This window comes from Lissotriton helveticus, chromosome 2_2 (assembly GCF_964261635.1).
Source record: "Lissotriton helveticus chromosome 2_2, aLisHel1.1, whole genome shotgun sequence".
Lineage (NCBI taxonomy): Eukaryota > Metazoa > Chordata > Amphibia > Caudata > Salamandridae > Lissotriton > Lissotriton helveticus.
The window spans coordinates 140,579,511-141,046,380 of record NC_136060.1 but is presented as its reverse complement, the minus strand read 5'-3'; the positions used below and the strand labels follow the sequence as shown (position 1 = coordinate 141,046,380).

At 45.6% G+C, this 466,870-nt stretch overlaps 1 protein-coding gene across 1 annotated transcript; it reads right to left on the bottom strand.

Annotated features, from left to right (window-relative positions):
* Positions 1-34,346: 34,346 nt before the first annotated feature.
* LOC144821639 (uncharacterized) lies at positions 34,347-370,066 on the bottom strand. The gene is made up of 14 exons (XM_078678875.1): positions 369,507-370,066; positions 357,086-357,243; positions 356,872-356,993; positions 327,005-327,145; positions 315,697-315,794; positions 315,427-315,599; positions 311,330-311,592; positions 269,349-269,454; positions 164,066-164,143; positions 128,486-128,607; positions 122,609-122,701; positions 87,536-87,701; positions 47,349-47,589; positions 34,347-34,513 (listed from the first exon to the last, which is right to left on the bottom strand). Exons 1-14 carry the CDS (start codon positions 370,064-370,066, stop codon positions 34,426-34,428), a joined length of 2,409 nt encoding a protein of 802 aa, XP_078535001.1. The 3' UTR covers positions 34,347-34,425.
* Positions 370,067-466,870: the final 96,804 nt, after the last annotated feature.

The window sequence follows — 466,870 nt, the reverse complement described above, 5'->3', positions numbered from 1 at the left end:
ACGCAGCCACATAGGGAACTTAGATGTGCCTGAATGGGCCATCACTGGAAGGATGGGAGGGGGGAGCTGGGCATGGCCCACTTACACCTGAATATCCTGCGTCCACACAAGGGCTGCATACCCCCTGTAATTAGTCTGAAGGCAGCACAAGGAAGGCAGGGCACCTGTGCACTTCAAAGGCTTCTCCCCACTTCAAAGGCACAACTGGGTATAAATACGGGATCTCTGACAACAACTCTTCAGTACACTTCTGCACTTATGGCTACTTTGCCAGGAAGAAGGACTGCTGTGCTGCTGAAAGGACTTCCACTCTGCTGCACTGCTGCTCTGAAGGAACTGCTGCCCTGGCTGCCCTGCTGTGCTGACCTTCTGCTCTCTTGCCTAGGTGAGAAGGGCTGGACTTGCATCTCTTGAATCCAGAACCCCAAAGTGACTCCAATAGCTGTTTGGCTGGCCTCCTGGCTTGAGCCTCAGGGACAGAGGGCTCCAACAACCTCTACCCCTGCAGCTGTACTCTGCCACCTGTGAGTCTTACTTGCCAAGTGATGCCACCCCAGACCTGGACCCTTAAAAGTGCTCTAAGGGGCTCTGCCAGCCTCTGTTGACCTAGCGTAACTGATGCATTTCCTCTTTGGCGTCTCACAACATGAGCAGAAATGATGCATCACCACTACTGCGTGGATCGGACCCATTGCAAAGACCCACACCGGCCTTGCAGCCTGCAGCCTCTACTGAACCACCGCTGCGCGACACATTATCAGCGCAGACCCTCACATCTCTCTCTGACGGCTGTCTCAACAACAATGCCATACTCCATTTCTCAGCCTCATGGCACCAATACATCACCTGAATGCACAACACATCATTGACGCTGAACTACGCATCACAAGGGTGTGTATCACTTACAACGCAACTTTTACGTCGTAATGCTGTTACAACGCAGCTATTACAACGCAGGATCCATTACATCGGATGCCATTACAACGCATGGCATTACATAGCAGATGGTATTACAACGCATACCATTACATCGTAAGTATTGGTAAGTATATAATTTTTTTTAATTTTATTTAATATTATATAATTGATTTAATTATTATTAATTATAAATAAAAATAAATAAAAATATTTATTTATGTTTTTAAATATTATAAATTAAATTTATTAATTTAAGTAATTTTTTAAATAAGTATGAGTATAGGAGTATATGTTTTGGGGTACTGAGGTATATGTTTTGGGGTGTTTGGGTATTTTTAGGTTTTAGGGCAGGGTTTGGGTTTTGGGGTACAGGGGTGTTTTTAGGTTTTAGGGCAGGGTTTGGGTTTGGGGTACAGGGGTGTTTTTAGATTTTAGGGCAGGGTTTGGGTTTTGGGGTACAGGGGTGTTTTTAGGTTTTAGGGCAGGGTTTGGGTTTTGGGGTACAGGGGTGTTTTTAGGTTTTAGGGCAGGGTTTGGGTTTTGGGGTACAGGGGTGATTTTAGGTTTTAGGGCAGGGTTTGGGTTTTGGGGTACAGGGGTGTTTTTAGGTTTTAGGGCAGGGTTTGGGTTTTGGGGTACAGGGGTGTTTTTAGGTTTTAGGGCAAGGTTTGGGTTTTGGGGTACAGGGGTGTTTTTAGGTTTTAGGGCAAGGTTTGGGTTTTGGGGTACAGGGGTGTTTTTAGGTTTTAGGGCAGGGTTTGGGTTTTGGGGTACAGGGGTGTTTTTAGGTTTTAGGGCAGGGTTTGGGTTTTGGGGTACAGGGGTGTTTTTAGGTTTTAGGGCAGGGTTTGGGTTTTAGGGTACAGGGGTGTTTTTAGGTTTTAGGGCAGGGTTTGGGTTTTGGGGTACAGGGGTGTTTTTAGGTTTTAGGGCAGGGTTTGGGTTTTGGGGTACAGGGGTGTTTTTAGGTTTTAGGGCAGGGTTTGGGGGTACAGGGGTGTTTTTAGGTTTTAGGGCAGGGTTTGGGTTTTGGGGTACAGGGGTTTGGGTTTTGGGTTAATTAAATTATATTTACCATTTTTAAATTAATTAAAATATATTTAATAAATTAAATTAATTTTATTTCATTAATTACATTTTTAAATTAAATTAATTAAATTAAATAAATTATTTCAATTAATTTAATTTAATATCAATTATAAAAATATGTACATTAAGTTAATTTTATTATTTTAATTAAATTAAATTATTCCCATTTTTTATTAAAATTACATTTATTAAATAGATATTATTTTATTAAATTAAATTAATGGCTTTTTTAAAATGTATTTTATTTAAATTAATTAAATTAAATTAATTAAATTAACTTAATAACATTTTTAAAAAAGGTATACTTACCTATACTTACGATGTAATGACATGCGTTGTAATACCATCTGCTATGTAATGCCATGCGTTGTAATGGCATCCGATGTAATGGATCCTGCGTTGTAATAGCTCCGTTGTAACGGAATGCGATGTAAAAATCCCCGCAATGCTCCGCAAACCAAGATTTAAGGTATTTTGTTTGGCGGGACTAACAGGGTCCCTGTAGCCCACCCACACACCATCGTGGTCGGTCTGAACATGTGACTTTGTCCCGTCCAGTGCTGCAAGATTTCCACTGTTGGCGCTCTGGGGTTTTTGAAGCTGTTTTTATGGAAATCTTTAAACCTGCATAATTCTGGTTCTGCTGATTGGATTTTTGTAGTTCTGGTCAACTCAATGTTTCTAACATTGTGTGGGGTCCTTTTTGTATGATGTTTTCCCTTTATAGCTGTTTAAAGTGTTGTACAAATAATTTATTTATTGCCTTTAAGTTAAGCCTGACTGCTCTGTGCCAAGCTACAAGAGAGTTGAGCACAAGTTAATTTTGGGATGGCTTGTGCCTCGCCCTGACAAGGATTGTGGTTGCTTCTTGACCGGGGCTAACAGCCCCAGTCAACACAGATGTCACAAGGAACTTGAATTTATAGGTGGGGAGTAGCTTCACTACTGTCATTAGAGCTGTTTCGTTGTGGTTTCTTAGCACCTAAGGTGAGACGTGCTGTCGAGTAAAGTATGTGTTTGATGGCCGCAATAGAGGACCTCCATAGTTCTGTTAAGATTGTACCACTGTCATCAACGTGGCACAGAACCAGTGATTGAGCTGCGTGAATGCCACCTTGTGGGATAACAGTTTCAGTTTATGAAGATCAGAACAAGTTCTGTCCTTGGTTCTGCATTAGAAAGGAAGTATTCAGCCAATGTTCATTCAGACTTTCTGCATAGAAAGGCTTTCAAATTGGAAATTTAATTTTGAGAGACAGACAATGGTATCATCAGTAAATTGGTGTATGGATATGCCCAGTTTTGACACAACCAAATGAGGCGACTGCATGTAATTGTTAAATAAAAAGGGCAATAAGATGGAGTCCCATGGTGCTCCTCCAGACGGCTGGAGAGTAGATGACCCATCTTGTCCAATTTATACATATTGGTATCCTTCAGATGAATAAGATGAGAACCAGTCCAGGACGTTACAGCCAATCTTCATACAAGTAACTATCCTTATCAGGAAAGCCTTATGTTTAGTCGCAACAAATCCAATGAAAAGGGCATTGACCCCCCAGCATGTAGCCGTCATGATCACCCATGATACATATATTTTTTCCTTAGCATGGACAGCGGTCGTCATTATTCAGTAGCTCTCTCGATAGCCTGATGTTTGATGCCAAATAAGTATTATTTCTGTTGGTGCAGTCAATTAGCTAAGTAGGCAACACTTTTTCTGGGATTTTGTTTCTTCATATTTGCTTTTTATAGTTGGACTGAGGCTGTTGAAGTCTTCGAGATGAGGCTGAGGATTTTCTAGGGAAATGTTTCCTGCATTTAGGAATGATGGAAAGATGCATTACGAAATAAAAGCATTCCCAATTTAGATAATGATCGGTGTGGTTGGGTTGAAGAGAGCTATTTAAAAAAAAAAAGATTGGCAGGATTGTGATCATCTGTGAATTAAGGTATTTAAGGTTGTGAGGTAGTAGGGATTGAATATAAATAAGTTGAAAGTTGTAACCGGGAGAAAGAGGTACAGGAACAGGAAGGCATGACAGAGGTCTGAGAAGTAGAGAGAATATTGTTGTGAATATTTCACGATGGTATTCAAAGCTTTAATTTGATAGATTAGTGTGCAGGAATTAAAGAAGAGGATAGTGTTAGGATTGGTGGAATGCTTGATGATAGAGAAGAAGGAGTGAGGATACTTTTAGCCGATTAACAGCTGACATTATTTTGCCCTGGTCTTGTGGATGAGAGATTTGTGAGCTGTTCTCAGGAGTTTTGCCCTAAATGACTTCCTTAGTTAGAAATTATTTTCTGTTTTACAGTTGACATACTCAATGTTTACCATAGTTTAGTCAGTGAGACAGCGTGAAGCATAGCTTTCAGCTTTCATCAACGTGTGTTATAATAATAATAATAGTGGACAATTTGGAACATTATGGATACTATCATTCCAGAAAGGCATTTCTAAGGCTATTGTGTAAAAAGCATTAGTTATGCTCTTGTCTTCATAATAAGGGATTGTTTGTAATAAAGGAGATGGCTGCATTGGCTAAATAGCCAAGCCTTTTCGATCAGATGAATTGGTGAGGTTGCTTAACTCGCACCATCTGTTTAAAAATAATTTCAGCAAGATTATGAGGTATGAGATGTGGCGCAACGGCCAGAGAGGCTGTTTATGGAGCTCTGGGCTCACGGTTTGTTCCCGGGTGGCAGCTCAGTTCAGCCTCATGTGACTCTGGGTAATAGCTCACTTAATCTCCCTGAAATCCTTAAGGGTGTTATGTTCGCTCTTTACAAATATACATTATTATTATTATTATTATTATTATCTGGTTACTAGAATCACTGAAATGAACTTGCTCTGCATGATAAAATCTATATACTAGGACCAAATGGTATCCCGAACACTGATGAAAAGTCCCTGACTATTCACCCTTCTTTTGTCACATTACAAGTATGGGTGATTGGCTATTGACATGGCTTGGTTCGTTGATTAACTTCATATTCAAAAAGCATTGACAAAGCCAATGTGTCTGTCCTTGCATGCTGCTGCACTGGTTCTTTAAATGTTTTTTATTTACATTGCAAGCATATGCCCAGAAAATAAGAAAATTAAAATAAGAAAAAAATAAGACTTTCTACCGTTTTAATGTGGTAGTCATAGGCTTGTAATAAACATTTTAAATTGTAAAACATTAAGTAACACATGTAACTTTAATAGAGCAGTATTGGTGTTTCCTAACATGCAGCTAGAATTAGAACATATATAAAACCGTAGTTTGTACTAATGCACATCACCGGCAAATGTGATTCTTATTGGTGCAAAGAGATGTAACTATTGGCTTTGAATTGCTGAAACCTGAAGTCCAGTTTAAGCACACAAAAATTCATGAAAAACATAATGCAAGGATTAAGATTGAAAAAAAAAAGCATGACCATAGTAAAAATATTGTCCTGAGACCCCAGACACTGAAAATTGCTCCTTTTTAGATGGGTGTGCACATGTGGTCATGCAAAGTACACACACTCAAAGTGCAGGCAAACTAATGGCTGAAAGGAGCTGACGTATTGCTCCATGCTGCATGCTACGGTGGGCTGAAGAGAAATGCAAAGGAGAGTTAAATAGACCAATTAAAAGGGTTAACAAAAGTCCCTCTTTGCATGTATAATTCTATGGGGTTTTTGTAAACGATTTTTGTATAACATTAGACTAGCGAGACAGCTAAAGCTGTGTCTCGACTGGACCTAAAAAAGTCCCAGGAAATATCTAGGATTTACAGATTACTTTTCTTTTTGCAAATTGCATCAAAATGTTTTCCTAGATCAATATTAGTGTGTCTAGGCAAGATTCATGAGAAGTTGCGAGTCATTCCGATGTAACTGGCAAGCTTTCTCCCTGAATTAAGTGCAGCTCATCGGGTAATTGCCCTCTGGTACGTTGCTTTGATGTTGACCACCATTGTTAATGTATTTGTAAGGGACACCTTCCTGCACATAAACAAGCTTTAAAGGCGAATTGCTCTTTTTATGTGTGCAGACTTCAGCACACATTGAAAGAGCAAAATCGAGGAGTAATAAAAGTATACCTCCTGTTGCGCCACTTTAACAACTGCTATTCAGTAGCTTTTGTTTTGGAGCTGCCTCAGATACACAGATCCTTGTAAATCTGGGGCAGCGTAAAAAAACAATGGGTGTTGCAACAGAACGCACTCAGCAACACCCATTGCACACCCCTTTCAAGCAGATACCTGCGTGAAAGGGGAAGATCTTTACAAAGCGCCGTTAAGCCATGCAATGCCTTAATAAAATTATACATTGACTTATTTGATGAGGAGTGCAAACGATTACGTTAAGATTGCCTCCAAGACAATTATATTTGAAGTCTATGAGAACGTATGCAGGCATTTGTCAATATGAAAATAAAAATCATGATGACTTATTATATATGCCTTGTCCAGAGCTTAATAATGCAGTATAAATGTATCTTTAATCCTTATATGTAAAATATGACATGACATCTAATATAATGGCTTTTGAATTGTCTTGTGAAATATCAGGTTGTGCTGTTGCATTTGGTCTTTTTTTTAAGAATATAATGCAATCATTACTTTACCTAAAATAGCTTTGAAATTATCATTGTTTAAATGGCTACTAGCTAGTCTAGTAAACTATTGTAAACTGGACCGCATTGATTTCCCCTACCAGCTAAGACTAAAGTGATAGATTTCCCTTAGAGAAAAGATGTGTGAATGAAATTAACAGGGCCTAAACAACTTTAAAGTGAAAAAAAATTGATAAAATTCCCAGACGAATCATAAAAATTGTTTTAAAAGGCCTCAGAAGTTAGGGATTTTTAAATAAATAAAGAAAAATCAAAAGTGTCTACAGCAAGAAGTCAGTGTTAGACCATGGATATTATGTCACCAGTTGCTAGACTCCTTTTTAGGCCAACCATAAGGGAACATGAGGTGGCTAGTCTATCAGTTCATACCAGACAATTATTTTACTTTATGACTTAATGTTTCAAATAAAAATTCTCCAATGACAGATAGATCCAAACTACACCTCTAGGCCCCTCCGTTAGGATGGTCAGACAGATGGCGCGAGTACCATCCCTCTGAATTGAGCTACACGTATATGTCTGCCGTTCATGGAGCCCCTTCCCTGCTGGATTATATATCTACACCACACAAATACATTCACCAGATCTCCCATATATCCCACCTCTCCAAAGGGCTATCGGATCACTCTCCGGTCCTATTCAAACTCCGCATTCACTCCCATAAACCTCCCTTTAGGTGGCGTATGTCCCCCTGGCATTTTCGGGAGCTTGAATATCAGGAGACCTTAACCAGAGCAGTCTCGGACTATCTCGATTCCAACGTGGCTTCGGCCCCTTCTAAATGTATTCTGTGGGAAGCTTTAAAACCCACCTTCTGCGGGGTAGATATTAGTTTACGTGCCAATGAAAAACGTAAACTCTCCGCCCAATTGACCAAATTGGAAAACCGTCAGAGGACCCTGGAAGCGCAGCTTGTCACAGACCCTAGCCCACCTCTCAAACACAACTTACTTTAGACACAACAGCACATACAACAACATCTTACTGTGGAGGCGAAGGAAATCTGGTTAGCATCACAATACCAAATATGGGGGACAAATCAAGTAAAATGCTTCATAGGCTATGCCAAGCAGGGCACCACGAGTTCCCGGTGCTACGTGGTGTAGATGGCGCCCTGTGCTCGTCCCCAGGGGTGGTCACTGGGAAGTTTGCACGCTATTTCTCCCTACTTTATGCGTGCCAAGAACAGCTATCAGAGGCCTCAATGCCGATTTTTAAGAGATATTCCCCCTCGTTGGCTCACAGATTATGTGTGGGACCATCTAGACGCTCCCAGTACAACTGATGAACTCAGTACCGCCCTGGCAGCCATGCGCCTGGGTCGGGCCCCCGGACTCAACGGTGCCCCATGGAATTCCTTGGACCACAAAATACGAACACATTAGGCCCACACCTACTAGAAGCATTACATGAAGCTCTTGACCAGTGCATTCTGCCTCAGGACTGGCGAATTGTGGAGATTGTCCTGTTTTTGAATCCAGGTTGCCCACCAGAAGATCCTTCGTCGTATCGACTGATCCCCCTCATTAACTTTGAGCCCAAACTTTTGGGCAAAATCCTTGATGACCGCCTAAGGACCTGCATGCAGGACCTGGTCCAGACGGATCAGTCCGGCTTCAGGCCTCACTGCTCTACGCGTCACAACATTCAACGGGTTCATAATGCAATGGCAAGGGCCCCGGACTTGGGACACCCCTCAGCTATTCTCCTAGCCCATATTGACAAGGCGTTTGACACTCTCAGCTGGTCGTATCTCTTCCAAATCCTTGAAGTCATCAACTTCAGCCCGCGCTTTTTAGCATACCTGTGCCTGCTCATTACGACTTTAACTGCTTCTGTCAGGATCGCAGGGCACCAATCGGTCCCCTTCCATATCTGCCATGGTACGAGGCAGGGCTGCCCTCTGCCTCCATTATTGTTCACCCTTGCTGCAGAACCCTTTCGCCCTTGCTGTAGAACCCTTTGTGGCATGGGTGCTGTTGGACTTGGCCCTTTTGGCAGGTTCACCCTGAAACTTTTTGCATTTGCCTAGCCTGTTTCTGTAACCTGGTGTTGGTGATTTTAGGCCTCTGCGCACTTTTTCACTGTGGTCCAGCGTAAAGTGTGTGCGCTCTCTGTGTATGTGTGGTGAGAGTGGCCTGCCCTCCCATAGGAATGCATGGGGAATATGTGTGTCCATGGTATTTCCTGATGTGTGGGGAGTGCAGGGTCGAGTTTGGTATGTGCGAACTCGTGAGATTAAATGCTGCTCGATGATGTGCGCAGATTTATTGTGTCTAGTGTGGAAGTGCCACTTCTAGAAGTTGGCATGTCTGTGCAGTGAATGTGAATTGACTGTCTGGCTTGTGATTGGCTGGAGCTGGCTGGTGTGCCTGGCTCCAGGAGTCAGGATTGTTCTGCCCTGGTGGTGAATGGAGAGATCTGCATGTTGATAGGAGGGAGGAGTGCACCTGGGACCTGAATAGGGCTGGGCCTTCCCTCCACAATGCTGGCTCCACCCCCCCTGGTTCGTCTGATGTCCCTAGCCTGGCCAGTGAAAGGGAGAGAGGGGCTGAGCAAAACAAAGTGCTCAGGAGTTCCCCTGAACCAGTTGTAGCTGGTTCTCCCATTGCCTGCACCTTGGAAACAAAGGGAAATGCTGTATAAAAAGGGGCTGTGACCCCATGTAAAATGTTCTGCTTTTGGGTGCTGATTTTAGACGGCGTGCTGCTGCTGGGGCCCAGGAGGACTTGCCAGGAGGCTGCCTCCCTGGGTCCAACTATGCCCTTGAACCTGTTTGCTGGGATGCTTGTAGCCCTGAGACTGGGAGGCTGCCACAGCACCTTGTGAGTGCTGGATTTGTTTTAGGAATGCACCTGGCTCTTTCTGTGCACTTAAGCGCCCCGCTCGATTTCCCTGGGGCGCTGCAGCTTCCCTTCCCCAGGGCTGCATGGCGCTGCTGGGTAAAGATTCCCCTGCGATGTCGGCCGGGAGCGGGTGCGACCCCGCATACTGGTTACCTTATTTTGCGGCATGTTTCTAGAGCGGGTGCCCACCCCGCGACTTTGGCCATATTTTTATATTTATAGCCTTGGAATTACGGGTGTCCACCCCGTTTATCGGAAAAAGAACGGGAGCCTACCCCGTATTGTGGCCCAAAAGCGGGAAGATTGCGGCTCCTGCCACCCGCGGCCCGCATGGTTGTGGGCGGGGCCGCGGGACGGAAGAGGAAGCACTGCAGGAAGTGGTGCTGAAAGGAAGAGGTCGGGAGCCTACCCCGCCTCCTCGAGTGCCGGAGACGAGCCCCGGTCCCGAGATAGGGGACCGGGTGAAGAGGCCGCGGTGAGCTGTGCTGCGGGGCTCCCATGCGCCGGAGAGAGCTCCGTGGTCGGCAGCAGAAGCGGAAGCATTGCAGGCGAACGGAAGGACGGGAGCCTACCCCGCCTCCCCTCAGCATGGCGGTGAAGCCTGTGTCCCGGGAGTGGGCCCAGGTGAAGAGGAGGTGCCCAGAGCAGGCGCCGAGCGGAGACTGCTACCTGTGTCTGGATAGCCCGGTAAGTGTGTGCCTCTCCGTGGTAGTGGTGCCGGGGGGGAAAATGGAGTCAGAGCGGGCCCGTGTGCCCAGTGGGCAGCTACAACATTGCAGTTTTTGTTGGGGAGATGAGCGGACCCGCCATTGCGGGCTACTCCACCAATGGCCACATTTGTTTCAAGGCCCCGTGGGGGTCCTGTGCTCCAGGGGGCACTTATTTCTTACAGGGGCCAGAGTGAGGCCATGTTTCTTTGAAAGGCACCAGAGGGGCCCGTGCTGATCCCTGTGAAATGCCTCAGTGTTTGGGGGGAAGTTCTTGTCTTCCCTTAGCGCAAAGTGGTCTAAGGAGCCCGTGTGCTCCAGGGGGCAGAGTCTCAGCAGAGCCAGATGGTTCCGAGGGCTCGCAGTGTTGTTCTAGAGCCTAGAGGGCTCCAAACCTGTGGCGCAGTTGTTCCTAAGGGCCAGTGAGAGCCCATGCCACAGTTCTTTTCTCCTACAGCTGCCCAGCAAGTAGTGGGCAGCTGCACCGTTTAGGCTTTTCTTTCAGAGGACCTGTTCTTGGTGAACCTAGGAGTGAGTCGCACTCCCTTGGCCCCCACTTTGGCCTCCACAGCTGTGCAGCACTTAGTGCCAGCTGCAGCGTTTAGGCCCTGTTCTTGTTCTCAGCTGCCCAGCAAGTAGTGGGCAGCTGCAACGTTTAGGTTTGCGCAGATGGCGCACCCCTGACTGGCGCTGCGTTGGCAGTGCGCCCTGACATTCTGGACAACAGGGCATTTGAGCCCCTTCTTGATGGCCAGCTGGCCTGGGGGACTGGTAGAGGTATAGGGCGCAATGCCCTAATGTCATTTATGTGCTAAATGTGATATGTGCTTTAAATGTGGTGCTAGGAAATGTAATGCATCTAGTATGTTTTACGCACCCTGTGTTGATACCTCTAGAGATGGTTTTACCTATGGAGGTTGGTGTTAGTGAGATTTTACTTCCCTGTGATTTACGCCCCTAAATGTGAGTTATACTTAGGAGGTAGGGTCTAATGTGTTTAGACTATAGAGGAGATTGCCTACTGTATTTATACTGGTTAGGCATAATGTGATTTATGCGTAATGTGCAATGCCTTTATGCCTGTGATACCTCTACATGTGTTTTCATGCTTAGGAGGTTTTTTGCCTAGTATAGTTTATACTAGTGAGTTATGTGTCCCTGCGTGACCTATGCCTATGGTGATTAGTATTGCGTAGTGTGTACCTACCTGTTACCAGTGGTTACTGGTTGTGTTCTACAATTGTTATTTTATTTATTTATGTTCTTTTATAGCGCCTGAATAAACCCCCGAAGGGGTATCTCCGCGCTTGTTCTAGAAATGGAGATTTGTCCCATGCCTGGTCATTTACAGAGGTAGTAAATCATAAGCCGGTTAATTAATAGTAAAAAGGTGGGTCTTGAGGGTTTTGCGAAAGGATAAATGGTTGGTGATAAGTTTGAGTTTAAGGGGAAGGGAGTTCCAGAGAACGGGTCCTGTGTGTGTCAAAGCACGACCTCCCTGACGAGATTTTTTTATTTTAGGGACCTGTAGTAAGTGGAGATTGCACGATCGAAGTGATCGGCCTGGAACACAAGGTCGGAAAGCTTTAGTCAAATATTTGGGGCCCTTTCCTGTCAGGCATCTATGAATGGTACACAGAATTTTGAACTTCGTGCGTTGCCGCACTGGCAACCAGTGAAGTTTGACTAGTAGAGGACGGGAGGGAGTTCTAGATGGAACATTGAGGACTAACCTCGCCGCCGTATTTTGGACCACTTGTAATTTGTTTAATTGGCCTTCATTAGCTGACAAAAGAAGGCCATTACAGTAGTCCAATCTACTGATCACTAGTGCCTGGACTAGGGTTTTCCTGTGACTATCAGGTATATAGGGAAAAACCCTTTTCAATAGTCCAATGGCCCTAAAGCATGTGCCAGCAACTTGGTTGACATGATGTTTAAAAGTCAAGGCTTGATCGAATAACACCCCCAAGTTTTTGACAGTCTGCTTAGGGACAGGAACTGGTCCTAGTTCTGTGGGCCACCACTCCCCTGACCATAATGTTGCTGCCTCCCCGAACAGTAAAACCTCCGTTTTGCCCACATTACATTGTAGGCAGTTCTCGGCCATCCATCTCGACACAGCCCTCATGCCTTCTGCAAAAGATTTTTGCAGGGCCGGTGTAAAAGTTTTAAAGGGGAACAGCAGCTGGGTGTCATCAGCGTAGGATATCGGGGTAAACCCATATGGTCTTACTAAGTCGGCCAGGGGGGCCACATACACATTAAATAATGTGGGGCTAAGGCATGAGCCCTGTGGCACACCCCTGGTGAGCTCCCTAGAGGTGGACTTATGGAAGCCCAGCCTGACTTCTTGAGAGCGACAGGAAAGGAAGCTTTCCACCCAAGACAGGGCTGCACCTCCCAACCCTACATCCCTCAGACGGTCGAGAAGCACTTTATGCGACACCGTATCGAAAGCAGCAGATAAATCCAACAGCACCAGAATTGTAGACCCCCCACTATCCAGTGTCAACCTGATGTTATTGGTCACTACTAGTAGGGCCGATTCGGTGCTGTGGTTTGGCCTGAACCCAGATTGAGAAGGGTCCAGGCTTTCTGCTGCTTCAAGGTGATTCGATAGGTGGATGTTGTGCTACACTTATTCTATGTTCTAGAAGTGCTATTTCTGCTAAGTGTTGATCCTGACAGTGACCCACGTGGCCCGTCCTGTGTAAATAATCCCTTGTGAATATTGCCCGTGCCAGTTGGCACAATGTATATTGTGTGATTACTATCTGATGTGTTTTGACAATACAAAAGTTATTTTTATATAACCTTGTGTGGAGTTCCTTTTGTCGTGTGCCTGGGATGTTGTTGCTGTGTGCATGCGCAAATGCTTTACACATTGCCTCCGGGATAAGCCTGTCTGCTTGTGCCAAGCTACCAAGGGGGTGAGCAGGGGTTATCTTTGGCGTGTAACTCCCTTGCCCTGACTAGAGTAGTGGTTTCTACCTGGCTTTGGCGCAAGCCTTAGCCAACCAGAAATCCCAGTTCTAATAGGTGCGCAGTGACCTGGTGCTCAGAGGCTTTGAATTGTCACAGTCCCGATCTAACCGCATCGCGCTATATGCAAATGTTGTGCTTTTCTTCATGACTGACCCTTGGTTTTCGGGACCCCGAATCCCTGCAGATCCTCAGAGTGTTTGGCCAGACCACCGGGCTCAATACTAACCCCTCAAAGTCAGTGCTATTCCCGGTGTGTGGGAATCAGCAACGTGAAACCTGGGCTATTCAGTTATCTCGCGTGACCGCAGGATTTAAATATATGGGCATTTTCATTTCGTCCTGCCCAAAGATCTTGTGGGTGCTGAGGTACTGGGTTTTTAGGAACCGGTGCCGAACCAGTAACCCAGCGGTGCCAGGGGATCAACACACCAAAGACCTCGGGTTCTCCTGAGTCAGACCCACAGAAACTTCAGAGTCTTCCAGGTGAAGTCAAAGATTCGTTTATTGGCTGCAACCAAGGTGACAGGGTCCTAGAAGTACAATACAAGTATATTCAGGAGACTGCACACTTTCATGAAGTCAGGCTTCTTCTTCTTATACCTAATATTCACCCTTTGGCGAAACATTCCTTGGGTGCGCGGTATTTCATTTATGGTTACTGATTACAAAAAGAAAAGCAGAGTCATGATGACATGTACATATTTCACGTCGTGCTGCCCATAACAAATCATCCGGCAAGGCCCAACATTTCATCAGATATCGCTGGACCCCTAATAAAAATGGTCACCTCCCCACCATAAAATAAGTGAGGAGAAAGGAGTGAAGAAAGATGTGAGCGAGATATGGCAAGTGTGCGTGCTGAAATGGTTTTATGGCCGGTTGGGCCTAGATACTATCTTGCTTGGCCACTGGGAGGGAACTGACCTAACGAGCTCGGCCTGGGGCAATGGTTCTAACTTGTACTGGGGTCAGGAAGAAGTCGATTAAGGAGTACGTGTCCTTGTGGAATCAAATTCGACTGGATTAAGGCCTATGTAGAGGGCAACATGTAGCTAAGGGTTTAGAAGGTAAATGACGATTTCGAGGTGAAATCATCACTCGAATATGCCGAAAATACATGTACTTGATGTACTCGTCATTCTCGGTCTTTTGATACCAAATTCGTCCTATTTCGACGAAGTTTTTATTCTCGAGTCCGGTACTATTACGGATCCATATTTTTCAGAACCACAGACCCTCCTTTTGCCCTTACATAGGCAATTAATCTATCCTTATGTTAATCTGAGTCCAGATCTATATTCCTAAAGTCATTGAGATGTTGCTGCAACATCATTCTAGTGCTGAGCTCATGTCTTGACACAGGCTTCCTTACACATGATGTAACACAGAGGCCACATATTGCAGGAGCACACTGTATGCATAGACAGAACAGGAAAAGAATGGCTAAGACCATCCCAATGACCATCAGAATTTTCCATCCCCAGGCAGATATCAGCCCCCAGAACCATCCCATTAATGACCAATCTCCTTTATCCACATGAATAGATTCGGAAATCTTATGTAGTTTGGAGATGGCCCTGTATACTGTTGGAGCATTATCTGGAATAAAGATGCAACAACTGGACTGGATCAATTTGCATACTCCACCCCGGTCCGCAAGTATTACATCCAAAGCGACCCGGTTCTGAAGGGTCATCAGTCGATCCGACTGGAGCTCAGCAGTCAGGTTACTAAGGGCACCGGCAGTCTCAATCACGGTGGATTCAACTACCCTCGTCAATTGCCTTATGTTTCTGCTGTTAACCATGGCTCCCCAGAACGGCAGAATACCCATTGCGAAGTCACCAAATTCTTGACCCGCAGTGTCTTCTTTACTCAAAACACCTCGAACTACCCTTGTCAGATGGTAATCCGCCGCTGCTGTGTAGGTGGGAGGTAACAGGAATGAAACAAAACATGAGCCCGAGAAGTCAGGGGGCAACCATGTGTAGGCTCTATCGTGGCAGATGAAATAAGTACCCTTTGCGGCTAAAAAGGCAGGGGAAGTCTGAGATCCAAAAACGTACGTTTCTGTGCAGACACTCTTCCCTAGCTGAGCTCTGGGATTCCTACCAATACCTTGCAGACACAGGTGACCTTGATGGGGTACGATCCGGATAGGGGACGATCTCTTGGCTTGCTGTTTCTCACTCAATGTAGCGCCATATCCGGTCACATTCCAACCTACATATGCAAGTATCTCATCGTCCGGGGTATCTTCGTAAGAAGTCACTTCCTTGATCATGTCAACTATACCCTTCACTAGGGCGCTAGTCTTGAGGTTGTCTTTTACAGAACGTAGGGGTTGGATTTCTCGTGCATATATGAACATTGTCCTATATGCCCATACTGACCCATTGTGACTAAATGGCAGGACAAAATAGGGGATACCTCTATCCGTGGTGTGGGGCATGAGACCACACACCCAACAGTTGGTTGTGTTCATTACAAGTTGGTGTTGGTGTAATAGCTGAACGAAGGAGTTATTAATGAACTCTAATCTCCTATTTGATTCGTGGTCAGGCAAAGAGTGGAAAGAATGAGAGGAAACAGTAGGGGGAGGTATGGGCGATGTAGTAGGCGTGAATTTCATATGAGAAGAGAATAAAACATAGCTTATCAAAAACACCATTACGCTAAATATCATAAAAATACACATCATTATAAAAAATTTCTTTCTTATTGCTTTCAAAAGTCTCTGCTTAAAGTTCATTTGTTTGGCAGCTCTCTCCACATCAGGAAACTCCATCCTCTCTAAGGTGCTGCCCGCGGCGGTAGGTTGTTTCTGCTAAAGGATGCTTCCGTCAGTCTAGGGTGGCTCCCTTCGACCAACTGGAACCAGCAACCTATTGTTGTCAGCTGCACCCAAAAGTCTTTAATCAACCGCGACCCTAGCAGCGGAACCCGGATGGCGGTTCGAAAAAACAAAAATAAGCAAGTTACCTAGATGGGAGAATCTGCATTTTCAAAATAGCACTTTGGAAGGAAAAACTTATTATTTTATTAGTCCACAGGTTTTTCTCTCGGATCAAAGAATAAATCACTTTTACTTTAGTCTGTTTTTCTCGGTCGTAGATTATAGCGTCTTTTCCCGGGTGCTGTCTGGTCCAGGAATAGTAGTTCAGGTTCCACAGAGTTCAATTGTTCTGATGGCGGCGTAGTTTCTTGAAAAATGTTCTCACTGTCACAATCACGTTTAGCTTCCTTTACACGTTCATTAGTTGTGCGCTCTGAGTCAGGGCCTCCTGTCCGGACCCATTGGTCATGTGGCAGAGGGAAGGGTATCTTCTTACAATGGATCCCGTGGACCCAATTGGCCTTCCCCTCCACTTTAACGGTCGACCTTGTAGACAGGAGGACGAGGTGAGGTCCGGTCCATCTGGGCTGGTCGTTTCTTGTCCTCTGGAAATTCTTGACCAGAACCCAGGAGCCAGGGTCAATGGAGTGACCCGGTGTCTCGGAAACCGGAGGCAAGGTGTTGTGGACATGTTGATATAAAACACGCAATTTAGCCGTCAATTCATACAGATAGTCGAGCAAAATGGGGTGTTGCAGCTCGCTAAACTTCGTGGGCCTAGGCACTCCCCATATGTTGGCTGGCCGACCAAAGACTATTTCATAGGGGCTGAGTTTCATTCGCGAATGCACAGTCATTCTGGTGGACAGGAGTGCTAAGGGTAGAGCATCGGGCCATTTAAGACCCGTGCTCGCTTGGATTTTGGCCAATTTAAGTTTAAGCGTGCCATTGTAACATTCCACTAATCCAGCTGATTGGGGGTGATTTGCAGCGTGGAACTTCTGACTAATGCCTAGCCCTTCACACACTCGTTTCATCACACAACCCACGAATTCACTTCCGTTGTCCGACCAGACCATTCTAGGCATTCCGAACCTGGGGAAGAACTCTTTCACAAGGGCTTTCGCTGTGGACAAGGCAGTATTGTCCCTTAGGGGATAGGCTTCTACCCACCTTGAGAAGGCGCAAACAACCACGAGCACATATTTTAAGTTGTTGCACCTCTCCATGTGTATGAAATCTAGCTGCAAAACCTCGAACGGATACGTAGGAGGTGCAAAATGACCAGCTGGAGTTGGGGTTCCCCTACCAGGATTGTGTTTCAGACATACCATGCAATTCTTGACAACATTCTCTGCACACTTGGGAATCCCTGAATTCTTCCACACTGGGGCCAACGACTCGCAAATCCCTTTCGCGCTGATATGGGCCATCCCATGAGCCATTGTAACCACTGCAGGCACGTATGCATCGGGTAACATCCATCTTTGTTGCTCTGTCGATTCAATCCAACAACCATTTACATCCATTCTCCCTGTACTTTCTTTCCACATGCTTAACTCTTTCTCCGTGGCCTCAGCTTGGATGGACTTCACACTTTCTATCGTGTCTTCACATATTCCAACATCACCAGTCCATCTTTCTGGGCTCGCAACATACATTCGGCTCATCACATTCTTTGCCGTTTCTTTAGCAGTTTCATCAGCAAATGCATTTCCACGACCAACGTCATCGATCACTTTCTTGTGTGCACTACATTTTACAACTGCTACTTTCAGGGGCAACGTCAGTGATTCAAGAAGCTCATTCACCAACTGACCATGCTGAATCTTAGCTCCATGCGAAGTCAGGAACCCACGTTCTCTCCACAGTCGTCCAAAACTGTGAGCCACTCCAAAAGCATACTGACTGTCGGTATAGACAGTCACTTTCATTCCTTTTGATAACACACATGCTCTCGTCAACGCCACGAGTTCGGCGGCTTGAGCCGAACCATGTGGTATTGGCGCAGTTTCAACGATTGTGTGCAGAGTTGTGACAGCATATGCTGTAGTCACATTACCATTTGGGAGTTTAAAGCATGATCCATCCACCCATAATGTACCATCACATTCGGCGAGAGGGGTATCGAATAGATCAACTCTCCCTTTGGTCTCCTCCTCCGTTCTGAGGAAACAATCGTGCTGTTCTGAAGCATCCGATTCCTCAGCAATTGGTAACAATGTGGCTATGTTCAGGGTACTGCATCTTTTGATGTGCACATGGCTTGCTAGTAGCGTCAATTCATAACTGGACAGTCGAGCACTAGTTAAGTGCTGTGTCTTGGTCCTATTTAACAATGTATCTACTGCATGCGGGACCATCACGATTAGTGTATTATTCATTACTAGACCTGCAGACTGTCGAATAGAAACAGCTGCTGCTGCTGTGGCCCTTAGACAACTTGGCAATGCTCGCGCTACCGGATCCAAAGTTGACGAAAAATAGGCGCATGGCCGCTGTCTATCTCCGTATAACTGAGTCAGCACGGACAATGCACAGCCCTCCTTCTCGTGGACATATAATGTGAAAGGCTTACTGTAGTTGGGGTTACCTAACACAGGGGCCGAACATAATGCTGTGCGTAATTCGAGAAAACTTTTCTGACACTCATTAGACCAAGGAATGGGATTGGGTGTATTTGTACACGTTAGTGCCAATAAGGGTTTGGCTAATAACGAAAAATTTGGAATCCACTGTCTACAGTACGATGTAATGCCCAAGAAAGCGCGTACTTCTCTCTGCGTTCTTGGCACATTTAATTTTGCTATTGCCTGAATTCTTTCTGGGGTCAGTTTCCTTCCCTCCTTCGATAAGAGATGACCTAAGTAGGTCACTTCTTGTCGGCAATATTGGAGCTTGGAAAGTGACACCTTGTGATGTAGATCACATAGATGACGCAGTAGTGCCAATGTGGCCATTTTACATATTTTCTCAGTATCCGCGGCTATGAGCAAATCGTCCACGTACTGTACTAGAGTGGAACCTTCGGGCAAAACCATTGCGTCAAGCTGACTTTTCAGAGCTTGACTGTATATTGAGGGGCTTTCACAGTAGCCTTGAGGAGCGCGTTTAAAGGGAAACTGCGACCACCTAAGCTAAAGGAAAAAATATCCCTGCTTTCCTCAGCAATCGGGATACTGAAGAAAGCATTCTTCAGGTCAATCACCGAAAACCAGGATGCAGATGCTGGAATCATAGTCAATAATGTTGTAATGTCGGGGACAACTGGGAATTGTGGCACCACTATCTTATTTACTTCCCTAAGATCAATCACAAATCTATACACAGGTGGCTGAGAAGGGTCAGTTCGTTTTAAAACAGGCAGAACAGGACTATTGCAAACATTGCCTCGTGTTTCCTCAATTACGTCTTTCTCAATTAACTCATAAACAATCGCTAGCAAAGCTTTTTCACCCTCATTGGATATTCTGTATTGGGGAATTCGTGGCATTTTGACATTCGACTTCAATGTTACAACATACGGTGGAATTTCTAAAAGACCTACATCATTCGGACCCGTAGCCCAAAGAATATCCGGAAGAAGTGTCAATTCTGTTGGAAGCGTATTCCTCGACAAATACATGGGAGAAACCACTTTCTTACCTAAAGTCAGTTGTACTCCTGAGGGAGAACAGTACAAAGTCGCATACAATCTTTTTAGCAAATCTAATCCTAGCAAATTTTCACCACAACCTGTTGTCAAAATAAGGGGTGCTTCGAATTCACAAGGACCAACAGAAAGAGATAAAGGGTCAGAAATCGGATTTCTAATCGGGGCGCCAGAAAAACCTACGGAAACGTTCATTTCGCCAGACAAAGGTGCGCCAGGGAGTTTGGCGTGCATAATAGAACTCTTTGTAGCACCAGTATCCAACAGAAAAGGTTCTGACACACCCGATGTAATCACCTCAACGTAAGGTCCACTCTGATCTACTGGAACTGAAACAACTCCCTCTCTTCGTCTAAGGCTGTCCTAGCAATCGTTATTCTCCCACTGCTCATTTTCTGGGTAATACTCATCGACGTAGTATTGAGCTGTCCTGTCAGATACGTTATTTTGCTGGTCAAACCTGTTCATAGAGTTTTGTGGTGGAAGGGGACGTGCGTCCTGAGGGGTGTTTCCACGCCCTCTACCTCTGGGCGCTTGCTGACTACCACGATCTCGTACACCAGAAAACTCATTTGTACGTTGCGGCAGGGCAGGACAGTCATATTTGTAATGACCTTCTTGTTTGCAGTATAAACACTGGTTCGGACCTACGCGGTTTTGATGGTAATCGAATCTCTGCAAGTTTCTCTGCGGCTGCTGAAAAGTGTTCCGGTAGTGATTCGGACCATTATTATTTTTATTACCACCACCACGTGGAGGATAGGCTTGCTGTAGCAAAACCTTCGTTTTGAGTTCTCTAGTTTTCTTCTCTACTTTATCTTTCTCATCCTTGTCTCTATTCTCGTAGTACTGTGCGGTAGCTAATATCTGGGCTGAAGATGAGACTGCCCAAGAACTTTCTGAATCTTTCAATTTTCTACACAAGTCTGGAAGCAGATTGTGCACAAATTTATCGACGAACAATCTCTGACCACCTTCTGTGGTCATATCTTGACCGCTGTGGTCAATGAATGTTTCTTCAAATCTGGTGAAGAAATCTGACACAGTTTCTTCTTTCTTTTGCTTGCATGCAGATAACTTATCCCAATTTACACGTATCGCAGGCATTATTGTCTTCATGTAATCTACTATCCTACCAGGTAGTTCCGCTATCAGGGGTTCAGGCTTCGCACCAACAACTTGTCATGCATCTGCAACAGTAATATTAGCCCACGTGTCACCTAATTCCTGGTCATGATCTTCATGACGAATTTTTCCCCATAAAGGCTGTGGAACGACGTTCCCGAATAACATATCGATATCGGCTAAATTCATAATACATGACCCAGCAGTTTGTGATAATTCTTTATAGTACCCTGCAGGATTTTTACGCGGATCTGGTAGTGTTTGTTTGAGTGCTAAAACTTCAGCTCGTTTCCATGGAACATGTACCCATACTCGGTGAAAGTGGGGCAGGACAGGTGGGACAGCTGTCGCGTCACCCTCTCTCCACTGTGGGGGAACTTCTCTCATAGGGTATTGTCGTGCCTTTTTCCTACTAGATGCACTAGATTCTGATGGTGACCCAGAACTACTTCCCTTACTTCGATGTGATAATAGCATTTCAATTGCTTCTTCTACATCGGGACCTACAATCATACCCAGACTAAACTTAAACCTTATACGACACATCTCTTGTGGGAGGCAATCCTGATCATTGTCTTCTAAATCTTCGCACAGAAAAACACACATCTGTTCGAACACATATCTCTGTGTCGCTGTTTCCCATTGATGGAAAACTTCCATGACAGACTGTAAATCATATTTTGCAGTGTCCATGACCCATTTCCGAGCTAAATTATTCAGGGAATCTCTCTCTTGATAATCGGGCAGTTGACTTTGCAACTGTCTTCTTCCTATGTTAGGGGTCGTAGCAGGCGACCCGAAAAGTGGTAAAAGAAGATTAGTAACAGTACTGGCCATTTTCTGCCGAAGGGAAGGTGAAACGGAAGAACAAACAGATGAAAGAACGGGGTGAGGTAAAGCGGATGCAGAGATGGCAGAAGAGGTATGAGGAATAATAGATGTGGTGCTAGGCAAAATCATAGAAGGGGCATTTGTAGAAAGTACAGTAGGCAAGATCGTAGAAAACACAGGAGAAACAGAAGTGGTCGGTGGGCCTGGAGGAGGCTGCACCGAAGAAGTAGGAGCCAGCTGAAGAACAGCTGGTGGGTGCTGTGGAAAAGCCAGAGGCGCAGCTTGTGCAACAAGAGGTTGCGGGGGTGCTGTAGCATTCTGCGCATAGGGGGGTGGCGAAGTTAACAATTGCGACATTAATTGGTCTTTTTCACGCTCTTTTGCTTTCCCTTGCTGAAGAGACGGCAAAACTGGATAGCACTTATCTATTGCCATTTTACGTTGCCTGTGCAATTGCTCATTTATCTGCTCTTCCTCATTATCTTTAAACTGCACGGCAGCTTGCATTACTGAAAGTCCTTCTTCTCTCTTATTTTTCTTAGCTAATTTAATTTCTTTTTGTTTGGCTTCTTTGCGCCATATGCGGAAAGAGTCAAACATCGCCGGCCGGGCTTTCTTTTTGAAGAGTTTAACTTCAAGGTTGTCTAAAATTTCGGAATCAAAGCTACCATATTGGGGCCATTTTAAAACACCGTCTTTCCTAGTGTATTTAATCCATACCTCGTTGTAAGCGATGGGGCCTACCCCATGTTTAACGTACAGCTCGTAAGTCGGAGTTCCAACTGGAGGAACCGGACATGAGTCCTCCAATCGGGAGTCCCTATTATTATTACCAAGACAAAACAAATTCCCGAGTCTAAGACTAGGCATCCTTTCTCTCTAGTCTAGTTCCAAAACTTCAAAGGAGTTATCGATTATGATATTGCTCGTGAAAACACGAGTCCTTCGGTTATGGTACTTGCAAGAACCAATAAAAACCTTTATGTATCTCTAAGATATCACAAAGTAAGTCCAACTAAGGACTAGGAGACGCTCCACTTATACTTAACTGAAAATTATCGATGGCTTCACCAGAAGACTCGTCTCAGCGTTTCGCTCTACCGAAAATTTCAAGGGTCCAACATCAGGGCGATAGCCAGGGCAGCAGTCCTTGTAGCCGTCGGGAAGCGGGGAACCTCGTAGTAAAGACCTTCGGACCACGTCGACATGCAGGGGTCGATGAGGTGGTGGGCCCTCCTCCGGAATTTTCACACGAAGCTCCTCACGATCTTCAGGCTGATTGGTACCACTGGAATCGCCCCAACGCTGGGCGCCAAATGAGGTACTGGGTTTTTAGGAACCGGTGCCGAACCGGTAACCCAGCGGTGCCAGGGGATCAACACACCAAAGACCTCGGGTTCTCCTGAGTCAGACCCACAGAAACTTCAGAGTCTTCCAGGTGAAGTCAAAGATTCGTTTATTGGCTGCAACCAAGGTGACAGGGTCCTAGAAGTACAATACAAGTATATTCAGGAGACTGCACACTTTCATGAAGTCAGGCTTCTTCTTCTTATACCTAATATTCACCCTTTGGCGAAACATTCCTTGGGTGCGCGGTATTTCATTTATGGTTACTGATTACAAAAAGAAAAGCAGAGTCATGATGACATGTACATATTTCACGTCGTGCTGCCCATAACAAATCATCCGGCAAGGCCCAACATTTCATCAGATATCGCTGGACCCCTAATAAAAATGGTCACCTCCCCACCATAAAATAAGTGAGGAGAAAGGAGTGAAGAAAGATGTGAGCGAGATATGGCAAGTGTGCGTGCTGAAATGGTTTTATGGCCGGTTGGGCCTAGATACTATCTTGCTTGGCCACTGGGAGGGAACTGACCTAACGAGCTCGGCCTGGGGCAATGGTTCTAACTTGTACTGGGGTCAGGAAGAAGTCGATTAAGGAGTACGTGTCCTTGTGGAATCAAATTCGACTGGATTAAGGCCTATGTAGAGGGCAACATGTAGCTAAGGGTTTAGAAGGTAAATGACGATTTCGAGGTGAAATCATCACTCGAATATGCCGAAAATACATGTACTTGATGTACTCGTCATTCTCGGTCTTTTGATACCAAATTCGTCCTATTTCGACGAAGTTTTTATTCTCGAGTCCGGTACTATTACGGATCCATATTTTTCAGAACCACAGTGCACATCAACCCGTTCATCACTAGTCTTAAGGATGAGACGGCAATCTGGTCTCCCCTTCCGCTCTTGTTGTACGGGCGCTCAGCGATCTTTACAATGGTCTCATTGCCCAGAATATTATACAGGCTGCAGAACTTCCCATATAATATACTGCAAGCGTGGTTCGCATAGGTTAATGTCATACACAACAAATGGGGCTGTCTAGGTAACACAGAGTCCGTGCATGCAGTCGATGTATTGCGGCAGCATCGCAGCAACGGCCATTTATCCCTATTATGCTGCCTCCCATTTAAGAATCATAAATGAGTTGTGGTATAACTCACCAACAGATCCAGCTTTTGCACTTGAACATATGGCAATGGAGGGCACCCCCCTTCTTCTGCTCCTATATAGTATGCAGAGCCTGGAATTCATACCCCCCACACCCCCCAAGAAAAAATGTGGTCCGACTCTGGAGGTATACGGTCAAGCAGATGGCCGCCTGACGCAGACGACCCAGCTGTGGCAGGGTACAACATCTTTGCTCGGTGTCTGCCATAGTGGGATTTCGTAGGTGGGACCTGGTGGGCATATCCACTCTAGATGACATAGTACAGGGTACTACCTTAAAATCGTTCCAACAACTGCAGAGATCCATTTACACAAGAATCAATTTTATAAATATCTCCAGCTGCGACATGCTCTCACTCCCCTAATTCAGCCAATTGATACCTTGCCTGAATTCCACCCCTTGAAAGACGCTTGTTAATGGGAGACTTAGGAGCCCATAAGATCCGTCAGATATATCAAACACTGACAACACACACCCATACGACTCTACATAAGACCAAAAGGGCATGGTAGGAGGACTTATCTTTACATGACTGAAGATGACTGGACCGAAGCCTTGGCAAGCCCCCGGGGTGCGGCAGTGTCATCGCGCTACAGTCTCACACAATTTAAATATATTCATCATATATATTACACACAATCCTGTCTTTAGAAGATGGGCGCTATCCAGTCCCCCATGTGTTTGAGATGCGGGGAGGAAGAAGGGACTTGATATACACTGTCTAGAGCTGTACATCATTACAGCCAATCTGGCAGAAGATTGTGTCTTATCTGGGTGGGTTGTTGGCGTGGGATCTTCCCTTCGACCCAAAACTGCTTTTAATTCATAGCACCAATGGGATAGGCAGGAACCTGTACAAGCAACACCTGCTGCCTCTATCCCTTACCATTGCTAAACACGATATCACCCAGCTGTGAAAGGGTAAGTCACCCCCAACGACTGTTAGGTGTAAAAAGGCCATTGATGATTGCATGGTGCAGAGATCGTGTTGTTCCAAGCTCGAGGCTGCCCCGAGAAGCACAGGAAAATATGGTCCTGTTGGGCGATTTACAGGGGCATAGAGTTACCCCCCCATTACATCTCCTGACCCCTCTTAAGACTTGTTCCCCCATATTATTGGTCACTGAACAACTCGAACTACAACATGAAACCATATGTGTGTTCATTTAATTAGACTTTCAAAGACTTGTGGAATTTGAGACTATCTGAACTATGTTTTTGCTGTTTTACCTGCAGGTTATGCAGGGGTTACAACTTTATGTTTGTATTGGTAATCCTGATTTATTTTGTCTTCAAAATGTATACATAGGGCCACGGCACAGTATACACCATAAATACTTTATAAAATATATGTTTAAAAAATTCTCCAATGACCTGTCTTTATTTATGATTCTACAAGATCTGGTATGTTGAATTCGGGGTTCAGGTACAGCCTTTATTTTTGCCACCCAAAGTTCCATGTGGGACAAACTTGCTGCCAAGGCCCTTTTTCTTTTGGGTTCACTTTGCCACCATTCAGTGCACTTGTGCTCTATGTTGATGATTACACACTTTTGTGGGGCTCATAATCAAAGCTTGATACTGAAGCTGACCAAGTTTCCACAAGACTGGACACCTTATTACCATTCATATTCATGTTACATCCTAGAGCGTCATGCTGAAAAGATTTGAACGTGGAAAATCTTGTCTGTCCCCGTCCTCAGGGAGTGGAACATTTTCGAATTCCTCACTTTACAGGTTAATAATTTTTTCCTGCTGCTCACTTCTAAAGTTCCCAAACTTCTTGAGAGAGCTTCAAGAATACCAGGGCACAGACACTTTCTTCACTCAGTCCCCAGCTACAGCCCATTCCAAACTGGCCAACTGTATCTTCTCCTAAGTAACCATTCTTGTCCATTTTCTCCCTATGGCCTTCAGGAGGCCAGCTTGCCTGACTCTTGAGCTTCACCTTCAAAACTGAGAATCAAGAGAAAGCAGAATCCAAGTCCCCTGACCTTCCCTGTATACACAAGTTAGCCTAACAGAAAACAACCTTGTTCTTCCTGTCTTCTCTAAGAACAGTAGTGCTTTGATTACCAGAGAGGAGCTCCATCTTAAACATAGTAATTCAACAATGGTTGGTGAATGGCCCTGAATATATCCCGACAAATTTGCTACATTGCGACCTCCCTACATTTTCAATATTTTCTATGCATGTTGCCAAACAAACAGACCATTCATAATATTTTCAAGATGTCGGCAGGCTAATTTGGAAGCTTGAGTTCCTTCAGCCCACTCATGGGTTTGCTTGCCTATTAAAATGATGTCCCTCTCTCTACCCATCATTGGAAATCCTACTCGAACTGTGTATTTACTTATGGCACTGCCCTGCGTAGGAGGAGCCAGAGAGTCTCAAGGAAGACTTGTTTTCAAAGGCCCAATCACATTGTCATGCATATGAAACGTCCCGAAGTCATTGTCTGCTCTTTGTAGTGAACTTTTCTTTGTACAGAGGAAAAATAAAACAATATGGCTAGTAACAACAGAAGGAGAAGCGATGTCATACAAGGAGGCATTCCACCTCCTTTTGGTGTGTTCTCACTACTGGCTCAATGGCATGTTGTAATTCATCCTAATAAATAATTTTCATTACCTTCAGATTTTGTAGTAAATAGACATTAGTACAATAAAAATAACAAAGAAATTTACAATGTCTTCAACCGAGTAATTATTGTCCATTTCCTTCCACATTCATTTTTTTCTGATATCACTCAATAATAAATTCTTCTCTCCAGGATTATTGGCCCAGTTGTTGATGCCACTCTAATAAATAATAACCACATTTTTCTAAAGATTTCTGTTGAACAAAAATCTTTCTCCGGTGGGGGCACACAGAATGATGTGTAACAAACTCTTTTAAAATGTAAAGATAATTATTTCCTGGGGTAATATTGTTTGATGGGGTTGGAAAAATATTTCACAACATGAAAGGTACTTTAGACTAATCCTAAAAAATATTTGTGACAATGGTTGTTGTGGTATCCTTCACTGTGTTATGTATGTGGTACTTGCTGATTGTAGAATGTTATTCTTAGAATGTCATGATGTAGTTATGTTAAGATTCCATTTGAGGCCAGGACTAGGTCAGTTGCTGCCTGCCTGTGTCTTCTGTGGATGAGATCCTTTCTCCTTGATATATGAATAAAGAAACCTTTTATTCATTCTACATTTGAGTTATACTTCTTCACAGTTGTGTGTTTCCATCCCCAATAACAGACCGGCAAAGCTAATACGGCAGCATTTTAGAGACGAGACCTATAGGTGTTGTCAATGCTTGTTGCTTATTTCTAGGGTGACTGGAGAGTAGAGCAGAGTGAGGGGAAGCATACACGACCACTGTGAAAGTCCTCCTCAATCATCGGAATGGAAATTTAGGCTTTGCAACCAAGACCAGTGCTACATTATGACCACTTTAGGCAACTGCCTTAAGAACGACTACAATAGGCCACAAAAAAGACAGTATATTACAACATTTAGATTAAACCCTAACTAAGGGAAGAGTCCACAATACAAATTGCCATTTTGTGTTGGGCTCCAAAAATGTTTAAATGTGGCACCGACCTCAAATTGATCTTCTGATCATGCAGTTGGGCAGTAAGGTTCTTAACCTCTAATATGGCAGATACATTTTTAGGAATTAAGGCCTAGAAGAAGATCAAGTAAGAAAATCAGAGAGGGAGGAGGAATTAAGGAGCATGTTGGAGGATTCAGGGATGTGATGGGGAGGTGCCTCAGTCAGTGCACATGTACCAGAATCAGGTGAACTGGAGCAGGGGAAGAGACTGGAAGATGGAGTCTACCCCCATTAAAACAAGACAATGAACATGTACAAACTTGAAGTCCTATAACTGAATGTGATTGAGTGGAAGTAAACTAAATTGATTGGTGCCTCTCAATGTAAGTACTCGTTTGACAACAAAGTGAGACAAATAACACAAGAATGTAGATGTGTAGTGAAGAAATTGTACAATTCTTTGATTGGAAGTGAGTAAAGAGATGGATAGAGAATAGCACAGGAAGAAATAGATGTGCGGAAGAGCCATCATCATTGGCCGGAACGTCATTTTAAATGGATGTATTTGGGGACTGTGGGTTCCACCAGTCGCCTGATCATCTAGCAAGAGGCAAGAATCATAAAGACGTATGGCATGCAAATTGGTAAAGGAGAGCATTGGCACCAGGGCCTTGAAAGGACGGGCGAGGTGAGACTTTAAAAGAGAGCTAGTTGGAAAATGAGCATGAAGAAGGGTTCGGTATTGGTAAGGACCAAACTAAATATCCAAAAAAGGTAAGGAAGAAATGTCAGCGTATGAGGTGCATCCCAAAAAAAGATAAGCGTGTTTAAGTCAAAGTTAATGATGGTAATGATTAGTGGCTACTCTTCCAGCTGTGCTTATGGGTTAATCATGCTACTCTTCTGAATTCCCAATGTCAAAAATGAGGTGTGTGTGTGTGTGTATGTGAGAGAGAGAGGGAGAGAAAAAGAGAGAGAGATAGAGAGAGAGAGTTAGAGATAGGGCTGAGGTTATGGATACCCTGCCAACAACGTCACATTTTCCTCCGGTCAGAGCTGGAACAACTTTCGCTCTGATGGGTGTTCAAACTGGAAGCTGGATCTCCCATCTATTCCTGCGATTTATTTAAGCTCCCACAGACCTTCAACTTGTCAGTGGCTCTAACCTAACACTATTCATTCAGATATTTTTTATTTTGGATGGTTGGAAGCCGAGCTCCTTGCTAAGTTACTTCTTATATATGTAACAAGTAGGACCTTCTGGGTGGCAGTCACTTAACTGGCCAATAGTGGCCTTCTCGACTTGCTGGAAAATTTGGAGTGGGGCATTTACAGATCCTCAGCTCATTAGAGGAGGAGATGAGACATGGGTGGGTACATGACCATCTTTGATATAATAATTGTATCAATATGCATAGTGGTAATTATGCCTAGCAGAATGGCGGGCCTCCTTAACACCAGTAGTAAATATGCTGACCTACCTAATTCAAAAACGTCTTGGACCAGTAGTCTTTTTTGTCATCACACATGACACTAGGAAGCTAATGGACCTAGTAGGTCAGATCTTGGTAATTTAACCAATAATAGTTGCTGAAATATATTTGATTGTGATATTGTACTTTAAAATGTATTTGCCAAAATTGTTTTTCTAAAAAACAAAATGTGTAATTCCTGGTATTTTCATTTTCATGCTGGTGACATGGGGTGGAGGGAGTGGGACGGTCGGATGGGGTGGGGGGTACTCACCAGCCACCCTGAGACTCTGCTACCCTGATTTTTATGACACCAACGAACTTCTCCCTTGACCAGCTAGCGCAAATGCAAGTACATTTGTAGTTATAGCCACTTCGGGCAATTATTGGAGTTATTAATATTATGCTGGCCTTTCCACCTCAAAGAACTTCTGCACTTAATGCCCTTCTTGTCCAGTTAATAAAACAACAGCACACATCCTGATTGCAACATCATCCTGCTGTCATCCTCGCCCTGTATCCTTTAACTACAGGCCGTCTACCGTGGACTGACATATGCCGTACTCCAATGGTTTGGTTTCTGTTTCATGTTATTTAAGGATTCTTTTTTTATTTGAGCTCTACCATTTCACAATTGCTACAATATATGCCTTCTGTGTTGTTTGGGAATGGAAAAAACAACAGTTTATTAGCATTGTCTTGGCTAATAAGGAGCAACCCCCTGTCTCAATCAGAAGACCTAAGTTTGAGGAAATCAGTACAAGGACTCTTTCAGAGTACGGTGGTTTTCAGTATTCTCAGTGGGACAACCACCACCAGCTCTACCTCTGGAGCACAATTTTAGTTGTCCTTGCTCCATTGGAAATGGCGTTCGATGTGCCCCACAATCAAGGTCAACCCATTCAAAGTAATTTCCACCAGTGTTCCTTATACCCAGGACAAATATTAAATCTGTGGTGTTTCGGGACAGACAAATGTACAAATGCACCCCGTTCACTGGGAGTAAACTCCCAGCACACCAAATAGATTTATTATGGAGATCATGTGTAGGAAATTTCGCTTTTGATGGAGGGGGTGAAACCCCTTCTCAAGCAACAACCACAATCCTCGTCAGGGTGAACCACAAAAGTCACTGAATTAGCTTGTGCTTAACCCTCTCATATCTTAGTATAAAGGAAGTTAGGCTTAGCATAGAGGCACTTTGTTAAGTATTTATGCAGCATACATGCAGTAATAAAGTGAAAACACAACACAAAAGGTATATTCCACACCAATTTAGAAACATAGAGTAACATTTAATAAATAAAATGAGACCAAAGAAACAAAAATCCAATCAGTACACTGAAAATGTGCAAATCTAAATGTTTAAGTAAAAATCATTCCATGAAGTAGAAAGACTGGGAAAAAGTCACAAGTTCAAGTTGACCGCGATGGAGTGCATGCCAGACACAGAGACCACGTTAGTCCCGCTGAAAAAGTTACCGTGTCAAAGTCCTGTGCACAGAGTTCAAAACATATGGATTTCACAGGGAGAGATCAAGTGATGCCAGCCAAGGGTCCAGAATCTGGGGAGGCACCTCTTGGGGATCAGAAACTCACTCCAGTAGAGGCCAGCAGGGCTCAGGCAGCCACATTTGAAGGTCCAGGAATGTCCAGTTACAGCGGGCCAGCTGTGCAGTTGCAAGCAGGCCTCTAGAGCTTCTTGTGTCCCTGTAGCGCAGAACAGGTCAGCCAACTGACCCTTGGAGGCACGCTGATTAGCCTGGGATGAAGGAAGCAGGTCTAGTCTTCCTTTTCAGACAGCAGGGCAGGGTTCAAGTAGTAGGACAGTCCTGTGAAGAATAAGGCAGGCCTCAAGAAGCAGGGTAGTCCTCTGGGGACCAAGGCAGGGTTCAAGCAGCAAGACCGTCCTCTGGTAGCAGCAGGGCAGTCCTCTGAAGAACAAGGAAGGCATACAGTAGCAGGGCATCCTTTGGGGAACAGAAAAGGCATCAAGCAGCCGGGCGGTCCTCTAGGGAACCACATGTCTCTATAATGTCCACAGGTCTCAAAGTGTATTGATGGGTGGCTCGGAATGACCAATATTTATGCCTGGTGCCACCCTTTGAAGTGTTTGAACTGGGGAAATGTTCTAGTCCACCTCAACATCTGGCTCCTTCCCTTTTCTTCCTCTTCTCAGGCTCTAAGTGGTATAGAGTGACAGGAGGCTGGTGTCAAGTTCCTTTGTGAGTCTGATGGAGGTAGCCGTTTGAAATGTAAATGGGGCAGGAAACAGCTCTGCACTTCCTCTTCCAGTTACACCCAAAACTGGGGTTTAATTGTCTGGGTCTAGTACTCATTCCTGAGGAAGGGGAGACAATTAAGAGGCCCAGGCAGCTGGAAATCCTAGAATGCCTCAGAAAGTTTAGGGGAGAGAAATGACAACTTTCTAAAAGAGGCATTTTAAAAATTGTAATCTAAAATCCAACTGTACCCTTGAAGAAGATTTTAAATTACAATTCATTTGAGTCCAAACATTATGTATGTACCCGTTCCTATTGAAAAGTTATCACTAATGTTATCCTATAGGAGAGTTAGGCCTTACAGTACTGAAAAACGAAATTACGCGTTTTTCACTAAAAAGATATGTAAAACATAAAAACACATGCCCTACATGTTTAATGCAATACACTCTACCCTATGGGCTGCTAGGGCCTACTTTAGGGCTGGCTTATATGCATTAAAAAGGTAGGCTTATTTTGCCAGGTCGTATTCGAAGTTTAAACCTGCACTGCAGGCTGGAATGGCAGGCCTGAGACATGTTTTAAAAAGCAGTTTTTAGTAGGTGGCACAATAAGTGCTGCTGCCCACTACTAGGATTTAATTTATAGGCTCTCGTTAGCCGTGGTACCATATATGAGGAACTTGCAAGTAAATTAAATGTACCAATCAAGTGTAAGCCTATTGTACAATGTTTTAGGGAAAGAGGTCACACACTTTTGCATTGGTTATCAGTGTTAAAGTGCACAGAGTTCTAAAAGTCAACAAAACGGTTTCAGAAAAGAACTGGGGAAGGCAAAAAATGTGGTGGTGACACTGCAGAGAGGGCTAATGCCAACATCCTTGAAAAGGACAATCTCTTTAGAGATCTAGGTCCAAGGCTCACTTAAGCGACAGCTGGTCTGTCCTGTGATGTGGCAAGCTTGCATGTTGTTTTTTACCTCAGACGCATGCATGGGGCCTTTGAATGTAAAGGGGTAATACACATGACAGTAATGGACATCATTACATTTGTCAGCCTGGCTAACACAGTCACAGAAGTGTTTTGACCTTCAGGTTGCCAAACTTACAATGAGCTCCTAAATATTTTATGGTCCAGTACATCCATTAAGGAATCTGAAATCCTGTAGTGGTTCCCTGATTGATATATAATATATAGGTGAGATTTCTCATCAGAATTGTGCGATTCTCACATGCCAAACATTCCAGCGAGAGATTATTTGTACTTCACCACGTGAAGGAGATTAAAGGTACATGTTCAGGTACTCCTAACTCTAGTGTAATCAAAAAGGGTCCTAGTGCCTAAGTGCTAAAGTCATGGGCTTGTGTCCCTCCATGGTAATATGAAGACAGACAAATACCTAGTTTCAACTGGTCTTGCTGTTTCTTATGAGGACATTGTCACTGACTCTTTTTTCTTGGACACTTTTCTCTTGCCATGCTTTTGAAAAGAAAAGTAGGTACACAGCAGTAGGCACACTCTTCCTGCCATTTTTCTTTGTGGGGTGAGCAAGAGATCAGTCTCTCACCCTGAGAGTGGGTGTTTCAAGGAAAAAGAATTACAATTTATAGTCCTTTCTCAGACTAATGGGAGATTCCCCTTCAACAGTCTTAATTTCCTAATTTTCCAGATTCCAACATCACTCCAATATGAGAGTGGTGAGAACAGTGCTTCATTGATTGGAGTTAATAGGGACTGCTTGAATTCCCTTGTTTTTGAAAAAAAAATCACTACAGTCTGCAGCCCATTTTTCACCATTGTGAACTCGTTCCTATTATATCTAGTGAAAATCTATTTCCAAAGTTCATATTTGCACCTTTATCAAAGTGTCCATGTTAAATAATGATAGCACAGGATGTGGCCCGAGTAATTACCAGAGGCTAAGATTAATTCAAGAATTCCATCCATCAATTTTGTATATATTTTGTGTCACCCAAGTGGGATGGGTATGCCCAGACGTGGGTCCCATGCGCACTGTGTCATTGAAACCAAGCTATACCTGGCAGCTGAGCCCTAACTAGGGAGGAACTGGTCCTGGTTTCCTTGTCTTTCGGTTCAAGAAGGACCTGGCCTGGCAGTTCGGGCTGTACTGTTTCCATTGGAGCAGGGTCAACACACATTTGCATATGGCTGGTTCCAAACTGAGGTGCCAAGGTGTGCAAAATAATGATGGACAGGAATGCACCCTAGGTAATTACCAGTGGCTGAAATTCATTCAAGCATTCCATCCATTTCTTTTTTTATATTTTCAAGTGTAAATCTGAAGCCACCTCAACTCATAGCATGGAAATCAATCAATCAATCAGTCATTTGTTAAGCGCACTTCATACCCGCGAGGGTCTCAAGGCGCTGGGGGGGGGGGAGGTGGGGGCCACTGCTGTTCGAACAGCCAGGTCTTTAGTGTCCTCCTGAAGGTTAGCAGGTCTTGGGTGTTGAAATCAGCTGATGTACCTCTGCAGACATGCAGGTGGGTCAGGATCAGTGTGAACGTTATGCAGTTCAGCCCGTCTATAGCACGACCTTCTGAGGGCTGATTTACCTATTGTAGATTTTATATTTACATGATATTATTTACTATATAAAGCTTGTGCACCATGAGAAATGGGTTCTTGTCAGCCCATAAGCTACGGGTTTGATGCCACTTGTGGGTGGTGAAAGCCTTGCTGCAGCCCACATGTGGTACTTGATTACAATGCCACCTGCATGTTTTATGCACGCTTATGGAAACTTAAGAAAAGTGAACAATGCCAGCTGAAATAGCCAAACTGTTACCAGCTCCTCACTGCCTATATGACAAAATCAGCTGCAAGCCGAAAGAAATTTCAATTTCTCCCCTACATCCCACGCAGCTGAAAAAATATAATAAATCTTTTGAAACATGCTAAAACAGTTTTCACTGTATTTCACAACAAAGATCAGAGCACAAAGCAACCAAAACTTGCCACTTTTATTTTTTTAATTCTGTACATTATAGTCAAAGTTCCAAGAAATGTAACTAAATACATTGAGTTATCAGTGAACCTTCTCAAAGAACATCTCAGATAACTTGTAGTACTTTTCTGAGATCCTGTACATTTGGTTGCGGTGATGCAGCAGTGCACTGGAAAAAAATAAAAAGGCAAAACATTATTATTGGCTTCCAGACCAGCTTTTTACACTGGTACCACACTGAAGAAGCACACTGAGCTGCTTCATTTGGGACCAGGGTTAATTTGAGAAGTGTTGTATAGTCACATACCATGCAGAGACACACATGGCTGGCTTTAGCGCTGGTGGTGCTTGTTGCAACAATCTTTTTTGTCGACCCGCCCCATGACCTCCTCCTTGGGTACCCTCACTACCAACCGGCAAAAGTGCCCTTCACCTCTCCATAGCTCCTCTCTCGCACACATTTCATTTGTTTTACTGCTCTGCTGAAGCCTGGCTTTACTAATTCACTCAGCTATCCACATAAAATACAGATCTGTTCTTTGCAGCAGGCCTGCGCTACTTTATGGCGAGTCAAACCTGCCACTAGACAAAAATTCCGATCTCTCTCTCTCTAGCAGGAACATTAATCACATGAGTTATCTTGACATTTTTGTTGCTGCCTAAAAGCTGGACGCACAGGGAACTCGGCAGCAGGTTCTTTTAAATCATAAATTCTTGTTAAAAGCAACCTCACCCTGAGGTCAGGGACCCCCTGCCAGGTCAGCGCCTAGTGCGGCTGCACTAGTCACAATGCCCTACTGCCGTCCCTGCATACACATATAAAAAAAACACCAGAATGTTTCACATACATACACACACAAACATAGGTGCACACATAACAACACCAACAATACTCAACAGTGATTACGAGATTACTTGAAACTGAATGGCCATATTTCCACCTCACAGATTACCGGAAACCGTGAACATACTCCTCCAGAGGAGGTGGAATTTAAAACAACATCTGACAGTTACAGTCACAAGTTATGTTAGTCGTCGTTCTATATACATTTCACTGTGAGTTTAAATTGAGTATCATAGCAGCAAAACTGGCAATTTAGTTTAAGATTTTGACACTTGTAGATTAGGCTTTCAAATGCTTTGTCAGTAAAGTGATTGCATACTTTTTATGTTTGTAATCAGGGCCGGACTGGCTACCGGGCGTTTTGGCATGCTGCTGAGCTGCGGGCTGATGTCACTGCGGTGGGGGCAAATTTCATTGATGAAGACCTGCGTGTCCTTCGAAATAAACTAAACAAAACGAATTTCGTTCAGCACACGCAGGTCCCCATTAACGAAATCCAGCCGCGGTCGGTAGTGGGAGTATCTGCGCGCGGTGAAGTGGGGAGGGGGAGGGGCAGGGTGGGGGGTAATAACGTATGGATTACGGGCTTTAACAAGTAAGTAAACATATAAATAAATAAAATGAATTTCAGCATGCACTGCATCACCAAATGCGATGCAGTGCGTGCAACGAAATTAGTTTTATTCATTTATATGTTTACTTACCTGTTAAGGTCCATAATCCATACATTACTACCCCCACCCTGCCCCTCCCACTCCCCACGTTGTGGAAAATGACATTGTATATGTACATAAGCGGCGTTCATTTGTGTTCACCATACTCCTAGCTGTAAGTAGAACGAATACCGCGAAGCATTGCCCGCATCATCTCGCCAGAATAGGCCCATGCACGCACGTACACGACAGCCATTTCAGGCACCAAGGCCTCTCTGCCCACTCCCGATAGCCAGCATCTCTCTCTTCCCCTCACTCCCCAGCCTCGCAAGCATCCCCGACAGCCCCCGGTCTCTCATGCATAGGCCATAAAACCCTCTCCCTCTGCACGACCCCGCTCTAAAAATGACACCCCTGCCTAACCGACACCCCCTGCATTCTTCCCAGGAACACCCTTCCCCTCTTCTGATGACCCCCCCGCCCCGGCTACACCTGGCCTCCCGACCCGGTCCCAAGTCATAAAACCAAGCCTCATGGATGTACCCCCCTGGCCCCGCATAGCAAAGCGTGATCCCGATCTTATCGCCTGCCCAACCTTAGATCTGACCACCCCCTCTTGCCCTCGTGTCCTGTTGGAATGTCCGGCTGTAAGATTACAATCACATGTTACATTTGGGAGGGGAAACGACATCCGAACGACTGGTATGGGAATAGGCCTGAAGCTGGGATTCCAAACATGCCTTTTCGTACTTCAAAGTGCCTTTATTGCAGTAAGGAATGTTTGTACATCATAAACCTGTGTATAAAAGACGAAGCCTCAAAGAAACTTGTTAGAGCACCTCTTGAAGACATTGTGCGTATGTCCGAAATGACAGGCTCTCCTCATGAGAAATAAACATCTGTTCTTGCACTCCCGCTTCCAGCGCCCGTCTCTTTATTTGGTAACTGGTCAAAATGGGAACTAAGAGGCGTCGTGTGCCAGCAGCCTGGGCATCGGTTGTAAATTGGGCTGTTTTTCCTCAATTGGCGTCCCAACGCGGGGCCCATCAGCGACATAAGGTCCAGTAAGAGAGGTCCAGACGATGGGGTGAACATCTGAACGATTGGAGTATACCTGCCTTGAGAGGGCCCTCGTCCGGCTGCCGATTGAATGAACTTCACCGATTCCGAACGGACCTCTCTCAAGTGACCTACTGTCCTGACTGGGATCCCACAGGAATGCTGCGGTAAAAACATGGAGTAAGAGAACAATCGGGCGCTGGAGAGGGAAGGCGAAGAACTGTCCACACGGTCCGGTCCGGGTAAGGTTAAGTAGGACGTCTTTACGTCTGATTGATTGTTTATATTGGAATCGGTATTTAAATACTGGTATTGTTCATTGATTGGTTCATTTAGCCTTGGTTGCTACTTGAAGTATTGGTCCTTTTGAGACATTCTCTATTTGCAAACAGCGACGAATAGGAACGTTCCTCTCTCTTTGCAAATAGTGAAGGATAGGTAATGCGGACTTTTGTCCCCCGTTGTAATCCGTCATGCCTATTTTTCTCCCCACTGATTGATTGGTTGCTCTGTTGCTCTTTGAGACATTCGCTGTCTACAAACGGGGAAGAATAGGAATATTCTGTCTCCCTTTGCAGATAGTGAAGGGTAGGTAATGCAGACTTTTGTCCCCATTGTAATCCGTCATGCCTATTTTTCTCCCCACTGATTGTTTGTTATCGATTTTTATCGATTATCGCTCTTTTGAGATATTCCCTGTCTACAAACAGAGAAGAATAGGAATATTCTGTCTCCCTTTGCAGATAGCGAAGGATAGGTAATGCGGACTTTTGTCCCCCGTTGTAATCCGTCATGCCTGTTTTTCTCCCCACTGATTGATTGATTGTCTGGACATTTATTGTTCAAGGAATAGTTCTTTTGAGGTATTCTCTGTTTGCAAATAACGTGGAATAGAAATATTCTGTCTAGTCTTTGCAAGTAGTGAAGGGTAGGTAATGCGGACCTTTGTCCCCCGTTGTAATCTGACATGCCTATCTACTCCCCACTGATTGGTAAACTAGTTCCACCCGGACCATTTATTAGAGGCAGATCATCTGGCTCAACCGGAGGGCGCCCCTAATAAAAAGGACATATGTAAAATATGAAGTAATCACCGTATCCTGTTAACAGAAACTTTAGCGCAAAAAAACACACTAGAAAAGGATGGAAAAAGAAATCGAGCAAAATCAGTAGGCCACTGATGAGTTTTTTGATTTCGCTAGAAATAAGAAACGTTAGAAATAGCCCGCAATAAGAAACATGAAAGTGGTGAGAGAAGCCAAGCTTGACATCACGGCAGCCACGAGGTAGCTAGGCTCCGCCGCCCCTCACTGCTCCCAACATGTCTGTCCCACCGCCCGCCACGCCCAATAACGGTAACATAAGACAGATACAAGTCAGCAGATACCTACCCTCATTCCGGAAGCTCCCGAAGTGAAACAGGTCCACGGTCACGCCCATCCGGAAGACGAGGCATCGACACGTGCAGGGCGGGGCCCGGCTGGCCGCCCTCGGCCAGAGAGGAGACGGGGTGGATGGTCCGGGATGTACTGGTCTTCCCATCCTCTTCTTCTGACGCCTTGCAGGCCACGGGGGGGGGATGTCTTGCTTATGCCTCCGACCCCCCCCCTCTCATCGCCTGGTCCGGCCATCACGAAAGTCAGCGCCGGGAGACGGCGTGGGGTGCACTGGGAGGGAGAGGCGGCGCGGACGAGCCTCTCCCACCTCCCCAGGTGGAGGCCCCTCAGCTGCACCCCCAACGCTCCACTCACCCGACAAGGGTTCGTCCACTCTTGCGGTGCAGCACCACGCCCGACAGGCTGGAGTCCGTCTGCCCTTGCGATCCAACGACTGCCGGTTGCCGCAGAACTCATAAAATGGCGGTCGACTCTGCAAGATTGGACCCGGCGTGCAAAGATGGCCAGATCGCCTGCCAGCTAGAAAATGAATCCCCCCCCCGTCCAGAGGCGTTCTCCTCAGCTTTGAAGATTCTATGAGAGCCGCAGGGGCCCCCGACCCCCGCGGGCCCTCGATGGAGAATGACTGCCATGATTGCCCACGGAACGACCAAGACGTAGCCACGAGACGTTGGCGCTCTCATGCTGGCGCCAGCCTCAGTTTGAATGACCGAAATCCTGCCGACTACCAATTTGATCAGTTCCGGTGGAACACCAGTATGACCCGGTAGGAAAGATTGTTGCCTCCCTCCCCCCTTTGACTGATGGTTCTTATCGGCGGCCCCTTCTGTGCCCTTTAATGAAACTTTTGGACTGCCGAAAGAGGCTCTGGTCCAACCACGAGTTGGTGGAGACATTTTGACTATACTTGGACCTGCCTGACCTCACCCAAAATGGCGCCGGTACAAATGAAACTCGCAACTCCCTGTTGTGTTCCGGTTGCTCAGCCTTAATATCATGAGATATGAATGCAGTTTTTTTTTAAGCACGTGGAGGGAGGGGATGGGTACTGATTGAACACTTGGACAATTAATTGATATTAAGTCCTGATGCGTCATTGATTACGGTATTATTGAAAGTTCGAATTTTCGACACTTATGGTACTTACCCACAATGAATTTTCGATATGATTTTATTGCACTTGTCGCACCTTTATGAAATCAACGGTCACCGACTCCGTTCAAATAAATATCCCCTCAGGTACAGTTCCAGTCTGCTCCGTGGCTGGCCCACGTGGTTGTAGACCCGTATTTGTGCGCCAACATTTTTTAATAAAGGTTTTGTGAAAAGCAAACTTAGTTGTAGCGCTTAAATCGGTAAGTTTCGAATAAATGGCCACTGTTTCCGATATAAGTGAAATACAGGGGAAATAAAGCCACTCGATTACTTGAAGGTTAAAAAGCAGAGTACACAGAAATATCGCAAATGTGAATGGTCCAGGTTTGTTGTGTATATGTTTTTTTTAATTATATATTTTTATTTTTGTGCAACGTAAAGCAATCGATAAAGGTCCCGGTATTTAGCCTTTACCTTATGTGCCACATGTATCAGGGAAGTTGTTTCAGATGCCCCTAAGCCACTCCGAAGGAATGCCACCTAGCCCCTCTAGTCTCCGTGCCTAGGGAACAAAAACGACCTTGTACCACTGTGGACCATCCCTCCTCCTCGAAGGAGAGCACGAGTTCACCCCCCACTCTACACTGACTGCCCTCTGTTTTGACCCTTCCCTACACACGATCCGTAATACCACACTTGGGCGATCTATGCAATACACAGTCCATCGAAGATTATCTCTCCCGCACTACCGGTCCCTCTGGGCTTAAACGCCGAGATGAAAGTTCAAGTTCAAGTTCAGGTATTTATAAAGCGCACTACTCACCCAGAGGGTCTCAAGGCGCTGGAGGGAGGGGTTTACTTTTTATCGAATAGCCATGTTTTCAGTTCTTTTCTGAAGGAGATGTGATTCTGAGTAAGGCGGAGGTGGGTGGGGAGTGAGTTCCAGGTCTTGGCAGCCAGGAAGGAGAAGGATCTGCCACCCATGGTGGTTTTTCGGATGCGCGGGACTGCGGCGAGGGCTTGATTGGATGATCTTAGTTGGCGGGTGGGATAGTAGAAGGACAGTCGGGTGTTGAGGCATTCGGGTCCTAGATTATAAAGGGACTTGTGTGCGTGGGTAAGAAGGCGGAAAGTAATTCTTTTGTTGACGGGAAGCCAGTGGAGGTTTTTTAAGTGACCGGTGATGTGCTCTTGGCGCGGGATGTCTAATATGAGTCTCGCTGATGCGTTTTGGATGCGTTGGAGTTTTTTCTGCAATTTTGTAGTAATTCCGGCGTAGAGTGTGTTGCCATAGTCCAGTCGACTCGTGACCAGTGCATGGGTGACTATGAAAGGGACTGCATCCCGCGGAGATAGGTCGAGTATGTGGTAAGTAAAGGCATTTTCGGGTTTATGCGCGCTGATATGTTCTAAAACGCTGCCCCCCACCCCTTCTTTTTCCCTTCTTTCTACAGGACACCTCGGAACGTCGACCGAAGTATGGAGAAGGCCTAAACAACACGCCATGGGTCGGCACGGGAAAATTGTATATTGTTTATGGGGACTGCCCCTGAGAACGTGACGAATTTGTGTGATGTGAATGCACGCGTGTATGCCCCGATGTGTATAGCTCGACTGAATACGCGTTGCACACGTTTGAATTGATAAGAGAAATGTTTTATGTATGACTTAAGTGATGATCGAACGGCCGATGGAATGGGAAAAAGGGGTCCGAACATGGTGCCTATACACGACGAACAACCAAAGATGTAGCACTCCCTTACTTAGAAACGACTGTCTCTCTCTCTCTGAACCCAGCGACTGGGAGGGTGACCCGAAGCAGAAACTTGACGGGTTATTGCAGTATGATGAAATTTGACTCCAACCGGCACCCCAAATAATGCAACCAAGAATGACGTGCACCCATGAGTAAATTCATACGGTGACCAAATAGGGAAAAGTTCAGGAATGTTCCGGGGTGAGGTTTGCCCAAGTACCCTCCTCCTGGAAGACTAGGAAAATTGTAAAGTGTCTAAGATTTACCACCTCCTTCTTGCACCCTCATAGACATGAAACTCAAAGCTGCCCCATTGTTCTCCCGACTGACACCCTCCGTTGCCCCAGCCTGGATACCCATTCGCTAAAAATGATTCGAAGATCCCACCGTGAGTATTAGTCCAACCAGGTTAGTTCCCGAACAATTGACAAAGGCGTAAGTATTTGCAACCGAGGCCACCAGCAAAGGCAGCCAGATGAATTAAGTAGGATACTAAGGATGCGCAGCATGCAGGAAGAAATCTTTTTGGCCAAGTACTGTTCTATGTTTTGTCTTGGATTCTTGTATATAATGCATGTACTACCCCCCGCCTGAATTCATGTGTACGTAATGTATGGATCTACGTCATCCCTCAGTCTGTGTTTCTATATAACTTGACCCCTGCTGTTCTGTGTTGTGTGCGCATTAAATGGCCTATTATTGTACACGTTTCTCTCTCTCTCTGTTTCTCTCTCTCCATGTCAGACGTGTACCTAATAGTTCGTTTAAAATGCGGACGACTCTCTCTCTCTCTCTCTCTCTGAGGGTCCCCCAGTTCCCTCTTCCTTTGTGTGGTAACGTTGTGCCCCGCCGGCACAAGCCTAATTGGTTTCTGAACACAAAGGTGTTCGGCAAAATTGACAGAAACTAAAACAATTGTAATTTGCCATATTACTACCTCTCCTTTCTGTAAAATGATGGAACTTGAATTGGCTAAGAAGGAAAGGACAGGTAAGACGACTGATGTCCCCTAATCTGGCTTTTATTTTTTTTAGGGGGACTATATGTCAGTGGCCTTCTGTTCTCAGTTTGTTAGAAGCACAATCCCAATGCCCAGATTGCCCCACCTCTCTGCACCCAAGTACGGATGTCCAAAACATCCTCGTTTCTCCCGATTGACCCCAGCTCCATACCCCGAAGTATAACTGATGACCCTGATTAACCGTTGCGCCCGAGAAAAGAATGTTTAGCCTCTGTTCCTCTCTCATGATAATAGAAGATTGCCAGGGCTTGGGTTAGAAAGACGAGTCTCTACCGTAGGATCCGATTTAGAGGTTGATGGAAATACGCAGTTGATAGGAGTCTGACTTCTCTCCATATACGCCATGAATGAACGCCAAATAGACTTGGTACAACCTAAGTAGAAATGTCCACATACATACTCCATAGTGATAACTTCTGACCGTGACCGATTAACGTATCCCCAGCTACTTGAGATTGGGGGCGGAATTGAAATGTATAAATGTCTTCTCCTGCCAGTTCTCTAAAAGCTTGTTTTGTACCCATTCAAAGATACACAATCACCGGAGGAGAGGGGCCGGACATGACGCACAGCCTAGCTGCAGATCATGAAGCACATGTGACCTCGACCAAAGGTGGAGCTGCAGAGCAACGAGACGCGGGACGAGGCACCACTCTCAAACACGGAAAATGAAAGGAAGGAGGGCTGCCTTGAAGCCCTCTGTTTGCTGACCCACGCGTGCCAGAAGTCCCCGCCCCTTTGAGCCCGATTTGATGGGCCTGCCTGCTCGTTACCCTTTGCTCCCTTGGTCTGTCTCAAAGATCTGATCCCACTCCGCCCTCTCTTCCCTCGATTATCCGACAACCCCCCCCCTTTCTTTCACATGGATTTTGACTCTGAGAAGAAGAACAGCATTTAGGTAGAATAGGGTTTGCCACGAAAGGAGAAAGAAATGCAGGTGCCCAGCATGAGGCACCCTTAAAAAGATTAGTTAGGAAACAGGACTGTGGTCTAACAGCAGAGGACAGATCGCACCCTGGGACGTGTAAGGATGGATCCGAGCTGGACCTATAGCTCCACCGCCGGTGCTCAACAGCGCCAACGGAAGAAAACGAACTACTAGAACCTACCAGTGATGGCTCGCTGCTAAAAAGACACTGTGGCGAAGACCCCCCCCCTCCCCTTTCTGGACTTTCTACCCCCCCCCTGGACTAATTGCTTGTATTGAACCGAATTCCTCCCTCAACCACTTTGTATTGCTTTCAAAATGTTTCATCGGTCACTTTTAACTGTACATTGATACCGCCGGAGAGAGAGTCAGAACATGGTTCCATAATGTGTACATAACACGACAAATGTAAATTCATCTGTATTGCACCTCGTCTGTCGTATCAACTGCACATGGTTATATGCAATCCGCCAGTGTTGACAAAACGCTATTTCATTGACCACTCATGGCTATATGTACACCCCGTCAGTTATGATAAACACGGAAATGAACTAACTTATGTTAAAAAGCGGCGACTGTGGAAAATGACATTGTATATGTACATAAGCGGCGTTCATTTGTGTTCACCATACCCCTAGCTGTAAGTAGAACGAATACCGCGAAGCATTGCCCGCATCATCTTGCCAGAATAGGCCCATGCACGCACGTACACGACAGCCATTTCAGGCACCAAGGCCTCTCTGCCCACTCCCGATAGCCAGCATCTCTCTCTTCCCCTCACTCCCCAGCCTCGCAAGCATCCCCGACAGCCCCCGGTCTCTCGTGCATAGGCCATAAAACCCTCTCCCTCTGCGCGACCCCGCTCTAAAAATGACACCCCTGCCTAACCGACACCCCCTGCAATCTTCCCAGGAACACCCTTCCCCTCTTCTGATGACCCCCCCCCCGGCTACACCTGGCCTCCGACCCGGTCCCAAGTCATAAAACCAAGCCTCATGGATGTACCCCCCTGGCCCCGCATAGCAAAGCGTGATCCCGATCTTATCGCCTGCCCAACCTTAGATCTGACCACCCCCTCTTGCCCTCGTGTCCTGTTGGAATGTCCGGCTGTAAGATTACAATCACATGTTACATTTGGGAGGGGAAACGACATCCGAACGACTGGTATGGGAATAGGCCTGAAGCTGGGATTCCAAACATGCCTTTTCGTACTTCAAAGTGCCTTTATTGCAGTAAGGAATGTTTGTACATCATAAACCTGTGTATAAAAGACGAAGCCTCAAAGAAACTTGTTAGAGCACCTCTTGAAGACATTGTGCGTATGTCCGGAATGACAGGCTCTCCTCATGAGAAATAAACCTCTGTTCTTGCACTCCCGCTTCCAGCGCCCGTCTCTTTATTTGGTAACTGGTCAAAATGGGAACTAAGAGGCGTCGTGTGCCAGCAGCCTGGGCATCGGTTGTAAATTGGGCTGTTTTTCCTCAACGTCACCGCCCCCAGGTACTCCCACTACCGGCCGCGGCTGACGAAATCAGCCCCAGCTCGGCAGCAACGTCTAGTAGCCAGTCCGGCCCTGTTTGTTATCACCTGAGAGAACAAACGTGCAAATTAACCAGGGCGCGCAATTTGTCTGGCTTCACTGGTTCAGCAGCAGCAGTGTTTCCGCTTTCTGTACGTTCTCCCTTTACATGTCACGTGTCCACACTGAAAAGGGTTACCAGCTCTCATTGCAGGCCAAAGGTGTCCTGTCGAGGCTCGAACGCAGGGGTTCACGGGTTGTTCGAGCGGTCTTTCTCTGCGCTATAGCACCCAGGGGCTAGTCCAGAGATTATTCGACGAGGCAGAGCTAAGTCTTCCAGCATGAGCCCGAGGAAAAAGCACATAACATGTACCACCTCCTGGTGGATCTCCATTCTCCACCTCAGTTGGGTGGTGTGTTGGGGCATGCTCCATTGAGGGAGGCTATGCCAGACCAAAGGAGTATTCCTTGACACACGCAAATTAGTAAATGGTCCTAGGTACATATGTGGGTGACAGAATTGTATACAGTACAAAGGGCTGCAAGGCCCCTTCTCTGATAGCCCTGTGTGGGCTTTTACCTGATATAGGCACCGAGTACCATCGAGCAGGACCAGCACTTGTAAGCCATCCTGCCCTCGGTAGGCATCCATCTTGTGAAAAATCCAAAATAATTCTTGGCGTATGAGCTCAAGCTGTGCATACCTAGGCTGCTTGATTAAACAAGGATGAAGCAAGGGCGTGGAAAGAAAAGGCGATGTGGACACTAGGTCACGTCTGTGGCATTCAGAATAGAAAGTGAACTGTGCAGACTATATGTTAATGTCACAGATTCATGTGCCTTTTATTTAATGGTGGGTAAAATGTACAATTACCTAATAATGGTCTCTGTGAGCCATTAGCAGTTCTAAATAGACGGGCCTTAAATCTCTCTCATTTGTTTGCGACCTCGCCTTTTCAAAGATAAAATTAGGTCGGTTACCAGACAGAGTCGTTCTGTACTGAGTAATCATATAGTTTCATTCAAGCTGAATCTATTAGGGTGTAACAAAAAGGGATTCACGCCTGATATGAAATGACAGGCTATGTGATTGTTTTTTTCAAGAGCGGCATGCAAGTGGCATGTATAACATGTAGTTTCACAATCACATTATTCTAGTGTGGCATGTGCAACTTTCAGTGTTGCCAGCATTGAATCCAGGCAAGAGCGAATGGCTGGTCGTCTTAACTACCTTCCTGAGCAACAGGTTATTACTAACCCTGGGCAAAGCCCTACGCTACGCTCGCGTAGTTTGTGAAGTTTACGCAACTTCGCATTACACGAACTGCACGTAGCACAGTGCAAACATGAGTAGCGTAGCGTAGTGCAGCGGTCGTTTTTTGCTTGCTCGCGGTCCTCAATGTAAAGTTAGCAACCACGAGCAAGCAAAATTGCATCCTCGCAAGACTTTTTCCTTGTTCGCGATCAGCAACATCAAGTTGCCGATCGCAAGCATGGAAAATAAATCTCTCGGCGAGATTCTCAACGCAGGGTGGTCAGGTTTCTCGTTGCGAGTGGTCGCGCATGCTCGCGACCGCTCTCGATGAGAAACTACCAGCCCACTTTGAGAAAGCTGCAGCTCGAGTAAAAATCTACTCGAGCGGCAGAAAAGTACAGCTCGCACTTTGCAAGATGCCGTTTTCAATGATTGCGCAGTGCCGGATGCTTGTCCACACTGTGCAATCATTGAAAACGACATCTTGCACAGTGCGAACATGCTACAATGCAGTTTGCGTAGTGCTACACGTAGCTCGCGTAGAGCACTTTGCGTAGCTTCGCGAAGCGCTACTTCGCAAACTACGTCCGGCCCTAGTTATTACCAATGTTACTGATTGTCATCGAATGGAATTGCAAGTCTTAAAATATCCCTCTTTGCTATTTATTTGAAATCTCTGGGGTGTTTGTGGATTATGTGCCTTTAAAGGGCTCTGATATTTATGTTTCACAATCAGGAAAAAGGGATTAAACCAATGAAAAGCTACGTGGACAATTCACAAGTATTTTCTTTATAGAAGGGTCGTGGAGGTCAAGTTTCCCTAAACTGATGCTCCTGGTGCTGTTCATGAATGTGTGCCTGACAGTCGGTGACTCTATCGATGGAGGTCTGCCTGTTTCCGGGTGGTCTGTAGATCAGGTACAAGATGAAGAAGAGAGGAGAAGTCTGCAGGAGAAGGAGTGTATGTCGGTGGGCTCCTGAAGGGTGCTGAACTGCAAGTGTTTGCGAACGAGCGCAAGGAAGTGGAGGATGTGCGTGCAGGTGAGAAGCTTGATTTATGGTGTCAGCGTCGATATTGACTATAGTTAAAGTGGCAGATAAATGCTGTGCTTAAATGTGTTTCAAGATGAGCCAGCTAATAGAAGCTTAATTAGATTAAGGGAAATAATTAAAATATTTTAATACATTAGCAATTGACTGTATCAAAAAATTACTTACATTCACAGGCGCGAGTGATCGTCAACTTCAGCTAAACCATAACATTGACAAACCAACTATCACTGATGGAGCTTATTCACCCTGCTGTTAGCTTATCCTTGGCACCGTGTATAGATTGTAACAAGCAGATCTCTCTCAAGAGCCTTGTACACACATGCCTTGTTCAGTCCCATTCAGCAGCCACATGGCGCTCAGTCCTATGGGATTGAGTCCACTGATTTCTGCTTTTAAATTCGCGGTTCTGTTCCAGAACACTTACCTTTGTCCATTAATAAACTGGACATGCCACTCCTTGTTGTTTGTTTTCATGACCATCCCAGGCATATAGGCAAAGGATTCTGGGTGATCGTCGGCTACAGCGAGTACGTGGCTTCCTACGCCCAGGTTGTGCATCTCAGGCAGAATTGCAAACATGTGAGTAGCCAACTGAATTGACTGCGAGCCATTTGTCCACTCAATCACAAAGCGGGGTCCTTTCCATTCTCGGGGTGCAACTGTACCTTGTATAAAAAATAACACCATTGTGTTAATAAATGCTTCTTCCATACTTTTTGACTAATTACACTTTGCATAATTGTTTGTGAAATGGCAATATGGCATACTATCCCATACCTCAAATCTTTTTCAATCTTGTGAAGGCGCAAATATGTTTCATTTATTGAACGTAAACATATCTACTCCAGAAAATGCAGAAAATACATTATTTAATACTTCCACGTACCATACAGAATTACTCTAATTTCTGTTTCATACTTAGAAATAGGACTGCCACAGTTGCTTGTCACAGACTTTACCTACAAATTCTGCCATGCGTCGAGATTGATTCTTTGGTCCTAAGTTCAACCCAGACTCCTTTGTACCATATTTCGTCCTTCGTGGTCTAAGGCATGCTCTGGGGGCTCTTGCAATCTGAGTCGGCCTCAGGAAAGAATGGATGTTCACACCAGAGAGCAGAGTCCTCTGGTGTTTGCTTTGCAATTTTATGACAAGACCGGAGGCTCCTATTATGCTTTCTAATCTTGCATTTAATTACATAGCAGCCAAGATAAGCAATAAAAACTACAGTTCCCAGAGGGCCAGAAGAGCTGGGCCATGGGAATGAGAAAAAACGCGAGAGTACAGTATCCAATCATAGTAGACCTAACAGATAAAGACACTAACTGACTGCGCAGCTTCCTCTTTTCTTGCTGCTCGCAGTCAGATAAGTGCCTTTATCATTGCTCTCAGCTATTACGTTACTGTTATTGTTTATATATTTTCGTATTACTATTGTAACCGTTTTCTTTAACGTTATTTGATACCAGCGCGACCTCGCACCACTGCATACACGCTTATAGCGTGTTTTTTCGCTTTGGTCCCGGTGCTCTTTCCGTCTCCCCTTCCTCCCCCCCTCCCCTCGGGGCTCCCTTGGTCGCTTCCACGCTCGCGCAGCTTCGCGCTGCTTCGCACTCCTTCGCGCGTCTTCGCGCGCCTTTCTCTTCGCCTCTCACCTTCCCTGAGGCTTCCACTGTCCCCGGCTCCTCGGCGCTGGCTGACGCACCTTCTTCTTCCGCTTCTGGAACCCGGCTGACGCTCGCTGCTCGGCCCGCCTCCTGTCACGCCCCTGCTGGCTCTATTAACCCTCGCCTGTCTCCCCCAGTATTTATTTATATTGTTTTTGCTCGTTTTGCACTTCTCTGGCCATGGAACACGATAGTTCCTCGGAGGAAGTCCCTGTTGTGGACTCTCTTAATTTTAAAAAGGATTTGAATAAGTTTATTAATAACTCTGTTGAGTCAGCAGTCGAAGTCTCCATGAAACGCATGTCAAAAAATATGGAGAACTCTATGTTGAGCGTCATGTCCAAATTATTGGCCCATTCTGCGGGGGAAAGCAGAAAGAAAAAGGTGGACCACTCTCCTCAGGCTCGTGCCTCAAAAAATGCGTCATTGGTTAGCGAGTCTGCCTCGGTTTTGACTGAGGACTTTGTGCCTCCCAGGCCTCCTAGCAAGGAGGGGTTTGTTGGTTCAGAGGGCAAACGAAAACAAAAAGATAAACACGCAGAGTCTCCTAAGGGAAAGTTAGTAATTTCCACCATAATGGACACTGATGATGATGATGATGATACTATGGATGACGCTGATAAATTATTTGATTTATTTGACGCAGTTGATCCTTCTTCTCCTCCTTCCAAATCTGCTAAATTAGATTCGTTTTCTTTCGAGCCAGTCTTTGACTCTGAGGGTTTTCCCATGTTTGATCCCTCTTCTATCCGTCACCCAAATTCTACGGAATGGTTTCCTTCCCATCATGTCGGAGAATATATTACGGCCAGATTACGTCTCCCCCTGGAGACCTCAGTGAGATCCAGGCTCAAATCGGAGTGTCCCAAACCAGCTCTTCCCGACAAAATCACTTTAGTTCCTTCCATTGATCAACCTCTTCTCACCTTCTTCTCTAAATTTGGCAAGGACCCTCGCAGAGGGGTCCACAAAGCTTGGTCCACTTGTCAGGACAAGTTGCTAGACGTTGTGGGCCCTCTCGCCCGCATCTTTGACTTGGCAGAAGCCGCACGTTTAGAGGGTTCGGAACTCTCCGCTGAAGAGGTATCCATGTGGGCTCAACGCGCCTTTTGTCTCCTAGGCAATGCAAATTCCGCCATTACTCATGAACGCCGCAAAGGTTTCCTTATCAAGCTGGATCCAAAGCTCTCCAATCTCGCCCCTATGGATCCTGGACCCAAAGCTAATGGTCTCCTGTTCGGAGAAAATTTGGTTTGTGACCTTAGCAGATTTGTCTCCACTTTCGCCTCTTTGGATAAAGCCCAGCAAACTGTCAAAAAGGTTTTTGCCCCTCAGGGTTTTGGACGGGCCGGCAGAGGCAGGGGCCGCTCTTCCGGCCGTCCCTACAATCAAGGCTCCAGAGGGTCGTCCAATGCCAATCAAGACTACAAGCCACAATTCTATCCCCAAGGTGGCCGTGGCTTCAGAGGCAGAGGTCAAGGAAACTATCGTCACAACAACCCCAGGCAACAAGGTAAGCCTTTCTTCTTCCCCTCCTGTGGGGGGTCGCTTAAAACTTTTCCTTCCAAAATGGTGTGCTCTCAGTTCGGATCCCTGGGTCTTAAACACCGTACAAGGCTACCTAATCGAATTTTTCTCTCCCCCCGTCCAACCTTCCTTTCCTCCCCCCCTAGTTTTCTCCACTCTCATGGCATCTCAGATTTCAAGCGAAATCGAGGTTCTTCTTCAAAAACAAGCAGTTCAGATTTTTCCCTTCGACTCCTCCGGCTTTCTAAGCTCCATTTTTCTTGTTCAAAAGAAAAACAAGAAGCTCCGCGCTGTCATCAACCTGAAGTGGTTCAACCAGTTTGTGGTTTATCGCCATTTCAAAATGGAAACGATTTTACATCTACGAGACACCCTTCGCCCAAACGATTGGATGGTCCGTTTGGACCTTCAGGATGCTTACCTCACAGTTCCTATTCATCACTCCCACTGGAAGTTCCTTCAATTCCAGTGGGCAGGTGTCAACTACTGTTTCACTTCTCTTCCCTTTGGCTTATCTTCCGCGCCATGGTGCTTCACAAAACTCTTAAAACCCGTGGTCGCTTATCTTCGATCCCTTGGCATCAGAATGATAATTTACTTGGACGACATCCTTCTTATGAACTCCGACAGGAAGATTCTTCTTTCAGACTTGCTCTTGACACAATCTCTCCTATCAGACCTGGGTTTCCTCATCAACACAGACAAGTCATCTCTCATTCCATCTCAGAACATGGAATTTTTGGGTTTTCTGGTGGACTCTGCAGCGGCGTCTCTTCGCCTTCCCCTCTCCAAAGTTTCCAAAATCAAAGCGGAGATTGTTTCCGTTCTTCAGTCTTCTCTCTTATCTCTCCGGTCCTTGGCGAGGATCGTCGGTCTCCTGTCCTCCTCCATTCAAGCCATTTTCCCCGGTCCTCTCCATTATCGCGCTCTTCAGCGTCTGAAAATAAAACACCTCAGACAAGGTCTCGCTTATTCGGATCTCGTTTCCCTAGATCCCGAATCCCGCACCGAGCTCCAATGGTGGATAGACCATTTAGATGCGTGGAACGGCCGGACTATCTTCGCCACGGCCCCAGATCTTGTCTTAGAATCCGATGCAAGCCTATCGGGTTGGGGCGCCTGATGTGGACCAATCTCGACTGGAGGCTTATGGCCTGCCGAGGAGTCCAAGCTGCACATCAACTGTTTAGAGATGCTTGCAGGTTCCTTTGCGATCAAAAGCCTCTCAAAGAACAGGATTCGCTGTTCAATCCTCCTACGTATGGACAATGTTTCTGCGGTCCGCTATATCAACCATCTAGGCGGAACCAGGTCCAAGCCACTGGCGGACTTAGCGAAAAGTCTGTGGGAATACTGCCTCGCCCATCACCTTTCCTTATCAGCGGAGTATCTTCCAGGGGATCTCAACTCTGTGGCGGATTGGCACTCGAGATTCCTTCGGGATTCCAGCGATTGGAAGCTCTGTCCATCCGTTTTTCTTTCCCTCTCCCATCTTTGGGGCCCTTTCTCTATCGATCTTTTTGCGTCCCGGCTCACCTCCCAATTGCCCCAGTTCTACAGTTGGCGTCCGGACCCTATGGCCTTGGCGACAGACGCTTTCCTGCAGGATTGGTCTCGTCATCTCCATTATGCCTTCCCCCCCCTTTCTGATGATCAACAGAGTTCTCTCTCAAATTCGCCGCCAGTCTTCGTCTCTGGTTCTTGTAGCTCCGTTCTGGCAGGCTCAGGTTTGGTTTCCGTCTCTTCTGGAAATGGCGGTGGACTTCCCAGTCCTTCTTCCCTCCTTCCAGGATCTTCTACTCAATCCTCAGGGCGAACAACACAGTCTCATTCTAGACAACACTCTAACCTTGTCAGCCTGGAAAGTTTCCGGCCTTCCCCTCCTAACGTCCTCATTTCACAGGAGGCTTCGCTCTTTATCAGCCAGGCCTGGGCCCCTGGCACCTCCAAGGCTTACAGATCCGCCTGGTCTCTTTGGGCAAGCTGGTGTTTGGAAAGGGACCTCAATCCCTTTTCAGCCCTCTGAATTTTGTCATTAATTTCCTCGCTTCTGAGGCAAGCGCAGGTAAGGCATATCGCACGGTAAATCTCTATCGTTCGGCTATTTCCCTTAACCACTCCCAAGTTGATGGTAACCCAGTTGGCGCTCACCCTCTCATTTGTTGTCTATTGAAAGGAGTTCGATGTGCGAAACCACCGTTGGCTAAGTATACTTCTTTATGGGACGTTACAGTAGTTCTTAAATTGTTTACAAATTGGCCTGACAATTCTGTTCTTTCACTCAAAATGTTATCTGCCAAACTCACCATGTTACTGTGTTTGATTTCCATTAAGAGAGTTTCTGATGTTAAAGCTCTAGATGTTTCTGCCTGCCAATTTTCTCCTACAGGTGTACTTTTCCAAATACGCAGATGCACTAAAACTAACTTGGATTCAGTGTTTTATCCTTTTTTTCCTGCTCAGCCCAAACTGTGTGTTGGACAATGTTTAAAAGTGTATGAGGAAAGGACCGCTGATCTCAGAACGCCCTCTCATTCTCAACTTCTTATTTCCTTTCGTAAACCCCATCTCCCTGTCTCCTCTCCTTCCCTCGCCCGTTGGGTCCGTTGGGTCATGTCTCTTGCCGGAATTGATGTCTCTGTTTTTGGAGCTCATTCGGCCAGGGGAGCCATGGCTTCTAAAGCCTTTTGGTCTGGCTCTCGGTTGGAGGACATTCTCAGATCAGCAGATTGGTCCAATGACAGTATCTTTCGCATGTTCTATTGTAAACCAATTCATACTGTGGCTTCTGATGTTGTTAATATGCTTTAAACAAGCATAATAGGAGCCTCCGGTCTTGTCATAAAATGTAGATTTTCCTAGTGTTCATGACGGAAAGTCTTAATTTTATTAAAGACACGGAGGCGAGTATTATCCCACCGCAACATTACTGACATTTGTTTCTCCCTCCCTACAGCAAATCCAGCCTTGCCACCGGCTTCGTCTTAGGAGTTCTACCCTTCGACTGCTGAGGTCATCACCTCCACATCCTCCACTTCCAGTGCTCCCGGATCCTTCTTCTGGTGTCCTGTTCGATCTTCTCCCTTGGATTCCTCTGATGCAAGACTTATGTTCCTGGACTTTGGCTCTGTCCTTGATTTTGTTAATTTGTCCTTTATTCACTGACCTTTTATGACTTGCTCGACAGCGAAAAGAGGAAGCTGCGCAGTCAGTTAGTGTCTTTATCTGTTAGGTCTACTATGATTGGATACTGTACTCTTGCGTTTTTTCTCATTCCCATGGCCCAGCTCTTCTGGCCCTCTGGGAACTGTAGTTTTTATTGCTTATCTTGGCTGCTATGCAATTAAATGCAAGATTAGAAAGCATAATACTCGCCTCCGTGTCTTTAATAAAATTAAGACTTTCCGTCATGAACACTAGGAAAATCTACATTGCCATGCAATGTGGAAGGCGGGGATGCGCATGGGACACACACAGTGCATTGGGTTGATGGATATGTCAGTAAGCGGTTCTCTTATAGTGGCACCAGATTGCAGCTAAAAATGTATGTCAGGCTGTGAGATGTTTGCAGAGAACCAGAATCAATGTTGCTGTGAGCCTGATGGAGCCTGCTAAAGGCATACTCCGAGGCATCATTTACTTTGTCTTCCTCTTCTCTAGCCCTCAAATTGCAGGGAGAAGAAGAGTATGGACCTTTTTACCCAGAGCCCAAATCAAGGCGAGTCTAGTAGGCCATGACTGAGAGATGTACCCAAAGTTCTTGCGAAGGAGAAGAGATAAAAGCAGGTCAGCAAAATTAAAGGGTGTCTCATTCCCCTGGGGAAGAAACAGATGTCAATTATTAGAAACTTTATACAAAGGTGAGATGTGTGCAAAGAAATACATGTCTCACCTCAAGAGAAGGCAGCAGTCAAATATATCTTTAATTTGCCATGATTAGCCTCCATCATCTCAAATGCTGGTTCTTATTCTAAACTGAGGCGAAGGCAAGACATTTAATTCTACTGAGGTCCATGGCTAAGAGGTGTCTGATGGAGGAGACAGAACCATTCTTATCGGAGATGGTTCAGTGTGATCCCAAATAACATGCCACGTAAGGCTTCTATGAGCCAGAACAGTGACCGTGCACTTACCTTGCAAAAAGCTTTATGAAGAACTTTTAAGCCCAACATGTTGCAATACAAGAAGAGGAAGAATACACGCACATTCAGAGGTTCATGGAATTGCAAGTGAAGTTAATATTTGTTGTGGTAATTTATCCTGTCAATACAGCAGTGTTCAGTGCTTACCCATTAGTGGCTGGACTGGTGTGAGGAAAATATGGTGAACATGCTTTTGAACACAGCAGCTATGCCTTGTCATTTCACGAAAAATATGCTGGTAATTTTGACATTGTGTTTCACTAGCTTTTCTAGAAGAACATGCGACAGACACGAAATCAAGCACATGCTTCTTAAAAGGTGCCCTTCTTCCCATTTACTTTTTAAGTAATCCCAAGATCTTTTGATATTATGACATCCTGATTGTAGTCTTCACTGAGCTCTATCTTCTTGCCTCAACCCTCATGTGCTTCGGTGTAGCCTTCAACAGTAATGAGTTCTAACACAAGTGAAGCTTATGCATGTGTAGGACTTATTGTAACTGGTGAGTATGAGCGGTCAAATCTGTATAACCTCAACTGGTGTGTCACTTTTAAAATAGGCTGCGGAAGAAATGTTCCTCTTTCCACCACTCCCATGTTTAGGTTATTGCATTTTCTCTTTTTAGACAGAGGGTCGGACAGAATGTCTATATCCAGAGAATCAGATCACTAATCCTTGTTAAAATACAAAGATATATATATATATTTCCATTGTTTGGAGATATAGCAGAAAATGTTATGACATCATGTGGACATACGCAACTATGAGTGCAACAAAGCAAATTCATATTTATATGGCAACATAACGTTTTTTTTGTTGGAAAACGTGTTATTGAATTGAACATGTACAATGGAGAAAGTTAGAAAGACCCTAGAGTAGATGTACACTGTCATCCATAGGCAACACGTATTTTGTGTACATTGCTGGCCTACTCACCCCATCACCAGTCAGTGTCTACGATTTAGGATAATATTAAAATGACTAACATGGGTCCGTTGCTACCAGATCGCAAGTGCAGTCCATCATGACAGCGCCTTCTCCTTCCCCTTATAACTACTGGCGAGAAGGTCAGTTATTCCAATACAGTCACCGTGCCCTGTGCATTTAAGGACACCTTAAATGTCAATGGTAAACTGATCAATCAACATTGTCTTCATTTGATCAAATTGTTCATAGCTATTATTGATTGAACGCATCTGGGGCTCCACTGTGAGGATACTCCACAATATTTGGGCCCATGTCCCTAGAGACTGAACTTTAAGGCACTTCAGCCAGTTCCTATTGAAGTTTAAATTCCAGTTTAAATGCTAGGAACATATCTACAATTACATTCCTATTAATTTTGGTCATACCTTCAACAGTAGGGTAACGTATATTCAGTATTATGGTAGCTGAGTGATGTTGCACCAGGTACCCAAGTACACCTTTAATCTGATCTAGTATCTCCTTCCAGGAAAGAAACACTGATGGTGTAACTCATCACCACCCATCCCACATCATCTCCAATGTTTCCCATAACAGTCTCAAAACACCTCCTTTATTTATCTGAAGTCCCTCTACCAGTTTTACAAGATTCTATAACACATCTGTCTATGTGGACAAGTCTTTAGCATTAAATAGATCCTATTTGCAAAACAAGAGTACGGAGTTCTTCTAGTTGAGTGGGATAATGGGGTACTGAACGAAACCGGTAATGTGATCCACGGGGGATCAGCAGGGTGTGTATTAAGGAGAGGGAGTTCTCCTTGTTGGAACTGGGGCTCTCACACACCCAGCAATCTAGGTGTCATGCTTCATCATTTGAGCCTGCCCCACGTCAGGTCGGCTCTGCAATACCTGACGGGCACCCAAAACCGGGGCTCTTTATCAGGGATCTTTTGTTCCTGCCGGTGGGTGCAGTATGGGTGAGAGGCCAAGTATGTGTAGTAGAGGGGGAGGTGAAAATTAAAATAGGTCAGTTAGTCCTAACCAAATTTTATTATCAAGGTAAACTGCCTAGTTAAAATTACGTAGAGAGGACCCAAACCTAGTCGTCAGGTGTCTAATGGTAGGGGTTCTACTCTCCAATGATCAACATGTTTTGTGTCTCAGTAGTCAATGATGATCAGGACACTTCTTCAGGATCAGTTATATGCTATCTACACTACTGGGTAAGTGTGAAGCTACATACCCTGTCTTGTATTGGTAGACCTGCAAGTGGGGATAAAAACAAGAGATACAAGAAATACTGTTTAAGACACACATTGGTGAGGCCAGTTACAGTGATCAGAGGACTGTTACTATCCGGCTTATCAGGCGTCATGAAGGATCATGTCCTAGCGTTCAGTTGTGTGGCATTATAGTGGAGGGAAGTACAACATGCGGGTATTGTTCAAGCTACCTACTATAATGACGTCACTCTGTAAAAGGTAAATACACTTTATAGTAAGGTGATTTACTAAGGAAAGGTGAATAAAATAAAGAAATAGGATGAAACAAGATGCCCCAAAATCAGGGTGTGTGTGGAGGGACTCATCTAAACTAACTGCACAACCTATGTGCTGCAGTGGTTGGCGGGTCAAGGACACCAATTGGGTCCTATTCAAGGGAGAGAAGAGAATGTACGCATTTATTATCAGCGTTTCGTAACACCAAGGGATGGTATCTGGTGTTACTAGGAGGAGACCAAATCCAGTGGTAAATATGCTACAATTGAGGCCATCCGTGTAAAAGTCCCCCCGGCGGGGGGCACCGGGTTAGCACTGAGGTGGGGAGCTAAATCAAGAAGACCTACCCGAGGGGTGCATCCCCGGGGCACATCCAACAAGTTAGAGGGTCTCACGGAGACGCAGCAACCCGGGGCAGCGATGTCCGATCCAGCCGTAACTCAGTGAAACGGTACCGCCTCAGGTGGCGGGGTACTCGAACGGAAATCAGCAATCTGCACTAGGCACTCACCTTCATTCAGCCGAGGTATGGAGAGACTTACCCGCGTGCAATGCACGTCTGTCTGTTGCACCTACCCCGCTGCCGACTCCGGGATGGTAACAGGAGACTCGGCGGTGGGTGTAGAAGAAGGGCAGGCTTCCCGGGCTTCACTGTCACATGTGTGTGCAGTGCGTGGAAATGGAAGACGGCACATCCGAGGCATCTGAGCCTCATACTATTATGGCGGCCATTTTGAAATGTCTAAGTTAGAAAGCGGTACACGCTTAATAGCTATATGTACACTGGTTAGTGTCCACTGGTTGGTGTCCGCATAGGTTAGTGTTCATTGCCGGTAAACATTGGCAGATTTTGAACACAGGGGATTTACCACTACCCAGACCCAGATTTGCATTCAAGCGCACTTCCAACCTAAAGGATGCTCTAGTACACACTAGACCCAAAAGAGCCAACCCTGAAACCCAGAGGACCCTATGGAGTCTTCCACCTGTAACTGGATACTATCCCTGTGGTTCGTGTGTTGCATGCCCACTCACAGTTGCTACTAAAGAGATGACATTACAAGCTAACTTTAGGTGGACACAGAAGAGGCACACTAATTGCAACAGTAAACAGTGTATTTACATGCTCACATGTCCGTGTGGAATGAAATACATAGGCATGACTATGCGACCAATCAAGATAAGACTCAGTGAACATAGGAGCAACATACGCTGGCAAAAGGTTACCACGAAGTTATACACTCACTACAAAGAGACTGCACATAGCTCTGATGATCTATGTTGGACAATTTTGGAAGCCTTTCAAACAATCACCCAGACTGCATTGTTTAAGATTGAACAAAGATGGATACACAGATTGTCTACTCACTTAACTGGCTTCAATGATGACATTCCGTGGGGATCTTTACACTAACTGTGGGCCGCCCGGCCATACCCATGAACATTTAAAATTGACATTGTTAACCTCACGTAATAGTGAAATGGGCTATGGGATACCTACAATTTTGACATAGGCAGGTTCATACCTATTGATCCCTGGCCACAACCTTGTTTCAACTACCCACCGATGTGTCATCACTGCGTACACTAAACATTGAGCTTGGTGGTATTCTGCATCTGCAACTGTATAAACAACTTCCCCACCAACCACCGACAGCCACATAATCCTTAGAAACCACCAACAGCCACATCACCTTTGGCTTGTATACTATCACCATCCTTAGTAATAAATAAATACACTGTACATCTACTTTACATGTACCCACTCTACATCAATAATGACTACAATTAATTATAGTGTTTTCCCCATGGTTGTCTCCTTCATTACCGGCTATGAACACTAACCGATGAGGACACCACCCAGTGGACACTAACCAGTGTACATATAGCATTTAAGCGCGTACCGCTTTCTAACTTAGACATTTCAAAATGGCCGCCATAATAGTATGAGGCTCAGACGCCTCGGATGTGTCTTCTTCCATTTCCACGCACTGCACGCACATGTGACAGTGAAGCCCGGGAAGCCTGTCCTCCTTCTACACCCACCGCCGAGTCTCCTGTTACCATCCTGGGGTCGGCAGTGGGGTAGGTGCAACAGACAGACGTGCATTGCACGCGGGTGAGTCTCTCCATACCTCGGGTGAATGAAGGTGAGTGTCTAGTGCAGATTGCTTATTTCCGTTCGAGTACCCGTCCACCTGAGGCAGTACCGTTTCGCTGAGTTACGGCTGGATCGGATAACGCTGCCCCGGGTTGCTGCGTCTCCGTGAGACCCTCTAACTTGTTGGAGGTGCCCCGCGGATGCACCCCTGGGGGTGGACTTTGCGATTTAGCTCCCCACCTCAGTGCTAACCGGGTGCCCCCCGCCGGGGGGACTTTTACACGGATGGCCTCAATTGTAGTATATTTACCACCGGATTTGGTCTCCTCATAGTAACACCAGATACCATCCCTTGGTGTTACGAAAAGCTGATAATTAACACATACATTATCCTCTCTCCCTTGAATAGGACCCAATTGGTGTCCTTGACCCGCCGACCACTGAAGCACATAGGTTCAGTGGCGTAGCTAGAGGTTCTGGCGCCCGGGGCTATCCCTCAGATTGCCGCCCATGGCCGATAGCGGGAAGGGGAGGAGGGGTTGTGGAAAAAAGGACATATTTGCTCCGGAGCCCCCAACGGAGTCAACCATATAGCTTGGCTCTATCGCGCCAAAACCCTCCAGCTTGTTTTTGATATAAAGAAGTTCATTTCACACACGGCCTAGTGACTTAGAGAAAACCCACACTGCTTTTGTGTTCTGACATTTTTGGCATACTTTATGTCATACCGTTAGACATACTCCATTGTTCCATCCTGTTATCATGTATTTTTAACCTTATTCCTCATCACCACATTCAGTACCTTCCAGCCTGGGTTGTGAACACTAGCTAGGTGCGTGCCCATCCATTTCTGGTGCTTTCCAGCTGCTTTAAGATCTTTTTATAGTTTCTTGTTGCTCAATTGGTTGTCATTTATTATATTTATATGTTGCCATCAACTTCATTGCTCGATTTTACTCGCGCGGAAGTGTCACTCACATTTGTTGAAATGGCACAAATGCAGGATTTTAAACGTACCACAGTGGTTGGTTTAATTAAAAATAATGTATTTCCACCTCCACCAAACCGGTTGAGCAACATTGGGATAATGAAAACCTGGGGGAAAAATAAATGTCTAACCTATACCATGCAGTTTAGATGCAACTCATTGATTGTGTTCCATATGTATATGTGTTATATTAGTATTGTAACTTATGAACTGCAAGTAACAAAAGGATCTATATAACGAGAGCAGTAACCCACTGCGCTTGCCACATAAAATGCAGGGTAGTGATCTGTCTGGCACACGTTCTATGCAGCAGGCACATTAACCATCTGCGCTACATCATGATGGGTGAAACTGCTACTAGACAAAACACTTATCTGGCTCCAGCAGGAACATTATTCACGAGAGGTATTTTGACATTTAAATTGCTTCCTGAAGTCTCCTGGATAGAAAAGGAATTTAGCAGAAGGTGCTTTTATTGTAATTTGAAGAGTCGATTTCCAAGTGACCCGACCGCCAACAGAGACAGATATTGGCCCTGGCACTGTTATCTGCTGTTTCCTTGCAGAGAAGAAAGGGGAACATGAGCCCTGGCAGCGTGCTTCTCACTAGATGGAGCCAGAAAAGAAAAGTAAGCAGGCCCAGCACTGCAACCGCTGACAGTGCACAAAACACACAGGTCTCTCCCCTGCCTGAAGTAAAGTAAAAGTAAACTGAAATACAGTCAGGAGAGGGAAACCTGGCGCACGCAATGTGCACCGGGCACCTGCACAACAACAGCAGAAACAAACAATACTTTTGATATTAAAAGAAAAGCCTAACGATTCCTACCTTGGCTGTATTGAAGCAACAAAAACTATAGTGAAAAGGAGGGAAGCCCTGCGCTTGGATACTAACTAGGGAAACCTGCAGCAATCTTCCCAGAAAGTGCAATGTTTAACAACTTTGTGTGGCAGCGGCCCGATGCCCAGGGCTGCCCGGAAATGTCCGTGTGTAGAGGTTAGGGGGCACAGCCAAACTAGGCAGGCGGCAGCATTTCCTGGGGACTCAAGTCTGCTGGCAGGAAATTGAAAACACACCCTTCTACCACAGCATGCGCAGACTCTGGACTGGACCCTGCAGCATAGAGAGAGTCTGCCCACGTGCACACTCAGACGGCAGGCAATGCATCGGTCCCAATTCACTGTACCTTCTCACCCCAGGGGGATACGTCGCCGCTGTGGTACACTTGTGCTTGCGGCACACGTGGGCTCACATCACAGCAGGCCCCCCCACAAAGCAATCCAGGCCCGGGCGGGAAGCCAGGCAGCACAGTCTAGTCGTCTCCGAAGCCCCTGCACCACCGGCCGGTGGTCGGCTCTAACGTAGGCTGCATTTCAGTCAGGGCCAACTCGCCACGATCCTGCAGGCCCCAGCCGCACACAGGCATTGACCACCAGATCCCTGTCCCCACTGTGTCCCTTAGCCTCACTCACCTCGGCTCAACACTGGCTAGGCAGCGGCACTGCCTCCACACCTGCTCCGGATCTCCCTCCGCAGAGCAGGATGCCTCACCGAGTCTGCAGCCATCCGCTTCCACTTCGCTGCAATTATGGGGCCAATAAACAAACAATTAGGCCTCCCTGCCTCGGCAACCCGATCAAAGTCTGCCGATGCACAGGGGCCACGCCGTCATCCCAGCCGCACGGCACCCAGCTAGCCAATCCACTGTTTCCCGCCTGTACCTACAGTACCTCCATTACGTGGGGCCCGCAGCAGCCACCAACTGCGCCCGTCTCGCGATGTTTGCACAACAGGGGTGCACAGTAGGGGCAGCGACCGCGCGGCGCTGATAGTCCATGACGGCAGCCTTTAAAATTTATTTGGATACTGTCAGTGTCCCCTAATAAATTATAAATGTCTCCGCCATGGGCCATCAGTGCTATGTGGCCGTCGCCCCGAAAATAATGCCGCTGGGGCGGACCGCCCCCTTCCCCCCGCACTCCCCTAGCTACGCCGTTGCATAGGTTGTGCAGTTAGTTTAGGTGAGTCCTTCCACACACACCCTGATTTTGGGGCATCTTGTTTCTTCTTATTTCTTTATTTTATTCACCTTTCCTTAGTGAATCACCTTACTATAAAGTGTATTTACCTTTTAAAGAGTGATGTCATTATAGTAGGTGTTAGAACTGGGATTTCTGGTTGGCTAAGGCTTGCGCCAAAGCCAGGCAGAAACCCCCACTCTAGTCATGGCAAGGGAGTTACATGGCAAAGATAACCCCTGCTCACCTCCTTGGTAGCTTGGCACAAGCAGACAGGCTTATCCCGTAGGCAATGTGTAAAGCATATGCGCACGCACACAGCAACAACATCCCAGGCACACCACAAAATGAACTCCACACAAGGTTATATAAAAATAACTTTTGTATTCTCAAACACATTAGATAGTAATCACACCATATACATTGTGCCAGCTGGCACGGGCAATATTCACAAGGGATTATTTACACAGGACAGGGCCACGTGGGCCACTGTCAGGATCAACACTTAGCAGAAATTGGTACAAGAGGGGCGTGGCTTACGCGCCGGCGAGTGATGGCGCTGCCTCCGTGAGCTCTGAGGCAACGCGGGACCCTTTTCAAGTTTTCCTGGTGATATTCCGGCTCTGGAGACCAGCTGCAGGCATCCCCGCACGGCGGAACATTGTCCTGTGGTTCTCAAAAATCCGGACCCTGGTGTTCTCCCGATATCGAGGTCCAATACCCGTGTCACAAAACCTCAACGCACCAAGACGATTTTGGTATCTATGAACCGATAATAATTAGGACATCATTCCTATGTATTTGCGTCACAATCGAGGGTTGCCAACACCCCAAAATCGTAGTTTCCGTCCCCATCCCTTAAACTCCATTTTGTGAACGGCATCCATCTTGCATCTTGCCCTCATGTTAAGTCAATTAAAGGTCGAGCTTGATCAAAAGGGACACGTCCACCTTTTCGTGACTTCCCCCTGACCTGTCCCAACTGACTCCATGGCCTTCGGCCAAACCTGTTTGGGCAGCTCCTCGCCCAGTGGCCGAATACGATAGCATCAATACATAACATTCCACAAACCATTCACACATACAGACCATGCTTTCTGCAAACATGCACCTGTCCACATTCCTTGTTTATGGCCAGTTTTATGACTGGGTTGTGCCTTCCTTTATTAAGGTTTCATCGATATCTGATGGGAGTTCCAGGCCTAACTGGGTAATCTATCAACAAACTGGACATCTAAAATATGGGCTTGCTTACATGACTCTGCTGTTTGTATTATTGTAGAAATATGTGTATAGCCATATCATAAACTCAGGAATTCTTGCTTGCAGCTATTATTTTTGTATATAAGGAGACGGCTGGTTCTGTAAAAACGAACAGTCTCCCGAGAACCTACTCTCCGTGCAGTGTACTTCTGGGACACGTGTTACTTGGTGGCTACCAATAAAACTTGATCTTTCACGGTAACTAGAAGACTCCGTGTTTCTGTGGTCCGGAACAAGGGAGAACTCAGAGGTCCTCGGGTGCTACCCCCTGGCACCACCGGGTTCCTAAAAACCCGGCACCTCAGTTGGCGCCCAACTCGGGGCGATATCAAGCGGTGACGGTCCAAGCCAGATGTTCGTGGGGAGCTTCGTGTGAAAATTCCGGAGGACGGCCAGCCACTTCAGCGACCCCTGTATGTCGACGTGGTTCCGAAGGTCTTTTGCTGCGAGGTTCCCCGCGTCCCGACGGCTACGAAGGACTGCTGCCCTGACTATCGCCTTGTTTTGGACCCAGTGATCTTTGGTAGAGCGAAACGATAGACGAGTCTTCTAGCGACGTCACAGATCTTCAAATACTTCAGTTAAGTATAAGTGGAGCGTCTCCCAGTCCTTAGTTTGTCCTTAGTTTTTGGTATCCTTGAGATACGCTTTGATTTGGTACTTGCAAGCCCCAAAGCCGAAGGACTCGTGTATTCACGAGATATATCGTAACAGATAATCCTTTGAAGTTTGAAGCTAGACTAGTGAGCGAAGATGCCTGGTTTTAGCAGACTTGGAAACTTGTTTTGTCTTGGTTGTAGTAAGGACTCCCGATTAGAGGAATCTTGTCCGGTTCCTCCAATTGGAACTCCAACGTATGAGCTCTATGTAAAGCACGGCGTAGGTCCTATAACATATAACGAAGTATGGATAAAATACACCCGCAAGGATGGTGTTTTAAAATGGCCCCAATACGGTAGTTTCGACTCAGAAGTTTTAGATAACCTAGAAGTCAAACTATTCAAGAAGAAAGCCCGACCGGCGATGTTTGACTCTTTCCGCTTATGGCGTAAAGAGGCCAAACAGAGGGAAATTAAATTAGAAAAGAAGAATAAGAGGGAAAGAGGTATTTCAGTAATGCAAGCCGCGATAAAATTTAAAGACAACGAAGAGGATCGAATAAGTGAACAGTTGCACAGGCAACGTAAAATGGCAATAGATAAATGCTACCCCGTTTTGCCATCTCTTCAGCGAGAGACAGTAAAAGAGCGTGAAAAAGATCCATTAATGGCTCATTTGCTAAGTTCGCCACCTCCCTATGCACAAAATGCCACAGCACCTCGGCAACATTTAGTTGCACCTCTGGTAGCTGTTATACAGGCTCCTTTACCGCACTCACCGGCTACTCTTCAGCTGGCTCCTGTTTCTCTGGCGCAGCCTCCTCAAGGCTCACCGATCACATCTACTTCTCCTACTGTTCCTTCTAAAATTTCGCCTAGCACACTTTCTAGTCTCTCTGATACTCGTTCTACGAACATTTCTGTTTCTACTTTGCGTGACTCTGTTCTACCACCAGTTATTCCCCCACTTTCACCTTTTGTCTGGCATAAAATGGCCAGCCTTGTTACTAACCTTCCTTCACCACTTTTTCGGTCGCCTAAAACGACCCCTAACACGGAACGAAGACAATTACGAAGCCAAATGCCCGATTATCAGGAAAGGGAATGTTTGAATACGTTAGCACGAAATTGGGCTATGGACACAGCAAGATATGATGTAGAGTCTGTCATGAACGTTTTCCGTCAATGGGATGAACCAACGCAACGATACGTCTTTGAGCAGATGTGTGTTTTTCTGTGTGAGGATTTGGTAGATAATGGTCAGAAGACCAACGAGCAAGAGTTGTGTAGTGTACGATTTAAATTTGGGGAGGGTATGATTGTAGGTCCCGACGTTGAAAAAGCAGTTGAGATATTATTATCACATAGAAGTACGGGTGGTAATTCTGGGTCATCCTCTGACAGTGGTACATCCAGCAGGAAAAGAGCGAGACAGTACCCCATGAGAGAGGTTCCTCCGGTCTGGAGGGAAGGTGACGCGACTGCAGTTCCACCGGTTCTGCCTCATTTCCAGCGTGTATGGGTACATGTCCCCTGGAAAAGATCCGAAGTTTTAGCACTCAAGCAGACACTACCCGATCCCCGTAAAAACCCGACTGGGTATTATAAGGAGTTGTCCCAAACTGCCAGCTCATGTATAATGAATTTAGCGGATATAGACATGTTGTTTGGGAACGTTGTTCCACATCCCTTATGGAGTAAGATACGTCATGCAGATCATGACCAAGAATTAGGTGATTCGTGGGCGAACATTGCGACTACAGATGCTAGACAAGTCGGTGGTTTCAAGCCTGAGCCGTTAATAGCTGAACTTCCCGGTAGAATTATTGCGTACATGAAGACACTTATGCCTGAAGTACGCGTAAACTGGGACAAGCTATCCGCGTGCAAGCAGAAGAAAGACGAGAATGTGTCTGACTTTTTCACGAGATTTGAGGAAACTTTCACTGACCATAGTGGTCAGGATATGGCTACCGAGGGTGGCCAAAGATTGTTTGTAGACAAGTTTGTACACAATCTGCTTCCCGAACTGTGTGCTAAACTAAAAGATTCAGAGAGTGCTTGGGCTGTCTCTACGTCAGCACAGATTCTAGCAACAGCTCAGTACTACGAAAACAGGCGCAAAGACGAGCTAGACAAGGCAGACAAAAAGACGAAAGATCTAAAAACGAAAGTTCTTCTCCAACAGGCCTATCCGCCTCGTGTGGCCAGCCAGCCCAATTATCAACAGAATAAGCAGTATTCTAGAGACGCGCAAGGAAACGAGTCTTCCCACCAGCGTGTTCCGTATGGCCCGAATCAATGTGCGTATTGCAAGGAAGAGGGTAATTTTAGGAATAATTGTCCGGCTCTTGCGCGACGCTTAAACGGTGTTTCAGGTGTAAGAGGGAGAGGTGTTCAACATGCCCCCAGAGGTAGGGGCCGTGGAAATTTCTCCCAGTACACAGCTTCTTTTCCGCCTCAGAATTCCATGAATAGCTTTGACCAACAGAATAACGCATCGTCTAGGTCAGCTCAGTACTATGCTGACGACTATTACACCGAACACGACAATGAGGGTAACGATTGCTAGGACAGCCATGGACAAAGAGAGGGAGTTGTTTCAGTTCCAGTAGACCAAGATGGACCTTATGTCAAGGTAATTACCTCAGGAGTGTCAGAGCCATTTCTGCTGGATACTGGTGCTACAAAAAGTTCTATTATGCACTCAAAACTTCCTGGCGCACCTTTGTCTGGCGAAATGAATGTCTCAGTAGGCTTCTCTGGCGCCCCTGTTAGAAACCCGATCTCTAGTCCTATATCCCTTTCTGTGGGCCCCTATGAATTGGAAGCACCCCTCATTCTTACAACAGGTTGCGGTGAAAATTTGTTAGGATTGGATTTGCTAAAAAGGTTGTATGCGACTTTGTACTGTTCTCCCTCGGGAGTACAACTTACATTGGGGAAAAAAGTCATTTCTCCAATGTATTTGTCGAAAGAAGGTATTCCAACCGAATTATCATCACTTCCTGATATACTGTGGGCTAATGGTTCCAATGACGTAGGTCGTTTGGAGATAGCACCGTATGTCATAACTTTGAAAGCCAACGTCGGATTGCCACGTATTCCTCAATACAAAATATCTAACGAATGCGAGAAGGCGTTGTTAACGATCATTTATGATTTGATCGATAAAGATGTTATTGAAGAAACAACAGGGAACGTTTGTAACAGTCCAGTTTTACCGGTCTTAAAACGTACTGATCCTTCACAGCCCCCTGTGTATAGGTTTGTGATTGACCTCAGAGAGGTAAATAAGGTAGTTATCCCACAGTTTCCAGTTGTCCCCGACATTACTGCTTTATTGACAATGGTTCCAGCTTCAGCAGACTGGTTCTCGGTGATTGACCTGAAGAACGCTTTCTTCAGCATCCCGATCGCCGAAGAGAGTAGAGACCTTTTCGGCTTCAATTTAGGAGGACGAAGCTTCCGCTTCAAATGCGCTCCTCAAGGCTACTGTGAAAGCCCATCTATATTCAGTCAGGCACTGAAAACACAACTAGACACAATTGTGCTGCCAGATGGGTCAACTTTGATCCAGTACGTAGACGATCTACTGATCGCCGCAGACACTGAGGAGATTTGCAAACAAGCCACGTTGTTATTATTGCGTCACTTATGTGACATGAAGCACAAAGTCTCCCTTTCAAAGCTGCAATTTTGCCGACAAGAAGTAACCTACCTAGGTCACATCTTATCGAAGGAGGGAAGGAGACTGACACCAGAAAGAATACAGGCAATTACAGAACTAAGTGCCCCAAGGACACAGAGAGAGGTTCGAGCCTTCTTGGGCATTACATCGTACTGTAGACAATGGATACCGAATTTCTCACTACTAGCCAAGCCCTTGCTGGCACTACTCCGCAAAGACACGCCTAATCCTATGCCTTGGTCTGAAGATTGTCAGACGAGTTTCCACGAGTTGCGTGGTGCATTGTGTTCGGCCCCTGTGTTGGGAAACCCCAACTACAGTAAGCCTTTTACATTGTATGTCCACGAAAAGGAAGGTTGTGCATTATCAGTCTTAACGCAACACTTTGGGGACAAACAGCGCCCATGCGCATATTTTTCGGCAACTCTGGATCCAGTGGCTAAGGCACTGCCAAGTTGTCTAAGAGCAACCGCCGCAGCAACTGTCTGCATTCGACAGTCTGCTGGACTAGTCATGAATAACACTCTGATCGTTATGGTTCCGCATGCAGTTGACATTTTGCTAAATAGGACCAAGACACAACATCTTACTAGCGCTCGACTATCCAGTTACGAACTTACCCTGCTAGCAAGTCACATCCACATAAAAAGGTGTGATACACTCAACCCCGCTACGTTATTACCCATCCCGACAGAGACAGACAAGATTGACAAACATGACTGCTGTTTCAGGACAGAAGAAGAGACAAAAGGGAGAGTAGACTTACAGGACACTCCCCTTCCCGAATGCAATGATACTTTGTGGGTTGATGGTTCATGTTTGAAGTTGCCGAATGGTGATACGACCACAGCATACGCCGTAACAACATTATACACCATTGTAGAGACTGCACGCATTTCCCACAATTCTGCACAAGCTGCAGAGCTGATCGCGCTTACTAGAGCATGTGTGTTGGCGAAAGGAAAGCGAGTGAATGTGTACACTGACAGCCAATATGCCTTTGGTGTGGCTCACAGTTTTGGGAGATTGTGGCGTGAACGTGGGTTCCTTACGTCCCATGGTGCAAAGATACAACATGGCCAGCTAGTTAATGAGCTCCTTGAGTCACTCACCTTGCCCCTACAAGTCGCCATTATAAAATGCAGTGCACACAAAAAGATTCAGGATGATGTTGGCCGCGGAAATGCATTGGCAGATGAGGTTGCGAAAGAAACTGCAAGGAACACAATGAGTCGGATGTATGTTATGGGTCCCGCTAGATGGACTGCTGATGTGGGAATGTGCGAGGACACCATTGAAAGCGTAAAATCGATACAAGCTGAGGCCACTGAGAACGAGGTGAATGAATGGAGAGAAAGCACAGGTAGATTGGATGCGAATGGTTGTTGGGTCGAACTATCAGAACACCAGCGATGGCTATTACCTAATGCATACGTACTTGCAGTAGTAACGATGGCTCACGGAATTGCGCACATCAGTTCGAAAGGAATATGTAAACTATTGGCCCCAGTATGGCAGAATAGCAATATCCCAAAATATGCAAAGAATGTGGTTAAAAAGTGTATGGTGTGTTTGAAGTACAATCCCGGGAGGGGAACCCCAACTCCAACTGGTCATTTTGCGCCTCCAACGTACCCGTTCGAGGTTTTACAGCTCGACTTCATCCACATGGAGAGGTGCAACAACCTAAAGTATGTGCTCGTTGTGGTCTGCGCCTTTTCAAGATGGGTGGAAGCGTACCCCCTTAAGGACAATACCGCTTTATCAACTGCCAAGGCACTCGTCAAAGAGTTCTTTCCGAGGTTCGGTATGCCTAGAATTGTCTGGAGTGATAATGGAAGTGAATTCGTAGGATGCGTGATGAAGAGAGTGTGTGAGTGTTTAGGCATCCACCAAAAATTCCACGCTGCAAATCACCCCCAATCAGCTGGATTAGTAGAGTGCTACAATGGCACTCTAAAACTCAAACTAGCCAAGATCCAAGCCAGTACAGGTCTTAAATGGCCTGACGCACTGCCTCTAGCGCTTTTGTCAACCATAATGACTGTCCACTCCAGATTAGGACTTAGCCCCCATGAGATCGTGTTTGGCCGCCAAGCCAACGTCTGGGGCGTGCCAAGACCCAAGAAACTAAGTGAGATAGAACACCCCGTACTACTTGACTATTTGTGCGAATTGACAACTAAATTGCGTGTTTTACACCAACAGGTTCACAGTTCCTCTCCACCAGCCTCTGACGATCCAGGTCACCTCATCGAGCCCGGCTCGTGGATTTTGGTGCGGAATTTCCAGCGCACCAACAACGGACAGCCGAGGTGGACCGGACCGCACCTAGTGCTGCTTTCAACGAGATCTGCTGTTCGGGTGGAAGGCAAGAAAAACTGGGTACATGGGACCCACTGCAAACGGGTCCCTCTACCCCTTCCATACGACCGGTGGGTCAACAAAGGACTTGCCGACTCCGAGACCGAATCCGTACCTCGCTTCATCCCTTTCAGCGATGCACGTTTGAAAGAAACTAGTACTGAAAAGGAGAGTGATCATATTTTACAAGGACTTGTGTCGCCGTCTATGCAATTGGACACTACCGAACCTGAGACGCTGTTTGAAGACCACACCATACCTGGGAAACGACGGTACGACCTGCGGTCTAAACAAAGAGACTAATAAACGATTGACCTAATGTGATTTCCCTTTTCCCCTAAGAACTATTTTTTGATTTTTTAGCTCTCTCGTCCCAGGGGAACTAGCTAATTTTTGATTTTTCGAACCGCCATCCGGTTCTGCTGCTAGGGTCGCGGTTGAAGTCTGGGGAGTGCAACTGGGAAGTTCTAGGTCCACGGTTCTGATTGGTCCACGGGAGTTACCCCGGACTGAGCAGAGCGCGCTCCCTGGGAGAATCAATCAACCACCGCGGGCAGCAACTAGAGGATGGAGTTTCCAAGGGTAGAGAGACCTATCAGACTCACGAACTTCGGAAAACAGTTATGCACAATACTGTCCAAAAGAAGATTCCTGATACTATGTGTTTTAATGTTATGTAGCATACTTGTGTTTTTTACTGGTTATACTCTATTCGTATTTAAAGTTACCTTTTCGAATGACACCCAGCCACCATCTCCTCCCACTATTTCTCCACACTACTTTCACCCTCTACCTGAACACGAGTCTGTCCGAAGACTCGAATTTGTAAACAATTCTTTCATTCAGCTCCTACACCAACACCAGTCCGTAATGAACGCATCAGACTGTTGGATATGCGGACTTATGCCACACACAACCGATAAGGGGATCCCATACTTCATTTTGCCATTCAGCTACTATGGTTCTCTGTGGGCTTTCCAGACCATGTTCCTATTCGCCCTAGAACCATACCCGACCCGTTCCACTGCGAGCGATTCCAATAACAAGGCACTAATTGCAGGGATAAGGAATATGAGTAGGGATATCGACACATATCTGACAATGCCCAAAGATTAACTCAGCCCCTACTCCCGTTGGAACGTGACCAAACATGGGGTTTACCTGGTCAAGAGCCAGGCAGCAAAGAAATCCCGCCCAGTTTGGATAGTGCCCCACCGAGGTCACTTATGCTTACAGGGTATCGGTAGGGACCCCACAGCACAGTTAGGAAAGAGCATTTGCACGGAAACATACGTATTTACTTCCCGAACTTCCCCTATACTTTTGGCAGCCAAAGGCACGTATTTCGTTTGCCACGACCACGCCTACACGTGGTTGCCCCCGGATTTCTCAGGTACATGTTTTATCTCATTTCTGCTGCCTCCCACCTACACGGCCAGAGCAGATTACCATCGGACAAGGACAGCTAGGGGTGTCGTGAGTAAAGATGACACCGCGGGTCAGGAATTCGCTGACTTCGCAAAGGGTTTTCTGCCATTTTGGGGGCCTATGGTGAACAGCAGAAATATTCGCCAGTTATCGAGGATAGTTGAATCCGCCGTGACTACGACGGCCGGAGCACTTGGCAATCTGACAACCGAGTTTCGGTCGGATCGACTTATGACCCTTCAGAACCGAATTGCCTTAGACATCATACTCGCCGATCGTGGTGGTGTGTGTAGAGTCATCCAATCCAGTTGTTGCATATTCATCCCTGATAACGCACCGACAGTATACCAGGCCATCTCCAAACTACACGAAATATCTGGTTCCCTTCACGTTGAGAAAGGGGATTGGTCCCTGCTGGGGTGGTTCTGGGAGCTGATCACTGCCTGGGGATGGAAAATTTTGATCTTCATTGGGATGACCTTGGCACTTCTGTTCATGTTTTGCCTATGTATACAGTGTGCTCCTGCGCTATGTGGCCTCTGTGCTACCTCGTGTGTACGGAAGCCTGTGTCACGGGACGAGCTGAGTAACAGAATGATGCTACAGCAACATCTCCACGAATTTCTTCATACCGATTTGGACTCAGATTAGCATGAGTTATTGCCTTATATGAGGGCAAAAGGAGGGTCTGTGGTTCTCAAAAATCCGGACCCTGGTGTTCTCCCGATATCGAGGTCCAATACCCGTGTCACAAAACCTCAACGCACCAAGACGATTTTGGTATCTATGAACCGATAATAATTAGGACATCATTCCTATGTATTTGCGTCACAATCGAGGGTTGCCAACACCCCAAAATCGTAGTTTCCGTCCCCATCCCTTAAACTCCATTTTGTGAACGGCATCCATCTTGCATCTTGCCCTCATGTTAAGTCAATTAAAGGTCGAGCTTGATCAAAAGGGACACGTCCACCTTTTCGTGACTTCCCCCTGACCTGTCCCAACTGACTCCATGGCCTTCGGCCAAACCTGTTTGGGCAGCTCCTCGCCCAGTGGCCGAATACGATAGCATCAATACATAACATTCCACAAACCATTCACACATACAGACCATGCTTTCTGCAAACATGCACCTGTCCACATTCCTTGTTTATGGCCAGTTTTATGACTGGGTTGTGCCTTCCTTTATTAAGGTTTCATCGATATCTGATGGGAGTTCCAGGCCTAACTGGGTAATCTATCAACAAACTGGACATCTAAAATATGGGCTTGCTTACATGACTCTGCTGTTTGTATTATTGTAGAAATATGTGTATAGCCATATCATAAACTCAGGAATTCTTGCTTGCAGCTATTATTTTTGTATATAAGGAGACGGCTGGTTCTGTAAAAACGAACAGTCTCCCGAGAACCTACTCTCCGTGCAGTGTACTTCTGGGACACGTGTTACTTGGTAGCTACCAATAAAACTTGATCTTTGACGGTAACTAGAAGACTCCGTGTTTCTGTGGTCCGGAACAAGGGAGAACTCAGAGGTCCTCGGGTGCTACCCCCTGGCACCACCGGGTTCCTAAAAACCCGGCACCTCAGTCCCCGTGTGTTGCGAGGGTGCGGCGGTTGTTGTAACTGCTGCTTTTGTATCGTTTTGCTGTTTTGTCTTCCTTGGCAGTTGCGGGACGCGAGCGGCCACCATTTTGTGCCGCCGAGCTCGCGTCCCGTTTTTTTGCACGTCTCTGCCTCCTCAGTAACCAGAACTCCTCCTGCTGCCTCGTTTGGGCTCATATTTACAAGGTATGTTGCAGATGACCACAGCATGTTACTCTGCTTTCCCTTCATGACTTTTTGCGCCACTACTTCCTTCCATGCTTGTGACTGCGTCATCACTTCATAACGACGGCCATTTTGTGGTGCTCTTCCTGCGCAATGCTTGCCATCTTTCTTTTATTTGCCTACAACCCTCTGTGGATTATTAATTGACCCTCAGGGTCTCATATCTTGTGGACGCTTTGCTGTTTCTTTCCCGCCCCATTGCTGGATGGTTTTTTTGCCTGCGTATTGCACTACCCTTTACTCAATTTTGGCGCCTGTCCAGTGGATTTGAGGTATTGCTTCTTCATTGCTCTTCTTTACCTCATATGTAACCTCCTCCTTCCTACTGCTTCTCCGTGCTCTGCATATAGGGTCTAAGCCTTTTGGTTCTTGTGGTGTGGCTTTCATCCCGGCGTTCCTCCTAGTGTGCCCCTCTGTTTGCCACAATGTCTCTAGACGGGGGCCACACGAAATCCTCCGTCACTGGTACCAAACCAAAATGCCTCAAGAATGACCCTCCGTCTCCAATTCGTTCTTCCTCGAACCCTGTGTTGGATTCCATCCTAGAAGAGGTTCGTGGTTTACAACCTTTTATGTCTGCAACTAACGAGAAGCTCAAGCAGATAGAAGACAGATGGGTTGTCATGGAGGGCAAGGTTTTGGATCTAGAGCAACGCATCAGTGACATCCAGGATGTGTCTACCAAAATTCCCATTCTTGAAAAGGAAATTCAGCAGTTGAAATTACACACAGAGGACCTTGAAAATCGTAACAGGAGGAACAACCTACGTATTTATGGCGTTCCGGAGTCCCTTGAGGGGGCGGACATGGTGTCCTTCATTCGCAAATTCCTTTATGATCTTTTGGAACTCCGACCAGAATCCAATCCTCTAAACATCCAGCGTGCTCATCGTCTGGGCCGTCTCACATCCAACCCGACCAAACCTAGGGGCATTATCCTGCTATCTCTTGAATTCACTGAATTAATGACTGTTCTTAAAGCTGCAAGACTAAAACGTCGCCTCATTTGGTCAGGTCATACCATCTTTATTGCCCAAGACTTATCAAACGCTACGAATGCACGTCGCAAGGAGTTCCTGAATCTTCGCCCTCATATGAGGGACTTAAACATTCAATATGGAATTCTGCATCCATGTCTCTGCAAAATAACTCACAACGGTCGTTCCCGTACATTTGAGGATCCTCTGAAGCTTCGAGCGTATCTTCAAAGTGTCTCTGCTTCCACTATGGACACCAATGACTGAAATTGTTTCTGCTTTCTTCCTTGCATTTAATTAACTCATGTCTTGACGACTGTTGTGGCCTTGTCCTGGTCTCTCCTTCATAACTCTTTCCTATTACTTTTCTTTTATTCTTATCTCCTATTTCTGTTTTTCCCGCGTTTCCCTTGCTCTGTGGGGTTGGCGCCCTTGCCGGCGTTTCCATGCTCCTAATGTCTTGGTATTCTCTTTTCTCTCAGATCTGGCTTCTTTGCCATGATCTGTTTGTTTCTTCTCTTCTTCTCTATCTTTCTTCTTTTGTCCTTCATTTCACAGGCCTTGCGTGTTCTCCCCCTATTCCTCTTTGTCTCCTTCTCTTTCTTGTTTACCCCTCATCCTTGCTTCCTGTTGCTCATCGTATTTTTCCTTGCTCCCCTTTTCTTCTCTTTATGCTCGATATGTTCACCCGTCCTTTGTATCTCTCTGTTTACCTGACTTTCATTGCCTTTGTCTGTATTTTGTACTCGTTTTTCATTTGTATTATATTTGTTTGCATTGTCTTGCCTTGTAGTTGTTTCCCTGCAGTGTACTGGACCCGGATGTCACCCCCTTCTCCTGCCTTCCGTCATGTGTAATTTTGTCACTTGGAATGTTCGTGGTCTTGGCAACCCTGTTAAACGTCAAAAGGTACTATCTCATTTATCCAAGTTGAATTCTCAGATTGTTTTTCTCCAGGAGACTCATTGTACAGATGTTGAATCGTTGAAACTCAAGAGGGCCTGGGTGGGTCAAGTTGTATTTCCTCCTGCTGTTGATAAAAAAGGTGGTGTTGCTATATTGTTTCGCAAAGGTTTGAATGTTCAAATTCTCTCTTCTCAAGCTGATGATGTGGGTCGCTGCGTTATGTCTAAAGTTGTCATACAAAACAAAACTATGGTACTCCTGAATATATATGGCCCTGTCCGCCCTGACCCCAAATTTTGGTCTGACATCAAAATCCTCCTTTCCTCCATTGATTGCCCTGACACTGTCATAGCTGGTGACCTTAACCAATGGTTAGACCCCTTTTCAGACAGGCTATCTTCCAGTAAATTCCAGCCTGATAAGACGCACAAGTCCTTTCAGTCAGCCATTACCTCCCGTCCCCTTTTTGATGTTTGGAAAACATGTAATCCGGACTCGCTGGAATATACCTTCTACTCGAATGTTCATCACACCCGATCCAGAATCGACTATATTCTAGTCAGCAAGCCCCTTCTCCCTGCGATTCAGCAGTCCGAAATTGGTTCTATTTTTTTTTCGGACCATGCCCCTGTTTCTGCCACTTTTGACCTCACCCAAACCTCCTCATGTTTTAGCCGCTGGAAATTTAACACTTTCCTCCTGTCAGATTCAGTTTTTATGTCTGACGTTAAGGACTTCATCTCTGAATACTTTTCCCTCAATTTACCTCAGGACACATCGATTTCGAACAATTGGGATGCCTTCAAAGCTGCCCTACGTGGCTTCACAATTTCCTATGTTTCTAAAAAGAAGAAACTCAATCGCTCTAAATATAATGCCCAACTCACCAATATCAAGACACTGGAACACTCTTACTTCTCTTCCAAAAATCCTGACGCTCTCCTCCAACTTATCAAAGCCAAATCTGACCTCAATCAAATTGCCACAGTTGAAGCCTGTAACACCCTTCTGAAGATTAAATCTAAATTTCACGGGGGTCAGAATAAAGCTGGCAAAATGTTGGCAAATTACCTCAAAATTAAGTCTGAGCGAAAATCAATTGGACCCATTCTCAATGATGCATCTAACTCACTAGTTACCTCAGACGAGGATATTGCAGACGTCTTTCATAACTACTATAAACTCCTCTATACTGATGACACTCATCCTACTAACGACGACCTCTCCCATTTTTTCAAGGATCTCCCTCCGCCCCCATCTCTCCCTACCGAGTTCCACCAATTAGAAACTGACATTACACCTCAGGAAATCCTCAAGGCAATTACCTCTCTAAAAAAATCGAAAGCTCCTGGCCCAGATGGTCTCCCTATCGAACTTTACGCCGCCTTGCACTCTATTTTTATTCCCCACCTTTCACAACTTTTTAACTCCTTTATTACGAACGCTAAGGCGTCTGGCTCCTTTTTGGACGCCCTGATAGTCATAATCCCCAAGCCTGACTTTTTAACTCCTTTATTACGAACGCTAAGGCGTCTGGCTCCTTTTTGGACGCCCTGATAGTCATAATCCCCAAGCCTGACAAAGACCACTCTTTATGTAAAAACCTTCGCCCCATTTCCCTAATTAATTACGATTGCAAGATCTTTGCCAAAATTTTAGCTGCCCGTCTTGAATCCCTTATCCCACTTTTAATCTGCACGGATCAAGTCGGTTTTGTGAAAGGTAGGCTTGCTGCTGACAATGCCCGTGTTTTTGCCAATGTTATTTCACACAGTAAACACTTTAAGGTCCCCTTAGCCGCCCTCTCCCTGGATGCTGAGAAGGCTTTCGATCGCATTAATTGGAATTTTATGTTTAAATCACTACAATGGTTTGGTTTTGGCCCCTCTTTTATCTCTTTAGTTAAACTCCTGTACTCAGCTCCACGTGCCAGCGTCTTTGCCAATAATCAATTCTCGAAATTTTTCCCCTTATCAAGAGGAACGAGACAAGGTTGCCCTCTTTCCCCTTTATTGTTTATTCTCTGCCTTGAACCATTCCTGATTAGAATCCGCTCAAACCCCCTAATTAATGGGTTCCAATTGTCGTCGATTGAGACGAAAATTTCGGCCTACGCGGATGACATCCTGGTTTACATGGCCAATCCTGTTTCTTCCCTCCCTCCATTTTTGGAAGAGGTCCGCTTATACTCATCTGTCTCTGGCTATAAGCTTAATCTTTCCAAAACGGAGGTTTTACCCTTAAATTCAACTTGCTACCAATATATGTTTGCTTCCACTGATTTTGCCTGGTGTCCTTCCAAGATCAAATACTTGGGTATTTGGTTTTCCCCTTCGTTGGGTGAAATCCTTAAATTGACCTTTGCCTCTCTTACTCAAAAAATCCAATCCCTTCAATCCTGGTCCCCTCTTTTCCTCTCCTGGTGGGGTCGATTAGATACCATTAAAATGATGATTTCCCCGCATATTTTATACACTGTTTCCATGCTTCCCATGAAGATCCCTAATTTATATTTTACTCGGCTGAACTCTATTTGCTCCAAATTTTTGTGGAATAATAAAAGACCCCGTATTGCTTTACCTAAGCTTATACGCCCCAAATCTGAAGGTGGAGTTCGCTTTCCTGATTTTAAATCATACCACTACGCCTTTCTAATAAAGCAAGCTTTCTCATTGGCCTTTAATTTCACTGATACCCCTCTGCCCAAGTGGATTCATATTGAACGGTCCTTGTTAAAAGATTTTACTTTCCAACAATCTCTTTTTATGTCAAATTGTTCATTTCTGACTAACCACCCTGTACTGAAATACTCACATACCCTGCTACACACTGTATTCTCGAAAGGTTTATCTCCCTTGCAATGTTTTCTCTCATCAAGTGTGTGGTACAACAAATATCTTAAGTATAAGGGTAAATCTTTCTATTTCAAGTATTGGAAAGAAAAGGACATTGTATTTGTATATCAATTTTTTTCTGATTCTTCCAGTATTTAATTTCCTGTAATGCAAACCATGTTTGACCTACCTGTTCATTTTCGCAAAGAATATGACATTATCACTTCCGCTATTTTATCTCATTTATTTACCCTTCCTACTTTTGATTCCCTTCCTTCCCTTACTCCTTCCACTCCTCTATACCCTTTGTTTCCCCAACAAATCCCCAAAGCTGCTCTAATTTATAAACTTTTGTTAGATACTATTGTGCTTAGACCTAAAACTCTTACTGAAACTGCTTGGGAAACTGATCTTTTTATCTCATTTTCTGTTGATGTTTGGGATCACCTATGGTGCAAATTGTTTAAGACATCGATTTCAGCTCGAATTACTCAGTCACTTTTTTTTATATATCATAGAGCTCTTATCACCCCTGTTAGCATTGCAAAATTCTCTTCCACGTCCTCCCCCCTCTGTTGGTCCTGCGCCTCTCTCCCAGGCACACTCAAGCATCTACTGTTTGATTGCGCCTCTGTTCTTGCTTTTTGGAACTCAGTTTGGGATTTTTGCATGCGTATTTTTCATCTCCCTGTTCCCTTTTCACTGCTACATGTTTTTTTAGGTTCTCAATCTGATATTTTAGACTTACATTCATATAATGCTAAACTGTTTGATCTTTTCATTGCAATTGCCTTTAAAGTAATTTTGTCCTGTTGGAAGGATAATACTAAACTGTCTGTTCATACATGGTGGAATTTCATATGTGATGAGCATAGAATTGCAATTGCTTCTTCTTCTTCTGTCACCTTAAAAATTAAATCTGATCTTACCTGGCTTCCTTTTTCTAACTACTTATCATCCCCCTCCCCTTCCTAACTTTTCCTTCTTTTCTCTCTCTCTCTTTCTTTTCCTTTTCTCCTCCTACTTTCTTCTGTTCCTTTCTTCCTTTTCTCACATTATCTGAACCACTTCTCCTCTTTATCTCCCTTTCCTTGTCTTTTCACATTGGTTCTGACTTTTTGTATATTGTTATATTATGCTGTACTCTTCTTAAACAAAATAAAACTTTATTAAACTGAAAAAAAAGAAATTGGTACAAGTAAAAATAGGTCATAAACCTACAACCAGTAACTACTGGTAATCACTGTACTCCACCTCAACCTGTAACATAAACTACATTATGTACTCTTCTCACTAGTCTAAACACATTAGACCCTACCTCCTAAGTCTAACTCACATTTAGGGGCGTAAAGCACAGAGTGAAGTACAATCTCACTAACACAAACCTCAATAGGTAAAACCATCTCTAGAGGTATCAAACACAGGGTGCCTAAAACATACTAAATGTATTACATTTCCTAGCACCACATTTAGAGCACATCAATCACATTAGGGCCTTGCACCCTATCCATATACCAGCCCCCTGGCCAACTGGCCATCTCAAGAAGGGGCTCAAATGCCCTGTGTCCAGAATGTCAGGGCTCGCTGCCAGCGCAGCGCCAGTCGGGGGTGGGCCATCTGCGCAAACCTAAACATTGCAGCTGCCCACTACTTACTGGGCAGCTGAAAACAAGAACAGGGCCTAAACGCTGCAGCTGGCACTAAGTGCTGCGCAGCTGTGTAAGGCCTGGCACCACTGTGCCACTTCTGTCCCTCTCAGGGACTCTCACTGGAACTGCGCCTAAACGGTGCAGCTGCCCTCTACTTGCTGGGCAGCTGTAAATTATAGGAACTGCGGTATGGGCTCTCAGTAGCCCTTGTAACAAACTGCGCCATAGGTGGTAGCCCTCCAGGCTCTGACCATCATCAGCAACGCGGTGGAGCCCTCCAGGCTCTAGGAACAGCTTAGGGGCGGTGGAGCCATCTGGCTCTAAAATCAACTGCGCCCCCGGAGCCCACTGGCTCCTTAAACAAAAAAGGTGCCCCAAACGTTGGAGCCTTCTGGCTCTGAAACAAAACATGCCCAAACGGGGTATCAAAGACCCCTGAGGACCCCACTGGGCCCTTTAAGTAAATATGTTCCCAAAATACTGTCAAGCGTTGGGGAAGACAGGGGCCTTTTAACAAATCATGCCCCCTGTCGTTGGGGTCGCCCTCTCGCCAGCGGGGCCGCCCAGGCGCCAACAATGTGCCGCAATGGGGCCCCAGACCCGAGGACCTCGGGACCCCCAAGGGGGCCCTCTCCAACTATTTTAACGTTGGAGCTGCCCGCTGTACCAACGGGGCTGCTCTGACCGAGGGCCATACGGTAGAACAAGGACGGCAGCCCCCTCCCCTTTTCACTCACCGGGGCTCTCGACGCTGCGTGTCTTCGCTTTGCCCGGTCACTCTTCCGGGACCAGGGTCTTGTCAGCAGGGCACAGGCAGGGCTCTCTCTCTCAGGAGAGCCCCGCCGATAATCAGGCGTCTGAGGTAGCACGCGGGGCTCTCTCAGCTCACGGGAGCCCCAGACACTCTCCCATTCCTCCTCTGTTTGCCGGAAGATGCCACGGGCGTGGGGCTCCCCTCGGGAAGTGGAAGTCCTGCCCCACATCAGGCGGCTCTGCCTGACTTCCGATTTCGGCGAACAGGGCCGCGGCAGTGACTTCCACACATCGGGCACCACGAAGGGTAGGCTCCCTCTTTGCTAACAATATAACGCGGGGTGGGCACCCGCGAGATTGCGATCAGCGCGGGGTGAGTACCTGCTTTTGGCCGACATCTCGGGGCTTCAATCAACAGGCCATAATGCAGGGTGGGCACATGCGAGGTGCACAAGGAGGGGGGGATGCCCAGGCAGGGGGAAACCCTTACATTGCAGCCCAGCTCTGCATGGCTGAAATAAAGCGCTCCCTTAGGGAAAATAAAGCGCTCACCAGGCCAGCATTTAAAAAGTACAGCAAAAACGTCCTCAACGTTAAAAAAGGAATCCTGGGGCAAAGCAGAAGGGTTCAAAGGGACTAAAGTCTCCCAGGCATCTTCAGGCCAGGCAGAAGGGCCCCAGAAAGAAGTCTTCCAGCAATCCAGGAGCTGGACAGGGACCAGGGAGGGAAGACTTTCCCTGGGCCCCAGCAGCATCACGCCCCTGGTATATTCGAGTTGGAAACAAGAACATTTTTCATGGGGTCACAGCCCCTTTTTATACACAGAAATCCTTTGTCTACAAAGGTGCAGACAAGGGGCGAACCAGATGCCACTGGTTCTGGAGCACTTTGTTTTGCTCAGCCCCTCTGCCTATTCACAGGATGGGTCAGGGACATCAGACACACCACATGGGGTGGAGCCAGCATTGTGGAGGGAAGGCCCAGCCCTATTCAGGTCCCAGGTGCACTCCTCCCTCCCATCAACATGCAGATCTCTCCATTCACCACCGGGGCAGATCCATCCTGACTCCTGGAGCCAGGCACCCCAGCCAGCTCCAGCCAATCAAAAGTCAGACAGTCAATTCACATTTTCTGCACAGACATGCCAACTTCTAGAAGTGGCACTTCCACACTAGACATGTTAAATCCATGCACATCATCGCGCAAGATTTAATCTCACGAGTTCGCACATACCAAACTCGCCCCTGCACTCCCCACACATCAGGAACTACCATGGACACATATCCACATGCATTCCTATGGGAGGGAAGGCCACTCTTCACCACACATACACAGAGAGTGCACGCACTTTACACTGGACCACAGTAAAAAAGTGCGCAGAGGCCTAAAATCACCACCACCAGGTTACAGAAACAGGCTAGGCAAATGCAAAAAGTTTCGGGGTGAACCTGCCAAAAGGGCCAAGTCCAACAGTAGGTAGCTTGAACAATACCCGCATGTTGTACTTCCCTCCACTATAATGCCACACAACTGAACGCTAGGACATGATCCTTCATGACTCCTGATAAGCCGGATAGTAACTGTCCTCTGAACACTGTAACTAGCCTCACCAATGTGTGTCTTAAACAGTATTTCTAGTATCTCTTGTTTTTATCCCCACTTGCAGGTCTACCAAGACAAGACAGGGTATGTAGTTTCACACTTACCGAGCAGTGTAGATAGCATATAACTGATCCTGAGGAAGTGTCCTGATCATCATTGACTACTGAGACACAAAACATGTTGATCATTGGAGAGTAGAACCCCTACCATTAGACACCTGACGACAAGGTTTGGGTCCTCTCTACGTCATTTTAACTAGGCAGTTTACCTTGATAATAAAATTTGGTTAGGACAAACTGACCTATTTTAATTTTCACCCCCCCTCTACTACACATACTTGGCCTCTCACCCCCACTCCACCCACCGGCAGGAACAAAAGATCCCCGATAAAGAACCCCGGTTTTATGTGCCCGTCAGGTATTGCAGCGCCGACCTGAGGAGGGGCAGGCTCAAATAATGAAGCATGACACCTAGATTGCTGGGTGTGTGAGAGCCCCAGTTCCAACAAGGAGAACTCCCTCTCCTTAATACACACCCTGCTGATCCCCCGTGGATCACATTACCGATTTCGTTCAGTACCCCATTATCCCACTCAACTAGAGGAACTCCGTACTCTTGTTTTGCAAATACTGTCTCTTGGGCTTGTACGCTAGACCTCTTAAAACTAGCCCTTAGTCCCTCCTTTTTGTCTCACATTAAATAGATCCTCCCATAGTCACACTCACTGTTCATGAGCAACCTCAACCACCAGAACACTCTTCATCCTTCACATATAGAATCAAATACAGGCAGGTTGGGTTTTACTGAGAGGCTTGAACATGCTAGAGTTTGACTCTAATTTAAAAAGCTTCTCTCTGTGTGTCAGGTCCCCAGATCCTGCTGGTCTGTTGCTGTGGCCAGATGTGAATCTGAATCTTTATCTTCATAAAAGACCAATACATTTTTATTAACTATCCAGTCGGCACTCAGCCAATATATAAATATTTTATTGTCTTTCCTGATTGGGATGAATAGGGTTCTTTAAAAAAAGATATCTTTATTGCTTTTCAGTTACTTAACAACATGCACACGTAAAATAATCACAAAGATTGGATATAGCAATGTAAGCAGTAAACCTACGTACTACACTTGACCTACTAATGAATAAATAATAATTTATTTTGCCAGCTGTGAACAAACCAGAACTCTATTACACTATAACTCGCCATGTCTTACTCTAGGCAGGAAATACTCTACAAGGCACACTCAACCAAAAACAAAGAAAACTTTCAGCAATCGGGTGGAGTTCTCATAGCTACTATCCAACATATGTGAACTGAGCATGGTATGAGTCACAACTGCATTGCTTGCATTTGCAGAACAGATCTCTCCCATTCATTTCTTATAAAATTCTGGTCCCTGGGTCAGAAAATCATTCAGATCTACCAGGACAATAAGTCCCAGAAATGATTCATGGGGGTATTTCATCCAATTTAGCCTCAAGTTTAGTTAAAATTAAAGTTCAATCCACATGAGGTATAGGCCTCCCCAACACTCTCTGTGGTGAGAGTATGGGAGCCACTTCAGCATCTGACCACTTATGCACTTCCACCAACCAATCCATTATCTTCGGTGCCACTACAGCCTTCCAATGCATTGCTATCTTTTGTTTTGCTAGAATTAAGGCCAACTCAATAAATGTACAGATCTGTGTTTGTTATTCTTAGTACAAGGCATCAATCGCAATAAACTAAATTCAAGGGACATATTCACCTGCTGTGCAGTAGCGAAATAAAGGAAAAATAAAATGATAATAACTCAAGGGTATTATCAATTTATTTTGTCCTGCTGCTGCAGCTCTGCAGGGTGGGGCTGCTCTGATACAGGAGCAGGGTGAGTGGTGAGCTTTGCAAGTGCACATGAATGTTTGGCCAGTTGTCTGGGGCTGGCCAAACGTTCATGCACACTTATCATGTTCTCCACCCAGGCTCTCCAAAGTCTGCCACACAAAAGGATAAGAAGGGGAAGGAGGAGTTTTATTTAACAGCATTTCAGGAGTGCCTCTCTGTTGCAATTACTCTTTCATTTCACGTCAACCATCACAAAGGAGGAATTACCCTTCCTGGACTTGGCCATCTATCCACATGGAGGAGTCCTACACACCAAGATGTTTCACAAACTGACTGACAGAAATGGATTACTAGTAATTGGGAGCTTCCACCTGAAGTCCCTGATGGAGAACTTACCGGTGGGCCAGTTCCTGCGCATTCGCAGGAACTGTTCTGAAATAAGAGTTTAAATCAGAAGCGACCACTTTAATGAAAAAATGGACACAGAGGAATTACCCACGCTGGACGGTGAAGAGGGCCTATAGGAGGGCAAGTAATTGCACCAGAGAGGTACTATCTCTGACTAAATAGGTTGGGGAGGATATCTTTTGACCTTATTGTGGGTAATATAGTCTGTTGAAAATAAATCCTAATTTCATGCATTCTCTTTTATTTATGTTTAGAAGTGTGAAAGTAAGGTGACGAATGAGCTCTAATCCATAACCTGAGGTGCATGCCATCTTACAATTACAGTATGTCACATATGTGACTTCGGTGGCTTGAGAGCAACCATCACAGGATTCTGTTAAATTCACTCTTCATACAGAACCTTGTAGGGCCCGCCCACTAAATCTATAGCAGTCCTTGATCTTGAAGATGTTTCCTAATTCTTGAAACAGGAAAAGGGTGTCTGTTCTCCTCTGCCAGAGTTTCTACTGCAATGCAACTGAGTAGCAGAGTCAAACCAACCACCTCCTCAACTTAACCTTTGAACTAGTGTGCACACTGATGAACTCTGCCTGCCTGCTGAGTGATACCCTATTTCCTGAAGATTTGTGTGACTTAATCTGTTTAGGACCCAAGAGCAGCACAAACTGCAGCAGACCTTCTAAAGCTGAAGGGAATAATGGTCTTCATAACCCCATCTGCAGAGTTCCTTCCACATTATCCACTACCACAGGGCCAAAGATCCTATTTGTAAAATATATTTTTGTTTTAATTACAAGACTGGTTGAGATAACTATGGTTGTTCCCTTGCACCCATTACAGATCCTAATGGCAAGTCTTGCCAGCGGCCAAAGCTATGAAAGGGTGAGGCTATGGTACTTTTAAGAAAACATTACTTTATCTCCATGGAGTCCCATTGACTATGTTTTTATGGGAGATCACCCATAGTACACACACACACCTCTGATTACTTAATTAGAAGAAATTCTAATATCAACACATACTTTTTATCTTTATCTGCAGTCAAAATCCAGTGGATCATTAACATGGTCATCATCTCTATCATTGGATATGGATCAGGCGCAGGGCAGATGTTTGGCTTAACAGGAATGTTTTAAGGGCACATTTGATTGGTATTCAGCTTTAGAGCAGGATATTTAGCTAAAATGACACTTTTGCTTTGGGGCGGAAAGAAATCGCCGAATGGTATTGGATGCTAGTTCAACCCCACAAGGATTCTCAGCCATGGTTTAAATCAATTTGGAGGAATGAGCTGCCGTGCTACGATCTTGATACTTTATGGCAAGCACCTCTGTTTTTTTTATTGCAAAATGTTAAGTCTGCACCTCTAAGGAAAAAACATTTATTTACTATTCATAAAGCGTATTGGACCCCACGAAGGCTATCCAAAATTGGTTCCAAAGGAGCGAAGTGTCTAAAGTGCGGGGAAGTTGAAGCAGACGAAGTACATATGTTTTGGCAGTGCCCTTCCATCCAAACCTTCTGGGGAAAAGTAGGTGAGATGATTTCCAGCATTATGGGGTATGAAGTCACGGTCAGTCTTTCACAGGCAATTTTTGGTGTAACCCCAGTTGAGGATGTAACAATTAATGTATCTAAACACCACAAAATTATTTTATTTTTGTTAATTCTATTGGCGCGTAGGGGTTGTGTATCAAGTGGATTTCGCCTGTTCCCCCTGTGGAGTGTGAATAGCTTAACTCGATATATAGGATTGCAAAATTGGATTGGGCAACACACAGCATAAAAAACAAATTTTTGGAATGTATGGGATGATTGGTGCAGAAGTAGGCGAATGTAAAAATAAATATTTACTGGCTAAAGTATTGTTTCTAATCTATCTTCTAAGGTAGCAATCCTCTTTTCTCTTTATTTTTTCTTTTTTGCTTCTTTTTTTTTTCTCTTTCTAGTTAAGGATTTAGTCCTATGATTATGTGATAGCTACACAGGCCATGAAGTTCAAAATGGTTTGGACTGAAAGTCCTGGTGTGGATTTTCCATATGTCCTGTTATAATGGAGAAAGAGATTTGGAAGGAGGGAGACAAGAGAGGGGTAAAAGGTTGGACCAATTTGAGCGTCCCAGTTGTCCAGTACATCCCCTCTGTAAAAGGAGTGATCGGAATCCCTCATATATTGGCGTAACCGAAACCTGGAAGTTAAAACCTTCCTTTCTTGTCGTTCCCTCACCTTTTTTGCATCCCCAATCTATAGTGGCAAAATACAAATGAGGACAAAAAAAATTTGTAGGAATATATTCCAGACTTGCTAAGGAAATATTATTTTTCCATTACCCGAATAATAGAAATGGTTTACTCAGTAATGTTACAAGCAAAGAAAGAATTCACAGAATTTTAGCCCAGTTTGAGAGCTGGAGTCCATCTTTGAGAATCAAAATTGAAAAATGAAAGCATTGCAGTCAAGCTACCCTTTGTTGAGACCGGGAGAGTACTGCATATTCAATGATCTATAGGATGGCTGTAATATCATCTGAATTCTCCGTATTCCCGAGAGAACTCTCCAGTTCACCATGCAAGATCAACATCATTACTAGTTTATTTTACCAACTGTCCCCAAAATATGCCAAGGGTATTAACCAAAGTGACATCCAGATGTGAGTCAAATGAGTCTTACTTGCACCATTCTCCTTCCAGATTCCATTTGTTCCAACTTACATTTTAAGAACTTGTAAAGAACACTACTACACTGTAGTATTACGTGGCGCTATTACTAAGGACAGCAAAAAAGTAATCCACGATATTCAGTCTAGGTGAATGAGAAAAGCCATGTCTTCAAACCATTGCTAATATCTACATGGTCCTGGGCTAATGCAAGAGACAATGGAAAGGAGTTCCAATGAGAAAGGCAAAGAAGAAACGACCAAATCGGATTCTAGAAAGCATGGGGAAGTACACTGCATGTTGGTCTGCTTTAACAAGCTCAGTTTATTCTCCCCCTCCCTCTCTCCCGTTTCATGTTTCTCTTGCTTTCTCTTTCCCCTTTCTTTCTGCTGGTGTATTTCTTACTTCTCATGTTCAATGGCAGTATAAGAGGCCTTACCCAGGCTCTCTTCTCTCTTTATCAATGAACCATTTTTTTTTAAACGTTTGCTACATTTGTCTGGGGGAACATACAGTGTATCACATCCAGAGAACAGGCTGCATAGTAGCTACCACTGATTGTTTTACATATGTTAACCTCAGGCACGCTTCAGAGGCTGGCGAGGTTAACAAAGGCCTCTGCAGCCCCTTCAGGATGCCCAAATTCACCTTAAGGCCTAGGAATGTCTGTGAGATATGGAGTCTCAGGGGCTCCTCACCACATTCTACAGGGGAGGGGGCTCCTCTAGGGTACGGAAATCTGTCCCTCAGCCTGACCCGTAGGATCTTTGTTGGCATGTATTATGTCCCTGATGACCTTTCATTCCTTACAGCTATGTTTGCCAAATCCTTGCATTTGCATCAGCAGCTTTCAGCACCTCCTTGACTACATGTTTGTTGCAAAATGTTAGTAATTATTTATGTTTTTAAAAACAGAAGTAAAAAAACAAGAAGAATTTTAAAATTGTGTACCGATGTAATATATTCCATCCTTATCGTTTCTGGCAACAACCGTTCTACCGATGATTGCCTCTTCTTGAGAAACAATCTCTGCTGTGATCTTTTCTTTCTTGGCGTCGCTAATGACATAGGTTTCTTCCTGAGCCACATATCCTTCAGTTCCATCATAATACTGAACCTGTGGACAAAAAAGATACTCTAGGTTGGTCAGTCAGTACTCCAAAGGTATGCTATGCTACTACAGCATGAGTTTATAGAGGCTCTTCATAACCCACTACCTGCTTCTAACCTTGACCTATTGTAAATGTGTGATAATGTGTATCAACACCAGCACATTCCAGAATGTAAGATGTTCCTAGAATGTTTGGCTTTGAAGTCAAACTGGAGGCAGAGCTTGATGGGATGGCTGGGCTGTTTTTCCTGTGAAGAAGAAACCAATAAATCTTCCTTCCTTTACACCCATGGACTACGTCTCATCATTATGGATTATCTATTTAACACTGGCGATAAGCCGATCTAGGACCTGTCTCACCCTACCATTGTGCTCTGCCTCAACTCTACCATGCACCATATATCATCCTGATATACACAAATACCAGTTATCCCAGGCAAGATCTTCTCCTTGGCTCGTTGAAACGCTGAGGCAGCCCAGGCAAGATCAAACAGTAGTCTGGCATACCTGAATATCCCAAAAGGCATGGTGAACGAAGTGAGATCCTGTGACAACTCATCCAATTGTATTTGATGGTAAGCTGAAGTAAGGTCTATTGTGCTAAAGACCTTAACTTTCCCCACCATCATCAACAAATCAACCATTTTGGGAAGTGGATACTTGTCAACCAAGACACACTTGAACGGAATTCTTGGTTGTTGTGTGCGGACTGAAATAATTTTTGTAATTGTCTGTTGTGGATGATTTTTCGCAACATAGGGAACCAAAAGGGTCGGGTTTCCTTTGGTCAATGCACCACATGGTTATAAAATTTCCTATTTCTTAAATAAGTGCGGTTTCACATGCTAGACCCTTTTTGTGTGTAAATCATTACACTTATTAAGTTGCTTGAGGTCCACACACAACCTCAAAGACCCATTAGCATTCCTTGTTGCCATGACTGGAGCCAGCCACGCTGCCCCTTCCACTTCCTCAATTATTCCCTGCGATTTGAGTTTGTCTAACTCAATACGCATCTCTTCTCTCACCGCAATGGAAACACCACGTACTTTGCTAGAGACCGGGACAGAACCTGGAATAAGTTTAACTTTGTGGCAAAAGCTCTTTAAACAACGTAAATCTTTGCTGAACTCCCATGGGTTTCTCCTTTTTTTAACTTGTTGTACAGAATCATCCCAAACCACATTTACACCATGCAAAAACAATAGGAGAACTCCTGCGGCGGACAGTATGGGCTGCACCTCAATCTCCAATCACAAAAAGTAAATGGTGTCCTGTGCACAATTCTTCCGGCACTTGCTGCCGTTTCGTGCCACTGTGATCCAGATCCCAAACGTATACGCTATAGGAAGGTGCACTAGGAATAAGCCCACATCTAATAACTTTCAAATTGTCTTCTTTATTATTATTGTTTAATATAAACATACCTTTTTAAGACCAAGTAAATTATTACTATCACAAATGCATTATGCAGTAAACATGAAAAGACCATATTGAATTAATTTTAAGGCTACCGCTGATATACATGCTCTAACTTCCAAATAGTCATTTATTACATATATCGGGATCAATGCAAGTCAATGGGTAAGTTGCGGTTGCAATTTTAAAGAAGAAGGACCCTTCCCAGTGGACCCTGAAGAAACCCTGTAGGAGACAGAAGGTTGGAGAGTCACCCCACCCATGGATACCCTAGGAACCAGGATACCTACGCCAGGGAAACAGGGTGCATAGGTGTGAAATGTCAAACTCAATAGAGGACTTCAGGAAGATGCCGCTGCTGGAGAAGGTGAAAGTGTCTGGTGGAACCCAAAGGTGGATTCAAGTAAAAAATGACCTGCAAGCACAGGGGACAGAGTTTAGGCCATTTGGAAGTGACCCAGAGGCCCGGAAGATGAATGCCCACCGAAGTAGAGTGTTGCAGGAGAGTTGACGGTGACCTTGGAGGTGCAGCTGTGTGAATCAGGCGACACTGTGGAAGACCAGTAGCTGTTCTCAAGCTCTCCCACGTCAGATGTCGAGAGTTGAGGGGTCAGTGTCCGTCAAGAGGACTAACAAGCCTTGACACCTACAAACAACATGGAAAGCGAAGAAGGGGCAGTGTCGAGACCAGCAAGGTCCAGGTAATTCACCACAAGCAGGGGAGTCAGGCAGGCCCTGAGCAATCAGGGGAGCCCACAGAAATCAAAGAAGAGGACCCACAGGCCTGAGGCACTGGAGTCGGGAGAGGTCCCCAAACAGCTGTTGGACTGAGAATTGAGCATATACAATTGCAGAGAGGGCGTGGGGTATGCTGATAGGCTTTTACTGGGAATTTTAACTTTGCACTCATTATTTTGGGGGTGATTTTGTATTACTTTTAAATGGAAGCGTGAATCTGCCACTCTGTGTTTCTTACCTGGAACGCTAACGCGGTGCCCGGCCATTTTGTGCGGGCCCGCCCGAAGAGTATCGCTCTAGTTGTTTGTTCTCATCTTGGCGCACTCCCTCCCTCGGCATAAATACCCGGATGCAGTGACCGCGCTGGCGATAATTGAGCATATACAATTGCAGAGAGGGTGTGGGGTATGCTGATAGGCTTTTACTGGGAATTTTAACTTTGCACTCATTTTTTCGGGGGTGATTTTGTATTACTATTAAATGGAAGCGTGAATCTGCCACTCTGTGTATCTTACCTGGAACGCTAACGTGGTGCCCGGCCATTTTGTGCGGACCCGCCCTAAGAGTAGCGCTCTAGTTGTTTGTTCTCATCTTGGCTCCCTCCCTCCCTCAGCATAAATACCCGGATGCAGCGACCACGCCGGCGATAATTGAGCATATACAATTGCAGAGAGGGCTTTGGTATGCTGATAGGCTTTTACTGGGAATTTTGACTTTGCACTCATTATTTAAGAGGTGATTGTGTATTACTTTTAAATGGAAGCGTGAATCTGCCACTCTGTGTATCTTACCTGGAAAGCTAACGCGGTGCCCAGCCATTTTGTGCGGACCCGCCCGAAGAGTAGCGCTCTAGTTGTTTGTTCTCATCTTGGCTCCCTCCCTCCCTCGGCATAAATACCCGGATGCAGCGACCGCGCGCAGCGGGCGCGCCAAAGGCAAGCCCGTCTGCGCCCGTCAGCGCCTAAAATGTGCCCAGCGCCAGGACCCCTGCCCGTTTCACACGAGATCAATTACTGCATCTTAACCCTGGCACCTGTTTTTCTCATGAGGTTTTGCTGAGTTCCATCTCTCCCATGTCACTTTGCTACAATCGATGAGGCTGGAGGGCTGAGGATTTGACCTTCAGTATTAATGATGTACAAACGACCACCATAAGTAGCATTAACAACCACCATCATGAAAAGATTGTCAAGCCTATGGTTTATGGGGAAAGAGCTTCTTTCACCTCAACTTGCAATTCAAAGGCTATTAAGGGTATCTTACTTAATACAAGATCTCTGGTGACACATAAATACTATCTAGAATGTCTCATCCAAGTAGAGGACCCTGATATTGTTTCTCTTACCGAAACTTGGGCTAACGAAAACAGTGATCCTGACTGGCAACTCGCTATACCTACTGGTTATGTTATTGCCAACATTGACAGGAAAGGGGGAAAAGGGGGAGGAATAGCGATAATTTATCGTGCCCTCTTTTCAGTTATGATCATTGCTGAATCCTTGGCAGGCGCGGAAGCTATATCATTTCTGTTAAAATTTAATAATTTATAAACCTTTGCTGGTCTATTGGTTTACAGGCCCCCAGGCCCCAGATCTCCGTTTTTCCTTTCCCTTCAGACTTACCTAGAATCCTGTACTGATACTGATAGGTTTACCATCCTTGGAGACTTTAATCTTCATTTGGAGGATACCAATAATCTAGACACCATCCACTTTCTGGATATCCTTGCTAGTTTTGGATTAAAACAAATTGTGTGTGATCCCACTCATATAGCAGGTCATACACTTATTGGACTTTGTACCAGTAACTCTAGGATTGAAGTTAACAGGGTCGCTCCTCTCCCTTGGACCGATCGTGCTGCGGTTTATTTTACTGTAGTTTTGAAAACAGGAACTTGCCAACGGAGAACTAGACCTTTGGCGAGGAAATATCGTGCTTGGAAGGCAGTAAATAAACATGACTTAGTGTCTGCATTTGACGCGCAGCCCGTGATTTCCCTCGACGCAAATCATGCAGCCTTGGAATTTTACAACTGGCTTAATAAGGCTGCTAATAAGATAGCCCCTGAAAAAATAAAAAAAATACAACCAAAAAAGGTCTCGTCCCCATGGCACTCCACGGATCTTAAAGCAGCCAAAATTAAATGCCGACAAAAAGAGCGTGCTTGGAGAGCCCAATATGATGCCGCACAGAAGAAGTTTTACTGTGCTGCGCTTGATGTACATAAGAAAGCTATTATCCAGGCTAAAACTGCTTTCTTCACTCTTAAAATTCAAGAGGCGGTCAATGTCCCCAAGGAATTATTTCAAACGGTCACTGCACTAATGAAGTGTCCTCGGGACGTAACTTTCACCCACGACCTAAACCTTGTACACAAATTAGCCAGATTCTTCCAGAATAAGGTCCAGAAGGTGTACAATGAACTTTCTAGTGTAGCTAAAGACATGAAGGGAAAAGACCCTGTGAAGTCTACGCTCAGGGTCGGGGAACATGGCTTATCCCAATTTTCAATTCTGGCAGAAGAAAAAGTAGCAAACCTGTTGCTTCAAATTAAATCCGGTTCCCCTTTGGACCCGTGTCCACCGTCCATATTAAATCTGGCCCCAGAAGAAATAAGTTCTGTTTTGACCCCTGTGCTAAACACTATCCTCTCCACCGGAGTCTATCCTTCACAGTGGAAAAAGGCCTGTATTTGTTCCCTTCTAAAGAAACCAAAACTCGATCCACTAGATGAAGAAAACTATCGTCCCATCTCTTGCTTACCGCTTCCTGCCAAAGTGCTTGAGAAGGCCATGAATGTAGAGATAACATCATATTTAGAAACTTACAACATCCTGGATAATACCCAACATGGCTTCCGTGCAAACCCTTCCACGTAAACAGCCCTGCTTATGGCAGTAGAAGAAACACATAAGGTCATGGATATGGGTGGGAGGGCTATACTGGTCCTGCTTGATTTAATAGCAGCCTTCCATACCGTGAATCATCTGGTGTTAACTAAAAGGCTTCAGGACATTGGTATTTCGGGTACAGCTCTTGCCGTACTGTCCTCTTTTCTGTCATCCAGAGAACAAATCATCCATTGGGATGAACTTCCGTTGGAGGAATTCTTTCTACCAGGAGGAGTCCCTCAGGGCTCTGCATTATCCACCACTCTTTTCAACATCTACGTTGCCCCATTGGCAAAATTAATAAAGAGTTTTGGCTTCATGCTGGTGTCATATGCCGATGACACTCAGCTGATAGTATCTGTAACCCAGGCAGAGGATGTTATGGCCGTGGAATTCTCTAACTGCATCTCGGCTTTGATGACCTGGATGAACTCTAACTTTCTAAACCTGAACACAGAGAAAACAGAAGTTTTAGAGTTTGGTCATAAAGCCTTGATCTGGAATCAGCACCTGTGGCCTTCTTCAGCAGGGGTCTGCCCAGTGCCAGTAAATAAAGGCAGAAATCTTGGCTTTATGTTTGACAAAGAACTGGACTGGGCTGCTCAGATCAACCAAGTATCATCAGCCTGTTTTTTATGCTGAAACGTCTGAGAAAGATCCTTCCGTTTATTCCTCCTATTTTGAGGAAAACTGTGATAATTGCCACAATTCTTTCGAGAATTGATTATGGCAATGCTTTGTATTTAGGAGCTGGTGTAAGACAACTGGCTAAACTGCAATCAATTCAAAATTCAGCAGCCAGAGTGTTGCTCAACTTACCTAAACATCACCCTACATCACACGCCTTAAAACAACTCCACTGGCTCCCAGTGCGACGGCGCATTGAGTTTAAATCACTCTGCCTGGTTCATAAAGCCCTGTTTGGCGGAGGGGCAGAGGATGTGCAGTCCTTGTTTTCTCGCTATACACCAATGCGTGACTTAAGATCGGCCACTCTTGGGTTGGTCAAACTTCCCAAGATAAAGAAAGCAAGTTGGGGAGGAAAAAGTTTTTCCTTTCTCGCGTCTAGGTTATGGAACTCAATTCCCGGTAATCCGAGAAAAGTAACTAACAGAATGTTGTTCCAGAAAGAAATTAAAACCTGTATTTTTACTCAACGTTAACCCTTGTATGCATTGTGGTCTGTTCATTTTCTCTAGCGCCAAGATGCCTCGGCAGTAGTGCGCTCTACAAATATTTTTCATTCATTCAGAATGCGTCTGGCCGACTCCTTCTAGCATTATGTGAGTTAAGTTAGCATTTGCGGCACCATTTTGTATTCAGCCGCCATTTTGTACCATGAACGAAAATAAGCTCCTGTGTCATAATGTTTGCCTCAGCAGAAAAAGCAACCTCTATTGTTTCTCTTTAGTATTATCCAAGGTTGAGCTCCACTGCCTTAATGAATAGATCGTTCTGTCTCTGCATACCTCTCCCCTCGAGTAAACCCTGCTCCCACTCTAGAGAGACGAGCATGGGCAGAGTAACCTTGAAACTAAGATAGCAGGTACCAGTTCTCAAGATGGTAGCTGGCCTTTCTGTACTTCCTTTTTTCCAATCTGGGTGGGGTTTTAGAGGTGGTGGAAATGTATATTTTGTGTTACCTTCTGGACGGGGGTCAGTCCCTCGGCAGCTATCTAAGAAGGCTGGTCAGACCAGACTCCGCTCAAGCAAATACTAATAAAATAAATTGGTTTGTATTTTCTACTGTCTGACCGACTCTTCATTTGTATGGAAGGCTGAGAGGTGGTTGCGAGTGACCCGGGTGGCCCTAATCGGGTCACTTCCTTCACAGCTCACCAAAGATGCAGGCCCATGGTGCAAGTGATGCAGTGAGGATGAAGATCTTGGTCACAGGAGATGCTTGAGGTGGGGGCTCCTTGGAGCCCAAAGATCTTGATGGAAGGAAACCAACAAGTCTTTACAACAGCAAGTCGACATGGTGCACAGGGGTTCAGTTCCTGCGGCTCCGACAAGGGATACTGGCCTTAAAGTAGTGAGAGAGCAGGGCAGCCTTGAGGAATTTGAAGAACCACCACCTGTGTTGCTGAGCCTTTTGGAGTCCTTGGGAGCCCAGTATCAGCAGACCGGTCAGCTTAGTTGTGGTGCCTGCAGATGCAGGGAAGTAACTTCTTCACTTCAAGGGAGATTCCTTTAGGTGTCTTGGATGCCCACAGGCCTTAGAAGGTTCCTGAATGAAGCACAGGCACAGATGTTGCAGCAGACGAGCAGGGCGATGAGATCAGGAGCAGCAGGAGTCTTCCCAGTTGCAGCCTTAATGCCCAGAGCAAAGCCCAGAATGCCCAGCTGGTCGAAGTAGAAGTGGTGTCTTGAAATTAATCTTGTCCCACGATGAATCTAGGGACCCACCCTCAGGTAAGCCCTTAAGTACCCTAGGGAAAGGATTGGGATGATTCAGGGTTCCCTCCCAGGGGAGGGGTCAAACAGTGGGGTGATACTCCAATGTCCTTCATCCAGTTTCGTGCCAGAGCGGGAGCCAACGGCTGTCTGAGCTGGTTTGAACTGGACTATGCAAGAAGGGCACCAAATGTGCCCTTCAAGCAGACCGACTGGCTCTGGCAAGTGCTCCTACCCGGCCCCAATACACTAAACCCTGTCTGGGAGGTGGCCACACCTCCCTGTGACAGAATACCAATTATTCTGCCTTCCCCTGCTCGAACTTGGCCCAGCAGCAGGAGGGCAGAATTGTGTCTCTGGTCGGCAGCATCCATGTTGTGATGTCCGGGTCTAGGAGACTGGTACCGGGAGCAGTGAAGGCCTCCGGGAGGAGCTTTACTATTCATGGAATTTTGCCTCCGACACCTTTTATGGTGTGGGGGTATGATTCCAACATGTTTGATACTGATAGAAGGTGGTTTTGACCATCTGAGCTGCCCGGATGTTTCCCTTTTTGAGCACCTAATTGTTGAGCATTTACTGTGGGAGAGACTCATAAGTTGGGACTCACCCACAGTGAACTCATGATGAAAGAGACTGCATGTGGATTTTACTGGTGTCCCCCGGCTTGACTAGGCTGCTGCTCTGCAGCTGGAGTAAGGGGCGCCGTGCTGATTACCTGCAGACACATGTGTACATGAGTATGCACAAGTGTAGGGGCTGCGCAGGGGTGATTCCTGGCGTGCCCAGCCAAAGTGCAGGTGCAGATAGACTGGTGTGGCAGGAGTTATGCAGAGCTGGGTGATGACATGGAATAGGCTTTATACAATGAGAAGAAACATGCCATGAAATGTCAGTGTGCTTTACTGTTTTTCACTCCATTATTCTCCTATGAGGATAGGGAGCCCATGGGCTAGTTTCACTTTCCTAGGGCCTACAAATTCCAGACACGCACCAAAGTCTACTGTAACTTATGTAGGAAGAAGTATTCTGGGGAGTCTAAAATCATATTTTTACCACTTTTGTGTCATCCAGAAATCTCATATTTATCTAAGTCAGCTCATTACCAGGGCCTGGCTTGGGGATGAGCCTGCCAGGCTGAATTATTGACCTTCCTCTCCAAGCTGTAGCCTCAGAGGCCCAGCCCTGTACAACAAGCATTCCAAGGGTGAGGGCCTCCACTCCAAGAAGAGAAGATGGGTGGAGATACAGGTTAATCCATCAGCAGCTGACACCTGGTACCAGGCACCAGGCTGCTCTGGAGAGAAGGCAGCGAGGGGGGATGGGGCTATCAGAGACCACGTGGCATGAGACCCCGGGATGACGCCATTTTGAACAAACCCAGAGGCCTGGTCTGGAAGGAGGGAGGGAGCAAGGGCAGAAAAGTGATGTATCGCTGTGTGATAGGGCAAACAGAGACTTTCTGCCAGCCCCCTCTTCAATTCCTAAAAGGAACTTGCGCAGGAAGAGGAGCTCTCTCTGGGGTGTGGTCTGCTGAGGCAAAGGGTGCTGGTGCCTGGTGCCATGGGCAGTTGGAAGGAGGAAACCCCTGACTGTCCCAGGATTCTGAATTGCGCCAGAAGAAGAGTCTAGGACCAGTGAGCAGAAGCCTGGGCGTCTGCGCAAGAAGAAGAGAGGCCCAGGAGGAGAGCCAGGTGGGGGGCTGTCGCAGGGAGCCAGTGAAGACAGCTCCCTGCTGAATTCCCCTCCCTGACACTGGGAGGGCTAGAGAACGAGCTCCCAGTGGATGGGGTACGCCACCAGGAGCAAGAAGAGGCTAAACTGGTGCAGATCGGTACGCTGGGACTGAGATAGGCCCCCCTGGAGGTAGGTGACATTTGACCTCTGTGAGGATCGACGACGAAGCATGGTGGGGCTCCTCCACTGATCCCAGATGTGACCCCGGGGTGGGTCAAGTCCCGGGGGCTGCCCCACGATAGGAGAAAGTCGGGGAGCGTTGTCGCGCTCCCCGTGAACTTATCCCAAAAGAAGTGCCAGAAGCACACCCTGGACCCTCAAAGACTCCAGAGGGAGGGGAGCACCATCACCCCCCCTTGAGGATGTCCTGGGGCTCGGGACCCCATCTCGGGACCCCGAATGGAAGAAAGAAGAGGGGGGAGTGCCATCACAACCCCCCTCCAGTTGCTCAACAGGGGTAACAGGAGCCCACCTTGGCCCCCGATAGTCGTGGTGGGAGGGGAATACCGTCGCGCCCCCGTCGCTGGTAAAGAGAAGCCGGGGAGCGCCGTTGTGCTCCCCGTAAAGTCTGCCCAGGGGGCACAGGATCCCGACTCCGGGCCTGACGTGTCAAAGCTAAGTCGGGGAGCACCATCACGCTCCCCGTGAAAACCTCCCTGGAGGGGCCCTGGGGTGCCCCAAAGTCAAGGAGGAGGCGGGGAAGTGCTTCTGCACTCCCCCGAGGCCCAGCCGGGCTGGCATGAGTCACTGAAACTGCCCGCCGGAGCGGGCAGACCAGAAGAGAAATGCTAGCTCCCGCTGCAGCATGCGAAGGTGCTGGCCAGGCGACTGAAGGTGCTGTCTGACCGACTCTTCATTTGTATGGAAGGCTGAGAGGTGGTTGCTAGTGACCCGGGTGGCCCTAATCGGGTCACTTCCTTCACAGCTCACCAAAGATGCAGGCCCATGGTGCAAGTGATGCAGTGAGGATGAAGATCTTGGTCACAGGAGATGCTTGAGGTGGGGGCTCCTTGGAGCCCAAAGATCTTGATGGAAGGAAACCAACAAGTCTTTACAACAGCAAGTCGACATGGTGCACAGGGGTTCAGTTCCTGCGGCTCCGACAAGGGATACTGGCCTTAAAGTAGTGAGAGAACAGGGCAGCCTTGAGGAATTTGAAGAACCACCACCTGTGTTGCTGAGCCTTTCGGAGTCCTTGGGAGCCCAGTATCAGCAGACCGGTCAGCTTAGTTGTGGTGCCTGCAGATGCAGGGAAGTAACTTCTTCACTTCAAGGGAGATTCCTTTAGGTGTCTTGGATGCCCACAGGCCTTAGAAGGTTCCTGAATGAAGCACAGGCACAGATGTTGCAGCAGACGAGCAGGGCGATGAGATCAGGAGCAGCAGGAGTCTTCCCAGTTGCAGCCTTGATGCCCAGAGCAAAGCCCAGAATGCCCAGATGGTCGAAGTAGAAGTGGTGTCTTGAAATTAATCTTGTCCCACGATGAATCTAGGGACCCACCCTCAGGTAAGCCCTTAAGTACCCTAGGGAAAGGATTGGGATGATTCAGGGTTCCCTCCCAGGGGAGGGGTCAAACAGTGGGGTGATACTCCAATGTCCTTCATCCAGTTTCGTGCCAGAGCGGGAGCCAACGGCTGTCTGAGCTGGTTTGAACTGGACTATGCAAGAAGGGCACCAAATGTGCCCTTCAAGCAGACCGACTGGCTCTGGCAAGTGCTCCTACCCGGCCCCAATACACTAAACCCTGTCTGGGAGGTGGCCACACCTCCCTGTGACAGAAAACCAATTATTCTGCCTTCCCCTGCTCGAACTTGGCCCAGCAGCAGGAGGGCAGAATTGTGTCTCTGGTCGGCAGCATCCATGTTGTGATGTCCGGGTCTAGGAGACTGGTACCGGGAGCAGTGAAGGCCTCCGGGAGGAGCTTTACTATTCATGTAATTTTGCCTCCGACACCTTTTATGGTGTGGGGGTATGATTCCAACATGTTTGATACTGATAGAAGGTGGTTTTGACCATCTGAGCTGCCCGGATGTTTCCCTTTTTGAGCACCTAATTGTTGAGCATTTACTGTGGGAGAGACTCATAAGTTGGGACTCACCCACAGTGAACTCATGATGAAAGAGACTGCATGTGGATTTTACTGGTGTCCCCCGGCTTGACTAGGCTGCTGCTCTGCAGCTGGAGTAAGGGGCGCCGTGCTGATTACCTGCAGACACATGTGTACATGAGTATGCACACGTGTAGGGGCTGCGCAGGGGTGATTCCTGGCGTGCCCAGCCAAAGTGCAGGTGCAGATAGACTGGTGTGGCAGGAGTTATGCAGAGCTGGGTGATGACATGGAATAGGCTTTATACAATGAGAAGAAACATGCCATGAAATGTCAGTGTGCTTTACTGTTTTTCACTCCATTATTCTCCTATGACGATAGGGAGCCCATGGGCTAGTTTCACTTTCCTAGGGCCTACAAATTCCAGACACGCACCAAAGTCTACTGTAACCTATGTAGGAAGAAGTATTCTGGGGAGTCTAAAATCATATTTTTACCACTTTTGGGTCATCCAGAAATCTCATATTTATCTAAGTCAGCTCATTACCAGGGCCTGGCTTGGGGATGAGCCTGCCAGGCTGAATTATTGACCTTCCTCTCCAAGCTGTAGCCTCAGAGGCCCAGCCCTGTACAACAAGCATTCCAAGGGTGAGGGCCTCCACTCCAAGAAGAGAAGATGGGTGGAGATACAGGTTAATCCATCAGCAGCTGACACCTGGTACCAGGCACCAGGCTGCTCTGGAGAGAAGGCAGCGAGGGGGGATGGGGCTATCAGAGACCACGTGGCATGAGACCCCGGGATGACGCCATTTTGAACAAACCCAGAGGCCTGGTCTGGAAGGAGGGAGGGAGCAAGGGCAGAGAAGTGATGTATCGCTGTGTGATAGGGCAAACAGAGACTTTCTGCCAGCCCCCTCTTCAATTCCTAAAAGGAACTTGCACAGGAAGAGGAGCTCTCTCTAGGGTGTGGTCTGCTGAGGCAAAGGGTGCTGGTGCCTGGCGCCATGGGCAGTTGGAAGGAGAAAACCCCTGACTGTCCCAGGATTCTGAATTGCGCCAGAAGAAGAGTCTAGGACCAGTGAGCAGAAGCCTGGGCGTCTGCGCAAGAAGAAGAGAGGCCCAGGAGGAGAGCCAGGTGGGGGGCTGTCGCAGGGAGCCAGTGAAGACAGCTCCCTGCTGAATTCCCCTCCCTGACACTGGGAGGGCTAGAGAACGAGCTCCCAGTGGATGGGGTACGCCACCAGGAGCAAGAAGAGGCTAAACTGGTGCAGATCGGTACGCTGGGACTGAGATAGGCCCCCCTGGAGGTAGGTGACATTTGACCTCTGTGAGGATCGACGACGAAGCATGGTGGGGCTCCTCCACTGATCCCAGATGTGACCCCGGGGTGGGTCAAGTCCCGGGGGCTGCCCCACGATAGGAGAAAGTCGGGGAGCGTTGTCGCGCTCCCCGTGAACTTATCCCAAAAGAAGTGCCAGAAGCACACCCTGGACCCTCAAAGACTCCAGAGGGAGGGGAGCACCATCACCCCCCCTTGAGGATGTCCTGGGGCTCGGGACCCCATCTCGGGACCCCGAATGGAAGAAAGAAGAGGGGGGAGTGCCATCACACCCCCCCTCCAGTTGCTCAACAGGGGTAACAGGAGCCCACCTTGGCCCCCGATAGTCGTGGTGGGAGGGGACTACCGTCGCGCCCCCGTCGCTGGTAAAGAGAAGCCGGGGAGCGCCGTTATGCTCCCCGTAAAGTCTGCCCAGAGGGCACAGGACCCCGACTCCGGGCCTGACGTGTCAAAGCTAAGTCGGGGAGCACCATCACGCTCCCCGTGAAAACCTCCCTGGAGGGGCCCTGGGGTGCCCCAAAGTCAAGGAGGAGGCGGGGAAGTGCTTCTGCACTCCCCCGAGGCACAGCCGGGCTGGCATGAGTCACTGAAATTGCCCGCCGGAGCGGGCAGACCAGAAGAGAAATGCTAGCTCCCGCTGCAGCACGCGAAGGTGCTGGCCAGGCGACTGAAGGTGCTGTCTGACCGACTCTTCATTTGTATGGAAGGCTGAGAGGTGGTTGCTAGTGACCCGGGTGGCCCTAATCGGGTCACTTCCTTCACAGCTCACCAAAGATGCAGGCCCATGGTGCAAGTGATGCAGTGAGGATGAAGATCTTGGTCACAGGAGATGCTTGAGGTGGGGGCTCCTTGGAGCCCAAAGATCTTGATGGAAGGAAACCAACAAGTCTTTACAACAGCAAGTCGACATGGTGCACAGGGGTTCAGTTCCTGCGGCTCCGACAAGGGATACTGGCCTTAAAGTAGTGAGAGAACAGGGCAGCCTTGAGGAATTTGAAGAACCACCACCTGTGTTGCTGAGCCTTTCGGAGTCCTTGGGAGCCCAGTATCAGCAGACCGGTCAGCTTAGTTGTGGTGCCTGCAGATGCAGGGAAGTAACTTCTTCACTTCAAGGGAGATTCCTTTAGGTGTCTTGGATGCCCACAGGCCTTAGAAGGTTCCTGAATGAAGCACAGGCACAGATGTTGCAGCAGACGAGCAGGGCGATGAGATCAGGAGCAGCAGGAGTCTTCCCAGTTGCAGCCTTGATGCCCAGAGCAAAGCCCAGAATGCCCAGCTGGTCGAAGTAGAAGTGGTGTCTTGAAATTAATCTTGTCCCACAATGAATCTAGGGACCCACCCTCAGGTAAGCCCTTAAGTACCCTAGGGAAAGGATTGGGATGATTCAGGGTTCCCTCCCAGGGGAGGGGTCAAACAGTGGGGTGATACTCCAATGTCCTTCATCCAGTTTCGTGCCAGAGTGGGAGCCAACGGCTGTCTGAGCTGGTTTGAACTGGACTATGCAAGAAGGGCACCAAATGTGTCCTTCAAGCAGACCGACTGGCTCTGGCAAGTGCTCCTACCCGGCCCCAATACACTAAACCCTGTCTGGGAGGTGGCCACACCTCCCTGTGACAGAATACCAATTATTCTGCCTTCCCCTGCTCGAACTTGGCCCAGCAGCAGGAGGGCAGAATTGTGTCTCTGGTCGGCAGCATCCATGTTGTGATGTCCGGGTCTAGGAGACTGGTACCGGGAGCAGTGAAGGCCTCCCGGAGGAGCTTTACTATTCATGTAATTTTGCCTCCGACACCTTTTATGGTGTGGGGGTATGATTCCAACATGTTTGATACTGATAGAAGGTGGTTTTGACCATCTGAGCTGCCCGGATGTTTCCCTTTTTGAGCACCTAATTGTTGAGCATTTACTGTGGGAGAGACTCATAAGTTGGGACTCACCCACAGTGAACTCATGATGAAAGAGACTGCATGTGGATTTTACTGGTGTCCCCCGGCTTGACTAGGCTGCTGCTCTGCAGCTGGAGTAAGGGGCGCCGTGCTGATTACCTGCAGACACATGTGTACATGAGTATGCACACGTGTAGGGGCTGCGCAGGGGTGATTCCTGGCGTGCCCAGCCAAAGTGCAGGTGCAGATAGACTGGTGTGGCAGGAGTTATGCAAAGCTGGGTGGTGACATGGAATAGGCTTTATACAATGAGAAGAAACATGCCATGAAATGTCAGTGTGCTTTACTGTTTTTCACTCCATTATTCTCCTATGAGGATAGGGAGCCCATGGACTAGTTTCACTTTCCTAGGGCCTACAAATTCCAGACACGCACCAAAGTCTACTGTAACTTATGTAGGAAGAAGTATTCTAGGGAGTCTAAAATCATATTTGTACCACTTTTGGGTCATCCAGAAATCTCATATTTATCTAAGTCAGCTCATTACCAGGGCCTGGCTTGGGGATGAGCCTGCCAGGCTGAATTATTGACCTTCCAATCCAAGCTGTAGCCTCAGAGGCCCAGTCCTGTACAACAAGCATTCCAAGGGTGAGGGTCTCCACTCCAAGAAGAGAAGATAGGTGGAGCTACAGGTTAATCCATCAGCAGCTGACACCTGGTACCAGGCACCAGGCTGCTCTGGAGAGAAGGCAGCGAGGGGGGATGGGGCTATCAGAGACCACATTGCATGAGACCCCGGGATGACGCCATTTTGAACAAACCCAGAGGCCTGGGCTGGAAGGAGGGAGGGAGCAAGGGCAGAGAAGTGATGTATCGCTGTGTGATAGGGCAAACAGAGACTTTCTGCCAGCCCCCTCTTCAATTCCTAAAAGGAACTTGCACAGGAAGAGGAGCTCTCTCTGGGGTGTGGTCTGCTGAGGCAAAGGGTGCTGGTGCCTAGCGCCATGGGCAGTTGGAAGGAGGAAACCCCTGACTGTCCCAGGATTCTGAATTGCGCCAGAAGAAGAGTCTAGGACCAGTGAGCAGAAGCCTGGGCGTCTTCGCAAGAAGAAGAGAGGCCCAGGAGGAGAGCCAGGTGGGGGGCTGTCGCAGGGAGCCAGTGAAGACAGCTCCCTGCTGAATTCCCCTCCCTGACACTGGGAGGGCTAAAGAACGAGCTCCCAGTGGATGGGGTACGCCACCAGGAGCAAGAAGAGGCTAAACTGGTGCAGATCGGTACGCTGGGACTGAGATAGGCCCCCTTGGAGGTAGGTGACATTTGACCTCTGTGAGGATCGACGACGAAGCATGGTGGGGCTCCTCCACTGATCCCAGATGTGACCCCGGGGTGGGTCAAGTCCCGGGTGCTGCCCCACGATAGGAGAAAGTCGGGGAGCGTTGTCGCGCTCCCCGTTAACTTATCCCAAAAGAAGTGCCAGAAGCACACCCTGGACCCTCGAAGACTCCAGAGGGAGGGGAGCACCATCGCCCCCCCCTTGAGGATGTCCTGGGGCTCGGGACCCCATCTCGGGACCCCGAATGGAAGAAAGAAGAGGGGGGAGTGCCATCACACCCCCCCTCCAGTTGCTCAACAGGGGTAACAGGAGCCCACCTTGGCCCCCGATAGTCGTGGTGGGAGGGGACTACCGTCGCACCCCCGTCGCTGGTAAAGAGAAGCCGGGGAGCGCCGTTGTGCTCCCCGTAAAGTCTGCCCAGGGGGCACAGGACCCCGACTCCGGGCCTGACGTGTCAAAGCTAAGTCGGGGAGCGCCATCACGCTCCCCGTGAAAACCTCCCTGGAGGGGCCCGAGATCCCCAACTCCGGGGCCCTAGGGTGCCCCAAAGTCAAGGAGGAGGCAGGGAAGTGCTTCTGCACTCCCCCGAGGCCCAGCCGGGCTGGCATGAGTCACTGAATCTGCCCGCCGGAGCGGGCAGACCAGAAGAGAAATGCTAGCTCCCGCTGCAGCACGCGAAGGTGCTGGCCAGGCGACTGAAGGTGCTGTCTGACCGACTCTTCATTTGTATGGAAGGCTGAGAGGTGGTTGCGAGTGACCCGGGTGGCCCTAATCGGGTCACTTCCTTCACAGCTCACCAAAGATGCAGGCCCATGGTGCAAGTGATGCAGTGAGGATGAAGATCTTGGTCACAGGAGATGCTTGAGGTGGGGGCTCCTTGGAGCCCAAAGATCTTGATGGAAGGAAACCAACAAGTCTTTACAACAGCAAGTCGACATGGTGCACAGGGGTTCAGTTCCTGCGGCTCCGACAAGGGATACTGGCCTTAAAGTAGTGAGAGAACAGGGCAGCCTTGAGGAATTTGAAGAACCACCACCTGTGTTGCTGAGCCTTTCGGAGTCCTTGGGAGCCCAGTATCAGCAGACCGGTCAGCTTAGTTGTGGTGCCTGCAGATGCAGGGAAGTAACTTCTTCACTTCAAGGGAGATTCCTTTAGGTGTCTTGGATGCCCACATGCCTTAGAAGGTTCCTGAATGAAGCACAGGCACAGATGTTGCAGCAGACGAGCAGGGCGATGAGATCAGGAGCAGCAGGAGTCTTCCCAGTTGCAGCCTTGATGCCCAGAGCAAAGCCCAGAATGCCCAGAATACCCAGACGGTCGAAGTAGAAGTGGTGTCTTGAAATTAATCTTGTCCCACGATGAATCTAGGGACCCACCCTCAGGTAAGCCCTTAAGTACCCTAGGGAAAGGATTGGGATGATTCAGGGTTCCCTCCCAGGGGAGGGGTCAAACAGTGGGGTGATACTCCAATGTCCTTCATCCAGTTTCGTGCCAGAGCGGGAGCCAACGGCTGTCTGAGCTGGTTTGAACTGGACTATGCAAGAAGGGCACCAAATGTGCCCTTCAAGCAGACCGACTGGCTCTGACAAGTGCTCCTACCCGGCCCCAATACACTAAACCCTGTCTGGGAGGTGGCCACACCTCCCTGTGACAGAATACCAATTATTCTGCCTTCCCCTGCTCGAACTTGGCCCAGCAGCAGGAGGGCAGAATTGTCTCTCTGTTCGGCAGCATCCATGTTGTGATGTCCGGGTCTAGGAGACTGGTACCGGGAGCAGTGAAGGCCTCCCGGAGGAGCTTTACTATGCATGGAATTTTGCCTCCCAGACCTTTTATGGTGTAGGGGTATGATTCCAACATGTTTGATACTGATAGAAGGTGGTTTTGACCATCTGAGCTGCCCAGATTTTTCGCTTTTTGAGCACCTAATTGTTGAGCTTTTACTGTGGGAGAGCCTCATAAGTTGGGACTCACCCACAGTGAACTCATGATGAAAGATACTGCATGTGGATTTTACTGGTGTCCCCCGGCTTGACTAGGCCGCTGCCCTGCAGCTGGAGTAAGGGGCGCCGTGCTGGTTACATGCAGACACATGTGTACATGAGTATGCACACGTGTAGGGGCTGCGCAGGGGTGATTCCTGGCGTGCCCAACCAAAGTGCAGGTGCAGATAGACTGGTGTGGCAGGAGTTATGCAGAGCTGGGTGGTGACATGGAATAGGCTTTATACATTGGGAAGAAACATGCCATGAAATGTCATTGTGCTTTACTGTTTTTCACTCCATTATTCTCCTATGAGGATAGGGAGCCCATGGGCTAGTTTCACTTTCCTAGGGCCTACAAATTCCAGACACGCACTAAAGTCTACTGTAACTTATGTGGAAAGAAGTATTCTGCTGAGTCCAAAGTCATATTTGTACCACTTTTGGGTCATCCAGAAATCTCATATTTATCTGAGTCAGCTTATTACCAGGGCCTAGCTTGGGGCCGACCCTGCCAGGCTGAATTAATGACCTTTCTCTCCAAGCTGTAGCCTCAGAGGCCCAGCCCTGTACAACAAGCATTCCACGGGTGAGGGCCTCCACTCCAAGAAGAGAAGATGGGTGGAGCTACAGGTTAATCCATCAGCAGCTGACACCTGGTACCAGGCACCAGGCTGCTCTGGAGAGAAGGCAGAGAGGGGGGATGGGGCTATCAGAGACCATGTGGCATGAGACCCCGGGATGACGCCATTTTGAACAAACCCAGAGGCCTGGGCAGGAAGGAAGGAGGGAGCAGGGGCAGAGAAGTGATGTATCGCTGTGTGATAGGGCAAACAGAGACTTTCTGCCTGCCCCCTCTTCAATTCCTAAAAGGAACTTGCACCGGAAGAGGAGCTCTCTCTGGGGTGTGGGCTGCTGAGGCAAAGGGTGCTGGAGCCTGGCGCCATGGGCATTTGGAAGGAGGAAACCCCTGACTGTCCCAGGATTCTGAATTGCGCCAGGAGAAGAGTCTAGGACCAGTGAGCAAAAGCCTGGGCCTCTGCGAAAGAAGAAGAGAGGCCCAGGACGAGAGCCAGGTGGGAGGCTGTCGCAGGGATCCCTGCTGAATTCCCCTCCCTGACACTGGGAGGGCTAAAGAAAGAGCTCCCAGTGGATGGGGTACGCCACCAGGAGCAAGAAGAGGCTAAAATGGTGCAGATCGGTATGCTGGGACTGAGATAGGACCCCCAGGAGGTAGGTGACCTTTGACCTCTGTGAGGATCGACGACGAAGCATCGTGGGGCTCCTCCACAGATCCCAGATGTGACCCCGGGGTGGGTCAGGTCCTGGGTGCTGCCCCACGATAGGAGAAAGTTGGGGAGCGTTGTCGCGCTCCCCGTGAACTTATCCCAAAAGGAGTGCCAGAAGCACACCCTGGACCCCCCAAAGACTCCTGAGGGAGGGGAGCACCATCGCCCCCCCATGAGGATGTCCTGGGGCTCGGGACTCCATCTCGGGACCCCGAATGGAAGAAAGAAGAGGGGTGAGTGCCATCACACCCCCCTGCAGTTGCTCAACAGGGGTAACAGGAGCCCACCTTGGCCCCCGATAGTCGTGGTGGGAGGGGACTACTATTGCACCCCCGTCGCTGGTAAAGAGAAGCCGGGGAGCGCCGTTTGTTGAAAATGGCAATGTATATGCACATAAGCGGCGTTCATTTGTGTTCACTGTACCCCTTGTAGAACGGATATCGCGAAAACACCGACTGTGTTATCCCGCCAGCATAGACCCATGCACACACGTACACGACAGCCATTTTAGGCACCATGGCCTCTTTGCCCGTTTGTTAAACCCCCGGCACCCCTCTCCGCGCACACTGCTCATGCATCGGCCATAAAGCCCTCTCCCTCTGCGTGACCTTGCTCTAGAAGTAACCCTCCTGCTCGACCCACACCCCCCATTTCCTCCCAAGAACACCCTTCCCCTCAGCTGACGAGCCCCCCCCCCCCCCCAGCTGCACTTGGCCTTTCGACCCGGTCCCAAGTCCTAAGACCAAGCCTCGTGGATGTACCCCCCCCCCCTTTTCCTGCCCAGCATAACAAAACCGTGATACACCAACCGAAGTGCCCGATCTTATCGCCTGCCCAACCTTTGATCTGATCATCCCCTCCTGCCCTCGTGTCCTGTAGGAATGTCCGGCTGAGAGATCACAATCTCTTGTTACATTCAGGAGGGGAGGATGACATCTGAGCGACTGGTATGGGAATAGGCCTGAAGCTGGGATTCCAAGCATGTTTTCTCCTACTTCAAAGCGTCTTTATTGCAATAAGGAATGTTTGTGCATCATAAACATGTGTATAAAAGACGAAGCCTCAGAGAAACTTGTTAGAGCACCTCCTGAAGACACTATGCGAGTGTCCGAAATGACAGGCTCTCCTCATGAGAAATAAAACTCTGTTCTTGTTTTCCTGCCTCCAGCGCCCGTCTCTTTATTTGGTAATTGTTCAAGATGGGAACTAAGAGGCGTCCTGCGCCAGCAGCCTGGGCATCAGGTGCGTTATGGGCTGACTTTTCCACAATTGGCGTCCCAACGCGGGGTCCATCAGCGACATAAGGTCCGGTAAGAGAGGTCCAAACGATGGGGTGAACATCTAAACGATTGGAGTATACCTGCCTTGAGAGGGCCCTCGTCCGGCTGCCGATTGAATGAACTTCACCGATTCCGAACGGACCTCTCTCAAGTGACCTACTGTCCTGACTGGAATCCCACAGGAATGCTGCGGTGAAAACATGGAGAGAGAGAACGATTGGGCGCTGGAAAAGGGAAGGCGAAGAATTGCCCACACGGTCCGGTCCGGGTAAGGTTAAGTAGGACGTCTTTACGTCCGATTGGTAGGATGGCTTTATCCATCTGATTGATTGATTGATTGTACTTGAAGTATTGGTTCTCTTTGAGACATTTTCTATTTGCAAACAGCGATGAATAGGAACGTTCCTCTCTCTTTGCAAATAGTAAAGGATAGGTAATGCAGACGTTTGTCCCCCATTGTAATCCGTCATGCCTATCTTTCTCCCCACTGATTGTTTGTTATCGATTTTTATCGATTATTGCTCTTTGAGATATTCCCTGTCTACAAACAGGGAAGAATAGAAATATTCTGCCCCCCTTTGCAGATAGTGAAGGATAGGTAATGCAGATTTTTGTCCCCTATTGTAATCCGTCATGCCTATTTTTTTCTCCCCACTGATTGATTGATTACTTGGACATTTTATTGTTCAAGGAATAGTTAGTTCGAGGCATTCCCTGTTTGCAAATAACGTAGAAAATAAATATTCTGTCTAATCTTTGCAAGTAGTGAAGGGTAGGTAATGTGGACCTTTGTCCCCCGTTGTAATCTCTCGTGCCTATCTACTCCCCACTGATTGGTAAAACTAGTTCCACCCGGACCATTTATTAGAGGTAGGTCATCTGGCTCGACCGGAGGGCACCCCTAATAAAAAGGACATATGCAACAATAACGAAGTAATCACTGTATCCTGTTAACAGAAACTTTAGCATGAAACACGCTAGAAAGAGAAAGAAATAAGAAAGCAAAATCAGTAGGCCACTGATGAGTTTTTGATTTCGCTACAAATAGGAAAACGTTAGAAATAGCTCACGATAAAACACATGATTTCGCTAGAAATAAGAAACGTTAGAAATAAGCCTGTAATAAGAAACATGAAAATGGTGAGAGAAGCCAAGCTTGACATCACGGCAGCCACAAGGCAACTAGGCTTCGCCACACCTCACTGCTCCAAACATGTCTGTCCCACCGCCTGCCACGCCCCAATAACGGTAACATGAGATAGATACAAGTCAGCAGATACCTACCCCCATTCTGGAAACTCCCGAAGTGCAACAGGTCCGCGGCTACGCCCATCCGGAAGACGAGATCTTCGGCACGTGTAGGGCGGGTCCTGCTGCCAGCCGTTGGCCGGGGAGGTCGTCGCATAAGGTGGGCCAGAAGAGGAGCCGAGGCCGACGGGATCCGGGCGTCCCCTCCTCTTCTTTCTTCAATAATGGCTGCGACAACACGGGGGGGGGATGTCTTGCTCATGCCATCGACCCCCCCCCCTCGTATCTCCTGGTCCAGCCCCGGCTTGGTATGAGCTCCCCGTTCGGCCCTGAAGCGGCGCCTTGCAGGCCACCGGGGGGGGATGTCTTGCCTATGCCTCCGACCCCCCCCCCTCTCATCGCCTGGTCCGGCCATCATGAATGTTAACGCCGAGAAAAACGGCGTGGGGTGCGCTGGGAGGGAGAGGCGGCGCGAACTAGCCTCTCCCACCTCCCCAGGTGGAGGCCCCCAGTGGCACCCCCCAACGCTCCACTCACCCGACAAGGGTTCGTCCACTCTTGTGATGCAGTGACTGCTGGAACTCGTAAAATGGCGGTCGACCCTGCAGGAGCGGGCCCGGCGTGAAGGGATGGCCCGGTTGCTTGTTAATTAAGAAATGAGTCCCACAATCAGAAGTGTTCTCCTCGACTTTGAAGATTCTATAAGAGCCACGGGGGCCCCCGACCCCCGCTGACACCCCCGATGGGGAATGACTGCCATGATTGCCCGCGGAACGATGAAAATGTAGCCGCGAGACGTCGGCGCTCCCATGCTGACGCCAGCCTCAGTTTGAATGACTAAAATCCTGCAGACTACAGTTCGGATCAGTTCCGGTGAAAACCCAGTATGACCCGGTAGAAAAAAATTGTTGCCTCCCTCCGCCTTGGTGTCATGAGATATGTATGCAGTTTTTTAAACACAATGAATTGATATGGGATGGGTACTGATTATGTGTTCGGACAATGAATTGACATGAGATGGGTACTGATTGAACATTCGGACAATGAATTGTTGTTAAAGTTTTGGCGCATCATGATTATTGAAAGTTCGAATTTCAACACTTATGATACTCGCTCACACTAAAGTTTCGATATGATTTTATTGCACTTGTCGCACTTTTTATTATGAAATCAACGACCACCGACTCCATTAGGTTTTCCACTAATAAGTATCCCCACATGTACAGTTCCAGCCTGCTCCGTGGCCGGCCCACGGGGTTGTAGGCCCGTATTTGTGCACCGACATTCTTATTAAAGATTTTTGGAAAAAGCAAACGTAGTTGTCACGCGTAGATTGGTAAGTTTCGAATAAATGACCACTATTTCCGATATAACTAAAATACAGGTGAAATGGCTCAGCTCGATTAGTTAAGGGTTAAAAAGTATAGTACGCAGAAATATTGCAAATATGAACGGTCCAGGCTCTTGTTGTATGTGTTTTTCATTTTTGTACAGCCTAAAGCAACCGCTATAGATCCTGGTATTTCGCCTATACTTTATATGCTACCTGTATCAGGAAAGTCGTTTTAAAATGCCCCTAAGTCGCCCCGAAGGAGTGCCACCTGACCCCCCTAGTGCGAACAACAACGACCCCGTACTACTGTAGGTTATCCCTTTTCCTCAAAGGAGAGCACGAGCTCACCCCTCACTTTGCACCGACTGCCCTTTGTTCTGACCCCCCCCCCCCTGCACACGATCCGTAATACCACACTTGGGCGACCTATGCTATCCACAGGCTTCCGATAATCATCTCTCCCACACTAAACGGTCCACCTGGGCTTAAACGCCAAGTTGGCAGGGACTGCATCCCGTGGAGATAGGCCGAGTATGTAGTAAGTAAAAGCCTTTTCGGGTTTATGCGCGCTAATGTGTTTTTAAATGCTGCCCCCGCCCCCCCCCCCTTCTTTTTCCCTCTTTCTGCAGGTCACATCGGAACGTCGATTAAAGTACGAAAAAAAATGGTGATCTAACGGACGAAGAGATGGGAAAAAGGGGTTCGATTATGGTGCCAACACAAGTCGGGAAAACAATGACTATTTCTCTCCCTGAACTTAGCGCTTGGGAGGACAGCCTGAGGCGGAAACTACAAAATATGACTTCGCTCGGCACCCCGAATAATACAACCAAGAATGACGTACACTAATGAATAAATTCCAACGTTTAACTAAATAGGGAAAGTTTAAGGAATATTCCGAGGTGAGGTTTACCCAAGTACCCTCCGCTTGGAGGACTAGGAATGTTGCCAGTGTTTAAGATCTACTACCTCCTTTTCGCACCCTCATAGACATGAAACTCAAAGCTGCCCCATTGAGCATTAGCCCGACCAGGTTAGTTCTTGACCAATTGCCAAAGGCGTAAGTGTGTGCAACCAAAGCCACCAGTGAAGGCAGCCGACGATAAAAGAGAAGAAAAAGGTAAAAAGAGCTTAGGATGCTAAGGATGTATAGCAACAGGAAGAGATCATTTTGGCCAATAACTGTTCTATGTTTTGTCTTGGATTTTTGTATATAATACCAATAACTTTTCTATGTTCTGTCTTGGATTTGTGTATGTAATACATGTACTGTCTCCCCCGCCTGAGTTCGTGTGTACGTAATGTATGGATCTATGTCGTCCCTCTGCCTGTGTCTCCGTATTACTTGACCCCTGCTGTTCTGTGTTGTGTGCGCACTAAATGGCCTATTATTGTACACGTTTCTCTCTCTCTCTCTCTCTCTCTCTCTCCATGTCATACGTGTACCGAATGGTTCGTTTAGAGTGCGGACGACTCTCTCTCCCTCTCTGAGGGTCCCCCTGTTCCCTCCTCCCTTGTGTGGTAACGTTGTGCCCCACCGGCACAAACCTAATTGGGTCTCTTCAAACACAAAGGTGTTCGGCAAAATTGACAGAAACTAAAACGATTGTAACTTGCCATATTACTACCTCTCCTTTCTGCAAAACGATAGAACCCGAGTTGGTAATGAAAGAAAGGACAGGTAAGACGACTGATGTCCCCTAATCTGGCCTTTTCATAGGGGGACTATAACGTCAATGGTCTTCTGTTTTTCAGTTCGTTAGAAATGCAATCCCCAATGCCCAGATTGCCTCACCCCTCTGCACTTAAGTGCGGATGTCCAAAGCGTCCTCGCTTCTCCCGATTGACCCCAGCTCCCTGTCCAAAGCGTCCTCGCTTCTCTCGATTGACCCCAGCTCCATATCAGCTATCCCCGAAGCGTAATTGATGACCTTGATTAACCGTCGCTCCCCAAGAAAAGCATGTTTAACATCTGCCCCCCTCTCATGATGATAACCCCCCTTCTTGCAAGAGTTAGCCGACCCGAAGGGAAATGTAAGATTGTCAGTACTTGGGTTAAAAAAAAGGGCGAGTCTCTACCTAAGGACTCGATTTCGAGTTTGATAGAATACCCTGTCGATGGGAGCCCGATTTCTCTCCACGTACGTCACGAATGAATGCCAAATAGGCTTACGAATTCAGTGGAAATGCCCTCCTACATACTCCATAAGTGATGACTTCTGACTGTGACCGATGAACCTATCCTCCCTCAACACTTAGGATTGGGGACGGAATTAGGATGTATAAATGTCTTCTCCTGCCAGTTTTTCTAAAACTTGTTTTGTACCCATTCAAAGATACAATCACCAGAGGAGAGGAGCTGGACGTGACGCACAGCCTGGCCACAGATCATGACGCACGTGTGACCTCAACCAAAGGTGGAGTCGCAGAGCAACGAGACGCGGGACGAGGCACCACTATCAAACTCGGCAGAAGAAGGAATGAAGGGCTGCCTTGAAGCCCTCGATTTGCTGACCCACTCGTGCCTGAAGTCCCCGTCCCTTTTGAGTCCGACTGATGGGCCTGCCTGCTTGTCGTCCTTTGCTCCTTTGGTCCCTTGGTGTGTTCAAAGATCTGATCCCACTCCGCCCTCTCTTCCCTCGATTTTTCAACAAACATCACCCTTTTCGCATAACTTTTGACTCAGAAAAGAAGAGCAGCATTTAGATAGAATAAGGTTTTGCCACGGAAGAAGAAAGACACACAGGTGCCCAGCATGAGGCACCCCTAAGAAGATCAGTTAGGAAACAGGACTGTGATCTAACAGCAGAGGACTGATCGCACCCTGCAACGCGTAAGGATGAATCCGAGCTGGACCTATAGCTCCACCGCCGGTGCTCAACAGCGCCAACGAAAGAAGACGGACTCTGTTAAAAAGACATTGTGACAAAAACCCCCCTTCCTGAACTTTCTACCCACCCCTTGACTAATTGCTTGTATCAAACTGAATTCCTCCCCCAACCATTTTTGTATTGCTTTCAAAAATGTTTCATCGGTCACTCATGTATTTAGTTTTCCAAAAGTCTCTTATAGCACTGACAAGACCCGAAGGTATCAGAGCACTCTTTACTGTATGTTGATGTCACCGGAGAGAAAGTCAGAACCTGATTCTATAATGTGTCGGAACCTTTTTCTTGATTGACCCCGACTAAGTATTATGCCGATCTCTAGACTTATATGAATAACCCAACAAATGTAAATTCATATGTACAGCATTCCGCCAATCGTATCGACTGTATAGAAATGAACTAAGCTTATGTTAAAAAGCGGCGACTGTTGAAAATGGCAATGTATATGCACATAAGCGGCGTTCATTTGTGTTCACTGTACCCCTTGTAGAACGGATATCGCGAAAACACCGACTGTGTTATCCCGCCAGCATAGACCCATGCACACACGTACACGACAGCCATTTTAGGCACCATGGCCTCTTTGCCCGTTTGTTAAACCCCCGGCACCCCTCCCCGCGCACACTGCTCATGCATCGGCCATAAAGCCCTCTCCCTCTGCGTGACCTTGCTCTAGAAGTAACCCTCCTGCTCGACCCACACCCCCCATTTCCTCCCAAGAACACCCTTCCCCCTCAGCTGACGAGACCCCCCCCCCCCCAGCTGCACTTGGCCTTTCGACCCGGTCCCAAGTCCTAAGACCAAGCCTCGTGGATGTACACCCCCCCTTTTCCTGCCCAGCATAACAAAACCGTGATACACCAACCGAAGTGCCCGATCTTATCGCCTGCCCAACCTTTGATCTGATCATCCCCTCCTGCCCTCGTGTCCTGTAGGAATGTCCGGCTGAGAGATCACAATCTCTTGTTACATTCAGGAGGGGAGGATGACATCTGAGCGACTGGTATGGGAATAGGCCTGAAGCTGGGATTCCAAGCATGTTTTCTCCTACTTCAAAGCGTCTTTATTGCAATAAGGAATGTTTGTGCATCATAAACATGTGTATAAAAGACGAAGCCTCAGAGAAACTTGTTAGAGCACCTCCTGAAGACACTATGCGAGTGTCCGAAATGACAGGCTCTCCTCATGAGAAATAAAACTCTGTTCTTGTTTTCCTGCCTCCAGCGCCCGTCTCTTTATTTGGTAATTGTTCAAGATGGGAACTAAGAGGCGTCCTGCGCCAGCAGCCTGGGCATCAGGTGCGTTATGGGCTGACTTTTCCACACGTTGTGCTCCCCGTAAAGTCTGCCCAGGGGGCACAGGACCCCGACTCCGGGCCCGACGTGTCAAAGCTAAGTCAGGGAGCGCCGTCACGCTCCCCGTGAAAACCTCCATGGAAGGGCCCTGGGGTGCCCCAAAGTGAAGGAGGAGGCGGGGGAGTGCTTCTGCACTCCCCCGAGGCCCAGCCGGGCTGGCATGAGTCGCTAGGTCTGCCCGCCGGAGCGGACAGGCCAGAAGAGAAATGCTAGCTCCTGCTGCAGCACGCGAAGGTGCTGGCCAGGCGGGGAGCAGGCTGGAGCCACGGGGGTGGGCTCCTCAGGTGGCTCTCCAGCGAGCATGCGTTGCGGGGTTCCCATGTGGGACCCGGACCTGATGAGGAGGAAGAGGGGCCAGGGGTGGGCTACCCGAGCTGCATGGTTCACCTGGAGGTCCAGGATTGACCAGGCCCCCCACCGAGGGCTGGAAGCGGCGTGGTACTAACAGTGGCATGATCGCGGATCTCCCTGAAGCAGCGGAGGAGCCGCTACTATAACATGCAATGGAATGGAGGAAGCGCCCCATAATGCCTTGCAAGATATGCTGAAGCCTGCAAGGAAACCTGCATATTTCGTCGTGTGGTGGCCCCAGGAGGATGGGGACACTGCTGTTGGTGTGCCAAGGTGCAGGGGGAGTTGCAGGAGAAACGCAGCCTCCTCCAGCACGCAGAAGAGACGTCCCTCCATAAGTCTCTAGGGAGTCTGATGAAATAACCCCTCAAGGGCTCAGCCAGCATTTAATCACCTCCTGGACTGGAACTTTTGTTCTACAGCTGGGGGTGTATTGAGAAGTGCACCAAGGGATGAAGGGCTGAGTTGGGGATGTCTGGAGAAGATCATCCTCTGAAGGTGAAGAGGTGTAATTGCACCAGAAATGCATTTATTAACCTTATTTCTTTTTGAGGGACTGAAAGTCACATGTGTAATGTGAAGTACCTGTGTAAGGTGATGTCATAAGCCAAATCAGGTTATGTTGCAAGACATTCCTGCTAGGGTGTCTGGCTGTATATGCTTAATCATGTGATTTCATCTGTGATGCCTTTTAGAGGTTGTAATTGCAATGCATTGTAAATTTCATCAAGTCTAATAAAGTACCTCATTTTAAAGGGATTAATAAACATGTATTCTTGCTGCTGAGTTAGGGGAAGAAGAACCCAGACTGTTAGCCCCTACGATGTAGAGGTGTATACTTCATGATCAGTAGGGGATTCCCAGTCAGGGTTATGTGTCACCAGGGCAGGTGTGCCTATTTTAAATGCTGGGGTGGGAAGCCACTGGATGGTGCCAGTGCGCAGTGCCCTTGCTCCAGGTTATGTTCAACTAAGTGCATTAGGGGACAAGATGATGTGCATACATGGGAGTGGTGGTACTAGACCCCACCCCACCTGCGTGAGGGTTTGAGATGTTGTGCAATGTCACAAAGTAATTCCAGCAGATTATGTATATTTGTAAATTGGTGCATAGTATTAAGTATTATGTGTGTTTAATAAATATACTCTTACTTTTATAAAGCAAAGTACAGACTGGACAATCAATTATTGAGTGTTTTTTCTGCGCACCTGTGATGGATATTACTAGCCCACACCACCTCCCTTGAGTAAACCTTATACTGCTCTGCAATGCTACCCTCTGAGAGTCAGGCGCTACATTAGTGTGTTTGGTTTCCAGTGAAGGATAAATGTGACATGTTATTTTCTCAGGCCTCACAGATACTGCCTCGTTTTCCAACAGATACCAAACATGATAGGTTTCGTCACAGCCAGTTTAGAGATGGTCATCGCGTAATGACGCATGGCCACTCTATATATTGTAATCACTGAAGCACTTAAAGCCTAGGAGACCATGGGTAACCATAAAACCAGATCCTACTTTCCTTCAAGTGGCAAAATAATAATCAATTGGATACTACACATTTTCGTGGCACTGGCAAATTGTAGGATCTTTTAGGCATCTAAATAGCCTTTCCACAATCACGAAGTACTTGATAATGGATAAGGAAATGAACATTACATGCATACTTCTGTATTACTCTTAACACTCAGGAGGGATAAACGAAGGTATTGTGATGTAATTATAAAGTTACTACATAAAAGGCCACCACAACAGAAATATAGCCTCTTCATTGATACTTTCCCAGCTTTCAGATCAGTACTGCCTTTGACCATATATTTCATTTTAATCTTCCTGCTGTTCTTGCCTTTGTTCCTCTTAAGGACTCTTCCTATGTGAGCTTATTCTTGCTCGTATCTCACTTCTGTACTCTGGACATTTTTATTGTCAGGATTTTATTCCCCTCTGCTCAGGTTTTGCAATCTCACACCCTGTATATCCTCATTGTCCTTTCTACTTAAACACAACACACCTGATATCATTTAAATAATGGTTAAGAATCCCTTTGCTCTTTACACTTTTCGTTAATGAGGTCGCCGCAGCACTTAAATTAGTAAAATCGGATGCACCACAGGTGGATGGCCAAGACGTGCCGGTACTGCTTTATGCAGACGAGGCTGTGCGTTTATCTAGGACCCCAATTGGCCTTCAGCAGCTAATAGATACGTTTGCTGATTTTATCAAGAGGAGGAAGTTGCAGATTAATAAAAGTAAAACCTACACTATGGTCTGTGGCCCGAGCCGAAAGAGGATTAACCCCTTCTTTATAGATGGGCAGAAAATCCAAATGGTGGATAAATTCTGTTATTTAGGGATAACTTTCGCAGGGGACGGTACTTGGTCACAAGAGATGTTGAATGTCCGGGCAAAGATGGCCAAAAGCGTCCATGGTGTTTTGAGATTTGCAGCGAAGTTGGGCGACCGACGAATTAGAGATATGACAAATATTTATAAATCAAGATGTACCGCTATTGCACTTTATGGCGCGGGGGTCTGGGGTCATAACTCTAATAGTGATATACAAATAGTGGAAAATATGTTCTTTAAAAAATTGATTTGTTTACCATCTTCGGCGTCAACAGAATTAATTCATGGGGAAGTAGGAATTAGCTACTTGTCGGACTTAACAGCTTTTAGGCCCTTACTGATCTGGAGATCTATATGGCGAAAGGAAGAGACCGCCTTTAATAGAACAATTATCAAAGACTGTCTCCGACTGGATAATTGTCTTAAGAATCCCTGGCTCAAATACCTTATACATAGTTTTAAGGAAGTTTTTTAATTCAATATTTTGGATGACCCCAATGCTGTAGCTGAGCTGCCCAAAACAGAAATGAGGAATTTCTTTTTGTTACACAGAAAAAAGAGGCTCCTAAGTAACATCGGGCATTTAACAACTTGCCAATTTTACAATTCTTATTCGGTTTTTTAGGGATTCCAAACTTACTTGAGTCAGGTAACTAGAACCTCACACAGATATGTACTCACAAGAATGAGGTTTGGGTTTGTCCATCATTTGGTAGCATTTCCACGAATGAAACAGTACCCTGCTTCCCCCTGCCCATGTGACGGCCACACTAAACAAAGCACCGTGCACTTTCTCCTCATATGTGATTTGTATATGAACTTTCGTATTTCATTTTTAAATCTCGTTTTTAAAATATTGTACCTTTACAACAGAAGCTGCTATGAGGCTGATTTTTACAATGCGAGAACCTGATATATGTTTTTTCACTGCAACTTGTATTCTTAAATCCATCAATGCAAGGAAAAGTATGGTGTTTTAAGTGCACTAATATTTGGCTGGATTTTAACTATTTATTGTACAGTAATGGGTTTTTCTAAACAAATGTATGTTGATGTATTTTCTTTCTGTGCTTTTATGGTTGTTTTTACGAATCGAATAAAGCTTATTGAACTGAATTGGTTAAGAATCTATAATAGTTGTGCTTTCTTTGCTGGCCTTTCTTTGGCCTCAAAGGTTAGCACACGTCGCGGCTTGTATCAAGTGCAGTATTCATTGTGCAACACATCAATCCCTTATGAACCCTTTCAAGTCAGGTTGTCCCCCTACAGTCAGTATCCAACTGATGTCATATCAGTGCAGTGACATTCTTCTTGTCACTACACCTAGTAGCCACATTGCCCCAGGGTTCTTTATTCAATCTGTCCTTGAGATCGTGTTACTACTGAAATCAGAGCCCGTTGATCGTCCCATTCCTTGCTACTTTGCGCCATTGTCGTTGCATTGCTCTGTGGCCTGCATTCTTTCTTGCCTTTTTTGCTTTTTGACTTTGGGCTCAGTTTGTGCTTGAAAGAATTTCCTAGAACCTCTTTCTGAGGTGATTTATGAAGATGCTTATGATATGAGTGACTACCTGGCCCACACCACACAGATGAGCAGTGTATTCAAATCTGATGAGTGTGAGGTCAATAATCAGTTTTCTTTGAATTTTTGGGCTTTTCTGAATCTACTTACATTCTAGACCTGCAGAAGGGCCCCACGTCTGACCGTTCAGAGACATTTCGATTCTAGTGAGATGCTCTCCACCAACCATGCACACGTTTTGGCTATCTGCACCCATTGAAGAAATGACTCAAAGTATGCGGTACAGCAAAATCCCCTTCATAGTGATCAATGTGTGCACCACCTCAGAGGGTGTGCTCAAATGCCCTCTCTTTTTCTTCAGCATATTGTGAACATTTATGAACTCAGTTCTGTTAGTTTGACTTTGCATTAATTGGTTTGCCTTCACACTTGACAAAAGTGCTTTATTTTCTGCCAACCTGCGAATCAATCTTCTCTTTTTTTCTTATTGTACATCATCCTTTGACATCTGATGACACGTGGATCATTCTTTTTTCTTAGCATCCTTTCTTCAGTTGAGCTATCTGTATTAATGTTGTACTAGTTTTTTTTCTTACCTATTTGTTTTTTCATAACCCATCACTTGGACTAGTTCTGGCTGCTATTCATATTTCACTTTGAGATTCCATAAGGCTCAACTCCCCTGTTCTTCTCTATTTACATTTGTCCTTTGTTAGCTGCTATGATTTCTTTTTATTTATCGTACCAGTTCTTTGCAAATGACTCTCACATTTGTTATTGATTATTTTCCTTTATGTTTGTGCTGCACTTTTTGACAGCCATCAATACCTGTACATTTCTGACTTATTATGCTTGCTTTAATACATCAATAATGGAGAAACTGATTTTCCAGCCTTTCGTCAACACTTTTTTTTATCCTTCTCATTCAAAAATGCAGGTGTGATTTTGCACTGACTCCCAAGCAAGCAGTAGATTGAATTTAAAGACTTTCGATGGGCCCATCGAGCAGTGTGGGAACAGTGACCCACACTATTTTAAAGTGATCCAGCCAGATAATAAGATTTAGGAACAGCCATTGCTGGGTTTTTAAAAAAATAATGGAGAAACATGTTGGGGAAAACCCTGTTATTTAACAAAGCACTGAGTTGTGAAATTACCTCTGCTGTGCTATCACAAATGGAGGATCAGCTTTGGTATTTAAAAAGATGGTACCTGTTGAGTGAGCATTTTGGTTGGATGGTGGAACACATTTTTTGATCTAAACATAAATTTCAATAGAACTTTATATCACTCCCTGTGCTTTGAGGCAGCTAGCAGTATTCATAGTTTTTTGCAAACAAACTCTGATAACAATGACTTTAACAATAATTCAAAAGTAATACCCATAATTTTAACAGTAATAATAATATCAGTCATAAAAATAATATGCCTCATCTAGGTGCTATTTATTATACGTCATTAAAATGGACCCCCGCATTCACAGGGGTGAATCAAAATTATAATCAGTTTATAAAAATGTGCCAATGTTCCTTCCATCATTCATTGTCTTCCCATTCCAAAATCTTGAGTTGCAGTTCCAGATTCCATTGTTGTTCAAACTTGATTGCTCTCCCGGGTGATCTACTGCAGCTTGAGCTGATTATTTGCAAATCGATGCTTTATAAGTAGAGGGGTGATCTGCAGCCCTACTTCCTGTCCACAGGGGAGTTTGGAAGGCGACCAGTGGTCATTTCTTTAATCATTCCAGGGTATATGGTTGGGGATACTTTTTACAAGGCACTATTGCAGAAAGTAATGGGCAAAGCATGCAGTGCAACCATTTTTTATCACCTGGAGCAATTTATAATTTGTTTAAACATCTTTATTTATCGTTTTATCAACTTGCAACCACAACAGATAGTGGCGAACCCTACCCCTTAGTAACAACAATCCAGTTTTACATGATAGCATGTCCATGTGGGGTCATCACATCACGGTGCCCAGTTTCCATTCCACTACCGCCGATCTTTCTAGTTAGGGCACCCCTATTTGAGGTCATCAAAGGGAGAGAAAAGTTCTGCCCTTACACATGGTTCATCCTACTCAAAAGATAGCATCTATGTAACACTCCAGGCCGTCCACAATGGGGAGGTCCCTACGAGATCTCCGATTCCCTTTCTGGATCTGCCAAATGTGACAGCAGGTCGGCCCATATCAAACAATCATCCTACACTTTCACATCAGTTCTTACATCTCTCAATCTTCTCTCTTCAGCTACCATCCATTAGTCAATGTTCCTTATTCCATGATAACAAAGTAGACCCATTGTTTACCATCCGATGGATAGCGATTCACCTTTTTGTTGGTATGAACCCCAACTGTACAAACGTCTCTGCATCTTTCCATCCTTGGGGGTGGGTTTGAGCCCCAAAGGACACAGCTTGATCGAGGGCTCCAGTCCCTTCCTGTGGTTTATTTCTACTACCACCCCAGAGCAAGTCCAGACACAAATGTAGTAAATATGCCTATTCTATTTTGCATCTAAGGCACTCCTCTGGTCGTTGGGGGTAAATGCGATGCAACCTTGCGGGTGTGAGATATGTGTGATGAACCACCTGGAAAAGTGCCAGTTTAAACCTAGCTGTATGGCTATCTCTTTCACCTGGACACATGCCCATCCCCATTTTCTGTCTGTCAGTTGTTCCTGTAAGTACCCCTCCCATTTTTGTTCCCTTTTTATTACTGGCTGGGGCCTGTCTTGCTTCAATGCCATGTAGAGTCTGGAGACAGTCCTAACCTGGGATCCCCCTCCAGTAGCACTGCCACCGTCTGGGATATCATTGGGGCTGTAGGAATCCCCGCCCATATTTCCCTGAACATCTTGATCAATTTAGTAAACTGCAAAAATTGTCCTGCTCCCACTCCAAATGTCTTCCGTGCTTCCTGAATCGTTATTCAGGTGTCTCCTGGAAATAGCTCTCCCACTTTGGTGCACTCCTCCCTCCGTCTACCGCCTCAGGGACATGTCCTGACCAATCCTTCTAAATGGTTGGAGCCACTCTAGCGGTATATCCCTCAAAATGGGCGGTGCCCTCAGGACCCGCTTTACCATATATTCCCATGTCTTAGCCACTTGATGCAATATATAAGGGCAGGTAGGTGTTTGGTGTGCTCCTGCCATAAAATAGCTTCTCTGCTCTCTCCACTTCTGCCAAGAATCACTTTTTACAATTGTCCTCTGGTGACATCATCGCACTGCATGTTGGAGGTGCGGTGCTGTGTAGTATAGTTCCAGGTCCATAAGACCTTACCTCCCTTTCTCAGGCTATAGCTTGAGCACTGATAGTCCTACCCTAGTGCTCTTCCCCACCGAAACTGGTATACCAGTAGGATGTCCAACTTCTTAAACATAGTATGAGGTCTCGGAGTTCTGCAGCACAAATAGGCACAGGGTCATCCATTTCATATACTTACATTTAAAATTGCCTATGAACAGATATGAAAGACCAGAGCCATTCATATTGATTACATAAAATTAGTAATTCCCAGTACCTGTAACCACATCATAGGAAGATCCTGGAGCACCGTAGCTGGACAATACTGCACATCGATCATAGGGTAAGGGCATACCACAGCATCTCCTGCCTGTAAAGGGTATGCAAATACATGAAAGGACTACATCAACAGTATGAGTTAGAGATTTGTTATTTAAAGGTAAAACAAATTCTAGCAAAACAAGAAATATTCTATTAAAATAGCTGAAAATTGCCAAAAACCTCTAAATACGAAAATTCCTGGAGAACTATTTATCAAGAAGTTGTAAAGGCTGTCTGAAGGTTCTAACTGTGACACTGGTTAGTAGCGAAGCAACATTACCATGTTTTCTACGCTACTCACATTTTAAGCTTAAAAGGCCCCTGTGCAAAATGATGTCATACCCAGTGCAATGTACTTGTTTTGTGCCGAAGACTTGACTTAGGGAGTATTAAAGAAGTTTATAAATGCATCCAGGTGCGAGCAATGTTACGCACAGTTGAATGTTGCAGTTCTTCTTTGGTAAGGGGATAGGATATGAAATAAAACAGAAAATACTGCCCAAGTGTAACCGCAATTTAAGATTGTGGTGCTGGTAACAAGCATTTCCAGAGCACTATCCTCCAATATCACTGTTTGAACCAGGAAGACAGTAAAGAAGATGCATCAGTTTATGGAGAGAGCCTTCAGAATGATTGCCCTGATGGAATTAGCAAGGAAGAGCACCTGCCTAAAAGGCAACTTTATGAAAATACATCTTGTAGCCATTGGGAGCAGGTTTGTAGCCATTGTCTTCATTGCCCATGGTTAATATCAAGTTCCTGAGATTTTTAGGTCAGGCCTGGTGACAGCTTTAGCTGTTTCACCAGTCTTGTGTAATCCCAAAAATCAAAAGTAAAAATTATATATAAGGGATGTGGTAAGGCATTTCTGTCCGCTTGTCTGTTCAGCTGTCAATCACATTAGCTTCCGCCGACCACAGCATGGGGCAATGCACCAGCTCATTTCGGTAATTGGATTTTTTGTACAGCGAGTGATCCCATTTTGTCTGATAATGTGTAATTCAACCTAAAAGGAAGTACGCCTCAATTCCGGGCTTGCAGGCTACTATTTTACTTTGCCAATGTTTTTTCTTCCCATTCATTATCCTTTTTTTACCTCATTTTTTGTGTTTACGTTATGTCTTTTGATTACAGTAATAGTAATTCAAAACCAATAGTATATTTTCTTTCAGCCTATAAGAACTATGGGGCATATTATCAAGGACCGGTGTTAAAATTATCGCAGTTTTATCGGCAGGACACTGCAGATAAAACGGCGATAATGGGCTTGATAAAACGCCCTTGTTAATTCCCATAGAAGCCCATGTTCTGATGTTAACATGGGCTTCTATGGGAATTAACAAGGGCATATTATCAAGCCCATTATCGCCGTTTTATCGGCAGTTTCCTGCCGATAAAACGGCGATAATTTTAACACCGGTCCTTGATAATATGCCCTTATATTTTCCTGTGACGTGCACTACAAATTCAAAGGGTTTCTAAAGGTGTTCTAATTACACATGCGTGCTAGGAAACATGTGCATAGGTCTATTTATGTATAAGTTTGCGTGAAAGTTTTTAAAATAACATAAAGTAATAATAAAATAAAATAGCCATTGCACTAGCTTGCCAATGCCAGACATATAGGCTTTGTCAATGCTTGATCCCAAAGGGTTGTAATAGTCTTACCTGGAAATATCAGTTGTGGTGAAGAAGTACAATGATCTCATTGAATCATTCCCTACCTTTGTTCTCATTAAATTGGATTTATGGGACACCCTCCTGCAACGTCCCTGTAGAGGTTGTAGATCTGAGAAGGCATGTAGAATACCTCAAGCACGCCTTATAAATCTAAGAGCTGCACTTTCCCAATGCTAGGCTTATCATGGCTGTAAAAATAAACATAATTTCAAACTATTTGTGCATTTTACCCCCTAAGGTCTAAACCATAACAGAGACTAACTCCACAACCTAAGTGGGTGGCATCTTAAACTGCTTGACTGCAGGGAATGATGATTAAGAAAAAACAGCATTTGTCTATCCACTTGGGTGTTAGAACCCCAGATGTATAAGACATAGCCACACTGGAGCACCAGGTGCATTCCAGCAACTCACTAAGTGTAGAGCAACAGAAACTAATTCATTAGTGGCTTTTTTGGATGATATTATCTCCCCTGGAAAGAGACTGGTGGACCACAAATAAATGTCCATTGCAACCTACAAGAGGAAGGCCTGAAGTTGATCTTAAAAAAGTGTAAATTGTGCTGCTCCAGAGCTAAGTATATTAGTCTCATTGTCCCAGAAAATAAATAGAATTCAAGCCTGGAAAGCTGCTGTCCTTCAGCAATGGGCATTTGCTGAACCCAATTAAAAGTTGAAGAGTGTCTAAGGATTATTTAGCTTTCGTAGTTGTTTGCGAAATGCTTTGCACTAACAAACTGACCTCGTATCCATTTTGGAAAAGAGTTGCTGCCCCATAAGAAAGGATAGGAAGAACATAGTTCCACCTTTCAAGCCATATGGCAGATTTGTGCTCTTTGAAGCTAGGCCCTTAATGAAGATGTAATGAGGCATTTCACCACTGTTGACCTTCACTTACCTACTTTGATGTTCATCAACCGTACTTCCACCTTAATAACGCCATCCTATGCAGACTCGAGGCAGAACACTTGAACTAGACAAACTAATTTCTTAATGGTGTTGTCTTATGAAAGAATTCCTAGCACTCAGTAGACACGTTCCTAGATTACTTGTAGAGTGTAGTTCAACGGAAAATAATCACACACACGTAATAACGCCAGCTGACTGAATAAGTGGTCACAGCCAGATCACATAAATATTGATTTATTATTTTCAACTCATTTAAAGACTCTGAAGGTTGTTTTGACAGTTTCTCCTGCCAGCTGCTGAGGTTCAACACTTTAATTGGATATCGTCCCATGGATTACACAGACATAACTTTGAAGAAGCATATCTTTTAGGCACAGAACTACCTTCATTTTGAATGCAATGCGTTTGGGAAAATCCCAATCATCCTTCAGCCATGGTCATTCAAAGGCCTACTTTATTCTATAGCACTGAGGGGACTACTTTCCAAGTAATTTAATTAACCAAATGTCCATGCATAAGACCTGCGAGCCTTAGGGCGGGCTTCCCCCAAACTTTTGCGTGTTTGCTTCACTTCTTGCGGATCTGTTTTGGTTGACCTTAGGACTCTGGGCACTTTACCACTGCTAACCAGTGCTAAAGTGCAGGTGCTTACTACTCCCCTGAAGAATGGTAATATTGGTATATCCACAATTAGCATATTTAATTTACTCATAAGTTCATACTAAAGTGTACTGTAGGGGCCTAGGTCCTGTAGATTAAATGCTACTAATAGGTCTCAGCACTAAATGTTCCACCCACCTATGTAGCCCTCTAAACATGTCTTGTACCTGTCACTACAGAGCCTGTATGTGCAGTTTGACTGCCATGTCGATGTGGCATTTTAAACCCCTTGCCAAGCCTAAAATGCCTCTTTTATTACATATAAGTCACCACTATGGTAAGCCCTAGGTAGCCCATAGGGCAGGGTGCTGTGTACGTAAAAGGCAGGACATATACTTTTTAGTTTTAAATGTCCTGTTAGTAAAACACTCCCAAATGTGTTTTTCACTACTGTTAGGCCTACCACTCTCATAGGTTAACATTGGGAGTTCCTTATTACATTTATAAAGTGTAAATCCTGATTGAGAAGGAGTAGAACAGTCATGTTTGGTACCTATGGACTTGAAATGATAAATCCTAGAAAGTTTTAGAAAGTTGGCATTTTTCTGCTTTTAAGCCCTGGGTGCCTGGTGCCTGTCTCCAATACACGTCTGTGCTGGGTGACAGCTGGACTTTGTGCATTCTCTCTAGACAGTCACACACAAAGGGAGCTTACGTGTGCCATTCACATCCAGATGACTATTAACATCCTGTTGCACAATTACCATCCTAATGGGCCATCTTGGGCAGGATGGGATGGCGGAGCAGACACTTGCACCTAGATGGGCTGTGTCTGTCCCCCACAAAGAGCTGCATACCCCCTGTAGTGCGTCTGGAGCAAGGGCATGAAAGGGAGGACCTTTTGCACTACAAAGCCCCTCTTTGATGTCGCCGCCACTTCAAAGGCACCATTGGGTATAACAACTGGTCTTCTGACTATACCAACTCAGTACACTTCTGAATCTGTGGATATTCTGCCAGGAAGAAGGACTGCTGTGCTGCTGAAGGCCCACCACTTAGCTGGACTGCTGCTCTGAAAGAACTGCTTTTCTGCTGTGGTTACACCTGCCTACAGCCTACTGCCCTCTCTGCACGGGTGAGAAGGACTGGACCTACACCACTTACACCTAGAATCACTCCAAGCACTTGTCTGCTTGGCTTCTGTTCCAAAGTCACAGGGACATCAAAGACTTCACTCACGTAAATCAACCAGCACCTGGACTCTGCAATCTGTGAGTCCTACCCTGCCAAGTGGGGCAATCGAATACTGGGCCCTTGGAAGTGGGTTTTTCCTGTGTTGCAGGACCAAAATCTGTGGATCGTCGTCTTTGTGCTGGTTGGAACTGATGCATTTCCTTTGGCACCGACGTATCGCTGCTTCAAGGACATCACAGCGCCAGCTGTGCTATAAATGACGCATCGTTTGCCTTACATGGGGTTCAATGTTAACGTATCTTCCAACTGTGCAACTTGGAACTGACGCATCATCTAAAATCCTACGGATCAACGGCAATGCATTGCCGCTGACCACTTCTCGTCATTGACGCATCCTCTGAGAAGGTACTGCTTGCAGTGGGCCCTGCGTGGTTCCTGTATCCGACCCATGCGCCATTTTGGTCAGCCTGAATTTTCAGATTTGACCCGGTCCAGTGAGACCAGATAGCCCCGGTTGGCGCTTTATGCTTCTAAGCACTATAATTCCAGATATTCTTTAAAAATTTATAATTATGTTTCTACTTATTGGATTTTTTTTTACATTGTTTTGTTCATTAAATTAAGTTCTATTTTTCTAACCTGGTGTGGATTAATTCATGTGGTGCTTTCACTCTTGTACTGTATTTAGTGTTGTACAAATCCTTTATATATTGCCTCTTAAGTTAAGCATGACTGCTCCGTGCCAAGCTACCAGAGGGTGAGCACAGGTTAATTTAGGGTGTGTATATGATTTACCCTGACTAGGAGGGTAGTCTTTGCCTGGACAGGGTGAATAACTCTACCAGCTAGAGACCCAATTTCTAACAACATGTGTTAAGAATTACTACATAATCAGAATGTACACCTAAGATAAAAGAAAGTTTTAACACAACTTCATCATCGCTTCTTCTGACCAAGACTCCACTTTCAAGAGACATAGCTTGAAAGGCCCTGCCTAAGCAATCAGTTCCATCATCCCACTTCAAGAGTGATCCTGTGGACTAAGTATGCAGTCCCTTGGCCCACTCAGATTGTTGTGGTCTTGATAACATATTAGTCACCCTTCTGATCATCATCATGGGATTTGTCAGGTATTAGAGATCAAAATATATGGCATGAAAGTGCCATCCAAAGCAGCCTGAAAGAATTAAATGAGAAGAAGCACAATGGCAATCTGCGGAAATCAGTAGGAGAAATGGGAACAGTTTTTAGGTTTTACCTGAAACAACGCATGTGCTGTCACATGCAAGACATTTTGTTAGCTTAGAGGGAGCCCAGAACCCACCCACTGCTTACCAGCAACCCAGGCAAAGCAGAAAGTTATCAACTAGAAAGAACAGAGAATGATTACTGAAGCTGATGTTAGGTTTTAAATACGTTTGCTAATACTTTTCGTTCATAATCCATTTACCTGGATAACCGTGCTCTTGTCTTCACTGTCCTGTATGATATCTTGTGGGTATAATGTTATCAGGGTTTTATCTTCAGTCTGAACCAAGAATGCTTCATTGTTGTAGTTATGGATAAGGCGCCCTGAAAGTACACAGTAAAGTATTGGATTTTGTTTGGAAAATAACAGCCTCGAAAAAGGTGCATGAAAATTCTGTTTGAAATAAACTCTGTGCCAACTCATTTCTAAAGGATAAAGCGTATGAAGCATAAAAGAACAACCCTGTATAAAAACCGCATCAGAATAAAATTGTGTGGATGATAGACTCTTAAAGGAAACTGCTGGTACATCAATTCCGCAATCCAGCTGCGTACAATAAATGATTTAATATAAAACTAATTGTAAAACACAACACCTAGGCCCTACGCTGAAAGTGCATGCAATATGCAGATAGAACTCACGCAAAAAGCATGCAACATATATGCAAACATGAGTATAGATCCTAGGAAATTGCATTTAAAAACACCACATATAGATAGGTATATCTAGCTATATATCTATATCTATCTATCTCTCTCTCTATATATATATATACATATATATATATATATAAAATCTTTCAATATTTATTCTATTATTAAACAATAATTATGAAAGAGCAGTCATCATGTTAAAATACACCGTAACTCATCAATTGTACAAAATTATACGTAAAAAAAAGGAGTGAAAAGTTTACCGAATTGCACCAAGGCAGGACACCCTTTAAAAATTCCCTCAATGAGAAACACACAACAGGGTCAGATAACATGCAGAGATAGTATAACGCTGGCCTACATTGTCAAAAGCCCTAAGCTCTTAAAATAGGTAATAAATATCTATGTCTAAAAGGTACAAAATGTGTACAAAAAAAGTAAAGTGCATCAGTGTCTGCAGCGAGGTTCTATCACATGGGCACATTAAAATAGATTTTGAATCATATTGTTCAAAGGGGAAGCAAAGATTACATCTGATTGAGCCCAAATGAAATCTAGTCAGGAGTGATCTTTGCCAAATATTTTTGACCTGTGAGAGATAAGGTTCAATACCCTCAGTGTCTTAAAAATAATATACTTTCTCCGTCATGGCTTAACTAATTCCTTTATTACTCTAGCAGCACATGTAAGTCTAAAAAAACTCCTTCTTAAGAAGGCCCCTGTCCCTCTTAGTCAACAGATGTGGGGTCGAATATAGCTCCAGTCTTACTCAGGTTTCTGCAATGCTCCTGATGCATCGTAAGCATGGGGTTCTGTGCCCGAAATCACAGGCTAAACAATCTGTGATAATCACCCAATTAAATTCAGGGTGTGCATTCACCCAGACAGATATCCAAAGGAGAAGTGGTGCAAGCTTAATTTGAGCATTTACATAACTTAAGCCTATTTCCTTGTGCAAAGAAAATAGGGGCTACCTAAACAGACACCTACAAAAGCGCTTTTGCTCTTGCTGTAAGTTTGAGCAGTCCTGATACCCCCCAAATGGATGCCTAAAAAGCCATTATCGGTAAACATTTAAGTTTGGACACTTCCAGTAAAGGCACAATTGGTTTATAGTCTAGAATCCAGCCCAAACAAGGCCCCCAGAGTGATTAAAACAGGTACAATGTTTTGAAATCCAGGGCAATCAACTGCCACTGGAGTCAAAGGTGAAACTCAGGTAAGAGAACTTGTTAACCCGCTTAACGTTTTGCCCCATAATCATCATGGGTCTGGTTTTACATTGCTGCTTCCCGCACACCATGAAGTGCGTTTTAGATAGAGTGACTTCTAGATCTAAGTCATCCATAAATGTAACTAAAGCACCTATAAGACCTTGCAGGCCGTTAGGAGTGTATGAAAGCAAACAGAATCAAAGGCATAAAATAAGGCACTGAAATGCTTCTCTTTCATTTTAGGGAGATCCTTCCCCTGTGTGACTAGATAATCGTCCGCTCATTAATATAAATACCAGCATTTGTAAAGCGCACAGCTACCTCCGTAGAGGTGTCCCGGCGCTGGGGGCCGTTGGGAAGATTAAGCGACCTATTGCCCAGAGTCACATGGTGCTGGGCTAACCTGCTCCCGGCGCCGGGGATCGAACCGTGAACCCCGTGGTCTAGAGTCGGGCACCGTGGCCCCTCCGCCACACCTCTTTAAAAAAAAAAAAGAAATAAATTAGATGTTAAAACAAAAGCCAGGCAGGCACCCATAGACAGATTAAAAGAGTTGGTGCACTCGCCCTGTATCCCATACCTAACTGATGCATTAACCCCTGCATGCAATGCCTGTAACAAGTTAACAATCAAATGGGGAAGAACTACATTAAATAAAAGGCACCACAGCTTAGAGCGTTCAACCTGATCAAAAGTGTTAATAAGATCCATATAGGTTAGATATATTGAGCTTTTTTTAGCTTTTAGCGATCGTATACTTTTCTATCAGGAGGTATAAATTCCAATACTGTTCTTGAGTCCCAAGATCTTCTCTGAACCCATACTGCAAAAAGCTAAGAATATTATTTTGTGTGATCCAGTCCTCTATCCAATGCAAAACTGTACGCCCCACCATCTTCACCATTGAACACACCAAAGAGACCAGTCTATAATACCTAGGGTTCTTTCTATTACCTTTCTTAAAAACTGGCACTTTACAAGCTGATTGTCAAGAGGCAGGGTTTTTTTGGGAGATTGCAGCATCAAGATTGTTGGCGATGATGGTGCTCACAGAGGACTGTTCACTTTATAATGGTACATCAGGACCCATCTGGCCCCAGCACCTTTTTGGACAGGCTGTCTAAACCACTATGACTTCCTCAAGATAAAATCTAATCTCCAGGGAGAACTCTGGAGGTTCACCCATCTAGTTCTTGCAAGGATTTTCCCCAAGGGAGTACATTAGTGTATACTAGTCCAACTAATCCTCCAGGCTAATATCTGATCCTAACCCTCCAATCATAGAGGTACTAATGTTCCCTTTGTTTACAATGCTCCAAAACCTCGAAGTATCCTTCTCTTTACATGTTGAACAAGCTTCTACCACATTTCAGCCTTCACCCCCAAAAAATTCTATTTCTAATTAATTGCTTGTATTTCACCCTAGCAGCTGCAAACAGTTTCTTATTCCTATATTTCCAATTAAGGGCTAGGTGTAACCTTTTATTCACAGCTCTGCATGTATTTTCAAACCACCCTGGGCAAGGACTCCTCTCTGGTCTGTGGTTGTTGTTAATAAAGTCTCTGATAAAATGATTCAGTTACCCAAAAGCGAATACAATTTCAAGTGGTGAGGGGTTATCTGCCAGTAAGCACTCAATGATCAGGGTGAAATTGGACCCCACCAAGGAAGTCAACACAGACGGGGTATGGGCTCTTTGCCAACTCACCCTAAGCCCGGTATTCCTTATGCTCAATTCTGTTGACCTCAGGGATTTGTATATTTGCTTACTGTCAGGAATATCAAGTACCAATTGTAGAGGCTTCTGGTCACTATGCTCATTGACATTTACCACCCCTCCACCCATCCGGCCCAAATGCTCAGTAATAAAAATATAGTAAATTGCTGTACTATGACCCCAACCCTCAAAAGTGGGTATCTGCTTGAAAAGATCACTCACAATTTCAGCAGTGTTGACTAGTCTGAAACTTGGAAGGGCCTGCAAGAGTTTCAGCCTTCTGCGATTAACAGCCTGGATATTATCCTTAACTGTATATAGGTCATTCATAATGGTGTTGGTACCTATTTGGCATTAAATAAAGCCTCTACAAATTATCACCTGCAATTCATTAGATACTTCAGAAGCTCAATGCTTTAAAATATTCAAAATATATAAAAGAATATCAAACTGACATCTTAGCTCACCAACTGTGTTATAAAAATGAACAACAAAATAATTAAAGTTATTAGTAAGGATAACCCACAGAATTAATATCCCCTGGTGGTTACAGGCAGATTGAATAACCCTAAAAACCTTTGAAATATGAATCATTGTCACCAACCTCCTCAAGTGCTCTATCGCTAGTTGTGACCATTGCATGTTTCTTGCAGCATCCCTGTATCAAATTGGAGATATACTCTGTCCAGTTCTGATCTTGTGGTTTTGACGGATAGCCAGCAACATTCTAGCTGACTAGATCAAACAAAGAACCTGTCCTATTAGCAGCAACCAAGGACAAGGAGCTTGCCGGGCCGATTGCAAGATGTAGCCAAGCTCTCATGTCCTTCAGATTGGTTACGATTAGGACATGGTCAGTCATTATCCTCCAAGCCTGAGAGTCATGGAAATTGCATATAATAACCATACTTTGTTGAGAATATTGTGTGTACTTTTAACTAGACCCCAGCAGTGTCCTCCTCACCGCTATCACGAACACCTTCCTAGGATCAATTCAATAATGATAAACTAGGAGGCATTATTGTGATTATAAATACATTTACTGAATAATAATATATTTCCTTAATCCAAAGGATTCAGCAATCACCTCAATTATTAACAAAAACTATTATTAACAAAAAAAGGATGATTAATGGGTAGAAATCTTTGTACTTAACTCAGAGTCTTCCTACGCCACACAGAGCGTAATTATACACATCTTTATACATGTGTGTGTAACTACAAACTCAACATTCTAAAAAAAGCTTTCATTGCGTTCTATTCTGACACCTACGCCACAGCTCTACGGAGTAAAATTGAAGCAAAGTCTCACACAACACTAGATCTCCCCCTCTGTTAAATACACAATTTTGTTTTTACAAATCAGCATATGTATTTATATGTACAATGTATCTATTCAAAATCGACCTTCCTGGCGCAATATTTTTCGAACTGATCTGCACTGGCAGCTAGCAATATGAAAATATGGTGGGGCGCGATTGCGCAAATCTCACCATAAATGCTGCTCCCACCCGGTGCAGCACTTCTCTCCTGATGATTCTAGTGTCCACGAGCAGGAAAGGGAAGGACTTCCTTCCTGCCCAGTGGAATGTGAATCCAACCAGTCCTGGAGCTGCTGTCATGCTGTTTTCAGCATAAGAACTGCCAATCTATTTATACTCTTACTTTTGGAAAACACATTGATCTGAAACAATATGTCATATAGACTTCTCTTTCTGTCTGAAACAAATCTTATTCTTTTATTTCGTTTTTTACGTATCAAAATTTACACATTTAATACAATTTTTTACACATAATTGACATTTGCACCTTATAACATCAAATCAACTAAAACATTCTTTACTTTTTCTATTTCTCAACCTCTCATACTCTCTTCATACATTCTTACATTCACCGTTCAACCTTTCCACACACTATCAGTTTCAAAATCAAAAAGAATGAATTTTGCTTGCAATATTTACAAACTACAGCCATCGGATACACATTGATAATATCTCAAACGATTGTTTTAACCTAAATCTCTAGGAAAGTTCCTAAGGCTGTAAGAAGAACTAGAACTGGTCTACGCGTTTCAAACTCCCTAGACTGTGGAGAGTTCTCATCAGGACCACGTAGCTTGACACTGTTCAATTCTACGGCTCTCAATTGGAAAAAAAGATGCAATCTCAAGGTGCCTATATATTTTGGAATAAGAGGTGGTTGCTGTCGCACTTGTTCCGAAGCGCTATTGGAGTTATTCCCTTCCGTTTTTTAGTGGAAGCCCAATTCTTTTAACGTGAGTGTCCCCGCAGTATCTTAATCTGCTGCTCAGGATGCAAGGAACACGCCGGTCTCGGTACTTACTTCCGCATTGAAGCGGGGTGGGCGCCTACCCCACTTCAATGCGGAAGTAAGGACCGAGACCGGCGGGGACACTCACGTTAAAAGAATTGGGCTTCCACTAAAAAACGGAAGGGAATAACTCCAATTGCGCTTCTGAACAAGTGGGACAGCAACCACCTCTTATTCCAAAATATATGAGCACCTTGAGAATACATCTTTTTTTCCAATTGAGGCTGGCTTTCTTCAGGACCTATTATGTGTGGGGGTGTTACAGGGGTCTATATGTTTGTCAGTACCCTGTATGTGAAGCACTCGCTAAGGTGCTGGTATATGCGAGAGGTATTTCCTCTCAGTTTGTACTCCTATCTATAAAGGACAAACTCCATGGACCTCTGCCAGAGGGTCGGGACCTTTTAGCACTTTGGCATGGTCTCCTGACCCAAGGGAACCCCTGTTATCCGGTCGCGACCCCTGTAACCCCCCCACACATAATAGGTCCTGAAGAAAGTCAGTATAATAAAAGGCCTGGCTGAAACTAGTCGACCACACTGGACTTGGGAGATCATAAGTCTACCATACACGCCCTAAGCCTTCCTGGGGCCCACTAATAAAGTAACCTTTTGGGACTCCAAGGACAGTATTTTAAAACCTCACGTAACACACCTGCATAGCACACTCACGTCTCAAAAAAATCCGCTCCACATTAGCCTGATGTCGCATCATATCTGAGGTGCACTCGGTGCCTCGGGTGGGGCCCGATGATGAAGCATGCCACCAACTAGGTTGGTGGGTGAGGGCCTTCATACAAAACCAAATGGTTTCCCATACGGACACATAGTACACTAACAGAGCTAGTTCTTTTTGTTTACTCATCAGTCCGTAATTATTGACATTATACAAAAAATATTTTTTTCTATATAAAAATTTTGCAAATCTATAAAAAAATCTAAAAAACCGAAATTAATTAATGTATATTTGCTAAACTGTTGTAGGTGTGGTGTATTCAGAATTACAATTAATTTATGTCTTAAAGAAATGTTTTGGTTCCAAACAAGCACCAATTGGTGCTTACCCAACGGATCTACGTGTAGCTTTGTGATACGATACCCAGGTTCCGAGGGAAATAGGGTGACCCCATTGATTTTAATGGTAGACTCACACTTGCTCAGTGCCAGGATACCCTCCTGGGTGATGGTGCACTCTACAAAACTGCATATTATATGAGCCCCAAGCGATTTCCTGTTGCTGATACTACTTGCAAGCATTCCACCCATCATCTTTATGTTTTCCTCTTCTAATGTACATTTTTTTATACATCTCTATCACGTTTCTGATGCAAATATTGTCCTTTTTTTCAAACTGAAATTATGGTGTAAATTGATATGTCACCCTCTGGAATTTAGGGAAACTATCCAAAGACTTATTAAACACATAAAATAGAATACGGATAACTTTTCCCCCATTAATTATTGTTGCCAACGACTTCTTGGTCTAGTGCCTAAAATGCAGCTTGACTGGTTGAGCAGAGCCCTGCTGCAACAAAAGCAATACAGGTTGCTCTAACGAAACATTTAAATTCAACCATGACCAGTAAACTTTTCATCAGGGTTCAAGAATGCAGGCGGAGTGCTAAGAAAATAACATTCCAACAGCTGCAGGGCGGAGATCAAGTATTTTTAACAGGAGTCACTCGCTTTCAATATAGAAAAAATGACGTTGAAGGAATGAGAGGCGTCCTTGCGTTAGAAGGTTTGCTTTAGTTTGTTTTTGTTAGCATGGACTTAGCTTAGAAGCTCTATATAAAAGCACCCTGTTAGAACCAATGAACTCTCTTCCCCCACACACACAGAATGACTTGAAGTACACAGCACAGGCTAGAAAACATTCTTTTGATGATCTTGAATTGTGAGATACAACACCGCCAATCACTCCAAGGCGCCCTGCATCATGAACAGTAGTGTCATTTGTCCCTGCTGGAGTGCTTTTTTCCGAGAACTGGCTTCATTGTTGGTTTCCAGCCGCAAACTATTTTGTTCATTCTTTTAATTTGTGTAAGTGTTCTGCTTCAGTTATTCAAATCATGAGCCATGGCTTCAGCAGTGTTTTGTTATCACTGGCTTTGCAGTGCAGCTGTTTTTGAACACTTGTTGTGAGTGTTCATCTCGGGTACCTGACCTCAACCCTCTCATGGGAACTTCTCTCCACCGTGCCACTAAGGAATGCAGCACCTCGGCATGCAGCACTGGCTTTGTGAACCAGCTGTCAGTGTTTTATGAAGAGTTTGAGCCTTTTGCAATGTGCAAGCCTTACTTAAACATACACAACTTAACCTTTTGGGAACCGGGGGCGCTTTATGTTTACTGTGGCCCAACCCTGCTTCTAAGAGGCTTCTCCCAGTATCTAGTACTGTAGCACAAGTTGGAAAAAGTATGTCAGGTGTTTTGCTTTGTCTCCATACATCGGCTGGACTGGTGCGGTGCAACTCTAGGGCAGCATTTCCAAAATGTACAGGTGCACGTAGGGCGGCCACCGTGCTCCAGGTCATTATGGCACAGGTTCCAGCAGTATACTTTTATAAGATGACGTAATGCATTCTCGACACTGCAAACATGTTTTGCTCCCTTCAAATGAGATAAACACGCATGAAAACAGTGATTTGTATGTGCAAGGTGCAGGAATAGAGATGGTAGCCATAAAGACCTCTACTGAGCTGATCATCCTAGATGCCTGTGTTATTTTGCATCAACATTGGTGCCTGGTGGCCAGAAAAACACATTTTTGTACTGTCCATTTGGCACAAATTTAGCTTTCGTGCTTGTCGATGATGCAAAATGTCCATGCAGAATTCCACAGTTGCAAGTCATAGATGTAGTGCGACCACAACTGTGTATATGAAATGCTTCTATGCAAATATAATATCTGCTGCTTGGCAAGGACAATCCCATATGTTCCGTTTTCTTACTGTGCTCTTAAAATGCACACATACAACCTTGAGTGCGGCATCATCGGATTACTGCTTTACTAGGCCAGCTTTAATCAGTCCTCCTTTCTTGCTCACTCAGCTCTTCTAATTCTTCAAATCCTATTAAGAGTTTCTCGTCAGCACGACATTGCCTTTACTGTTGCATGTGCTCTGTTCCTGGCTGAGCATCATTTCAGCTACCGGCTTCCATCAGGCTAACAATATTGACAGCACTTATAGAAAGAAAGCAACTCACCAATACTTGAACTAGCATTCAAAGATAAAACCTGCTAGTGACTGCTCTGCCTCCAGTCAACTGTCCTTCTTAGGTAAGGATGCCTGCGACCAATCAGAGACGAGCTTAGCATGACATTGACTGTGTCTCTCACCCACTGTCCTGGACTGACTTCCCCAATCCAATGAGCCCTTCAAAAAAGGAGCTCAATGGGGTCTCAGATGAGCTGTCATCTTCCTTCCCTCCTTTCTATGACCACAGGTTATGCCACACAGTTCTTCAATGGAAGTCCTTAGTATTTTCATGGGGTGCTTCCTTATCTCACACGGCAATCAAGTAAAAGCTGAGACATTTTTGTATTTTTGAGAAGGGTTTACTAGCAGAATATGACATTTTAAATATTAAAATGCAAACTACCAGAATATCATTATGGTAAGTACATATTAAGCGCTACGAGGCCTCCGGGTAGATAGCGCTATACAAGTGTAATTTAATAATAATAATAACATATTCGTAAGTATAGTTTCAGTTTCAGTTTAATGTTTATTGCTTGATTAATTAAAATCATCACAACCCCCCCCTACATAAAATAAGTGAGATTCATATACTCAAACTGCGAAAAATATCATTATGCAAGTGCTCATTTTACATCTGTACTCTATCTCCCATTCATTTCAAGTGTATACAATTCTGTTAGTATAAAATCATTCTAAAACTATGTTTAAGTCAGATTACAACCAAAAAGTTAAAATTATATAACAACCAAATTAAAATTATGGGGATATGTTACATGCAATTATGGTTAAAGATCATCCGCTTGCAATAGACAGCTGTTGACTAATCTCATAAACTTAACTCCTCGGCAAGACAAGATACATGACGAGCCCTCCAGCCAGCTTATCACTGCTTGTCTGCTAGAGCGAATGTTCAGATTGATAAAGATCGCCTTTAGGTATTGTCTCCTTTGGGTCAACATGGCTGGACAGGCGCACAACAAATGGGCCAAGGTTTCCTTTTGGAATCCACATAAGCGACAACGTTCTGAGTTAAAACCTATCACCCAAGAGGGGGATAAATCCTTAGAGACATACACCCCCATCCTGAACTTTAGAAAGCACATCTTTAAATAGGAACTAAAATGAGCAGATAAGTAGGCTTGTGGCTTTAGAGACCTGTATGAATTCATGACTGTCCATCCGTGCCGTCTCTTTGTGAGCGCAAATTTATCTTCCAATAAAGATTTCTTTTTGCTTGCGACATTCACAGTTTTATTAAAGGACACTCGGTCCATCTTGTTGTCCCAAGCTGGTTGGAGTTCCAAAGTGGCCAAAGATGAGCTCAAATAACTCCCCCAAGAATTTGGGGTATCTTGCTCATTCTGTGACCTTACTTCGTCCCAGCAGAGTCTATTTAGAGTTTCCGCTTCGGATAGCCGGAGGGTGTGGCAGAATTTAATAAAGTTACTCATTGCCCTGTATTTAAGATCCTGAAGACCAAATTCCAGTCTAACCTGGGCGGGCGAAGCACATTTTGGCAAATCAAAAACTGCTTTATAAATTTTTGACTGCAATGCGTTCTGGAGATGCGAATCTTTGCCGCACCAGGGGACAAGACCGTATGACAAACTTGGTTGGATTTGGGCAGCCATGACTTTTAACAAATGCGAATAGTTAGGGCAGTCCAATTTTTTACGCAAGGATCTATAAGCGTAGATCAGGGACTGAGTCTTTGCCTTGAGGACATTTTATGTTCTTTGTGACTTGTGCCCTGCCCGATTATTACGCCCAGATATTTATACGAACTTTTTTCTTCCACATGGGCGCCATTAACTCTCCATTTGAACTTTAATTTCCTGCTGTCAACCAGACGAACGATTTTTGTTTTGTCTTTGTTTATCTCTAGCTGTTCCGAGTCCAGGTAGTATGCCAGGTTATTTATTGATCTTTGTAGTCCCACTGGGGTTTGGCTTAACAAGACGATGTCGTCTGCATATTGGAGGATTGCGACTGGTTTGTTTGCCAGTTTCGGGGGGTGGCAGTCTGGGTTTTCAAAGTGTCGGGCGATATCCGATAAATACAGATTAAAAAGGCTTGGGGCCAAGACACAGCCTTGCTTCAGACCACTTTGTGTAGGAATATTTCCGGTGGTGCTCGACCCGTTTATGAGCTTGACTCTTGTCCAGGTGTCTGTATGCAAGGTTACAATGGCGGTGAGGAGTGCATTTGGTATACCCCGTCTTTTAAGTTTATTCCATAAGTGATTCCTGCTCACTCTGTCAAAGGCAGATTTGATGTCCATGAAACAGGCTAAAAGGCGGACTTTCCTTCTTTGCGCCTGTTCCGTCAATAGAGCTAAGGTTGCAAGGTTCGATTGAGTACCCATGCCTTGCCTGAATCCTGTTTGGAAGTTGGGTATGATGTTTTGTTCCTCCATCCAACGTTGCAGAAGGTTCAATAGACACGACGCGTATAGTTTGGCTTCCACGTCAATCAGGGAGATTAATCTGTAATTCCCTGGCTTACCATGGTCTCCCTTTTTGTGTATGGGGTGTATGACAGTCCCCCTCCAGGAAGCTGGGATGTTAGAATTTACATAGATCTCGTTGAAGACTGGTGTTAGGATTTCAGACCATAACTCTGGGTTATTCCTGAAGATTGCGTTTGGAATGCCGTTTGGCCCTGCCGCTCCCTCGGACTTTAATTTCTTTATGAGGATTTTTAGTTCTTTCTCATTTGTCAGAGGAGTTTGCTCCTCAAAAGAGGAGTTTAAATGGGCTGAATTAGCTGTTGGAATTGCATGTCTCTGTTCGGCTTGTGCCTCCTTTTGGTCGTGATATTGCCCCTGGTGTTGTTGTTCTAGATCCTTCCTGTGCTGGTTGAACAAGGTCTTTACATGGTCTGTCCAGATGTCTGCACCGATTCCTGCCTGTTGCTGAAGTGTTGGGCCCTTTGTTAACGAATTAATAATCCCCCAAAAATCGCTACTGTTGGGTTTTTTGCTAGCTTTTAGTAATTGCTACCAGATTGATTCTTTATACTCTGATTTTACTTTCTCCAACTTTTTTCTGTAAGCACTCCTTAGGGTCTGCAACTTTATTTTTTCCTGTTTTAGCTCCTTTTCTCCCTCTCGGGATAGACGTCGCACTTCTCTCGCTATCTCTCTTTTGCACTTTTTGAGATCGTGATTGAACCATGGTCCCTTTTGGCTGTGTAAAAAGGCCTCTGTGGCCTGGTAACCGGGAATGTTTGAAGTAAAAACTCGACCATTTGCTCCCAGTGGCTTACGTGCGCCCGTTCTTGAACTGGGCCTTGGATTTCGATAAAGGCCTTTACTTTGTTCACTATGAGTTCAGGAGCCTCTCCTCGCCATTTTACTTTGCGCAGGTTGAACGTTTCTGGATACTGCGTGATGGCATTGTTCCTCTGAGCGGAGTTTGTTCTATTCTTTAGATTCAGTATTAACGGCAGATGATCACTTTCAGGTCGTGTGATTATTCTGAAACTGATTATTTCTGAGAGCTGTTTAGTACTTGTAATAATAAAGTCTATTGTCGAAACGACTTTTCCACTCAGGTGTGTTGCCACTGGAGGTGAGTCCCACGGGGCCTTACTGTTCATGATTATTAAGTCGAGTGCTTCTAGTTTGCGGACAAATTCCAACGCACCGTTCGGTACTTTATAGTTCCTTTCCCGATTGGTCGCCAAAAGATTGGTATTAAAATCGCCGGCAATCACCAGTTGAGCATTTGTGTGGCTTTTCTGCAATACTTTTAGCAGATTTGTTAGAATTATGAATTTACCATTTTTCTTCTTTCTCTCTGGGTGGATGTAAACATTTATTAGGAGGAGAATTATAGTTTGTTCCTTGCCTATTACCTTAGTCACTTGGATCCAATTTGCCCCTGTATCTATTTCTTCGGTTTCCCAATTCAGTTTTTGGGTTATGAAGGTTGAGAAGCCCCCTTTTGGATGGCCATACTTTGAGTGTCTTTCTGCCAGGCAGTGGTGTTCAATGAAACCAGGTATTGTGGTTGCCCCCGTGTTCCATGTTTCCTGAAGCATGATTATTTGTTGTTGATTTAGGAAAGTTACTGTATCTTGGTCTTGGCCCATGTCCCTGAAGCCGTGCACATTCCATGAACAGAGCGAGATGTTAGTTAATTCCTTGTTTTCCCTTTCCGGTTCCCGTGTTTGTATTCCTTTGTTAGGAATACTTATCATTCAATGTTTTTGCGATCCAGGCCCAATCCTTAAGGTCCTGTGGGCTTTCCCCAGGTATACCCATACTGTCGTTTTTGAGGTGCCTAATGTTTCGCACGGATGTCGTTGGTGAATTAGAACGTGCTCCGCGTAGACATGTGTGCTGATGTCTTCGTGGGCTTTGCTCTTCATTTGGTTTGTTTAAGAAGGGATGCGGGTACCTTGGGCGTTGCACTGCCTGAAGCCTGATTCCCCATGTCTCAAATCTTCCACTCATTGCTATGATGTTGTCCACCAGGTCCTTGGACGCCCACGTTGTCAGGGACTCCTCCACCCCCCTTCGGGGCGTTTCCCTGAATTCCACTGAAATTAAATCACGTGAACAGATACCTTTTAGTTCAGGGATTTCATGGAAAAGTCTCAAGAGGTTTCCCCTGTTGAGCGTGTCCTGGGTACCTTTTGATGAGTATTCCGGGATAAAAGACAGCTTCAGTTCACACGAGTCTTTTACTTCTTGCTTTCCATAAGACTGTGGAACGCTACTGTTTCTTCCTCCTAGCTCTGGGAGGATTTGCAGTGGTTCTCCCCTGCCTCCACGTTCGTACTCTGCCAGATTTTTAATTTTTCCCTCTAGCCTAGCAGTTGGAGGGCCCGAATATTTTTGGGTCGACGTCTTTTTTTGTAGGTCCACTTGCTCCTGAACTAAGAGCTTGCAGTGACGATCCTTCCCTCTTAGAACTACAGCAATTGATTTCAGGGGAATTTGAGAGATGGTTGACAATAATCCTTCTGACCTGTTTTGCATCAATTCTGCTTGGTTGGGCCCCTCTTGCGTCTCTGCTTCTTGCCATGCTGATTGTTGACTATTTTGTACTTTGTCGCCCCTTGGGCTGCTGTGTCCCGGCAGTTGCTGGTTTTCCATGTGTGCTACTTCTTCCGATTCGATTTCATCTAGTTTTATATTCTTCTTTTGCTGCACCACCCGGGTTTCTTTACCAATCGCTTCATCCTCGCGAACTGGGCTTCTGACTCCATGTTTGTTTTGAGACTCAGAAAAAGATTTTACCGTGCGCCTAAAGTCTTGGCAGTCTACGAGAGAGGACTGCGAAAAGTGTGCTTGATTCCTTTCTGCGCTTTCTGCCTCAAATAAGGGTCGAGATATTACTTTTGTTTCCGTTTTAGGTTGTGCTGTAAAAAGTGGAAATAATTTAACCAGGGCAGGGTTTTGTTGTTTGTTATATTTTAGCCTAGCCTTCCTTGCGCGCTTTCTTTCCCGTTTTGTAATTTTAACTTCCGCCTTTGTTATTGGCTGTGGTGACAATATTTGATCCTCGCGTTGGATTAGATTTGTCTCCAAGTCTGAGTTTATTTGAGCGTCGTTTTTATTTTTTTCTTCCTCGTTATTGACATTAGTTAAGTGGGAGGTTTGCTCTTGCGCAATTAGTTTTTGAGGTGTTCCTTGGCACTGGTGTTTTAATGACTGTTTAGCTGCCCCTAAAACGTCTTGTAGGATTTCCGGTAATGTAGCCAGTTTCTCTATTATCGGGCTACAGTGGCAGGTGACTTGTTGATTTTGTGTGTCACTCTGCCTATCTAGAGTTTCTTTTTTTGTTAGTAACACTGTTATTGCGTCCAGTTTTTTATTTATTCCGGCAATGTGACTAGCCATCAAAGTTAATAGGTCGATTTGGACGTCCATTTTATCCGATTGGAAATTTAGTACCTTTATGGATTGTTCCAAGGTTTGAATCAGATTGTCAGCCCATCTCGTATTGAGGCGGTCATCATGTTGTATCATTGCTGGAGAGTTGGAGCTTGACCCATTTCCGGAGGAGATTGTTATTGGTGAAGATAGGATTTGTTTTTTTCTTTTTTAGTGGGCTATGGCCATCCTCCTGTGATTCAGTTATGTTGACATCCCGAAGTCTTTGAGGGTTCAGAGGCGTTGATGAAACCAAAATAGCTCTTCTTTGCAGGATTGTGTTCATTGGACTCGGAGTGAGTTGCTCCCTATCCTGTCCCATCTCTTCTAGAGACTCCAAGACTTCACGAACAGAATTGATTGCCGTTGCACTCAAGACAGTGTATACAATGTTAAGTAACACAATTCAACCAAGCACATAACAAAATGTCCGCTTGACGATCAAAATTGTAAGGGTTTCTTTATAGATGGCCCACGGCGAGTAGGGTAATGCTCTATCGGTATCCGACGGCCGTGTTCCTGTTTGGACAAACAGGAACACGGCCGTCGGATCCGGACGCATTACACGCCGCTTCTCCGCTTGATAGAGCTTGAAGCGCAAGACACACCGATAGCTACCACGGCAATCAAGTATACCGTATACCAATAGAGCATTACCCTACTCGCCGTGGGCCATCTATAAAGAAACCCTTACAATTTTGATCGTCAAGCGGATATGTACTGATACACAGTGAATAAAATTGTTCTCACATCGGATACTAGATCGGAGTATCTGTGGTCAAGGGCCCGGCTGGGTTGGAAATATCACCAGCTGAGTGACCTTCTGACTGGATTTCAGCCATTTAGCCCTGAGGAATCGCGAATGCGATGAAACACGTGTCGGCTGGCTGTTCACAACATTAAAGACTCCAAGATCTACTCATTGAGAGTTCTTTTGTTTTGATAATTCTGTCATTTTGTTATGTGCTTGGTTGAATTGTGTTACTTAACATTGTATACACTGTCTTGAGTGCAACGGCAATCAATTCTGTTCGTGTAGGGGTAGTTTTCTTTCTACTCAATTGAGTGGTTCAAGGTTTTTCCACTCGCCGTCTTGCACCTGAATAGTCAGCAAGTCTAAACAGATGTGCGTATATACGGGCTGTGCACCCGGTTCTTTTACTGATTAAAAGCCTTCCTATCTTGTTAGACTCCAAGACTTCAATTAGGTTCGCCTCGCTTATGTTGGAAATCGATTTATTGATCCGCAATTCCTTTATTGCTAAGCTTGCAGCTGACTTTATTAGGTCTATTTTTTCCTCCTTTGACCATTCTGTATTAACACGGCACTGTTCCTTATTTCCTTGGGGGATTTCACCAGCGTTTCGATTTTCATTTTCTACTGGTGAAAGGTCATTTTCTTCCTGTTTTTGACCTTCTATAAAGGGGTGGGATTTTTCACGCTCTCTGCTTGTCCCCATAAGTGACTCAAGGACCTGTAGGACCTCTTGATCCGAGGGTTCCACGGTGTCTCCGGTGCTAATTATATTTGGTTTTACTGTAGTTTCTATTTGTACTTCAGTTACATCTCCCGGTTTTGTTTTGGAAGTTAATCCCGTCCTTTCTACAGCTGCCTGATGCACCTGGGCTACTACTGGTATCAATTTCATACCGTCTGTGTGTGCCAGCCGAATCTCTGGAAATTGTTCTTGTGATGGTACACTGTCTAACATAGCCGTAGTAGCTCTAGGAGAAAGTTGTATTATGGCTGGCCGCATTGGGGTTGGCAGTAGTGCAGATTCCCTCAGGGGGGCGTACATAGCCGCCAAGGGGTCTTTTAAGAAGAAGAACTTTTGTATCTCAGTTTGGTGAGTCGGTTTGAAGTTCGACTTTGTTGGTGGGGTTGGGGCTGAGGCCAACCTGTCCCTATGACCCGCTCCGTTTTCCCCGATGTAGGTTTGTAAAACCTCCTCCTCTTGCTCTTTTTTTTTTTTGTTCTTGTTTCCTTCGCGGTCTTGCTAAGGCCTCCTGGCGGATGGTGCCTGATCGCATCTGTGCAGAATTCCGGCGCTATGTTTCTTTGCACGCAACCGGGTGCTGGCAGCCAGAGTACACTTCCTGCACTTCCTTGACTTCCTTAAGTTCCACTAACACTAATACTTGATGATCTCTTAGATGGCAGTGCTTCAGTAAAAGACAGCCCTACACTGACTAGCCCCGTAACTTAGGGCTTGCGGGTAGCTGCTAATAGGGCAAATCGCTGTCTCACCTCTCTTATGGTTGATACCGCTGGTGGTGCTGGTGCTCCTCCGCCGCTTTATTGTGGCTGGCTGTTGACACTGATGGTGCCGGTTAGCTCTGGCCGCTCCACCTTCTCTTGTTGCCCTTTACTGGTTGGCTTGCAACAGAGTTCTGCGCCTGCGCCCGTGCTCGTGCTCTGGTGACTGAAAAGGGGCTAACGACTCCTTTTGTCTGTCGATTCTGACTGAACGCAAAACCTCAAACAGAAGCAAACAGGACCCTCGCGTAGGAGTCGATGCTGCCGGCTCCTGCCGTGCGCCTCTTGAAAGAGATAAAGCTACCACGCTCGTGGTCCGGGTTTGGAACTGTACTTGTGACTCCTTCAACTTCTGCCGTGCTTAGGGATTCACTTGCTGCCTCTGCTGTTATAGAGAAAAGCGTTCACTGCTTCAGCTGTGCGAGGATTGCCATTTTAAAGATGGGCTCGGCGCGTTTAGCCACGTGCGCAGAAGTGTTGGTGGCTCCTGCCGCTTCGGAAACCGGCTCGCGGCTTCAGCCCACAGAAATGCGCACAGAAATGCTTGGGGGTGCTTGGCGGCTTCAGCCGCACACGGAAATGCTTGGCGGCGCCTGCCGCTTTGAAAAAATGGCTCGCGGCTTCAGCCGCGTAGGGAAATGTTTTGGGGGCGCCTGCCGCTTTGAAAAATGACTTGCGGCTTCAGCCGCGTAGGGAAATATCCGGCGGCTCCTGGCGGTTCAGGCCGACCTTCAACCTCGTCGGGCGGAAAACAGGGGCAGCCTCCAACCTCGAGACGCGGCTCTGAAAGCTCCGGGGGCAAGACGGCTCCGACGGCTCCGACAGCGCACAGCGCCCAGCAGCAACAGCAGCAACAGCGTTTTGGCGCGGAACTCCTCCTCCTCTTACTGTATTCGTAAGTATAATTTTACTATACTTAACTCACCATATTAGCTTGATTATATATTCAAGATACGTAGATGTTAATTTTATATTTACACTGCCTATATATTCTTACCTTCCCAAAATTCTATTTGTCGATATGTTGTCCATAATATTTTATCGACATTTTTGTTCATCAATAATACCCTGGCAAGCCACTATTGATACACTTCAAGAAAGGAATAGTGGGGCATTTCGAAAATTTTAAACAATAAAATAGTGCTACGAACATAAGTACCTTAAACGACAGCTGCTGGCGCTGTGGTCACTCGTGTTGTTCCCACGGTCCAGCATTATATATAATTTTGCTGCAACTGTGGTGCAATTATGTGACGTGTCGTAATGGCATAATTTGGGGAATTTAACGTAATAAGCTATGCCTCACCAAGCGTTAATTTTACCTGCAATATTCATTAAGTCATTGGTAGAATGTAGTAGAGAGTTGAATATGGGTGTTGTGTAGTCATTTCTGTTCATTCATGAAAGCTTGCAAATATTTTTGGGGGTAGGAAACATGAAAATAATGTTGGTGCTTTAGGCAATACATTATTGGTGCATTCCCACGTAAGTTGATATGCAGGCCATTTGTAGGCTTTTTCTAGTGATTTGGTGCCAGTTAGTGGAAGTGTATTGAAATTGTTTGCTTAACTTGCCTTATGGACATTACATTTTTTTTTGCAAGAAAGACCCTTCTGCTAAAATTGCTTCATCGATTTCTCATGATAGCAATGAAACACACATTAAAATGAACAGATTCCGACCTCTCCTATGAACTTAGACCTCGTTTAACATGGCATCAAAACATACAGGCTTCATTCACAAGAACAATCATTTATCGTCGGATGTGTGGACATTGCCAATAATTATATCTCTGTACAAAATTTGTGAAAGACCCTGCCACATCCATGCACATCTTCAAAACCAACTGCATCATTTACAAATTCATCCTGACCAGCACCCTCGCTTATCTTGCAGACAAGTTCATTTCTGGTGGTTCTCACCACACACACGCAGCCAGGACACCACACTGCAGATTAACAAAATGAGTAAACAAAGGCATCAGGCTTTTTCAATTTATGCACCTAGGATCTGGAACAACATCCGCATATCCATTAGACCCCCCCCCCTAGCACTGCTCCATTTTGGGGCAGAGTTGAAGACACACCTCCTGAAAGAACACAAAATCACAATGCATTAACCGTCCACAAACCAACTTTCTCTCCTGTTACTCTTTGAGTTTATGCTTGTCTTTGACCATGTACAGCACTCTGCTGCCTTGTGGTTAGGTTTCTGCTATAGAAATACAATATACTTGCATACCAAATTGCCTGCGACTTTTTAAACTTATGTGTGTAAATGCATGGCATTCACTTAGATGCCGGGGAAAACAAATGATTTTCCTGACACTCAATATTTGTAGTCCAGTGCTGTGGAAAATTCAGATGTGTTTCTGTCTGAATTTGGTAATATTTCACCAAAATCTTTCTTCTTTCTACAGAATACATTTTCAATAGGAAGTCTTCAATTTTCTCATACTTCTGATATTTGAGTAGTGAGGTTCTGTGATTCTTGAGCCTGACTCCATTTTGTCTGAATTGTTCGTAGACACCATTTTAGTGTTGCCCTCACGTAGGCCGTAGAGGTGAACGAACAAACAAAGTTGCATGGGCCTCATTGTTCATGTATGCATTAACAGGCCCTTTTCGACTCTGAAAGAACTGCAGAGAAACTGACCTCTTCACCTGAAACTGAGCTTTTGCGAGGCAAGTTTCTCTAGCTGATCGTTGTCTGAGATTGCTAATCAATGTTCAGGAGATCGTTAACTTTAGTTTCCTTGCACATATCTTATCCTAATCAGCATCTGAATTGTTTCTTTCCTTACGACTTTTCATTTCATGGGTTGTGCTTTTCAATTATAAATTTGTCCGGCTTGCAAAGATCGAATTTGGGACAGTCCTAATAATTAACTTATGGGTTGGTACGATGTAAAGTGAGCTTTTTGGAAGGTGATAATGTGTGGGAAATGTATTCTATTCGTCAGAATTTGTCGCAGTGGGTGTGCATTTATAATGAGAATATGGTGTATAAATAATGATGTCTTGCTCTATGAAAATTGAGCAGTTTCTTGAGTTGTACACCGTGTTGTATTGCTGGGATTACTGTTACTAGCTTCAGCTAATACATTTGATCTCTGACGCCATCTAGAAGTATTCCGTGTCTCTGTATACCAAGGCAAGGGAACCCGAAGACTTCGGGCGTGTCCCTGGCGCCGCTGGGTCTTGAAACCCCAGTTCTTCAGTTGGCGCGGCCAACGTGGGGCGACTTCAGAGGTACTGGCCCAAGCCCGAGGATCGTGAGGAGCCACGTGAGGAAATTCTGGAAGAAGGCCGCCACTTCATCGACCCCTGCATGTCGACGTGGACCAAAGGTTTTTTCTGCGAGGCTTCCCGCTTTCCGACGGCTACGAAGTACTGCTGCCCTGACTGTCGCCTTGTCTTGGACCTTCTGATTGATGCTTGTAGAGCGAGACGATAGACGGTCTTCTGGTGGCGTGACAGATATTTGGTTAAGTATAAGTGGGTCGCTCCCACGACTTTGTTTTGGTTCTTGGTTTTGATTTGGTTATTGCAATAATCAAAGCCGAGGGGCTTGTATATTTATGAGTATATCGATAGTTGATACCCCATGAAGTTTGAAACCAGACGAGTGAGCAAGATGCCTGGTCTTGGTAAACTTGGTAATTGGTTTGTTTGTGGTTGTAATAGGGATTCCCGATTGGAGGATTCGTGTCCGATACCTCCGGTTGGAACTCCAACTTATGAGCTTTATTCGAAACATGGCGTAGGTCCCATTACCTTTAATGAGGTTTGGGTCCGCTACATTAGGAAGGATGGTGTTTTACGATGGCCCCCACATGGTAGTCTTGAAACAGAGATTTTAGATAATTTAGAAGTCGCGCTATTTAGGAAGAAAGCCCGGCCGGCAATGTTTGACTCTTTCCGCCTTTGGCGTAAGGAAGCAAAACAGCGAGAAATTAAGCAAGCAAAGAGAGATAGGAAAGATAAGAATATGTCAGTACTACAAGCTGCTAGGCAGTTTAAGGAAGATGGAGAAGAGCGTGCGAGTGAAGTTTTAGATAGACAGCGTTGCATGGCTATCGATAAATGTTATCCGGCCTTGCCGCCTTCCCTTCCAAAAGTGAATGAAGACCCTGAAAAAGATCCTTTGATTTCTCATTTACTGAGATTGCCACCCCCTTATGTGCAGGGTGCTACTGCGCCTCCATTACCCCGGTTGTTCCACCCTTTGTTGTTCAACCTCCTGCTGTTGTTCAGCCACTCGGGGCTCCACAGATGGTTTTGCCTCCTACTGCGCAACCCACTCTAAGGTCGCAAGCTTTGCTACCAGCTTTGCCTCAAACTTATGTGCCTTCTACTTCTGCATCTTCGACTTCTACTGCTCTGGTCCCTACACCTCTTTTGCCTCAAAATACTTATTCTCCTGTTCTTATGTCTGCTTCTTCTCCTTTTGCTCGAAAACGAATGACTGAGACTGTTGTTAATCTGTTGTCTCCATTGTTTGGGTCTCTGAATATGACCCCTGTTTCGGAACGTAAGCAGAGTCGTAGTCAGCTTCCTAGTTCCGAGGAGCGGACAGTGTTGGATCTATTGGCTCGTAGATGGGTTTTAAATGCTTCTAGATACGATTTGCAAGCGGTTATGGATGTTTTCTTTCAGTGGGATCTGCCGAAGCAAAGGTATGTTTTTGATGTAATGTGTACTTTTCTTTGTCAGGAATGGGAAGATAATGAGTTGGGTCCGATTCCGCAGGTAGTGCTTGATGTTCAGTCCGAATTTGCTAAAGGAACGATAGTGGAGTCTGATATTGAGGAAGCCGTAGAGACGATACTTGCTTTTAGGTCTAGATTACCGCCTCAGACATTGTACGAACCTGATTCTTCTGTTAGGAGGAAAGTGAAGCAGTATCCTATGAGAGAGGTTCCCCCTGTATGGAGAGAAGCAGTTTCTGCTAATGCTAATTTGGGTATTCAGGCCGCAGAGGCTCATTTTCAGCGAGTATGGGTACATGTTCCTTGGAAGAGAGCAGAGGTCTTGGCTCTTAAGCAGACCTTACCTGATCCCCGTAAGAATCCTGCCGGTTATTATAAGGAGTTGTCTCAGACAGTTGAAGCGTGTATTATGAATTTAGCTGACATAGACATGTTAATGGGTAATGTAGTTCCTCAACCTTTGTGGGCGAAGATTCGTCATGAGAATCATGCGGCAGAGTTAGGAGATACGTGGTCTAATATTGTTGCTGCAGATGGTCGGCAGTTAGGAGGTGCTAAACCTGAACCTTTAGTTGCAGAATTACCAGGTAGGATTATTAATTTAATGAAAACTATGATGCCTGCATTGCGAGTGAATTGGGACAAGTTAGCAGCATGCAAGCAAAAGAAAGATGAGAGTGTGTCTGATTTCTTCACTATGTTTGAAGAGACTGTTATTGATCATAGTGGTCAGGACATGAGCACTGAAGGTGGTCAAAGGTTGTTCGTGGACAAATTTGTCTTTAATTTGCTTCCAGAACTTTCTAATAAGTTAAAGGACTCTGAGAGTTCATGGGCTGTTTCTTCGTCGGCCCATTTATTGGCTACTGCACAATATTATGAGAATAGGGATAAAGATGAGAAGGATAAAGCAGAGAAGAAAACAAAAGATTTAAAGACGAAAGTTCTTTTGCAACAAGCTTATCCGCCTCGTCAGAATCAGCCTCAGTTTCAGCAACCTCCACAGTTTCAGAGATTGTTACAGAAGCCTGAGCCTTATGCTTCACAATTTTTTCCTGGTCCTAATCAGTGTGCTTATTGCAGAGAGGAAGGTCATTTCAAGAATAGTTGCCCGGCTTTGTTACAGCGTGCGAATGGTATGTCTGGTCAGAGAGGTCGTGGTGGTTTCCAGCAAGCTCCTAGGGGTAGGGGACGTGGTGTGTTACCCCAGAATGAGCGCTCCTCTTCCCTTCAGAATTCTGCAAATTATTTTGACAGACAGAATGTTCCGAGTGGTCAGTCCGCACAGTACTATGTTGAGGATTACTGTGTTGAAGGTGAGAGTGTTGGTTATAATGATAGTTAGGACAGCCATGGGCAAAGAGAGGGAGTAGTGTCAGTTCCAGTAGACCAGAGTGGACCTTATGTTGAAGTGATTACATTAGGTGTGGCAGAACCTTTTCTTTTGGATACTGGTGCGACGAAGAGTTCTATTATGCACTCTAAACTTCCTGGCGCACCTTTGTCTGGCTTGACCAATGTTTCTGTAGGATTTTCAGGCGCTCCAGTTCGTAATCCGGTTTCTAGTCCTTTGCCTCTTTCTATTGGACCTTGTGAATTGGAAGCCCCCCTTATTCTGACGACTGGTTGTAATGAGAATCTGTTGGGTTTGGACTTGCTGAAAAGACTGCATGCGACATTACATTGTTCTCCTTCGGGAGTACATCTTACCTTGGGTAAGAAAGTGATTTCTCCGATGTATTTGTCTAAAGATTGTCTTCCACTGGAATTGCGTTCTCTTCCTGATACACTTTGGGCTACAGGTCCTAATGATGTTGGTCTTTTGCAGATTCCACCTTATGTTGTTACCCTTAAGTCAAATGCTAGGCTACCTCGTATTCCGCAATATAAAATCTCTAATGATGGCGAGAGAGCTCTTTTGGCGATCATTTATGATTTGGTTGAAAAGGGTGTAATTGAAGAAACGAGAGGTAATGTGTGTAACAGTCCTGTTTTGCCTGTCCTTAAGCGGACTGATGCTTCTCAGCCACCTGTGTACCGGTTTGTGATCGACCTTCGAGAGGTCAACAAGATTGTGGTGCCACAGTTTCCTGTTGTCCCTGATATCACTGCTTTGTTGACTCTGATTCCTGCTTCGGCAGCCTGGTTTTCTGTCATCGACTTGAAGAATGCTTTCTTCAGTATTCCTATTGCTGAGGAGAGTAGAGATATTTTTGGCTTCTCATTAGGAGGCCGAAGCTTCCGGTTTAAGAGAGCTCCTCAAGGTTATTGTGAAAGTCCCTCCACTACTATAGTCAGGCGTTGAAAACTCAGCTTGATGGTTTTGTGTTGCCTACTGGTGCTACTCTTATTCAGTATGTTGATGATTTACTGATTACTGCTGATGACGAAGAGATCTGTAAAAAGGCTACTCTTTCTTTGTTACGACATTTGTCTAACCTCCATCATAAAGTGTCGCCTTCAAAGTTACAGTATTGCCGACAAGAAGTAACCTACTTAGGTCATCTCTTGTCGAAGGAGGGAAGAAGGTTGACCCCAGAACGAATTCAAGCGATTGCTCAAATGACTGTACCATCCACACAGAGAGAAGTGCGTGCTTTCTTAGGTATCACTTCGTATTGTCGTCAGTGGATTCCAAATTTCTCTCTGTTGGCGAAACCTCTGTTGGCGCTGACTCTTAAAGATACTCCGTATCCTCTCCCTTGGTCTGATGAATGTCAGAAAAGTTTTTCTGAATTATGTGATGCATTGTGTTTGGCTCCGGTGTTGGGTACTCCGGACTACAGTAAGCCTTTCACGTTGTACGTGCATTGCATGAGAGAGAAGGTTGTGCGTTGTCAGTGTTGACACAACCATTCGGGGACAAGCAGCGTCGTTGTGCATATTTTTCAGCTACGTTAGACCCAGTTGCTAAGGCGTTACCGAGTTGTTTGAGAGCTACAGCGGCAGCGGCTGTTTCTATCCGACAGTCTGCTGGTTTGGTATTGGATAATACGTTGATTGTGATGGTCCCACATGCAGTGGATACCAAGACACAGCACCTTACTAGTGCACGTCTTTCAGGTTATGAGTTGACACTGTTGGCTCGCCATGTTCACATTAAAAGATGTAATGTGTTGAATCCAGCTACGTTGTTGCCGATCTCTACAGAGACAGATGCTCAGGAACAACATGATTGCTTCCTTCGGACAGAGGAAGAAACGAAGGCTAGAGTTGACCTAAAAGATACTCCTCTTGAGAATGTTGATGGTACCTTATGGGTAGATGGTTCGTGTTTTAAGCTTCCGAATGGTGAGACGACTGCAGCATATGCTGTCACAACTTTACATACAGTTGTTGAGACAGCACGCATAGCACAGAATTCTGCGCAAGCAGCAGAGTTGATTGCATTGACTAGAGCGTGTGTGTTGTCAGAGGGAAAGCGAGTGAATGTTTATACTGATAGCCCGTATGCGTTTGGTGTTGCCCATAGTTTTGGGCGTTTGTGGAGAGAAAGAGGATTCTTTACTTCTCATGGCACGAAGATTCAGCATGGGCAATTAGTGAATGAACTTCTGGAATCACTTACTCTCCCAAAACAGATTGCAATTGTGAAGTGCAGTGGCATAATAATAATAATAATAATAATACTGCATTTTATAAAGCGCGAACAGCTACCTCACAAGGAGGTGTCCCGGCGCTGAAAAGAGCACAGTTGACCAAGAGGACTTAAGTGAGGATGCCTAGTGTGGTTGGGTGAAGAGCCATGTTTTTAGTAGCCGCTTGAAGCAGATTTCAGAGGGGGCTTGCTGAATTGCTGGGGGCAATGTGTTCCACAGTGTCACAACATTAGCCGAAAAGGTACGTCCCCCCAGTCGAGCCCTTTTCACTCGAGGGGCAGCAAGCTGGACGCGGCGGTTGGAGCGTAACGCACGGGCCTGGGAATATCTCGGGAGCCGAGCTTTCAAGTATTTAGGGCAGGAGCCAAAGAGAGATCTGAAGGCCAGCGTAAGTGCCTTGAATTTAATTCTGCTGGCAACTGGTAGCCAGTGAAGTGATCGAAGATACGGAGAGACTGAGTGCTTGAAAGGAATCCTCATTAACAGTCTCGCAGCCGCATTTTGGACCAACTGACGTTTATGAATTAGGTATTTTGGTAAGCCCAGATAGAGGCCGTTGGCGTAATCCAGCCTAGATGTCACTGTGGCATGGATTACTGTTTTACGGCAGCTCTCTGGTAGCAGTCTCAGAATCTTGCGAAGATTCCTCAGTTTGCTCAAGCAGCAGCTGACTACTTGTTGGATGTGCGGGGTAAAAGACAGACTGTCATCCCACCGCACACCTAGATTTTTTGCTGTTAGGCTGGGTGACGGGGCTTGTCCCATTTCCGCTGGCCACCAAAGCTCTGAGGGTGGAGGGAGGCCTTTCCCAAAAAAGATCACTTCCGTTTTATTGGCATTAAGTTTTAATTTATTCGTATTCATCCAACAGGCCACATCTTGGAGGCAACCCTTGAAACTCGAGAAGGACTCCCCTGACACCTCTGAGTACGGAAATACCAATTGGGTGTCGTCGGCATATGAAATTGCCTTAACACCCCAATTGGCAATCAGCGTAAAGAGAGGGGCGAGGTAGATGTTGAACAAGAGGGGGCTGAGTGCCGACCCTTGAGGGACGCCACAACTGAGAACTTTAGGCGTTGAAGATACAGATCCCAGCGCCACCTTCTGTGTTCTCTGGGACAGATAAGAGTTTATCCATCCCAGTGCCTGGTCACGGATGCCTATCTCCTCCAGTCGCATCAGGAGTCTAGCATGATCAACCGTGTCGAAGGCGGCCGACAGATCCAGGAGAACCAGCATCGCTGAGCTTCCCGAATCCATCGACCACCTTACTGACTCTGCCACCTCAATTAATGCTGTCTCTGTGCTGAAACCAGGTCGAAAGCCAGATTGTGTCTCATGCAGTATCTTATTGTCTTCAATAAATTTACTCAGCTGGCGCTGTATTATTTTCTCGAGCATTTTTCCCGGTGCTGCTAGCAAAGAGATCGGGCGTAGATTGCTAAGGTCTTTAGGATCTCCACTAGGTTTCTTTTTTAGCGGGAGGAGGGTTGCATGTTTCCAGATGTTCGGGAAGACCCCAGAAGCGATGGACGTATTCCAGATCTGTTGTAATGTGGGTGCTACAAAATCAGCTATGATTCTCCAGAGTTTAGGGGGACATGGATCGTCCGGAGAGCCTGATTTGCAGCAATTTAGTTCTTGCCTAACCACCGTCAGGGGTATCGTCTGGAATTGGACTAGGGTTTCACACGCCACCTCTTTGGTGGCTAGATCCGTTTTCACAGTTTTTTCCTCAGGCCCAAAGGACTCATAAACGTGTTTAATTTTTTGGTCAAAAAACTCTGAGATGTTTTCGCACAGAGTGGTTGACGGTGGGACCTCCCTTTCAATACATTTAGGTTTGAAGAAGGATTGTACCACCTTGAAGATCTGTTTGCTCGAATGCTCCGCTTGCTGGATTGAATCCGCATAAAATAGTTTTTTTGCCTTTCTAATCGCCTTCTGGAATTTTTTGGATGCTTCCTTATATCTAGTTTTTTCTACGGGCCCATAATTAACCCTCCACAGTCTCTCCAGCCTCTTACAGGCTGCTTTCTCTACTCTGAGGTCCTGAGAGAACCAGGGAGCGGAGGGGGAGTCCCGTTTAGATATTGCGCGAGAGGCTGGTGCAATGGAAGATACCATATTCCCGACCCAGTCATTAAGTAGCTGTGCGTCCATATTAGCATTTGAGGTGAGAGAGGGGATATTCTGAGCCAAAGCAGGGCCCATAATATCAGGGACAAGGTTTTTCCGTTGTCTCTTCATAAAAGAGCATTTGCTGGGAGCAGGACTAACCGTAGCTATATTTAATTTGAATGGGATCAGTGAGTGGTCTGACCAGACTAACGGTATAGGTGCCTCCGCCTTAGCATCACTAATATTGGAGAAAATTAGGTCAAGCGTGTGACCTGCTCTGTGTGTGGGGCCAACATTAATCAGTCTCAGCTTGGCTGTATTTAGTGTGGATCTCAGCAACTCTGCAAGAGCGCAGTCCGCTGTGTCCATGTGAATGTTAAAATCCCCGACCACGATGAATTGAGGGTGGAGGAGGGATCTCTGAACAATTGTCTCCATCAGAGTTGACAGAATGGGATCCTCACCGCCAGGTGGACGGTAGATCACTAGTCCCGCTAAAGACAGCTAAGGACTTACCTGAAAGCAAAAGTGAAGCCCCTCGATTCCCTGAATCGTGGTAGGGGCCGAGGATGTTAGTGTAAGCTGTTCTTTAAATATGACAGCCACACCTCCGCCTCTCTTTGTGCCTATGTGGTTCGAGAAACATATTTTAAATCCCAGGGGTACTGCCAGCGCGATGGCAGTCATATTATCCTCATTGAGCCAAGTTTCTGTTAGAAACAGAGCATCCCACTCAAGCTCTTCTAGTAACAGCCAAATCTCATTTGTATGTTTAACTAGGGACCTGCAGTTTAGAAGGCCAGCTCTAAGACCTATGTTGTTCGGCAGCTTTGGTTTCAAAGACCTCTTGGCAACTATTGGGGCCAGTGATGACCCACAATCCACGCATGTCTGGGGAAGAGCTGTGGTCTGAAGATCTATCCCAGGAGTGCAGCACTCAGAAGTAGTATTGAGAGCCCATAGGGCAGCCCTGGACCACACGGTCCTACCCTTGCGTTCACACTCACCGGCAGCATGCCTGGCCCCGGCCGCGGTCTGGTCGCGGACGGGCGCAGACGGGCTTGCCTTAGGCGCGCCTTTGGCGCGCAACCGGCGCGCCCGCTGCGCTCGTCCACTGCGCGCCCGGTGTGTGCACATATTAAATAGTAGGTGGTGGCAGGGGCGTGGCCTGAATGGTGGTGGGCGTGGCATAGAAAAGTTGTGGATGATGTAGGTCGAGGAAATGCGTTTGCGGATGAAGTTGCGAAAGAAACAGCGAAAGATATGAGGAGCCGAATGTATGTTGCGGGCCCTGCTAATTGGGTCATGGCAGGTGGAATGTGTGAAAACACAGTGGAAAGTGTGAAGTAGTTACAGGCTGAAGCTACGGAGAAAGAAGTGAGTACGTGGAGAGAAAGTACGGGTATGTTGGATTCAACAGGTTGTTGGGTTGAGTTGTCGGAGCACCAGCGATGGTTGTTGCCTGATGCGTATGTGCTCCCAGTGGTTACTATGGCTCATGGAATGGCTCACATTAGTTCAAAAGGAATATGTAAGTTGTTGGCTCCGGTATGGCAGAATGCTGGAATTCCTAAATGTGCTGAGAATGTGGTGAAACATTGTATGGTTTGTTTGAAGTACAATCCTGGAAAGGGAACTCCAACTCCAGCTGGTCATTTTGCCCCTCCAACGTATCCGTTTGAAGTGATACAGTTAGATTACATTCACATGGAGAGATGCAACAATTTGAAGTATGTCCTTGTGGTTGTTTGCTCCTTTTCCAGATGGATAGAGGCTTACCCCCTAAAGGATAATTCTGCCTTGTCTACAGCCAAGGTTTTGCTCAAAGAGTACTTCCCTTGGTTTGGTTTGCCAAGAATTGTATGGTCGGATAATGGGAGTGAATTTGTGGGCCGAGTCATGAAGAAAGTGTGTGCGGGATTGGGTATCAATCAGAAGTTCCACGCTGCGAATCACCCCCAGTCTGCTGGACTTGTTGAATGTTACAATGGTACCTTGAAGCTGAAATTAGCTAAGGTACAAGCGAGCACTGGTCTTACATGGCCGGATGCCTTGCCGTTGGCTCTTTTGTCAACAAGGACGACAGTGCATTCTCGTGTGGGACTTAGCCCATACGAAATAGTTTTTGGTCGTCCAGCGAATGTTTGGGGTGTGCCTCGTCCAAAAGAATACAGCAGTATTGAGTACCCTATGTTGGTGGATTACTTACATGACTTGACTGCTAAACTACGTGTTCTCCACCAACAGGTCTATGACAGTTTACCGGCAGCGTCTGCGGATCCAGGTCACAAGATCCAACCCGGTCACAATGTTCTGCTAAAGAATTTCCAGCGATCGAAGAATTTGGAGCCGAGGTGGACTGGTCCGCACTTAGTTCTACTTGTGACTCGGACTGCTGTTAGAGTAGCTGGTAAAAAGAATTGGGTGCATGCCACCCACTGTAAAGGAGTCCCGTTACCCTTACCGTATGATAAGTGGGTGAGGGGAGGTATTGGCAATTCTGAATGCGAGAGAACTCTTAGGTTTGTGCCTTTTAGTGATGCTCATTTGACATGGACTCGGTCAGAACGCGAGGATGATGATGTTCTGCAAGCTGCTGTGCCTCCACATCTGAAGCTCGACACGACGAATCCGGAGCTCCTTTTTAAGGACCAAACTGTGCCTGGCAAAGAGCGCTACAATCTGAGATCGAAAAAGGACACGTAAATGGACAAATAAAGATTGAATTTTTTTATATAGTGAATTACACCTTGTCAGATCAAGAGACTTTTTAAAAACTTTTTTCTTTTTCGAGTCACCATCCGGACTCAGCTGCAGGGTCGCGGTACAGCCTTAAGGGGTGAGCCGCGTATTGACATAAGGTCTGTGGTTCAGGGTCGTTAGTGCGATCTTGGCGCACACTTAAGTGAAGAAGGTAATAGCCGTGAGCAGCACGTTAGAGGATGGAGTCTTTTTGGTCTGATAAGAGTGTTAGAAAAGCTGATCCTAAAGCAAAAATGTACATACTGATTCGTAGCAAATGTTTTTTAATACTGTGTTTTCTAATGCTTTTGAATATTATATTGGGATGTGTGGGTTGGATTGTTTATGCCATACAACATACGCTTGCATCTACGTCCCAACCTACTCTTTCTTTTTCTACTGTTTCCCCACATGAGTTTCATACGTTGCCTGAACATGAACAGACACGAAGATCAGAATTTGTGAACAATTCGTTCATACAGATGTTGCATCAGCATCAGTTAGTTGCAAATGCCACACATTGTTGGGTGTGTGGTCTTATGCCACATACGACAGATAAGGGAATGCCATATTTGGTTTTGCCTTTTTTTGCCTAATGGGTCAGTATGGGCACTCCAAGCAATGTTTATCTATGCGAATGAAGCATCTCCTGTACGTTCCGTCAAAGATAATGCGAGTAATAATGCCTTGATAAAGGGAATAGTAGATATGATCAGAGATATTGATGCGTATAATGCTATCCCTAAAGATGAGGTACGAGCATATGTTGGTTGGAACAAGACGAGATATAGTATTAGTTTGACTGAGAAGGAGAGACGAAAAAGGTCTCCCCCGATTTGGATTGTACCCCACCGAGGTAATTTTTGTCTGCAAGGTAATGGTCAGAATCCGAGAGCTCAGGTTGGTAAGAGTGTGTGTGTTCACACCTATGTCTATACGTCCCAGAAATCTCCACCCCTCGTGCCAGCTAAAGGCACATATTTTGTGTGTCACGACAGAGCATATACATGGTTGCCATTTGATTTCTCAGGCACATGTTATGTGGCATTTTTGCTTCCCCCTACATACACAGCTGTTTTCAATTACCATAAGACAAGATATGGTAGAGGTGTTATCGATGAGAAAGATACTGCAGGACAAGAAGTTGGAGACTGCTTTAAGGGTTATGTGCCCTTTTGGGGTCCTATGGCCAATAGTAGGAGTATTCGTCAGCTTACGAGAGTGGTCGAGGCCACTATAAATGAGACTGTGGGTGCTCTTAGCAATGTTACAGCTGAGCTTCAAGCGGATCGCCTTATGACATTACAGAACCGCTTTGTTTTAGATATTATACTTGCAGATAGAGGTGGGGTATGTAAATTGATCGGGTCTAGTTGCTGTGTTTTCATACCAGATAACGCCCCGACAGTGTATCAAGCCATCTTGAGGTTACATAAGTTTGCTGAGTCTATACATGTAGACGAAGGGAACTGGTCATTGATAGAATGGTTTTGGGAACTGCTGTCCAAATGGGGATGGAAGATTCTGATGTTTCTTGGTAAGGCTTTAGCAATCCTTTTCTCGTGTTGCTTATGCATCCAGTGTGGTCCCGCCATTTGTGGCCTTTGTGCTGCAATCTGTGTGAGTAGACCAGTCCTGAGAGAAGTGAAGGATAATAAGATGATGTTACAGCAACACCTTGATGACCTGATGAGAATAGATATAGACCTGGATTCAGATTAACGTGAGTTTAGGTTATTGCCTACGTAATGGCAAAAGGAGGGGCTGAGGTTCTGTGATTCTTGAGCCTGACTCCATTTTGTCTGAATTGTTTGTAGACACCATTTTAGTGTTGCCCTCACGTAGGCCGTAGAGGTGAACGAACGAACAAAGTTGCATGGGCCTCATTGTTCATGTATGCATTAACAGGCCCTTTTCGACTCTGAAAGAACTGCAGAGAAACTGACCTCTTCACCTGAAACTGACCTTTTGCAAGGCAAGTTTCTCTAGCTGATCGTTGTCTGAGATTGCTAATCAATGTTCAGAAGATTGTTAACTTTAGTTTCCTTGCACATATCTTATCCTAATCAGTATCTGAATTGTTTCTTTCCTTACGACTTTTCATTTCATGGGTTGTGCTTTTCAATTATAAATTGGTCCGGCTTGCAAAGATCGAATTTGGGACAGTCCTAATAATTAACTTATGGGTTGATACGATGTAAAGTGAGATTTTTGGAATGTGATAATGTGTGGGAAATGTATTCTATTCGTCAGAATTTGTTGCAGTGGGTGTGCATTTATAATGAGAATATGGTGTATAAATAATGATGTCTTGCTCTATGAAAATTGAGCAGTTTCTTGAGTTGTACACCGTGTTGTATTGCTGGGATTACTGTTACTAGCTGCAGCTAATAAATTTGATCTCTGACGCCATCTAGAAGTATTCCGTGTCTCTGTATACCAAGGCAAGGGAACCCGAAGACTTCGGGCGTGTCCCTGGCGCCACTGGGTCTTGAAACCCCAGTTCTTCAGTAGTGACAGGCACTTCCCACACCTGGATCATGTGGGTGTACCTTTAAAAATGTGATCAACGTGTGAATAAATACAAAATTACAATAATGTGGTTGCACAGTTTACTTGCTCCGATCACTCACTGGGCACACTCCTGAGAAGGCTCGCTTGATGTCACTTAAAACTGAAACAACTTTGCATGGTTGGTGAAATTCTACACTTGTGACATATACACCTGAAAAAATATTTAGAATATTCTAAACATTCAGTGGGTTATTAGTATGACTCGATTCCACATGAATGTTCTTTAACTACATTTTATGCCATATGACAGCAAATTGAAATACAAATGCCAATAAGACTATAACAAAGAGCAAACTCTCTATAAATGTGAACCGCACAACATGACTTGACATATGGGTTTGTTCAACCGACTTTTGAGAATTATGCAAACTCATGGGCCTTAAAGGATACACACGATTCACAACTAAAGGGCACAAACATTTAGAGATCAGGATCCAAACCCTAGGGGCATAGATTCAGGCAGGTGTTTGGTGGGCATAAATGCATTCTTGGTAGTTGGGTCAGGGGGCCCTGAGTCGTGTCTCCGATGTCTCTTTTTTGCTCTGGACTCGGAATAAAAGTCAAGACAGAAACATTTGCTGTAAAACAGGAAATAAAGACACACATACACACACATACTGAATTTCAAAATGTAAAATCAGATAACCTACAATAGCAGCCTCTCTGCTTTACTTTATTATTACATAGGAGAGCACTTTTAAATATTTGAATTCAGGAGGTGCACTGTTAAAGCACATCTTATGATTGATTTAATAGACCGTAATGTTGCTCCATCTATATAAGAATCTAGGCTACATTTAGAGTTTAACTAACAGAGTTTCTCACACACAGGCAGCAGATATCAACACACTCAAAACATAAAGGGCTTCATTAAGATGTTGGTCGGAAACTCTTCCGACCGACACCATCTCGTATTCGGTTCCGACCGACTCGTATTCGCCAAGTTCTCTCCAACAATTATGATGGTTCCGAACACAGTTCTGAAAGTCTCCCATTGACTTCAATGGGAACCAGTGTTCCGACTGACAACACAGGCTCTCATTGAAATAAGGGGTGGCTGCAGAAAACCTTGCACCCTGTTGCAGCCCCCCCATGGTGCCTGCCACATTGTGCATGGTTTTAAAGGGGGTCCCTTGGGTACCCCTACAGACCCAGCCCTAGGCCTCAAGGTGAAGGGAGCCTTCTACAGGCTCCCTAAGTCAGATTCCGACAGCCGTTCCATGTCAGACAGACCGATTCCAAAATGCTGTCCGAATCCGGCATAGTAATACGTAGGTTGGAAAGGAAGTCCATAGAGATGTACTATTCGGCTTTGAACGACTCATAGTCTTCGAATGCCGATCCTGACCGATTCGGACTGACCCAGTTACCTTTCCATCGTAATCAGTCAGTTGGAAATGTTTCCGAGTCGGTCGGAAACATAGGTTCGGGCGCGGTTTAGGAGAATCCAACTACATTTCGGAGCCTTTCCGACCGACATTGTAATAAGGCCCATAATGTCACAGAGAACACAAAAACGCACTCGGGGAATGTTTTATGTGGCCGATGTGGAAGGAATGTGGTAAATTCTAGACCTCAGTAGAGATATTTTCATATGGTTCATATCTGGCATATTCTCTTTTCAATTTGTTTTTAAAAATATTAATTGTTTTGTTTTAACATTCATTCAGCACTTTAATACACTGTGGTGGTTAAGTCACTACATTAAAAAAAAAAAAAAAATGTCGAGTATTTCCAATGAATCCAAAGATACAATATTTTATGAAGTAATTCTATTTCTGGTTCAGATAAAAACCTAGTGGTCTGCATTAAAAATGTTTTTCTATGAATATATGCACAGTAATGGTGTTCACTCTACTGGGATAAAAAAAAAAACAGTATCGAAGTTAAGCAATTCACAGTTATTGTCACCAAAGCGGAGTAAACGTATTTATTCTGTTGTGTCTGGCCCAACCAGATTAGGCCCATTCCCCCAATTTCTTGTTACCCCGTCGTAAGTGGGACGGACAGCAATGGGTTTTTATTAAGTCGATATCTTGTTCTGAGTTCAAACTTGCAAATAGAACATCCAGAATTGAACAACTACTGACCTGAATTGTGCAAGCCACAGGACTTACCAGGCCCCATTGCCTGCTCAGTGTTATTCCCACGTAAATATCGTCAGGTCTGACTCGCCGCCCAGGGGAACATTGTGGGGTGCGGAGCCTGATAATTATTTAAATCGTGTGGTAAACTCTGCAATGCTTGGAATTCTGATCCCTGAGCAAACTGGAGTTCGTAGAGGGATCATAATTTTACATCCGCTGGAAATAGAAACCAGTAAGCGGGTAAAGCTAGGACTTAGAGCATAAAAACGTAAAACAGAAGTGTGCTTCAATATTTCTGTTTAAGTGTTGACTGGGTGAATTTTAAGCATTGGTGAAGCAGATAGGATTTAGAATGGTCCCAGAAGGGGAGAAGGGTGCATAACTGGACATGATAGGACGTCTCTCACACCAGTACTAACGTTTTGTTAGGTACGAGCATCACTTGACACCCTTTCTCACATGAATCCTCTAACAATGAGCCCTTTTCCCAAACCTTCCCTCAATGGAGAAGTGGGATTTACTCCTAGAAGCTCAAGCCACATATAGTTACGTCTACTGACAGAACATCTTGAGTATCAGGCCCATTGGATACTATTGAAGGTTTCAGCATGTCATGTTTTCTTGCCAGCGAATATGTCAATACAAGCAGTCACCAGGCGTTAGGAGGTTGCATATACAGTACCTGGGCTGTACCAGCCAGTCGCGGGGTTTCTGGCAAGTACTTGTTCAAGGGACTCCTTTGGTGGCTGTAAGGAAGGCACTGTTGGAAACAGATTTATAAATTATTAATATATAAATAGGATAGTGTCCTAAACAGATTATTGTAAATAATCACATTCAAAATCAACATGATTGTAATTCTTGGCCATGCAACAAGTATATAGCACCTGCACATTACCTTTCTAATGGTGCCCATCGCTTGGGTGACTTCTATGCATCACAATCAATGCAACTTGACCAACTTGCATAGAGTTGGACACCTTCATGCTTCCTACCGAAAAGCATATCACATTGTCCCTCTTCCGTCCCCACCCCTTCTCAGAATGGACCTGGTTATGAAACAGTAGCTTGGTTCCAAATTCGTACAGTAAAGGTCCTGAATGGATGCATGCAATGGTCTGCTGAGCTTTCCTATTAACAGCTCCTGTTGATGACTGGAAGTGGTTCTATGCTAGGAACAGTGTACATGCCTCAACAGATGTTGGAGAAGAATTTCAGAAGATACTAGAATTAAAGGTTTGAAGAGAAAAACAGACAATAAAGCTACAAGCCACATTCTTCAAGCGTGGCTCATTCCCTGTCCTGGCCTGTTCCACTCCTGGCTACAATGACAGATTGATTCAAGCTTGCACCAGCAGCGGTACAATACAAGCGGGTGTCCAGATCTCCAAGAATAGCACATCACAAAAGACCACAGAAAAGATTGAGAAAGATGGAAAACTGCAACTATTGGGATTGGTCAAGGGTCCTTCCAGGTAAATCTATGAAGAGCACTATAAATATTCCTCTGATATGAAAGCAGGAGCCTGGCAACTGCTGTTTTTATAATACTCATACTAATTGAATCTGATTTTGCTCCCACACTTTCGTTACCTCTTAGGATTCCCCTTGGTCCTTCATGTGCTACCACCACTCTGACTTTCATCCTGTGATCTTACTTTGCTACAAGGACTTACAGCTTCACCTATGCTGCAGAATTCTTCTCTACTGTTAGACCTGTCAGCCTTAGGGTGGTCTTCATACAAACGTTTTGCCCTTTGCCCTCCACTTTTGCTGAAATTCGGTTTTGTTGGCCTTAGGACTCTGACACTGGTTAGCAGTGGTAAAGTGCACAAAGTGCTTACATCCCTAAACATGGTAAAATGGGCTTACACCTGATTGGCATATTTAATGTACTTATGAGTTCTTTGTAGAGTGGTATACCATATACCCAGGTCATGTAAATTAAATGCTACTACAGTGCCTGCAACACATATTTTGCAACCATACTTAAGTAGCCTCTTAAACCTGTCCCAGTTCTGCCATTGCAGCCTGAATCCAGTTTTAAACTGCCAATTTAACTTGGAAAAATAAACCACTTGCTAAGCCGTAACCCCCCTTTTATTACAAATAAGTCACCCACAAAGTAGGCCATAGGTAGCCCATAAGGCAGGGTGCATTACAATTAAAAGCTTGGACATGTACTTTTTTGGTTTAAATGTATTATATTGGTTTCAGAGAGAAACACATATATTGCATTGTAATGTATTTGTTTCTGGCTATAACCTGCAAGGGTCGTTGGGCCCCACAAGTGTCCTCGTGTTGTGCCGCCATGGTGACTTGTGGACCTAGGCAAAGATCTTCCATGAATCCAAGTTAGTAATAACAAAATTAACAGTCCCCCCTACTGCCCCCGAAAACCCACCCCTCCCCAACCAGTGTGACGATGAGTGTAAATTGGATATATCGTGGTTGTGGAGCGCTCAAGGCCCCTCAGTCTCAGAATCTGTGGCAGCTTGGTTTGCATCTGTTAGGCGTAGTAGGTGGAGGTATCTTGGGCACGGTATTTCGTTGAATTCCTGGGATAAAAGCGTTAGCAGTGGTTGCCAAACTGTGTGGAATGTGGCTGTGGACTGTGTGAGTGTGGCTTGGATGCGTTCCATCCCCAGTGTATACCAAAGTTTGTGCAACCAGCCAGTGTGAGTGGACCATGTGTTAGTCCCCCAAAGGGATAGGATGTGTTGGGAGGCTGCTTGCAATGCTAGACCCATTTGTCGCCCCCCTGATGGATTTCAGTGGGAAAGTAAGCGTGTTGGGGAGTCCTAGAATGGTGTAGGCTGGAAACCGTGAGATTTCGGTATCTAGGGAACTGTCTATGTCGTTGAGGACAGTCGTCCAATAAGCTTTGACTTCTGCGCAATCCCATAGAAGGTGCGTCAGATTACCTACTTCACCACATCCTCTCCAGCAGGACAAACTCCAGGATGGGTTGCCCCTATGCAGCCTAGCAGAGGTTAGATACCAGTATGTGGCTAGCTTCACGGCTGACTCTCTACCCGCTGTATTCCTAGCTGTATGGTTGGCCCTATAGTGTATTGACTGCCATTCCCTAAGCATCAATGTTCTCCCTAGCTCCCCTTCCCAGCGCTTCTGTCAGGCCGAACGATGTGTCTCAGAGGGAGGAGAGAGCATCCTATAGAGATCTGTAATCAGGCCACGGTCTGAATCTTTTGTAACTAGCTATTTCTCAAATCCCGTCATGCGCCTACCAACTAAGGGTCTGATCTCGGGTTGCGTGAGCCAATGCCGGAGTTGAAAATATTGAAAGAGCTGTGGCGAGTTGACATCGTAGGTCTGTGACACTGTAGAGAGTGGTATACATCCCTCTAAGTCGAAAAGATGTCCCGCCAATGTACAGTTGGAGCCTCGCCATTGTGGGAACGAGTGGGCGTCAGTACCTGGGGGGAAATCAGGATTGTTCTACAAAGGAGTTAGCAGGGATGGGAAAGATGTGAGCTCCTGCTTGGTAGCCACCGAGTCCCACACTCCCAGTATGGTACGTGTGATGGGTTATTTCTGAAGGTAGCGCGGTCTGTGTGTGCGGCGGAGGAATGGTATTTTACAAAAGGATGTTTGGGCCATGGTTCTGTCTTGGAAGATCCACCTCTTCTCCGATTCGGGCATGTACCACTCCACTAGATATCTCAGCTATGCCGCCTGAAAGTATTGTTGTAAATTGGGAATCCCTAGACCCCTCCCCACATCCATCCCTCGAAAAGCTAGCTGTTTGTTCATTCGTGTTCTCTTCCCCCCCATATAAAGTGCTAAATCGCTGCTTGCAGTGTTTTAATAGTCGCGGCTGGAGGGAACACAGGAATAGTCTAAAAGATATATAGTATCTTAGGGAGTGCCGACATTTTCACAGCCGCGATCCTCCCCAGCAAGGACAATGGTTGCATCTTCCAGCGCTGGATCTGCGATGTTACTTTGGCGTATTTCAAAGCTACCGTGGACGGCGTGAGGGTAATGCCTAGGTAGGGGAGTTGCTACTGAACTAGTAATCCCCTCCATACGTGGGCGCTCCGTGCTGTGTGTGGACGTTTTTATCCAGTGGTAATATCAGCAATTTCCCTTTGTTCATCTTGGGGCCTGACGCTCTACCGAAGGCCTCGATCTCCCCCAGGAAGGCTGGCACCGAGTGTTGAGGGTCGTCAAGCGCCGCTAAAATATCGTCTGCATACAGGCCGATTGGGTGTGGATCCCCGCCGAAAGTTATGCCGCGGATTTCAGGGTTACCGCGCACCCTCTGTGCTAGCGGCTCGACATAGAGAGTGAACAGGAGTGGCGAGAGGGGGCACCCTTGTCTGGTGCCGCGTTGGATTTTGAATACTGGAGCATAATCCGTTGAGACGAATCCGCGCCTGCGGGTGATGATAGCAGCTTGCAACCCATGCATGAAAACGCTCCCCCTCACCAAATGTGCCAGAACCTTCCCTAGAAAGCCCCAATCGAGGAAATCGAACGCCTTCTTGGCGTCGACGGCTAGGAGCACCGAATCAGATTGTTGGAAATGGATTTTGTCAATTAAGTGGAGGATGACCTTGGTGTTGTCACTGCATTGTCTACCGGGGATAAAGCCTGATTGGTCCGGAACTATGATCCCCGGGAGACAAGGTCCAAGCATCGAGGCTAGCACTCCCGTAAAAAGTTTGAGGTCAAGATTGAGTAGGGAAATCGGCTGAGAAACGGAGCACTGGGTAGCGTCTTTGCCCAGCTTAGGCAGCACTATTATGTCAGCCTCCAGCATGTCAGGCGGGATGGAACCGGGGCCCTGGAACAAATTAAAAAGTTTAGTAAGAATCGGGGTGAGTAGCGGACAGAAAGTCTTATGAAAACCAGCGCAGAAACGGTCAGGACCTGGTGACTTTAGGAGTTTGAGGCGGGAAATGGCATTGATCACCTCTTCAATTCTGATAGGTGCATTTAGGGAGCTTATGTTCGCTGAGTTCAGCGTGGTAGTGGCCGCGCCGCACAGGTAAGTGCCGGCGCTATCTACAGGTGTGGGATCTGCTTTGTAGAGAGATGCATAATAGTCCCTAAACGCCCCCGCTATTTGCGCCTCATCGTGGATCTCCTCCCCTTCCTTGTTGTGTAAGGCTAAGATTTTTGAGCGCTGGACCTTGGCCCGCAGCGCGCTCGCTAGGAGGCGTCCCGTTCTGTTTTCCCCCACGTAATACGTGTGTCGTAGTCTGAGAGCCGCATATTCGGCCCGATCTGTATGCAGACTCGCCAGTTGAGCTCTGGCAACTTTTAATTGTTTCCAGATTCTTGGGGCCCCCGTGCGACTGTGCACTCGTTCCAATTCCACTACCTTGGCTGTTAAGGATTCTCGTTTGGTTTTACGGTCTTTGACCTCCGCCGCTGCTATTGCGATTAGTTCGCCCCTCACCATTGCCTTTAACGCCCTCCACACTGCCGTCATAGGCATATCTGGTTGGTCATTAACCTCAATGTAATCAGTGATGCGTTTACGGAGTTGCTGGACTATCTCTCTACGCTGCAGGAGGGGTTCCCTCAACCTCCATCGACCGGGTGATCTCTTGATACTAGGGACTCTGAACGTTATTTCCATGGCTTTGAGGTCGGAAATGGCTGCCGGAGTGATGTCCACATCCACTACCCGGGTCTCCAACTCAGAGGAACCTATGAGGTGGTCCAGTCTGGCATATGTGTGGTGCACATGGGAATAGAAAGTGTAATGTGATGTCCCAGGGTGCTTAGCTCGCCAATGTGCCCCAGCCCTGTTTGCGCCTGTGCTGCCATAGCAGTGGCCCGATCTGTCCTTCTCTTTATCCATCACCAAGTTGAGGTCCCCCCTAGAAGTAGGAAGGGATCGGGGGAATGCAGGGCCTCCGACAAGGCATTTTTTAGAAAGGGCTCCTGACACGTGTTAGGGGCATAAAGGGATCCCACGGTCATTGTCATGCTTCCTACCGTGATACTATGGGTAAGAAGTCTACCTTTGATCTCCCCCACTGTGTCTCCAACTTGGCCCTGAAAGTGCTTAGCAACCAGAATCACGACTCCCGCCTTTTTGTCAGGGGTGGAGGAGAAGAACTGTTGAGGAAATGCCCGGGACCTCATCCTATGCCAATCTTTAGGGAGTCAATGTGTTTCCTGAAGTAAGCAGATTGCGGCGCCTGAGTTCTCTAGATATGACAGGACAGCTAGCCGCTTGATGGGGTTATTGAGATCCTTTACGTTCAATGTAAGAATTTTCAAAGTGGTATCAGTCATCTGGGCTCAAGGGAGTAATTGCTGTGCGGTTCGCCCTTCGTTTTCGCGCTGCACCTTGCGCGCGGGCCTCAGCCCCTGTCGGCACACTGGTGGACATGTACTTTTTAAGTTTTACATGTCCTGTTAGTGAAAAACATCTAAATAGTTTTGGATCATTTGCTTTGGGGCTAGTCACTGGCTGCACCGGGTAAGCTTATATTTGTTATGAGTGACTTTAGTTACAGTGAGTCAGTGTGGCTCAAGCTTACTGTCGCTCTCTATTCGCAGATTATTTGTGCTTCCCTCCTATACCTTGTGATGCTGTGCCATACTGCTGTCCTGGGAGTCCAGTTCAGGTTTTCTAACAACTAACCTACTGGTGCAAGTGTTTTTCCTCTCTCACCTCCTTGCCCCTTTTTTGTCCTCGAGCTTAGGCTCTCTTCACTTTATTCAAGTCTTTACTGGAAATGAGTGAGCCTTCAAGAAGAGAAGTATGGCTAATTGCAAAGGTTGTGATAACAGGTCTTAGATGCAGTTATGAATACAAATAATTGAAACTGAGGCCTGGCGATCAGGATAACATCCAGAATGAAAATTGAAGATTCTCACTAAACAGAATATTTAAAAGCAGGCACTATCAGCTACAGAATCTAGTGAAATGGATTTGGAACTTTTGGTGAGTACTGAGTACAATATTACATGGTTGGTAGCTTTGGTTTCTGAGATTAGCTCTTGCCACAGACCAGAGGGCAGGATGAAAGTTGTTTGCTTGAGATATGATTCTAATTATCAAAGGTTCTTCGTTTGGCATGTTTAGGCCGTGGAAGATTTTCTACATCCATCCTCATATGTATGATACATTCTGAAATAATGACTTGGTTGTGGCGCTGTTTTGTCACCGAGGTACTGTTGTGGGAGACTAGCTCACGTGAAATTTTGGAGGTAAAAATGGAGCAAATGCTTTATGCACCATTGCTAATAATTATTTTGTTTGTGCAATACAGTTTTTCACACAAAAACTGTATATCCCTATATTTAAAAACACCCTCTCAATTCTGTGTTGTGAGAAATTGGGTCATTGGACCTGGTCGAGCAGGAAATTAGAATACTGGTTGACTGGGGTGTGAGTCCTGGTCAATCGTGTCAGAGTGAGGCACAAGTCATCCGTAAATTATCCTGTGCTCAACACTCTGGTAGCTTAGTACAAAACAGTCATGCCTAACTTATAGGCAATGTGTAAACTATTTGCCTAACCTATCAAACAGTAATAAAGTGATAAACGCACAAAAAGGAGCCAACATCAAGTTAGAAAATAGAGGTAATTAAAAAAAATAAAACAAGACTAAAATGATAAATATCCAATAGGTAGAACCAGAGATATGCAAGTTGAAATATTTCAGTGAACAAGTGTCAAAAAGCACAAACTACAAACTGTTTGTGCCAGACCAGTACAAAGTCACAAGTTCAGGCTGACCTCAATGAAGCATGGGCTGGCTACAGGGACCCACTTAGGCCTGCTGAACAAATACCTTAAAACCAGGTTTGCTTAGCATTGTGGGGGTCCTAGTCAAATCAGGCATCATGCAGCCAAAGCGATGTGTTAATTCCGAGATGCAGTGAACCTGCAGTGCGAGACCCTGCATCGTTTTCAAGGATCCTGGTGTCAAGGGCTTGCGATGGAAAGTCCGGCATTGAAGATATGGTGTGGAGTCGGGGCGATGTGTTTGTTCTGATGAGCTGCGAGGCAGTGACGTGGAGGCTAACGGTGAGGCTGCCGTCGGCAAGGGGTGTGAGGGCCTGCGCCGAGGATGGGCAGCGCAGCAACGGTTTTGACGAGGCTGTGGGCTGTGATGCGGGTCCTTGAGATGGGGTTATACATGCACCAGCGGTGATGCTTTGGTTCTACACATAGTTGCGTCGCAAAGCAGAGGAGATGCATTGGTTCCACTGGTTCCACAGAGGCTGGCAAAGCACCTTAGTCCCACTTCCAAGGGTCCAGGACAGGGATGGCACCACTTAGCAGTTTAGACTCACTTATGTCAGAGTCCAGGTGCTGGGTCAAGGTTGTTGGAGAATTCTGTAGCTGAGGCTCAAGCTAGGAGGCCAGCCAACTAGCCCTTGAAGTCCTTCTGGGGTCCTGGGTTCAACAGATGCAAGTCCAGTCCTTCTCACCCAGGCAAGAGGGCAGCAGACAGCAGGTCAGCATGGCAGGGCAGCAGAGGGGTAGTCTTTTCAGAAGCACAGCGGTCCTTCTTCCTGGCAGAGCATCAACAGGTCAAGATGTGTAGTGAAGAGGTGCTGCCTGAGATCAAATATTTATATCTGTTGACCTTCCTCTCAAAGGTGGGAGAAGCTGCTGGAGGCTTCCCTTTTAAATCCCCAGGCATCCTGCCTTCCTAGTCCTAGCTCCAGATTAACTACAATGGGTAAGCACTTTGTTTGGTGGCGGGACACAGCCTATTCAAGTGTAAGTAGGTCTGTGCCCAGCTCCACCCTTCAATCCTGTCAGTGATGGACGATCCAGACACATCTAAAATCGCTATTGAGTGTGGCTGACTAGAAGGAATACACAAACAACAACTGCCAATTACACCCAGTCATTTGACCCAGAGACAGGCTATAGGCACGAAATGGCTATCAGCGATGGCACAAATCTTCTGTTATATTGTATTAGAATGTTTAATGCTGGGCTGGGTATGTCACCTCTGATGTATTGGTGTTCCATCTCTGAGCTCATTATCGAGTGTGGCACTGTCAGTTGTTTGTATTCTATTACAACATCTTCCTTGGCGATTTCATTCTTCATTGGTCTAACCCCAGCGACCCCGCTGCATCTTGCATTACATTTTCTTATTTGATCAAGATCTGATGCAGCACTGTGTCCAACCAACGCAAAACAAAGGAGAAACGTTAGACCTCATTATTTCTAAAGAGCAGTCTATCTCCATAGATTCCATCACCCCCTATGACGGGTCCGACCACCATTGCATCCTCTTTTATATCAACAGGGAGGTATTGATGAGAAAGTCTCAACCACTAAAATCTTAAATCTGGAAAAGGGACATACGAGCCATAAACTCTGACAAACTAGCTGCCCACTGCAAATATGCCCTCTCCTTCCAAGCTGATATAATTGAGGCACAATCACTAACCAACGCCTACAATTCAACCATCTCCGACATAATGGAGAATATTGCTCCACTCCAACTAAAAAATACCTCGACAGAAATTTCCAAACCCTGGTATAATGAAAATTTAAACTCAGAACGCCACAACCTTAGGGTATTTGAACGGTCATGGTGAGCCAATCCCTCCTCGGACCAACTAAAACTCCGTAGAGATGCTAGGAGCCGATACAACAAACAAATTAAGAGTGCTAAGGCAACCTACTTCAGACACCAACTGGATCAAGCAGCAAACCGCCCCAAGAAACTCTTTGAATTGGTCAAACAACAATCAGTCGTTGGGTCTAACCAATCTGATCCTGGTGATAACCCACCCTCCTGCGATGATTTTGCCGCCTTCTTCGCAGAGAAAGCAAGAATCCTCTCCATTGACCTCGCCTCTAAGAAGGCTCTACTACCTTCTCCCAGTGCTGCCTCATCCATTGACTCCTCTGTTAGGTGTAAATCAACCCCCACGAAGCCCAATAACAATGCTTCATGGGGCACATTTATCACTTTTAGTGAATATGATATTTTTAAGATTCTTCAGAATATCAACCCTTCCAACCACTTCAGCGACCCTCTGCCCCCTTCTATCTTCAAAGAAATCAACAATGCACTGATCCCCACGTGGACTAGGATTGTTAATGCTTCCCTAGCACAAGGCATGATCCCTGAATGTCTAAAAGCAGCTCAGGTAACACCAATACTAAAAAAAGAGAACGCTGACAAATCTGATCTCAATAATTTCCGCCCCATCTCCAACATCCCCACTTTAGCAAAACTACTAGAAAAATGTGTGCAATCCCAACTCTGTGCCCACATAGAGAACTTCCAACTTCTAGACCAGTATCAATCGGGCTTTAGGAAGTGGCACAGCACCGAATCAGCACTCACTCACGTTTTTGATGACATTTTAATTATGCTCGACCAAAATGAATCCTGCCTCCTGATCCTCCTCGACCTTTCCTCCGCTTTTGATACAGTTAATCATGACAACCTCCTATCAAGGCTGCAAAATAGAATGAGCTTTTCTGATCAGGTGTTACTATGGTTCTCATCCTTCCTACATCACAGAACTCAGAGAGTTAAGGCAAACCACTCTCTCTCACAGCCCTCTCCTGTACTCATCGGGGTTCCTCAAGGATCCGCTCTTCGCCTATCCTCTTCAATCTTTTCTTGGAACCTCTTGCACATTCTCTAAATTCCATGAACATTCTATTCCACATGTATGCGGACGAAACACAATTATATCTGAAAATCTCATCCTCGGAAAACATAATCTCACTCAATACTACCCTAATGTTTACTCAAAACTGGTTAACGGAGAATCATCTACTGCTCAACACCTCAAAAACGGAATTCCTGCTCATCTCCCCTCTGAATCTCATCCCTAAACTAGACCTCTGGCTGAGTCACCTCAGTGCTTTCAACTGTACGCCTCTCATGGTAGACGCAGCCAAGTCTCTCGGTATCACTATGGATAAGCACCTGAACATGAAAGGTCATATCAGCAATGTATGCAAAGGAGCTAACCTATTGCTGAGATCTCTCAGAAATATCAAACCTTTCCTTCCTCCAAATGATTTCAAGCAAGTGGTCCAAGCGCTTGTCTTGCCAAGGTTAGACTACGGCAGTGCTACCTTCTGTGGCCTGCCCAAATACGCTCTGGCTCTGCTAAGGTCTGTACTTAACTCGACTGCCAGACTGGTTACTGATACCAAGCGAAAAGATCATATACCCCCAGTCCAAAAATCCCTCAATTGGTTGCCCTTCGAAGCACAAATTCAATTAAAGATTGCTGTTCTTAATCACAAAGCCCTTCACCTTAACACTCCTAGGTACCTTGCAAAAAAACGTAATCTATCCTGTGGCGTAGGAGATTGAAGAAGTGCCTCTACCCTCGTCCTGCAATCACTTGTCCTTAAGAAAAAGAGAAGTTGTCTCTGAGCTTTTTTCCGGAGCTGCCCCTAAGATTTGGAACTCTCTCCCACCGGAAGTTCGCAGAATCTCCTCACTGACGGCGTTCAAATTGGAAGCCAAAAGATTCCTAATGAACAAATTCGCACAGGCCCGTTGACATTGCACCTGCTGTCCTTGTTCTTACTTTTGATACAGCTCCCTCTTGTACACTGTGTTTCACCCTCGCTACCCGCCTACACTTGTTTTATTGTATTTTGCGCTGTATTTTCTTTCTCTCCCTACTCTTATGATATTGTTATAGATATTGTTTTATCCTTCCTCACATCTTATTGTAAAGCGCTCTGTTATCCCCCGGGATCTTGTTTGCGCTATAAAAAACCTTATAAATAAATAAATCAATAAGGCAGGAAAATGTGAACTTTCTAAAAGTGGCATTTTCAAAATTGGGATTTAAAATCCAACTTCACCATCAGTTAGGATTTTTCATTTCAATTCCAAAGACACCAAACATGAACTGGTTAGCTGCTCCCATTTGTAAATTACAGCTTATTTAATGTAATAAGGTAACTCCAATGTTATCCTATGGGAGAGGTGGTCCTTGCAGTAGTGAAAAACAACTGTAAGAGTTTTTCACTACCAGGACATGTGAAACTAAACGTTCATTTCCCATTTTTTAGGTACAGTGCCCCCTGCCCTCTGGGTTGTCTAGGGCCTATCCTAGGGGTGACATACATATATTAAAAAGGGCGATTTGGGCACAGCAAAAGGTTTACTTTACCAGATCGACATGACAGTTTAAAACTGCACACACAGACTGTAATGGCAGACCTGAGATATGTTTAAAGTGCTACTTAAGTGGGTGGCACAACCAGTGCTACAGACCCACTAGTAGCATTTAATTTACAGTCCCTGGTCGCTAGTACTGCCATTTCACTGGAGACTTGCAAGTAAATTAAATATGCCAATTGAGTATAAGCAAAGTCCACCATGTTTTAAGGAGAGAGTACAAGCACTTTAGCACTGGTTCGCAGTGGTAAAGTGCCCAGAGTCCTAAAAGCCTACACAAATGAGTTCAGAAAAGAGAAGGGTGAGTGCACAAAGTGTGTGGCGCACCTCGCAGAAAGGGACACTTCCAACAAGTGTTTATTTGTAAGAAGATACATTGCCTTTTAAGCTTAGGTTCATGTTCAAATACTCATCTATAGCCCCTAAGCTCAGGTAACACAACATATGCTCAGTGTAGCATCACATTTGCAAGTATAGGCACATATGCTAAGGTATAGCCCCACGGGCTCAGATAAAACACAATGTGCTCAGGTAAAGAATAAGACACTTAATTTAGACTCATATATATAACAATAAACCCAGTAATAGCTCCATTTGCTTAGTGTAGCCTCATGTACATAGGTGTAGCTCCGTGTGCCCAAATATACTTCCTTATGCTTTGGCATATCAGGCTCGTAGGTACAGTTCAGTGCCCTATGCACAAATATACTCTATTATGCTCTGGTATACCATCAGAGCCTCAGTTTAATCCCAAATGTGTTGTTATCTAGACTTATATGTTCAGATATTGGTCCATATGGTCAGCTGGTAAGTTGCATCCTCATGTGCTTAAAGAGCATCATTTTAGCAGACAGAGCTCCATGTGCTCAAGTAAAGCAGCCCCATATGCTCAGGTGTTGTCTTATATCCAGATCTGAGTTTGAGCTGTTGTTTGCTGGTGCTTCAGACTTATTTTAAAGAATTGAGACTTCTAGCCTTTCTTTGCAGACTGTCTCAGACCGGCTGCTATCAGGACTGCACAAGGCATATGTTTTTATATATTGGTCATTAGATGGGCTAATTTAAATAGTATAACCGTTTTATTGGTGTTTGATACCTCACTGGCAGTATGTATAATAGGGGGAGTCCTCTTACCTTGCCTCTTCTAGATCCTGACAACCACACCCCAAGGATAAGAGCTTCTGGCCTACCTGTGACTGGCTGAGTCACATCATTGCATTCCAACAAGATCAGGCCTTCAGTACCATCTTTCTCCTTCCCATGTCCAGTGGTATCCTACGTGCCAGTGAACATGATGAAGCCTGCCGATCAGAAACCCATCTTGAAAACCGCCAGTCGGTGACCACATCTGTCATTTTTTACTGTTTTTGCATTTTCCACAGGACAATATTGGATGCTGTTTCCCAATGCTTTCTTATGGGGCAGATTTTAGAGGGGAGAGGGGGGGTAATAAATGTAGGTATCAGAAAGTACTAATCCCTGTTCTCATTACAGGATGTCTAAATAGGAAAGACTTCAGTGGAAACACTGCCTGTTTCCTCTAATGATATGTAACGTGATTCCTACAGTTACACCCCACCTTAAGAGTCAATAACTTTTCAGTGGTATATGGCCACAACTTAGATCTCATACCATTGACACATTTCATTCTTGCTCACAGTTAAGAGAGGATCCCCCTTTCATGTTCCCTCTTAAATGTGATATATAATGAGTCGCACAAAGCCATTGATATATTTCTTCTTTGTAGTTTGCGGTTGCAAAGACTGTGATTTGGAGAATCTCAAGCTTAGGGCCTGCAAAATGCAATAGTACATTAGGGGCCAGATGTAGGTAAATCTGATTTACCGACTCTAGAATACCGAATTTCGGTATTCTAGATTTGGTAAATCAGATGTAGGTAAAAATTCGGTAATTTTTACCAAATCTGTATGATTCGGTAATTACTGAATCGGTAATTACCGAATCCGCCTACAGGCCCATAGGAATCAATGTCAATTACCGAATCGGTAAATACCGATTCTGTAATAATACCGATTTGTCAAGGGGAACAGGGTGTCACTTTGACACCCTGTTGCACCCCTGATGTTGGCTTGTGTGCCATGTGACACACATACATGCCCTTAGGACATGTATGTGTGCCACATGGCACAGGTGCACATGCACAGATGTGCATGTACACAGGTATTCGTTATTTACCACCAAATAGTATTTGGTGGTAAATAACGAATCGGTAATGGCCTGTGGCACTGTTCAAAGTGCCACCTACATCTGGATTTACCGATTCGGTAACTTTACCGATTCGGTATTTTACAGAATCGGTAAATTTACCGAATCTGTAAAATTAGGCCACCTACATGTCAAATCCCAAATACCGGTCAGTAACGGCCGGTATTTGGTGACCTACATCTGGCCCTAGGTCCCATATCCCTATATTAGCCAAAGAAGGTGCCTAAATCCTGGCCATAAGCATGCAGAACACATGTGCTGTCTCTTCAACACATGGTGTATTCACTCTGTGGGCTTACTGCCTGCACATTGGCATTTTATTCGTTCCTTCGATTGCAGTTCAAAAAATGCATGTTTGCTATTGGTTAATCCTTCCTCTGTGTCCCTCCTTTTTGTATGTGCTTTCCTCCCACAGCACACCACTCATTTATTATTAACATTACGCTTCTGTGTTTATGTGTTCATTTGGAGAACAATTTTTTCCTTTGATTCCTGCTTGTGTCACTGTTTGCCCATTTTCGGTAGTTGAGCTTTGGCGCCCGTCACTTAATGTCCCTGTCCCGTTAAAATACCGAAATGAAATATCAGACGCTTTAGACACTGTTTTCGAAATTGCCTCTTTAATTTTCTCTGACTTTAAGGTTCGAGGATTTCCCCCAAACGCCTCCCATTTCGCCTCTTGCTGTGAAGTGCTTTACATGAACGCTAGTTACATTACACATGGTCAGAATATTGTTGAGGGCAGTTTTATAGAGCCCAAATTCGACTGACCTGAAGGTATTGGAGTGCTTTACAAAAGCACCAGTTACATTACACAAGGTCAGGTTAATTTTTTTTGTTTTTAGGTGCACAGAAATTAAGTGATGCAGACGCCTTCCCTGTTTATTCATTATTTCCCCTCTACCTGACAAATGGAAGCATTTTGTTGTTGTTATATGCAGTGCTCCTATACCTAGGGGGCTGTGACAGAGGGCGGGGCTGGCAGCACGGGGCTATCTGGTAAATGGATGGTGCAAGCAGTGTTTTTAGTAGAAAACTCTTGAGAAGGGTGCCTGGTGAATAGAGGCCATGGGGAGCTTTTTTCCATAGGCTGTTCAATACTCTAGTGATGCAGTTGCACACAGAATTTTATAGTGCTGCTGACTTTCATCGAGGCACTTGTCTTTCTGTTGCAGCGTTAAAAAGCCTTGGAATGTGTTCAAGAATTGTTCCCTGAGGTACGGCTGTATTCCTGAATCACACTGCATGACCCAGTGTGTAGTAATTGTATAGCTTGTCAATCCCTGGCGGCATGGCTAAACACTTATAAGGTCCCAAAGGCAAGACCTGCTGGCTATGCCAGTGCTTGTTTCAACACTATGTAGCTTCTGTAGGAAACATTGAGTGCTCTTTTCCAAGGTGTGGAACGTTTGTGTTTTTTTTAAACTTTAGATCCCTACATCCAATTGTCATTTTTGTGTGATATATATATTTTTTATTAACCTTGTGTTTTATTAACTGATATGGTGTAGACATTTTAAGTTCATTACTTATTTACTGTATTGTCGTTGTTATTTAGCTATTTTATACACACTTCCAAAGGAAGGTATTATTCCATGAGCCAAGCTACTAAGAGTGTACGGGGGATTCTCAAGAGAGACCCGGTTACTTCTGTGGGATTAATAGGTTGGGTCTTACAGAAGCTCAGTCACACTTCCCATCAAGTCTGGGGCCTCTCCACCTTAATTCTACATTCTGATTCGCTAAAGCGGGCGCCAAACTATTCGGTGAAGATGTAGAATAAACGTGTTGAAAGACCAACTAACATACTACAGCACTATACAGTTTAACAAATGTTTGAATTCTTTTTTCTAAAGATAAATTAAAATCCTGCCATTAGACTCTTTATGAAGAATAACCTTCAGAAATGTAATGCTTGCATGACTGTTCATTTCTCCACAGAGAACACATATCCAGGAAACGTGATGCGGCCCATGATCGCTATATCTAGGCCTCGGTGAATTTTCAATTACGGCAGCGAAATTAAAAAAAATTCTTCAAAGCTCATGTTACACGATTTCATATAACTTTTTTTTCCCGTGATGTTCACCTTGCATAAAAAAGTCTTGTGAGATATTAGCCAGAGACTGATTCACTCAGAAAGTGTCTTTTTGATAGATATTTTCAGTCTCTTGTTAGTATCTTGTGAGACTTTTTACGCAAGGTGGGTGAATTGGGGTAAATAAAACTTGATACAAGATACTGGCAAGCTCCATTTTATAACAAAAGAGGAAATTTGTACAATTTTCATGTAATTTTGTGAAATTTCACAAGAAAAAATTAAGCAATATTGTACACTCTAGTCCCTTTACATTCTTTGGTCAAAAGCTGATACAGAAAATGAGGATTTGAAAACATGCACAATGCATTGCCTAACAGGGAGGGAGCAGGAGAGCGCCTTATCTTCAGAGATATGGCTCTCTCCTCCACTCTTCCTAGCACCGCCGAGTGCCAAGCACACACCTTAGCGCCATAGCACTAGAGTGAGTGCGTGAGTCTAACATAGGTTTTGACAAGGAAGGATACCCTTCCTGGACACAATACTCTGCCTAGACACGTTTTACAGCTTTTCCCACTTTTCATGAGTACAAAATATTCTGCCTAGACAGGTTTTAGAGCGTTTCCTACTTTGCATGATGTAGCGCTCTAGTGCTCCGAGGGTCTCTCCTGAGCCCCGGAAGCACTAGCACACATTGTTGCACTCTCTGGCCAGGCGTGGCCAGAGAGATATAAAATAAACGGGCGGAAGTGGCACGGCACTTTCCGTCCAGACCAGTAACGAGTCTGCGTGTCCCCTCTGTGTATGAGTGCAACGCATGTATGCTGTGACCCCCAAGGCTCACGGGGTGTCCGTCCCCACACTGGCGACGAGGGTGGGATGCACTCAATCCCACAAGAGAAACAGCGGACGGAGGCGCTGAAGACGCCGAACCCCTAAGCGGCCTAGACCGCCGGCCCAGCACCAGCACGAGGGACCCAGCGACGAAAGAACAAAGAAATCGCCTACCGGTAAGCAGCATATGCAAGGAGCTGCGTGGGGACCGGCATCGGCGACGCTCTGCAGCAAGGCGAGAGAGCGCTGGAAGAAGGCCCGGCCGGCCGACTGGAAAGGGCGCGCATGCGCAGACGAGTGAGGCCGACACAGGTTTCAAGCCGGCCTCGCGTGAACACGTGAGCGGAGGAAAGGCAGCGCGCAAGCCCAGCAACGCTCGACGCTGGGAGAGAAGCACCAAAGGAGCGTGCACGCAGCAGTCCAAAACGGACACCAAACCACACGAGGAGTGGAAATAAATAAAATTAAAACAAGCACAAGGCAATCCAACTGTCCTTACAGATACAGGACCAACAAACACACGGCAAGCCAAACCTGCACCAGGACAGTAATTGGGGCATTGCAGTCAAACAGCCCTAGCAAACTCAGGCACAACAAGCACAAGGCAAGCCAAACCTGCACCAGGACAGTAATTGGAGCATTGCAGCCCAACAATCCTAGCAAACACAGGCACAACAAGCATAAGGCAAGCCAAACCAGCACCAGGACAGTGATTAGGACATCGCCCACGCAGGCATGTCTCAAGGCCAAGGAGGAGCCACCGGAGGAGCCACCGGAGGTACCCCACAGGTGGCAGCGCCCCCTATAGCTCAGGCCCCGACGCCCTCCACACATGCACAGCTGCAAGCACTACCGCCTTTCAGCGAGCTGATTGACCCAGGGACAGCGGCGCCCCGATGGGCAGTGTGGCTGGGACAACTCAACAATTACTTCACAGCCACCCGAGAGAAAGACAATGAGGTGAAGCGCTCCCTACTTCTCCATTTCGGAGGCACAGAACTATACAAATTATTTAGACACCTCCCCAATACAGGTGCCGCTAATGACTTTGACGCTGCCGTCAACGCGCTAAACGCCCATTTCGACCCCCAGCTAAACCCCCACTACGAGAGGTTCAAATTCAGACAAGCCAAACAACGCGAAGGGGAAACAATGGACGCGTTTCACGCACGTCTAAGAGATCTGATAAGCACGTGCACCGAAGACGACGAAAAGAAAGAAGTCACGGCACAACTCATCCAGGGCTGTCGAAACAAACACCTACGAACATTAATCCTGAGGCAGCCGCGAATATCCCTCGACGAAATCCTGATCCTTGCACGGTCCCATGAGCTGTCTGACGCCCGCGCCACCGCGATGGAGGCGGCTCCTAACCCGCACCGTGAAACAGGAACGGTGATCAAAACTGAACGGGTGGATGCTGTGCGCATGTCGAACCGAGGAAGCAGAGGTCGAGGGCCGGCGCGAACACAACGCCAAACGCCGTGCGGCTACTGCGGCAGAGATGAACACACCCAAGATGGCTGCCCAGCACGTGGAAAGACGTGTTCCAAATGCGGCATTCCCAACCACTTTGCCAGCGTGTGTAGAGGTGGGCCCCGAGGACGAAACCCTTCGGGGAGGCGATCAGCAGCAGGAGCAGTCAAACAACTGTCACTAGATGAGCACTCAACGTCACGCTCCACTAAGTCACACAGGTCACAGCAACCGCAGTACGAGGACTCATCTACAGACGATGAAGACGAGTGCTACTTCGTGTCTTTCGTCAAGGAGCTGAAGAGAACCCGACGACCGCAACCCAGGTGCCAGATACAAATCCACGGATCGCCAGCGATCGGAGTCATCGACACCGGAGCCACGGTGAATGTGATGGGAATTCAGCATTACAAGGCACTAAATCCGAAACCCGCACTCGTTCCCTCCAAAGCCAGGATTTTCACTTATGGCAGTCAGGACCCCCTCCCGCTGCGAGGCAAGATGGTGGTGCAAGTCCGAGCAGAAGACCAGGAAGTCACAACCACGTTCCATGTGATCGACAAAGAGGCCGACCTGTTAGTAGGGAGCAACACGGCGGAAGACCTGGGCCTCATTGCCTTCGCGAACGCAGTGCGAGCGATGCAGGTCGAAGACATCCTCCTAATGTTCCCCAAGCTATTCACAGGCCTTGGCACCATCAAGCACCCACCTATCAAGCTTCACATAGACCCCACGGTGCAACCAATTGCACTCCGACACCGGAGAGTGCCATTTCACCTGCGTGCCGCAGTCGAGCAAGAGCTGAACATGCTAGAATCACAAGGCGTGATCGAGAAGGTGTCCGGACCGACGCCATGGGTGTCCCCCATGGTCATAGCTGAGAAACCGAAACAACCGGGGAAAATCCGAATTTGCATTGACATGAGGATCCCTAACAAAGCCATTCGCCGTGAACGACACCTCACACCTACGGTCGACGACATCCTGACTGACCTGAACGGCGCCCAATGGTTTTCTAAACTGGACCTCAATGCAGGATATCACCAGCTGAGGCTAGCTGAGGAAAGCCGGTACATTACAACCTTCTCGACGCACCTTGGATTGAGACGCTACAAGAGGTTGAACTTTGGGATCTCCTCTGCTGCTGAGATCTTCCAGAACACTATCAAAGAAATCCTCTCTGGGCTGCAAGGGGTGCTGAACGTCAGCGACGATATCCTAATCCATGCCAAGACGAGCGAAGAACACCACCACCGGCTAAAGGCGACGCTACATAGGCTGGCACAGTATGGCGTAACCCTCCACAAAGACAAGTGCCAATTTTTCAAAAAGTCCATCGAATTCTTCGGCTACGTGTTCGGATCTGAGGGAGTCGCTGTTGACCCACGCAAATCAGTGGCTATCAAGAACGCCCCTGCACCCACCACAGCGTCGGAAGTGCGCAGTTTCCTGGGGATGGCGCAGTACTGTGCGAGGTTCATCCCCAACTTGGCCACAATTGCGGAGCCATTAAGGAACCTAACGAAGAAAGAGAACGCATGGCGATGGACAGAGACCGAAGCCAAAGCATTCGACCAGATAAAAACAGCACTGCTGGACAGCACCACGATGGCCTACTTTGACACCTCCAAACCCACCGAAATAGTAGTAGACGCCAGCCCGGTTGGTCTAGGAGCTCTACTATCTCAAGAAACCGAACCAGGCACATGGTCGCCGCTAGCATTCGCGAGCAAAGCACTGACCTCGACTGAATCAAGATACTCACAGGTCGAGAGAGAGGCCCTGGCAGTGAAGTGGGCATGTGCCCATTTCCACTTGTACGTCTCAGGACACCCGTTCCGCATGATAACGGACCACCAACCTCTGATACCCTTGTTCAAGGGCACCGCTCCTCATCCACCCCCGAGGATAGAACGCTGGGCAATCCAAGTGCAGCAGTACCAAATGGACCTCGCTTACCGCCCTGGGGCGAAGAACCCTGCAGACTTTCTATCTAGACATCCCGGACCAGAGGAGTGCCGACACACAGAACTTGAGGACCTCACTGAAGACTTTGTAGACATGCTGTCGGCCGCCTCGTGCCCACAAGCCCTCACAGCGGATGCCATTGTCCCTGAATATGTGAAGGACGTGGTCGTCCAGCGAGTGGCGGATGCCATGCGGTCGGGGTCCTGGGAGAACTTCCTGCGAAATGTCAGCGCGTGGAGCGAGGAAGATCGTGCACGCCTGACACAATTCTGGAGAGTGCGACATGACCTGAGCCAAGCAAGCAATGGCCTCATCCTCAGAGGTCACCGGGTGATCATCCCCAAGACTCTACAAGAAAGGGCCACCATCCTGGCGCACGAAGGACACCAGGGCACCCGCCGGATGAAGGCCAGGATGAGAGAGAAGGTCTGGTTCCCAAACCTCGAAGAAGCTGTTGACACCGTGGTGCGCCAGTGCCGAGCATGCCAGATAACCAGCTCGGTGGACGCTCCCGCACCAATCATCACAGAAGAACATGCCCCGTCGCCGTGGTCGTGGCTCAGTCTAGACTTCGGAAGTTTCCCGGATGGGAGAGTCACTGTCGTGCTGATTGACAATTACACAAAGTACCCGATTGTAGACCTTGCCACCTCAACTAGCTTTGCCAACATCCGACCACTCCTGAGTAAGTCCTTTGCCATGTTTGGAATTCCTCTTGTCGTCAAGACAGACAATGGACCCCCGTTCCAGGGGAATGAGTTCCAAGAGTTCCTCCACAACCTGGGCATCAGACACCACCGGATCACGCCCCAATGGCCCCAAGCAAACGGGGAGGTGGAGCGGTTTATGAGGACAACCAATAAGATCCTGCGAATTGCCACCGCTGAAGGTAAAGACCCAGAGGAAGCTCTTCAACTGTTTCTACGGGAGTACAGAAGCACACCCCACAGCACCACGCAACAGTCGCCGTGGGCGCTAATGTTCGCCGGACCAAGAAGAGACCTTCTTCCCATGGCCGACAACTGGGCACCAACACCCTACTTCCCTGGGCGCACTCAGGAACGGCGAAGGAGAACGAATGAGAAAGCAAGCCACAAAAGGCGTGCTCAGTCCCGAAATGTGATACCGGGTGAGACTGTGCTAATCCGGACCAGAAGGCCCGGAGGGAAATTCAACACAATGTTTGAGCCAGAGCCATGGGTAGTCAAAGAAACGCGGGGCACTGCGGTCACAGCTCGCCGGGACGGAGAGGAAGTAACTAGGAATGTCTCCTGGTTCAAACAAATACCGGCTGCTCGACAGTGCACCCCGGACCAAGCAGAACCAGCAGGAGACGAGTCGGAGAACGGGGCCGGAAGGTCTAGTGATGAAAACACACCCCTGAACACTACAGACCAGGGCGAAGCAAGCATTTCAACTTCCAGCCCGAGGACTGATCAGGTACCCGCCCGAGGACGATGGAGGTATGATCTCAGACCTAATCCAAAGCCAAGCCAGAAGCTGGCTGATTTCAGATGCTGAACTATACATGTTTGTTTTCAATCTAAGTTTTCAAAATCCAAGTTGGGAAGGGATGTAGCGCTCTAGTGCTCCGAGGGTCTCTCCTGAGCCCCGGAAGCACTAGCACACATTGTTGCACTCTCTGGCCAGGCGTGGCCAGAGAGATATAAAATAAACGGGCGGAAGTGGCACGGCACTTTCCGTCCAGACCAGTAACGAGTCTGCGTGTCCCCTCTGTGTATGAGTGCAACGCATGTATGCTGTGACCCCCAAGGCTCACGGGGTGTCCGTCCCCACACATGAGTACAAAATACTCTGCCTAGTCAAGTTTTAGGGCTTTTACCACTATGCATGAGTACAAAATACTCTGTCTAGACAGGTTTTAGAGCTTTTTCCACTTTGCATGACTGCTGCACAGTCGGAAAAGAAAGGAGAAATAAAAGCATGTCTCCTGTTAGCGCCTCCTTTGAAGTGGCTTTAATGTTTGGTGCTAAGCCCTGTCTACAATTGTTTGTAGGTAGGGTTTTCTCATCGAACGGCATGGGTGATTGCATGGGAACGCCAATGGACCACCCATGCAATGCACCCTTGACGCTAAGTACCAAAAAGCAGTGCTTCGTGCTACTTTGTGCTACTTTTAGAGTAGCTTTCCAAACCAAAACAGGTTTTGCGCTGGGAAGTAAATTCCCCCAAAAACATTTTGTGCTGGTTAGAGTCACTGTTGTAACGCTAACCCAGCGCAAAAGGAATATATACCACTCAATATTTTCATTAAATCATCTGAGGAACTGGTGAGTAACCCTACCAAAAGCAGTGGAATGATCCAATTCTAGACACTATTTTTCCAGTGAAAGGAGCCCGTGGAGCCTAGACGGAAGTGTATTTTTCATAAGTTATTATTACCTATTCACCAAACACACAAATATTTGATGCTTTTTATGAAGCCCCTTCCAAAACGCAAACATGTAACCCAACTGTATTAAGACAACAACAAGCCAAAACAAAGTCACCTTAAGGCCAAGAATGCATGCAATCATCTGCACCAATAGTCCAAATTCCAAAGCAGTCTAGGACAATAAATATCAAATCAAACAACGGATTGTTGATCAATCAATTAAGTTTATTTGGCAGAAAAAATGCTTAAAAACGTTATAAATAAATTATACAATAGTTAAAATTCCTTTAAAATGCAAAAATGATATACATTACTGACAGCATGATAATAGTAGGATACACTCAATTTTCAAGTACTTAAGCATATAAATGTTTTGGACACATCCCGTATATAAACAATTTATAGCTCTGCAACTGCTATTACTGAATTTAGAAAAAGCACAAAAAATGATTTATAACAACAGGCCTGAACGTTTATGGATGAGCAACACAGTGTATGATTTTGCTTGGGTCAAACATATTTGGCTGAGAGGTATCAGACTGCAATGTAAGCAGATACTAGTGTGTATCCAGGTGAAGACAAATAGGGCGGGTCAGTTACGAAAGAGAGCAGTGCATATTGGAGAAATTGAGTAGACTAATTTGAAGTACAAATTATGATACGCAAAGTGGTACACCGAAACCTCATGAACAACGTCTTTGGTAGGAGCGGATAGATCTCGTCTTCAAATATCCTAAGAAAGGTGACGGTTTATGTTCCAAATACTTGGCGGTAAGGCTCCTTTATGCAGTTCTAGTTTATCTGGTCTATGCCATATGACCAGTACGATTCTTTTAAAATAGTCTTAGCTAATGGAGTTAGGGATGAGGGATCAGTCCACCAACTTCCTAATCTAATGTGACTAACCAATATTTTACATGGATAGAACTAAACATGCAAGATTTCACTATTTCAGAAAGACATGCCTTGTAGGGGGATTATTCCTCTGTAGTCCATACATATACCAAATTTAAGAGGGGGCCTCAAAGCAGACAAGTTCTCAATTCTTTGTAACCCTGTGTCAAAAAACAATGGTGTCAAAGGAGTAGCTGGAGGAAGATTAAGGAACGAACTAACAAACAGATATTCTGGTGCTATCATTCTTGCATTTGCATAGCCTCAATCTCGGCTCCGCAAAGAGCTGGTGTCTGAGCCTTGCCTTTATACATCTCCACGGCTAGGGTCACTGGTCTAGTGATTGATGGAAGTTGGAATATTGAGAGTGCACCAGCCCTATGCCGCGTCACAGATGAACTTTCTCCAGTTGGGGCCCCAAGACAATCTAATGTCAAAATTTGTTCCCAGAGAGTCAAAGCTCTCCACCTTTTCAAGTTGTTTAGTGCCTATGTGGATGCCACCCGTAAAAGATCTATGGGGATTCAAGGCCATATATTCAGTTTTAAGGTGTTGATTTCCTGGCCCTTGTAAGCACAATTGTCTTTAAACTTAGCTAGAAGGTTTTGTAAGCACCTGGGTGCTCTAGATAATAGAAGGGTATCATCTGCAAAGTATAGTGCAGGTATAGGAGATTAATTTAACTGAGTAGGGGATACAACCCACCAGGTCTTTAAATACATCTTTCAAAAGGAAGAGAAAAGCATAGGAGCAAGTCACACCCTTGTCTTACCCCTCTTTCCATGGAAATGCCCTCCGTAAACTCACCTTGTTTGCCCCACCAGCATAATTGTTCTCATGCAACCTAATAATGACTGATGGTAGAGAGGCAGGCAGACCTATTTACCTAAGTGTTTTTCCATAATATATGGCTTGGGACCGGATCAAAAGCTGATCTGAGGTCGACAAGTGCAATATAGAAATGATCCTTAAGACCGGTGACATATTTCCAGTAAATGAGTGCAAAACTAAACATCTGGTACATTGTACCTACTTTGGCTTTAAAGCCTGCCTGCAAAGGGGTAAGATGCATCTGGCATCCACTGTTCAAATTTACTCAAAACCTGTCTGGCAAAGATCTTCTGGAGATTTTCCACTAGACTTATTGGTCTATAGATCAGGCACCAAGATGCCCACTGGGACTGAGCTACATAGAGGAAGCTCCTGGGTTAGAAATCAATGGTCGATGAATATCCCTGTTTTTACCCTGCCATCCAATCCACTACCATATACCATCGCAATAAGGAATCTCCTGGGAATTCACTTTTACATATTCTCACCTTCCAGGAATCGCTTTCTGCAGGTATTCTCCTCTTTGAGGATGAAACCTCGCTGACCGAGTTGCTTCCCCCTGGGCCGACAGTCACTATTTGCCCACCGTTGCCAGATCTGAAAATTACGCTCATGGACGACTGGCACGCTCAGCCCTTTGACATCGCCACCTTTGATGAACCAAAGAACAGACTGCAAGAGGCCAGCTAACTGGGGAACAAATCATTTCTTAGTGCTACTGACCTGACTCAGACCCATGCATTACCATTGCCTCCCCCACCGGCTTGTCGAAAGCCGAGGGACCAAGTCAGTCAGCAGCAGGTAAGGTGTAGAAGTTTGGTGAGTTGATGCCCCCTGCACCGCTTTGTTGGCGATCTCGCCCGCTGTCCCCAAATCTCACCTCGATGTGCTCTCTATCTGACTGCAACGCAGTTTGTGCAGCAGCGCAGAACCAATGTCGGTCAGAGGTGGATGGCCTCCCTTGCAAATGTCCTGCACCTCTGACCGAATAACTGAGGGCTGCTTCTCCTTGCCCAAGTCACCTTCAAAAGCCTCTTGCTCCCTGGGCTGAAGCACTGGAGGATCGCCTCTCCTCCCCGAGGCGATCCGTCTAGTCAAGGCTTCCGTGACCGCGAATGAGTGCTTGCATAGGTCTGTGCCTATGCCCGCATCCCACTGCCTCCAGACGGGATATCTCTCACCCATACTCCCTGCAAATAACATAACAGGACCTTTCCAATCCTGCTGATAACACTGAGGGTCTGTGGCTGAGATCAGTGCTGAGTGTTACCGGCAAGTGTACAGCACAATTGCGCTTAATGCTCCAAAGTTTGTTGGGGCTCCGCAGTTCTAAGGATTTCGATTTGGGCAGTGCCTTATTGCCCATCTTGGGATTCCCTCTCTCCCTTCAGACAGGAGGACCTCATTCCAAGATGGCGGCCCTTTCACTGTGTTTATTGAAACAGACAAAGTAATGCTGACTTGCTCTTCCACAGAATGAAAGTACTGCTAACTTGCTCTTCCACACAAAGGAAAGAAGGACTTGAATAGGAACAGACATAGGACTTATAACTTCTTCTCGCCCTATCTATTCTTTCTTTCCCACCCTCACCCTTGTTCCTGCCTTATCATTTATTTCTCAGGATATTACCTACAGCTCCATCGCTACCACCATGCCCCACCCATCAGTCTTCTATCATTGGTTATGACTCCTTGTATTTTGATCGCCAGTTGGTGGCCTGGATTGACCCAGCACTTGCCAGTGCTCTATCAATGACTACGACTCCTGGTGTTGGGACCAGACATTAGTAGCCTGGTATGACTCGTAGCAGGCCAACTTCTAAACCATTAATCCTTCTTCTTGTCTCAGCTGCACAGAATAAATCTGGAACCCCCTCCACATTTGCTTAACCCATTTCTTCCATCGGGCGTTAGCTGCTCGCCCAAACATGGTTCCTAAGTCCCTAAGAGCAGTTGACATCAAATTAGAGCTGGCTGGCCTAAATGTTTATAAAATTAAGTACCCTCCTGATCTAACAAAAAATGTTTCTAAGAGCTTAAAACATTGACTCCTCAAATCTCACACAGAAACTCTAATCTCTGACCCATACTTCTGTTCAAATAAAGGAGCTTTAATTATTGATCTTATCTTCTACATAAAAAGACGAGGGCAATGGAGAAAAGTCCTATACTCTTTGATCTTGAACACTACCTCCAGGAAAACTACTCATGGTATAAGACTCTCAGTAGCTCTCTCACTCTTTTGCAGAGCAGATGCAACCATATCCCTAAAATACAATGGGACTATCCTCATCCAATCATCTACCAGCAATCTGAAAATATTTGATGAAATGTTCTCTATTATCAAGAACGCAGTAAGGAAGCCTCTCCCTCCCATTGAGGTCATAGCTCCTGAGGCACCTCACAGGACAACCCGGAGTGCACATGCATGTCCTCGCTACACTCAGTGCCATACCCGCTTCCCACCCTTGCTCTCCCAATGTCGACCTTCACCTACAATACCATTTATGCAACACCTTCTAGTGGGTCTGAGTTCCCCCCTGAATTACCGAACCAGACCATACCCATACTACTCCTCTAGAGCAGTGGGCACAGAGTAACACAGTCCTGGAACAAAACACCTTCACCGCGACTTGTCTTCCGAATACATCCTCACAGTTACCACTTGTGGTCCTATTACTCTTCCCAGGGCCTAATCATTGACACTCTCAAATTCCGAATGACCTAACCTGACTAACAATCTGATTCATATGACCCAAGTGTACCTATTTAATCAGTTCATGAGTTCCCCACTTCCCCTTCTCACGCCTAACTCCACCCCCGCCGAGGTGTACCCCTCGCTGGTTCGCCTGCACAAAGCAAAATTCTAACATGACCCTGAGCACCCTCTCATCATGTGACCCCTTGACCCAAACTATGACACTCATTTCCACACATTACTCAAATCTATACTAGTTAAAATTACACTAAACAACTTAAGGCAGAACTACAAAGCCTCATAACTATCACCACAGAGCTGGTGATCAATTAGTAGCCCACCAGGGCTCTGATAAACATTAGTCGTAACCACGCCCAATCCTCTAACTTCCGCACTATTTTTCCTTCACACTTCTCCCCCTCTCCTTGCCCAAGAAGGAGAACCATACATTCCAATAATGCCCCTCACGGCCTATTAGACTGAACAATTGACTATCTAACAGTGACATTCATGCCCTCCTCCTTACTTAAAAGTCTACAAACTCCGTTGGTGTGGACACTCTGGGCCAAATCCAAACTATTTTTGTGCATCCACACAGAGAACCTAGGCACAACACCAGAGTCATAAACAAAGCCAATTTTAAGCCTATTACCATCATACATTCTCCGTCAGCTGACACCAATCCCCACCTGAAATGCATGCTACTCAACTGCAGTTCATCTGTTAGACACGCACTAGATATCACCGACCTCATTCTTACAGATGAGCTTGATCTCATAATCCTGACCAAAACATGGCTAAATGATTCCTCTACTGGACTAGCTAGACTCCCTAGTCACAACATCACTAGATTAGATAGAGCTAATAGACCAGATGGTGGAGTCACCTGCATTACCGTAACAATCTCTTGAAACAAGCATAAGCCATGGCTCTATCCTCATGTGAAAACCTATGTATTGATATTGCAAGTAAAAACAAACCACTTTGCAAACTTCACACAATCTTCGATCCACTGGAAGACAACCTCCCACTCAGTAAACAAATCATGGAAATCATCTCAACCAATGCTGGACATCAAGACACCGAGATCTTCTTTGGAGACTTCAACCTACACTGTTATGACCCGAATGATTCTGCAGTGAACAGCCTTAAAACCTTCCTAGCAGACCTCCATCTGACCCAAAACTGTGTCAGTCCTACACAGAACAAGGGTGCCTCTTGGACCTAATCATTGTGAAGGTGGACAACATCCAACTTGAACCTATCATCCCCTGCGACTGAACAGACCACCACCACACCACCTTCCGCATCACTGATGCTGTGAGTACAAAAAAGGCTCAATTAAAGAAACCCAAACAATGGAAAAGGAGCATGCGGGACATAAATCCGAATGAACTGGCATCCCACAGCAAAAACATCCTGCCCCCTCTGGTGGAGATGTTAGATGTTCAATCCCTTACAGATCACTACAATAATTCTATGATAAACATTATAGACTCAATTGCACTCATACTACTAAAATGTTTTTCCACCAAAGTCTCTAAACTATGGTTCTAAGGCAGCCTAAACACAGAAAGACATAACCTGGGACTAGCTGAACACTCTTTGAGATTATCTCCATCTCTCGAACACCTCAAAAGCATAAGATCGATGAGGAACATCTAGAACAAAACCATCAGAAGTTCAAAAGCAAATTTCTTGAGAACCCAACTAGATCAAGCCAGAAATCGACCAAATAAACTGTTTAAAGTTGACAAACTACAATCAAATAATCAACTTAAGCTTTCCATAATTGTGTCCAGTCCGCTGTCAAACTGCAGGGATTTTGCCTCCTTCATCCTGGGAAAGACGAAAATAATTGAAAATGATCTACTGCAGCATGAGAGCACCTTCAGGTCATACGGCATATCAGCCTCCATCCTCCACGGATAGCTGGCCCCCATGTCTCCCAAGGCACACCCTCAAAAACAACGCTTCTTGGAACACATTAAAAACCTTTGATGAAAGCGACATTCACAAAATTCTAGCAGCTATGAAACCCTGAAACTACTTTAATGACCCGTTAACATTGAATATCTTCAGGGAGATCAAATCTATTATACTTCCACTTTGGAACAAGATAGTAAATGCCAATGTCAACCAGTCCCTGTCTATTGCCTTACTGGTCACCTTAGGTGTCCCACAGGGGTCCTCTCTATCACCCACCCTCTTCAATGTATTCATTGAGCCTCTAGCTGAAATTATAAAGCTATCCAACATTCTTTATCTCATGTATGCTGATGACACCCAACTGTACTTGAAAATCTCCTCCCCTGAAGATATAAGGTCGCTTAACACATCTCTACAACACTGGCTGACCTGCAAACTAAATGCCCTCAAAACGGAATTCCTCCTAATCGTCCCATCCAAACATTCTCCGGAGATTCAATTCTGGATGAAGCAACTAACTGCTCTCAACTGCACACCATGCTTCACTACGCATTGTAGATTCCACGAGATCTCTGGGAATAACACTTAAGAAAAACCTAAATATGCAGGAGCACATTTGAACCTCCACCAAAGAAGCGAACTACCAAATAAATAACTTAAGAAAATTAAGACCCTCCCTCCCTCTGGACAACCTCGAGGCTGCGGTTCAATCCCTAGTTGTTCCCCAACTGGACTATGGAAGTGCAACCCGATGTGGCCTTCCTTGATCTAAGTTGGCTCCTTTAACCGCATGCGTGCGGGCGGAATTCCGCCCGTACGCTGGGATTTACTCATTCCCATGTTTCATGACGAGCTGGGCTCGTCATGAGCGTAGCAGGAGGCTACCTCATGACGAGCCCAGCTCGTCATGAGCGTCGAAGGGGTTAAGGGCCTCTCTTAACTCTGCTGCAAGGCTCATCACAGGAACAAAAAGAAACAAACACATCACTCCGGATCATCCCTAAACTGTATCCCATATGAGGCAAGGATACAGTTAAAAATTGCCAGCATGACCCATGAAGCGTTACACTACAACACCCAAAGTTACTTGGCACAAAAATTAGAGTTATCTGGTGAATGCAGATCCTCTAGTAGCACCAGCACCTTGTTGCTGAAACCACAAAAATCCACAAAAATAAAACTTGTAACAGAGCCTTGTCATGCATTGCGCTGAGAATTTTGAACGCCCTATTACCTGAAATCAGACTGATCCCCTCAATTGCATCATTAAAAAAATAGAAGTTTAAATATTACTTATGAACAAATTTCTGCTCTAGGTCACAAAATATGGTCTGTGTTGAAACCCATGATTAGTATTCGAAAGGTTGATCTTGTCTAATGTCTTGTCAGCTTGGCCCTGTGGAGGTATGTTTCCTCAAATTGTAAACGACCACATGCTGTACCTCTCTTGATTATGTTGTTGTTTGCTTTCCTATTTTTCCGATCATATGTAAAGTGCTCGGATACCTCCATGCGTCATGTTCGCGCTATACCAAACTTTATAAATAAATACAAAAAAATATATAATAAATAGGTTCCTGGCATTGCCCTGATCCCTTTTTAGTATATAGCCCCAATTTCCACCCCACGCCAGAATTCGAGGATCTGTGCTCCATTAATTATAGCATTTGAAAATAAGTTTGTGTAGGGGAACCATAATTACGGATCGTGGTGAAAGATTTCCCCTGGAAATCTATCAGATCCCAGTTCTTTGCCTGGTTTTACAGTGTCAAAAGTAGCCATAGTTTCAGCAATGGAAAAAAAATAGAATGCATCAGGAGTAGAGCCACTAGGTCCACAGTCGCATTGAAATCTGTCGCCAGGAAGGCATCCAATGCAGGTACACAGAGACAGAGACTTTCAAAATAAGAGACTTATACTGTAGGTTGTATATATTTATCAAGGGGATAGCTACCCTTTCTGCTACCATGTGCAAGTATATGTCAGGAGGATGTCACACCTTTAGACCTTGAAGTCTCCAAGAAGTCCATCCAGACAGCTCCATCCCATTACCTTTTACTTTTGTTAAGTGTATACTTAGAATCTGATCTAGATTTCCTGATCTTAGGTGGAATTACAAGGTTGAGGGAAGACATAGCTTAGTGGCATTCTATGTTATACCATTGATTGCTCTTCTTGCTAACAAGAGAAATAAATGGAAGACCTCAAATAGGCTTGTGGAAAAACATTCCTTCATTGATCAAATAGTTGTTGATGAACAATAGCTACAGGAATTTCACACTTCGGGAGATCCACATATGGGGCAAGTGCCAGATAGAAAAGATTATAACTCTGTTTGAATTTCATGGTTAGCTAACACTTTGGGCCATTTAATTGATCTATAGTTATTACTGGTGAGAGTCTCTATGTGGTTTAAGCTACTTTGCTCAGGTTGATGTGTGAACCAGCCAGCAGCTAGACTAAGCTTTAGTGGCAAATGATTGCTATTAGTTCCTGGAGTTACTACAAAGTTCAAGCATCCTATCACGAACAGCTATATCTAAAAGAAGGTAAAATACTCTCCTTTTACACATTCCTCATTTAAAGATGTATGATCTTGCTTGGTCACTTTTTGATTGAGAATTGCAGGCCCTCAAAACTGTGGGAAAGAGTCAGTTGGGCAAGCTGAACTGCACTAACGGTGAAAGGGGTAAAAGGGGTGTGAGGAGGTGGCTAAAACTGAACCAGATGAGACTCTGTACTTACCAATTACTGTGTCAACGACCGGCACAGAGACCTTTTCAATCCTCCCTAGACAGAAATAGAGAGAGGAAACAAAGTTAAAACCAACACTAAACATAAAAAACATTCACGCTTTTCCTACAGGAAGAAGGACAGAGGGGAGCAAGATGAAAGTCAGGCAAAGAAGAGGCAACAGAAGAAGTATAATATGAGGAGGAGGGCATACAAGGAGATGAGGTAAAGAGAATAGGAAGTTCATAGGTGAAATGAGGAGAGACAAAAGTCCCCAATTGTTACTAGCAGATCAGCAAAGAATCAGGGAACTGAGAGAGATGCTGGAGTTGAGTAGACCAGGGATCAGCACCCTGAATTTGTAACCACGAAACGACAGGAAGTGGAAAGAGACTTGGAATGTTTACCGCTTCAGCCACAGTGCCTCCCAAGAGTCATAGGGCCCAGAGAGGTACCCAGCCCTAGCCGCACTTACCAGGGAGTGTGGCCTGACCAGGTTAGAGGAGAAGGGTGGAGAGGGGGAGATTATAGATGGTAGATTGGCAAGTTCGTTTTTTTCCCTTCTTTCGATCTTTGAGTTTTGAAATGTTAAGTGTTTTTTTTCCTCGTTTAACTACGTGAGCCAAACAAACCTTTGAGTTAACTGAGGTAAACAAGTTGGAATTGTAAAGCTTTTGTTTTATGAAAAACGAGACATTCCAGAGAAGCAGTGTTAGACCTGGTATCCTTGTCGTGGTTTCCCTCTAACTTTTTGCCTCCTGACCTCCTAGTTTTTAATGACTTTGGGCTAGATGTAGGTAAAAAGGTTTTACTGATTCTAAAATACCGAATTTTACCGATTCGGTATTTTAGAATCGGTAAAACATATGTAGGTAATTATTCAGTATTTTTTACCGAATCGTTAAGATTCGGTAATTACTGAATCGGTATTTACAGATTCGATAAAATTGTGAAATAGTCAAGGGTGGCAGGGTGTCACTTTGACACCCTGTTGCACCCCTGATTAGTGTATGTGTGCCACATGGCAAAGGTGAAAATGCACATATTTGCATTTACATCGGAATTCGTTATTTACCACCAACTAATAGTTGGTGGTAAATAACGAATCCTTAAAGCCCTGTAGCACTGTTTACAGTGCTACCTACATTTCAAAATACAGATTCGCTAATTTTACCGAATCGCTAATTTTACCGAATCAGTAAAATTACCGATTTGGTAAAATTATCGAATCTGTATTTTTTCATGCCCTACATCTCAGTATCCAAATACCGGTCGGTAACGGCCGAAAATCAGTATTTTCGGCCGTTACAGACCGGTATTTGGATACCTACATCTGGCCCTTTGCTTTTGCTAACCAGTGCTAGAGTGCTTGTGGTCCCTGCTCAAAACATGGCACCTTTGGCTTATAACCAACTGGCACAATTAATTTACTTATATGTCCCTAGTAAAGTGCACCTGAGCTGTCCTAGGCAAGTAAATTAAATGCACTTAATGGGCCTGCACCACTGATTGTGTCAACCACTTTAGGAGCACTGAAAACATGTCTCAGGACTTCCATTTCAGCCTGGGTGTGTGCAATTTTAAATTGCCATTTCGTTTTGGCAAAATAGACCTTTTGGCAGGCCAAAGCCTTCCTTTTTAATACATATAAGCCAATCCTAGGGTAGGCCCTGAAGAGTCCAAGGACAGGGTGAATTATATTAAAAAGTAGGACATGTACTTTTAAGGTTAACATGTCCTGTTAGTGAAAAGCTCTTACATTTCTTTTTGCCTACTTCAAGACGTAGCTCTGTCATAGGATAACATTGGAGCTACCTGTAATTTCCAAATGAAAAGAGATAAAACAATTCGGTTTTGGTGTCCCTGGACTCACAATTCAAAATCCTAACTTCTGGTGAACCCGGATTTTAAAATACAATTCGGAAAATTGCTATTTTCTTGCCTTAGCCATTTGGTGCCTGCAGTCTGTCTCTGGTTACTTGGCTGAGTGTAGTTAGCAGAAAGGCTTTGTGTATTCCTCCTACAGAGACACACACAATGGGGAGCTTAGGTGTGATAGAATGGGCCATCGCTGGCAGGATGGGAGGGAGGAGCTGGGCCCAGTCCCACTTACAATTGAATACGCTGTGTCTGATCTCCACATAAAGGGTTGTATACCCCACTCCCTGTAGTTAGTCTGGAGGCATTGCAATTCCAAGGCATGGCTCTAGAAGCTTCTCCCCACTTCAAATGCATAACTATGTAGAAATACTGGACTTCAGGGACCAACTCTTTTGTACACTTCTAGACCTGTGATACTCTGCCAGGAAGGACTGCTGTGCTGCTACCATGACTGCCACACTGCTGGACCCTTGGCAGATATGAACTCTGAGAGATAGCAGAGTAAAAGAGAAGAGCACAAGAAACATACTATAAAGAAAGGCAAGAAAAAGAAAGAAGACAAAAGCTGGGGAAGAAAAGAGAAGGGTTAGACATTGGGGAGAAAGAAAGGAGAATACCTACTTACCAGTGGTCTGTGTGTCCTTGCCCGAGGAATCCGGTTCCTGAAGAGAACGCCCTGCCAAGAAGAAAAGAAACTGTGTCATCAGAGACAACAGAAGAACAACACATAAAAGGGGTGGATGTGTAAAACTTGTCCTGACTATACAAACAGAAAACAGAGTTCCAAAAAGGATTTCCTATTGTGACTCCAATCCCTAACACCCTGCAAAGGTAGTCAGGACACCGGAAGCTGGATTCTCTGTGCGCAGGATGACAGCCTCTGGTCAGAGCGTCAGGCGGGGACTCGAATTCCTTCCGAACTAGCCGTATCGAGCTGTGTAGCTGAGCCGTGGTTTGCCATGGTAAGTGAAGGTATATTTATACCTGGAAGGTGCCTAGGAATGCTAGCATTGGCGTAAAGCCGGGCAGACGTCATGAATGAACTCCTAAGGAATAGTTGTTAATGCATAATAAATGAGCTTTTGGAGAAATCAATAATCCAAGCAGGGAATGTCCCAATGGCTTAAGGGTCTGGTTTCTAAGGACTCATTGTGACGTGGGATGGACGGATGTAGGTGACCATGCCTGTATTTGGATAGCATGGCTGATGCCTAAATAAGGACTGGAATTCCATGCCTAAAAAAGGGCAATGTGAGTTGTGCCTGTATAAGGGCACAATTCCAGAAACCTATGAACGGGTATCTAAATCGAAACACAACACTACAATCGAAAAACCAAATTAACCTTTCTATAATTGGGTCCAGTCCACTGCCAAACTGCAAGGAATTTGCCTCCTTCATCCTGGGAAAGAAGAAAATAATTGAAAATGATCTGGGGCAGCATGGGTGCACCTTCTGGTCATACCGCATATCAGCCTCCATCCTCCAAGGATAGCTGGGTCCCCATGTCTCCCAAGGCACACCCTAAAAAATAACGCTTTTAAATGCCAAGGTTAACCAGTCCCTGTTCAATGCCTCACCGTTCACATTAGGTATCCCACAGGGGTCCTCTATATATCCCACTCTCTTCAACTTATTCATGGAGCCTCTGGCTGAAATTCTGAAACTATCCAACATTCTGTATCACAAGTATGGTGATAACACCATACCTGTACTTGAAAAATCTCCTCTCCTGAAGATATAATGTTGCTTAACACAACTCTACAAAAAAACACAACACTGGCTGACCTGCAAACTAAATGCCTTCAAAACGGAATTCCTCTTAATCGTTCCACCGAAACATTCTCCCGAGATTCAATTACGAATGAAGAAATTAACAGCTCTCAACTGCTCACCAAGCTACACTACACATTATAGATTCCACAAGGTCTCTGGGAATAACAATTGAGAAGAACCTGAATATGCAGGAGCACATTAGAACCTCCACCAAAGGGGCGAACTACCAAATAAACAACGTAAGGAAATTAAAACCCTTCCTTCCCTGGATGACTTGAAGAATGCGGTTCAATCCCTAGTTGTTCCCAATTTTTGACTATGGAAGTGCAACCCTATGTGACCTTCCTAGATCTAATCTGGCTCCTATAAGGGTCTATCTTAACTCTGTCGCAAGCCTCATCACAAGAACAAAAAGAAACAAACACATCACTCTGGATCTAAAATCCCTAAACTGGTTCCCATATGAGGCAAGGATACAGTTAAAAATTGCCTGCATTACCCATGATGCCTTACACTAAAACACAGAAGGTGCTTGGCACACAAATCGGAGTTATCTGGTGGATGCAGATCCTCTAGAAGCACCAGCACCTTGTTGCTGAAACTACAGAAATTCCACAGAAATAAAACTTGCAACAGAGCCTTGTCGGGTATTGCCCTGAAAATGTTGAACACCCTGCTGAAATCAGACTGATCCCCTCAACTGTATCATTCAAAAAAAGAAGTTAAAATATTACTTATGAACACATTTCTGCTCTATGTCACACAATAAGACTCCTTGTTTACACCTATGATTAATATTCGAATGTTTGATCTTGTCTAATGTCTTGTCGGCTTGGTCCTGTGTAAGTATGGGCGGTGAACTCCGCTCCGCTCGCAGAGTTTGTGGATGTTTTTGCACTCCGCGTGATGCAGAGCTCGCAGAGTTCCGAAAAACTCTGCTCCATGTTCCCTTGCTTGTGTTCATCAATGTCAAGTTGGTGAGCAGGAGCGAGGAAAATCCACCTCCAGGCCAGCTTTTTCCTTGTTCGCGATCGTCAACATCAAGTTGGCGAGCGCAAGTGTGGAAAATCAACCTCCCAGAGAGATTTCTCAACAAGGGCAGTCAGATTTCCCATTGTGAGTGGTCGCATATGTTCAGGACCACTCGTGTTGAGAAACCACCCACTCGTGTTGAGAAAGCTGCAGCTCGAGTAAATCGAGCGGCAAAAAGGAAGCAGCATCCGCTTGTGCTGTGCATGGTGCCATTCGCGATGATTGCAAAGAGCAGACAAGCACCTGGCACTGAAAATCACTGCGAACTGCATTGGTCTAAAGAAACTTCGCTGCTTACGGAGCTCCACATAGCGCAGCATAGTTTTTTTTCGCCCAGGCAGAGGCCTGTGGATGTATCTTTCCTCAATTTGTAAACAACCACATGCTGTACCTCTCTTGAATATGTTGCTGTTTGCTATCCTGTTTATAACTTCCGATCATCTGTAAAGTGCTTGGATACCCTCACGTGTCATGTTTGTGCTATATAAAACTTTATAAATAATTAAAAATAAAATATAATAAGCAGGTCTCCGGCATTGCCCTGTCCCCTTTTTAGGTCTCGCTGGAGACCTATTGCTGTTGAGTCGGCTCTCAAGGGACACAGGCCTGGGCACGCGCGTCGATTTCAGATCGTGGACGCGCATGCCCAGCCCCCCGGAGCCGTGCACATCTTCAGATTGCCAGCCATGCCTCTCTCAGTCGCGCGGGCACACACACACACACACACACACACACACACACAGGCACACACACACTGTATACACACACGCTCACATACACAGGCGCACCCCCCCAACCTGCTCACACGCACACACACACACACACACAGTCACACACGCACATCCATACACTCGAAGTGCCCATCTCCTGTCTCGCTAGCCTGATGCACCAAAAAACACGTCCCCCTACTAACCGGGCTGACTCAGGACTCCCCCGCTGCTCTCCAGGCCGGTCTTTCCTCCTCAGGTGTGTGTCAGCGGCTCAGGCTTGGCAGCAGGCGGGGCTCTCCATGATCACGCACCGCAAATCTTCCGGCTGGCTTCGCGGATGACGAGTTTCCTAGATGTCCAATGTGCACGCTCACGGTACACGGAAACGTGCACAGCGTGACTTTCAGTGTGCGCCCGTACAGCTGAGGCGCATGCTCACGACATTATCCTTCGCTTGTTACTAACCTGTCGGTCTTGAGTACAAAAATGTGTGGAACGAAGAGCGAACATATTTTTTTTAATTTTAAAAAGTTGTTAACGTGACGAAAAATTGTAAACAACCCGAGACTGGAGCATATTCCGTCCTCAGCTGCAGCCGGAGCTGGACATGCGCTTCCCCGCTCTGCCGTGGCGGGGCGCTGCTTCCTCTCTTAGGTGTGAAACTTAGGCTGGGCTCCCGGCGCTGGTGGCAGTCGCCGCTTTGACGGGCCACACTGGAGCACCGCGGGGCGAGGAAAGAGTGCAGGCTTCACTCGCAGGAGACTGAGTTACACTTCTGAAGTGAGGAAACACCGAGGCTGAGCCGTGTCACTCGGAGCGCGACTGCTGAACACTTTGGACATTCTTGGCTGAACTCTCCTCCCTCCCCGCGACCCGTGTGAAGCGTCCCATGGGTTCCTACTGCGGGGCAACAGGTGGAAGAGAGAGCCCGTGGGAGTGAAGCGGGGTCCAGCCGGCACTGCATGGATCCTCTCCTGAGCTTAGACCCGCCAGAATGCACGACCGGCCCCGGAAGGTAAGACGGGACCGCGACTTCCCCGGAGGGTATTTATTTATTTAATGCGATTTTCTACAGCACGAAAATTACCCGAAGGTGTCAGAGCGCTTTACAAAAGAACCAGTTGTGATACATAAGGATTTAGGATTACATGAGTTACATAAAAGATACAAACAGAATTTTTTGTGTGCAAATGTACAAGTTGTAAAGTCATACAGGGCCCTGCGCCATCCTCATTGTATGCACTGCCCCCCCCCCCCTCCCACAAAATCATCTTTTCCCAACCTGCTCCACCATCGAGATAGACTGTGCCACGAAGCCTGCTGTACTGTAGACTCCCTGCCTCCACTCGCACCCTACTACACACCCTCACGATCCCCGCATACTGCCAACCACCCCACATGCTTCAGGTGTTTCCCTTTATTTGTGTTCCTGTTTCATTCGGTGTGTGCCTGCTCTCTCTCTTTGATCTACCATGACCACCTGCTTCCGGTGTTTCTTATTACACACTTACGGCGAGGAGGGGGGCTTCTCCTTAATGACTTCTAAAGTGCGGAATTCTCGGTTTCTCCCTCTGCGTCAAATCTCTCGTCATAACTACTCCCGCAAAGATTTGGGATTTACTTTTTCAGCTGTGAAATGAATCTCCACGTTGACCACTTTTTTTTAGCGCAGTATACCTCAGTGAGGTGATAGTTTGCACTCTTTACTCTTTCATTCATTCGCTGTTCCCTCTTATCCACATCTGATTTTAGCTGTAGATCTGTTTTCCCTCTTCCTCCCTCGATAGGTTCTAGAAAAATCCAGACTCAATGCAAAACTTTTCATATATTTTGGAAAGTAGTTCCCTCTTCAGCTTGTATTAATCGATGTGATGAGTTTGTTCCAGAGTTCAGCTCTGCGCACCGTCAGGGGATGACCCCAAAGCGTCCCTTCATCAGTCCTGCTGCTGTCAGGAGGAGAGTCGAGCCAGCCGAAGGAGAGGGGGGTTTGTAGCCACGGTTTGACAATCTAGATTTCCAATTTGTGGTTCTATGATACCGCAGTAAAATTATCTGGAAAATGGCGTTTGTTTACATTCCCTAAGGAAACTCAAGAGTTTGGGGAACAGAGCACCGGTCAAATGAAAAGTCTGCGAACTGTCATACCTTAATGTATTTCTCAAATTCTACACCCTCTCTTGCTTCAGAAGTTATAAAACATTACGGAAGAGGGAAAAATCTATGTGTAAAAATATATGCAAGTAAGAGCCGAGTGTATGTGAAACTGGGAGCAGCAAGGCCATTCATAGGCAGAGGGGTCTTTGTCGCCCTAGACAAAATAACATTTTACTTCCCCATCACTGACACGTGGGTCGGATTTGATGTCTGCAGACTTTTATTGGCCTCGCAAGATGTCTCCGATATAAAGAGGATTTTACAAAAACCAAGAAGGGATCCAGAAGAAGGCAAACAAATAAGTTGCACTGCATCCACTTATTTTTAGGTCTCGACCGGCCATGAATGCGCAAGCGCATTGCAGCTCGAGACATATAGAGGTGGATCAGGAAGGCTGCTCAAGGGGCTTTGCCAGGCGGATTACACACAGTGCATGTGCCCGTGCACGCGCTTGCCATTTGCTCCTTGAGCCGCCTCGCACCCAAGCGGTTGCCATTTGCACGCCAGCCAAGTCACACACACCCTTTGTCTGAGCCTCAAGGCATCAGACTTCAAAGGCTACCGCTCCCCCCCCCTGCATGCATATCGCGCAACCACCATTTGTCTGTGCCTAGCCCTAGGCATCAGTCTTCAAAGGCTGCAGCTCCCCCGCCTCTCTCCCCCTCCCCCGCCACAGCCATGCCGCGGGCTTTTTTTTAATAAGAGTTACGAGCTGTTAAGTGTTTTCGCGCGCACCACTGCCGAATACACCATGACTGCACAGACTTGCACGCAGAAGACAGCATTATACAGGCCTGAGTTCTCATCAAGTATTTTACCAGAAAAGTCCCAGCAATGGCTCCGTTTTTCACCGTACTCGTCTCCTCTGTGCACATCGAATGCATTATTTCACCATACTCAACCCCTTCAGAATACACCAACCCGTTATTTCACCTACCTCTTCCCCTTCAGCACTCGCAGAACACGTTATTTCACCGACCAGTACATTACAGATGGGTCACGCTATTTCACGTCCCTTCAGCACCCTCACACATCTTCTCACACCCTCTCACACCCTCACACACCCTCACCTTCACACACCCTCACTCACCCACACACCCTCACTCACCCTCACAACCCTCACACACCCCACCCTCACACACCCTCACCCTCACACCCCCTCACCCTCACAACCCCTCAACCTCACACCCCCTCAACCTCACACCCTCAACCTCACACCCCCTCAACCTCACACCCTCTCAACCTCACATACCCTCACCCACACAACCCCTCAACCTCACACCCCCTCAACCTCACACCCCCTCACCCTCACATACCCTCACCCACACACCCCCTCAACCCCACACCCCCTCACCCTCACACCCCATCACTCTTAACCTCACCCTCACACACCCTCACACACCGTCACTCACACTCTCTCACACTCTCACTCTCACACACACTCTCACCCCCTCTCACCCTCAAACCCCCTCTCACCCTCACACCCCCTCTCATCCTCACACACCCCCTCACACACCCTCTCACCCTCATCCACCCTCTCACCCTCACACCCCCTCTCACCCTCACACCCCCTCTAACCCTCACACACCCTCTCACCCTCACCCACCCTCTCACCCTCACTTACCCCCTACCACACCCCCACTTACCCCCTCACACACCCCACACCATCTCACACCCTCACACACCCTCTCACACCCTCACACACACTCTCACCCTCACACACCCTCTCACCCTCACACACCCTCTCACCCTCACACACCCTCGCACCCCCTCATCCTCACACACCCTCACCCCCTCACCCTCACATCCCCTCACTCTCAAACCCCCTCACACCCCCACTCCCTCACACCACACACCCCCACACACTCACAACCCCACACACTAACACCCCCACACCCTCACACCCCTCACCCTCATGCCCCTCACACCCCACACACCCTCACGCCCCCTCACCTCCTCACCCTCAGACACCCCTTCACCCCCCTCACCCTCACACCCCCTCACCCTCACACCCCCTCATCCTCACACCCCCTCTCACCCTCACACCCCCTCACCCTCACATCCCCTCACCCTCCCTCACACCCCCTCGCCCCTCACCCTCATACCCCCTCACCCTCACACCCCTCACCCTCACACCCCCTCACACCCCTCACCCTCACACACCCCTGTAGTGTAGTTCCTATCTTCCCAATAGGCTCTGCGCATTGGAATAATACCTACAGCAGTAAGGGCCTAGGCCAGACGTTAACTAGGTCTACTACTGTCGATACTAGACTTAATTTTTGGGTTTGCCAGCTAAGCTCAGAGTTCGCTAGAAACTTTCTCGAATGTTCAGGAAAGAATTACCTCCCCTGATTAGACAAGAACATGACAACTTTGCTCTCCCCTAATCAAGAGTCAATCTCAAGAGTCGTGTGAGCACAAGGCAATTATTTTACTCAGTCAGTACGTGCATTCTTAGTCTCATCAGAATGTAGAGAAAAGGAAGAGACGGGCGTGTTCAATAAAAGGTGTTATTTATTGATCAGTCTCTTTTCTCATACATGAGAAATGGATCGATATTATTGCAATACTTATAGTTAAGTAAAGTGCATACATTAAAAGCAATAGTATAAAATAATACTGTAAAAACATTGATATGGTTTCTGAGCCATATGATGTTTAAAATGAATAAAATATATTTATATACACATATACATTTGACTAAACGTACTCAACTGGTGTTTCTAAATACGCCTACCCCGTGTACCTGACCTAAGTCTAATGCGTGGGCGGGAATAGAAAGTTACAGTTTAAGTTAAGTTTGTTTTTGCCAAGTGAATAACTAAAGAATTCTCTGTGAGGGGTCTTTCAGTTCTGTACCTGGAATTTAGGATGGATGAGGAATGGTATCTCTTTCTCTGCTCTCGATATTCCAGGCTGCCTGCGAGGGCTGCCCAGAAGCGCCGGTGCTGGGTCTCTCGGCTTGAGATAGCAGCGCGTCTCTCAGCGCGTCAGGAAGGCGGGGCTGCTGCCTGCGGGGTCTGCTTCTGCTCTCGGCTTCGGCAAGTATGGCTGCTCCGTCTTGTCACCACGCGTGTGTTTGCATAGGGCAAGGTCGGCAATATTTATACCTTAAAGGTGCCGAGATTGACGTAAGGATGGACATAGGTACGTCAATAAAGATGTCATACGACTTGCTCGTTAGCACATTCTTTTGCAAAAGTTCTCTGTGAAATCAAAACAATGGCCGCACGGATTATCCAGGTTGTCATAGGTTTGATTTGTTATGAGAACGTCGTATGCCTTATCAGGGGCTGGAGGAATGTCGCTTGTCTAATTAGATCTCAAGCGTTTTGACCTAATCAGATAACACGTTCCTGTGCCGTAGTGTGACTGCGTCAGATAACGGTATCTGCATCATGGGGGCTGTTCTTGCCTCATGGGCTGACTGTTAGTTAACTAGCTAGTTAGTTTAACCAGAATAGGGTCAGGAATAGGGGGATCGATTCAGAACCTATAGGAATACACGACACCCCCTCACACACACCCTCACACACCCCCTCACCCTCACACACACCCTCACCCTCACACACACCCTCACCCTCACACCCACTCTCATCCTCACCCACCCTTGCACCCTCACCCACCCTTTCTCCCTCACCCTCACACACCCTCACCCTCACTCACCCTTTCACCCACCCCTTCACCCTCACACACCCTCACCCTCACACATCCCCTCACCCCCACATTCCCTCACCCTCACACCCCCTCACCCTCACAACCCCTCACCCTCACACACACCCTCACCCTCACACACCTCCTTATCCTCTCACCCACCCAATCACCTCCCCTGACCCTCCCTGACCCTCACACCCCCTCACCCACCCCCTCACCCTCACACACCCTCGCACCCTCTCACCCTCACACACCCTCTCACCCTCGCACCCTCTCACCCTCACACACCCACCCACCCTCTCCCTCTCCCGCCCTCCCTCACACGCGTTCTCCCTGCTGCTCCCTTCCACGCCGCCTCCTTCTTTAACTCCATGTTCTCTTCTCCTGTGCTAATCTGCTGCTCTCTTCCACCCCACCTCCTTCTTTATCTCCCTGGTCTCTTTTCCTGTGCTGAACTGCTGTTCTCTTCTACCCGCCTCCTTCTTTAACTCCCTGTTATCTTCTCCTGTGCTGATCTGCTGCACTCGTCCACCCCAGCTCCTTCTTTAACTCCCTGTTTGCTTCTCTTCTCCTGTGCTGATCTGCTGTTCTTTCACCCCGCCTCCTTCTCTAACTCCCTGTTCTCTTCTCCTGTGCTAATATGTTGTTCTCTTCCACCCGCTTCCTTAACTCCCTGTTCTCTTCTCCTGTGCTGCACTGCTGTTCTCTTCCACCAGCCTCCTTCTTTAACTCCCTGTTCTGTTCTCCTGTGCTGATCTGCTGCTCTCTTCCACCCGACCCCTGCTCTTACTCCCTGTTATCTTCTCCTGTGCTGATCTGCTGCTCTCGATCACCCCAACTCCTTCTTTAACTCCCTGTTCGCTTCTCTTCTCCTGTTCTGATCTGCTGTTCTCTTTCACCCCGCCTCCTTCTCTAACTCCCTGTTCTCTTCTCCTGTGCTAATATGTTGTTCTCTTCCACCCGCTTCCTTCCTTAACTCCCTGTTCTCTTCTCCTGTGCTGAACTGCTGCTCTCTTCCACCCCACCTCCTTCTTTATATCCATGTTCGCTTCACCTGTGCTGATCTGCTGAGCTCTCCCACCCTGCCTCCTTCTCTAACTCCCTGTTCTCTTCTCTTCTCCTGTGCTGATCTGCTGCTCTCTTCCAACCCGCCTCCTTCTTTAACTCCCTGTTTTCTTCTCCTGCGCTAATCTGCTGCTCTTCCACTCGCCTCTTTCTCTAACTCCCTGTTCTCTTCTCCTGTGCTGATCTGCTGCTCTCTTCCACCCGCCTCCTTCTTTAACTCCATGTTCTCTTCTGCTGCGCTGTTATGCTGCTCTCTTCCACCCACCTCCCTCTCCAACTCCCTGTTCTCTTCTCTTCTCCCAAGCTGATCTGCTGCTCTCTTCCACCCGCTTTCTTCTTTATATCCAGGTTCTCTCCACCTGTGCCGATCTGCTGCTCTCTTCCACCCTGCCTCCTTCTTTAACTCTGTTCTTTTCTCCTGTGCTGATCTGCTGTTTCCTTCCACCACCTGCTTCTCTAACTCCCTGTTCTCTTCTCCCATGCTGATCTGCTGTTCTCTTCCTCCCGCCTCCTTTTCTAACTCCCTGTTCTCTTCTCCTGTGCTGATCTTCAGCTCTCTTCCACACTGCCTCCTTCTTTAACTCTGTTCTTTTCTCCTGTGCTAATCTGCTGCTCTCTTCCACCGCCTCCTTCTTTAACTCCCTGTTCTCTTCTCCTGTGCTGATCTGATGCTCTCTTCCACCCCACCTCCTTCTTTAACTCCCTGTTCTCTTCTCTTCTCCTGTGCTGATCTGCTACTCTCTTCCACCGTCCTCCTACTTTAACTCCCTGTTCTGTTCTCCCGTGCTGATCTGCTGCTCTCTTCCACCCGCCTCCTTCTCTAACTCCCTGTTCTCTTCTCCTGTACTGATATGCTGTTCTTTTCCACCCCCTCCTTCCGTAACTCCTGGTTCTCTTCTCCTCTGCCGATCTGCTGTTCTCTTCCACCCCGCCTCATTCTTTAACTCCGTGTTCTCTTCTCCTGTGCTGATCTGCTACTCTCATCCACCCACCTCCTTCTTTAACTCCCTGTTCTCTTCCCTCATGCTGATCTGCTGTTCTCTTCCACCCCACCTCCTTCTCAACCTCCTTGTTCTCTTCTCCTGTGCTGTTCTGCTGCTCTCTTCCACCCCACCTCCTTATCTAACTCCCTGTTCTATTCTCTTCTCCTGTGCTGATCTGCTGCTCTCTTCCATCCCACATCCTTCTTTAACTCCCTGTTCTCTTCTGCTGTGCTGATCTGTTCCTCTCTTCCACCCACCTCCTTCTCTACCTCCCTGTTCTCTTCTCTTCTCTCGTGCTGATATGCTGCTCTCTTCCACCGTGCCTCCTTCTCTAACTCCCTGTTCTCTTCTCTGTTCCAGTGCTGATCTGCTGCTCTCTTCCACCCCACCTCCTTCTTTAACTAACTGTTCTCTTTTACTGTGCTGATATGCTGCTCTCTTCCAGCCCACCTCCTTCTTTAACTCCTGTTCTCTTCTCCTGTGCTGATCTGCTGCTCTCTTCCACCCGCCTCCTTCTTTAACTCCCTGTTCTCTTCTCCTGTGCTGATCTGCTGCTCTGGTCCACCCCAACTCCTTCTTTAACTCCTTGTTCGCTTCTCTTCTCCTGTACTGATCTGCTGTTCTTTTCCACCCCCTCATTCCGTAACTCCTGGTTCTCTTCTCCTCTGCCGATCTCCTGTTCTCTTCCACCCCGCCTCCTTCTTTAACTCTGTGTTCTCTTCTCCTGTGCTGAACTGCTGCTCTCTTCCACCCCACCTCCTTCTTTATATCCATGTTCGCTTCACCTGTGCTGATCTGCTGCGCTCTCCCACCCTGCCTCCTTCTCTAACTCCCTGTTCTCTTCTCTTCTCCTGTGCTGATCTGCTGCTCTCTTCCAACCCGCCTCCTTCTTTAACTCCCTGTTTCCTTCTCCTGCGCTAATCTGCTGTTCTCTTCCACTCGCCTCTTTCTCTAACTCCCTGTTCTCTTCTCCTGTGCTGATCTGCTGCTCTCTTCCACCCGCCTCCTTCTTTAACTCCATGTTCTCTTCTGCTGCGCTGTTATGCTGCTCTCTTCCACCCACCTCCCTCTCCAACTCCCTGTTCTCTTCTCTTCTCCCAAGCTGATCTGCTGCTCTCTTCCACCCGCTTTCTTCTTTATATCCATGTTCTCTCCACCTGTGCCGATCTGCTGCTCTCTTCCACCCTGCCTCCTTCTTTAACTCTGTTCTTTTCTCCTGTGCTGATCTGCTGTTTCCTTCCACCACCTGCTTCTCTAACTCCCTGTTCTCTTCTCCCATGCTGATCTGCTGTTCTCTTCCTCCCGCCTCCTTTTCTAACTCCCTGTTCTCTTCTCCTGTGCTGATCTTCAGCTCTCTTCCACACTGCCTCCTTCTTTAACTCTGTTCTTTTCTCCTGTGCTAATCTGCTGCTCTCTTCCACCCGTCTCCTTCTTTAACTCCCTGTTCTCTTCTCCTGTGCTGATCTGATGCTCTCTTCCACCCCACCTCCTTCTTTAACTACCTGTTCTCTTCTCTTCTCCTGTGCTGATCTGCTACTCTCTTCCACCGTCCTCCTACTTTAACTCCCTGTTCTGTTCTCCCGTGCTGATCTGCTGCTCTCTTCCACCCGCCTCCTTCTCTAACTCCCTGTTCTCTTCTCCTGTACTGATCTGCTGTTCTTTTCCACCCCCTCCTTCTGTAACTCCTGGTTCTCTTCTCCTCTGCCGATCTGCTGTTCTCTTCCACACCGCCTCCTTCTTTAACTCCGTGTTCTCTTCTCCTGTGCTGTTCTGCTGCTCTCTTCCACCCCACCTCCTTATCTAACTCCCTGTTCTATTCTCTCCTCCTGTGCTGATCTGCTGCTCTCTTCCACCCCACATCCTTCTTTACCTCCTTGTTCTCTTCTGCTGTGCTGATCTGTTCCTCTCTTCCACCCACCTCCTTCTCTAACTCCCTGTTCTCTTCTCTTCTTTCGTGCTGATATGCTGCTCTCTTCCACCGTGCCTCCTTCTCTAACTCCCTGTTCTCTTCTCTGTTCCAGTGCTGATCTGCTGCTCTCTTCCACCCCACCTCCTTCTTTAACTAACTGTTCTCTTTTACTGTGCTGATATGCTGCTTTCTTCCAGCCCACCTCCTTCTTTAACTCCCTGTTCTCTTCTCCTGTGCTGATCTGCTGCTCTCTTCCACCCGCCTCCTTCTTTAACTCCCTGTTCTCTTTTGCTGTGCTGATCTGCTGCTCTCTTCCACCCACCTCCTTCTCTAATTCCCCGTTCTCTTCTATTCTCCCGTACTGATCTGCTGCTCTCTTCCACCGCCTCCCTCGCTAGCTCCCTGTTCTGTTCTCTTCTCCAGTGCCGATCTGCTGTTCTCTTCCACCCGCCTCCTTCTTTAACTCCCTGTTCTCTTCTGCTGTGCTGATCTGCTACTCTCTTCCACATACATCCTTCTGTAACCGCACACACACATACATACAACCACGCACACACACACATACAACGACACACACAACCACACAAACAACCACACAAACACACACATAACCACACACACACAACCACACAAACATCACCCCACACACAAACATCACTCCACACACAAACATCACCCCACACACAAACATAACTACACCCACAACCAGACGCACAACCACACGCACAACCACACGCTCAACCACACGCTCAACCACACGCTCAACCACGCGCTCAACCACACGCTCGGCCACATGCTCAACCACACGCTCAGCCACACACACAGCCACACGCACAGCCACACATACAACCATGCACACAGACAACCACACCCAGCCACACACCCAACCACACACCCAACCACACACCCAACCACACACACAACCACAGAAACACACACAACCACACACAACCACACACACACACAACCACACACAAACACACAACCACACACATCTATCTATCGCCCTCACTCAAGCTATCGCCCTCACTCTATCTATCTATCACCCTCACGCTATCTATCTATCGCCCTCACGCTATCTATCTATCGCTTCACTCTATCTATCTATCTTTCGCCTTCACTCTAATTATCTTTTGCCCTCCCTCTAGCTGCCCCAGACCATCAGACAGGCCAGTTCATGGACCTGTTTCAGAAAGAATCTGAAAACCTGGTTGTTTCCTAGGATGGAAAACTAGTTCTTTCACTGCCTATCACGGGCTGGTAACGTGCTGACCATCACCATTTCTAAAAGCGCCAGGATACCCGTAGGGTGACAGTTTTTGCGCTATATAAGTGATTTTTACATTACATTACATTACATCTATCGCCCTCCCTCTAGCTATCTTTCACCCTCCCTCTAGCTATCTATCACACTCACTCTATCTATTGCATCACCACAGCATCACTCAGGGGTACCACAGCATCACTCAGGGGCACCACAACATCACTATGCGCTACCACAGCATCACTGAACGCCACAGCATCACTCGTCGCCACCACAACATCACTCAGCGCCAACACAGTATCAATCTGTGCAACCATTCAACAACAACTGGTTCAAATATTTTCTCTCAATGTTTCAAGCTTTATTACAAATGTCATAAAAAGATGTTAATATTTCACTTCTGTTCTTGGATTTTCGTCACAATAAAATACACTGAACATAATCTTCACAAAAGTTTTTTTTTTTTTTTTTTTTTTTTTTTTTTTTTGGTTCAAGACATTTATTGAGCATTGCCAGGAATACACAGCGTCTCGCCAACAACCCGGAGGCCGGCCGCTATCAGTGCATATAGAAATACACAACAGTTAGACAAGTACGTGCGCTAAAACAGTTCCGCCAACAGTACCATACATTTGACAAATGCAGCGTCTTCACAGCTAAATAAATGAGTCCCGAATTTTAAAGTTTTTATATAACCATTAACATGTGCAGTGTCTATACAACTCAGAAATACTAGGTGGGGGGGGGGGGGGGGGGCACATGGGCATCCAGGCGGGCATATCTGATCTCGGGAGGCACATGACCGGTAGAGCAGCAGAGTTATGAGATCATAACAGGTGGAAGGGTGAGTCACAGTACGGTAAGTAGCGGGCTGCCAGGCACTTGGGCGATGTCTCGGACGATGGGGTTCCTCACAGAGGGTCCTGATGTGGGGGGGGGGGGGGGGGGAGGGGGGTAAAGAGGGGGGGGAGAATGGGGGGGGGGAGGAGAGGAGGAAGCAGCTGACATAATATGTCCTACACATTGGTCATGTAACTGTAGTGGAAGTCCAACAAATTATCATCCCCGGATTTCAACTTCCCCACTTCAAGTGTCCTCAACCTCTGGCGTGAATGGGGGGTAATCTTCACAAAAGTTATTTACAAAAGTTTAAGCTATTGACATTATAAATTACAATAACTTTTATTTAAGTATTAATTATTTAGAAAAATTAAAAGCCATTGTTATTTGTAATATCAATACATCTAAGTCACGTAAATACAAAACATGTTGCATTACAAATGCTATAGGTGTCACATTTGCAAACGATAAAAGTATTGGCATTGTAAATGGCAAAGCTATTAATTTCGCTATTTTCAAAACCAACACATAAATAAAAAAATTGTCATTAACAAGACCAATAGCTCAAACTTTCCTAATGCGAGACCTATTGCATTGCAAATGCTTGTTACAATATAGCCCCAATTTCCACCTGTGCCAAGATTCGGGGATCTGTGCTCCGTTAAATATAGCATTTGATAATAAATTTGTGTAGGGGAACTATAATTGCGGATCGTGGATTTCACCTGGAATTCTATCAGGTCCCAGTGCTTTGCCTGGTTTTACTGTGTCTACGGGAGCCATAGTTTCAGCCATGGAAAAATAATAGAATACATCAGGAGTAGAGGCAGAAGGTCCACAGTCACATTGGAATCTGTCGCCAGGAAGGCATCCAATGCCAATGGAACAGAGACTCTCACCTGGAGTTACTACAAAGTTCAAGCATCCTATCACGAACAGCTATATCTAAAAGAAGGTAAAATACTCTCCTTTTACACATTCCTCATTTAAAGATGTATGATCTTGCATGGTCAGATATTGATTGCAGGCCCTCGAAACTGTGGGAAAGAGGCACTTGGGAAAGGTGAACTGCACTAACGGTGAAAGGGGTAAAAGGGGTGTGAGGAGGTGACTGAATCTGAACCAGATGAGACTCTGTACTTACCAATTACTGTGTCAACGACCCGTGCAGAGTCCTTTTCGATCCTCCCTAGACAGAAACAGAGAGAAGAAACAATGTTAAAACCAACACTAAACATAAAAAACACTCACACTTTTCCTACAGGAAGAAGGACAGAGGGGAGCAAGACGAAAGTCAGGCAAAGAAAAGGAAACAGAAGACGGATAACATGAGGAGGAGGGCATACAAGGAGATGAGGAAAAGAGAAAAGGAAGTTCATAGGTGGACAGAGGAGAACTGAAAGTCCCCAATTGTTACTAGCAGATCAGTGAAGGAACCAGGGAACTGAGAGAGATGCTGGAGTTGAGTAGACCAGGGATCAGCACCCTGAACTTGTAACCACGGAACAACGGGAAGTGGAAGGAGACATGGGGTGGCTACCGCTCCAGCCGCAGTGCCTCCCAAGAGTCAGAGGGCCCAAAGAGGTGCCCGGCCCTAGCCACACTCATCAGGGAGCGTGGCTTGACCAGGTCAGTGGAGAACGGTGGAGGGAGGGGTAGATTTTAGAGGGCAGATTGGCAAGTTCGTTTTCTCCCTTCTTTCAATATTTGAGTTTTGAAATGTTAAGTGTTTTTTTTCCTCATTTAACTTAATAAGCTAAACAAGTTAACTGGGATAAAGAAGTTGGAATTGTAAAGCTTTTGGTTTATGAAAAACGAGACATGCGAGAGAAGCAGTGTTAGACCTAGTATCCTTGGTGTGGTTTCCCCCTAACTTTTTGCCTCCAGACCTCCTATTTTTAATAACTTCGTTTTTGCTAACCAGTGCTAGAGTGCTTGTTGTCCCTGCTTCAAACATGACACCTTTGGCTTATACCCAATTGGCACAATTAATTTACTTATATGTCCCTAGTAAAGTGCAATAGAGGTACCCTGGGCATGTAAATTAAATGCACTAATGGCCTGCACCCTCGATTGTGTCAACCACTTCAGGACCACTGAAAACATGTCTCAGGACTTCCATTGCAGCCTGGGTGTGTGCAGTTTTAAACGGCCATTTCGTCCTAGCAAAATAGACCTTTTGTTCGGCCGAAGCCTTCCTTTTTAATACATATAAGCCAACCCTAAGAGACCAAGGACAGGGTGCAGTGTATTAAAAAGTTGGACATGCACTTTAAAGGTCAAAATGTCCTGGTAGTTAAAAGCTCTTAGATTTATTTTTCCTTACTTCAAGTCCTACATCTATTATATGATAACATTGGAGCTACCTGTAATTTCCAAATGAAAAGAGATAAAAACCAATTCCGGTTTGGTGTCCCTGGAATTACAATTTAAAATCCTAACTTCTGGTGAACCCGGATTTTAAAATGCAATTCGGAAAATTGCCATTTTTTTGGCTTAGCCATTTGGTCCCTGCAGTCTGTCTCTGGTTAAGTGAGTGAGTGTAGAAAGCAGTTGGGCTTTGTGTATTCCTCCTTCAGAGACACAAACAATGGGGATCTTAGGTGTGATAGGATGGGTCATCGCTGGCAGGATGGGAGGGAGGGAGGGAGGAGATGGGCCCAGCCCCACTTACATTTGAATAGGCTGTGTCCGGTCTCCACACAAAGGGCTGAATACCCCCCTCCCCGTAGTTAATCTGTGCTGACCTGTTGCCTGCTTCCCTATTACCTAGGTGAGAAGGATTGGACCTGCATCTCTTGGAGAAAGAACCCTGAGTGACTCCAAGGGCTAGCTGGCTGGCCTCCTGATCAGAAGCCTCAGAGACATAATAGGCTTCCAACAACCCTGAACCCAGTACCTGAAATCTGCAATTTGTGGGTTCTGCCCTCCCAAGTGGTGCCACCCCAGTCCTGAGCCCTTGGAGGTTGGGCTGAAGGTGCTTCTGCCAAGCCCACCTGTGGCCCTCGTTGGAACTAATGCGAAGTAATGGAAAGCCTAACCGCACCGCTCCCCGGGACCAACGAAAAATGATGCCAAGCCCTGCAAAGCCTCGCTGCACAACTACTCAGAACCAACGCCAGAAAATGCAAAGTCTCAAGTAGCAATGCTGTGGAGACCACTCAACAGGATTTAGGATACTGTGTTCAGTGGACTTCACTAGGTTCCTGTAGCCGGCCCTTGCTCCATTGCCGTCAGCCTGAACTTGTGACTTTGTCCCAGTCCAGCTTGACCAAATAATCACAATTGGCACTTTGTCCTTTTTATGCATTATTTTCATTAAAATACTTAAAATTGCATATCTCTGGATCTACTGATTGGAATTTTGTCACTTTGGTCTTGTTTAATTTATTAAGGAAAGTTCTTTATTTCTAACTTGTTGTGGGATCATTTTTGTGTGGTTTTTGTTTTACATTATTACTGTTTTATGTGTTGCACAAATACTTTAAACATTGCCTCTAAGTTAAGCCTGACTCCTCTGTGCCAAGCTACCAGGGGCTGAGCGCAGGTTTATTTAGGGTTTACTTCTGTCTTACCTTGACAACTATTCTGGTTGCTGCTTGACCAGGGTTCACACTGCAGTCAACCAACAGCCCAATTTCTCACAAACATGTTGAGAGAAGTGCACAAGAAACAATAGAGAGAAAAGATACCCGACAGATATGAACTCTGAGAGATAGCAGAGTAAAAGAGAAGAGCAAAAGAAACATACTAGAAAGAAAGACAAGAGAAAGAAAGAAGACAGAAGCTGGGGAAGAAAAGAGAAGGGTTAGACATTGGGGAGAAAGAAAGGAGAATACCTACTTACCAGTGGTCTGTGTGTTCTTGTCTGAGGAATCCGGTTCCTGAAGAGAACGCGCTGCCAAGAAGAAACAAAACTGTGTCATCAGAGAGAATCAAAGAAGAACACAAAAAAGGGGTGGATGTGTAAACCTTGTCTGGACTATACAAACAGAAAATAGACTCTCAAAAAAGGATTTCCTATTGTGACTCCAATTCGGTTCTGTGAGATCCCTCACCTGCTAACACGGGAATCAAGTAAATGAATACCCCTAACTTGATCTTCATCTTCCATTACAAGATGTATACTCTCTAGCAGCTCAAAGGTGACATTAAAATATCCACCAATCAACAGGTGTAGTCTATATTTTAAGTCAGAAAGGTGTAAGTCAAGAAGAGCAATAGTTGGGGACTACTTATTGCAAGAGAGTGGGCGATTATAAAGGTAAACCCTCAGGCCTCGATGTCCAGAAAAGTTTAGCCTATATGTTGGAGGAGTCAATCTGCAACAGTTTATGGTACAATTTAGTGATATCTTAACCCAGGTAATCAATCCTTGTGCACCAATGAAAAATGTGTTTTAATTCATTCTCATTCAAGTAGCTTGGAACATAATACCCTACATTCCATGACAGTAGTTTAAAGGACTGTTTCTCAGCTAGTTCCTAAGAAACACATCAGGTCCCAGAGTAGGATAAACGTAATACTCCTTCTATGGTCTCATCTGGGCTGCTAGATCAACCAAGAGTTTTAGAAGCCAACTTATATGTTGTAGCTAAAGAAGGAACTGTTTCTAAGTAATTATTAGTCTACCCTAGGGAATAATTATGTAAGTCTAGATCAAGGGAGTAGGATGCTGCAGAAATAAGAGGGAGTCAATCGTTCTCTTTCCTTTGCAAAGCGGGACAAAACAGGATATAGTTTCTGCTGGGATGGCAACTTAAGGCAGAACTACAAAGCCTCATAACTATCACCACAGAGCTGGTGATAAATTGGTGGTCCACCAGGACACTGATGAACATTAGTCTTAACCACGCCCAGTCCTCTAACTTCCGCACTATTTTTCCTTCACACATCTCCCCCTCTTCTTGCCTAAGGAGAACCGTACACTCCCATGAGGCCCCTCCTGACCTATTAGACTGAACGATTGACTATCTGACAATGACATTCGTGCTCTCCTCCTTACTTAAAACCCTACATACTCCATTGGTGTGGACACTCTGGGCCACATCCAAACTATTTTTGTGAATCCACACAGAGAACCTAGGCACAACTCCAGAGTCCTAAGAAAAGCCAATCTTAAGCGTATTACCATCACACAGACTCCCTCAGCTGACACCAATCCCCACCTGAAATGCTTGCTACTCAACTGCAGTTTGTCTGTTAGAAACACACCATATACCATCAACCTCATTCTTACACTTGAGCTCGACCTCTTAATTCTGACCAAAACATGGCTAAATTATTCCTCTACTGGACGTACTAGTCCTCCCTAGTCACAACATCACTAGATTAGATACAGCTATCAGACCAGATGGTGGAGTTGCATGCATTACCGTAACAATCTCTTGGAGGAAGCATAAACCGTTGCTCTATCCTCTTGCGAATACCTATGCATTGATATTGCAAGGAACAACAAACCACTTTGCAAACTTCAAGCAATCTACCATCCACCGGGAGACAACCTCCCATCCCATTCCTTGAACAAATCATGGGAATCATCTCAACCAACGCTGGACATAAAGACATCCAGATTTTGCTTGGAGGCTTCAACCTACACTGAAATGACCCGAATGACCCTGCAGTGAACAGCCTTAAAATCTTCCTAGCAGACCCCAAATCTGTGACCGCCCTACAAAGAACAAGGGTGCAACCATGGACCTAATCATTGTGAAGGTGGACAACATCCAACTTGAATATATCATCCCCTGTGACTGGACAGACCACCACTGCATCACCTTCCACATCATTGATGCTGTGAATACAAAAAATGCAAAAGAAACAATTGATGGACGGAATGCTGAAAAATGCAAACATTCACCCCATTCACAAGGATCTAAGTTTAATCCATAATTCTTTTGCTCACCACGCCACCCCAATTTTGGACCCAGCCATATGCAAATCAGTCTTCACCCTGTCCCTTATGGGAACACTCCAGCCCGTACTGCCAAGCCAGGTCCTCCCTAGACCGGAAACAAGCATACTGGGACCGATTTCGGGGCATCACCCCATATCAGCCAGGCTAGCTTGAATCCAGTGGTGCAGTGAGCACGGGCCCCATGTCTGGGCATACCCTTACCACTTAGGCCGACAAATGCCCCCCAAAAAATTGATGGACGGAATGCTGAACAATGCAAACATTCACCCCCAGTCACAAAAATCTGGGTTTAATCCATCATTCTATTGCTCACCACGCCACCCCAGGTTGGACCCAGCCATATGCAAATCAGACTTGACCCTGTTTTTTTATGGGAACAGTCCAGCACGAACTGCCGAGCCAGGTGCTCCCTGGACCGGGCACAAGTATCCTGGGACCAGTTTCGGGGCATCACCCCTCATCAGCCAGGCTAGCTTGAAATCAGTGGTGCAGTGATCACAAGACCCAAGCTTGGGAATACCCTTCCCACTTAGGGCGACAAATGCAAAAAAAACTATTGATGGACGGAATGCTGAACAATGCAAACATTCACCCCCAGTCACATAGATTTGGGTTTAATCCATCATTCTTTTGCTCACCACGGCACCCCAGTTTGGACCCAGCAGCCCCAACTGCCAAGCCAGGTCCTCCCTGGACCGGAAGCAAGCATCCTGGGACTGGTTTCAGGGCATCGCCCCTCATCAACCAGGCTAGCTTGAATCCAGTGGTGCAGTGAGCACGGGACCCACATCCTGGCATTCCCTTCCCACTAAGGGTGACAAATACAAAAGAAACAATTAATGGACGGAATGATGGACAATGCAAACATACACCCCAGTCACAAGGATCTGGGTTTAATCCATCATTCTTTTGCTCACCACGCCACCCCAGTTTGGACCCAGCCATATGCAAATCAGTCTTGACCCTGTCCCTTATGGGAACAGTCCAGCCCAAACTGCCAAGCCAGGTCCTCCCTGGACTGGAAACAAGCATCCTGGGACTAGTTTCGTGGCATCACCCCTCATCAGCCAGGCTAGATTGTATCTAGTGGTGCAGTGAGCAAGGTACCATGTCTGGGCATACCCTTAACCCTTAGGGTGACATATGCAAAAGAAACAGTTGATAGAAGGAATACTGACCAATGCAAACATTCACCCCCAGTAACAAGGATCTGGGTTTAATCCATCATTCTTTTGCTCACCACCTCACCCCAGTTTAGACCCAGGCATATGCAAATCAGTCTTGACCCTGTCCCTTATGGGAACAATCCAGCCCAAACTGCCAAGCCAGGTCCTCCCTGGACTGGAAACAAGCATCCTGGGACCGGTTTTGGGGTATCAGTCAGGCTAGCTTGCATCCAGTGTCGCAGTGAGCACGGGACAGTCACAAGGATCTAGGTTTAATCCATCCTTCTTTTGCGAGTACAAAAAAGGCTCAACTAAAGAAACCCAAACAATGGAAAAGGAGCTTGCGGGACATAAACTTGAATGACTGATATCACTCAGCAACAACATCCTGCCCCCTCCGGTGGACCTGTTAGATGTTCAACCCCTTACAGATCACTACAATAATTCCATGATAAACATTCTTGAATAAATTGTTTAGATAGCTCTCCTGAGGCGGAAGCCGGGAGCCACATTTGGATATATTTTAAAATTTGCCAATTTGCACTATTGTGATTTTAAAACTTTGTGTGCTTACTTGCTGTTGTTTATTGCTGCTCCTGGGTCTTGGGGTTACCTTGCACAGCGGTCCCAGCGCTGTTGCAGGGAGGGTCACTACAGCGCCGCCATCACCCTCGAGACGATAGGCCACGCCCCCCACAACAAGCCACGCCCCTTTCTCGGCACTACAAAGCGTCGCGCTGAACCACGAGCCGGCGTTTAGATAGCTCTCCTGAGGCAGAAGCCGGGAGCCACATTTGGATATATTTTAAAATTTGCCAATTTGCACTATTGTGATTTTAAAACTTTGTGTGCTTACTTGCTGTTGTTTATTGCTGCTCCTGGGTCTTGGGGTTACCTTGCACAGCGGTCCCAGCGCTGTTGCAGGGAGGGTCACTACAGCGCCGCCATCACCCTCGAGACGATAGGCCACGCCCCCCACAACAAGCCACGCCCCTTTCTCGGCACTACAAAGCGTCGCGCTGAACCACGAGCCGGCGTTTAGATAGCTCTCCTGAGGCGGAAGCCGGGAGCCACATTTGGATATATTTTAAAATTTGCCAATTTGCACTATTGTGATTTTAAAACTTTGTGTGCTTACTTGCTGTTGTTTATTGCTGCTCCTGGGTCTTGGGGTTACCTTGCACAGCGGTCCCAGCGCTGTTGCAGGGAGGGTCACTACAGCGCCGCCATCACCCTCGAGACGATAGGCCACGCCCCCCACAACAAGCCACGCCCCTTTCTCGGCACTACAAAGCGTTGCGCTGAACCACGAGCCGGCGTTTAGATAGCTCTCCTGAGGCGGAAGCCGGGAGCCACATTTAGATATATTTTAAAATTTGCCAATTTGCACTATTGTGATTTTAAAACTTTGTGCGCTTACTTGCTGTTGTTTATTGCTGCTCCTGGGTCTTGGGGTACCTTGCACAGCGGTCCCAGCGCTGTTGCAGGGAGGGTCACTACAGCGCCGCCATCACCCTCGAGACGATAGGCCACGCCCCCCACAACAAGCCACGCCCCTTTCTCGGCACTACAAAGCGTCACGCTGAACCACGAGCCGGCGTTTAGACAGCTCTCCTGAGGCGGAAGGCGGGAGCCACATTTGGATATATTTTAAAATTTGCCAATTTGCACTATTGTGATTTTAAAACTTTGTGTGCTTACTTGCTGTTGTTTATTGCTGCTCCTGGGTCTTGGGGTTACCTTGCACAGCGGTCCCAGCGCTGTTGCAGGGAGGGTCACTACAGCGCCGCCATCACCCTCGAGACGATAGGCCACGCCCCCACAACAAGCCACTTCCCTCCTTTTGCCTCTGCCAATAATAATGCTTACTACTCGGAAGCGCAGCGGACGAGCGCAGCGGGCGCGCCGGCAGCGCGCCGAAGGCGCGCCTAAGGCAAGCCCGTCTGCGCCCGTCCGCGACCAGGCCGCGGCGAGCGCGGGCCACCCTGCCCAACTTACCATAAGCCATGGGGCTTCCCCTTCATTATACTCTCGGGAGACTCTGCTCAACCTGAGTGAGTATGCATATGAAGGACACCTTTCTTTTGCCGACACTGCTTTCCCACTGAATGACTTTGCGATTAGGGGTTTGCTAGCGGGCGGACTTCTTAATGTAAGATCACTGCCGAAGCATGCTGCTGAAATTCAACTATTAGTAGAAACTTATCAGTTAGATGCTCTTTTTTGTACCGAGACGTGGACCCACTCTGACTGTGAAATCGAACTTGACTGGGCTTGTCCGCAGGATTATAAAATCCTGCATCTACCCAGACCCAAAGGTCGGGGGGGTGGGGTGGGAATTATCTATAGAGCCTCCTGGCACGTTAACATCTTAGATATGGACCCGGTTGTTGGGACCGAGCTTCTCGGCCTCTCAAGTAACAGTCACATAGGAGTTACCTTCACGGTAATTATCTGTTATCGCCCACCGGGTACCTTCAGTGCCCAGCATCAACAATCGCTACTTACTTCTCTCTCCAACATGGCGACTTCCCACAATAAGCTAATTATCTTAGGGGATTTTAACTTATGGCCGAATGGTCCTTTAGATACTGGACTGCACAATATTTTGCTCTCTTGTGAGAGCGTGGGGCTGCAACAACTAGTCAGGGAACCCACTCATAGAGCAGGGCATCGACTTGATCTTATTTTCTCCACCCCTCAGCTAGTACATTTGAATGATATCCTGCCCATGGGCTGGACCGACCATTCTCTCCTTAAATTCTACATCAACTGTAAGGGGGCTAAAATGCTGGCACGCAGTACCTCCTCTGAATTCATGTACAGAGACTGGAAAGCTCTGGAAAGGCGGAGAACTACTGGTGCCGTGTTCCAAGTGGAGGATAGTTTCTCTCCAAATTGTCCAGCTGAGGATAACTATGAGGCCTTTTGTCTTAGGATATCGACAACTATTGACTCCCTAGTTCCACTAAAAAAATGCAAGCACAAGGGTAGAGTATCAGCTCCTTGGTTTGATGATTCTTTAAAGGTCCTTAAACTGGCCTGTAAGCAGGCTGAAAGAAAATGGAGACAGGGTTACCTTGATGCTAACAAGCTACTCTGGAAAACGAAACTTTTGGAATACAAAACTGCGATCATGAAATCCAAATCTGCTTACTTTTGTTCCACAATTTGTACAGCCGCCAATAGTTCCAAAAGTATTTTCCAGATTCTGAACAGCCTTACTCACCCTGACTGCGCTAAAAAGTCAATCCCTCCCACACAACCCCTTTGCGACAATCTTGCGCTGTTTTTCAAAGAAAAAATTGAGACTATCATTCGAAACCTGAGTATTTCCCCCACATTGGTCGGCCCCACTGGCCCTGAGGTCGTCATCATTGATTATGGAGCGGCGAGCCCAGGATGCCAGCCTATGGACTGCTTGTGGGAGTTTCCCTCCATTACTGAGGCGGAATTTGACAGACTGGCTCAAGGGATTTCCTCGGGTTCTCCTCTCGACCCCATTCCCCCTAAAAACTGGAAGGCATCCGGAGAGGAACTCTTTCCCACTCTCTGCAAGATTTGCAATCAATCCTTGAGCAGTGGCTTAGTTCCTGCCCCCTGGAAGCAAGCCCTCATTAGGCCAATGTTGAAGAAACCCTCTCTGAATCCTGAGTGTCTACAGAATTATCGACCCATTTCCCTGCTACCATTCCCCGCAAAAATTGCCGAGCGCTGGGTGAACTCGTGTCTCTCCAAACATCTGGAGCAGAATCATTTCCTGGACGAAATACAATTCGGCTTTCGTCCAGCCCATGGCAGTGAAACAGCTCTAATTACTGCCATGGAGGACCTTCGTATGCGTGCAGACAGGGGCCAGGCAGTAGCCTTGATCCTGTTGGACCTGTCTGCCGCATTCGATACGGTCAATCACGTGATTCTATTGGAGAGACTAAGAGAGGCCGGGGGGGCGGCACTGCCCTGCATTGGTTTCACTCCTTCCTGCGGGATAGGAAGCAGGCTGTGTCCCTCCCCCGTTTCAATCGGCCTTCTCCCCGGTGATCCACGGGGTGCCTCATGGCTCGTCCATCAGCCCGATTTTATTTAACGTCTACCTAAAACCACTGATTACGTTAATAAAATCCCACAGGCTAAAAGCAATTAACTACGCCGATGACACTCAGCTCATCCTCTCTTGGGAGGGTGAGGAATCGATTCCTTTGGAGTCGTTTCATGACTGTCTGCGAGACACGGCTGACTGGCTACACAATAATTCCCTACAGTTCAACGCCTCCAAAACCGAGGTTCTGTTCTGTGTCGGAAGTCGGATTCCCCGCCCATTCCCGGCGGAGTTTTGGCCCCCTGAAACCCTGGAAGAGCCACAGCCGGTCACCACTGTTTGCAATCTGGGTGTTATGATGGACAACAAACTCAGTATGGAAGCCCAGGTTGCGAAAACAGTGTCCACTTGCTCGGCCCTCATTCGCTCTCTTCGTAAGATCTTGCCACTCCTTCCCTCTTGGGCCCGGGCCTTAATAGTCAGGTGCACCATTCTTAGTCGCCTTGACTATTGCAATGCGCTGTTGCTCGAGGCCCCGTCTGTGCTGCTAGACAGACTCCAAAGAGTTCAAACAGCCGCTGCCAAACTGGCCATGGGCTGGCCTAGGAGATCTTCGGCCACTGCAGCTATGGCCGATCTTCACTGGCTTCCTATGAAACAGCGAGTTGCTTTTAAATCTCTCTGTCTGGTTTTTAAAGCTTTGCATGGAGTCGGGCCCGCCCCCCTGCAATCTATGTTTGACTGGTACATTCCAACCAGAGCCCTCCAATCTACAACGGCCTGTCTTGTCAAAGTACCGAGATTTAAAAAGGTCAGGACAGGAGGAAGATCTTTCAAGGTTGCAGCAGCTAAACTTTGGAATAGCTTGCCTTTGGATGTCCGTCAAACAAGCGAACTTCTCCCTTTTAGGAAACGGGTCAAAACTTGGCTGTTTCCTAAATGTTAACTGCTGACTATTCTACTGTTGTCTCCCAGTGCATCTATCTTAGGAGTTATCTCAGCGCCAGGATACCTGTAAGGTGATAGCTGCGCTATATAAATGCTTTAAATACATAAATAAAATAAATTGTGCCCTTACTACTAAAATGTTTGTCCACCAAACTCTCTAAACTATGGTTCAATGGCAGCCTAAACACAGAAAGACGTAATCGGAGACTAGCTGAACAATCTTTGAGATTCTCTTCATCCCCCAAACAGCTCAAAAGCTTAAGATCGATGAGGAACTTCTAGAACAAATGCATCAGAAGTTTGAAAACAAATGTCTTCAGACCCAGCTAGATCAAGCCAGAAATCGAACAAAAACACTGTTTAAACTTGACAAACTACAATCAAATAACCAACTTAACCTTTCCATAATTTAGTCCCGTTTGCTTCCAAACTGCAATGAATTTGCTTCCTTCATCCTGGGAAAGACGATAATAATTGAAAATGATCTGCGGCAGCATGGGAGCACCTTCAGGTAATACCTCATATCAGCCTCCATCCCCATGTCTCCCAAGGCACACCCTCAAAACCAACGCTTTTAAATACCAAGGTTAATGAGTTCCTGTCCAATGCCTCACCGGTCATGTTATGGGTCCCACAGGGGTCCTCTATATCACCCACTCTCTTCAACTTATTCATGAAGCCTCTGGATGAAATTCTGAAATTATCCAACATTCTATATCACATGTATTCTGATGACATCCAACTGTACTTGAAAATCTCCTCCCCTGAAGATATAAGGTCGCTTAACACAACTCTACAAAAAACACAACACTGGCTGACCTGCAAAACGGAATTCCTCCTAATCATCCCACCCAAACATTCTCCCGAGATTCAATTATGGATGAAGCAGCTAACTGCTCTCAACTGCTCATCACGCTTCACTACACACTATAGATTCCACGACATCTCTGGGAATAACACTTGAGAAGAACCTGAATATGCAGGCGCACATTAGAACATCCACCAAAGGAGCGAACTACCAGATAAATAACTTAAGGAAATTAAAACCCATCCTCCCCCTGGATGACTTCAAGGCTGCGGTTCAAGCCCTACTTGTTCCCAAACTGGACTATGGAAGTGCAACCCTATGTGGCCTTCCTAGATCTAAGTTGGCTCCTTTAAAGGCCTCTCTTAACTCTGCTGCACAGCTGATCACAGAAACAAAAAGAGACAAACACATCACTCCAGATCTAAAATTCCTAAACTGTTTCCCATATAAGGCAAGGGTACAGTTAAAAATTGCCTACATGAACCATGAAGCCTTACACTACAATACCCGAAGGTACTTGGCACAAAAATCGGAGTTATCTGGTGGATGCAGATCCTCTAGAAGCACCAGAACCTTGTTGCTGAAAGCACAGAAATTCCACAAAAATAAAGCTTGCAACAGAGCCTTGTCTGGTATTGCCCTGAGAATTTTGAATACCCTTCCACCTGAAATCAGACTGATCCCCTCAAGTGCATCATTCAAAAAAGAAGTTAAAATATTACTTATGAACACATTTCTGCTCTAGGTCACATATTATGACTCTGTGTTTACACCCATGATTATTATTTGAATGTTTGATCTTGTCTAATGTCCTGTTGGCTTGGTCCTGGGTAAGTCTGGGCGGTGAACTCTGCTCCGCTCGCAGAGTTTGCGGAGTTTTCTGCACTCCGCATTATGCGGAGCTCAGAGAGTTCCAAAAAACTCTGCTCCGCGTTCCCTCGCTTGCGTTCATCAATGTCAAGTTGGCGAGCAGGAGCAAGGAAAATCCACCTCCCGGCGAGATTTTTCCTCGTTCTCGATCATCAATATCAATTTGGCGAGCGCGAGCATGGAAAATCAACCTCCCAGTGAGATTTCTCAACGCGGGCGGTCAGATTTCTCATTGCGAGTGGTCGCATATGCTCACGACCGCTCGCATTGAAAAACCGCCCGCACGTGTTGTGAAAGCTGCTATTTGAGTACAAATTTACTTGAGCGGCAGAAAAGAAGCAGCGCCCACGTGAGCTGTGCATGGTGCCGTTCGCGATGATTGCACAGTGCGGACAAGCACCTGGCACTGAAAATCACTGCAAACTGCATTGATCTAAAGAAACTCCGCTGCTTAAGGAGCTCCACATAGCGCTGCAGAGTGTTTTTTTCGCCCAGGCTTAGTCCTGTGGAGGTATCTTTCCTTAATTTGTAAACAACCACATGCTGTACCTTGCTTGATTATGTTGTTGTTTGCTTTCCTGTTTCTTACTTGCGATCATCTGTAAAGTGCTTAGATACTCTCACGCGTCATGTTCACGCTATATAAAACTTTATAAATAATTAAAAATAAAATATAATAAACAGTTCTCTGGCATCGCCCCGTCCGCTTTTTACCATATTGCCCCAATTTCCACCCCGCGCCAAGATTCGGGGATCTGTGCTCCATTAATTATAGCATTTGATAATACGTTTGTGTAGGGGAACCATAATTGCGGATCGTGGCAAAAGATTTCACCTGGAATTCTATCAGGTCCCAGTGCTTTGCCTGGTTTTACTGTGTCTACGGGAGCCATAGTTTCAGCCATGGGAAAAAAAATAGAATGCATCAGGAGTAGAGGCACACGGTCCACAGTCACACTGGAATCTGTTGCCAGGAAGGCCTCCAAAGCAGGTACAGAGGAACAGAGACTCTCAAAATAAGAGACTTATACTGTAAGTTGTTTCGATTTATCAAGGGGATAGGCACCCTGCCTGCTACCATGTGCAAGTATATGTCAGAAGAATGTCACATCTTTAGCCCTCGAGGTCCCAAAGAAGTCCATCCAGACAGTGGCATTCTATGTTATACCCTTGATTTGCTCTTCCTGCTAGCATGCGAAATAAATGGTAGACCCCAAATAGGCTACTGGAAAATATTCCTTAATTGATCCAATAGTTGTTGATGAACAATAGCTACAGGAATATCGCACTTCAGGAGATCCACATATGAGGCAAGTGCCAGAAAGAAAAGATGTAAATCTCTGGTCGAATTTCATGGTTAGCTAAAACTTTTGGCCATTTAATTGATCTATAGTGATTACTGGTGAGAGTCTCTATTTGGTTTAAGCTACTTTGCTCAGGTTGATGCGTGAACCAGCCAGGAGCTAGGCTAAGCTTTAGTTTCCAGTGAATCCTATCAGTTCCTGGAGTTACTACAAAATTCAAGCATCCTTTCCCAAACAGCTATTTCTAAAAGACGATAATATAGCCTCCTTTTACACATTCCTCATTTAAAGATGTATGATTGGTCAGATATTGATCGACCATTGCAGGACATCAAAACTGTGGGAAAGAGGCAGTTGGGCAAGGTGAACTGCACTAACGGTGAAAGGGGTAAAAGGGGTGTGAGGAGGCGGCTGAATCTACACCAGATGAGACTCTGTACTTACTAATTACTGTGTCAACGACCCGCGCACAATCCTTTTCAATCCTCCCTAGACAGAAATAGAGAGAAGAAAGAATGTTAAAACCAACACTAAAAAAAAAACGGACTCACACTTTTCCTACAGGAAGAAGGACAGAGGGGAGCAAGACGAAAGACAGGCAAAGAAGAGGAAACAGAAAAAGGATAATATAAAGAGGAGGGCATACAAGGAGACGAGGAAAAGAGAAAATGAAGTTCTTAGGTGGCAGGAGGAGAACCAAAAGACCCCGATTGTTACTGGCAGATCAGGGAAGGAACCAAGGAACTGAGAAATCAGGGATCAGCAACCAGAACTTGTAACCACAGAACGACGGGAAGTGGAAGGAGACATGGGGTGGCTACCGCTCCAGCCAGAGTGCCTCCCAAGAGTCAGAGAGCGCAGAGAGGTGCCCAGCTGTGGTCACACTCACCAGGGAGCCTGGCTTGACCAGGTTAGTGGAGAAGGGTGGAGGGAGGGGGAGATTTCAGAGGGTAGATTGGCAAGCTATTTTTGTTCCCTTTTGTTAATATTTGAGTTGCATTTTTTTTGTTTTTTTTACAAACCCTTCCCCCTTTTACATTCAAATTGTCTACAAGATATACAGAGAATGGATCAATCATTAGATAAACATACAAATGTATAATCGACTTGCTACCTGTATCAAACAAGCACTTAAAACTAATTTTGGTTTCGAAATTTGGAAAAGGCTTATTGCCTGACCTCCTGGGTCCCACCCTCCCACCTGGTAAACACAGTTCCCCCTGAGACTCCATTGCATAAGTAGTTAATTACCCAGCCACTGAGAGGAACCCATATTTTACTTCCCCTCTTCTTTGCTTGTCTGCCTTTCCTAGCATAGATAGCCTTCTCTAAATGGTGGCCTGCTGATAGCCGGCTCAACCATTGATGGAACGACGGGGGGTTTGGATCTAGCCATCCCAATGCTATAGTCAGCCTTAAATAAGCCATTGCAACTGCCAAGAAGCGTTCTTCCTTCGCTATCCATCCCTCATTTTGCACTCCCAATAAGATAAGGCTTGGAGTCAGGCAGACTTTTATCTCTAGTTTATCTTCATGAATACAGGTAATTTCAACCTTTAAAGGGCTCAAGGCACTACACGTGGCGAATATATTCACTATATCTGCACCGAAAATGAAACACCAAGGACAGCTCGTACCTTTGCCCCCACCCCCACTTTGCTATCTTAGTGGGCGTGCAGCATAATATAAAGCAGGTCTTAAAGAATTCAGCTTGCAAATTAGGTAACATAAGAACAGATTGCCAGAGATAGAAAGCTTTATAAAATTCCGATTTTGAGATCAACACTTTCTCTTGCCATTTTAGCAAAAACTTTTCATGGTCATCTTTTATCTCTGGATTCAGAATATGGTACAATTTCCCAGTCCTATTTTAGGCTAATGCTGTTACTTTCTCAACCAGCTCAATTCTACCAAAGCCCGTCGAGCGACCCCCCTTACGCTGCAAAAAGTCGCTGACTTGCAAATATTTTAAAAAGTCTCCATGGTTAATACCAAATTTATGTTGTAGCTCCTCAAATGAGACAATCGCAGTGGAGGAATAGAAAGCTCCTAGGCTGTCAATACCTAATTGCGACCATCTTTGTATGCACCGACCCCCAAATATTAACGGCAGATTTTCATTAGTCAACAATGGTGCATAATAATTCACTCTACTTATTTTCAGCAATTTCCGTACCCCCGCCAAAAACTTTATAGGCACTTAATATACACTTGAATTTAATTTTCTTATAGTAACTAGACTCAAGTTGTCTTCAAAAACACACCAAGGCTTTCTTACTAATAAATAGCTCATACATTGAAGGTATATCCTCTAAAGATTTATTGATGTGCAAATGTCCAAGTAATTTAGGGCTATAATGCAACATGGTAGCCCAATAATACAACTTTAGGTTTGGCAGTACCGACCCTCCCTTGTCTTTTGGGAGTGAGAGATATTTCAATGCCCTTCTAGTGTTGGAGTAGGCCCATAAAATCCTTGAGAACACAGCTTCAAGCGCCTTCAACCATTGGTTTGAAAATTCTAACGGAATTTACCTAAACAAATAAAGTATTTTAGGGAAGAAAATCATTTTGATTAAATTACACCACTCAACAATTGTAAGATGTAAGTTATCTAGTCTTCCTAGGTCTTTTTTCATCTTTCCCATAAGAGGGTCTAGATTGTCTTTAACGATTTCATTTACCTCCGCGTTGATACTAATACCCAAATACACTGCGTTTTTTACTACTCCAATGTCCCCCATTTCTAAATTATCACTACTTGAGTCTTATCCTTATTCAACGAATATCCAGACACCTCCCCAAAGAATATCACCTCCCGTTCGATAGTTTTCAGAGTCATTTCAGGTTTAGACGTTACCACAGCAATGTCATCCGCATACGCTAAGATTTGTGTCTCGTATCCTTGCACTATAACTGGTGGGATTTCTGAGTTTAGCTCTAATTTCCGTATCAGTGGGTCTATATACAGTGCAAACAGCAAGGGAGAGCAGGAACACCCTTGCAGTGTGCTGCATGTGATCTCTATATTTTCTGTTAAATCACCAGCGAAAAAAAAAATATTAGCTCCTGGTTTGTAGTATAGGGCCTTGATTGCTTGTGCAACCTCTGACCCAATTCCCATGATCTGCATCGTTTGCCAGAGAAAGTGCCAGGAGACCTTATCAAAGGCTTTTTCTGCATCCAATAATTCCAGAGCAATAGGGTCCCCTGACACTTGTACTGCATCAAACAGTGTGATTACTCTTCTAATATGATCTGTCATATCTCGCCCTGCAATAAAGCCATGTTGAGGATTGGACACTATTTGTGGCATGCCCTACGCTAACCGTTTAGCAAAATTTTTAGAAACAATGTTTGCATCCCCCTTCATCAGTGTTATTGGTCTGTATGAACTAAGATCAATCGCTGGTTTGTTCTTTTTTAGAAAAACAACCATTTTTTACCATAGCCCAAGATTCTGGAGAAGGGGTCCCTCTATAAATCTGGTTCAGTAAATTGATCAAATGTTCTTTTAATTGGGGTGCAATCTTTCTATAGAATTCCACTGGAATCGCTTCGGGACCTGAGGCTATACCGGCTAATGCTGTATAAATTGTGTTCCAACATATTTCCCCTTCCAGGTACTCTCTATCTTCTGAGGACAATTTTCCTAGTAGTACTCCTCTTAAATAATCGGCAATTGGATCTCACCTAGCTATTGTACTCTCGGTATACAGCTGTTGATAATATGTTCTAAAAGCTTCTCTGATCTTCTGGAGCTCAGAGACAATCCCAAGGGTGGGGTCATATATTCCTCTAACTTGATTCGCTGAGCTCTTCTGTCTTGCTCTTACAGCCAGATGATGCCCGGCTTGCTCCCTGCATTTATACACTTCTTCTCACCACGCTGCCGTTTTTTCTGCGTCTCTATCTGTAAAAATCTGATTGAGTGCTGTTCTAGCTAAGGTGACCAATAGCTGTGCCTCCCGTACATACCCTCCCTGTTGAGCTATTCTAACGAGGTTTTCCTCCGCAGCAGCTAATTTATCTTGTTCATGCTGAATGTGTTGTCTTTCTTCCTTCCCTCTATTCAGCGAGAACAGCAGCATCGCTGCATGTATACATGCCTTCAATGTGTCCCAAAGTACCCCTTATAGTGCCCTACCACTATTTTCCTTGAAACATATTTGGATCCATACACTCACATGGCTGCAATAATCCACATTTGATAATAAAGCTTTTTCAAAGCTCCACTTTGTTTTCGTTCACACTCCCCCTGAATTTCCAGCACTAATCGATTGTGATCTGACAAAAAGCATGGATAGTGATCAATTCTACAATTCGTAAGTAGGGAATTTTGAAGTAAAAAAAGTAATCTAGCCAGGCATGCGAGCCATGCGGGCTGAATAAAAGGTAAATCCTTGTTCTAGAGGTCTCTTCCTGCTCCTAACATCCATAAGCCATGACTCTCACAGAAGCTTTCTATGGCACAAAAAACAATTGGCTTCCGACTCCCATACTTATTAATATCGCCTCTAACCCACCCGCTGGGGAGACTGATATTCACATCCCCACATACCATGATCGGCAGAGGCCGAGGAGTTAATTTGTTAGATAAGTTATTAATAACACGTGGGTCATCCAAAATGTTCCCATACACAGAACATAACGTGAGTACCCCTCAGTTTTTAATGCGGCATCCGACAATCGCCCATTTGCCTTGATTATCTACTTGTCCTTGCGTGAACTGCATTTTGTTACCTTTGGCCAGAATTACCACCCCTCCACTATCAACCTATAGCCAGGGGTGTTTAAAACATCTCTCCATGAGCCTTCAATGTGTGTCTCTTGTAAGCAGACCATATCAGCTTTTAACGTTTGCAAACCAACGGCCACTCTCGCTCTTTTTTTAGCGTCATTCAGCCCGCATATATTAATAGAAGCTATACGCACTTTTCCTTGCCCTGTCATTACCTGCTTCTCATAATCCAACTATCATTCTTACCCATGAATACAGATAAAACAAACCATCCTATCCTTTTTCCACCACCGTCTTTACCTCTGAGCGTATGAGCCCACCTCACTGCACCCCACCCCCCACCATCAAACCCCCAACACCCTTCCCTCCACCCATCCCACACCTGTGAGCAATCAGGCCTACCCTGTGTACAGTCATCTATATAACTGCTCACACCACCCCCCTTGATGATTGTTGTACTTACTTCATCCAATACCACCTCCCCATGCTTCCCCATGCTTCAAGGGAACATAATTTAATGAATTTGTTTCATTGTATTTCATTAAGAGATCACTCCTCCCAATAGCTGCATCTAACTACACGGCTCCCTCCCTCCAATTCTCCATTAAAGCTTATCAGATCACCCCTGTCAATTCATTCAGATATTCCTGTGCCTGAATCTCAGAAAAAAAGCTGCAAACACGCCCCTTAAACACATTTTTCAATTTTGCCAGGTTCTGTAAGTAAATACCTGCCCCCACTTTCTGAAATGGTGTAAATAATTGCCTCAGACGCCACCTCTTCTCAACTGTACCATGGGCAAAGTTGTGCCTTGCAAAAAAGGAAACCCCTTCAAACTCCTTTTTAGCATTTGGGTGTGCTTGCGCATAAATGTTTTCCCTCAATAGGAAATTACCAAAAAAAACAAGCATTGCCCGAGGATGCTCTTGATTGCCTGCATGATGGCTTTTGAGAGTTAAGGGGAATCGATGGGCCCTTTGAATTTCTTTGTCTGAGTCACATCCTCTCAAGTCTGGGAAAGCCCCCTTAAAACGTTTTACTGTGAACCCTCTTGCATCCCCCTCCTTCACGGCCTTCAGGTATTCCTAGGAGTCTGAGGTTGTTTCTTCTTTGTCTGTTCGCCTGCTTCTCCAGTTTCCACATCATGTCAATGATTTTGGGCTCTTGAGAAACCTTTGTCTTCTTTAGTTCCGCTACCTCTAATTCGAGGGACTCAGTATGGGCCTCGACCATAGACAGTCTCTCTGAGATATCCATGCATGTTTTGTTAATCTTCCATACTGCCCCCTAAAGTTTTCTAGAGGCTTGCCTAGCCCGACGGTTGTCACTTCTCACTTCCTCCTGCATCTGTTTTATAGAGAATAAAATATCAGAGGGTGAGGGTTCTCCCTTGCTCCGTACTTCTAAATCAGCCAAGTCACTGGGCCCCTCCATTTTAGCATCCTCTGGTTTCTCATTTTCTTGAGACTGCAATTGCGTGTCCGAGTAATCCCATCTTAGTTTGGGCGAGTTGCCCTGACTTGATCCATCCTGTCTGGAGCTCTCTTTGCTCATATTTTCTTTTCTTTCCCCCCTTTTCCGTAGTGAGGCAGGCATTTTTGCCCTCACCACTTCCACACCTTCTCTTTCTACGTACTACTGATTCTTCCCATGAGCTGTAGCTTCTTAGGTCTGATAGGGTAGTAGTGTAAGATTCATTTCACAGTTGAGATGACTCATCCATCATTGAGTAAAATCTCCCACCCCAGAGGTCTGGGGAGCATAAGTTCTTTGAACCAATTAAGCTGCCTTGATTTAGCTGAGAAGGAATTGCCTTGATGGTGGAAATGATGGGGGAAGTGATACATGCAGACATCTTGCCCCAGTTACTATCCGCTCTGTTTGACCCCCGGGGGTGCGATCTTCATTGCCTCTGACTCTAGTGCTGCTGGGGGCACAGAGGATACTATTTATTTACTCACTTCATCCTCCGCCTCATGCTGCTTCTTGGCCTGAAATACTTCTGCAGACGGCACAGGGATGACCAAATCTGATAGGGTAACTGTCTTTTCGATACCTTTACCCCTCGTCGACGTGAACATGTCAGTGATTAATGCTGCCCGTCTCCTGCCTCCATGGCGTTGCAACCCCAAGTAGGCCATTGTGAAGGATCAAGATGGTGCCTGTGTTACCTACTTCGCTGCTTTCCGCCCGCCCCACCTCAACAGCTCGGTGGTTCACTCCGATACCTGAGCAGTGCGAGGAAGGCTGGGAGGAGTGAGAACCGATGGTGGAGAAATGCAACAGGAGCCTGGATGACTTGACCTATGGATGTTTCAGATGCGTTCTCCTCAGAGGGAGCTGGATAATTAACCTGGTGGTGAGTGTCACAACCTCAAGACAGCTGGTGAAGGTGTTCCGAACTCGGGCCGTTACGGTCACGCTCAGAGAGGAGCTTCCGGTGAAGATGGCAGGCAGAAGCTCTAAATCCGCAAAGCCAAAGCCGGCTCCAGCAATAATCACAGTGGCTCTATTAACCGGAGGGGCCAGGATGGGTGCTCTGACATCAGCACAGTAAAGGGAAGATAGAGCAAGAGTTTTGAAATGTTAAGTGTTTTTTTTTCTCATTTGACTACGTGAGCTAAAAAGTCTTGAGTTAATTGAGGTAAACAAATTGGAATTGTAAAGCTTTTGCCTTATGGAAGACGAGACATGCCAGAGAAGTAGTGTTAGACCTGGTATCCTTGGCGTGGTTTACCTCTAACTTTTTGCCTCCAAAACTCCTGTTTTTGATCACTTGTTTTTGCTTACCAGTGCTAGAGTGCTTGTGGTCCCAGCTTAAAACGTGGCAAGTTTGGCTTATACCCAATTGGCACAACTAATTTACTTAAATGTCCCTAGTAAAGTGCACTAGAGGTGCCCTGGGCATGTAAATTAAATGCAGTAATGGGCCTGCGGCACTGATTGTGCCAACCACTTCAGGAGCATTGAAAACATGCCTCAGGCCTGCCATTGCAGCCTGGGTGTGTGCAGTTTTAAACTGCCATTTTGTCCTGGCAAAATAGACCTTGTGCCAGGCCAAAACCTTCCTTTTTAATACATGTAAGCCAACCACAGGGTAGGCCCCGAACAGACCAAGGCAGAGTGCGGTGTATTAAAAAATTGGATATGTACTTTTTTTTTTTCAGAACAAGATTGGATATGTACTTTTAAGGTTAACATGTTCTGGAAGTGAAAAGCTCTTACATTTCTTTTTCCCTACTGCAAGGCCTATCTTTATCATAGGATAACATTGGAGCTACCTGTAATTTCCAAATGAGAAGAGATAAACCAATTAATGTTTGGTGTTCCTGGAATCACAATTTAAAATCCTAACTTCTGGTGAACCAGGATTTGTTTTTGTTTTAAACTTTATTTTTCAGTTTATGTAACATATACAAAAACACCCAATTGGCATCGCTACAACGCATGTATACAGTTCGACAACCTCATTATGGCACTTAGGAACGTAGGTATCATCCAGAGAGGTACGGACACATGAGGAACAACAGACTAGCAGGTAAATAAATAACATCCTGAGGAAGCAGCCAAGCACAGCACAACTCCCGGTGATAGAGAACTCTTGTGGTCCCCCCCTCCCTCATGTGAACCAGGATTTTAAAATGCAATTTGGAAAATGCCACTTTTGGAAAGTTTCTCAAAAGGAGGAACCAGAAGTTTTTTAACCAGGTCCTGCACTTATACTCCCAACTAAGGTATGTAGAAAATAAAGGAATGTGCAGTTCCTAAAGTGGAGGAGAGCTCAGGTCTCTTACAGGTTGCCCTCACACACCCTGGAGGATGTCATGCTTCATAATAGGGCTTGTGCTCCTTGTCGGGCCCGCGCTGCAATGCCTGACGAGCACCTGCGAAGGAGGCTCTTTATCGAAAGATCTTTTCTGATGAGGAAGTTGGGTGTGTGAGGGTATGTGGTCAAAGTAGTGTGGTGAGTGAGTGATGTGAGTTAAAAATAGTTATAGTGCTATCCTAGGTAGTGGTTATTTATTCTGGGAGTGCACTAGCCTAGCTAAAAATATGTGAGCCCTGCCTGGATGTAATGATCCTACAGGGTCTGTTCAGTGTTGGTGGTCAACATGTTTCTTGCCTTACAACCCCTAACGGGTCTAGCAGCAATTCTTCAGGACCAATTTCTTAAAAGTGAAAGAGAAGGTGCTCTTGACTCTTACACTACCGCTACGCTGGTGCAGTGCATCATTGTGAAACCAGCGGTGCTGACTGGAGCCATTGAATATAGCCGGAGGATTAGAGACCCCAGCTTCAAAAGGCCAATGCCGACGGGGTTGGCAGAGCACTTTTTTGCTCGATTAGAAGGGTGGCATGGCAACTAGCTAGCGTCCTACCCCTGCTCTGAGCCCCGTGAATAAATACCCACTACCTAGGATAGCACTAGACCTATTTTTAACATATTTTTGGAAAGTTGCCATTTTCTTGCCTTAGCCATTTGGAGCTTGCAGTTTGTCTCAGGTTACATGGCTGAGTGTAATCAGCTGTTGGGCTTTGTGTATTCTTCCTAAAGAGACACACACAATGGGGAGCTTAGGTTTGACAGGACGGGCCATTGCTGGCAGGATGGGAGGGAGGAGCTGGGCCTAGCCCCACTTACATTTGAATAGGCTGTGTCCGGTCTCCACACAAAGGGCTGCATACCCCCCCCTCCCTATCTGGTGCCAGGGCGAGGAAGGCAGGGCATCTGTGCATTTCAAAGGCATGGCTCTAGAAGCTTCTCCCCACTTCAAAGGCATAACTATGTGTAGAAACTGGACATCAGGCAGCAACTCTTCAGTACACTTCTAGTGCCTGTGGATAGTCTGCCAGGAAGAGGTACTGCTGTGCTGCTACCAAGACTGCCACCCTGCTGGACTGCCGCTCTGAAGGAGCTACAGTCCTGCAGTGCTGACCTGTGCCTACTTCCCTCTTACCTAGGTGAGAAGAATTGGACCTGCATCTCTTGGAGCAAGAACCCTGAGTGACTCCAAGGGCTAGTTGGCTGGCCTCCTGATCATAAGCCTCAGAGACATAACAGGCTTCCAACAACCATGACCCCGGCATCTGGACTCTGCCATTTGTGGGTTCTGGCCTCCCAAGTGGTGTCACCCCAGTCCTGGGCCCTTGGAGGTTGGTCTGAAGGTGCTTCTTCCAAGCACACCTATGGCCCTCCTCAGAACTAATGGGGGGCGATGGAAAGCCTCACCGCACAACTCCTCAGAACCAACGCCGGACCATGCGAAGTCTCACAAAGCAACGCCGTGCAGATCACGCACCAGGATTTAGGATACTGTGTTCAGTGGACGTCACTGGTTTCCTGTAGCCGTCCCGTGCATCATTGCCACCAGCCTGAACTTGGGACTTTGTCCCAGTATGGTGTGACCAGATAATTACAGTTGGCGCTTTGTACTTTTTATGCACTATTTTCATTGAAATCTTTAAAATTGCATATCTCTGGATTTACTGAGTTTTGTCATTTTGGTCTTGTTTTATTTATTAAAGAAAGTTCGATATTTATTGGCAACTTGGTGTGGGATAATTTTTGTGTGGTTTTTGTTTTTACATTATTACTGTTTCATGTGTTGCACAAATACTTTAAACATTGCCTCTAAGTTAAACCTGACTCCTCTGTGCCAAACTACCAGGGTATGAGCGCAGGTTAATTTAGGGTTTGCATGTGTCTTACCTTGACAACTATTGTGGGTTCTGCTTGACCGGGGTTCTCACTACAGTCAACTAACAGCCCTATTTCTCATAAACAAGTTGAGAGAAAAGCATAAGAAACAATGGAAAGAAAGGATACCCAACAGATATGAACTCTGAGAGATAGCAGAGTAAAAGAGAAGAGCACAAGAAACATACTAGAAAGAAAGACAAGAGTAAAAAGAAGACAAACCTAGGGGAAGAAAAGAGAAAGGTTAGACATTGGGGAGAAAGAAAGGAGAATACATACTTACCAGTGGTCTGTGTGTTCTTGTCTGAGGAATCCGGTTCCTGAAGAGAACGCCCTGCAAAGAAGAAAAGAAACTGTGTCATCAGAGAGAACCGAATACCTGGTAACCTATATCGAATGCATGCTGCAATACTCCACTATACCAAAAAGCATTGGGTTCCGCTGAGGGTGGAACCCCCAACCCATGCACTGGTATAGGCAATTTATTTAATGGGGACACAGCGCCACCTTACAAAATGGCTTTATAGGGGCATTCAAGCATATACAGGGTCTCTTCTTACTAATGTGCGGAACAAGTGGGCTGAGAATCTTGAGAAAGATCTGACTGACAAAGAATGGTCGAGATGTTACAATACCCCAAAAAGGTGTCCCGCAATGCCAAATTTAAATACATCTAATACATGATATTACATAAAGCCTATATCACTCCACACCGCCTGCAGCTTATGTTTCCCAATACGCAACATTATCGCCCTAGATGCAAACTGGTAGAAGCTGATCTTCTCCTTATGCTATAGTCGTGCCCGGTGATCACTGTATTTGGGAACAAGATAATCACGAGCATTAGATCGGCAACAGGCCTATCCATAGGGGAACCAGCTGGTAGTTGCCTGATTGGTTTGACACGATGCCCAAAAACACAGAAAGTACAAATATGCTTCACTGACTTAACCCTGCTAATAGCAAAACGCTGCATAACAATTCGGTGGAAGTCTGCCAGTTCTCTAACTGAATGCACTTGGCACGGGGAAATGGTGAGATGGGGGGGGGGTGCGCAGAAAGCACGGCCATAAGGCGGGAGGAAGCTCGGGCCTACGTAAAAGGCCTATCTCAATGGAATGGGACCTTATGGTGGAAGCATTTAAATCGCTCGAGGCTACACCTGTCTCCACTGTTCAAGAAGAGTAGTTATGAACAGTAGACGAGTTCCTGCCCACACATAATAGAAGTACCCAAAACATAGCAATATTCTGCAACAGTGCTATGCAAATATAGGATAGAGAGATACTGGGGGCAACAGGACGAACTCCTATTGAGATGGTAGGCAATGGGGTGAGTCCAATAGGGGTGGAAGAGTTGGGAGGGCTGGGAGGGGTAGTTAATTAAGTTTTAGGAATAATGTTAATAAACTTGCATATGTACCTAGCCATTCTTCAATGTATGATATGCAACATGATTGCTTTGCTTCAGTGAATCACACTTTAGACTAAAGTCTAAATATAATTGTACTACTTACCACTGGAATATATACTCTATGGACGTGCGTCTGCATAACATATATTGTTTGTATAATATGCAAAATTGAAAAACCCAATAAAATGGGTTTTAAAAAAATCAGAGAGAACAGAAGATGAACACATGAAAGGTGAGGATGTGTGAAACTTGTCCTGACTTTAGAAACAGAAAACAGACTCTCAAAAAAGGATTTCCTATTGTGACTCCAACTCGGTTCTGTGAGATCCCTCACTTGTTAACACGGCGAATCAAATAAATGAATACCCCTTTCTTGATCCTCCTCTTCCATTACAAGATGTATACTCTCTAGCAGCTCAAAGGTGGCATTAACATATCCACCAATCAACAGGTGTAGTCTAGATCTTAAGTCAGAAAGGTGTAAGTCAAGTAGAGCAATAGTTGGGGGAGATTTATTGCAGAAAGTGGGTGATTATAAAGGTTAACCCCTCAGGCCTCGATGTCCAAAAAAGTTCAGGCCAAGTATGTTGGAGGAGTCAATTTGCAATAGTTTCATAGTACAATTCAGTGATATCTTAAGCCAGGAAATCAACGCTTGTGCACCAATGAAAAAGGTAATGTAGCTCATTCTCATTCAAGTAGCTTGGAACATAATCCCCCTACATTCCATGACAGTATTTTAAAGGACTGTCTCTCAGCAAGCTCCTGAGAGGTCCTGAGGTCCCAGAGTAGGATAAACTCGATAATCTTTCTATGGCCCCATCTGAGCTGTTAGATCGACCAAGGGTTTTGGAAGCCAATTTTTATGTTGTAGCTAAAGAAGGAACTGTTTCGAAGTAATTATTAGTCTATCCTAGGGAGTAATTATGAGCAGGATGCAGCAGGAATACGAGGGAGTCAATCGTTCTCTTTCAATTGCAAAGCAGAGGGAGAAATGTTAACAGGATATAGTTTCTGCTGAGATGGCAAATCATTTGGTTTAGATGAGCACCTATTTGATTAACAGGTATAAGCAATGGGAGAGAGTTGAGATTTAAATTGCATTTTCATAGAAGATGGGGGTAGGGAATGTGCATCCATGGACATTCAATCTACTAAATTGCTTTAGGGAAGTCCAGTCTTCTCTTATTCACTCTCCTAGCTTAGGGATACTAACCACACAAACCGTGGCTACCCTGTTAACCTGGGCCCTTCTTTCAAATACATCCTTTCATACATCTTGTCTAGGTGTTATATGGTCATTAATAACAAACCTAGGGAAAACATGGTAGTAGTCGTCCATTTTTCTGTGTAAGCTGCCAACAGATTCAGCTACAACTTTCAGAGCTGAAGGCAAAATATGTTCCCTATGTTCTTCATCAGCACAGTGCATTTGGGAAGAAGCCTCAAGTCTAGGCTCTAAGATACTTTTACAGTTCATCAAAAGTAAAAGGCTCTTAGTATTGCTTAGTATTGCTTAATCCAGCCTGTTTAATTGCAGGGTTGGATGCAGATAAAGGTTCATAGACGTTAGACAATTCTTCATCCTTTCTAATAGCTGCTGTATCAGAAGTTTAAGATCCTTCAAATCTTAGCCTAGGCCATTCATTTTTAACTTTGTAATATGGTCCGTACATGGGCGTGTTCTGGCCTTTCCACATTGATCTTCATTAAGTTCATTATTAGAGATAGTGTTACCATCGTGATGGAGTACAGCAAGTGGGACAAACATCTTCGCACAAGTAGGTGAGGTCGTTGTCAAATCCTCAATTGGAGTATAGTTATAAGGAGTATCCGTACTCTGAGCGGAAGCCAATGAGACAATGGTTAGTTTACTTGGATTGACTGAGTCGATCGCATTTGAAGTGACAGCAATAGCGTTTGATCTAGGTTTAGCGCAAGAGCCTTTGGCTTCCTCTGGTAAAAATGAGTAATCTTTGTTGGAGATTTGGCCTATGTAGTTGCAATCCCTTCATGTGTCAGTATTGTTTTGACTTCCACAATTAAATCATTTATTTCACTTAATGTGCAGTTTTCTGCTGCATGTCTGGGGCCTTCGGCAGTCTAATGTTTCCGGTTAAGGACTCATGTGCTTTGCGCTTAACTATATACCAAAACAGAAAGATTAGTGAAGCCAGGTGAAAAGTGTCTCGACGGGCAAATGAAGATAACAGCAGCTTTCAATTGCAAACCAACAGACAGGTGGAGAACCACCATCAAAATGATCGATGCATAAAAAATAAATTTACCTTGAACAGAGGTGAAATGAAGGAGGGTGGCCCAGTCCAGACTCTTCCTGGTGATGATGGGCCTCCACTGGCCTGGGACCATCCGGGCTCCGCCCGCACGCATCCCATGCAGCAGGTTTTGAAACACACTTTATAGCACTAATAGCATTGGCCTACGGGGCACTTCTCCTCCTCTGCCTCTTTCCCTCCAAATGTCCAGCATAGTGGCTGTTGAAATGCACTTATAGTGCTGGTAAAGTTGCCTTGCAGGCCCTCCTCCTCCTCCATCTCCTCCATCTTTGTGTCAAAGATGCTGCTGGTAATGCAGTCCCTCCAAACGTCCTGCCCAGCGAATGTTGAAACATGCTTTATAGCGCTAGTCACATTGTTGTGTGTGGTCCTCCCTTTGTGTCCAAGATGCTACTAGCACTCTAGTCCCTCCAAACATTGCAGGATTTCAAGTAATTAGCTAGTGAACTGATAGTGATCATCTCAACACTAATGAACTAAAACCGACCAATGTCAATTAACACCACCAACAAGACAAGTGGTGCAAAAAAATAACATTTCCATTTTTGAATTCCCTATAATATTGACATAGTTTTTAGGTTTCGCTTGGGCTGTGCTTGTGAAATCTTTTGTACTAAATATATCTTATAAGGTACTTACATCCCGCTCCCTTGCTTTTGTTGCTTCTCATTGGCTCCTGTGCTTGCCCCTTACTTTCCCTCTGTTTCTATTGGCCGGAGCACACTGTTTCATATTCTTTGAGTTGTTCCTCTTGTGTTAGGGTAGAGTTCTTCATTCTGTGGGGCGAGCCCCCCCCAAGGGGGGGCGCGGCACCATCTCAGGGGGGGCACGCTCTCCACACTAAGATCTTCCATTTGTTGGGGTTTTGCTGTCCCGAGTCACGTCTTCACCCATTTCAAATGGGATTTTATTTTGTAGAGCTCCGGTAACAGAGGGTTTGAGGGTGGAGGGGGGGGGGGGGGGAATAGATTAGGCACGAAGTGTGTGATTTTGTGAGGTAAAGAGCTGAGTTAACTGTCCCAGGAGGGGGTTAATTATCAATTTTATAGCTGAGGAGAGTCCAAGCCTCCCACTGCAGCTGAAATGACTGTCTGTTCCTTGCTTTCAGTTTTAGCAGAGGAGACATCCTGCCTCCCACTGCAGCTGAAGCATTTCAACTCTACAAGTTTAACCCCGTCCTGGGAAGGTAAGCTCTTAGCAAAAAGAAACAAAGTTTCTTGTAAATTTACACAGGGCTTCAAGTAGCCAAAAGAAAAATGCCAGCCAGCCATGTGTTAAAACAGCCTGCAAAGTCATTGTCCTGACACTAAATATGCTTATAAAGAAGTATGTATACATTTGTAACGTGACTTTTCTGTCTTTGTTCCATTTTATTATCAGTCCTGGATCATTCAGGCAGCCCTAGAACACAATTAACAGTGCTTCTATTTATCTTTGCTGTTCAAGGTATGCACACACAAGTGCTGACAATACAGCTTTTGGTGACTATTTTTTATTTTTGTACTGCCTGGGACATCAAAATAATGAGCTGGCAACCCTAATCATAAAACTGGAAGTTTGTTGTAAGATCAGCACATTCATATGGTCACCTCACTCACCCTGCACTCACTCCTTTTACCCTATCACACTGTTGCATGGCTCACCCTGCACTCACCATTCCTGCCACCCACACAGCACAGAGGGTTAATGTACCTGCTACAAAGAACGTGTACCATGCAGATCAAAGAACTGAATGTGAGTAAACAAGTGCTATAAAAATAAAAATGTTTGCCAGAAAGGTGTAAATACCGTTTTGTTTCATTTCTTTTTAATGTGATTGATGTGAGAGTCTATTACTATTTGCAGAGAAAGGTTTTTATTTTATGCAACAACCATAAAAAAGTTTATTTTAGATCAAAAGGAGTCCTCACAGATGAGAAATTGGAGGATATCACAGATATTATTTGCTGCAAAATTTGTGGGCTGATTCTTTGTTACAACAGTGAAAACACTCATCACTATCTCTGAATATTAGATGTAAACACTTTTAGAATTTCGACCATAGCGCCTGTGCACTGTTAGTAGCCCGGCTAAAGATGGTATGGCAGAGCTGAAAGTGAATCATTTAATCTCAAAGCTCTTCCGAACAGGAGCCCCCAAAATAGTATTGGCTCAGGGCACCCAAATTCCTTAACATGTCCCTGCCACCACAAAGTCTGTTAGACAACATTGCTCTGAAGTAAAATAGGCAACATCATTCAATTATTATCAGTTCTATTTTTTTAAACATAAGCCCGACGTGTCCTAAACCCCCACTGCTTCAGGCAAGCAACTTATCGTACCACTAAGGAATTCTCAATTAGGTGTTCGTTCAGCACCCTCTCTGTGGACTTTCACCTTTGTCTTTGGATCCATAACTGATTGGTGGGCAATTATCCCATTATAATGCTGTCTAAAACGTTTGTTAATGGTTTCTAGAGAAGAATTGTTTCTCGTGTACCAACTCTGAGGTAGGGGGTGCTCGAAAAATCTGATAACACTGTCTCCCTTACAGTCAATGTTTTGGCTGAAAATGTCTGCAGAATATTTAGCTTTAAGAGAAACTGCTATCAAAACTATCTTGCCTATTTGTGTGAGATTGGGTTCTCATCAGTTGCGGTACTAAAGACTAAGTGTCCCCCAAGACTGGATGTGGAGCACAACCTGAGGATGGCAGCAGCAAAAATCCATCCACAGATTGACTGTCTATGTGGCTAAAAAAACGGCACACCCGTCACATTCATTTTGGTGGTGTTACTATTAATCTGTCAAGTGTAAAACAAAGCATACTAGTAAAAACAATTTGAACACATTTTATCTTGGAAAATTGTGTTTTGAGCTGTGTAATAAGCCTTTGTCATTTCACCACACCCACTCACAAACCTGCAGTTTACTAAACACTCTTATAGTTATAGAGTTGAACATTATTTGCCGGATATGGCCCGTGATATGCATGGGGCGGTCAATTATGAAGAGGACCAGATTTCAGAATTTTTTGTCAGGTGATGGGGGGCTCAACCTACAAAAGTTTGAAGACCTCTGTGTTAGGGTGACCAGGCGTCCCGAATTTGCCAGGACGGTCCCCGTTTTTCACCAGCTGTCCGGGCAGATTTCAAGAAATGTAGCTCATGTTCCGGTTTTTGGAGAGGGTTGACTAAAAACGGAGGGAGGTGTTTTTTATGTTTTACAAAGCGGGGATAGTTAGCAGTTGTTCCAAGAAAGCAATTCAATTCACAGGCAAACCACTGGGTTTAAAAATTGCATTTTATGTATGTTCTTACTTCCTGTTTTGTAATTCTCTGCTGAGTAGCGCTGTCATTTTGTGCGCTCGCATGATGTAAAATTATAGTGTATTGTGTGCTTCCCCCATCAGTTTCCCAACAATGAAGTACTGTTTGCATCCACTTTTGTGGACTGTTTTTGTTGTTTTGGCTGCACATTGCTTGCTTGTTTACATAAACTATGAGGCTTCACACATCTCAAGTTTTCCTTTCATGGTGTCATGGTTCACGTGAACGTACAGCTGACAATTTACACTTCGGTGTGCGCATCACTACCAGGCAAACAATGCGCTAAAATGTGTGCATATTTTCCTCAGGAAATGCCATCCATCTCTCTGATGACGTACACTAGTCAATGGCGGTGCACGCACAGCCCGATACTGGCCAATGGCAGTGCACGCACAGCCCTGCACTGGCCAATGGCAGTGCACGCAGAGCCCCGTACTGGTCAGTGCTCAGAGCCGGTTCCCATTCCGATATGTGAATGAAGCTCCTCCCTTTCATGTGCTCGTGAGCCAGCCTCATATTTCCTGGAAGGGTTAGAGGATCGAGCCATCCAGCATGGGGCGGTTACTTCTTTTTAAGGAAGTTTTCACTTTGGATCTGCAGCCTCACTGGTCGTCAACAATACTGTTCTCACATGGAAGAGGTGTGGCGCCGCGGCTAGGGCGACTGACTCCGGAATCTGGGGATCACGGTTCGATCACTGGCACCGGCGGCAGATTAGCCCAGCACAATGTGACTCTGGGCAATAGCTTGCTTATTCTTCCCAACGGCCCCCAGCGCCTAGAGACCCTTACGGGTGATTGTGCGCTTTACAAATGTGGATTATATATTATGGGTACCTACAGTTACACTGTTGCCGCTGGAGGAACCCCCGCTCGCGGCTTCATGTTGATGCCGGCTAGGCTTTTATGTAAGACATTTCTTATATAGTGCAGCACTGTCATGCTTCCTACTCATGGTTACAAGTCTCGCTGTATGTTTTATGCTTATTGAAGGGTTGTTGTTATTCTTCCTTTATCATGGTGCCATACTTTCTAACCAAGTCCAGTGTGGTTCGGTTTAATTTCTGGAAAGTATGCACATGCGCACAGAAGTTAGGAAGTGTGCTACTGTTTACCAATAAAACAAGCATTGGCATAGCCAATAGGTCTCGCTTTTGGTAAAGCCATAATCCTTAGGAAAGCCATAATCTGAGCGATTCCAGATCTTCTTGTGCACAAGCGCATTAATCATTGTGGTGCTTAGGCTACTTGAACGCAGATCAAAAGCAGTAAATGACATGTAAATGTCAACACGCGCCAAAAGAATCGGCAGATCTGCTACCACGACAGCGCTACTGATCAACCAAGCACACGTCATATAGGGTACAGAAAATAAAATACTCTGGTGTTTCGGGGAAGCAATACAAAAACAGCAATATTCTAAAGCAATAAAAAATTAGCACATTTTGTTTTTTTACATTCGTCTGCAGAATTTTGCATTTTACATTTAAAACCTTCACTTCAGAAATAGTTGATATGGCTGCAGGGAACTTTTTAATACTGTGCACGTGTTAACAAGCGTCCAGTGTACTTTATAAACGCATACGCTATTAGCATCTCCCCCAAGAGTGGACTGTGAGTGGATATCTCCAAGTGAATCCATCTCTGAGGTGGGAGGGTTAGGAGGGAGAAGCATCATTGGGCACACTCATGTATACAATGGCCCCTCCCGTGTCGTGCAAGAAGCGAAAGTGACGGTTTTTGAAGAGCCATATTGTGAAGATAGTTAGAATCAGAAAAAAGTTGAAAACCAGCAGCTCCAACGCACCCTTTTGAAAAGCCTGTGACCCGCCCTGGGAAGATGAGGAGGTCTGTGACTGCCCCATGTTTAGTGCTGCTGCAAAACCAACAGCGCTCACCAGCCTCCCATATACGTGTGATGCAAGCTGTACAGACTGCTGCTAGGAAATGTGGTTTTGCCAACAAGCATGCAGGGACGGTGTGTGACAAATCCAAGTCCCCGTTAGAATCCGGTACAGAGGACCCACAGCGCATGCATACAAGTGTGCTCTAGAAGGCCGTGCTGCTTAAAACGCATGTGTCTGGAGCTGGTGAGCCCGCGCTCAGTCAGCTGGATGTCTGTTCTAAAGTGGAGGGTACAAGAGCAACTTTGAAGATGCGCATCCATACAAGGGACAGTAGGACGGTAATTGAGGAAACTAAATGTCTGTTGTCAGAAGGCATCGAACACTAGACCCCTTGCCCCGGCAGACACAACAATACAGAGGAAACTGCATCAAGACCGGCAGAGGCTACTCAGAGCATGTTAGTGATGAACGTTTCCAGTTTTCAATTTCATGACAAAGATAAATCTGAGCACCGGATGTTTGTTTGTTTGGTTGTGTGAGACATTAACAACGGCGCAAGGCAGGAGAGATAAAGAGAGGGGGAGAAACAGCGAGCTAAAGCCAAAGAGAGACAGGCAGTGCCGATAAAACAAGCGACTGAGAGACAGAGAGCCAAAAGGAGAGAAAGTAAAGACACGACTAGAGCAAGCAACGTGCTATTAACAAGTGCGTGCGCCTAGGGGCGGCAAAAGTAAAAGCATTTCCCTTGCCGGAACGAGCAGCAAAGCTGTGTCGATTACAAAAGATCTTGTTCCTATGCAGCGCATGCGCGCTGCATAGGCAAGACCTAGAAATAGATTTGGGCCGTCCCTGCCCTTATTAGGCATCTGACATTTCTGGTGTAGGCAGGATCAACATTCGCAACATGCAAGGACGGGACTTCATTGCTTTCCTTTTCTGGGTCCTATGGACTTTATTTAGTGCCCCCAACTACCTGTTATAGGATATTTTTACAATCTTTTTTATCGCAGGCATCATCATACTGGAAGACCCTCTTAATCCCAGCTGTTAAGGTGAGGAACAATGATTTCTCACAGCTATATCTCTATGGCACCACAGTTTGAGGTGCTACTGTAGCTAATAAAGTCACTAACTGCCCACTGTACATTTGATGACTAGTACAGCACTACATATATTTTCTATTCATTCTTGCTGCCGAGCAGTGTTTACTTTTGCAAGACATAAGTAATTACACATATCTCTATGCTTGTGCAGTCTGCATGTTTTTGCAGCCCATCTCCCCTCGTCCACCACCACTTCCATATTATATCCGGACTGCTTCCTCCTACCCCCTGCAAACTTTGTGGCACTTTAAATGTTTGTTTCCTTTTCTTTCCCTTTCTAAGAGCTCAACACATTGCTGCCTTCCCTTCTGCGGGAGGCCCAGGCTGCCAGAGCAAGCACTACACAACATCAGGTGAGTAACACACAACATTTATCTCTCCAGCTGTACAACCCTACGAAGTAATACTTCCCATGTAAACTGAGGTGTGTGAAACAGTTTATTTCCGATATGTAGGTAAACGGCTGGCAAAGTGCCCAGCTTTTTGAAAACTGGGTTTATAACCCTTGAACCAGTTCCAAACATTCTTTTCGCTTTTTAAGACCAGGCAGTGGTCCCTTGGGGACCCCTTCCCATTTGCGAATGGGTTACCACCTACTTGAAGTATATGGTAATATACAAATGTTTTGCGACCGCATTCACGGTCACAAAACATTCATGCATACCGTTAATATTTGGTATTTGGAAGGGACGCCCTAAACACCCCCCTTCCAAATACCGAATCGCAAACCCATTTTGTGATTCGGTAACAGGTTACTAAATCGCAATTTGGGGTTTGCTGCATCGGAAAAGCATTTTTGACTTTGCAAACTGGCGAATTGGCCGTTTGCAAAGGCAAAAATGCTTGAAGCATGTGCCCCTTAGTGTATTAAAGGTCTCATTTGTGCACATGTTTCCTTTGAAGGATCAGACCAGGTCAAGCTTGAATTGTTAGGGTAAAAACTAGACAGGAACCCTGGTTGGTGTATTTCATTGTAGTAAATTTCTTGAGATAAATCCTAACAATGTTAGCTACTGCCTTGAGAGAGGGCACCCTCCTCTGTCCTTTGTTAAAAACATAGACACCCATCTAGACACCACCCTTTGCCGCTTTCTTGCCGAGGCCAAACATTTCTTTTTCCCTCCTCCAGGCCATTACTCTGAGGCCCAAATCAACACTGGCAAGTGTGCAGTGGGCCTTAATGCAAAAAAAGATAATAAACAGCCTGCACTTCTTCATAAACATAACAATGCATTAATTATGCGCATTGTGTTTGCAAAGCGGCACTAGCTTCCGAAATCTCTGAAAGTCTTACAGTGACCATCTTTACAATAGTGAATCCTTTCCCCACTCCAGAGATCCGCAACTTTTAACATGGTTCCACTTTCATCCCTCAACAGCACTTCACCCTGTAGTGAGACCCATACTTCAATACTAATTCCACTCATCCAGTCCCATCTTACACTATTAATGACAGCTTTGCTGTCTTTTGGCTCCTATTTCAAAATCACACTGCTGCTTGCTATTCATGGTCTTATTAAATATATTACCATTCCTGAAGATCTCTACAACGTGGCTATTTAGTCAGTAATTTCAAAGTGCACTTGTGGATTTGAAGCCATTTGGTGTGTGTGATGTTTGGTGACAGTGCTACTGCTAGTAGCATCCAGAAGAAGTGGTTGCTTTCCTGCACGTTTTGTGACCTGAAGACTTAAATGAGGCTTGGTGTATATAAAGGGCTGATGTATTATTATTCAAATAGGCAAAACATAATGCATTCACCAATGCCTGTTTTATTTAAGCTGCATGCATACTTGTCCTGCAGTGCAAAGGAGGCCCTAAGTAAATCTAATTTACAACAAGGGGTGGTGATGGACAGAGTCTCTGAATTAAGCAGAATACTCTCACCCAGTCAAGAGATCAGGGCTAGATCCAACACCGTTTTTTAGCTCATTGCACCATCCCAGTTTCAGAACCTGGCTGTATGCAAATTAGTCTGTCCCTGGCCCAGTGCATCATGGGAACAGGGCAGACCAGACTACAAAAGCCAATTCTTACACTGGGAAGGAAACAAGCTTCCGGGGAAGTAAATCTATTCAGGCGAATTGAAATAGTGCTCTGCATCTGCTGAATTTGTTCCTATCCATGCAGTATACACATCGAGTATCCAGACGCTTACATGTTTTACGGAACAGGTCCAACTTTCTATGTACTATTATTGCAACAGTGTGTTTTCATCATTCTGGCTGAAACGTATTGTAACCCTGTGAACATTCCATTAGCACCTTTCCACCCACATCTGTGAATCTCATAATTTTTCGGTATGAAACCTGCCTTTGGGAGAGGAAGTGGCCTAATGGCTAGGGGGTCGACCTCAAATCAGGAGAACCGGGTTTGAGTCTCGGGAACGACACTCAACATCCTGTGATTCTGGGCAAATCACGTAATCTCCTTGTGCCTAACAAAAATGAATGTGTGTCCTCGTGTAATGCAACTGGTGCTCATGTAGAGTGCTCTGATACCTTCGGGTCAAGTTCGTGCTATATAAAACTCCGGGGGAAAAAAGGTCATCAAGGTAGCTTTGAAAGTGGCTGCTATGCTGAATTCCGGTGCCATGCTAAAGCAATGGCCAGTGCTGCTTCTCCACAAGAAGCTCAACCCCTAGCACCGAGCCTGTTAAAGCTGCAAGAATGTACCGAGTCATGTCTGAAAGGTTGTCACTCAGTGTGTTTTGTGGACGCAAAGCAGTTTGATTCCACTGGAAACTCTGGAAGATTTTTGGAAACATTACTTAGTATCATCATGGACGTGATGATAGTTACTAAAAAAAGGGCTTCAAACCTGCAAAGTGAACTGAAGTGGGATAAATATCTTGGAGAAAAAACACTTTCATGAAGATATATAGTTTTGAAATGCGCACATTTCCACGAGAAATGTTTGTGCTTTAAACATGTACAAATGTGCACCACAAACTTACTGGGGAGGGGGCAGACAGAATTTTCACAGAGGTTTTAACACATTGATGTGTCCTGCAGAACTTGAGCGTGACGCTGTCTCATGCCTCATGTAGGTTGTAGCAAGCTGTTGTAGGTTGAGCTGGACTCAGCTGCGGTCCATGCAGGTAAAAGTGGTGTGGCTGGGTTGGGTGGCGGAGATTGGACCGACGACCACGAGGGAAAATTAAATAACTAATGAATGTTCCCTCGTCTGCCGAAATCCCCCCTCACCGGCTCCTCCGCTCCTACCTGCACGGGCCACGGCTGGCTGTACTAGCTAATATCAGGTATTGAAATATGTAACCAAAGCGGGTAGTGGTAGTTTGACATATATTACAGTGTTGGTTTCCGAATACCAGTGCATTCAGAGCCATAACCATTGGAGGACAAAGCGCAACATGCCAACGAGCCAGCCTCTGAAGTATTTCCATAATGATTTCACCTGAACATCAACTTTCTCAAAAACTGCTAATCTTTCTTTGTATGTGAAAGAAACCCCACGCGCCTCAGTGGCTCTCAGTGTGTTAGAATTTCACTTGACTTGCCAAGCCCCACAGAAGTCAATTCTCTCCTAGATTTTGTTGGCTGTGTGAACTTCCTTGTCCATCTGCGATGGTGACCAGGTGCCTATGATGAGGCCCCCCATGCAGAAAGTGATGAAGGGCCCCTAAGTCTCCAATATTTCACAAATATGGGCGTAGGAAGTGTGGGGAACGCCAGGGAAATATCCCCCCAGATTTTGTAGTGGGGGGCACACAGGGGGACAATGGTCGAGGGACAAAGGGGACAAAAGAATTTCCCCTCTCTCGTCTGTCAATCGCAGGGCCATTGGCACGTCATAGCACTAGTTGGCCCTGCACTTGACCTGTGGCCTTCCCTTTTGTTGTGCTGCAAACCTCCAGGAATTTTTTCTCACCTCGCCCTCATGCCATGGCTGCCTGCAGTTTGCACTTCTTGGACAAAGAAACAGAGGTAGTTTGTTGATTGGTTTCTGCATTCTGCTCCTAGTTAGCCCGGACCCTACCTTATTTGACTGTTCAATTCAGCCACTAAAAGGCTAATGTTTTGTTGAAATGTTTATTTTCAGCAGTTTAACCTCACCCTGCAACATGAGAACAATTAGCATCAGACATCATCTATTTATTTATTTATTTTTATTTATTTAAACTTGTAAGGCGCACAGCTACCCGCAGTGGGTTTCCCGGCGCCAAGCATACATCTTTGGTTACGCTGTGTCAGATGGGTTTGTCTGGCCTAGTATTAACACAAAAATTATAATATAAATACCACTTCTTCGTATTATTTCATGTTATAGTGCTACTCAACCCAATCCAGGGTTCGGAGCACTTTAGATCACACATACACATTATACATTAACAATAAATCATGTGGGTGTAAATCAATTTACAGGATGTGTTAAATAGGATAGTGAATATTACATGGTGTAGGAGTCAATATCCTTTTCTACTTAGTTCTCTGTGCTATATTAGAAGGATTACAATTTATGAACTGCAAGTAACTAAAGGATCTCTGTGTTTAGAAAATAACACACTTCCCCATCTACATAAAATACAAATCTGTCATCTGTGTGTCACATGAAGTGCTTTGTGGGAGACAAATTAACCCTTTATACTACTTTGATTCAAAATTGGGACTAGACAAAACACATGTCTCTGCAACAAGTGCATTAACCTCCAGAACTATCTTACCATTATTATTATAATCTGAGATTTACTGGGAAAATAAATATCTATGCAGCAGGTGCCTTAAATCCATAAGATATTTTAAAACTAAGACTTTGCAACCAATTAAGCAGAACATATATACTGCAACGATTCTCCTTGTTCCAGTTTCTTTCTGACAGAGTTTTAATAAATAAATGTATAAGTGGAGGCCTAGATCTTGTACTGGGGTGGCATCACTTTTTTGGCACAACTCCGACAAACATCTAATTGGTTAAATATTGAAATGCGCTCAAATGTACTCATGATAGACCTGCTTAACATATGTGAACATATGTAAGGTCTTAGAATCTGATGTCATTTTTTGTGATATCACTTCCAGTGAGGTCATGGGTTGTGATGCCACATGCAATGTCACATGCTGTAATGTTACTTCATACTGCCTAACTTGGTTAGTGCTCCACTTCTTTTTTTTAGGACTTGTGCCCTGGTAGGAGAAGTATAATAGAGAATTAGTTTTGGTGGTTGTAGGAGGCTGGCTTAGTATATGGTGCACACTATCAGGAGGGATGTACATTGCACTAATCCAGGCAACCCTTATGGTGATTTTAGTGGTCTTTGATAAACATAGAAAGCTCTCCAGGTGGTAGCTATGTAGAGAAGCCTTCAGGCTTATCTTTAAAGAGTGTAAAGCAGCTTGTTTAACATATTTAATCAACAGTACAGATTAGATGAAAAGAAAAACACATTATAAATCTAAAATGCAAAACAATCACTCAAACATTGGAATATCTCCCACCCAGAGATATCAACAATACCCACAAGAATACTTAAAAAGAATCAGCACAAATATACACTGGTCTCCAGGGGGAGACCAACCATATACTAATAAAGTGAAATGCGAACTGCAAAGGAGGAAGGGACTTGCACCAGAAGACTCAGAGGAACTAGGGAAGCAAGGAACCACCCAAAGTAAGTACCCAGAAACCCCACAGAGACTGTGTGCAGAGTGGAAAAACAGCTGCGTGCCCAATGAAAGTCAATGGAGAAGTTGCAGTTGCCGTTTTAAAGAAGAAGGACCCTTCTCCCAGGACCCTGAAGAAACCCTTTGAAAGATGGGAGATTGGGGTTAATCTTATGGTGGATTGAGGAACATGGCGGCGGCAGGCTAACGGCTGCTGCAGAGCTCCTCGCCTGGACACCACAACTTGTTTTACGATGGATTTTCCCCAGTTCAGAGGCTGATTTTTAGAGCTGTAAACGGTGAGGTCAGAAAACATTTTGTTTGCTTTTCCATTCCGCAAACACTGAGTTTGTTTTCCTTCGATCTTGTGTCTCCCGGCAAAAAATGCTCCAGGGCACTAGAACCTGGACCCGGGCCCTGAGGGATGCGGCCACGGCATCACGTTCTGCGTTATGCTCGGCTGGAGATAGGAGAGCAGAGTCGCGCTGGAGGCAGCCGCTGTTCGCTGAAGGCTGTTGGGTGTCCACCGATTGCCGACTCCAAAAGCACACAAGGAGGGCTATTTTACAGCAGGGATCACTGGCAGCTCTTGAGAGGAGCACTCATCTTTCGTGTGAAAGGTCCTGTCTGTTGGGGCTCTTATTCATTCTTGAAAGCACAGAACAGTGAAGCTGCTGGTAAGGAGGTTTCAAGAGGGGGGGCCTGCATGGAGGCAGATGCTCTGAAAAAAGCTGCAAGTCGATCCTGCCAAACCGGTGCCAGCTTAGTAGCTTCTGTTACAGAGAACACAGAGGGGGGTCCTACTATCGGGTCAAAACAGCCTGAGGGGCTAGCATCCGGTGTTAGAGCTGTGGGCACAAGAAATCGGTATCAGTTAAGGTCAAAACAGGACCTGAGGAGGCAGGGGGTCTGGGACTCAGGGGAGACAGTTGTAAGAGAGGGGCCAAAACCGTTATCCCCTTACAAACAAAAAAAGAAGGGGGAGCTAAGAGAGGGGGGGACTGTTAAGAGTAATAAGCAGCCTGTAGCTCAGAGAAGCACCCCCTCGCTCAAAAGTTACTTCAAGATTATGGAGCAGGCAGTTAATTCGAAGGAGGCCCTTGTGAAAAATCAGGTGGAGGGACAGGAGTAAGAGCGTTAGATACCAACATAGAGGCAGCTGAAGAAGAGGGTGAAGTTTTAGATGGAGTGGTGGAGGTAGGAGAGGGGTCTAACCAATCGACATGGTGTCTGTCCCCCCCACCCTGTCTATTCTGCCTTTGAAAAATAGGTACGCAGTATTGGAGCTGACTACAAATATGGAAGGATTAAAATCTACTGTATCTACTGGCCCAGAACGTGATCCTGTCTCGAACATTGTTTCGCTGGGCAGGCAAGGGTCTCCCACCCCAAACACAACATTAGTCTCAGCAAATTCGGCCCCTGTTCCACCTACAGCATTATCCATAGTCCAGACTTTACCGGATTCAGGGAGCCATACTACTTCTCAAACCCCCCATACAGCCCCACCTGATCCTCTATCTTACCCCCTTCTTTCCTCTATTAGTACTACTAGTACTATTAGTGTTGCACATGACTATCTTAAACACGAGAGGTAGGCTCGAGGAAGCTGTAGGTGGGGAGGAGAGGGACAGACTTGGTTGCTTATTTCAATCTCTCAGGGAGGACCTGATGGATAAGTTTGGAACCTCTGAGAGTAACCAGAGAGGGCTGTATGATAGATTTGATGATCTAGAGGCCAAAATGGAGGGGATAGCAGCTCAAACCAGTGTCTTAGAAAGTAAAGTAACCTCGCTTTCAGAAACATCGTTGGAAAATTCTAAGGACATTGATGTTCTAAAGGCACAGAACCGTAAACTCACAATGGACATGAAGAGATTGGAAATGCAGAGTCGGCGAAACAATTTAAGAATACTTAAGATCCCGGAAGGGGCAGAAGTGGAGGATATTAAGGGGTTTGTGTGCAGGCTATTACGGGAGGACATATTAAAGGACCGGCCAGATATAGACTTAGAAGCTGAGATCTAGCGTGTGCACACAGACCCTTTTAGGTTACATCCGGACCGTAAAGCCCCCAGAAAGATTTTGGTTTATTTCCAGACATATACGGTTAAGGAACTAATCCTCAGTAGGTGTCTTGCACGATCTTCTCTTCATTACCGTGCCAATCCCTATCAAATTAGATCTGACATAGGGGGGAAAACGGCTCAGAGGCAATGGTAGTTGGGCTCCAGGATGCCTGAACTTCGTTCCCTGCGAGCTCAAGTTCAAATGAAATTTCCTGCCCTATTAAAAATAATGTGGAACAATAAGATGCATAACTGTAACTACCCTGAGGAAGTAGATGAATTGCTAGATAAAATGAGAAAATAGTTAAGAGGTACTAACTTGGGCACATAGTCATCAGCTGTATATAAGGAGTAAAACAGGGATGGGGGTCGGTACACTTTTATTTTTTGTACGGTAAAGCACTTAACTAGAGGGAGTAAAGAAAAAGATGGAAAAAAATAAAAAATTCAAAAAAGGAAAAGAAGGGGAAAAGGGGGGGAATGAAGCTGCATGCTGGTGGTTGGGGGATCTAAATAGTTAAGGTCAAATATACAGAGCACGGGAAAGTAAAAGTTTTAAGTTAGGTGTGGTGTTTCAAGGGTGGGGGGGGGCTCTTTAGGGTGTGGACACGCCGGACAAGAACAAGGATGGAGGGTTCCTCGGGGGGTGGGGTGGGAGGGGTTTCAGGGGGGAGGGGGTAAAACATTAAAAAATGTCCTCATATGCCAGAAGTTTTTATTTTGATACGTTAGAAAGTCAACACAGGTCACAACGAGCTATAGCTACACTAGATAACAGGTTTCGCTATGGCAGCTAGTAGTACAATATTGTCCTGGAATTTAAATGGGATAGGGAATCGGAAGAAACAGCAAAGAGTATGCGAATTCTTAAAAAACACTGATGCTCATATATATATCTCTTACAAGAAACCCACCTTGAAGCAGAAGCGTGTGGTCAAGTTTTCTCTAAACGTAGGTGGGTTCAGGAAATCCTGTGTTCTAAGTAGAAGGGTTCTACGAGAGGAGTAGCTATTATTGTGTGGGCAAATAAGGGTATCAGGGTGCAAAGCTGGGGAACTGATCGGGTTGGGCGATGGCTGGTGGCAGTCCTTTCTATTGGCAGCTTTACCTTCTTAAGTGCTGTTTACTATGGTCCCAATGAAGACAACCCCGGGTTTCTTCAAAAACTAGAAGAGTATATGATATAGCACACAGTTCCAGTTATTTTGGGAGGCGACTTTAACCTCATATTGGATCTCCATCTGGATCGCACCTCTAAGGCAAAATACAATTTCCCTAACAAATCCCTGTCAGCCCTGAAGAATATTATGAAAGACTTTAACCTACAGGATGTTTGGAGAGTTAAGTAAGGGAATCTTAGGGAATACTCGTTCTACAGTAGGAAATATAAACAATACTCTAGAATTGATCTCTTTCTCTTAGAACAAGCCTTTCTGTCAGATATTGTTTCAGTATCCTACATTCCTGTAGGTCTGTCTGATCATTCGGTCATGGAGCTAAAAATTAATCTCAAAGTCATCCCCTCATCATATAGATGGACTCTGGATAGAGCGATCCTTTTAGATGATGAAATTAAAAGTGAAATTAAGGGAAGCCTGTTGGAGTTCTTCTTATTCAATGCGAGTACAGCTCCAGAACAAATAGTCTGGGATACGCTTAAGTCCTTTTTAAGGGGCATTATTGGGTCGCATAGGGCATTAGAGAGAAAACTTATGAAAGAAAAAGACAGATTTGACCTTGAATTGATCAAAACAAAAGAACAACAACTACAGTTAGCTGTATTGGAAGATAGATGTAGGATCCCACAACTCGAAAAAGAGCTGTTTGAGTTACAGATAGGTTTTAAGGCACATGCTGATAAAATAAACAAGGATAGGTGGGAAGTGAGTAAACTCAGAAATTTTGAATATGGAGAGAAGTGCGGCTCTCTTCTCGCCTGGAAAGTTAGAACGGAGAGGAGTAGGAATAATATTAGTACACTAATTCAGCGGGATTCAGGTTTGCCCTTAATAGAAGATGCTGAGATTAGGAGAGAGGCCAGAGGGTTTATGGAAGAATTATACCAGGAGCAGAATAGTCTGGGGGAGGATGAGCTAGAACATTGGTGGGCCATGAGAGAGTTACCCCAGTTGAGTGAATCGGATAAAGAATATTTAGCTACAGACATTACTAAGGGAGAGGTACGGGCCCAGTTGAAAAAGATGGCTAGGAATAAGGCCCCGGGCCCGGATGGATTGCAGACGGAGCTGTATATGGACAACGTTGAAGAAATCCTAGCTCCATTATTGTCACTACTTAATAAAGGTTTTATACAGGGGGAGGGCACCCCGGCTTCTTGGTCAGAAGCAACCATCACTCTGATAGCAAAGCCCAATAAAGACCCCAAAAATATAGCATCGTACAGGCCCATTTCACTTCCTAATTCGGATTTAAAAATCTATTCAGGTATCCTAACGTCTAGACTGGCAAAAATAATTAAGTCCATCATTCACCCTGATCAGCGGGGGTTCATACCAGGGCGTCAACTGAACGAACTTACTTTTCAAGTTGTAGGAGCAATGGATATGGCAATGGAGAGGGAGCTGCCGCTGGCCATCGTTGCGATTGATGCTGCAAAAGCCTTCGATCAGGTTAATTAGCTCTTTTTATGGAAAATTATGGCAAAGTTTGGATTTCCAGATATATTTATTAGAGGGATTGAGACGTTGTATAGGGGCCCCCGAGCCAAGGTATTAGTCAATGGTAGCCTGACTGAATGGTTGAATATTTCGAGGGGAACGAGGCAGGGATGTCCCCTGTCCCCTCTCCTTTTCGATATTTATATCGAGCCCTTTGTTTGCTCCCTGAGATCTGACCCAGTGATCTTACCTTTCAAAACTGGGGAATTGGTTCTTAAGACAGCACTTTATGCTGACGATCTGCTTTTCTACACATCTAATCCTGAGCGGGCTATCCCTAGGTTATTTGAATTGGCTGAGGACTTTGGCACGGTCTCGGGATATAGGATCAATAAGGACAAGACAGATATAATGAGCTGGAATAACCTGGCCCCGATACCGGAAGCCAAATCAAAAATCAGATACCTGGTAATTCAGTTTACTCATAATCTAGATGACGTCACTAAAACCAGTTGGCAGGCGGTGGTTAAGGATATAAGGAAGCTCTTGACTAGATGGAATACTCTACCTCTTAACATCTATGGTAGAGTTAACCTAGTCAAGATGATAATTTTGCCAAAAGTTACTTTCTTATTTAACTCTATTCCTTTACACTTTAACAAAAAAGATATTTCTAACCTTCAAAGAAGGATTGGTTCTTTTATTTGGGCGACCAAGTCCCCTAGAATTGCCTGGCGGAAATTAAGAAGGGGGCTGAAACTGGGCGGATTGGCTCTTCCTGATTTACTTTTTTATTGTTATGCTTTTCAATTTAAGAATTTTAGACTCCTGGCAAACAAATTAGACTCTTCCTCACATCGAAGACTTTTCCAGGCCATGCTATCAGACTTGCCACAAGGTTTAGAGTTTTTTCTTTACAAATTTGGGGACCAGAAGCTTTTTAAGAAGGTTCGCCTGAAGCTTCTTAAGACAGCACTTAACATCTGGAAGGCAATCCGTAGAATTTTGGACATACCCTATTATCATTCGCAAGCCCCCAAGTGGAGTAGTGTGGCTCACTGGTTAGAGGCGGCAGGCCTGAGAGCAGAAGTCAGCCTGGGACCAGGGTTCAATTCCCGACGCGGCAGGGTCGTGGAACTTGGTCAGCGGACTCGATAATTCTCGCTTCGGTGCTTACTCTAATCAGGGGTTCCACTCGGCAACTCTGGGCATTAGCTTGCCTAATCTCCACAACGGCCCCACCAATTCCGGGGATGCCTGGCTCCACCTTGGGGACTCCCAGCAAGGGACCATCCCACAGGGAAAGCCAGGATGGGTTCCCCAGAGTTATACAGCGCCGGGACGCCCCGTTGCTGGGGCAGCTGTGCGCTTTACAAGTATACTACATTTACTACATTTACATATGGGACTCCCCAGGTACACCAGACTGCCTATTAGATCGGCTGGCTCTTCCTTTGAGAGCTGCAGGTTTAACCAAGTGGGGGGACCTGTGTAATAATTCCGAACTATTAAGTTGAGAATCTCTTTCAAATTTAACAGGGGGTTCCATTTCCAGGTTAAAATTCTATCAGCTGTCTTCCTGGTGGGGTAGCCAGTGTTGGGCTAATGAGGACGAGATCCCAATTTTGGAATTTATTAATAGGGGGACAGGAAGGAAAGGAGAGGTGTCACTTTGGTATAATGCATTGGTGGGGGCGAAAGAGGAACTAGGAGCTGAAACCATCAAGCTTTGGGACAACCTCGTAACTCAAGACTCTGAAGAGATGCTGAAGGTTTGGATAGACACATTCACAATTTCCCAAAAATTAATAAAACTATCTAACCTTAGAAGGAACCATTTATTCACAGCATATAGGGTTTACTGGACTCCTGCGAAATTGTCAAGGATTTCGGCAGAAGAATATGTCTGTTCAAGATGCAGGTCTCCAGGCGCAGATGATAGACATATGTTTGTTGACTGCCCTGAAATCATCAGTTACTGGGACCAGGTCTGTGGGTTCCTAGAAGAGGTTCTATAAAAACCAATCACTTGTTCCCCCAGATTGATATTCTTTGGTCTCCTCCTGGACTATAATGTTAGTAACAGCATATCGCAGTTTATCTTCTATGTTATTGTCATAGCCAGAAGGGAGATCTGCAGGGACTGGAAATCTGTAAGTCCTCCTCGATTTTCAAACTGTCTTAAGAATATTATGGCTGTAAGTCGTTTAGACCTACTATGTGGAGGGGAAAGTGCTGTTAAGATCTGGTCCCAATTAACTGCATAGTCTGGGAGATAACAGACAAGGTATACAAAATGTCCAATGATTATGCCAGAGGTTTAGTGGTCCTGTCCTCCCAAAGGGGCACGATAAATCATGAATGGGAGTGGGATAAGGAAACGGCCTACCTCTGTGTGATCTCCGTTGGCTATCCACAGGATCCAGGGCGGGAACAGTTAGCCCGTGTTAGTGGCCAGGAGAAAAGCCCATCTAGAGTTGACAATTTCTGGTGGCATTTATGAGGACAAAAAAAAAAGATGGGAGATTGGAGAGCAACCCCACCCATGGATGCCCCTGGTTACCCCCACAAAGGAAGCCTGGTGCATAAGGGTGACGTCGGAACCTGCAGTAGACGGCAATGGAAGACTTTCAAGGAGATGCCTCTGGAGAACCCTGTGAAGAAGTCCGGTGGAATCCAAGAGTGGATTCTTGAAGAGGAGAACCTGCAAGCAGGGGGGACAGAGTCTATGCCACTCAGAAGTGACCAGGAGGCACAGGAGCACAAAGCCCACTGATGTCAGGAGATTTAGGATTGAAGAGAGTGACTTTGTCGCCTGCAGCTGTGAGTTCCAGGTGCTGCTGAGGAAGATCACGAGCCATCCCACATCAGGTGTCGGTGACTAGGTGGTTGGTGTCCAGCGGGAGCACCAACAAGTCTTGGTAGACACAACTGGCATGGAAAGCGAAAAGATGTAAATATTGGAACCAGCAGGGACCAAGGGACTCACCAAGTTTAGGAGAGTCAGAGCAGGCCCGAGCAAGCAGGGGAGCCCACTGAAGCAAAGGAAGACCCTCAAGAGGACACACAGGCCGAAGACACAGGAGTCGCAAGAGGACCTCAGGAAGCTCACTGAAGATTGAGGCCCATGGTGCAGAGGGTGCAGGGAGGATGCTGATCTTCAAGTGATGAGGTAATGGAGGCTGGAGCTTTTTGTAGCCCACAGATCTCTGGAGTGCAGAGCCAACTAGCCTTGTCAATGCAAGTCTACGCCCTGTACAGGGGTTTGGTCCCAGAGGCTCTCACAAGGGATACTGTGCTCAAAATTGCAGAGTACACATGTCAGGCTTCTAGGGAGTTGCAGAACCACCACCTGTGTTGCTGGGCCTGGGGAAGTCCGTAGGATGACAGGAGCAGCAGACCGGCAGCTTTGTTGTGGTGGCTGCAGATGCAGGGGAGTGACTCCTTCATTCTAAGGGAGATTACCTCGAATTTACTTGATGCTCACAGGCCTTCTGGAGAACCTGGATGGGGCATAGACACAGATGACGCAGACTTGAAGAACAGCGAGACCAGGAGAAGCAGGAGTCTTCCTTGATGCAGTCTCAGTTCCAGTCGAAGTCCAACAGAGTCCAAGTGTCCAGTTGTTTGAAGAGTGTCTTGGTTTCAGAGATGAATCTTGTTTCACGATGAATCTGAGGACCCACCCACAGAGGAGCTCTCAAGTACCCTAGGGAAAGGGTTTAGAATGACTCTGGGGTCCCTCCCAGAGGAGCGGCTGGATAGAGGGGAGGATACTCCCCTGTCCTTTGTCCAGTTTTGTGCCAGAGTGAGAGCCAAGGAATCTTGAACTGGCCCAAACTGTAGTATGCAAGGAAGGCTGCAAATGTACCCTTCAAAGCAGTCTAGGTCGCTGGAAAGCGCCCCCTCACCAGCCCAGTATACTAACTCCTGTCTGGGAGGTGGTCACTCTTCCCTGTGACAAAAACCGTACTGTTCTACCTTCCTGTGCTCGAGCTCAGCTCAGCAGCAAGAGGGCAGAATCATGTCTGTAGTTGGCATCAGCACTAGCTTGCTGGCTGACCTTGAAAGGCTGTTACTGGGAACACAGGGGTGTCCACCAAGTACATGGGATCATACACCCAGCACCGGAATCAGTGTTGTGGTATGATTTCAACATGTTTGATACCAAATATTAACAGGTTCAGTGCAACCATTATATAGTTAGACATCTCGTATTGACTGATGTCCACTATATATCTTAAAATGACTGACCACACTTACAAAGCCTAGAAAATTGACTATGGGGTTTGTAGGGGTGTCCTGCTCATGCAGGGGCACCTTCACACTTGTAACCAAGCACCTTGCCCTCAGGACTAAAGAGCCTACCATGGGTGACTTATAGGTTTTAAGTGCAGTGACCTCAGATATAATGAAGTATATATCTGTCTTGAGAGGTGCAAGCACCATCTCACACAGGCTGCAATGGCAGGCCTGTAGTCTGGGTTTAAGTGGACTCCCATGGGCGGCACAATGCATGCCGCAGCCCATAGGAGGCCCCTGGTGAACCTATGCCCTTGGTACCTTAGTACAATATACTAGGGACTTATAAGGTTACACTAGTAGCCAATTGTGGATATACCAAAGTAATTACCAGAGCCAATTTAGAGGAGAGAGCACCGTTGTTGGGGTCCTGATTAGAAAAAATCCCAGCAGACCACAGTCAAAACACACTGACACTAGGCAAAAAGTGGGGGTAACCATGAAAGCAGATCCAACGTTCCTACACAACCCCTCTCCCCCCAAACGTAAGGACATGAGACTAATCTTGCCCAGTTGAGTCTTCATTTAGTAAGTGGAAATATCTGGAAAGTCCATCTGCGTTGACATGGTTACTCCCAGGTCTATGTTCCATGTAAAGGTCCATCCCCTGTAGGGAAATGGACCACCTCAAAAGTATGGGGGTTTTCACCATTCATCTGTTTAAGATATAAGAGGGGCTTATGGTCTGTCTGAACAATGAAGTGAGTGCCAAACAGGTATGGTCTCAAATTCTTCAAGGTCCGGACCACAGCAAAGGCCTCCCTCTCAATAGCTAACTACCGCTTCTCCCTGGGGGTCAACCTTTGGCTAATAAAAGCTACTGGTTGATGCTGGCCCTCTGCATTAAACTGTGACAATACTGCACCCATTTCTATCTCATAAGCATCTGTCTAGACAATGAGGAGGAGTCGGGACTTTGCAGAATTGAGCACATGGCTTGCTTCAGATCATCAAATGCCTTCTGTCAGCAAACTGTCCACTGAACTTACTTAGGCATTCTTTTGGAGGAGAGATCATTAAAGGGTGGCACTATGGATCGATAACCCTTAATGAATCTTCTATATTCCTCAGTCAGGCCCAAGATATCTCTGACCTGAGTCTGGGACATGGAAGCAGTCCAGTACATGATGGTCTGAATATTGCTCCCCAATGGTTGAACTTGGCCACCACTTACAAGGTGCCCCAAGTACACAACATTGCTCTGCCCTAAAGACAACTATATAATCTAGATAGGCTGCACTATAAGCTTCCAGACCTGTTAAGACTATATTCACCAGTCTCTGAAATGTGGCAGGTGCATTTTTCAAACCAAAAGCATTACAATACATTGATAATGCCCACTGGGGGTTGAACATGCTGTTTTAGGTTTGGCAGCTTCATAGAGTCTGAATTGCCAATAACGAGCAGTCAGATCAAATGTACTGAGATATTTGGCAGAGGCCAAAGTATCAATCAGTTCATCTGCTGTTGGAACCAGATGCAAAAAGAACAACTGATGGGCAAAATGCGGAACAATGTCAAACATTCACCCCAGTAGAGAGAACTGGGCCTAAGTCCACCGTTTATTTGCTCCCCATGCTAGTCCAGTTAAATCTAGCCATATGCAATCAGTCTTTACCCTGCTCCCCATGGAAACAGTTCAGCCCGAACTGCCAGGCCAGGTCCTTCCTGGACTGGAAACAAGTATCCTGGGACTAAAGACCCAGAGGACACCTACCAACTGCCCCTGGTAAACCTTCTGAACGTTACAGACCCTCTCTAATTCATGATGTCATCACCCACCTGGTAAGGAGGGACTATCCTGCTTAAGTTCCTAGTGGCAAAGGAAGGAGTGTTCCCTAACTCTATGTTCACTAGTGTTGTCACCGTAGGATTCTAATCCCAAATGCTTCATAGCCCTCTGGACTTCTAGGGTTTCCTTATCAAGGGCCAACTGCTCCTTCTTGATTCTGAGCTCAGCTCTCTCTGTAGTTTAAGCAGGCAGTATTCCATTTCCAAAGAATCCTTCCTCTTGCTAGAGATGGGGCTCCCTATTGAAGTGGCAGAGAAGGTTGAATCAATTGAGGAGGACCTGAACCTCCCCTGAACCCTTTGTACCCTCCCTCGAGGAATAAAGGGGAGTCCTACCTCTTAGGCCTCCCTCTGTGCTACCATAACTATTCCCTTGGGGACTACATTTCTCCAGTAAGGGGTCTTCAAACTCCTCCTGGACATTCTCAGAAGCAGAGTTGTGGATGTTGGACACCCTTGGCTCATCTTCTGGAGCATCACCACCCACATCCAAGTTATCCTGCCCATCTGACCTCTTTTTGGTAGCAATAACTATTCCCCTAAGATTACGTCACTGTTAATACGTAACTCTCTAAATGTCACTTGTAAATAAATCATCATAGTCTTGAGCAAGACCTCCACACCTTCAATCATTGTTTCAAATACATGCTCAATATTTTGGCTTCAATAATCCTAGTATGAGGCATATTATTTGCTAGTTTTTAGCATTTTATACTTTTTGTAAGCCTCTCATATAACTACATTTTTGTGCTTTAGTGCATCCCACGCACTACTCATTTGCGGCCTTCCACCCACTGTATTCATTTGTAAGCTTCACACACAAACACAACTTTTCCTGTGTTCATCACTAGCACCTCATATCTGAGCGTTGCCACCCACCTCATTCTGCATATCTCACTATACTTATATACTGTGAGCATCTCATATGTGTCTCTCACAGCAGGCTTTATTATATTGGTAAGCATCTCTCTTCCACACAAACACTGTACATCTCATTTTCGTGAGCTTCTCACAGAAAGCTAATTATTATTGCAAATTAATCTCATAGGGCTTCTTATATTTTTGTGCAAGATAATGTGGGTTGAGTGTACTCTTCACATAGATTAGACAATAAAAGTTTCTGTATTGTGTTGTTTACTTTGCGATGCATTAAGTGTTACTCCACCCTCCGCCACAGGAATGCAGGCGATACACCTCCAGTGTTTGAGAAAGTATTCTCGCTCTTCTTCTTGTGCTCTACTAAACCAGGGGTTTCCAACAAGTCTCTGACTGACTATAATACTCAAACAGACACAAAGAATCATATACCATACTACTAGACCTGCCAGCCTTGGGGTGGACTTCCCCCAAAGTTTTGCCTGCTTACAAATGAGGCCAAATTTAACACCAATATATCGGAGCACCGGCCAGCAAGATGGCAGCCACCAGCACCGAATAGTGGAACAAAGAAAACAACCCGTGCATCTTCAAGCGCTCCTGGCAGCATCCAGCATCCAGCGAGCTCACCGGAAACTGTTTCTAACGCCGCTCAACAGGAGGGACTGAGCACAACAGCCCCCCACAGGAATTGGAGTCAAGTCTGTATTCGGCGCTGGGCAGGACAGCCGAGCCTGAACGCGCTGAGCTGCGGAGGTCTCGGTGAAGGTGAGAGACCTGCGGGGCGTTTATATGGCGGGGGCTATTGAGAGGGCAGGATGGGCGTGAAAAATCGAGCTGCTGCTTCTGCAACTGCCGGAGCCTGGGTGCCCTTCTGCCATGTGAAAAGAGTGTTGTAAGGGACTGTGGGTACACCACGGACCCGCCTGCACTCCTCTGGGCAGAGTCATAATTCACTAATTTCGCTGCACTACTAGAATTGAGGTGACTCACCCCATAACTTGCAGCAAATGTTGAACTGGCTACCTTGAGGGCGGCAAATGCCCATAATGTGACACTGAGCTGGAGTACAGCCCAGGGCTTACAGACACTGGCACATTTCACTGGGGCGCCCATCCCCCCCCCTGGTGATAAGTCAGAGTGCCCCAAATCAACTGAAGGGGCACCGCCAGAGAAACTCAGGGGCAAGGAGTCCTTTGACCAGCAGGACCAGTCACTGGAGGAGCCAGAAAGCAGATCAACATGCCTGCTACAAAATAAGCACACACTACTCTACGCTTTGAGCCATCTGTTGCATCACTAAGAGCCACCCAACCAGAATTTACTACGCCTGCTGGGAATGGTGCGTAAAGATCCCAAGCAAAAAACAACTCGACTTCGACCCCATTCTAAAGACGACCACCCGGCAACCCACCTCAATGGCGGCGAAATCTGCAGCTGGTGCAACCTTCAGCTCTGTACCTCCGAACAACTCAGCCCTGCTGTTAGAACTACGCTCCGGATTCAAGGCGCTCAACACTAGTTTTGACTCCCTTGACAAGCGACTTGATGGAATGGGTAAGCGCATCGACCGCCACAAGAGACTGGACAATGTGGAGGGCCATACTTCAGACTAGGAAGACGGTGCAGTACAAACGATACCACTTCTCCTAGGATCACAGCTTACCGCACCTTAGACGAGGTTTTTACCCATTTACCGGTTTGTGCCCCTTCACCCTCCCCCCTTTCAGGCTCTCTCTCACCCTCCCCTACAGCTTTCCGTCTTTCATTCTTTGTCCACTTCCTCTGCCCCTATTCCCTCTCCCCTTAATCTCTCCCCTTGCCTGCTACGCCACCTAGCCCCCGTCCCTTGTGCCCTTTAACTAAGCACTCCTTCTCCCCTTGTTGGGGAAAGATCCAATTACTTATACTCTGGAGTCTCAGTAATTCCCTCTAAGAGAGTCCACAGCGCCAAGGGAGCCACTCACAGTTGAGGTATTGTATGGCACCCCTTGCCAAAGCACTCCCTCTCCCCTTTTTGGGGAAGTATCCAGTAGGTAGGCCTTGGAGTCTCAGAGACCCCTCTGAGAGAGTCCTCTGCATAAAGGGAGCCTCTAGCAACCGAGTTGGGGGAATGATACCACTTCCCCTGGGATCTTAGCTTACTGGACTTTGGACGCAGCTATTACTCATCTACCAGTTTGTGCCCCCGTCACCCTCCCCATCCCCTTTCTCTCCTTCATTCACTGTCTACTTCCCTTGCTCCTACCCCCTCTCTCCTGAATCTCTCCCCTTGCCTGCTTTTTCCCTTACGCGTATTATCCTTATTGCTTGTCTCGACGTAACATGTAACTATGGAGCTATGCTCTAATAACTGTGTCCCCTTTGTAACAATGTAACTTGTAACTATGGTCTGATACTTATGTAAAATGCTCTGATACATCCGGGTCTAGCCAGCGCTATATAAAACCTTTAAAATAAATAAAAAGAAAAATAAATACCTCCTCTTTTTGCTGATTCATTATGTTGGCCTTAGGACTCTGAGCACCTTACCACTGCTGACCAGTGATAAAGTGCATGTGCTTCCACCCTAAACATGGTAACATTGGTGTATACACAACTGGCATATTTAATTTACTTGTAAGTACATTGTACTATGGTATACCATATACCCAGGGCACCACTGATTGTGCCACCCAAACAGGTAGCCCTTTAATCATGTCTCAGGGCTGCCACTGCAGAGCCGGTGTGTGTAGTTTTACTGCCATGTCAATTTGGTATTGAAAACCATTTGCCAAGCCTTAAACGTCCATTTTATTACACACAAGTCATGCCTAAGGTAGGCCCTAGGTAGCCTGTAGGGTAGGGTGCTATGTTACTAATAGGTAGGATATGCACTTTAGGTTTTGCATGTCCTTGTAGTGAAAAACACCTACATTCATTTTTCACTACAGTGAGGCCTACTCCCCTCATAAATTAACATTGAGAATTTCTTAATACACTCTTTTGAACTGTAATTCCTGGTTAGAAAGGAGTAGCTGCATCATGTTTAATATCTTTGGAATGGCAATGATAAGTCCTCTTTGCTGGTAATGTTGGATTTCACATTACTATTTTAGATAAGCTACTTTAAGAAAGTAGACATTTCTCTACTCTTGCAGCTATGTGTGCCTGCAGCAGGTGACCAATGCACTCCAATATTAGTCCAATTACATTTTCAGGTTTACGAATGTTGCGAACAGCATTCAGTTTATTCTTCCTTTTTTTCATCGCACCTTTGTTTGCTTGGTACATGAAGATGTACATTTCAAAAACATACTTTTTCACATTTGGTCTATTTACTTTGTGAATGTAAATAACAATTAAAGCATACTTGCAAACTGTGACTACATGCCTGCCTTTATCAAAGTTTCACTACAAAACTATGCAAATGTATTCATTTATTGGAGCGTACGGCTCTCAGACAATGTGCGATTTGGATATGGTCACTAGAAAGTCCAAATCATTGTCCTTGTCCCCCCCACCCACCCGAGAAATTTAGTATCTCCTTTGCCCCAGCTCACAATTACTCATTAGTCTTGTGCAGAAGGGGATGGGTGCTTTGAAGGGTTGGTGGCCGCACCTGTACCGCATGAGCCTGTGTTACCGCCCTGGTGTTGGCACCTTCCACAGCAAAATGTATATTACTTTCATACGTCTTAGTATAATATTGTTTACAAGGTCCTTTGTACTTTGATACATGTGCTCGGTTTTTCACATAGATCCCAGTGACTAGAATGATGTAAAAGGAAAATGTACCTTGAACCAATAACAGAACTATACATGATTTACCTCTGTCCCCGTTCTTCAGATTCACCCGTTTAAGATTATTGGTAAATTCTTGCATCAATGCAACCATCTTTCTTTCTTCTTCTAGTCTCTGTTGCTGAATAGAGTCCTGTTAGAGGTAAAGCAAAGCTTTCAGATCATTGTTTTAATTGCAAACTCGAATGGTTTCTCCAGTCACGGTCAAACTGGCATCAACAGTATTAAATGAAGTGATCTATAGAATGCTAGATTTCTACAATATTATTTCTTTGTTTCTTAACACTGGTGTACATGACATTTGTAGACATATATTCCACACAAATATATTTATATTTTAAATGTAGAGCAATATTTTCACCATTTTAAAAAAAAAAATCACCGTATTAAAAATAGAAAATACCAAAATGTCTCTCCTGTGAGGATATCTTGTGCATGATAACATCATCATGTCGATATGCTAAATTTGATAACATAATAGAGAGAACACTAAAACAGTCTCATATTTTGAATGCAGCTTTAAATTCTTCTGCTAGTTCCTGCCTCTGTCCTTGAGAGCTTGAGTGAGGTGTTAATTATTGTTTTTGTATACATTTTTCAGTTGTATTAAGAGCACTGCTACCTCAATGCCTTCCTGGTGCCAAGACGGTTTGTTCGCTGTAACGTAGCCATTTTTGTAGTTTTCTCCTAAAACTTAGTGGGCCCTGGGCAGGTATGTTGTAGGGAGAATGGGAGGTAGTTCCATAGGTTAAGAACCCCATGAGAAAACGACCTGTAACCCCACCAACTTTAATTTCTTTAATTTGGCACATGCAGAAAGACTGGTCTGAGGGTCCAATGTGAGCGCCTGCACAAAACTTTAAAGATTAGGATAAACAGCAACTGGAATGACAAGCTAGGCGTCCTGGCAACAGCTCCACGTAGTTATATCAAGGTCAAAGATCCCAAACCGTTGCATATGAAAAACAAACAGTGGGTTAATGGGCTTGCTGCACGGATTATGGACAGCACAATAAACGCTTTCATTTTATTCAGATTGTGGTTCTTTTTTTCACTGATTTATGAAAAAACATTTAGCCTTTTCCTAAATATAAAACCATAATGTAAGCAACATGCAGCATAATGTAGGTATACTTTATGAGGTCATTCCCAGGATTTTCTGCTGCCAAGTACACATTGAGTGAAAAATATCAGAACGTGTACCATGTTTCACCTTAGAATATTTCTATGCACACGCACACCCCCCCCCACACACACACACAAGCACAAACACACACACGCACATATGTTGTGCCTTATTCACAAAGCAGCAGACGCATATCTTCATCCAAATGAGTGTTAACTTAATGGCTCATACACCAAGTATGTTGGAAAAAGTGGTAGCACCACACCTAGAAAATACCAGTATCCAAAGTGAGGTATTTGCCCAGTTCGGTAAATAAATCTTATTCAATGTAATGGAGACAAAATGGGGAATTGTACGTGGAATTGGTGTTTATCAGACTAAGTTCAGCATGTATCGGACTTTTCCTGCACTTTTCTGTCATACATTTTGGCAGGTTGGACCTATTGAACATAGAGGAAAATTATGGGAGTAAGATGCCTATGGCAAAACTGAGACTTCTGATCTCTGAGTAAAGTAAACCCCTGTTTGTGAAGGGTTTGGAGTTTACTCCCAACCACAGAATCAGGGCCATTATCTGCAAGCAGGTCCTAATTCAAAAAAGAATCCAGATTGTTCTTATGGACGCTCCCTGGCAGAGCATTAGACTGTGGGCTCTGCATTCGGTCCATTATCTGTGTGTCTTTTGCTTTCTCGCCCTAAGTGCTCCAGGTATGCCCATACGTGTGCCCCGGGCTCACCAATCCACTGGATTAAAGCTAGCCTGGCTGATCAGTGATGTTACCCTGATGCTTGTTTCTGGTCCAGAGAGGACCTGGCCTGGCAGTTCGTGCTGGATTGTTCCCATAAGGGAGCAGGGTCAAGACTGATTTGTATATGGCTGGGTATAAATTGGAATGGCGTGGCGTGCAATAAAACAATGGATTTATCCTAGATCTGTGACTGAATGTTTGATTAATGCAGCATTTCGTCCATCATCAGTTCTTTTTGCAGTGGTGCAAGGGCAACCAATATATGAGGTTTAGGAATTTGTGGTTATCAGAAGTTTTGCAGCCGTCTTTAGTTTTTGATCCATTATGATGAGTACTCTTTCATTGGGCGTTCTTCAGAATATTCTTCTCCATCGATTTTCCCTTGTTACGTCACAGATTTTTTCAATAGTACCCCAATAAGCGTGGATCTTCAGGAGGGAGCATACGGGTGCATTTGTGCTGAGAGCAGTGCTGACTATTCATCAGAGATAACACATATTGAGGAGAGAAAGGTACACTCCTGGCACTGTTGGGCAGTGTACAAACAGACAGCATGCTCAGGATTTGCACCATTTAAAAGTCAAAGGGAAAATAGAGGTGGATCTGGCTACCCTGAAAACTCCCACTGTGATGCTTTTGAAAACCCTAGGTAGAGTCAGGTAATTGAAATTGGGCCTGAATTCCAAGAGAACCGACTATATAAGGGTCCATATGGCCTGGAAGGAAGTCCAATAATTCCAGATCATCTCATGATGAAGATGCTGATGAAACCTTTGGAGGGGCAGAGGCAGTGGATGTTCTGTTTTTCTCATGGAAAACCAAAGGAAATGAGCGTTGACAATAAAAGACACTCACCCCCAGTCAACTGATCTGGGTTTAATCCATCACCGTTCTTTAGCCCACTCTGCCACCCCAGTTCAGACATGGCCATATGCAAATCAGTCTGACCCTGTGCCTCATGGGAACAGTCCAGCCCGAACTGCCAAGCCATGCCTTCTCTGGACCGGAAACAAGCTACCGAGGACCGGTTTCTGGCATTTCAGCCTCTTCAGCCCGGCTTGCTTGAATCCAGTGGCAAAGTGATAATTTCAGACAATTTTATTGTGTGGGCACCCCCACTTTTTGCTAGTTTTATTTTTGTTTTTTGGATTCTGCACACTGGGGCACTGTTGTCCTTTGCCCCATGCATGTGCCCTGACCCCTAACAACATGTCAAATTAGATATACTCCTAAAAGACATACTTAACTTACCCATGAATCCATAGTATATGGCGCAAAGTGTAACCATGGCCTCTAAGTCAAATATCAATAGTGTACTGCAAAACTCATTGTGCTGCCACAATTTTGACAGTGCAAAACATAACTGCAGGCATACCACAGTGCACTGTTTTAGTGAGTTTTAAACTGCAAAATCAACCTGCCAAAATAACCTGTTTTGACAGGCCAAATCTTCCTTTTGAATAATAATAAGTTAACATTAAGGTGGCCTTAAATTCCCATAAGGCATGATATTTAAAATTAGGATATACACATTTAATGCTAAAAATGTCTTTACCGTCGCAAGGCCCCAAAAGCATTTTTCACTGCAGCAGGGTTAGCTGTTCCATAAGAAAGCACTGAAATAGATTTTTGAAGTAAATAACGTTACCTTGCCTAGGAACCAGCCTAAAAATGTTAAAATATTGATTAAAAACCCAACTCCATGATATAGTCAGATTTGCACTACATATTTTACAAAAGGTACTTTTAAAGAGTCACTTTTTATCTTAAGTGTCTAGAAGCCCATTTGTATAAGCTTCCAACTGTCACCCAGCAGTTGAATAGCTCATTGATGAGGTGTGAACTGACACTCAGAGCTGAGACATAGGTAGAATTACCTAACACCTGGTCCTGCCCCCATCTTTTGTCGTTCTAGTCAGCCAGACACCACTACAAGTGAGGAACAGGTTTTGAATGACCACAGAAGAGGGGTTGCTCGTTTCCTCGACCACACCTCTAGGGTGGGCACAGGATCTCAACACAGGGAAAGAAAGGTTCTCTTATTGGTAAGGGAGGGGGTAGAGTCAACTCCATAACCAGACTAGTGACAGGCATAAATGTGGCACCACTGTACACCCTCTTCAAAACACTATTGGACCTGTGAAGACAGAAGAAGGGCTGCACCTGCTGTTCATACCTGTAAGGAGACCCCTAAGGGCTGAACCTGCTCCCACATGTGCCCAGGACAAAGAAATTGACTCCAAGAGTAAGTTGGCTGACCGTTGTTCAGCTGTAGTGACACCAAACCTATAAGAAGCCCACTTTCCTGCAAGAGCCAAGTAGACCAGTTCCAACTGTGCCTGCAGTGGGACCCTGTGGTGTTTTCTGATTAAGTGACTCTTGACTCCCAAGTGCTGTTACTGAGGTTCTGGGGCCCTTGGCTGTTTCAAAGCATACTCTTTCTAACATCCTGAAAATCCTGAGACTTAAAAACATTTTGACTCCAAAGATCTCAGGAGGACTGGGTCAAACCTTCTTAGTGAATCTGACCAAGATTCATTTCCACTGGGCCAAAGATTCAGGTTGCTTCCACTCAGCGGTTTTCCGTAGCAGCAAATCAATCTTAGCAGGACGTTGCAGAGATGCTATCCAGTCTCACTGAGCCCTGTTCGGCTAAAGTTTTCAGCCTTGCCCAGCTCTAGGAATCCAAGTCCAAAAAAGTGACTAAGTCTGAAGGTAGAAATCTCCACCAAGCAAAGGCAGCAAAAGTATCCCACCGGCGAGGGACCTTCCTTGGGCATGAATTTTGAATTTCTCCCACTTTGAGCTTACCCACAAAAAGTTAACAGCTTCACTGGGACATCGTCTGATGGCTATCCTTACCATAACCTGCTGCTTTGCCCCACTGAGAATTTTGGAATTCCATTTCAGAGAATTCTAAACAGGACAAACCTGGTTTCTGTATCTGACCCTCACTCCACCCCGGTCGGCCTTTAATCACATGTAGGTTATGGTCAAGCGCAACTGGTTGCGCTTCATTCTTTTTAGCCCTATTTTTATTTAGAAATTCATATCTCTGGTTCCCCTTATTGGAGTTTTGTTGGTTTGGCGTCCTTTTGTTCATCAGAGTATATACTCCAGTTTTACAGATTGGAGTGGGACTTTAATTGTGTTTAACTGTTTTTGTACTTCTTAACGCTTTACACATTTTCGTAAGTTAAGCCTGTCTGTTCTGTGCCATAGCTACCAGCGTTGGAGCTCAGGTTTAAATTACTCAAACCTTTACTGGACTGAACAAGAACAGTGTCATTAGTATTGTAGAGGACCACAATTCAAAGCGATTAATAATCCATTTTCTCACAGGCATTTTACTTTTGTTTTTCAGAATCAAATTCTGCTTTTGGATTTGTTTATGAAAAAACAAAATGAGTTGGACTGAGCCTCCATGACTTGGAGGTCCTGTTGCCATTGCACTTTCAGCCAAAACACCCCACCATAGAGGTGGGGAACTCTAATAAGGCCCATAGTCTTTCATCATCTTAAAGTTAATTAAATGAGCACCATTGATTTAACATACAAATAATCAATGTAATTTCTGTGTTACATTTTGTGACTTCTTTTACATTCATTTAGTGTTTTTCAATCAAGGGAAGTCAAAACTGAGCAGCTAAAATTTCGACTTGAAAATGTGTTTTTAATGACATTTTTATTTTGATATATCTTTAGGAATTTTTGTAATTTTTAATAACTGACGGTAAAGGGAAGGCTCATTTTGAACTCAACTAGAAAGGCTAGTAAATCTTGAACTCAATGAGAAAGTCTAGAGAATGAAAGATGTGTGGCTGCTGAAGTATTTTTACTCGGGGCTACCAGGTGACAATTCCACATCTCCTGTGACAATACTGCATTTATGCGACCTAATTAAATCTCCTTTCGCAATCAGTACTTTTGTTATACCAGGAATCCCCGGTGTATCAGATACCGTGTACCAGGGAAAATAACTATCCTCAATATTTTTCTCTACAAGATGTTTCTCTGTCTTTGCCTCTCTCTCTTTCTCTGCATCCCCCCTAACTGATTTAATCTAATACAGAGCAATGGTTCCATGAGGTTCAAGCTCATTACAGCCAGCTATATGGCATTAAATCTTCTTGGTAGAGGAGCTTACATTAGCTTCAGAGAGTGTATCTTTAAATTATAGCCTGGCCTGTAACACTCTTCGATCCCGGAACGATGGGTATGTGGCCTAACACTTTCTCTTGAGCAGAGCACCATTACCTTAAAGCTAATTTTGTGTTTAGTAAAGAGTTCTCTATACATACATACTGCTAGTTTACTTATCTTTGCCAGAAGTGTGGGCATCATTACAATTGAGTGTGCTCCCTTTTTTATTTCTTTTAAACTTTATTTAGCATTTTGTTAAAGACAAAATAGAGCACTGAGTTCAATTGCACGATACATAGGGTACAATCTCAATGTATTGGGTACAACATTTTCTTTACATCACAGCAGGTCAATCAATTGCGTGTAACAATGTATACGATTTATACCAAAACCCTTCTGAGTGCCCCCCCAGTCCACAGTCCAGTAGTACATTGTTATTTTTCCTTCCGTGCGGTTCATACAAGAAGAGCGAAGGGACTACCCTACAAGAGCGGGCAGAGCATGTAAACACCCATTGACATGTACAGTGTGACCCTTTAGCCCACCGCAGTCGGCACAGTACCCCGCTCCTGTTGGGTGGGGTGGTCTAACTGTTGTTGCAAAAGGAAAGATCTGAAGGGACCCCTGATGTCCTTTGGTCTGGAGGAAGGAGGGATGGTGCCAGCATACAGGTCGCTTTTCATAGCGCAGGTTGCTAAGCTTTGTATCCAGCTGCGTACCGTCGGAGCTCTTTTGCCGCCCCAGTGGATTGCTACTTCTCTTTTAGCCAGGAGGAGAGAGATGGCAGCAAATCTGCGAGTTTTAGGGGGGAGCTGGACCACATATCCCAAGAGGGCAATCTCAGGCAAGGGCTCAATCGGAGTCTGTATCATTTTACTTAAAGTTTTGTGTACTTCAATCCAAAAGGCGTGGATGTGTGGGCACCTCCAGGCAAGGTGTGCGAAGCCTGCCTGAGGGGATTGGCACCGCTGACAGCAATGTGGCCTGCCGGGGTCTCTACATAGAAACTTGAAGTGGATCAATTTATGTCTGCTATTAAGAGATACCATATTAGTAACCTTGCAGCCGGCCGTCCATTGCTCATCAGTGATAGGGTTGCCTAAGTCTTATTCCCAAGCGTTACGCAGTCATTCATCATCCACTGGGGACTAGGTCGGCACATGCCTTATATAATTGGGATACAAGATGGATCCCTTTACTACTACCTATCACCATTATAAGGAGGGGGAATGAGGGAGGTTCTAGGGGGTAGTCTGGGATCTGAGCCTTCAGAGCGGAGCGCAACCTAGCTAACACAAATCTGTCCATAAATGTGGTATCAGAGAATGTGGATATATCATCTGGGTCAAATATGTGGCCCGAGGAAATAGATCCTCCATTGTGCTAATGTTAAATTTAGTGCATGTCCTTCGAACCAACTTTTCGCCTGTTATGGGTAGCAGTCTGTCGTTTGGGAGTGGGAGGGATGAAGAGTATAGTGTCTGAGTGCCCGTAATACGACCCAGTTTAGCCCATGCCCAACTAGTGGTGGTGTGGTGTTGGGTTCAAATCAGGCCTACATACTCTGCTAAACTCTCGAACCCCTTAGTATAGAAGTTGGCACGGACACTGGAAAAGGTAAAAGACAAGTTTATTAAGACCCCATGGGGTGGTGATACATTCCTACAGCACCCTTCGGCAATGTAAGAAGTAGCACACCGAACATCGGTGCGCGACCTCTTTTATATAGTTTAATAGCAATAAAAAGATAGGCGGTTACAAGTTACACATTTTAGGTACATATAACGTCATTTTTGGAACACAGCCAGCACGTGGGAGGAGTTCAACGGCACTGGTCATTTAGTGTGAACATTCCTAAAGAGTGACCAGTTGATGCATAGTGCGCATGTGCGCTTGACCAGTACTAAAAATAGCCTGTTGCCGAGCAGAATAGTGACCATGGGTATCGAGAAAGGACGAAAGGGCACACTGACCACGAGGCAGCGTGTTCATAGGAAACGGAAGTCAGAGGGATTCAAAATGGCCCCCGTTCGTTTTGGTCAAGTTAACAGAAAATAACCGTGTAGCTGTGCTAAACGCTAACTCAGGAGCTGCCAAAACACGACAGACGGCCCTTTTAGCGTTTAGCAAAAGCTACCTCATAGTGGACGTAGTCAGAATGTTCATCCTCAATGTTAATAGCCATTATTTTCAATACTTCATCATTGATCAGTTTCTCTTGCTTATCAATAGCTCGTTTGGACGGAATACAGGCTGTGACACATACAGAACATAATGTAGGGCCACATTGAATACATAGACAAAGGAAAAATAGTACTCCAATAAAAACACAGAGAATCGTTAATAATTTCCAACCCCAAGTACTAAGCAGGGTCCAGAACCAACCAGAAAAGGTCCATGTTCCATTTTCTGGGTGGATCTCAGCAGCTATCTTATGTAATTTTGTAATCGAATCATATACAGAAGGTGAGTTGTCTGGTACGTACACGCAACAACTACTTCCGATGACGCGGCATGCTCCACCTCTATCAGCTAGTATCACATCTAGAACCATTCGATTCTGGAGCGCCACAATTCTGGTAATTTGCAATTCCTCAGTAATATTCCCTAAAGCGGAGGCAGTTTCGTTAGCGACTGCTTCCACCACACGCGTAAGCCGCCTTATCCTCCTGCTATTCAGTGCAGCTCCTACGAATGAGAATAACCCCAAATTGAAATCTACATATTGTTGTAAAGTGGTATCAGTCTGGTCTATTTCATCAAGATCTACTGTTCGTTTGACCCTGTTTAGTATGAAATCATGGTACAGAACGTAATCATTGTGGTACATGGGAGGAGCAATAAATACAGGTGGTAATACAAAAGCTATATAACACGTTCCCAACCATCCCAATGGTAGACGATGGTATCCCTTATTTCCACAAATGAAATATGTGTTATGTGAAGCTACAAATGCAATTCCACTTGGTGTATCAAAGTTAAGTGTAATATTACATTCACTGCGGCCTACAGGGATTGTACCTTTATTTCTAATACACAAATCTGCTTTTGTATCAATGACTGTTATCATATGCGAGCTCGTCACATTTATAAGTCTTTGATTCGTATATACACGAGGTGTAGAAACATTGTCCGGACGGTACTCTTCCCATTCAAACTTAGTTCCTTCAGCGTGTGGATAGCCGTCTTTGTCGTTATAACATATTTTATTCAACCGAAAAAGTAGTCCACCTTTCGTTGGCCATCGCAGAGTAAAAAGAAGAGTGTACCAAGCATGACAAGAACCATTATGAGAAAACGGGAGAGGAATGAGTGGTGTTCCTCCCTTCTTCTGATGTCCGGGCAACATTCCACATACCCAACAATTGGACGTGTTGGTCATGTTATGAGTATGATGCAAAATCTTAATAAAGCTGTTATTCAAATAAGTCTGCCTATGTCTTTCTTCGTGAAAAGGCAGAGTGAAATGAAAATGTTCAGATGGACTTGGAGTGGTGGGCAGCAAATGTTCTCGTACAGGAAACAACAGTTCTATAGTCCAAGCTAATACTGCGATCACCACTACGGTCAAGACAAACAAAACAACACCAAGAATTCTCCCTCTTCGTGTCGAAGGAGATGCCATAGTTCACAAAACAATACTCTTCAAGAAAACAACACTAAGCGGGAAAAATAAAAACGATGGTTCTGAACCGAGGCTGCCGTTGATTTGTTCTCCGGGATTCAAGACGGGTGTCGCTACACTGGGCAGAACTGATCCCCCCCCCTTGATATTCCCGGCTTCCGTTTCACAAACCTCAGAGCGGTTACCAACCAGTTTCAAAAACACAAAAGGAATCTTATTTCCTGGGGCGTAGATTGTACTTCACTTTATCAGAAACAACGTGGTCCGGGAAGGCTCCCTCCAATTCATCAGGCGTGACAGCTGGGCTCTTTTCTGTATCCAAAATCTTTCTGTAGTCGGATAGCACCACAGGGCTCACCAGATCCGGAGAGACACGTCGGCAGTGCGTTGAATGTATCCACCGCTTCTTGTTAGTGACTCTCACAGCAGTTCGCGTAGCCAGCAGCACTTGCTCAGGGCCATGCCATCTCGGTTCCAAACTGCTGGATCGTTCAAATACTTTGACCATCACGTGGTCCCCAGGGCGGAGATCGTGAGTCTCACCAGTGGAGTTATCAGGGAGCGCCTCTCGAACCTGTTGATGGATAGAAAGCAAATCATTTGTTAATCGTGCCAGATAATCGTTCATCATTATACAAGGCATATCATGTATCAAACGAGGTTTTGGAACTCCCCAAATATTCATAGGCCTTCCAAACACCACTTCGTAGGGTGTGAGGCCAGATCGAGAATGTGGCACTGACCGAATGGACAGCAATGCCAGAGGCAAAGCGTCCGGCCATTTCAGAGATGTAGATGCCACTATCTTTGCTAGCTTCAGCTTCAGAGTTGCATTGTATCGTTCTACTAAACCTGCTGATTGCGGATGAAAGACAGCATGGAATCGTTGCTTGATTCCCAATCCTTTCAGGACGTATTCCACTACTTTTCCAATGAAATGAGGGCCATTATCACTCCACATAAGTTTACAAACACCGTAGCGCGGGAAGTACTCCTTGAGTAACACCTTAGCTGTTGTCAATGCTGTATTGTCTTTCGTAGGGTAAGCCTCAATCCATTTGCTGAAGGCACACACCACCACTAGAACATACTTGAGATTATTACAGCGTTCCAGCTGGATGTAATCCATTTGTAGTACTTCGAATGGTGCAGTAGGTGGAACAATCCCTCCTTTAGGAGTATGAGTCCCTTGTCCAGGATTGTGCTGCAAACATATCAGACAGGTCTGCACTACTCTCTTAGCCGTGCTAGCAATGTCAGCATTTTCCCAAACTCGTGTAAGCAATTTAGTAATTGCGAGAGCTCCAATGTGTGCCAGCCCGTGTGTCATTTGCACCATTGTTTGTAAATAGGCCATGGGTAGTTTCCACCTCTCCATATCTTTACTACGCCAGCAACCCTCATCATCCAATACTCCTTCAGTGGCCCATTTCATACGTTCTGCCTCAGATGCTGACTTCTGTATATCTAGTATTTCTTCTCTAGCATCATGCCACCGCTCAGCTTGTGACTTCACCACATACATGGGGAAATTATTTTGCAGCATAGCGGTCTCTCTCGCAATGCGGTCTGCGAAAGCATTGCCTTGCCCTATTTTGTCCGTCACCTTTTTGTGTGCACTACACTTGACTATTGCAACTTTCTTTGGGCATAACAGTGCATTCAGGAGATCGCGTACCAACTCTCCATGCATGATGTGTACTCCGTGTGAAGTCAGGAATCCTCGTTCCTTCCAAAGTAGGCCAAAATCATGCACTACTCCAAAAGCGTAACGACTATCCGTGTAAATGTTCACACATAGCTCAGCACTTAACTCACATGCTTTCGTTAAGGCTATCAATTCAGCTGCTTGAGCCGATTTCTGGGGTATTCGTGCTGCTTCTACCACGGTCTTAAGTGTCGTGATCGCATAAGCTGCGGAAGTCGTACCATCTGGTAACCTCACACACGATCCATCAACCCACAGTTCCCCATCTACATCTGGAAATGGCGTATCCTGTAAATCGATACGACCCTTTGTCTGTTCCTCAGTCAGAAAAACACAATCATGTTGTTCTTCCTTCTGGGTCTCAGCAACAGGATCCGGCAGTAAAGTAGCAGGATTTAGTGTCGCACATCGCTTTAGTGTGATGTGCGGCGCCAACAATGTTAGCTCATATCCTGTCAAACGGGCACTGGTTAGATGCTGCGTTTTTGTTTGATTCAGTAACGCATCTACCGCATGGGGAACTAGCACCAACAATTTGTGTGACAAAACTATTCCCTCACTTTGTCGTATCGCAACTGCTGTTGCTGCAACTGCTCGAAAACATCCAGGCAATCCTCGAGCCACAGGGTCGAGTACCGCCGAGAAGTATGCACAAGGCCTCTGTTTGTCTCCGTGTGTCTGCACTAACATTGACAATGCGCACCCATCCTTCTCGTGTACATATAATGTAAAGATCTTCGTGTAATCAGGTGTACCCAACACTGGTGCAGAACAAAGAGTTTGTCTCAATTGCTCAAAAGCATTCTGACATTCATCCGTCCATTCAATGGGAATCGGTGTATCTTTAGACAACAATGCCAACAATGGTTTAACGATATGTGAAAAACCCAATATCCATTGCCTACAAAAAGACGTCAAACCTATAAAGGCGCGAACATCCTTCTGAGTGCGAGGGACTGGAGTATCTAGGATTGCTTGAATTCGATCTGGTGTCAATGCACGGCCCTCCTTACACAAAAGATGACCGAGGTAGGTCACCTTTGGTCTACAATATTGTAGCTTTTTCTTCGAAACTTTATGATTATGTTTGGCCAGGAAGGAAAGCAAAGAAAAGGTACTCTTCTCACATTGTTCTGGCGTGTCTGCAGCAAGTAAGATATCATCTACATATTGAATGAGAACCACTCCCTCTTGTAAGTCAAAGGAATCAAGCTGTCTTTTTAATGCCTGACTATAAATGCTAGGACTTTCAGTATAGCCTTGAGGAATTCGACAGAATCTGTACGATTTATTATTTAATGTAAAGCCGAATAGATATCGACTGTCAGGATGTACAGGGATCGAAAAGAAGGCATTCTTCAAATCGATGACTGTAAAAGTAGTTGCCGTCGATGGAACCAACGTAAGCAACGTGGTGATGTCAGACACCACCGGGTACTGAGGCACTACTATCTTGTTTATTTCCCTCAAATCAATAATGAAACGGTAAACCTTAGCATCTGTATCTCTTTTAAGAATCGGTAAAATTGGGCTATTGCAAACATTGTAGGGGACTTCCTCAACTACTCCTGCCAAAATCAAATCGTTCACAATGTGCATCAAAGCAAGTTCTCCTTCTCTGGAAATCTTATATTGTGGGACACGTGGTAGAGATACTCCCTCCTTTACAGTAATACGTACTGGAGGGATTAACATCTGCCCCACATCCGTGTCAGAAGTGGCCCACAGCGTGTTTGGTAAGGAGGCCAATACTTCAGATTCATGGAGAAAACACACTCGCTCAAAGTCTGGGTAATTCTCATTCAACACAACTCGCACTCCTTCTGGGGCACAGCGAATAGTAGCTCGAAAGTGTTTTAACATATCGAGTCCAATAATATTATCTGGTGTATTTGGAGACAACAAAAAGGGACATGGGGCAGCAAATTTATTAACATGAAATGCAACTGGTTGAGACAATGGGCTAGAAGTAGGCGTTCCATCGAACCCTATTGCTGTAATTACCTCGCCAGACAGGGGAGCCCTTGGAACCAAGTATTTGGACAAAGCGCTACGAGTAGCTCCTGTATCGACCAGAAATTGATCAGTGGAACCCAGAACATGTGCTTCTATGTATGGACCCCTTTGATCAACTGGTACCTCAACCGATTCCACACCCCGTCCTACGCAATCCTATGCATAATGCTCATCCCGTGGTTCAGCAGGACCACCCTCATTTATCTGATATTGATTGCGGTTATCAAACGTATTATAATCAGACTGACCACGACCCCTTGCTCCATATCCTCCACGATCATTCGTACCATAGCCTCCTCGATCATTCGTGCCATAACCTCCTCTTGACCCTCCATAATAATTCCTAGACCTTCCACTTCCTCGACCCCTCAAATTACGCTGCTCTCGAAACACCGGACAGTCTGCAATCCAATGCCCAAACTGTTTGCAGTATGCACATTGATTCACAGAAATGTCAGAACGAGGGGGAGGAGCATTACTGTATGATCCTCGCCCTCCTCTGTTATTTCCTCTCGTAGCCTGAACCTGGGCTAACATTACCTTCGTCTTCAAATCCTTTGCTTTCTTTTCACTACTTTCTTTTGCCTCTAATTCCTGTCTTTCATAATATTGAGCCATAGTCAATAAAGAAGCAGGGGTTGCTGTGGTCCATGAACTTTCACTCGCTTTCAATCGTTTCGCAATCTCCGGTAGGAGATTAGCCACATACTTATCAACGAACAAATGCCTGCCAGTATCTTCTGTCAATAATTGACCACTGTAATCATGGAACGCTTCCTCGAAGCGAGAGAAAAAATCGGAAACTGATTCATCCGCTTTCTGCTTACAAGAGGCTAATATAGTCCAATCAATCTTTTTAGCGGGAGCAAGAGTCTTTAGTTTTGTTAGTATGGCCCCTGGAAGGTCTAATATTAATTGACACGGCTTACATGCTGGTTCTCTATCTAAATCAGCCTGAACAAGATCTTTCCAAGTGGCCCCGAGAGTCGTGAGGTCATCAAACCTACGAATCGCTCTCCACATATCAGGGGGCAATATCAACCCGAAAAATAGATCAATATCAACTAACGTCATGATACATGAAAAAATTGCACTTTCAACATTTTCATAAAAAGCCGCAGGGTTTTTACGGGGATCAGGTAAAGCATTCTTAAGCGCCATGACATCTGCTCTATTCCAAGGCGTATAAACCCAATTATATACAAAATACCCTTTCGCGTCTTTGGATCTTTTATCATCATCTGTGCCATCCCCTTTATGAGGGACATATAAAGGCGCAGCTTCTCGCATAGGTCTAACATTAATCGCAGCGATCTTATCTGTTTCAAAGATAGGGCATTCTTTGGATATCCCCGTCGCTCCGGACGTAGACGAATTCTTCGACTTTTCCAACTCCCGTAGTCGTGTCGCCTCATTACGCAGTTCAATCAAACGCTTGAAGAAGTCGTCCGCATCTGAAAGAACAAAAAGACCTTTACGAAAATTCTCACGACCCTTGGATATCTCCTTTGGTTCTAACTCGAGAGAATATTTTCTATACCGCTCAACAACTTCATCTCCAAAATGATCTAAAAAATACAGTCGTTCCTTATCAGGCCACTGTTCCATTTGTTCAGTAACGTCAGAAACAGTAACAGTATTAATATTTAGTTTTCGTGCAAATGAACGTAATTCCGCAGCTCGTTCCGCATGTAACCTGGTACGCTGTGTTCGATCACTATCCTCGTCCGAGTCCTCGTTCGGAGCCGTAGGTACGACGTACGGAGGCGGACAACGATCTAGTAATGAAAAATCATCTGTTTCATTAGTAAGGACTGGATAAAGAGGACGCCTGATAGGGAATTGACCATTAACCTGTAAATTGCGTTCTCGTCTCTCCCTCACTTTCTTTTCCTGTAATTCCTTCTCCTGTAGCTGTAAAGCTTTGTCATGTGCAGCCTTCCGCTGCACTTTCTCCGCCAAGGCTTCCTCACGCTTCGCTCGTTCACGCACCTCTTTCTCCCACATACGCACACAATCAAACATATCTTGTCTAGACCTTCGCTGAAACAAACACTGCTCTACATACTGTACCTTTCGAAGGTCAAACGACCCATATAGCGGCCACTGTAATTCACGATCAGTCTTAGTATACTTATGCCATAATGTACTATACATTATAGGTGGAATACCGAATTTGACATACATTTCACGATTTGGAGTCCCCTCTGGGGGAGCCGGCTGCTTTTCACTTAATCGATAATTGGTACCATTTTCAGAACAGCACATCCTACGGAGTGTGCTAAAAACAGGCATGTTCCAAAAAGTACCACGAAAATGTGATACTACAAAAATGTCACCTAACGCGGTGTACCGTTCAAATCAAATAAATCAGAGAAATATCCCTACATGCCTGCCTATGTGAGGTGCACTTCACATATTCAAATTCAAATTCAAAGATTCAAAACGTCAGCTAACAAATTTCAAATTCAAATTCAAAGTTTCAAAAAGCCACAGTAAGTGTCAGTAGACTACCTGACCGCTCAAAAGCTTACCAAATATTTTCAAACGTCCAAAGTCCAACTGCCAAGTTCTGTGGTCAAATCAGCCAAAACGGCACATCACGACAATCCAAGATCAGAATCTCAGTCGAGGACCGGCGCCACCTGGAAGGTCAGATCGGAAGGAAGGGAAAACACACCGTGGGTGCCAAGACTCGGGTCACTCAGTGGCAGCGTACGCGTCCATGGCGAGTTTCCTGACCTTCGTCACGACCTCTCCTTCGGGCATCCGAGTCGCCGATGAGTCCCTTCGTGGTCGCCAATTGTGGTGTTGGGTTCAAATCAGGCCTACATACTCTGCTAAACTCTCGAACCCCTTAGTATAGAAGTTGGCACGGACACTGGAAAAGGTAAAAGACAAGTTTATTAAGACCCCATGGGGTGGTGATACATTCCTACAGCACCCTTCGGCAATGTAAGAAGTAGCACACCGAACATCGGTGCGCGACCTCTTTTATATAGTTTAATAGCAATAAAAAGATAGGCGGTTACAAGTTACACATTTTAGGTACATATAAGGTCATTTTTGGAACACAGCCAGCACGTGGGAGGAGTTCAACGGCACTGGTCATTTAGTGTGAACATTCCTAAAGAGTGACCAGTTGATGCATAGTGCGCATGTGCGCTTGACCAGTACTAAAAATAGCCTGTTGCCGAGCAGAATAGTGACCATGGGTATCGAGAAAGGACGAAAGGGCACACTGACCACGAGGCAGCGTGTTCATAGGAAACGGAAGTCAGAGGGATTCAAAATGGCCCCCGTTCGTTTTGGTCAAGTTAACAGAAAATAACCGTGTAGCTGTGCTAAACGCTAACTCAGGAGCTGCCAAAACACGACAGTGGAGACCGGTTGTATATCTTTGGGATCTTTAGGGATACCTGAGGGCAACACGGTGGCTAAAGTATTCGGTAGAACGAAGTCTGACTCTGGGCGCAGGAAGGTAATCCTAGCGTCTGGGTGGTACCACGTCTGCGCGAAGCTACATTGTGCTGCCAAAAGTACAATTGTAGATCAGGGACCCCATATCCTCCTCTATCACAGGGGAGCGTCATTATCTGCCAGTGTATCCTGGGTGTCTTGTTGCACCATACTAGCCTGATTAAGTGTGATTGCAGAGTGTTGAAAAATTTGTTCATAAGGGGGATTGGTATGTTGTGAAATAAATATAAAAACTTCGGAAGTACAATCATTTTAATAAGGGCAACCCGCCCCGCCATGGAGAGTGGGAGTCTGAGCCAGGAGTCTATTTGCGCCTCAAGTTTGGAGATTGCTACTCCATAGTTGCGTTGTATAATCTGCTCTCTAACCAGATGGATGTGCACCCCCAAGTATTTTACTGAGTCTGTACACCACACCAATGGAAATTCCGGATCCCAGTGGGTCGTTCCTGCTGTGAGAGGGAAAATAACGGATTTACGCCAATTTATCCCCAGCCCAGAGAAGGTGGCAAAACAGAGGATCTCTCTGAGAAGAGGGTCCAGGTTGGCGTGGGGGTCCCGAACATATAGGATAGTGTCGTCTGCATATAAAGAAAGTAGTAACGGACCTGTGTTGAATTGTAAACCCCTATGTAGGTGTTTTTCCTCAAAGTGCCAAATCAAGGGGTCCATTGCTAATATAAATAGTAAAGGGGATAATGGGCTGCATTGCCTCGTGCCCCGTGATGAGGAAAAGGGAGCTGACAGAGTACCATTTAGCCGGAGCCTAGCTGTGGGTTGAGTGTATAATAGAGCTGTGGTGGCGATGAATCCCTGTGGCATCCCCATGAGTTGCATTATGGAAAGGAAAACGGGTCATTCCAGGGAGTCGAAGGCCTTCTCCGTATGGAGAAGGACTGCCACTGCGGGAATCGCTGGGTTTATTCTGTGCAATGTGTTGAATAGAGTGCGGAGGTTGAAGGCGGTGGACCGGTGTGGAACAAAACCTGATTGGGCAGGGGATATTATAGATATAGTAGTGTTAGAGGACATGCTAGTGCCTTAGCAAGGATTTTGTAGTCTAGGTTCAATAGTGACAGGGGGGGATACGAGCCACACATTAGGGGGTCCTTGCCTGGTTTGGGAAGGAGGATGATGACCGCTTCGCGGAGAGTGGGTGGGAGTAACTGTTTCTCTAGAGATTCAGCATAGACGTCTAACAGTTGGGGAATCAAGAGGTCCTTGTAGGCTTTGTAAAACTCGCCTGTGAACCCATCCAGCCCGGGGACAGTGGATGAGTTCAGGGCTGTGATGGCTTCAGTGCACAGCATTTTGAAGTAGGATAAAAACTCTGTCTGGATTTCCCGTGGATCAACGATTAGGTGCCCTGACTTTGAACGCAACTCTGTAATGTATGCTTTAGTGTAGGGGGGTCTGACCATTTGCACTAGTACTCATCAAGGGCGGTCCCCTTCCCCATAAACCTTTGCATTGTGATATTTCTCCATATAAAGTATTTCCTTATCGTCCACCTCTATGTACTCCAATAGCAGAGTCGCCCTCTTCTTATCATAGCCTGGGACTGCAGCCACCCTCTGTCCAGTATCTAAGGTTCCTAGCTCCTTTTCCAGCCTAGTTAGTGTGCCACGTAGGTCACAAAGTACTCCAGAGCTCTTTGAGAAATCCCTCCCACAACATTGCTTCGGAGTCTACTGACCCTGTGTTTAATTCAAAGTAATCTTCTATAGCGCTTTGAATTTCCCGTCTGAACACTTCGTCGTCCAGAGCTCGGCTTGGGAACCTCCACTGCCTTTCAAACCCTTCAGGGCGAGGGACCTTCAGTGATAATAGAACCGGGAGTGATCAGAATATGACCTGGGCAGCGTTTGTAGCTCGTGGAACCAGCTAGATATTACTGGGGAAGTTAACCAATAATCAAGTTGTGACCAAGTGCCATGAGTGCAGGTATAGTGCGTAAATGTAGTGTGGTCTGCGTCCCAGACACGGCCCAGGTCTAGCAGAGAGAAGTGGTCGCACAGACAGTTCAAGACTCTGCGTGCTCTCGGTTTAGGGTCAGGGGCAGTTCAAGTACTATCAGAGGTAGGATCGAACGCAATATTAAAATCGCCCCCTAGTAGTAGGGGCATGGAGCCAAGCTGTAGCAACTTTGAGAGAAGTGTATGGTAGAAATCGGAAGAGTCAGTATTGGGACCGTATATGCATACCATCGCTACCGTATAACTAAGTAGCGTGCCCACCACAATTACAAATCTACCTTCAGCATCACAAGTGGCAGAGTGTCAATTGAAGGGAAGCCGTTTCTGGACGAGTATGCCTGTGCCCCTAGCATAGCTGCTGTAGTTTGCAAAAAATCTGTTGGGGCCCCATGAGGATGCAAATCTGGCCTGATTGCTGGAAGGGAGATGCGTCTCTTGCAGAAAGGCAATGTTAACCTTGTCCTGGAGCAAATAGTGGACAACCTGTCTCCTTTTGCGGGTATCATTTAAACCTCGAACGTTCCATGTCGCTACAGTAACACTCGAAGGGCCAGGGTTGTGACCTACCTGTGCCATAATGATGTAGTGTCTAAAAGAGTGAAGAAGAATCAATAGTTGCACCTATCAAATACCGTTGTGACCAAACATACCACAAACTCAGTGCTAAGCAATAACAACAATTCCCCTCCCACCTCCCTCCACCAAGCCTTCCCGCCCATTCGGATAGGCAATACCAGTTTTCCGGAAATGGTGCATGCTACCCGTGGATTTCTCAGTATAAGAATCATACACTTGGGGTACAGTTTTATCGTCATCAAAACTATCTCTAGGTGTACACCAAAGGTGGGGACGTAAACTATCCAACGGTCTAGTAATCTTAAGAAAATGTTAAACTCTATAAAACAAAACCCAGTATTTACTGTAATCAAACAAATGCGCTCAACAGGAGAAAAGTAAATGTTCAGCCAGTGCCAGAGCTCGAGAACAATTCTGCACGGGCGTCCGATCCACTATGTGGCGGAGAGGCGACGTTGGAGTCCACAGGGCATTTGTTGTTGAGTTTGTATGTGTGGCAAAATTCCTGCACCTCTGTCGGGTTTTCGAATATTCGGGAGCGTCCGTTGACTTCTACCTGCAGCCTAGCAGGATACAGCATACCATACTTTAATCCTAGGTTTTTGAGATTTGCCTTTTCCCCAAGATACTTTCTTCTAGCGTCTTGCACCATAGCAGTGAAGTCAGGATAGAGAGATAACTTGGAGCCCTGTCAGGATTGTCACGATCTGTCTCCACAGGATCAGGGCGATGCTCAAGGGGGTCCACCTCCTGACTGCCCGAAACTCTGACAACAAAGTACACAGAGCCTCTAGGAAATCAGGCGAGGGAAAGGTAAGGGAAGGGGCTGGAACGGAAGGGACCACTGAAATGAGAAAAAAGAAAGACACAACGTTATAGCACAAATCACTGGCTACTCTCATATAATTCTCGCTAGTGGAACACCTACCCCAGTTACTCCACTGGATGCAACCCCCTCTCTTGAAAGGAAAGATAGATACTTCTCTATCCTTATACCTGATGATCAGAAACACACAAACAACATTAGTCCTGGTCAATGCATATGAATTCCAGTAAATCACCACAAACGCACCATACATACCATTCCCTCTTCCTTTTCACAACCAAAAGTAATCCCTTCTCCAGTAACCGAGTATTGAAGGAAAAATAAAGTATAACGCAAAAGAGTTCTGCTGTCAGTAAGGAATCCAAGGGTGACTGACAACACAGGAAGTCCCAATGTACCAATGTCCCAAAACAAACAAAGTTAGAATGCCCGTATTCAGTACAAGCTAATGTTCCCAGCAATAGTTCCAGAATACTGATTATAGGCAGATCAGCAAACGTACAGTACACAGAGTTACTTATCTCTTTCACCGGGAGACTTGGAAAGGTAAATGAAGCCGCCCGCTTCAGAGCAGAAGAGGCAAGGTCTCAGCCGAGAACGTGTGCAGTCAGGGGCCGCCGCATCCGCTGACGGAGATTCCAAAGCAGGGATCTTTTTTGAAGAAGAGCAGCCGCCCTTCTTCCGTGTAAAGAAACGGAGTGTCTCAGCCGAGAACGCCCACTTGTAAAGTCCGCCGCAGCCGCAGACGGACAATAACTCCGGAGTACTACAGAACCCAGGAGAGAGCAGCCGCACTCTCCGAGCACACGCCTCCAGCGCCTCAGCCGAGGACGCTCACAGGCGAAGTCCGCCGCAGCCGCTGACGGAAAGGAGCTCCGGAAAGGTTCAGAAACAGAGAGAGAGCAGCCGCCCTCCCTGAGCATGAACTTAACGCGCCTCAGCCGAGGACGCCAACCAGGGAGAATCCAAGAGAACAACGAAACACAAGGCAATCAGGAACTGATCCTAAGGGAATCACGTACAACTAACGTCTGCATCCCAGACGCCTATATACTGATGACTCCTCCTACTCCACAGCCTCCTGGGAGTTGTAGTCCGTAGGCGCATCCTGGCAAACCGTGACAGTATGCCCTCCTCCCAAGCGCCTCCTAGCACCAGGCTTGCCCGGACACCGGGCATGGAAACAGCGCACAGCACGCGGGGCATGGACACCCGAGCTCGGCTCCCATGAATCGTCCTCTGCCGTGTAGCCCTTCCAGGACACCAGGTACCAGAGCTTTCCCCGCCGATAGCGGGAATCGAGGATCCTACGTACTTCGTACTCCAACTGCCCATCCCGCCGCACCGGAGGCACCACCTTACGACGCGCAGACTTCGCCGGTTTCAGAAGGCTGCAGTGGAACACCGGGTGTATCCGCAAGGAGGCTGGAAGCTTCAACTTGTATGCCACTGGATTGACCTGGCGCACCACTACGTAAGGACCGATGAACCGCGGATGGAAGATGCTGTGGAAGCGGAAACGAATGTTCTTGGTGGACAGCCAGACTCTGTCGCCCACTTGATACTGTGGTCCCACTCGCCGATGCTTATCCTCCCATCTCTTATAGGTAGACTTGGCCTTCTCCAGTTGAGCATGGACCTTTCGATGCATCAGCAGAAGAGCCTTCACCTGACCCAATACCGTAGGATGATTCACCACCTCACTAGGAATTGTCAATGGCAGGGTGTCCGCATGGTAACCAGTATTGGCCTGAAATGGCGAAACTCCTGTCGAACTGTGCCAAGTATTATTATACGACAGTTCTGCCAACCATAACAACGACACCCACGAGTCAGCTGCTTCCTCCGCATAACAGCGAAGGTAGTTCTTCAGAGTCTGATTTAGTCTCTCCGTCTGGCCATCAGACTGTGGATGAAAACTTGTTGACAACGCTTCCTTGATATGTAACGCCTTGCACCACATGTGCCAAAACCGGGCCACAAACTGCGGACCCCTATCTGACACTATGATCTTCGGAATGCCGTGTAACCTCACGACCTGCGTCAAGATGAGTTGCGCTGTTTGAGCAGCCGTAGGCAGATTCCTACATGGAATAAAGTGTCCCATCTTCGTGAAACTGTCTATCACCACCAGTATCGCGTTGCTGCCCTTGTCCACAGGTAACCCAACAACGAAATCCATGCTTATGACCTGCCAAGGGCGTGAAGGCGTAGGAAGAGGCATCAGCAACCCCTTGCTCTTGGCCTGTTCATTCTTCGCCCGGGCACATGTTTCACATCGGTCCACCCATTTCCTCACATCCTTATTCATGCCTTCCCACCAGAACTGTCGTTGCAGGGCGTAAATAGTCTTTTGCTGCCCTGGATGACCAGCCACCATTGCACTGTGACACCAGTTGAACGCCAACAACCTCAAGGCAAGTGTGGGGAGAAACAACCGGTTCTGATAAAGCGGAATTCCATGTTGCAAGGATCGGTGCGAATCCGCCTTAGCCCACTCCTCCCATTGCATCGGAGATCGATTCTTGGACACTTCCTCCAAAAACGTATCAACAGTACTGGCACACACGACCTTTCCAGGAGGCAGTATGGATCTAGGTTCAGTCAACAACGGGGTAGCCATGTCTGTCTGTCTGGACAGAGAATCAGCCTTTCTATTCTCAGCACCAGGACGAAAAGTGATTGTAAAGTCATATTCTGAGAAGAATAACATCCAGCGCATTTGCCTCTGGGACAAATGCCGGGCGGTTTTCAGGAACTGCAGGTTCCTGTGGTCTGAATACACTGTCACCGGATGTTGACCCCCCCCACAAGTAATGCCTCCATTCTTGAAAGGCTTTCTTCACGGCCAGAAGTTCCTTTTCGGCGATAGTGTAGTTTACCTCGGAGGCAGTGAGTTTTTTTGGACAAGAAAGCCACGGGATGGAGCTGTCCTGTTTGCTTGTCCCTTTGTGACAACACTGCCCCTATTGCGATGTCCGATGCATCTGCTTCCACAACAAACGGCACATCCATCTGAGGATGTCGGAGGATGGGTGCAGAACAGAAAGCTTCCTTCAACTGGTTGAAAGCTTCCATAGCCTCTGTTGTCCAACAAAAAGACGCCCCCTTCCTCAATAACCGGGTTACTGGAGAGATCATCTGAGAGAAGTGAGCAATGAACCTCCGATAGTAATTGGAGAAGCCAAGGAAGCACTGCACATCTCTCACAGTCTTTGGAGTCGGCCACTCACTCACAGCTGTCACCTTTCGTTCTGCCATTCGAAACCCGCTAGGCGTTAAGATAACCCCCAAAAACTCCACTTCAGTAACACTGAACTCGCACTTGCTGAGCTTACAGTACAATCTGTTGTCCTGGAGTCTTTTGAGGATCAACAACACCTGACTGACATGCTGGGCAACCGTTTTGGAATAGATCAATATATCGTCGATGTATATAACAACGAATTGATCAATATACTCCTTCATGATGTCGTTTAGGAAGTATTGGAATGCCGCCGGGGCGTTGCACAACCCGAACGGCATCACCAAATACTCGAATAACCCAAAACGTGTTTTAAAAGCCGTTTTCCACTCATCCCCGGCCCGAATCCTCACCAGATGATAGGCTCCCCGGAGATCTAACCTAGTGTAAATGGTTGCCTCTCTCACCTGATCCAACAGGACGGGGATGAGCGGAAGTGGGTATCTGTTTCTTACTGTGACTTTGTTCAGCTGTCTGTAATCTATGCAGGTCCGCAGTTCTCCATTTGCTTTGGAAATAAAAAACAAAGGAGAAGCTGCTGGCGACCGCGATGGACGTATGAAACCGATGGAGCAAAAATGATCCAAATAGGTCTTCAAATGAGTGGTCTCGGACTCAGACAAGGCATACACTCTACACGAGGGCACCACTGCCCCCTCTATCAGGTCGATCCGACAGTCGTATTCACGATGAGGCGGAAGAACCTCTGCCATCGCTTCGCTGAACACGTCTTCATACCCTGCATATTCTCCCGGCAAGACCACCTCCTTTTCCGCCGCGGTAGCGACTTGATAGGCCTGGGCCAAGGATACCGTATGTGAGAGGTGCGTTTTCATGCAATGAGCAGTACAGTATTCTGAAGTAAACAACATAGATTTTGTCTTCCAATCCATTGTTGGATTGTGATGCCATAACCACGGCATCCCCAAAATCACCTCATATTGAGGAGCCTCGATAATATTCAGCACAATGTCCTCCACATGTTTCAGCGGATAACCCGGCACCGTCAACTCCAAAGCCTCAGTATGTTCCACTACCGGCCCTGATTTGAGAGGTGTGCCATCCACGGCCAGAACAGTTTCAGGCTGAAGAGTTGGCACCTTCCTCAATCCCAACCTATCCACCAACCCACTATCGATAAAATTGCCAGTAGCCCCTGAATCAATCATGCACAAAGCCTGGCTTTGCTGAGGCCCTTTACCCAAGAACATGGAAATTACCACATGTGATTCTGTGTTGTTACACACTGCTACCTCTAAGGATGGGATCTTCCACTCTTGTTGAGCGATGCCAGTCTTTTCCCTTATCTTGGGGTCCACCTGTACTTCAGAAGGTAAGGCCGGAGACAGAACCGCCACCTGTTTCCCTGCATAGAAAGAAGGCCTTTTCTTTGGTTTGACGGTGCAATCCTTCACATAATGTCCCTTCTTTCCGCAGTACATGCAGAGACCCTGCGCTCGTCGTACCTCCCGTTCTGCTTTAGACAGAGGAGGACGCATGGCCCCTATATCCATTGGTTCTGCCACACTATCTTTGGGTTTGTCTTGACCCACTTGTGCCATCCCTCCCCCTGCTCTATCATGTCTCTTCCTTTCCCCACCTCTTTCAGACATGCGATGATCTAAGCGCAACGTAAGATTAATGAGATCCGTGCAGGTCGTAGGTTGTGGATCTATTTGAGCAAGGACGTCTTTTATGTCCTCGTTCAATCCCTGATAATAGAGCGCCATCCTTTTCTCCTCTGGCCAGGCGGTTTCTACAACGAGCCTATTAAAGGTGGTCATATACGTTACTAGGTCGCTCTTTCCCTGCCTCAATCTCAGTAGTTCACGGTCAGCGCTTAAAGTGGTTGCACGTCTGTCAAACACTCTCTCGAATTCCTTTCGAAAATCATCCCAATCTGCCAACAAAGGGTCATCGTTTTTAACTAAAGGAACCGCCCAATTGGCGGCATCCCCCGTAAGATACGAGATAGCGAATGCCACTCTCGACAGATTAGTAGGAAAGGAGGCCGGTCTACAAGAGAAATGCAGGGTAATCTGTGTCAGGAAGGTCTGGATTTTCAAGGGATCGCCTGAATACCTCTCAGGACTGGCCAAGGGTATAGGAGGAGGTACTGACACCTGTATTTGAGGTACTCCTGCTGAGGCGTTGAAAGGGTTTCTGCCTTGTCTATCCAACCTGTCTTTTAGTGCAGCTGTTTCTGCTTTAGAGGTGGCCAATTCCTGTTGGACCAAAACCAGGGCCTGCAATACATCATCTAAAGTGGCCATCCCTTCAGCAACCCCTGACCGGGTGGAGTCCACTACGTGGGTACGTGATTCTGTCACGATCTGTCTCCACAGGATCAGGGCGATGCTCAAGGGGGTCCACCTCCTGACTGCCCGAAACTCTGACAACAAAGTACACAGAGCCTCTAGGAAATCAGGCGAGGGAAAGGTAAGGGAAGGGGCTGGAACGGAAGGGACCACTGAAATGAGAAAAAAGAAAGACACAACGTTATAGCACAAATCACTGGCTACTCTCATATAATTCTCGCTAGTGGAACACCTACCCCAGTTACTCCACTGGATGCAACCCCCTCTCTTGAAAGGAAAGATAGATACTTCTCTATCCTTATACCTGATGATCAGAAACACACAAACAACATTAGTCCTGGTCAATGCATATGAATTCCAGTAAATCACCACAAACGCACCATACATACCATTCCCTCTTCCTTTTCACAACCAAAAGTAATCCCTTCTCCAGTAACCGAGTATTGAAGGAAAAATAAAGTATAACGCAAAAGAGTTCTGCTGTCAGTAAGGAATCCAAGGGTGACTGACAACACAGGAAGTCCCAATGTACCAATGTCCCAAAACAAACAAAGTTAGAATGCCCGTATTCAGTACAAGCTAATGTTCCCAGGAATAGTTCCAGAATACTGATTATAGGCAGATCAGCAAACGTACAGTACACAGAGTTACTTATCTCTTTCACCGGGAGACTTGGAAAGGTAAATGAAGCCGCCCGCTTCAGAGCAGAAGAGGCAACGTCTCAGCCGAGAACGTGTGCAGTCAGGGGCCGCCGCATCCGCTGACGGAGATTCCAAAGCAGGGATCTTTTTTGAAGAAGAGCAGCCGCCCTTCTTCCGTGTAAAGAAACGGAGCGTCTCAGCCGAGAACGCCCACTTGTAAAGTCCGCCGCAGACGGACAATAACTCCGGAGTACTACAGAACCCAGGAGAGAGCAGCCGCACTCTCCGAGCACACGCCTCCAGCGCCTCAGCCGAGGACGCTCACAGGCGAAGTCCGCCGCAGCCGCTGACGGAAAGGAGCTCCGGAAAGGTTCAGAAACAGAGAGAGAGCAGCCGCCCTCCCTGAGCATGAACGTAACGCGCCTCAGCCGAGGACGCCAACCAGGGAGAATCCAAGAGAACAACGAAACACAAGGCAATCAGGAACTGATCCTAAGGGAATCACGTACAACTAACGTCTGCATCCCAGACGCCTATATACTGATGACTCCTCCTACTCCACAGCCTCCTGGGAGTTGTAGTCCGTAGGCGCATCCTGGCAAACCGTGACAGGATAGTTCGCCTTGCTCCCGAGCCAGGCGCAGTGCCTTGTCCCTATCTCTGAAGTTCATTATTCTTGCAATAATGAGCCTGGGAGGGCAGCCCGGGTTAGGATGTGGACCAAGTGACCTGTGGGCATGTTCCACCACAAATCCAGGAGTGAACGCCTCTTTGCCGAACTAATCAGTCAGGATAATTTCCACCATAATATCCATGCGTCCATCGGCTGTGGACTCTGGTACGCCCATAAGGCGAATGTTGTTACGGTGACTCCTCGCTTCTAGATCCTTGTTTTTTATCGCAACATCTTTCAGGATGCGTTCCATGCGGTCAATGCTTTTCAGGGATTGCGCCGTCCCATCTTCCAGATCCGACGTGCGGGATTCCATAACATCCAGGCGTCGATCGTGTACCTGGATCTTTGCCCCTAAGTCTGCCATGTGTTTGTATAAAGTGTCAAAGCGAACATCCAGTGCCTTGAATCCTGCCCTCATTTCTAACAATAGCGGGCTCAGTTGGCTGTTATCAACGCGGGTGCAGTGGGTGGATGCCCACCCGTCGCCATGTCACCAGGCTGGTCACGTGTTGTTTCCGCTAGCTTTTCAAAGGGAAGTAGACATTGCTTAGGGTCTCTGCGGCCCATGCCGCGATAGCATTGGAGGGTGTCACGAGAAAGTACACAAACAGCTGTTATTGTAGGCCACTATTGAGCTCTGTGCAGTGGGGCCCCTTAAAGAAAGTCAACTTGTGGGCTGAGTTATAACAGATTGGTTAAATACTCCACCACTGTGTAATCTGGACCGGGTCCTCAGTAGCAGTTCATGAGGATACAGTATGGTCAGAGGCCGATCCAGCGCGTGACTGAGACCTATGGCATTGGCAGTTTTTAATGGCATCAGGATAGGCCGTTGCACACTGAGGAGTTCCCTTAATAATGCTGATAAAGTGCCTGTGAGGCTGAGCTGGTGCCACTAGGCAGAAGGGAGGGCGCCCGTACTGTACGTGGATAGCTCTAGGCAAAGAGAGCGGGGTGGGGGAGGCGGTTCGCAGAGTACACAGGCACCGGACCGCAGCAGTAATGAAGCCGCCAGGAGAGCTGGATGAACTGGCTGCGCGAGGCCGTGGTCTGGGCCTATACGCGAGCCAGGGTGCAGGCACCTCCCACACCGTCACTGTTATTTGCAGCTCCCGGGGCTAATCGCGTACTCCGCTCGGGAGGCCTAATGGACACCCGGATCGCGGGACGCTAGTCGCTGGTCTGGTTGTGGTCGGGGGGCGCCGCAAAACTAACACCGCCACTCACCGCACCACCCCCGCTTAGGTCTTCGCTCATTCTGCTTCTCCGACGCCAGGTTTACAGTCGGACGTTCCCGTCGGACCACCATATTGGGGAGCCCGTCTGCTGTACACGGCACCGTTCTCTTCCAGAACTTCTCCAAGCTCGCTCGCCAGCCACCAAAGTCACCAGGATGTCTCCTGCTGCTCCGCTGGCTGTCACTGCATTATGGGCCGCATTGGGGACCGGGAGATGTACGAATGGCTACTCTGACCGGGGGAGCTTCAGGTCAGTGTGGCCATTATGGTCGACGGCTAAGCCACGCCCCATTGAGAGTGCTCCCTTGAAATAAAAATACTCAAGATTATGTTCCGCCTGGCGATGCACCTCTGTGAATGGAACACAATCTTCTCTCTTTTCTGCAAGAACCTGCCCTCTGGTTTTTTGTCAATGGCATCTCATTTGCCTATTAATTTCAAATATGTATACTTTTCTGGAGTAGACTTTCTTTTATTTGATTGCTCATAACATATTCTTATCCTTCTTTTGACTATAGAACGATTGTAGAGGATGCCCGAGTGCGTGACACAAGATAGCCGCCCCCCGGTGAGCTCCTGATCGCGCTATTTGCTGATATTTGGACGAAAACTAGCCAGAACCTTTTTCAATTGATGGCAGCAATGTTTTAAAGAATTTAGCAACCGCTGTGGTGATATTCCTGCTCTGCGCAGCATCGGAGGCTGTTCCTTTTCCCTCCTGGTTCTACATCGACCTCTCTACCAAGGTACTGCCAAGAATTCCTGTCAGGGGCGGAGTTTCATCAGGAAATGACCCGGCTTTGGCCTAACCACTCCCACAGTCAGTTTTAGCTGCTGCACCAGCCTCTATTGAAGCATTTTCTCTTCAATAATTTATTTTTCTTACATATTGATTATATTTGCCTAATTAATTTTTATGTTTGGAGCGGTGAAGAATAAAAATGTACAAACTCCACATAATAAGAGGAAAAAAAATATTTCTCCTCCTCCTGTTAAATCTAAAGTGGAGGAATCTAGTGAACCTTCCTTAACTTTAATACTTGATGAGATTCAGGCAATTAGTTCCAGCACTGATACTACACTGTCAGAGATTAAAACCTTGCGCAAAGATATGGTTAGTATGTCAATGAAGATTTCTGATTATGCCATCCAAGACAATAAAGTTAAAATTGATGCCTTTTCACCGCTTGTGGCAAAAATATCTCCTATGTCTGCTCTTCTTCTGTATTTGGAAAATCGTAACTGACAGTAAAACCTACGCATTTTTTAAAAATGTATTTATTCATTTATTTTTTTCCTCATTCACGTTCATGGTTTCTAGCTGCCAGGCATCCAAAGAAGGTAGTATGATATAGAGAGTACAGTCGTGCTGCCTCAGTCAAGACTGGTAGGGAAAGCGAGCAGGAGATGGTAACGACAGATCCCAACAGCAACGACTGGCTAACATCAATCAAGACTCCTTGGTGCCCCAATGGCAGATATCATCCATTGAGCCAGTTGCTATCATAGCTAATGCCAACAGAGAATTGGGCATTGAAAGAGAATAAACCATGGCTACGTAATCATCGGACCTGGGGGAAAAAAACAAAAAAACAAACAAAAAAAAACAGATTCAATGTGACCAGTCAAACAAATGCTAAAAGGCTCTTTTATCTTGTTTTCCAGCCCTGGCGAGGTCTAGTTTTGAGATTTGGAGTATTGAGTTGCACCAGTCGTGAAATGTAGGGGAGGATGCATCCTTCCAATGCTTGCAGATTTCTCTGTGGGCGGCCAGAATAGAATAAAACAGAAGGTTTTTGGCTGGACTACGAGTCTGGTCCCCGACTCCAAAGATGACAATGCGAAGGTCGATCACTACTTTAAAGCCCAGAGAAGATGAAAGTTTGCAGCTGATTGAGTCCCAGAAAGGCGCCAGATGAGGCCAATCAAAGAACATATGCGTATCCGGGGCCTCTTTTAAACCACACCTTGCACAAGCCACGGGACCCCCAGAGAAAACTTGGACAATCTCTGTGAGGAATAGTATGCCCTATGCAGGGTGAAGAGATGGTTTCTACGAAGCCAGGCTGGTTTAACTAAGTCCCAGAGTACTTTGCAGGACATTAGCCACAGATCTTTCACATTCAGGCCTGGCATCGATTCTCCCCACAAAAGCTCTGGAAGGTGGAAGTTGCCGTCGATCTCCTCCAATATTGAATTGTACCACAGAGAGATCTCTTTTTTGCTGGCGGTTTATCTAACAAAAGAGATTCTAGTTCACAACCTCCCCCTAATGGCAAGTTAGTTCGGCGTGTAGTTTGGGTGGAAGCAGCTTGAGCCCAACTCGATATTTGCAAGTATTTCAATCTAGACAAGTTGGGCCCCACCTTGTTTAATAGGTATTCCCAAGGAAGCAAGGTCCCTTCAAGGAACAGGTCTCCCCAGACTGATATTCTAGCCTCTCTTAACGGGAGAGCTAGTATATCACATGCCCAACCTGGAGCCAAGGGTAGCTCCCATATTGGAGATCTGCTACATTAATACCCCAAATTGATTGTAAATCTCATCTTTGCCCAGGTTCTTGCCATGCAGTACCTTCAATTTTACCTTTTTTAAAAATGTGGGATCACCAAGCTTAAACAGATAACCAGATTGACCGAGACCTTCACAACTCAATAGAGCCAAAAACATACTGCCCATACCCTCATCTGTTGGCCTTTTAAGTAGCATGTAGTGTGATAGTTGAAATGCCCACGCGTAGATCTGCAGATCTGGGCCCGCCAGCCCCCCCTTCTTTCTGCGGCGCCTGATTTTTTTCCAGGCTATCCTTGGACTTTTATTTTTCCAAAGAAATGATGACATTTCACCTTGTAACTTAGCCAACAAGGAAGGGTAAAAAAAAAGTGGAATTGTGTTGAACAGAAAAGAAACCTTTGGCAGGATAGACATTTTTACGGGGTTCACTCTTCCCAGCAGAGACAGGGGGGGTGTTGTCAAGATCTCATTAGCTTACGACATTCTTTTGCGATTACTGCAAAATTCAAAGGGGCAATCTGAGTGATATCTTTAACGATGTTTAAGCCTAGGTAACGGAGGCTTGCACTTGATTGTTGATTGAGTCCGCTGGCATCGTCGTTCCAAATCATAATCTCAGTCTTTGAGGCATTTACCTCAAATCCTGACACATCTCCGAATTTCAGGGCTAACTTAATGGCTGCAGGGAACGCGGTACTGATTTCTGATGTCATTATCATGACGTCGTCCGCGTAGAGGGCCACCCTCTTTTCCCACTCTCCATAAATAAAGGGCTTGATGGTATCATCCTCTCTTAACTTCTGTGCAAAGGGCTCGATATAGAGGTCAAATAGCAGAGGGGATAGAGGGCAGCCCTGTCGTGTTCCTCTTGTAATTGCAAAGGGTTCAGACAGGGCCCTATTTACCAGTACAGAGGCAGTTGGACTATGGTACAGCAACTCTACAGCTCTACGGAAGCCCTCACCCACGTTGAATTTAGTCAAGGCCCCCGACAGGAATGTCCAATTGACCCTGTCGAAGGCCTTGGTGGCGTCCAACGTGAGGATAGCCAATGGAATGGAATCCTTAATTGCTATATCTATTGCGCCTATAAGATGGTAAGTAAGTTCATAAAGTTGGCGACCCCTAACAAAGCCCCTCTGGTTGGGATGTAAAATATCAGGGGCAACCTGGCCCAGCCTGCTTGCTAAAAGAGATGCAAAGATTTTATAGTCTGCATTCAAAATTGATATGGGACGTACGAACCACAGTTAGTAGCCGGTTTGCCTGGTTTCAAAATAAGCGTAATAGATGCGCTGTTCCAAGATGTTGGTGGAAGGGCCCCCTTCTGCAGTATTTGATTAAGCAGGACGGCGAGGAAGGGAGATATTTCAACCACCATATTTTTATAGATCTCGGCTGGCAAGCCATCTGGGCCTGCAGCCTTACCTCCCTTGCTGCCCTGAATAGCCAACGCCACCTCATCCTCAGTAATCTCCCTATCCAAGAGGACACTTTGTTCAGAAGACAATGATGGTAGGGAGACACCTTCTAACCATCTATCTACGCTATCTGTAGCGATGTTCCTATCCTCCTGATATATGTTTTTAAAGAAATCCTTAAAGGCTTTTCTGATTTCTGAGTCTGAGGAGAGGGTGCCTTTGCTCGTTGTTACAGAGTCTATGATGTTGCGTGCCTGGTCAGTTTTGGACTTCCAGGACAGTAATTTGCCAGCCCCTTCCCCATATTCGAAATGGGACAACCTACTTGCCTCCCATTTCTGGAGGATACGTTGGTTCAGAACAGAAGCCAGTTTCTCTTTTAGGGCAAGCAAGTTTTTGTGTAGGAATGAGAGATCGTGATTAGGAGCATTATAGCTAGTGTCTAATACAGCTTGTGCTACAAGTAGCTCATTTTCAATGGATACTATTTCTTGAGTATACTGTCTCCTTCGAAACACAACTTTATTCTTAATTACACCGCGAAGGAAGCACTTATAAGCATCCCATACAATGCAAGGTTCCGCAGAGCCAATATTTACTTGCATAAACTCGCGGGTTTCAGATTTAATAGATGCAACGTCATCTGGAGACGAAAGAAGGGATCGGTCAAAAGACCAAGATCTAGCAGAAGATGTAATTACTCCATAGAGATTCATAGATACTGAAGAGTGGTCGGACAGGTGCGAGGGCAGATAGATGATGTTCTTTACCGAGTCAACCAAGTTACAACTAATTAAAAAAAAGTCGATTCTGGATTGGTGCCAGTATTTGAAATTTCGAAACGAAAAAGCAGATTCCAGCCCTGCTCTTACCCTCCAAATATCTATAAGTCCATATTGACTCATACAGTTAAGAAGAAAGGCTCCAGATTTTTACAATGCTTGCTGCCTACTACTTGGCAACTTATCAAGTAAGGGGTCGAGCACAATGTTAAAATCCCCTGCTATAATAAAAGGCTCTGGGAAGTCCAGAAGATGAGGAAATAATAATTCAAGAACTGATGGATCATCCCGATTGGGCCCATAATAACCTACTAAGGTCAAACGAGCTCCAATCAATCAATCAATGCATTTGTATAGGGCGCTACTCACCCGGAGGGTCTCAAGGCACTTGGGGAGGGGGGGTCCGCGACTGCTCGAACAGCCAGGTCTTGAGTTGCTTCCTGAAGGCGAGGTGGTCTTGGGTCAGGCGGAGGTGGGTGGGGAGGGAGTTCCACGACTTGGCGGCCAGGTATGTCTACAGTAGTAATTACCCGTCTCCCTCCGGAGTCCACCTTCTGCGAAATAACTCTTGTATTTATGTTTTTTTTTTAAAGAATAGTCACGCCCCTTTTGTTCAGTGTTTGGGAGGAGGATATAGAAACGTCTATCCATCTATTTTTCTTGACCAATTCGAGCATCTCAGCCTCAATTAGATGTGTCTCCTGGAGTATAATGACCTGCGCATCCGAATCTCGCAAGTATTGTATGATCTTATTTGCTCTTGGCTTGGTGCGCAGGCCATTTACATTCCAGGAGAGAATCTTAAGATTACTCATAGGTCAAAACATCCTGCCTTACCCATATATCCGCTAAGTCTAGCTAAGAAAAGAGAGTCAACACTAACTCCTACCATATTTAAGGTGCACCACCTCCATTTTCAACCTCATTAAATGGAGAAATCAATGTGGCCTCTTCCTGAGAGACATTTTGCCCAGTCAGAGATGATGATAACATAACATACATTACGACAAGGTGTTACACTCACCACCGGGAGGATCGAAAAGGCCCCCTCCATGTTTAAAGCTGAAAAGATAGGCGGTACAGAGACTGGTATAATGTCTAGAACGGCCAGTATTGGTGGTGGGTATGATCCAGGAGTTGACATAAAACCTGGTGGGGGTGAGGCACAGGGAGTTTCTGAAAAGCTTAGCTGAGCAGGGGTACTAAATGGACCGGGGGTGATCGAGGTAGCGGAGAAGTCGCTAACGCAGGGGGGATGATCTTGACCTAGGTCCAATACCTGCGGGACAACTCTAAAAAAAGAGCGTGGTGAGGGCGTAATCCTAGAACTGGAAGTAGGCACAGGTTTAATGGCCTTGGTTACCCTAAGTGAACGTTTGGCCTTAATCTCAGTTAAAAGATATGAGGAAATTTTACCAGATGTATGACCCACTGATATTGTTGTTGCGCCTTGGGGAGGGACCTCTAGCTCCTGCTCAGAGAGTGATTGAGAAATCTGGTCCGTTGATAGCCCCCTTCCCCCCCCTTCTTCTTACGGGTGTATTTTGCTCTCTTAGTACCTTTACGCAGTGCTCCTTTACTTGTAGACAGCACCGCAGTAAAGGGGATCAGAGGTGCTACTACTATTGCTTGAGCCCCAGCTGACTTCCCCCCTTCCTTCTTCCCCTTCCCCTTCACCTCCACTTCCAGCGCTGAAACGGCTCCTCCAGATATCCCCCCTGGGGCTGCAGTCACTATCGCTGCTTCTGCTACTTCTTCTAATTCTGCTGGTTCTACCGCCACCGTTGACACTAAGGCGCTGTTGGAAGTGACAGCGCTGACTCGAGAGTCTCTCCAGAGACTTCGCAGCCGCCTGCCTCGGCGGAGCTCCAGGGCGGCTTGGTTCCACGGCCGCAAGCCTGTTGGCCTCTCCCTCTGTGAGACCGCCGTGGCGCTGACTCGAGGAACCGCCGGGTCAGCTTGTACCACGCCCCCCAAAGCAAAACACATTGACAGGGGAGTTCCACCGCCGCCCAAGTGCTGCACGGCTCACGAAAAAAACAAAGTAGCACACGAAGGGAAAAGACACTCGAAGCGCTTTTCGTATCAAAAGTGCTCCGCAAGTAAGAAGCTATGCTTGCATAAATGTATGCGTAGAATTCGCTTCATTTCATGTCTCGTAACCGTTGAATCTCGCACTCTACCGGAGCTCGGGGCGGAGTACCGCGGCAGCTAGCCTGCTGCCGCCATGTTCCTCTGTCTATTTTGCTGATTCGATATTTTCGCATTTTTATTTTTACCAGAAGACGTAGAAGGTTCTGATTATATTTGGAGAATTTGATACCTGGTCTTTTGCGCCTCAAATTTCCAGAGAAATTTGAAATAGATAAAGCTCATAGGATTCCTTCTCATCGTAATCCTCACCACACAAAACCAAGACAAATAATTTTCAAGGTTTTACGTCTCCATCATTTAGTCTTGATAAGGAAAGCAGCACGTGTAATTCCTTCTTTAATGGTCGATGGCGGGGGGGCGTGGCCGACTAGCCACGATGGCGGACGGCTTCCACTAGTGCTCCGTGCCCGGCCGGGCTATATCCGGATTACACGGATTTGCGGGGGACACTGCCTTGTGAAACCACCAGCAACTGCTGCGGGGCTCTGCCCGGAGTCCGGGAGCCCGTGTAACGGCGAGAAAGACCACCAGGAAGGAAGACTTCTGGGCAGCGCCGAGACCCGCGGCGCGAGCCTGAGAGACCGGGAGGTGGAGTGAGTCGGCGATCCGACGGCGGCCCTGGGCGCACTGAGACCTGACGGGAGCCGGCGCTCGGGACTGTGGGGGCGCCTCGTGGAGGACGGAGTTGACCGGCGGAACCGCTGCGGCTGCCGCCGCCTAGAGTGCGAGACAGGAGAGGCCAGGAGAGACACGCCGCGACCCAAGCTCCCGCCGTGAAACGCTGGGCTGAGCGGAGCCGCCATTATGGGATGCCAGACCGGTGAGAGACCCGGGGATCGAGGTGAGCCCCTCGAGCTACTGAGGGCCCTGTTCTTTCCAGCGACCTGCTCCCCCCCTCCCGCGAACCCTGCCGCTGGAGGAGTGCACTCGCCCGGATGCCCGGGGCGGGGGGGCCCGATCCTGAAGAGGTGCTCCGTGTGCGGCTGCCTCAGGGGACGAACAACACCCTGCACAACCCCACACTAGGGGGTAACACTACAGCGACGAGAGCCCATTCCTGGTGAGGCCCTGCTACGGGCCTGGACCCCCGGAGGTCGCCTCTGTTCGGTGCGGGGCCCTTCGACTCGCCGGCCCATCCCATCCCCCATCTAAGGGCAGTAAGCGGAGTCGCTGAGGCCGACGCTCTAGAAGACGGGGACGCACCCCGGGGACGGCGGGGCCCGGTGGGCCGACACCACCTTGGGACAGATTGCAGCCCCGGGACTGCCGCAACGAGGCTGCCGTACCCACACAGTAATGCTTACGAGACACGCGGCGCCCGGCGGCTACCCTGGCCGACTTGGATGAGGGGTCCTATGGACACTAGAGTCCCTACTTGGCCGCGCCTAACTTGATTCGGGATCCCCTATATAATTACTCGGGACTTGGAGAGTTCCCATATACTACAAACACACGAAAAAGACGAGGTGCTCAGCAAAGGACAATCTGGTGTGGTACGCCATGGTTCGGAAAGGGCATAGGAATGTGGAGGGTCCGGGGGAGCCGACGGGATCCGGCCCGCTGACTGAGGCTGGAACGGGCGGAGGTGGAACTGGCAGGGTGGACCAGACGGAGCCGAGTACTACACACACGGACAAGTTGGATCTCATACTCCAGGAGATCCGAGATTCCCGACAAGCGTTGGAGCACCAACTGGGGACCCTTACTAATAACCTATCCCTCTTAAAAGCGGACCATGGCAAGCTGGCGGACAAGGTCAAAGACCATGGGCTCGCACCCGCGGATCTTACGCCCGCGGTGGCTGACCACAGCAAATCTATCCAGGACATCCAGGGTCAGGTAGCCGCACTGATGGACCGGGTCGAGGACGCGGAAGGCCGCAACCGGAGGAACAATATCCGCGTGATCGGTCTGCCGGAACGATGTGAGGAACCGCGGGCTGCAGACTTCATGGAACAGTGGTTCAGAGACCACGTGCCGACGGATGGACTCTCCCCATACTTTTGTGTGGAAAGGGCACACAGGATCCCGACGGGACAGCCTCAGCCGGGGCGCCTGCCTCGCCCTCTCATGGTTCGCATCCTTAATTACCGAGATAGGGATACACCCCTGAGAAAAGCTCAAGAAAAATCCACCATTCAGTTTGAAAATCGGAGAGTATCGCTCTATCCAGACTACACGAACATGGTACAAAAGCAGAGGGCCTCCTACTTGGAGGTGAAGAAGAAACTGAGGAGCGCGCACCTGAAATATGCTTTACTCTTCCCCGCGCGCCTGGAAGTTATACACGGGAAGAAGTCGCACTTCTTTGAGAGCCCAACAGACGCAGAGGAGTGGTAAGAGGTGATGGGCCTGGATGGCAGCCAGGGGACGTCCCAGGAGGCAGACGCTGGAACGTCAGAGAGGAACTCGGGGGGTAGTCGTCGCTCCCCGTCCGGATCCAGAAGAGGAAACACTGAGCGCGGTCCGTCGCGGAACCATCAGAGGGACGGACAACGGGAAGCCATCTCACTCGCTGGCACCTTCAGGGAGGACCCTGCGAAAATGACCTCGGACTCTGAAGACGCCACTGGTCACTCGGACTCGGACAACAGCGTGCTGCTCTTCCCTACAATTACACCTAGAGCTGCAGATGACCTCATAGACAGCTGACCTGTCGGGTGATATCCCGAGTCGATTTCTCTGCAGCAGTTGAAGCAAGGTATCCTTTTCTGTTATACTTAGACGCGGGGGTCGAACTCCGAAGGATCAGGGTTGGAGGCGAGTGGTGGGAGAGACGAGAGGGTGAATGGACGAGAACTCACTCCCTAAAACGCACCACACCCTCTGGACATGGCACTGTCCTGAAGGCCCCCGGGATACGGCTTAAGGCCGCTTACTGTCAACCACACATACCCTGCCTGTAAACACCCTGTCCTTTACTTTGAGTGCCCGGCCGGGGCACCGTTGAGCCGGTGGGAACCGGAACTGATACCGAAATGACTGTATGTGTGCTGGACCCACCCCCCCATGGCGAATGCACACACATTTGGTTCTTTAAGTTGCTATTGTTAGCGTTGGGCCCAGCTGGGTTTTATGGCTGCGCCAGGTTTGTTTTGGAAATGTTGTTAATCTTTATGGGTGCACTCTCCTGGGTTCAGCTCCCCAATGTTCTCGACATAGGACCAACCCCGAGACTGATTCTTCCACACACTGATCATGGCTGAACGGACTGGCATGTATAGGGTCACCACCTGGAACGTGCGAGGGCTGGGAGCAGTGCAGAAAAGACACCGGGTCCACTCCTACCTCCTTAGACAACAGACACAAATTGCCTTCTTACAAGAAACACACCTCACGCTCTCCGAAGCTCAGAAGCTACGGAAAAAGTGGAGAGGGACTATATATTCAACAACCTACTCAGCATTCTCTAGAGGAGCCACTATCTGGGTGCGACACGGAACACCAGTTACTGCAATAGAAAAGAAAGTAGATGATCAGGGCAGGTATATCCTGGTGAAAGGTGCCCTAGATGGCAAGTTGATAGTCCTGGGATGTATTTATGCCCCGAATTACGATCAGGAACTGTTCTTACAGAGGGTCGGGAGGGCACTCTCCCCGTGGGCGGATATCCCCTGGGTGCTCGGGGGGGGACTGGAATGCTCTGTTGGACCTAGCCCTGGACAGATCACACCCACCCCTGCAGGCGTCCAGTGCAACGAAGCTTACGGACATATTCAGGGCATGGGTGGAGGGCTGGAGACTCAGGGATATATGGAGGGAGGTACATCCCACACACAAAGAATACTCCTTCTATTCCCCTGTACACGACCTGCACACACGTATAGACCGCTTCCTATGCTCCCAAACACTCGTCCCGCTGATATGCGCCCCTGAATACCTAGCAAAGACCTTCTCGGACCACAAGTCCCTCAAATGCACTATCTCCTGGGGCAGAGTCCCGACTCCAGTCCCTACATGGAGACTCAAGCCCCAGCACTTGGAAGATGGCCCATTTAAAGCAGCTTTCTCAGAGGCCCTGTCACGGTACTGGGAGGTCAACTGGGATACAGCCTCCGCCAACTTAGTAGTCTGGGACGCGATGAAGGTGGTTGTGCGGGGAGAGGCGATCGGGAAATTGGTGGGAGCTAGACAGGAGATCCACCAGAAACTGTGTGAGGTGGAGGACCGCCTAGTGGAACTTGAGCGGGGGGCAGTGGAAGACCCGGGGAGGAAACAGGCTCTACAGACACAACACATCTTACACGCTGAGACGCTAGAAACGCTGCGTAATATAGACTACAAGACCTACTTACAACGACAACACGCGGAGGCGGACCGATCAGGGGCGCTGCTCGCCCGCATCATACGTGATAAGCCAGACGCCCCAGTTATTACCCAAATCCGTACCCCGGTGGGCGACCTAGTCAACACACAATGTGACATTAACCGGGCATTCCACGATCACTTACAGGCTCTGTATGCCCGACCGGGACCGGAAGACCCTACACTTATAACTGATTTCATGCGGGACCTCCCCTTTCCTCAACTGAAAGCAGCGGTGCGAGAAAATATAGCGGGCCCCATCACCCAACACAAAATACGCACTGCAATCAAACACCTGAACAGAAACAAAACTCCGGGCATGGATGGACTCCCGGTGGAGTTCTACTCCACTTATGCCGACATATTAGTGCCGATCCTGGAACGGATCTATAGGGAGGCATTCGAGAAGGGCCATCTGCCGCACTCGACCATGCAGCCCAGATATGTTACCTATGAAGGAGAACATTTGGCAAAGATATAAATTCAAAGACCTATGCATTTTGTTCTCCTCATCTATGAAAACAACATCATTAAATTGTGATTCTATTTAAAGTTACATTAAGGATAAAATATCTAAATGGTCTTTGCTTAATCTTTGATGGTGGGTAAAAATGGACCCAATAAAAATGATTATAGCACCAAATTTTTTTATTCCCTAGCCGTGATCCTTAGTCGATTTCCTATGAAGTTTTATAAAGTTGTTGAGCAACTCCTTTCTAAGTTTCTTCGGAACAAAAAAGCACCTCGTATTGGTTATAAAAAAACTCAAAATGGCTAAATGTATTAGAGGATTTGGTTTACCAGACTTTTTTAATTATCATAAAGCATTTATTTTAAAACAAAGCTCCCTTTGGTTTATTCATTCTCATCTGATTAATCCTCCTACATGGCTTTTTATAGAAAGGAGTTCGTTAACTTGGTTTCCATAGTCTACCCTGTTATCCATGTCCAATAAATCAATATTTTTTCATCCATTATTTTTAAATCACAAAACTAATATTAAATAATTTCGACTCTTTTTTCCAATCACTCATGTCCAACACTGTATATATCTCATTATGGTATAATCCATGCCTAAAACTTTTTCGAACTGTTAGATTTTGGCATTCACAGATTAAGGCTGGTATTTTATACCTCAAATATGTCTACAATAACAATACCTTTATATCATTTGATGTCTTACAGAAAAAAAATCATTTTCCATCTTCTGTTTTTCTCAAATATGAACTTTTGTGTAACCTATATTAGATTCCTTTCCTCATAATATTCCCTCAAATACTAAAACAGATTTATTAATTTATATTCAAACTGTATCCTCTTCGTCTCATGCTGTCTCATTAATGTATTAGAAAATGAATGCACTTCAACATAACAATATTGATACAATTTCAAGATTTTGGAATAATGAACTTTCAACCTCCTTCTCATATGATACATGGAAAAAAATTTGGCTGAATAATATCTCAGGGTGGTTATTTGTATCACTTTATCAAACAGACTCTTATAATCTATCTAGCTGCTTATGGTCTCCCTTAAGATTATTTCAAGCCAAACGTCTTCCGAGTTCAAATTGTGGGCACTGTAACTTACATATTGGTTCGTTAAAACATATGCTTTTCATTGGTAAATCTCTTTTTAAAGTTTGGAATGTTATAAAAAAATATTTAATATCCAAGAGGAACTCTCATTTAAATTGTTGATTTGTAAATCTGCTGCTCTTACCAATGATTTGTCTGACTTAGAATGTAAGCTTTTTAACTTTCTGTTATCAGCTGCTTTAAAATCCATTACAGCATGTTGGAAAGATGTTTCATTATTATCTGTTCATGTTTGGTGGTCATGGATTATTTTGACTAGAAGAGGTGCCCATTTGTCTTTGAATAGTATTACTCACAATTGTAACGCTTATCATTTATTTTGGAAACCTATAGATCATTATTATCTTCTTAGATATATCCTTCTCTACTTATTTACTTATATTATAACTGGCTCATACCTCTATTTGATAGTATCTCTACTCAAATATTTATTTGTATTATATGTATTCTTGTTCCTCTCATCTCCCTTTTGTTTTTATTACTATTAATTCTATATTACATTGTACCTGTTTAATAATAAGTATTGTTCTTCATAACTACATAGCCTCCTTGGGTACTTTTTATAGTACTCTTTTTTTGTATTGTCTCAGTTTATTATAAAATGTAATAAACTATTTGAATACAGAACGATTGTAGGGTTGGTCTCATGACATAACCTCACCAGTACCTACTAGTTTGATTTACCAAGTCATTATTATGCGAGGTCGCACAGTCATAATTATGTATGACTCAGATTTTTCCTAAAGTAGCAATAAAACTTCGTACAAACAAATCATTTCATAGAATGTAAACTCTCCATCGGGCTGGTGGCTTGACACAACGTCACATTAATAAAAAACACAGAAGCAAGGTCTGCAAAATGATACGGTTTGACCATGTTTAATTGACAATACCTCTGGCTTTGGTTCTCTTCCTGTAACATCTACAGTATGGAGGAGAGGATCTGCTGCTGCCTCCTGTGATCTCCCTGAGTTAAAACCTTCTTGGGGTTTCTGTGATCCCGGAGTAGAAAAACTCTCTGGTGTTTCTGGATGACTCCAAGAGACACTTTCTGATGTTGTCTCTGAATTCTCTGAGGTAAAATATTCAGATTTTTCAGTTGTCTCTCCAGAGTCAGAACTGCTTGTTATCGATTCTGGTGGGCTAAAAGAATGAACTGTGGAAAACATGTAAGATATTATATGACTGCTGAATCATGACACGTTAACATTGGGTTTTCTTTTTTTTTTAAGTCGTGTTTATGTAGCATATATAAAGTACATATGAACCATTACTCGACAACATGTTTTTTCATATCATATATATATATATTTTTTTAAGTTTGTTGCTCAAGAAAATATTTTTATATTACCTTTTACATCAAATTACCTTTACTCTCTATTGAGATCAATGGTGTCAGTTTCCCAACATGAATCACATCCCCATTCTATATTGCTGAAGTGATGCTACTTTGAGAAACCACAACCAGTGATCAGTGAAGATCAAGGTATGGGACCTCTATGTCTGAGGATGAATGTTTCTTTTAGAAGTATTTTTACACTTGACTTCCTTGGCATGGTATTCCCCAAATGTTTTGCCTTCATCCCCTTTGCTGAAATCATTTTTGTTGGCATTTTTAACTCTGCTAACCAGTGCAAAAGTGCTTGCGCTCTTGTCTTAAAAACAATCTGAAATTGGCCTATCCCTAATTTGCAAATTCAGCTTACTTGTAAGTCCCTAGTAACTGGCAATACCTATATCCAAGGCCTGTAAAGTAAGTGCTACTATTGGGCAGCAGACCTCATTGTGCAAGCCACAAAAGTAGCTTTTTAAAATGTGTCTCAGGCGTGCCATTACAGTCTGTAGTGCAGTTTTAAATGGCAAAGTAAACCTTTTGCCAGGTCCAAACCTTTCTTTTTTAATATTTGTAAGCCACCCCTAATGTAGGCTTGAAAGGATTTTAGGGCAGGGTGCATGCAAAAAAGTAGGAAATGGCTCTTTAAGTTTTACACGTCTTGATAGTAAAAAACTCCTAAAGTTGTTTTTCACTTGTGCAAGGCCTATCTCTCCCAAAGACTAACACGGGGTTACCCTATTTCAATGAATAAGTGCTAACTTCCGCTTGGGAGAAGATAGAGATTTACTGATTACATTCAAAAGAGTATTGATTTTGGATCGTCTTTAATGGTGAAGTATAATTTTAAGGTGCAATTTTGAAAATGCCACTTTTAGAAAGTTAATTAACAACAAGGGGTGGTGATGGACAGAGTCTCTGAATTAAGCAGAAAACTCTCACCCAGTCAAGAGATCAGGGCTAGATCCAACACCGTTTTTTAGCTCACTGCATCATCCCAGTTTCAGAACCTGGCTGTATGCAAATTAGTCTGTTCCTGTCCCAGTGCATGATGGGAACAGGGCAAACCAAACTACAAAGCCAATTCTTACACTGGAAAGGAAACAAGCTACCGGGGACCGGTTTCTGGCATTTCAGCCTCTTCGGCCCGGCTTGCTTGAATCCTGATGGTGCAGTGAGCAAGGGACTCATGTCTGAGCATACCCTTCCACGCTTAGGGTGGACAAAATAATTAACAACAAGGGGTGGTGATGGACAGAAATGGCAGAAACCGGTCCCCGGAAGCTTGTTTCCTTCCCAGTGTAAGAATTGGCTTTTGTAGTCTGGTCTGCCCTGTTCCCATGATGCACTGGGCCAGGGACAGACTAATTTGCATACAGCCAGGTTCTGAAACTGGGATGGTGCAATGAGCTAAAAAACGGTGTTGGATCTAGCCCTGATCTCTTGACTGGGTGAGAGTACTCTGCTTAATTCAGAGACTCTGTCCATCACCACCCCTTGTTGTAAATACTTTTAGAAAGTTGGCATTTTTGTGCCCAAAACAATTGTCCCTTTCTGACAGTGGCCTGGGTCACTGGGTCTGGCAGTGGATTAAAGAGGCCTGAGGTGGATTACGAACTACTCATCCCTGGGATTCAGCCCACTGACATTTAGTTGCGCTGGCCAGCGTATGAGAAGCGCTTTGGGCACCGGCACTCATCATTTTACAAATTAAGCACTTGTGCTGAGTTCTAAAATGTTGGTGAACATGCCTCCTTTTGTGTGTCAACATCTGTCAATGTGAATGTACGCTAGGGGCTTTAAGCACACGAAAAATTATTTGAAGAAAGAAAAAGTGCTGATAACGAAAAATTGATTAACAATACCCCAGCAGTATGAATGATATTAATACACTTGCTAAATCCTACAGAACAACCAACTTGAGGGAACAGAGTAATAACTGTCATGTCTAGAAAGGTTGCTAACTAGTCACACATTAACATATTTTAATCAAATGTAAGCTGATTAGTGAGTCCAGTATTGTCTACCTTTAGGTTTGCCCAACCACCCCTTCCCAGCCCTGTAGCCACCAGGATCAGTACAGAGCACGCAGGTCCACCATGACATGGAGTAGTATAGATGGCACATAATCACTAACAACTCCTCTGTTGAGCATGCAGTGGCACTGTAAATACGTTCAGGATGCTTTTTGTAGAACCAATGTATTATCAAACATAAGACTGTGTTCCGATAGGGGTCAAGAACAGTAACAGAGTCACGAAGAGGAATGAAGGCTTTCACCCCTCTTCATGGCTGGTTGTCCCTCCATACCTATTCCCAGAACCGAACAATAGCTGGTTGTCCACACATAGCTATTCCCCGAACAGGACCTAAGACTGTGGGGTTCAATGACTCTTTGGAGCCACTGTTTACACTCCCCATCTGATGCAAAGGGACTTTTTTCAGCATTTACTGCACCGTTGCTGCAGAGACCAGATCTGCGCTTCAGGACGAACCTTGGAAGTAGCTCAGCTAGCCTTTCCTGATAATGACCCTGTATTAAATATGAGATACAGGGTTGAAACGTCGGTCGCTGCTATCTATCTACTGGAAAGGTTGTATCATATGTAGGATAAATGTACTATTGAGTGTTGAGGTGTTTTTGTTTATTGTATATATTCATTCAATATTCTCCGTCTCATCAATACGACATTTTATTTTGATTAACACATGCAAGAAGTCGACAGTACTAAAATAAAAACTATTTGGGATATTTGGTGCATAATAACCTCCCATTCTTCAGTTCACATGCCATCCTTTTTCAGCACATTAATTACAAAAATGTATTAAGTGACTCCAGTGGGAACATATTCTTATACTTGAGGATAGATACCACGCTACCATTGGAAATACTGGGCTTTCCCTGACGCTTAATACCACAGACTCTCCCTAAAATGCAAAAGGCTGACCCAGGGACCAAAGTAACTATTTGATACACAGCACTAAGTAAACGTGATGAAGAAATAAGGTACCAAAAGGAAATAATATGGCATAACAACTGATGTGTTTCATCCCTTAGAATTGTTTTGAAAAGATTACCTAGTTTTTACATTTGAGCCAAACAGGTCCAACATATAATATAAAGCAAAGATTTGAAACAATCTCGGGTGACTTGCATATCATTATAATGTACAACAGGAGTTATTTTATCCCATGTATAGAATACACTTCTTGTCCTCTTCTGACATATCTTTCTTTTTCAATCAGTACGACAGCTTACAAAATGGAAGGCACTATAATTAAAATAAAATGGTTACATACAAAGGTAAAAGCCATAAAACATGAGAAATTTGCTGAGATTTACATTTAAGCAGAGCAAAACATTGAAACCAGGACAATCTATTTTTTCAAGTATGAATATATTTATAAACAGGGCATGTGTTTCTGCTCCAAAATAAATCCGACATAACATAACATTAAGGTAAGTTTATTGCAGCAGCTGTTATTGTATTTCCTGAAAGCCACACGTTCAAAGGCCAGGAGGGAAACTGAGGTGGCTAAACTCTAAACTGTTAGGACCCTCAAGAGACGCCTCTGATATTACGAATAAAGAATGTAATCCTCACAAAAAAATCCATTCTCCTGGAATGAAGGGCTGTATATTTGCTTTCAGTTTACGTTTCAGATTTTGAACATTTGCTTTTCGACTGCTTTTAGTGTCAGCACTGCCATATTTGTGCTTACTTGGGGAATTCGTGCCAGAATCTTCTGGGTTGTCCGGGTCACTGGTTACAAAGGTCTTCGGGGTGATGGCCCTGGGTCTGGAGAAATACGGTTCTGGTCCATACATACTGCCATTGAAAACACATAATATACCTGGATGTTATTAACTCGAAGCACAATGTCGTGGGTGACTGTGCAGGGAAGATATGAATGGAAGGTACTTGCATTTCATGATTCTCCTTCTGAGCTCTTGCCAGGTGCTTCAAGATGAAGTTGTATTTGCTTTCGCTAATTGTGACAACGTCGCTTGCACTCACACGCAGCTGCACATAAAATACATACAATTGTACATCGTGAGAATTTCAGATACTTGTTTTTGTTTTAGCATTTTTATTAAACTTTTAAGTGAATTTTTCAGGCAGATAAAATACAAAAAGCGTGTGTATAGTACACCAGTTGTTAACATTCTACAGAGCTATAGTGGGAAGCTTGCAAGAGACAGTATGAGATTATGGGAAACAATGCTTTATTTGAGCTGGTGGCTCCCGGTGCTAGAACCTGATCCGGAGCGAGGTTTCAATCCCTTCCAATTACAATTTTTGGATCACCTAGTCCTGTCAAGCACTGTATTGAGGCCAGTTAAGAATGCTCTTTTTAGGTCTCGCTTGGAGCAGCGCTTGCACTGTATCTTTGAGACATGCAGTATTCAATATATGTGCATTAAGCTCCGCCCATGTTCGGCCCATCTTTACAATTGGCTTCTCTTCCTTTCCTTTGTAAATGATGGCTTTTGATTGGTCAATAGGCTTGTTAGTCCCTCCTTAGAACCTCCTTGTCTCTCTTTGTAACCTCCCATGAGGACTGGCCCTCTTACTGTGGTGTTACGCAGTATGTTTTATTTACTGTCTGTGGGTACTATTTTCTTAAATGGCTTTCTCCTATCGCACGCACGACATGCTTTTCTGCAATCTGCAACTGCTTGTTTACAATTTACAACTGACAGATGCTCCCCCTCTCCTCGACTCCCTCCTCCTCCCTCTTGCTTCTTTAATCTATGCTGTCTGCTGCTAGTTTTACATTGACACCCCCAACCCAGCTTTAATTAGCACCAACATCCCTCTCTCCTGTTGCTTGTTTAAATTGCCCTGCAGAAATTCTAGTTGTAAACTGAGGGTTTAGTAATGCATGAGGGCAGAGAAAGATTAATCTTGGAAAATAAATTGGGGGTGGCAAACCATATCAAAGAACCAGATTATCTATGAAGTGGGTGAAGTCATTCCTGAGCAACCGGACCCAGGCAGTTAAACTTGGGAACTTCACCGCGCCCAACTTGTCTACCACCTGTGGGGTGCCGCAAGGCTCTTCACTGTCCCCCCTCCTGTTCAATCTATATCTTAAACCTCTGTTACATTCCTTAAAAAACAGGAGAGTTACGATTTATAACTATGCTGACGACTTGCAGCTAATTTTCCCACTGGACCTAACTGACTCCGCCGTGGAATTCCAGGCAACCATGCTGCACATCCAACGGTGGATGGAGCTGAACCACCTAAAACTCAATCCCGGGAAGACCAAGCTGGTACTCCCGGGCAAAAGCTCGATCAGCTGGGGCCCTCATTTTTGGCCGTCTACAATGGGATCCCCTCCCTCTCCCTCTCCCTCTCCCTCGGTGAAAAGCCTCGGGATCATCATTAATTCTGATCTCTCTCTGAAAGGTCAGGTGGGAGCTGTGATCTCGTCCAGCTTCCATCAACTGCGCAAGATCAGAAAAATTGCTCATCTACTTACTCACTCTGCCCTCATTCACGTGGTACTCGCCCTGGTCCTGTCTCGACTAGACTTTTCAAATTCTATTTATTTAGGCCCCCCCCTGTACTTGTCTAAACGCTTGCAAATGGTGCAAAACCAAGCGGCCAGATTAATTTTCAAGAACCACGGTAGGCGTTCGGCGAAACCACTCCTGGCTACTCTTCACTGGCTACCCATAGCCCAACGGGTAATATTCAAAGTAGGTTGTCTGGCCTTCAAGGCTCTTCACGGAAAAAGTCCCATGTTCATCAACAATTTAATAATCAAACATGAGCCAACCCGCAATCTTCGTTCTGCCCATCAGTCCCTTCTCACTCTACCCCCTTTAAGCAGAAACGCCAAGGTGGGTGTCATTTCGCTTTTCTCGCCCCAAAGGTGTGGAACTCTCTCCCCCTCCCGCTTAGGAAATGCACCAATCTTATGGAGTTTCGGGGAGCCTTAAAGACCTGGTTATTCAAGCAAGCTTCGGGATAGTAGCCTCGAAGACCTGGTTACTCTATCTAGCCTCGGGATAGGTTTATTATTTTCTATCTTTCCTCATCTCCAGCGCCATGAAACCCCTGGGTGCCCGCGCGCTTAACAAATTTAGAATAACATGAAGTGACCTCTCTCCTCCTATGTCCACAGAGACAGTTTAGCAATGCATTTAAGACACATTGTGTCCAAAACGCGCTGTCTCTGTGGACATAGGAGGAGGGAGGGCACTCTACGTGCTGCTTTTCTGTTACTATAATATGATACAGCATGGAATTTTTGTCAAATCCTCCATTTCTTTTTCTTTTTTTAACAAACATTTACGCCATAACCCCAACACTCCTACCTATCATAAAAAATATTTGTGATATCTTCTAAGGCTTTTTTTCTTTAATATGGGATAATGTGCTGCTGTTTCAAACACTTTCCTTTTTTAATCTCTGTATTTTCTCAAGTGTCTACAATATAATTCAAAATCCAAGGGGACTCAAGACCTGTAAACAGGGCATAGTATATGTAACCAATACATCTGGGCTATTTGTTATAAGCAAACAACCATAACCCACAGGTTTCTACAAAAGGACTCCTCCTTTGCTGGAATAACTGCTCACTTAGGAACTAAAAACAGGGCTTTCTAGAATTTATACAAATGTTAGGACTGTTTTGTGAAGCTTTTGTGTGATGTTTTCACAGTTTTTAAAGGTAAGTCTTTTTATAAGTACTCAGTCAGGACTGCTATAGATAGACAACACGCATTCACTGCCACATAAATAAAAAAATGCTACACAATTCCACAACACACAATTCAGAGCCACACAATTCCATACCACACAACATAATTACAATCCACATAATACCAATCAACACCACATAATTCAACTCCAGCTAATTGCCTGCTAGTCAATACACTCCACATAAATCCACTCTATGACATATAACAATCCACATAAATACACTCCACACCATGCCACATAATTCTATGCAACACATTTTCCCTCAACACCACACTGTTCCTTGTCACACTGTTCAACTCCACACAAATTCATTCCACACTAATCCATTCCACACTAAATAATTCAACACCAAACCACATTATTCCAACACACAGCACAATTCCACGACACACCACATATATTACATTTAGAACACAGAATTCAACATCATACCACAAAATTCAACAGCACAACACATAATTAAACTCCACTACATAAAAATCCACAACACAAAATGCCATTGCACACAATTCCAATTCAGTAAAAAAACCCACACTTACTACTCTCATAATACAACTGCACACCATGCCACATAATTCCACAACACAAAACCAGACCACACAACAATGCCACAACTAACAATTCCAATCCAACCCACATAATTCCACTACACACCACATACATCTGCCACAGTCCATAACACATAAGTAAGATATTTACTTTTACGACACCAATACCTCTTTCTTTTTTTTTGAACACCCGAACAAACAGATCTGGAGCTTAGCTCCTATTTGTTCTTTTTTGTTCTAAAAATGCAACGCTATCCACACAGTTCCCCACCACACAATTCAACTCCACACATTTTCAGTGCACACCACAAAATGAAACGCCTAACCACATTATTCCACTCCATTACACCATTACACTACAACTCAACAACACAATTACACAACACATCACATGTATATTGTACACACCACACAAATCCAATCCACGCCACACAATTCCACATCATGAAACAAAATTCAACAGCGCACCACATAATTAAACTCCACTACATACCAATCCACAACACAAAAAAACATTCCACATAATTACACTCCATAACACAGAATCCCATTCCACATGATTCCACTACACTACATAGCACATAATTACTACCCACATAATTCCACAGTACACCATGCCACATAATTCCACTGCACAAATCCTATCAACACCACACAATTCCTTGCCACACAAATACACAACTAACGAATCCAATCCAACCCACATAATTCCACTACATACCACATACATACACTCCATAACATATAGGTAAAAGACATTGCCATTTACAATGCAAATAGCTCCAAATCGAAACGAATGCTGGATCGATTGCTTTTTTTGTTACAAAAGTATTCCAGCAGTAGCATAAGTAAGGGTGCAGGCCCTTATATGGCTAATAGAGGTCCCTTTACAACTCCACAAAGACACCTAGTAGCATCCTGTGGTACTGCACCCTTTTCTTGCTTCACTGATTCTCTTTTATTACTTAGGCTACTGCTGGTATATTTTATAACAAAATAAAATCTAACAAACAATCATTTGCAACGCAAATAGCTGGAACTTTCAGTAAGGTGAGACCTATTGAATTGCAAATGCTTGTTCTCATTGTATGGGGCATAAATTGAGCCAATGACGTAAGCATTGTCTTGGGTGCTCACTCTTGCAAAGACGTAAGGGCCTTCTGGTCCACGCCATATCTTAAGGCACTGATGTGGAAGAGTTTTAGCGAGTGTAGGGTCATGCCACACTTCTAAGACATTAAAGTGGGTGCTGATTATTGATCTTCTGGGGTATCGTGGGTAAAGGGTGCTATTATGGACCCTACCTATTCACACCGTAGTTTCTCCACTTCGGTCGGAAAAGATGATTCTACTCATCCATTTTTTTACATAACTATGTCCGGACCTTTTCCTCTTAACATGGCTCTTAAGACCATTTACATTAACGTCCCAGATATAGAGGGACTTCATCCTATGCATATTGATATTTCACCAGACAGTACAACAAGTGATAACATGACTGTGGAGGAAGGAAGTCTAATGTTTTTGTCAGGTAGATACTTTGAAGAAGGAGTCTTTTGCAAAGGTAGGAATGAGTCAAGGAGGCTAATGGTAGAACTCTGCAATAGCTGTTACCAAAACCTTTATAAGGGTAAGTAACTTTAGGTGCTATCTGGGAGTCACTACTGCTGCTACTTCAAAAGAGTAGGGACCTAGTACTCAGGCAATATAATAGTAAGCATGTCTTCACCACATGTGTGTTTAGTGATCAGGGAGTACTCAGCTTATGAGAAGTAATGTTCCTGTCTCTCAGGGATTTGTAATAACCTGCTTTATCTCATGAAGAGAATACATGCCCGGCTGGTTAATGACTTGCATTTGGGTCAGTAGCATTCAGGGCAGGTATGGTTGGACGGTTTCGGTGGAATTTCGAGCCATTGGTGAAGTGGGGCTGTATCCATTTGGGAGCCCTCAAAGGAATCCAGAAATGTTACCAGACCTTGAGGCATTAATTTATTGGCGGGTCCTGCCATCTACCATCACCAACATTACTGCAGTGTCTAGTAGGCCATACTCCAACCCATGTTGCCTTGGAGTAGGACCTAAGGGATGGAACGTCTTGCAGAGTATTTGCGTATTGTATGAAAAGTCTGCACCAAAAGAGAGTTTCTCACCTTTGTAATCGTAAGGTCCGTAAGAATGTAGTACCAATACATCATGCTGGTTGCACCAGAAGCACAAACCTTATTGACCTTGGATGTTTTCCGTCTGCTTGTTGTCTATGATGCAATCTATTGCCTCTTTCAAACTCAAAAGTACTGGGAAGTTAAATTCAGGCAGGGTTGGTAGAAATTGTGATAATTGTGGTAGGAAGATTTGTGGGTTCTCCTCCTTGTTCGTTTCCAGCAGACCATGCAGGCATACGTTATGATGACCCCCATGTTTTCGAGGACTGTTACCTTCTGTTTGAGAGACCAGATTTGCAAACTCCAACTAGAGATTCAAACACTTTAGCTTCCAGATCTTTTTTAGTAGAGTTGAGTTGTTGTCTAAATGTTGGCATTTCTTCCCTCATATTTTTAAAATCACAGACAGTAGCGGCCAGTGCAGGGACGTGAGGTGGGACGGACCGTGGGCAGGGGTTAGGGAGGTAAAAGTGATAAATGATGGGATAGAGAATGTAAAATAAAACCACATAGCTTGCACTCGCCGCATCACCACTTTTCACAGACTACCTCCCTGCAGGCTCTCTCCACCGATTAAATAAAGGTTTTAATACCTTGCAGCTCTTGTTTCTTTTTATCCTTGGTGCTGGTCAGTTCCTCAGAGAATAATAGCTGTCTTCACGCCTTTTTTCCGGTACTATATATATATATTGGCAGCAATGGGGGTGGTGTGCAGGATCACTGAATAAGCAAAGTTGTTCTATCAGGTGTCACTGTACTGCGTATTGATGTTGACTCACCCTGCACATAGTGTAAACAATAAAGATGGTGGTGCCTGGAGACCTAAATATGATGATCTTCTCAATCCTAGATGGCCATCACTGCCGGTAGAGAGAAACCAGTGCCTTCTTTACATCGCTTCACCAAGCTCGGAGGCCACATCCAGCAATTAGCAGTTATGTCGGCAGTGGTACTGCCTGTCTGCCACTGCCCAGTAGAGCCGCTCTGGCTTAACACAAAGCAATTGCCGGAGTCAGACATTAGTAGCTTACAGACTCAGCAGTCACCGAGCAGCACCAGGTGTGAGTCTGGCTTATCTAGTAGGAGCGGCACAATCCACTGTCAGTGAGTGTGATCTGCGGCTGCGCCTCTGTGCACAATATCATATCAGGGTCGTCTCTCCCTCCTGCTAAAATCGCCTGACAGCCAGAGAAGTCTCAAAGCCCCCAGGGTCTCATCTTGGGGTTCTTGGCATTCCCCTCGCTAGCCAACTAGGTGTGGAGTCTCCCACCAATAATAACACTCATAGTGGGTGTCAAATAGGGTCATGAAATAAAGGGATGAAACCCTGTGAGGCACTAGCCATGATGGCATAATCTAGGAAGCTTACTCAATCAATCGATCCTTATTTGTAGAGCGCGCTAATCACCCCGAGGGGTATCCAGGCGCTGCATGGGTGGGGTTATTCGAACAGCCAGGTCTTGAGGCCACTCCTGAATTTAGTGAGGGAGATGCAGATTCGGAGTTGGATGGGGAGGTCAACCCAGGCTGTCGTGGTGGGGTGGGGTAAGGAACGTCCTCCGCTGGAGTACAATGGAATCGGGGGACGGAGTCGAGGGCCAGGGAGGCGGACCGCAGGTGTCTGGTGGGCTTGTGGAAGGTCAGGCGGTTGTTCAGGTATTCTGGTCCAGTGTTGTGGAGGGCATTGTAAGCATTCATGAGTAGCATGAAGTGGCATCTCTCCTTGATGGGGAGCCAGTGCAGGCTACGGATGTGGGGGATGATCTGGGATTGTCTGGGTAGGTCCAGGATGATTCTTGCTGCACCGTTCAGGATTGTTTGGAGTGACGTGAGGAGGAGGGTGGTAGTTCCGGCATAGAGGGTATTCCTGTAGTAGAGTCCACTAGTGATGAGGGCTTGTGTGACGTTTCTTCTGGTGTCATTTGGGATCTATCTAAAGAATTCACAGAGCATTCTGAGGGTGTTGAAGCAGGTGGAGGTGATCGAGTTGACCTGTCATCTCATGGTGAGCTCGTTGAAGAGGATAATATAGAGGTTGCGGGCGTAGGTGGTGGTCGGAGGGAGGAGGGTCACGAAGAGTCATCCCACCGTGAGGGGGGTTCTTCTGAAGAGGAGAACTTCAGTTTTGTCAGTGTTATGTTTGAGGCAGTTTGCTCTCATCCAGTTGGCGAAGTCTGTCATGGCAGTCCGGAAATTTGCTCTGGTGGTGTCTGTGTCTTTGGTGAGGGAGAGGAAGAGTTGTGTGTGGTCGGCATAGGAGATGATGTTGAACCTGTAGCTTTTTGCTATGGGAGCCAGCAGAGTCATGTAGACGTTGAACAGTGTGGGGCTGAGTGAAGAGCCCTGGGGCACGCCACAGATGATGCTATTGGGGTCGGAGATGTATGGCGGGAGGCAGACTTTTTGCAAGCATCCAGTAAGACAAGAGAATAGTAGCTTGAGGGCCATGTCATAGATGCAGATGTAGTGGAGTCTTTGGATGAGGAGGTGGTGGGAGTCTGTATCGAAGGCCACTGACAGGCCAAGGAGGATCAGGGCTGCTGGCTCGCTGCAGTCCATGATGGCTCTTATGTCATCCATGGCGACTTTCAGGGCTATGAAGGCTACTCGAGGCCAATCACTGTCCCGATTTCTGATACTTTTATTGAAGAGTGAACATTAAAACATACTGTTTCAGTTTACAAAGAAGGAGAGGTCTATAGAGAATGCAAGTGAATTCTCAAGTGGCCTGTATCCCTAAAAGCTGAGGTCAGCATGATACAGATAAGAACCAGCTAGGATCAGGAAAGCAACGCTTAATAACGGGTGTTCATTCGTAAAGTACTGACACAGGATGAACAGAACGGAGCTGTTAAGAGCCTTCCAATGAACTTATTCAGTCTCCCCAGCCTGTAGACCCGTGAACTCTGCCAGGAAGAAGGACTGCTGTGCTGCTGAAATAACTTCTAGTCTGCTGGACTGCTGCTCTGAAAGACTGCTGTCCTCTTACCAGGGTGAGAAAGACTGGACCTGCAATTCTAAACCCAGAACCCCAGAGTAACTCCAAGGGTTAGTTGACTGGCCTCCTGATCAGAAGCCTTAGCGAAATAACAGACTTCCAACAACCGTTAACCCAGCACCTGGACTCTGCCATCTGTGAGTCCTGCCTTCCCAAGTGTTGCCACCCCCTAGTCCTGGGCCCTTGGAAGTGGGCATGAAGGTGCTCTGCCAGCCCAGCTGTGGATCCAGCAAAACCGATGCATCTCCTCCATGGCGCAGTGCATCTCCTGTCAAACCAGCGCATCACCTTTGCTGCTTGATGCATCGACCTCGGAACCAGCACATCGTCTCTGCTGCATGGACTTCCCTGATGCAAGGGCTTCTCAATGCCCATTGCAGCGCCATCGGAATCGACCCATCTCATTGCAAGGACCTTGCCTCGCCCAACACAGCCCATTGGAAACTGCCACTGTGCAATGCATCTCAACACAAGGACATCGCCTCGCCCAACACAGCCCATCGGAAACTGCAGCTGCGTGATGCATCTCCTCCCCCAGACCTTGCATCTTCTCTGCTGCGTGACTCGTCCTCAACAAGGGACTCCGCATCTCTTCACATCCAGGATTAAGGTACTGTGTTCAGCAGGCCAAAGAGGGTACCTGTAGCTGGCCCGCGCTCCACAGCGGTTGACCTAAACTTGTGACTTTGTCCTAGTCTGGCACAACCAGAGGTTAATTCAGGGTTTGCTTGTGACATCACCCTGACAAGAATTGTGGTTGAGGTTTGAGTAGGGTTTCACCCTCCTCAACCTGTAACCCAGTTAATTACACTCTACAACTACATAAACTTCCACAAACCTACCAGACACCTCTGCTTGGCTGGACTCCTACTTGCACACTCCCACCATTTGCTGCACCTGATCCAGCTGTTGTGCCTTCTCCTACCTCGCTCCTAAAGCCTGGAACTACCTGCCCCTACACATCAGGAGCCACCTCATTAGTTCTTAAATTCTGCAAGAAACTTAAAACCTGGCTCTTCTCCTAGCTTGACCCTGGTTCGGGTCATACAACTCCTGCTTCAGCACCAAGATAGCCCTGCAGATGTGCACTATACAAATACGCAAAACATAACCTTGTTAAATGTCATAACGCATTACAGCTCAGTTTCCTGATCTTTGTAAATTAGTTGTAGCTTTTCACTGTTGTTCTTGGGGTATAATGCCTTCCCCATCCTGTGTCACAGGCAGATTTCAAAACTATAAACTGTCCCCACTCATCCTTTATGATTTTTGCATCATTGCGGCTCTGGTACTGACCCCTGAGAGTGTGGAGCGGCTGCATCAGCATGATGCTGCCCCTGTAGTTTTTTTTTATCAATATTTAATCTGTGCCATATATGCACAACCATACCAATTTTTTGCAGTGTACTAGATTATCATAGGGTCATAAACAGAGCTGCCTGTAGGGAAAGCATGAGATTGTACAAAAGGTGGGTAGCTCTCAAACGTTGGTGGCGGTGTTGCACAGTCAGTAACAGGTCAACCTAATGTCTTACTTGTGACTATCTCTGGCCCAGTATTCCTTGATTTATAAAGGCAAATCCCTGCCCCTTAATAACGCAATTTGCCTACAATTACAGTCCACAGCTGCATGTATACCAGCATGAAGTGTGTAACTGAAGTTACTGATTTTCTGCATACAGGTTACAGGTAACTTTTGTGGAAGGAAACAATCAGATTATTTCATTATCATGATTTACTTGTAATTCTTCTTATTTTTTCACATAATAATTTTAATAATTTAAGAATGTGTGTAATTACAAATTACTGACATTCTTCTTACATAAAAGTGTGGCACATTCATCCAGTCATGCCAAATTATGAAGTTTACAAAGCCTAAGGTATTTACAATTTAAAAAATAAGCACTGAAAAACAGAGCTTAATTCGTAAAATAAAACAAAAAAGTAAGTGCCTGGGCCCACCAAAGGATGGCCATTGCAGCTTGCAAGTACTAACACAACTACTAGACTTCACATGCCTACAAGTGTGACAATTCAGATTATTACTGCCCATCCTAAGCTTTAAAAAAAGTGAGGGCAGCAGGTATTATTCATATTTTGACAAAATTAGACAGACAACGCCACCATGTGGTGGACTTTCATGAGTACCGGTGCTGAGAAATAAGTGCCGCTGCTGAGCACTGCATCAAATTAAGCACTGTTGAGAAAGCCAATATCTCAAGCACTATCTACCAGCGTTTCGGCTTTATCTGTGCTTATTTTGTTATGGTTTTTGCAAATCGATATTGTTGAGGAAGCTGCTGGGCCCTCATCAATCTAAATGCAAATGTAATTTTGGTCTCAAAAAGCACACATTGCCATAGCAGTGCCTGGTACTGAAGAGAACTACTTTGTTTGTGGATGCACTTTTTGTGAAAGGGCAGAATGCCATTACTCACAGGGAAAATAGTCAATGGCTGAAGTGTGCTGATCCACTGGACCATGCTGTAGTGGGCAGAAGGAAAATGTGGATGGCACAGTAGTAGACCAACAGATGAAGAGGGCTGGCTGAAAATATATTACGCATACAATTTAGTAAAATCAAACAGTCTTGTTTAACGCCAGACCTAATGAGTGTAAGCATTTAAAAACGAAACATAAACACGAGTTAGTAGGAAAAAATATATATAATATATGTCTTCCTCAGCATGTTGAACACCTAATGGCATAAGGATTTCAAATATTCATTGTACGTCGATTCTGTGCTTGTAACTTATCTCAAAATATTTCATCAAACGAATGTGTCAGGTTTCTATAGAATCGTACCTGCTTTTCTCTGTAGGTGGTCACGGTTAAGATATTGGACGGCTTCTTTTTGGGCTTTTGGAAGGTAAGGATAGCCGGCACATACCTAATGATCGGCATTCCATTGACAGGCCTGGTTTTCAGCAGCACATGCTTCCTCACCTTGAAGGAGGACCAGAGCTATGGTAAGTAGTATTACATAAGAACACTGCACATTTCAAAATATACATTTAATTAAACCAACCCTTTTATATTACATTTTGAGAAAGTTTTTATTAACTGGGTACACATTTCTCTTATTTGTAAATTTTTTATGCACTGGCGCACACGTTTTATTTTACATTTGGGACAACGCCCTCGGTATGTCGCAAAAATCTGCTGTTTTTGTATTTCTCTTTCCAGGCACAAATGTTCAGTAAGTAAACAACGAGGACCCTTTTGTTTAGACACCACACATTTCTTTACGTGGACTACCACCAATATCATTATATGTTAAAAGTTAACAGGGTCACACAAAAAAAGTTGAAATATATCTTGCTTGGGACGTCTATAATCCTTATAATCCTATATCCTTAAAATGACAAAGGGGAGAGACAGATCAGAGCAGAGGGAGAGAGGTTTTGATTAGAGAAATAGGATCGCATGAGTGAAATAGAGAGAAAATTCACTTTCCCAGGTGGCCCCCTGCCCGTGCCTTAAAACGTTTCTGCCTAGGCGTGTTTGTGCTGTTTCCACCCTCTGTGGACACCTTGTACGCACTACCTCAGGTCTTGCGACACAGCGCTGTTAAACACTGCATCTTTGAGGGCAATAAACCATTGGCTCAAGAAAGTTGTCGAATGGTATCATTCAGTCAGATTTCTTTATTCGATTTGCAATAGCGATCATAAAAGCACGGTATAAACAAATAAAACATTGAAAAATCTTCAGTAAAAACATGGGCTATCTATAGGCTACAGATTCATCTATAAGCATAAAATAACCCTTGCAAAAATCTAGATGAATAGCAACATACATCACAACCACTGTTCCCTGTAACCTGTGCGCGTGTGCGCCAGCGCACCTATTTGAATCAGAGCGCGCAGTGTCTTCTTCGCAGTGCGCACACACCACGAGAGGCAAGTATTCATGTTAATCGCAGCACCGCGATTAACATGAATACTTGAAGAAAAGCAGAAAATCTGCCCCCTCCGGGCTCTGTTAAGAAAAGTCATGCAGCAAGTCTAAAATCACCATGTCAGCTTCACAATCATTAACATATATTAGTATTTGTGAAAGCACACATTGTGCTGCTGGGCTTGCTGCATGTTTTTTCTTAACACAGCGCAGCAGTTTGTGGGCCTTTTTGAAAGTTTCCATGTTAAATGCAGCCCGAGTGTAAGCATGTCAGGCCCTGCAATTAACATGAAAACTTTCAAAAAGGCATGCAATCTGCCGCGGTTCATTAACAAAAGGCAGGCAACAAGCCTAACAGCACAACGTGTGCTTTCAGACTCACTAATATGTATTAGTGATTGTGAAAGCACATGTGGTGCTGTTGGGCTTGATCTGTGCTTTTTATTAACAGAGCGCTTCAGTTTGTGTGCCTTTTTGAAAGTTTCCATGTTAAATACAGCCCCTAGTGTAAGCATGTCGGGCTCTGCAATTAACATAACAACTTTCAAAAAGGCATGAAATCTGCCCCGGTTCTTTAACAAAAGGCAGGAAACAAGCCTAACAGCACAACGTGTGCTTTCACAAACACTAATATATGTTAGTGATTGTGAAAGCACACGTTGTGATGTTGGGCTTGCTGTATGCTTTTTCTTAACAGAGTGTGTCAGTTTGGGTGCCTTTTTGAAAGTTTTCATGTTAAATGCAGCCCAGAGTGTAAGCATGTCGGGCCCTGCAATTAACATGAAAACATTAAAAAAGGCATGCAATCTGCTGCGCTCTATAAACAAAAGGCAGGCAACAAACCTAACAGCACAACGTATGCTTTCACAATCCCCAATATGTATTAGGGATTGTGAAAGCACACGTCGTGCTGATAGGCTTGTTGCGTGCCTTTTGATGACAGATAGGGTGACCAGAATTTTAAAGCCAAAAGCCAGGAAATATCACACGAACAGAAAAGGAACTACACATAGCTGCCAAGGTTTTAGATTGTTATGTGTGACATTTTCAAAATTTCAGTGCAATTATGAGTGCATTTCAATGACTATGAGTGACACTTTCTTGAGAGCAAACTCAGCCTTGCTCTACCTGGTACACTAGAACCCCATTCCCAATATGACCAAACCTGCCCCACCCAGTACATTCAAACACCACACAGCCATTACAACTAACTCCATTCATATCCACCCGAACCAACCTACTCCTTCGCAGTTCATCTTAACCACATTCACATCCGCAGTGTTCAGCTTAGCTGTGTCAAGCAAGACTCGGGCCAGGTTGAGATGGGGCTAGGGGTCATTGGCATTGCTTTGCTGATTATTGCAGGAGAGAGACCGGGCCTGGCCTTTAAGGACTGGCCTCAGACCAAAAGCTGCATATAATACCCATAACGGAGCACCGTACAATCTGTGTCAGCAGAGAGGGGCTACTTCCTGTGTCTCCTTGGGGCTGCACTGAGTCCAGGTCCTAACGTAAACTGCACTGGGTAGCTCTAAGTTTCAGCTTGCTGTCACCCAGGCCGTGATGGTGACCCTGGTGCCAGTGCACTGTAACTGTGTCACGCGATTGAAACGGGGCATGTGGTGAACGGTCGTTCAGTCAACAACTGAACAACATTCAGCATAATTAAACTGTCTGAGAGGCTGCAGGGGACTGAGGAAATGAGCAGGTAAGATTTTAATTGAAATATTTCCTATATCCATCCTGAGCTGCGCCACACTTTCTCAGTTTCCAACACAATCTACCAAGAGCCTGCAAGTGACTGGCATGGCAGGCTCTACAGTAAAAATATTCATACGTGAGCTTCGTTTATTTAAATACCATAGTGCTGGGATAGTTTTAGCATGATCCTCAGTGTGCACAGCCTGAGTTACAGCCAACAACCCTCAGGCTGCTTCAAAACCATGTCTGGTATGTGTATGGCAGGGTTTACTATCAACATACCGGACTCAAGGCTAGTTGCACCCTGGTGTCTCACCTGTGACTTTTGAAGAGGCCAGCAACCGCCGCAACGACTTCCCCTGCGCAGGCCCGGCTTCAGGCAGATGCCACGGTACAGGACCCGACGATTCGTGCAGGCTGCCTGCTAAACATGAAGAAGCACCACTCCCGCGGGGGACGCAGTCTGAGTCGGGTTGCGGACGGCCATAGGCATATTAAGGTCGTGCAGGTCGGCACAACAATGCGCGGTTCCCATTGCCAAATGTAAACTGACTGTCGTGCCACCCGCTCGCACAGCAGGTGGCAGGGCGCCTATAGTTAGGTGTGTAATCGGTCTCAGTTTATCGGACATTGGCGCAGGATAAATGAAGCAGACACTGCTTCGCTTGCGTTGTCATGTGAGGTCAGTGAAGCTGAATGCTGGGCCAGCTCACTATGGGTGAAGTTGTTACACTGTAGCCCCTAATGCCAGCCCAAATCTAGCTGAGCCAACCCCCATGTCTGCGCAAGCAGGGCTGACCTCGCTGTACCAGCTTTCTGTAAGTGGTGCTAATTACCAGCTGGTACTGGGCTTGACATCGTAGGAGGATTTATAAATGCGTGACTTTGCATTTCAGTGCAGCGATGATGATCACCACATTAAAATGCGTTAGTCTAAGCCTGATGCGTGGTACTTGGATGGCTGCAAAAGGCATGCAAGAAATGCAGCAGGAGATAAAACTCATAGAATGAATGTTCTGTGGTTGGCTAAGGACAAGACACAACAAAGGCATTTTCTCAGATTCCATTGTGGTGCAAACTTGAATAACACAGACACCTCTCAGGAATAGAGCATTCCCATTTGACAGGTGATAGTAAGGGACACATTGTTACATTAACAGACTTTTAATGGAGAATATGCTTTTGCATACTGTATCCTTTTTATGTTTGTTGTATGTTGCAAACCTGCCTTAAGACCCTTCATGTGGTGCTGTATGTGTAGAAATACACTGTCTTTTCACTTTATTAAGCGAATGTTTGAGTGATATTTCAACTGACATTTGTCGCTGCACCCACACACGCAGATGGGTTCTTGGTGCACATAGCCTTGGCTGCAGCGCACAGAGACCTTATACTGCTGCACACAAAGAAATAAATTAGAGGGAACATTGATCACATCCATCTAAAAACAACAAAATGAGAAACATCTAATAATAAGAAACAAGTGGTTGTGCGTGAATGGTATCATTTGTATCACTTAGCATTGTTTTGCTTAGCATAAGGCATCTGCAAAACTTCAGCATTTCAGGATTCTTCATTTGAAAAAATCATATATACACTATAAACAATTTAAGAATAATTTTGTTCATATCCATGGTGGAATTTTAAGTTCATGAGATACAAATGTTTTTTTATTCAATCTAGTGGTGATATATGGGCCTTTGGATATGGGGATTTTCGTGCCCAGCAGAAAAAAGGCAAAGATAAGCTACTGGGGCTGTATTATGGTAAAAGCGCATTTTATTGTTTGTGCCAGGTGCACCTTTAAATTGGTCTGCGGGACGCATACAGTGAAAATGCGCTAGATTACAATAAATATGCTGCCCCAGGGCAGTTGCAAACTCGCGCTGCCCTTACGGCAGCGCATTGAGATGAAAACTGGAGCAGCTGCTTTACAAATGCTCCGTGTTTTCACTGTGCAGGCGGGACCACCCTGCACTTTTAAAGGGGTTTAGAGATCCCCTTGCAGGTGGGTGCAGTGAATGACTGCACCTGCCTGCAAGGGGATGTCTGGGGGTCCATAGGACCCCCTTTGCTCTCTGCAGTGGGAAGCTCTCAAGTGGCGCACTGACAATGCGCCATCTTTTAAATGGCGCACTGTCAGTGCTCCTACTGAGGGCTTCTTTGCCTCTGCGCCTGTGTCTCCAATATGGCACGCACGCAGACGCAAAAGGATTCCCTTGATGAAGCAAGTTGAAAAATTTTGTTCAAACTTGTGAAGTTCATCTCCCATAACAAGTAATTTAATTAATAAGCAAATGTGGTGAAATTACTAATCAACTTAGTTTAAGAATACAATCATCAATACACGTGGGATAAACTAATGTGCTTTATGTTGCAAATGCAAAGGAAAAATAATAAACTAACCTTGTCTATTGTCTTTGTCAGTATTAAATGCGGCTGTTTAACTAATGGCGTGTGCTTATTTTGTTTGCTTATGTTATGTCTTTTCTGTGACGAAAGCTCAAGGAGTTCATGCAGTTCCTAAAGGAGAATTAAATATGCTGCTTGATTGTGCTTTTGCTAGGGAACATAATTAACAGGATTAATTAGTAAAGGGGGGTGGGTAACAGAATGGGTCTCAATTCTTTAATTAATCGATGTCTTGTGTTTGTTTAATAATAGTTTCCAAAGTGAGGCCTAAAGGTGGTTCAGAAAACATAGCTGACAAAGCTTGTCCAGAGTGAAGTCCTGGCACATGTGTAGTTGTGAAGATTTTTACTGCATTGTCATCGTTAATTGAAAAAGCAGTTCTTTGGTTGAGTTGAACGTGCCCATGGAGAAAAGGCTCAAGGACAGAAACGTAAAGTGTCTGCCAAGGCTAGGAAGTAAATGTTCAAAACTCGAGGAAAAGTAACTTTCTTGAGGAAGCTGAAAGATGTGGAAGTGAAAGACAATAGGGCTTATGTGAAGCCTGGACTTGGTCAAGAATCGGAGATGACCTAATTTACTTTATCATGGACTGACACAGGACAGCTAATGAATAGCTCGGATTTGATTTAAAGAATGTAAAATGTAGAAAGCTTAGCTAGAAAGAAATGTATAAAACCTGACACCATGAGCAGGGAAGTGCTGCTGCTCGCTGCTTCTTTCTGATTCCTGAATGACGTGACATGCTGTTGGACTTTTGGCGCACGTAAGGACAGCAGACTATAAATGATTTTTCCTTTCTAGGTGAAGTGAGAAATAGTCAGGGAAATAGATTTAGGGAATGGAAACTTTTATTCTGCTAATATTTCATGTTTCTGAGCTTGCTTTGAAAGTGTCAGTTTATTAATTCATTTCCTTATTAAAATGCTGCTCTCTTAATTGCTTATAAAATAAAGATTCTAAAACGTAAATGCTATTTTCTTTTTGAAAAATAAAGTTAATAAAATTAGATTTGAAAAGACAAGCTGGTCTTGTTTATTCATGGTCTAGTTTCCATCAGATGATCCAATCGCCTTAGTGGTCTGATTAATAAAGAAAAATGTTTTAAACCATGGTGAAAATTGATAAACTGCAGTTGCATATAATAGTGTAAATATTATGAGAGTAGATTTGATTAATCATACCACCTGATTCAGTTGCTCAAAAATTGTCTCATTTGGTGTTATGGGCCTTTATATGCGTTTCATGATTAATGGTGAGTATTGAGGTGATAGGTAGCGTTTTTGAGACAGTTTTTCAATCAGAGCACTGGATCAAATTACTTGGTAGCAGAGTTACGGTTTCTATGGTAACTAGTATGTTATATGGTAATACATAGGATTAATGTCTAAAATATGTTAAGTTTGTTCAATTGTTATATGTAGTCGAAAGGTTTTTCCAGCAGTGTGAAAATCCCTGGTTTGTGCCGGCATGAGAAGTGTGACAGGTGAAGTTACACAGTGCATTTGTTCTGTTTCAAAATAGTGGTATCGTCGTATATCACTAGTGTTGTGGACGTACAGCACAAGTTTAGGGATTTTAGGTGTGTAAGGTAGAATGTATAGTGAGGATTGTCTATGAAATTGTAGCTTTCGAGTATAGGGAAATGTGTCCTGTTTTAAAACTCACTGTGAAAAGAGTAGTAGAATTTATCTAAGCTTGAGTGAAGGGTAAGAAAAGCGTCGTCTATCTTACTGGTGAGTGAGGATTTTTATTAGTGGGTTAAAGTCCTACTAAAGATTTATATATGCATGGTTAGGGATTTTTCTGTATGAATGTGCGTAAATGAATTTGTAATGTGCGATCGAGTGAAACTCTGAATTGTCTCTAAGGAGGTGTAAAATATCTCTGTATGTGCATTTAGAGAGAAACGAGTTCGTTATTACCTGCTAGAAGGGTAAAGTAGCCTTACTTTATCAACGAATTAAAATATTCTGTGAAAATAGCGTTGTCTATTTCACGTGAAAAGAATACTTGAATGATTGGGAAAGCTATCACTTTACTTTAGTGAAACAGACAAATGGTTTGTTTTTGTGGAGTTATTAACTGAATTCAATTGAAAGATTTGTAAATATGGCGCTTTAAAATAATTTGTAAAAGAGGTGTTTGTTTAAGGAGTGGAGCGAGGGACAGAGAAGCTGCAGCGGTAGCATACGTCACAAGTGTCGCGTTGTGATTGGCTAACATACGTGACAGTATTCGCGCACAGATTGGTTCATGTGACTAAGGCAAGCTTACAGCGGATTGGCTCATCCTGAAAAACAGAAATTCTATTGGTTGAGCAAAATAGTGACGAAGCTTGACTTGATTGGTTTGTTGGTAAGTTTCGCGCACGGATTGGTTGGTGTTGTGGAATAACAAGGAAGTTGTTACGATCTTTACAGAAGTAAGGGAAATTGTTTAAAAACATGGATTACTATTACATGAAGGAGAAAAAGAAGCTTTCATGGTTTCAGAAATTGAAAAACAAAATTAAACCTGACAAGAAAATTTTAACGCGGGGTGAAAGATTACTTCATAAGTACAAAACACCTGCAGCTTATATGTTGCATGAATATGGTTATCATACTTGTCTTTGGATTGAGAATTGGATGAAGTATACTGAAAATGATGGTGTATTAGCATGGCCGGAAGATGGATCATTTAACATAGCGGTTTTGAAATATTTAAGAGAAAAAATGATGAAACTTGTACCAAAGCCTAGACCTACTCAATTTGAAGCTTTAGTTGAATGGGAAGATGAAATGTTTGAATTACAACAAGAGAGTAGAGGAATATCAAGGAGAACAGGATTAGGTCTTAATAGAGAAACACATGAGGATAGAATGCGTCGATGGAGAAGTGCAGACATGTGTGATGGCTTGTACCCAGTGAGACTAATTGATGAGGTAACTGGACAAAAGAGTGCCCAAAAGAAAAAGAAAGATAGTGAAGAAAGTGATTCAGAAGATGCGGTATTAGAAAAAATTTATACTAGAAAACCGCCACCATATCAACCAGTTTGTTCATGGACCTCTCTAAGTGCCCCTCCAAGAGAAATTAATGATGAGACATCACCTAAAACAAATTTGAATTATAGAAAAACACCTGAAAGAGTAGAAACAAGATGTAATTCAAATATATCAGGAGAAAATAGAAATTATACTGACACCCCAGTTCAAAGAGATGAAGACAGAACAAGTTTAGCTTTTCCTATCAGAGAAAAAAAAGAGGAAGTAGTAAATGAATATCCAATGAGAGAAATACCGGGAGGAGGGTATGTGCATGTCCCATGGACAAGACAAGACATTTTAATATTTACAAATGATTTTCCTCGATTAAGAGAAAAACCTGTAGAATGGTATCGGCAGATAGACAGATTTGTGAAAGTTTCAAAAGTTTTGTGGATTGATCTTGATGGATTCTTTGACATAGTTGTCCCATCAGATCTTTGGGCAGAATGTAAAATTACTATAAATTGGCCTAGAGAAGAATGCCCTCGACATAAAGTAACAGGTGCTCCTTCACCAGAGGTAATGAGAAAGTACTAACAGGTAATTGTGTTTTTGAAAAACAAGATTCCCCCGAAAGAGATAGATTAGGTTAAAATAGATAGAACAACTCAAGAGCCAAAAGAATCAGTACATTCATTTTATGAAAGATTACTGCTGGTATTTAAACAATACAGTGGTTATGAAAATGTAAGTGAAAAAGACATGAGCCATTTTATATACAGATTTGTATATGGATTGAGACCTGAAATTAGTGAAATGGTAAGAACTGGAATAGTTGGTTGGCAATCACACACAGTAGATGATATCTTGAGAAAAGCAAAATACTGTAGTGATGAAATAGATGCTAAACAAAAGAAATTGAAAGAAAAGGCTATGTGGGCACAGGTAAAAGTGGCTGAACAACAAATAGCAACTTTAGGAAATAAAAATGTTGATCAGAATCGAGGGAAATTTAAAGGTAATTATAATAAACCAAAATTGATGGGAAATATAGAAGAGTTAAAACAGAAACTACCATGTTTTAATTGTGGCGAAATTGGACACTGGAAATGTGAATGCAAGAATCCGCCCAGAAATTATTTAAAAAATGCATCATTAAATCCACAGATGCAGAATGAGATAAATCAGCAGCAACAGCTACAGCGACAGGTAGTGATTCAGCAAAGTCAGTTACCACAACCGCCATTTCCAAACTGTGTAAATGTGCAGAGATACAATGCAGAAACAGGATTAAGCGGAGGTGAACAGGTAAACAGATCGCCAGGAGTGAATGTGTCGAATGTGTCTCAACAATATTGGTTGAAAGAAGATGGTGGGAGTGATTCTGAAGAATACCTCTGATGATGCCTGAGAGAGGAGGAAGAGTGTGTGCTTGGAGCCACTCTTGAGGTAGCAGTCCTGTAAATCTATTAGGTAGGGATATCCTGTGCAAAATGAATTGTAAAATATATTGCTCACCGGATGGTATTGAGGTTTAAACTCCAGAAGAAGATGGGCTTTACAAATTAACAATGTCAATGGTTAAGGCAGAAGAAAGTAAATTATTTCCCGTGTTTGATAAGAATAATCTACCTGAAGAATTAAAAGACACAGTGAATGTAAAAATTTGGGATTTCACTGGAGATGAAATGGGTTTTAAGAAAAATGCAGATCCAGTAAAAATATCAGTAAAACAAGAAGCATATTATCCAAACATTCCTCAGTATAAAATGAAAGCAGAAGTGATTGAAGGGGTAACTCCTGTAATAGACAAATTCATAAAACAAGGTGTTCTAAAAGAAATTGAGAGTAGTCCTGTAGTGTAGCTCCTATTTTCCCAATAGGCTCTGCGCATTGGAATAGAACCTACAGCAGTAAAGGCCTAGGCCAGACGTTAACTAGGTCTACTACTGTCGATACTAGACTTAATTTTTGGGTTTGCCAGCTAAGCTCAGAGTTCGCTAGAAACTTTCTCGAATGTTCAAGGAAGGATTAACTCCCCTGATTAGACAAGAAGGGATTTAGTTTCTGACAACCATAGAACATGACAACTTTGCTCTCCCCTAATCAAGAGTCAATCTCGAGAGTCGTGTGAGCACAAGGCAATTATTTTACTCAGTCAGTACGTGCATTCTTAGTCTCATCAGAATGTAGAGAAAAGGAAGAGACGGGCGTGTTCAATAAAAAGGTGTTATTTATTGATCAGTCTCTTTTCTCGTACAAGAGAAATGGATCGATATTATTGCAATACTTATAGTTAAGTAAAGTGCATACATTAAAAGCAATAGTATAAAATAACACTGTAAAAACATTGATATGGTTTCTGAGCCATATGATGTTTAAAATGATTAAAATATATTTACATACACATATACATTTGACTAAACGTACTCAACTGGTGTTTCTAAATACGCCTACCCCGTGTACCTGACCTAAGTCTAATGCGTGGGCGGGAATAGAAAGTTACAGTTTAAGTTAAGTTTGTTTTTGCCAAGTGAATAACTAAAGAATTCTCTGTGAGGGGTTATTCAGTTCTGTACCTGGAAGTTAGGATGAATGAGGAATGGTATCTCTTTCTCTGCTCTCGATATTCCAGGCTGCCTGCGAGGGCTGCCCAGAAGCGCCGGTGCTGGGTCTCTCGGCTTGAGATAGCAGCGCGTCTCTCAGCGCGTCAGGAAGGCGGGGCTGCTGCCAGCGGGGTCTGCTTCTGCTCTCGGCTTCGGCAAGTATGGCTGCTCCGTCTTGTCACCACGCGTGTGTTTGCATAGGGCAAGGTCGGCAATATTTATACCTTAAAGGTGCCGAGATTGACATAAGGATGGACATAGATACGTCAATAAAGATGTCATACGACTTGCTCGTTAGCACATTCTTTACTAAAGTTCTCTGTGAAATCAAAACAATGGCCGCACGGATTATCCAGGTTGTCATAGGTTTGATTTGTTATGAGAACGTCGTATGCCTTATCAGGGGCTGGAGGAATGTCGCTTGTCTAATTAGATCTCAAGCGTTATGACCTAATCAGATAACACGTTCCTGTGCCGTAGTGTGACTGCGTCAGATAACGGTATCTGCATCATGGGGGTTTTCTTGCCTCATGGGCTGACTGTTAGTTAACTTGATAGTTAGTTTAACCAGAATAGGGTCAGGAATAGGGGGACTGATTCAGAACCTATAGAAATACACGACACCCACTCCACGCTAACTATGGTCATATCTACTAATCTATGCATAGTATAACATAGTACAACATACTATAGAGTATAGTGTATACCTTACCACCCCAAAATACATAAATGCATTTCGAAATTTTCAAATAATATACTGAAAAATTGCAGTCATATATATTGTATGCACTTAAGCTATGAATTAAATGCAAAAGTAAACACGCATTTTTATGCATTATTGCTTATTGGTATATGAGAAATACACATGAAATGGCTCTTAATATGGCTATACGGAAAGGAAGTCCGAGACCATTTCATCACATAATAAAATATTTGTGAACATACCAGCGGGCAGCTAAAGTCCATAAAGTCTATAAAGTATCTAAAAATAGAAATCTTAGTTCTCTAGGAATAGTTTCTTACTTTAAGCAGAAGATCAGTGTCCCGGAAAAAATATAGGAAGAAAAATATTTTAGGGGTTTGCTGAAAAAATTGCTGTCCGTGGACTGGATTGTAATTGTTCATGTGACTTTATTTTGAAAGTTGAAGGCCGAATTCAGGGAACGCCGTGTGCGAGTTTACTCAAAAGTCTCTATTTCTGTTCTGGAGAGAACATCATATCATTCAGGCTTTCGAAAAAACTGTCAACAGCTTCATGGGAAAGTTCCACTAAGTCGGAACTAGGGGTAACCATGCATTCGTGCGCATGATTGTCTCCATTGACATTCTGATTCGCATTGCTGACAGAAGGTCGTACCTGTTCGATGCTGCTTTCATCTTGAACTTCACTACTCTTCAATCGTAGTGGTGAAGATTCCAGGAATGCCGTCATCAGGATTGGCAGCCTTTGAGGGCAGCACAAAGCGTGAACCTTGGCAGGAACCAACAGTGTATCTGCATCCACTGGCGCATCCGATTGTAGCGTCAGACAGGTGTCTAACACGCATTCTTCTCCGCATAGCAGACACCTTAGTACAGGTAAAACACACCTTTGCCACATTGGTCGAAATGATAGAAACCAAGTCATGTTCAGGTCTCTAAGCCGGGAGAGTCCCAGGATTTTTGATATCCGGTCCCGGTATCCAATGGCTAGGATCGTCTCTTCCATTGTCGCAAGAGTTTGATCTGTGACATGGGTTGCCATAACGAAAAATAAGGACTAAGAATAGGATTCCTGCAATTAGTCCCAGGATCAGGGGAAGTCCGCCAAAAATCGAATGGACGAAATCTGGAAAAATACCCAGTATGGCTTTGAATGGTGTTAATGCCATCGAAAATACTGTCTTAAATACCCCTGAGATCCCATTGGTATCAGAAATATTTAAGATTTCGCTCAGGATTTCCGCGAAATGTACGGGGGAATTAGTTGATAATAATGTATGTATCTCTGCAGTCGTCCTTGCGACTTGTAGATCATACGTTTCTTTTGATGACGTGAGCCTTGTAGGCGTCTGAAGAAGCACTGTTTTCATTCTGCTTAAAGTGTCTATTCGAATAGAAGTAATTTTCAAATTGGGCCATGCCCTTGCCTCCCTGTCTGGAAAGGAGCTGGGGAACAAAGAACGTCCACAGCACTTGACCTTCGCCGTCGTAGTGACTAGATAAGGAGTCCCGGGCATAAGACTGCAACATCTGCGGTCTACAATAAGAATGTAACTCCCATTATAGAGTCTTTGAAAGAATGGTTCTATTTCAGTTGCAGGTGCCCCTTGCTGGTGACATGAAAGGTTGTATGAATTCCCTTCACAGGCTCCGTGCAAACTAATACCGTTACACAGAAGCGTGCCGCTTAGTGACATAGCACAATTGTTGCCACTAAGAAACACTTTCTGTCCTTTATTACTGACACATGCATGTGAATAGGGCAGGTTCCAAGTTGTTTTAAGGTACCCCTTTCCCAATTTCTCGTACATGCCAGCCTGTATATATTTTTGGCAGTATTGAAACCTGAAGGTTGAGATTGGAATATTTATGATTCCGTGGATTATCCATTCACTGACAGGTCGTTCTGACATTGTCATTGGTAATCTTTCTAGTTTTTCAATGCTCAAGATTGTATAATCAGCACCCTTTTGCGCCATACCGATTTGTCTATCAGTAAGGTTAAAGATTTGGAATAGTGACGTTGTGTTGATTAAACGCCAAGGCACATAGCCTGAACGCAGATTTTGTAACGTCCAGCCAAGCTGTACAATGGAACGCAATTGTGACTGACCATGTTGTAATAACAGTAAGTCTTGCGATAATATATCGATTGCTGAAGACACAATGCTGTCCAATGAAAACATTCTGGAGGACAGAGTCATTAACCCATTGTCCACTACAGAAAGTGATTTTTCCAAATTGATACGGTCAATTTCCCGTATTCTTTCTGCTGTCTCAATTTGAGTTACCTTCCAGGCCTCATTGTATGCTGCATATACAGAGGCTGCTATGAAACGCTTTTGACGCTGTTTGCGTGGTCCCATTATGAAATCACGCAAGTCAGCACCATCAGTAAGTAAAGTTAGGTGTTGCTTAATTTCAGGCAGTGTGGAAGTTTGTAGCCATTGAAGGCATAATTTGCCCACACTGTAGGTTATTATCCCTGGGTGATGTCTTTGGGGATATCTAGGGTCTGGCCTGGTCATTTTGAAACCCTGTGTTTTATTCAGGAATCTATCTTGACAGTTATTTGTATCTGTGGGCCAGATCAACCATTGTTTCCAATCAGGATGTGTTCTGTTTTGGTTTAATATATGGTTTACGTCTATCTCTTCATCTGTATCAGAGTTATTGCTAAACATTGTTGGCTTTGGAATAGACGGGTTATTTAAATCTTTGATTTTGGCTAAGCCAAGACAGGTGGTTTGTTGAACAGTGTCATTTAAAAATATCATTTGTTCTGGGATCATGCAGGCTCTAAACAAAGCTTCTAAACCCTGTACTTGCCATTCTTTTGTACCCCAAACACTTTTCAAATCAACATTTTTGTCCCAATAATCAAATCCAAAAGTATTCATTTGTTCAAAGAATGAATCTGAATATATCAATTTTGTGTTGGTTATCATGGTTTTCATCCCTGTCTTGTTTGACAATTTAAAATAGAATGTTTCAGCATTACTTATGTTAAAACCTGAAAAATATGAATATTTGTCATACACGGTTCTAGAGCTCCCTTTTGGAGGTGTAGCACAATGTTCCCATTGATTATAATTTAAAACATTTCTAGGTTGTGCAGATTTATGCAAAAAATGGTTACCATAATGGTTATAGCAATACATGCTATCATAATTTGTAGAACCTTGCAAATAATCATGTTTTGTAAATTTAGCAGACATTACTAAGTCAGACATCATGTTGTTAATACTTTCGAAGTCCCAATCATCAGCAAATGAGTTTGGTTTTGCAAAGTCACTCAAGGAGATCTTGATTTGGTGTGGATATTTCAGGATCTCGACCGGACCATAAATTTCATAGTCAGTGTTGTCCCAGGCTACCCCACCAGGTATCGGATTGGCTGTGAAGTTGGCTGAAGAAAGTTCTGGAGAAAGTTCTCTTTTCTTGACGTGTGAAGATGTGTGTGGTTTGAGGACCAAGTTGATGTTCTGACTTGCTGTGTCCATTTTAGCATATTTTCCCTCAATGAAGCGTCCCAAAGTAAATACCATGATGAGCCAAAGTATGAGGATAAATGCACCAAAACCCACCCAAAATTCAATCCATGGAGAAATCAGATAAGTTTCTTTCAGTTGTTTCAAAAGTTCCTTAGCTTTGTCTTTAAAGGATTTTGATGATGGCTGTGTCTTTGATTCACTGAAGCCTTCAGAGGAATCATCGAAGTTGATGAAGTACCCGGATGCAGTTCTGTCAATTGTTCCAATTGCTTCAGGATTTTTGTTTCTTGCATTGTCACTAGGTACTTCATTGTAGATTGGTGTGTCTCTGCTAAATGTTTTTATTTGGGTTTTCAGAGGTCTTAGTTCTATTGCATTGTTGCATAGTCCTTGTTGTTCTTCTGTAGGCGTTTCGAATGTGATGAGCCTCTTTGTTAGGACCTCTGTACTGGTAGCAAACCTTGGTGTTCTGCTACTTATTGGGAGTCCACTTGGCCTACTGTTTGTTATCGGCCACATGTTGTGGTTTTACCAGGTCGATGGATACAACTCTGTTCTCCTTTTTTCCAGCAAGTGGCGGTAGTACAACTGATCTTGTCCCGTTGACAGACAAGACAGGAACTGCTTTTCTGTAAGAAGGCCCAAATTCCTTCTTTACCGCGATCTTCTCCCTGACTAGATCCCCGACTTTTGGAATCCAGACAGGTCTTGCTGGGACAGGTGGTGATTCTTCAGTGGTTGTTGGCTGTTGTTTCAACTGTATGTTGCTCAGGTCTTTTCTTGTTTTGTTTAAGTCCTGCAAAATAGCCAAACGGTCTTTGACATCAAAGGTTTTTTCTATTACCACTGAGGTCTGACTATCAAGGTCAGAGATCAACATCCTAGTTCCGAATAATAATTCGTACGGACTGAATCCCTTCAGAGAATTTCTTGGCAAGTTATTTAGACTACGTTGGACACTTATTAGATGTTTGACCCACCCAGCTCCCGAACCTAATTTCCTTTCTATTATAGATTGCTTTCTGCCTTGGTTTTTTCTTTACACCATCCAGTACCCTCAGGAAGGAAGTGAGAAGATTCCCGCTGGGCTGTGCTCATTTGGCCATGTTTCCCCCCCAGGCTGGATTGCCTGAGTGAAAACAATGGTCGAACGTAGCATGCTCTTAGCGTATATGCCATTTAGACTCGCAAATCTTGTATAATAGTCCGGACGTCAGCCGAGTGCTGTGGATCTACATTATAAGTGGAAACTAGCCTGTATATGTTAATCGCAAGCCATTCTTTTTACTGGTGATGTTATCTGCAGTCAGATTCCACCGTATTTTATTTTTTCTCTCCCCACTGCGATTTCTGTTGCAGTTTGGGCAGTTTTTTACAAACATGGTATGATGTAGGCTCATGCCTGGCCACCAGTACCGTGATTGTAAATCTTCCAGAGAATCTTTTAGTTTGAGGTGTCCAAGACCCTCACCCATATGTGCGTCTGCGATTAACAAGCTTCTCCTATCCATGTTTGGAATCACTCTATCCCCCACTCCAGGGATTCGAGCAAAAGGGATGGAGTTTGCATCGATTATGTATGTGTAATTGAGTGGATAGTTGATCGGTATCGCTGAGCAGTCGCCTTTTGATGACGTTTTCACCGCCAGCAATGTTTCACCGTCAATGTATTTTAATGTACGCTTTTTTCGAACTACGGGAGCCGATTTAGTGGCTGCCGCTGCGGCTGTTTCAGCCAATGAATTCCCTACAACGTGAACGCCATCACGTTGATGACTCAGTGAGTGAGTCACGTGAGTCTTTGGTAGTTCTTTTTGTAAAAGAGCTATTTGTTCCCAGAGCAGTCTCTGCTTTATTGGTGCATCTGTGTCATCTTTGTAACCGTTCTGAATCCATGTCTGCAAATCCTTGTTGTATGATTTGACGCAGTAATATGAATCTGACACTATAAGTGTCGGGAATTCGCGATCCGCATTATCCAGCGCCATTTTCAATGCTATTATTTCAGTTTGTTGTTCTGAATTAGTTTCTACTGAGTGTGATTTTGTTAATAGAGGTTTTAATTTACCTCCGCGCCACACTTCTTTTGTAATCTCACATGTGGGGTTGTATGCTTGTTCTCCCCAAACGGAGGGTTGAGCATGTCCGTCTGTATAGATTACACAGGCGTAATGTCGTAGAGGCAGAATGTCGATTGGCAGAGGATACGTCTTTTCATATTTTAGATTTTTTAATTCTTCTAGTTCTCAAAAAATTGTCAACCAGGCTATACTTGATAATTCATATCCTTCGTATAGAACTTTTAGATGGGCAATTCTGGATTTTTTGAAGTTGAATTTGTAAACCTCTGCAGCGAACCCAAGTATTATGGTGTTCACCCTTTTCAAGTGAGTCTCCAAGTCATCATCTGTTAAGTAAATGTCATCAACATAAGATAATGCTTCATCATCATATAGTTGTAGTAATTCTGTTACTCTCGCTGAGAATACCCCCGGGCTGTTCTTGTACCCCTGGGCTAACCGACAGAATTGTTTTTGAGTGCCATTTACTGAGAATGCAGTTAAATATCTGCTCTCTGGTGCTATGTTTTGACAAAAGAATCCATTGGAGATGTCCAAGGTTGTTTTGTATTTTTTGCGCACTATGTTGTTCATTAGTGCAGCACTGTGTGAGTTTTGCACTGCAAAAGTTTTACAACATGTGTTAAGGTGTCGGTAATCCAAAACTAGACGATATGAATTGTCTGGTTTGGAGACCGGAAACAAAGGATTGTTCATTTGTGAGGTGCAAGTTTCAATCACCCCCTGGTATTCTAGCTGATCTAGTATTTCATTTACTTGTTTTTTAGCTTCTTGCTTAATTGGGTACTGCCTTTGTGCAGTTGGTTGTGATTTTAACTGGATTTTGTGAGGAGGAGAATCCTCATCCCATCCTACATGATTTTTATATAAAGCAGGTGCTAAGGCCACTGCCCACTTTCTAGCAAGTGTATATTTTTTATGAATCGGTATTTGATTCGAGAAGGCAGGCATAATTACTTCTTCGCCATGAGGGCACTCCCTGACAAACTCTGGTGGCCAGTCTTTTTCAGCTAGAAGGATGTCATAGCCTTTGGAGAGGTTATCCCAAAATAGTCCCCTTATTTTCCTAGTCTTATCTCCCTCTATACGTAATGTTATTTCGTATATCTTGTGGGGCTTGCTAACTCTGGTGTCTGCAGTTTCCACTTGAAGGTATTCATTCGTGTCCACTGTCTCCAGATGATTCATAAGGACTTTGCGAGCTATGCTCACCTCTGCTGCGCTGTCTAGCATTGTCTGAGCCCACTCTCCGTTTTTCAGTTGTGTCCTCAGTATTCTCGGCATTGTTAACTACCTTGATACTGGCTACCTTCTTTTTTGGAAATTGTAATTTCTTTTTTAGTTGAGCAGGTTCCTTGTCTTTGGACTTGGCGTGCTCTTCTGATCGTCCTCTTCTTTCCGATTTCTGCGAGGAATTCTGAAAAGATTGAGAGGGACGTGTATCAATGTCTTGATATCTATCAGGTTTTTTAATATTATCCCTATTTCTAAGGTTATATCTATTCCCCGAGGGGTCACTCTGCGGTGACCTCTGTCTTTGGTTTGGAGATTTCTCTCTTCGCCTAGGAGACCTTCCTCGGGACTGGAATTTCTTTTCTTTAGGATTGGATTGTTTGTTTCCATCCCAGTTCTTTTTTGGTGAATTATTATTATTAAAAAATATTTTTTCTGGACTTGTAGTCAGTTGCGGTTTTACTGGTATTCCACCTAGACTATCTCTGCCTAGTTCTTCATAGGATTTTTCTATGATTCTGGCAATTTCAGCTGGTTGGTCTGCTATATCTGTCTCTTTTAACCTCTGGCGGATCGCCACGTTTGCTGCTTCACCTTTTATGTTGGCTAGTAATATAGCCGAGACCTGCTTGAAGTCTTTCAGTAATTTCATACCAAGAGTTAAAGCAGGTTCTGGACCGTATTCATCTTGAATTTGTTTTAGCACATCTGGTATTACCGAAATGGATGGAACACCGTGCGTTTTTGTGTAGATGGAAGCAAAGACTGTACCCCAAGTGTCACAGTCCTCAATGTGTGGTGCGATTCCCATTGGGAGACATATAGTCAGAATCCTGTGTTTTTCTAATGGGGTGGTGTCAGGAAACACCGCCTCTATTTGGGTTATTTTCTGTGCCAACCAGAATGGTATTTGTTCCCGTTTAGCTGGAACTTTACCTAGGCAGGATTGGATGTTCTGTGGTGTGATTTTATTTGTGTTCCCCTGGTGAGGGGTCAGCTGTGGAAGTTTAATCGCTGGCTGAATTGTTGAAGTCCGCATTACATACTGAACTAATTGTCTATGAATTTTTAGTAGTTGTTTTAGCTGTATTAACAGCTCTGCTGCAGGCATTCTATCGATGTCTGGATGTGGTGTGTATCCGGCTAAGACCGGCCACGTTGCTCCTGGTCTTCCTAAAGGACCAAGCCTTGTAATGTGATTATTATGTTTTAGGGCGCCATCAAATAAGAGCAAATGCTCTTGGAAATTGAGTGGTACTTCCACCTCCTCGAAAGGAGTGTATGTTTCAGGAGGTTCCTCTACTTTGTAATAGTGGAAGTACTTTGTTACAGCATTTGCTGCTGGAAAATGTATCCATGTATAGTATACCTCTGTCTGCCGATATTCGTGTGCCTCGATTACGAATATGACTGTGCCACCTCTAGGTGTCAGTCCATTTTCTATAAGTTTTAAGGTTATAGATCTCCTTTTAAATACCGGAATGAGTGTTATATTCGGGTCTGCTGCTTGCATGGTAGCATCAGCATCTGCGAGTTCAGTTGCTAATCTAACTGCCTCTCTTTCATCCTCACTGTCAGACATTTTACTGTCAATAAGGTTATTTTGTTTGTTTGCAGATCAGGTTTCTTTATGGAAACAGAGATTAGATGCACAATATTTTGGAACTGTTTATCCTTCAACGTTGACTTGACCAAAAACCATACATAGGAGTTCCCTCCTGCGAGGTTTTGGAGGATATAACCTTTCACCCACTCCAGACGTCTTTGGAGTATTCGGGAAAAGGGGTCTGAGTGAGAAAGCACGACTGAGTTACTCTAAATGTCTTACGTTAGTTTTATCGCCCTTTCCAAACGCGTTGGGCGCCATGTAGTGTAGCTCCTATTTTCCCAATAGGCTCTGCGCATTGGAATAGTACCTACAGCAGTAAAGGCCTAGGCCAGACGTTAACTAGGTCTACTACTGTCGATACTAGACTTAATTTTTGGGTTTGCCAGCTAAGCTCAGAGTTCGCTAGAAACTTTCTCGAATGTTCAAGGAAGGATTAACTCCCCTGATTAGACAAGAAGGGATTTAGTTTCTGACAACCATAGAACATGACAACTTTGCTCTCCCCTAATCAAGAGTCAATCTCGAGAGTCGTGTGAGCACAAGGCAATTATTTTACTCAGTCAGTACGTGCATTCTTAGTCTCATCAGAATGTAGAGAAAAGGAAGAGACGGGCGTGTTCAATAAAAAGGTGTTATTTATTGATCAGTCTCTTTTCTCGTACAAGAGAAATGGATCGATATTATTGCAATACTTATAGTTAAGTAAAGTGCATACATTAAAAGCAATAGTATAAAATAATACTGTAAAAACATTGATATGGTTTCTGAGCCATATGATGTTTAAAATGATTAAAATATATTTACATACACATATACATTTGACTAAACGTACTCAACTGGTGTTTCTAAATACGCCTACCCCGTGTACCTGACCTAAGTCTAATGCGTGGGCGGGAATAGAAAGTTACAGTTTAAGTTAAGTTTGTTTTTGCCAAGTGAATAACTAAAGAATTCTCTGTGAGGGGTTATTCAGTTCTGTACCTGGAAGTTAGGATGAATGAGGAATGGTATCTCTTTCTCTGCTCTCGATATTCCAGGCTGCCTGCGAGGGCTGCCCAGAAGCGCCGGTGCTGGGTCTCTCGGCTTGAGATAGCAGCGCGTCTCTCAGCGCGTCAGGAAGGCGGGGCTGCTGCCAGCGGGGTCTGCTTCTGCTCTCGGCTTCGGCAAGTATGGCTGCTCCGTCTTGTCACCACGCGTGTGTTTGCATAGGGCAAGGTCGGCAATATTTATACCTTAAAGGTGCCGAGATTGACGTAAGGATGGACATAGATACGTCAATAAAGATGTCCTACGACTTGCTCGTTAGCACATTCTTTACTAAAGTTCTCTGTGAAATCAAAACAATGGCCGCACGGATTATCCAGGTTGTCATAGGTTTGATTTGTTATGAGAACGTCGTATGCCTTATCAGGGGCTGGAGGAATGTCGCTTGTCTAATTAGATCTCAAGCGTTATGACCTAATCAGATAACACGTTCCTGTGCCATAGTGTGACTGCGTCAGATAACGGTATCTGCATCATGGGGGTTTTCTTGCCTCATGGGCTGACTGTTAGTTAACTTGATAGTTAGTTTAACCAGAATAGGGTCAGGAATAGGGGGACTGATTCAGAACCTATAGAAATACACGACAGTCCATGTAATTCACCGAATATGGGAATTAAAAAGCCAAATGGCACTTTCAGGATTGTTCAAGACCTGAGAAAGGTTAATAAAATTGTTGTTCCATTTCGCCCAGTTGTACCAAACCCAGCGGTAATTTTAAATCAGATTCCGCATGATGCAGAATGGTATACGGTTATTGATTTGTGTAATGCATTCTTTACATTTCCATTGCATCCAGAAAGCCAACAAATGTTTGCGTTCCGGTTCAAAGAGCGTATTCTAGCATGGTGTCGAATCTCTCAAGGGTACACCTAAAGTCCATCTATTTTTAATCAACTGCTAAAGAAATCATTGGAAAATCTAGATTTACCTGGAAAATCTACGTTAGTGCAATATATTGATGACCTACTTGTGGCTGCAAAAACAAGAGATAATTGTGTAACAGATACCATTATTCTTTTAAATCACCTGGCTGATGAGGGACATAGGGTATCTCCTGCAAAATTACAGTTTTGCAAACAAGAAGTAAAATATCTTGGTCACAGAATTGCAAAGAGAGTTAGACAAGTGACAACAGAAAGAATAAAAATGATTCAAGCAATGCAACCTCCAAAAACACAGAAACAGGTTAGAATGTTTCTAGGAATGGAAGGTTATTGCCGTCAATGGATTAGTGGATTTTCAGTAATTGCAAAGCCACTACAGAGATTAACAAAAGCAGATATAAAAGACCCGATTAGCCTAACAGAAACTGAATTAGAAGCTTTTGAACAGCTAAAGAAAAGTTTGTGTGAAGCTCCAGCATTATGAATGCCTGATTATGAAAGAGAATTTGAGCTGAATTGCAGTGAAAGAGAAGGATGTGCATTATCAGTTCTGATTCAAAGACATGGAAAACTGAGAAAGCCAATAGCATATTTCTCAGCTGTTCTTGACCCTGTTGCAAAAGCATTACCAGGTTGCTTAAAAGCAGTAGCTGCAACAAGTGTAAGTTTGGAACAAAGTGAAGGAATAATAATGGGATTTCCTGTAAAAGTATATGTACCACACTCAGTTGATATTCTTCTCACTAGAAGCAGAACACAACATTTGACAAATAATAGGTTAACAAAATATGAAAAGGTTATCCTTGGCACGAACAATGTTTCAATTGCGAGATGTGTGAATTTAAATCCTTAAACATTATTACCTGACACTACTGAAACAGAAATCAGGGATGAGGTTGATCATGAATGCCTGGATGTATTAGAATATTGTACTAAACCAAGACAGGACATAAAAGATGTCCCATTAGCTGAATCAGATTATGTATTGTTTGTTGATGGTTCATGCTTAAGAACAGATGAAGGTGTTCTGAGTGCAGCATATTCGGTATGTACAGTTGCAGATGTAATTGAAGCTTCTTGTCTCAAAGGAATTCGTTCAGCTCAAGTAGCAGAATTAATTGCTTTGATTCGTGCATGCGAATTGGGAAAAGAGTTAAAAATTACCGTAGTGACTGATAGTCAATATGGATATGGTGTAGTCCATGACTATGGCCAGCTCTGATCTCAAAGAGGTTATTTAACTTCTTTGGGATCACCAGTAAGAAACGCACAGTTGATCAAAAGATTGATTGATGGAATTCAGCTACCAGAAAAAATTGCAGTAGTAAAGTGCACTGCACATAAAAAAGGTGAGGATTACATAACAAAAGGAAACTCATATGCTGACTCAATAGAAACATTTTGTGCAAAACAAAATGTGTCAATTAATCGGGAAAAAGAAAATGAACATGTTTTGAACTCACTTATGCTAACATCTGTAGTTGAGACTTGGCAGGAAGTAAAACAGTTGCAAGATGAGGCAAATGATGAGGAGAAAACCACATGGTTAAAAGCAGGATGCAGACAGAGAGAAGAAGATGAGGTTTGGGTTTACAAAGATGACAGACCAATAATGCCAGACAGTATGATTTCTGACATGGCACGCATGTACCATGGTCCAGGACATATTGGTAGAGATTCAATGATTAGATTATTTAGACAAACATGGTACAATCCAAAATTCAGAATAATTGCAGAGTCCCTTTGTCAGAGGTGTCTTATCTGTCAACAGATTAACCCAAATAGAAAAACTGTTGTGAGCATGGGAACAATAGGACGGGAAGGTGGTCCATTTACCAGAATACAGCTTGACTTCATTGACATGCCACCTCACAATGAACTCAGATATGTTTTAGTGATAATCTGTTTGTTTTCAAGATGGGTAGAAGCATTCCCAACACGCCGCAATGATTCAATTACTGTGGCAAAATTGCTTTTGAGAGAAATCATACCAAGGTATGGATTTCCAGTGACGGTCAAGACAGATCGTGGCACACATTTTGAAAACAGATTGCTAAAACTGATTTGTGAAGCACTGGATATAAAGCAAAAATTACATTGTGCTTATAGACCAGAAGCATCAGGTGTTGTTGAGCAAGTGAATGGTACAATAAAAAACAGAATAGCAAAGATGTGTTTAGCAACAGGAATGAAGTGGACAGATGCTCTTCCACTTCTTTTGATGCCTTAAGAAGCATTCCAGATAGAAAAACAGGATTGAGCCCTCACGAGATTCTAATGGGTAGGGTTATGAGGCAAACATTTGTTCCAGTTAATAAACTGTTGAGCATTAATGATAGCATCATTATGGATTACTGCAAACATCTATCTGATGTGGTAACTTCTGTGTTCCATCAGGTGGGAACTGAAGTAATTACAAAAGAGAAAGAACAAGCTCATGATCTGTTACCAGGAGACTGGGTGAGGACAAAAGTACATCGAAGAAGAAACTGCCTAGTACCAAGGTGGCAGAAGGCAAGACAGGTGATATTAGTCACAACAAATGCAGTAAAGTTTAGGGGATTGAAGAGATGGATTCATGCTAGTCACACCATACGTGTGCCAGCACCTGAGAATCCTGATGAAGGTGAAACAACAGCTGATTCAGATTCAGAAGAAGAACCTGAAAGAAATCCAGATCCTGAAGATCGCCAGGAAAGTCGACATCTGGAAAATTCAAATGTGAATGAAGCATTGAATGAAGAAATTGTTATACAAGATTCTGAAGAAAATGAAAATGATGAAGATCTGCTAGATCAAGAAGCAGAAAAGGAAACTGAACAAGTAGTGATTCAAGATCAAGATCAGGAGAGTATTGAAAAGCAGATTGAAAGCTCTGGAAGCAGGAACGAAAATTCTGGAACTGGTGATTTTGAAGTAATTGAAGAAGAAGAAGAAGAAATTCCAAGTACCAGCTATAAGGAAGATGTTCCTAACAGAGTGAAACTGCGGAGTAAAGAAGTACCTGAATCTAAAGAAGAATCAGATACAATAAAACTGATTATTAATGAATCAGCTGATAACACAGAAAGTGAAACAGATGAAAGTGGAGATGAATCAAAAGTGAAAAGATCAAGGAAAAGAGCTTGGAGAGTGGAATATAATTTGGCGGAACCAAAAAGGAAATTAACAAGAAAAGGAGAAAATTGGCCAAATGAAAACGAAGGCCTAAAATTCAAATTAGTGAATAAAGCAAAAGAGCAGGTGAATGAGATCACAAGTCAAAAAGAAGAAGACTCAAATAACAAAAAACAAGCAGGAAAGAAAATAGAAGTGATAAACAGCAGATTAAAAAGAGTAATAACGCCAAATCTGAAGTACAAATCACCTGAGTGGACTTATATTATAATTCCACCAGTGGTAAAAGTAAATAGTAGTCAAAGAAATGTTGACGATGCAAGTGATAATGATTGATTTTGTTCATTAGGTGACACAAGGTCGAAGAAATTGTGTTAGCTGGAAAACATATTGATGTATGACATAAGGTCGAAGAAAAGCTGTTAGAAAATAATTTTATCTGTTAAAAAAAGAGGGGAGTATATTTAGTAGTTTTTCATTTTTTTGTTTGAAAGTAAAGATGCCTTTTATTAATAATAATTCGAAATGCTCAATTTTCAAAAGATGTTGCAAATTGTCTTCAAATGTGTAATATTGATAATTTTAGTTTGGGTAATTTTAGCTGTCATTTTTCCTTTTGGAATAGATAAAGAGATGTATAAAACTAACATGACTAGTAAAGTTGTGGTTAATCATGAAAAAGTTGATAAGACTGATAAAATTATTGTACATAAACCAGTGATTCATCAAGATAGATCTGTAGGAGATTTTTCTAGTAATACCTTTTCAAGACTTTTATCTGAATATGTTAAGGTGATGGACCCAAAAGACTGCTACATTTGTGTAAAGTTACCTACTTCTGTCTCTGAAGGTGTTACATATAATATGCTTCCTCTTACTTATGGCATAATATGTAGTGTAATAGCTAGTTTGTTTTATCAAACTGGACGTTTGGAATATTATTATTCAGATTTTGATGAAATTTTTGCTAATCTAAAAGTTGAAGATAGCTTTAATAAAGTGAAATATGCTAAACAGATGAGGGAATTTTTCTTAGTAACTAGTGAACTCACTTATGAGTATGCTTTTAGAAATAATTTAACATGTAAATTGAGAACAGAAGAGAAGATGTTCTTAAATATGGTGGAAGAGAGAAGGGCAATTTTTAAACGAAATGAGATGATGAAACATACTAAGTCTAAATTTTGGCAGATGGAAGATGAAAAACTTAATGGTAAAAATGAAAATGTTGCAATTCACATAGGTAAACCTGTTAGTGGAAAATGTTGTATAAGAAGAGATAATACTTTGTTTGATAATTATTTTGTTGGTGCAAGTCAATGTGAAGACACTTATCGTATTAAAGGGGGTTGGGGATTTAAAGGAGGCAAAGATCCAATATTTTGTTTGTGGGAATAAAGCTTATTACAATCTCCCAGATCACTGGTATGGAACATGTTATGTAGGTTTCGTTTTTCCAAAAATTTTTCATATAGATAGAAATGCAAAAGGTTCTTTCGAAATTAGCAATCACATGAATAGATTTAGAAGGGAAGGTTTTACAGAAATATTGGGAGATATATTTGGTGCATTAATACCTATGGTAGGAATAACACTGAATGCAAACAAAATCAGAAAGATGTCTACAATTGTTGATAGATTGTCAACTGATACTGCAAGTGGATTTCAATTAGTGAAAACAGAGCTTATTGCTATGAGAACTATGGTGATGCAAAATCGTCTTGCTCTTGACATTTTGCTGGCAAAAGAGGGTGGAGTCTGGGGAATTTTGCATGTTCAACATTGTTGTACTTACATACCTGACAAAAGTCAGAATATAGAAATGTATATAAAGAATATAAATGAATTACATGATGAAGTAGAACCTTTAGAAGACGAAAGTTTTTCAGAACGTTTAAGTAAAAGATTTGCAACAATTAAAAACTGGTTTCAAGAGATTGGTAATTCAATTATAGGTAAAATAGTTTTTCCTTGAATAGTCATAGCTATAGTGATACTATTGTTAAAAATTAGTTGCATGATACACAAGAGAAGAAAATATGTGGTAGAAAAGAAAAGAATTTGCAAACTAAGAAAAGAAAAAGAAAAAGAAATAGAATTAGAAGAGTTTCGTAGAGCTCGATATGAAAAATGCAGGAAAACAGATGAATCTAAAGTTTAGAAATACTAATATTAAGAAAGTCCAAAACATGTTCAAGGGTTTAAAATTTATAAATTTTGGGTATTATTTGGTGATTTAGAAATCACCAGATGAGGGAGTTGATGAAGCAAGGTGAAAAACACAATTTTGTTCAAACGTGTGAAGTTGATCTCCCATAACATGTAATTTAATTAATAAGCATGTGCTGAAATTACTAATCAACTTAGTTTAAGAATACAATCACCAATACACGTGGGATAAACTAATGTGCTTTAGGTTGCAAATGCAAAGGAAAAATAATAAACTAACCTTGTCTATTGTCTTTGTCAGTATTGTGGGGCCGATTAGGATGGAGGATTTTTTCCGCCTCCTCCGGGCCGGCGGAAGTCACCTCTGGCCCGGAGGAGGCCGAAAATCCTCTGCGGAGTCACCAAAGACCCACCGCCGCATTACGATGGCTGGTGGGTCTTGGTTTCTGTCCGCTGCTTTTCCGCCGCGGTCGGATTACAACCGCGGCGGAAAAGCTCTCATTTGGCTGGCAGTGTCTATCAGACACCGCCAGCCAAATTAGGATGCATTTGTAAACATGCTTTTCCGCGGCGGTTTTTCCGCCGTGGAAAAGCATGTGTACTTTTGATTTTGGGGGCCCGTTGCGGGCCCCCAGGGTGTAGGCGGGTGGCGGGTGCACATGGGGGGTACCTATGGTACCCCCCAGTATTTACATGCACAAAGCGGCAGGCACCGCGCGGTGCCTGCCGCTTTGTGCATGTAAATGTTAAACATGCACTTTTAACATTGCGGCGGGTGCTGCTTTAAGCAGCACCCGCCGCAATGTTAAATATCCAGGATGTGACCGCCAGGGTGGCGGTCACATCCTAATTTGCACGGAGGGACAGCCGCAGCCCATGCGGACGGTCCCTCCACCTCTGGGATGGCGGACAGACGCAAGTCCGTCCGCCATCCTAATCGGCCCCTAAATGCGGCTGTTTAACTAATGGCATGTGCTTATTTTGTGTGCTTATGTTATGTCTTTTCTGTGAAGAAAGCTCAAGGAGTTCATGCAGTTCCTAAAGGAGAAGTAAATATAATGCTGCTTGATTGTGCTTATGCTAGGTAACATAATTATCAGGATTAATTAGTAAAGGGGGGTGGGTAACAGAATGGGTCTCAATTCTTTAATTAATCGATGTCTTGTGTTTGTTAAATAATAGTTTCCAAAAAAACAGAAAACATGGCTGACAGAGCTGCAGACGCAAAAGCTTGTCCAGAGTGAAGTCCTGGCACATGCGTAGTTGTGAAGATTTTTACTGCATTGTCATCGTTAATTGAAAAAGCAGTTCTTTGGTTGAGTTGAACGTGCCCATGGAGAAAAGGCTCAAGGACAGAAACTTAAAGTGTCTGCCAAGGCTAGGAAGTAAATGTTCAAACCTCGAGGAAAAGTAACTTTCTTGAGGAAGCCGAAAGATGTGGAAGTGAAAGACAATAGGGCTTATGTGAAGCCTGGACGTGGTCAAGAATCGGAGTTGGTCTAATTTACTTTATCATGAACTGACACAGGACAGCCAATGAAAAGCTCGGATTTGATTTAAAGAATGTAAAATGTAGAAAGTTTAGCTAGAAAGAAAGGTATAAAACCTGACACCATGAGCAGGGAAGTGCTGCTGCTCGCTGCTTCTTTCCGATTCCTGAATGACGTGACATGCTGTTGGACTTTTGGCGCACGTAAGGACAGCAGACTATAAATGATTTTTCCTTTCTAGGTGAAGTGAGAAATAGTCAGGGAAATAGATTTAGGGAATGGAAACTTTTATTCTGCTAATATTTCATGTTTCTGAGCTTGCTTTGAAAGTGTCAGATATTAATTCATTTCCTTATTAAAATGCTGCTCTCTTAATTGCTTATAAAATAAAGATTCTAAAACGTAAATGCTATTTTCTTTTTGAAAAATAAAGTTAATAAAATTAGATTTGAAAAGACAAGCTGGTCTTGTTTATTCATGGTCTAGTTTCCATCAGATGATCCAATCGCCTTAGTGGTCTGATTAATAAAGAAAAATGTTTTAAACCATGTTGAAAATAGATAAACTGCAGTTGTATATAATAGTGTAAATATTATGAGAGTAGATTTGATTAATCATACCACCTGATTCAGTTGCTCAAAAATTGTCTCATTAGGTGTTATGGGCCTCTATATGTGTTTCATGATTAATGGTGAGTATTGAGGTGATAGGTAGCGTTTTTGAGACAGTTTTTCAATCAGAGCACTGGATCACCCTCATTCGCATGGTGCACGCCCCCATGAAAATTGAAACTGAAGGAACGCCACCTGCAGATAGCACGGGCGCTTTATGTTCACCAACGCTATTTGCATTACATAAGGGGGCGACCAAGCGTTTGTGGCCACTTCTGTAATACCAAAGTGCCCCGGGGCTGTGCAAAAGCAGGCGCAAACGCACGTTGAGCCCCCGAGTCACTCACTGTAATATGGCCCTTGGTCTTCAAAATCATTAAAGCAAAAAATATCGCTCGACACAAATCACAATTGCTAACAGGTAACAGCACTCAGCCGGCCGGAATTTTCTCCATAGTACTTCAGTAGATATCTACAAGCCCAGATGCAGGCGCAACTGAATCTTGTAAAAATTATTTTCAATTGATCCGCTGGGATGTCCAGAGGGGAAATCCGGAGATAATAACATTACAACGCGCCTAGTTATTTTTTGTGCTGTTTGTAAATGTGAATGTGTTCTGTAAACACACTGAATGAAAGAATCGCTTACTTTTACGGAGTTCGAAGAAGTCTCAGCCTCTGTGATCAGGAAGTGTTTTTCTGTGTTTTGCAGGATGCCCATGTCAAAACAGACCAGGACGTGCTGCTTGTCCATGTGGTGCATCACCTGACCTGGGAATCAGAAGGAAAAGCAAGGAGTCACTGATCTGTATATCAGAGCTCATCTCAATTAAAAATATACTGTTCCAACAAAAGCTCCTCACCTGCATAATAGAACCCATCCACCCTCCATCTGCTGAGGACCCTGTCGCCGACCACGAGGCCTGTCTTCTCCCTGTTGGTATACAAGAGACTCGTTACTGTCAGTTCACTTATATGGTAGGTCTGGAGAAACAACACAGAGTTTATCACTTCTTGCCAACTAAGGAAGAAAAATAACACCAGAATACGGTTATACTTCAGATGTTTTCTTTTATTTTCAATACTCTTCGCTATATGCCTCCAAGTGATAGTGCAGTCACCTTGATGGGAACATTATTAATAATAACTTGTTTTCTACATAGCGCTTGCTTCAAAGTTTTTGCCATTTCTTGATACTATACGTGACAAGTGTTACAACTATCCAGTTTAACAGTTCTCTACATAAGGACTTCAAAAGTGTGAAGAGCCAGTGAACCTACCGAGCCACCTTCATGTAAGACCATAAAGGCCAGTAATATTTGCAAATGAATCCTATAGTTTTGAAGAAGATTTACATTCAATGCTGCACAGCCAGATTAAAGGATTATGCTGGTAGCGCCAGTCAAGCGCCTACTCCTGCCTTCATCCTGTTACCTCCCACTTTTAATGCTTTAACATCTTTCCTGCACAGCATCGAACATTTCCCAAGACAGACGTATTCCAGACAACCATTTGTGTGTTTGCTCATATACAACCCCTTGTCCTCCTTTATCAAAGGACACTGACTGGATTCTAAGTGACCTGTAGCGTTCCACAAAAAAAAAAATACATCGAAATTGTAGAGAGAAATTTAGGAGAAAGAAAAAATGTAGATCCTAGGGCTTGTTACTGCCACAGGAAATTCACTCGCTATCTGGAGGTTTACACTAGAGTGATTTTGTGCCTTAATCTAACCTTTCACATTTTGATGGAATTCTCCGCTAAGGAGGAGGAGCGTCGCCCCACTGCTTTACAGCAGTGATATAAATGAAAAATAAAATGATAATAACTTGATGTTATTATCAATTTATGTTGTCTTGCTGCAGCAGCTTTGCGGTGCGGGCGGGGCTACACTTCATTGCAGTGTTGTGATTGACTTAGGGAAGCCTGGGTGTTTTTTCCTGTTTCGGGCGGAACAAGGGACTACGGAGGAGAGACGCAGCGAGGAAGTGGTGAGAAGGTACGTTCTTTCTTTTTTTTTGGTTTACACTGCTGCCCGCCACCCGCCCCGCCACCCCCGATCAATGCTGGCCACCACTGAACTATACATGGGGGTAGGTCATCCTTTGTGTTGATCTGCAGGAAGTGGTCTAGAAGAGCATCCCAGGCTGCAGAGATAGGGCTCTTGCGGAAACTGGGGGCTCCTCGTAGCGAAGGGCCTTGCTCTCGCCTTTCCCTACTGCTGGATCGCCCCCCACCAGGCAGCGACCCCGGGGGGCCTGAGATGCTCTCTAGAAGTAGGAGGTAGGAGGAGCACGAGGCAGGTAAAATATGCCCTTACGTCCATACGATTATTGTGTTAAAAAATGCCCAAGGCTACGCATCCCATGAGGAAATGTCAGAGAGGTCTGTGACCTCATGAAGAATAGCATGAATGAAGTACCATTATGTAGAGAGGGCTGAGCAGTATCATATTGGATGGTGCATAGCAACAGGTTCCGCCAAGGAGGGTAGTGAGAAAAAGAATGAAGTTGTTTAGGTGGCACTTAAACTGAATGTAAATTGTATACTCTTAAACTGCACACTGCAGGACACCCGCCTGGGGGAATTTGAGGACCGCTATCCTCTCTGTGTGGTGGAGTGCCCACCCAAATTCATTCTCTCATTTTCCCCATAGGTCTGCCAGTGATAAGCCTGTGTGATCTTGCAAGGCTTTGTAAAGTCAGGTTATAAGGTGGTGACCAGTTCCCATATGCAATAGTGTGTGCAACACCAGGTGAGTTTGTGGTTCTTCGGCTAGTGTAGATCAGAGAGTCCAGACTGAGTGTATAGCAGAGCTATTGATATGATAAGTACGGGCCCCTGGGAGGGGCATGAGTTGATCAAAGGGGAGAAGGTGTTCTTCTGCAAATAGGTTGCTTACTGTGAACTGAAACCAGTTGTGCCAATGCATAGGTCAGCTTCAGAATAGAAAACTGGGAAGCGTGGCAGGTCCAGCATGGGGAACGGTATGCAATATGCAGGATGTGGCATGTAGGATAGTAGGCTCTTTTTAGGCACATGCAAGCAATCATTACCTGAAGCGATTGGAGGGATCGAGGTGTGTCATGAGGAAGGCGAAAGCCCGAAAAAGTTGCAGAGACAGGGGGGCCAGACCCGTTACTTGTTTCCCCTGTATATCTCTAAGCTAACCAGCGCAAGACCCATTGGAGCTATGCCACCATGAAGTAGGCCTTACATAAGGGTGCGCCAAGTACTCATTGGGAGCTGTAATTTATGCAGCACAATTCAGTGGCGCTTGTTCCCCTGTTCCCCTGATGAGTTCTCCCAGAATCGTATCCAATTTGCAGAAAACACTCTTGTGGTGGATGACAGTTAAGTTGACAAAGTAGTAAAGAAGACATGGCAGAATTATTTTAGATAGGCCATTTTTCCCTGTCATGGCTTGGGGGCAGGACTTTCCAAAATTGTGCCTGCGATTTTAGGGCAGTAAGGACCCTTCTCAGATTGCCTTTAAAGAGGTCTGTTGGGAAGTGGTAGAATCTGATGCCAAGGGATCTGACTGTGTGGCCCCTCCACTTTAACATGGCACCCCCTAGACGCACCTCAATAGGGATTGAGTTGCAACGTAACAGGAATAGGCATGATTCAGCCCAGTTGATTTGAAGGCCAGCAGCTTATGCAAACTGCTGCAGTGTGGTTTGTATGGGGTTGAGGTATAAGTGGATGTCACAAATGTAAGGAAATAAGTTCTCTGCATATAAGGACACAATGGTGTACTTCGTCTAATGGTATCCCCTGGTCTCCACCTCCTGGCAAAGTCGGATGGCAAGTGATTCTGTGGCCAAAGCAAAGAGCAGAGGAGAAAGGGGGCATCCTTGCCTAGTAGCTTTCAATATGGATACCAGGAGGGATTCTCTCAGGGACGGAGGCAATTTCCTAGTTTGCAGTGCCTCGTTGTATATGTCAGCGAGTCTGAGCACCAGTAATGTAGTGTAGGCCCTGTGATACTCTTGGGGGAGACCATCAAGGCCTGGAGCCTTATTACCAGCTAGATTAAGGATGGCTTGTTGACCTCAGGGATAGCAATGTGTTCATCCAGGTCTTTTCGGACAATCACCGGAATGCATGGAAGAGGAAGCTGAGTCAGGAATGTCTCAGCTTTGCCGATATGTGGGTGGGAGGCACAGTGTACACTGAGGATTTAAACATGAAGAATACGTAGAGAATTTCGGGTTGTGCTTACATGTTAGTGCTAGGGGGCAAGAGGATCTCCAGGATCGTCCCTGTGTGGGTGTCTTGGCACACCAACCATGAGAAGAGGTGACCAGATTCGTCCCCTTCTTGGGGTGCTTTGGCAATGTAGGCGGTAAGGTTCAAGCAGCACAGCTGCTCTAGTAGTGAAGCGTAGTGGACTTTAGTCTTAGAGATTATGGGGCGTTTGGCAGTGTCAAGCACTGCAGTTTTTTCCAAAGTAGTGATCAGCTGTTCAGAACGCTCAAGCTCCCTATCTAGAAATCTACCGACTTCCACTATCTCCCTCAGGCAGATCCCCATGGAAAAATGTCCCACTGATGCGCTCTGGTAGAGGCTGTGTCTTTATTTTCTGTGAAGTATTGTGTGATGTGGAGACGGTGGGACTCGCGTAAGGCAGGGTCCGGCAGGGTCCTCCAGTGTCTCCTGAGGAAGGGGCCGGGTGGAGACGGGGTAGCGGGGCATTCCACGTCATCTTCAGGGTATGGGCTTGTGTCTGGAAACTATGCGGCCCAGATAGTTGGCGTGTTTTGCTAGATCTATAATGGATGTGGAGAGGAGAAAGTGGTCCAGTCTGTTTTATAGGTTGTGTACTGCTGAGTAGAAAGAGCACACTCGCAAGTTGGGGTTCAGAGATCTCCATGCATCCACCAGAGTCCTCTGGCTAATCCAGCTCATGAAACATTCTGTCTGCGGGTATGAGGGAGATCGGGGAAAGTGGAGCCGCAAACGGTCAATTTGGAGGTCAAGGAGGCAATTGTAGTCACATGCTAGGGTCCATGGCTACCCAGCTCTGTCCGCCAGTACCTCGGATAATGTCACCCAAAATGGTCACTGGTCCACATTGGGAGTGTAAATTCTGACTAAAAAGAATTCAGGAGATGCTGAGATTACCTTTCACTATGTCATACTGCCCCTCTTTATCTACAACTGACTCTAGGGCCCGGAAGGGTAGTCCCAGATGAATCCAAAACAGAGCCCCAATGGGTGTAGGCTGAGTACGTGGTAGCCTTGAAGAGTCCACTCCAGGGTCTGAGCAGGTGTGCCAACTCTGTCTTGGTGATGTGTGTTTCCTGGAGAAATATAACTCGGACTGTCTGGCATTTGATTTTGGAATAGAAAGAGTAGCACTTCCTCGCTGAGTGCATGGCCTTGACGTTCAGGGTTAGAAACCTCGTCCTGTCAAGTGGTGCCATGGAGGTGATAGGCTGACGGGTCTATTGGGGCTATCGGGCTGGGGGAAGAAGAGTCTTCCAGAGGGCTCTAGCATGTGCTCCTTCAGTGGTGGGTATCTTAGAGGTGCATCCTCAGATCAGTAAGTAAAGAACTGTAGGGACAGGGGAGGTGAACTAAAACAATGTGTAGAGCATACAGCAATGGCAGAACGCCCAAACTGGATAGTATTGTGAACTGTGAACGAAGATGAGAGGGGACTTGCACATGTAATATGCATAGTGATTGAGGGGTGGCCAAGCATTTGTGGCAGAGGGGGAGGAGCGGAGCAGTCACCTATGTACAGGGTTCTTTCCCTCTTCAAGAAGCTGTTGAGAGGGAAATGGTGGCCCACAGCTCGGTGAGTGGCACAAGTCAAGGAGAAAGGGTTCAGCAAGGGGCAGGATTAAGAGAGTCATATTATAGTGTCTACCATTTTGGACGTGATCAGCGACAGTGTCTGGCACCTCGTTGCAGTGGAGTCCTCATCCGAGGAGAATATGTGGGTGCCCTGTTCCGCCTCCAAGGAGCTGGTGTTTTTCCCCAGAGATCCCACAGCTCGCTGGGTCCTGTGTCGGTCCTCAATTAGCTGCTCCAGGGGTGGGGTTTATGAAGATTGGATAGTGGGGAAGGCCCCTGATGGGTCCAGTTACTTCTTTGTGGCTCCGCCGAAGGCAGCCTGCGGGAGCCTCCACCAGGTGCCGTTAGCGGTTCAGTGCCTATAGATCAAGTCCCAGGTTTTTTTTATGGTCTGTAATAAGAGATGTGCCCTCTGTGAGCACTTTGAGATGAGTGGGAAACAGTAAGGAGTACTGAATGTTTAGTTCCCAAAGTAACTTTTTAAGAATGCAGCCTGCTGGTGTTGAACTGCTAGGGTGTAGTCAGGAACCAGCGTGTTGCGCTGGTTTTCGATTTTCAGTGGTCCGACTTGCTTTGCTGGTCAGAGGATAGCGCTGTGAGCCCAGAGGTTTAGGAGCTTAGCAAGTATTGGGCATGGAGGTGCTCCCGTGATCGGTGGTCTAGTCAGGACATGGTGGGCTTTTTCCAGTAAAAAGAATTGTGTGAGGTCAGACGAAGGAATGAAGGAGAAAAAACAGTTTTAAATAAACGCTAAGGGATCCCGGCCATCCAGGCCCTCCAGAAGGCCAATGATACAATGTTTTCCTAAGGGAGTACCCCTCGGCGTCTTCCACTGGCTCTTCAAGCATCTTCATATGGTTGTGGAGGTCCTCGAGTAAGCATCAAACAGTGGATACCTGGGCTTGTAGTATTAAGAGCTCTTTCTCTCCCTCTGACACCCTATGGGAGAGTTTGAGAGGATTATCTCTCAGAAAGCGCAGGTCAGCTACTAAGGCATCAGTTTTTGATTCCATGGAGATCTGTGAGTGCTTGATGGCCACGTGAACTTTATCAAGCTTGTCGTGTGGTGGCAGCAGGCTCCCTGCTAGTGTTTCAAGGAGAGGAGTTTCTGGTAGGGTTGTTCTTGGATCAATGGCGGCGGGCACCTGCGTGGGCACAGCAGCCCTCTGGCAGTGATGTGAGAAGGCAAATGAAGGGGGGTCACCAGTGCTCAGTTGGAGTCAGACAAGAGGAGGGCCAGTTGATGCAGGGCTTTGTGTCCCTCAGCATGGCAATATTATGCTTAGTGGGTTGGTTATATGACTTGACCCTTTGTAACTCTGGACACTTAGGGCATTTGTGCCCCTGCTCTTTACTACTTCCATGCTTTGGCTTAATGGAGCGTACCACGGCATAATATTGGTAATTGTTATCACAATGTGTGAAATGACAGCATGATGAGCACCCATCCTGGCTTCATCCTGGCCATAGGTAATAATTGGTTACTATTCCTGGCATATTGTGTCACCCGTTGTAAGTTGGGTATTACTGTGTATCCCATGACATGACTAATACTGGAACCTTTTGACATACTGTAGGCATCCAAGACATGATGGTGCCCTTCCCTGAAATGACACTGACCTTGACTTAATGTTGACAATGTGTCTGTGATTGATAGAGTTAGAACCTAGCAAGGATGAAATGGGACGCCGTGGAAGAAAGAGTACAGTGCATCATCAGCACAGCACATGGGGTTGACAGTACAGAGGGAAGATGGGGAAGCTAGTTGCTGGGTGGATAGACAGATACAAGAAAGTTGCACTAGGCAGTGGAAGTGGTAGCATTAGAGAGGGCGCATAACATAGTAGTCTTCAGATTGACTGCAGGGTGTGCAGGTGTAGGGTTTGTCTTGCAAGGTAAGGGGAATAGCCACTTGGGGATATATGAGAAAGAAGACCTCTTTTTGAGAGCTGCTAATTACCAGGTGGTTACATATTGAAGGAATGTAGTTGAGAAGAGTTATGGGGGCAGTGACATTGGAAAGGGGAAGTGAGAAATCTCTTCAACAGAGTCCAGTGATTAGGGATTTCCATTGTGACAAAGTATTGCTTGAAGAGGTGGGATGTAACTTTTTCCAGAAGTGTGGCCGACATATTTAAACTGAGTGATATTTTGTAAAAATGAGGCTTGGGTCCATCCTGCTAATATATCCTTGGTGCCAAAAGCCACAAAAAATATTGTGACACAAAAATATTGTGAGGCAGAAATACTGTTGCCACGCATATTGTTTTTTTCAGGTAAGTATAATCATTTTCAGTAATATAGCTGTAATAAATATTGTTTTTAATTATTTTAATATGTTGCAGTTCATATAAATTGTATGCATTACTTTTTTTTAAATTGTTAATAATATTTTTAAACAGTTTGTAATTTTAAATGATATACCTTTTTTTATTTAATTGCTAATAATTTGTAGTGTTGCATCAGGTTGCTAGGTTTGTAGGGATAGAGGGTGAGAAGTTAAACTAATTATGTAACCATTGTAAATGTATTATTATTACTTTAATTGAGTTTTAATTCTGTAAATTGTGTTATTATATCAGGCTATATTTTAAATGTGGGCTGCTGGGTTTGTAGGGGTATAGGGTGGGAAGGTAAATAAGCAATAATTTTAATTATTTAATTGATTATTAATTATGTAAATTGTGTAATAATTATAATTTTGTGTTATATTTTAGGTGCGGGCTGTCGAGTTTGTAGGGGTATAGGGTGGGATGTTAACTAATCAACTAAAAAGGTGTTTATTAATGAGTTAATTGATTATCAATTTTGCAAATTGTTTTATATTTATTTATTGTAGTTATTATTTAAGTGTGGGCTGCTAGGTTTGTAGGGGTATAGTATGGGAAGCTAATTACATAATAAAGAAATAATGTTTTAAGATTGATAATTAATGTTAAAATTGTTTAATAATCATGTAAATTGTTTAATTACTTTTTATTTTATATTTTATATATATATATATATATATAGTGAACAAGGCGGCAACGCCGAAACGCGTCTAAGCAGACACTGATCCTTAAATAAAAGTTTGGATTCAGACCCACGGAGTCAGCGCCTTCTTCAATCGTATAAGCATGGTATGAACGAATATATATATATATATAGGTTACAAGGATGTTATAGTTAGACTGAGATTTCACTCATAGAAAACCATAGAAATTCAGTTACCTCAACTACCTATAACTTACGCCCTCGCAATGCACTTATTATGACCTCATCTCTCATGACATGGTCAGTGACATCTCGAATTACATCACTGATGACATAACTGATGACATCATCCACAGAATCTTTGGTCTATGGTTTGTTACGAGTAAAATCTTAGCCTAACTATAATGTCCCTGTAACCTTTGGTTTTTCCGCGACTTTCTAATGTTATTTTTATTCTGTTTCCTAACTATAACGTCCCTGTAAACTTCGATTTTTCAGTGACTTCCTAAGGTTTTTAAAATTCTATTTCCTAACTAGTAGAGAAAGGGGGTGTGGCCTCCCACGAGCTCTCAGCTATACCACTGTGTGAGACATACTGGAGGTAACAGGTGAGGTTCTTGGCCCCCAAGGACCTTCAGCATCCAAGGGAACTTCATCCCCCAACAAGTAGTGCACCAGGAGGTGTGTTAGCGGAGTGGTGGAGAAAAGGGGCGTGGCCTCCGACGATCTCTCAGCAATCCCACTGTGTGGGACTTACTGGAGGTAACAGGAGGGGTTCTTGGTCCCCTAAGACCCTCAGAATCCAAGGGGACGTTATCCCCAACCAGTAATGCACCAGGATGTGCGTTTGCAGAGCGATGGAGAAACGGGGAGGGGCTTCGGGCAGGCTCTCAGCGATCCCACTGTGTGGGACTTGACTGAAAGTAACAGAAGTGGTTGTTGGCCCACAAGGACCCTCAACAGCCCCGAGGACTTCATCCCCCACCCAGTTGTGCGTCAGGAGGCCCCTTTGCAGAGTGGTTGAGAAAGGAGATGGGGCCTCCAACGACTTTACTCAGGGCTGGCCTTTAAATAAAAAAGATTATTAGGGAAGGGGGCCGCGTGGTCTCCCTTCCCGGGCTGATTACGGCCCCAGGGACTCCAACCCCCAGCCTTTTTCCCAAAAAATTCTAATGAGAGGAGGGGGCCACGTGGCCCCCTTCTTAGGCCAATTTCAACTCTGGCGACCCCATCCCCTGTAGCCCAGCCATTACCAAATGGGAACGGTGGGGGCGGCCCCCAATTTCAGCCCTGGCAACAACCTTTTCTTTGATTTATTTTACTTATAATCAAGGAGGGGGCCACATGGCCCCCCTCCCCCTGCGAATTTTAGCACCAGGCACCCCATCCCCCGGGATCTGGCCATTTAGAAATGGGGGTGGGGCCCTGTGCCCCCTCCCGAGCTTATTTTGGCCCTGTGGACCCCATCTCCCGGGGCCTGAAGGCCCCAACAGTCCCTGCTGGCTCACCACCTCCTTCAGGAGCTGGCATTGCTTTCACACACAGGAAGTTGCGAAACATGCAGTTCCCTGTGTCTGAAAGCAATTTGTCTGTTTCCCCCTCGCTTGGCAGCGAACCAGACGAATGCTCCGCTTACAGCAAGTGAGTGCATTTTCACTGCTCCCACTTCCTGGAAGTGGAGTGTTTGCTGTGGCTTAGGGAGGGGTTAAATCTTCTGTCAAGCCACAGCAAACAGCTATGTCCTGGTGGTGGGAACCCCAGAACATACCAGGGCCAACTTTAGGAGGTGAGGGTATTCCTAACCAGCCCCCTTTTCTTTTTTTTTTAAACCTTGTTTTGTGGGACTCAGTGGAAACGAGCCCCAAGATAGCTGTCATCACTTCCTGGTTGAAGTGTTGGGAGCCAATCACAGCTCTGCATTTCTCTGCACAAGGTATTGATTATTCGCAGAGTCCTCACAGCCACAGATAACACTAACTTTTTTCGCTTAAATTTCTCAACATCTAATAAACAGATTTATACCAAATAACCGAAAGCGTGATCATCATAATCAAATCTACCTTTCTGCTAAACTTGGTGTAAATCTGTCAAGCGGTTTGGGCTGCAGCTTTGACTAAAGGTCCTATGGGGATTAACAAGGGAAACAGACATTTTTTTTACCCTTCCCCCCTTTCTCGCAACCACTTGACGAATTGCCCTAAAACTTACCATACACAACCAGATTCACTGGGACACTTTTTTGGAAAGATTTGTGAAGATCCGACAAACGGCATCGAAGATATCGGAAAGTAAAAAAAACCTTTTCCTATGGAAAGATGGTCCGTCCTAACTATAACTACCTAATAAATATGGTAACAAGACAAAATATCGAATTCAAAATATAGAATTACCAAAATATCGAAGTCAAAATATAGAATGGACAAAATATTGAATGGACAGAATATAGTGGTGAAAAATATCGAATTGAAAGTAAGTAATTTAATATCGAATAGTAATTTTTACCCCTACGCTATCCAACTCTTTCCCTACTGTTGCACTCTCTGGAGTGGGAATAGTAATTTTTACCCCTACGCTATCCCTACTGTTGCACTCTCTGGGGTGGGAATAGTAATTTTTACCCCTAAGCTATCCAACGCTTCCTCTACTGTTGCACTCTCTGGAGTGGGAATAGTAATTTTTACCCCTACGCTATCCAACACTTTCCCTACTGTTGCACTCACTGGAGTGGTAATAGTAAATGTTATATTTATTATTTCATTAATTTTAAATTACTTTTAAGACATTTAAAAAAATTCGATATTTTGACTAACTATATTTTTTAAAACTATATTTTTTATTCGATATTTTTGTATTTAAAACCTGTTTGTAGATAGGAATTCGATTTTTTCGCATTCTATATTTTTTCTTCGATATTTTGGTAATTCTATATTTGTGTATTCGATATTATGTCAGTGATCCAATAAATATATATATATATATGCTGCAATAAATCACACTTGCTGAAGCAGAGCCACAGAGTATTTGGTTATTATTTATTCAACAGTTGTTGGATCTATGGGGTTCGCTTCCCCGCCGTGAGCTCACCATTGTAAGAGGCTCAGGATCGAGCGATCCGTTGTGGTGATATATATATATATATATTATATATATATATATATATATATATATATATATATATATATATATCCAACCCAAGTTTTTCAATATTGATGGCACTCCACTCAGAGGTTGCTTTTCAAATTATTTATTAACAACAATAGAGATCGCCTACGCGTTTCGAACTGAAGCGTTCTTGATCACGGCATAATTTTAGACAGTCAGTCCTTCTTTACTTTCCCATTAAATACACATGTAGGTCGCTGTGCATTGTGGGCCTTGTAGTGCAGTTTGTTTACATGTGTGCATTTGAACAATTTAATTCATTGGACAAATGATGTGCATTAACAGTTGTTTCAAATACACTTGTTTCCTTAGAAGCTAGATTCTTGGGCTTGGTGCCCTTTGTATATTTTTCTATTTACAAGTGTATTGGCAGATAAACAAATCTGAATATTTTTCCCATTGCCTGTGCGGCCTTGCGGCGAAATGCTTCCCCACTGCTCATATCAGTGATTAATACAATGTTCTCTGATATGCCCTTATGTGTTTAGTCAGGGATTATATTAACTGTGAGCAGCTCTATGTATATGCATATACTAATGTACTTGGGAGCACTGGAGATTCACGGGCTGAGTGCCCTGGTCACCGCAATTACTGGCCATAGGTGTATGGGAATAAGCTGTAATGTGTTTGTCAGAGGGTACAACAATTCGCAATTTTGGCAAACAGTATTTTTCAGCTGTAATCTTTTGCAATAATGTCAATAATTACAGATGTACATGTAGTTCAGCGTCTCCATTCAATCCATGTGGTTGCATCGTCTTGAATCTCATGATGAGTCTCGATTCGAGTCGTCTCAAGTCCAATTTTCTATCCCCGCCACGTTCGTTTTGGGGTGTCACCGCCAGGCCAGAGTATGTCATATACTGCCATGATTTTCCAGGATGGGTGGCCATGTGCTTTGCCATGGCATATGAGAAGTCTTTGTTTTGGATTGCACGAGTATGCTCCAGGATTCGCTTTTTCAATGGACACGTTGTGCTCCCTATATATTCTTTCCCGCATTTGCATTGTAATATGTATACCACAAAGGATGTTTCACATGTTATCACATCTCTTACTTCAAAGTTTTTCCCAGATGGATCACTGATATTTTTAAGATTTTTGCCAATCTGACAAGCTTTACATACTAAGCATCTTGTAAATCCTCTTTGTTTGATTTCCAACCAGGATGGTTTTTTGCGAATTTCAAAGTGGCTGTGTACCAGGTGGTCCGATAGGTTTGGTGCTCTTTTGTAGCTTACTATCGGATTCTCTCCTATGTCCCTGCCAATGTCACCATCCTTTTTTAGGACATGCCAATATTTGGTTAGTATTCTTTGTATTTTGTGACTCTCCTTTGTGTACCTCATTATTAATCTTGGTTGGTCTTCTGATGTTGTTTCTTCCATGCGGGATGGTTGTTCATCTGTGATTATTGTTTCGGGTTCAATTGTTTTCCTTTTCTTTGGTAATGGCTTTTTCATCTTGTCGCCAGATACCAGCATCTCGTCTCTGTGCATTTCCCTAGCTGCGTTTTCTCCTCTGACAACGTCCTTCATTTTATATCCCCTTTGCATGAAACGAGTCTTTGTCTCCTTAAACTTCCGTTCCATTTCATTTTCTTCGGAACAATTTCTTTTCATGCGGAGCAGCTCTCCGTAAGGTATGCTCCTTTTTAGACTTTCGGGGTGGAAGCTCTGTCCGTGGAGAATACTGTTGGTAGCAGTTTTCTTGCGATGTACCGTTGTCTCCAGTTTGTTGTTCCTCACATATACTTTTGTGTCCAGGAACTCTATCTCACTGGAGCTTAGGTTAAATGTGAATTTGAGGCCAACTTCGTTGTTATTCAAGGCCTCGAATGCAAATGCGGGAAAGAATATATAGGGAGCACAACGTGTCCATTGAAAAAGCGAATCCTGGAGCATACTCGTGCAATCCAAAACAAAGACTTCTCATATGCCATGGCAAAGCACATGGCCACCCATCCTGGAAAATCATGGCAGTATATGACATACTCTGGCCTGGCGGTGACACCCCAAAACGAACGTGGCGGGGATAGAAAATTGGACTTGAGACGACTCGAATCGAGACTCATCATGAGATTCAAGACGATGCAACCACATGGATTGAATGGAGACGCTGAACTACATGTACATCTGTAATTATTGACATTATTGCAAAAGATTACAGCTGAAAAATACTGTTTGCCAAAATTGCGAATTGTTGTACCCTCTGACAAACACATTACAGCTTATTCCCATACACCTATGGCCAGTAATTGCGGTGACCAGGGCACTCAGCCCGTGAATCTCCAGTGCTCCCAAGTACATTAGTATATGCATATACATAGAGCTGCTCACAGTTAATATAATCCCTGACTAAACACATAAGGGCATATCAGAGAACATTGTATTAATCACTGATATGAGCAGTGGGGAAGCATTTCGCCGCAAGGCCGCACAGGCAATGGGAAAAATATTCAGATTTGTTTATCTGCCAATACACTTGTAAATAGAAAAATATACAAAGGGCACCAAGCCCAAGAATCTAGCTTCCAAGGAAACAAGTGTATTTGAAACAACTGTTAATGCACATCATTTGTCCAATGAATTAAATTGTTCAAATGCACACATGTAAACAAACTGCACTACAAGGCCCACAATGCACAGCGACCTACATGTGTATTTAATGGGAAAGTAAAGAAGGACTGACTGTCTAAAATTATGCCGTGATCAAGAACGCTTCAGTTCGAAACGCGTAGGCGATCTCTATTGTTGTTAATAAATAATTTGAAAAGCAACCTCTGAGTGGAGTGCCATCAATATTGAAAAACTTGGGTTGGATGTAAAGCGGGAGACGACCTCGATCCCGTTGATGGCACCAGCGTGAAAGTGTTCCCCCTGCGACGAGGTAAAGCGCGAAGGAATATATATATATATATATATATTCTTCACCAAGATGCCACTAGCTTTACCAAAGCACTCGACGTTGCTCTGCCATCCAGCCTTATTTTCACAAACATGCTTGCCTGCTTCACATCATTTAGTTCGCCTGGCGCGTTTCAGGGTCAAAGACCCCGTCTTCAGAGGCTGCAAAGAATGCCACTCGGAGATCTCTTTATTATTGGTTTCCGGCGCTTTTAATTAGCAAGCCCCCCAGTGGGCGTTGACTCAGTGCATCGTCACTCTGGTGATTGATGGGACTTGTAGGCCATAAAGAGAAATGTTCAATATTTCTTTCAGTAAGTCCGAGTACACATTAAATATTATGCCACATGTTCCTAGCTGCCTAATGAGAGGCGGGTGCCTCAAAACGCGTCGCAGCATTACAAATCATCGACAATAAATCCTGGAAATATCATTGCCGGTTGATTCCTTGTTTATGAACCTTGGTTCGCATTGGCTGTGAGTGCGTCCTTCGAATTGCATGGGCCTTTGGTGGAAAATAAACAACACGGCAGTCCTGTCGTGGAAGGATGCACCACTTACAAACTGTGAGAAGGGCTGCGCAGTAACAGAACTGTGTCGTAACTGCGGTCAGCACAGCTTTTGCATGAAATATATCAACTTGCTGATACGAAGGGGCCTACTTAAGGTACATTGTATAAATATGGTGATTAAATATAAAGATGTGGCATGGAACCTACTAAAGGAGATATCAACTTTTCCAACAGAACATTATATCCCAGAATGCATGGGGACGCATCCATGGAAATCCATGCCACATGTTCCTAGCTGCCTGATGAGAGGCGGGTGCCTCAAAACGCGTCGCAGCATTACAAATCATCGACAATAAATCCTGGAAATATCATTGCCGGTTGATTCCTTGTTTATGAACCTTGGTTCGCATTGGCTGTGAGTGCGTCCTTCGAATTGCATGGGCCTTTGGTGGAAAATAAACAACACGGCAGTCCTGTCGTGGAAGGATGCACCACTTACAAACTGTGAGAAGGGCTGCGCAGTAACAGAACTGTGTCGTAACTGCGGTCAGCACAGCTTTTGCATGAAATATATCAACTTGCTGATACGAAGGGGCCTACTTAAGGTACATTGTATAAATATGGTGATTAAATATAAAGATGTGGCATGGAACCTACTAAAGGAGATATCAACTTTTCCAACAGAACATTATATCCCAGAATGCATGGGGACGCATCCATGGAAATCCATGCCACATGTTCCTAGCTGCCTGATGAGAGGCGGGTGCCTCGAAACGCGTCGCAGCATTACAAATCATCGACAATAAATCCTGGAAATATCATTGCCGGTTGATTCCTTGTTTATGAACCTTGGTTCGCATTGGCTGTGAGTGCGTCCTTCGAATTGCTTGGGCCTTTGGTGGAAAATATATATATATATTTATATATATATCCTTTGTTTGTTTGGTGTTTTTGCTGGCATGCTTCCTGAACGCCGGTGGTGCCGGAAACGAAATGTCCGCCACGTTTCCAAATATCCAAGTATGTGATTAGCGCGCTTCAGCAGAAATCAGCCGGCACTCCAAAGAGTAAAGTCACTCAATCTTTATTTTGAGGATGATTACATCGACGCGTTTCGATTAGTTAAAGATTGAGTGAATTTACTCTTTGGAGTGCCAGCTGATTTCTGCTGAAGCGCGGTAATCGCATACTTGGATATATATAGTAAAATATATATATTTATATATATATATATATCTACACACACACACACACACACACACACATATATATATATATATATATATTACCTACTGGCGGTCGCCAGTAGGTATATATAGTTAGGATTTTTTCTCTATGGGTTTTTTGAAAATTCTATGTCTAATAACTTTGGCGTTTGTGGACGGAATCGGCTGAAATTTTCAGGAAAATGGCACATTTTGTTTCTGAGCAGCCCTTGAAAATTTGGGGGGGGTTCGTCCAGTGGGGGCCGAGAAAAAAGGGGGGTCCCAAAACGTGTTTTTAACATTGAGTTTTCCATAGGGCGGTTGGCCTCACTTTTAGCCCGAACGGCTGAATGGATTTGCACGAAACTTGGCAAAATTGTAGGGACTGGTAGCCCGATGTGCCTTTTGTAGGTCTCAATATATGTGCTCCAGTGGATTTTGAGAAATTAACGTTTAAAAAAAGATATATATCTGTAACAGCGGACCGGTTAGCGCTCTGGTTCGCGGACTTTTCGCGCAACGGAGCTTTGTGAAGCGAAGCTGATTGGTTCTCCGGCGTCTGTCAACATTCCAAACAGTCCGTAGCGGCCGCCATCTTGTCTCTCGGTAGGATCGAGAGACAAGAGGAGGTCAAAACAAAGGGGGAAATAACTATAAGGGGGCATAGTAGATCCTCGCTGACCCCCTAGGTTTGATGTGGAGGTTTTAAAAGGGCCCCGCGGGGCAAAAAAAAACCAAAATAATAATAATCGAACGGCTGAATGGATTTGCACGAAACTTGGCAAAATATTAGGGACTGGTAGCCCGATGTGCCTTTGCTAGGTCTCAATATATGTGCTCCAGTGGATTTTGAGAAATTAACGTTGAAAAAAAGATATATATCTGTAACAGCGCTCCGCTTCGCGTACTTTTCGCGTTACGGAGCTTTGCGAAGCTGATTGGTTCTCCGGCGTCTGTCAACATTCCAAACAGTCCGTAGCGGCCGCCATCTTGTCCCTCGGTAGGATTGAGAGACAAGAGGAGGCCAAAGCGAAGGGGGAAATGACCATAAGGGGGCATAGTAGATCCTTCCTGACCTCTTAGGTTTGATGTACCATTTTGCCAAGTTTGGTGTAATTCCGTTCAGCCATTCAGGCTGTAGACGTATGTAAATGTCCTATGGAAAATTGCATGGGGAAAACACATTTGAAAGTGTTGAAATTTAGAACCAATTAAAATGTTACTTTGGTTTTGTATTTGTGTGTGATGAAAGTTAATTGGTTATGTATATATGTCAAATGAGAGGAAACCACAGCCATTTTGTGATACTACTGTCTGAGGTACATTTGTGAGGAATTTTTGGTGGTGAATTTCTGGTGTTTGATTTACACAGTACTAACACTTCTGCTACTTTTAAAAAGGTGAGTTGTTAATTTGTAAGGGGAACTATGTTGTACACTTGAAGATAATTTGAAAAATGTTTTCTGTTATTTATTTGCAGTCCTTCTGTTATACTAAATACTTGATGAAGTTAGTTTTATATTATGTATTACTAAAAATGATAAATGAAAGTGATTATTTTTTTCTGCAATTTACAGCAAGCAATTTCAAAATAAAATGGCTCACAATGAAGAGACCGTGGCAATTTCTTTTGAATTGTCCACTACATTGATTGAAATTGAGAGCACCAATAATGAAATATTGTCACAAGGAGGACATGACTTGTATGATTCCATTAGATTGATTGAAATGGACAGCACCAAGAATGAAATATTGTCACAAGGAGATGACTTGAATGATTCCACTACATTGATTGAAATTGAGAGCACCAATAATGAAATATTGTCACAAGGAGGAGATGGCTTGTATGATTCCATTAGATTGATTGAAATGGACAGCACCAATAATGAAATATTGTCACAAGGAGGAGATGACTTGAATGATTCCACTACATTGATTGAAATTGAGAGCACCAATAATGAAATATTGTCACGAGGAGATGACTTGAATGATTCCACTACATTGATTGAAATGGACAGCACCAATAATGAAATATTGTCAGAAGGAGGAGATGACTTGAATGATTTTTTTGATCAATCTCTTGATGGCGAATTTATCGAGTGTTTGGAGACCATAGAGTTACAAGAATCATCATTGCAGACTTTTAATGAGGAGATTCCAGATGAGATGATTGAAGAGGAAATTACTGATGAGGACATGTTACTAGTTGTTTCAAATTTAGAAAATTCTGAAGAATAAATTTATATTTAGAAATCAAAAATTGTTTGAGACATTATTTATTTTTATTTTTAATTCATGAGGTTGTAGCGAAGTGATTGTAGTATAAAATGAGACTTATAGTATAGAGTGCAACATTTTTATGTTACATGGTAAGTTTACTCATATTTACTTCCCTTCTGCCACTATATTATCTCCAATGTGTATTTGACATGTCTTCTTCATCTCCGGCCTCCTTTCTCTCAGTGTGTGTCTCCGATGCATCTTATCGCTGGTATTTTGTGTAATTACAGAAGAGAGTAAAATAAAATAGTTCGGAACGTGAAAAGGGGGCAAAGTAGAGTACTCCTCACCCCCTAGGCCTTTTTAGGCGGTCCCAAAAGGATCAGTTTCTGCTTTCCTGAGAGATTATGGTATGAGTTCCATATACCACAATAACTTGCATTACAACATGCAAGATATCTATCTCCTATTACCAACTTTTGGAGATATTCGCGCTAAGCGCGAATATCTCCAAAAAGTAACACCTGCCCTGAGCAGTTCTTAGCCATGTTATCCAATGGGAGGTGGATAACATGGCTAAGAGTATTAGCTCGGTAATGCATGAATATCGCTGAGTTTTTAGCGATATTCATGCATTGCGGCCGTTTATTATCGCATTTGTGATAAACCTTGATAATAGTAAGGTTTATCTTCGATAATTTCTGACGATGCTTAGTGGTAAAAAATTGGTTGGTAAGCATCGTTAGCGATAAATATCGCTTAACTTTGGTAATATGCCCCAACGTCTGTTAACGTTCGATTCGAAGGAAATGAGGAAGTGTTGAAAAACATTGTCTGCGCCATCTTGCCTTTTTTGAAATGCCACACTTTTGTCGTGCACGGCAGCCATTTTAGATGTCTTGACCAGACCCACTCTCTGCACGCTGTCGATTCGTAGCATGGCTCCTCACCCTCGTAAGCATCTCCCCCAGGCACTGGTCACCACCGCTCTCTGTCTTATGCATGGGCAATAAACCTTCCCCCATCTGCGCTGCTCTTCCCTGAGAATCACACTCTGTGCCCGCCCGACACCTCCCTTTCGCCCTATTCACTACCGCACCCTCTGACACTCCTCTTCCTCTGTGTCCGAATGTCCAGGCCGGTCCTAGGCTATCAGCTAGCCCTGCAGATGTAGTTTATGGCCCCAGCTGTAAAGAATCACCCCTCTTCAAAGGAGTTATAGTAGATCAAGGCCCACACCCGATGTGATCCGTCACAGCACACGCGTTCCTACTATCTGAAAACCATCCTGTATTGTGATTGGGGAGGGGACCGAGCCTGAAGCGGAAGATTCCAGGAATGACTCTTTGTACATCAAAGTTTTTACAATTATGTGTCACATTAAAAATATATAGCACTCCAACAAAGTAGTAGGAATATAAAACTTTAATAACATATAAATATATACAACAAAACAAAAACAGTAAAAACATTTAAACAACGAAGAGACCGTGGCAATTTCTTTTTAATTATCCAATAGATTTATTGAAATTGACAGCACCAATAATGAAATATTCTTGTCAGTAGCGGTCTGTTGTGCGAATAGTTCCAAGGCAGCAGAACGCGCTGAAATCTAGATGGCACGAAAGTGATGTCTAGTAAGTTGCCGCCCAGCAAAAAACGGCGTGGGGCGCCGCGGGGGTGAGTGAGTCCAGTAGGCACCACAGCTATTCTTTGCAGAATTACTGCTGGGGACAATGCCTGTGCTGTAGCAGGGTCACAGCAGAAACAAAAAGGATCAGTGATGTCATTTGAGATGTCATCAGTGATGTCATCAGTGATGTCCCTGACCATGTCATGAATGATGTAATATGTGACATCATCAGCAGTGGATTGCAGGTGCGCCATATATAGTTAGTGCAACTAACTATATATGGAATTTCAATGGTTTTGTGTGAGTAAAATAAGGTTTTTTAAATGCTAATTCCTAACTATATATGGTCTATAACCTATGGTTTTTTCAGTGAATATATATATATATATATATATATATATATATATATGTATCTTAAACAAAGAGTCAAAATGATGCGCACGCTCAGGAAATACCACTCAGTGCAGGTTTATTGGTCAAGTACTTGACATTTGGATTCGTTGTCTGGCACTGAAGACTGGCCAGCTCCGCCGGCATAACACACCACCTTCCAACGGGCCGTGGATTCTAAAAGAGGTTCTGTTCTGCTTGGAGCTATGTAAAAACAATTTTTATGGGGTAAATTAATATTATTCATATTCAGAGTTTTATATTTGTTCCAAATTAATAGTGTTATTCAAATATGTAATGTGTTTGAAGTGCAGTACTTTCCCTACTGTTGGTTAGACTGGAGTGGGAATAGTAAAATTTACCCTGATGAAGTCCAGCGCTTTCCCAACTGCAGCACAGACTGGAGTGGGAATAGTAAATGTAACCAATATTCCCTCTAATTTGTTTCCTCTGTGTGCGGCAGTGCAAGATCTCTGTGCGCTGCAGGCAAGTCTGTGTGCACCAAGCATGCAAGCGTAGCACGATAGGATATAAATCTGTGGCAAATACCACTCAAAACTTTAATTTACAATGATAACGAAAACAAGTGCATTTCACACATATAGCTCTATTTATCTAGGTCTTGGGTTTTGCAATGTGGTAATTCCATAGAGAGTTTTTCTGTTTCTTCCAAAAGTTGTATACTTCTAATAAGTCTATGTCTGTTTATGAAGAAGATGCAACAATGCATGTGATGAAAAAAATGCTATTGGTTGGACAGTCACAAATGGAGGATGGTATGTGTCAACAGCACTGTGCAAAACTGAGACAGATGCATCATGTTGTGGTTTTGCAAACATTTTTTGTTTAGGTAAGCTAATGTGCCCTCACCAATCTTAAAAAAAGGACTGGTTGAAAGCAGAACAAATTCTTGGCCTGCAAAAAGAGCACACATTACTAGTTTCTGGCACCGAAAACAACTACTGTTTGTGCAGCTGTACTCCTTCTGAAAGGGCAGCATGTTGTAACTTACAGTGAAGTCAGGCAATAACGGAAGAGGACTGATTCATTGCCCTGTGATGCATGCTGGAATAAATTGAAGAAAAATGTGAATGACATAACAGCAGACTAATGGAGGATGTCTGGCTAAAAAGCCCTATAACTATGTAACACACCTAATTTAAAAAAAATCAAAAGGGCTTGGATAACACCAGAGCTTATAAAAAAGGGACATAGAGGAGACTAGGAGAGCGAGCAAGAGAGACAGTACGTTGCCTGAAAGTGCATGTCTGTGGTGCAAGACTGTAGGTGAAGGTGAGGGAGAGAGTGTGTGAGAGAACGTTTGTCTGTGTCCATACATTCAATGGAAATATAGTAATCACACATTGTGTGCTTTACAAAAGCTGAATAACAATACCCTGGGCCACTGGAATTATGCAGCAGGGAAAGCACCAAATTATGCAGCAGTATTGACTAAATTATGCAACAAAAGTAGGCAAATTATGTGGGATAGTGTCCTATTACTTACCGGTAATCTTCATGACTCCGGGTCCCGTTGTCCTCGTCCCCTTCATTATGAAAAGTGAGATAACCATCTCCTAGACAGAAAAAAGAAAAGCAGGAATGCTGGTACGCCCCTCCCTCTCCCTATAGGGAGTACATAAGGGTACAGTACCCAGCATGCCTCCTGAACCACCAAGCCCAAGATGAGGGCCGGACAGCCCGGGAGGGAGGGAGGGAAGTAATGAAGGGGACGAGGACAACGGGACCCGGAGTAATGTAGATTACCGGTAAGTAATAGGACATTACCCCCAGGTCCCTCCTGTCCTCGTCCCCTTCATTATGAAAAGTGAGAATACCCAAGCAGCATCCGGCCATCATCAAACAACAAACCACCAGGACAAAGCAGTTCAGCAAAACCCAGCAATTTATTGAAAATAACAGCACATGTAAAGAAAAGAAAGGCAATCAGGAACACACAGCTTGAAGAACCCCCAAACCAAAGTTAGTGTCATCCCCCAGAACATTCTGGATACGGTAATGCCTAACAAAGGTATTAGCAGAAGCCCAAGTGGCGGCCCTACAAATTTCAGAAAGGGACACCCCACGAACCTCCGCCAAGGAAGCAGCCATCCCCCTAGTAGAACGCCCCTGAACCCCAGCCGGGGGAGGGGAACCAGAAAGGGAATAGGCCAGAACAATAACCTGCTTCAACCAACGCCCAATGGAAGAAGACGAAGCACGGTTACCCCTAGAGCCAGCACCAAAAGAGACAAACAGGGAGTCAGAAAGCCGAAATGCACGGGTCCGATCAACATAGACCCTCAAAGCCCGACAAACATCAAGCAGAGACCAGGGAAGATCACCTACGTCCACCTGATCAGAAACCAAAGCCGGAAGGACCAGCTCTTGAGAACGATGAAACTGGGAGGAGACCTTGGGCACGAAAGAGGGATCCAACCGAAGAACTACCCCATCAGCAGAAAAGGACAGAAAAGGCTCCCGAGCCATCAGGGCACCCAGCTCCCCCAGGCGACGAGCCGAGGTGATAGCCACCAGAAAAACCACCTTCAAGGTGACAAACTTCATATCCACCTCTTCCAACGGCTCAAAGGGAGCAGCCACCAAAACCTTCAAAACCAAGGGAAGATCCCAGAGAGGAAAGGAAGGACGCACCACAGGGCGGGAGATCGCAAAACTGCACAACAAACGAGAAACCAACCCATCAACATCAGGAAGGTTACCCCAAGGTGCCCTAAAAGCCCTGATAGCAGCCCATTGAGCCCGGAGAGTAGAGACAGACAAACGCTTCTCGAACCCATCCCAAAGGAACTGTAGAACATCCGGCAAAGGACAAACCAAAGGGGACAAGGCCAGGCCAAACGCCAACGCTCAAAGTTACCCCAATGCCTTCCATAAGATTGAAGGGTAGAAGGCTTCCGAGACTGTTGAATAGCCAAGGCTAAATGGGCAGGGAGACCCCTATTACGCCACCCCTGCCTCTCAGCCGCCAAACCGACAGCCGAAGCCGACGCAGGGGCAACATCGGAGAGGACCTCAATGGAGACTGATGGACCGGAAAGAACCACGGACCCCGAACAGCTAACAGGCGGAGAGTGGGAAACCAAGACCTGCGGGGCCAGAAAGGCACCACCACCTCCCGATCCTCCACCATCAGGCGAGCCAGGAACCGAGGAATCAGAACCAGAAGGGGAAAGGCGTACAACAGGTGAGCCGGCCATGGAAGGGACAGGGCATCCACCCCCCAAGACCCCTCCTGAGGAACCCGGGAGAAGAACCGGGGAAGCTGCGCATTGAGCCGGGAAGCAAAGAGGTCCAGAAAAGGAAGACCAAACCTCCCGCACTCCAGAAGAAAGGCCGCCGGTGTCAAGGCCAACTCCAGGGAGGCAGGAAAAAAACGACTGAGGGCATCCGCCACCCCATTGTCCACCCCCCGGACATGAACAGCCGCCAGGGACAAAAGATGGCCCTCCGCCCAGCAAAACAAGGGGGACACCACCGCGTTTAGGGACCGAGAACGGATACCTCCCTGGTGATTCAAGTACGCCACAGTCACCGAGTTGTCCGACCGAACCAACACATGCTGGCCCAGCAGAAGGATATATATATACACATACACACATGTGTGTGTATAAATATATATTTGGTAATTCATTTACATTATATTAATGCTACATAATAAAATATTTAAGAATTACTATTTTAAACTATACACAGACATATTAAAAAACAATATGTTTGTATGTTTTTTACCAATATTAATGTGAAACTATATATTTTTTCACCATTATAAGTATAGGGACAAAATACTTTTATTATCGACATTTTGACACAATATATTTGTTTCACAATATTGTTGTTTTCGGTATTGTGTCAATGATCTGTTCCCATTCTATTCAGACAAATCACTCAAATCACTTTTTACTGTGGTAACAGAGCACTTGGCGGGAACATGTCCAGTGGTCACCACTGGCGGCAATCCTCACTCGAATTGGAACCGAAAAAAATAATCTCTGACTTTTCGGGATTACACTTTAATTGGTTCCCTCTGAGCCAGGAAAACAACTCTGTTAGGCAGGTGTTTATCTCACTGCCTCTGAACATGGTGCCCTTCTTGATGGTGAACAGGAGTTGTGTGTCATCTGCGTAAGATACCATTTTAGCGCAGTATTTCTCCGCTAAGAGTGCAAGGGGGCCATATACATATTAAACAGGGCTGGACTCAGAATTGAGCCTTGGGGAACTCCTACTTTCATGGAGGTGATACAGGTTGAGAAAGGGGGGGACCATACAGTTTGCTGGCGGCCACTTAAAAAGGAAGTGTACTGTTCGAGAACCATGCCAACAATACCGCAGTCCTGAAGTCTTTCCAGGAGTTGGTCATGGTGCACGGTATCAAAGGCCGCAGACAGATCTAATAGCACCAGTACTGCATTGCCCCCACTATCCAAAGTAGTTTTGATAGTTTCAGAGACTTCTAGTAAGGCCGTCTCAGTACTGAAGTTTGCTCTGAACCCTGACTGACTCGAATGTAATTAGCCACCACATACTCCTTAGTAACTATGTTTACATATTTTTCCATAACTTTGGAAAAGAAAGGCAGTAGTGAAATTGCCCTATAGTTACATGCTATCAGAGGGTCTGCTGTAGGTTTTTTTTAACAGTGGGAGAATTCTAGCGTGTTTCCAACTCTCAGGCATTATTCCCTCCGACAAGGAGGAGTTCAGAACTCGATTCACTGCTGGGTTAATCACTTCAGTGATTGACCCCAGTACTCGCGCTGGACAGGGGTCCACAGGGGAACCGGATTTTAGAGCCTTCATTATCTCGAGATTTATCTAGTGGGATAGGCGGGAATTGTGAGAGAGACACACCTGGCGTAGAATTAACTCGGGGGGGGGACAGCTGTGCTTAATCCCTCCCCCGGGGGCAGATCCTTAAAAAAGTCTTTGATGTTTTTAATCTTCTCAAAGAAATTATGCGCTACACTGTTAGTCCAGTCGCTGGTCGGGATAAATGGGCTGTTCATAGAATTCGGGGATGTAAAGCCTTTAATGATTTTAAACAATTCCTTACTCTTGGTGGATAGGAAGAGTTTCTTTTGGTTGCAGACCTTGGAGTGATGAACTTTCAAGACCTGTTTATAAATGGCTTTGTCAGAGGGATTGAAATTTTTACGCCGTATTCTCTCAAGGCATTTACATGCGCTTTTACTTTTTTTAAGGGCCTCCGTAAACCATGGCGCTGAGGCCCTTCTGGCATTAGCTGCCCGGGTCGTCAGAGGAGCCAGCTCCCCAAGCGGAGCTGTAGCCAGTTCTCCAAGGAAAGTACATCGCTCTCCAACATTCCATTGAAAGTAATGGGGTGTAACCTGAGAACACTGTCCAGTGCCTCACCCGTGAACTTATTAAAAGGCCTAAGACTGAGGAGCTTCGCGCGTTTCCAAGATGGACGCGTGAGCTAAGGGCTCCCGAGACCCCTTCCGCCTCCCGCGACTATCCTGTTACTGATCCTGATTATGACGACGGGTACTTCTTATTGATGCCCTGCTGATACCAGCGATCCTTTCCAAAATCGATTTGGCCGTCGGATACCGGACTTACTGCACCCTGAACTTTGAGGCCTACATCGTATGCCAGCCGGGGGCTTGAGTCCCCGAGTTACCCAGGTGGCAATTGAACAACAACGGCTGATAAGCCACGCCCTTTGCCCCTGGTGTACTTTCGGTTTAGTTTCTGCTCCTTGTTGAGAACGCCCAATTCCCGATCAGAGTTCCGATTCTGCTATCGCTGCCGGCCTTTTACTAGTGCTGTGTCCCTGTCTACACGCAGTTCCGAGCCTGCCACGACGAAGCTCATTTTGACTGAATTCTGTAATTCCAGTTTGGGCTCCTTACACGTCATGACGGGCAGAACAGTCGTTGAGAGACGCGGCGCCAGAGGTTCGTCCCGAGGGGGGGGTCACCCAGTCTCAGACCATTGATCGATTTACTCGACCGAGAGGATCCCCGGGCGGATCGAGTGGTGCCCTGGAGGAAGCTGGGGATGGTACTCCTGATGACGAAGAGCCAACACTGAAAGACGTTATGGGTGCTATTGCGAGTGTCCGATCCACCATGGGCCAGCAATATGAAACCCTGGCAGCTAAGATAGATACGGTGGCGATCGATGTCACCCTCATCAGAGCAGACCTTGGGAAAACCAATGAGCGTGTCAAATCTCTCGACCTCAAGACCGCTAGTTTGACCACGGATGTCTCGGACCTCCAGACCACGGTCCACCATCTTCGGACTACCTGTGATCTGTTTGCTAATCGGTTGGAAGATTTTGAGGGCCGTGCCAGGCGCAATAACGTTCGCATTGTGGGTGTCCCGGAGAATTCTGCCGACATGCCTGTTGATATCCTGGTGGAGGACCTTGTGCTCAAGCATCTGATGCCGAAAGGCCTAAGTAAATTCTTCGCTGTGGAGCGGGCCCACCGTGTCCCGGGTGGCAAGCCAAAGACGGGAGCCGCCCCGTGGCCCATAATTGCTAGACTCTTCAATTTTCGTGATAGAGACGCTATCCTGCAGGCATCCCGAACCAATGGGCCCACTAAATTTGAGAACGCTTCAATTAGTTTTTACCCGGACTTCACCCAGGCAGTGCAGAAGCAAAGGATGGGCTTTACGGGTGTGAAACGGCGCCTCAGGGACCTGGGACTAAAGTATGCCATGCTCTTCCCGGCCCGTCTGAGAATCGAACATGCTGATCGTGCGCTTTTCTTTGACCGCCCTGAGGTGGTTAGTGACTGGTTGGACACTCTATCGACGCGAAATGAAGGCCCGGAGGACACGAGAGGCGCTGAGGGAGGCGTGGAGGACCAGGAGCAGTGAGTCTACATCGGCGAACCAGGATCTGCTGCAGTGGCTTAGAGACTATGTTTCAAGCATTGTGTGAATGCCCGGGGGTGGTGGGGGTTCTGGGGATCTTCCTCCTCTGGGGACTTTTCTCGCTTTTTGTAGGTTTTGTAGGTTAGTTTCATGGGGCGACAGGCACACTGCAAGTTGGGGTGGCTCTTCGGTCTACCGCAGGGGTGCAGGGAGGGGGGTTTGAGTTTGATGGGTTCACTGGGGGGTGGTGGGGGGGTTCTTTTCTATTTGTTTGTTTCAAGGCTGCGCTTTGCTTTACATTTACTGTCATGTGACTGTTTCGAGATGGGGGGGGCGGTCGGTCTTCTTTCGGGATGGGGGGTAGGGGGCTTAGGGTGTTGAGCTGGAATGTTAACGGTCTTGGGGACAGGATTAAACGTGGGATTGTGCTGCAATACTTGAAGAGGTGTTCCCCAGATGTGGTCCTGCTCCAAGAGACCCATTTGGTGGGCAATACATGTCACGCATTGAATAGAAGAGGCTATCGTTTGGTGGCTCATTCCGGCTTCACTACGGGGTCGAGAGGGGCTGGTATACTGATCAGGAATTCCCTTCCCCTGGAGATAGATGGCACGGTGTTGGACGACAGGGGCCGCTATGCAGGCATTACGGGGCGATGGGAGGGGAAATTGATTTCCATACTGTCGATCTATGTTCCGCCTGGGCTGCAATCCACTACATTTGCCGATTTGGGTGAGGTGATTCTGGGTTTGCCTGATGGTTTGCTGGTGTTGGGTGGTGACTTTAACTCTGTGGTGAATGGAGAGAGGGATCGTAGTCCCCCCAGACTCCTCCCTACATCACAGTTATGGTTGGGGAAATTCTTGGATGCCTTCGGGCTGGCCGACTGTTGGAGACAACTGCACCCTGGCCGGCTTCAGTATACTTTCCACTCGGGAGCCCATGGAAGTCTCTCGAGACTTGACTACATCCTCGTGCCGATGGTGCAGTTGTTCTCTGTGCGTGAAATTAAACACCTGGCTAGAGGGATCTCAGACCACTCCCCGATAAGGCTCCACTTAGATATCTGTTTGGGGACTGGGGGCCGCATTGCCCCAATCAGTCCATGGCACTTTCAGAATCCCATCATCAGATCTGAGGTGGTCAAATGCATGAATTTCTATTTTGCCGAAAATGAGGGATCGGTGTCTTCCCCGGTCTCCCTATGGGAGGCTTATAAGACTGTGATCCGCGGTCAGACTCTGTCCCTGGTTGCTGCTGAGAAGCGGCGTAAACGAGAAGAGGTGGTGAGTTTGGAGTCTGAGATTACTGGGTTGGAGGAACGGTTGGAGGCTGGGGTTACGCCTGAGATATTGCATGTTTTGGCTCTTAAGCAATTTGATTACAGGGCTTTGGTTACTGCCTCGGCTGAGGTGATGCATCGTATGCAGCAGGGGCGTTTATATGATGTGGGTGATAAAGCGGGGAAGTTGCTTGCTTGGCTGGATAGGCGTGATAGAATGAATCGTGTTGTGCCTGTGGTTGAGAGAGTTGATGGGACGCGGGTCGTGGACCCGGTTGGGATAGTTGAGGTGTTTGCCCAGCACTTTCGGGTCGTGTACGCGCCGGTTTCGGGCTTGCCGGAGGAGGACTCGCGCTTGCTACTTCGTGATCTTGAGTTGCCCGGTCTCTCGGAGTCAGACGGGGCGTTAATGGAGACTGATTTCTCCGTCGATGAGGTTGCGCTCGCTATTCGCTCTCTTCGAAGGCTACGGGCCCCAATGGTATACCGGTTGAGCTGTACAAGCTCTGCCCAGATAAAATGGCGCCGTATTTGCTGCGTATGTTTGCGGCGTTGCGTGACCTTGGATCTCTTCCCAGAGACCAAAGGCTGGCCTCTATTGTGGTCATTCATAAAGACGGCAAACCCCGCGAGTGCTGCTCATCGTATCACTTCTAAATGCCGAACCCAAGATATTGGCTAAAATACTGGCAAATCGACTGGCGACGGTGATTAGCGGACTGGTTCATCCAGATCAGTCCGGTTTTATCCCCCAGCGCAACACTGCCCTCAATCTTCGTCGTCTGCATGGCGTCATCGCGAGGGCGGGGTCTCTTAGTGAACCGGCCATCTTGGTCTCTCTTGATGCCTCGATGGCCTTTGATACAGTCGAGTGGCCATAGTTGTGGGCCACTCTTGCCAAGTTCGGCTTTGGTCTGAAATTTATTGCATGGATTAAACTCCTGTCTGAACAGCCGTTGGCGCAGGTGGTGGTTAATGGTAGAGCTTCGGAGCCCTTCGCTCTTGGGCGAGGCACGAGGCAGGGATGTCCTTTGTCTCCGCTGTTGTTTGCACTTGCGCTCGAGCCTCTTGCCGCCTGGCTCAGATGGGAACCTTCCCTAAAGGGTATTCGGTGGTCCCCTGGCTTCGAGGACCGTGTATCATTGTATGCTGACGACATCTTGTTGTATTTGACGTCCCCTCGTAAGTCGCTGGGTGTCCTCTTTGATGTCCTGCGCTCCTTTGGACGTAACTCTGGGCTGGTTATTAATTGGTCCAAATCCTGTATCTTTCCGCTTACCGGTGATCCTCTTTCTTTGCCCCGAGTATGCCCAATCCCGGTTTGTACTGATGGTTTTAAGTATTTGGGGATTTATATTTCTCTTGACCCTGCATTACGGTATGACCGGAACTTGTTGCCTCCGCTCGCCCGGCTTCGGTCGGACGTCGCGGCTTGGTGTGGTCTGCCCTTATCCCCCTTGGGACGGGCAGCTTTGTTTAAAATGATGTCTCTTCCCCGGTTCCTGTATGCTGTGCAAAACACACTTGATTTAGTGCCGGCTGGCTACTTTCGCGAAATTGAGTGCCTCCAGAGGAAGCTAGTGTGGGCTGGCCGACCCCGTATTGCGTTGGCTAAGCTCACGCTACCCTGGTACGATGGGGGCATTGCGTTACCTGATATACGACGGTATTACTGGGCATCTCAATTGAGTGCCGTAAATCATGCTATGTATGGTCCAGTTCCGAATCCGGCTTTCGAAATGGACCGGTGGCTCTTGCCCGGGGGGGGATTACTACAGGGCATTTTATTCCCGAGGTGCTAGGAAGAATTTGACGGGACCCACTGGAGTGGCGGTACGGGTATGGGGCAGCGCGACTGCGGCTACTGGATGGACAGATAGGCTGACCAGAGCGACCCCTCTGTTTGCCGCGGAGAGGCTGGGTGAACTATGGACTTCAAAAGGGTTTGATAGATGGGACCTCATCGGGATCAGTAAGTTGGGTGATCTCTGGGTTAGGAATAGAGTGAAGACCTTTGCCGAGCTACAGGAGGAATATGGTTTGAATGCCTCGGAATTTTTTCGATACCTTCAGATTCGACATGCCATTGGGTCGGTTTTTCCGGCCGGTTCTGACATCCCGGAGAGCTCCCCCCTGGAAGACAGGGTGCTGGATTGACATGTTCCAGACAGCACTATCTCCCTTATTTATAAGAAACTTATTAATACTCGATCGGACTTGCTTGTTCACCTACGTAGCACCTGGACTAACGATGGGCTAGAATTGGATGACGAGGATTGGCAAGCCGCGATATCCTCTCCTAAAGAGGTAGCGATTCCGGCGCGTCTGCGGCTCGTTCAGCTGAAAATTCTTTCCCCCGGGTCTATGTCACGGGTCCCCGATTGATGCGTATGGGTTTCTCTGAGGATGGACTGTGTCGGCGGGGCTGTGGTATGCTTGCTACCTTCCTCCACATTGTGTGGGAGAGCCCGGAGGTTGTGTCTTTTTGGAATGGAATACATGCGGTGATGGGTGAGGTCACGAATGTTCAGCTGCTACCTGAAGCCAGGCGCTGTCTATTGAATGTATGGGAACCGAATGATTGTAATGTTGCTCAGACTCAATGGGTGACGCTGGGGAACATGGTTGCGAAAAGGGACATTGCACAATTGTGGGGTTCCCAGAGGGCTCCGTCGGTCTCCAGGTGGGAAGACAACATGGATTGGTGCATGTTCAGGGAGAAGATTGTTTATATCTCTCGTGGCAGGCCCAAAAAATGGGGTAGGATATGGGACCAATGGAACTCATTCCGTGGGGATATATGCGACCCCCCTTTCATTGATCCCCCTGACGTGCCTTGTTCCCCTTGACTATGCGTTTTGGCTCCTTCCTGTATTGTGTTATCGATAATTCACTGGCTCTGGGTCCCTGTTCTCCCCCCTCCCCCCTTTATTTGTTCTCCTGAGGGCTCTCCTGTCTTTACATAACGTCTTTGGACTGTCTCTCCCCGCATCATATGGAACAGACAACGCAACTAGAGCATAGCCTTGTTTTTTCTCCTCTTCGTTTTTTCTCGTTTGATTGTTTTAAAAATGAAACCTTTCCATATCCTGTCATTCAGGAATTGACTGATATCGTGCACCATGGCTGCCGGACCCCTGGTTGTCGGCTGATGAGCTGTGTAATTTTACGTTGATTTGTGATATTGTGCTAGCCGGCCCAGTGGGTTGTAGGCGTATACCTGTCTTATATTTTTTGCTAATAAAGGTTTAAAAAAAAATAAAAAAAAGGCCGAAGACTATTTGGGCGGGGCCTGCAATATGATAGAGGCCTACTAGATTCTTTAGGGACTCTGAACGTAAGCGAAAACATGATCAGACCATATTATGGGGAGAGGCACTTCCATTTCTCTACTGGCCGTTGAAAAAATCTGGTCTAAGAAGTGGCCTTTTTCATGAGTGATACCAAAGGGGATTAGGGATGGAGCGCTTGAGCAAATCAAACACTCACCCCCAGTCAACTGATCTGGGTTTAATCCATCATCATTTTTTACCTCACTTCACAACCCCAGTTCAGACATGGCCATATACAAATCAGTCTGACCCTGTGCCTCATGGGAACAGTCCAGCCCGAACTGCCAAGCCATGTCTTCCCTGGACCGGAAACAAGCATCCTTGGACCGGTTTCGGGTTCATAACCCTCATCACCCAGGCTATGTTGAATCCAGTGGCAGAGTGAGCAGGGGGTCCACGTCTGGGCCTACCCAGCCAACTTAGGGTGAACAAAGCGATACCAAAGGGGATGATGGACGAGCGCTTGAGCAAATCAAACACTCACCCCCAGTCAACTGATCTGGGTTTAATCCATCATCATTCTTTAGCTCACTCCACCACCCCAGTTCAGACATGGCCATATGCAAATCAGTCTGACCCTGTGCCTCAAGAGAACAGTCCAGTCCGAACTGCCAAGCCATGTCTTCCCTGGACCGGAAACAAGCATCCTGGGACCGGTTTCGGGTTCATAACCCTCATCAGCCAGCAGAGTGGGAAAGGGACCCACGTCTGGGCATACCCTGCCAACTTAGGGCGAACAAAGCGATACCAAGGAGATGATGGACAGAGTGCTTGAGCAAATCAAACACTCACCCCCAGTCAACGGATCTGGGTTTAATCCATTATCATTCTAAAAAAAATCCGTCCGAACCTGGGGGTCGATAGATTACGACCCCGGCGATAGATTGGTGTGTCGACACTGTTAGAAAGAAACCGAGTCCCTCCGCTCCCTCTATCTCTGCAATAGGGAGTAGCGAGCAGGAATAAAGGTTTTCATAAATAATGGCCACTCCCCCACCCCTGCCCCCCGGTCCGTCCTTTCTAAGGATCCGGTACCCCGGAGGAAATGCATTAGTAATAGTGGGGTTGGAGCTGTCTTTTAACCAGGTTTCTGTAACAAACATAATGTCAGACTTAAGGTCAGTTAAAAGGTCGAAGAGCTGTAGCTCATGTTTTTTGAACGACCTAATGTTTAACAGGATAGCCTTCAAGAGGCTCCCTTCGCCTAAGGTCTGATCCTGGTGGGCGCCATTATTGGATTTCTGTAGAGCCTCCATGCCCTTTGCACTGGGCGAGTCTGTCCATCCACATAATTTGCAAGCAAGGCAGTCCGCATAAGCTAAAAGAGATAGATGGGGGCGGCAGCTCATGCACTTTCCGATGGCTAATATTTTAGATCTGTGGCACTTAATGCCATAATTGAAATCCGGTGAGTGCCCAGCAGCCTTTCCGGCAATGGTCGCCTCCGGGACGCTGAGGGGCGCAGACCGGCTTGCCAGTTTAACCACTTAACCGCACAATGTTCAAAATGGCAGGACAATGTGTCCGGTTTGCCACCTGATAGCGTGTCCCACTCAGGGTTCGATTCCTACCACCCCCCTCAATTCAAATAAGGCGTGCAAAGTAATTAAGGTTCCATTTTACAGACATGCTTATGAGTGAAAAGGATCAAATATAGAGTAGAGGTCAAGTTATTTTTTTATATACATACTGCTTATAAGTACAGCTGGTAGAGAAGACGTCATGACATTATATTGATTGATATAGTATATGCATTAAACATATCAAGTACATGTGTATATTCTATGAAGTAACATAGTTTGTAAATTTAACATAGTCCTCTTATATCACATCATTATTTCCATCTTGAACCTTAGTTTGAGGCGCCTCTAATAGGGACTGTGTAGCATGTCTGGTTTGTTGTAAACTCTGTGTGGTGGAACAAAGGAAGGAGAATGTGATCATAACTGTATGCCTTAAGGGAAAATTGTCAGGATTAATAGGTAGATTAGTCTTATCATCACCAGACAGTCCGTTAATGTATGTACTCCAGGTGGTCTTTATTCTATATGTATTGCTCATCTTTAAGTAGTCAGATGGAGGTGCCCATTGAATTCATGGTGGTTCATATTTAAAGCAGAAGGCATCAAGAGAGTCCCATAGTTTCCCGCGTGGAGATCGCCAAGGTGAGGATTGTAGGAAAATATTATCATCACCTCTAAGGAAAGAAAGCCATTTTAGCCACATCTTGAAGGAGACTACTTTAGAGTTCTTCCAATTATTAAGAATTATTTACATGCACGTGTAAGCATTAAGTCCAGAAGAAAGCAGTAATTTTCTTGTTGTAGTTGGGGATCTAGAAAGCCCAAGAGTATATAGGAGAATTCTCTGGAGGGCTTGATGTTAAAAGTATTTTTTATACATCTAAATATTTTATCCCAGTTGTTTTGCAAAGTAGGGCACTGAAATAACATATGGGCTAAATCGCCTTCATGTAAATTACAATTCCAGCAGGTCGGGCTATGACTGAGATTGAGTTTAAAAATTCTTGATGGAGTCCAATATGTTCTATTGATTATCATAATTTTGTTTGAGATAGTAAGGGTGAGATCCTGTTTGAGAAAGGGGTTTTATGTATTTCAGTCCAGTTAAAATAAATATTCTTGGTATTTGGTTCTGATTCCCATTTCAGTTCGTTATGAGAGTGAGATTTGTGCGGTTTTGGTAATAGCAATTTATAGATTTTCGAGAGGTCTGAAAGCAATTGTACTGTTGCTTCTTTTTTCAAATTTGTTAAAAAGTTAATAAAAATCATTTGGATCTGAAACTATATACAGCACCTCCATTTGGCCCCATACTATCAGACATACATTACTGTACCTCTGTGACGCCTGTTTTTTTTCCATTTCGAAGATCCTTTTTAGTGCTCCTAGGCAGTGGTAGCAATAGATGTTCAGGTTTTCTAATGTTGCTGCCGCTGAATTCCTTCTAAGTCATTTATTGCCGTCCTGAAATAGAGCAATAGGATTAATAATATAAAACTATACAAGTCGAATAAATTCCTTAACTCCTCATCTCTTCCTCATCTCAGTCCTCACATCAATAGGTGTGCACACCATGAGAAAAACATTTGTCTACCTTAAAGACATGTTTAGGCTGCTCTCCTTCCATGAAGCCTATAAAGATTCATCTTTACCCTGAGACTTCTTGTTTTGTCTGCCTTTTCCGGTAAGCAGTGATTCCTGTCTCTGAACAAGGAGTTCCTGTAAAACACTTTGAGCCTACATTGGTCCTTTCTCTTTTGTTCTTTCTTTCTGAACTTTATTGGACTCTTGCTTTTTGCTGGCTCCCGTCTGGATTGAGGCCTGGTTTTTGCTTGCTATGTGTGCATACACGAATGAGGTCCTGTTGGATTTATTGGTGCTACATTGTGTTGGTTCTGGTGGTTGAATAGCCCTCTGATGGCTTCTTGATGAGCATGGTGAGGATCCTTCAGACTGCTGTCCTTGAGGGTGGTCTGGGCCTCCATCGATGGATGCAAATGCCTGATGCCCCCGCCAAGGGGTTCTGGGTGCTGTTTCCTTAGCTGGGGGCAGGGACATGCCTACAGTGTGTGTGGTGCTGGAGCCCAAGATGCTTGAGGTCATGTGAGCCTTTCCCATTTTTATTTTGGCTGCTGTTTGGAGGATAGACATGGACGTTGCCTGTGTTCCATGCTGTGCATGGTGTTCTTGGGATGGAGAATCTGCTTCATAGTCTCTTGTTCAGGCTGCTTGGTGCCTTTCTGCTGGGGTTGGGGGCCCCTGACACCTTGCAGGACTGGTGCCCGGGTTAAGTCTGCTCTAGCGGGCAACACTTGTAAACACAGTCACTGGCTAATGGATGCATGAACTTGCTCCTATTTTTAGGGTTTGCAGGATGGCTTCTACTTCATGCGGGCATTGGGCTTGTGTACTGAGGTCTCTTACTCAGCCTCAAACTGCACGTTTTTCTGTCTCTCCCCAACACCCTTTTGTCTGTGTGGTTGTCATTTCGATGTGAGGTTTTTTCTTGGGCTCAGCTAGACCTGACTTACCTGCTCTGCATATATTTCTGTATGGCAGGTATGTGCTCTCTCTCAGTTACTGTTTTTTTTCAGTTTACCCCTAGGCCTGACATTTCTGGAGTGTGGTTTTAGCTTACTGTTGGTTTGAGGCAGGTTGTTTTTCATGTTTTTTTAATGATTTGTTTTACTTGGGCTTGCCTTCCTTGCTTAGCTGTTGGACAGAGGGTTGTAGCCTTCTTGCTAAGTCTTTGTTCCCTCTTTGGGAGCATGAGAATTTGGATGTAATCTGATCTCTTTCCCACCATTTTGTGAATTCTGAAAATTAGGTTGAGCTTGCTCCAATCTGGCAGTTGTATCGTTTGTTCCTAGCCAAAGATTTCATGCATATTTATCATATATAGCTTAACTAGTACAATCACCATTTCTTTGAGCACCCAACACACCTCTTTGGGGTCACAAGATATTCCCGAGCCCGTTTGCCCGCTCTCCCCTCCATTTTTGTTTGCGGTGATGGACCTTTGAGTGTGTGTCTCACAAACCGGCATCAGTGGGTGTTTGCTCTTCAATGAGATCCATGATTATCAAACAAATAACCTCATTAGTTTTTACATTTATATAAGCTTGATAATTTTTCATTCATCCATTAGTATTGGTTATTATTGTTACATTTGGGGCTATTTATTAAGCACAACATTCCCACTAAAAAGTCTGCTGTTACAGAACAGATGAAAGTCCTGGTGATACCTGCTTTATATGATAGAGGAAAGACGCTACTAGGCAAAAATCAATGTTTTTCATTTCACACAACATGTTGGATGTTCTAAGTCTGATTGAATATTTAAAGGGAATCGATTTCACAACTGAGTCCATTTTTGTTTCAGCTATAAGTTCTTCCGAGGTTTTTAGTATAGAGATTAAAATGTATCAACTCTGTCTCTGTCAGATATAATTTCTATCCCATTGAAACAAGACACAATAATTTATTGGAAATTCCTCAGGAATCTCCATTACTTTCTCATGGAATAAATAAGAAAGGTTATCTAGCTAAAGTGATGTCTTGTTCTCGTTAGTCCCAGCTAAAAGGATTTGCAAACAAATCCAACGCTCTACAAACTGTACAATTAATATTTTTTCCAGAATCTTTTTAGATTCCAGACCAATTAGTGGCATTTTTCAAACACTCTCTACACCTGATGACTTACTCCATGCCTTATGTGGACATAGACTTCCATATGGAGTGTGTGCATATTATGCACAGGGTTGTCCTACATCAACACTCTGCGCTCTCATCCTTTCACATTAATATCAGAACCTAACAGTAGGACATTCTCAATGGTGTGGGGTATGGACACAACCATTTATTGAGCTCACTCCACTTATGCCTAAGTATCATATGGTTTTCCCAATTCACAAAACAGTGTAAAGGTATATAGAGACTTTTGCTTTTTTTCAGATTGTGAGTTTTAAGACATAATCCTTGGAACCTCGTGATTTTTTCATGCACAAACATTTCTCACACGGAAAATTGTCATACAAAATTTAACATACAATACAATTGTGTTCCGGGAAAAGCAAACTGTGCTGTGAGATTACACATTTCTTTCTTTCATAAGGGAAAACATTTTTCACCCTGAAGAAACTTGTTTCACTATACCCCACCAATTTCGGAGGAGTTTTGTTCACCTACACTGAAGGTCGTAAGGCAATCCATACCTTTAGCCTCTGTGGAAGTCTCCACTCCCCTGCATCCTTCTCTGGCCGTGTCCGGGAAAGAGGAGTATATCCTCTCTACCTTGTGCGCAAAGAACTCTGCCACCCAATTGCAGGATTCCTCTGACCCTGTCATAGGAGCAGGGGTGCTGGCGAGGTCAGAGATCTCTTTAAAAACGGAGAACAGCTCCTTCACCGAGTTGTCTGCTACCGCTATCCGACTGCTATAATAGGTTCTCCGGGTTTTTCTAATTAAGGTGTGGTATTCCTTAAAACCAGTTTTATATAATTCACAGAAAAGTCTCTTCTCCATTGTCTCTCCAGGCGTTTGCATGCTGCTTTTTTTCCCGGGGTTCGGCACCGAACCATGGGGCAGATTTAGACTGTCTCCTTGGTGCATTACTCGACCAGGGCGCCGTGCTGTCCAGTGCCTCCGTAATGCGCCTGTCCAGAGCCTCACAAGCTGACTCTATCCCCGGGCCCCCTGGAGGCCCGCCCTGGCCAAGAGCTTATTGAACTCCTCTGTGGAGATATTTGCCCATTTCCTGTGTCTGTCCCTAATTCCCACATTGCCCTGTGTTTTGATTGCTGGTACCGCCGTCTTAAATGAGATCAGAAAGTGATTGGACCATACCACGGGAGTCGGGGGTTCAATAGACAGCATCTCCCAGTTCGCAAAAATCGGGTCGAGAAGATGGCCCTGGCAGTGGGTAGGCAGTTCAGATTTTAAAGTTAGTTGGAGTGCTGCTAATTCCTGACGATTTTCTTGCGCCTCTGTACTAGTGGCCTCATAAAAATGAAGGTTCAAGTCTCCCAAAAGTAGGAGCCTCTCATACCTGAGGGCTGGCTGAGTTAAGCTCTCAATCAAACTGGAGGTAAACTGTGCTCCTGGTCCCGGTGGTCTATACACTAGAAACCCCTTTAGGATATGATTATTCAATGCGGAGATCGAAAAGAACCCCGTTTCACTGTCCACGATATCAGCAGTCTCAAGGGTGCACTGAATCTCGTGTTTAAAGATTATGGCAATCCCTCCACCCCTCCCTGTTGGCCTGTTTGCAGGTGAAATGTTCTACTGTGGAGCATGGGTTGCCATGGTGGTAGTGTTTGTTGCGGCATACAGGGTTGAGGGTGTACAGCTCAGCGATGGTGTATCTTTGGAGGGCAGGAGGGCAGGGGGGCTAGGGGTTTGGTGCTGTGTGTGATCCAGGGATGGACAGGCACAGACAGGCTTGTCTCTGGCGCCCCTGCAATGATGTTTACATTCCTACTGTAGCTAGCAGGTGGAACAATGGTTGCTACAGTCCACTTGTGAAATTTAACTTACAGACCCTGGGTACTATTTTGTATCACATACTAAGATCTTATATGTAAATTAAATATCTTGGGGGTATGTCAATTTCATCATATTGAAAGGAGGAGACAAGCCCTTTACCACTGGCTAGAAGGAGTAAAGTGTACAGAGTTCTGTACAGAGTTCTACAGTGGGAAAAAACAGCCAAGGAAAAATATTGGGTTACGCCACACAAAAGAGGTTTATTTTCAACATTCACTATGTGTGTTTATGGATGAAAATGACTATATCCATCAGGCTCATTACATTTTGCGATTGCGTTTATATCAATGATGTAATTAATAATTTCAATGCTATCATTGCAGATGTCATCAGTGATGTTAGTTGTAAGAGCATAAGCATCGTGTTGTGGGGCCTTTAGCTTTGGTTCATGGAGCTCACCATAGCTGTGGATTTCTGCTGAGGTATTAACTTGCTTTCACTTTGTAATCATTAGGTCACTTTAACTGAAGTTGTTTAAGGTACACTCACGTTTGTGTCTGTGTGTGATCATAACATGTCATAAAATAGCCAGATTATGTAATATCTTCTATTACAAAAAAAGGCAGGCATAAATGCTAAGTGTCTCACAATCTAACTTTAGTTCTTTCCATTGCACCTTGCACTAGGAACCTCCGCTCTGAAGGAGCATCTCGCCTCAAAATCCCACCATACAAGAAAAAAACCATGGGTGGCATATCCTTCTCTGTTCAAGCAGCCAAACTATGGAACTCTTTACCCCCAACATAAGGTCCACCGACAACCACCTTATCTTCAGAAAACTACTCAAGATTTGGCTCTTCCCCACATAAGCACCATACGCAAACAGAAATTTACAGCATATCCCTCTGTATACAAGCATTTTTTTTCACTGTAGATATGTACCTATCTTTGTGTATTACTTTGTATAAACATGTAAAATAATTATGTTGTTGAGAGAAAAAAAAATAATAATAAATAAATAAAAAATCATCTTTGGTCTACATGTACATACTTCCATTGTGCATCTATATACCTTCCATGCACTTGGACCTGTTTGTCTGTTACTTTTCTCCTGAAAAAGCATATCCAATGCACTACCCTATTTCTCATCCTGTGCCTCTATCTATATCTTTAATCTACATATGCTTACCTCCTTTATGTATCTATATACTTTCAATGTAATTATGGATCTATATATTTATCACTTTCTTCTAATTTAGCATTTCCAATGCACTACCCTATTTCTCAGCCTATACTTCGCTCAATATATCTTCTAGCCCAACCTTCTGACTCATCTCAAATTTCTTCTACTACTCCTCCCAATGCACTACCCTATCTCTCATCCTATAGATCTATCAATATGTCCTCTACATCCACTCTCTCATGTATCCCAAACCCCATACCACTACTATGATTGCCAAAAAAACCTTTTCCAGACTCTCTCCTACTCTACCCCTCTTGCATCATCTGACACATCTTTTATTATACCGATCCCCTAAAACAAACCTTTCTAAACTCTTTCCTCTGAGTCCTCCCCTCCAAAACTCATTTTTAATCATCCAAAAGCCTCCTCTTAGTGCTAAGACCTTAAAAAAAATTATTTCACTCTTTTATTCCTCCACTATCCTTTTCAATCGAAATTAACAGACTAACATGTTCACTTCTCAAATTCCATATTAAACTATACTAATATACTACCCAAATAACTGAATAACATATCCACTACTCAAATTACTTCAAATTTTTTTAATATACACATTTTCAACAGTAATCCTTTATGGGTTCCGGAGTGGCGTGCTAATCGCCAGAAAAGCGCTTCAACACCCACAACAGTGGTAACAAGTGCTATATGAATGCAAATCTTTCTTCCCCTTTTATCCCTAAAATGTAATGTAAATTGATACTTGTATAGCGCACTACTCACCCGCAAGGGTCTCAAGGCGCTTGTACGAATACCGCTGTGGAACCCATCCTGGCTTTCCCTGTGAGGCGTCCACTCCTGGGCACCCCCAAGGTGGAGGACAGGCATCCTTAGCGTTGTGGAGGCCGTTGTGGAGATTAAGCAAGCTATCCTTCTCACTCCAAGTAACTGAATAATATCCACCACTGAAATTACTTCATATTTCACCATATTAATTCACCACTAATCCTTTGTAGGCTTCCTGAATAGCGTGCGTCAACAAGCGCTATATAAATACAAACCTTTGTCCTCCTCTATCCTTCTGCTATCATTCCAAATCCAAATAACTGACTAACCTATCCACCACTTAAAATGTACTCGCATGTTTCACTATACTAATTCAACATTAATCCTCTGTGGGTCCCGGAGTAGCGTGCTACTCGCCGAAAAAGCGATTCGACGCTTCGTCAGGGGTAGTAAGCGCTATATAAATGCAATTACAATACAATACAATACATCTCGCACTATTAGACAAGCACAATATATTTACAAAGTCCAGGAGTACACAATGAACTAATTACCACATGTCTGTGTATTGTGGGTGGCCACCGGGATGTTTTAACTCAATTTAAAGAGAACAGCACTGTTTAGGACGCCCTGTTGTGAAATCCGATACACATGTCGACTCGTTTGTGTGCCTGGCATTGTACCGAACATGCTGAATATTGTTTCGGAAATAACTAGAATAACAAAGCAATCACTACAGCGTTGTGTTATTTATAAAAGGCCAGAAGTTCTTTTAACAAGCGCCTTCAGCAAAGTGTTACTGCAGTTTAGCACACTAAACACGAATAATGAATTCTAATGGTTGTCAATGGTATTCGACTAGGTGAAATTATGGTTCACGTCGCATTGTGACCTATGTTGCTTCAGAAGCACTTCATTCTTCCTTTTCCTAATTTTGGAATACAACATATGAAATGGACACATTACAAATAGGCTGTACATCTGTACTGTTGTGACATCGACACGAATTACACTCTGCAAATATAACACACCGGAAGTTCCATCTTTCATAATGTGAATTGTAAAAATAATAATATTAAGCGTGCCCGAAGCGTAGGTTGTTCTAACAAAAGCTTACCTTAGAAAAGCTGCCTATCCGTAGAGCATATTGCGTCCGAGAATGGAACTCAAACTTCATTTCAGGACGTGGAGCCGAAGCAATCATAGCAACATTCTCTGTTTACACCCATGCCTCTATGGATACTAATTAAAGGGTAGCATTTCCTCGCAGCCCGTGAACTACAGCGTAGAAACCACACAGTGGCCGACAGACACCGTGTTCTTTCAAAACCTGGACTCACGAAACATGAAAATGCGGAATATTTGCCATTTGTGTATGTTTACCCCCAAGACAGGTCACGGCCTTTGACCCACAGCGGCCATCATTAGCCTGCAACATCCTTCTAGTAAATGCTGTTAAGTGGTAGCAGAAGGGCACAGAAGAGCGGTTTACTTTCGGTGTCTGTTGCTGTTAGGATACCAAGGGTAACAATGGCAGCGCCCATACATGCGAATAATGGAAAGTGGGAGATATGGAGAAAAAACAAACGAGGGGGCTATTTTCCCCATTGACTTCTATTGAAGTAGAGGCAATATTATGCCGAAGACATAAATCAATTTTTGCCTTTAAAAATCGAGTCTCCCGTCTGACTCGATCTGTTGGCATGTATGGATTGGGTGCCTCTGCCAGAGATACCAAAAGGCATGCTAGGGGGAGCGGTGGCTCTCCCTAAGTTCAATCAATCAATCATAACACTTGTATAGCGCACTACTCACCCGGAAGGGTCTCAAGGCGCTTGGGGGAAAGGGTCCGCTACTGCTCGAACAGCCAGGTCTTAAGTTGTTTCCTGAAGGCGAGGTGGTCCTGGGTCATCCGAAGGTGGATGGGGAGGGAGTTCCATGTCTTGGCCGCCAGGTAGGAGAAGGATCTTCCTCCGGCGGTGGCTCTTCGGATGCGTGGTACGGCGGCGAGGGCGAGGCTGGTAGACCGTAGCTGGCGGGTGGGCGTGTAGAAGGTTAGGCGGTCGTTGAGGTACTTGGGGCCCAGGTCGTGGAGAGACTTGTGTGCGTGGGTGAGGAGCCGGAACGTGATCCTCTTGTTGACGGGGAGCCAGTGCAGGTCTCTCAGGTGGCCGGAGATGTGGCTGCGTCGGGGGATGTCCAGGATGAGTCGGGCGGAGGCGTTCTGGATGCGTTGGAGTCTTTTCTGTAGCTTGGCTGTGGTTCCGGCGTAGAGGGTGTTTCCGTAGTCCAGTCGGCTGGTGACGAGTGCTTGGGTGACCGTCTTCCTGGTATCGGTCGGGATCCATCGGAAGATCTTGCGAAGCATGCGCAGGGTGTGAAAGCACGATCAGGAGACTGCGTTGACTTGTCTGGTCATCGAGAGTGAGGAGTCCAGGATGAAGCCCAGGTTGCGTGCGTGGTCTGTTGGCTTGGGTGTGGTGCCCAGGGTGGGGGGCCACCAGGAGTCGTCCCAGGCGGAGGGCGATGTTCCCAGGATGAGGACTTCCGTCTTGTCTGAGTTCAGTTTCAGGCGGCTGTTCTTCATCCAGTCTGCGACGTCTTTCATCCCTTCGTGCAGGTTGGCTCTGGCGGTGTCGGGGTCTCTGGTGAGGGAGAGGATCAGCTGGGTGTCGGCGTAGGAGATGATGTTGAGGTTGTGTTGGCGTGCGATGGTTGCAAGAGGTCTCATGTAGACGTTGAAGAGGGTGGGGCTGAGAGAGGATCCTTGCGGGACGCTGCAGATGACTTCGGTAGCCTCGGAACGAAACGGGGGGAGGCGGACTCTCTGTGTTCTTCCAGCGAGGAACGAGATGATCCACTCCAGTGCCTTCTCTTGGATACCGATGTTGCTGAGGCGCTGAACTAGTGTGCGGTGGCAGACAGTGTCGAACGCTGCAGAGAGGTCCAGGAGGATTGCCGCTGTTTCCCCGTTGTCGAGCAGGGCTCGGATGTCGTTGGTGGCTGCGATGAGGGCGGTCTCGGCGCTGTGGTTGGCTCTGAAACCGGACTGCGAGGGGTCGAGGGATCCGTTCGTCTCGAGGAAGGCGGCAAGCTGTCTGTTGACGATCTTCTCGATGACTTTAGCAGGAAAAGGGAGGAGCGAGATGGGGCGGAAGTTCTTGAGGTCGGTGGGGTCCGCTGTTGGTTTCTTCAGTAGGGCGCTGAGCTCGGCATGCTTCCAGCTCTCCGGGAAGGTGGCGGTGTTGAAGGAGGTGTTGATGATGTTCTGGAGTTGGGGTGCGATGGTGGAGTCGGCCTCGTTGAAGACGTGGTGGGGGCAGGGGTCGGTTGGAGATCCGGAGTGGATGGTGTTCATCGTGCGGGCTGTGTCTTCGGTGGTCACTGTGGTCCAGGTGCGGAGGGTGGCGGTGGGGGGCGTTGGTTCGCCGGTTGGGTGCGTGGATGGTGCGCCGAAGCTGTTGTGGATGTCGGTGATCTTGCGGTGGAAGAACGAGGCGAGGGAGTCGCAGAGATCTTGTGACGGAGTGATGTCGTTGTTGCCGGTGCTGGGGTTGGAGAACTCCTTGACGATGGTGAAGAGTTCCTTGCTGTTGTGGGCGTTGTTGTCCAGTCGTTCCTTCAGTGATTTGTTCTTGGTGGTTCGGATGAGCTGGTGGTGCTTGCGGGTGGCGTGTTTGAGGGCGGTCATGTTGTCTGTGGTCTGGTCGAGGAGCCAGGCTTTCTCGAGGGTGCGGCAGGTCTTCTTGGAGTCCTTGAGTTTGTCGGTGAACCAGGATGCCTTCTTGCTTCTGGGTCTGCTGGGAGGGTTCTTCAGTGGCGCGAGGTCATCGGCGCAGGCGGTCAGCCACTGTGTGAAGTTGCGGGCTGCTTCATTGGGGTCCGTTGTGCTGGCGGGTGGGTTCTGGCTGAGGGAGGTGGTGAGCTGCTCGGTGGTGATCTTGCTCCAGCCTCTGTGGGGAACCTGTGGCGGGTGGTGGTGGGTCGTGGTTCTTCTGAAGCTGAAGTGGACGCAGCTGTGGTCGGTCCAGTGGAGTCCGGTGGAGTGGCTGAATGTGATGTGCTTGCTGGATGAGAAGACGGGATCAAGCGTGTGGCCGGCGTAGTGGGTGGGGGTGTTGACCAGTTGCTTGAGTCCGAGGTTTGCGAGGTTGTCCAGCAGGGCGGCGGTGTTGCGGTCCTTGTTGTTCTCCAGGTGGAAGTTGAGGTCCCCTAGGAGGATGTAGTCGGCGGAGGGGAGGGCGTGCGGGCTGATGAAGTCCGTGATTTCTTCGCTGAATTGTGTGCGTGGTCCCGGGGGTCTGTAGACGAGGGTGCCTCTGAGGGTCGTCTTTGGGTCGGTGTGTACCTGGAAGTGGAGGTGCTCGGCGGCGGCGAAGGTGTCGTCGGAGTCGGTCGTGATGCGGATGGTGTTCCTGTGGACGATGGCGATGCCTCCTCCGGTCTGGTTGACGCGGTCCTTCCTGATGATCTTGTACCCGTCCGGGATGGCGATGGCGATGGCGGGGGCTGAGGAGGCGGTCATCCAGGTTTCCGTCAGAAAGGCGACGTCAGGTGCTGTAGCGTCGAGGAGGTTCCAGAGTTCCACGGCGTGTCTGTGGACGGAGCGGGTGTTGAGCAGGATGCACTTGAGGTGGTTGCTGCTGGTGCATGGCTTGGCGGGTGTGGTGCAGGTTCGGAGGGAGGTGAACTTGCAGGTCTTGCAGGTGAAGGGTCCGTGGATGCGTCTCGGGGAGGCTCGGCAGCAGGCGGGGTTCCGGCCGGCATTAAGTGCGTGGAGGGCGGCGGCGTTGTAGGTCTGTCGGGTCGTCTTGCATCGGTGAGGGCCAGGGGTCCTGGCGCTGGGCGCGGGCCAGGCGCGGACGGGCGCAGACGGGCTTGCCTTTGGCGCGCCTTCGGCGCACAATCGGCGCGCCCGCTACGCGTCAACGCTGCGCGTGGGTGGGGGCGTCATAAGAAGGAATCCGGGTGGCGGGAGCGGCGAATGGGCTGTCGGGGGCGGGGCCGCAGGGAGGCAGCGGCGGGAAAAGAACCAGGCAAGCGGGCGGCTCAGCGGCGGCTGGGTCGCTCGAGGTAGGCAGAGCAGGAGGCAGGCAGCGGCAGCAGCGGTGACGTGTGGGGGGTGACCTCGCCTGGAGCAGGCTCAGCGGTCACTCCCTCGTGGTCAGCGCTGCTTCCTTAAGAAGGAATCCGGGTGGCGGGAGCGGTGAATGGGCTGTCGGGGGCGGGGCCGCAGGGAGGCAGCGGCGGGAAAAGAACCAGGCAAGCGGGCGGCTCAGCGGCGGCTGGGTCGCTCGAGGTAGGCAGAGCAGGAGGCAGGCAGCAGCGGTGACGCGTGGGGGGTGACCTCGCCTGGAGCAGGCTCAGCGGTCACCTCCCAAGTTCCTCCCAAAGTCGTCCATGTTATTATTTGTCACAAGGACAGTCCCCATTGTTTAAATTAATTCTCAATGCTGCTGATCTGGGTCCTTTAAGTAAAATCGTGTTACGATTCCGTTTGTTGCAAAATGATTTCATCTCATCGTTTCCTACGTAAAACACCTGTACCAGGCAAACACACCTCAGGTTGTCACTATCCACAAACAAGCAAGTAACACCGTCACCACCCACTGTCAGCTCCATTCTCCTGAGATGGTACAGAGTTATTTCTACAGAATCCATAGATATCTGTTTACCTGATACTATTTTATGGGGATTTTCTATCTCCTTCATTAGAGTGGGAAGGTTGCAGAGATGTTATGCAGTTTCGGTTCCAAACGTATTTTTCTGTCAAATAAGACACTGAGATGTAGCATTCAGCATTTAAATGTTCAGAGTACATGAATGGTGTTTGTTTGGGTTGTAACCATGACAAGTGTGCCAGATTTTTTTTGTCCATATACTGTAAGTTTGAGGACAACATTGGTCAGATAGGAGTGGAAGAGATGACACTGTGTTTATGTGCAATACCCAAGCAGCAGCTGTAGGAAGGTGGAGTATTATGTGGTGATGCTGGCTAGTCTTCACCATGCTAAGCAATAACAAACCCCAAAAATGGTACTTGGATTTACATTAGTAAATCCTTACCTCAGTCCTAGTAGTGTGGCAAAGAGCAGTCAGTTTTTACTAGAGGAACATGTGTTAAGCATTTCAGAGTACCAACTTGGACATTAAATAATTGAAACAACTCAAAAGAAATCCAACTCCGATTTATAAAAATGAAACAGATTTTTATCTTAATTTCGATACCAAAATGACCAGAATAGTATACATATAACTGGAGTTGTAGATTTTTGAAGCAATATAAAATCAGAGCAAATTAAAACATTGAAACGTTATAATTCCTGTCTGTGGGAAAAAACACTAGTGATAATCTGTCACTTGCAGGTCGAGGTGTGTGGAAACCTTGCAGAATAAAGGTGATGTGGGTCCCAGAACAAAGCCACAATAGTCAGTTCAATTTTACCTGGCCCAGTGAGCCCTGGTGCAGTGTTGTCTTGGCTGCCCCCGGGGGTGAAGGGGAGTTGCAGGTGAGCTGCCTTTACCACTGAAACGGTGCTGCGGAGGAAAAAGTTTCAAAAACACAACAGGGGGCCGCTGCTAATGTTGGATGAATTTCGGATGAGTCCCCTCTAGCAGCTGCATCAAATGCATGTTTTGGTTGCTGGGCTGTTATCCAACAAGCCTTGGCAGTGGCAAGTGGAGCAGAAAGTTTCTTCGGCATCTGTGGTCCAGAGGAATGCAGTAGCTGCCTATAACTTTGTGGAAGACAGAACAACAGTTGCCGCAATGCACTAGATCATCTTGATTTGGGCGATCCCTCGGAGGGCCCAATGGCCAGCGATTCTTCGAATCCAGAGCGTTGTTTTACCTGCAGTCAGCTGTGGATTTGTGCATTAGTCCAGGGGAGTCTTCGGGTATTTCAGGCTTCCGCAGGGGTTCCTCTGCCTGGGGGCACCAAGAAATAGCCTAGGAAGAGGCTCAATCAGGCAGTTCAAGGAGCCTTATAAAAAAGATGCTGGGTAGCTAGCACACCTAGATTAGTAAGATTTTCACACTCATCAAAATCTAATCTGGAATTGAAAGATATTTGATCTATCTTTCGCGTGCTTCTCAGTGTTATAGGCCTGCCTGTCCCTAGAATAACAATGTAACTTGTGGTGGGTACCGAACATACACTGTTGGGATCTAACTGAGAGCACAGCTCTCGTTTGTGTAATCAACCTTTTGGTTTGATTTATCGTTGTACATAAACTACTAAATCTAAATAAAACACAAATACGAAATGAGCTTTCATTAATTGTAACAATTCTTATTTGTTTTACAGGATTGTTCATGTATTCTTAAATCATGTACAATGGTGTCATTACATTATGACTATCTTTTAGTACCCGTCTCACATAATATATCACACAATGCTTAACATATTGGCGAAACAACATAGTTAACAGTCAAGTCAAGTCAAGTCAAGTAGAGAATTTGTATAGCGCACTACATACCCATAGGGTCTCAAGGCGCTTAGGGAGGGGAGGAGGATTACTTGTCAAATATCCATGTTTTAAGCTGCTTTCTGAATGCTAGGTGGTTCTGGGTAAGGCGAAGGTAAGTGGGGAGTGAGTTCCATGTTTTAGCTGCCAGGTATGAGAAGGATCTGCCTCCCATGGTGGTCTTGTTGATGCGAGGTACAGTGGCGAGGGCTTGGTTGGAAGAACGTAGTTGGCGGGGGGGGGTGTAAAAGGACAGTCGTGAGTTGAGGCATTCTGGTCTGATGTCGTAGAGTGATTTGTGTGCGTGGGTTAGCAGTCGGAAAGTGATCCTCTTATTGACGGGTAGCCAGTGGAGGTCTTTCAGGTGACCAGAGATGTATTCGTTACGCGGGATGTCTAATATGATCCTGGCTGAGGCGTTTTGGATTCGTTGGAGTTTCTTCTGGAGTTTAGCGGTAGTACCTGCGTAGAGGGTGTTTCCGTAGTCCAGTCGGCTCGTGACCAGAGCATGGGTGACTGTTTTTCTGGTTTCGGTGGGGATCCAGCGAAATGTTTTTTTGAGCATGCGAAGAATGTTGAAGCAGGATGAGGATACGGCGCTGACTTGTCTGTTCATTGAGAGTGAAGAATCCAGGATAACGCCTAGGTTCCGTGCGTGGTCTGTCGGGATGGGTGCTTTTCCAAGGGCTTCCGGCCACCAAGAGTCGTCCCATGCAGAGGGGGATGTACCTAAGATGAGGACTTCTGTTTTATCTGAGTTAAGTTTCAGACGGCTGTGTTTCATCCATTCGGCAACTTCTTTCATTCCTTCGTGTAGGTTAGTTTTGGCGGTGCTGGGGTCATTGGTGAGAGAAAGGATCAGTTGAGTATCATCCGCGTAGGAGATGATGTTGAGGTTGTGTTGGCGAGCGATGGCCGCAAGGGGGCTCATGTATACGTTGAAGAGGGTGGGACTGAGTGAGGATCCTTGTGGTACGCCACAGATGACTTCAGTGGCCTCGGACTTGAATGGTGGAAGGCGGACTCTCTGGGTTCTTCCGGTGAGGAACGAGGTGATCCATTCAAGTGCTTTTCCTTGTATTCCGATGTTTCTGAGGCGTTGTAAAAGGGTGCTGTGGCAGACTGTGTCGAAGGCTGCAGAGAGGTCGAGGAGGATGAGGGCGACTGTGTCTCCATTGTCCAGTAGAGTTCGAATATCGTCTGTTGCTGCGATGAGGGCGGTCTCGGTGCTGTGTTTTGCTCGGAAGCCAGATTGTGAGGAGTCGAGGGATTTGTTGGCTTCGAGGAAAGCGGCGAGCTGGTTGTTGACAGCTTTTTCGATGACTTTGGCCGGGAAAGGAAGGAGCGATATGGGGCGGTAATTTTTGAGTTCGGTGGGGTCCGCTGTGGGTTTTTTCAGAAGGGCGGTAAGTTCAGCGTGTTTCCAGATTTCTGGGAAGGTGGCGGAGTTGAAGGAGCAGTTGATGACGTCTCGGAGGTGCGGTGCTATGATGGAGTCTGCTTTGTTGAAGATGTGGTGAGGGCATGGGTCTGTGGGGGATCCTGAGTGGATGGAGTTCATCAGGCAGATGGTGTCCTCAGTGGAGATTGGGTTCCAGTCGTTAAGGGTGTTCGAGGGGGGAGAATGTTCGGCATATGGTTGGGTGGGTTGTTCTCCGGGTTGGTTGTCGAAGCTGTTGTGGATGTCTGCGATTTTGTTGTGGAAGAATAGAGCCAGGGAGTCGCAGAGGGCTTGAGAGGGGGTGATGTCGTTGGAGTTGGCCGAGGGGTTGGTGAATTCCTTGACGATGTTGAAAAGTTCCTTGCTGTTGTGGGCGTTGTTGTCTAGTCGATCCTTGAATGCTGTTTTCTTGGCATTCCGGATCAGTTGGTGGTGTATGCGGGTGGCGTTTTTGAAGGCGTCCTTGGTGCTGGAGGTTGGGTCTTTTTTCCAGGCCTTCTCAAGGGAGCGGCAGAGTTTCTTGGATTTCTTAAGATCATCGTTGAACCATGAGGCTTTCTTGCTGCCAGGTTTGTTTTGACGTTTTTTCAGTGGTGCTAGGATGTCAGTGGTGTTGGATAACCATAGGGTGAAGTTGGCGGCGGCTTGGTCTGGGTTAGAAGAGTGGGCTGGTGTGTTTAAAAGGAGCGATGAGGAGATCTGGTCGATGGTGATTTTGTTCCAGTTTCTATGCAGAGTTGGTTGGAGGTGGTTGGTGGGTTTCGGCTTGTTGTAGGTGAAGTGAACGCAGCTGTGATCAGTCCAGAGGAGATCCGTAGTGTGGCTGAAGGAGACATGATTGCTGGAGGTGAAGATGGGGTCGAGTGTGTGACCTGCGATGTGGGTGGGGGAAGTGACCAGTTGTTTAAGTCCGAGGTTGGCGAGGTTGTCCAAAAGGGTGGTGGTGTTGCGGTCGTTGTTCTTTTCAAGGTGAAAGTTGAGGTCTCCCAGAAGGATGTAATCTTTGGAGGGGAGCGCGTGTGGAGTGATGAAGTCCGTGATGTCTTCACTGAATTTTGCGCGAGGTCCTGGTGGTCTATAGAGGAGGGTGCCTCTGAGTGTGGTCTTGGGGTCGATGTGGATCTGGAAGTGAAGGTGTTCAGAGTTGGCGAGGTTGACGTCAGAGCTGGTTGAGATGTGGATTGATTTTTTATGGACGATAGCGATTCCTCCTCCTGTGTGGCCGGTACGGTCCTTGCGTGTGATCTTATAATCTTCAGGGATGGCAATGGTGATGTCTGGGGCGGAGGAAGCGTTCATCCATGTTTCTGTTAGGAAGGCGACGTCTGGAGAGATGGTGTCTAGTAGATTCCATAGGTCAATGGCGTGTCTGTGGACCGATCGGGTGTTGAGAAGGATGCATTGTAGGTGGTTGGGGTCGGGAGTCTGTGGTGTGGTCGTAGCGGAGATGTTGTCGGTGCCGATGAATTTGCAGGAGTAGCAAGAGAAAGGTCCATGGGTGTTTCCAGGAGCGGCTTGGACGCAGTTGGGGGCGCGACCGGGGTTAAGGGCTAGGAGGGTGGTGGCATCGTAAGTAATGCGGGAGGGCTGGGCAGCGCGAGGGGCAGGGGGTCTGGCGCTGGGCGCGGGCCAGGCGCGGACGGGCGTAGACGGGCTTACCTTTGGCGCACCTTCGGCGCGGATTGGGCGCGGTCGCTGCGCGTAAACGCTGCGCGCGGGAACTCCTGTCATATATGGATGGTGTAGGGGGAGGGGCGAGGGCGGCTCAGCTGGGAGGCGGGGCGGGCTACAGATGACCACAACAACAACAAAATGGAGGCGGAGGGGGGAGCACAGCGGAAACGCGCAAATACAGTAAAAGTGGCGATTTTAAATTCAAAAGTGCAAAATATTCAGAGCGGCAAACCAGGCACACAGCAGGCAGCAATAATTAGGCAGATTAAGCAACAAAGCTATGCAGCAACGATAACGAGTGACACAGGAGGACACTGGGGAGCGACCACTCAGCCCAAGGGAGAAGAGCGAGTCACGGCGCTTTCCGGTAGTGGAGCGCTGTTCTGGTCAGTGGGAGGGCGGCTCAGCTGGGAGGCGGGGCGGGCTACAGATGACCACAACAACAACAAAATGGAGGCGGAGGGGGGAGCACAGCGGAAACGCGCAAATACAGTAAAAGCGGCGATTTTAAATTCAAAAGTGCAAAATATTCAGAGCGGCAAACCAGGCACACAGCAGGCAGCAATAATTAGGCAGATTAAGCAACAAAGCTATGCAGCAACGATACCGAGTGACACAGGAGGACACTGGGGAGCGACCACTCAGCCCAAGGGAGAAGAGCGAGTCACGGCGCTTTCCGGTAGTGGAGCGCTGTTCTGGTCAGTGGGAGGGCGGCTCAGCTGGGAGGCGGGGCGGGCTACAGATGACCACAACAACAACAAAATGGAGGCGGAGGGGGGAGCACAGCGGAAACGCGCAAATACAGTAAAAGCGGCGATTTTAAATTCAAAAGTGTAAAATATTCAGAGCGGCAAACCAGGCACACAGCAGGCAGCAATAATTAGGCAGATTAAGCAACAAAGCTATGCAGCAACGATACCGAGTGACACAGGAGGACACTGGGGAGCGACCACTCAGCCCAAGGGAGAAGAGCGAGTCACCAGCAGTCAACAGCAGTAGAAATGGTGGCCCGATGCATTTCGGGACAATGGGTCCCTTCCTCGGGGGCCGCTGTAAATGAAATGATAAGAAACCAAAGTTTTACAGTACATATTCAGAAGTTGTTTACATCAAAAACATTCATGTTTATATTAGTGAAGCCAACATTAAACGATCGAGGCATACAAGGGAGAACATGCAGATACATCTGCAACTTATAGACTAAACTATGTTTCATCTGGTGGCTATAACGTGAAGGTATTATTGGCGAAAAATGTGTACTTTGACATGCCAATACATAGAAATCAGTGTGTTAACTGTGAGAAGTGAATATGTGTTAGCGACTGCGATCACGGTGCAAGTGAAGTGACACGAAGATAAAATGTGAAAAATGTGAACCAGCACACTAGACTAAGTCCGTGACCTCCAATAGAAAAAGAAAGACGCTGTGACCTATGAAAGGTATCACAATGACGGTGTGTGCTTTAAGGAGATTAGAGAAGGTAAAAATAGCCTATGCCCCGAGGCTCGGCGTGGGTCCACACCCAAGAGAGGAACTAAACAGATTGAGGACAGCATTCCAGTCAACGAGACCTCAATAAAGTGATGGCAGATTGAGAATATGAGAACAAAGAGGAGCAAAATATAAAAATTCACCATTCGCCCCAAAATGAGTCTCCTGACGGTAGCAGCTTGAAGAACAAAACCCCCGGGTTTTTACGTCTAACTAAAAGGGAAACAAAGCATGCAAGAAAAAGAAGGAATAAAATCTATCCTGGTCATACAGAGATTACTCTTCCCTTGTCAACTCTCCAACGGGAGTATTTGGATCGTTTTGAGAAAGTCCCTGAGCACTTGATTGCACCTTGCACTGATTCGACACCCACTCATGATACTGTACACGACAAACCAATATCTTCTATAAAATCGAAGGCAATCCTTACCACATACAGCGTGCCCTCTGGGATAGTCAGCAGGCCGATTGGGAGAGCATCTGGTCCACAAGAAATCAACCGACAGGCTCCTACTCAAGAGGCCTGAGAAGGAGCAGGAATTTCCAAGTTACTCTATAGAAGAACAGAGCCTCACGGAACCTCAAATGCTTGCAGCGAATGAAGCAACTGTTGATCATAACCCAGTGACATCAAGCGATCATCTCAGTGTTAGCGATCATCCCTGTGGTTAGAACAATACTTGGCAGAAGCTGCTATGGATCCTAGAATTTAAATTGAGAGGTCTCCAAGATGTTTGAAAACATTCAAGCATCCTAAAGTTGATTAAAGTCCTGCCAGGCATGTAACATGTCAAGTCTAACGGTATTTTATCAATTATGTTCATGCAGCTAGAGGGTGTCAGCACACGGATCCTACATTGGTTACCTTTTCATCCACAGTTCTTCCAGCCCAGATCATGGAAAAGAGAATGATAGGTTTCATTTTCTGATGCCCCGCCCACTTACATTTATGAGTTAGCATAATGTGTCTAACTAATGATGTATTCATTTATGCATTTACGTTTATATTCTCCATCTCATTATTCATTTATGCGTGTGATGTTATTCAGTTTTCTTAGCTTAGCTTGTGTGCCACCATTTTGGGGTGCTTCTCTCTGCGTGCGAGTCGAACTCGCTCACTCCCCCTCCCATAGGAATAGGAAAAACCCTGAACGCAGCAGTTTTCGTTTCTTAGCTAACTGTGACCGAAACGTATAACAAAAAACCCTAATCAGTAATGTTCTCATGCGCTGGAGATGCTGAGGCCTGGCTCCGCGGCCTTGGGCAGAAATAACCAAATGTTGCTATTGCAGGTGCAGATGCCTCTTGTGTGAGGCCATTGTTCACCCTCTCCGGGGTCCAGCACTTTTCCAGTATGGGCTTGTTTTACTTTGCTGTACCATGTTATAATGTATTGCTGTGATGAAATGAGTCAGTCCTCTCGGCGCACTCCTAGGGGTGAGGTCGGACAGGGCCCTCTCATATGGGAGTTTGTGGCCTAATAAAATACTTTGTTTATTCTTCTCCACTGTCCGGCTGACTTCTTACTTGGTAATTATAGGTGAGTGCGGTCAGTCACTCGGGTGGATTTGAGCCATGCTTATCAGATGGCGCTCGAACAGGGACCCCGCGATAAGGATCTTTCTCACCCGTAAGTGGGTAGCAGAAGGCCGGGGACCCTCTGGTCGGCACGGTGGGTCCGGGTACCCATTTGATGCCGAGCTTGGTTCTCGCAGCGCTGCCCCACCCTGCTGATCGGCAGAGGTCCCGGTTCATGATCTTGCGCCGGGGTCCAGAAGGCGGAACTTTGGAGCTGACCGTGTTGGTCCCAGCAGCCGGCGGTGGAGAACGGTAGAGATCGGTACCGTGTATAGAAGGTGAGTGGTCCGACTGTTGATTGAGGGAGCTGGGACGCTCCAAGAGACTGGTGTGTCTCCAAGACCGGCGTGTCTCTAGTGGTTGGAGGAGCCCGTGTGCTCCTGGGGCTAGTGTGCTCCGGGGAACTCAGAGTGCGAGTGGTGCTCTGACAGACTTGGAGGAGGTTGGGTGGACGTTTGTTTGTAGTCATCTAACCGGGTGGTACTGCGGTCGAGGCATGGCTCATTGCGGGCGGATTCTGGGACTCACCTGAACCCCTAGTGTGTGTGGTTTGTTGGGAGCGGGTCCCGGGTCTCCAGTGGTAAAGTGCGCAGCGATCTGTAGTGCCGCCGGGTGGCGGATGTGTTCCCCAATCTCGGAACAGTGAGCGTACTGTTCGGCCTGTGGTAGGGTCCAGGTTCCCCAGGACTTGGTCGACGGGCCTTGTCCCATTTTGGTAACACGTGTTTGGCAGGGATTTGACGCACAGGAAGCGTGAATATATGTGTGTGTGCTTAGTAGTGATTGTGCGGTCTGGGTGTCGGTGAGAGGGTGAGTGTGAATTTTGTGTTGGTGTGTGATTGAGTGGGTGAAGATGCCGTGTTTCAGTGGAGGGCTCACCTAATTTCGAGATGTATGTTAAACATGGATTGACTCCAATTTTGTTTAATACTTTGTGGCACAAGTATACCAAGGGTAACGTAGATTTGCAATGGCCGTTGACTGGTTCTTTCGATGTGGCAAAACTAGATTATTTGCAGGACAGATTATTTGCTAAGCGTAGCCGCCAGAGTATGTTCGATTCCTTGAGGATGTGGCAAAAAGAAGTAAGGGAACGACAGATAAGAGAGGAGAAGGTGGCTCAGAAGAGAGCAGCGCAGACGATGGCACAAAAGGCGAGAGAACATACTAAGAAAGAGAATGAGATACAGATTGAGCGCGCAGACAGACTTCATAGGTTATAGACGGATAAAAGCTATGTAGTAAGAGAGGAAGAGCAAGATGAGGTGGAGGACATTTTGAATGTTCGGCCCCCTCCCCCGTATGCTCCGCAATCATTGTACCCCGTGTTGACAGGTTCTGCTTCCCCTGCGGTGGTTTCAGTTCCACAAACGGTTGCTCCTCCCTTGTTCGGCACCCCCACTTCCTCTGTTTTGGCCCCTACTTTCTCGAGAGATGTCGAACAAGCATTGTCTTCTGTCACCTCTTCCGTGACTGCGCCCTTGGTTACTTTCTTTGCGGCGAGCCCACCTGCCCCTCTGTGATCTCTTCTGCACTTCCCACTGTTTCTGCTAGCGCTACCCCCCAAGGTGAGTTGACGACCCCGATTCGAGGTGCCGGAAGTGGGATACTTACTCAAGTACGTACATTGCTTACACGCTCTACTGTTGGGTTGGATGAAAAAACGATAGTGGCTAATCAGGCTTGTCAGTGGGCTAGGAGTCCTATTTACGTACTGGAAGACATCTGGTCCACAATGAAGGATTATGAGCCTCTGATGCAGCAGCATGCTTTATGGCATATGTCAACGACGCTAATAGTGTTGTGGGAGCAGGGTTATGGTGGAACGGCGCCCCAGGTTCTTTATGACATTAAGGACAGAGCCTATAGGGCTAATACTAGTATGAGGGATGTGTTACAGAATGTGTGGACTTTGCGGGAATATAGAAATGAATTGCCGTCAGCAGGAGGGCCATTTTTTTTTGGAGCGCATCCAATGCACGAAGTTCACCCTATTTTCCATCCTGAAGTGCCTGAACTGGTAGACCCAGTAACTAATAATGTGACCAGAGCTCGTGTAGATGCTCGTTTCCAGGAACAGTGGGTATACACGCCTTGGAAACGGAGTGAGGTGTTGGCGCTGAAGGCGCAGTTGCCCGACTCTAGAAAAAACCCGACTGCTTATTACAAAGAATTGACGGAAGCAGCTTCCTCGACGGTTATGACTTTAGCTGACATAGAATTGTTCTTTGGATTACTGGTTCCGGTGGATGTGTGGAGGCAGGTGAAGGGTACAGATCATGCGGAGGAATTGGGAGGTACTTGGGAGGAATTTAAGGACTGGGACAAGGAACGGAAGCCAGGGGAAAAACCGAAACTTGAGATCTTGGCATTACCGGGGCGAATAATAAAATTTATGCACTCTCTTATTCCTCCAAAGAAGGTGGATTGGGATAAGTTGACTGCATGTAGACAAAAAAAGGACGAAGCGGTTTCGGATTTCTTCACTCGTTTCGAGGAAGCCTTTTCGGATTTTTTCTTTTTTTTTTAAATCTCTTTATTAGCATCAGATTGGTCCGTGTAGGCATACAATTACACAGTAAACTGTTTACAATGAAAACGTTAGCGGTCATTATACAAAGGAAGCAAATGGAGGACTAGACCAATGACATTTACAAGCAGTGTAACACATTCTAAAGTCTCATTTTCACTTTTTCCATATCCGAGGGAAAATTGCATGCGCGGAATGATGACACAAAGAGATATAACCTTTTTCAAACAGAACGAAAATGAATGAGCCTTCGTGATAGAGAGAGCGGCAAGCAACACATCAATTGACAAGGAAGATGGCATTAGTATATGCGTAGGCAGACGAGGGTGGGTAAAACGACAAATGTAAGATTAGGGTGAAGCAACTATTTCAGCCGGGGCAAGGGATGCAAGGAAACAGAGGAGGGAAACATCTCGGCCCCAACCAGCATACAATCCAAAACCAGCTGCTCACGCATACCCTTTTCCGAGAGTGTGTACACGCCAAGCACTGTGGAACGCAATAGGTAGCGCACGCTAGGGTAACCAAAACCACCTAGCCCACCCCTTCTGGGACAAGAGAGCTAGCAGCTTGGGAGTGTGCATCCCGTGTAATCTTGCTAAGATACTGTCGATATGGGCCCCAGATGTCGATAGGGCGTGAAGCCGTTGGGATCTGCGTGGAGTATTCTACACTATTGGTATTGCATTGGGCAAGGCTGCGCATCCAAGACTTGGAATCAGGGATTCGTCTGAACCCCCAAAGTAAAGCAATTTCCCTCTTCGCCAGCAAGAAACCTATGGCAGCAAGCTTACGCGTGGCCCGGGGGAACTCAGCGACATAGCCAAGCAGTGCAATTTCCGGCTTGTGTTGCAATTCACATTCCAAAATGTCGGCCAAGATGTGGTGCACCTGTAGCCAGTAGGTGTGTAGTCTCGGAAAGGTCCATGTGAGATGTGCAAAATCGGCATGCGGAGCTTTGCATTTAGGGCAGTGATGAGGTCTGGTCGGGTCAATTCTGTGGGCCAGCGCCGGTGTGAAGTATAGTCGCCTCAAAAATTTTAAATGTATTAGCTTATGTCTACTGTTGACAGATACCTCTTTAGTGGAGCGGCAACAGGCATCCCATTGGGCGTCCGTGATGGGGCCACCCAGATTAAGTTCCCATGCCGCACGAACTTTCGCATCCGAAGCAGGAAGTGCCGCCACACAGAGTCCATACAACCTGGAGACCATGTGGGCTCCTGTTTGTGACTGGAGTAGAAAAGTCAGTGCTGCCATGTCATCTGGCGGCAGTGGGAACGAGGGAAACTGTGCTCTAAGCATGGACCTCACCCTAGTCAGGACAAAGGAGTCCATAAACGTCCGGTCCGCAAATCGCGGATCCTCGGACACCGAAAAAACATGGCCGTCCGGGAACAGATCCCCTATTGTGGCGAGCTGGTATTTGGACAACGTTCTGCAGACCACTGCCTCCGCGGTGATGGGGAGCCAGTGTGGGCTCGGCAACGGAAGCGCCGGGGAGTACAGCACGTCCAACTGGAGCAGACTACGCAACTGCATCCAGGCCCACGATGTAGTGGACACAGTTTGTATGTCAAGTGGGTCTCTGGGTATGCCTTTGGGCAATATCGAGTTGAGGGTAAGTGGTAGTACCAAGTCCGCCTCAGGTCTCAAATATGGGATCCGAGCGTCTGGATGGAACCAAGGGTGTGCATAGGCGCATTGCGCAACTAGGTAATAAATATAAAAGTCGGGCACTCCAAAGCCACCCCGTTCATAAGGCAGTGTCAGGATGCGCCAAGAAACTCGAGGATTCTTATCCCCCCACACTAAACGCAACAACAGAGAGCGTAGTTGGGTGAAAAAGACCTGAGTGAGCGGGATCGGTATGTTGTTAAATAAGTAAAAAAAACGGGGAAGTATAATCATTTTAATTATGGCGATATGGCCGGCCATCGAGAGAGGGAGGCGAATCCAACGCGCGAGATTATCCTCTAGAAAGTCTAACGCCTGTCCATAATTGAGACAAATCATGGATACCGTGTCCAGATGTATGTGGATACCCAGATACTTCACCGAGTCAGTATTCCACTCAAGCGGGAACGGGCAGTGGAGGGGGTGAGCGGAAAGATGTCAGATTTGTGCCAATTAATACGAAGACCGGAGTACTTCCCAAAGCGTTCCACCTCAAGCAGCAAGGGCGACAGGTTGGTCTCCGGAGACCTAACATAGAGAATGGTATCATCTGCGTAGAGGGAGACGAGTAACGGACCCGTCCGGAACTGGAGCCCGCGGTGCAAGTGGCGCTCCTGAAAGTGCCGTACCAACGGTCCATGGCCAGAATATACAATAGGGGGGACAGGGGGCATCCCTGTCTGGTTCCCCGGGAGAGAGGGAAGCTATCAGAAAGCATGCCATTAAGTCGCAGTCTTGCTCTGGGGGCAGTATAAAGCAGCTCGACCGTGGAGACAAACAAGGACGGCATGCCCATCAGGTGCATGACGGACAAAAAAAACGACCATTCTAAGGAGTCAAATGCCTTCTCGGCGTCCAAAAACACCGCAGCTGCCGGTGTATCCGGGTCGATCCTGTGAAGAACAGAAAACAGCGTCCGCAGATTAAAGGAGGTAGATCTATGGGGGACGAATCCGGACAGGGCTGGCGAAATGATAGATTCCATAAGTAAAGACAGTCGAGTGGCAAGGACTTTCGCCAAAATCTTATAGTCAAGATTCAGTAGGGAAAGGGGCCTGTAGGATCCGCACCTAGTGGGGTCCCGACCCGGTTTGGGAAGTAAAATGATAACTGCCTCCCGCAACGTGGGTGGCAGAATCCCTGACTCAAGCGCCTCCGCATACACTTCGATCAGGCGAGGTACCAGTTCTTCCTTGTACTCTTTATAAAAGTCAGCCGAAAAGCCATCCAGACCCGGCGCCGAGGAGCCCTTCAAAGCATCAATAGCTTCCACAACGCAGTCCGGTTCGATAGGCATCGCCAGAAATTCCTGCATATGTTTCTCTAGGAACACCATAGAGATTTCGTTAATATAGGGGCCAGGGTCGCGACAGTCAGCCGTCAGGCTCGAGGTGTACAATCCCTTGTAGTAGGATAGGAAGGCATCACAAATGGCAGGGGTGGTCTGATGACGAACACCCAGATCATCCACCATGTCAGAGATGTATGAAGCCTGGCGGGGGGGACGGAGCAAGTGGGCCAAGAGCTTGCCAGGCCTATCACCTTCACCATATTGCCTAGCTGAGTGTTGCGTGCAGAGATATGTCAGTTCCCTGTCTGCAGTGTCTCTGAACTCTTGCAGGAGTCCTAGTCGTCTCGCCTCCACCCCACCGTCTGCGTTAGTGAGCGTGTCCGCGTCCAGTGCGGTAAGCTCCGTCTCAATACGGGTCAGGGAGGCACGGATGTCGCGCAAAGCCCCTACATGTTTGTTAATGCAAACCCCTCTAATAGTGGCCTTGAATCCCTCCCACAGTGTAGCCCACGAGTCCACCGAGCCCTCGTTGAACTCAAAATACTCCTCTATGGCAGTACGAATGTCTTCTTTGAAGACCGGATCAGATAACGCCTTGCCAGGAAAGCGCCATTGCCTCTCATACCCTCCCAACCTGGGGATCAGTAGGGTCAGCACTATGGGAGAGTGATCGGACAGCGTGCATGGGAGCGTCGAGTGGTCTCTCACCCAACCGGCCACCCCTGGGGAAAGGAGCCAGTAGTCTATTCTGGTACTAGTGTTGTGATACCCCGAGTGGTGGGTGTAGGTGGGCGTGTTGGAGTGCAAACGGGCCTCAATGTCAATCAGTGGGTAGTGGGCACACATATCCGCTAGTACAGCGCGGGAACGGGGCTTGCAATCCGGGGAAGAGGAGGTACTGTCTCTGGTAGGGTTCAGCAGCAGGTTAAAGTCACCTCCCATTATCATCATATCAGTGTCTAAACGCAGCAGAACATCCTGGAGACCCTGGAAGAAAGCAGGGGAGTCCGAATTGGGGCCATATATTCCAACAAAGGTGACCTTGAAGCCCAGAAGCACCCCCGTAACTACAACATACCTGCCATCTACATCAGAGACACTGTCCGAGAGCACAAAAGGGACGCGTCTATGTATTAAGATCGCCACCCCCCTGGCATATCTGCTATAGCTAGAAAAAAACCTGTGCGTACCCCAGCTTTTTGCAAAGGAGGAAGAGTCAGCGTCCACTAGGTGTGTCTCCTGTAGGAATAAGACATCCACCCCATGTCTCGCTGCGTAGTTTAGAACTTGCCGTCTTTTCCTCGTGTCATTTAAACCCCGGACATTCCAGGACATGGAGGTAAGTCTGGAAGGACCAGACCGCTGTCCTACCTTAGCCATTCAAACGCGATGGAAACATGATAAAACATGAGTGTGCAGAACCGCCGCCCCCTCCCGCAACACAGGCATCATCCAATGAGAAAAACAGTGCGTGCGCACAAACAACAGAACCAAAGCGTAAACAAACCCATCCCAACCACACACCACCCAGCCACTCCTCAAGCCCTAGGAGGCTATTCCCACCCTTACGGAGATAACCTAAAGCAACAGACAATAACAGTAGTCCAATAATGTACCTGTAAAATAAAGACAACGTAAGAGAAAAGTACAGTACGGCTCGCGCCATGGGGGTAGGCGACGCTCCGCCATGCGAGAACCACAATCGGGGCAACGTTCAATTCTCAGCAATTATGAAAAGCGCTGCTAAAGAAAAAAAGAAAAAAACAACATAATGAACTGCATGGTCAGATGCATAACACTGAGGTAAACAGCCTGTCCAGGAAAAAATGGGGTGGAGATGAGTCAACCCTGTCCGGTTTCATTAAACAGGTCAGCCCTAGCCTGCGAGTCAGTGTGTGGCGGAGATCGTTGTGCATCATCTGATTTTCGAGGCGACCCTCTGTTTTTGTAGGATCGGCAAAATTCCTGTGCCTCCGCAGGGGAGTCAAAAATGCGAAACCTGCCATCCACGTCAACTCTGAGCCTGGCAGGGTACAGCATTCCATAACGTAACCCCAGTTTGCGCAAAGCAGCCTTGACACCAGTGTACTTACGGCGCGCATCTTGGACCATGATCGTGAAGTCCGGGTAGAAAGAAAGCACGTCACCTTGCCACCTAACTTCGCCCGCCTCCCTGGCGGCCTTCAGCGCCGCGTCTCTGTCTCTGAAGTTCATGAGCCTGGCTATAATGGGTCGGGGAGGCAGGCCCGGATTAGGCCGGGGCCCCAGTGACCTGTGTGCGCGCTCCACTACGAAGCCAGCTGTAAACGTGTCTCGGCCAAAAAGTTCGATTAGGAGGTGTTCCACAAAAGTGTCAAAGCGTCCGGTAGCTGTCGTCTCCGCCACACCAATTATTCGTATATTATTGCGCCTACTGCGCGCCTCTAAATCTTCGTTCTTAATTGCGACGTCTTTAAGGATCTTCTCTACACGTTCCAACCTTTTCAGCGTCGACGCAGCTCCGTCCTCGATGTCAGAAACTCTGGATTCCGCCAGGTCCAGGCGCCTATCGTGCAGTTGGATCGTCGCGCCCATGTCCGCCATTTTCTTGTCAAGGGCATCAAAGCGAGAGTCCAAGGCCTTGAATCCAGCACGCATCTCACCCATGATCTCTGCGACCATACCCGCGGTGTCCTTTGCCGCCGCCTGGGCACCGGTGTCCGCCTCAGTTACCGGCGAAACCGATGCCGCACGGAGGGACGCCGAACTGAAGGTAAGTCTCTTCTGGGTAACATCCTTCTTCACCATGTTGGAAGTAATGGCGGGCAAATCACCAGTGGCACAGGACCCTATACCAACCACAGCAGCCAGATAGGCGAGCACAGCGACAGGGCACCCCGACAACAAGGCGGTCAAGACAGGACTAGAGAATCAGGGGTACCCGCCGTTTCCCAGCGCCAGGGCCAAGTCGCGCCGCCGGGGCCTCAGGGTCACCAAGGCAGACGCACACAGTTCGTCAGGAAATTAATCCGGCTGGAGCAATGTGTCAGAGGCCCTGCGCAAGAAGTAGGGCCAGCAGACGGCCGTGGTGGTCTCTCGGCAGCAGCCGGCAGGTCCAGGGTCCCGCCGAGACAGGTAGCCAATGAGTGCGTAGTGTGGGGACCAGGTAGTCAGGTCCTCGTGGCAGCAGCAGCACAGATGGGCGATGTCGCGCAGGTCATGCAGCCAGCGCCGGCCTCGTAACGTTGCACAGGCGTCCGATACACATGGCCAATCTCATCAGCAGGAGAGCAGGAGAGTGTGGAAGGTCTGGGCCTGCAGGGGGACAGGCGCGGGTCTGGGGTGCACGGTAGCGGTGGGGGCAAAGGTGACAGACCCCCACCGAATGCAGCAAAGTGTAGCCGTCCGCAGAGCGCCTAGGAGCCCGCCGGCCACACCCCTCGCCAATCACCCCCCAACCCCGGAGCCCGCCGCCAGTGCTCCCCGCCCGCCGCCGCACCTCCCGGGCAGTCCCCGAAAATCGAGGCCCCGGCTCCCAAGGCCGGACCAGGCCGCAAGTGCCGGTCGCGCACCGAGGGGCCACGCCTCTACCAACGGACACCACCGGGGCCGAGCAGCGGACCCGGGAGAGCACAACAGCGGCCCCTAGGCCGAGGGGGAAAACGAAGAGGCAATCAGGGAAACTCACCAGGCGCTCCGGTGCTGCGAAGGAACGGCCCACGAGGCACCGCCGGCCTCAGCACCCCTCAGCTGTTCCGCCCGTTCTCGCCGTCCCCCGCCCTCCAGACTAGGCAGGCTGCATCAGATGGCGGCAGGGATCATTGGCAGGCATAAGTCGACCCCAGCGCAGCGCCGGATCTCTTGCGAACGGCCCCGTTCCTCTCTCGCCCGGCGGAGCTCTACAGTCAGGCAGCCATTCCGTTCGCCTGCGTAGCCACGCCCCGCCTTTTCGGATTTTAGTGGTCAGGATCTCTCTCAGGATGGGGGCTTGCGACTTTTCGTGAATAGGTTCGTAACTAACTTGTTACCAGAAATAGCGGCTAGATTGCAGGCACCGGAGAGTACGTGGACGACTTCCACCCCCTCTGGTATTCCGAGTATGGCTCAGTATTATGAACATAGAGAGAACGAGAACAAAGACAGACAGGAAAAGAAAGCCAAAGACTTGAAGACAAGGGTGCTGCTGCAGCAGGTGTCGAAGGGTCGGGACATGGAGCCCAACCTATGGTAGCGGGTCGAGGTGGAAGTAGTTATGGAAGGGGAGAGATGAGCGAGAGTCTGGGGCCGAATCAGTGTGCGAACTGCAAAAAGGAGGGGCACTGGTGGAGAGATTGCCCGGAGCCTTGGTCCAATGCTGGAGCAGGCAGAGGTAGAGGTCGTGGTGAATTTCGCAGGGATGACAGACAGTTTGATGAAGGAAGGCGACCAGGGAGAAATTGCTTTGACGGAGAGAGGGATCGACAACATTTTCAAACTGAGGGTGACCATGAAAGAGACAGACAGTACTACCATGACGCATACGCATTGGATGACATGACTGGCTTCTCCCATAACTAGGACAGCGTAGGACAGAGCATGGGACCAGTTTCTGTGGATGTTGATCAACGAGGACCCTATGTGACTGCGGATTTGTTGGGGTCTCCTCAGAAATTTTTGGTGGACACGGGTGCTATGAAAAGTTCTGTAGCACATTCTCAGGTCCCAGGGGCGGCTCTGTCTGGCAGGAATAATGTTTCCGTTGGGTTCTCAGGTACTCTGGTAATTAGCCCTATTTCTAAGCCTCTTACACTTACGATTGGTCCTTTCACCGTTGACTCTCCTTTCCTTTTGACTTCGAATTGTGGCGAGAATTTGCTGTGTTTGGATTTGTTGAAGAGATTGCATTCCACCATTTACTGTTCTCCGGACGGTGTGTACGTCACTTTGGGTCCTACTGTCGCGCGTGCGCAACAGTGCTTCTCAAAAGACAAGCCTCTTCCAGCTGAGTTTGTGGGGATTCCAGAGACTTTGTGGGCCAGTGGTGATACTGATGTGGGAAAGGTGGATATTGCCCCCGTGTCCATCAAGGTTAAGGTGGGAGCCCGATTGCCCCGAATACCGCAGTATAAAATATCTAGGGATGGTGAAAAGGCTTTGCTACAAATAATACAGGTCGGGTGTAGTGGAGGAGACGGCCTCTAACATTTGTAATAGCCCCATTCTCCCGATTCTTAAAAGACCCTCTGCTGACGGTCGGGTGTAGTGGAGGAGACGGCCTCTAACATTTGTAATAGCCCCATTCTCCCGATTCTTAAAAGACCCTCTGCTGATGCAGGTGATGGTGCACCTGATGTTTATCGTTTCGTGATTGATTTATGCCACATTAATAAGGTGGTTGAACCCCAATATCCGGTGGTCTCTGACATTACAACGATTTTGACAATGATCCCTCCCACCGCCAGGTATTTCTCTGTTTTGGATTTGAAAAATGCTTTCTTTAGTATACCGGTACACACTGACAGCCGTCATCTTTTCGGATTCTCATTGGCTGGCCGCAGCTTCAGATTTTGTAGAATTCCTCAAGGCTATACCGAGAGCCCCAGCATTTATAGTCAGGCTTTGAAGGCTCAATTGGATGATTTGGAACTCCCCAAGGGCAATGTTTAATTGCAATATGTAGATGATCTTTTAATAGCATCTGACACCGAAGATGGGTGTCGAGATGCCACGGTTAAATTGCTGCATCATTTGGCTCGCAATGGACACAAAGTGTCCCTTTCTAAATTTCAATACTGTCGACCGGAGGTTACCTACTTAGGTCAACTCCTATCGAAGGAGGGGAGGAGGTTGACACCGGAGCGCATCAAGGCGATAACTAACATGGCTGTACCTAACACGCAGCGAGAGAGCGTTTTTGGGCATAACCTCGTATTGTCGCCAGTGGATACCCAATTATGCCTTACTAACCAAACCCCTTCTGTATCTGACTACTAAGGAGGTGCGCGAACCCCTACCCTGGACTCCAGCATGTCAAGAAGCTTTTGAGTCACTAAAAACTGCTTTGTGTTCTGCACCTGTTTTGGGAACTCCTGATTACCAGAAGCCTTTTGTGCTTTATGTACATGAGACGGAAGGTTGCGCGTTGTCTGTCCTAACTCAATGTTTTGGAGGGAAACCGAGACCGTGCGCTTATTTTTCTGCTATGCTTGACAATGTGGCAAAAGCGTTGCCGAGCTGTCTAAGGGCTACAGCGGCTCCTTGTTCAGCATTCAGAGAGCAAGAAAATGGGACCCAGCCAGGAGCCGCGACGTGACGGGACCTGGGATTTAATTAAACATCCTCCTCCCCCCCTGCACAACCCATGCACCCCTGCGAGTCATGCCAGTCGTGACTGCAATTTACTTTAACATTAGCCTAGCGAGTAAAACTGCAGAAGTGTATGTGGATGACCCGAAAATAAAGGGTTGGGCTAATAATCGTAAAGAATTGATCCTTCTTAAAAACGTATAGATTAATCCAAAGAAAAAAGCAGTTTCATCAAGAAGAATGGTAGCCCAGCTATTCCGATTGAAAGAAAGTCACTACATCTTACTCTGGTTAGTCTCAGGAGACTTTAACCTTAATTTATTTCACAAGCCATCAGAGGATCGTACAGATGCAATTGGAGCCCTCCCTGAGCAAGCAATGCCACTGAAATTCCGGAGGGATAAACTCGGAGAAGAGCTTATAAAGGCCTGTGAGCTAAAGGGTCTGCTGGCTTTAAAAGGTCGGAAGCCAGCTGACACCCCTCCTGCCTGGACAAGAGTCTGGGGCAATGCAGCCTCAATCTTGGACTATTCACAAGTCTAACGTCCTTATTTAAACTGGTCTGCAACTATAGTATAGTCCATCCCGTTGAGTGACCATAATCCTCAGGTTATTTTGGTGAATGCAGGCAAGTGTACACACGAGGCAGTCTGCATGTTGCAGGGGGAGACTCGAACGGAAAATCTTAAACGTCTGAAATGGACATTATTTTCAGTCAACCTTATAGCAGAGGAGACAGTTGCAAGCTTGCAGGACCAAGCCCTAATAGGCTCTAATCTAATAGCGGTTTGGGAAACCCTCTCCGAAATCATGATCAAAAGCCAGAAGGAAAGCATTCACAATAAGGTATCTCCTGTAAAATGACAATTATGAAGGAAAGTAGGCAAACTTTTCCAACAATTACTTCAAAATTCAGGAAATTTAGAATTATTGCAACTATTTCATAACAAGCGACAACGTCTAAAAAAAGAGATCTGGACACATGAACAAACTAAACACGAAACATTATGGGCCCAGCCACTCCACGCCACTAAAAGAAATAATTCGGAAAGATTCTGGCGAATAATCAATAGGAGCGAGAAAGGCCCTGAAGCAGCAAACAACGCGAATATTAGCGAGATGGAATGGGTACAATACCTGAAATTACATTTTAAGAACGATATGATAGTCAACACTAATCCCCTTAGCCCCGAAAAAGAAAAAGTTCAACCACTGATAATGACATCGGCGGAGGTTGAGAGTATCATTAAAAAACCTCGGGCTGATTGCGCCCCTGGACCAAATGGGCTCCCTCAAGCACTGCTTAAGCACTTTATATCCGACTGGGCTGGATTCCTGGCCTCAATGTTCAATTTAATTCTGGAAAATGTGGTTATCCCGGATAGCTGAAGGGGTTCAATATTTCACCCCATTGTTAAAAAGGGTCACCCAGCAAGTACCGGCTAATTGTATTGATGGATGTTGAACTGAAATATTTTTCCACCTTACTACTCCATGATTTGGAATCCTGGTCGTATGAAAATGGAAAACTCCCCTTAAATAAAGCGTCTTTTGAAGGGGTTAAGGCACCTTATGGCCTTGAGCTTAATTACAAACAGAGCAACGGCTACAGGAACATCTCTCTACATGTGCTTTGTAGACTTCAAGGCAGCTTTTGCTTGTTTCCCTCGGAATAAGCTGTGGGCCATACTTCAGCAATGGGCCATTCCACCCAACATCCTTTGTGCAATCAGGCTGGTTTATTCGGATACATGGGTCAAGATAAAAAACTTGGTGATGGCACACATGTATCAAGAAAAGTGCAAACAGCAACTGGTGTAAAACAAAGCTGTGTGCTTGCTCCTCTTCTTTTTAATTTGTATTTGGCGGATCTCTCAACAGAACTAGACGGGCAGATAGCCCACGCAACGAGCGTTGGAGGGTGATCAATGTCTCACATTTTATATGCTGATAATCTACTGCTGTTAATAATACTTGAATAGGCTTCCAAAGGCTGCTTAACTCCCTTGGTACTTATACAGAAAAGAATGGCTTAGCAGTAACCTATAAAAAAACTAGTTTGATGGCTTGCAACTGGAGCCCCAACAGAAATCGAAAATGGCACCTTCAGGGAAATAAAATTGATGAAGTTGCCACCTATGCATATTTAGGGGTCAAAATAGATGCAAATGGCACCCGTGCATCCCAGAAGAAGGTGATTAGGGCTAAAGACCAGGCCACCAATTATGGATTTTCAATGCTGACTAGAACCATCAAAGGTCATGACCTGAAATCTAAGGGACCAATTATGAAAGCCAAATTGTTGCCAACACTTGCATACTGACCAGAGATAATCCTAGGAGAAGAGGCTCCTCTACTGGAAAAGCTGTTAATAAAAGCTTATAAACAAATCTTCAGGTTATCTAGGTCGGCCTCGCCTGCTAAACTTTGGTTGGAACTTTCAATTACAAAACAGTCACTCACCAGGCCAGCGGCATTTGTAAAGCTCTGTCATAAATTGTGTGCAGCGATTGACAAAACTTTGACAAACCTAGTCTGATCCAAGATTCGTTTACAACGGGGAAACTGCTCCCATATGCAACATCTTGATAATAGCATCAAGTTACTGGAGTTGGGTGACCTTTGGAACTCTAAGATCACCGGTCGAGCTCTCCAAAAAGGGGTCAATAAGCTGACCAGATTGCAAAGCTGGCCACAAATAAGGAAACGGTGTCCAAAAGTCGTCACTGGTGGCTGGTGTTGCAGTCTTATTCAATCCCAAGGGAATCGCTCCTGCTGGCAGCACCTTATGACCGGAAGCTTAAGAAGTCATTTTTGGCCCTTAGATTTGGAGAGATACCCACACTTGATCTCATGCCAAAATGGCGGATGGGCGGCCTTTCAGCAGACCGGACCTGTCATTTGTGTCATCGGGAGATTGAGACTTTGCTCCAAATTATATGCATCTGCCCAATGCTGATTAATCAACGAAGAAGCTTATTAAGGGGGAAAGTTCTTGACTGGAGAATCAGATCCTGCAGGACTGCACTTGTGGAGCCAATGGACCTAATCAATACAAAGTTGTTCCTGGCCATTTTTAAAAATCGTTTAAAAACTGATTATTGCCATCTTGCACATTGGCACTTTAAAAAGGAAACTTTTGTATATAGGTACCCTACTTGGCTGAAAGCCATTGTCTACCTAGCATAGCACCTACTTCCTATAAGCACTTCTACCACATATCTTTAGGAGATTGGGTAAAATATTTGCGGAGCTGCCTATTGTCAATTTCAACTAAGGACATTGTCAGTGCTTGATCAAGTCATTGCAACTTTTTTTTATCTGTATTTGGTAATTATATCCTTATGGATTGAATGAAGTTGTAAAGGTCCATCAATATGAGGTTTTATGGCTAAAGCAGATATGACGTATTCTTAATTGTATTTTTAATTCTATTTTAAACTGCTTTGTACTGTGTATTGCATTGTGTTTATGGTAATCATTGACTAATAAACAATGATTCCACTCACTTGTTGGGCACAGGGAGCACTGCCGGAGCAAATAAGGGGTTTGTCAGATTAGATTTAAGTAGAGAGGGGCACTGTGGGTTAGTTTACAATAAAGCACACGGACAGTGCTGGAAACAGGGGTAGGGTCACCCCTGGGAATTTTTACACCATTGGTTAGGGAGTGACTAGGGGTTTCCCCACTCACAGACTGGCACTGGGCATAAATGTGGCACCGTCTGTACCCTCCAGGGCACACTCCCAGACCTGTGAAGAATCAGAAGAAGGACTGGCCTGCTGTCTGAAGAACCTGAAGGAAGACTTTGAACCCAGAACCCCAGAGGTGACTCCAAGGCTCAGTTGGCTGACCTCCTGTTTGAGCTGTTGAAAAACAACAAGCTTCTATAAGCCCTTTTCCCCGAACTTCCCAGATAACTAGCACCAACTGGAACTTGCTGTGGAACAACTGTTGGATGAGTCTTAACCCCCAAGTGGTGCCCCATAGGTCCTGGACCCATTGGCTGTTGTTAGAGTCTAATCCGCTGAAGGAGATCTGACTTCCAGTTAAGATTCGGAGACCAAACGTAGAGGACTTAAACAGGACTGACACCGAGCAGCAACCCATTGACACCAAGGCTTTTCTGGGCCCAGGCTTTGGACTTCACCTGCTTGGATGTTTTCTACGTTTTTTTACTTTATTTAGCATTATTCCAACATACACAGTCAATGTTATCTTAACAGTTGTTCCTGTAGCAATATATTAACAGTTCCATTCACATGATGCCATCAGTCGTACGCAGAAATAAAATGACAACAAACATAAAGTACAATGCATGACCATACCATTTTTGTCTTTGCTCGAACACCAAACCTCACAAATTGAGCAAATCTCCCTCTACCGAGATTACATGATGTTGTGAAAACAGCACAAATGCCCATTCAGTCTATTCAACCCACGCCCGTCGGGTCTAAGCCATCGGGATTGTGGGTAGCGGCACCAGGATCTAAATTCTGTAAATACGTCTGGAGTGGGCTCCAGATATCTTTTAGTCAGGACTTGGGTGGGAGTAATGTGGCGTATAAGTCGCAATTTGTGTTGCGAAATGTAAGGCTAGCAAGCCATGCACCCGTTGTAGGAGTTAATTTACTGCCCTAAGCGCAATCTCCCATTTAGCCAAAAGTAGCGCAAGAGTAATTAATTTCCACAATTTCTTGGGCATTTTATAGCCATATCCTAAAAGAGCAACCTCTGGGTGAAGGATATTTGCAGCAGTGTCATTTGCGATAGTTTTCCAAAAACATCTACCCAAAAAGTCCACAATCTTAGGGCAAGTCCATGCCAAATGGGGGAAGTCGGCATACGGCTGTTGAGAAGTGTGGCTCACTGGTTAGAGGAGGCATACCCTGAAGCTGAGGTCAGACCCGTGACCAGGGTTCGATTCCCAACGCGGCAGGGTCCTGAACCCAATTGTCCACGGACTCGATAATTCTCGCTTCGGTGCCCACTCTAAGCACGAGTTCACACTATGCAGCTCTGGGCAACAAGCTTGCTTAATCTCCACAACGACCCCCCCGTGGCGGGATGCCTGGCTTTCACCTTGGGGATGCCCAGCATAGGTGATCTCACAGGGAAAAACAGGACGGGTTCCCAAGGCAAGCGCCGAGATGCCCAAGGTTAACATCGAGCGCTATATAAGAACATACATACATACATACATACATTTCCTGCAGGTGTGAGGCCGGGATGGTTCAATGGCGTGAAGCTTGGCAGGGGTCATGTAGGCCCTCCATAAGTATTTAAAATGTATCAATTTATGCCTGCTGTTGAGGGAGATCTGCCTAGTCTGCGCACAGCAAAAGGCCATTGGTAGTCCAGGATGGGATGACCTAAGTCCAATTCCCAGGCCGCTCGAATCTTGGTGTCGGGGCACAGGATCAGAGACATGCTAGCCTTATAGAATTTGGATATCAATTGCTTCTCATCAGGATTAGCTATTACAAGCGATAGTGGTCAGAAGGACTGCTGTTCAAGGGGTATTCTGAAATTGTAGTGCGCAGAGCCCTATGCATCCTAATAAAAAAGAACTGGCCCATAAAGTTCAAACTAGTCACCCTATCTCTATCCGCATTTTCAAAAACTTGCCCACCTGGGAACTGTACCATGAAATGGGATTTAAGCACTCGCATAACCAATTTCTCTTTTGTGATAGGAAGCCATGGGTTGTGTGCAATTGGAATATCAGAGGAGTACAGAGAGCCATGCCGTGAGAATTTGCGCCACGCCCAACTAGTGGTGGAAAGAGTCTGAATGTCTCTAGGGTCACGAGGAAAGCCCCGGGGCAGAATGGCAGAGAGCCGAATCAGGAGTACCAAGTCCGACTCAGGCTGGAGCTTTTCTACCTCCATTGCACCGGGACCCTGCTCTACAGCAACCAGCCATCATCGAGCCAGCTTCTGATTCAGCTTGCTTTGCCGGCAATTTGTCATCAACCACTATTTCACCATATAAAAATCGAAGTCTGAAGGTTAACTTTTCCACTGAGACAAACTAGGTCCTTGTATTACACACTCCCTCCATCACTGTGGGACTTAACTTCGGACTTTGACCTGGTCTAGCACGAACAGATAACTGTTGTAAATGCTTTGGGCATTTATGCGCTATTTTTAAATCATGCTTAGAAACATTGTATCTGATTGACACCTTTACTGCCGTCCGGCGCCTCTCCTCCATCCTCGTCCTCTTCATCTTCCTGTCCCGGCCGGCAGCAGAAAGCACCCAGGCACACAGGCTGCCTTGAGCCGATCAAAATGCTGCAATGCACTGTGGATCGGCGCTCACACTGGAACAGGGAGTCTGGCAATTTTCCTCACCAGGCGGTGTAATGCAGCATGTTAGGAACATGCAAAGTGCGCATGAACTGTTTGGTCGGCCCTAGAGGGCTGGCCAAACAGTTCATGCGCACTTCGGGAGTGCACACTACTTCTCCCCTGATCTGGCTAGCCCGCCCCGCCCCACCACTGACTGCAATAAGGAAAATAAAATGATAATAACGATACATTATCATCATTTCATTTTTCCCTTTGAGCAGTGGGGCGACGCTCCTTCACCTTAGCGGAGAAGCCGCCTGCGTAGATCTCCAGTCTATGTTTTTCATCCTATGCTTACCTTCGGCACAACAATGATAAACATTACAATTTGGAGAAGGGTTAAAAACGTTTGTTATAATGGATAGTGCATGAGCATACTTTACATACATAGACGTACCTGAAAATTAGGTTTGTGATGAGGAAGAGCAGGACTCACTTGACTGAAGATCACCTTGTTGGACCTCAAGGGATTAAGAGCCACAATCAATCAATCAGAGTACTCGTAAAGCGCTGAGGGGAGGGGGTGCCGCTACTGCTCAAAAAACCAGGTCTTAAGGAGTCTTCTGAAGGCGAGTAGGTCTTGGGTCTGCCACAGGTGGGTAGGGAGGGTGTTCCAGGTCTTGGTGGCGAGGTAGGAGAAGGATCTGCCGCCGGAGGTTGTTTGTTGGATGCGGGGGACAGCGGCGAGGGCGAGGCTGGCGGAGCTGAGCTGGCGGGTGGGGATGTAGAAGCTGAGTCTGCTATTCAGGTAGGCTGGTCCGGCGTTGTGGAGTGCTTTGTGTGCATAGGTGAGGAGCTTAAAGGTGATCCTCTTGTTGACGGGGAGCCAGTGTAGTTCTCTCAGGTGGGGGGTGATGTGGCTGCGGCGGGGGCCGTTGACGATCAGTCGGGCGGAGGCGTTTTAGATGCCTGTGTCACCGTTCTTCTAGTTTCGGTCAGGATCCACTTGTAGATCCTGCGGAGGGTGTTGTAGCAGGAGGAGGAGACGGTGTTGACCTGTTTAGACATGGAGAGGGAGAAGTCGAGGATGAATCCTAGGTTGCGTGCATGGTCGGTGGGTGTTGGTGCTGTTCCCAGTGTGGTCAGCCACCTGGAGTCATCCCAGCTGAGGGGGTGGGTCCGAGGAGGAGTACATCCATCTTGTCAGAGTTCAGCTTCAGACGGCTGTTCCTCATCCAGTCGGCGACGGCCTTCATTCCCAGGTTGGTTTTGGTGGTGTGCGGGTCCTTGGGGAGGGAGAGGATGAGCTGGGTGTCGTCGGCATAGAAGATGATGTTGAGGTCGTGTTGGCGGGCTACTTGTGCGAGGGGGGCCATGTAGACGTTGACCAGCGTCGGGCTGAGGGATGAGCCCTAGGGGACGCCGCATATGATGTTGGTGGCCTCGGATCGGAAGGGCGGCAGGCGGACGCTCTGGGGTCTGCCGGAGAGGAAGGACGTGGTCCAGTCAAGGGCCTTCTCTAGGATTCCAGCTTCTAGGAGGCGTGTCTTTAGAGTGCGATGGCAGACCGAGTCGAAGGTGGCTGACAGGTCCAGGAGGATGAGGGCTGATGTTTCGCCGTTGTCGAGTTGGTGCCTGATGTCATCTGTGGCGGCAATGAGGGCTGTCTCGGTGCTGTGGTTTCATCTGAATCCGGACTGGGACGGGTCCAAGATGTTGTTGTCTTCCAGGTGGCGGGCCAGTTGCATGTTGACGATTTTCTTGATGACCTTCGCCGGGAACGGGAGCAGGGAGATGGGCCGGAAGTTCTTGAGGTCCTTGGGGTCTGCCTTGGGCTTCTTGAGGAGGGCGTCGATTTCGGCGTGTTTCTAGCTTTCCGGGAATGTCGCTGTTTCGAAGGAGATGTTGATGACCTTCCGTAGTTGGAGTGCGATGGCAGCGTCTGCTTTGTTGAATACGTGGTGTGGGCACTGGTCTGACGGAGAACCTGAGTGGATGGAGTTCATGACCTTGCGTGTCTTATCGTCGTTAACATGGGACCATGAGGTCAGGCGGTTGGCGCTGGTGGTGTTCACAGGGTAGGTCGGGTCTGGCGTAGTCGTGGCGGTCATGGTGTTGAAGCTGTCCTGGATGTCAGCGATCTTGCGGTGGAAGAAGATGGCTAGTGAGTTGCACAGTTCTGACAATGAGCATATCACATTTCTTCTTATGAATAACATCATGCAAAACACATAAATCCATGCTGCCTGCATACCAGTGCCAGGGCTTTGCTACTGTTAAAACGGAGGACCCGACCAGACAAAAGCTAGCAGTACAACCGAAAAGCTAATGGATACTTACAGCAGATTTGTCTGGTCTGGATGATTCTCCTGGTTCTTTTCTCTTTTCATTGGAAAAGAATGAGACACATACATGTTATTGGAATGTGATTCATTCTTCTGGAACTCCTGGCTTTCTCTGCATCTACTGTTGTTAGGGTACCCATCTGTGCCACCGCCTGTTCTCATGAAGCACAGAGGAAGGAGACGAAACAGTGGGACCAGAATCAACTAATTTCTATGATGGCCTTAAGTGAGCGATACAGTGCAGGAAGTGGTGAAGCATGGGTTGCCAGTGCCCAAGGCAAGCCATGTATCCCTCCACTTTTCTTTTAAACCCCACGCACCCCTAAAGATGCCCCTAAGAATGTTGCTCCCAGTGCAACCACCCCTGTCTTGGAATGTAGATGGACAAAGGCAGAGAGAAGGCATGGTATGAAGGCGAGAAAAGGGATGTTGGGTTTGGGTTGAGTGCAGCAGGGTCAGATTCACAAGCCAAGAGGGCTAGGTCCGGTGCAGGTGGTGGCAGCATGTCAGTTGGAACCACAGCAGTGGCTGTGCAGGCACTAGGGAAGGAACCTAGCGTGAGTGGCTCCGGTGGTCTCTTACCAAGGGTGGGAGAGGTACAGACCAGCACGGGACCAGTGAAACCAACTAGTGACTACTGGGACCAGAATGTCTTAAACATGATTCCCAAAGGGGAGGCTTACGGGACGGCCACAACGTACTAAAGGGCAAACTTCCTACTAGCCACTAAACCGAGAGGATGGACTGCCGTTTGTACCTCTGATCAAGGTTAAAAGGTAGGGAAGGCACGCATCATTTAATGTTATTGCAGCAATAAATTAATATTGGAGCTTATTGTCGAGTGAGTCTCATTTCGCTCAGGGTAAAGGAGATGTTGTGACATATATATCTACATATATATATCACATTCACCTCATCCAATAGTTGAGAAAGTGCGCACTGAGATGTGCTGTGTCAAGATGTTTTAATGGCCCAAACTCGACACATTTTGCCACGCATGGTCTTGTTCACTATAAAGGCAAGCATTACAAGTGTTCCTTATATACAGTGCTTAAGTGAAAAATAAACATAAAGCCATCTTGCAATGTGCCATTTGGTTCACATCATCTATGTATAACCATGTGGTAATTCTTCAAGATTTCAAAGAAATGCCAAAGAATATTAAACAACATACAATGCTTTTACAAGGTTACAAAAAGTTCAACATATATGTACAGTTTTCTTTCATAATGTACCTTGGCACTGATAGTATATATAGTGACACTTGCCCATTCCTTTTGCCCATGTTGGTGCATTACTATTGGTTACTAACATTCCTCACATATGCTAGTGTAATCATACCGCCATGGCTGATGAAGACACGGAGGCGAGGATTATGCTTCTCCTTTCTTTACTGATAAAATTCTCAGCAGCCAATAAAATTACAGAAAACAAAAATGCTTCAATACCCATGAACACACTATGTGTCACATGACTAACCATAGAGCGTATCCTCTATATAAACTCCAGTCTCTAATACAACTTCTTCTTTGTCAAACCATCAAAACAGTTAAGTCCATGAACAACAACATAATGTCGGAGAACCGTCTTGAACGTAGACAAAACCTCTTCCCTTAGAGAACGGACAGCCCAACGCGACTCCTGCTCCAGACTTGGTTCCTGAAGCAGAGTGTCACATTAATGTCTGTGAAAAATGCAAAGTCTGTTTAAAGACGAAGACCCCAGTGCTCTACTTGAGCTCAGCACCTGAAATGAAAAGAATAGGGCCGTAACATCATTCGCCCTCCAATATTTGATCAATACATCAGAAAAGGCAGGGAAAACATAGGAACATAAATGCGATAAAGAGATAGTCAAAACCAAACAATGCAATTCACAATATGCAATACATGTCTTTGGGTGGGATAATCCTCACCTCCGTATCCTTAATAGAATTGAAAATTCTTGTCACGTATGTTCGCAAATGTTGAATTCTATGTCAGGACCAGAGACTCCGATTATTCTTGTTTAAAGCTCATCCACCACTACTGATGCCACATCCACTGTAGGTTTATAGTAAAAGACTTAAACATTGTGTCAGATGACCAATCAGCTGCGTGCATTGTATCTGCTAAGCTAGCCCCCATAGAGAAGGCCTTAGATTTCATAGCTCCACGAGCTGAATGTGTCCCAAACTTCAAGATATCAATACCCGCTTCGCCCAGAGCCAACATACCCATCTAGACAAGTTAGCTGGAGTCATTGGGTGAAAGGGCTTTTGTAGAGCAATTAACAAGCGACCCCTCATGTCCTGTCAAAATTCAGCGGTACTCCCCTCATAATCTTTTATACACTGTACGACACACAGTTTAGGATTATTAGGGAAAGCCGGGTAAGTTACTGATGAGTTATTACACTAAGTGCGTTTTGTAATCAGAAAAGTGACACCCTTTGGAGAAAACCTACGACTTGGTAGGTCTAAAGCATGGACGTCTGAGACCCTTTTACATGACACTAGACAAAGTAGAATAGTCAATTTAGCCGAAAGCTGTTTTCTTGACAAATACCTTTGCCAAGCCTCCAAGAATCTCAAAACAGAGGATACATCCCATAATTCTGTATATTTGGTACAAGGAGGTTTGACCATCTGGTTACCCATAAGTAGTTTACTTATTAAATGATGTTCTCCTGCTGGTTTGCAATCCGCAGACATGTGACCTGCCAAGATGGCAGACCGGAAGTTATTCACCGTTATATAGGCTAGGCGCGAAGATGTGATGGAAGTTAAGAAATTTACATAGAGTGAGACATGTGCTGTAGCGTGATCCACCTCCCATTGAGAACACCAACCACACCATCATTTCCAAGCTGAAGAATATCGCTTGTGTGTGGTGGATGACCATGCTTCGCTGATAAATTTGACGCCGTCTCGCGAAAGGCCTGAGATCTTCCATCTGTCTCAAAAACCCGCCATGCTACCAGGAGGAGTTGCCCTGATTCTATCAAAGAATGCAGAGTTTTCAGAGGGTCCAGCAACAGGTTCCACCGCTGTTGAAGGAGGATCGGCACTGCACAAAGCTTCTCCAGAAGTATTGGGAACCATGCCTACACTCTCCATAACGGAGTGATCAGAATCAACTCAGATTGATAACTTCTGGTTTGTGCCAGAACCCTGGGAATCATCACACACGGCGGGAAGGCATAACACAGAGAAGATGGCCAGTCCTGTAGAAACGCATCCGTGGCCATAGCTTCTGGGTCCGAACGCCAGCTGTAAAACGCCAGAAGCTGCCTGTTGAGGCATGAAGCGAATAGGTCTGTCGATGCAGCCCGGAAGATATTCTGCTACCCACCCGCGTAGCTAGGGGGGTGCGGGGGGGGGGGGGGGGGGGGCGGTCCGCCCCAGGCGGCACTGATTTGGGGGTGGCCACTGGCCAGTGTGCTGGAAGGATCGTGCTGCTGCCTGGACGGAAGGGTTCCGCTGCTTGGATCAACTATGAGCGAGCTGTCAAGTCGCCAGACTGCAGGTGAGGAGAGCCCTGGGCTGTATTCGCGCTATGTGCCCCTCCTTGGCCCCTGTCATCCTGGTGCCTGTGTGAGTGGCAAAGCCCACAGCATCGAGTTGGTTTCTTTAGCCCCGGCTGTAGTCACATGACTAGGATGACTAAAGACAGTGCACGCGACCTGCTCACGGCCTGCCCGGCGGAAGCACGTTCCTGATACTGAGAGGTGTCGGGGGTAAAGAATGGTGTTTGCCTACACCGATGAGGTTTATTGGGTTGCAATTAAGAGAGGAGCCTGTGGAAAAAAAGATAGAGAGCACGAAAAAGGAAGAAACAGAAGTATAACTGTACTTGAAAGCCGCGGCCGCGTGACACTGGTGGCCGTACTGTAGTGGTATTGTTTGATTATTGGAAGGGGCCGCATGAGTAAAAGGAAGTGCGTCCTGGCGTTGCGCGTGTGAGACGTGTGTTGATAGGCTGCGGCCTCACACTTCTCGCGCGCGCAACGCCGGGACGCACTTCCTTTTACTCCCGCGGCCACCATCCAATAGCCCTTAAAGGGTGATAGGCCGCCGCCTCGCACTGTACCAGGCCCGTAACCGGTGCCTGCGCTGCACACAAAGAATGAAAGCAAGTCTCCGGGGAGAACCAGCGCTGCCATCTCCTTTTGGCTAAGTGGGGACGAGGTGCGCGATGTGTCCCTGCCTGGGGCCCCTTCAAGACGCTATGCATTCACTCTCCCAATTCCCGGCGCCCCTCTCACCATGGTGCAGAGGGAGAAGCTGCAGTCTGCAGGAGAGGAAGCAGAGCTACCACCCAGCCCGTGCACTGCTGCTCCGCCTGCCATGGTTCATCCCCCAGAGACTGTCGGGGAGGAGACCGAGACCGAGACCGAGACAGAGACGGAGACTGCAGGCTCCCGCAAGTTCCTGTGCGGCCTAGTCGAAGGTGAGCAGGTGGTGGGTAAGAGGGAAAAGAGTTGACTATGATGTCCCTTGCTATCTCCACTCTGCGCACGCAGCACACTCAGCTGTGCATTTTTTACAAGTCTTTCCAGGTCCCAGGATGCATTCCTTTTAGGGAGGGCATAGGCAAAATAAACTTTTTAAAGTTTTACTGCTGCTAGCATTTGCCCTTTGTGACCCAGTCATGGTCTAGCAATTTTTCACTGTCAATGCAATTTCTTGGTGGTTCTGAAAGCAGCAGTGGTGATCATAAGTCTAAAATAATGTAGGATTAGATTGTGGGTATATATACAATCGTTTGTCAGTAGGATCAGGTGATTTACATCAGTTTCATTTTCTTTTCATAGCTTGTCCTTGCTTAAATGAGTGTAATTTCTTATGTTTATCTGTGTACATAAACTTAATTTCTTCATTTTGCTCGCAAAAAAGTGTCACTCTTAGTGTCCTACATTTAACAGTTGAATGTCAATCATAAGTACTCTGAAACCTTGAAAATGTCACACACAAGCACTCTTAAAACGTGGCAACTATGCCGTCTGTTTTCATGTTTAACAGTGCCCTTCCATTCCTGGTGCTTCGCAATAGTTTTAAGATCTTCATAGAGTTTCTCGTTCCTGAAATGGCTGTCATTTGTTATATATGTTTCCCTCAACTTTGTTGCTTGATCTTTGCTCGCGAGAAAGTGTCACTCCTAGTCGTTGAATGTCACTCATAATTACCCTGAAATTATGAAAATGTCACACATTAGCAATCTGAAACCTTGGCAGCTATGCACTGTGTCACTTTTCTCTTGAGTCTCAGACTGTCAGACCCGGCCTGGTGGTGCAGCCCTGTGCTGCTGTGGCCATGGACTTGGGGGGCCTGGCCGCAGCATGTAGAAGCAAGCACAAATTGAAGTGCGTTCATTTATAGTAAAAGTAGGATTGAGTGCTATATGATAAGTAAAGCACTCTTAATCAGATGTTCTGTATAGACTTGTCATCTTTCATGTGAACATTTGCTGTTGTAAAGTTTTCTGATAACTTTGGATCTAGCTATTGCTACATAATAATCTCAAATAAATAAATGAAGGTTGCTGTGCTACTGTCTGTGTGTTACCTGTTCTGTGTGAGGGAAGCACACACTGCTGTTGCCTCCAACACATGGCTGTGTTGATTGATGGCTCTCTGATGGATGTCACATGCGGTTTTTCTGAGTCCCCAGATAGATTATGCAGTCAGTGTGTTCTCCTTTGTACTGCCGGTCACTGGTGTATTCAACTGTGTAGCCTTGGACCGTGTCATGTATGTGCATGTAAGTTGCAAGATTGATCGAGGTAACTATTATTGGCGATACTACGTGTCTCTCTGGCCTCTTTCAAGTGCTCGCCGTACTTTTTCCCCAGTGCCCCTTTCCCCACACCCCCAGGGGTGGCAACCTGTGGGATAGCCCCGGGCGCCACAAGCTCTAGCTACGCCCCTGCTGCTACCACCGATATCTTGTTCTGAAGGCAAAAGTGCCAAAAGTCCTTGGCAATCTCCGCTGGAGGTAATCTACCATTACTTTGCGGCCACTACTAAGACTTACAATTACTACACATTTTTTACTTAGCAGAATCTTTTACTTTGCATGCTTTAAGTTTGCATGCTACTACTTCGCATATACCGTTACTTAGCAAAGTCAATTACTTTGCTGACTATTCACATTGTTGTTTGGAAAAGGACGCACTTCCATTTCCAAACAACGACGTGCAGCTCTGACGACGCCTGAAGCAGGAGACGAGTGGAAGCACTGTGAAGCGAGGGACCACGAGGAGAGAGAGGTAAGTGGGTCAGTGTAGTTTTTGAGGTCATGCAGGGGGTTGTCTTTTAGGTTTTAGGGTTGTGTTTATGTAGTACAGAGTAGTGTATTTGGGTTTAGGGTAGTGGTCGTGCAGGGGGTCTTCTTTTAGGTTTTAGGGTTGTGTTTATGTAGTGTAGAGTAGTGTATATGGGTTTAGGGTAGTGGTCGTGCAGGGGATTGTCTTTTAGGTTATAGGGTTTTGTTTATGTAGTGTAGAGTAGTGTATTTGGGTTTGGGGTAGTGGTCGTGCAGGGGATTGTCTTAGGTTGTAGGGTTGTGTTTATGTAGTGTAGAGTAGTGTATTTGGGTTTAGGGTAGTGGTCGTGCAGGGGATTGTCTTAGGTTGTAGGGTTGTGTTTATGTAGTGTAGAGTAGTGTATTAAGGTTTAGGGTAATGGTCATGCAAGGGGTTGTCTTTTAGGTGTAGGGTTGTGTTTATGTAGTGTATTTGGGTTTAGGGTAGTGTTGTGGTGCAGGGGGTTGCCTTTCAGGTTTTAAGGTTGTGTTTATGTAGTCTAGAGTAGTGTATTTGGGTTTAGGGTAGTGGTCATGCCGGGGGTTGTCTTTTAGGTTGTAGGGTTGTGTTTATGTAGTGTAGAGTAGTGTATTTGGGTTTAGGGTAGTGTTGGGGTGTTTGTGTAGTGTAGGGTAGTGTTTTAGGGTAGTGTAATGGTGTTTGGGTAGTGAAGGGTAATGTAGTGTAAGAGGATAAGGGTAAAAGAGTAAAAAATGTGTAGAAGTTATATACTTATTAATATACTGCGAAGTAAATGCATATTTATTTAGTACTTTTAAATTAAATCTGTCAAAATTGAGTCACATTGTCTACAAGTTCCTGTCTAAACTCTTGCTTTCACTCTTCAGATCACTTGTGCCTTATCAACACTTCCTTCCAACTGTTCTAGAGAAAAGCTTACATTTCAAATTTGATTTGAAGTACATTCGTCACACACATTTGGAATTTTCTAAACAAGCTGTCAAGCTTAAACAAAATCAAAATAGAGGTAGAACACTATCCATTCTCGATTTATAATGTATTTTGAGTTAAAAATATGCTATTAAGGAAATATATTATTGTTACCTCATACTTCATGGTTGTTGGCAGCCCTCTATATTGTCTTCATTATGAATCTGTGTTGCAGTGCCCTGTACTAAAATATAAAATAAAGTGAAGAATGGAATTCTAAAATTAATCTCAGCTACTGGTAATTACTTGGGCTGCATCCCAGGCTATCATTGTTTTGCACACTACGCAACCTCAGTTTGGACCCAGCCATATGCAAATCATTCTTAACCCCGTTCCAATGATAACAGCCCAGCTTGAACTTTAAGGGTAGGTCCTCCCTGAACCGGAACACAACCCAGGGCTAGTTTTGTCACAGTTAGAGCTCATCAGGCAGTTATAGCTTGGCTCAGAGACACAGTGTATATGGAGCCCACGTCTGGGCATACCCATCCCAGTAAGGGCAACACACTAACGTATACAGGAAAGTTATGGATGGAATGCCTGACTTAACCTCAACCACTGGTAATTACTAGAGTTCTGCGTCCCAATCTATCATTATTTTGCTCGCCATGCTACCTCATTTTAGACCCAGCTATTTGCAAATCAGTCTTGACCCTGCTCCAGTGGGGACAGTCTAGCTCAAAATTCCAGGCCAGGTCCTCCCTAAACCAGAGCACAAGCAACCTTGGACCAATTTCGCCCAAGTTAGGGCTCAGCAGCCAGGTAAAGCTTGGCTCCAGTTTGCACGGAGCCCAGATCGGAGCATACCGTCCCACTTAGGAAGACATACTAAAGTACGCAAAAAATGATGTCTGGAATACTTGAATTAATCTCAGTCACAACCCACTCAAGATTTGTTTCACCCTAGTTACAGCTCATCACTCAGTTATAGCTTGGCTCTAGTGACACATTGTACGCGGGTCCCATGTCTTGGCATGCCTGTCACACTTATGGCGACACACTAAAGTATACAAAAAAGTGACGGATGGAACGCATGAATTAATCTCAACCACTGCCAATTACTCGAGCCACATCTCAGTCCATCAATATTTTGCACACAATGATACCTCAGTTTGGACCCAGCCATATGCAAATCAGACTTGACCTTGTTCCAATAGGAACAATCCAGCCGCACTGCCAGGCCAAGTCCTCACTGAATCGGAACAAGCGCAACCCAGGATCAGTTTCACCTGAGTTTGCGCAGTATAGCTTTGCTCCAGTAACAAAGTGTGCATGGTCCCCATGTCTGGGCATGCCCATCCCACTTAGGGGGGACATCATAACGTACACAAAATAGCGATGAATGGAATACTTGAACTAATCTCGGCCACCGGTAATTTCTTGGGGCCGCCCACAGGCGTTATATGCTGAGAAACAGACAGAGGACTACACATATTAATAATGGTGCCTGTAATACCTTTAAATTATTTTAAAAACAAGCATCTCCGAAGCATGTCCTACTGCGCAGGTAAAAAGCTTTCCAGGTAATATACGTGATAAGAAGGCACCCACTCTAATCATTTCATCATAGAATTACAGTGCTGCCACTTTTCATATCGCACTGAACACATTGGACCAAATTATGAGGGAGTTCCTGCAAAATCTTCAGTTAGTGCATGTGTCACAGTAATAAGGACAGGACTTGAACTGCGCTGCATGAATTGATGCAGAGACTGGGATCCGGCTAACAAAGTAGCATTCCAGTCAGGGCTCTCGTCAAAGAGAAAGGGTCTGTACACTCACCTAGTCTTCCAGCAAATTCTTCCATCGTGCTTTGCAAGAGTACCCATCGCCCACCAGGCTGGGGGAGCAGGAACCATGCCATTGCAGGAGGAACAGATGCTGTGCATTAGCTACATGCGGGGATGCAACAGGCTCTCATCGGTTGTAGGTCTGGCATTAGCCATGTCCTCTTAATTTTACAAAAATATGCACAATAAGCCAAGGTGTAGGGACTCTCAGATACCTTTCTTCATCCATTGGTCTGTGTCACTCACATTTTGCTTCCGCCCATTACAGTATATAGCTGGGTCAGCCCACTTAAGCCACCGGTTAACCTAACTTCGAGTGACTGCATTTTGTTCTCTCACAAGGACCACATCCGCACACAAGCCAATTCCCTTCTCCTCCAGGGAGTACTATGGTAATGTGTGTGGTTTTTTACACCAAAAAAACCTTTTTTACCCTGTAGTAAACTATTTTTTTGATTGTTGAGGACCCGGCATAGCCCGAAACAATATAATTTTGCAAAAAACATATCAAAACAAAATAATAATTTCCAGAATGCTGGTGGCTAATGCCAGACGTATTCCCGTTGTCAATGCTTGTTATAATAGGGCTCAGGCTACTCAGTAGATACTCATGCTGAGGCTGGTCACAGCACTTATAAAGCAGGGTTCTGATCACTTGTCGGCTTGCATAGCAATGGCCTGTCCAGTCTCCTTATTTTCCTGGTGAATCGTCCAACCTAACAGTGCAAGAAGACGCAGCATCTGCTCAGATGAAGATGCAAGAGACATGCACCAGTGAGAGCTGCATAAGCCCACTGGTTATACAGCTGGGCTTTGCACAAGCACACATGCTTTCATAGGCAATGGTAACACCCCGGGTCTCCTTGTGGCTATCATGTTTCTCAATAAAATCCTGGAGCAGATTCTCACATATATTGATTTCGACATCTTCAGTTCCTTTACCAACATGACTAATAATGTTAATTTTGGATACGGCTGAATTTGCATATATCATGACGTGCCTGCCTTGCTTATGGCAATGGGTAATTTGGCACACTCGTTAGACAATACCAGGAAGTGTTTTCAGTTACTTTCTGCCCTGTAGCCCAGTTTCCAAACAATCCAATAACTTTTTTTTTTAACAGTGACGAAAGAGTTCTGCAGAAAGGTGATAACAGAAGAATAAACAAGTATTTGCAAAGTCAACAGTTCCAGCTTTAATATGGTAATGTAAAAGACCTAGATAAACAATGCTTGCATTCAATAGCACATTCGCGGCAGACATCTTAGCTTTGCCTTTTTCTCATCCTCTTCATTAGGAGATGGCCATGTTCTAGTTTCTGGAGATCCTATTTTTGCACAAGAATTTTGTTTCACAAAATGTGGAAGATATATTCATAAACTGATGAACTATTAGAAATGTGTGTTTACTAATATGGGCCCTAATCGCAAAGGTAAATGTAAACATCTAGATTTACTCAAGTGTAAATCTGCTTTTGCACGTAGGTGTTAGTCTGTATATTTTCTCTATTCACCAGAGTGTAAATTTGCAGATAAATGTAAACTTACATGTCTCCACTCCATCAGTTCAGGGGGTAGAGGCATCTAAGATGTATTTTCTTAGTGTCAATTTACTACTAGTAACTTTTTGCATGTACGTGGGCATTTCCAAGGGAAAAATAATCAAGTTTATTCATTCTTAAAAAAATATTTTAATGCAAAAAAAGTACGTTCATTTAGAATAATTAGTATTAAGTTAGAAGTAATCAAATAAAATGTTACGGCACATTAACTAATCAAATTAAATATGTATTAAAGAATTTAAGAATTAGAATATACAAATTTAATTTAAAAATATTATGTTTTAATCAAAATCATAAAACCCACCTTGGCATTTGAATATGTAATTAATATTCTTAATGAAATGTTATGGGTTTTTATATTAATTAAAATACATTTTACATTTGCATTAAAACTTTAGCATGTTGGGCTGGATTACATTTACTTCTGATGTGTGACCTTTTGGGTTGTAGTAATTTTAGAAGTGTAGTTTGTGAATAGAAATGATTTGGGTGGCTGTTTCTTAGCATTTTGCTCCATTAACCCCTCTCTACCCCTTACAAAAGCCACTCCTTGCTCTTCCATAAACTCCTCCCATTAGTAGTAAGAATTTGCTATTCCCCAGCCACTCACCTTGTCCCTCCCAAATTTATACCTCCACTGTAGGCTTACGTGTGTCGAGAGATCTGCTACTTTGACAGAGACCTTGCATAGAAAAGATAGGAAAGGTGGTGGTGGTGGAGGTCTCCACATGCAGTTTGTGAAAATCATTTTTATAGCACGAGAGTAGTTTTACTGTAGTACTACTTTAGGTACTAAAAAATGCAGTTTCCAAACTAGGGCCTAAATTAAAAAATATTTGAACGCTGACATGGCCAAGACTGGGAATGAAGTAAATATGAGGACCATGGGCTCCTCCACTAACTCACTATACCTCTAGTCACTGGCATCCATTGCCCAAAATGAGAAACTGTCCACAGCAGCCATGGTGTACAACAACTTTACACGTTAGCAAAACTGGCCTTGACATCAATTGGCAGCTGTTAGAGAGAACCAGTGAGGCTGAATCGAGCCAAGGCCTGTGGCTGCCATGTAGTGGTGAAGTGAGAAGCAACTCGGCGAGACCATCTTCAGCGTGGCAGGCAGAGGCTGCTATGGCAGGCAACACAAGCTGCTTCAGCACAGAGAGAAGCCCAATGAGCCTGGGGCCCAAACAAGTGAGTGCACTGTTACAGTCTGCTCCACAATTAAGTGATCAGAGCTAACAGTGACCAAGGTTAACATACATATGAGCCCAAAGAGGCGGTAGAGAGAGTGAAGTGTCTTACTCACAACCAGGATGGGAAATGAGGCAAGGAGGAGAGAGTGTCACACAGAGAAAGAAGGAAGAAGGGAGAAACAAATATGATGTTGCAACTACAGTGCATGTGTGAGAGAGGGCGAGTGACTCCAGATGACAACTGCACTGTAGTGGGGCCTTAAAGCAAGAACTGCCATTTCACACTTCCCGATAATTCCTCGAAGCCAAAACTACATGGAAGGTCCATGAGCTGGACTCCAAGCAAGTGGGCGTTCTGATGCCTCCTCAGGGACAGTGGTGAAAGCCCCTGAATGCTAAAAGATTGGAACTAAGAATTATGGGTAGGGAGAAAGGTCTGTTAAGAAGGGGGGGCTGTGGCCTTGTCAGACCAAGCCCCACATACAGTGCTACCACTTTCCAGAAGAAAGAGGAACCACTCCTCCCTGGGGTGTATTACCTGTTACAACACACCAAAAACCTGTGACTCAGCTTGCCAGGGAGCATGCTTGACTTTAAAAAAAGTGATTGATGCCTTTATTGTTTAGGAGCTAACTTCTAAAATGCTCAAGAGCATGGCACCAGCAGAGTGCACATAACACAACAATTACTGCTGAACAAGCCAAGAAAACCAGGAATAACAAATTCCCAGCTTCCAGTAACTCCTCCCATGAGAAACTCGATGCCAATCTAATTCCGATTTCCCAATAGTATATTCACCATTTCCTCATAATTTGGATAGTCTTTACTACCTGTCTCTAAGAATGTAGGATCTCTGGGCTCCAGAATTGATGACCTAGAATAAAACTTTGGGCAGTCTTGCTGAGGAAGTCATGGGAAACTGTCTTCTGCAACTGGAAGTTATATCTGAGGAGTATGTACTAAAACAAGAGGATCTTGAAAATAGGTCAGGGAACAATATTAACATTCGAATAAGAGGTCTAGCTTGATGTGGTTACAGACATACTCTCTTTCAGAGATGGAGAGGTGATAGTAGGAGGGGGAGTTCAACATAGTCATGGATAGAGCTAGAAGTAGATCACACCAAACATTTTAGGTGAGGTACACTATCACAAAATGTGGATGGATGTGTCTGAGGAACAAGACTAAGTACACCTTTTACCTGGCTGTACACGGCACATACACCCACCTCCACATCCACCAAACCACTTTTTATTAGCTGTTATCTTAAGGGCTTAGGTAAATGATTTGACTATTAAACATATAGACTCCTTTTACGCTAATGTATGCCGAAAATATTGCCACTATGGGGAGAAGCAATTGGAGATTAAATAACAACCTCCTATAGGATGCATCGCTGAAAGCAGAGCTAAAGGACCCCATCAAAACTTACCTTAGAGACAATGACGTGGAGAGTATGTCGTCCTAATTGCTTTGTATGCACTTAAGGCCGTTTTGAAATGACCCCTCATCATGGCATTGGCATGTCTCAAAGCAGTGAGAAACAAGACCAGGGTGAAATCGAAGGGCCAGCTCTCCACCCTGAATAATCATGGCTCTTAAGGCGGAGGTCAAGGTGCTAGATCAGGACAAAGCAAAGCACACTATGCTGAGATAATAACAACATTACCTTACCTCAGACAACAAAGTAGGCAGACCTGTTGCAGCTCACCTGAGAGCTAAGATTATAAAAGAACGAATATGACAAATTTAGACAACCTGGGGTGCTGGCAGAGGACAGACACCGGGTTTGCTGAGTGATTTCAAATTTTTATCTAAAACCTTATAACGAGGAACTGTTGAATGCTAAGTAGGTTGAGGAGTGCTTGAAAATCCATGCCGGCCTCAGGCATAGAGTGGTGAACTTTGCCGAGCTGGATGATCTGATAAGGTGGAGGAAGTTGGCATTAAGTAAAGCCCCAGGCACTGATGACTTCACTGCAGCTTTCTATGAAGCAATTTGCAGGCCCCTATCCCCATTGTTAAGCTGGCTACACAACCAATTCAGGGAGGTCGAACACGACAGACTCCATAACAGAAGCAGCAGTAATTGTGATCTCAGCACTAGGTAATGACCCAGCTTAATGCAGTTGGTATTGACCCATCTCCCTCCTAAATTTGAATGCCAAGCTGCCTACCTGTATCATAGCTGTGTGTCTGGGGCTGCTGATGCCAAACTTAACCTATTCAGGCTATTCTGGGTTCATCTAGGGTCGCCAGTGCAGCAATGATACCAAGAAGATCTTGCATGTTATAGAAAACGCTCAATAATTGTGCAAAAATGTCTAATTACCCTCTTGCTGAACGTGTGTTTGACTGGGTAAACTATATATGTCCCAGCTGATCCCTGCTTTATTAGTTTGCTTCTAGCTAGCTACCAAGAGTCCAAGCATTCTCTCAGGGTTAATGTGACTAGTTCAGCCATGAAGGCAGGGATTCAGGGATGCACATGTCAGAGATGACCACTGTCCCTATTTCTGTTCTTCCTCACACTGGAATAACTTGCTAATTGTTTCAGATCCTGAGAACAGATCAATGGGATACAAACTAGAAGTGACCCATTCAAATAGAGTATGTCCGAAGATGAAATTATGGTAACACTTACTGACTCTTTTGCCTCTACCTCAGGCCTGCTGGAAGAACTGAGGCTCTCCAAGGCTCTCTCAGGCAATAAGATAAACATAGCCACCTCTGAAGCGATTGATGATAACTCTTCTTGGAAGCAGAGGAATTACCTTTGTTCATTCCTGCCGGTCAACTGGGCTTCCAATGCCATTCCTTACCTGGGGGTGAAAATAGCTATTTACATGGCCCAGATAGTAGCCAATAACTATCTCACCCTACTAGCTGAGATTATGAAAGCCCTGTAGCACTGGCATCTGCATAATATCACCTGGTTGGGAAGAGATGCAGCGCTTAAGAAGTATATTTTTACCAAACTTCTATAAATGTTACAAGGAATCTCTACAGATGACTCCCAAAATATTTTAAAATATCTGCAATGTGGTGCTTCTTTGACAATTTAATCGCAGAAACCTCACTTTTGATAGCACAGTGGCTGGGAAAGTCTCACAGAAGTTCGCCTTATATTGTTTCCTTCTCCTTTCACCTCCATCTGTGAAAGCGTCGATTTCACCCCAGGACCTGGGCAGAAAAGCCTCTGGAGGATGCTGGGCTCATTGTTTAGTTGGGGGGGACATTAAAATGTGTAAGTAGGTTATAAAGGAATTGAAACTTCCAGAATTCAAGAGGTATAGATACCTCAAAATGCAACACAGGGTCCTACCCCAACAGTCAAGACGTGGGAATCCCAGAAGCTTACTGTCTTCGAGCATTGGGTGAAAGTTGGCGATAACACAAATCATGTTATAGCTTCATTTTACAAACACATACTGGATAAATCCCCGGGCCAGAGATGATGGGAAAGTGAAATGGGTCGAGATAACACACAGAAAGAAAGAAATCAAGGTTTTTGATAACAAGAACAATCCCAATAATAAAAGTCAAGGGCAAACAAACCCTTCACAAACTCCTACTATATTGGTGTCACACTCCTAAAATTGCACTCCACTACACTAAACCAGAGACCTGCTGAAGGGGGAGGGGGCGAATACCGGGCCCCTGATTAATCACTCATGATATTGCCACAAATTAGGCACACTGGATGGTGGTCATCACAGTGCTTAATTCAATGTCGAAGATCCAAGACCTGGAGGTTGATTTATTTACCATACCTGCACCAGTGGGGCAAAGCCCAAAATCATGACTAGGAGTTTGCATCAGGACTCCGTCAAAAAAGTGACATAGTCCAGATGCAAAATCTTTATAAATCTGGGCCACAATATGCCATGTCTTGTAGTGCCTGGAAAAGGGACTGTGGAAACTTTTGTGCCCATGATATCTAAAATCAGTGAGTATAATCGCAGGCAAAATCTTAGCTTCCAGATGTCAGAGCCGCTTAACAGGCTTCTATTCTTCAAAAACTGGCAGATGCCCCACTTACTAGTAATTTTCATTACTTTGAGTCCAAGTCTTCCCCGATACAGTCCTTACCTGTGAGATTCCATCTCCACCCTGAAATCTCTGTTCCCTAGCTGACGAGAAATAGTTCCCCCAGCATGGCCACCCTTACCCAGTAGAAATAGGAGGAACTAGATCATCAGTTCCTGCAAACTACCAAGCAAATGGCAAGAAACACAATTCACTATAATCAATCCCAAACTCCAAGAGGGAGGGTGTGAATAGTGGACTGTATCGGGAAAGACTTGGACTCAGAGTAATGAAGATTACTGGTAAGTAACTGGGGTATTCCCACCTACTCCATCTTCCATGATCCAGCCTTACCTGTGAGATAATGCCCAAGCATCACAGATTGATACTATGTGCAAATGCCAATCTAATGCATACCCAGATATCATCATCAAAGACTTTATTTGATCGCCAAGGATCATAAAAGCACACATATAAGAAGATCACAATTAAAGCCATCCAATCCAAATCCATGGATACCATACAAATAAAAATATCTCAAAAGTACATATTTTATACTCATGGATCTGCTATAATTCATACAATGCTTAAGGGAAGTTGCCAAATTCTACCTTTTGCGAGTTGAAAGATCAGGTTGATTTTTGTGGGAACTGTACTTTCAATGCCTATTGTCTGCGTAATACTATGAGACCACAGTAGCTACATAAAGTGTCTTTGTGCAATAAATGCCAATGAATTGGTTTAAAACACAAGTAAAGAAACAAAATTTAAAACCAATAAAAGTATAAATAAGTACAAAGTTTAAAATTCATAGCGAAAAAATCCCCAAGGAGTATGGCAGCATATAATACAAAATACAAGAAGATATCCCGCACCAAGCCCTCCCACATAGTTTTTCAAAAAATTGCTGGTCACTGGCACAGATACATTTTGACCACCAAACACAAGCAGCCATAACAAATCTTGAAACTGCAAAAACCACCAACCTAGAGCCATCAGTCCTTAAGATCCTAAGGGCCTCCATATGCTTTGATGCCAAAGGTCCTACACAGGGGCAATAGTCATTTTTTCCTCTGGCGGTTGTAGGCAGGGCAGAAGAACAAGATGTGGAGGACCCAGATATCATGATTGCCAATAAAATGTAATCACAGATAATATGCAATATCATATCTTAACAAAGATTGCTTGCCTATGATATAGCAGATAAAACATGATCACCAAAAGAGGTTGCAAAACATCCTAATTGCACCTGATAATGTGTAATGAGAGTATGTGGAGTACTCCATGTGACTGCACAACAAATATCCCTCAGTGAGGCTCCCTTAAAGGAAGCCCACGAGACTGCCACTCTTCTTGCATATTTACCCTCGTGTACGGGACAATTTGTAGCTTTTAACTATGGTCGACTTTATTCATCTATTAGAGAGTGGATGTAGATGGACCTGACCCCTTATTTAACTAGACCAAACGTGACAAACAGGGAATCCAAGTAAATAGAAAGGGCCCTGTGGACATCCAAAGAATGAAGGTGCTTCTTTTCAGCTGAGAAAAGGGCTGGATCAAACACAAGCACAACAATGTTCTGTGAACAGTGAAAATAAGATGGAATTTTGGGCAAAACTTAACAGGACTAGGGCGAAAGACCACTTTATCTGGAAAAAACTAAGGAAAGGAGAAACAGACAACAAGGTTCCTATCTCCTCCACCCTTCGCCCAGAGCAAATTGCCACCAAAAAGACAACTTTTTGCATTGAGTACCTATGCTCCACTGATTCTAGAGGCCTAAATGGTGGATCAGTTAAGATTTGCAAAACCAGGGGCAAATCCCTAGGAGGAACTGGAGAATGAATAGCTGGGTGCTGAAGAAATAAACTCTTTTACAGCCTGTAAGCCAAAGGAGCAAATTTGGACACCACCTTCTCCCGAAAAACGTGGATTGCAGCTCATTGAGCTCTAATGGTCCACACCTCAAACTCAAGAGAAAACCATTGATTAAGAAATCTAAGATCTAAACTGGCTCACAAATATTAGGGTGAAACTCTTAAAGTATATATAAACAAAAAGAATCCACTGTTGGGTATGCGTGGTCCCTACAATGGTGGGGAGCACGAGGTGTTCTTAAAATACCCCTCACACACCAACAGGCCCCTTGGTGTCATGCTTCATCATCGGGGTCTTCGCACCCCTCTATCGGATGCGGCGTGCTACGACCTACGTCTGCGCGGGAGCACTATTTACTCAGACTATGTAAGGTGTATGTGAGGGTGTATGTAATATTGAGTGAGTGGTGAGGTTCGTACTGATTCAAAGTGATGGTTAAAAAGTGCCTGGCTCGTGAGGTAAACAAAAAAAAAAAGTAATGGTCCTCCGGGCTGGCACTGTTAAAAAGGTGTGTTGTGAGGTTCTTATGTATTACAATGTACATCACATCCTGTGTGCGTCAATATGTTTTGGAGTGGAACTTCTTCTTTAGGACGGGGTGCACAATTCCCCACCATACTCACGTGTTTTTAACAAAATCCGTAAATTACAGAAAAGTGATTGAATAAATAAAGGCTACTGTGTACCTAAAATGATATCAAGGAGGTATCTGCTATTTCGCAAACCTGGGGGAACAACAAAACAAGGAAAGAAATAAAACAATGCGTTCATAACTCCTATTGTCAGATGTCTTATTCCAGGTACAGTGACCTAAGGAAAAAGTGTGGGGCAGCAGCTACTAGACGAATTATTGTCATCCTAATAGTGAAGGTATGCCCTGTAAAAAAGTTGGGGGAAAAGGACATGACATACACAACACAAAACATAAATCACTTGCTCGCTGCAAAGTGCATCCTTCACTTTCACGAGCGCAATCCCGGTACAGTACCTGTGACCAGAAGCTTATTTCTCCTCGTCTGCTGCTCTGATCGGTCTCTGACCTTTCTTATACACACAAGAGGCATGTGAACTCGCATAGAAGCCCGCCTGTTTGTTCCCGCCCCACACACTAACAGTGTGCACCGTCTTCCCGCCATTTACCCACTATGATGGACAGCTCACTCAAGGGACCCCTGCGCCCTTCGGCGCGATGGCATAGTAACACACACACGGTCACTGGAGACAGCTCTTCTGGCACTTAACGCAGCTGTAGTGTAGAAAAGGCACTATACATTTACCCAACGAGGTAGCACTTACTGGATTAGCCAGTAGAAAGTACTCCAGTAATATTTATGCAAATTGCAAAAAAATCCGCGAGTTCGAGGATTTTTTGGGGATTTCGCGTGAATTTGCAGACCACAGATCCGCAAAATTCGCCCATACTTACCTAGGACCGGTTTCTGGCTAACAGCCGTCATAAGCCAGGATAGCTTGACTCCAGTGTTGTGGAGAGCACGGGACTAACGTCTGAGCATACCTGTCCCACTTGGGGTGACCAATGCAAAAACAACAGTTGATGGACAGAATGCAGAACAATGTCATACATTCACCCCAGTACAGAGATCTAGGCCTAAATCCATAATTTATTTGCACTCCACACCACCCCAGCTCAGACATGGCCATATGCAAATCAGCCTTGACCCTGTGCCTCATGGGAACAGTCCAACCCGAACTGCCAAGCCATGTCTTCCCTGGACCGGAATCAAGCATCCTAGGACCGGTTTCTGGCTATCAGCCGTCATCAGCCAGGATAGCTTGACTCCAGTGGTGTGGAGAGCACGGGACTCACGTCTGAGCATACCCGTCCCACTCAGGGTGAGTGAGCAAAATAACGATGGATTAAACCCAGATCTGTGACTGGGGGTAAATGTTTTGCCATTGTGCAACATTCCGTCCATCATCTTGTGTGTTTTGCTGTTCACCCTATGTGGGAAGGGTATGCCCAGACGTGGGTCCCGTGCTCACTAAGCCACTGGAGTCAAGCTATCCTGGCTGAAGACGGCTGATAGCCAGAAACCGGTCCTGGGATGCTTGATTCGGGTCCAGGGAAGACATGGCTTTACAGTTCGGTCTGGACTGTTCCCATGAGGCCCAGGGTCAAGACTGATTTGCATATGGCCATGTCTGAACTGGGGTGGCTTGGTGAGCAAAATAACGATGGAATAAACCCAGATCTGTGACTGGGGGTGAAGGTTTTGCCATTGTGCAACATTCCGTCCATCTTCTTGTGTGTTTTGCTGAGTTGAAATCCATGGCAGGAGCTGTGTGGGTGCCCTCAGTTTGAACAGCAGCGGTTAAAGGGGTATGTAAGTCTTCAAAGCTTAGGGAGCATACATCCAGCTGATTTTGCCACAAGAGAGAATGTGAGTGGCTGCGCGAGGACACAGGAGGCACCACGTGTACACTAGAAGGCCCATGACTTGAACACAAAATCTTCTGTTGTTCTTACTCCATTAAGGAAGGTCTTTTGTCCAGTAATTACTGAAGTACTAGAGCTAGGCACCCAATTATTCAAAGCCAATAAGATAGGTAGAAAAAACCTCTCAATAATGGTAGAAATGTATGTTGACTGAGGATAGGATAGCTAAATTATCATCATGCTATTGGCTGTTGGAGCTTTTGTCACTTGTCTATTGGTTGTGAGGCTTCAGACAGGACAGTGGTCTAAGATTGGTTAAGAAAATATTTGTCAGTTTTTCCATGGCTGTGAGGCCTAGCGTCAACAGGTGCCTTTCATACTGTGTTTAGTGAATACATGTTTGCGCCTTTAGTCAGGAACGCAAGCTCAAGAGGTACTGACTCTTGCTCAAGCGATTGTCCTGTAAAGAAACCGGGGTAGTGTTTTATTTCCTTTAGAAGAATAACCATTAGTAAGAGGCAACCTCATGTAACTAGTACTTCGCACTTTGTTTGTCTTTGCGTATTTACCCGAGTCACCTCACACATCCTGCATCTGGTAAATGATGGCACGTGTTGTGAAATTGAGTGGTGTTAGCTACACGGGTGGTCTCAGGAGGCATCTTGCTTAGAATAGGAATTTGAATTTAGATAAATGCCACCTGAGCAACGAATGCAGGTTCATTGGGACTTAATGAGCAGGTTCAGATGCCAAAGTCACACTGGCATGTAGTCTAGGGGGTGTGTACCGGGGCGCAGCTCAGGGCTGAAAGTGAGGCTTGGAGAAAGATGCGTCCCAAGCCTCATGGAACAAATGAAAGTTATAATGTGGAATGAAACAGAAACAAGAGAAAGGAAAGACACCTGATCGGACGGTCAATGAAAACTTTTAAGTAACCAGTTAAGTGTCTAAAAGAAATGTCAGCACTTCAAAAACAAGCACAGAGCAAGTGCTGTGCAAGCAAAACCTACAATTCTTTTTTTTTTAAAGTGGATAAAAACAGTATTTGGGTCATGGGATACTGATAGGAAAAACACATGAGGGGAACAACAGAAAATAGTATGCTACAGCCATTAGAAACAGAACAAAAGTAACTGACAAGCATGCAAACCAATAAAAAGGGAAGTAAGCCCCTTTTAAGATTTATATTAATATTAGATGCAGGCGAAATCAAAAAAGATGTGCTATCTTGGAATGGGCATTCAAATTTCACCGGTTTATCTTCACCCATCCATCTATTTACATTAATTAAGTAAGTACTCCCAAATTCACACACCAGTTCAAATTCAACTACTCGCTAACCCAATTATCCATTGTCACCTAGGCACACATTTAATCACCTACCTACTAACACTTCCACATAACCCAGAGTACATACAAACTCACCCATCAATTAAGAAGTACTTTACGAATTAACAGATATACTGGCATTGACAATTTCTGATCTTTCTTACTTCATATTTCTCTCATTCTCTCTTTCTATCTCTCTCTCACACACACACACACACACATGCAGCAGCGATGGTTGTATTTTTTACATTGTCATTGGCAGAGAAATTATAAATGATCACCTCATGCTTAGAGTTGTAAATCAACTGCGTTCTACAATATAGAAGCATCATTCTAACAAGCATTGACAAAGTAAATAGGTCTCTCCTAAGCTAGAGCTATTTATTTTGCCATCGTGTTTCAACCATGTTGTATACCGCGTGCCTGCTTTTCAGAATGGCTAAAAGTTAGTGGCGTGAAATGGAGTTGAGTGGAGTTACGTGGAGTGTCATGGAGTGCTGTAAAGGGGAGCAGAGTGGAGTGTCGTTCAGTGACAGAGTGTTGTGGTGTGGTGAAGAGGAGCGTGGCATAGAGTGTAGTGGAGGAAGTACAGTGGAGTAGAGTGGAAGAGCGTAGACTGGCGTGATGTGGAGTAGAATAGAGTGCCGTACAGGGTAATGGAGTGGAGTGGCATAGAGTGGAATTGCGTAGAGTGAAGCAGCATAGAGTGGAGTAGAGTGGCATGGAGTTGTGTGGAGAAAGTTGCGTACTGTGGAGTAGAGTGTCATGATGTATAACGGAGTAGACTGTCGCAGAGCAGAGTGGCATAAAGTGGAGTAGAGTGTCATAGAATGGAGTGGCATGAAGAGGCGGAGAGTGTCCTGGAGTGGCAATGAGTGGAGTGTCCTGGAGTGTTGTAAGGTGTCATGGCGGGGCGTAGAGTGGCGTAGTCTATCGTGGAGTGGCTGTAGAGTGGAGTGGCCTGGAGTGAGCAGAGTGGAGTAGAGTGAAGGGGCATAGAGTTGAGAAGAGTGGAGTGGAGTGGCATTGACTGGAGTAAAGTGGATTATGGTGTTTGGTGGTGTAGAGGATTAGCAGCATGTTGTAGAGTAGAGTGGCATAGAGTGGAGTAGATTGTTATAGAGTGTAGTGACATGGAGTAGAATGTAGTGGCATGGAGTGGAGTGTTGTGTCGTGTCGTACACTAGAGCATCATTGAGTGGTGTGCAGTAGACGGTCAGAGGGGTGTGTCAGAGTGGAGTGTCATAGAGTAGAGTATTGTAAAGTAGACTGAAGTAGAGTGAAGTAGCATAAAGTTGAGTAGAGTGTTGTAGAGTTGACTGGCACAGAGGGTCATAGAGTGGAGTGGCATAGAGTGGTGTAGCGGAGTAGAGTGGAGTAGTGTGCCACAGAGTAGAGTGTAGTAAAGTGGTATGGAGTGGCATAGAAGGAGTTGTGTAGTGTGTCCTATAGTAGAGTAGAGTGTTGGAGAGTGGAATAGAGTGGAGTAGAGTGTTGTAAAGTAGAGTGACAAAGTGGAGTTGTAGGAAAGGGTCCCTTTTTGCTTGGTTACCCCCTAATGTTTTGCCAGATAACAGATACCCGGATGCCAACTTGACTGAGTGTGTGCTGCGGCCGTGCTAACCAGGCCCCAGCACCTGTGTTCTTTCACAAAACTGTACCTTTGTTTCCACAGTGGGCACAATTCTGGGCCACATGCAAGTCCCTTGGAAAAGGCACCCCTGATACCAAGAGCCTTGTGACCAACGAGGGCCTCTGAGGGCTGCAGCATGTATTATGCCACGCTCAGAGACCCCTCACCTTAACCCCCACACACTGCAGGCTGCGTGTTTTAGTGCATACTAAATTGAAGAGTCGACAATGCATACCTCCCTGTGTGCGATGCCCCCAACACTGCCTGTGGCATGGGTAAGTCACCCATCTAGCAGGACTTACAGCCCTAAGTCAGGGTGAACCATACCACAGGTGAGGGCATAGCTGCATGAGCAATATGCCCCTACAGTGACTGTGCCTTTCACAGACATTGTAAGTGCAGTGAAGCCATTTTGTACATGGGCTGGGAGTTTGTCATTACGAACCCCACAGCTCCATGATGGCCTTACTGAAAACTGGGAAGTTTGGTTCTAAACTTCTCAGCATAATAAACCCACTCTGATGCCAGTGTTGGATTTATTATAAAATGCACTCAGCAGACCTCTTAGAGATGCACACTGAAAAACGACCCACTTCTGGTTTATTGGCCGACTGGTCCCCGCCAGCCCGCCACCACCAGACAGGTTTCTGGCCTCTTGGGGTGAGATCCTTCGTGCTCTCGGAGGTTAAGAACAAAACCTACTCTGGGTGGAAGTGCTTCACATCTCCCCCTGGCAGGAACAGCACGTGGTGGTGAGCCTCAAAGGTTTTCACCGTGTGATATGCTGATTTGGGCACCTCCTACTAGGGGAGATGCGCACCACCCCTGTCCAGGCCCAATTTTGGCAGCAGAACAGGCAGTAAAATTAGTAAGCAGAGTAGGAGCATCCACCGCTTCTAGGGTTGCCAGGAGCGGAGGTGAACCCCGCTCTTAGAATTTCTCCATCTTGAATTGGAGAACTAGGCCTAATAAGAACAGAGATGTGCCCTCTCTCCAAAGTAAGGTCGCACCCAAAGAGTAGAGACACCCTCGACCTCAGTAACACCTATAAACATAAGTATTTAAGGGCCCCCCTGAACTTAAATCCTCAGATTCGATGGACCGAAATAAGAAGACGGAAGAAGACCATTGCCGGACAAGGAACTGAACTGCAGCAGAAAGAACCTGGCAAGAACCCTGCCGACTGTAGCCGGGTTGACAACTGGATCTGGTGTCCTTCCAGAAACCCTGCCAGGCCTCCAAAAAACCCCAGAGACTTTCCAGCCTTCAATCAATCGCCAAGAACCTACCTTTGCGCTAAAGGCGCTAGTCCCCGTCAACCGTCAGTACAAAGATCGCAGTAGTTGAGGACCGCCACTTGTGTCGACGCGACTCACCACTAGAAAAGGAACCACAAGACTGCAGCGGTAGAGGACCGACACTTGTGTCGACGTGACTCTGCCCTGCCAGAAGAACGCACCACAGCTCTGTTCCCAATAGCCTGTACACTCTTCCAAGTGGCGCTGTTGGCCTCTTCCTACCACGCTTGCTCTGCCGCAGCATCTACAAGATGGCCCAACCTCGGTGGAACTCCTCTCATCCATCCCCTGTGCATCTCCATCCCCATGACTGCTACTGCTGGGCTGGTGGTGCCTCCCTTCGATCTCAGTGAGTCGCTGACAACAACTGCAATGGTCTCAGGGTTTGAGGCCTACTGAGTCCCATTCATTCCCATTTTTCTCCACTGACCGAGAGAGCAAACATCATTGCAAGTATCGACCACTGCGGCGTAGATACTGAACTCTGCACACGACCACCCCAGTACCGCTGGTGGTGCAGTACCCAACTCAAACTTACCCTTGTCCAGGGTCGGGCAAACCTTTGAAGACTGGCAATGTAAGTCGTGTACTTACCTGCTGATGCATACATTTTATTTACTTCCTTGGGACTGCATTGCACTCTATTGATGACTTGCAACAGTCTATCTTGTACCAGTACTGAATGGTACTGTGTTGAATCAACAATACCAAAGTACCTCCAATACCATAAAGTACTCCTACTACCTTTTTGAAAGTCTTACCTACCTGTAACTGAGTTCAACTTGGTTCCTAGGAATGAAAGTACCTAAGTTAATATTTTCTACAAACATTGGCCTGGAGTCAATCATTGACTGTGTGTTCCTGCTTTGTATGAGTAAGTACACCAAATGCATTCAAACTACCCCTGATCAGCCTAACTGCGCAGCCCAGCTACCACTAAATTGAGAATAAGGCATTATCTACTTTAACCTCTGCCATACTTTTGGGGACTCACTGGACTCTGTGCACACTATACCTCTTTTTAGTATAGTATATACAGAGCCGGCTTCCTAGATTGGTGAATCAGTGGTGGGGTCTACGACTTTGCATTTGTTGGACTACTCAGCCAAAACCTGATCACACGACAAGACTCCAAAGTTGTCTTTAGACTCTGATTTTTGAATTGACAAGTTTTCTAAATTTTTTAAAGTCTTTTAGGGCCTTGGTTAAGTGTCATTAGCATTTCTTTTAAATAACAACTTACTGTAGTTAGGGGTAAAAGTATTTTAGAAGTGTTTTTAGACCTCTGGTAAAAAGATCCCAACTTTTAGTGAAAGAATGACCGATATACCGGATAGGGTTGAGGTGCTCGAGCTCACCCCCACCTCCATCTAGAGATGTGTGAGTTAAGGTCTCTGGGTAGACTTAAAAAGATATCCATGGGGGCCCATGCCTCCAAGATAACGCTCCAGGAGCTCTTGGCAGAGTATGCAAGGACCACGCTTCTTAGGGGGGAGATCCTGACTCAAGAGATGATGATGTTAGTGACATGGAGGACAACACCCAAACTCCTGCACTAAATAGGGAGAACATGGTCCCTGGGCCCCTGACTCCAAGGGTAGTACTCAAAGCACCTAGGTCCCACACAGGTAGGTCAGGAGGACGGACTCAATGAACAGGACATCCTTCTAGAAAGATTGACTAAAAGAAAAGATCTAGAGTCCAGAATCCTGGCTCTGGAAAAGAGAGCAGAGATGGGACTACCTCCAATCAATGGTGATAGCAATATCAAACCTGGGAAAAAAGAATGTTTTTATGACCCTAAAATCCCCAAAGGGATTGTCTCCAAATATGAGAAAGGTGACAATGGGCCCGATTCACAGAACTAACTTAAGACTAAATCCTAAACTTACTACCATTTTGGTATTCACAGAAGGCACTTACTCATTTTGGTATTCACAGAAGGCACTTACTCATTTCGGTATTCACAGAAGTTAGGAGTCCTAACTTTAGGACTCCTAAATGCCTTCTGTGAATAACGAAAGTCTTAAAGTTAGGATTTTTCTCAGTTTAGGAGTAGTAAAGTTAGGACTCCTAACTTTATTACTCCTAAACTGAGAAAAATCCTAACTTTAAGACTTTCTGTATTCACAGAATGCTTTTAGGAGTCCTAAAGTTAGGAGTCCTAACTTTACTACTCTTAATTTGAGAAAAATCCTAACTTTAAGACTTTCTGTATTCACAGAAGGCATTTAGGAGTCCTAAAGTTAGGCGTCCTAACTTTACTACTCCTAAACTGAGAAAAATCCTAACTTTAAGACTTTCTGTATTCACAGAAGGCATTTAGGAGTCCTAAAGTTAGGACTCCTAACTTCTGTGAATATCGAAATGAGTAAGTGCCTTCTGTGAATATCAAAATGGTAGTAAGCTTAGGATTTTGTCTTAAGTTAGTTCTGTGAATTAGGCCCACTATCACCAAATGGCTCACAGCCTTTGAGAGGTCTGTGGGATGAGAAAAGTGAATAATTCACACTCTGGAGCATTACTTTGGAAACTGTTCACTAGTAACTGCAGGGACAGATTTCTGACCCTTTGTGGGGGAAATGCTGAGTCCTATGACCTCATGAAGAGCCCCCTGATTGACGGCTTCAGACTCACAACTGAGGAATATAGGATTAGATTCAGGGGGTCTCACAAAACCCAAGGCCAGTCCTGGGTTGACTTCATAGACTACTCAGTAAAACACTAGATGGCTGGTTAACTGGAAGTGAAGTGCATGAGTATGTTGGGCTTTATAATCTGTTGATTAAACAACACTTTTTTAATTGCACCAACAAAAAGTTGCATCAGTATCTAGTGGGCCTAGGTCTAATTCCTCCTCAAGAATTGGGAAAGAAGGCAGACCATTGGGTCAAGACTAGGGTGACCAAAACTTCCACTGGGATTGCCCATAAGAAAGGGGTTACAAAACCGTCCCTGAGGAAAGGGGGAGATCCCTCCAAAGAAAAAAATCAAGCTTCTTCTAGAGGGCCCCAAAAACCTGTTCAGGAGGATGGGCCCCAGAAGTCTTCCCAGCCCACTAGTGGGTATAAGGGTAAAAACTTTTATCCCCTAAAGGCCTGGTGTCGCACCTGTAGGTAGGTTGATCACCAAACTGGAAATTCTGCCTGTCCTAACAAGAATTCCCCCAGTCCACCTCCAGTTAGCACTGGTGTGGCAAATCTCCAGATGAGATCTACAGTGTGCCCAGAGCAAATCGTGGTTCACACTGAAGCTGTTTTAGTTTCTGAAAGGGAGGGAGAGTTGGCCACTTTAGCTGCCTTTCCCCCTAACTTAAAAAATGACTTACAGTACCCCTTAGTGAATGGACTAGAGTAGAGGACCTGAGGGACACGGGTGCCAGTGTCACTATAGTGAAATATAAACTGATTTCCTTAGGACCATACATTACTGGAAAAGCCTATCCAGTCACTAATGCGGATAGTGTCACTACCGACCATTTCATCACTATGGGGCCTTTAGACCGGGGGTTACTGGCCTGAAACAGGTAGTGGTCTCTCCAAAACTTCCAGCTGCCTGTCTGCTTGGAAACGACCTGGAGACCTCAGCGAGGGCTGCGGTGAGCTGAAAAGCCATGCTGCAAATCCCTGAGATATTGTGTGTTTGTGAAAACAAGAGCACAAACTCGAGCACAGGGTGAAAAAGAAATTTTGGAGCCTGGAAGAATGGGTCAACCTTCAAAGAGGAAAGGTAAGAAGACAGGGGGACCAGCTTTTGAACATCAAAAGACTCTGTAGTGTAGTTCCGATGGTACCCTTTCATGCAGGACCTACACTGTTTACGGATAACATATACTGTGGGCTTGGTGGCAAACTGACTCTGTACACCCCCACCGAATATGTCAGCCTATGTTTTCGCATTAGCTAGTTTGCAGTGCTACTAGAATCTCCTTTTATCAGAGAGATTTGTTTTTGCAACTTCAGAACATAATAACCTCAGACTTGTGTAAACAATATACTACTTTTCACCCAGTCACTCGTGCTTGCTTGTTTTGCTCTCAGAGAGATACATAGAAGAAACAGTTGAGCGTGTTTACAATAAGAATTTATTGTACCATAGTTCTTCTCATGTAAAATAAGTGCACTGTAACACATTAGCAGAGATATCGAATCAGCAATACAGTGAATAAGAAGGAATATATACACTCTTAATTGATTGGTTTAAAAAACAATTTACAATTTTTGAAAACTTGACTAAATCGAACGATAAAAATGACAGTAATAAATGTTAAAAACGGTGGATTTAAAATTACAAAAAATTAGGGGGACCATTATTGGCTAATAATGTTCTGCTGGGAGTCATCGCTCTGGCTTTCTGATGTTGTAGTCTCTAATTTGATTGTTGAGTCTATTAACTCGGCCGCCATGCTAAGATGAGGAGGGTTTGGATGTGGTTATGGCTTCCAGAAGTTTTTACGCTTTGTGGACGAATTTGCGTAAGCCCAATGTTTAGCTTGGTGTTGTCAGGGTTAAGAGCGGCCATTATTGCTTGGCGTCAAGATCAAACTCCCAACATGATACATTGGCCTCGCAGCAATGAACGTCTGGCCGTAAGCAATGCTGGGCATGCAAAGACGATGTGTTCCATTGTTTCAGAATGATAGCCACACAACCTGCATTCAGTACTGCTACCAGGCCGGCGCCATTCGAGGAGGTTCTTCAGAAAGGGCCAGTCACCCATCCTCAGGGCTAAAAACGTATGTTTCCAATAAAGTGCATATGTGCTTAATAGGTAGAGCGGCTGAACACCCACTTTAAAATTGGAGATTACAGCCCAAGCGTGTTTCCTCTTTGACAGTATTGCCCTGTCCGAGTGAAAGAACCACAATCTGACAGTTTTTTTAATGGCGGTCTTTAACACCGGGTGGGAGGGGTTTGTTTCCCAGAGGTCTTTTACTCCTAGTAACTGTAACCTGCGATCCAGGAGTTACCGATGCTTATGGCTGGTCTGATTTTTCTGTATTTCCTGCCATAGTCGAGCCTCCAAGGAACCCTCCCGGGCACGGTGCAGTCTATGACATAGTTTAATAAATGCGCCTGCCTCCACTCCATGGTGATCTTGTAGTCCCAGTTCTAGTCTCACTTAGGCTGGCAAGGCAGATCTAGACAACCGAAAGGCTCTTTTAAAAATGTTAGTTGTTAGTTTAATTATTAATATACTGGTTGTACCCGTAGTGATCCCGTGCCCATACGTCAAGGAGTTAATTACCTTAGCCTTCATCACTTTCAGCAAGAGAGTTAGGCTGGGACCTAGTAGCTGTTTTGCTAATTTTGCAGCGGCCGCTTCTAACAACAAGGCTTTGGTTTTCAATGCTTCTTTATGCTTGGTAAAAGTACCTCTGATGTCGAGAAAGATGCCAAGTATTTATAACTGGGGGTTGATTCTAGCTTTGTGTCGTTGAAGTGCTGCCTTTCTATTGACCTTTTTTGCTTCCCAAAAGATATTGTTTTGGTTTTTGACAGGTTCAGTTCTAGGCGATTTCTTGTCGTGTAAGGTAGCAGTTAATCCAGTAGCCTCTGGAGACCCACTTTTGGGTAGCTTAAGAACACCAAGTCATCGGCATAAAGAAAATTGGTGATGCGGGTCCTGACTAGTTGAGGAGGATGGCAATTTACACTGTTGAGTACTGGAGAAAGGTCAGATATAATCAAATTAAAAAGAAGTGGGGCCAATACACAACCTTGTTTGACGCCAGTTTAAGTTTGAATCTTCCTGGAAACATGGAAGCCTTCAGCCAGCTTGATTCCTATCCATGTTTCCGTATGGAGTTGGATTATTGCTTGAAGGAGAGGCAGTGGTATGCCCCACGATTTTAGTTTCTGCCCTAACAGACCCCTGGGCACCCGGTCGAAGGCCGCTTTGAAGTCTACAAAGCAACAGTGCAGCGGGATTTGTTGGACTGTCTCTTTCTCCATCAGGACTGTTAGCGTTAACAAATTGGTTGTAGTGCTGGTATTAGCCATGAAGCCTGTCTGATTAAAAGGGAGGCGCGCGGTTGTTTTGACCCACACCTGTAGCGCCTCCAATAGAATGTTTGCATAGAAGTGTAACCATTCAGTAATTTTTTGGCTCGTTTCTCTTCCCACTTTTGTAGATTGGGTGAATGATTGCACCTTGCCAGGACTCTAAACAACATGGGTTGTTTAGACTGCAATAGAGAAACAAGGGGGTTCAGGTATTCTGACCATAGGTTGACATCAGATTTAAACATGGCCCGGTAGGCTGTTCGGACCTGGGGCTCCTTCAGCTCTGACTTTCGTTATGAGGCTCGACATCTCGTTTAAGGCATCAGGAGTCACCGTGGGCTCTAGCGATATATCTTTCCTTTTCATTGATTCTTTGTGTGTCGGATCTTCAGGTGGAATTTTTACAGAGCAAGCTCGTCACAGGCTCTCCAGTCCCGGGAGGGAGATCATAAGGTTAACTGGGCTGGGGGAATTGGTGCAAGCATCATTTATATTGGTGTCCCCAAAGTGAAGAGATAAAAACTTACTCCAAATGTCTTCGCTGATATTTGCACTGCCATACCCACTTGTACTTTGTGTGCTCCTATTTACAAGAGACCAGAATTGCCTCGGGTTAGGGTTATTACTTTCATAGATGAGCTTCAGCCAAAATTGATCTGAGGCTGCAGGTTTTTCCTTTATGTCAAGATTCTAAAAGCTGCTTGAGCTTGCTTATTGTTTATTGCTTCCAGGCTGCCCCAAAACGGACACACACCCTTCTCCTGCCGCACCTGCAGTTTCACCTGCGACAGAAACACCAAACCTCCAAGGACTGGACCCAACCACTTCCGCTGCATACTCCTCAACACCCGCTCCACACGCAAACACGCTGTCGAGCTCTGGGAACTGCTCACACCTCCTCCCCAGACGTGGCCTTCCTGACCGAGACCTGGTGGAACGACTCCTCGGCGCCCTACATCACCATAGGCATCCCGGACGGCTACAAGATCACCTGCAGGGATCGCGTAAACAGAATCAGAGGAGGAATAGCCATCATCCACAAGTCAACCCCCAAAGTCGCCACCCACGCAGACGACACCCTCAACACAGCCGCACACCTGCACTTCCGGATACACACCGACCCAAACACCACCCTCAGAGGAACACTAATCTACAGACCACCCGGACCCCGGGCTCGGTTCAGCGACTCCATCGCCGACCTCACCAGCATCCATGCACTCGCCTCCACGGACTACATCCTTCTCGGGGACCTGAACTTCCACCTCGAGAACAACAACGACGCCAACTCCACCACCCTGATCAACAACCTCACCAACCTCGGCCTCAGACAACTCGTCACCACACCCACCCCGCCGGTCACACTCTTGACCCCATCTTCTCCACAGGCTCCCACGTCGCCTTCGATCTCACCAACGAACTCCACTGGACCGACCACCGCTGCATCCACTTCACCTTCAGGAAACCAACACACACCATCGCACCGAACAGCTGCCTCGCTGCTGCTGGAGCAAGGTCACCGAAGACCAGCTGCTCACCTCCCTCGCCAAGAACCCACCAACCCAGACGCCGCAGCCCGCAACCTCAGACAGTGGATCGGCGACTACGCCAACACCCTCGCCCCGCTCAAGAAACCCTCCAACAACCACACCAACAAGGGAGCCACATGGTTCAACAACGAGCTCCAGGCCTCCAAATGTGCATGCCGAAAACTGGGGAAGACATGGCTACACGAACGCACACCGGACAACCACGCAGCCCACAAGGACGCCACCCGCAGACACCACCATCTCATGAGACTTGCCAAGAGATCCTCCTTCAAAGACCGCTTGGACAACAATGCGCACAACAGTAAAGAGCTCTTCAGCATCGTAAAGGAACTCTCCAACCCCAGCGCCAACGACATCCCGCCCTCACAAGAACTGTGCGACTCACTAGCCACCTTCTTCCACCGCAAGATCGCTGACATCCACGACAGCTTCAACACCACGACCGCCCCGACTACGCCAGACTCCACTTCTCCTGTGACCACCACCAGCGCCAACCGCCTGACCTCCTGGTCCAGTGTCAACGACGACGAGACACGCAAGGTCATGAACTCCATCCACTCAAGATCTCTGTCTGACCCGTGCCCACATCACGTATTCAACAAAGTAGACGTAGCCATTGCACCCCAACTACGGAAGGTCATCAACATCTTCTTTGAAACAGCGACATTCCTGGAAAGCTGGAAGCACGCCGAAATCAACGCCCTCCTCAAGAACCCCATAGTAGACTCCAAGGAACTCAAGAACTTCCAGGCCCATCTCCCTGCTCCCGTTCCCGGCAAACGTCATTGAGAAAATCATCAACATGCAACTGGCCCGCGGCCTGGAAGACAACAACATCTTGGACCCGTCCCAGTCCGGATTCAGACGAAACCACAGCAGCGAGACAGCCCTCATCGCCGCCACAGACAGCATCAGGCGCCACAAGGACAACGGCGAAACATCAGCCCTCATCCTCCTGGACCTGTCAGCCACCTTTGACACGGTCTGCTATCACACTCTAAAGACACGCCTCTTAGAAGCCGGAATCCAAGAGAAGGCCCTTGACTGGACCACGTCCTTCCTCACCGGCAGAACCCAGAGCGTCCGCCTCCCACCCTTCCGATCCAAAGCCACCAACATCATCTGCGGCGGCCCCCAGGGCTCATCCCTCAGCCCGACACTGTTCAACGTCTACATGGCCCCCCTCGCACTAGTGGCCCGCCATCATAAACTCAACATCATCTCCTACGCCGACGACACCCAGTTCATCCTCTCCCTCACCAAGGACCCACACACCGCCAAAACCAACCTCCATGAGGGAATGAAGGCTGTCGCCGACTGGATGAGGAGCAGCCGTCTGAAGCTGAACTCGGACAAGACGGAGGTCCTCATTCTCGGATCCACCCCCTAAGCCTGGTGGCCGACCACACTGGGAACAGCACCAACACCCACCGACCATGCACGCAATCTAGGATTCATCCTTGACTCCTCCCTCTACATGTCTAAGCAGGTCAACGCCGTCTCCTCCTCCTGCTACAACACCATCCGCATGCTCCGCAGGATCTACAAGTGGATCCAGACCGAAACAAGAAGAACGGTGACACAGGTCCTCGTCAGCAGCAGACTGGACTACGGCAACGCACTCTACACAGGATTCCCAGCCAAACACCTACGACGACTACAACACATCCAAAACGCCTCCGCCCGACTGATCGTCAACATGCCCGCGCCGCAGCCACATCACCCCTCCACCCGAGAGACCTTCACTGGCTCCCCGTCGACAAGGGGATCACCATCAAGCCCCTCACCCACGCACACAAAGCACTCCACAATGCCGGAACAGCCTACCTGACCAGCAGACTCAGCTTCCACACCCCCACCCGCCAGCTCCAACAGCCTCGTCCTCACCGCTGTCCCCCGCATCCAACAAACGACCTCCGGCGGCAGATCCTTCTCCTACCTCGCCGCCAAGACCTGGAACACCCTACCTACCCACATACGGCAGACCCAAGACCAACTCACCTTCAGAAGACTCCTCAAGACCTGGCTCTTCGACCTGTAGCAGCACCCCCCCCTCCCCTCAGCGCCTTGGGACCGTCACGGGTAAGTAGCGTACTTTACAAGTACTCTGATTGATTGATTGTTATTGAGCGGACGCGCGATCGTAAGCACCCACTGTAGTTACATTGCATTCGCTGCTATTCTGCCATGTTTTGCACAACTTGTTTTCAAATGACATATGTTTGGTCTTTTAACTTAAAATCAAGGCAACTTGCGCTTTAAATAAATTGGCACTTACTTTTAGAAATTAGTTTGCCCTTCCCTGGTCCACCGCGGAGTGTATCCCGTCTGTTGTGGAGGGAGTAGGCACTTCCGGCTACATGGGCGGTTGATGTTTGAGCGGCCCAGCCTTTTTCCCATAAAAACCGGATGACAACTAGGACGGCAGCGGACGCGTCAGCGGTACGACAAAGGCGCACCAAAGGCAAGCCCGTCTGCGCTAGTCCGTGCCTGTCTGGGCCCCGGGGCCAGAAACCCTGGTGGATTGCCGTCACAACTTAAACTTAAATATTCTAGAAAGGAACTTCGCAGACTAAATAAAGGAGTCCAACTGTAAAAATAGTGTGAAACAGGATGGAAAGACACTGGAATGTGCTCACTGTAAGAACAGTCTAGTAGGTTACAACAATGTTAAGGAACAAGAGAAGAAGCTGTGCTTTATGCTATTACACTGTCGGTCAATGGGCAAACACAAAATGGAGATCTATGATATTCTAAAGGAGAAAAGACCAGGCACAATTTTCCTAACAGAGACTTGGCTGAATGACAGCTCCGATCCAGATATTGTGGATGCCCTCCCAGAGGGCTATGAGATACTGAGGCGAGACAGGGAGCAAAGAGGGGGGAGGAATTGCAATTATTCACAAATCCTCCCTGAAGTGCAATATTAGAGAAGCCAGTATAGAACAATGTGAAGCACTGGTTTTTAGACTATCAGTGGCGAACGATATGACCTTAGCGGGCTTTTTGATATACCGTCCACCCGGCACAGCTGCCCAATTCATAGCTAGCTTAGGAGAAAGATGTATTCAACCAGCCCTACAGCATAAATATTTCTATATACTAGGAGATCTGAACTTGCACTTTGACAGCAATGAGAACAAAGAAGTTCAATCCCTATGTAATGATTTGGGGGCATTGAACCTGAGCCAACAGGTGCAAGTAGCAACTCATCAAAAAGGATTATCTTTACCAACCAGAAGGACATAGAGGTCGAAGCTCCTTGGCCTATGCCTTGGACGGACCACTATTTAATCATATTCTCAATATACGTGAGTAATCATAGGCTAGAGATACTGGGGAGAAAGACCACCATAGGAAATGGGCTGGTTTTAATTCCAGCTCCTTCTCACTGGCGTTGGAAAAAAATAAACCAATACTCAATGCA

Coding starts and splice junctions, on each gene's coding strand:
- LOC144821639 (XM_078678875.1), bottom strand. CDS start 370,066: ATGCTCCAGGATTCGCTTTTTCAATGGACACGTTGTGCTCCCTATATA. Junction 327,146..356,871: donor CTTCTTCGAACTCCGTAAAA/GTAAGCGATTCT, acceptor TCCTCCTTCAAG/GTGAGGAAGCATGTGCTGCT. Junction 164,144..269,348: donor TCTGAAGAACGGGGACAGAG/GTAAATCATGTA, acceptor TGTTTCCAACAG/TGCCTTCCTTACAGCCACCA.